This window comes from Microcebus murinus, chromosome 6 (assembly GCF_040939455.1).
Source record: "Microcebus murinus isolate Inina chromosome 6, M.murinus_Inina_mat1.0, whole genome shotgun sequence".
In the NCBI taxonomy this organism is placed as follows: domain Eukaryota; kingdom Metazoa; phylum Chordata; class Mammalia; order Primates; family Cheirogaleidae; genus Microcebus; species Microcebus murinus.
Window position 1 is genome coordinate 29,692,689 of NC_134109.1, and position 531,216 is coordinate 30,223,904.

Here is a 531,216-nt window from a genome sequence, read left to right on the forward strand (position 1 = left end):
GGATCCATATTGGAGACCAGTCATTGTTTTCTCTGTTCAAAGCTTCCTAATACATATATAGTAGGTTACTCCTGACCGGAAGCCACTTGGACTCTACTGCTCTAAATGGTGATTCCCAATCTCTTAGAGGCACGAGGACCTCAGAAGTAAAATTGACTCTCCAAAGAAAACTAGGCATATCATGTAACTTTTATTTATGGCCACCCAAATATACCCTCTAAACTTCATATTCACATGAAGCGTTAATACGCAACAGAAATCTCATTATCTTAATAAGTTTTTATTCTTATAAAATCTTCTCCATATAAGAACAGTGCCATAATAAGGCTGGCTGCATGCGACTTGGGGACTATTGCCTGGGAACAGCAGAGCATTACTTCAGAAGCCGTGCTGGCATTTGGGGGGTATTTTTCCTGGAAGATAAGGGAGGAGAGTAGCCACTCCCTGCCCAGGAGCTGACAATCCTGTCAAACAAAAATGCTGTGTGGTGGAAAAACCTCTGGGGTGCCATTGGATTAAGTGCCCCCAGAACCAGACAAGGCTCTGAGATATCCGTGCAGAATCCAAACAGATGCCACTTAAATATCTGTAAGAGTTGTGGTCTAGGCAACAGGAACAAGGGGGAAGCTTCAGAAGACAATAAGACAGGAAACAGATGAGCAGAATGCAATCGGGTTGCAAAGCACATGTAGCAGAATGGGAAGGCAATGAAGATGTAAGTCAAAAGAATGAATGTGTAATTTTGAACCAGAGAAACCAGGCTGTAAGACCATTGCCCTGGAGCAGCAATCTTTATAGGGTTCAAGGTGTAGTGAGCACCAGGGAAAGACTCCTCAGGGTGCCCGCAGCCCCAGACTGATCACAGTCAAATCCTTCAAGGTCCTCTAGTAGTGACCTCAGTTCACCGAGATGAGAACCTCAACCTGGGGATGGTGTAATGGCTTCCCCTGTAACCCTGTAGAAGCTTTAGACTTAAATAAGGAGACGATGAAGTGTACCAAAGCCACAGAATGAATGCTTTTCTATTAGGTCATTAAATGTGAAATGTCCGATTTCGAATCAAAAGTTTAGTTTATTATATCTCAATCCAGAAGCAGTACAATTAATCAAAGTATGTGTCTAAACTGTCAACACAGTTTTGTCATCTTAACGGTGGCTTGGTTATGCCAGCAGCCAAGAAGCCTGGTGAGGAAATCACAAAGGCATTTTCCACAGCTTGTTGAGACTTGAATATTTTTTCTTCTAAGAAGTGGTCTTCAAAGCCTGGAAGAAGTGGTAGTCAGTTGGCGCAAGGTCTGGTGAATACGGTGGATGACAGAGAGTTTCTAAGTCCCATCTCTGTAGTTTGAGCAGCGTTGTGTGACGTGTGGTTGAGTGTTGTCTTGCAAGAGGATTGGCCTGTCTTTATTGACCAGCCTCTGCTGCTTAGGAGCAAGCATCCTCCTCTTTTTGTCCAGTTGGTTGCAGTAGACATTGCTATAATCAGTTTACCAGGTTTCATGAGGCTCTAGTGGATAATACCAGTGCTGGACCACAAAACAGACACCATTAGCTTTTTTTTTTTTTTATGAATATTCGGTTTCGGACTATGTTTCAGCACTTTATCTTTATCCAGTCATTGTGCTGAACACTTGTGATTGTCAAAAAGAATGCTTTTTTTTTTTTTTTGAGATAGAGTCTCACTCTGTTGCCCTGGTGAGTGCCGTGGCATCAGCCTAGCTCACAGCAATCTCAAACTCCTGGGCTCAAGCGATCCTCCTGCCTCAGTCTCCCGAGTAGCTGGGACTGCAGGTGTGCACCACCACGCCTATCTAATTTTTTCTATTTTTAGCAGAGATGGGGGTCTTGCTCTTGCTCATGCTGGTCTTGAACTCCTAAGCTCAAGCGATCCTCCTGCCTCTGCCTCCCAGAGTGCTAGGATTATAGGCGGGAACCACCGCACCCAGCCAAGAATCCATTTTTTATCACATGTAACAATATGGTGTTGAAATGGTTCTCCTTTATGTTGTGACAGCAAAGAAAAGCAAGCTTTGAGACCATTGTTCCTTTGACGTTTATGTAGTACCCATCTATCCAGCTTCTTTACCTCGTCTATTTTGATAGTCTAATATTGTTGAGATAGTAACATCAAACCTTGTTGTTAATTTATGCAGAGGTTGAGATGAATTCACTTCCACTGCAATTTTTAGTTTATCATTATCCACCTTGCTCAGGTCATCCACGTGCCTCATTTTTAAGATTAAAATTACCAGAACGAAACTTTTTAAACCATCGACATATTGTGTGTTCATTAGCCACATCCTATTCAAACACTTTGTTGCTATTTTGAGCTGTCTATGTTGTATTGGTTTTACAACAGAACTCATATTTGAAAACAATATGAATTTTTGACTTATCTATGGTTGTACAAAAATTTTTCTAAAAAAATTTGAAAGATAATCACAAGTCAAAACATGTGTTTGAAAGAATGAGGATATACCTTTTCAATAAAAATAAAACAAGAAGTGTCAAAGTGAAATGTCACAGATATTAACTGTCAGACTTACTACTCAAGGAAATCAGACATTCATAATTAATAACCTATGTTTAAGCATAGAATTTATAAACATTGGGGCAATCTGTGTATATCTGGTACTTAAAGTACCTAAGATATTGAAGAGAATTTAGTATGTTAGAGAGTAATACATTAGGCCTTGTGATTCCAATTTAAAAAGTTTATGTAGTTAAATTTAGATTATGATTTTTTAGTTCGTAAGTATTTAGAGACTCTTACAAATTTTAGATCCTTTAGCTATTTTATATATTAACACAAATATTTAGCTGAATTTGACAAAATATCTGAGTGTATATAGCAGATGTGGAAAACTTGTGCTACTCTGGTAAAATCCAGGCTGTAGATCCTGTAGATTATGATTTTTTAGTTTTTAAGTGTTAAGAAAATTTTACAACTTTACTAAAACATTTAAGATGGATAGCCACTGATAATCCTATTAGATTTATTAGATTTGTTAGTAGTGTTTAAGTACTTGGGAGAGTTGCATTTTTATTTAAACAATTAAAAAGCTTTAAAAGTGAAAAAGGATATATCACCTTTATAAATCATATTTAAAGGATTTAAAAGAATTTTGTTGACTGGGCTAAATAGGATTGTTTGAGAAATAAAAATATAAGACATAAATTGAACATAAACATTTAGTGAAAAACTAGGTTTCTGAATTTATAATATTAATAAATCAACTTTCATTGTAAAACTCCAATTAGTGCTAAATAGCAAGCAAGGATGGCAGAAATGTCACTCTGGCATGGAGCAAGGGCTTTAGGAAACCATCAACCTAATCTCCCTCCTTCGTTAGCTGTGTGTCCTTGGGTAAGTCTCTCTGTCTCTCTGGTTCTAAAGTGTTTTCCTCATTTATAAAATAAGGGAGTGGTATAGCTGTCCTAGAACAGCCTCCACATCTAACGTTCTAGAATCCCAGGACTACTTTTTCCATCTGCCATCCATTTTGACATGCTGCTGATTTGACAGGCTGTCAGGAAGGCTGCCCCACCTTGATAAGAACCCTGTTTGGCTGCTCTCCAGGGACTCTTTTAGTTTATGGCTGTTGATAGCATCCTACTTTCTTGTTTATTTTTAAGCCTTAAGAAAATGCTTCCTTCCCCAAACCCAGCTCGGACAATAGGACAAACCATAAACCGGGAAAGCCTTATGATCTACAAAACATTCTGACTCTTCTTAACCTCAAGAAGTTCAAGAAAAGAGCCATATCTTGGCCTAGACTTCCTGGATCATAAAGCCAATTGTTTCTTTTACCTTGTTCACATGATGTCAAAATACTTGATCAAGAAAGTCAATTCCACTCCCAAATCAATCAGATCAAAGAAGTTTGAATAAAGCGAACAGTTAAACAAGACACTGACTACCTTACAGGTAAAGCAACCAGTTGCTTGTCTTTTTGGCCAGTTACTAGCTGAGCGAGCTCTTCCCACAGGTAGGATTGACCATGGGCAAAACTATTTCGTTGGAAAGGTTGTTCCCATGTGCTGGTGGCATCTCCCACTTCTTTGGGGGTTTCTCTCAAATCCCTCCTTGGTGGGTTTCTTCCCCTCCCTCAGTCCCTTCACTTGTGTTCCAATCTCATGGACTTTGCCCTGGGTGAGTTCTCAGCGTCACCATGTATTAACTCTGTGACCAACTGAATAGATCATGCACTGCTTCCCTCCATAAGTCTGCAAGGTGGCCCCCTAGGGTTGTGCTTTGTATCCCTTTGTATCCTGGACAATTTCAACCTCCCCGAGCTACAGTTTCTTCTAAAAAGGAATACGTAATTCATATGATAGTTTGGGGGATAGTTTTGCATTAGTTAGGTAATATATATAAAGCACTTAGCATGGAGTCTAGCACAAAGTAAGCACTCAATAAATGGCATCTCAGTACTTATTAACTCTTAAATTTGAAAGACCTTCAATACATATGTTGAATTTCCATCAGAAGAAAAGTCATGCACCATGTCCTAAGTTTGCTCCTAAAGACGCCACTGGGTGGGTAGGAACTGAGTCATCAGTAACTGGTTAGATACTGAAACTGACAGATGGGGACCCGGGTGCCTCTCTGGAGGGTGGAGGTCAGGTATTTGATCTTGCTTAGCCACAGTTTTCTTAACCATAAAACCAAGATCATTATAATATTGACTTTGTAGAGTTGGCCTGAAGATGAAATAATTACATAAAATATTTCGCACAGACCCGGGCACTTTGAAAGAGCTTGATAATTGTTGGCAAGGATTCAAATGTAAGCTTCTTGAGTGCTGGCCTGTTTTCTGATGCCTTCAGCTGGATGCCGGGTCCCTGTAGCAGCTCAATGAACACTTGCCGAGTGAATATTATTAATATCATCACTGTTATCTTTGGAAAATTAAACAAGAAAAGACAATTCTTAATGGAGAAGATTATGTGTCTTCATGGACAAAATGCCCCTGAATTCTTAAGGAAATGGCAGGGGATCTGTGAGATCTAACTGGAGAGTGAGAATACAGGCTGGGAGGATGTATAGGGAGGCGGAGCCTTAACTGGCAAACACCGCAATGTAAATGAAGGAAGTGTCCTGGCAGAGGGATTGGCGGTTTAATGAAACCTAGGAAGTTTGAGGCAAATGCGACTGTTGAAGAGGAGGCTTCAACCCTTCCTGTCAGAGGTGTCTGCAGCTTGGAAACAGATCCATCAAGTTTTCACAGTTTAATGACAGGAGTCATTCAAGTCAACCAACTAACTCCCCTTGTCCTGAAATTGGCTCTCAAAGCAGCCTCCCAGTTATAACTTAATTAGTGGCTGCAAATGAGAAGTGTGAGGGTAGGTTTGGCTTGCATGATGATCTTTAAAATTTTTACAAATTGGTTGCTATTATTTATAAATCATGAAATTTTTCATATAAATCTGAATTTCTAACTTCTGAAACATCCGAAGCTCTGGACACCCCAAACTGTGAATAGCAATAATTAGGTGGAGATCATATTGGCTGCATATTTTAGAAGGGGAATAGGGTCCCCTGTTCAGCACAATCCCCACAACTCCTTTTCACTTTGCACCTGGCCCAGTCATTCCTTTACCAACCTGTCTTTGTAGGCATTGGGGTCTTTTTGTCCCTCCAGAGAGCCAGCATGCTAGCTAGCTGACACGGTATGCTGAATTATGTGCCTTGCTGCAAATTAATAAATTGTTACTCAGGCTTTTGCATCTGCCTCTTATGGGTTTAGTTAGGGTGAGTCAGTCCCTTGGGCTGCCTCACCTCTGAACACACAAACCAAAATCAAATGTGCCTGACTTCCCAAAGAGGTCCTGCCTCAGCTGACACCAGCTATCCTTTGAATAGCACTCTTCAACTTACCAATTATCTTCATGGATTCTTCAAAGCCCAGAGAACAAACTGCCAAATGATGTCTGAAGGGCAGGAGAATCATTCACCAGCTGAGCTGCAAATGAGACACTGACCCAGTTAATCTGTGAACCTACTGCAGATGCTTGAAAAAGCTCTGTGTGTTTCTGATCGTCCTTGAAGGACCCAGCCTTAGATGTCGCCTAATTGTCTTGCACATAACAAAGGCCAATGGAAAATTGCTATTGACAGACTCATTCCTGCCTTGGTTCCATTGCCATCCCTTTGTGGCTTCCTTCATTAGCTCTTTTTTTCCTTTCAGAGAAAGCCCATGACCTTGGAGGCTTTTGCACTTCCTTTCTGAATCTGCATGGTCACCCCTATAATGGAATGAAGGTGTCTTTCTGCTACCCCAGGATCTGTGGCCGATCAGAAACCACAGATGCCCTCTCAGCTTGTGGCCTCGCCTTCTCATTTCATCTCAGTTGGAAAGGGTCTTTGCAATTCACACTTTTTTTTTTCCTGTTCTCACATCAGAGCAAAAGCAAACAATAATTTAAAGAGCATCCTTTTATAAGAAGAAAAACCTATGGCTTTCAACACAACCAGAAAGGAAGCCATTTGTTGCTGCCTAGGATGAGCTGTCAGCATGCACTTGGTGTTACTGCTCCACTGGGGGTGATAGATGTGCCCTGAGCCATCTGTACTTCCCAACCGGTCTCATGACCAATGCTTGTCATGTGCAAGTCACATTAAGGGGACAATTTGGGGTCAGACACTGAAGCGAACAGGTTTAAGAATGGACTAAAGCCTTGGCTTCATTACTGTGGTTCCAGCAACCACAGTAACCAGCCCAGATATCCCTGCACCTTCACAAGCAAAATACCTCAATCATTTCCTTCTTTCTTTACAGTAAGAAAATAAATACTGAAAATGATAACATCTGTAAAAAGAGCAAACATAAAAGAGAAAATTATATGCTGTCCTTTGGGAACGTGTAGAAAATAACCTGTATTATATTCTACGTGCAGGAGGCAGGGATGTCTACAGACCGTCACCCTCCCAGCTAACTTGGGGTGGAGATCACACTCCAGCTGCCTCTCCTAACTTTCTTTTCCTTCCCGAGATGAGGAATAAACTGGAGGCTTAGAGTGTGAACACAAAGAAATTCAAAGATGTTTGATTGGGCTACAAGGCCAATTTTTCCTTAGGTAGAAAGAGAGCTCGTGTCTTTAACAGGACTTAGTCCTTTTAGCCCACTACGTGTCTTCAGGACTTAGCTTGAAGCTGTGGTCTTAGAGGGTCACGGTTACAGTATTCGTGTTGCTCCATAAAGAATCCTTCGTGGCTTAATTCCATTGTGCTTCTTTAGATTTTTATTAAAAATAACATAATACAAATCTCTAAACGTACCATAATCTCTAAAATAAGATCCAAAGGTGAATGCAAATAAACATCGATAATTATATAACCAAATGTCCAACTCCATAGGCTCAAGATATCGCATAATATTCCTTGTAACGGAAGCCATTAATTTCAGTGTCAAATAAATACATGAGTTGGAGGAACCATTTTTACTCATTTATCTTATATGTTCTGACTTTTTTTTTCAGCCAGATGAAATTTAAAGGATGTTAGCCTATTCAGACAAAAACTTTTCTTCTCTGGAGGACAACTTAAATAGGGGTTACTTAGCAAGATAATCACTGCCTTTCATAATTCTATTTAAAGAGATTTTTGTTAGAGTCCTCCAGGGCCTTAGGCACTTACTTAGGTGTTTTTGGTTTGATTTGGTTTGGTTTTTGCATCTAAATGATTGATATCAACCTACTCTCTCCTGTCACCCAGGAGAATTGTCCCCAACAAGCAAAAGTGATGTCAGCTCCAAGAGCAGATCTGGGTTTTCCAGCCTGCTGTGATGAATAACTCTCTGGTTCTGGGGGCGTTAGAAACGTATCTCTCTTAAGTTGCAGGTAAGAACAATCCCACATAAACAGTAAGGGTGTGTGTCTATCGGTCCTGCAACTGCAAGTTATTAAGGGGTAAGAAATTTGCTTGTAGGAGACTGAACAGTGTGGGAAAGCACTGGGTGATCCTCGCGGGCTGGAGCAGGAGATGTGACCCAAGGCACATGGACACAGGGTTAGACCAATGTGAGATTCTTTCTTGGGTCTGCCAGAGATGGTGATGGTTAATTATCAGGCAGAAGGTACTCAGAATTACTCCAAGGGTGGATCTGGCCTCAGATAAGGAGTACATGGGAGAGGGAACTTGAGAGGGTCTAGACTTGGAGAGTGCTTCTCTCCAGGTGTGAGGAGATTTGGGCAAAAGCTCAATGTCCAAACTGAATTCAGGGAGGGAGGAAAGCCAAAAGAACTTGTCTTCTCCCACAACTGGGATCAATAAGAGAGGAATGTAGCTGGTTAAGCTTTCTAAAGTGAGGGGAAGGAGTTAAGATGAGAAGCCAGACTGTTCTAGGAGGTTATCAGTACATATAAAACAGCGTGGTACCCATCCAGAATATTTAATCTTCCTACTGAAGAATAAAGGGATTTACCCACTAATGAGAGGGACCCGATTGATTAGAATGAGTTCATATGGAGGAGAGAAGGGAATCATGGCAGTGTGGCATAGAAAGAAGACAGCAGCCAGTCGTGGTAGCATGCACCTGTAGTCCCAGCTATTCCGGAAGCAGAGGCAGGAGAATTGCTTGAGCCCAGGAGTTCGAAGCTGCAGTGAGCTATGATGGCAGCACTGTACTCCAGACTGGGCAACAGAGCAAGACCCCATCTCTAAGAAAAAGAATGAAGTTCTGCCATTAACAGTGCAAGACCTCAGGCATGTCATGCAAAGGTCTGGGGCCTCAGTGCATTCCTCCGTAGCAGAATCAGCCAGTCCACTGGTCAGCCAGGCAACATGTATACACTGGACAAATATCCCCAGCAAGGTCCCCAGAGAGGCCTGCATGGATTTTACAGTCTAGGGTGCAACTAGATAATCTTGGAGTTTCCTTCCAGCTCTAAAATGTTAACCTGTTGTGGAGAAAAGAGCTCAGGCTTGCAATTCATTTCTTTGAGACAAACCCAGTTTGATTCCCAGCTCTGACAATTACTAATTGTGAACTTGGAAAAATTATATACCCTCCCTAAGGCTCAGGGAAGTCTCTAAGATAGGCATGATACAAAGCCTTCTGTCAGCCGTTGTCAGAGATACTCCTCTGCAGTACAACGTTGCCACGGGGAGACCCCTACATTCTCAGGCCCCCTGCATCTAGATCTGGCCAGGTAGCTAGTTCTTGATGAGCCCAAGACTTAACAGAAGGTTTCACGTGCTTTTTTCCACTCCCGTTGAGGGTCTGGGAGGGAGATCACCTGGCTATAGTCACCCATTTATTTTTCCCTATGAACTTTATCGCCAGCTTGCCCATTTCCCAGTAATATCCTGTTAATACTTCTTTTTTAACCAGGATCATGGCATAAGTTATCTTAGGTAAAGTTGACATCTTTAACATTGTAATTGCCTTATATGGAAACATTTTAAGTCTTTTCCATGTGTTCGAGTCTTTAATGTGTTTCTGCAGGGGAATTTTTAAAGTTTCTTAAGTTTATTCCTATGCACTTTATCTCTTTTGTTCTGTTAAAATTGAAATCTTTCCTTCTAGGAATCAAACCACAGCTCCCTACCAAAATAATCAAATTTCAATCTCATCAACCCCCTCTGTGCCCTGCAAAGTTTTTGCAGTTTTTCCCCCTTCCCCCTAGCAATGGCAGGGCAGGGCAGGGCGGCAGCAGTTGGGATGGGTTTGCATCTTGGTGTGCACTGGCCAAGTGTTCTGGTCCCATGAGTGGTACTGACGATGATTAATTCTCTCTTAGACAATGTGTATCAGCAAGGGTACTATGATCTGTCGAGAATGGACAGCCCACCAGAACCAGTAGTGGCTTAAACACCTGGGTTTGTTTTTTTAATTTCACACAGTAAGTCCAGGTAGGTGACTTGGCAACATCAGTTGAGAGGCTCTGGGATGTTAGGAGTAAGGTCTCCTTTGCTCCCTTGGCCTTCCTCTTTTGGTCCCAAGGTAGTACTTCAGCTTTGGCCAGCAAGTCCACATTCCAGGCAGGAAGAAGGGGGGAGGGAAACTACAGAAGGGACCTCTATCTAGGAAGCCAAGATTTCCCAGAAATACTGAGATGTTGGTTCATGCCTGGTGGACCAGAAGTGGGTCACATGGCTCCATTGTATACAAGGGAAGTGAAGAATACAGCTCTTTCTCAAAATTGCATTTTCAAAACACACACACACACACACACACACACACACACACATAGACACACACACAGAGTGATTCTACCAGATAAGGAGACAGGGAGAATGGATATTGATTGAGTAAGCAACTAGAAGTCAATGCTATTAAATACAATGATACAATTAAATGCATTTGACATCTTCATGATTAATTTTTTTTTTTTAAAACCTCTGTGTCTCTGGAGAAGTCTGGCAGAGACTGCTATCTATCCCATCATCCTTTATCTCCTCCTTCTTGGAACCAGACACTGGATTCAGGACCACCAGGTGTTTCCTAGCCTCCTCTGTGGCTAGTGTGGTCACATGCCTAAGTTCTGGCCTATGAAATGCAAGCAGGAAAGTTGGGTAAGGCTTCCTGGAAAGCTCCCTTAAGTAGGGCACCCTTTTGTCTTTCCTGACATCTTCCTTCCTGCTGTCTGGATATACTATGGATCTATGGATAGAATATAGGCATAAAATGTGCTGGTTGTAGCTCCCAGCAGCATGAGTGGTGATGACCACCATTGCTGAGGTCTTGCTACGTACCCAGCTAGGACGAATGCATCCCATTTCAGACTCACAACAACCCATGAGGTAGGTGCTGGTTTAACCATCCACTTTTTAAGGATGAGGTAGCTGGGGCTTAGAGAGGCTAAGTAACTTGCTGTGGGCCAGCATGGAAGTAGCAGAGCCAGCATTTGAACTCAAGCCTTCTGACTCCATAGTTTACTTTCATCAACACCATGTCACACTGCTCACTGCCCAGCCTTCCTGGTAACCAGCAGAGGGAGGTAGGGAAGCAGACACAAGTAGGTAATCTGGAGTCTGTGTGACTGTGTGTGATTCCTATGTCTGTCCATCCCTGTGACCAGAGGCTCCTTCTAAACACCTAAGTCCCTCTGCTCACCAGCTGCATTGCCCTGGATTATTTACCTTCTCTGTGCCTCCATCACCTCATGGATTGAGTGTGAGGATGAAATGAGTTAACGTGGGTGAAGACCTTAGCACTGGGCATCACCCCTGGAGAGTACTCATTTGGGGTTAGCTATTATTGCTGTTATTGTTGTCATTTCCCAACATCACAATGCCTATCTGAGCCTTGTACTTTTCCCTGAGTAAACCAGGGCCTAGTTGTCCATTATGAAGATCACTCTGGCTACAACAGGTTTTCTGGGAACAAGGAGAGGAAAGAGGCAGTGCCTGAGCCTGGGAAACCAGATGCCCCCAGACAACTCCTGAACATAAGCTCTGGCTGTCCAGGGGGATGGCAGGCCAGCACTGATAGCACCTGGAGACCTCATGGGAAGTAGAGCCTGCATGCAGTCCTCTGCACGGAGGGAGGAAAGGCCACTGAGCCCAGATGGCTTGTTGCCAAGCAACCTACAGAGAGTGTCGGGGGTCATCCAGTGGACTATCTTGTTTGTTTCTCCACAGAGGAAGATGCTGCACAATGGTAACATAATGTGTTTGGGGACACAGACTTGGGACCATTGTGGTACAGATTTTGTAAACTTATCTTTTTTTAAGGATGGTTGACTAAAGACAACTCAAATGCTTAGTTGGAATTTACAAATAGAGACATATGCAGTTAGTCTCACTGTGCAATTCCTTTCTGAATATTCTTACCCTTAAATAGATTTTCCATCACATGACTTTTTGGCTACAAAATTTTCCTAGACTGCTACTGGTTTATTTTTTAACTTAGTATTATCAAAATTATCAAATGTATATAAAAGTAGAAGTATTAATATAATATTTTATTTTGTTTTTTAGAGATGGAGTCTCATTCCTCACTGTCTCCCAGGCTGGGGTACAGTGGCATGATCATAGTTCACTGTAGCCTCAAACTCCTGGCCTTAAGCGATCCTCCCACCTCAGCGTCCCAAGTAGCTGGGAACTACAGGTATGTGCTACCGTGCCCAGATAATTTTTTTATTTTATTTTTTGTAGAGATAGGGTCTCACTGTGTTGCCCAGCTGATCCTCCTGCCTCAGCCTCCCAAAGTGCTGGGATTATAGGTGTGAGCTACTGTGCCCGGCCAGGAATAGTATTAATATAATGAATCACCATTACCAATCACTGAGCTTCAGTGATTATCAACCTTATTGCCAATCTTGATTCATCCAGACTACCACACCCTTTTTTCTTGCAGTTTTTTTTCTTTTTATAGTTTTATTGAGGTATAACTTATAAATAATAAAATTCATCCATTATTAGTATACAGGTCAATGATTTTAGGTAAATTTACATATCTATGAAACCATTACAGATGTCTATTTTTAACACATTTTCAACACCACAAAAAGTTCACTGGTTCCACTTGTCAATACCTGCTTTCACCTCCAGCCCCAGGCAAACACCTATCTGCTTCTTGTCTCTACAAATATGCTTTACAAATTTTTATATGGACATAATTTTCATTTTTGAGTAAATATCTAGGACTGGAATTGACAGGCAATATGGTAAGTTTATGTTTAACTTTTTAAGAAATTTCCCAATTTTTTTTCCAAAATGGCTATACCACTTTACATTCCCATTAACAACGTATCAGTGTTAGTTTTTCCATGTCCTTACTGATTCTCCTTATTGTCTGGCTACCTTATTGTGGTTTTGATTTACATTTCCTTGATTTGTATTAGCCATTAATTATGTAGAGCATGTTTTCCTGTGCTGATTGCCCATTTATATATCTTCTTCGAAGAGTGTCTATTTAGATCGTTTGCCCATTTTTAAATTGGGTTATTATTGACTTGTAAGAGTTCTTCCTGTATTCTGGATACAAGTCTCTTATCAGATATGATTTCTAAAAACTTTCTCCCATTCTGCAGGTTGTCTATTTATTTTCTTGATGGTATCATTTGATGCACAAAAGTGTTTAATTTTGATGATGTCCAGTATTTTTTTTCTTGTGTTAGCTGTGCTTTGGATGTCACATCTAAAAACTGGTTACCTTATCCAAGGTCACAAAGATTTATGCTATGTTTTCTTCTATGAATTTTATAGTTTTAGCTCTTTCATTCAGGTATTTGCTTCATTTGGAGTTAATTTTTGTAATGGTATGAGGTAGGGTTCCTCATTTATTATTTTGCGTGTGAATATCCAGTTGTCCAATCTTTATTGAAAACTGTTGTTTACTCATTGAATTTTCTTGGTGCCGTTGTCAAAAAACAATTGACAGTAAATGTGACAGTTTATCAACTCTATTTTGTTGCCATGGATGTCTATCTTTATTAGTATATCACCACCTTGATTACTATAGCTTTGTAGGAAGTTTTAAAACCAGGAACTGTCCAACTTCATTATTATTCTTTTTCAAGATTGTTCAGCTATTTTGGCTCCTTGAATTTCCACACAAATTTTAGGATCAGCTTGTCAATTTCTACAAAGGAACTAGCTGGGATTTTAATAGGGATTGCACTGGATCTATAGATCAACTTGGGGAATATTGCTATTTTAGCAATATTAAATCTTCTGATCCATGAACATGAAGTGTCTTTCCATTTATTTAAGTCTTCTTTTAATTTCTTTCCAGGATATTTTGTAGTTTTAGTGTATACATTTTATATTCCTTTTGTGAAATTTATGCATAAGTATTTCATTCTTTTTGATGCTATTGAAAATGACATTATATTCTTAATTCTATTTTTTGAATGTTCAGTGCAAGTATATAAAAATATAATTGATTTTTGTATATTGACCTTGTATCCCACAACCTTATGGAACTTGTTTAATTCTAACAGTTTTTAAGTGGATTGTTTAAGGTTTTCTATATACAAATTATGGCATGTACAAATAGAGATAGTTTTATTTCCCACTTTCAAATTTGGATGCCTTTTATTTCTTTTTCTTGCCTAATTGCCCTGGGTAGAACCTCTGGTACAATGTTGAATAGAAGTGAAAATAGGCCGGGCGTGGTGGCTCATGCCTGTAATCCTAGCACTCTGGGAGGCCGAGGCGGGCGGATTGCTCGAGGTCAGGAGTTCGAAACCAGCCTGAGCAAGAGCGAGACCCCCGTCTCTACTATAAATAGAAAGAAATTAATTGGCCAACTAATATATATAGAAAAAATTAGCCGGGCATGGTGGCGCATGCCTGTAGTCCCAGCTACTCGGGAGGCTGAGGCAGCAGGATTGATTGAGCCCAGGAGTTTGAGGTTGCTGTGAGCTAGGCTGATGCCATGGCACTCACTCTAGCTGGGCAACAAAGTGAGACTCTGTCTCAAAAAAAAAAAAAAAAAAAAGAAGTGAAAATATAGGATAGCTTTGTTTTGCTAGTCATCTTAAGGAAAAAGCGTTTAGAGTTTTACCAGTAAGATATTAGCTGTTGGCTTTACCAGGCTTCTCACTCCACCATGCCAAAAGTCCCCTGCCCCACACAAGTGGTTATTCTTGGTCCTTGACATTACCATATGAATTGTAGGATCAGCTTGACAAATTCTGCAGAAAAGGCAACAAGCGTTGTGTTGAATCCGTAGATTAATTAGCTGAGTATTGTTATCTTAAAAATATTAAGTCTTCTGGTCCATAAATAGTGCATGTTCTAAGGTAGAAATCTACACAGTTTCTCAGGAATGGACCTCCAGAGAGTCTCCAACTCCTTGCACCATAAATTATACTCTAGTAAACATCCTCACAAATATGTATGTCTCCTTATGAACTCATGTGAGAAATTTTTTGGAAAATATAACCAGGACTAGAATGGCAGTACATATGGTGTGAATATATTTAACTTTGCCAAGCAGCGCTAAACTGTTCTGCGAAATGACTATGTCAGTGTACCCTCCTACTGGCAGTTCACGAAGGTTTTCATATTTCCAAAATCCATACCAATAACTGTCATTATCAAGCTTTTGAATTTTTGACACTCTGATGATATATGTGACATAATATCTTGTTTCAATTTTCATGTATTTGATAATCAATGAATTTGAGCATCCTCTTATATGTTTGATAGCCTTTTGAGTTTCTTGTCTATAACTCATGTGCTCATGACCTTTGCCTATTTTTTTTAGTGGGGTTTCTGTCATTTTCTCAATGATTTGGGGAGTTTGTTATATATTCTGGATCCTTGATATTCAGCTGGAAGCTTGTTAGAAATGCAGAATCCATGGCTCCGCTCCAGATCTACTGAACTAGAATTAGTGGTGTAACAAGATGCCCAAGGAATTCCTATGCCTATTCAAGTTTGAGAACCATTGTTCTAGATAGCAATCCCTTTTCAGTTTTAAACGCGGCAAATACTTTCTCTTATTCTATCAAAAGACAACATTTGGCCGGGCGCTGTGGCTCACGCCTGTAATCCTAGCTCTTGGGAGGCCGAGGCGGGCGGATCGCTCAAGGTCAGGAGTTCAAAACCAGCCTGAGCAAGAGCGAGACCCCGTCTCTACTATAAATAGAAAGAAATTAATTGGCCAACTGATATATATATAAAAAATTAGCCGGGCATGGTGGCACATGCCTGTAGTCCCAGCTACCCGGGAGGCTGAGGCAGAAGGATCACTCGAGCCCAGGAGTTTGAAGTTGCTGTGAGCTAGGCTGACGCCACGGCACTCACTCTAGCCTGGGCAACAAAGCGAGACTCTGTCTCAAAAAAAAAAAAAAAAAGACAACATTTATCTTGTTTAAAACAATATTTAATTTTGATATAAACAAATATAATTTTTATCTTAAAGTTTATGCTGAGTTCAAAACATTATTGTCTGTGCTTTTTCCTACTAACTCCATGGTTTAAACTTTTATACTTAGTTCTTTTATTTTTTAGTACTTTAATATTAACCTTTTATATTTAGTTATTTCATATTTTATATTTAGTTCTTTTATCCGTCTTGAGTCTATCTTTATCTGTGGTGCTAGGGAGGCCTCCAGTTGTATCTTTCACCATTTAGTGGTCACTTTTCCCAGCACCATTTTTGAGACAAGCCAACCAGTCCTCATTAATTTGTGGCATAAGTTATCTTATGATAAGTTCTCATATACTTTTGGGTATTTCTTTCTGAGCTTTCTATTCTGTCCCTTTAGTCCATTTGCCTGGTCTTGTGCCAATACCATACTGTTTTTGTTTTAACTCTGTGATATGCTTTATATTTGATAGGGCAAATGCCCCTGTGTATGCTTATTAAAATTGTCTTAGCTATTAATAGACTTCGACTTTTTTTCCTTATAAATTTTAACAAAAAGCTTAATAAAATTCTCAAACAGCTAAAAATCAGATCTTCATTGTGAGAATATTAAATGTTTAAATGATTGGAGTAGGGAGGGAATGACATGTTCATAATATGTTGTCGTATCCTAGAACACGGAGTCTCTCTCCACTTATCAGATCGTTTTTTATTTCCCTTATAGGGGACTGGATATTCTTGGTTAAGTTAGTTCTTTGATCCATTTTATTTTTGATGCTATGGTGAATAATGTGCTGTTATTGTCTTTATATTTTCTAGTTAATTATTGCTGTTATAAAGAAATAGCACCTTTTCTTGATCTTTAATCCAGCAATATTGTTGGGATAGTTTTAAAATATGTCCACATATTCTTCAATTCTCTTCCCTTCAAGAGGTAGGCCTCTTCCTCTCCTGGTGAGTGTGGATTTAGTGATTCACCTCTACTAAATAGAATATGGTGAAAGTGATGGTGTGGACTTCTGAACTAGGTCATAAAATATATTACAGTTTCCTCTTACTCTGTCCTGTGTCACTTGCTCTGGTTAGAGCAAAATGCCATATTGTGAGGACACTCAAGCAGCGTTACGGAGAGGGCCACATGGTGAGGAGCTGAGGCCTCTGCCAGTGGTCATGTGAGGGAACCATCTCGGAAGTGAAGCCTCCTCCCAGTCTAGTCCTCAGGCAACTGTAGTCCCACCAACAGCTTGACTGCAACTTCATGGAGGACCCTCAACCAGGATCACCCATTCAAGTTGCCAATGACCACATATTATACGATTCCATTCATATGAAACGTCCAGAATAGGCAAATTTATAGAGACAGAAAGTAGATTACCGGTTGCCCAGGGGTGGAGGCCAGGGGTAGATAGTAGTAGGTAAAGGATTTGGAGTATTTTTTTGAGGTGATAACAGTATTCTAAAGTTTACTCTGGTGATGGTTACACATATCTATAAGCACACTAAAATTCATTGAATCTCATACTTTAAAGGGATGAATTACATGGTATGTGGATTATATCTCAATAAAGCTATTTAGAAAGGCAGGCAGTCACCGGGACTGTTATATCAGTTCCTCTTCAGAAATGAACTCTGCACACTGAGATAAGGTAGCTTTCTCTAGCCCCTCAAAACATTCTAGAATTTTGTTATCCCCAACTCTAGACTAATAAGGCCAACTCTTTTTATATGTACATAATTGTACATATAAAAATTTTGTACATATATGTACATATATGTACATAAATGTACATATAAAAAGGATCACTCACAAGTGATTCTTCATAGGACAAATAGAGCAATTTTTGTCAATTATATAAAAACACACTAGGCTACACTTGTTAATAAATTGTGAAGAAAAATTTTTAAAAAGCTATAATTTCATATAAAACAAAAACTTTTAAAATGTAAATACAAGGGATAAAATCTAATACATATTCCCTTACTCTTCCTGCTTTGTGTATAACTGCTGATAGGAACTGCCTATACAGATCTTTCCCAAAACACCTAGAATCTAGTTTGGGAGTGGAGTCAACATCTGTATATCTTCAATGTTCACCAAAATTATGTAAGTGATTCCAAAGCTGAAAATGTGTTTCCCTATTAATTAGTAACAAGTGCCATTAAAAAATGTGTTGTTTTTTTTTAAAAAAAAAATAAACCAGATTCCTTCTGTGTTAAATTCCCCAAAGGACTTTAAAAATTTTTAAGCCAGGCTTACACATGCAAGCCTCTGTCTAAGAAGGCTGACTGCTCAGCTCTTGGTGCTAACCTGTGCATATATTTAAGATGTTTAAAGGAAATTATTTCAGAGTTACTGCATGGTGTGAGCTCATCAGTAAATAAGCACAACAAATCTGATTTTTCTCCTATAAGTAACTTCAACAGCTGTCTTTTCCCCCTTCCCCCTACCATGCTTTTTACCTCTTTACAAACTCAGACCTCCTCCAGAGCCAGGGTTTTCTCTTTCTCCCGTGCACCTCCCCCAGCACCTGTGAGGGATCCGAGCGGGTTGAGGGGTGACAGATGCAGAAATCACCCAGCAGAGAAGGCAGTGAGTGTGGCTGTTGTGATATCTGTACTCTAAAGCTCAGCCATTCTCAGCTCCTCACTTGGAATCTTTTCACTCTTCTTTTTAACACACAGTCGTGACAACCCCAGCTACCTGGTTTCCTAGCCAACACAAAACTAGAAGCAGCTAACTGGATGTTGGAGGTAAACCCCTGCCAGATGTGATGAATATCAAATAAAAGGGAAGGAGAAGCTAGAACACCCTGAACTTGAGGATCACAGCAGTAACTTAACACGGGTGCAAAGAAACTTACATCTCAATAGGCATTTGGGGGTTTTCTGTTCTGCAGAAACAGAATTCCTATCCTGACTCATGCTCCTTTAAAAGATCACACTATGCTCAAGACATTCCATTTCAAAGAGCAGGGATATAGACAAAATAAAATTATATACTTATATATGGATGAAAATTTTCATTCAGAAAGGTAAAAAAAATTTTTTTGCTGTATCCTGGATTAAAATAATTTTTTTTAAATATTGACACAGAGGAAAAACATTTGTTTCATAAGAATGAAACTTTTTAAACAGCCCACTCCTAGTTACTCTAAATTAATAAAGGTGAACCTGACATTGAAAACAGCTGCAGAGCACAGACTTATTTGTAAACATCAGTGATTCTCGCATAGTGATATTCAGCAAAATTCCAGAATCCCTTCCTTAAACAAATATTAAATAAATACCTACGATATGCCAGGTGCTGTTGTCGCCCAACCGGGTAGTACTGCCCGCTACACAGAGAAGAGCCAATATACTGAGACAGCTGGGGTTGCAATGGAGAAAGGGTTTAATTCTACAAATCACTAAGCAGGGAGACAGGAGGAATTCCTCAAATCCACCTCCCTGAGAATTTGGGAGACAAGGTTTTTAAAGATAGTTTGGTAGGCAAAGGATTAGGCAATTGAGTTTGCTAATTGGTTAGGTTCAGGACTAAATTATAGTGGTGTAGAAATCATCTTCTTGTGTGGAGTCAGTTCCTGGGTTGGGGTCACAATTCAAGTTGAGTCAATTTCTTGGTGTGGGCTGCCTGTCTGGGTGGGTCAGCCAATCCACTGGAATGTGGGACTGGGAAGATATCTCAGAAACTACCTTTAGGTTTGGGGGGGGGGGAAGGTGATGTTATCTGCAGAAAAAGTTAAGAATCTTTATGACTACCAGCTGTGTGACTCCAGAGTAGCAATTACAGAGAAGCAAACAAGGACACAGTGGCTGATTATTATCATTATTCTTAGCGAGGTGTTTGCCTTTGCAGAGTTTTAGACTCTTGCACCCCCGTATTGATTTGTAAAGCATCGTCGTTTATACTGCGTTAGGAGATATGAGGCAATAAAGGTAAATCAGATCTGGTAGCTGTTCTCCAAGAGCCTGGGCCTGGTGGCTGAGACACCTAGATTATGGATGCCTCCTTATATAGTCACCCCGCTGCCTTCCTCTAGTCCCAACTCTGCTCCCCAGGGCCTCACCCGTCCACCTCCCTCAGCTGCAGCCTGCCTGGCCCTGTGGGCCCTGACCAGGCTCCTGCGTGCCAGAAACCAACAGTCACCTCACACCTGCTTCTCTTGTCACAAGAGCAGATCCGGTAACTCAGAAAAGCTTGATCTAGAAACTTCCTGCTTTCCTTCACTACTGCTTAAACAGTGTGTTGCTATTACAGAAATTAAAAACAACTTAATTATCCAGTGGGAAAGTGAATCTGTGCCCCTTTCCAGTGTTCCCAGTCCCCACACGGCTCAGTTGTGCCCGCAACTGGAAGCCGGTTGCTAGGAGACCAGCAGCAAACTTCAAGAGCCGGTGGTTTCTGCCTTTGCTCTCTGAAGTTCTCTAGCAGATCCCAGCCCAGAAAAAGAAAAATGGAGGCACATATACCCTATTCCATAACTTCAGAGGAGACGTTGCGTGTGTTATTAGGGAAATAACAAAACTGTGTTTGAACATACAGTAAAACGGAGTCACAACTTTTAAATTTTTACGTGTAACTCTGCAGTCTGGTTTCTTTAGGATGTCAGCAGGATGTGCTGGCATAGAAACCCCTATGAGGCTATGAGGGCTTTTTTCCTTTTCTTTTCATGTTCCTTCCTGCAGAAATATGAAGGCGATGGATTGGATCACAGAAAGAAACCCAAAAGAAGCAAGAAATTTCTTCTATACTGAATTTGCAAGGTAAAGTCTTGACTCGGTTAGTCAAATAGCCTGGATCTCTTAGAAGATATGGGAATCCAGTTAAATGACGAAAGTCCTAAATTATTCACAAAGTAAATGCGCAGCATCAATAAGAGATTGTGAAATATCATGTGCCGCAGGCATGTCTAATTTGTTCTTCCAGGGGCAGGCAGCAAACAGGATGTTGAGAAATTGAGATTGGGGTCTCTAAGTCGACAGAAGCCCTTAGCATGGCACATTTGTAAACAGGAACCCTGCCAACATCCTGGGCTGGGGCTCCTGTGATCTTTTCAGCATTTCCTGAAGTTTTCTGTCTGGGACAGGCTGACCTCCGTATAATCCCAGGAGCTCTCCTCTATGCCTGAAATAGCTAGAAAGACTGGAAAGGCACAGTCCAGTCTTCAAAGACTAAAAAACTGACAATCTAGCCCTTTACATAAAACCTCTGCTTTAAGTCAATGCTGAAGATTGAGATTTATGTTTTCAGTTCTTCACTTTATTTATTTTTCTTTCATTTTTTTTTTACACACCCCAGAACAAACAAAAAAACCCCAATAAAGTCAAATGTTAAAATGTTATATTGCTAATGGCTAAATAAGGAAATAAAACAGCTGAGATTACCCATGGCTGAGTGGCAAAGCAGACACAGATAGTTAAGTGAGCAAAGTAATTGAGAATGCTGGTAAAAATAGCATAAACTGACCAAAGATTTCTTACGTAGGAAAGGAAGTGAAACCATAGTCTGGAAAATTGGGAGGTTGAGTAACTTTGATTTCAGAAGTCATCACAGGCCAGGCACAGTAGCTCACGGCTGTAATCCTAGCACTCTGGGAGGCCGAGGTGGGTGGATCGCTCAAGGTCAGGAGTTTGAGACCAGCCTGAGCAAGAGCAAGACACCGTCTCTACTAAAAATATATAGAAAATACTAGCTGGGCATGGTGGCACATGCCTGTAGTCCCAGTTACTCGGGAGGCTGAGGCAGAAGGATTGCTTGAGCCCAGGAGTTTGAGGTTGCTGTGCGAGCTAGGCTGACACCATGACACTCTAGCCTGGGCAACAGAGTGAGACTCTGTCTCAAAAAAAAAAAAAAAAAAAAAAGAAATCATCACAGACCAGACTTACTGTTAGACATAGGCTGGTATTAACTAAATGTCAAATATGCTGGGGCTAGATCTTGGTTTCTAAATATCATTCTCCAGTAAAAGGACCCAAGGCTGGCCGGGTATGGTGGCTGACGCCTGTAATCCTAGCATTCTGGGAGGCTGAGGCCGGAGGACTACTTGAGTTCAGGAGTTTGAGGAGTTTGTTCTCAACAGCCTGAGCAAGAGTGAGACCCCTTCTCTACTATACATAGAAAGAAATTAGCCAAACAACAAAAAATAGAAAAGAAATTAGCCAGGCACAGTGTGCCTGTAGTCCCAGCTTCCTGGGAGGCAAAGGCAGGAGGATGGATTTAGCCCAGGAGTTTGAGGTTACTGTGAGCTAGGCTGACACCTCAGCACTCTGGCCCCAGGCAAGAGAGTCATAGTTCTTCACTTTAAAATATTTTTTGTTAATATAATATTTATAAAACCAATTAAAAAGATTAATTTTAGCTTCCTTGTTTTCTGCTGATCGTTCAATGATATACATAGTAAATGTTAGACATTCAGTATGACTTTTATCCCTAGTAAAATCTAATTGATTTGCATATATTATATGTAGAGTTTTTCCCTTACTTTATTACTCATAAACTAACACCCTCATTTTGAATTCTCCATCCTAGAGAGGCATTATTTCTTTAATTTTTATCCAGATTACATGTTTCAGCCATTCTAGCATCAACTTTCAAAATCATTTCTAGTAAACTTTAAAACTATTTGTTTTCTGTAAATATTGTGCTGGTATTACCAAAGGCATCATTATACTGGGCTAAATATTGGACACACAATATGATTATTTCAAGCCTTCACACCTATTTCCTTGTCTTTGTTAAATATCCTGACTTTTGGCTGTTTATCCAGCCTTCCTTTGACAGTTTTAATCATGGCATGAGGGACTTTTGACATGCAAGTCTGCTCACTTTTGGTGTTTCCAGTTATTAAGAAACATAATGCATCCATTTCTCTGAAGATTTTCTACTTCTTTTCTCTTTTCAACTTCTTTCTTTTCAGAGCTCCAATGCTGCATTTTCTATTTATTTTTTTTTATAATTTCTTCTTAATTTTTATTTATTTTTCTTTTTAAAAAAAATTTTTAAGGGGTAGAGGTTGTGAGGCGGGGTGTTCAGTTGCCTTTTTTGTGTTTCTTGGGACAGAGTCTCCCTCTGCCGCCCTGGGTAGAGTGCAGTGGGGGGAGGTTATATGGGTGGTGGGAAGATTTCCCATCAGCCTCAGGAGAGGAAAACGAAGATTCTGGGAAGAAAACAATACAAACCATCAACAGAATTTCTCTTTCCTCTGAATGGCTTTCCAGGTTTACGCATAGCCATTGTCATTTGCTCAGTTCTCAGTGCTCCTTTTGCCTGCAGAGACCCCCTCTTCAACCTCCACCCCAGGTATCCAGAAAAGTCTTTGAAGGAAATTGAGCCCTGGGGCAGGAGGAGTCACCTGGTCAACGAATGGTTACTCGGGGAGCCCCACCCGAGAGCTCAGACCTTGGCAGGGCTTAGGGTCCTGCCCAAAGCAAACTAGGGGCTATCCCGCTCCAAGCCTCTCGCCTTCGGAATTTCTCCCGCACAGAAAGGGCCGTCCTCGCTGGGAGCAAGGCGAGACGCGGACAGCAGAGGGAGCCAGCAGCCTGCCGGTGGAGCACAGCAGCTGCGCGAGGGCCTGGCACTCCCTTGCAAGTTGGGACGCACAGAACGTAGAGACTGACTTATGTGAATGCCTCCCGAGGGATCAGAGACGGGGCCCACTGCGGTTTTCTTGCAGATTCATGATCCATGTCACCCTGACGTTCCAACCTAATAATCAGACGGAAATACAGCTTTCGTCTTTTACTCTTTTCAGAGACTCACAGTGTGGTATCAGAGGGACTTGACTTTCCTTTTGGATTCTTACGCCCTAGACAATTCTTCCTCTCGGCTGGAACTCGAATCGTTGCCCCTTCCCTCGGGCCCTCTGATAGGCTAATCTGCGGACCGGCAGGAAGGTGTCAGAGGGACTTTCTGAGAGCCCCCAGTGCGTTCATTGCTTGTTAGAAGCACCTTTTGGCAATGAAGCCAATCAACTGCTTAGCTGACTGCCTGATAATACCTGCTTTTCAAAAGGGTACTCACAAAGTGAGGTGTCCCCATCCTGTGTGCTAGAGTAATATCATTTGCAAAGAGGGGCTGGCTCCAATCAGAGCAACAACCAGCCCTGGGATGAAATGCCTCCTGAGCAAAACAGAGGGGAAAAAGTGGGGGAGGCAGAGCGATTGCTTCCACCGCCCACTGCCCTGGAAGCCCTGGGGCGGCCAGGCCAGGCCTTCTTATTCCTGCCCTTCTACCGAGGAGGCAGCAGGCTTTGCACCTCCTGCTCGTGCTCTGGGCAGATTTCTTAGGGCAGGTGCCGTGAGTTTCTTGAGATGGGCACCAATAGTTCTTCCATGCTCCCTCGCGCGTTCCTCACTGGGGCCATCTGGTTATTTTTCACGGCCCCGCTCGCTCCCTGCACTTACCACTCCAGGCACCACGGAGGTTTCGTCCTACAGAGCCTCGGAGGGATTCCCACCCTGCCAGCGCTTATCAAAGGAGCCAGAAGCGGGCTGGGAGGAGGAGCGTGAAGAGGGGCTGCGAGTAGGTGCAGGATCCAGGCGGATCCATGCGTGGCTGAGTGACAGTTCCCAAGAAGGCCTGTCTAAAACCGCGGGCCCGGTCTGGACAGTGGTGGCCACGCGGCCGGTCAGCATTGTTACCAGGGTCCTCCCTGTGGCCTGCAACTCGCATTTACGTCTAGCATGCTTTGTGCTAAGTCACAATGACGCTGTTAACCTACTCCACAGACTGCATCGGTCAGTAAGCTGTAAGATGAAATTTAACTGACATAAGTGCCAGGTCGTCTTCCCATCCCCTGTTTTGAATGGAGGAGTGCCCTAAAACACGGCAGGTGACAACATCTCAGGTGTGGGGATGGTCTCTGAGCTCACGTGGAAAGGACGCCAAAAATCACAGGGCAACCTCAGGCTGCATGATAAGGACGTTGAATCTGGAATTGGAGCAGTGGGAACCAGCGCCGGGACACTGCTCACTTCTGCCTGTCTGCCTTGGAAAGGAACCCAGACAAACGTGACCTGGATGGCGAGGCGACAGAGGCCCGGGCAGGTGGCAGCAGTGAGAAGCCCAAGGATGCTTGGGCTGGTGGAAAGACTGGTAGATAGAGTGGATAAGACAGCCAGCCACCTTTCAGGAGCAAAGAGCTGCCTCAGGAGAGAGGGAATGGAACGGGCCAACAGGTTCACGTTGGCCCAGGCACTGGGTGCAGCAGCACTGAGTTCTGTGCCAGCTGCGTGAGCTGGCAGTCTCCTTAACTCTTCTGAACCTCAGCGTCCTCAGCTGTAAATGGGTGCTGGTACAGCTGAGCTCCCAGAGTCACCCCAGGATAGGATGGCAGCCATGAGGTTCTGCGCAAAGCACCAGAAATGTGGTAAGTGCTTAATAAAGTTTACCTCTTGTTACTATTAGAAGTTAGAGGTAGGCAGATTTTGATTTGGTGTAAAACAACTTTCCAACACTTGGGAGCTGCCTCGCAACTGAGTACAATTTTCACAGGTTATGAATACTCGGGTGATCATAATATTTCAATGTTATGTTTTTGTGTATTTTGCAGCCCTAGCTAGATTGATTGCAAGTATTTCCCTGGAGGCAAACTCCAGGGACAGGGTAATGATTAGGGGCTCCCTGCCTTTTGAGAAAGGAAACTTTCTCAAAGTTTCTGCCCCTATGCAGACCCCTTCCCACCACGACACTGCAGAACAGCCAACCAAAGGGGAGGGGTAGAGAAGTCCCTGGGGAGGCTGTCCCTAACCCGGGGAAGTGGGTAACGTCACCCCCATGAGGTTCAGCCTTTGTCCAGCACAGGAGCTGGGGAAGCAGAGACTGTCTGGACGTGGCTGGAAATTGGGAGGCATTCACATGTGAGGATTTCCCTTCTGCCTCAGTGCAAGCATCTGTTTTAGAGGGTCACAGTGACACCGGGAGATGCTCATTGCGGCCTGCAGATTGGATCACGGTTGTGTCTTTTCCCGTTCCACTTCCTGCTGCTCCTTACAACCAGTTCCCTGGCGAGTTAAGGGTTTGGACCCAGCTGGCAGGGCGTGTGGCTGAGCACAAGGCTCACAGGAGGGAGATGTTGAGGGGATTAAGCTGACAGGTCTCCCGTACTGAGCTCACACCCAGTCTCAAGGCACAGAGGGCCAGCCTGCTTCCCAGTACCTCTAGGTGACAGGCAGAGGGTGTCATGGCGCTGCAAACTTGAATTCTGGTGCATCACTTCCCTAGCAACAGAAGTGCAGCTGTCATTGGTGCTGCAGAGGAGGAAGCTTAGGAACATTCCTTTGCTGCTTTGGCGGCTGATTCCTAGCTTTACACAGCGCTGGCTGGGCTTCCCCGACCACTGCCCACCAGCACCTCCTGTCTTTCTGCTAGCACTGAAATCACCTCTTCTGGAGGTCACAAGGGCTGCCCAAAATACATAGCAAACCTTACATTCTTACAGATGAGATGATGGCTCTTTCTTGGTCTTTGGCCTTGACTGGGCCAGGTGAGCCTGGAGGTCACAATGCATCCCACCCTCTTGGGACCAGCAAAAATCATCAGTCTCTCCTGATGGCAAACCACAGGCCAAACTGATGAGAAAAACAGAAGAGAACTATCACCTGATGGTTCTCAGACACACAGGCTAGAAGTGAGAGGAGTGAGGAGCAGCAAGGCCTCACTGTGCGGCACAGACATTCGAAAGGCCTGTCCTTGTCCCTAAGGCCGCCTGAGGGAGGGGGTGCTGCCCTCAGGTGAAATTAGTATTTGACGGTGTTTCTTATGGCTCCACATTGAAACTTCTGGTGTTCTGATCCTGATGGAGGATTTAGGAGTCTGTGAGAGAATGGGGCCGATAGCAGTGGGGACCAGAGGAGAAAGGTTGGCTGTGGTAGATTAGAAGTGGCATAAATTCTTTACAAGCCCCTGCCTGGGGGATGGGGTCTGTTTCTCCTTTCCTTGGCTCTGACTTGACAAAGTATAAGGAAGGGACATTCTGACATTTCTGGACACTTCTGGACCTAGCTTTTTTTTTTTTCTTTTTTCTTTTTAGACAGGGTCTCACTCTGTCCCCTAGCCTGGAGTGCAGTGCTACAATCATAGCTCACTGCAACCTCAGACTCCTGGGCTCAGGCAGGGTTAGCTTCAGCCTCCCAAATAGCTGAGACTACAGGAGTGTGCCACCATGCCTGGCTAATTTTTCTGTTTTTTATAGAGATGAGGGTCTCACTGTGTTGTTCAGGTTGGTCTCAAACTCCTGGCCTCAAGTGATCCTCTCAATTTGGCCTCCCAAAGTGCTGGGATTATAGGCATGAAGCACTGCAGCAGATCTAGACCTAGTTTTTAAGAAGACTAGCAACTTGCATTTTGGTCTTTTGGACCCCTGAGTACCATGTTGAAAGTTCAGCTACCCAGCTAGAAGGAGTGAATGGAGAGGCTTTGCGATTGTATGGAGAGGGAAAGGGGTCCAGCTGAGCTCAGCCTTCCATCATCCCCACCCAATGTGCCAAGAATGTAAGTGAAGCCATCTTGGACTCCCCAAACCAGCCCAGCTACCACCTGAATACCATTGAGTGACCCCTTGAATGCCACATGGAGCAGAAGAACCATCCAGCTGAGCCCTGCCTGAATTCCTGGCCTGTGAAATGGTATATAATAACATGGTGGTGGTTTTAAGCAACTGATTATGGAATAGTTTAAGTGGGCTTAGATAACTAGAACACTGGCTAGAGGAAGAGGGCTTAACCAGGAGCACTGACTCCCAGGTGCCCTTCTATGGCACCTCAGCAGGCAATCAGGCATTTGAGCTTTTGCTAGGGTTAACACTTAGGAGCTAGGCTTATTTTGTTCCTCTGTTGCTTAGCAAGCAGACTGCAAGGACCTTGGGTGCAGTTTTTCAACAGATGGGCTTAGAGGTATAAACTGGAAATCTCGTTTTTTGTCTTTAAACTGATAAAAACAGGAACCAACTTTGAAATCCATGACTCACTAAGACCTGCTCACAGATGATACAGAACTAGCAGCAGGGTATTCCAGCAACATCAATAATGAGATCTGATTAGACCAGAGTGTAAAATTAACATTGTTACAGTTTGTACTAAGAAGAGAAGAGTGTTATGTACAATATTTAGAAGTTGGTTTTGAAACAAAGATTTTAATTGGCTTCCACTTAGCAAATGCTTCTTGGTTAAAAAAGGAAAACTCAGGTATAGTATGGGGTGAGGCTGAGAATTAGCAGCCACTGAGTAAATGGCTGCTCAGAAGGTCCTTCTGCCCAGTTCTCATGAGAATGCCATTGTGGTCTGCATTCCTTACCCACTGAGGATTGACGAAGCATCCAGGAATCTCAAGCCCAACAACACCTTCGCCTATTACACCTTGCCTTAACATGCTGCTCCCTGGCTCAGAAGAGCTGACCAAAGCTGGGCTTTGGAAAGCTTAGGGGGCAGAGTTTCTCAAAGAGTGGTTCAGAAACCACCCGTGTCATAAACACTAGACTCTATGGCTCCAGCCTGGACCTATTAATACCAAATCTCAGCCTGGAGTCCAGAAATAGGAATTAAAACAACCTCTGCTGGTGGTGCTAATGTATTCTTAAGTCTGAGAGCTACTGGCTTGGGCTTCTCAGAGCCTCTTTTATCTTCAGATATAGCCTTAAGGTACACTTTCCTTAACCTAGTCCTCTGGCCTTAAATGTGTGCTTTCCTTAACCTGTTTCTTGTTCCCCTACCCCATTTATGACTCAGGGCCAATGATGCTCTGGGTCCCTTGGGCAAGGCTCCATGCAGGGGACCAACCAGTAGGTTGGGGCCAATAAGATTGAGAAAATACAGATTAAATATTGGCTCAAAATTGGAGGCCTATGTTTGAATCCCAGCTCTACCATCTACCAGCTGTTTTACTACAAACAAATTATTTGACCTCTGTAGGCCTCAGTTTCTTGGTCTGTAAAATGGGGGCATGAATAGCACCCACCCCACAGGGCTATTGTGAGAACTCAATGGGATAATGCATATTATCTGTATTATTAACTGTATCCTTGATACCTATTATATATGATTATATTGTAGTGAGGGAGGGACTGGAAATCATGACACATGAGCAAAAGTTGAGAGAATAGAGAATGTTGTCCGGCGGAAGAAATAACATTGGGAACACTTTGACATTTTCTAAGATATTGATGATTATTGGGAAGAGAAATTTATATTTGTATAATGTGAAGTGATAGTACTAGAAGTAGTTGTAAAAAAATACAGGGAAATGGATTTCCCTTGAATAATAGAAAGGACTTAGAAGTTGAAGGATACAATGTGCAGCCTCAGGAAGTAGTGAGCTCCCCATCACTGGATGTGCCCAAACACATGTGGCTGAACATGGGTGGGGCAGTGAAGAGATTGAATCCTGGGCTAGGAGGGAGAACTGCATAATTGTAAAGATTCCTTTCCATCTTGATTCTGTGAATCATGACTCCAAGTTTATTTAGAGAGTGCAAGAATCCACTAAAAAAAAAAGGTGAGGGGAGGGCATCTTTGCAAAGTGGCTCCTAGGCTGGTTCTTGACTTCAAGCTTGGGAGACCACACAATCACCATTGGTCAGCCACCTTGGAGACAAAATCTGTTCCCTATAACTTGCATCCGCTAGTCCCAATTTTGCCTCTAGGGCCACAAAGACCAAGACTGATTTCTCTTTCACTCCATGGTTTGCCAAATATTTACAGAAGGTGAGCAGTGACCCCATACCTGCTGCTTCCCCCCTCCCCTCCCCCCTCTCCCCTCCCCCACCCCCTCCCCCCTCTCCCCTCCCCCCCCCAGGTCTTGTCTTGAGTAGAATTGCTCGTTCCCAGTGCCTCTCAGTGAAGGCTTAGCTCCTGCTCCAACTGGTGTCTTTTATATTAAGCTGATTGCAATTATGGTGCGTGTTTTAATAGGCATAGCCTCATTAATTTGAAATGTACCTACATTGGGCTGAGTTTATCTTTGTACCAACTTTTAAAAAAAGAGTTTGCTAAGCATATTCATTGCCTTAATATTGCAGAGCAATATTTAAGCTTCTTATAAGAGTAATTATTTTCAAATACCCTTAAGCTCTTTAGAAAAATTACTAGGTCAGTTACAAATCCATCCTACCTCTTCACTAAGACTAAAGGACCACATCCAAGTAACTTTGATATCTTGTTTGCTGTTTGAATAAAACTCCCTTCTTAAATGTATTTCCTAAGTGTTTTCACTCCCAGGAACATAGGGTAGGTGAGGGTGAGTATGTGCCTGCTGGGAGTGAAGTTTGGGGAAGGAAATGTCTTCCTTGGTTTTGGTAATGGGACCCAGAGAATACCAGCTCAAATATGTGCTTACCAGGCAAATTACCTCGCTGTGTGCAGTTAGTGAGAGTACTTAAGGCAATAGGAAGTGGGGGTGTTGTTGCCACAGGGGAGAACCCATACCCTCCTGAGACATTTATACTTTTCTAAAGAGAGTTGGATTTTACTGGCAGATAGCCATTTTGTGATGCTTTTCTTAAATGCTGAATTACAGCAATGCATAGGAAAGGTGTGCGTGAGCTCATTAGAGATTCAGGGGTGCACTACCAAGATCTAAAAGATGTGTAAAGACATTGGCCCATTTAAAAGAACACAGTACTTTGGGGTAAGGAAAATGAATCGTAGATGCATCAGTAGAACAGATGATGAGATCCCTGAAGGAATACATTTGCCTAAGGATACAGAGCAAGGCACCAGGAGCTTAGGGCGTTTTGTCTTTGAGATCATTTGTGTTGAAGATGGGTCGTGAGAGATACAAATGGAAGGGTAAAATGAGCTGCATGTGCTTAAAGGCAGGGCTGTGCCTGGCAGAGGAGTTGATTAAGAGGCATAATGAGATGTGCTCATTTAAGTAATGGAAGGAAATTCGAGAGACGCCTGTTCACAGGACTGGAGGGGTATAATGAGAGGTGAATGAGAGAAGGGAAGGTGAAAGGCTCTCTTGGGTCTCAGGTGTGATGACTCACGTACACAAAAGCATGACAAAAGATGTTAGATTTGAAAGGATGGAGGGCCGGAAGGGCAGAATCTGACAAGGAATCCAGCCTGGGCGAGGGGGGATCCACGGAGAGGAGACACAGCGGGGGGACCAAGGCACTAGGAAAAAAAGCCCCAAGCCTATAATTACCTTCCCAGAAAAGCACATCCAGTGCCTTCAAGTCTTTGAGCTACAGCTTATATAAAAGATATAGAGGCTAAGCAGCCCTTTCCTTCTCTCCTCCTCTCTCTGGACTGGAGCAGGGAAAATGGGCAATTGTGCAGCGTGAACATTGAAATAAAGATTTCTTGACAACGTGGACCAGGTATGAGGGCAGGTCTCGGAATTTGCTTGTCTAGTAAATTTGAGGTTTGGTTTGATATGTTCTTGAAGATTGGAGTGAGTAGGCTAGGCTGAATTTGGAAGTCAGTGACTTGAATACTCTCAGCCTGGAACCAAATCTCCTGGTCTCTGTACCCCCACTCACACTGCTGTGGTCCCCGTGGCCCGGCCCAGGGGCTCTTCAACTGCCACCCCAGGGTCTGCTTTCTTCAGCAGCACTGGCCTCCACATTGTCAGCCCCCTGAGAGCACCAAGGTCACCCCTTGCTAACTTGGCAGCTAGTCTCATATAATTAATGGTGGTAACAGAGTTCCAGCCCCATCTAGGTAGGTAACACAGGAATTTAAAATAGTCAAGTGGCAGAAAGTTTCATGCAAAGGGGACTCTAAATCATCTTTTTAGTAAAAAGAAAAGTTATTTTTCATCTAACTGAACTCTCTAGCTACAATTTAAGCCAGTTTCCCCTGCAAGGTGCTCTGTGGCCAGTTAACCTGTCCAAATAATACTCAGGTATTTGGACATGCACCTTAGTTTCTATTTTTTAAAAAAAAACTAATGACTATCTTCCTGTTAACTCTATTCTTCTAAAGTCCTGCTTCTAAAGCATTGCTTGGGAACTTGTAGAATATTTAAATACTGAGTCTCTAGCCCACACCTGCTTAATACCAGATCGTGGGGGTGTAGCCAAGTGACCTGTGTTTTAACATTCTCCAGGTGATTCCTATGCAAGCTCAAGCTTGAGAGTCACTGTTCTAATATATATAGCAAAGGGTTAAAATCACCTGACTGGTATTAAGCAAAGTGGAGAGCACATTCTGACTCTTCCATCCCCCTCCGCTATTAATACATCAGGACTCTGTCCTGGAAAAACAGCAGAAGAGCATGTACATCTTGGAGATGCAGGATAATGGGAGACACGTTTATTATCTACAATTTGCCAGTCACTGCCTTTACACATATGGTTCCATTTAATCCTCAATGTATAAGGCTGTTACTAATCTTACCAGATGAGAAAACAACGCTCAGAGAGATTAGGTTAATTTGCCTAAGGACACAGATGCTAAGTAATGCATGGGATTTGAGCCCTAGTCTAAGTCAAATGTCTTTTTCATCCAAATATGATGATTCCTATGTAAGGGTCATTAGTGGCAAATTCATACATGCAAAAGGAATCCAACATTATTGTGCATAACTATTCTTTTGAAGTTGTACAGATCATACTGTGTGTGACCAAGATGTGCCATCTTGCACTTTGTTTTTTTAAATTTTAGCATATCATGGGGGTACAAATGTTTACATTATGTGTATTGGCTTTGCCCCACCCAAGTCAGAGCTTCAAGTGTATCTGTCCCCCAGATGGTTCGTACCACACCCATTAAATGTGTATATACCTATCCCCTACTCCCCATCCCATCTTCCCAACACCCAATGAATGTTATTACTATATGTGCACTTATGTGTTGATCAGTTAATACCAAATTGATGGTGAGCACATGTGGTGCTTGTTTTTCCATTCTTGTGATACTGCACTTAGTAGAATGGGTTCCAGCTCTATCCTTGTATAAAAGGTGCTAGATCACGATTGCTTTTTGTGACTGAGTAGTTCTCCATGGTATACATATACCACATTTTATTAATACACTTATGTATTGATGGGCATTTGGGTTGTTTCCATATCTTTGCAATTGTGAATTGTGCTTCTATAAACATTCTAGTGCAGATGTCTTTTTGTAGAATGTCTTTTGTTCTTTTGGGTAGATGTTCAGTAATGGGATTGCTACATCAAATGGTAGTTTTACTTGTAGCTCTTTGAGGTATCACCATATTACTTTCCACAGAGGTTGTACTAGTTTGCAGTCCCACCAGCAGTGTATGAAGGTTCTTATCTCTCTGCATCCAAGTCCACATTTATTGTTTTGGGGCTTTTTGATAAAGGCCATTCTCACTGGAGTTAAGTGATATCTCATTGCAGTTTTGATTTGCATTTCCCTGATGATTAGAGACATTGAGCATTTTTTGCATTTTTGTTAGCTATTAGTTTATGTTCTTTTGCAAAGTTTCTGTTCATGTCCTTGGCCCACTTTTTAATGGAGTTTGATTTTTTTCTTGCTGATTTTCCTGAGTTCTGTATAGATTCTAGTTATCAGCCTTTTATCGGATGTGTAACATGTGAATATTATCTCCCATTCTGTAGGTTTTGCTCTCATGATAGTTTCCTTGGCTGTGCAGAAGCTTCTTAATTTGATCAGGCCCCATTTATTTATTTTTGTTTTTGTTGTGATTGCCTTTGGGGTCGTCTTCATAAATTCTTTGCCTAGGTCAATGTCTATAAAAGTTTTTCCAACATTTTCTTCTAGAATTCTTAGGGTGTGAAACTATAAGTTTAAGTCTGTTATCCATTGGGAGTTGATTTTTGCAAGAGGTGAAAGGTATGGATCCTGTTTCAGTCTTCTACATGTGGCTATCCAATTTTCCTAGCACCATTTATTGACTAAGGATTCTTTTCCCCAGTGTGTCTTTTTGTCTGCTTTGTCAAAGATTAGATGGCTATATGAGGATGATTTTATATCTGGGTTCTCAGTTCTGTTCCATTGGCCTATGTGTCTGTTCTTGAGCCAGTAACATGCTGTTTTGGTTACTGTAGCCTTGTTGTATAGCTTGAAGTCTGGTAAATGGATGCCTCCCAATTTGTTCTTTTTACTTAAGATTGCTTTTGCTTTATGGAGTCTTTTCTGGTTTCATTCAAAGTGTAGAATTATTTTTTCTAGATCTGTGAAAAAATGGTGTTGATATTTTAATAGAGAGTGCATTGAATCTGTAGATCACTTTGGGTAGTATAGACATTTTTATTTTTATTTTGGCATATTATGGGGGTACAGATTTTAAGGTTTCAATAAATGCCCATTTCCCCCCCTCCCCCCAAAAGTCTGAGTCTCCATCATGACCATCCCCCAGATGGTGCACATCTCACTCATTATGTATGTATATACCCTCCCCCCTCCCACCTGCCCAATACCCTATTACTGTAGTACCTATGTGTCCACTTAGGTGCTACTCAGTTAATACCAGTTTGCTGGAGAATATATCTGGTGCTTGTTTTTCCATTCTTGGGATACTTCACTTAGTAGTATGGGTTCCAGCTCTAACCAGGAAAATATAAGATGTGCTATATCACCATTGTTTCTTAGAGCTGAATAGTACTCCATGGTATACATATACCACATTTTATTAATCCATTCTTGGATTGATGGGCACTTGGGCTGTTTCCACAGCCTTGCAATTGTGAATTGTGCTGCTATAAACAGTCGAGTGCAGGTGTCTTTTTTGTAGAGTGTCACTGGATCATTTGGGTAGATGCCCAGCAATGGGATTGCTGGATCAAATGGTAGATTCACTTGTATCGCTTTAAGGTATCTCCATATTGCTTTCCACAGAGGTTGAACTAGTTTGCAGTCCCACCAGCAGTGTAGGAGTGTTCCTCTCTCTCCGCAACCACGCCAGCATTTATTGTTTGGAGATTTTTTGATAAAGGCCATTCTCATTGGGGTTAAGTGATATCTCATTGTGGTTTTGATTTGCATTTCCCTGATGATTAGAGATGTTGAGCATTTCTTCATATGTTTGTTGGCCATTCTTCTGTCTTCTTTAGAAAAATTTCTGTTCAAGTCCTTTGCCCACTTTTTAATGGGGTTATTTGATTTTTTCTTCCTAATTTTCGTGAGTTCTAAGTATATTCTAGTTATCAGTCCCTTATCGGATGCATAGGATGCAAAAATTTTCTCCCATTCTGTAGGTTGTCTGTTTACTTTCATGACTATTTCTTTGGCTGTGCAGAAGCTTTGTAGTTTGATCATGTCCCATTTATTTATTTTTGTTGCTGCTGTGATTGCCTTTGGGGACTTCTTCATAAACTCTTTGCCCAGGCCGATGTCTAGGAGAGTGTTTCCAACTTTTTCCTCTAGATTAATAGTTTCATATCTTAGGTTTAAGTCTGTTATCCAGCGTGAGTTGGTTTTTGTGAGAGGTGAAAGGTGTGGGTCCTGTTTTAGCCTTCTACAGGTGGCTATCCAGTTTTCCCAGCACCATTTATTGAAGAGAGATTCTTTTCCCCAGCGTATGTTTTTGTCTGCTTTGTCAAAGATGAGATGGCTATATGAGGATGGTTTTATATCAGGATTCTCACATCTGTTCCACTGGTCAATATTTCTGTTTTTGTGCCAATACCATATTGTTTTAATTACTACAGCTTTGTAGTATAGTTTGATATCTGGCATATTAATGCCTCCGATTTTGTTTTTGTTGCCTAGAATTGCTCTTGATATTCGGGGTCTTCTTTGGTTCCATACGAAGCGTAAAATTATTTTTTCTATATCTGTGAAGAATGGTGATGGGATTTTAATAGGTATTGCATTGAATCTGTAGATCAGTTTGGGTAGTATAGACATTTTGATGATATTGAGTCTGCCGATCCACGAGCATGGTATGGATTTCCATCTGTTTACATCCTCTGCTATTTCCTTCCTCAGTGTTTCATAGTTCTCCCTGTAGAGGTCTTTTACCTCTTTGGTTAAATATATTCCTAGGTACTTTAATTTCTTTGTTGCTATTGTGAAGGGAATTGAGTCTTTGATTTGGTTCTCAATTAGATTGTTGTTGGCGTATATGAATCCCTCTGATTTCTGTGTATTGATTTTGTATCCTGAGACTTTACTAAATTCATTGATCAGTTCCAGGAGTTTCTTGGTTGAATCCTTGGGGTTTTCTAGATACAATATCATATCATCAGCAAACAGTGAAAGTTTGATCTCTTCTGCCCCTATTTGGATACCTTTGATTCCATTTTCCTGTCTGATTGCTGTAGCCAAGACTTCCAGCACTATGTTGAACAGAAGTGGAGATAGTGGGCAGCCTTGTCTGGTTCCAGTTCTAAGTGGGAATGATTTCAATCTTTCCCCATTCAGTATGATGTTGGCTATGGGTCTGTCATATATGGCTTGTATCATTTTTAGGTATGTCCCTTCTATGCCTATTTTCTTAAGTGTTCGTATCATGAAAGGGTGTTGAATTTTGTCAAAAGCTTTTTCTGCATCTATTGAAAGAATCATGTGGTCTTTGTTTTTGCTTCTGTTTATGTGGTGAATTGCATTTATAGATTAACGTATGTTGAACCATCCCTGCATCCCTGGGATGAAGCCCACTTGGTCGTGGTGGATTATTTTTTTGATAAGTGTCTGGATTCGGTTAGCTAAGATTTTGTTGAAAATTTTTGCATCTATATTCATTAGGGATATTGGTCTGTAGTTTTCTTTTTTTGTTGCATCCTTTCCTGGTTTTGGTATCAGAGTAATATTCGCTTCATAAAAGGTGTCGGGGAGGTTTCTGTTCTTCTCGATGTTGTGGAATAGTTTCTGCAAGATAGGTACTAGTTCTTTTTTGTAAGTATGGTAAAATTCAGGTGTGAAGCCATCTGGACCGGGACTTTTCTTTTTAGGGAGATTTTTAATTGCTGTTTCTATTTCAGCTGTTGAGATTGGTCTGTTCAGGGAATCTATTTCTTCCTGGTTGAGCCTAGGGAGGCTGTGTGTTTCTAGAAATTTGTCCATTTCCTCCACATTTTCCAGTTTGTGTGCATAAAGATTTTTGTAGTATTCATAAATTGTATCTTGTATCTCTTTGGGATCAGTTGTGATATCTCCTTTTTTATTCCTGATGGAGCTTATTAGAGATTTCTCTTTTCTGCTTTTCGTTAGCTTAGCCAATGGTGTGTCAATTTTGTTTATTTTTTCAAAGAACCAACTTTTTGTTTTATTAATCTCCTGAATAGCTTTCCTGTTTTCAATTTCGTTTAGTTCTGATTTGATCTTGTTGATTTCACTTCTTCTGCTGGGTTTGGGGTTGGTCTGTTCTTCTTTTTCCAGCTCTTTGAGTCGTTTCATTAGATTGTCTATTTGTGATCTTCTTGTCTTTTGGTTATAGGCATTTATGGAGATAAACTTTCCTCTCAGAACTGCTTTAGCTGTGTCCCAGAGGAGTTGATAACTTGTCTCTCCATTGTCGTTTTCTTCATAGAAGTTTTTTATTTCCCTCTTGATTTCTTCATTTACGAAGTAATCATTTAGTAGGAGGTTGTTTAATTTCCACGTTTTTGTGTAGAAATGTGAGTTTCTGTTAGGGTTGATTTCTAGTTTTATTCCACTGTGATCTGAGAAGGTACATGGTATGATTTCTATTTTTTTAAATTTCTTGAGATTTTCTTTGTGTCCTAGGATATGGTCAATCTTAGAGAATGTCCCGTGAGCTGATGAGAAGAATGTATATTCAGTGGATTTTGGGTAGAATGTTCTGTAGATGTCTGTCAGACCCAATTGTTCTAGAGTTTTGTTTAAGTCCATTATTTCTTTATTAATTTTCTGTTTGGAGGATCTGTCTCGTGCCGTCAGTGGGGTGTTGAAATCCCCGGCGATTATGGAGTTGCTATTAATCCATTTGCTTAGCTCCAGTAAGGTTTGCTTTATGAATCTGGGTGCACCTAAGTTGGGTGCATATATATTTAAAATTGTTATCTCTTCTTGTTGGACTGTGCCCTTCACCATTATATAATGACCCTCTTTGTCTTTTACTACTTTTGTTGGTTTAAAAACTAAATCGTCTGAAATTAGAACTGCCACACCAGCCTTCTTTTGGCTTCTATTTGCTTGGAATATTGATCTCCACCCTTTTATTTTTAGTCTATATGCATCCTTGCAGGTTAGATATGTTTCCTGAAGACAGCATATACTTGGCCTGTATTTTCTTATCCATTCAGCCAGCCTATGCCTCTTGAGTGGAGAGTTTAAGCCATTCACATTTATTGAGAGAACTGATAGGTAAGGTAGATTACTGATCATTCTGTTGGGTTGGATGTTGTTGCTATGATTTCTGTCTTGAGCCATTGTAATATCTGGCCTTTAATATCTTTGGGTTTTGGTTGTTTTTATATTCGTGGGTTATTATTATGATGTTCCGTGCATAACGCTGTTTTAAGTACTTCTTGTAGGGCTGGTCTTGTCTTGGTGAATTCTCTGAGCCTTTGCTTGTCTGAGAATGTTTTTATTTCTCCTTCATATACGAAGCTTAGTTTTGCAGGGAATAATATTCTAGGCTGGGCATTGTTTTGTTTCAAAAGAGTGAGAATGGGGCCCCAGTCTCTCCTTGCTTGTAAAGTCTCATTAGAGAAGTCTGATGTTATTCGAATTGGCTTTCCCTTGTATGTTAATGCTTCTTTTGTCTTACAGCTCTTAGAAGGGCCTCTTTAGTTGATACTTTGGTCAGTCTGATGACTGCATGTCCTGACGTCTTCCTGTTTGCGTTGAATCTCCCAGGGGTCCTCTGAGCTTCTTGAACTTGTATATCAAGATTTTGAGCAAGGCCTGGGAAATTTTCCTCTATTATATCTTCAAACAGCTTGTCCAACCCTTGAGTGTTGTCTTCTTCCCCTTCTTGTAACCCTATGACCCTCACATTAGGTTTCTTCACAAAATCCCACAGCTCTTGTAGGCTTTGCTCTTTTCTCTTGTTTCTCTGCTCTATTTCTGTGACTGATTTATTTAATTGGAGGGTGTTATCTTCAAGCTCTGAGATTCTTTCTTCTGTTTCATCTACCCTGTTCTTGAGACTTTCCACTGTATTTTGTAGTTCCTTGAATTGATTCTTCATTTCCAGGAGTTCGGTTACACTTTTCTTCAATGTGTCTATTTCTTTTCTCATATCCTGGAGAGTTTTTGTGGTTTCTTGGTGTTGGTTATTGAGTTGTTGTTGCAGCTGGGTGAGTGTTCTTATGTTTCACATACGAAATTCCTCTTCTGTCATATTGGTTGCCTGATTTTGGTCGGTGTCCGTTTCTAGGGGGCTGGTGCTCCTCTTTGGGGGTGTGTTTTCCGTTTGGTTCTTCATATTTCCTGAGTTCTTTCGCTGATTTCTTCCCATGTCGATCAGTTGTTGTTTCTTTCCTTAGGTTATTGTTTGGGTATTCACACACCTTGTTTAGTTTCTGAGGCGTTAGGTGGTGCCTGTGGGTGAAATTGGACCACTCCCTGTATATTGAGTCAGTGGGTGCCGTGGAAAGGCTGTGCAAGATGCCGTCCCTGTCAGTAGGTGGCGTTTGCTTGGAGGAACAGGCTATGGTGTTGATTTTGAGTCCTGTTATCAGCTCTCGTTCTGGGCGGAGCTGGGTTGGGTAAGCCTGCCCTCAGGCCGTTAGCAGGGGTCAAAGTTCTGTTCTCTACTTCCAGGGAAAGCTGTGGGGGGGGGCTGGAATGGTCCTGCTCAGCCAGAAAGTCTGGGTGTGGGGGTGGGGCTGTCTGAGACCCACAGTCTGCAGCAGGCCTCGCTTCTTTCCACCCTCCCCAACTCCGCAGCTACTCCTGGGCCTATGCCAGCAGGCCAGACCACAAGCCACCAGGCCTCCCCGGACTGTGATGCCGGCGGGGAGGTTCCCTGCATGGGAATGCCACTTGGGTTGGGCGCACGGCCTCCTCCTGGGAGGAGGGTTGCCCTCTAGGACGCTGATCCGCCCCTGGAGGCACACAGACCTCAGTAGGCTGTTCACGTATAACCCTTCTGTGCCCCGGGCAATGCTAGCCCTCGGTGCAGGGGATCTGGTCTGCAGGTCCGACCCCTGGATCCCAGAGTTCAAACTGTATTCCCACCAGGGAGAGGGTTTCCGGTCCTAATTCACCCACAGGGAGCCCAAGCTGGGTCTATGTCTCTCAGCCTCTGAGTCGGCACCGTTTTCCTGGGAACACGGTGCCAGCAGCACCTGGGAGGGCGGGCGGGGTCCCAAACGGGAAGGTCCCGTTCCCTGGAGGTGCCTCCGGCTGGTGGCTGTATTGTCTCTCTGGGCAGCCGCGGGTAGGGTCGGCGGAGGGGAGGAGGAGGCAATATGGCGCCTGCCGCGCGGCTCGGGTCTGTGCACACGGAGGTGCCCGGAGGAAGTTGGGAACCTGGTGCCACGTCTGCTACAGGCTCACCGTTGGCAGGCGGCGGCAGTCTCTGGGCTGGTGTCCGCAGGTCTCTCCACCCGCTGGGGAGCCCACCAGCAGTCCTGAATGCAGCAGAGGGGTAACAGCAAATCCACCTACCCTTGCTGCTGGCCTCCGGGCTGCTCCGGTGGTCTCAGCCTCCAGTTCTCCTCTGCAGCCTCCTCCCGTGGAGTCTCCCGGGGTCTCAGGTACCCCTCCTTCCAGCCCTTGTCCACTGTATGCTCGTCTTCTTGCTTCTTTCCTCTAGTTTCTGCTAGAATCTGTCTTTTCTGCAGAGACCCTCTGTCTGGCGGTGTTATTCGTCGGCCATCTTGCTCCGCCCCCCGAAATCTCAGTATAGACATTTTAATAATATTGCTTCTGCTGACCCATGATCATGGTATGGTTTTCCACCTTTTTACATCCTCTATTTCCCTTCTCAGTGTTTCATAGTTCTCCCTATAGAGATCTTTTCCTCCTAAGTTAAATATATTCTTAAGTACTTGTTTTTTTGTTGCTATCGTGAAGGGTATTGTGTCTTTGATTTGGTTCTCAGTTTGAGAACCAAACCAACTGCTGTTGGGGTATAGGAATGCTATTGATTGCTGTACATTTATTTTCTAACCTCAGACTTCGCTGAATTTATCAATTCCAGTAGTCTCATGGCAGAATCTTTGGGATTTTCTAGGTATAAGATCATATCATCAGCAAAGAGCGATAGTTTGACCTCTTCTGTCCCCTTTTGGATGCCCTTGATTTTCTTCTCTTGTCTGATTGCTCTGGCTAGGACTTCCAGCACTATGTTGAATAGAAGAGGTAATAGAGGGCAACTTTGTTTGGTTCCAGTTCTAAGTGGGAATGCTTTCAATTTTTCCCCATTCAGTATGTTGTTGGCTGTGGGTTTGTCATATATGGCTTGTATCATCCAGAGATGCAGGGGTGGTTCAACATCTATAAATGTAATTCACCACATAAATAGAAGCAAAAACAAAGACCATATGATCCTCTCAGTAGATGCAGAAAAAATATTCAACAAAATTAAGCACCCTTTTATGATAAGAACGCTTAACAAAATAGACATAGACTGGCCATCTTGCACTTTAATTTCCATCTTTTTCATGTTGGGGAAACAGCAGCTGACAGTTTTGTTTTTGAGATAGGGTCTCACTCTGTTACCCAGCCTACAGTGCAGTGGTGTCAGCTCACTGCAACCTCAAACTCCTGGGCTCAAGTGAGCCTTCTGCCTCAGATTCCCAAAGGAGCTGGGACTACAAGTGTGTACCACTGTGACCAGCTATTTTTTCTTTTTCTTTTTTGGTAGAGAATGGGGTCTCACTCTTGCTCAGACTGGCCTCAAACTCCTGACTTCAGGCCATCCTCCCACTTTGGCCTCCCAAAGTACTAGAATTACACGCATGTGAGCCACCTTGCTCAGCCCAGCAGTTGATAGTTGAATGTTGCACTGTGGAATTAAAACCTGGGTTCAGATCACTGTTCTACATTTAACTAGAAGCAAATTGCGTATGTTTGCAGGGCTTGTTTCCTTTGCCCATGGACTATCACTTTCTTTCCCAGCTGAGAAGTTAGAAATCCAACCTGAATTCACTTGCCCCAGATCCAGAACACAACTAAGTGGCCTCCCAGGTCAGCTCACGGAGGAAGACCCCCCACCAATGCGGCCACTAGCACCTTCCCCAGGAACTCATGTGCCAGCCCATGTGCCAAGCTCTGCAGAAATAATGTATGACCCCTGCAAACCATGTAAGAACTATGGTCTAAACAAACCTTTTTAGCTTGTTCATCAGCATATCTTGTGGCATCCAGCCTCATCCTAGTCTTGTAATTCTAGAATTGGTGAACCAAATAAAATGAGGAAACTCTACCGTCAGCTCCCAATTAGCTGCACCACTGGAGAGGAACAGTGACGTGGTAGATTAAAAATTGGTTCTGTTTGACTTTGGAAATGCATTGATTTTTATTTTCAGTAGATTAACTTTTCTAATTATATTTTGTACAGTCTAATATTAACAGGCATTTATATTCCCTGAGCACACAATATCTGACATTGAGAGCTGGGAGATGCAGCAGACAGTCCAAAAATGTGCTGGTCTCAGGGAATGACAGTGCTATGAAAAACCCACACATGGATAATGAAGAGAGAACTAATCAGAGTGCTCTGCAAATACTAAATCATAAGCGAAGAAGGCAAAATAGGAATTCTCTATAGACACGTGGACAAGGAGTAAATAAAATTCTAAAAAGAACAAACTTTCAAGAAAAATCTTTAATGTTAACGGAGCTTGATGAAAAAATTAGGATGCAAGGGAGGGTCAATGAGTCATTGGGTTGTCTTTTAAATAAGAAAACCTCAAGCAATAATACCAAAGCGTTTTAAAAGAGCATTTAAAATGAATTTTATTGTTTGAATTTTACAAGTAGTCTTTATAGGCTTCAAACAAGAACTCTGTTGCAAAACTCTAATAAATAGCTTGCCCCAAGTTCCCAAACAAAATGTAAAACAAAATGAAAACTAAACTCAGAAGGATAAGCAAGACTTCAGAATGCTTGGATGTTAGCAATATTTCTCATTTACAAAGAGATATCAGGCAATGTACAATCTCCTTCATACAAGTCAAAGAGAGAAAGAGACGGACAATTGAAATCTTTACAAAAGCACTCCGAAATCTTCTTATTTCCATGATAGAAATGTCACTAGAAAAAAAAATCCCATGGAGAAATCACAATCATGAATGAAACTAGCCTAAAAATCTGGTAGTGGGTGTGGAGGGGAGAAGAGTGGAGAATCCATCCTGTTGCTTTCAGGGATGGAAAAAGGAAAGGAAGGAGATTACTCAGGGCAGGGAACTTCTGAGCAGATGCCGCTAGATTGCTGAATGTTCCCTTGGACCAGAGCTGCCACTGAAGGGGCAGAGGGGTCAGTTATTGGACAATTATGAAGGCAAAATACAAGGGAAATCTCCTTAGGTCAGTCAACACTGGTCAGCCCGGTGTCTCTGAGCTCTACGGTAGCAAGGGCCTTGGAACCATGGGGCCCAAAGCAGCCTGCATCACTAAGACAGGAAAAATACAGCACATCAATAATTTCTGCAGCAGAATCCTTTGGATGGCCACAAAAGGATGCAGAAAATGCCGTGCTCAAATTTCACACTGGGACATGCAGATTTCAAAAGCCCATTCTATTCTCACAGTCATTGCTCCTAACAAGCAAGGATTAAAATTCACAAACATTTACTGTTAGCTTGTCCTAGTTACAAATACTGGTGAAATCTTGCTCTGGAGAGAAGGATTTACTAATTGATTAATATAGTCATTTTGAGCAAGCTAAAGAAAAAATTTCCCCAGTTTTATCTTTAAAAATCTTAAACTATATATACTTTTGATCAAAATGCATTAAAAATGCATATGAAGTAATAAGGTTTTAGTTTGGGAGAATTTTGAAACCAATTAATGTTTGGGGCCCAGAAGCTGTAGAAGGCTTGATTATAATCTAGTGGGGCTCACTTACGCCAAGCAAAAGAGAGCCCTAGCTCTGAGCAGTACACCTGGGATCATCTCTCTGGGGAAAGGCAGGAGGCAGGAAGTGACCTCGCAATGCAAGACTGAAAAGGGGTGTGGCTCTCAGGCACCATCTCTCCCTGGTTTACTGACTTTGCTGGTAAATAACCCCAATCCTGCCGATCTCTGGAAGACAGATACAGACAGCACTAGCTCATGCACAAGTCATTCAAGGGAGGTAGGCATTTTCTCAAAGCAACTTCCTCTCCAGGCATTTTAGGAAAGAAGGTAAGAAGCCCTCTCCACTCCCCAAACAAATATGTTTTTTTAAAAAAACTTTATTTTCCTAGGAACAATGACATTCATTAGGATAACAAGGGAAAGCTTGGGTTACCTGAAATAGATAAGAAAGCTGATGGAAATAGAGGCAGATGGGCCAGGGGGCACCCTGGTCCTAGGCCCAGTTTCTTCTTTAAATACATAACAGATAAAGATATTGTGCAAAAAAATAAAGACATTCACATTTTAGCAGTTAAACTTTTATTTTACTTTTTAAAATTTTTATTTACTTTTTTTGTTTTTCTTTTCTACAAAAGGCAGACAATGATTGTTGATCTGCAATTGTCGTGTTGTGCACTCCCCGACAGGGGGCAGAGCAGGGAGCTCTGAGAATGCTCTCCGTGGCCTGAATAAGGCGTTCCAACGCGCTCACGGGAGAAAGCATGCCCAGGCCCTCCTCCTGCCCACCTTGGCCTTCCCTAGCTCATGTCTATGGTGTTGAAGACCCATTCTGTGAACTTCTTCAGCTTGTCTGAGGCATTCTGGGACTCCTCCTGTAGCCTCAGGTTGTCCTCTCGCAAGTGCTGAACTTCTGCCTGGAGGTGGGCTTTGTCTTCTTTTTCCTAGGAGGCAGAGCAAAGTAGGAAAGAACTAAGAGGTATGGCCCACCATTGCCCAGCTCTTAGGAGCAGTAACTCTAAAATGTTTTCCACCCTTTACCCATTTCTCTCCTTCATTCCACTAATCAGCTGTATAAACAGCCTGGGACCAGGTGCCAAGACACTCTAGAGAGGCTAGGCCTAGGAAACAGGGCTTCCGGAGAGACTCAACCCTACAGGATTAGCTTGGGATTTAAATACATTAATGTGTATTTTAAAGTCTTTGTTAATAAGGACTGTCTTAAATTCTAGGCAATTGATCTGGTGGGTGCTGTCTTGGGATAGTCAAAGCCACCCAAGAAAATAAACAACATTCAGTTCTCTTGGTGTAAAAGCCCAGATAACAACAATTGTCTGGGAATCTGGGCTATTGACACATTATACAAGGGCTGGGGAGGCTGGGAGAGGACTCAGAGGGGGCTGGCTGAGGTTCAAAGGCTTTCACAAAACAGGGAACAATTTTTCTGTACACATGATAACAAAGGCCTTCTTGCACTGTGTGTTCCAGTGGGAACTGAGCTCCCTGCAGCCCCCTGAACACGTGCATACACAGGGAAAACACCCACGTCTTATTCCACTAACTCTACTTAAAAAGGGCTCTCACAGTTCAAGGGCAGTTTGTGCAGACTGGGCAATGTGCTTTGCGACTATGAGGTTTACCTTCTTCAAATCTTCCCGAAGCATCTTCAGCATACCTTCTAACTGGTCCACTTTAGAAGCCAGAGTGGGAGAGGAATCTTTACTGTTGGGAACAAGAAACAAAAGACCTTGTTTGCAGGAGTCTCCAGGGGTGTGTGTGTGTTTTAAATCTGAGGAAGCTGTATTGGTAAAATGGTTTTCAATGTCAAATTATTCAGTATGGTGACCCAACGTGCGTTTTTGCTTTACAAAAGTAATTGCTAATCTTAACAAAAGGTAAAACAAGCTTGAACTACAGCCAATCAATAGCTTCCTTTGTTAAAGATGCCGCATCCTCACAACAAAAGAATAAAGGACAATAGTGAAAATGATCTCTGTCAGCACAAGAGGAACTTTCTGGCAGACACAATTGTCAAACAGTAAAATGATGCTCAGAGAAGCTTTGGGATCCTTTAGTGGGCTTTAAAAGAGAAGAGCTATTCCTCTGTGTGTGGGGGGGAGAGGGAGGAGAGGTTCGTGGCTGATGTGGGGTCTGCCCAGCTACTGTAGGTCTCCAGTTCCCAAGAAAATAATCTTAGCCATGTGTGTAGTTGCAACTAAGTTATTGTGCCTACATCTTAAACGCTAGTCTAAATATCTTAAAGTATTAAAAAAAGCAAGACTACATGTTTCAAAAGCTTGTCAGTCTAAGCTTCATGTCTTAAATTCTCTGCTATTACAATAAGCAAACAATTTTCTTATTTTTTTCATATTTAAGTGCTAATAATATGCCAGTGGAGCACCAAAAGAAGTGTGAGCAGGCATGGCAGGCAGGCCGGCCGGCGGGCAGATGGTGCAGCTTAGGCCAGGCTTAGGGCCTCTGACAGCTTTTCTCCCCACACTCTCCTCTACCTGAATTCAAGTTTCCTGAGTGAGTTCTAGCCAAGTCTTTTTTTTTGTTTTTCCCCATCTTTATTATTTAGCTAGTTCAAATTAGGAACAAACTCTGTTAGAGCCAGAACCCTGATTCTTCATTTTATTTATTTATAATTCAGGATATCATGGGGGTACAAACATTTTGGTTACATGTAATGTGTTTGCTTCGCCCAAGCCAGGGCTACAAATGTGTCTTTCCCCCATACAGTGTGCTCCACTTCCATTAGCTGTGGGTTTGCCCCCCACCCCCGCAACCTAACTGGTACCCCAAGAGTATGACCACCATGTGAACACCTTAGTGTTGATCAGTTAGTACCAATTTGATGGTGAGTACATGTGGTGCTTGTTTTTCCATCCTTGTGATAGAAATACCTCACTTTGAAGGATGGGCTCAAGCTCTATCCAGGAAAAAACATTAGAGGTGCTACATCACCATTGTTTTTTGTATTTGAGTAGTATTCCATGGTATACATATACCACATTTTATTAATCTACTCAAGTACTGATGGGCACTTGGGTTGTTTCCAGATCTTTGCAACCGTGAATTGTGCTGCTGTAAACATTCGAGTGCAGATGCGTTTATTATAGAATGTCTTTTTTTCCTTTGGATAGATGCCTAGTAGTGGGATGGCTAGATCAAATGGTATTTCTGTTTTTAGCTCTTTGAGGTATCCCCAAATTACTTTCCAGAGGTTGTGCTAATTTGCAGTCCCACTAGCAGTGTAAGAGTGTTCCAATCTCTCCACATCCACGCCAGCATTTGTTATTTTGGGACTTTTTGATAGAGGCCGTTCTCACTGGAGTTAGGTGATATCTCATTGTAGTTTTTTGATTTGCATTTCCCTAATAATTAGAGATGTTGAGCACTTTTTTATATGTTTGCTGGCATTAGTCTGTCTTCTTTTGAAAAGCTTCTGTTCGGCTGGGCGTGGTGGCTCACCTCTGTAATCCTAGCACTCTAGGAGGCCCAGGCGGGTGGATTGCTCGAGGTCAGGAGTTCGAAACCAGCCTGAGCAAGAGCAAGACCCCATTTCTACTATAAATAGAAATAAATTAATGGGCCAACTAATATATATAGAAAAAATTAGCTGGGCATGGTGGCACATGCCTGTAGTCCCAGCTACTCAGGAGACTGAGGCAGCAGGATTGCTTGAGCCCAGGAGTTTGAGGTTGCTGTGAGCTAGGCTGACACCACGGCACTCACTCTAGCCTGGGCAATAAAGTGAGACTCTGTCTCAACAACAACAAAAAAGCTTCTGTTCATGTCCTTTGCTCATTTATTGATGGGGTTGAGTTTTTTCTTGTTGATTTTCTTAAGTTCTATATAGATTCTTGATATTAGCCCTTTATCGGATGTGTAGAAACCAAATATATTCTCCCCTTCTGTAGGTTGTCTATTTGCTCTATTGATAGTTTCCTTAGCTGACAGAAGCTTTTTAATTTGATCAGGTCCCATTTGTTTATTTTTGTTGCTGCTGTAACTGCTTTGAGAGTCATCTTCATAAATTCTTTACCTAGTTTACCTAGGCAGATGTCTAAAAGTCTTCCCAACATTTTCTTCCAGAATTCTTAAGGTTTCATGCCTTAGGTTTAAATCTGTTATCCACTGTGAGTTGGTTTTTGTGAGAGATGGGACTCCAGTTTCAATCTTCTGCATTTGATATCCACTTTTCCAAGCACTACTTATTGAACAGAGATTCTTTTCCCCAATGTATACTTTTGTCTGCTTTGTTGAAGATTAGATGATAATATGAGGATGGTTTTCTACCTGGGATCTCTATCCTATTTCAAAAGTCTATATTTCTGTTCTTGTGCCAGTACCATGCTGTTTTGGTTGCTACAGCCTAAAGTTGGAAGTCTGGCAGACTGATGCATCCCAATTTATTCTTTTTGCCTAAGATTGCTTTGGCTATACGAGATTTTCTCTAGTTCCAGACAAAGCATAGAATTATTTCTAAATCTATAAATAATGATGGTGGAATTTTGATAGGGATTGTATCAATCCTGTAGATCACTTTAGGTAGAATGGACATTTTAACAATATTTATTCTAACAACCCATGAGCATGGTAGAGATTTCCATTTGTACACATCTTACGCAATTTCTTTTCTCAGTGTTTCACAGTTCTCCCTATACGTATATCTCACCTCCTTTGTTAAATATATTCAATATTTAATTTTCCTTGATGCTATTGTGAAAGGTGTTGTGTCTTTGATTTGACTTTCAGCTTGACTGTTACTGGCGTATATGAATGCCATTGATTTGTATGCATTAATTTTCTATCCTGAGACTCTACTGAATTCATTTATCAAGTCTAGGAGTCTCTTGGTTGAATCCTTGGGGTTTTCTAGATATAGTGTATCATCAGCAAAGAGTTGAGAGTTTGACCTCTTCTGCCCCTGTTTGGACATTCCCCTCTCTTGTCCAATTGCTCTGGCAAGGGACTTCCAGCACTATGTTGAATAGAAGTTTTAGCCAAGTCTTGCAACCTCAGAGTCATACAATAGAGAACCTGAAGTCTTCTATTGGGAAAACATGTAGCTGCCTCTTTCCAAAGGGGAAGAAGTAAGTGACTCTGAATTTTTTGGATCATGGAATAAAAGGTGTTATTTATTTTAAAAATCAAAGTTAGAATTCCTGACCTAAAATGAACTGCAATGATGTCTTCTGCTAATTTTAAGTCTATGACAGGCCCAAAAGATGGAACCCACAGTAGTGTGGAGTGTAACAAGCCTGATGGAATGGTAATGACCCCCAAACTTCTAAGACAGGGCAGCTAATTAAAAGCTGACAGAGAATGAATTTTAAAAAGGAAGAAGTCATCTGCCATCTACAACTGCACTGTCAGGCACAACAAGCTGGTCAGATTTTAGATGGGTTGAAGGTCAAAGATAAGTTGAACAGGGCAGTGCTAGACAGACTCAACCAGGTGGGGGACCAGCTGTGTCCTTCACAAAGCCACTGCAGGCTGTCAGTGCTGAAGCAACTCTCAGTAGTTTATCTTGATGTCTAAAGGTTCTTCAAAATGCATTCTGTGTCTGCAAGTGCACTGGTGATGTTTAAAGATGCGTCTAATGCCATTTGTGCTTCTTCAGTCCACACAGAAAAGAGCCAATCTTCACCCTTATCTCTTGATTCTGTAAGAGCAAACCAGACTTCTCTTTGTTGGAGGCCCCATCATAAGAAGGCACATATTGGGTTCTCCTCTGACTCTGTGAATTTTTTTTTAAAGTTCTCAGCAGCCAAACTGCGGCTCTCCTTACCCCAGCAGGAGTGCGGCATCAACCTGTTACATCATTAATGAACAATCCATTACTCTCGCACCTTCTCTGCTGGGAGCACTTCCTTGCAGACGTGTTCAAAAGAGTCCTCAAGCACAAGCCCTACAGCGTATTTGTGCAATCTACATCAACCTTGCTTTTCCTGTTATATCTATAAAACTTGGTCAGAAATAGACAATACCTGGATTCTTAATCATCCTCAGGAAGTTTTAAGGGAAGATCCTCAAATTAATGAAATTATTCTGCATTAAGCAGTGCTTACTTAATGTCCCATGGTTGACTACTGGGATGCTTTATATAGGATTATCACACACAAATTCAACAATGTCACTATTTGAAACTAAGGGGAAAATAGAAGTATTGGCAGCTGCATGGTTACACAGACGTCATAAAGTTCATGCTCTTAACTCAAAAGAAAGCCCTCTGGATATCAGTTATTGCTTATTTACTTTTTATTTTACCACCTTTACTACCCTAGTTGATCCAGTTTTCTAACATATAGACCGGAAGCAACACCTTGGGAGCTGCCTAAGACTTGCACTAGGTATCCTGGGCCCTGTATTATTTAGTCCAATGATTTCTCTTACCCAGGCGTCCTCAAACTGTGGCCTGCAGGCCACATGCGGGTGTTTTTGCCCGTTTGTTTTTTTATTTCAAAATAAGATATGTGCAGTGTGCATAGGAATTTGTTCATAGTTTTTTTAAAACTATAGTCCAGCCCTCCAACGGTCTGAGGGACAGTGAACTGGCCCCCTGTTTAAAAAGTTGGAGGACCCCTGCTCTTACCTGACCTAATAGGCCCCAAGGGCATATGTACTATGGCATTAAATAATAATGAATATTCATAATTATGACCTAATAAGCCATCAAGAACAGTTTAATTATGTTTACAGAATTTCATTACAAAGCATTCTAACTAAAATGTGAAGTGTCTGGTACTGCAGTGATGAGCTTCACTCAGCTAATCCATGTGGGTTCCCTCTCCTTTTCTCCATGTCTGCTGTCCCTGGAAGGGGTGACACAAGGAAGGTGCCATGGATAAGGTGACCAACCTGCTGTAAGACTTCATCTGGGCCAGAGCCTGGTCCTCAAGCTGATCACCGCTGGATGCAGCACTCAAGGGACGATGGTTTTCATCACTAGCAGCAAAAAATGAGGCTCTCTGGACTGGAAGGGAAATAAAAAACCGTTCAGTATTTTGGAATCCCATCCCTGGGCCCTGTCAAAGTCAGCAGACGGTCTACACTGACAGTCAAGTGTAATTAATGCACCGTGATGTGCTGGAAATCTAATGTCCCAACCCCTGCAAGAAAAGGTGATTTCTCTTTATAAAAGCTGTGAATCAATTTCCAGTTCCCCCTTTCTCTTGCTTATCAAAGCAAGCTATTAACTCTCTCCCTGGAAATAGGTCTTGTGCCAAATTTCCAGACCAAGGCACAGCAATGATAGAAATGCATTAAAGAAAGCTCTTTTACTATGCTTCATAAGACTTTTTGAATAATGTTTTCTGTGAGATGCCTGGCAACTCTGGTGGGCTTTAACCCTAGGTCCATGCCACCTGTGTTTTAAAATACACCACCTTAAAATTTAAGCAAAGCAAACAAAATCAAATTTAAAAAAATCTCCCATTAAAAAAATGAAAATTCTGCCATTTTATATGAAGCTGATTAACGAACAAACTGAAAAATTAAGTTAGTACCGGGGAACTTCAATGAGCCCAATAAACATGGAGGGAGGGAATGGGGATGAGTTGTCGCCCACTCCACGGTCACCCGACTGCTGTGGCCTATCTAGCAAACTTCCCCCCAAAGTGGAACAATGCTCCCAAGTAAGAGTGATAAAAACAATCACCTGCAATCCTAACTTTATAAAGAACATTTAAGCACCAAAAATGTTAGAATGATCTTAGAAAAAAGTCTTTGCTCAAAAAAGGACAGTTGAAAACCTATGACAACACACTGCATTTCGTTTTGATTTCAGCGGATCAGCAGCAGTTTGAGGACCTGCATTTAAGACTATTAGCCTAGCTAGTGGGTGGCGAAGGAATCGCAGTACACGAGAGCTGAGTGGGAAAGGCAAGGACAGCACCCAGCACCGTCAGGACTGGGGGTCGACTGTGCATTTAGCAACAACGTCTTAATGTGATGAAAGACCCTGGCTGGATACGTTATCTTTTCCGTCACGTGACAGCTGGGATTCCTCTATTCTCTGCCCTTCCAGTAACACAGAGGAGGTGAGGCATTTATGCCATGAAATTCCCATGTAGAGGAAACACCAGGTTGCATCTGATTAAACAAAACATGTGCCTAAGTGTCCAGCCTAGGGTCTGGCCCCTCCTGAGCCCTCGATAACTGTCAGCTGGTTTCTGAAATGCTGGTGAAGTCCTTCTGTTGTCAGAGAGGACAGAGACTGGATCACACCGTGAGCACACTTCAGGGTGGCCCCAAAGGATCCCAGGCTAGTCTGGATCTTCAACAGACCTACCCTCATAGGCTTTGGCAGCATCTACCAGGTTGGACCAATCCAGATCTGCAGCAGTGTCGGGCAGGGGCATCAGGCCGGGGTCAGGCATGGGCTGCCTTCGGGTCTCCTGGACGTCAGTGAGGGAACTGTCCGAGGCTGAGAACTCGCCTGGAGGAAGGGATGAGGGATAAGATACTTCTCATGCCCACAGAAGAACCACTCAAAAACTTACCCGTTTCCTATTACCATAACAGAGTTGTAAGCTATTTGCCAATGTAATCAGTGTCCAGACTAGCAGGCCATAGTCTAATTGTTCTAATGCTGGCTCAAAATGGGAATTGGCTTCCCCCAGTCTGTCTTTGTGGTTTTATAACCTTGCATCACTCTCTTCCAGTGGTGAGTCATGGTTTCCCATGAGGCAACGTGTCTGCTTTTGTGGGATCCATGTGTCCACAGTGGGCCCAGGCAGCTCTAGCACGCAGCTTAACCGCAAGAGTCAAGGGATTCAGGTGGGGAAAACAGGCTGCCTTTAACAGAGAGCCAGATTCTGGAGCCAGGCCAGGGATGTTTATTCCTATCAGGGGGGATAACAGGGCTTGCTTTTTATCTGGCCTGGGAGCTGGAATGTGACCTTTGCCCCATGGACTCCCTGTAGCCCTGGGACTGGTGCATGCCAGGGGTGGCCCACTGGTTTCTGTGGCCGAGTGTGTGCTGTTGGGTGACAGGTAATCAGGTGAGGTGAGTGAGCTTGGTTATTCATAGGGAGTTAACACAGGAAGGTGACTTTAGGGGTGCTTTTGGTGGTAGTCTCCTGCCCAAGGACACAGGGTTATCACATAAGCGACTCTTTGGATCAGTTTTGGGTTGCAGCAGTCTAACATCCTAAGCTCTTTCTAAGGGGACAGGTTGTTGGATATATACATTAACCCTTTGCACTTGCTTGCTTTTCTTCTCGATTCTTTTATTCTACTCGGGATTTAATTTTTTAAATACCCCAGATTTACAAAGCACGGCAGTAGAATAAAAAACTGGAGTTTCTTTTCATACAAACTTATTTATTTGGATTTTTTTTAATATTTCAAATTATTGATACATTGAAAGCGTAATTTTAATCTCTATAATTTTTGCTAACCGTGTCGAGTCACACTTGACATCCAAGTGCAAAGGGTTAAACCATTGCAGCAAATCACTGACATCCTTACTACTAGCCTTTACTGAACCCCAGGGCATGCTGCTGCTGCTCAGATTTGTGTAGGTGACCCACAGAAAGGGCAGGCGAGTGGGAGCCAGGAAGACACAGCTCACGAAATGCAAGCATCCTCCATCGGCAGAAGCTGGGTGAAACAGGGCAGAGCGGGCAATTCCATGAGAAGGATGGCCCTCAGAATGTGCCTGTAATATCAAAATCATGCAAAAGCAAAACTCTCTCGGATAAAATCTATAAGTGATTCTAGAAATACCTGATTACAAGGAGTTAAAAAATTTCATCTATTATGACAGCCTGGTAAGCCAGAGTATATTAAGTGCTTGTTTTCCCTTTCAAATTATGTCAAGAACTGCTCTGAAGTGCAGCTGCTAGTTATTAATGTGCTTAAAATTAGCAAAATTATGAGTAAATGGAAGTCAACAAATACTGCAAGACATAAAATGTTCAGTTCTATTTAAACTTGTTCCCACCAAGGGTAAGTAGGAGGAACAGATAATTCTGTGTGTCACTCACACCCTTCTGGCCTTTTAGCTCTGGGGCACAAATTTCCATGTGGGGAAGAAAAAAGTCACCCTTCCCCATCTTCAGTGGATGTCACCAAACAAGGCTTGGATCTCAAGAGTTAGGACATGAAGTCACCACAGCTGCTGCCTGATTTCAGGAGAGCAGGGGAGGTGACAGGAGAGGGCTGCCTGCCTGTTCCTTCCCTTCCTCTCCACAGCACCCTGGGGCCACCCGAGGCCTTCTCAGCTGGACAATGACTCTGTCGCAGGCACATTTTCAGGCTGTCTCTTGGAATGTAAGCCTTTAGCAGGCAGGGGCGACTTCACAAGGGGTGATTTTTATCCCTGCAAAGGTAAGATTAAAAGTGTAGGGAAATGAGAGAAGCAATGTAGGCAATTGTAGTGGTGATGCAATTCAGGGAGAAGTGGCCTTGATGTAGGGCAAGAAGGGGAGAAAAAGGTTAGGGCATATTAGATCACTTGCAGGAGATTTTTTCTAGAGTCTGATGGTAACGAGTGGTACTTTCATGTGTCAACTTTGGTTCACTGGGGGCGACTTCCTAGGGCAAAGAGAAAGCCCGTTTAAGCTGCAGGTGCATGGGGGAGGGAGCAGGGAAAGCTGGCTTGACCCTTGCCAGGGCCAGTAGGGGAGAAGGGGACTGTGCCACAGGACAGGACGGGGATAAGGAGCGCTGTGGGCTGAGCTAAAAAATAAGGCAGGACAAACAGGAGACTGAAAGAAAACACTGCGGCAGAAGGAAAAAAAAATGTGGGCATGAAGGGAAGATGCACAAGATAGAAACACTGCTGCAGAATTTGCAGGAGGAAAAGACCAAATTTAAATCCAGAGTCCCAGAACACCTTAATAAATGTGGTATCTAGTTGGGTCACAGAACAAACATGGCATCAATGAACCAAGGGCAGGAACACGGAGGTGCCTTTTCCTTAAATAATGCTTGCTCAATGAATGAATGAATCAGCAAATGAGTGGCTGACACCACAGGCAATGTCCTTACTGCCTGGGAGAGACAGAGCAATGGCAAGTTTGGGTTCTGATCGTGGATGCAGGAAGCAGTGGCTACCACTCTCTAAGGAATAACTAATGTAGTGTTAGCCAAATTTGCTCCATCCCAACAGTAGCTGGGATGGGTGGTAAGAATAGCGATTCCCAGAAGACTCTTTGAAAATTCCAATTCTGTGGGTCTTGGGTAAGGTCTGGGAATCTGTATGTTTAAAAGACATCCAGGTGACTCTTGTGGTCTGGGATCACGGGGTAGGGGGTGGTGGTGAGCAGAGATGATCTAAGCACAGAAGCAGGACTTCCTCCAGGGACTGGTCTCTGATCACGAGTCTGGCAGCCGTGTCCGGGGACACAGGCCATCCCCAACGGGGCTGTGCAGCTGCAGCTGCAAGTGCACTTACCATGCAGCGACTTCATCCCCAGGGTGTAAGACGGCCTCCGCAACGGCAGAGACTTGGGGAGAGAAGGGTACGTGCTGCTGAAGAGGACATCGTTGGGCAGGGCTTGGTCCAGAAGCGACGCCCTCGAGGGGAAAAAGTGCTCCCTCTGGCTGCTGTAGATGCTCTCGTCCGACAGCGTCCTGTGCAAGGCCCGCCTCGAGGTGGGGGTTGTGGGGAAAGGAGTCTGGGGAGACGACAGCGCGTGGAACTGAAAAACAGTGTGGAGACAAGAGCAAGTCAGTTTTCTGGCTCAGACACCTGAGACCTCAGCTGGGCAGGGGAAGGTAGGAAAGGGTAGCCAAGTCCCTGCTCCTGAAGTGCCCCTTGAATTCTGGCGCTCCAGCAAGGAACCTTCAGGCCCACCACCTACTTCTACACCTGCAGGAGCTAAAACAGGAGCGCCCCAATGTTATTTCCCACAGTCCCCAGGCTGCCCCTGCCCATCAGTGCTGCATACTCAGATATGCCATTAAGTGGATTTACCAGTATCATGCTGTGGTTAAGAATAGCCTTTAGAATCAGACAAATGTCAGTTCTACTTGAATCCTGCATCTCCTACCAAACCAGAGTCTCTCTGAGCCTAATTCCTAGTCTGTAGAAAGAGGCACAGCACCACCCCTCAGGGTTCTCATGAGGGTCAAGTGAGATGCCAGACTGATCACAAGTGTGTGCGAGCAGCATGACGAAATAATGTCACGGCTCGGGGACATCCATGGAACCCTGTCAATTGATAACGTGTTTGCTGGGCAACAAGAGCATTTGACCCCCAAAATATATTAACTCAGATAATAGGTGGCTCTTGACAAACAGCTACTACTAAGTTACATCCACTGAACCTCTCGAGGTAGATGTATTTCATGGGTGTTGGAGAGAATCTGAAGGTGCGTTTCTACTCATGAAATAAGAATAGAGAGGTCAGCTTTACAAATGACAAATATTTATATGTTTATGCATAAATGACAAGTAGTTCCAGACAGATGTATCTCTTGTTGATGCCTTTTGCTTTTCTGTACATAGCAAGCTTCTGAGAAGCCCTTTCACTGAGAAACAACAGACACGTTAACAATATTTAAATGTCCGGCAACCTGAAAGCCAATAGAGTATCTGGCCCTTTAACAATAAAGAACTGAGGCCACGTTCGCTGTGACAGAACAGGTGAAGGTGTGAGGAGGAGGGCTGAGTCACTGCTGGCAGACAGCCACCGTGGGACTTCCCGTGACACTCTGAAGGTGCAGAGAGAACGATGTGGTGACAGCTCGATTTGGTAGGCTGATTACAGACCCAGAAATGCAGAGTCGACACTCAGGGCCATTCATGTGCTCTGGGTCTAGCTGCTGCTGTCCAGCAAGCCAAGGGTTAATCAATTTCAAGCTACCCCCCAATGTGGTGTGCACAGCTGCTGCGCTAGTAGGAAAAAATCATTTGCCAAACGCATTGTAAATAAGCCCAACGTGTAACCAATTGAGTAAAAGTTGTATTTACTTTTTAAAAATTTACAATGAGTTAAATCCAAGGTATACACATATGTGCTTGTCTAGAAAGCTAAGCTGCTGTGATAAATACTTTTCAAGGGAAAACCTGGTGTGGAAGTGACGTTCTTTCTCATTTTGTGGAGAAGAGTAAGCACTAGAGAGGTTAATCTCTCCTCTACCTGCAAAGTTCTATCACACAGCCTCCTGCCTACCAGCCCATCTCAGACCTCTGTGTTCAAAAACTGCTGCCAAATCTTTTTTAGCACCTTTGGTTTTAGCAAAGGGATTTCCTTTTCCAGTAAGTATCCCCACCCTAATGGTTTTACGGTGAGACATTCTCCACCAATTCTAGTTTCAGCCTCTTTGGGAAATATTAATATACCTCAAGGCAGTAAACAGAGACCCTTCGAGCATGTGTTTTATCAAAGGTGACAACAGACTCTACTAAAGGGAGGCAGTAACCTGCCCATTAAAAGGTAGCAGGACCTACCTAGTCTTATCCAAAAGCACTGGGGCGGCCCCTCACCTCTTCAACTCCAGTCTTAAAAGTGTGCACACCTACCTGCCTCCTGAGATCGCCCCATTTCTGCCTGGCAGGTGCTGTCAGCCCCTGGGAAATGATGCCAGAGGAGTGGGGTGGCAGACCTGGAAGGGACTTCAGAGACCATCCAGGAAGGAGGGTGGCTCTAAACCTGCTCCAAGGAGTGCCAGGAGTCCTTACAGCACCACCGCTGGGACCCAGACCCAGCAGCCCACCAGAGAAACTCTTTCTCAGTTCTATATCTTAGGCTTCCCTGTGAGATTTTTTTAAAAAAAGGTTCCTGAGCTTTAAAACCATTTGGGCACCACTGATCTACCCTATTCACAGCCTGGAGAGGTGGCATCTTGCTTCGCATCAGTCTCCTCCTACTCTTCCAGCGCTCCTGGCTATCAATGACAAGTGTCAGCTACATTCACAAGCAGCTCTTCTTAAACACTGGAGCCATATGAAGCCTCTTCCCATGGTCCATACTTGAGAGACCTGGCCGGAAAGTAGGACTAATGGTTTGTGCCACTGTCTGTTCACTTGCCAGATCGTACGCTGACAGCACCTGCCAGGCAGAAATGGGGCGATCTCAGGAGGCAGGTAGGTGTGCACACTTTTAAGACTGGAGTTGAAGAGGTGAGGGGCTGCCCCAGTGCTTTTGGATAAGACTAGGTAGGTCCTGCAGATCGTACGCTGCCCTTGTGGAAAATAAGGTCATTACAGCTCTGCCATTGTTCTGCGGCAGGAGCTCCATGGCGGCTGCCTGGAGTCCTGTCGCCACCACCTGTAGCCTGCCCATCGGAGCCCTGCCATGTCCTGCAGCAGACACCGACACCTTGCTCTGCTGGCAGACGGGCCTGGCGTGACCCTGCTATTTAATATTAACCATGGATAGCCAGTGCTGCCACCAAGCTAAGAAAGCCACTGTGGTGTGCGGGTGGGCTCCTAGTTTGATGGCCTAAATCTGGCCAGGCCTTGCACCCTGGAGCCGGATGCAGTGGCTTGGAGCCTTGAGTCAGAAGCAGCCTGGAAGAGCTCTTGGGGGCACAATGGCCTTACTGACACAGCAGAGCCACCGCCACTCAGACGATCACCCTCAGAAGACTCATGGAGCTACATAGCAGAACTAGCTGCAGCCAAACCAGCTAGTTCAAGGAGTATGAAACTGGAGAGAGAGAACAGCCTACTCCCACGGTGCCTGCCTCCAGCCTTCTGAAGGGGATGGTTCAGCCAGCAGAAGCACTTTCTTTGTCGAGGGTCTCACCGTAATACATGCACAACAGAAAGAAAGTGCACCTGGTTTCAAACAGGAATGCTAAAGTAATTCATTCTGGAAATAAAAGCCAAGTCCTGGAATAAGGGCAAAACAGACATTTGCCTTCAAATATTTCCATGAGTAAATAAAAAGAATGAAAGCTCCAAGCATGCCCCTTGCCAAAAATGTTACAGTAGGAATTGGAGGAAAGATTTCCTTTCAGGGCAGATTTTGTTTTCCTCTAACCTCCAAGGAAAAATATGAAATAATTTTTATTTTGAAAGTGGTACTTAAAAATTGTAATATATCTCTTTGGCATATTTTGATGGATAAAGAAGTTTCAAGCACTATCTTTTGCAGGGTTGCTAAGGAAACCACTTGTACCCTGGATGATGAGTCAGAACCATTAAGTGTGGGCTTATGAAACAGAACTTACAGAAACTGAGAATGGCTACATCTAAAAAATGATTTATTAACATAAGAAATCATGTCAATAAGTCATTTCTCAGCAAAACTCCAGAGTGGTCCCTGGGCTACGTTTGATTCCTGTCAATGCTGGGTTTTCAGTTTAGGAGGTACTTCCCACCTATCTGGGGGACACGCACGCACCAGAATGGTGTTGGGAGAGCGTGGAGGCGACACCACTGTGCGCCTGCTCCGCCCGGCACGCCTCCTGCCCTCAGATCACAAGCTGAAGACGTGAGTGGTTAAGGAAATATGCTGGCTTCCATTTGCAATCAATGCTCAAAGTTCTTCAGAAATTACAGCTTTCTAGTCACTTCAAACAGACTACAAATCATCCGACTAAAGTGCTTAGAGAACAGAAAACTTCAAAGCTTCCTGCCATGACCTTCCTGGGGTGCACTCCCTTCTGCTGGGGCTACTCAGTACGCCTCAGGCAGAAACGCCTTATGCTCAGAGCGACAGACCTTCAGGCCCAGGTCAATAAACACCCACTCTATCTCCAGGGGCCCAAGGTTCCACATGCTGGAGGACAAGGAAGCTTCCCAGCCCCTCCAGGCTGGGGAGAGCAGAGTGAACCTTTCTGTGTGGTCACACCCAGGTCTGGCCACTGCTAAACACACATGCTAAACAAGTCCTCAGGATGGGGGACTGGGTTTTAGAGAAGGCACTTATAGTCTGGAATTCTGAGAGAGACATAAAGGCTTTATGAAGGAAAGAGAACCTGGGAAGTTCTGAAGGTGTGTGTGTAGACTTAGTTTGCTGGACTGAATCTGACTGTTTATTCTAGTGGGTAGTTGATAAGAATGAACCCCCATCAGGCAGGCCGGTCCTCTGAGTGAAGAGCCAGGAGGTTTGCCGGCTGGGGTCAGGGAACAAGGCCAGGCCAGAGCACAGAGCACTGTGGGCAGGAAGCATGCTGGGGGCGTTTGTGGGAAGGGCAGAACCCTCTGGACAGGAGTCGAGGGAGCACTCGTAGATAACTTTCTAGCTGACGAGGGCGCCACGGTGTCTGCAGAGCTCCGAGACATGAAGGCATGGAAGTCAGGTTCAAGGAATCATGCACTTTGAGAGACACACCAGGTAAAGAAACAGTTGTGAGGTAGGGACAGGTTAAGAGAAGCTAGGACTGAAGTGATGTGGCTGCAGGGACCGAGCCCTGTAAAACACTGGGTCCTACTTATCAGGAAGGCTGGATGATGGCGGCCAGCGGAGCCAGCAGCCAGTGCTTTCTGGAAGGTGTAACTACAGCAAACAGCCCCTCAGGCCTGCCTGCTAGAGGCTCTCTACCCCAAGCTCTGCCCTGTACCTTAAAATTCTTCTGTGATTCAGGAGTTGGGCTTTCAAGGTCGATCAGTTTCTTTAGGTCCTCCTCAATGGTGGACTTGGAGGTCGGCTTAGGGGACGCCCGCAGGTCCCTGGTGGAGGCCCGCAGCCTGGTGTGGGCTATCTCGTTGCCGTCGCTCTGATGACGCCTTCAAAGAAAGGGAAGAGATAGTAGAAACCGAGTCAGCAAGGGTGACTCAAGGGCACAACAGGCTCTGACAGAATGAGGTCAATGGAGAAATATTAAAGGAGAGAAAAAGAGAATTACTTCCATTTAATAATACATCTGAATCTACTCTAATGAATGCTTGTTAAGGAAACAAAACCAATTTGGAACACAAGAGAAAACCTGATGAATAAAATCACTCTTATAGGAAACTATTAGTTCTACTAAGCCAAAATTAGCAACAGACTTACTAAAAGACACAGGGTAAGAATATCAAATGCAACCTTTGTACAAACAGAAACAAAATAATTGAAACGGATCATTTAATTCTTTGCTGTACTCCCTTGTCAAACTCTTTTATTTTCAGGGGTACTCACTCACTTCCTAATATTCCCTCTGGTGCCTCCTGGCCCAGTTTAGAAGAATTACATGCGAAGGCTGTGATTAATATCATCAAATGGATTAGTGTGGTCTTAGCACCAGAGGGTCAATTATTCTGAAGTGCGTCCTTCAAACACACTCTTTTCTAGGAGATCTAAGACTCTCAAATCCAAATGCTTTGCAGTACATCTTATTTAAGGAATGACGCAGAGAAATAATTTAAGAAAATTTTACTTAGGGAAAAAAGAAATAAAGCCCTCCCACCAAACCAACCCCCGTCCCCACCCCTGAGCCTGGCTTCCTCCGCTGTAAGAAACTGCCCCACAACCTTTTCTGTTAAAAGCAAGCCACCCAGCAAGAGAAGCAAAAGAATTCTTACTTTCTTGTGTCCATAAATCCCACGGAGTTTATGGTTCCTTCTGGCTTTTTCCATCCAATTAGGTATTTGCTAGTAGCGCCCTGGCGAGGGTAGAAAGTCCTAGGACCGGAAGAGGAGGAGGAGGAGGAGGAGAAGGACGGTGCGAGCTGTGAGGCGGTGGCAGGGTGAAGCTCTTCTTTAGGTGAACTTCGGGCACTGGTGAAAACCACTGGGCTGGCAGAGTGTCGGGAGCTCATGGTACTGGGGAGAGGCAGGACAAAGACAGAATGACCCCGTGCGCATGGTGCATCTCAGGGTCACGACGTCTGCTGTGAAAGTGTTGTTCAGGGTACGGGGGATGGCCGGGTTAAACAACAATGGATTTTTCATAAGATATTAATGGGTACGGATGGCTGGCCTTCCTTGCTCTCTCACTATAATTTAAATGTCTGCTCTCAAGTGACAGATGGTCACTAGGGCTTAGTGTGCACTTTGAATTAAAAAGTAAAAATAGTTAAGATCATCGAGGACACTTTCAAACACACTGGCACCACTGACGTTTGCCACAGGGAAGTCTAGAAGCAGCAAGAGATAGGAGAAAGAGCAGTAAAAGGTCTGGCAGTCTCAGTGGCTGTCTGTCTTGCCTTCCTCAGAACTAGGGGTCACAGTGACACTCTCCAGGGCCGAGCCGAGGAAGGGGAGTTGCCCAAATCAGGGACGCAGCATCCCAGACTCCCATCCATGGCCAAGTGGGCACAGTGAGTTCTCCCTGCCCATGGCATCTGGCATCAATATTGGCTCTAAAGAGCTGTTCATTGTTGTATTTCAAATGTTGTTAAAGATTACAAAACTAACACCTAAGGGACTTAAAAAAGTCTAAAACACATGAGTTTCAAAAGTGGTCCAGAAGTGAAAAAGGCAGAATTTTCAAAACTGGGGACGAGAGTTTTAGTTTCAGTTGACTACAAAGTTGAAGGGTCTTGAACTGTAGGATTTCTGTGCTTCCTGACCAGTGGTCTCACAGGAGCCAGGTTCACACTATCTGAGTCCCACTAAGTTCTCCAGTTGGGATGAGACCAAAGACAGCTGACTCTTACTATGGTGCGCTTTCATTCATCACAAACCAGTGGTCCTGACCTGAATAAAGTATTGACTGTGGTTGATGATAATGCATCACTATAAGACAAATGTACTACAGTGATGAAAGATGATGACAACAGGAGAAACTGGGTGAGGGATATACGGGAACTCTCTATACTATCTTTGTAACTTTTCTGTAAATCTGAAACTATTCTAATATTAAAAAGTCCTCAGATAATATGTATCAGTGAAAATGAATCTTGACAACCCCACCTCAAACTTTCCACAAAAATGAATTCCAGCTGTGCTGTATATTTAAATGTATATCTAAAAATCCTGCACGGGTGCGGTGGCTCATGCCTGTAATCCTAGCACTCTGGGAGGCCAAGGTGGGAGGATCATTTGAGCTCAGGAGTTCAAGACCAACCTGAGCAAGAGTGAGACCCCGTCTCTACAAAAAATAGAAAAGTTAGCTGGGTGTGGTAGTGCACACCTGTAGTTCCAGCCACTCAGGAGGCTGAGGCAGGAGAATCACTTGAGCCCAGAAGTTTGAGGTTGCAGTGAGCTACGATGATGCCACTGCACTCCAGTCTAGGTGATAGAACAAGACCCAGTCTCCAAGAAAAAAAAATCCTGGACTATAACATGGAAGAACACCTTTATGATAGAGGCAGAAGACAGTTTAATGGGATCAAAAGGAAAGAGCTGAACCCCATTAAAATTAAGAACTTCTATTCATCAAAAGAATATATGCAAAATATATATCCAACAATATGCCCCAATCCAGAATATATAACTAACTCCTAAAAATCAACAAGACAGACAACCCAAAAGAAAAATGGGCAAAGATCTGAAAAGGTATTTCACAAAAGAGGATATCTAAGAGACCAATAAACACTGGTGCTCAACATCATCAGATACCAGGAAAATGAAAATTAAAACCATAATTACACACCCACCGGAATGGCTAAATTAGAAAGACTTATAGTATCGAAGGCCAGAAAGGATGTGAAGTGACTAAAACTCTCATACACTGCTGCTGACAGTGCTACTTGTTACAACCACTTTGGAAAACTAGTTCAGAGGCTCTAGTTGAACATATGTCTATCCTATGACATGGATATTCCATTTCTAGAAACTCAAAAAGAAATGCATACATATGTGTACCAAAGGACACAAGAATTGTCAATATCCCAGACTGGAAACAGTCCAAATGTTCAACAGTAGAGTGGATAAATGGGTTGTGGTATGTTCTCACAATGTAAACATAACACAGCAATGGAAACAGACTGATACTACCTGCAACACATGGAGAAATCTCACCAACGTGATGTTGACACCAGACACAACATAATACATATGGTATGACTATTTCTGGAAAGTCCAAAACTAGGCAAAATTAGTCTAAGATTTTAGGATTCAGGATTGTGTTCACCTTGGCGAGGAGGTGTGCATGCTGGGGAGGGAACGGGGGCAGGGAGTGGTGTTGGGATATCGGGAGTGTTCTAAGCTTTTGATCTGGGTAATGATTCACCTGGGTGTGAAGATTTATCTGGATGTACACTTATGACCTGCACCTTTTTGTGTATGTATGTTATCTGCCGATAAAAACACACCTACAAAGAAAGCAAAAGTGAATGACCAGAAGGAAGGCTCTGTCAGTCCGTGAGACTCTGCCAATGGGGCGGGGCAGGATACTGGTGGGGGAAGAACGAGACACAGCGCTATGATGACCTGGAGGGTTTTCCTTACTATTCAGGCCAAATATAACCATCTACTTAATTTTTATAATTAAGAGGGAAAAACGAGGCTCAAACCGTGCAAAAACTATAATAATAAAAAAATGACTACTCTCATTCCAATCCCCTTAACAATCTTTTCCCCAAATATTTTTCCAGCTAGAGAGAGTGGAAGAAAAAGAAAAAAAAAAACCTCACAAAACCTCAAAGGGCAACATAAATTTAAAAGCAATGGAATCTTACCTCTTAATAACAAATGTATGTTTGCTTCTAAAATTAACAAAAGGGAATGCAAAATTCTTCCTTAAGTGCAGGACATATTTATTAGTAAGAACAAAATAATATTAGCTCCCTGTTATGCAAAGGAGACTAAAAGTAGAAAGGTGAACTGAAAGAAAGAAGCGAGGAAGACCCATACAGAGGCAGACGAGCTCATAAAGACAAAAACCCGCATTAACACTGGGAACATCCAAGTTAGGACACTTCTGAAATGTCAGAGTGCGGTGGCCTTTGGCATACTTTAAAACAATATGGTGGCGGCCAGGTGCAGTGGCTCACGCCTGTAATCCTAGCACTCTGGGAGGCCGAGGCGGGCGGATTGCTGGAGGTCAGAAGTTCAAAACCAGCCTGAGCAAGAGCAAGACCCCATCTCTACTACAAATAGAAAGAAATTAATTGGCCAACTAATATATATAGAAAAAAATTAGCCGGGCATGGTGGCGCCTGCCTGTAGTCCCAGCTACTCGGGAGGCTGAGGCAGGAGGATTGCTTGAGCCCAGGAGTTTGAGGTTGCTGTGAGCTAGGTTGACGCCACGGCACTCACTCTAGCCTGTGCTACAAAGCGAGACTGTCTCAAAAAAAAACCCCCCCAAAAAACAAACGAAAAAACAATACAGTGGGCTTGTGGCTACAGATTGCTGGGGCCCCTCCCTAACCCCACCTCCCCCCATCCCCCACCAAGATTCTGATTCAGCACGTGAGTTGAGGATTGGGGGCCATGAGAATTTGCACTTTTAACACCTTACCAGAAGCTACTGTGGTCTGTGATCCATACTTTGAACACCACTGTACCAGAGGTACATTTGAACTGCCACATTTATCAGCATCACGTATCTCGAGATAATTAACACTGGTATTCAAAACTCTGGAGCTTTCAAAGACTAGATGCTTGGTCAAAATAGAAATAGCCATGAGAATAAAAAGTAAACTGCACAGTCCATTAATTTACAAATAATTCCTCCATGTTACACAAAATAGCCATGCTGGTTTGAGCCATAAGGGACATACTGCACAAGAGGGAAAGTTAAAGAAAACGTTCAGAGACGTCAAAGGAGAGAGCAATATGTACCATATATACGGTTTGGGGGAGCTCTTTCCTTTCTCTATGAATTTAATCACTACCATTATTTCCCTGATAAGCATGCAATTGTATTAGATTAAAAACTCTTTGAAGGCAGGGATTTTTTTTTCTGTGTATCTAACAATGCCAGGAACACAGCAGACTCCCACTAAAATGTCTGTTGAACAGACTATTTCTCCTTAGCATTTGTCACTGTGTAGCATGCTATATGTTTAATTTCGTTATCATCTGCCTCCCATTTAAGCGTAAGCTCCATGAGGGCTGAGATTTTTTGTCTTTGTTCACTATTATATCCCCTATACCTCAAATAGTCCCTGACAACTATAGACAATATTTGATGAAGGAAATCAAATAAAGATAAATTAAGCTATCCATTTTAAATGGAAGGAAGAGTTATACATGATAATAGTGTATTTTACTCATACTGTGTTTAAAACTAGAAGATGCTTTGTTTTTACTGCAAGAAATAAAATCTACAAATGATGTTTCTGTTTACAAGTGTATTCTTTTTTTTTTTTTTTTTGAGACAGAGTCTCGCTTTGTTGCCCAGGCTAGTGTGAGTGCCGTGGCGTCAGCCTAGCTCACAGCAACCTCAAACTCCTGGGCTCGAGCGATCCTTCTGTCTCAGCCTCCCGAGTAGCTGGGACTACAGGCATGCGCCACCATGCCCGCCTAATTTTATATATATATATCAGTTGGCCAATTAGTTTCTTTCTATTTATAGTAGAGACGGGGTCTCGCTCTTGCTCTTGCTCAGGCTGGTTTTGAACTCCTGACCTTGAGCAATCCGCCCGCCTTGGCCTCCCAGAGAGCTAGTATTACAGGCGTGAGCCACCGCGCCTGGCCTACAAGTGTATTCTTAAAAGGATAATTGCTTAAATAAGACCACTGGCCCTGATTATTTTTTATCTGTGAATAAGATGGGCTATATACTAGCTCCCAGGTGTGAAATGCCTGCATACTTCTGCTCATTAATAGTTATAATCAAGACAGTTCTACTTAACAATTGATTAGATTTAGGAACAAAGGTACAAATAAAAACAAATTAGCAATTCATTGGTATGTCTTCCTTCTTTAATGTCTAGAACTCACAGCATGAAATAAGGTGAGCCCTTTAGTACACTTTGCTTTTAATTCAGTGGGCATAAGACCAACACCTGAGAGCTCTTCTAAAACATGCTTTCTTGTGTCCTAATCCTAAATATATTAATTTAATAGAGCTGAGGTGGTACCTGGGAGAGTTGGCAAAACTTCCCCCTAGTGTGCACACAAATTGAGACTTACTGTTGAAACCCAGTTGAATTATTCATATTGTTACCACTTGGTCAAGATCCAAGTGGTATTGTCCAGATCAAGAAGGTGAAGCCGTGTTTCTCAAGCTGCTGTGGCCACCTGCAGATGTTGATGTAAATCGAGAGTCCTGAGCTCTCATCAGATCTTCTGGGGCCCAGAAATGAGCATTTTAACAAACTTCCAAAGGGTTCTCGTGTTTTCTAGAGTTTAAGAGCCACTGTGTAGCTCCTCAACTCCTCCCACTCTAAAATGGGTCTGACTCTGGCCCAGCTGTCAGTGGGGCTCCTTGAAGCTACCAACCCACCGGCCTGGGCCCACCTCGAGGGCTGTGCACCCACACAATTCACCTAAGAATCTCCAAAGTGGGTTTAATTACAACACAACTAACATGAGGTCAGCTTCACACTTTTTAAGGGGTACTGGTGTGGCTGGCCTGTCTCATTAACCTGGAGATTTCAAGTTCATTCACTAGGCTGCAATTGCATTTTAGCCAAGGAGAGTTAAATCTCTTCATAGGAATTGTGTAAGAAGGTAATAAACCAATAATATGCAACAAAAAGGCAAGAGCAGTAGATATGTTAGGAAGTGATAACTGCAATATCTGTTACTATCCTCATTGTACAAGCTGTGAGTTTCACTGTGAATATGGCCAAACTGGAACCACTAGAAACTTAGCCAGGATGTCCCCACATGAAGAGACAACTAACTTTAATTTTCATACAAACAACGGGGCACTTTCCCTTTCTTAAAAGTGGAACGAGCTTGGATTCCGTTTGGCCAAGCCAGGACATGAATTCTGGATGAGACGGCACACACACACGTACATGACACCTCATATAAAAAGAGGGAACTGGGTAACCGAGAATCTGGGACAGTCTGGCTCTGTCCAAACTTCTCATCTTGACCTGATGCTCAAATGAAACCATGAACCACAAGTGCTGCACCGTGGCTATTTCACAGTCCCGCTGTGGTGAGACATTACAGGAGCCGATGCTGGATGAGAGGTCCGCACAAACGGCCTGTTCGCTGACTCTGCAAAGCAAGGAACCACACAGCACCGGGAGCCTGAATGCCACCATTCACAGCCCCACGTACTGAACCTATGAGGGCTGGGGAGACCGTTCTGAGTTCCTGCATCGTCACTGAGCCACCATATCCTGTGAATAACATCTGCTGGCCATTGTCCGTGCTGTAGGGAGCTGCTGAAGGGCACCCTTGGAGCCATGTACTGTTCAGGCATGGCACGGACGGGCGGGTTTTAGACAGGCCAGGCCTGCTAAGGATGGTATTTTCAGGATGGGGAGAGCAGCAATTAGTCACCTGTCAAACGGCTGTGGCAAAATCTGGGCAAAGGCTGAATGCTGGCCTAAGACCAAGGGGAGGAGATCTGACCGGGTTTCCTGTGACTGCTTGTACAAATACGCCTTTGGGTGACAGATAATGTGGAGGATAATGATTAAGGACTCCTCCCACTGTGTTCAACACCAGCTGATTCTGTACTAACTCCAACACTGGGTTTCACAATTTAGGAGGACTGCAGGAGACACTAATTCCAAAGGATTAAGGCAGGGGTCCTCAGACTTTTTAAACAGGGGGCCAGTTCACTGTCCCTCAGACGGTTGGAGAGTGTGGTGCACATTCCACACATGCGCACTGTAGGCCCGGGAGGAGTCTGCTGCTAAGCAGTACAGGCAGCGGCGGCAAAAACACCTGGTGGGCCGGATAAACGTCCTTGGCGGGCCGCCTGTGGCCCGTGGGCCATAGTTTGAGGACCCTTGGATTAAGGGGAAAACAGAACAAGTGAAGTAGGGATGATTAAGTTGGCAAAGGGGATATCCAAGTGACTACAATAAGGAAAAACTGTCCATCTATAAGAAACAGATATTTGACAAGTTCACGGCACTTATACATGCAGTATAGAGAAATGAGTGGCTAGGCCTATACAACAGAAAAGGCCTCTGGGATCACTGTGGACCACAAGCTGAATAAGTCTGCAGTTTAATAAGGAGCTAACAAGTGTCTATGAACAGTATCATTTTATTGGACATAGATGAGAAGGGTCTGCATGCCTAGGTCTGGCATCTTAAAAGGATAAAGAAAACAAAGCAGAAAGCTTGAAAAGAGAAAATATGACAATAGGATGAAACATAAGAAACAGTTATAGAAGCTGTGGGCGATCCATGTTGAAGGAAAGTAACTAGATAACTGCATTAAGGTAGGTGATGAAGAGCTTAAAAAAGGAAATGACAGAAAACCTTTGGTCTTAAAAGGACATGTCTAGTTTGTAAAACATTTAATAACTTTTTTATTCTCAAAAAACATGTAAAAACACAGCCATTATTATGTGGACTAAGCCTTTGGTTTGGTGGTACTTGGCTATGCTAATGTGTATGACATGATACGTTGTCACCAGCTGCAAGCTCTAGCCATCAGCAATTTAGTTTCTGACCCGCTGTCTTTTGTGTAAACTCTTAACAAGCAGAGTTTGCTGGTCAGTGGACTGAAAGATGCAATGGCAAGCCATCTTCATTTGTCATCATGTGCTTGTATCTACTCAGTACCTGCACCATAATGTCCTCTGCTGTAGTCCAGAGCCAAAATGCCATCTCCTGGATTGCAGAGGAAGGACAGCTGGGTGAAATGGTATGCATGGCCAAAGGCCACATGGCTGGTCCATGGTACCATGGCAGACCGGAGACTTGATCCTGGATCTCAGGCTCTGAATCTATTTTCCTCTCAACTTGCCTGGAGGTGGAGGGCTGCAACAAAATGAATTTTTCTTTCTTTCTTTTTTTTCAAATGACCACCTTAGAGTTGATCCACATCCAACAACTAGGTTAAGCGAAGAAGAGCTAACCACATCTTTTCATAATCTTAGATGTCAAAAATATTCTTCATGTTTAGAAAAGACTCAGCTCAGAAGAAAAACATTTATTCTCTCTTAATTGTGTGTTTAAGCTGCAGCTAGAGGAATGGGACAAAATAAATAGGGAGAGGACTGGTTATGTGCTCAGAAAGGCTGTGGAATCTCTCCTCTTGAGATTGCTTTTTTCCTTTTTTTTTTTTTTTTTTTTGTATAAAGCAATTGCATAAACACTCATCCTGGAAGGATGTTTTAAATGTGACAAAAAATGGACTCTCTGCCCTTTCGGAATTCCTTTTGGCCTTATGATTTAATGGCATTTGGAGAATTTGGGCTTATCGTATCAACTGGATGAATGGTTTAGTTGCCTCATAGAACAAAGTAATGACAAATGTTTTGTTGGTGAGTTCTGCATCAAGCATTTGCAGCTTGACAGAGGTGCATTTTCTTAATGTTCACTTGAAAATTTCAACTACAATGTGGTTCTATTTTTTAGTCTTTTAGATCACTAGAAGTAACTAAAATTCTGGATAAAATAACTACCCACCCACATAAGGAAGAGATGCAGCAAGACAGTTGAGACCAGATCACCTGGAGTTCTGTCATATAGAAGCAAAATTTAATACAATCCTGAATGTTCAGTGTGTGTAGGGCTATAAGACCAAAATTAACCAATTAAAATGATCCACACCCACCAATGAGGTTAAGGCAAATGGAGCCAATCACATCTATTGGAGAGAAGTTCTGGTTTTGTTATTTTATAGTTTGAACTTTCAAATTCTGAATTAGTCCATAATACTTAGAAAAATAGTATTCTCACATTAAGGAAAAAATGTAGAAGAGAGGTAACTAATTATTAGTAAATTAAAAAAAATTGCAGGCAGAAAAGACTTTAAGAGGGAAATGTGACAGATAAAGATAACTGAATAATTTCCACACGAAGAAGGCAGGCATATTTTTCACATATACAGGATGCCAAAGAGGGCACAGAGAACAAAATTTGAACACACTAGCTCTACTACACACACAGAGAAGCCCCCACGTTAGAGCGGCCTGACACATTCCATATGTTCAATGTAAACTACACATAAGCAGCCCTTCTTTTTCCTCGGCTCTCAAGAAACATACAGCTTTTCTGGCATGAACAGTTGACTTATTAGGTCAACCAGAAAAAGCACATTCATGAGACTGAGCGGTACTGACATCTGTGGGCAGGCAGGCATTTTTCTTAGTCTTTAATCAGCTCCTCTAGTGAACGTCAGACATTGATCAACACGTATCCAGACCCTGACTGGTATCTGCATATCGGCTGTTTACAAAGTTCTTCCTTGTGACACTTTATTGACAAATTTTAAAGACTTTTATATAGAAATGAGTTTACTAGAAATTCATGTTGTACAAGGACTTTATGTACACTTACACCTACACTTAAAAGCACTACAGCTCTCTATGAATATGGACATGTCCGTACAATAACCTTTGAAACATAGTAGTGGTTTTCTAGAAGAGTTAGGAGTTGTGTAGTAGTTATGTGACTTTTGAACTGGTTTTTTAGTAGCAGCCTTGAGTCATCGGGCAAAAAAGTAGGAACATTTAAGTAGAAGTTCTTCCTATTTGCTCACCAGAATGTGCTGAGTATCTATCTGTATGATGCTCACAGTGGCGCACCCCATGCAAAGGTATTAAGATGAACATATTGGGTGAGAAAGCGCTTACACTGGGTGGCAGTACCAATGTACCGTAATCACACAGGCGGGTACTAATTGGCTGTAGAGCTCAGAGAGGGCCTAAGGGAAGTAAGAGGAAACAAGTTGTGAGACAGGAAGAATGGCTGGCAGACAAGGGTGGGCACAGAAGTCTGGACACCAAAACAAGTCAGGTCACGATGTCACCGAAGAGACGTGCATGTGCAAGGATGACATGGGGTTTTTAGCTTTAGTGTGTGGTCTTATATCAAACTCCAACACTGGAAACACTGCTGGTCAGCAGGAGTAAAGCACTTCACACTAACCGAGGAGAGTCCTTGTTTGCCGCACAAACTGGCACTGCCCACTGCCAGGGCCAGGACGCTCAGAAAAAAACGAATCCAGCTGGTAAGAATATTAAAATTAGAACTATCTTCACCTCACTATGCTCACCATAAATCACTGTTTTGAGTGGCTCATTTTCAGATCTGAAAGTGAAACAGCTATTACAAAAAAACCCCAATTTTTTAAACCTCTCCCTAAACTTTTAAGCTTCATAAAATACATATAGATTTCAGGGAGCAACGCTACAGCAATTAATAGAACTTTTTTAATTGTAGAAAGTTGTCAGTGTGTTTGGCTCCTCTTAATGACATTCAAAGACAACAACCCTGTGTAATTACCAGCCCACATTAATGCAGTTCTCATGGGGGTGCCACAAAAAACCTGCACAGTCACTGACAGGGAGACGGGAGGACAGAGCCCAGCCAGAAAGATGCCGCGAAACTTAATCACTGTAATTTAGATTTTGTCACCAAGTCCCAGGTACAAGTTCTTTTATGCACTGTCAAGAGATCGCCACATTAATTGCTGTTCCTGTCTTCCGAAGACACAAACACTCTAATTTGCTGTGATTTCGGTTTCTCTAGCAATGTGTATTTGGTGGCTCCATCCCCTCTTCCTCCAGAAAAGGCAGGCTGGGAAAGCTCTGATTATCCAGCTCACTCTGCCAAGATCAGCAGACTGCATCCCGAAGCTTCCCCGTTACCAGTCCGGAGACAAATGTGACTCAACCAACATCAGTGGGTGGGAAGCCCTGCCACCTTCCCTGAAAGGCCACATTCTTCTCTTCTCTAGTAAGTTTGACTTTCAATAGGAGCGTTATTTCTAAATGATGCTTTCAATGATTCTGCATAGCCAGTTTGAAGCAGAAAATTTAGATAATCCTTTGAGGCCTTCAGGCGCCTCCAGTCAGCACATTCAGATAATGCAAAGCCAGGTGCTTGCTTCTCCCAGGCTTTGTAAATCCCTGGGGATTTGTTGGCTAACGGCACAGCCTCAGGTCTCATGCTTTGGGTTCAGGGGCCTGGCTCTCTCCAGCCTTACTCCACGTGAGACAAGACCTCCAGAACCGAATTTCCTCTGCCATCGAATCAGACCAGAGACACATCCTCAGACAAAAGACCACTCTTAAGAAAAGGTACCGTCCTTTCAAAATGAATTATTGAAAAACCAAAGAAATAGGAGTCAAACTAAATCTAGAAACAACAGAGAAACTATTCCGACCTGAAAAATGTCCTAAGTCAATGCCCTACAGTTATTGAGAAGGGGAGGTACCCAAAACAGTATGCAAGTGCCCTAATTCTGTATCATGTGATTCTATGTCTCTATAATTATGGCATCTGATGCTCAGCCTTCTTGTCCTGATTTTCCAAACACATCTCTTTATATCATTTGAACCAAACATTTTATTTTCTGAATTGTGGAACAGTAACAGGATGCCTGGTACTCAAGACTACTGAGACTATTTTCCCAATTTCAGTTTTGCTTGGGGGCATTGGAGTTTCCAGACCTCTCATGATCATTTTTTCATCTGCAATGTGGTGGTGGTAAACAGAAACAAAACTTCTGAAATGCTTCCTACCACAGGGCCTGAAATTTTAAAAGAAGGGAAGCTCAATGATGTTATCCGTAAGAATATAGACACAAAGAGAAAACCGGATATTTAACTGATCAAGTTAAATCCAAATTAAGTAGTGGATGTCCTCTCATTAAGGTTATCTGGGGTTTACTGACAGATTATGTACCTAGATTCCCCTTTGAAAAATAAAACTACATTAAGCCTCTCTAGTATTTTTCCTTAGGGCATAATAGTAAGAGAGACCCAGAAGACAGCAAGGTGAGATACTGTCACACAAGTTGATAGGTGACGGACAACAATGAGAAGTAAGAGGAGAAACCACCTTGGAGATTAACGGCCTGCGAAGACAGCAATGGAATGTTTCCTCCCTAAAAGGAGGAATTTTGTCATACTTGGGGTTTTAGGCTCACATCCAAAAGAGGAAATGAAAAATAGTCTTTATTTTGTCTAGTGGAGTGATCTCCAAGGATACAAGGGGATGTGTACTTTCCTACTCTGAAAGGTAGATGAGCTGTGTCTAATTTTAGCAGCACTTTCCTGTTGGGCACCTTCCCCCTCTCAACACACCGCTGTCAGGAGCCGATCACTGAAGAAAAATCACCACTCGACATCGGGCAGGTGATGCTCTCGGACAGGGAGGCGGCGTCTAGGACGATCTCGGCGTGGAAATAATGCGCTTAGTCTCAGGAAAGACCCCTTTTCTTTTAAAAATACGGTCAGTGTTTTTTAAATATCTTTAAAAGGCTGTCCCAGTATATATTCTCTATCACTAGCTGAAAATTACAAAATTCCTCTCTAATTGTGGTACACAGGAAACTTCAAAAAGGTCAAATCCAACTTCACAAAAAATACATCTGCCATTTTGTCCACAGTCTAAGGTAATACATTAGGATTATAGGCATTAAATATGTAAGTACAATTGTCACTGCATGAAAAAGCTCCTTTCCTTATACACTAGTGAGCAAAGTGAAGTGGGATGAGACCAGGAAACGCGACTTAGGACGGGGCTGGGCATTGGGGAGGCAGCAGGGAAGGGCAGTTAGTTACCTGGTGTGGGAAGCAGCGTCGTTGATACTGAAAGTGCTGTTCTCCCTTGTCAGCGGGTTCGAGCCCGCCTGGCTCTTGCTGTGGAGATCCAAGCTCAGGGAGGACTCTGTTTTCCGGTCCATACCATGACCCTCTGTTTCTAAAGTCCGATCTGCCAAGGAGATCACTTCACTGGAGCTATGCCACAGAGGTGCCACTTTCTCCTTGCCTGGGCCCGAGCGTGGTGACGACGTGGCAGCCCCCAGGGAGGCCGTGCTGCCGTGGCTGGGGCCATAGGAGGTGGTGTCGATGCCACTGTCAGCGGAGGTGCCTTGCAGATAGTTATAGCTGTTGAGCTCGGATTCTGTGCGGTCCCCATCGTACCACTTCTCGTCACTGTGGGCACTCGAAGCGTTGCTGGAGAGGGTATTGCTACTGGAGTGGCTCGAGTAGTGGCTATCCGACTGCAAGGGAAGCAGGATTTACTTGAGTAATTTACTTGAGGTTCTGCTTCCCAAACACCAGGAAACAATGGGAAATGACACGGATTTGTGTCTAGGTACAGGGTTCTCAAGGCATAAAAGTTCCAATAACGACAAGTCAAAGTCCAGAGTGCCCGGAACCTCTGTGACTCTGGCCCATTCACAAGTGTCCATGGCAGAGAGTGCCGGAATTTTTTTTTCAAATCCATTTTTCATTATTTGACTTATGCTAAAGTGTCAATAGTATTGAAGTCATTTTAATCAGGAAGAAATCCAAATTGTCATTAAAAATAGAAAGGAAATGACATTTCCAAAGAGCTTATAATTAGAAAGCATGCTTGATTCTAAAAGCCCTACTTGCTCAGAGTAACTAAAAGGCTGAACATAAGATAACTTCTAAAGAGATCTCCTTTTGCCTCCCCAATTAACATCTATTTAGGGACAGTCTTCTAAGGCATGCTTAGAGGTAAAATTTATACACAAGTGCCAAAACAATTCAATGGGAAAACAATTAGTCTTATTAACAAATGGTGTTGGCACAATCGAATATCCAGATGCAAAAAAGAATGCAGTTGGATCCCTACCACATAGACAAGTGAACTAAAAAATGATCAAGGATTTAAATCTAAGAGCTAAAACTACAAAACTCTTAGAGAAAACAAGTGTAAGTCTCTGTGACTTATACCTGTGGAAGTTAATACAATGGTTTCTTAAATATACCAAAAGCATGAGAAACAAACAAAACCCCAGATAAACTGGTCTTCATCAAAATAAAAAACTTCTGTGCTTTAAATAACCCAATTAACAAATGGGTAAACTATTTGAAGAGAGATTTCTCCAAAGAGGATATATAAATTCCCAACAAGCACATGAAAAGATGTTCAATATCATTAGTCATTAGGAAATGCAAACCAAAAGTACAATGGAAAACCACTGTACGCCCACTAGGATGGCTATAATAAAAAGGACAGACAGTAACGAATGTTGGCATTGTTGGGAATATAAAACAGGGTGGCCCCTGTGGGAAAACTGTTGCAGTTCCACTCTTGTTATACACCCAAGAGAAATGAAAACGTGTTCACACAAAAACTTGTATATAAATGTTTATAGTAGTATTATTCATAATAGCTAAAAAGTGAAAACCACCCAAGTGTCCATCAACTGATAAATGGATTAAAAGAATAGGGTATTATCCACACAATGGACTATTATGCAGCTGTGAAAAGGAACGAAGTACTGATCTATGCTACAACATGGATGACTCTTAAAAACATTATGTTCACTGAAAGAAGCCAGACACAAAAGGCCACATATCATATAACTTCGTTCACATGAAATGTCCAGAATAGACAAATTCAGAGAGATTAGATTAGTGTTTTCTCTTAGAGGGGATGGGAAGTAGTCAGGGGTGGTGATGAAGAGGTTCTAGAATTAGATTGTGGTGCTGGTTGCACAACTCTAAACCACTACATTGTACACTCTATATGGGTGAATATTATGGGATGCAAATATCTCAATTAAAAAGATGTGTACAGAACCCTTTCTACACAGCTCACATGCTTAGAACATTTGATAGAGTTTGCCAAAGAAATAATATTTTAAAAGATATCTGAGTGAAATAATATTTTAAATGAGCTGGAGATTAAGAGAAGGAACCGTGTGTGTGTGTGTGTGTGTGTGTGTGTGCGTGTCTCTGGGGAGGAAGGAGCATACTCTCCACTGGCCAAGGGCAGGGGCCAGAGGAGGACAACATGCCAGTTTCACCTCCAAGTGAAACATCTCTTCCCCTTATGAAAAAAATCAATCCCAGTTCCTTTATTGGTGTTACTCTAGTTTTTCTCAATAACAATTGTTATTGTTATTGAGCTTTCATTTATTCGTTATAGTTTTTTCGTGTTATCCGTGTTATTCGTTATTCGAACATTTATTCGTGTTATTAAGCTTTCATTTATTCGTAATAGGGCAGAAGTTCTTTAGCTCTGGGTCTGTACTGTTGAATCTGGGAGCCCTTAGCCATGTGTGGCTACTCAGTACTTTCGATGTGGCTGCTTTGAATTGAGACATACTGAGAGTACAGAGTATGTAATAGATTTCTGTAGGAACATAATGTGAGCCACATATATAATTTAAAATTTTCTAGTAGCCAAAATTTAAAAAATAAAAAAAACCCAAAAAAACCTGATGAAATTAATTTTAACAATATATCCTATTTCACCCAATCTGTCCAAAATATTATTTTACCATGTAATCAATATAAAAATTATATTAACAAGGGAGGGGAAACTCACAGGTCTAGTGGGACAATCTACCATTTGTGGGTAGAACTGTGACAATATCACATTTCCCCAGTAAATCTCTCTCCACAGAGTAAAATGTAGGGTGTGCTCTCTTGAGTTTTTGATTTCAATATTCATTTCTCTAGTGTAAAACTTACATAAGCCTTCTCATTAAAAGTTCTCTGGGCATCTTATAAATTAGTGAACATGAACTACAGTATTTCCTCATCCAATAGAATGACAAATATACACATTCCAGTGAACAGACAGGCCAAGGAATCTAGTGCAGTGTAAAAGGGGGGTGGAGAATACCCTGGTATTCCCAATCCCACCCATAAATGATCAGGAACTGTCTATTACTATGGTAAAAGGGTAAAATGTGTCCCGCCATGGAAGATAAGAGTAGCAGTATGGGGTATATGGGAATCTGTCTGCCCCCTGGACTGGTTCTCCAACCAGATCTCCCGCTTGCAATTGTGTAAGGAAATAAATATTCTAGCACATTTTTATTCCTAATGTTTTAGGATTGCTTGTGATTGTTTTAGATGATCTTACAGCCAGAACTATGGGGGTGGCAGGGGCATACCAACCAGGAATTACAATTTATCTCAAAGCAACCATAGGGCCATGGCAGCAGAAATTACAAGGCCATGACAGCAAACGCCTACTCTCTGTCAGGATGACTTCCTCTTTGTGTAGAGAGTGGAGCAGAGACCATGTACCATTTTAACATTGCAAAGAAGGTACATTGCTAGGAATCTATTATTTTTATAAGTTTACAGTTAACTTACATGGCCTTGTTTGTTTGGAGACAGATGAACCACAGGATCCTGCCGCATTAATCTCCCACTGGGGCTCTCTCGGAAAGCTGGCAGTACCTTTGATACTGCTGGGAGATGGCACGTTGGCTCTGGAATACAGCATAGGACATTATGGTGCAGGCACCAAACAGATACAAAGCACATGGTGACAAATGAAGATGGCTTGCCATTGCATCTTTCAATTCACTGACCAGCAAACTCTGCATTTCAGCAGTAAGCTTGTTAGGAGTCTGCACAATAGACAGCAGGTCAGAAACTAAGTGGCTGATGGATAAAGCTTGCAGCTGGTGACAACGTGTCACGTCATACACATTAGCATAGCCAAGTACCACCAAACCAAAGGCCATGGAACAACACAGCAAAGTTCAGAATCAACTTTTGGTTTGGGGGAAAAGTTTAGGTCATATGGATTAAATTTATGAAATTCATTCATTGCAAAGTGTGGCTAACCTAGCTTGGTCTACATTACCTAGACAGGCATGGATGCAATCATGTGTTACTTACCATGACACTTTGGAAATATTTTACCTGTATATTCATGCTGCTCGAGGACAAAAGAATTGAAATCCTGAGGTCCTCTATAACTGTAAGCTGAGCACAACAGAAAAGACACACAGCAACTAGTTTACTTAAAACAATTGCTTCCTTTCGGACTCCAAGCTGGTGTTAAAGATGGGGTTCCAAAAGTGAGAGATAAAGGATCCTCTTTAACACAAGTATAGCTAACAGCAAGAATTCCTGACTTCCGCAACACCCTTCCTAATGGGCAGTACACTCCTTGACTCTGAATCTCAACCATTTCCAAGAGCAGATAGGCAGGAAAGCAAACATCCAGGAGATGTGTGAGCCAGTTCAGCAAGCTGAAGTCCTGTCTCCACTGCCAGCAGGGTACCAGCTGATAACACACTGATACACAAAGACAGGTGGGTCTGCCTAGCAAATAACAATCTCCTCAACATTCTTATTCGCTGCAAGTCACCAGAGAATGTTGTTCTTATCAAGTGAGTGTAGAAAGGTCAGTCCTTTATATGCTCAATGGTGGGTATTGAGAAATGAAAATGCAATAATTATTTTTCTTGAATTCTCCCTACAATGGCTTAGACCAACTAAGCCTTCTGATTCTTTCTGGTGTGCCAATTAAGAAAGGCTGGTTTATTCTCCTGGAATGCTGGGATATTAAGAATGATAAAATTATTTTAGTATTTTATTTGAGTTTAGATAAAGACACCACTTGGACCTCCTGTACTGTGGTGGAAAAGGCTTCTCTGGCAGGCTCTAGGGGTACCTTAATTAAAAAAAAAAAGGTATACCTTATTAAGAGGACGAACAATTGTATTAAAAAGATTCATCCATATTCATTTCAAAGTCTTATCTATTAAGAGTGGGATGCCACTAAACTAAAGTGGATGCAAGAAAAAAAAAGCCTAGAGGAGGTATGTGTGAGAGGCTGAATACGGGTCTAGGAAGAACCTTATAATTACCCCTTCCAGTGCCAGGGTACCTGCTCATTCCCCGTGACTTCCCTTGAGTGGGAAGCAGTGCGTCGTACAAAGGGCTTGCTGGCAGCCTTGCTCAAAGCCTACACTGGGGCCCCCCCAAAAGCCACTAATGTCATGCTGAAGAAGGGGTCCTTTTCACATGTATCATTACCATCTCAACAGTATCAAAACATATGGGATTAAAAACACTTGTCAAGAGCAGAAAAGCGGATCAGAATATGCTCTGGTTTTCTGTGTTGGGGGTGGGTGGCACCAGAGTAGGGAATGACAGATGGCTCCAATAACGAGGCCCATCTCGCTGCAGTTACTGGAGCAAAGCATATCTTCAGAACCTAAGAACTGCTTTTGTCTTCCTCAACTCCTGTCTTAGCTAAATACATCTCCGCTCCTTCTGTGTTCATGACTTGTACATTTCTTGGGCACAATCATTGAAACAGGACAAAATGATGAATTTGCAGTGAAGATAAAAAGATGGGTCTTTGCCTTAAAAGTTTATCCTTTTCAGCCCTAAAATGTAGACCTTTTTATCTCAGACTGATGGTAATGCTATCAGAGATAAAATAAAGGAGAGAAAAAAAAAAAAAACACTAACAGTCTAGATTGAAGTCCTTGATGTATCAACTGTGTTGATAACAAATCCCTGATGCTACTGTGCTGACACTTAATTTTGCTTCATGGCAAAACTTTATTGTATCAACTAGTGTTGTGGTGTCATTTTGGAACAACAGAATATATATATATATATAGAGAGAGAGAGAGAGAGAGAGACAGAGAGAGAGAGACAGACAGAGAGAGAGAGAGACAGACAGAGAAAGGGCCAAGCACCAGAAATCCAAATGAGAGCTCCCTAATGCAAATCTTTCTTATCCAGCTGTTTTATACAGCTAAGATATTTCCTTAGCTGACAGCTTAATAGCAGAGTGAAAAGAGTTTTTAAAAAAAGCACACCAGGGAGGAAAGAGATTCTAACCAAGCTCTAGATGTGACTAAACAATAACTGTATCTCTTTCCCGCTCTGTATGTATACATTTTCTTAATGCAACATTAAAAATAACAAGGAATCACTCAAGGCACTTAGACTAGGCAAAACCAAATGAACAAGGCGGGATGTACTTAGGACTCAAGGCAGTCTGGTCTTTTAATCTTCGTGCTGAAAGTAACTTCTATGCCCTTTCTATTTTTAAATTTGGGGTCACTGAGAATTCCTTGACTTTTCTCTGAGGTCTTATTTCTTTCTTTCTTTCACTTACACATAATCTAACAGAGACTTAAGCCATAGCTATTAACTAGGGCTGTCTTTGTAACAGAATGCTTTGATAACATCATCAAGAGGTGGCCGGAGTCACCTTGTTGTAAAAGCAACTTGCTTTTTGTAGGAATTACTTACTTACCCATCTGGTCGGCAATGCTATCCTCGCTCCTTTGCCAGCTGGGTGTGGATTTCCCACTGCCGCCGCCGATGTCTGCCTGGGTGCTCTGCCTGTCAATGGAGGCCGGGGATCTGCGGCTCACTCCAAACCTGTGGGAATTTCCCCAAACAAAGACAAAGACAACATCAGGCACCTCGCCCACGGGAGGAAGGCAGTCCTGGGTGTGATGAGCTAAATTCTAATTGACAGGTACTACTGGTTCTCACTTACGTGTCTGTACTCGTGTGCTCATCCTTGTGGGTGTTTACGTAGGGTAGAAACGTGTATGTTGTGGTCAAGACATACCACTCGGCTCAGAAAGGTATGCGTGCTGTGTATATTCACTGCTTACAAGGGCAAGAGCCATTAGGACTGTGCTAACCTAAGCTATGAACAGTAGGAAACCAAAATCTTCTAGCCCGTGTGCAGGCAGCCTCAGATTGTCACTCATGGCCAAAGAAAAAATTTCACAATCGAAATGTTCCATATATGTCTTCCAAATGGTACATTTTGAGGGTTTCTCTTAACTCAGTGATTTACTAAATCATTAAGTCATTCATTCTTAGAATAAGTATTTTCTGAGCACTTGTTCTGTGGTCTGAAAGACAAAGACGACTATCATTTATATTATGTAGAAACCACTTTCAAAATGTATAAGTTTTAAATTGCCTTTGGGAAGGGCAATTTGAAAGTAGGTAAACTGATATAAATAAAAACAAAAGTCTATTTCTGGAAGGAACATATAGCTATTTAGTGAGCCTGGTTTTTTTTACCTTTTGTAGACTTATAATATATGCGTAATTAAGGCATATGCCTTGATTAGCAATATCAGCAAAGCAAACATTGACCCCATGAAAACGTGTCAGAGTGTGGAATTCAAACATTCACATGAAATGTATTAGTTTATGTGTGGTTGCTAGTGAACTTATGTATAACCTATACAATAAAGGACTAAATAGGGCCTGAACCAGTCAATGCATGTGATGGGTATCGTACTTGCTATAGACTGATAAATGCATGCACAGACTCAGCAAGTGGTGTATTGGAAAGGCAGGACATAAGGAGCAGGAAGACATGGGGCCAAGTTCTAACTCTACCACCTAGCGTGGCTGAAAAAAGTCACTGAATTTTTGTCTCTATTTCTTTATGTGTAAATCAGCAATTCCATTACATGGATCCAAGGATCTATATAAAGCATCTGCAAAGTAGAAAAAGCTATAACAATATTTATTTTATTATTATTCTTTTAGACACAGGGTCTCGCTCTATGGCCCACACTAGAGTACAGTGGTGCAATGATAGCTCACTGCAGCCTTGAATTCCTGGACTCCATGGATCCTCTTGCCTCATCTTCCCCAGTAGTTGGGACAACAGGCATGTGCCACCACACCCAGCTATTTTTTTTTTTTTTTTTTTTTCATTTCTTGTAGAGACAAGGGGTCTATGTTGCCCAGGCTGGTCTTGAACTATTGGCCTCAAGTGATCTTCCTGCCTTGGCCTTCAAAAGTGCTGTGATTATAGGAATGAGCCACCACTCCTAGCCAAAATATATATATATTTAGGACAGTTTCTCACTCTGTCACTCAGGTTGGAGTGATGTGGCCCAATCATAGCTCACTACAGCCTTAAACTCCTGGGTTCAAACAATCTTCCTGCCTCAGCCTCCTGAGTAGCTAGGACTACAGGCTTGCACCACCATACCTGGCTATTTTTATTTTTTATATTTTTTGGTAGAGATGGGGTCTTGCTATGTTGCTCAGGCTGGACTCAAACTATTGGCTTCAAGTGATCCTCTTGCCTCAGCCTCCTGAATCGCTGGGACTATAGGCACATGCCACTGTGCCCTGCTAGCTTTTACTTTTTTGGTAGCAGTGGAAACTAAACAGAACTTTTTAAACCTCTGAATTTAAATATTTTTTTTTCTGACTATCTGGCTTTAAATGAACAATAGGGAAGATTATCTTTAAACTCTGTCTTGAAAAACATTTCACCAAGTGAACTTTTATATTGTGCACTCCCCTCACCCCCCACCCCCCCATTTATTGTGTGCTAGGATATCAGGGATACACAGGCACAGTCCTTGAGGAGCTCAGATAAAACTTGTTCTAAATTTTACAAGGTGCCACTTTTTGGAGAGCTTAATTGTTTGTGCCTTTGTTTGGAGAAGCATTAAATAGTTTAAGAGTCACAGTTATATTTGAATTTTAAATTAACCATTTGGCTGACAAATGAAACACAGTCAGTGACCAGGACTCTGCTTCCTAAGGAAGCATTCCTTTCCATGGTGGGCCGACAGCTCTGAAATATCTTTCTCACAACAAGCTGGAATCATCTTCTCTATAACTTTCATTGACTGGTCCCAGTTGCCCCCACAGACAAGTTGAACCCCTCCTCCTAGGGTGCCGGGAGAAAGCTCTCATGGCCTCCTCCCCTCAGCTTGTACAACCTCAGTCCCGTGTCTCACACATGGTCTCCAAATGCCTCAGTCACCTAGACCCTCCCTTTGGACAGGTCCTGCCTTGTGGGTATTCATCAAAGTGTGTGGCCCCCAAAATAAATCTCCAAGGAGGGTAGAATGGGTCCTGTGTCTTTTACACAGCATTGCTTTTTAACCCACATTCAAGCAGAACAGGTATTCCTAGTCACCCTGTTAGATTTCACCTCTCATCTAATTTGGATGGTCTCAATGTCCTCACCCCAGGGAGTGGGCAGGCATGTGTCACACAGCGTTATATATGTGCAGATGCTGAGTAGTCTACCCAAGTTAAGGGAGGACACTACAGTAGCATATTACATTTATGGACAATCACCTAGCCACAATGTCATGCTCTTGAGCTTTTTAAAGTTTAACATCAACAACTTTGGAGCAAACCACATGCATTCCGGCTTCACTGTCAACTTGCATGTGTCTGTTTTTAGTAGGGGTCAGTTGTAGAGATGAGCATTTTTCCCTTGGTAAGGGTATCTCTAGGATCAAATCTGGCCCATGAGCAATGTAGTGAACCACTGTCCCTTGCACCGCTGATATAAACAAAAATGACTTGGGATCTAGAGGAAAAACATTGCACCATCATCTTCTCATAAAAGATCACCCCAAGTGAAAAAGAAGATACACAGTATGGTAAATAAGCTGGGTGACCTCACAAGCAATGGGGGAACCCTCAGTATCACCTATAGGAGGTTCAGTTAGTAAAAATCAAGTTGAATAATCACTGTCTTATTAACAAAAACTGGGCAGCATGGGCACTGGAATCATGTTTCAACTTAATTTTTTAGTATACATTTAAAGTATATCATAGACAGAAGAAAACAAATTTTGGGGGGTAATATATATTTTATTGCTAGACTAACACTGACATCTCAGTGAATTCTTAGTGTTGAAGTTGAACCAGGCCATTTAGGATCTACTAATTAAATCATGACATAATCAGTTGGGCTTGTGGTATGGTACAATGACATGTAATTCATAAACCTTTTGCAGGGACTCATGAATAAGAGTCCCTGCAATAAAACAATTTTTTTTCTAATTGTTACTTTAGTAATTAACGTAAGAAATGTGCATTTTAGACAAGCTACTGTAGGAGCCCAAAACATGGTGCTTTGACATGCTGCACTGAAGATGCAGCTCCCAGGTCCCCCGGACCTTCCCTGACTCCCTGACCCTCTGCTCCTCTTTCCTGAAGCACCAAAGCACCAGGACGGACTCTGAAATTTCCTTATCTGACTAAGAAAACATCTTTAAAAAAAAATGCAATAGCCTTGAGACCCCCTCCCTAGGACTCTCATGAAATAAGCAGGAAAGCTTAACCACCCAAGAAGAGCAGAGACTGGGAATCACCATCACCCCTAGACTTTTCTTCCATTCTGAGGGCAGCTCTGAGAGATTGCCTGGGGGACCTTATCCACATGAGAAGACTACCTTTGCTCTGCCCCTCACATTCCTACCACCAATCCCAGAGCTTCCAGGAACTGTGTCCCAGGCCACTGTTCTTTGGGCTCATTCATTTCCACTGAAAATTATTTACTACAACACCCCCCCCATCTTCCCCTCCCCTATCAAGAAGGGTATATCAGCAAGTATATGCCACTGGGTTATCAGGTAATCATTCTCCTGCAGTTCCCTCATGATGTGTGTGTTAAAGAAATCTGTGCGCCTTTTCTCCCATTAATCTGTCTACTGAGAGTTCATTTTCAGTGGCCCTCCAGAGAGTGGAAGGGAAGCTTTCCCTTGGCCTCTACACTACACCAAGAGAGTCCTGGGGGAGATAGCAGGGTGGGGGAAGCATATTTTATAGTGGCTTTATTAACTACTTTCTGTTAACATAAACATTTAGCAACATTTAGATATAACAACAAATGATACTTAATGGCTATGCATGAAAAATATCCATTATAAGAGTATTATTAGTAAGCATGCTTATTTTGTGACATAGTGAAATCTCAAGAAAGTAACCAAATCACGTGTCCATTGGTTAAGATATATTTGGGGGAAAGTGTAGAATAGAAATACCAGCTTTTATAAACACCTCCCACTTGATTTTCAAGTGGTTCAAGTTCCTGAGAGAGAGAACTCCCAGTAGGAAGTCTTTGATGGTTATTTCACTCTTCCTCCAGGCAAAGGTGGCTTGTGTATGCCATGTGTGTTTTGCTCCTAATTACTTCCCATTTCAGACACTGCATTTTTCTTCCCTTTTAGTGGCTTCTAAAGTCATGTATATTTAGGTTTTTATCGTGTAAGTCTTTTTAGAAGCAAACAGTTACTTTTGAGCAATTAGTGTTTCATGAAAGATTTTTTAAAAACAAACCCTCAAGAGACTTAAAGTGTGTGACAAATAATTTTAAGCTTTAGATGTGATTATCATTTCCTGTCTGTGAACAGTAGCAATACAAACTCCAGTGCAAGTGGTATTCTGCCGAGTTCACTTTGGAGGAAATATTAAGAAGTGAACTGTGAAATTAAACAATATATATAAAATGAAGAAACCAATGCAATGTGATTTCTCTGCCACTGAGTTTTTCATAGAGACGAGAGAATAGTAAAGTTCCTATATAGCAGTTTGAACCAATTGTTAAAACGTTTTTCTATCTAGATTATTACCTACAGATTGATCAAGGCTGGCTGAATTGAAATCGCCTCACATGTCTGAGTACAGACAAAAGACAGTGGGGTCAGCAGTGACCACCTACGACAGGACAAACGCATACCTACCCTTCGGGCATGGACTTCTGCCTGTAGGTGCCCCCCCCAGAGCCAGTGTCACTGGACGAAGAAAGATTGCTGGGGGAGTTTCGACACTGGGATCTTGCTAACGCCATGGATGAGACTGTCACATAGATGTCCGAGCCAGGAGACAGCCTGCATGTGCAAACCAAACACAAGAAGTCAACAATTAGAAGGGAAAATCCCAAGGCAATGCATGATGGATAACATCATATAAATGTGACAAAGGCTGCGACTTCATGGAGATAGTGAAAATGAAGCCAGCTGGAAGCCTACAAAAGAAACTTCCCCACAAAACTACTCCCTAGGGGAACAGCTGGAAAACCGCCTTGAGGGGGGCGGGGATGTCAAAAAATAACAGGAGGAGAGGGGAAAAAAAAAGATCTAGAAAACATGTATGCTTCTAAAACCTGCCAGAATTCAACTGGCTGAACTGCTTATGCAGTTTCCTAGGATGGCAGAGCAGAAGATAACTGAACCCAAGTGATATTAACATAGCAATTAATTTCAATTTCTCCTACTGATCCTCCCAGTGTATATGACCACAGTGAGACTGATATATTTTTTGTATGCTTTTTTGTTTTCCAATTTTATTACTCAAACTCTGGAATGAATGTTTAGATTTTGCTATTTAATATTCATAATTTGGGTTGAGAGTAGCATCATCATTTAAAAGCTCCATGAAAAAATGCCTAGCACTGCAGTCGGTGGATTTAATTAGAATTACTGAATGCATATAATACCAGAGTAGAAATGTGCTCCACATGGGTAATTAATGTATTTGTTTCTAAAGTTATGTATCCCTCATCCTGCCAACTGGAGGTCAAGGCAGAAACCAGAGCTTTGTGGCCAGGACAGACATATTTTTTCCCCTCTACCTCCTCTATTCTAGCAGGCAACAGGCAACCACAAGGCTATACCAGTAAGTGATGCTGACTATTGTGACTAGGTATAAACGAAACCTTAATGACAATGATATTTTCTTTCAGCAGCTAAAGCTGGCACAAATCACCTGACTCTTGTAGCAGGGCAGGTCATTTCTCTCTTATAGCTGAGGAAGTGAAATCTAAGTCATTTGGTCAAGGTCACAATAAGCCAGGTCTCTTAATGCTAAGTCGACTGCACTCTATGCTAAACTACTGCCGTCCCCTAGAGAAGGCTGGGTTTTCTTTTCTTAATAAAACTGCTAGCAGCGGGTCTGCATGGTCAGACAGGTTTGCACATAAAGCCTTGGGATAGAACCTTGTTCACAGGAATAAAGCAATGTCCCACAGTGAACCTATGTACCCTCTGTAGAGAGGCAGGATGGGGTTACAGGTACAGACAGCTGACAGAAGGGATAAAGGAATCACAATGAAAAGGCTTTCTAATAAAAAAGAACAAGGATAGACACTAAAAAGTAAAACTCCTCAATTCGTCCATACCCAAGAGGCAAATGTGACTGGAGAGCTCAGATTCCTCTCCAGTTGTTTCCTAGATGTCTCTACTGAACACCTTCACCAGCCATTCAAATGAAACCTCTTACAACCTAACAGATTCAGTATATTGTAGGCTTGGAGGCAAGATGGAGGACTAAAGACACTGGTCACCAGATCGTCTCAGAAAGAAGGTAAAATTTTAGGTTAAAAAAAAGAAACATAGCCAGGTGTAATTTTGAGTGGAAAGTGCCAAGACCTACCAGAGATTCCACGGGAAGAAGTTGTGGAGCAGAACAAGGAGGAGTAAGGTTTTGGCAGAAATCAACCCCTGAGGAATGTGGAGCCCATGGAAAGGGGAGGTGGGGTGTTTGCTTTTCTTTCCCTCACACCTCTTGCAGACTACAGGCTCCAGAACTGTAGGAGAGCTGCTCTGTCCTAACAAGCCCAGGAGCTGCTGCTGCCAGCAACTGGGAGATTCCTGGGAGCAGAGCACTGGGCTGCAGGCCCCCTTGGGGTTGCTTCCTGTCACCCCAGACCCAAGCCAAGACAGCGGGTGCCACACTGCTTTTCCACCCACTGTGCACCTTTGTCCTCCCCAGGAAGCCTCAGCCCTTCAGTTTTCTTGTCACTGGCCCCCACTCCCTTCACAAACATTTCCCAACTCTTGCTCAGACTGCAGTGGCCACAGGGGGCCAGTGGGTCCCAGGGGAACTGTGTGATCCCAGAGCTTTAGGGTGGGCTGCCTTCAGGGGAAAGGAGAGTGCAGCAAGCCAAGGGAGGCCCTCGGGACAAAGGGGACCAGAATGCCAGTTCTCTTCTATTCAGATTCTTCTCCTGCTCCTGCCCTCCCTCACGCACAGCGGAAGTTCCCATGTGAGTCTGCATGGGTGCCCCAAGGAACGATTGTGCCAGTGCTCTCAGGGGTGGCTGCTTCCCCTCTGTTGGTATATCTACCACATTGAGGGTTCCACAAAGAGTGGGGCTCACCCCTTTCCTCTTGAAGACCTGCAGTGGACCAAGGAGTGCTCAGACTGTGAGCTCCCTGCCTGCCAACTCTCCCCATTACTGCCTGCTTGGCTGCTCCAGCAGAGCAGGGCATACCTTGAAGCAGAGGGACACTAAGCTTGCTTGAGCATGCGATAGGCAACTTGGGACCAGCATGCTACGCCCTGGCATGGTCAGAGATTATTAAACTTGGGGGATCAGAGGACAGGCCCACAGGCTGGATTCCATACCCTCAGTACTCAATCATGTTGCTTGGGGGCATTGAGGGGAGATTTGTGAAGTGGTCTCAGGAGGTAAGGGAGCCCACATGGGCAGAACTAAAAGGAGAATGCGGTGTGGGTCTGAGCTGCAGCACACTTGCAGAGCACCCCTCCCTCATAGGAAAGCAGCCCTTTCAGTCCGGGGCAGGATCCTGGGCAGAAAAGTGCCCCGCCTGTGGTGTCATTGCTGGGGAGCTCAGCTGGTTCGGGCTGCTGCTTGTGGCCAGATCCTGGAAGGAGATCTGAAGGGCAAGGAAAGAGGGAGAAGAGTGAAACCCACTCCCATCTGCCAGACTGTGAATGCCGACTACCTCTCCCTGACGAGCAGAGGTTTCTGGCGTGGTGGAGTCATTGTAGCCCCTCCCTGGTGGCTTTCTCTAGTGGCCTGCCCACCACCTGGGGCATCTGAGTACTTCTCCTGATTCAATAAAGCTGGTCACAGGTTCCAAAAAACACTGCCGTAGCTGGCTTTTTCCTGCAAGTGCCCATTAAAGCATTTATTGACTCCATCATGCAGGGTGTGGCTGACTCTTATCCATAAGCACCACCTACTGTCTCAGAGATTAAACTGGGCATCCCAACATAATTCATACTGTTGAGAAAACAACAGGGCTAGGGAGAGAAAGGATTTCAAAGACCTCCATCTCCCCTTGTTGACAAGAGATAGGGAATCTGTCCATGTGCACAGCACACCACTGCTACAGCCTACAAATAACTAGCAATTGAGAAAACCACCACATTAAGGATATCTATAACCAAGGTATCCACCTAGACCCCCCTCAAAATACCCACAGGCAAAGCCAAAGATCCTTACTCAACATATGCTATAGACACATCCTTAAGAGTGAAGGGGGAAAAAAGTCTAACCTAAATAAAAGAAAATCCAAGAACAAGAAATGACAGCTGCTCCAGCTGAGAAGGAATCAGTGCAAGAACTCCAGAAGTATGAAAAATCAGAGTAAAAGGATACCCCAGAGGAGCACACCAACTCTCTAGCAATGGATCTCAACCAAAATGAAAATACTAAAATGACAAAGAATTCCAAAGATAGACTGTAAGCTCAGTGAGAAGCTCTAGGGAAAGCTCTAGAGAAAATGGAAAACCAACCCAAAGAAACGAGAAAAGTCATTCAGAAAATGAATGAAAAATGTACTAAAGAGGTACATATTTTTTAAAAAATAGAACTTCTGGAAATGAAAAATTCATTTGGGGAAATACAAAACACAGCAGAAAGTTTTAAGAATAGACTAGACCAAGCAGAATGGGGAATCTCAGAGCCTGAAGACAACCCTTTTGAATTAACCCTGTCAAAAATAAAGAACAAAGAATCGAGAGGAACAAAGTCTACAAGAAATATGGGATTATGTAAAACAGCCAAATATAAGAATCATAGGCATCTCTGGGGGTAAAGAAGAAAAAGCAAAAGGCCTGGAAAACCTATTTGAGGGAATAATCTAGGAAAACTTCCCAGGTCTTGCTAGAGATTTAAACATCTAGATACAAGAAGCTCAACGAACACCCAGGAGATTCACTGCAAAAAGGGTATCACCAAAACATATAGTCAACAGACTGGTCAAAGACAAAGGGAAGGAGGAACTCCTGTGAGCCACGAGGTGAAAATATCAAGTAACTTATAAAGGAAAACCCATCAGACCAACTCCAGACTTCTCAACAGAAACCTTACAAGCCAGAAACAAAATAACTGCCAGCCAAGAACTTTGTATCCTGCAAAACTAAATTCCATAAATGAAGGAGAAATAAAGTCTTTCCCAGACAAGCAAACACTAAGGGAATTTGTCACCACTAGACCTGTCCTACAAGAAATGTTTAAAAGTATTCTATACTTGGAACAGAGTAATTGATACCAACAAGTGTGAAAACATCCAAAAGTTAAAACTCACAGCCCTTATAAAACAGTAACACAATAGAGAGAACAAAGCAACCAGGTAACAAAATGACAACCAGAATAGTATCTCACATATCAATAACAACATTGAATGTGAATGGTCTTAATGTACCCCACTCCCTGCAAAAGATTGGTTGAATGGATTAAAAACACAACCCAAATATTTGCTGTGTCCAATTAAATTGGTGTCCAAGAAACTGATTTAACTCACAGAGATTTTTGTAGATAAAGGGGTGGAAAAAAATATTCCATGATATTCTCTTATCAGATAAAATAGACTTTTAATCAACAGTGTTAAAAAACAAAAAGATAAAGATGCTCATTACATAATGATAAAAGGATCAATTCAACAAGAAAATATAACAATCTTAAATATATATGCACTTAACACAGGAGCTCCCAGATTCATAAAACAAATTCTACTAGATCTAAGGAAAGAAGTAAACAGCAACATCGTAACAGCTGGGGACTTCGCCATTCCACTGACAGATCATTGAGGCAGAAAATCAACAAAGAAACAATGAACTTAAATGGGACTCTAGAACAAATGGACCTATCAGACATTTATAGAACATTTTACCCCACACCGAAAACTGCAGAATATACATTCTTTTCTTTAGCACATGGGAAAAAATAATCCCAAAATTCACACAGAACCCAAAGAGCCTGAATTTTCCAAGATGGATCATATGTGTTATGCCACAAAACAAGTCTCAACAGATTTAGAAAAACTGAAATCATACTATATCCCTTATGAACATAGATGCAAATATCCTCAACAAAATACTAGCAACCCAAATTAAACAACACACCACAAAGAGAATCCACCAGGATCAAGAGGGTTTCATCCCAGGGATGCAAGGATGGTTCAACGTATGCAAATGAATAAATGTGATTAACCACATAAACAGAAGTAAAAACAAAGACCATATGATCATCTTGATAGATTCAGAAAAACCATTCAAGAAAATCCAGAGCCTCATTATGATACAAACCCTCAACAAAGTTTAGGCATAGAAGGAATATACTTCAAAATAATAAAAGCTATACATGACAAACCCATAGCTAACATCATATTGAATGGGGAAAAATTGAAAGCATTCCCCCTAAGAACTGGAACAAGACAAGGGTACACACACTGTCACCACTGTTATTCAACATAGTAGTAGCTAGAGTATTCAGCCAAGAGAAAGAAATAAAGGGCATCCAAACAGAAAAAGAGAAGAGCAAGTTATCCCCATTTCCCAATGAGATGGTCCTGTATCTAGAAAACCCTAAAGACTCCTCAAAAGACTCCTGGAATTGATAAATAAATTCAGCAAAGTCTCAGATTACAAAATCAATGTATACAAATCAGTAGCATTTCTACATACAATCAAGTGGAGAGTCAAATCAAGAATGCAATACCATTGACAATAGATGCATAAATAAAATACTTAGGAATATACTTAACCAAAGAAGTGGAAGATTTCTACAAGGAGAACTACAAAACACTGATGAAAGAAATCACAGATGACATACAAACAAACAGAAAAACATCCCATGTCCATGGATTGGAAGAATCAACATTGTTAAAATGTCTATACTGCCCAAAGTGATTTACAGATTCAACACAATTCCCATCAAAATACCAATGTCATTTTTCACAGACCTAGAAAAAATAATCCCAAAATTCACACAGAACCCAAAGAGCCTGAATAACTAAAGCAATCTTAAACTAAAAGAACAAATCTAGAAGTATCACATTACCTGACTTCAAATTGTACTACAAGACTATAGCAACTAAAACAGCATAGTACTTACATAAAGGTAGAGAAATAGACCAGTGAAACAGAATAGAAAACCCAGAAATAAAGCCATATAGCTATGGCCAACTGATTTTTGACAAGGCAGACAAAAAGACACACTGGGGAAAGGATGCCCTATTCAATAAATAGTGCTGGGAAAATTGGAAAGCCACAAGCAGAAGAATGAAACAGGATTCCTGTCTCTAGCCATATATAAAAATTAACTCAAGATGTATTAAAGAGCTAAATGTAAAACCTGAAACCATAAATATTCTGGAAGAAACTGTAGGAAAAACTCTTTTAGATATTGGCCTAGGCAAATAATTTATGACTAAAACCCCAAGGGCAAATATAGCAACAACAAAAATAAATAAATGAGACTTAATTAAATTTAAAAAGCTTCTGTACAGCAAAGAGGCAACCTACAGAATGGGAGATGTGTAATCAACTCAAGTGCCCATCACTTGATGAGTGGATAAAGAAAATATGGTGTATATATACTGTACCCAATTCCAATATCATAGCTCTGAATTCATACAACCTGCTTAAATCTCGTATTAGTCAGTTCTTTGCACCATTATACCACATCCTATAAAATGGTTAGTTTTGTGTCTGTCTCCCCATTTAGATTCTGTCCTTAAGAAGCAGGACTGAGCTTTGTTTATCTTTACATCTCTGGGTGGTTATTATATGTTTTTGCATGAAGAATCCCTATCAGCAGTATATCAGCAGTATATGATATGAAGAACAGAAGGTGGATTCAGGACAAAGGCCCACAGTTACATTAGATGTCCCAAGCCAAGGGTTTGCAACCATCATAGGTCTAGATCAGTTGAGAAATAGTCACTAATAATAAAGTGCCAAAATTTGTGAATAATTTACTAAAAGCAACTATAACAGACTCAAAGTTAACATGCCTTCTTAAATATAAGAAAAAGGAATGGAGTGACAGGTGGTAGACTAAAGTCTAAGTCCAGACACCACTGTGAATACCACAGATCCTATGCCTACTTGCGAGAGAACTTACTGAGAAGGCCTGCTCTAATACATGTGCAATGGGACAGATGGAGAGACTGGGGATGCCAGTCTTTGGGGAATGTGATGAGAAGGAAAAGAGGCAGTTTCTATGTTCCTTCTGGAATCATCGCCAATCTTGTTGCTGCTACACAGAAATGTGGGCTAACCACACAGCTGGCATTCTCATAGGATGTCAGATCTTGCATTGGGGTGGGGTGCTACAGTGGGGTCAGAGTCCAGAAGGCACTTGCTGATCCCTACACCTTGGGTAATGTATTTTGATAAGAGAAAGATAAAGACATTTATCTGGTACCACAAAATGGATTTCCCTTTACCCTTTTTCCATTGAGACATCTCCCAAATTTCTATTATTCTAAAGTAATTGGAGGGAGACTGGAGTCCAGGAGGAATGGGAGGAGTTGGCTACAAGAAAAAAAGAAACCAAGTAAAAGATCGAAGAATGACATGAATCGAACTGTAACAAGATGCCACACTCCTTTTGGCCTTAAGAGTTTGGCTTTTATAGGCATCCAATATGGAGATTCTTCAAATATAGTTTCATTTTATAGCTGCTTTGTTTTTTCTTACTGTGAAAAGGAGGGGGTATTACAGAAAATAGAAAAACTGGAGAGAGCAGTAGAACATTAACACAGTTAGGCCAGTACAACATCTGGGGGCCTGATGACTTAGATTCTTCAGGGTAAACAAGTAATGCCAATGAATTACATTTATGGTGAATGTTAAAATGTTTATGTTTCTACTATGAGGAAGTGAAAACATAATTGCATAGGAAAAGTCAAGATGTAACCTTTATATTTGTATTTAGAGCTCACTTTTCTTACCCTGTTCTCCAAAACGTACATTAAGCTAAGCTATTTTATGTTAGTTCTCAACCTCAGATTTTTTATTTGGCAAATGCATCAGAAAATTCTATTTGGTTACTGGAGTTTTCCCAAAGTGAAAAAATAGCATTTCCAGAAGGCCGGTATTCACTTCCATCCCTTTTTTGCATTTATATAACTCAATAGTGGCTTTGTTTTCTGACTGTTCACACACACAGAACACACATACAGCAACTGACGGAATGCCACCCAAATGTTTTTATGACTCTAGATGTATATATGGTAGGCAAAGAAAAATTCAGAATTAGCCCTTATTCTGATGACTGTTTTTTCCAAGTACCCTGAAATTGATACCATACCATCACACGAATATTTGAGAATAGAGCTACTTTGGGGAGTGGAAGCTGCCGCCTGCCTGGGTACTGGCAGTCCACTTCTGTAGACAGTCTGAAGCTAATTGTTATTGGAAGTTGGGCTGGTTGCTGTCCTGCCACTTTGAAGAGGTGCTTAAAGAACCAGGAGCAGTAAGCCCCACTGGCTCACACAGGAGGCCAGCATGCTGACTTCCCGAATCTCTTTCTGCTCCACCCAACCTCACATGTATTGTTTTATTTGTTATTTATTTGTTTCAGAGACAGAGCCTCATTCTGCTGCCCAGGCTGGAGTGCAGTGGTGTGATCACAGCTCACTGTAAGTCTGAACTCCTGGGCTCCAGTGGTGCCTCAGCCTCCCCAGGGTGGGAGTGCCTCAGCCTCCCCAGGGTGGCTGGGACTACTGATGTGCCCCACCATGCCAACTCATTTTTTAATTTTTGTAGAGATGGTGTCTTGCCCAGGCTGGTCTCAAGCTCCTGAGTTGAAGTGATCCTCCCCACCTCAGCTTCCCAAAGCACTGGGATTACAGGCCTGAGCCACCATACCTCGTTCCACAAATGTACTCTGTTTTAAGGGTTGCTGAGTCTAGTGAATTTAGAGCAAGATCATAAGAGCCTTTTCTTTTTGTGAGATAAATCTAGATCTTTCTGGTTTAGTTTCAAAGAGTTCCAAATGTCTAATGTTAATGCCCAATAGGTTTAGAGGATAAAGATTAATTCCTCTTTCAATTACTGTGAGAGCTTTCAATTCTACAGAATATAAGCAATAGTCTTTTTTAAGACTGCTATGCTCACTGTCAGAGAGAAATTTTCTAAACACTTTAGCATTAATGTCAGGAGATTCTCTTCTCTATATTGTTACAAATTTAGTCAAGATAACTGCGTGTTTTCAAAATAACTGATACTAAATGTACTCTGGGACTTCCTATTACTTCCTTCTGCTGAAATAAAATACCCAGGCTTTTTGATTGTACCAAGAATGCAGCAATTGAAAAAGTCATGATTATCACCCCTGACAACACTTCCATAGTCTTCAGGACTGCACTTAACACCTGCTTTTCATTTACATTCAATGCATTTCATTGAAATGAAAACAAAGAGTTCAATGGGCTGGACATGTAGGAAAAGATGGTCTAAGATTAGTATGAGTTCCTCATTTTTCTAGAAGCATTCTTATACCAGATTGAAAGGGAGAAGAGAACTACCAAAAAACTTTTCCCAGATTTCTAATAAGTAACCCCTGCCTCCCACTACACCCTTCTCGTGAGTCAACTCACAGGAGTTGACTCATAGAGTGCTAATGTTAATGTTCACAGATTCTCATTAAATTGATCACTCCAGATTGTGAATGATTGCAATTTATCAATTTACGGGTAAGGAATTCTCAGTGTCTGAGTAGTTGATGGTAAAACATTTTCCTAACTGAGTAGTTAGGATTAATTACACCTCTATTTCCTGCTTTTTATTCCACAGTGAGAATACTGCTTAGATGTGTCCAAGGAGATAAGATCCTCTGTAACCCAACTGCAAACAGTGGAACAATTGTAAAAACAATTGAGAGGGTTTCAAATAGTAACAGTGACGGAGTCTATAGCTAAGCACAGAATTTTACCACAACTTGGCAATTAAAATGCTATCTACTCAGGTAGCAGGACCAAGTTAAAGTCCTTTGTCTTCAGCAATGTCTATCAACCAGGATTCTTTCAGAAGCATGTAAGAAAAGAAAATTCTCTACAGTGATTTAAGGTAATGTAACTTGGGTGCTATATCCGGACTAGGGTCTGAACAAGTTGTGTTCAAATTCAAGCAACTCACTGCTATCTTTTCGTCTCTTCCCACTGTGTACTTTGTGAACAGAGTTACTGCTGGCTTTCTGACCACACAATTCCTATCAGCTGTTTAGACTAGATCGCAGAAATCCGGTTCTGATGAGCCTCCTAGGACAAGGTCAATTTACAATAAGGAAGAACTCTCTTGCACAGTTAGGAAAACATGGCATTTATCACACTGAGATAAATGGATCACTTCATAGCTGCTAGCAAGCTGTGAGGAGTTCATAGCCTGGCAAACATCGTGGGTGTCTCTTGAGAAGAGTCAATTTTATATCTAAGGGAGATTCTAAAGGAAAGAAAATGAAAGTGGATTGCAGGCAAGACCAACTACCTAATTTGTGGGATTCAATGCAAAATGAAAAAAAAAATATGGGTCCCCTGCTCAAACAGTATGCTGACTTTCAAGATGACAGCAGGACTTAAACCAAGCTTTCTGGACCCTTCTGAGCGTGGGGCCCTGTACAACCGTGCAGGTTGCACACCCATGAAGTGGGCCCTGATTGCAGAATAATGTGACTGGGCCCTTCCATATATGAACATGTATGCATTCACTCTGCAAACATGTATTGAGCGCTGTCCATGTGTGATGGGAGGTGTCATTCATGGAGTATGGTGATTGAGACGGTGGCTTTGGAGTCGGATGGCCTAATTCTCACCTTAGCTCCATCATTAACTGGCTATGACTTTGAGCAAATTAGCTCATTTTGCAAACCCTGTGCATCCTCATCCATAAAGGAGATCAACAGCAACCAATTTACTGGGCTGCTCTGGGATAATTAACAGAAAACTCACATAAAGGACTTTGAACAGAGCCTGGTACAGAATATGAACTCAATAACGGTTACCTATAATTTTTAATTAACTATAAATTTTAAGAGACACACACATAAAATGTAACTGTCATGAGGACAGTATGAACTGCACATCGGCAGGTCGATGTCAAATCTAGTTGAGAAAACTCTGGGAAAGGAAGCTTTATGAAGGAAATGCATTTGAGATGGGCTTGCAGGAAGCCAGGGATATTCACAAAAGTCACGAGTGAGGGCATTGGAACTGAGGGGTGTATGCAGCCACCCACAAAGCCATGTAAGATGAGCACTGGGCACAGGTGGGAGACTGGTAAGGGTCATGGCTGCAAGGATGAATGGGTCTAGCTGGATGCTTTCACATGGTAAGCTGAGGAAACACAAACTGCATCTACTGGGCAACAGGGACGTACAGCAAGTTCTGAAGCACAGCAGTGGAGTGGTCAGAGCTGGTCCTGTAAGGCCCTGGGTCAGCAGGCATAAAAGGGAATGCCTGAAATTGTTCTTGTTTTCCCCTCAAGGTGCAAGAGAACTGGTGAAATACGTCTAAAATTTAAGAGATATACAAACAGATAAGAATCCATTAGCCTTCCACAAGTATTAACCTCTTTGATTAGTTCTGCGCTCCACCAATATTCACAAATACTTCATGAAAAGAAGTCACAACCAAATCCTTCATTGAGAAGCTAAGTGGTTTTGGGGGGCATGCTAGGATTTTAAAAACTGGGGAAAAAAAATAAATTCATCCTCTATCCCATTGGACAAACAAAAACAATGGAACTAGAAGCTGAAATACAGCACACCATGCTGACTCCTGCTCAGAGTGGCCATCTCTGTCCCCTCCTTACAACTGCCCCAAGGAGGCACCACACTAGGATAAGAGACAACAGCACCATGCAACCTATCTTCCTTTCCCATAGAGATTTCTACTAGCACTAACGCTCCTGGACTTCAGAGAGTTTGAGTTCTATAATCAAGTCCAAACCGTTAGCAAACAATTTCAGTGAAGTCCTTACTGAGCACATATTGCTGATCATGATTCAGGACTGCTCCACACCTTCATCTCTACACCCCTACTTTCCTTTTATGCCATTCAGTATGCCACAGTCATTGCCATTTTTAAAAAATACAATGGGAAACTACGAAAGCCAAATAAGAAGCAACAGACTGGAAGACTGTTAGGCTTGATTCTGACTCGCGGGAGCAGGGACTCACAAGGAGAAACTGAACTCTACGTACACTTACAAGCACGGCCACGGGTGTGAGTCAACCCCCTGCCCCCGCCAGCCCCTCTTTGTGTATGTGTGCGATGTTCTTTTAAACCAGCCTGCAGATCCTAAAAGGGTGGGCACAGCAAATGGGTAGGGCCATCTTTGTGTGCCTAACAAGCCGTGTCGTGGTATGGCCAGCAGTTTATAGCAGTCCCAGCAGTCAGAGCCCCAGCACACCCAACCCACACAAACACACACACGCAAGTGAAGATATCGGTTCACCTCTGCTACCCAGTCCTAAGGACCTTCCGACCATCAAATTATTTCACAGTGATTGTTCCTGTAGGTAAAAAGGAAATTAAATCCACTTCTCTCAGCTCTTTAATGATAGGCAGACCTCCAAACTGCCACTCCATCACCATCCCTGGTGATTTTCATGAGAAGAAACAGACCTCAGTAGACTGTTCATTGTCCAGGGCTCTGAACCAGATGCTTACAGGAAAATTTCACACTGGCAACTGTGGGGGTGGATCTAGGTAGCTAATTTGTCTTAATTATCACTAATTGCCACAAGCTTGTGTTGTGCAATCAACAAATCTTAAAGAAAAATGTCAGTGGTTTCAAATATAGGGCAGAATATACATTTTTCCCCCCTGAGAGTCATTTAAATTCTCAGTGATAAATAAATGTATTCATGTACCTGAAGTGTCCTTATCAGGCAAGGGCCCTTAGACTCCTTAGGAGGGTTACAGCAAGACACTTGATAGACTGGCTTCTGGGAAGGCCTTCCCCATGTGCAGTGTGTGTGTTTGTGTATGTGTGTTGGGGGAAGGGGGGATGGTCAAGAAAGCCCCAGGACCACTATGGGCCCCTACAGACCTTCCTATAAGGTGTGAACAGGCCCAGCTTCCCAGGGTAGTCCTAACGCAGAACACTCCCTCGAGCTGGGTGGGAAGGCAAAACCCAGTTGCTGGCTGTATACAGGAGTACAGCTCCTTAGTGACATGCAGGACAACACTACACACACCACCTTACTGCTCATTCTAGAATGCAACTGCTTATAATATGACCATCTCTCTAAGGTCCTTTCCAATTGGCATAGATGGTTTATGCCGAATTTCCTATGACTTCTGCAACCGCACAATTCACCACGACTGCTTTCAGCATGGCAGGCATCCCGAATTCATCCTTTCTGACTCACCAAATTTAACCATGACACTGTTACTAAATGTTACTAAAGACAACACAACCTGCTCATGGAAACACTGACTTGCCACCTGCTTAGCCGAAATTAGGCCTAACACTGATGTGTCAGCCCAGGCTGGGAAGCTCTACCCATATCCCTACAATACTCAACCTCCCTTTCACTTTCACATTGCTGTATTTGGAAGAACATCTAAAATATCACAATGATGATGACAAACAACTACCATCTACTACACTTTACTATGGGCCAGACCTGTTCTAAGAAAAATCCAAAATCCAAAACCCAAAACTTTTTGAGCACCAACATGACACTCAAAGGAAATGCACACTGCAGCATTTCAGATGCAGGAGTTTTGGATTTGGGATGCTCAATTGGTATTAGTAAGTATAATGCCAATATTTGGCAAATCCAAGAAAATCCGAAATCTAAAATACTTCTGGTCCAAGCATTTTGGATAAGGGGTATTCAACCTTAGTTAGTTCATCTTCAAAGACATTTAGAGGTGGGGCTGGTGCCCATTTGATCCAGGGGAAAGACCACAGAGGGGTAAGGGACTTGCACACTGCCACATGCTCCCACGTGGTGCAGCGGGCATGCAAGCCAAGGCTCCAAGAAAGTGCAGCCTGCACTCCTGGGGTCTCTAGGAGGTTCCGAGCGGGTCACACTAAAACATGGGTGGTCCTGCAGGGAAGAAGCCCTTGTGGGAATGTTTTCCTGGGCTGAGTGCAGAACAGCTACTTTCAAGGCCTGAGGAAGGTCTGGGAAGCAACTGAGGAGCCTGAGCTGGGGACCACACTGGAGCATCAGCCTCTCCTTCCCAGCTACTTGAGTTTGTAAATGAGCGAGAACTGGGAGGCGTGCCAAGCGCAAGCCGCTGTGCCCATTTCCTGAATGCTTGAACAGGAACCATGGTTGTAATATCATTTAACGTGAATTTGCAAATCGCATAAACTCTAATCCTGCTGTGGATGCCAGAGCACAATAGACCCCGTGCAGAGAAGGAAAATGGAGACTTCGGAGTCTGGCGACTTTAAGTATGGATGGCCCTCTACTCTCTTCCTTTATCTTAGCTGACAAATACAACACCATAATTCAGTTTCAAGCTAAAACCCCTGAAAGGAGGAGATTCAATCAAGAAGAACTTGCATTTCATTTTGAATCAATTTTAGACAAGCTCTACCAGCAATGCACTTTTAAAAACAGGAGTATTCTGAACTTAGCTAATAAAAACCAAAGAAAAAGAATTCTACTTAATCTAACTTTAATGCTATAGCTGTATATGACTACAAAGGGTTTTGCTTTTACCTATCATTTAATTTCTGTAAAAAGACACTGATTTATTTTCTCCTGGATTGATTAAATTCTGTCTTATTCATATAAGCTTATTCATATAAGCCCTTCTGATGTTAAAGACTCATTACCATCTTATTTTGGAAAGCTGGACTACCCAGGTGAAGTGTGAAGACAAGACAGTAAACTATAGGATTTCCTGGTCTGATTACTAAATAAAAGTTTTTTAAAAATTCACTGGGAGCCTATGAAATGCTGGGGTCTGTGGGTTGGTCTTTGGAATACAAAGATTAATAAGTCTAAGTTGGAAAAATGTACGAGTAATACTGAAGTGAAGTATAATCAACTCTATGAGCGAAGAAGGCATTTGGTGACAGGAACATTCCCAGAGGGGAATTAAGGTAGAGAGGAGGAGGGTGTACAGAGAAGGTGCCACGGGACTGGAGCTGCCGAAAGAGGGAGAGGACGGGTGGACCAAGCAGTGCAGCTCCTGAAAAAGGCATCGAGGACATGGCACTTTCAGAGAACAGAGAGCCACTTACATGCTAGAGACAGGAGGTGGGGTAAGAGAGACAGGGGAACACGAAGAGGTGAGGCCACATCGGCAGGCTTGCTGGGGAGCTGGACTTGACCCTGACGGCCGTGAAGAACCATGGAAGGTTATAATGAAAGGCACAGCCTGAGGACAGTTTCCATTTTTTATTAGATTGCCCTTCCAGTTGGAGGCTCGTAATCAAATCTGGAGGCTGCTGGCAACAATTTAGGGAAGAAAAAGAATCTTGGTGCAAAGTGAGAGCTCCTAAGGCAAGGATAAAGAGGAAGCTTAAAAATGAGGAACTCAACAGAAGTTAAGGATTGGTAAGTTAATGTGTGGGGAGACGGGGATGAGGGTCATGGGGAAGTTGATGATGAATCCCAGCTCTGCTCTGCATACTCGGGTGGACCCTAAAGCCATCCACCAAGGTGGGGAGCGCCTTGGTGAGAAGGAAGAGGTGGAAGGAGGGGCAGAGGAAGGCCAAGGTGGTCTGGACTTGTGAGTGTGCGACACTTGCATAACGTTCAAGTACAGATGTAAGTGCAGTCGGTAGTCGGCATGTGGATATGACAAGTGAAAAAGAGGCCAAGGCAAAACAGATCAGTTATGGAACTGCCCACATACCGACGAGGGTCAAGGTTACTAAGTAGACAAACCATCTAGAGAAAGTGCACTGTGGGAGATTCAAAGAAAAATGAGGAAGGAATGGGGAACGCTAATTTTGGGGAGAATAAGACAGATGTAAAGAGCAGACGACACAAAAAAATCAGGAATAAAGTTTTGGAAGATAAGGAAACAGAGTTTGCAGAAGGAGGGAATAGTGAAAGGTATCAAATAAGCTAATGATGGAACAACATCCAGCAGTTTTAGAAAGATGGGAGTCAGTGGGGACCTCGCCAGAGCATCCCAGCCAAGCCTGAAGTTCCACGATTTATGGATCCTCATGTCAAGTCACACAACTGGGATCAGGCGGACAGTATTTAAAAGGTACAAGTCCTGATACTTCTAACCATGGCTAGTATTCCAAACAAAGGAAGAGTAAAAATTAAAATGGGTGCTTGTTTTGTCTGAAAGTAGAAAATGACACAGTGGAAGATTAGCATAAAACCGATATGCATTAACAAATTTAGAAAGTATTTTCCTTAAAAATAAAGATGGAATGTGCACATGATCACTACACTGTCTGAGAGGAGAACTCTTTTAAGTTTGTTTCGGCAATACTTGCCAGGCATAACGGTCACACCCTGTGTGGTGCTGGTGTCTGCTGAGGAAGGAATGAGGGGGGCTGCAAATGCAGCCATGTAACAAACACTGCATACACTAAACATGAAGACCCGCCCCCATCCAGCTTAGAGCTAAATGCATCGGGTACAAGGGAACTATGGGGCATACAGGCAAAACTCAAAAGTACCAATGGTTCAATGAGATCTAACATCAAATATTTACATAAGAAAAGGAGAAAAGGAAATTCTCTTATGTGCTAAGACGCCTATTGTTTATCCAAAGCCCCTCAAATAGCTAAACTTTTATAAGCATATTAACACAGATCAGGGTTTTATTACTGACCCCACATTATGTTTCAACACAGTAATGTATCAATTTCAGTGCTACAGCCAGCTATTTTTATTTCAATCGTACTCTTTAACGCTAGGTAAATCTGAGACCAAAATAGTGATTGTATCATACTACCTACTTCTGTGGAGTAAATGTTAATTCAGTTAACAAATACTACTCTCACAAATACTGTAAAATTCTGTAATCAGAACGTGGCCCCTCAGAGAGCATAAAACACATATATTCAAACCAAACAGAATTAGACTTTATTCTACTTAGATGGCAAATGGATCATCGGTTCTCGCTGTGTCAGTTTCTCTTAGCAATGTACAGAGAGGACCACCCAACTAAAGAATTTTTGTCAAAATGCAAAACATCAGCATATTTTAGTATATCATAAAAATCCTGATCATGGTATTAAAGGAAAAATAATCTATCCCACGGATATTTTTTTAAAATTGTGCCTAATGACCTTTAAGTCTGGGATATTGCATACAATTAAAGAAAAACTATGTATGCTTTTATAAGCGGTAAATTAATGTTTTCATTCAAAATGGACCATGCTGGATCCAGCCATGGTGAATGGAGTGGGCAGATTCATGTAGCATGGGCAGAGTAAACTTGAGACGGCTGCTACCTTAAGCTCAAATACAGCTGGTGTCTCTACAGTTAAATACAACTTGCCAAGGGGGGGTGGTTATGAATGCAGTGATGCCAACTGTGAGGCAGCCTTTAATCTCAGTATCAGGCCATGCTGTTATTGGTAAGGCCAGATTCAAAGTATGGTCAACTCTTGCCATTTGTTTTGACTATTTATGATTCATCCGAAAGCTCCATATTATACTTTACAAAGTTCCCAGGTACAAATGTAAATGGTACCCAGCTCAGGGCTGGTGTGCAGGGGCAAGTCAAAGGGACGAGAAGTGTCCCCAGACTCCTCATTTCCATATCCCAGTACACTACTTTGTTCTCAATAAGACTCTAAAGGGAAGGGTGAAAATGGAGCATATTTTACTACATTTCATGAAGAAAACTATATTCCACAGAGAACTTTATGAAGGTGGGGATTCATAAACTCAGGAGATAATCCTAACGAATGACAAGAGTCTATTCCCAAATATTTCTGAAATTGTAGTAGCAAAACAAAGTTTCTCAAACATAGGTTGGGTATTACTTATTTGAAATGCTTGGATTTTGTGGTGGTTTTTTTTCCCCCAGATTTTTGGAATATTTGCATTATACTTACAGGTGGGCATCCCTAATTCAAAAATATGAAATTTTGAATTCTCTAATGAGCATTCCCTTTGAGCGTCATGCTGGTGCTCAAAAAGTTTGGATTTTGCAGTATTTTAGATTTTGGATTTTTGGATTAGGGATACTCAATCTATAGTACCTTCTATTTATGCCTCAAAGTTAAAAATTAAAAAAGAAAAACATTGTGATACTAAAAATGAGGAATGGTGGGATAGGAAATCGAACTCCAAATTTTCACAAAAGGAGGATATCCATCTAATTACCACATACTTCAAAATGAAAAGGAGCCAGATAATACTATTATCCTGAAAATGAAGGTCTGAGATTTCACAAGTCATCTAAACCCTCCATCCTAAGAGCTGAAGTCCTAATCTAGTGTACTCGAAGTATACCTGAAACTGAGAAGCCTGAAGGGGCAGTAAGTGGGGGTTAAATTTCCCTGTAAACCACAGGCAGTCTGTCCCTTTCATCTCCAAGGCCAGGAGCCATGGGCTACTCTTACAGTCCTACAGGTGGGCACTCACTGAAAGGCACTTTCCCCCGGGTAGCGTTAAGGCGACAGGCAGGCATAGGAACATGAACAAATAACCTCTAGAACTCAAGGAGCTCCATCTGGTAAAAAAGGGGTTATGCATTCTCCAGCACTGAAAGTTCTTCCCATAGAAAGATGATACTTAGCTACAAAAAATATTTTCACTATTGGAGGAATGTTCAGCAATAGCGTTAGTTTCTGTTATAGAAATTAAATTCAACATAGATTCAAGATACATTCTGCTCTTTTATCATATGGAATACTGCATAAAGGAAATAACACGAAACCAATTTCACTTGTGAAAGCCTGCTGATTGTCCAGAGAGAAAGAAAACAGTATTGAGAGGGGGGGAAAAAAAGGTCCTTCTTTAAACAATGGTTTCCTAGGTTCATCTTTCGAAATGTGGGCCAAATCATGAATTCCAGTTCATACACACCTCAGAGAGAGCCAAGTTTGGAATGAGCAGAACAAAGAATGTACTCAGAGATCTCTTGGATGTTTTCCTCCTCAAACATTACGCCAGTGAGGAGTCCAGATGGCAACATGGTACACTTTGGGAGAGGATTCTTTTACTGAGATAAATAGCAAGGCTCTGTAAATAAATCTCTAGGATTAAGTGAGGAATTTTAGGAAGAGAACTATTTTTTTTTATTTGTCTATTTGTTTTTAATTCAATTATTTCTACATAGTATCCTAGTATGCTAAAATAGTTAAGTGACAACATTTTATGCAACAGCCTGAAAGTAAGACGAAGATAAAGACTTCACAGTGTGGTTTCTGAAACTTCCAGCTTTCTGCTCCCAAACTGGACCAAGGATTATTCATGCATATCTGGGAACCGTTTTCCTTGGCACCCTGTTCTTGCTGGACTTGGTCCCTGCTGCTCAGATGAGTCAGGGTCACGTTTTGGCTTCGATAGGAACCCTTCCTTCTGCCTAACACAGTTCCTGAAACACAGACTTCTCCCCAGCTCTAAGGGCTTCCACAAAAACATTCTGACATGTGATCAAGGAAAGCAGATGTGACGGGGAAAGGATAGTGGATGGACAGAAAGAAGAAACTGCCTTCTAGCAAGTGACTAGCAGATTATTCAGTTAAACTGTCTCCTTCATTAGCATACACAATTCAGGGTGACTAAATTTTTAGTGCAATTATTTATAATTTTATAGCCGATTTTAATTCATGTTTTGAAAGTACTCAATCTGCTCTCACGTTAGGACTAGACTCTAGTTCAAAGTGCTGCATTTTACAGCTAACACCAGGCAAAAGCGCCAGGGAATCTTTGTAAAGGCAGAGAGTTAACCAGTTATCTTCTGCAAAGGAATCCACCATGACTTTCAATTTTACAACAAACACTGGTTTCTGATTTTACAGGATCCCTCAACTATTCCTCTTTTGCTTATTTTACTCAGCACTGAATGTTTTAAGCCAGCTCTGTGGGATGCCTTCTCCCCACTATTTTTTCCTACTTTCAGAGCAGTGGAAAAATATGGTTGAACTGTATAGTTTCTCCTTCTCACTATTCTTTATTAATAAAGTGATGCAAACACAGATATTCAACCAGACACTTGCATTCTGTTGCTCCTATCATATCATTTGTCCCAAAACAACGAAGACTGCCAAAGATGATAATATGGTCACTGTCACCTCAGAGTCTGCTAAGTTCTAATCCATATGGCCACTAAGTACACAGTGATGATTTCTGTTGATAATCACATGGAAATTAAAGAGCAAAGCACAAATATGAGTGTGCAGAGCCGAATGCTTTGCTGGAATATATCTTTGTTTATCCTCATGCCTTTGAAATGCTACCATGCTTTGAAAGCCACTAGGGCATGCATCTCAGTTTCAATTCTTGATTTCTAGTAAAAGATGAGAAGACCTAAAGCCAGAGCTTATTCGTCTGGTGTTCCTGAAATGTGGGGCAGAGATGCAGAGCAAACCCCTGAAATCACACTCACCGCCTCTCGAGGGGGCGCCCGTCACTGGAGATGCTTCGAGGAATATTGGCGGCTCTTTCCGGAGGCGGCATCTTCCCGTCTCCTTTCCCAGCATTCAGCCGCGAGGTCATGGGACTCTGCACTTGGGATGGGACTTGAGGCGAATGAGGTCCCTTGTTGGCATTCCTCTGCCATTTGTTATTATTTCGGAAGGGAAACTTGAATTCGTATGAAACGCCTTCATTCATTTTGTACTCCATCACTGGCATGCGGTAGGTTTCTGAACAGCTCCTATTGGGGGAACAGGGGGTGGGGAGAATAATGAATATTGCTTTTCCTCGATGGTGGAACCACACTGATTCTCATTAACACTGAAAACGGATCCAAAACTTCATCCCGTTTTCAAACCATCTTTCAATCTTTGGTCTCTAGAGTTATTTTCCTTTCAAAAACCAGAACCCCAGGAAGTATGACACTAATATTTTCCTTTACTCAATCCTAACTGTTGTGTCTAATATACGGAGTCTTTAAAAAACAAGGGGACCCATGGTCACCCTGGGGGGCCAGAGTACTGAGCTCTGAGCAGGGAAGGCCACCAGGACAGCGTGACAGGGGGCAGACCCCTGAGAGGACTGGGCCTCGGAAGAAACAAGCAATTGGCTCTACACATCCTTCACTGCATGCTACGATTGGAATCTAAAAGGCTGCATGGTTTTAAATTTGTTGGAATCCTGAGAGTCAAGAAATTAAATGGGGAAAAACTGGGAAATCCAAATGGAGAGCCAAATTTAGCTCAGAAGGAGGGAAAAAAAAAACCCAATTATAGAAATACTACAATTATCAAGTCCCTATGGAACAAAAGTAAAATGTGAAATCAGACTTTTTTCTTTCTTCCAAAGCCACGAACTTCCCATAGCAGAGTTGTCCCCAGGCAGCAGCCTGAGTGAAATTAATGGCAGGTACAAATGTCTTGTCATTTTAGTCCCTTTGGTGCCACCATTGCAACCCCCAAACCTTGGGAAATTTGGAGCCCACTTCCCTTTGCCTTTACCCAAACAACCAGGGAAGGTTCTAATGGTTGTTAACTTGACTGACGTACAAATTATTGGGGAAAAAAACCTATTCCTACTAAAGTATTAACTCAAACTGTGCATTTAAATTTATTTCATCACTAAGTAAAAAAAAATGATATCCTTTCTTGAAGGAATTTCAAACATTGGAGAGCAAGTAGGAAGATCGGGAAAGGAGGAGCTACAAAGTGATTACGAAATAGGTCTTTAAGAGGCACTTTAGAGGTAGTGTAAGGAAAGCCCAAATCAGAGCTGCTAATAGAAATCAAATTCAAGCCACAAATATGAGTCACAAATGTAATTTTAGAAAAGTAAAAAGTGAAACAGGAGAAATAAATTTAATAATACATTTTACTTAACCCAATATGCTCAAAATGCTATCATTTTAATGTAATCAATGTTGAAAAATTATTGTGATACTTTATATTCTTTTAAACCTGGTGTCCATTTTACATTTACAGCACATCTTACTTTGCACCAGCTACAGCCACAGGTGCTGTGTAGCCACATGGGGCTCGTGGCTTCCGTACCGAACAGCGCAAGTCCAGAGGATATCCAAGGCCTAGTCTTGACGTGGGAGTGTGGCTGGGGGAGGTGAAAGGTGGAGGGGAGAGCAGGATGGAAGGGCTATGGAATTGGCTGGTGGGAGAGTAAGGACAATGGAAGGTGCTACTTTGTCATGACCTTGCCTACTTGTCTCAGGGCCGACCTCTGACATTTCAAATGTGTACTCCACAATGCATCCTCTCCCGTGTCCTCATGAGTCTCTGTTTTCAGGAACAGCCACTTTCACAGCACATGCTCAGGAGCAAACACAGTGTCTGTTGGCATCCTTGCCACACCCAGTCACGGCCTGCATCTCCCATGGGTACTTTGGCGGGGTGGGGTGGGGTGGGGTGGGAGTGGGGGGTGTTTCTTTACCATTCTACCCCCAATTCCCCAAAAGCCTAGGTCAACCTTAATCTGACCCCCATGCCCAAGGCTCTACTGTGTCTCTTTTATGCTTTCATGCCAATGACTTTCAAACTTTTTTGAGGATAACCCAAGTAAGAAAGGTATTTTACACTGGAATACAGTACAACCACATATTCACATACATATTCACCCTTACTCTGACATCTACCATTTTGCTATATTCTGAATTAATGTTTCACTAAAAAAAAAAATTAAGTGAGACCTCCTAAATAGACTTCATGACCTACTCGAGAGTTATGATCTGTAGTTTGTAAAACCACTGCTTTTATGGTACATTTGACATTACTTTTAGTGGTTAATGACTTCTTATGCCATAAACCCTTCTCTGTGATATTAGGGAATATTACCTTAGGCTTTGATATAATTTCTGGTTTTGATTCTGATATTGATGACAAAAATAGGCCATCGTAATACTTTTTTGATCATGAATAGAGACACAGTATGGTTTGGAGTCTTTCATTTCTGACTAAACAAGCCATACTATTAAAAATAAAGATCTGGTACTCAGGATTTGTACATATAATGCAAGAATGTTATACTTTTCCAAAGAAAGATCGATAAAAATTTACAGTAATCCAACAATCCAAAATTTCTCTCCTGCTCAAAATCAGGACTAGCTTTGCTTCTCCTCAGCAACAGTTGGTTTTAACTTAGGAGTTCAACAAATGCCATTATTTGTTATCATCTATGTCCGTTCCTAGTGGTGGCTAGGAACCAGCACGTGTACAGAGCCTGATAATAAAGTATTTTGGGTCCTAACTTCCCCCAAATTTCCACCTAGGCCATGTTTTCCTTTCATTACTCTCCCCAAAATTCTGCGCTGAGGCTTTGTCTTGCGATGCTGCACAGGGGACTTCATAAGCTGCTTCCAGTCATTTTGCACCAGGCAAGTGACACAACATCAAACAGACAAGCTGCTGTCCTCTTTGGGCCTTTGCTGCTTGTAAAATGAGATTTGGAATTGAGAACAGCTAAGCTTTCTTCTTCAAAAATGATTTGTAGCAGTCTTTTCAACTGCATAACACTGAATACTAAAACTGGATAAAACATCCCTTTAGCCAAAGACTTCGTCTTCCTCATAGTCTGTATTTCATTTCCACTGCGCTTAACACATAACCAGAAACATTCTGTGCGCCCTACATCAGCGGAATGTAGTATGGTAAAGCCTGGAGAGGGAGCAAGACTCTTTCATAGAGAAGGAGAAAGCAAAGAAGGCTCCACAGAACTGAACCTCAGCCACCTGCCATTTCTGATGGCCCTTCAAGGCGAGGGCAACCACCCACTGGCTTCCTGGTCTCCTACTTTCCCCTGCAAAACCAAAGAATGACACATAGAATCGGGATGGGACAGTACACTGAAGAACACAGAGGAAAGCTGCCTTTCGATGCCACGCATATACTTTCACAAAAGGATTTTTATTATCTTAGTCTAAGTAAAATTTGAAGAATGGTAACTACAATAATACCTGTTACTTACAATGGGCCAGGCTAAGCTAGCCACCTTACAGCAGCTCCATGAAGTAGATGCTGTCATTATCCCCACTTTATAGATGAGGATGTGGGGGTCTGGGGGGATTAACTTGCCCAAGTTTACATGGCTAAGAAGTGGCAGAGCTGGGATTTGAAAACCCATAATTAATCCACTTATAGGTTAGTTTTAGTTTAGTGACTAACTAAACTATTCCAAGTCCCCAAACATCCTTTACTCTATAGAAACTATCATGTCTCACACAAGGCATAGCCTATGACAGAAAGGAAAACTCAATAACTTTTATAAAAAACAATTAAAGAGCTGTGGTCTGGTCAGCAGGAATTTCAATGTTGGTGCTAAAAGCTGAAACTATAAAATAACTGAAGGCCACTCCATCTCCTTATTGTTTTTCAGCCTTTTTATTCTTTCTTTTAATTTCTCATTTCTAATTACTCTCTCCTTTTTTCTTTAAAACACTACAAAATACAGAGAAATGGAGACCCAGTATATTGAAGAGAATATCACAACACTGGACTCCTGAGTTTTCTGTGAAAAGTTTTCTGTGTGAAGTTGGCTCTATCCCTACAAGCCATGTGACTATCGCTTGGAAAAAATACATTATCTTCTTTGAACCAAAGTTCTTCCTCGAAAAATGAGAGATTTGAGCCAGATGATTTCGAATAGCCCTTCTAGCTCTGAAGCAGTCTGCTTTTGCACTTGGTTTTTCAAAAGGAAGAAAAAACTTTGAGACCATTTCTTATCTAAAAGGTATAATTTGGTCTTTTTATGTAACTTGCCTGTTTTTAGCTCTCTGTTTTGAATGGCCCTTGATTGCTTTCCTTAAAAACTGTAGGCTAATGGCCCTCAGCAGAACAGAGGTTGGCCCTGTGCAACACCATCTAGAACATCGCATTTTATCTGTCATCCAAGTGTTTTCATCTTGTCAACAGCATGACGTTGAAGATTCAGAGGTCACAGACACTAATATATTGACGCTGGTCATCCACTCCAGAGGGGTGACAGATGGGGGTGATAGGTTGGGTACCTCCTGCAGAAGGGGCTGCTCACTTCTGGCCAAGTCCACAGGACCGCTCCCCTCAATGTCATACGAGCTGGTCTTGTTCACTCTCTGGGCAGTGAATGAACTGCCCCCAGCCTCATTCTCTTCATCACTTTAATAGAAATGAAGCTGACACGAGGATGAAAAGGGAAATGCCCAGCACATAGTAGGGACCCAGAAAGTTTGTATTCTATTCCTTCGTCTCTTAAAAAAAACAATTGTAGTTTGGAAGCGACCCATGGAGGAGTCTAAGGACAGGGAAAAGAGCTCTATTTTACATTTGTTATTTAAGTACCACTTTTTCTTTATTGTTAAACTGGCTTTATATTTTTTAAAAAGCTGCCTTTTCAAAACGAATGACTTTCCCATGTGAACATACAAACCTGTGGGTGTTTGTATTACATACAGTCACTGTGTCCCCAGCTGCCTGTGGCCGCTTCGGGTCCTGGAGACCCAAAAACCACACACGCCCGAGGGCCAGGGGGCAGCGTGCCTCCAGCAGGCCTGTCCTGCCTCCCAATGGAACTTTGGGGATAAAGTCACGGCTGACAAAGAAGAAGAGAGTGACTCCTCAAAGAACAGAGTAATTAGTTGCTAGGAAAACAGTGGTGGGAGTGTGAAGTGCGGAGGAGAAGGAAAAAAATGACAGAAGAGCATTATCCTATTTTGTTGAAAATTATAACAAGGTGTTAATGCTTCAACTGTTCCCTTTGAAGTCATTTCTAAAGGCAGGAGGGGGAGCTGGCTTTCAAGGCCTCTGAAGGCATCAATGCCAGCATCTCCCAACCTCCCTGCCGCCCTGCCCAGAAGGTCTGACGGAAACTGCAGTTAAAGGGGCAAGGTGTGGCTCCAGGCCCATGGGGCTGTGCAGGGCACTGACCCTTCCCCCAGCCTCCCAGCCCAGCAGGAGGATGGCCTGAGCACTTCACAGTGCCATTTGGTGATTAAGCAAATGTGACACATCCATTCAGTGGTACCGTGAAGCCGATTGTCCATCTTCCCCAACTCTGCCTGCAGGGCCGCCATGTTGGTAGCTTGAAATTAGCCACAGTGGGAGTATCTGCGCCTCGGGAATCAGCAAACACACAGATCTAGCATATCATTGCTTATTCTGGCGTATAAGGAAAGGATTTGTGCGGCAAACAAAGTGACAGGAGCTTGCACTCTGCAGTTAGACCTACAATGGCCGGAGGAGCTTAGGAAGTTACTAACCTTCCTGAGTGTTGGTTTTCTTCAAAACAGAAATAACAATACTAGTACTTCCCAGGGTTGCTGTAAGGATTAAATGTACTAATTCATATAAAAGTGCTTTTTCTAGGACCTGGCACATTAAAGTAAAAAACTCAAATTCCAGTGTCAGTAGTGCTGTCCCTTTCCACCCACATTCACACAAACCTATTTCCTTCTCCTCTCCCCTGTATAAACCTGGGAGTCCAGAAATAAGGGCAAGCCCTCAGAGCAGATGAAATGGCACCTGAGATCCAGGGGCTGCATTTTTGAGTAGACAGTCTGTAGACTAGCCTCTAATACTCCGTATGTAATTAAGGTTGAAACTTTACAAAGCTTGGTTATCTTTCCAGTTAGTAACTGCCTGTTTAGAAGCAATAAAGGAGACAACTTGAAAGAGAGACTAAGAGACAACAGAGAAAGAGACGAGAGAAGCAGTGTAGCGTAGCTGGAGAGTGCTGTAAGCTGCCAGCTGTCTTCCTGAGCTACCTTGCGCTATTTTTTGAATCACAGTTCAGCACACTGCTTAACACCAATGAAGACATGCCTGTGGAAACCAGAAGAGGCTAATAGGGGTCATTAGACCTGGTTAACCAAGGCAGGGTATATGTGTAGGGCAGTTTCTGAATATTTTCCTGCATTCCAAAATAGCTAAAATAAAAAGTTCTGAATATATATTTTGATGTTCAAGGAAATCTAGTTGTCCAAAAGAGAGTACTTCTTAAAACTATCAGCCAAAGGGAATTCACTATGTTTTGATGTGCACACGTGATCCTGGGCCATCTAGGAGGTAAGCAGTATTAGGAAATACTATCTCCAACAAAGTCTGGTTGTAACACTTGGCTCGAAGAACTGAAGTACATTTAGATTGTCATTGCCGCTTTTTATTGAAAAAAAAATATATATATATAGCTGCTTACTTTTTTTTTCTTAAGAGAAAGGATCTTGTTGTGTCACCTAGGCTGGAGTACGGTGATGTGATCAAAACTTACTGTAGCCTCCAAATCCTGGGCTCAAGTGATTGTCCTGCCTCAGCCTCCCAAGCAACTAGGACTACAGGTACACTCTACCATGCCTGACTATATTTTAAATTTTTGACAAAGACCGCATCTCACTATGTTGCCCAGACTGGTCTCAAATTCCTGGCCTCAAACAATGCTCCCACTTTGGCCTACCAAAGTGCTGGGATTACAGCCATAAGCCCATGCCCGGCCACTGCTTACTTTTTAAAGGACACAAATAACCCATCATAACCATTTTTTCACCATCTGATATTCATAAATCCATGAGAGCTCAGGTGTGAGGCCAGTCATTTTTTTGGGGAAAAGCAGATAAAGAACATTGTCTTGGTTTTAGAAGGCCTAAGAATTGCCAAAGCTTAAGAGAAATTCTTAGAAAATAATGACTTAAAAAAACACAGATTTTTAAAAAACTAGCAACAAGGACAAAAAACAATTGATTAAATCTGTTCCATCAAAGAGCTTCCCCAGAGACAGAGAAATTAAATCTTCAATAGTGCTGCGGCTTGGCAGGAGCTGGGAGGGACAGGGAGCTCCTGGGCTTTCCTTCTGGGAAAAGGCTAGAGCCAAAACGCCAAAGCATCACAAGCAGGGCCAGCTCATCTGAAGCCAATTCCCAGCACACGCAGATGCACTTAAGAAAAAGGCTGGTAAGTCATATTCAGCTGCCCAGCAAAGACCAAAACAGTCCTCTGAGTTTTCAACAGCAATTTGGTACAGATGGGAGCTAGAAAAGACTAAGAGCACCATGGAACACAAAAGAAGAAAATCTGACTGAGATGCATCTTTTCATGCATCTGAGTGTCTTTTCATGTGAAGTGTTCAATGTTTCTCAGCTACTGGTGTAAGATGCTTAAGATGGATATTACCAGACTGCTCAATCTGTAATGGCAACTTTATAAATCAGAGATGTAAAACCCGGGAATGGTCCCACTTAGCCATTCTCTCCAGCTGCTGCTTGCCACATGCGGAACTGGAGCTGCATCTTGAGTCAGATTTTCCACGGATGGACTTTCTATGCCACATGTAACCTACTGCTCTTCACGACACCCTACTCCCCCACTGGCTAGGAAGCAGTGTTCTCCATGGGACACAAACCCTGCCCTCCGCACTCAGGCCCACAGGTGCCCGCTCAGACCTACCTCCGCGGGGTGCAGTCGTCATGGGGTGGAATGATGACGACCTTCACCGTGACGGAGGTCCTCAGGAGGTCGATCATCTGCTCGTGGCTCAGAGTGGCCACCGCCACCTTGCAGATCTCCACCAGGCGGCTGCCCTGCCTCAGCCCTGCCTGCCAGGCGTAGCCGTAGGGCTCCACGTCGGCCACGATGCCCTCGTAGTTGACGTGGAAGCCAAGCTGCCCTAACCCATTTCTTCGCAGAGTCATCTCCACTGATTCACAACCTTTTGAAACAAACTAGACGGGGAAATAAAAGAGACTGTGGTTTAATGCACTAGGGGATTAAGGGGTGGACAAGGAACTGGAAAAACACTGCAAGCAGGGCTATTTCTGAATACCCTGCTGTCAGCTGAAGAGCAGTCTGGTTATTTCCCCTTCACTAGTCTCTATTCATTAGGCCAAAAGGAACATATTTGTTGCATCCAAAAAGCTCAAAGCCTTCCCTGAAGTTATAAGGAAACCTCTAACAGCGACCTACAGGGAGCTGGCAGCAAAAAGAAACCCTACTCTGCTACTCACTTTGCCTTTATACAACTCAGGGCGGCAGATACTCAAACAACTCTGTTCATCGCCATCACCAGATGGGCTGGGCTGCACTGTAGGGTCACATGCAAACAGGTCTCCAACACATACATGCAACGCGTCTCCCCCATTTGTTCTGCTACTATTCCAAAACATAGTGGAAAACACAAGCCAGAGATAAACTCAGACTGCTTCACTTATTCAAGGGAGTTTTCAGAGGAGCTATTAAGACAGTACAAGCTTCCGTAACTTGGCTCTAGTCTGCACTGAAAGCTTAATGAAAGGGAAACTGTATATAAGTGAGTGGAAGGAAATGACTCACCTGCAACCTTTTGACGATCTCTTTGATATCCTCATTGTTAATGAAACTCTCCACTGAAATACATTCTCCTCGTTCGTAGAAGATTTTGAGGCTGGTGTCAGTTGAAGTCCACCCTATCACATCTCTGCAGGAACAATTGAAAACCACGCTCTTTGTTTCCTGTTCGATGAGGACAATGAACTCATTGGAGATCCCCAAAAGAGAGTCTATTTCCATGGCCTTGTTGTAGTCTTTGGCCCGGACGGCCCACACGATGGCTCCCATGCTACTGAGCTCAGCTCCTGGGTATGGCTTAGACTTTTCCTTCTTCTTGGAGGCCAGAGAGATGAATGGAAACTTGCCAGAAGGGTCAATAGGGGTGTTGGTGACATTCTTTTCTGCCAGATCTTTCAGGTATTCCTGGCGGGTCCGAGTCGCCATGGCCCGGAACTTTTCTGACTTATGAGCAGCATTTTCCGCATTAATCACTTTGGCCAAAAGGAAGTCCCTGAACACGTTTGACTTAGGGAAAGTGACCCCTTTAGGGATGGGAGGCCCAAAAGAAGGCACATCTCTGGACCTAGTGACGGCCACACTAAGAGACAAAAAGCAAAGATCAAAGAGGAAGAGGCATGTTAATATGTCTCAGTCTCACAACTTGAGAATAAAATATACTTTCTCAAAGACAAAGGTATACCTTTGGAGCAAAATAGCTGCTCATTTTTCCACAAGAAACAACATACATTCTGCTTAATATAAGCACACTCACTTTTTCATTCAACCACAATTAGGATCATAGAACATAAATGTTTTCTCTAGGCCAAAAACCTCATAAAAACCCGAAAAGCTTGAAGTATTAACTTTCTTTTTTTTAACAGATAGGAAACTAACCATAATTCCATGAGAAAACGGATTTACTGAAATATTCTGCATGTGACATTTTAAATATCTACAGACTGTTTTCAACAGAGGTTACTACAATCACGTGACCTTTCATAATAAGCAGATTCTGTAAGAACACAAATGTGTTCTTCACTTTAGACAGAATGCCTCTAAGTAGATAGTTTATAATAAAAATATCAGAAGATGCATGGCATAAAAGAAGGATATTAAATTTGAATAAAATTCAGTATTTGTTGGCCTACGTGTGAGGCATTATGCAACCAGATTAAAGCATAAGTTTAAAATGAAAATTGGAATTTGAGTAACAGAACGAGTGTGATCTTTATATAATGGCAACAGTGCTTTAAAATCATATTTTAAAACTGAGCTATTCTTTAGTGCTAATTCTCTACTTTTGGTATTTGACTCTTGACAACCTATTTGAGAGAAAAACATCTTACTTTTCCTATTCCTTTAAGCAAGATATAAGAAAGCCTGTTGTAGTCATTTCTTCTGCATATATTAATATTTGACTAAAAATGGGCCTAAGAAAAGGACTATATGAACATCTGGGACAACCTATTATTTTTAGCTTCAAAAGAAACAAAATTCAGTTCTCCGAAAACAGCAGAAGTTAAATGGAAATGGAGAGCAGTGTGTTTTACATCATGTTCCAAGATTTCAGCAGAGTTTGACATGGCTGGAAATGATGATTTTAACACACCAACACCCCTCCTTCCAAATTATTTCAAAGTGAGTAAATTACACAATTGTTTTAAGTTTTAGGGGAGCAATGTAAAAGTCTGTTTCTTCTGAACTCCTAGAAAAGACATCATCATAGAGTATCTTTCAAATAAAATTGAAGAGCTCTGGTTCATTTTTTCATTTAAAGCAAACAGAGTTTGCTTTAAAATATTCAGCTTTGCTTTTCAAAAAATAATTATTTCTTGTGAAAATAAAATAAAAAAATAAAAATAGGCAAGCTTGGGATACAAACTATATTTTTGGTGAAATGGAAAATTGACACTGTAAGATGCCACAGATGGCCTATTTGTTGGTTTTCACAAGCTTATTTAAAAAAACGAACCAAAAAAGCCTACTAGTTCACTTAATGACAAAGAAAGGTGGCAAGCGACACTCCATCTTCTAACTGGAGAAGAGAATGCACAGAAACCTCGATATGCATTATGGCTTAATTATACCGCTATGTATTAGAAAGGCAATTTTTCTTGTCTATTGTGAACTGTCTGGCTTGAATGCTGACAGCTGTATAATTTTAATTTGATCGTGTTATTTTTTTTCTTTTAAAGTCAAGCAAAAGATGCTGAAATCCAGATTTACTAGATTTTCTAAGAGGAAATCCTATAAGGATCCCAAAATATGTAATACCTTTCATTTTAAAATTGGCAATTTCTTTTCTTGCTAATTTCACTCAATCGTTATTCTTTCCCAGAAAACAGCTGTGGTTTTATTTTAAAGAAGGAGAGGAAATGCTAGGGATGGGTTGGGGGGATATGTGGTTATGAGCACCCTCCATCCACGTGCCTGTTAGACTCACTGGCTTTCTACAGATCTCATCACTAATTGATAGAACTTTAGACAAACACATACCAAAAACCTACCAATAATTAGAAGCATCTAGAATAAACTGCGAGGAAAAAGAACTGGATCCTTAACATATAATTATCAATGATTCACTGTGGTAGGGAGGTAAATGATACAGACGTTAAAATCAGCTTTGCATCATCAGAAATAGAATCCTTACAGAAAGAAGATGAGGAAGATGATACCCTGGAATGTTCTTTTCAAATAAAGGATTCTGTTTTGGAGAAATCTAACTTTCAAGGTTTCTACAAGGTTAAAAGCTCATTAATTTAGGTGCCACAAATTCTGAACTCTTGATAATAAGGCCTGGTTTAAGTTAAATAAAATATTTTGCCTCCTTAAGAAAATGAGCCTTTCCAGAAGCTTAGTTTTTGCTATATATAAATACCTAAGATATATTAATTATAAATAGTTCTTGCTATTTTAAAAAGCAGATTCCAAAGGGCCTCTGCTTTGCTACATTCATGTTAGCCTATTTTGCAATAATGTATCTTTTTTTAGAAATAATACATTCTTTAACATTTTAGCCATGCTTTATTTAACCAGCATTGTTGAGGACTAGAATGTTCTAGTCAAGATGGTTATCCAGACGACAGAAACTCAGAGGCTCATACATTACAGAAAGTTAGCCCAGGAAGGAAACTTGGAGAAGTCAGTGTTCTTCAAACTCTTCCAATAAAATCTTGAGTTTCATGTTAAAACACACCTCGATTTTGCAACTTTACTGGAAAATATTTGTATTCATTTTAACATAAAAATATGTTCTCCTTCCAAAACCTTTAAGCACACTGAAGGACCAGGAAGGTGTCCCATGTTTACTCTGTGGTTTGACATATCCCTGAACCTCCGTTTGCACAGCTGGTACAAATTCTTCACTTCTCCAGGACACAGAGGCAGAGAAGTGAAATGATTTGCCCAGAGTTGCTATTAAAGAGAGCCAGGACTGGAATGGAAGCTTCTGGACACCCAACAGAGTGCTCCATGACGAGACCACACTTACTCCCTCTGAGGAAATGTTCTGAAACCTTCCACTCCCGGAGGTGCTTGCTAAAAAGGACCATTCACATGAGTCACATGCGAAGAGACCACCATGGGGCTGTTTCTAGTTGATCTGGACCATGTAACATTTGTTGGCATCAAAGACCTTGGATGAAGTTACAAGTCTTGATACTCAAAGCCAATTTTAAGGGGGTACACAGGAAATCTCCAGAACATAAATCTCAATGGAAAAAAGTATTAATAATTTCAAAGTTGAAACACTTGAACTTTGGAAGCACAATGGACACAGCAGTAAACAATTCCCAGTTCAAAATTTAAAAGGAAGTTGACATAGACAACATCAAAATAGTAGACGGAAATTTCCCCTTCTTGGAGCCTGGGTCAGAAAGATGGCTTGGGAAGCTTTCCTAAAAAGCAGACCTGGGCAAATGACAGGAAAGATCAGTGGCAGAACAAACATATGCTAATCATTCTCTCGATTTCTAACAGCATTCATTCATCAAGTCATCAAACACTCTCTGAGCACCTACTGTACCACTAGGTTCTGTGCTAACATTGAGGATCAAGGCTGAGTATGTCAAGGGCTCAGCACTCCAGAAACTCAAAGTCTGGTGGAGGCTACAATCAATGCTTTGAGTGCTCTGCTGTTGAAGCCCGGGGTGCTACTGGCAATGCTTAGGAAATGCACTTTATCTAGTCCTGGGAGAACCGGGGAGCCTTGCCATAGAAGAAAAATGCAGAGATTCACTGGATGAAGGAAAGGCAGGGGAGTGTGTGAGGAGAGGCATTCCAGCTAGAGAGAGCAGCGTGTGCAGAAAGGAGGGGCAGAGCACGTACATTCTGGGGGATGGTAACCAGCTCCACCAGAGTGAGGCAGGGGTGGGGTGGGAATTGGTAGAGGTGCCAGTAGAAACTGAGAGACGGGAGGCCAGACCTGAAGGACCCCATGCAATATGGGAGGCTGGGAGTCCGACCTCTTCCCTAAGTGCTTTTAAGCACTGAGAGTGACATATTCAGATTCTTGCCTTAGAGAGGTCAGCTGCATTGGACAATAAGGATGCTGATTAATTATGGCTTGGAATAGAACTTCTGAAGGAAATTTCCACCACTTGACCCATTTTGATTTCTTTCTCTTTGGTTTAAGCTTGCAAATTCTTTTTTTTTTAAGAGAAGAAAGAAGATAAACGTGGACATTTCATGTCCACAGACCACACTCCCTCTCTGCCTATGCTAGATACTTTACTTATGGGATTTTAAGTAGATGTCAAGCAACTTTCCACTGCACAGAAAGGGAAATTTAAGATCTAAGAAGTTTAACAATCTGGTCTAATTCCAAGTGCTTTCTGCACTACATCATACTGACTCCTTTTACATTTATTACATTTTAATTACTGGGTACAGAAACCTTTCTGAGAGGAGTAACATATATTTCCATCTTCCTAAATATAGCTACTGACCACAATTTAACATGTTTTAAAGACTCAGGATCATTATTATAACTACTTATTACTATCCTAGTTTTAAAATTAATAATTCTTTCATCACATGGTATGTTGATGCTCAAATTTCCAATTGTTTAAGAAGTCCTTAGAGTTTTTTATAGTCTTTTTATCTAAACTGGGACCCAAGTAAGGTCCACAAATTGTGATTAATTCCATCATCTTTAAAAATCTTTTTATTCTATAGATTCTCCTCCACTTCTTGTATTCTTATATTTCTTCTAATTTATCTGTTGAAGAAATTGGGCTGTTTGTTGTACAGAGTTGTCCAGAGTCTGAATTTTGTCAACTACAAACATGTTCCTCTGTCTTTCTAGTTCCCATAAGTTGGCTTGTTTAGAGGCTTGATCAGATTCAGATTTAAATTAGTGGGGGAAAGGGGCAAAATTAATTCATAGGTGAGGATGTATTCCTCCATCATGAGGCACACATTTGTCTCTTTCTGTGACATTTACAGCTTTTGATGATCAATGCCTAGATCCATTAATTCATTCATTGTTGAAAAATGATGACATTCTACACTGTGTTTTTATAAAGTGAAGTCCCCAGGGGTGAGTGAAGTATACAGTAGTTACCTTTATCCACAATTTCACTTTCTGTGGTTTCAATTACCCATGGTACAGCACCAGCAAGATATTTTCAGAGAAAGAGAGACCACATTCACATAACTATTATTAAAGTATTTTGTTATAACTGTTCTTACTGTTAGTTGTTAATCTCTTACTCTAATTTATAAATTAAACTTTATCATAGGTATGTATACACAGAAAAGAACACAATATATACAGGATTTGGTACTAGACACAGTTTCAGGGATTCACTGGGAGTCTTGGAACAAATCTCCTGGAAATAAGGGGGGGCCACCACCAAATGACTCCAGACTTCTACGCTTATCGAATTTGTATATTGGGTGTTAAGAGTTTTTTTGTACCTCCTCTATCAGTAATCATGTACTGATGTTTTCAGTATATACTTGCCACTGACTGATCATTCTTCTTTTAGATTTTTTTGCTTCTAATCTGCTCTATCAACTGGGACCAGACAATTAAGCTCATTGCACTGATACAAATAAAATAAAACTGGAGGGTTCTCTTATTAGTCATAGGATAAGCTTTAGTATGCTGGTTTAGTAACTGATTTCTGTGTTCTTGGTGACCTCATGAGTATTCAAGGTTAACTGGCCTCTGGAATTAGTCTGAATCAAGTTACTTTTTCCTGTATGAACTTTCCAGTCCCCAGGGAGATACATAACACCACATTATTTCAGGACTTCACCTCTGGATCCATTATAGCAATTTTTCTCTTTTTGTTCTACTGTTACATCCCAAGGCCTAAAATAGTGCCTCACATATATCTGATAAGGGCCGGATAAAGAATATGTGAAAAGTAAAAATGGGCAGCAACAACCTCCAAGTTTACCTTTACGTGTATAAATTACCTTGCATGGAGACATCAGATAAATTTTTCTAAAATTCTATTTATACAGTGCAACCTTGATGGCCTAGCACTGCCCAGTTACCTTTCTTATGCCAGTGCTAGGCAGCCTTCTTATGGTGCTGTCCACCCTCTTTCTGTCTCTCTGCTTCTGTCCATACCACTGGGCACTCCTACAATGATTTCTCTTTTCCCACTGAATTCCATCCATTTGTGCTGTAAACACACACCAAATCCCATCTTCTCAGATAAATATCCTTAACTTCAGCCTATCATGACTCCACACTTCTCTATACTACGAGAGCAAGACACTCCTTAGGAAACTTTTCTGCTTTGCATAGTTCAGATACCAGGTAGGTCTAAGTAAATAAATATATGAATGTTCGTGGTGGAGAAAGTTGGGACCAAGAGGTTTTAAATGGTAAAAAAGCATTTGAATTACTCTAGCTGTATCACTTGGGGAAAGGTAGATTTAAATAAAATGAGTACAAATCAATGCATCTCCAAACTTTCCCACCAAAGCACCCCTAATGAAAGATGCCTATAAATTTACATCCTGTAGTTTAGGAGTGGCTAGAAAAACTCACGGGCATAAAAATTCTTCGAAGATCCAAGAGACATCGAAACAATTTCACAAATGCTTAATAAAGCATAGAAATGCCTCCAAGCTTGTAGTTAGAAGTGTTAGTGTGAATCACTTTAAGTCTGAAGCAAGGGTTTGGGCTTTTTTAATAACAATAGTCTTTCAAAAAATGAATTTCTCTTCCCTACTTATTATAATCATTCTTCTCTGCTTTAGCTATGCCAAGAGAAAAATATAATTAGCAATATGAGTAATTAGTTAGCTGGTGACCAGATGGTAGGGATGAAGGACATCACCTAAGGAGGAGGTGCAAATGGAAACGGCAGGTGTCTAACCAATATGTCTGAGGGATGTCAATGCCATCCGATGACATCATCATGTGAATTCGGCCACCCGCGTGCACAGTTTAAAGACAAAAATAAATAATAATGGACTTCCCATTGCCATTTTAGAAAGCAGAGCTGGTTGGGGCCTCTGTGCGACCACCAGCCAAGGTCCACCAAGCCACTGCTGTGGCACCGATACACACCTGTAACAGACACCTTCTGAGCAGGGGTTATGCGCCCTGACAATGACGAAAACGTGCTGAAAGTGCGACCGGATGTTTTTTGGGCTGAACGGCTGTGCTCCAGGCTCTTGGAAAACGATTGTTACAATATCATTTCCGATGTGCCGCTTCCGTAGGAGCTACAAGAAAAAATAAGCAACCAACGTAAATAACAATGCTTTGCTTTTTTTTTCTCCCAAATTCCCTTATGTAACTGTATTTAAAACATTCATTACTAATCAGCACGTATTTGGGCAGGTAATCTACACAGTTATTGTCAATATTTCAGCCTGTCTTATCATTCCCTCCAAGGAAGAACACAGAAATGAATATTCTGAAATTTGCGTAAAACATATAGCCATTCAAACAGATCTAACCAATATCTGGCATGTTATGCCAAGTCCCAGCATCTCTCAGTTTCCATAACAACAGTTTTGTTCCATTTTCACATAAGAAAGAAACTTGCCATAGGGAAGATTTTTAGAGATGAGAATGGCTGAAGTAATTACAATGCAATTTATGTTCTGGTTTAACTGGCTTCATTTGAAGAAAATGTAGCTAAGGTGTTTTTGGATATATTTTCTGTGTTACAGCTGGGAAAGGAGAAATTAATAATATTCCAGAATGTTGTAACAATTCAAAAGCAGGTTAAAATTTTAAACAGCTTCTTTAATTACAGTGAAAGCTGCTTAAGACCACCTTCTGTTCCACATTAAATGGCATTTTGAATGGCTTTCAAATTCAGGAATCCCAAATCATCCTAAGTCAGTGCTTTTTCAGGGGTTTGGTGCAACAGTAAAAAGAAAAATTCAACAAAATTGTATTTGTCATACATGCTTACTGTATGGAGGCTCTCAAAAGAGAAAAACAACTCAGTGTGACATTTATATAAACTAAACTGATACTTATAAAGCTTTTTGGTTTTTTAAATTCTCTAGTGATATTAGAGCACACAAATCACATACCAGTAAAATCAATGATCTAGTATTGGCTGCCAGCTGGGAGAAACAACAGCCTTTTAGATTAGGGTTGAGAATTGGGAGTCAAAATATTCAGGAAATGTATTTTAGGAATCTGAAAGCACCTCTAATTGTCTTCTAATTAGGCAGTTTACTTGATTTCTAAACATGATATATAATCTAATGTCATGAAAATAAAGGCTGGTCTGTATTGATTGCTATACAGAATATAACAATAATTAAAGATTAATCTACTTAATCTTGGACATACCAAAATCAAATACTATTTATCCATGTATTATGCCATTCCTGCATAGATGATGTCATTGTCTTTTTAAAAAATTTTTATCTTTTTTTGTGGATATTGTCTTTTTGTGCAATGAATGTCATTCTTTCTTCAAAATATGGCTTGATATCCAAAAATAATAAGAAATAACTCAAATAGAAACAAATCCATTTAACCCTCTCACACTGTATGTAATGAAAAATGGCACTTAAAAATTCATGAGAAAAAGATATGTTCTGTTTTTTCCAAGCATAAGGCAATCTCTCTAGAAGTAAATAAATTTTTAGCTCGAGAATGAAAACTTCTTAATATGTAGAGTGCCAATTACTTTCTCATTCTGATGAGATCCTAACACTTTTGCTTTAATTAGACCTTAAAATTAAATAATTTAGATAGTTGTACATTTAAATGCCAACTCTTTCTGCCCAGCACTTCAACTCATTTAGTTAGAAAAACAATTAATTGAATCTTGTTACTGAATTTTTTAGCTTCATGAATTTCATCTTTCTCTTCTGAGTGATCAGGCCGGAACAGCCTAATGTTCTGAAATTTTTTGTCTACTGACTGGTCAGAATAAGAAATATGGTATATCTTTCTCTTTTTTTTTGATATGGGGTCTCTGTTACTGGGCTAGAATGCAGTGGTGTTATCTTAGCTCACTGCAACCTCAAACTCCAGGGCTCAAGGGATCCTCCTGCCTCAGCCTCCCAAGTAGCTAGGACTACAGGTGTGTGCCACTACACCTGGCTAATTTTTTAATTTTTGTAGAGACAGGGTCTTCCTATGTTGCCCAGGCTGGCTTTGGATTCCTGGCCTCAAGTGATTCTCCCGCTTTGCCCTCCCAAAGTATTGGGATTACAAGCGTGAGAGCCACCACGCCTGGCCCAGAAGTCTAGAATATTTCTTAGCATGATGTTTTCCTTTCCAAGAGATCTAGAACTTGGAATTTGTATAAAACAAATTGTCAACAAAGCATGAATCTGGCAGTTTATCTTAAAATAGGTTTATTTCAGATTTAAAGCTGATTCATTGCTTTGCTTCCTGTTTTTGATTATTTTAGTGATCATGAAAGGCACACTTCTGTTACCTAGATTTGTGATTTAATCAAACCTAAACTGATAAATTTGGTTAAATTCTGTGCAAGAGGATGTGATTCGTTCTGCAGCTGGCCACTGTCAGCACAACTGACAATAACAAAAATCTGTACCCATTTTAAGGTCGAAAGTAAAAGTGCACTGATATTGAAAGGAGAGTTTGTTAGTTCTCTGGTTCTTCTAAATTTCAGTTTGGTATTGTTTATTTTGAAACACTTTTTTGATAACAACTACTGCATACATATTCTCTAAAACAATATTGGTGGTTTCCATTTTACTCTGTAACAATCTGTCACTTCTTAGTTTCCACATTTTAACTATCTCACATTTTAGTAAATAGGCATTGAGCTTTTAGACCATCTTAAGAGGAACTCTGTGTATGCTGCATGCACATGCAATCGTTATCTATGTTCCTCGCTATCTCCTGATAAACAGGTTATGAAAGAATATTATTCTCAGATTCTGTTGACAATTGTTTTGACTTTCCTCTAAGTCAGTATGCTAAATCTCCTTTGAAGTCTAAAATGAAACGTCACTACTTTCTCACTTTGTGCACTGGCCTCTTGAGATGAAACTGCACCCACTCGTACATGTTCTTTGCAACCCTGCAGAGTCATCTAATCACCAATGATTTCAACTTGTTCTCTTCAGATTTCATGAGAATCTCAATCCCCATGGGTGAAAAGCAAATGATTAATTCACAAAGCCATCCAGCTGGCTGTTAACCTAGAATTTGTGTCTCTTCATTTGTTTTCAGCTCATTTGCTATTCCTACTTCCACAAAGCACAAAGCTTCCTGCTGCTGTGACAGGTGCAACAGGAAATTCTGGTTTAAGATTTTACAAATTTGCCACTTAGGCTTCTGGGGAAAATGAAACAAGGGTGAAAACACAAATAACATGAGGATCTCTTACCTGTTGCTTGTTGTTAGGTGTGTATGGCAGCATGGTAGAAACATGGAACATAATTTCATAGTCTTTGTATGTTGTGTACAGAGAATGGGTTCCAGTGGAGTCGGCTACAGTTAAAAAAATATATATAATGATGAGATGACTATAAGAATAGAAAAAATAATTCATTTAAGAGAAATATCTCAAAAGAAAAAAAAAGGGAATGATTTAGGATGAAAAGATTCTAAACAAGAGCACTCTAGGCGTTCTTACCCAGTTTTTGGTACCTGATCCTCTTTGGCAACCTAGTGAAGCCTATAGATTGGATCCTCTCTCAGAATGATATTTGTAAAACTTACTTAAGATAAAATACTTAAGATTAAATAAAATACTTAAGATTTCAATAAGATAAATACTTATTATTTATAAAATACTTAAGATTTCAAAAGAAATCAATTATATTTGAAAACATAATTATCAAATAATTAAAAAATGATATGCACAAGATTTAGCAATTGCTAATATGTGCTATAATCTTGAGGAAGTGATGAGCACAAACAGTATTTTAAGATATCTGCAATAACAAATATGATATGAAAATATCTGTGCTTTGTATTGGAAATAAAATCACAGATAGAGCATAGACTACTGTGGTTTGTGGCTGATGTTCATAATTGAAGGAGATGCTGAATTTCAACTTGCGTTCAGTGAAAATAAAGATAAAAGTATGTCCCATCCAAGTTCATAGACCCCTGAATTCTGTCCACAGACATTATAAGAACCCCTTTTCTAATACTTCCAATTCCAGGAAGGGAACTGTTTTGTTTTTCACAAAATAGATGGTAATTTAACAAGATCATTAACACTGAAGAACAAAGGGATTATAGCAATGTCCCCCCAAATTTTTTTTTACAGACTTAGGTATGTTGTGCTCTCAACTTAAGGGAAAAACCCTCTCTACTGCCTTAATCATTAGTAAAGTTTCAGAATCAATGTGCCCACAAATACCTGGAAGCCAGAGTTATTAACTGCCCAACTGAATGGTAACATCTATTTAGACTCAAAGGACCTGGACTGATGGGTTGCAACAAAAAGAGAAGTATACTTCATTCTTCTCTTGGTAAATTCAAACCTCCATCACCCATATTTTTGAGTATCAAAGCACTTTACTGCATTTTAGAGAATGGTGCTATAAGACAAAGCCTTTAGCATATACCAAAAGGCAGCAGTTCTCAAAATTTAGTGTGCACAGCATTAGCTGGAAAGCTAGATTAATAAGCAGATTCCCAGAGGAATTTATTCCCCTTTTAAAAAAAATTTTTTTTTGAGACAGGTCTCACTCTGTTGCCCCAGCTAGAGTGCAGTGGCATCGTCATAGTTTAGCACAACCTCAAACTCCTGGGCTCAAGTGATCCTCCTGCCTCAGCCTCCAGAGTGGCTGAGACTACAAGTGCACACCATCAGGCCTGGCTAATTTTTCTATTTTTTGCAGAGACGGGGGTCTCGCTCTTGCTCAAGCTGGTCTCAAACTCCTGACCTCAAACAATCCTTCTGCCTCAGTCTCCCAAATCGCTAGGATTACAGGTATGAGCCACTGTGCCCAGCCCAGGTATCTATTCTTTAATAGACATTCCCCAGTAATTCTAATGCAGTAGCTCCATTGCCGTTAGGTATTGCTCTAAGAATAAACTACAATTGTGGCTTGCAGACAGCTTTCTAAAGATGTTCTAGAATCCCGAGTCTCAAATGCAAAGGTTTAAAAACAGGCTAAATATAGAACAAAGCAAAGAAGACTTTTCAAAAATTGCAAAAATATGTACCAACATGTAACTATCCAAGAAAAATATGTTCTAAGCATTAATGATCACCAAAAAAGAAAAAAAAAACCTGCATATTATTATAATAAAGTGTTCATTTGAACTATGTGAGACAGGTCTTGAGCATAAAGAACTTATCTATTGTTAAGGACCCTTGCTATAAATATCTGTAGAACGGATTACTACATTTTAAAACTTTAAAGTGAATGTGTCAGCTTTGACATGTACTTCCATGTGTTTCAAGTCAATTTTAAGCAAAATTAATGAACTAGAAAAAAAGGTTGTCACCCAGCATTCATTTATTACATTTTGCTTTGTACGTCTGTCTAATTCTAGAAGGATTACTGCCAGGGAAGAAAATGCTATGGAAGGCAACCCAAAGACCCTGTTTTTCTCCCCTCAGCCCCCCTCTTTCCTCTGCATGCCTCATTTCATATGACGACATAGGCTCCTTGAGCAGCCATCTTCTGGGGACCTTTAGAAACACCAGAGTTTTGTGGATAATTTTCAGCAGCTTAAAAACAGTTTCAAAAGTTTCAGAGATGAAACTAGAGCCAAAGCAATGAAACTTTCCTTTCTGAGAAGGAATTCCAAAATCCTGAAATACCTATGCACGTAATAGAGTTGCTAAACTTTACCAGGGAGAATGGAAAAAGAATGTTTGCTATAATTTCTAAAGAATAAGACATCCAATGTTACTATTACATTTCTCTTGACCATGAAACCCTGAAACCATGAAAGTTTTAATAGGATGACTATGAGGAAAATAAAAATTAGGAAAGTGAAAAAATGCTCTTTTATCTGGTTAAAGAATAATTTCTAAAGGGACAATATACTTGCTAAAGAAGGATGAAAATGCTAATGCTATTGTATATTTGTATGGAGCTTCAGAACTTAAAAAGTAAATTCAGGCATTATATAGGTCACCTTGACAATCACTTGATCCACCTCCAAATTACACTATCAGTGAGTGGCATATATATCCACTACTATGGTGAGTACTTTACAGTTAAGTCACATAGAAAGTAAAACTTCTCATATTCAAACTAGATGATAATAAGAAAACACTGAAGAATAAGTTTATTCTTCTAGGCTGCTCTGAAAAAGTATAGAGTAGTGATAATGTCCTACATTAAGCATTTCTATTTGAAGTGACATGAACATGTTAGTAAATCTGTAGAGCAGTTTCAGGTACAGCCAACGTCATAACCATCCTTGACTTCTCTGTGGGCTCAACTCTTTTGCTTTGAGGCAGTTGAAAGCTTGGATGGTAAGGCATGCATTTGAATGAGGAAAAAGTAATTAAACTTTCATATAACTACTTCCTGGTCATTAAAGGATATGTTTGAGTTAGGAAAAGCTGGATGAAGGAAAACAAGCGTATGTAATTTGATTTTCAGAAAGTTCCTTGTTTTAAATATTTATGAACATAAGGAAAAGTAATCTCATTCATTAAATGCATATGACTAATAAAGTAAATAGAATAAGAAAGCTTAAGCTTAGTTTTTAAAGTCCTCACAACTACAAAACCCATCAGATGCAAGACAAAATCAGAGACAGGGTATGGGTCTGATTCTTGTCTATAGTTTGAAATAGTATACAAGTCAGCTGGCTGCTGGGGACCATGTATTTGAGATCCCCATGGTGCAGTCAGATACAGACAGATCTGATATGTAGTCAATCTTGCCTCAGGGTCTGGGGATGCAGAAGCCAAAGCTCAGAAGCACAGCAGGGGCCAAGCAGTCACTTCTGGAACACTGGCAGGTGTTCAAGAGGAGGCAGGCTTCGGGTCTGGTGGCACTATCTCTCTTACTCTCTAATGAAGTATTGGGGGAAGTCAAGAATTCTACCTGCCCTGGCATCTACTATATTTGCTAACTTTTTAAATCAATGTATGTTTAGCCATGATCAGATAGGTTACTTTACTTCAATGAGCATGGGACCAAGACGAGTCTATAGCACTACCCTTTGCTATGGCAGGCAAATTTATACTGTGTTAGTTCAGGTAATGAGTGATTGTGCATGGGTATGCACCTGAGGTTCAAGGTTTCTCAAAACTGCTAAAATATTGGGAGAAAAGGACAGAAATGGTGTGGGGCTGGTACTTAGGAGTCAGCTGCTACCATATTCTACTTTCTGTTAGCATTGCAAGATACCTGTAATTACTGGGATTCCCAACTTGAAAGTAAGATGATGTGAATCTGAATGCCAATGGTGTCACTTGCTGAAAGACCACAAACAAGTCACTTCACTTCTCTCTTCAATATTCTGAATGTTGCGAGGATTAAGGGAAACAGTACATATGACAGTACTAGCCTCAGAAAAGATGCTCAATAAGTATGTTGTCTGGAATTTAGAATTTTGTGTAGTTAAGGTAAACTGTGTAGAATTGCCTTAAAAAGAATCCTTTTCTTCAGTTGTCAGTCTGCAGAACTCCACATAGCCCTTTGCATGTACAAAGTACTTAAGCAGTGTTAGTTGTCCCTTTCCATATCAAAGTCTCGATATTCAAAATAAAGAAGGATTTATTTTCTTAATGAAAAGTCTTACATCTCCCGTAAGACCTTGAATCTCAACTGCCTTTGTAACCCTGCTGAAAAACGGAGGAGGTAAGAAGCATTCACGAATATTGCAGCAAGCCAATGAGGGCAGGTCTTTGAAGGAATGCTTTCCAGAGGGCCTCTAAGTCTCCTGTGTAATGACCTGACAAGCCTTGGTCAGGAAATAATTTCCCAAATAATAATCCATGTGCATAGCTTAAACTGAGGGTGGTCTCCAGCTTTCAAACAACAAACTGCTTGGTGGGAAGTTTATTTTTGTATTTATTATAGTGTAAGGGAATGGTAATTATCTAGAGTTTAAGTCATCCAAATAAGAAAACAAAAAAAGGAGGAAAAAAATCCCCAACTGAAAATTTCTTCATTGCAGAATTTTTCCAGCCTGTGACGTATTTATTTGTAATTTGTTTGTTTGCTACAAGTTCCTATTTCTGAGATGAGAGAATGGATTTTGCAGAGATAACTGGGGGAAAAGGCGAAATGGTTCAATAGTTCCATCAATTCTTCCTTTCCTTGGCCTCTCTCTTCTTTGCAGAAGTACCAAAATATCACATATTATGAATATCAACATAATATGTAACAAGCAGAGCTATCTCATGAGATGGTTTGGGTATTGTTGGCCCTAGAATTGACAGAGGGGAAGACATAGGCAAAAGGCTGGGCTTGCGTCTTCACTGTGCTTAATTCTATATTTATGCTTTCTCTGAACACTTCATTAACCATACCCCTAGGATCTGTTCTGTTTCCCTGATGCTTATTTGCTGTCTAACCAGGGGCATGTTTTTTAATTTAAAGAAGCCAATTCTGTAAAATGGGGATAATTGGTATCTAGCAGTTTGTGGGAATTAAACAAGATGGCATATATATATCAAAAGTATCTGGGACTTCTGCTTTCAGCCATAGCAAACTACTCGATACAGTACCCACCTTGTTACTGTAAATAACAAAATACATGAAAAGAACTGTTTTGAGACATTGGATGCTAGGTAGCACTGTATGTGATCTTTGAGAAAACAGGATCAAAGGAGATCAGACCTATGATCCCCTCAGCTTTCTATCTTGAGCACTTCTGAGACAACGGCACACAGCAGGGCTTTGGAGGTAGAAGACGAGACAGACTGGAGTTCAGGAAGTCTGAGTGGCTGTTTGCCAGGAAGAATACCAAAAAGAAGGAAAACTTATTGTGAAAGAGGTTCAGACACCTGAATAGGGGTCTCCTTGAGTTTTGGGATGAATAGTAAGCTGCACATGGACAGAGTTAAATTCCAAAAACCAAGCAAAGAAAAACTGTTAAGGAAAGAACAACTTCCAGAGAATTATAAGCCAAACAATTCCTATAGTTCACACAGGTTTGGAAGACACTGGAGTTCTGACCAGCCAAAGTGGAGACATCTCATTGACTATGCAGGTATTCAGGGGCAAGAAAGTCATGCCTTCGTAGCAGGGCTAACTTAAACAGAGAATAAAGGCTACTCTAGGTAAGCTTTACCAAAGCTTCAAAACAAGACCCATAAGAATCAAGCTGTTCTATAAGAATTTAACTGCCTTCCCAAACAAAACTCAACCATGAAACATTTACAATATCCAATATCTAATCCAAAATAACCAGACATGTGAAGCAGTAAAATGTACCCCAAAGCAGGAGAAAACTTCATTGAAACAAAAAAACCCAAAATGACAGAGGATGGAATTGGCAGATGAAGACTTTAAAACAACTATTATAAACATGTTCAAGGATTTAAAGGACAGCATGAACCTAATGAGGAGACAATGGAAGATATAAGCAACTTCTGGCCTTTAAATACAGTATCTTTTTTTTTTTTTTTGAGATAGAGTCTCACTCTGTCTCCCAGCCTAGTTCATAGCAAACTCAAACTCCTGGGCTCAAGCAATCCTTCTGCCTCAGCCTCCCGAGTAGCTGGGACTACACACGTACGCCACCACACCCAGCCAATTTTTTTCTATTTATAGTAGAGATGGGGTCTCACTCTTGCTCAGGCTGGTCTCAAACTCCTGAGCTCAAGCGCCCTCCTGCCCTAGCCTCCCAGAGTGCCAGGATTATAGGCATGAGCCACCATGCCTGGCCAAAATACAGTATCTTAAATGGAAATTTCACTGAGTTGAATTAACAATGAATTCAGACACTAGGGAAGAAAATAAAAACATAACGAGCTTAAAGACATATTAATAGAAATTATCCAAACTGAAGCACAGAGGAAAAAAAAGGTTGGAAAAAAAACAATGAACAAAGCCTCATTAACCTGTGGTACACTAGTAAGTGATATAATATGTGTAATTGTAGGCTCAGAAAGAAGGGAGGTGAGACAGAAAAAAGAAAGAAAGAAAGAAAGAAAGAAAGAAAGAAAGAAAGAGAGAGAGAGAGAGAGAGAGAGAGAGAGAGAGAGAGAGAGAGAGAGAGAGAGAGAGAGAGAGAGAGAGAGAAAGAAAAAAAGAAAGAAAGAAGAAAGAAAGAAAGAGCAAAAAGTATTTTAATTTGATGAGAACTACAAATCCACAGATTCAAGTGATATCTACAATGGCAATGATCCTTGAGGAACATTTGTTCTTGAAAACACTTTTTTTTTTTGAAGAAAGAATTATATTGAAGGAAAGTTTCCTGACACAAAATAAAGCTGGATAAAATGCGGTAAGATTACATCACAGCACACAGAGCAAAGTCTTATCTCTGGTTGTGCTGGAGGCTGCAGGGCTGTGCAGGGGCTGTCTCTTGCCTATTTTGGTGGTCTGTTATTTTTTTAATATGGGTTTAAATGACAAGGCTGATAATGGACTCCTCTAGTTTTTGTCCCTTTTAGCTTATGGTAAAGGAGATAATTTTGCATGCTGCTTTCTTTGGGGCTTTAGAGTGAAAACACTTTCCTACTTTTTACTCATTTTAAGAAATCTGACACCCTGAAAGGACAGAAAAGGACACTTGTCTGTGAATCCTTTTCAGGAGCTGTCCCTTAAAAGGTTAGATATACTTCAGGAAGTTGAACTACTTAAAGGAGAGTAGCTCAGAGAAAAAAGAACCCTCCCTGCTGAATGTATTACATAATTCTAAAACCACAGTTTGGAGGCAGGAGGCAGTTTGCTAATCGAGGCTCATCCCCCTTCTAGTCTTTGTACTGGTGGGGATATTGGGGCAAACTGTTCACAAAGAACTGACTTTTCTTATTCCACTGCTCACTAGATGCCACATTGCTGAACTATGCTCTAGCTACACATTTCTTATTGCCCTTCAACATCAAGAGGTGGCTGGGAATATGTAAATACACAGAAATAATACACAATCTCATCAAGTCCCAATTGGACCATTCATTTATAGAATCACGGGGCTTATTACACATTCTCTTTCCAGATCCTTTCAATAGTTCTTTGTGGTGACGATAATTTATACAGCACAACAAAATGGGACAACATGAGTGAATTTATACAGGGTCAATTTCAGAATATTTGGATTAAAAAAAGTTTAAGGGCATATTGAGATTTAACATTTTATGTACTTGCAAGCAGAGTATAGAATGTTAAAATAATATTTAAGGGGCTAGGGCTATTTATGGATTTTAATAGTCTCTCTTGCATGTCGTTTCCAAGTTGGCAACAGCAAAACCATGGCAACAGGAAATTCTTCCCTGCACTGGAGTTTATGAATGCTTTTCTGTTTTCATGACTCAACTCCTTATTTAATTTCCTGTACAGAAAATCAGAGAGATTACTATAGACTGCAATACAGATGTGCTAATCCAAAGACCCTGTCAAAGAAAAACAGGTCACAGGTGTCTATGGATGGATCTTGAGATAAAATTTAAAACTGCCTCCATGTAGACCTGCAGCAGCAGTCAACATATTCTAACTTAAACAGATATTTGAGAACGTAACTATTTTATTAACAACTTGGGGATGGCAGTGGACAACCTTGTAGGTTCATGCACCATAGCTAAACAGATTGTTTCACTGTGTGCTTTTCGTCGGCTCATTTTATGAGCCAAACTAATACCAAAGCTAACAAGCCTATGTTCTTAGAGATTAAGTTAGACTATGAACAATAACAATAGAAACAAACAACCTATATATTAAAAGAATGCAAACATCAGTAAGAAAACCATGCAAAGGCCGACTTCATAGACAAGGATGAAGATTATGAAATGAATTAATGAAAGTCAAAATTTTGAGGGCTTACAATCAGATGGCTATACGTTTCTGGAGTTTTTCATTACCCTGACATTCAGCTAAATGCAACGAAATTCATACAATGCTACCCAGCAGCAATTCTGTACGATCTGTGTCCATTGCCCTACTCTATCCACACTGATGATAACATTATTTTTTTACAGTCCAATTCTAGCTACTTTGATAATGATCTTCAACGGTTCTGGCACTACATTGCCCCTCTCTGGCCTTCTCTTCCCAAACTGCCAGCAGTTTTTTGCAATAAATGGCAATGTTGTTTTACGGATAATTTAGCAAATGCACATCAACTCAGCAGGAGAAAAATATGCCTAGTAGGAGGGTATAAGTATTTCTTACTTTTGGTGTCAAGCTGTGCACGATATTTCTCAAATCCCTTAAGCCGAACTCGTTCTCCCAGTAGCTGAAGGAATTCCTCAAAGGCCGGGCCAGCTGATTCATTGTTGTACATCTCTTCTTCAGTGCTCTGTCCGGCTTTGCAGTACATGATGCCTACTTTCTGCTGGTAGTTCAGCTGTAAGGCAGGAATGCGATACATATAAATACAGGCATATCTACTTTGTCCCACTTAAAACCTAATAAGGTCTTGCAGGGCACATGCTCAGGAAGCAACTAACATCTTTCTTCTTTTGAAATCCTCCTGTTTGAATTCTTCTGTCTCTGATCCAAAAAATACAGTGGAGCAAGCATCTATATTATTCATGAATTAAGAGAAAAGGCCACAAAAATAAATTAAAATTTCCTGTATGTCAAGATCATGCATCATTAGAACAATGTTGATACTCTATAATCTTAATTGATTACAAAGTACAAAATGAGACTGTAACAAAATAGTCTGATAATGAAAGGCAATTCTTTTTCTATGATCTCCCCCTTTTAAAGCCAGGTCTTTGTGAATCTAAAAGCAGAGGTCCACTTTATAAAACACAGTTTAAAACAAGTTGTTGTGCACGAAAAGTTCATTAATACTTTTGCAAAAAAAAGTTTGTAAAATTATAAAAGATTTATCTCAACACCATTTTCCAAGATATTAAATGTATTTCTTTCTCAAATACAGTTAAAATGAAGCATTCAAGAAATTTAAATATGCTATAAAAGCAATCAAAACCTCTGTTCATCATTTTGCAAACACTTTTAAGGTGGTACTGGTCATTTAACAAGAAATGAGTTTTTGACATAAAAATTTAGACTGAATTCTCCAGTGACATTAGGACAATTCTTATCACTTATTCCTATTTCCAGAGTGGGACTCACTGCAATCACTGCATCAGTAAGGTCTGATCTAACAGAAGGAAAAGAGGAAGGGAAGAGGTGAAATTTTAATAGGCAACATTTATTGAATACCTACTATATGCCAAACACTATGTTAACTTCTTACCCTCATAACAGCCCACAAGGCAAACATCACCCATTTGACAGAGAAGCAAGGGGCACACCAGAGAATGGAAGAGAAAGCAACAAGTCCAGTAAGAGAGACACCAGGTCACAAGTCATCTGTCTTGGAACTCGGCTCCATCAAATGTCACCAGGACTCACCAGGCTTGTCTTGCTCTACTTCTATCACTGCACCATATGTCTACAACCTCTTATTTGCAATTCTGAAGTTGAAAGGTAAAAACCAAATTTAAGCAAACACATTTGGCAGCAAAACTTGATATAGGGCTGACATTAGTATTTTAAATGTATTCCTCTTTGTGTGAATATTCATACTTCCCCTGAATAAATATTAATGTGTTTGATTGTGGGGTATAGCCCTGGATTCCACTGGGAATATTACTATATGGCATATGTATTTTAATACCCTTTTAAAATCTGAAAATTTCTGAATTTTGAAACAAACCCAATCCCTGCCATTTTACATGAAGGGACTATGAATCTGAACTACCTTTGTTAACTTTCCAAACCAAATGGTTCAAAACAGAGATGACAGAAAACGGCACGGGTGGAAGCCTTTGCTTACACTGCGCCCTGCTCAGTTGACAAGAAAGCTCAACAGCCACAGAGAGCAGAGCTCCTGGAGTACTTACTGTAACTACACAGCACGGACTCTATTTTACCTGCTCCGGTGGGTGGAAGATAAAATTCCAAGTCTGAAACTTGCAAATAACTAGATAGACTGATATTGGAAAATTTTTAAAATAGCACAACCTGACATTATTGTTACTTCTACTTCATTTTAATTATTAACAGGAATACATTCAAGATTTAGTTCATTTTTATATACCACGCTAAGGAAAAACAAAACAGAACAAAAATCAGGGTAAAACTTGCTACACACCACTGACATTTGACCTCTTTCTCTGCTGGCTTGCTTCTAATGCCTGCATGTAGCTAATGCTTGGAGGGGAATGCTACCAAGGGACAGGCTTCACCTTGGCTTTAGAAGTCAGCTGAGTGCCCTATTATGTCTCAACAAATAAAAAGGTAATGATAGTTTCTGTGTCTATTACAAAAGAGGTCTCAATACAGCCAAATCCCAGGACTGGTCATTATATGACTCCCCACTCCAGGGAGAACAAAGAGATAAAGCAATCCAGTGAAAGGAAGGGGCTTTAAGTTATACGTTGTCTGGCTGTGTCTTCCACATCAGCCTTCACATGCTACGATGCAAAACAAAAGTCACCCTGATCAATGGAAAGCACTGCGGTGACACTGAATTTGTGGGTGCCAATTCAAAATTTCTTAGATACAAGCCAAAGATTTCACTGTACAATATTCAAAAGGATTCATTTATATTAAAAAAGAGTTTGCTTCAAAAGAAGATAGGAATACTTCCCCCTGCACTGGACAAGCAGAATCCAAGGACAATGTGCCTGTTCTTTTGACTGATTTCTCATATGCTAGTGAGTTCCACCTGCAAACAGAACAAACTGGGTTCGCTGGCTTTGAAGGGAATGAATGCTCCTTTTAAGAGGATTAGGAAAACTCATCAGAATGTTAAATTTCCTCTGGTTTGAAACTGTGCCAAGTGTCATCTGCTGTATCCTCAAAGGTGACAATATGACTGTACACTTGATTTCTACTCCAATTAAATCAAAGGTAGGTGGCATTCTCTGAACCCAGGCCCCTACAATCCTTAGTTAGAAATCATGTTCCTTGCCAGAATGAGAAGTTGTTAAGGAGGAGTTATGTAAAAGTAATAAGGAACATTCCAAGGGAAGGAGCAAATGTAAATGTAGTTAAAGCTATGGTTTGAAGATTCTGGATTGTTAGGAAGTTACATAATACAGTGTTTTTTTGTTCTTTGAGAAACACAAACATATCTGTGAGGGTTTTTGTACATGAATATATAATACTTTAATATAATGTTCAAAACAGAGTTATGATGACACTAGAAGCCATCCTGGGAACATGTCGGGTTTATCCAAAGTTTAGGATTTTGCTATGGATAATCTCTGGGTCATTTAATAATGTTTCTATAATTCCATGCTTGCACATAAACTATTCATATGGAGTACAGATGGAAGTGTTTGGGCACTCAACAAATGTCTGTATTTATAAAAAGTGATGATGGTCAGTCCGACAGGACAAAGGTTATATTTGAGATGAAGGTCTTGAATCTCAACAAAGTAAAGTATCTTTCAAACACCTACCAAAACTAATGTGTGCTCCCACAGCTGCAAACCAACGGTATATAAATTTGCTCTTCCTCTCATAGAGTAAGCACTTTAACACAGAATCAAAGAAACAGACACTGCAACCTGCCTTACATGCCCCTGAGTTCCTGGAAAGGTGGATGATGAAGTCAGAGCCCTTTATCAGGAGAAACAGATTTGAACAGTCAAGTTCTCAGAGACCTCGTAAGAAGTCTTGCATTTCACCCCATCTTCCCTGGTGTCACACCCAAGGAAGGCCACTGGGGCAGCACATCCCATGAGAACAGCCCAGGTCTTACATCCTTATAAAACCTTTAATATTTTCTAATTTAATCTAGACATTTTAAATGGTCACAATGAGATATTTCACTGTGCAACAGTTTTCAAGGTGTGAATTGTGAACTCTTGAGACCCTTTTTGGGGGAGGGAGCATGATGTCAGAACTATCTTCATGGTAGCATTAAGAGGCTATTTGGCATTTTCCACTGACGTGTATGCTGATTGTGAGTCAAACTGCTGGCACCTTAGCATGTATCAAAGCTGTGGCACCCAACTGAACCAGTACTTATTGCATTCTTTTTCACTGCTGTCTACTCACCCCCTTTCCCAAATAAAAATCCAATTAAGAATGTCCTTGATAAAGCAATAAAGTGCTAATTTTTATTAAATCTAGATAGACAATTTAGTATACATTTTTTAATAGTCTATGAGATGAAATGGGGGAGTATGCATGAAGCACTTGTTGCCTATTAAACTACTTTATGATTGATAGAGACCTTAAGGAAAAGCATCTATACAACTGAGTTGCAAGATGAACTAGTTTTTTTCATAGAAGACTGTGTTGTAGATAGAATAATCACCACCATCACCAGCAACCCTCAGCCCCAAAGATATCTACATCCTAATCCCTGGATCCTGTGAAAATGCTACAGGGCAAAGGAGAACCAAGGTTACAGATGTAACTAAGCTTGCTAATCAGCAGATAGGGAGTGTGTCCTGGGTAATCCAGGTGAGCCCAATGATATCAAGGTACTTAAAAGGGGAAAGCAGAAAACAGTGATCAGGAAAGATGTGACAATGGAGGCAGGGTCAGAGGGATGCAATACTGCTGGCTTTGAAGATGGAGGAAGGTGCCATGAGCCAAGGAATGTGGGTAGCCTTTAGAAGCTGGGAAAGGCTCGGACACACATTCACCCCTCGAGGCTCTGGAAAGGAGCACAGTCCTCCCAACATCTTGATTTTAGCCAGTGAGACCCATGTCGAATTTCTAACCTAAGGAACTGTAAGATAATAAATTTGTGTTGTTTAAAGGCACCAAGTTGGGATACTTTTTTATAGCAGTAATAAATAATAAAAACACAATTCTTATTTGAACTACCAACAGACAAACTATGATTATTCAGACTTGCATATTTGGCAGATACTGTCCTGAAAATAAAAAATAAAAAAAGGGAGCCTGTTACTTTAGGAAAAACAACTGACAGTATTTCTTGCCAATAATAAAATGCAAGCTTTAAAGGAAGATCTGAAGTCTGGAAAAGCTGTACCTATCATTGTGAGCTCCAGAGCTTCCCAACACTTTAAAGATCAATGGAATATTTTCATTATTATAAAATGAGTCAACACATACAAAATCTGCATAAGAGAACCAATATTTTCCAAATGACCGATGCATGAAATTATAAAAATCATGCATGAGTAAAAGCCTCATTCATAAGTGCATGAAAGCTAATGAATTTTTAATTTAACAGAGTATGCTCATATGGTTGCAGATTCTACACTGCTAGTGTAGAACTGGTAGAACTGGTAGTTCAGGAAACTACCATTTGTTGAGTTTTGGTGTTATATCAAAGAAAAATATCCACAGCTATCTGAAGGGGTCATAAAATACTCCTTCCTTTCCCAAGTACATAAACTGTGTGAGGCCAGATTTTCTTCATCTACTCCAACCAAAACAACATATTGCAACAGACTGACAGCAGAAGCACATATGTGAGCCCAACTGCCTTCTATTAAGCTAGACATTAAAGAGATTTACAAAAGTGTCAAACAATACCCTTCTTTGCACTAATTTTTTTTCATTTTAGAAATCTTTTCACAAAATAATGTTATTTATATTAACATGCAATCATTTTATTGTTGCTATTTTAAAATGAATTAGTAACTCAATATTTTAAAATTTTCATTGTGGTCTTAATATGGTAAATAAACACAAAAAAGTTGCATAAGCAAAAGCTCTTTGGGGTCCTTAGTAACTTTTTTAAAAGGGTAAAGCAATTATGAGACTTAAAAGTCTGAGAACTGTAATCACTGTGCTTTATTTTGCATTTCTCTATTAACTAAAAAAGTCATGTACCTTTTCCTATGTTCACTGGTTATTTGGATATCCTCTTTTCTGCAGATCCTTTCAAGAGTTTTCCCTTTGGCTGCTGTTAAGATTTTCTCTTTACCACTCGTTTTAAACAATTTGATTATGATGTGTCTTGGTGTAGTTTTCTGCATGTTTCTTATTCTTAGAGCTCATTGAGCTTCTTGGATCTGTGAGTTTATAGTTTGCATCATATGTGAAAAATTTGGAACTACTATTTCCTATTCTTTCAGGCACTTCATAACTCCTCTGATGACACTCCAATTCTATATATTTTAGGTGAGGTCAAGTTGTCTTGTAACACATTAATGCTGTCCTTTTTTGTTGTTTTTCTCAATTCATCTGTATTTAAACTGGAATTGTTTCCACTGCTATGTCATCAAGATCACTAATTCCTTCTTCTGCAATGTCTAATCTGCTGTTAATGCTATCAGTGTATTTTTGTATTTTACATCTCAGACATTGCAGTTTTCATATCTATAATTTAGATTTGGAACGTTTTTATGTCTTCCAGATTTCTACTTAGTATGTTCAATCTTTTCTCCAGCTTCCTGAACATATGAAAAGACATCTGTGTGACTTCTGTGGTTGGGTTTATCCCCCCTCTTATTATAAACCATACTTTCCTGCCTGTAATTTTTGATTACATGATTAGCTGACTGTCAGACATGATGAATATTACTTTGTTGGGGGCTGGATATCGTTGTATTGCTATAAAATATTCTTGAGCTTCGTTCTGGAACACAGTTAAATTATTTGGAGATAGTTTGATTCTTTCAGTTCTTGCTTTTAAACTCTGCTTGGTTGTACCAGAGCAGCAATTAGCTTTAAGATGATTTTGCCCCACCTCTGAGGCAAAAGCATTCTGAAACTCCACCCAATGCCATGTGAATTATGAGGTTTTCCAGTCTGGTTGGTGGGAACAGAAAATATGGTTCACATGCCTTTGAAGCATTTTTCTGTATTTTTCCACGTTTTCTTATTTCCATTCTTCAGTTACAATTTTTCTGGTAACTTGTCAATTTTCTCTCTCCTCCCCGATACTCTCTTTGCTCTGGGAACTCCAGCCTTTTGGCCTGCCTGGACTCATGTCTCAATCTCAACTCAGGGTACCCCTCCCTGTGCTGCAGCCTGGAAACTCTTCAGGCAGAAAGCTGGTGCAACCTTAGGGTTCACTTCATTGTCTCCTGCCTCCCAGACATCACTGTCCCTCACTGCCTGCTGTCCAATGTCATAAAAACCATTGTTTCATTGTTTTGTCTAGTTTTTAAGTAGTTTCAGATGGAAGGTTAAATCCAGTCCCCTTTACTTAATCTTGGCCAGAAGCAGAAATCTGCCTTCAGTTTAAAAATCAACTTATTAATACATAATTTCTGAATAGTGAATTGAATCTGTTTGAGGCACACAACGTAATGAGTTCTGACAAACAAAACACAGAACATTTCCATTACCCCAGTAGTTCCTAGTGCCCTTTGCAGTCCATCCCTACATCATCTAACAGATTCAGGCAACCACTGCCCTAATTTTTTTCCTATAAATTAGTTTTGCCTACATTTTTAAGAATTTTTTTTTGGGAGGGGGGTAAAATTCATTGTGTGTTTCAGCACTTCAGAAGTGTCTTCTGGCTTCCATCTTTTCTCTATGCTTTACAGCCCAGCAAATGTTTAATTTTAACAGACAATTATCTTATTTTTCTTCTTTGAAGGTATTTTTTAATCCGGCTATTTTAAAGATTTTTCTCTTTTTCCTTTATTTTCAGTAATTTTTACTCTGAAGGGATGACATCTGATTTTCCTTATATTATCATGCGTAGGGTGGACAGAACCCCTTGATTGTCTTAATTCATGTTTTTAATCAGTTTGGGGAATTTCTCTACCAGTATTTCCTCAAATATTGCTTCTGTTCTCAAATAATGCATAAATATCTCTTCTCCTTCTAGAAATTCAAGTATCTATGTATTTCACTCTGGTTCACATGGCTTTGAGGCATTTTTCTGTATTTTTCCATGTTTTCTTGTCTCCACTCTTCAGTTACAACTTTTCTGGTAACTTGTCAAAATTTTCTCCTCTGCTGTGTCTGATACGCTCTTAAACATTCTACATTTAGATGTGTTTAACTTTAGGTTATGTTTTCAGTTCTATAATTTCAATCTGATTGTTGAGAACAGATTCAAGTTCTCTGATGAGCCTTGAATTCTGGTGTTTTTTTGTTATTTTGTTTCCCAAGCTCTGATCTGATCACTAAAAATTGTCATTTGTCTCCTAACATTTTATGTGCTGTTTGATACTGGACTGAAGTCCTAAACCTCTTACCTACCAGCAAATGTCCAAGGAAAAAGGTACTGTAAGATATTTTTACTTTTGATGAACTCCAATTACTCAATTTGTTTTTTCTGGATCAAGTTTTTGGTGTCATGTCTAAGAACTCTTCACCAAGCTCAAGGTCCCACAGATTTTCTCCCATGTTTTTGTCGAAATGTTTTAATAGTTTTACATTTCGATCTATGATCCATTTGAATTAATTTTGTATAAGTATATGATGTCTAGCTCAAGGTTCATTGTTTTGTTTATGGATGTGCAATTGTCCCAGCATTGTTTGAAAAGCTTATCCTTCCTCTGCTGAATTGCTTTTATGCTTTTGCTAAAAAATCAGCTGGCTATATTTGTGTAGGGCTGTTTCTGGTTTCTGTATTCTGTTCCCTTGATCTACGAGTCTATCCCTCCAACAAGACCACACAGTACTGATTACTGTAGCTATGTAATATTTCTTGAAATCAGGTAGGATAATTTCTTCTACTTTATTCTTCTTTTTCAAAATTGTTACAGGCATTCTAGTTCCTTTGCTTTTCCATATACATTTTATAATAAGCTTGTCTCTAACTACAAAAAAATCTTGCTGGGATTTTGACAAAAAATAAAAAGTTAAATTTTATTATCAATTTGGAGAGAACTGACATCATTAATATGCTGAATCTCTTAATCCATGAATACAGTATGCCTCTCCATTTATTTAGGTCTTTGATTTCTTTCATCAGTATTGTGTAGTTGTCTGAATACAAGTCCTACTCATGTTTTGTTAGATACACACTCAAGTTTTGTTTTGTTGAGAAACTGTAAAGGATATATTTTCATTTCAATTTCCACATATTCATTGAAAAATTTTAATTGATTTTTATAAGTGGATATTGAATCATACAATCTTGCTAAACACACTTTGTAGTTCCAGGAAATTTTTATAGATTTCTTGGGGTTTTGTACATAGATTATGATGTCATTTGATATACAGTTTTATTTTTTCCTTTTCTATATCTACATCCCTTTTATTACCTTTTCTTGCTTTATTGCACTGATTAGAACTTCCAGTACTATGCTGAATAGCAGTGGTAACAGTATATATACATCCTTTCCTTACATCCATTCAGTCTTTCACCATTTAGTATCAGGTAACTGCATCTTTTTTATAGATGTTCTTTATCAATTTGAGGAAGTTTCTCTCTATTCCAAGTTTTTGATCATAAATAAGTTCAGATTTTGTTAAATGCCTTTTCAGTATCAATTGATACTATAATGTGACTTTTCCTGTTTAGCCTGTTTAGTATGGTGGATTTTATCAATTGATTTTTCAATATTGAATCAGTCCTGCATCTCTGGAATAGACTCAACTAGGTCGTGGTCTATAATTTTTTAAAAAATATTACTGAATTGTATTTGCTAATTTTTGTCACAGAATTTAAATTTTATTGATCTTTTCAAAGATCCAGCTTTTTGTTTCATTAATTTTCTATACTGTTTTTCTATTTTCAATTTCATTGATTTCTGCTCTTCACAATTTCCTTCCTTCTACTTGCTTTTATTTTGCTCTTTTTCTAGTTATGTAAGGTATGCACTTAGATTACTGGTTTGAGATATTTCATCTTTTCTAATGTAGCAGTTAGTACTATAAATTTCTCTATTAGCCTGCTTTAACTGGATCCCACAAATTTTGGTAATGTTGTATTTTCATTTTCAGTATAATGTTCATTTTTTAAATTTCCCTTGAGGCTTCCTCTTTGGCTCATTGGTTATTTAGAAATGTGTTTTTTAGTTTCCAAGTACGTGGAGATTTTTCTGTTATGTTTCTGTTATTTCCAGTTTTATTCCATATTGGTCAGAGAAGAAAACATTGTTAATGATTTCACTTCCTTAAAATTTGCTATTAGTTTTATGGCCCAGGATAGAGTATATCTTGGCATATGTTCCATTTGCACTTGAAAAGAACATGTATTCTGCTGTTGTTAGTGAATTGTTCTATATCAATTAGATTTTATTAGTTAATGGTATTGTGAAGTTCTATCTTCTTGTTGATTTTCTATCTAGTTGTCCTATCAATTGTTGAAAGGTTAAAATCGCCAAATTGTAATTGTGGATTTGTCTGTTTCTCCTTTATCAGTTTTATCAGTTATTACTTCATATTTATAGCTCTGTTCGATTGGTACATACACATTTAGGATTGCTATGTCTTCTTGGTGAAATGACTTTTTCATCATTATATAATAATCCTTTCTGTTCCTGGTAATTTTCTGTGTTCTAAGATCTACTATATCTGATTTTATTAAGCCACTATAGCTTTCCTTTGATTCATGTTTGCATAGTCTATCTTTCCTTATCCTTTGACTTTCAACCTACTTGTACTTATACTTCAAGTGAGTTTCTAAAGTTCATATAATTGGGTAATGCTTTTTTCTCAACCCACTCTGCCAACCTCTGTCCTTTAATTGATATAATCATTTAAAATTAATGAAATAATTGATGCATTAGACCTTATATCTGTCATTTTATCTTATTTGTTTTCTTTTTTCATTTATTTTCTTTTTCCTGTCTTTCTGAGAATCACTTGAGCACTTCATAGAATTCCATTTTGATTTATCGATAGTGTTTCTGAATGTATCTCTTAGTATAGTTTGTTTAGTGGTTGCTCTAGGTATAACTGCCTAAATCTTTATCTATACATCTAGCTGATCACTGTCTACCGGTGTCAACATTTTATCAAGTGGAGTGAAACAGAAACTTCACCTCCCTTTAGTCTCTATATACTCCCTCGTTTATAAAATAACTGTCTTAAAATAATCTTGTACATACATTTGATAAACGCATTAGACATTGTTATAGTTTTTGCTTCAACTGTCAAAATAATTAAGAAAATTCAATAAAAGTACTTTCCTGTATTTTTTACCCTTTCCTTCTTCCCGAATTTCCAAGATTTCTTCCGTTATTATTCTTTTCTGTTTGAAGAATGTCTGTTAGCCACTTTTTAAGGGTAAGTCTACTGGTGACAAATTAATCTCTTAGTTTTCCTTTTTCTGAAAATGTCTCAATTTGCCCTTTATTCCTGAAAGATATTTTTCCTGAACATGGAATTCTAGGTTGACAGTTCTTTTCTTTTAGTACTTGAAAAATATTGTGTCACTTCCTTTTGGCTTCCACAGTTTCTGATGAAAAATCTTTGTCTTTCAAATTGTTTTTCTCTTATAGATAAAGTGTCATTTCTCTTTTACTTCTTTCAAGATTTTTTGTCTTTAGCATTCAGATATTTGACTATGATGTGTCTTACTGTGGATTTCTTTGTGTTTATTCTATTTGGGTTTTGCTTGGCTTCTTGAATCTGTGGGTTTATGTCTTTTCTCAAATTTGGGAAAATGTTTTCAAGGCCTGCTCTTTTTCTTCTCTCCTTCTAAGACTCTGATGACACAATTCTGAAATATTCTGTTATAGTTCCCCAAATCCCCAAATTCTATTCATTTCCCCTCCCCCCCATCTACTTTTTGTTATTCACATTTGGTGATTCCTATTGTTCTATCTTCAAGTTCACTGATTCTTTCCTCTATCCCTTCCATTTTGTTGTTGAGCCCATCTAATGATTTTTAAATTTTGATTATTATATTTTTCAGTTCTAACATTTCCATTTGTTTTTTATTAATATCTTCTATTTCTTTGCTAAGACTTCCTATTTTTTCATTTTTCAAAACCATGCTTGTAATTGTTCATGGAAGCATTTTTACGATTATTATAAAATCATTGTTAGGTAACTCTAACATCTGTGTCATCTCAGTGTTGGCATATGTTGGCTGAATTTTGTCTCAAGTTGAGATTTTTCCTGGTTGTTGGTATGAGTGGTGATTTTAAATTCAAATCTGGACATTTTCGATATTATAAGGCTCTTGACCTTATTTTTTTTAAACCCTCTATTTTGCAGGGCTCCTCTATAACCACTCCTATGGTAAAAGCAACACTGCCAGGTTGAGTTGGAAGTCAGGTTCCCCTTGGGCTCCACTGACATCTAAAGGAAAGGAGCACTTTGTTATTGTCAGGGAGAGGTAGCAGTTCCAACTCCCTACTAGGTCTCTGCTGCTCCCACCCTGGTTGGGAGGAGAAGGGGTAGATAATTACTGTTCTCCACGTGACTTTTCCTGATACCAAGGAGATGTGATTGCTGGGTATGCTGAACATCCTGACTCTCCACTAGGCCTCCTATGATACCACCGATGCATGCCGTGTGACCACTCCACATGGCTGAGAGTCCAAGCTCCCCACCTAGTTTTCTCTATCAATACCTGAGCAAGGGCTGGGGAGGAGCAAGGGCTGTGGGGGCTTTTGTGGTGTTCAGTTGGAGCAGGGTGGTTCTTGTTTTAAAGTTTTCTGTCTTTCCAAGGTTATCCTGTTTCTGAGTCATTTGGCTAAACAGAACAGACTTTTGGAGGACTTTTCTTGTCTGTGCATACTGGCATTTCCAGGTTGCTGGCTTCTTTAGACCAAGACTGGGATATACGAGCAAAAAGAAAACCCAGGGACCTCACAGCTCTGCCAGTACTCAGAGCCCAAGATCTCTAGCAGGTCTGCTTTTTTTTTTTCCACCTTTCAGATTCATTTTATGTTTTCTTTATACATAATGTCCAGGGTTGTTGGTTGTACTTAGCAGGTAGAATAGAGAGAAACACAATTATTCCATTTTTCCAGAATCCAAATCCAAATGTAGTTACAAAAATATTTAGTCCGCGTTTTCTGTTTATTCTCAGTGTGTGGGCTGCTCTGCAACAAGCAACTTTGCCATTACTGAAAGTAAAGACCTTGGGCATCTTTTTAAAAGTCCTTATGATTAACATTTGGCAGCATTCACTTTGGTTTGTTCTTCATAAATATAACTATCTTAACTTCATCTTGAAGATATATCTCTATATTGTCTCCAAAAAGAATGACAAAGAGATTGAAAAAAATTCAGTGTTAAGAGCAAAAGATGCTAGTTAAAAAATTTATCCTTATTGGGAATTACTAACAAAAACCCAACCATTTTTAAAAAAAGACATATGGATACTGGGTAGAAAAGTTGTAAAAAAAATCTGACAGAGATACTTTCAAAATTATTTATATGTAAGTATATGGACATATTCTAATCTACTTTTATCTTTGGCATAATATAAAGGAAATATTCTATGTACACACAATAATCTTATCTAAGGATGTATTGTGTAAAATTTCTCACAAAAATAAAAGGCTTCCTTTTGGGCATAAGATTGATAAATAAATGTACCTGATTTGTTTTGACATGGAGAGGAATTTCAATTACACAGGAAAAAACTCTTCATTGTAACACTGTTTATAATAGAAAAGGATTGAAATCAACACAAATGCCCATCAATAGAGAAACTCATGAAAAAAACCCACAAAACTATGGTACAGTAATACAATGGACTATTATACAGCAATAAAAAACAACAGGAAACCTTTCTATGTACTGACACAGAAAGATCTCCAAGATTACATTACTGAGTAAAAAAAGCAAGTGTCTACAGTATGCTATTTTTATGTAAAAAAATGTGGAAATAAAACTGCATATGCATATTTGATGGTATATGTATAAAGACACATAGGAATATATAAGAAACTAATAAAGTGATAACTATGGGGAAGAAAAGGGGGGGTAAAAGGAACAGGGTGGAAACAGTAAACACAGTCATACTACTTTGATTTTTGGACCACTTCAAGCTATTACCTTTAACGTAACTCCTACAGGAAAGAGTTTCTTTTTCTTTTTTTGTATTTTTGTAAGTTTCACCTTTTATGTTAAAACACAATCTACAATTTAAAGTCATGAAGACAGAAATATCTGCCATCAGTTACTCTGTCTTTTGGGATGGTAAACCAAAGAATTCTCATTGCACGTGTCTCTTAGTCTTGCAGCGCTCCATCACTACAAACTGCAATCTTACCACAGCATGCAGACGCGCCGTGTCTTCCAATGCTAATGCTATCAGTCACATTAATCACAGAATCTTCTCAATGGAAAGAGCTCCATCCTGTCATCCTTTCCAGCCCCAGCCAGGCAAAAGAACAGGGATTGGCCAGTGCAGAGTAATCACTACTTATGAACAGACAAGGTAAAGCTGCGGGTGCCACTGCCTTCTCCCCCTGACCTGATGGCTGTCATGAATATTTCCTTCCTGAGAAACTACATGCAGGTCCATGAGTTGTCTTGAACCAGTTTGGGAGCCATCTGAACTCTAACCATACATTAGCTAATACCACAATCTAAGAGAAGATTAAAATTCTAAAAATGGCAATTATTCTGCCAAAGCTTCATTTTAGAGAATCAGTTTGGGACAAAATATTTCCCCTATGGGCCATTTTTCAAAACTAGCTGTCTGAATCAAAGAGAAAGTGGCTGGTCAAACTCATTTATCCTTACAATGAAATAATGCAACATGGCAATGAAAAGGCTAAGTCAGCAAAGAATTTTATTCATGCCCTTAATCAAAGGGTCAGTGCTATTCATTACCACATAAACATTGTTTCCTTACATCCATTCTTGAGATACATATTACAGACATTAATTAAATATGACCATTTTCCCCTTTAACTTCAATAACTTGAAAGGTAACTTTCTGAAAATTTGAGAACCCAAATAAATACCTTCATTTCTCTGCATTTTTAACAAACATCTGGAGATAATACCCTTTTAGGCAAAATCACTACTGTGTACATGAAACCTGACATTTCCTAATGAAAACAGGACTACCAATTTTCTCTACTGCAAACTGGAAATTGTACTTTAAATATTTATAAACCAGCCCTACTCCAATTTTATTTGGATTTAACAAGTTATGCTGAATATTGGGCCTTGCAATCTGCAGCAATAAGGCTGGGACCCATTTTTCCAGTCTCTTCTCCCACTCATCGGGAGGAGAAAGAGGCTGGTGTGTAGAGTGCATTGGTTAAGAATGCCAGCTCTGGAGTCTCAGTGCCTGCATTTAAGACCAGCTTCCATAGAACCTGCGATCAGCCTCTTTGTGCCTCAGTGCCATAGCACAGTGTTCACAGAACAGGAACTATAATAGTACATACATCAGGAGATTCTGGAGCTTAATTAAAGTAATTCAAATAAATCACTTCACACAGTGCCTGGCTTAGTCACTGCTCAATAAAAATCATCTATTTTTATTACTCCCTTACCTGTGCCTCACACTCCTGCTCAGCTGGATTGCTTGCCGCCTCTCATGAACACACTGCAGGCTTTTGTCCTTCTGAGCTTTGTTCTTTCTCACTGTTCTCAGTCTGGACCACCCCACTGCTTATTCTCTGGCGTGATGAAATCCTCTTCCCCTCCAAGGCCCATCTCATTCTGATCCAGCTACCAATTATAACATGTCCCCACCGGCTCACACCTCCACTGCTCTTTGTTTGCAATTCTCTTATTATGCTCACTATATTAACCCTGACATCCATTACAAAACTTTATGACCCGGGCTCCTTCATGGATAAGGACTGTGTCTTAGTAGCCTATATATTCTCTGCAGTATTTAACAATCTGCAAAGAGTTGTACCCAAAAAACATTTATTGGATTTGAAACAGTCATGCTTACTACTTATGAAAGTAAGCAAAATATATCAGGTATAATAGAAGCTCTCTCATTGGATGTTTATAAAGATGAAATGAGATAATGCATGTAAAGGGCTATGAATAAGTTATTGTCTTACTATCAACAGTTAATATAATATTGCTTTTCTTTCTTTTCTGTTGAGAGACAGGGATTTGCTTTGTCACCCAGGCTGGAGTGCAGTGATACAGTCATAGCTCACTGCAGCCTCGAACTCCTAGCTCAAGTGATCCTCCCACCTTAGCCTTGGAGGCCCTGGAATAAAGGGTTAATAACCAGAATCTACAAAGAACTCAAACGAATAAAACAACCCTGTTAAAACGTGGATGAAACATGAACAGAAGGTTTCAAAAGAAGATAGACTAATGGCCAATAAACATATTAAAAAATGCTCAACATCTCTAATCATCAAGGAAATGCAAATCAAAACCACATCACTTAACTTCAGTGAGATAATACTTAACTCCAGTGAGAATGGCTTTTGTTAAAAAGTCTCAAAACAACAGATGCTGGCGTGGATATGGAGAAAAAGGAACACTCATACACTGCTGGTGGGACCAAAAACTGATACAACCTCTATGGAAAGTAGTATGGAGATACCTCAAAGAACTAAAAGTAGAACTACCATTTGATCCAGGAATCCCACTACAGGTTATTTACCCAAAGGAAAAAAATTCATTTTATCAAAAAGACACCGCATTTGAATGTTTACTGCAGCACAATCCACAATTGCAAAGATGTGGAATCAACCCAAGTACCCATCAATACATGAGTAGATTAATAAAATGTGGTATATGTATACCATGGAGTACTACTCAGCCATAAAAAATGGTAAACTAATACCTTTTATAACAACCTGGATGGAACTGGAGACCATTATCTAAGTGAAGTATTGTAAGAATGAAAAAGCAAACACCACATGCATTTACTATTAAATTGGAACTCATTGATCAATACTCGTATGCACATATTTATAAATGTGCATATGTAAATGAGTGTAAAACTCAATGGAAATCAAGCAGGTGGGAGGGGGCAAGGGGATGGGTAAATTCATACATAACAGGTACAATGTACACTATCTGGATGATAAGCACACTTATAATTTTGGCTCAAATTGTACAAAAGCAATTCATGTAACCAAAAATTTGTACCCTTGTAATATTCTGAAATAAAAAACAACAACAACAACAAAAAAACAGGGCTTGATATGATAATTTTCCATGACCCTTGCACACAATAAATGAGATACAGGCATTTTTAAAATGACTATTGAAGAAAAATGGCTCTGATATTGCAATTTAAAAGTAACTGAAATGGTCATATTATTAAATAGTTGATTAGATAATGAAAGAGTACTTTATTGCATAGTTTTAAGAATCAAAATAATTCAAGATATGCAAAAGTACAGGGAATCTGCAAATCTTAAAAAAGAAAAGTAGTTTTATGCAAATAGGTATCCAGTGTTTAGGACGACTAAGAGATGAGAAGGAAGAAAAATGGCACAGAGAACTTCTATAAGCCTAATACCCTTGAACATAAAATAGGCCAATAACTGGGACCTACCACATGGGCTGCTGTAAGGATTAAATCAGATGATGCCAGTAGAGTGATCAGAATACTACAGTAATGAAACATACATTTATCTACTTTGTCTTTATCATGAGATATACCCCCAGTTATCTAATACTGTAAATGAAGGTCAAGGAACAAGATGGGTAAACTAAATCCAGAGGTCATACAAATTTTCTCAGGCACAAAGTGCTCTAAATTCTTGCCAGCGTGAAAATATAGACAGGTTAGTGTATGGTCTCACTGCCATTTTTTATAACAACAAAAATGGACATCAATAAATAGTGACAGACCCAGAAAGGCATGAAGAAGGAGAAAGCTTGGAGAAGCCACAGAGCATACATTCATTTTCCAAAATGAATTTCTTCAGGAGTTGAAATGCCTACTTCAGCTCCCCATATGTCATTGTCAAGACAAATAAAAAACAAATTATTAGATTTTTGTGCAATGTTTTCTTTTACATTTTCTAGACAAAATTTTAATTTGTTCTCCTGTTCATTTTAGCTTTTCATAGTAGTAAAATGAAATAAAGCCCCAAAGATGTGGAAGGCAAAATGCCACAATATAGCAAACAAATCGTGTTTTCTTCTTCCAAGCATAATTATGTAAGTCATTTAATAAGAATAGAAAAAATATCAAAGAATCATTTAAATAAAACCTAAAGGGAGATTGAAAGCTCCTTTTAGTGAGTCCAGTCTCCTGGTATGAATCTCTTTAAATATATGAATCTCTTTAAATATAAAGATATATAAAGCTGGAAATTTTAAAATATGACGACACAGATGGAAACTAAAAATGCTTTGCAATGATTCATATGCGTAATCCACTGCACTTATAAGCATTTCCTTTTTAAAATCTGTATTTGTAAAGGCACCAAAATAATCAGTTTCTCAAAATAATTCCAAGGCATTAATGAGATCTCCTACCAAAAAATTACTCCCCAGACTAGAAGCCTAAATATGCACGTCATCTGTTTTATGTCAGCACAATCCTGGCTCTGAGTGCTGTGTGTGGAGATGGAAAAGGCAGAGGCCCAGAGCTGGTGCCCTTTAGTTCAGATAGGGAGCTGCTCATATAGAACAGCTCGCTTTAAACTTCTAGATTCTACCGCCTAGAAAATCTCCTATCTAATAATAAAACCCCTGTTAAATGGGATAACATATGTAAGGCACTTATTTCCAAAGTAAAATTGAAGAGACTGATTCTGACTGCCAACTTTTAATCCTGCCTAGGAAAGGCATTAAGGAAAACAACCATCATTTATTATCATTAATAATTTATGAAGGAAGGAATATTTTAATACTCCCAAGAATAGGAAGGCCATAACTTCAGAATAATGGCCAGTTTTGTGAATTAAATAAATTTAGCTTTAAGTTCAACTCATTATAGTATCCTCATCTTTCCTTGCATGGATGGGACCATAAAGCATTCATCACATTCAGCATCATCTGCAGTTCACCATTTTATAATCACTAACAGAGGGCACAAAATGTGGCAGAAAGCCCATAAAATGTAATTGGGGTATTAATTTTTAATTTAATATAGGTAAAACAAGGGAAACAGCAATAAATCCTTTATATAAAATACTCTGTTTTAATGTATATTTAGATGTTACATGTATGACGGTATTATCAATGTCTGTCTTTACTATTCAGGATAAACAAAGTAATAAAAACGAGAATAAAGTTGAACCTAATCATCACTCTTCTAAAATGTTCAGAGTATTTACTGGAAAATAGCCCCCCAAACAAAAGTTTATGTATCAGTAGTCATTTAAAGCAGGGGTCCCCAACCTTTCTGGCACCAGAGATCGGTTTCATGGATGAAAATTTTCCACGGATCAGGGGTGGTGGGGGAGTAGTTCTGGGATGGTTCAAGCACATTACATTTATTGTGCAGTCAAACCTCTCTGCTAGGCCTTTTTTCTTCTTCCTTTTTTTTTTTTTTATGACAAGGGGCCCCATTTGTCTTCTGTGGCAAATGTATCTGGCTCTTGCCCTATAAACCTATCTTGTCCTTTCTCAATAAACCTCGTTTCACGCTTGCCTTGCCCCCCAAAACAAACAACAAAAAACACCTCTCTGCCAATGATAATCTGTATTTGCAGCCGCTCCCCAGCACTAGCATCACCGACCCAGCTCCACCCCAGATCATCAGGCATTAGATTCTCATAAGGAGCGTGCAACCTAGATGCCTCGCATGTGCAGTTTACAGTAGGATTCAAGCCCCTACACAGAATCTAATGCTGCTGCTGATCTGACAGGAGGCAGAGCTTATGTGGTGATGGCAGTGATGGGGAGTGGCTGTAAATACAGATGGAGCTTTGATGGCTGGCCCACCACTCACCTGCTGTGGGTCCCAGTTCCTAACAGGCCACAGATCAATACCAGTTCGGGGTCCAGCAGTTAGGAACCACAGTTTTGAAGCATACAAAGTGCTTCAAATTTTCATGTTATAAACATGAATACTCACAGCATTCTTTAAATAAATGTAGGAATAGACATTAGCTCTGCATTATGAAAAGCAAAATGGATAGAAAAAAGCAAGTTTAGAAAAGGGACATACAACTATTGGTTTGTTATACATTCTCATTGCCCGAATTAAAAGAATAAACATACACTGAAACTGATGTTCCGGATTTCAATTTGCTGTAATAAAATTGGAATTTTTGATTAAGAAAATATTATCAAGATTTGTTCACAAAATGAGACTCAATACCTGGACCAATTTTATTTTGTAGGAATTTTTTTAATGCAATGTTAAAACTACTCCCACCCACTGCTAGGATGCAATATGGTTGAAAGGCTAAAAGAAAGAATTAAAGTAAGAATATATAAACACAATATCTATAAAATTAGCCCATATGCTCCAATTACTCCAAGCAGAATGTGGGTAACACTCTGGCTAGTGAATTTTTCAGATAATAATTTTTCATTTTGTTCCCTTCTGCTGCCTTTATATGGATTATCCTGTCATCTGCATCTTGACCAAAGAGCCCCCATATACAGGAAGCATAGAGGGGGAAAATCTTGAGCATTTTAACTTTTACTGATCAGAATCCAAATTTTAAAATTTTATATTTAAAAATCTTGGCTCAAATATATCTTTGGTGGTATTAATGGACTTTAAAACTCTAAGCTTTTAAGAACAGTGTGGTACAGTGCCCAACAGCACAGGCTCTCAGGCAGACTGTGTTGGAACCCTGTTCCACCATTTATTATTATTGCTGCATTGTTATTAATGTAATATTATTATTGCTATACTATATAATTATTATTGCTACACCTTATTCCCAGATACTTGAAAAATTCACTGCATGTATGGAAGACTACCAAAAGAGCTGAACATAGTTTAAGTACCTTATTGATCAATTCTGACATAATTTCATCAGATAAGATGTTTAGAGTTCAGAGGGTTAAAAAAAAAAAAAAGGAAAATAAGTAACTGCAAAAAGAATATTTTTCACAATAAATGCTATCAGCTTTCCCCATCATAAAAAATATATATTAAGGTCTGTGTTCTGGAAGCCTAGCAGAAAAGCTGAGCTGCAAGAATGTTCTCCTCTGAATGCCGAACTCACCCCTTGCTCATCCAGTTTCATGAGCTGCTCTGTGACCTTGGGAGTGTTGAAGGCCAAGCGCAGGCACTGCACGTTGAGCTCGGGAATCACGTGCTCGAGCACTTCTTTCAGAGGCAGCCCTCTGGCTGTTGAGTGCTTGGCCGTTGAGGGAATGGCATCCTCCAAGACAGAACCTCTCAGTGTCATGAGCTGAAAGAGAGACACATGCTGTGGTGAGGCCTCTCTGGGGCTTTGGGATGGTATCACACACGCTGCGGGCCTAGACTGTGGGCTCCTCACAGGCCTGAGGAATGACTTAGAATTGGTTACATCATTAAGGGAGAAAGGTAAGGGGCATGAGGTATATACGAAAAACAAAGCCAATACTTTCAAGACGACCTAAGCAAGTCCAAAGGAACTCAAAGCTTTCCGAGGGTATTTACTTAAATGCCAAATACAACATTTCCTTAAAGAGATCAATAAACATCAAGATCTCTACATGACTGTATAATGCCACTAAGCCCACTAACCAGGAAATTAAGGAGGAGAGATCCCAGAAGTATCTGAAGGATAAGTACTTAGCATATGGATATCAACCTCTTTGAATTATAAAGGTAAGGGGATGGATAAAGTTTTAAATTTCATAATGCAGTCGACAAGCATAAAATATTCATATCCCCAAATGCTGCTACAACAAGACAATGATTATAGTTAGCATAGCAGTACAGGCAACAGCATTTGAAATTACTTTAGATTTTCCCTTATTTCTTAAAATACCTTCCATTCTTAAAATACCTTCTGTTAATACCTTCAGCAGAAGCATTTCCCTACGTAATGATGATTTGCTAGCGAAAAGTTAACCAGACATGAAGCTTAAAGTAGTTTTAACTTCTAAAAATTTCCACGTGGCACAGTTGTTAACATAATTTAAATACTGTATGGTGACATAAGAAAAAAGCCCCATCAAATGGAACATGATTCCACTGAGCATGTAGGTTGTCAGGCATATTGCACAAGAGCTGCCAATGCTAGTGGGGGGTGGAGGGTACACACAGAGGGATGTGTGTGGCGTGTAAGAGGGTGAGAGGTCAGAAACGCACATGCGCAATCTGGGAAGGATCAACACACTAAGCAAGGTGCAACAAGGTCAGGTCCTAAGACAGTCCAAAGGCAGAGAACGACCACAGTGGCTCAGGGCATAAGGAAACACCCTAGGTGAAGAGGTGGCATTTAAAAAGGGCCATGAAACACAGGAACAATATCTGTGAAAAGAAAACGTCAGAAAGAACAGGGGCAAAGGTATGGAGCTCGAACAAAACAGGTTGTGCGTGGGAAAGAGTGATTGCTATAGCTGGACCTCAGGGGAACACAGGGTGGGGTGGAAGGCGAGGTCCAAACGAGCTGGGTATCGCGGGAGGCTCAGGATGCTAGACTCCCGTTTCTGGTCTTGGCTCTACATTGAGAATACTCCTGGCCTTTGTGGTTCCCTGTCCCAAGGTACGATCATCTCATGAAGGGAATAGCCCAATAACTGAGCCACAGTAAGACAGCAGCTAACTTCCCGAAAGCCAAAGCAGACAAGAAAAAAGATGACTCATTTTGCACATCCGAATCACTAGGATTACCGAATCACTAGGATTACCGATGTTTTTGTTAATGACTTCCAGAAACAAGAAGTGAGCTCTCATATGTCCTTGTGTTTCGCTGCTTAAAACCATTCACATGCAAAAACAAGAACAAACAAACAAAAAAAACACTCACATGCCATAAAGTTTTGTGCAAACTTCCATGCCTATAAATATATGTGAGGTCTTCTTTTGTGTTTTGCAATGTTACTTCTACTGAAATGAAAGATATTTGTTTGTATTTCTGTTATCTTGATGCCATTTACTGTAGGCACTGGGATGTCACTATAACGCCCTTGTTTTCTTTTTCTTGATGTATTTATCAGCAGAGAAATAAGTAACAGGAGAAGCCCCTGATACAAATTGAATCTTATTTCATTATATATTTAATAAACTGGCTCCAACAGAAAGAGTAAGGTAACTGTCCCACAAGGTCCAGGAGCCAGGGACAGGGACCAACATCCAGAAATATTTCTATCAAAAAACCTTATACAAACATTACAATTAAACCACATTTAAGGATTTTTTTTTAATTGGAAAGAAAAAATTACACAAAAGCTAATGGCAATTAAACATTAGAGAAAGGAAAAGAAGGAGCGAGGGAGGGAAGAAACGAAAGGAAAATGGGGGAAGAAAGGGAGGAAGGGATGAAAGAAGGAAGGATGGAAGGAAGGAGGGAGAAAAAGAGAGAAGGTGCTACCTCAGGCAACAGGCAGGCAGTAAGGAACAGCTCAGACGGAAGCCCTACCTGTGGGGCTTACATCCTAGTGGGGGGAGGGAGATTAAAAGCAAACAAAATCAATAAGTATAATGTATAAGATAATGCTAATAAGTATCAATAAAAAATAAAGCACTGAATTGGATATGAAATGGGTAGGGAGTAGAAACTTAGGAGTGAGGCTAGAAGGAAAGGAGGCAGGAGATGCCTGGGAGAAACAGCAACAGGAGCATCAGAGCCCTGGGGCAGAGGAGGCCTGAGCCACCCAGAGGGGAAGGGGGCTGGTGTGGCTGGAAGAGAGGGAGCCAGGAGGAGTTACGGGAGTTGAGCAGGGATAGATAACTGGGAAGCACTAGGAGAGCACTGGCTTTTTCTCAAAGGGATATAGGGAACACTTGGTGGATTTTGAGTTGAGCAATGACAAGATCTGGATTACATTTCAAAAGGATCCCTGCTGGGCAGAAAGGCTTCCCAGCAGAAGCAGGGAGACCAGTTCTCAGAGAGACTAGACCCAGGCCTAGGCAGGGGTATGGTGGGAGAAGTGGCTGAGTTTTGGATGTATTTTGAAGACAAAATCAACAAGTGTTGCTGACAGGCCAGACCTGGGGGGCAAGAGAGAGGAGATGGTTTCCAGCTTGAACAAAAGAATAAGGAGATTGCCAGGAACTGAACATCTGAACATAAAACACAAGTGGTAATGGTTTTTGGAACATGTGACTCAAACCTTTCAATCAGAGGCTAAGGGAACAGACCCAAGGGACATAACTTACTCAGTGGGTTAGCTGGAAAAGACTGGAATCCTATGACCACAGAACTGGAGGGAGGTGTAAGTAGAACATTTCAGGCCAAGACAGCAAGAGGGGAGAGGACAGAGATGGGAAAGGCAGGAGTCAGTGTGGTTTACAGACCATAGCAGGGTTTAGGACAGACAATGCTGGAGAGAGAGGCTGGGGACCTATGGAGTGCCTGCAAGGCATGCTGGGAAGGCAAGTGCCTGGGAACCAGTGACAGGATCCGAGAGAGAAAAACCCGACTTAAAAAACTTCAACCTCTGGCATGAAGGAAGGGATGGGCGAGTGGCAGTAAGATGAATTTCGATGGATAAAAACATAGACAAGGAAGACTATGATGACTTCAATCAGAGTGGCCTTGGGAAGGAAAAAAGAAATGAACAAGACAGACAACAGCACTTGGAAGTAATGTAACTGAGGCTCCTAGAAATCTGGTAGGATCTGGGAATCTAGACCAAGCAATTACCTGCCTACATCTCCAAAACACAGTATGTTTTCTGTGCCTTTATTGCTCAACAAAAAAATTGACAGTGCTTAACGATTAGCTCTGAAACGGAGAAAACGTACATAGAGTGTGTTAGTTCACTTCTCTCTGGCCACTATAAACAACACATTTAATATTGAAGTCTTGCCTTTAAAATGCCTATTTTTAATTTCCCAGGAGTTCAAGCTTAGGAACAATTACTAAGTGAAGCCAACCCCTGAAATTTGCTTTGCATTCAATGGGGGAAATGAAGCCACATGCCCTATTTAAACTAGTTTCAAAACCATTATTTTCTAGATACCTCAAGGGAGTATCAGGCTTAATGCATAACAAAAATCCTAAAGTGAATTAGGAGCTGAGAGGCAATAAATTGATAACTGGCCCAATTATACAAGTGTAAAAGAAATCAAAGAAGAATCTCATAGTCCCAAAACTTGTTCATGAGTTTAAAAAAATAAAAAATGCTGTGTAGGTTATTTACTTGTACTTTTTAAATTTCTTTTTTAACCCAAGTTTCATTTTAAAATAAAGACTCACACAATTATGTGTATTTCGATTCCTAAAGAGCTCCAAGAGCCTGTTTTGTCCACAATTAGATAGCCCCTGGTTCAAACGGTCTGCATTCTAGGTATCAAAGAATAGGTCCAAGAGATTATAAAGTGAAAGTGGAAGAAGCGTCTTCTTCCGTCTGTTGGTCCAGAAATGACCTAAGCAATAGTTCAGAGAAGTATAAGTCTTCAGTGGCTTCCTCTTATCTGTACACTGGCTCCTCAAGCTGGCCTGGTGCTTTCCGGCTGCCCCAAGCAGGACACGTAATATCCCATTTGGGATTCTGAGGACTTCAGTTTCCTTGGGCCACACTTAACAGACATATCTTTCTCTGAATCAAAACTCCCATTCATTTACTGCATCTATCCAGAGCTAGACAAAAAGCAAGATTAGATTCAGATCTAACCCTCTTGTCTACCTCTATCACCACCAGAATGAATGAAAGGGGCCTTTGTTTATTCCAATACATTTGTAACCCTGTGCTATTAAATTTAACTGCTTTGCTACTGCTACTACTCTATTTTTGTTACCCCACTTCCGTTAAGCCTCAAACCTCTCTCATTTGCAACTTACCTCACTAGTTCTAAAAATTATTCGGTAGTTATATGGAGATCCATTTTCTTTCATTTCTTCTGGTTTTTCCCTTCGAATGCTCACGGCCACCGGACCAAGATTCTCATCAGCCCCAAAATAGTTCCAGTGTTCTTAGATAAAATAAGACAAAACAAAGTCAGAAAATTTACTTAACACTTTGGAAATGTTATATTATGCTCAGTATTTCAGAATGCCACTCAGAAAATGTACTGATAAAATGTGAACATTTAACAAATATTAATATTCTTCAGTGAGTTATAAAAACAAGGACCTGGCAACACAGGTTTAGTTCCAGAGGAGATGACACTGAATAGATGTGGCCTGTTGGGTTTTTTACCACTCTACAAATGACTGCTCTACTGTTTCTTAAAAGGAACTTGTGTTTTCTCCCTATATTCCATCATTTAAATAGGCTATGTTGTATGTGCTTCCTTGCCTAAGAAAAGGTTTGTGACAGGGCTTTTTAGCTTTTGGTTAAAAAAAAAAAGAAAAAGAAAGAAAATGAAACCTATTGAGAACAGAGCTTGAGGAGACAGGGTTTTCTCCAGATTAAAAAAGATTTCCCTGGATTGGAGAGAGGAATGTACGTGAGTCACTGAGCAGCTCTCTGGGGCAGCCCACATAAGATGGAGTAGGGGTTCAAAGGAAAGAGCTTCAAGATGCTCCACAGGGGCAGGTCCCAGGGCTCTGGGCCCAGGTGGCTGGTGAGCCAGGGTCCTGTCCTCAATGTCCTGGCACAGCCCAAGGCCCCAAACCTTAGCACAAAACTCCAAGGGCCTGGTGTTGAATTTACCTTCCTCCTGGCAAAAAGGAAGGTCAAAATCAAAGTTAATTTATAGAAAATGTTTAAAAGTGATATTTACTGTGCATCTAAGTATATATGTATCTTTAATCATGTCTTAATATGTCTTTATACAAATTAAAATTATTGATATGTACATGATATATTCACAGATGAGGAAGTTGATAAAACATGGAAATATGTGAAAAGCTTGAGTACATAATTTAATTTTCAAAGCTCCAAAATACTTACTTTACATTGTTCTATTTCATTTACATGTGACACAGCTAAATGACCGAGTTGTGACATGGTACATTATTCTCATATGAAATGTATAAATATTTGAAAACACATGTTATTTCCATACAAAATATGTATTTGAAAATCCATGAGAATAAGAAATAATAGCATAATATGTCTAATCATATAGTTTTGAAATTTAAGTAATGCATTTGAAAATACTTTGCAAGTACTAAGACACAATTACAAAAGATATAATTATAAATATTGAGAGCTTTCTAAGAATATTATCATAATCCATGGAAATTCAAAATAAAATCACAATGGTAATACAGGCAACAAACATCTCATATGGACAACTGAGAAACGACCCAAATAAATGTCACAAAATTCATGTATAAACACTCATGTACATCCTCAAAGCACAGCACATGAGAATCACACTCAGATTATTTACTCTTACTTTGCACACAATTCTAATAAGCTTGGTTGTCTGGTCTTCAAGCCCACAGCTTTATTTCAGAGGTGTGATAATTCCAGAGGTTGACAAAGTCCAGGGTGTAGGGCTGATATAGACTTGCATGCAGACAACAACTGACAACAAGGAAGAAAACAGACAGGGAGGAGACAGAAATAGTATAAAAAAGCAGACAAGAACTTAAAGAAAAACAAGACAGCAGTCTGGGGCCAATGACTGAAGGAGCAAAGAGCTTAACACACTTCAGTAACTTGAGAGGATATATTTTGATACTGCAGCACAGAACAATAGCGGATGCATCCAAGATGAGCATGAGTCACATTCAGTATCTGTACCTTACACTTCATGGACTCAACTGAAACCTGACTTTCTAGAAACGCCTCAAATACATCCCACTACCTAGGAAGGGCAGGTGGGATGGCTTTTCTCAGCTGCTGGAGAAATTCACAAGTACAGGGCCACTATCAATTCATCCTCAATAACCTCAAGTTGTCCTTGTCCTCAAGCTTTCCCTGGTCAGCTCCTTCTCCACAGCAGATGTTGCAAACACTCTATTCTCCGTCAACCTCCCCCTACCTACCTTCTCCTCACTCTTGGCAAATGACAAGACAGTATGTCTACATCACAAAGGAAATGAAGAAGCCATTTCAGAAGCAAACCTTCTCCTCACCACCATCATGCACACAAACTTACCTGCATCCAGACTCTTGCTCCCTTTCCCTGCAGTCCAAAGCCTCCCCCTACATCCTGGACTCTGCTCATTCCACCTTCCCAGTGAGGCCTCAATCTCTATCTTCAACTTCTCTCTAACTTGCTAATTCCAATTCCCGTCATCATTTAATGAACTTTAAATATACATTACTCTCAACTCATTATCACCCTTCAGGACTGAAGAGTTGTTTCATCTTTCCCTTCTGCCATTGGAAACTTCTTGAAATAGCTGCCTAATTCCTCACTTCAGAATTATTGTCATCTGACGTCCACTGCACAGGGCACCAATGACTACCTCAAAGTTAAAACAAAAGCTACTTTGGGTCCTCACCTCACACAAACTCCATGACATCTAGCACAATGATTACTTCATTTTTTCTAGAAACATTCTTACTTCCTGGTTCCTGTAACATCACCACCTTCTGATTTTCCTTCTACCACTCTGGGGTTCTTGCTCAGTTTCCCTTCCTTTTCCCTTTTGAATATTCCAACTACGTTCAGAACCTCAACCGCCATCTCCATGTTGATGACTCTTAGAAGTCCCCAGGTCCATTCCAGACTCCTCTAAGCTCGAGATCTTTGCATCTACCCAATGGAACTCTGTGCCACATAAACATACATAGTGGTCCCTGCAGCCCCAGTCCGGCAAGTGCTACCACATTCACACGGCTGCTCAGGCCAGACCCACTGGCATGCCCTGTGAATTCTAGTTCCAACACACCTCTCCAATCTGTCCACATTTTCCCATCCCACTGCCACTGATTCATCCTAGTCATCACTTGCCTGAGTGTTTGCAATGGTCTTCTAACTGGTTTGTTTTTACCCAAACTGTGCACACAGAGACCAAAGGATCCTTTTATAATGCAAATCTGATCAACCACTACTCAGCTTAAAATCCTTAGGTTCTCAGATACTTTTCACGGCTTCCCAAAGGTCTTCCGAACCTGCTGTCAGCCTATCACTCCAGCCTCACCTCCGACCTTTCTCTCATTCTTCTAAACTGTGAGAAGACTCACCTATGATGAAATTCTCTTTCAGTTGTTCAACTTACTATGCCTTTTCCGATCTGAAAAACGCTGCCTAGAACATTCTTTCCATAACTCTTCTTTGTTTGGCTAAACCTTCTCATCTTTTAGGTCTCATGTGAAGTATGACTTAGACATCTTCTAAAAGAGATTGCACATCGTAGCAAAGTGAAAGTTTACTTTGCATGTTGATACTAATACTTTATTTAAAGTGTTATGAATTTACAAAAACATAGTGATATCAGATATTTAGTATGTCTCAAATACAAGGATTTAGAAACATTTAAAACAAAAATATAAATTTATAAAATATAAATATTTAACACCATCATTTTAGTATTACTGGTAGTAAAATGAAAATAGCGTTATTTTAAGAATAAACCCTACATAAAATAACCTAAAATTAAAGACTATAATAAAGAATAACTTAATAATAAAACCTGGAAAATGATCATGTAAACTTTTTTTTGGGTATCATCATCAAAATCTGACTATATTTTTATGTAAATGTTCCCAGCTGCTAAAGCAGTATATTTCAGAATTGGGGGAATAGTGATAGGATAATTTATAAACTAACTTCAAACCCTTTCTTCAGACTCTATCTTCAAATAAACCCACCTCTGGTTTGATAATGCTGGAAAACTTTTTGAATTTATGTGTGTGTTTATGCAGAAACATCAAGCTTTTTTTAATTGAAAAAGAGCTCTAGCTATTATTTCCAAAACAGCTTTTCCAGCCAGTTTTCACTGCTTCAGTTCCACCGCTATAGATGGGAGATTCTGGTCTAGTTTCCTGCATTAAATTCACTACTATCATGATCAAACTTGGTGTGTTCAAAAAGTCTTTCAACTTTAATAAAAATTTTTATAATAAAGGCCTCATTTTGGTCCACTGTCCATTTGTTCACTCCTGAGGATTATGGAGACAGAGAAAGAAAATTCCTTTTACATGAACACAAATTTCATTCAATTCAAAATCCTAATGTAGTGTGTAACCATCTGGTAGAGAAGAGTTTGGTTCAGCAAGTCTCCTTAAATTTTTGAGTTCTTAAACTTTGATCTCAAGACAAATGATTTCAGGGCTTTTTTTGTTTTGTTTTAACTAAAATAACAGCCTTTTAGGGATATTCTTCAATTTTAGGGTTGCCTGTCCTTCACGTTCACTGGGATGCACTCACTACCTTCCTTCCTCTCCGGCCCCAATCCCAGGGCAGTGCTTCTAGACTTGCTCCTCAATGCAGCATTTACCATTTTTTTCCTACCAGCCATCTACCTCCATTCTTTGCTGGTGAAGATATCCACCAACTGCACGGAGTTCTCCCAGCCAGATCCACATGTCTTTTTTGAAGGGTAGAAAAATTGGAGTGGGAGGGATAAGGGGGAGTTACAGGTGAGGAGGGTTGAAGAAAAGCAAGAAAGACTTTGATGAAGAAATGCAGTACGAGAAAAGTCAGAGGAAGAAAAGGGGAAGGGAAGAGGAACCGGAAACTCAAACAGGGTGCATAAAATTGCGGATGGATGAATTGAAATACAGGTATTACTTCACCAAAGGACGGATGAGTTGAAATACAGGTATTACTTCTCCAAAAATACTATTTTAGAGCCAGCACACTTGAATGCCTAACACCAACATGGTAATCACCATATTACAATGACATAATGCAGTGAAGCAAAGCACTTTGCCAAACACTCTAATATCAACCATGAAAATATAGGTATTTCCTTCCTTTTTACAGATGTGGCAACTATGATTTAGAAAGGATAAGTCACTTAGCCACAAGTAGTATATAGCAGTACCAGATTCAAACACATTATTTTAACTACTGATTTCAAAGCTCATTTTCTTAGCCATTATCCACATTATGTTCCCATAAGTTTCTAAAATTTTATTATGAATAAAAATAAATAAAATTTGGTGCCTAAGTGGATAAACTATTCATCTAGTCAAATCACACATGATGCTTTATTCCTTGATATGCTAGATAGCCAAGATGTTACTGTGTTGAAAAGGAGAGAGATTAATGTTATATCCACATATGGTGTGATCTCCTCCCACTTCCATTCCTCATATTTAACACCTGAACAAATGTTTAGCCTGAAGTTTTCTTACTAGTTCTAGTTCTTGAGTTTTAACAAGGATGGCACAAAGAGTAGCTCTGCTATCATTAGAACATTCCAGATAAATAGCTACACTTTTGGTTGATCTATTCATAATAATAATTGTAATAAAAAATATCACATTCTTACAGAGGAGAAATAGTAAATAGTTCAAAATTCCAAGTAATTTGATCAAATACAGCCCAATCACCTGGTTATATGCTGGGCATGAACATAAGACTAACAAAGTTAAGCCCAGCATTTTAATTATAAAGGAGAAAAGAAAAATCCAAGTTACAAGAGTTACAGGGTTTCAACCAGCAATTTTTGGATTGCTCATAGTGGTTATCATGACCATCTGTGGGCTATATATTAATACTTTAGTTGTGTATTTCCCTAGGGACACTAGCATGTTCTGGACTGAATGTAATTATGAAATTACATTATGTAATTATGAAATTACAGTAAAAATACATTTTTATTTTTATACACAATTTGTAAAGTTATAAGTTATGGCTTAAAAGATCTGTTTGCAATTGTTAATTTAAAATTTTAAATAGGGAAAGTAGACATCATAAACACAAATCAAAGAAATACAAAGCAAATAGAACTTACTCTTCTCTCATGCCTAACACAATTAGAAACAACATTTCTGAAAACTGGCCGTTGGTAAAGCTGTAAAATATTCATACACTGCTGGCGGCACTGTGGATTGGTACCAACTGTTTTAGAAAGCAATATGGTAATATATGTTAAAGTCACAAAAATGTTCACATTCTAATCTTAGAATTACCCTAATTGATTACACAGAAGGAAAAATGAAAACTCTTCCATTTTGTCTAGAAAAGATATCATAAGTTGATATACAAAGGGTATGTTAAAGATTTAGCTTATAAGCAGACAGACTTAGACTTCATCATAGATCAGCAGACCAAAGAGTGGAATAGTGACAACCTTAATATTATAGATTGAATTAAAACTTTTTCACCATTTTTAATATTTTAAGCTATTTTTTCTTAAAATAGTCTACTTGGTTGGTTACAAGTATGCCATTGTCAGTACAGCTACAACATGAACTTTGATTCAGTGTCATTAGTTTGACATTTTCATTAGACAAGGAATTTGGATAAAACTAGGAAGACCACTCACTATAGCATGTTTCTATAAAATTGCATGTCTCTGCTATTGGGTTCAAACCATTCAGATTTTTTGTTTGTGTGCAACTTACTACATCTTAATATGACTAATAACTAGGTTAGAAAAAGGACAGAACTAGAAGATAGGAAAACTATATTTTAAAAAATATATATATATTCTGCTTTTAAAATGAAACATACGCGTGCCCAAGTGGAGGTAATAAGAGGCTCTCTTTCTGGGAAGTGCACCACTTGGAGATTCTCAGTCTCTGGTCCCCAAAGGGCTCATCCTAATTACAAGGGTGGAGGTTCTATGAGAACTAAATAGCCTAAGACTTTGCACCATAATCAAAAGCAGCAGGGTAATGGATGGGGACATTTACACAGTACTGGCCACATGCCAGAATTCTGTCCCTAAGCTTATAATTATTGTTGCATAAGAGTAATTGCCCATATTTACAAAGTGCACAGTACTCTGAGGTCCCAATTCTTCTTTCCATAGGTAACTCTTAAAAAGTAGGATGTTCTACTTGCCAAAATTGCATGGAATTTTGGCATTAAAAACAGCATCTGACTAAGCATACCTTATTAAGGCCCCTAACTTTCCGATAAAAGGCAGACTTTACTATGAAGTTATGTTAATATTAATACATTGCATCAAAATGATTAAAGAAATAAATATAAAGAAAACTCTATTTGAAATAAAGGGAAGATGAAGAGTCACAGAATCATAATGAGAGATTTTTTATTAGCTGCTATCAGTCTATGACAAATGGCCAATGATTACATTTTTAAAAATTCAATCTCACTAGGGATCAAAGAAATGAAATATCTCTTCTTGGCCTATAACAAATGTTCCAAAATAAAAACTGTAAACATTCAAAATAGTCAAGAGGATGGTAAACTACACAGTCTTAAACATACTGGTCGACCTCCCTGTTCTAAGTTTTCTTAAGAGCAACTCACACTAAAAATCAAGGCTCCTATAAAATTCACGTTTCACTTATAGGGCTCCACTCTTATGGAAATAGATAGATATGTGGGGAGAGTTTATATAACATGGCTGTTCATGTAAGACCAGGGTTTTGTTGTTTTTTTTTAACATGTCTATGAATAGAAATTAGAGGGTTCATGAACTTAAAGGAAAAAAATTTATTTTCAGTAACTTCTAACTGAAATTTAGCATTTCCACCAATTAAAAATATAGGCAACAAACTATTGCAATATTAGCTGTACATGTGACTTTGACACCAACAGAAATCAAAGATAATTTATCACATTACAGTTGCTGCAGACATATCTGAATATTAATTACACTTATCACTACTTCGAAATTATGGTAGTCAACAGTCTTTTTGTCATGAAATAAGAAAGTAGCACATATATTACTATGCCGTAAAAACTTTTGCAACTGTATTTCTATATGCCTGGTTTGCTTTATTTTTATTTTATGCACTTAAAAATAGTATTCTAAAAAGTTTCTAGGCTTTACCAAACTGCCATAGGAGTCAATGAAAGGAAAATGAACAAAAAACCAAGAACATCTGATGTAGCATTATTTATAATAACAATAAATGAGAAAACCTGAGTTTGCAACAGCTGAAAAACTTTAAATAAATGATGGAATAGCCAATTATGGAACCATCTAAAAAAAAAAAACCATAAAACTGCATTTGAAAATCATTATTTAAAAATGAATATGCCTGTATTAAGACAGATGGGACAGAAATAAAATCACTAGTACTCCCACACAGTTAATTTGCTTCTAAATTATTTTCTATAGTCCTAATATTTCTATAATGAACATACACAACTTTTATAATTGGAAGATTTTTAAAAGTATAAAAATACATTTGGTTTGCAAATGGCCAATGACTATAAAGAATATGTTAAAAAGTAGCATATTAATGCAACTCTATTTTTAACATCACTTAATACCAATTCAAATGCCAGTTTAGGAAAAAAAAGAAAAAAGTGCTTAACATCCAAATGAAAGAAATTACAATGAAACACCTGTCTCTAACTAAATTTCTTTATATTTAAAACATCCTTTATGCCTCCTTACCAAGGACATTGCAGCAAGATGTCTTCCTATGTGAAATGCTGCTGAAGGATTCGGGAGGAAGTCCCTCAGAGGTAGCCAGAAATTCAGTTAAGGCAGAAGTCACTGCTGCTTTCAAGAACAGGGACCACGCTACGTGTCCCAAACACTCAGCACAACCCACATATTTGTTGACTAATTGTCCCTATGAGTCCTAGAAGTCACCTCTGCTTATGCTTCTCTCTGACTTCAATTCAATTAGGAAAGTGTCTCTTCTCGCTGTCTTGATGTGCTAATGAATGGCCTCCCCAAAGAGAGGAGGGAGCTCCATTAGAAGATGGGGAAAGAAATTGCCAGAATAAAGTAAATATTATTTTGTGAGCACCTAATTTCAGTGCTTAGGATGAGGGGCTCACTGGTGCCTGAAGTTATAATGAAGCATGTACTGGGAAATAGGTGGCGGGCTTTATCACACATGTCATCAACATGTACTGAAATAATAGATCTAAAAGGCCCTGAGTTTTGAGAATGCAAAACAAAGAGCATAGAAACTCTCTGGAGTGTGGTCATCAGTAAGCATGGTAGTCACTTGGAGGTATCCCACACATGAAAATGGGTAAGCACTCTCATTTGGTTTTTGTGCGGACAGCATTGGGACACAGAGAATGATACCCCAAATTATGGTGCTTTGGCATGCTGGGCCCTTTCGAGTAATGGAAATGAGAAGGCCTTAGATGCTGCTTCAGAACCAAGGACTTTCTAACCTCCTCTTGTTCTCCCCCACAAGCAGACTCTTCTCTGAACTTTCCTTATGTGACTAAGTAAACTTCTTTCCAGAAGAAATGCAATTGTCCTAAGATCCCCTCCCTAGGAATCTCATCAATTAACCAGAAAGATTAACCACCTGAAAAGAGAAAAGACTAGCAATCACCACACCCAGAGAGACCGTTCATCTATGTCTCCCCGGAGATTACTGGGGAGACTCTCACATTAAAACCATCTTTGTTCACAGTGAAGTTCCCACCACCTCCCCCAAAGCTCAGGATAACTTTGTCCCAGGCCACCATTTTATTCTTTGGGCTCATTCATTTCCCAGGAAAATCATTTACTCTCCCTCACAATTGCCCACATCCCCTAAGGCCCTCTCCTCTATAAAGAGGGCACTGTTTAAGCTTTACCCATCCAGCCCTTCTTTGAGTCTCATATTTTGTATGGCCCCGAACCTGTGCATGTCAGTAACCGTGTGCCTTTTCTCCCGTTAACCTATTGTTCAGGAGTGTTGAACCTTTAGAGCAACAGTCCCCAACCCTTTTTGGCTCCAGGGACCTGTTTCATGGAAGACAATGTTTCCATGGACCAGGGGTTGGGGAATGGGGTGTTGCGGGTTGCGAGGTGTGTGGTGCGGAGCTCAGGTGGTGACGCGCAGCCAGTTTCCTAACACGACAGGGACCTGTACAGGGCCACAACCCGGTGGTTGGGGACCACAGCTTTAGAAGGTGAGGGAAATTCTCTTCGCTCCTACAATAGTTTTATATATTAACTGTCATTACTGATTGTATCTGAAGGTTTTCATTTGTTTTTACTTTTTATCTGGGCTACTTTGTGACTTAGAGAAAAGCTGCAAAAATAGTACCAGGAATTTCCATGGATTGCCCACCCAACCTCCCCCAGTGTTAAACATCATATATAACTAAATACTGTGCAATCATCATTATCAAAGCCAGGAAATTAACATTGGTACAATACCATTAACTAAAGATCCTACTCGAATTTCACCAGTCTTTCCACTATGTCTTTTTTTTTTCTTTTTCTCCAAAATCCCATTCAGGATCTCAGGTTACATTTAGCTATCATTTCTCTTTAGTCCCCTGGAGATGCTAACAGTTCCTCAGTCTACTTGTCTTTCATGACCTTGATACCTTTGAAGAGTGTTTATCTCTCAATGTGGGTTTGCCTGGTGGTTCAGATGACTGAACTGAGGCTGTGTGTTTTGGGCAAGAGAGCTACAAAAACAACGTGTCCTTCTCAATGCATCATTCCATGGGGCTCATGACATCGGCCTTGATCCCTGCAGCTAAGGCTGGGTCTGTGTGAAGTTACTATCTTTCCTCCTGTTCTTTACAGATGCCTTAAGGGAGATACTTTGAGGTTAGGTCTCTCCTCTAACAGTCACCCACTGATTTTAGCATCCATCAGCTGTGTCTACTAAAGTTCACAATAGCAAGAATCAGTCTAAGCAATGGCATTTTGTGCCTCTGAGGATCAACTGGTGGTTTGGTTAATTTCCTCAAAACCACTCTGACCACCCACAGACTTGTTTGTGGTCTCGTTTCCTCAAAAGAGGGGAAAGGGAACTGCAACCTATCATTCAGTGTCTGGAGTATAACAGGAGGCCGTATACGTGGGGGGCACCCTCCCCTCACTTTCTTTACCTGATGCTCTAAATACAAGATACATGAGCTGCTCAACTCCATAAACCTGATACTTCATCTCAGCACCAAACACTCATTCATTTTGTAAAACATTTACTGAACCTTCTCATCTGTGGTCCTTGCCTTCAAAGCACGCTTAGACTGTCTGTGAGCCAACGCATCACAGAAAGCATCCTGCAGAAACAAGAGGTGCCAGGGTGACTCGGATCAGTGGCGGCAGGGCATACACCTTGGAGGAAGAGGGGAGTTCAAAAGGCTTCAACCCTAGAGGACAAGCAGGAGCCCGGCAGGCGTGTAACCCGTTCCAATGCACGCACTGTGCCAGGGAAGGAAACACGGCTCCACGCAGGAATGGAACATGATAACGCCCTCCCAACTTCCACGAACACATTTCTATCTTGCACCCTGTTCATTGCTACCTCACTCGCAGGGGCACCTCACAAAAGAGAGGTCACACTACTTTTCCAGCTCCAGCCCTCAGCCCCCTATGTAAGTAGAGGCCAGATTGGGAGCTACAGAGGAACCCAAGCCACTTACATTGAGCTACCTCGGCTTTTATTCATCAATGTGACAAAGATCAAGACAACTAATAGAACGAAGGAGAAAAAAAACAATAGAAGCAAAATATAGGAAGATACAGATCATTCAAGGAAAAGAACTTAGAAAAAAATTTTTTAATTAATATCAATAGAGAAATGGAGGGTTTACACAGTACAAAGAAGCTATTATGAAAAATACTATATAAAGGCCAGATGCAGTGGCTCATGCCTATAATCCTCGCACTTTGGTAGGCTGAAGCAGGATTGCTTGAGCCCAGGAGTTCAAGACCAGCCCAGGCAACACAGCGAGATCCTACCTCTACAAAAAATTTAAAAATTAACGTGGTGGTGCACATTTGTAGTCCCAGCTACCTGGGAGGCTGAGGTAGAAGGATCACTTGAGTCCAGAAGTTGGAGGTTGCAGTTAGCTACTCTGTTCATGCCACTGAATTCCAACTTGGGTGACAGAGTGAGACCCTGTCTCTACTTTAAAAAAAAAAAAAGAAGAACAACAACAATGACTATAGAAAAACAAATCAATTAGTTCTTATGGATTAAAAATAAAATTCAGTGAAAAGATGGATAATAGAACATACAGAGCTATATACCAACTCTTTGTCCAGAAGATGAAGTTGATAGGTATTAAAAAAAAACAAACAAAAACTGAAATTACAAAAGGAAGAAATGGAGGACAAACTCAGAGGTTCCACCATCCATCAAAAGGGAGTTCCAGACAGAGGGGACAAAGAGATTGTAGATTTTTAAAAAATTACTTCTAATGAGAAAAAAAAAAATAATGTTCAATAGCTTCTTTTTCATCTTAATAGCACTAACTACAGACTGTAAACACCATGAAGGCAGAGGTGTATCTGTTTTTGTTCTTTTCCACACACTGTCTCTGGTACACAGCAGACACTGAATATTATTTGAATGAGTGAATGAATGTTCAGTTATCATAATTTTTAAGCCTACTGTCAATAGCAAAGTGGCTAATAAATTTTCATTGTGTGTAAGAAAAGATATAGAAGGATACAAATGAAATTATTGGAATGGTATAGCCATTACTCTCCAACAAGGGACTTCTCTGAGGCTTGTTTTTGCTCCCTTGTGTTAGTTGAGCCTGTCACATCGGCACTGTGGTCTGACATTGTCCCTGCTCAATCTTGCTTCCTCCCCTTCTTTCCGCAGTATCAGATCTGCATTATGGGCTGAAGGCTTCCTCCGCCAAATTACCTTTCACAGGCATGAGATGCTCCCAAGCCCTTAACCAACCTCTCTCAGGCCTATGCTGTCTCAGCATCTGCATCTCAGATGACTCAACTGACACACGTCTGTTACGTGATTAAAGAAAGGACTGTGTCTGGCAACAGCAAGAGGCAATGAGGATCTAAAGTGAGATACAGAATTGAGAATGGGGGGGCAGGAAGAACAGAAGTTAGCTGCAATTCGAAGGTTGGAGACTGGAGGTTGAGAACAATGAAGAGGAAGACGTCACTGTTTCACATCCAAGTGACTGATAACAACTGTGGCATTTACAGAAGGAGAGCAGTGAGGAGGAAGGGAGAAAAATGGTGAACTCCAAGTTTTTGCACATGCGTTTGAGACTCCAACTAGTCAGCTGTGCAGGTGGGGGCAGACACCAGCTGGCTAGATCTGAGCAAAAAGCCTGGGGACAGAGGTTATTTTATTGGTTATAAATGTATACTAATAATCTTTTTCCAAAAACAATTGAGATCATTAATTGTCAAGGACACATATAAATCATGCTAATGGAACACAATAGGAAAATAAAAGATGAAAGTGGAAAAAGATGTGTTAATAATGAAGTTGTATAGCTGAGCATCAAATTTGGTTCTGGGAGTTGAGGCAAAACAGAAGATACAGTGAAACAAAACACACACAAAAAATAGCTATCCTCAGAAAGGCAGGCATTTGGTAGCTACCAGAAGACAATTTCTGGCATCAAATTCTAAAATAAACTTCTCACATGGAACTTTCTAAAGGGGCTGAGGGATGACATAATAGCAATATCTTCTTTACCAGTTTTACTGCAAAACAAATTCCATTTTTACATGACTGGATCCTACAAAGATGACCTTGAATAAAGTCAAACATTTGAGTTAGTGTGTTCTAATGACAATGTCTTTATTTTTATTTTTTTGGAGACAGGATCTTGCTCTGTCACCCAGGCTGGAGTGCAGTGGCCCGATCATAGCTCATTGTAACCTTGAACTCCCGGGCTCAAGTGATTCTCCTCTCTCAGCCTCCAAAGTAGCTAGGACCACAGGTATGCGCCACCACTGCCTGGGTATTTTATAAATTTTTTATAGAGATGGGGTCTTGCTATTTTGCCCAGGCTGATCTCAAGCTTCTGGCCTAAAGCAATCCTCCCACCTCAGCCTCCCAAAGTGCTAGATTTATAGACATGAGCCACTGCACCTGGGTGTATTTTGATTTTAAAATAAAATAATGTAGGAGTAGTAGAGGCACATGCCCTTTTGATCAACTTTCACAAACCTCTGTCCTGAGAGGCTTAAGCACTGTGAAAGCCTGGGTATCTTACAGACCAGGGTGCAGCTTAGTCACCTTGTAGCTTGGAATGAGAGGATGTTTGCTTTCCAAGGAGCAGATGTGCAAAACCTTAATATCTAATGGCCTCCTTACTACTGGAAGTCCTAAGCAGATAAAGAGACAGCAGCAAAGCCCATTCCTAGATTCATTTCTCAAGAAGATATTTAGTGCCCCAAATCCCCTTGTGAAGGAATACATAATTAGAGAACTTCCTTCAAGTGAATACAGTTTATACGATTTCAATAAAAAATGAAAGGCAAGGACATTAAAACAATAAAGTATTATACATATATAAAATCTTTCACCATTCATTTTGGCAGAAATTATAACAACTGTTAAGTTTAACAGCATAGAACAACATAACATGGTTCAGGACAGCAGACTTGTTGACTCTAAAGTTCTTCGCTTATCTGAAATATAAAACAGTCCATATCAAAATAGCAAACATAGAATAATTACCTTTAACTATGAATTGTAAGGCATCCCCCAGTACATTTCTCAAGCCTAATGTTGCTACATATATAGAAGGATTTTTTAAAAAGAAAAAACCCCAAATAAACAAAATAAGCACAGATTTTTAGAAATACACTTAGCTAATGGTGTTCCCTGATGTTCCATATGTACTATAAAATAATCTACTAAAATTTACAATAACTATTTAATAATGCTCATTTAATAGACTGGCACTAAAGAACAGCTCTTGATAGCAAAATTAAAGAATATATCAGGGCCTGGCACGGGGGCTCTTACTTGTAATCCCAGCACTCTGGGAAGCCGAGGCGGGCGGATCGTTTGAGCTCAGGAGTTGGGGACTAGCCTGAGCAAGTTCGGGACCAGCCTGAGCAAGAGTGAGACCCTGTCTCTACCAAAAATAGAAAAAATTAGCTGGGCATGGTGGCATGTGCCTATAGTCCCAGCTACTTGGGAGGCTGAGACAGGAGGATTGCCTGAGCCCAGGAGTTTGAGGTTGCTGTGAGCTAGGCTGACACCATGGCACTCTAGCCCGGGCAAGAGAGTGAGACTCCGTCTCAAAAAAAAAAAAAAAAAGAATATATCAGAATGCTAAAACTGTCACTTTAGCACAAATGAAGTTAAGTATATTTGAAAGAAATTATGCCAGATATGGCTGATTACAAGAGGGTGAAAGATAAAGATATGAAACAGCACTGAAATCTGATGTGTGTTCTCAGTCTGATAATCCTGGGTTCCAGCACACTGTTCAACCTGATTTGTGTGTGTGTGCTGAAGTGTAAGAAAAGGAAGTTGAACAGTAAAATAATCAAATCTGAGGGCTTGGAGTTATCCAAAGAATAATTCGGGAAAATATCGTTGGATGAGATAATGGGTTTCTACTGGCCACAGTGCAATATAGGGAGGCCCTTCCCCTATATATCATGGCACCTTCAATAGCTTGACTTTGAGAGAGTCACCCCACCTAGCATGCAGATAAGCCCATCAACACTGCTGATGGATCAAGGAAACAACAAATGCACTGCAAAGACAACCTGCCGGCCCCTCTGTCTGCCATCAATGCATTCCTCTGCATAGGATTCAAGGAGAACATGCTTCATAGGCAACTGTACACCCAGTGCAAGATTGAAAAAGTCCTGTGGGGGCCACAGAAAATGAGTTGAGTAATGGCCACAAAAGAATCCCCTCCTCAATAAGCCATGCTGGCTATGGGTAGTGTCATCATTATTCTATAATCTGGTATTTTTCCACTTACAGATTTTCCTAGTACTTTGATCATGGTGACTATCTAAATAAAAACTGACTCGAGGGGGGAAGGGGGAGCATGGGCAATATACGTAACCCTAACATGTGTACCCCCATAATATGTTGAAATAAAAAAAATTTAAAATAAATAAATAAAAACTAAACACAAAATACATGCATTCTCAAAGGAAGATAAGTAGGTTAATTTGAATGCAACCCCACTGCCTAGTTTGTGCTTCCCTAAGGAGGATGTGGCTGTATCACTGTGACTTCTCCAACAGTGACAGGATCACCTTGCTGTCCTGTGAGCATTAGGTTGAGAAAGTCCACACAAAGCACAAAGTAGCAGCACAATAAATATTAGCTATGTTATTACTGTCATTTAATCCTGGGTGAGTCTCATCATAACCACACCTCCCCTAGGAAAATGGCAAAGAGAGCTGGGCAGGAGACAGGATGGGGAGGAAGAGCAACGATGGCATGCTGCCTGTTTTAATAAGTGCAAACAATAAGATATCTCCACTGGTCCAACATCTTTCCAGCAATGGACTTGGCTTACACGTTGGGAGTCAAATATCCTCTAAAGTCTAAATTGGCAAAATGATTTTTTTAAAACAATGTAAAAAATGCAATATTAAAAAATAACTGGCCAGGCGCTGTGGCTCACGCCTGTGATCCTAACACTCTGGGAGGCTGAGGCGGGCAGACTGCTCGAGGTCAGGAGTTGAAACCCAGCCTGAGCAAGAGCAAGACTCCGTCTCTACTATAAATACAAAGAAAGTAATTGGCCAACTAATATATATAGAAAAAAATTAGCTGGGCATGGTGGTACATGCCTGTAGTCCCAGCTACTCGGGAGGCTGAGGCAGCAGGATTGCTTGAGCCCCGGAGTTTGAAGTTGCTGTGAGCTAGGCTGACGCCACGGCACTCACTCTAGTCTGGGCAACAAAGTGAGACTCTGTGTCAAAATAAAGAAATAACAATAAAAATAAAGATAAAAAATAACTGCAGCTTCCTTAGCCAAATATGATTAAATTTTACAAATAAAGTCAACTGTAGAATGTACTTCAGTAAAATACAATTTTTTCCCCCAGAGACTTGGTTACAATGAAGTCAGGAATGCATGAAAACAGCAGAACAGAACCTATCTGATGCTAAAGAGGCTGAGGTGACAGCCAGGGCAGTGGTGTCACACCTTGGTGCTGAAGGACCAATTACCTCTGACATTTGATGTGCTCCTACAACAAGAGGACTTGCTTTAAGGTTCTGATCAGGAAAAATTAATGCACTAATTTCAGTGAATCAAAGTTGTCTAATAAAATTTATAAAATAGAATTAACTATATTTTATACTACATAAAAAGTATAGATGACATATAAACTATTTAATGTATAGTTTATAGTTTAGGGGCCTTAATTTCTGCTTCAAAGGATACTATCCAGAGCCATTATTTGTGGTATATTATCATATCGTAACAAATGATCCGCTTGACTTGAGAATTCTAAGTTGTAAGGCCCAAGAAAAGTTATTACAGCAGGCGCGCCCTGTAACTGACCTCCACTGGACAACTTCCTGGATTGAGCACTGCTCACCATCCCTGTCTGTAAAGCAATGGCCCTAGGCTAGCAGTCAATCTCTAGTGCCACACACATTTTCTGCTCCTATCAGCTGGACTTTATGCTGACAAAGAGTCTGCGTGGTGTTCTCCTAAACCTGTTTAAGCCCATTGACTTCTTTTAATTATGAAATTTAATTAATTATGCAAGCTGATAAAATGTAAGTACAAAAGATAAATGCTGTTTCTATAAAAACTAAGTTGAAGGATTTGGAAAGAGTAAAGGCAAGTCACTAAAAAGAAAGCTGTTGGATTAGATGTGGGCAAGACAGCTATAAAAAAATGAGAAAAAACTTACAAAACTTAAGATTCTATACTCAGATTGCTTTGCTAGTGTCTATGATTTTGCTCTTGTGGTTTATACTATTTAATACAACGTAGAACTCAAAAAAGTAGAATCATCGTCAAAGAAAAGATCCTAGCTTCACAAGAATTTGAAAATATTTTATATGTTTTTTTTATTTCAGCATATTATGAGAGTACAAATTTTAAGGTTTCAAATAATGCTCTTTCCTCCTCTCCCCCAACAAGTCTGAGTTTCCAGTGCAACCATCCCCTAGACGGTGCACATCTCACTCATTATGTATGTATATACCCGCCCCCCCTGCCCTATACCCAATTACTGTAGTTCCTATGTGTCCACTTAGGTGCTGCTCAGTTAATACCAGTTTGCTGGTGAGTATATGTGGTGCTTGTTTTTCCATTCTTGGGATACTTCACTTAGTAGTATGGGTTCCAGCTCTAACCAGGAAAATATAAGATGTGCTATATCACCGTTGTTTCTTAGAGCTGAATAGTACTCCATGGTATACATATACCACATTTTATTAATCCACTCTTGGATTGATGGGCACTTGGGTTGTTTCCACAGCTTTGCAATTATGAATTGTGCTGCTATAAACATTCGAGTGCAGGTGTCTTTTTTGTAGAGTGTCAATGGATCTTTTGGGTATGATGCCCAGTAATGGGATTGCTGTTTTAATGAAAATATTTCAGATATGCACACTTTTTAACAATTTCCTGCTTTAATTGATATTTTCAATTAACCAGTTCCAATTATGTTGGGATAAAAGAGTATTTTCCATGCTTCAAATTAGTAAATACTGGATTAATGGCTTTTAAATTTATAAGGTATTATGAATAAGCAGGATTACTCAGGAATCTAGGTGTTCAAATTTTTATTCCATATTTTTGAAAGATAAAATACTTGAAATAACATTTCCCTTCTCTTTAGTCTAACATAGCAAAGCTCAGAGAACAGTGATTAAGAACATGACTCTGCTCAGACAGCCTGGCTCCAGCATTTACTGGCTCCATGTGGGCATCTCTTAAGCACTTAAGCCCCATTTTTCTCATCTGGAAAATGGGATTAACAAAAGTACCTACCTGATGGATATCAAGAGGTTGAAATGTGAAAATGTGACATAGCAAATGCTTATTAGCACAGTGCCTGGTACATTAGTGCTCAAAAACATTTACTATGAATATTATTATATTGTCTAATAGGGGAAAATATCCATTGCTACATAAATAAGATCATAGTTAATATGTTCAACGCAATGTCAGTGTTAGTTACAGGTGGAAGCAAGATGGCCTCCATCTATAGACAACTCACAAACACCTGTAGAAAATTTCTCCAGGTACAGTAAAGCAGGCATTCTCAGCTAGGGGCAATTTTACCTCTTAAGGGACACCTGGCAGTACCTGCAGACATTTTAGCTGTCATAACTGGGGGGATGCGTAGAACCTACTGGCATCTAGGGTGTAGAGGCCAAGGATGCTACTAAACATCCCACAATGCACAGGACAGCCCTCCATCCCAGCCCAACAATGAATTATCTGGTCCCAAATGCCCAACTGGCAAGAATAGGAAATCTTCCTAGAGGAGAGTATAACAGAGGTATGATTTCTAAAATTTGAACTCCAGAAAATTATTTAGAGATAAATATTGATTAAAAATGAAAATTGGGATTTTTATTATCATATTGATTCCAGGACCTAAGCCACAGATCTCTAAGAATGAGACATGAATATTTAGCAATAAATAAGATTCTTTCAGTCACTAAGCCTTCTTGAATGGGGTCCATCACGTAATAATCTGCAGATAAATTTTATTCTGAAGTGAACAATATTATACAGCTATAATGAGCACTAGATAGGAAACCAAACTTCATTCAGAAGGATAAATCTAAGTAACATTCAAAACCCTAAACAGTGGAAATCAAAACATCTCTAGAGTAGTTCGCAGACAGGGAGCCTCTCACCACAGGCCTCTTTACCTGGCTGCAGAGATTACTCATCTAGCTAACGGACCACAGGTGTATCCTTCCTTGGCGATCACCCTGTTTCCCAGCTTGAATACCTGGATGGCTTAAACTCATCCTTTAATAATGCTGCTCAAAAACATTATCAGAAAGCTCCTAAGAGTTCGCTTATACCCTTTACTTTTGAAAAAAATCAAAGTGCCTTTCGTAAAAGTATGAGGGAAAAAACTGTGTACAAAGTATAATTTCAACTACCTATATATACCAGAAAAGATTAGAAAGGAAGTGGCCAACATGTATGTCAAGGGTAATTCTGTCTTCAGTGCCTTTTTTATTCAAATCAAAGTCCTGGATTTGATTCTCGATGCTGAGACTTACTGGCTCTGTGACTTTTGTCAAATAATGTACTTTGTTTTCACAGAAGTTCATGTGAAATGGATTGGAATATATAATAATTCCCATCTACTGATGAAAATGTTAACATAGCAAAGAAATGGTCCTGTACTTACTGCAAAAGTATTTAAAAATGAAAGATAGCATTAAAATTTTTACAATCCTTAAAAAAAAAGCTATATTTAAAATATTTTCAACTTTATACGTCTAACCCTAAAGGTGACACAGCAAGTTTTGCACACAACAAAGACTATAATTACATCCACAAAATCAAAGGAGTTTTTTATTTTAAAAATAGTTTAGACATTTATATACATGAAAGGAGAAAGTAACAAAATAAAAAAACCACAAAAAGAAATAAATTGCAAATAACTATCTTACCATCAAGAAAGATAAGGAATTCATGCAAATCACGTCACATTGCTATAAAACTTTATAGAACTCTTTTTGTCAGAGAGTACAGCAAAAGAAAATTTAAAGGGGGGGGCGCAAAAACCTACCTAATGGGTACAATGAACGCTATATTTGGGTGATTGGCACACCTATAGCTGTGGCTCAAGCATTAGTAAAAGTGATCCATGTAACCTAAAACATTTGTACCCCTTTAACATTTTGAAATGAAAAAAAGGGCACACTCACAGTGGTCTCCACATTTTAAGGATCAATCTCTAGTACTAGTAACAAAAATAGCTGAGCATGGATAATTAATGTATGCGTAATTATCTAATAAGTATATATCCAAATAATAAAGTAAAAAAAAATAAATAAAGGATCTCTACTCACCCTTCTGGTAGAAAAATTTCCTATAGTAGTAGGCGCCAAGATCCACGTGTTCCACAATGTATCTTTTCACTCTATCTAGATGCAACACCAAATTTTCCTTGGGCACTTCAAGTACTGCCACTCCTGCATTTGTGCAATGGGAGCTAAGGGTAGACTCAAAGGAGGCACTTTCACATCCACTAAAGGAGCCAGAATTGGATTTGGAAAGGCTGATTTTCCTTTCGCCTTCTCCACCTATCTCATTCCGAAAATAGGGACAGCTCATTACAAGCTCATTGCTTTTATCATCTCCCTGGTCCATGCTGAGGCTTCCTTTGGAATTCAGGTCCTCGGTGCTGCCCATCGGGGAGCTAAAGCTGGCGGAATGAGACAAAGGCCCGGAGACCAGGGATGCCACGGCGGCCGCCGACGCCCCGGTGGTGGTGTTCCTCCTCTTGATCACATTGTGCCTGTTCATAATCGCCTCGTTCAGGTCGAATAATATGCTCTGGACATCATAGTGGGCAAAGCACTTGGGGCACGTCCAGGGCCTGACGGAGGAGTCTTCCGACCGGTTGTCTTCCAGGTCCGACGACTTCCCGAGGTCCTCGCCTTTGGCATTGCGCAACTTGCGGAAGATGGAGGAGTCGCCAGTTTCCGACTTGGAGCGGCGCTTGAGTGGTTTGTCCCTCTCCTTAAAGAGCCTGAGGTTCTCTCTCTGTGAGAGAGGCCCGTCAATCACGTCCAAGGAGAAACCGGAACCCTTGCCGCCGCCGGCGATGAGGAAGTCGCTGAGCTTGGTTGGCGTTGGGCCCCGATCGGGTTTGTCGTCTTTGTAGCCCTTTAACAAGTCGAAAAAGCTCTCCCCGGACGTCCCCTGCTTGTCGATGGACGACGTGCTGCCGTACTCCCTGTGCAGGGACGGGCCCGCCTTGTACGTGGGTGAGATACATTCATCGAAGCTGTCCGCGTCAAGCTCACTTATGGTGATGTCGCTGTTGCTGCGCTGCCGTATCCTGCGCAGCGCCTTCCGGGGCGAGCTGGGGTAGGCCTCGGGCATGAGGAACCGGGAGTCCATGCTCTCCGCCGGCCGCGCCTTGCTCTTGAGCGTGTTCTGGATGCTCTTCAGCATGGCCGAGTCGCTCGAGTTGAGGCTAACAGAGCTGCCCTGACTCACAGGGCTGCTTTTGGAGGACAGGCTCTCAAGGCAACTTGAGGTTTCTATTTCCTGGCTGGAACGGCTAGATTCCTTTATGTTTTCCTTGCGTGGGGGCCAGTCTGCGATCCTTGCCCTCACGCCCATTTTGGGGACTCCGGGGGTCGAGGTGATGTGGTGCGAGCCTTCACTTCGTGGGGGTCCCACCGGAGCCATGACGGAGGATCCTAAGCTGCCGTTTTGGGACCGGAAGCGTCGCATGTAGAAGTCGTCAGTGTGCACTTTGGGGGCGCCATCTGTGCCGACAACCGAGGCCCTGTCGGTGGCAACAGGCCTTTCCGTCTGCGACCGTTTCAAGCTGGTCATGATGTGAGAGCAAGCAGACTTAAATCCCTGCAGAAAGGACCGTCATATCTGTGTTTTAAATGTGCACTTCCCTTTTGGAGAATGGCTTCCAGAAAATAAAAGAGGCGCATGAGATCTTAATCTTTTTCATTTAAAAGGTAAAATGACGCCTGACTTCAAGCCACCGAAAATCCAGAACTTCAAAGCATTATAATTCACCACAGCTCCTTTGCTTCACTTTAATAGACGGCTTTCTTTCAGAAAAAGCTGAATGGAATTTGTATTACTGAGACTCTGTGATGGCCATAATCCCATGCTTTCTCTGCAAGAAGGAAGGACAGTTTGAATTAGCAAATTTGATAACTACATCTAAAAATAAATATTCAGTTGCCAAAAACAGACACATGAAAATAAAACTCAATAACAGACTGTGATTCCCAGTTCCATAATCTATATTTTCAGTAAAGCAGGTTTGAAAGAAAGGAAGAAAGTAAAACCATTTAATGAAATCCATCATTTATGTTCTAAAACAAAAAAAAAATACTATTAAGACTATATCTTAATTGAGCTGTTTCAATTCGATGACTGGGGAGAGAAGGGTACATCCTGTTCTAGGATATCAAGGCTGCTTCAAGCATAGGCTTTTGCTCCAATGACCTCTAATAAGGTAGGACATCAGGAGCCATTGCAATGCCCTGAACTTTGAGATGTAACCAACTGATCAGATAATTAGAGCAACACATAGTTTTTTTGACATAAGTAAAAACTGAAAAATTATTTTACTGAATATGCTACAATATTCACTTTTTAACTCCTTCTATATTTCAAAATCAATTCTTCTCATTTGTTTCTTTACAAAGGCTTAACATAGTTGGCAAGAGCAAATGCAGCAGAGAGAAAATAAAACGGGTTTTCCCGGAGCCATTATATCCATTAGCACTCTTCCGTATTTCCCTCTACTTTATTACTTACCCAGAGGAGGAGTTTTTCAGCATGAATCCGGCATTCACCACCTCTTCCCAGCTCTCCTTAGTTTCGTCTACTCTTAAAGCTAGAAGTATGTCACTAATGAACAAAATGCCTGCATTTCCTTACGCAGTGCAACCTCCTCCACCCCGTCAACGCTAATTTATGAAGACCGCAGAAACAAAATGCTGCTCTGGGTGGCCCTCTCCATGTCCTCCAACCGACTACAGAGAACAGTTAGCATCCTTCCAGGTGACGGGCACGAAAACGAACTTGCTCATGAGCACGTCAGGCAGGAGGCAGAGATTCTGAGTACAACATTCTGCATGGTTGCGTACATCCTGAAAAGAAAGGCAGAGGATCCTTTTCCAAGACTCCACAAATTACACAAGAGGTGGCCTTTAAATTCTTGCCAAATACATGTTTGGAAAGATGCTGCTGAACCAGCACTGAGCTGACAGGGCGGCATTGTCTACAAATCACGGCTCTGACACCCGAGGACGACCCGCGCTCGCTGCACTCTCCACTCAATAGTAACAAGCACTTACTTCCACGATAATTAAGCATCTCCCTAGTCGGCTTCCTGCCTCCAAGGCAGCCGCTTTCATTTCTCTTGCAGCACACAGCATCATTTTAGAAGACTTGCTGCTATTTAAAGGCTGGAACATTTAGGGGTGTTTCAAAAAAAAAAAAAAAAAATGCATGCTGCCTGCAGAATGCAGGGCCAGGCAAGCTCCGCTGGGCTTGCGCTGGCTGGGTTTGTGCAGCCAGTCAGATAAATGCCAATTGTTCTCACGAGCAGTCCTCTTCACCATCTTTTGTAAAAGAGATAATGGTTTTGCACTGCTACCTAATTAAACCTGGCTTTTGAGCTTTCTAGATACTTCTACCATCATATTGCTATGACTTCCTTTACATTCCAGAACTTTACACGCTCTCCTTGCAACTGTAAGCCTGCAAGTGGCATCACTTGCTAACTGTTGCTTCCAACAGCAGCAAAGGATAGCACACGTGGCCACAGCTAAAGTTCAAGAAGTGATCCTCATAAAATGGAAGGAAACCAATCAGCTGAACCACGCTACAAACACCTGTCCGTCTCAAAAAAACCCTATTGCAATCAAGTATCTTTCAAAGAAAGAATATACTAGCATAAAGAGTAATTCTAAGTAGACTGATAAAAATCCGATGCTTTCAATATTTCTTACAATCTCACAGAAATCCAAATAAATCATCTTTCATTCCTAGAATATTCATTCTCTAAAAGGTCAACACACCAACTCATTCTTGCCACATTTCATTTGCCTTAGGAAATGGTTTATTACAGAACTGCCTTCCTTAGGATATGTGAACTTTTATCCATTATAGGAAGAAACTAAAAGCTGGCGTGAAAACACAATAAATAAAACTGACTTGGAAATGCACACTCTTTGCCATCAGTATTTCTCTTCCAAACCATCATATACACTTTCTATATTTTTAATGGGTTTATAAAATCTTATTTTTAAACATAAAAAATTCTTTTTAATTCAAAAGAAATGGCAAGACTCCTATTTACATTTTTAATATAATGACCACCCACTGTTTCCTTTTCATTTCAAAATGTAGATGGGAGTGAGAAGTCATGGTATAGTACTGAAGAGGTCTGAGATGGGTGGTTAAGTTAAATAGATATTTTTTCAGTTGTAAGGACTTTCCTTATATATTTTTTTCTGTTGCTTTCCCCTCTCCCTCCCTTCTTCCTTCCCTCTCTTTCCCACCCTTATTTATACCATCTAACCCCTTTGAAGTATAATATCAACTTTGGGCACTGACTAGCACAGGTAGGAATATGTACGCTTTGCACTTATTAAACTACCAGTCAAAAACAAAGTTGTCTGTCCATGTGTGCCATATGATGACAGATCAATAACACCTGAAAACCGACTCCTTAGGGTTGACTGAAATAGCAAACATATGTTGACGATTATTAGCACTTCTCTTAACGGCAAACTTGCCTAAGCATCATTAAATACGGTTAAAAAAAAAACAATAGAATTAAACAGAAGAGCAATACTAATTTACAGCATGTCACCTCCATCTGTTGAAAGAGCAGGCTATATTAAAAAAAAAATGCCTTATAAGAATGTTTAATTTTGCAGCTCTAGATGCTATTTAAGTCCGTGGTAGAGCCACGTAGCCGGAATACTAATCCCATCTCCAGGGCCTGGAGTTTATTCAATGAGTTCAGTTCTATTAGTTGACAGTCTTTTTCATCACTCAAGGCCTATCACAACCTAACGCACTACCCTTTGGTGATAATGCCACTCTTCCGGAAGAAGTGCTTCTTCCTCTCTTCTAAACCATCGCCAGCATTTCTGCAGTCTCTTCTGAAGACAGACCACACAGCCAGCGCTAGGAACGTTTGAGGGGACAGTCCTTCCCTTCAGGGGAAGCTCCACATGAGGTGGGGAGACTAAGGAAGGTACAAAAGCGACAGGGATAAGAAGGAGGCTGTCACACCACCTCCCTGTACACATCCCGTTCTGACAGTAAGCTCTTTAATAATTGGAGCTATCTCCTGGTGGGACTAGTTGTAGCACGGCAGCCCAGCCATTCAAAATATCAAGTCCCCAAAAGTGCTCAAAGTTGAGAAAATCCCTAGGGATATCCCAATTGCTAAAAACAGTGCTTGTCATTCTGGCCCTGTGTGGCATCTGCACTCTTGCTTCCTCCTTCCTTCCCGAAACTCTCTTCTCTTGACCTCTGTAATACCCATGCACTTCTTCGTTTTTTTGTTCTTTCTTTCTGCCCACTACTCAGTATCATTAATGGGCTCCATTTAAAAGCTAGTGATCCTACGGTAGGTAGCCTTAGTTTACTTCTCATACCATTTTTCAAATTCATAATATCCATATATAAAGGGTATTACTATCAGGATGCAGTGAGCATTGGGTGCATTGGGATGAGACAGCAGACGTGGGCACACTCAAATGAAAATATTACTATGGAAAGCAGGGTGTTGATTTGGTTGGAACACAGTTGTCTGTGCAACTGAACAATGACAGAATAATGCAATTATTAGGTGGAAATTGCATGGTAAGTAGCACTATCTGGAGATATCGCAGGTGCCTGCAGCTGTAAATATCATCTCTACACTGTTACCTCCAAAGCTCTGGTCATGACCCTCTCTTCTAAACTCCAGATAAAATATGCAGGTGCTCATTTAACATCTTCCTTATTTATCTATTTTATACAATGAATTAACTAATGAAAAAAATCAATTTTTAAAGAAATGAATGAGTGGTAAGGAAGTGAGCACAATAAATAATTCAAGGAACTGAATGAAAGGAACAACACAGGAAACTTTCTTTGTGCCAAGGGCAGACAGAGCAGTTTAAAGGTTACACAAGAAGATGTGGGAAGCAGGTGGGGCTGGGGGAACACTGCCATTCCTGTTCTGAAATAATTACAATGCAATATGGTAGATTCACCAAAAAAGATGTAGCGTTCCTCATTAAATACGTCCAGATTCCAAAATGAGACGCTGTCAGATTCTTTAACTGGCATAGCCTCAAATACAAGGCTAGTTCTCAAGGTTTCAGGGTGACAGAAAGAATTCTGCTGATGAATATTCAAATACCCCCATAATTCAGGGATAAACACTATACAAGCATGTAAATAGTTTTTGGAGTTGTGTGCACAGATTTAGAATGCCTGTAAATATTCCTACTTGAGAATGTAATAGGACACTTTATTTTAAAACAAATATCACAGTGCTTGAATATTAGATTAGCTAAGATAATCAAATAAGGCAAACCATCTTCTTTCCATCCCTTCTTGGCTTTCCTGAATTTCACTCACATTCCATAAAAGTAACATCTCAGACAGAAGAGAAGTTCTACTCTTTCAAGTTAGCCTGAAAGACATGAATATCTCAGTGCAATGTTATGGATAATTTAAGATTTATGAATCAGCACATAACTTTTTAGACTGGAATGCCCCCCTTCTTTAGTTTCCATTCTCTCCCTTCAAAAAAAAGTAAGAAGAATTGAGAAAAACAGTTGATAAATCTAGTTCCGTTCCTGCTCTCCGAATTGTTCACTATTTGAAAAGGGCTGATGGAGACCAAGTAGATTCAAAACACTTGGTGCTGAAATTAACAAAGTGAATAAGGAAGTTACAGATACAAAACATGTAACAGGATAAAGTTACATTTAACTTTAGAGATAAGAAAGCAATTTAAAATGTGCCTGTTTGGCAAGAGTAAGGATCAAAAGGGAGGATCATGTTTACCCCCCCCCCCAACTAAACAAGTTCAATGAGGAAGTTACATTGCAACCGGCTTAGTAAAGCTTGAATATACTTTTATACAGCTATGGGTGAAGGAAAGAACATGAAAATTTGGCAGAAAGCTTGATGGCAAGGGCGGGATGATAGAATAAAGAAGGTATGTAGCAAGTTATGTGGTGAAATTACTGGCGAATAGTAAATTGATTCCATAGATGGCAAAATAAAGGAGAAGAATAGAAATGCATGTGAATATTTACCTCTTAAATTTAAATATGACTAAACTCCTACAATAAGCAATTGATAAAATGCCAAAGACTTAGGTTTTGGGAGCTTAAAGTAGGACAAAGGGTAGAAAGAGTAAAAGGTAGTAAGTAGAAAGGTAAAAGTGCATCAGAATTACTAGAGAAAATTACTAAGCATTTGAGGTCCAATAAATTAACACTTCAAAGGAAAAGGAACCAGAGCTCACCAACTCATCAGGGACACAGAGTTTCCATGCATAACACTAGAATATCTAGAGACCAGACTAGACAAATGAAGCAAATGGGTGTTTTTAATTGTACTAATTTGTACACTAATATTCATTTAAAATATCTTTAAAAACTTATTCACTATAAATTGTGATCAACGCTGTAAACTGTGATCTAGAACCAAAAAACTAATTACCAAATATGATCTGGTATCAAACAACTTATCATAAAATATAATCTGGGGAAAGGGGAACATGAGAAATGGATACCAGAAAGACAACCAGTAAAGAAATATCCAGTATACAAGGGGAAATGCTTGTCAATTTTCCCAAACTGCTCAAATCCTTCAAGTTACTAACGAACAAAAAAGGTTTCCATAATTAAATAAGGCAGGGACATACTTCATATCTCTTTTCTTAGGACATCGTGATACATGTTAGTATCATATATTAAAGCTCCCATGAAATCTGCAGTTTGGGTCAGGCATGGTGGCTCACACCTATAACCTTAGCACTTTGGGAGGCCAAGGTGAGAGGATCACTTGAGCCCAGGAGTTCAAGACCAGTTTGGGCAACTTAGCAAGACCCTATCTCTACCCCCCCCCCAAAAAAAAAAAAATAGCCAGGCATGGTGGTACATTCCTGTAGTCTCAGTTACTTGGGAGGTGGGAGGATTCCTTGAGCCCATGAGTTTGAGGTTGTAGTGAGCTATGATGATGCCACTGTACTCTAGCCCGGGCAACAAAGTGAGATACTGTCTCAAAAAAAAGGGAAAGAAATCTGAAATCTGCAGTTTGATTTACAATGTTTGCATAGTTGGATTATGAGTAATTTCTGATTTGAGGAGTGTTTTTATTTGTCCATATTTTTTATTTTCTAAAAAGAGCATGTGTTACCTTCATAATCAGAAACAAAACTTAAGAGATAAGAAAACCCCATGATTCTGGTTGCTAAAAACATAAAATATCATCTGGGAATGTAGTATGATGAATATACCCTTGAATACTAATTACAAAATACTGTACTATGTTAAACCTCCAACCAAATCACTAAGTCAGTCAAAATTCGACAGATGTCGGGTCCTTACAGTGAGATGTTCTTGTGCTAAATCCCCTAATTAAAATGAAATCAAAGAGCGTTATATAAAGTAGGGAGCAGTGGAGATTATAAGATTAGCAGTATTTATAGGATTTGAATAATTATTTCATACAGATGATTAACACAATGACTTGTGATTCCTCATTGAAAGATGCTTTCTTTATACTGAATATTGACATACAAGCCTAACCATACTCATTTTGTCCCAAACTCATAAGACTGTAGTGACCTAGGAAAATCAGGTGAGGCTGCCCAAAGCACAGGTTGCTATCACTGGTCCCCCTTTCATGGGATGCATCTACTTTCTGTACTTTTCACAATCCCCCTTCTGCAGAGATTTCAGCTGAATCTGAGGAATGTCACTGCGTGGACTCACAGACCAACACTGTGGAGAGCATGACTGGAGTGCTGCGAAGGGTCCACAGCTCAGGGAACTGAAAGTGCCAATTGAACCTGAAGGAGTCTGGGAGTACCGATTTTCCTCTTTGAGGGCAGAAGGGAAAGTGATGGTCTGAACTATGTGAAGTCAGATTTACATTTAGATAAGCCGTGAAACTTGCCTTTGATCACATATAATGAACTCTAAAAACCACAGCAGAGACTCTGCATCACTAAGATAGATTTTTCAGGCCACCAACATAGGCTGCTTAAGCTGGTCACTGTCAGTGACACAGAGGGAACATTTCCGCCCCCAAGTCCCTATAATCTACCTGAGAAAAGAAGAGAGGCGTGTGGGAAACTAGAGGGCTCGGTAAGATGGAACGTCACAAATGGCCTTATGGAGGATATCATGGTTTTCTCATTTGAGTATCTATGTTCCAAAAAGAATTTAAGACAGTGCACTTGGAAAAGTACCTTTAAATGTAGCTTAGGAAAAGAGTAGAAAGTAGCATCAATAAGAACAATGGGTGAACATAAAGTTCCTTCTATGCACAACTCTATATATCCAAATCATTATCAACCATGATTAGTATCAATAGTAACCATATTTCACTTAACAGATTTCAAAATACTACTCAAGGACCAGGAACTTAAAAAAATATAGAATCACTCCCCATTGCCTTAGCATCTCCTTAAATACAGATTGCAGATGGTTGGTGTTTCTGCTTCACTGCACCCTTATTTCTGAGCATGAACTCTCTCCCTCGAGGGCTTCCAGAAAGTAGGGCTCTGTCATCCATCTCATTCTCTCACATATGCTCACTCCTTCAATCCTCACAAGCACCCTAGGAGGTAGGTACAGTTGGCCCTGGAACAACATGGGTTTGAACTACACAGGTCCACTTACATGCTCATGTTTTCCCATAAATATATTGGAAAATTTTTTGGAGATCCGTGACAGTTTGAAAAAAACTCACAAACTGCATAGCCTAGAAAATACTGGAAAAATTAAGAAAAATAAATGCCAACAATGCATAAAGAATATGTAGATACTAGTCATACTAGTCCATTTTATCATTTTCTACCATAAAATATATACACATCTATTACAAAAAGTTAAAAATTTATCAAAACTTACGCGCGCACACAGACCATACATGGCACCATTTATAGTGAGAGTAATGCAAAGAAATGTAAAGATGCAGCATCAAATCATAACTGAATAAAATCAACTGTAGTACATTCCTGTCCTACCATAGTAATTTGGTAGCTGCCTCGTCTTGCTATTGCAGTGAGCTCAAGTGTTGCAAGTCTCCAATTAAAATGCCTTGTGATGCTAATCATCTCTATGTGAGCAGTTCCTCTCTCCAGTAAATTGTGTGTCACAGAATAAAGTGATCTCTCTCAGTTCTTGCACATTTTTCCTCATGTTTGCTAAAAATATCATAAACTTTGAATAACACCATGGAACCAAAAGTGCCACTAGTGATGTTAGAAGTGTTCCCAAGAAGCAGAGACAAGTCATGATTTTACAAGAAAAAGCTGAATTGCTTGATATGTACTGTAGTTTGAGGTCTGCAGCTGTGGTCGCCTGCCATTTCACACAGACACTCATATTGTAAACAGATGATGTAAACTCCCGGTATCGACAAACACAGCACAGTAATGTAAATGTATTTTCTTTAGGGTTTTCTTAATAACACTGTATTTTCTCTAGCTTATTTTTTGTAAGAACACAATATATATTGATAATACATATAACAAACAAAGTATGTGTTCTTCCATTATTTATGTTATCGGCAAGGTTTCCGGTCAACAGAAGATGATTAATAGTTAAGTTTTGGGGGAATCAAAAGTTATATGTGGACTTTCAACTGTGTGAGGGGGTCAGCGCCCCTAACACCCAGGGTGTTCAAGGGACAATTCCATTTCCATTGTATGAAGCAACAGTACGGAGAGGTAAATGGCACACCCAAAATCATAAAGTTACTTTACGTGTGACACAAAGTGCTCACTACGAAGTGGACTTTCTCACAATAACACTGGGCTAGTAGTTACAAAATTTATGGCAGAAAACTACTTCGAAAATACATTACAAAAGAAAAAAGGCCTCTTTTTATAGCCTGAGTATCGCTTCTGAAGTCCAACCCAGGCATGAATCTCTGTATCTAGCAGATATGCATCCAGAGGGATAAAAAATATTAATGGATAATCAACTTTTTAAAAATGCTACAGTGGTCATGTCACTCTGGAAACCTTCAGTGGCTCCTTCACTGCCTCCCTATTTATTATTCTGTGATTTAGGCCTGGAATTCAAGACTCACTGGCACCTGCCCCCAACAGTTTTCCTTTGACCTTAACAGGATATAGGTCTGCCCCAGACAAATGACTGCACACTTTTCATGAAGTTCTGCCAGACAACTGAGCCTGAATCCAGAATTCAGCAGTCAATGTAAACTGTGAATTAATATAAGGAACGCCTTGTCTGAACCCATCATTTTCCACATGTGGTCTCAGAAGCAGAAACTGTAAGTCCGCCAAAGGTTAAATAGCTCGGGGCAGAGCCCACATTTAAGGCCAGATTTCCTCATTCCCCGACTCTTACCCTGTCTGTTACACCATGTTGCCCTTCCAGAACATGCTTTTTCAATAATCTGCTATCAGTTGTAACCACAGTTATGCACCAGGCACTATGCAATATCTCATTTACTCCCTGCCCCAATCTGTAGAAAGACAGTATCTGCCACAGTTTGCACACGAAGACCTGCAGCTCAGAAGAGACCCAGTCACTCCTCTAGGGGTTTGATCCCTGCCTGAGCCATGCTCCTTGCATCAGGTCACCCTCCTTTCTAAAAATGCCTACCCTTCTGCTACTTACTGAAATTCCAGGATTTATTAGACTTGTGGTTGAGCCTTTTCTTCCCAGTTTACACTTCTAGGTTCTTGAAGACATAGGTCTGTCCAATCCTTATCCCAAAAGCACTTAAGCTCCCTACCCTTGAAATGTTATCATCAGAAATAAAAGTCATACGCTCTTAGCCAAAATAGAATAGAAATTAACCGATAAATTAACAACATGTATATTGTAATCAAAATTGTAATTATGGTTATCTCCTACAAATCTGCGTGGAAGGAGACCACTTGTTTTTGGCATGTGCCAAAAAAAAGTCATCAAAAAAGTTTAACATAGATTTCAGCTGTATCTTTCCCTCTGAAAATGCCTTCACAACAGTAGTGAATGAAAGATAATGGCAGTTTGACCTTCTCCCCTCCTGTGCACTCATCAAAAAGCATGAAAAACAGGCTTAAAATCAAGCAAACCTCTTAAGAGATCACCAAGAAGTGACACAGACTGGATAAGACACTGTCACAATGAAATAACTAAATGATAAACTAATGCATAATAGAACCAGCCATTAAAAATTCTAACAAAGTATTAATAAATAAACACATTCTCATAGGACAATGGAAGGCAGGGTGATTAGTACAGCACATGTGGGAGAGAGAGCAGAACCAGAAATTTAAAACAATTACCATAAAATTAATTATGGCCAAAATAATATATATATATATATATATATATATATATATATATATATATATATATATATATAGAGAGAGAGAGAGAGAGAGAGAGAGAGAGAGAGAGAGAGAGAGAGTCTCGCTATATACTGCCTAGGCTGGAGCACAGTGGCATCATCATAGTTCACTCCAGCCTCCAACTCCTGGGCTCAAGCCATCCTCCTGCCTCAGCCTCCCATGTAGCTGCAACTACAGGCACATGCTACCATGACTGGCTAAGGCTAAGTTTTTAAAATTTTTGTAGAGATAAGGTCTTGCTACGTTGCTCAGGCTGGTCTCAAACTCCTGGGCTCAAGCAACCCACCTGCTTTGGCCTCCCAAAGTCCTCGGTTATAGGCATGAGCCACCATGCTGGCCAATTTTTATCTTTTACCCTCAAGTAATTTTTCCCCCATACCAAAGTCTCTCTTTTGCTGTCCCCTTCTTCAAAATTGTTTTAATCAAATGAGTTATATACTTCTTATTGAAAATTTTAAAAACTGCAATAGTACAGAAGTGAAGAGCATGTATCTCAGATCCAAACTGTCCCAATCCCAACCCCAGTGGTACCCCTCCTAATAGCACGTGTACTCTTAGAGACATTGCATGTGGGCTGGGTGCAGACAGTAAGATAGGACACAGAAAGGATCATAGAACAGCTCACTTCTGAAGAGATGTAAGTAGTTAAAAAAAGGCAAAGAGGTGAATGACGAAGGCAAAAAATCTGCTTCTGTTCAGGAGAGGCAGAGGACCTCCCCATGCAAAGCTGATGTAAGATACTTGATGAAATACTTCAACTTCACATCTGACACATTTTGAATCCTTTTTATAGATCCTGATTCCCAAAATAGGAGCCCTATACAAATAATTCTGGCAACTTGTCAAAAAAAATTAAGACAGGTCCAAATATGTCTTCCTGTAATGCAAACCATATTCCTCCGTGTTTTTTTAAGATTAATTATGCACCTATACAAATATGCATACACATTATACATAACCTTCAAATAAAATGATTTTAACCATTCCCCCAAACTTAAAAATCTTAGATTTCTGAATGAAGTTTTCCTTACAAAGTTTATTAACTTGATCATTTAAACTTCCATTTACAAGCTTAAAATAAAAAAAGGTAGGCAAAATACAAATCAACCAAGCGTTCAAAGATAAAAGGTTGTGGCAGGAAGTCTTTTGCTTTTTGGCCACACTTTTCATTTTTGTGGCAAAGTGAAATAAATCTTCTAACTAGAATGGTAAATTTGATCTTAAAATGTAGTATTGTGTGTTTGCAATAGTACTCACTTTAAAAACGGATCACTTTGTCTACTCAGTAATGTTTATCAGGTGCATGCAAACACAACTCTCTTACACTCTCTTGCTTAAAACTTCATAGTAACTTCCCTCTGTTTTCATAGTAAAATCAGAATTTCCCCAATGCAAGATAAATTTCCCTAATTAATAGCCCAATTTCTGCATGCTCTCCCACCATGCTCTCTGACCCTTGACCTCAAAGGGAAAGAAAACCATTTGCAATTCCTTGAATTCTCCAAGTTCTCATGAGACTTCATGAGAAACCCAGTGGTAACTTCTGCTAGAACAGGACCCCATACAATTGTCTTCCTTCCTACTCTTGTTTCATTCTTACCTATCCCTTTGTCTGCTTTTTAACTATTAATCCTCCTTCAAGATCACAGTGGGTATGTTCTCCTTCAGGAAGCTGTCCACTCCTTCACCACGCCACCCCACGTGACCCTTTTCACAGCACCCCTGGGGATTAATATCACTCAGGAATTTCATGTTGATGAAAAAAAATCAAGATCTTTACTTTAGAAATCAAAATTTCCACTTTCAGGAAATCATGATTTCACTGTGTGTTATTACCTTCTAACACCAGATCTACTGCCAAGAAAAAGTAAGGAACTGTCTTTTTGAAGTTTTATGGCAAAACTGCAGTTAACATAAATTTTTAAAAAGAGTATATTGGAATAAGAAAAATTCTTTAACAGAGCACAAGTGCAAGAAAAGGCCATTTAGTGTTCTAACAGTCATGGGTACAATAAGCATAAAAGATACACAAATCAAAACAACACTGCATCATTTTATACCTATTAGAAAATATTTTCAGAATGTCAGTACTGACTGTTAACAGTTAAAATAGACATCTTTATGTTGCTAGAGACAACAGAATTTGGTAGAACCCTTTTAGGGAAAAAGAAAACACTGGTGGGTAAACCAGAAAATACTCATATTGCTGAGCTCTGTAATCTCTCTTCTAACATCTGGAATGAACAGTTGCCCCAAAGCACATGGGAGTTTCCTCTGCACCAGCTCTCGGGGATCTTTCCTCCTCAGCAGGTCTCAGGAGCTCTGTCGTCTTTCCCGTTCCTTGTGTAGCTGTAGATATCCGTTCTTTCTCCCAACGCCCCCAACACTCTCTCATACCCTAGGTTCCCCCCAAAACAATCATAGAACATATCTTGATTTTTCAAAGTCTTCTGATGCACCACCCTCTGAGCCGGAAGTGCTCAGGCCAGAGAATGTGCCTTATTTGGTTTCAGGCTACTCAGCCCTTAGTGGAGGCTTAATCATAAATGTCAACCACGTTTGAATAGGAAAACAGGTAGTACAACAAACACTGAGAAGTAATTTCACAATCTGTAAGAAGGAAAGCCTATTGTACAAAGATGCTCACTGCAATGCTATTTATTTAGGTTTTAATTTCATTTACGTTTTCATCAAAGTAATGTATACAGTAGTGAAAGGCAAATAGTGTCACAGCCATATAAGGAAAAAAAAAAAAAGAGTATACGTTTATTCCATCTTCTCCACTCCTAGGAACAGCCGCTTTCAACTCATAGCACTATTTCCTCTAGCATGTCCATATTCCTAATTAGCATGCTCCCACTGCTATTTCTTGATGTACCAGTCAGGTATTACCTGCTGAAGTCCTATTGTGGACTTTCCTTGCCCCAGTCTATGTACGTATGTATGTATACATGTATGTGTGTGTATATTAGTTATATCACATAGCTATATGTATCAGGATTTGTATCATATGGCTATATTTGGTCATTTACTTTCTTTTGCATGAATTTAATAACTGCTTCATTTTTTCCCCCATTTGCTTAGTTTCTATACCTACCCTTAATTCTTCCTAAACTCTATTAAGAGAAGCAAAAAATTATTCTTGTAATTGTTTCCCACAAGGTCAAAGACAACAGGTCCCTTGTCAATTGCACCTCTCTTCCCTGAAGACCCCTCTCCTTGAGCTCTTCCCAGGCCCCAGTCCAGCCATGGAGCTCCGGGTCTACTGCACAGGCCTTCCTGGGACCAGCCCATCCATCCCTCCCCGACAGTCCTTTCCCTTCTCTCCTGATCTCATTTCTTCTTTCAAGGTCACTGCGGTTTGTGTATTTGTCCCCTTCAAAACTCACGTTGAAATTTAATCCCTGAGGTGGCAGTACTGAGAGATGGGGCCTTTAAGAGGTGAATGGATACGGAGGGCTCTGCCCTCATGACTGGACTGATCCGCTCATGGATTAATGCATTATCATGGGAGGAGAACTGGTGGGTTTTATAAGAAAGGAAAGAGACCTAAGCCAGCTTGTTAGCACACTCAGCCCCCGGGGCCATGTGACATGACGTCCCGCACCATTCCAGGACTCTTCAGAGACCCCCCCCCACCCCCAGCAAGAAGACTCTTACCAGATGCGGCCCCTCAACCTGGGATTCTCAACCTTTGTAACTGTAATTAACAGATCTCTTTTTAAATTGCCCAGTTTAGGGTATTCTGTTATAAACAACAGACAACAGACTAATATGAAGGCATGACTTCTTTATCTTCTAGCTCTTAACTGCTGGAATTGAGCAGTCCAGTAATATTCTGACCCTTGCTCTTCTATATGTAATATGTTCTATTTCTGGAATTTTTTAGGATTGTCTCTTTAATATTGGAATGCCTTTGTGTTGGTCTTTTCATAGTCCTTGTGTTGGACACCTAAGGGGGTCTTTTCTATACAAAAACATCTCTCTTTCGGTTGAGTGAAATTTTATTTATTTTAATTTCCCTTCCCATTCTTTGTTCTTTCATTCTATAAATATGCTATTTGTTGGATATGGTACTTCCTGAATAATTTCTTATCTTTTTTCCCACACCCTCTGTTTCTTTTTCTTTCTTTTAGGTATTTGGGAGAATTTTTTAGACTTCATTTTCCACCCAGAATATTTAATCTTTCACATTGACTCTTGAGCTCAATTTTGAAGAAATTTTGTGTTCTGTTTCTTCCATTAAAAATGACACAATAATATCATTTTATTTTGCTTCATGAATATAATTATTTTCTCTCATCCTTTTAAAAAATTATTTTTTTATGTTTTCTTTGGTATCTATATTTTCCCCAAATTTAGTTTTCTTCTGCTTTCTTTTGATCACTGTCCTTCACATGAAAGGTTTTGTTCACATGTCTGCTATCACTGACTGTCCTTTTATATTCAAAATCGAGGCATTAAAATAGCAGACTGAAGCTGTGTGCGGAGGCAGGGCTTGCTGAGCACCACATAGACTTCACAGAAGTAGACTCGGTAGGGACCCAGTTGGTTTACTTGGAGAAACAGGGCAGAGGTGAAAAAAATTATGACTTCTTAGCATCTGTTTGGCCTCTAAACTTTGTATCGATACCCAGGGAATTTCCTTGCCTTAAACAGTCTGCCTTCCATGACAGAAGCTAAAAATGCCACACCGTCACTTAACCCAGCCATTCACACAGACAGGGTGCCGCACACTACCTGCCCCTCAGCCAACGACACAGGCACATCTTGGACTCTGAACTGAGCAGCAGTGCCTGGAGCAAGCAGGAAGGGGGGCGAATCCATTACATGGAAGTTGGTGGCAGCAGCAGTGACAATGGTGCACACAGGCACCTCAGTAAAGTGCTGATGGTGGGGACATGAAGCTGGACAGCCAGCTCCATGCCGGCTTTCTCGCGGGACAGAGTGTTGTCCTGGACAACTGGCCTCCCTTGTTCTTGCCCGTCTGCCAGACCCAGTTCTACAGCCTGTCTAGTGATTCTGCACGCCACTAAGTATTGTTTCCATAAATTCTTTTCCTTCCCTACATCAGAAGGGGTTTTCCCTTCTAACTGGGGACCCACAAATGCCAGCATGTGTAGCTCATTTCTATGATACACTTCAGTCTCCCTGGAGAACAATGGTCCCATTTCCTGCCTCACTGCCAAGATTCTGGGAACCAGGCTCAGCAAAAAAGGCTTCAAATAATTCCTCCCTGTTTCCAGAGCATCTGTAATTACACTACGGCTAGGAAAGGATCCAAGTGTCTACCTAAAACCAATCCACCCCTCAGTCTGATCTTCCCCGCTACTGCAGACCTCCAATCGTGGAGTTGCATGGGGTCAACTTTTTCTGGAATCCCTCAGTGAAACTATTCAGATTCCACTCTTTACATCGCACTAAATTAGTTATAACCCATCCCTCTCTCTCTGGTGACCAAAACTGTGTTGATAATTCTAATCTGCTCCTGTATCTTTCCCTCTTATTTGTCCTTGTGTATCTGTATCTTTTTATATTCCCTGAGTAACACTGACACAGGGCTTGAGGAACAAAAGGAAATAACTGCATGTGTTTAACTGGAGACTGCCATGCTCTTAGTTTAAACTGAAAACTTTTAATTATGAAATATTTGAAACATGCAAGAACATAGATACCCATCATCCAGATTTAATAAACATTAGTCTTCTGCCAAATTTGCTGAAATAAAACAGAAATAAAACATTACAAATACAGCTATTCTTTTGCAACTCCCTTTTATCACACGAAACTGTTATCAAGATTTCTCCATGTTGCTACAAAAATATATAGATCCTTTATAATAGCTTATGTATGTTTTCCCATACTTTGTATACACTAGAATTTGTTGATGGATGTGTAGATTATTTTCCATGTTTTGTTATTACAAACAGTGACAGAATGAACCTTCCTCTTTCAACGTCTTTGGGAACACATGTGAAAGTCTCTCTAGAGGACTCTAGAATGCGAACTGCTAAAAGCTTGAGTTGGAGCATCTTTCATCATTAGAAATGTCAAACTGTTTTTCCAAAGTTGTAACAATTTCACAATCCAACAGTAATACATAGGGCTCCTCTTGCTGCTACAACTTTGACTTTAAGTTATTACCAATATGAAGATATAAAATGTTAACTTGTTGCTTTCACTGGCATTTCCCTGTTAGAAATTTTTAACTATTTATTAGTCTTATCTATTTTTCTAATAGGTCTTTGTCTTCTTTGTTATTGATTTGTAGAATTCCTTTATATAGTATGGATACTAATCCTTTCTTGGACGTGCATGTCTGAGCTGTAGCTTGTCTTTACCTTTGGTTAAGGTATATTTCTTCTTATACTTGCATCTGACAATTTTAACATGGTCAAATTTATAGTATCAGTTTTCTGTGTTTTGCTCAAAAGGGTCTTCTGATCTCCAATATCATAAAGGTGTTTTCCTATATTTTCTTCTAAAAGTTTGAAGATTTCCCTTTGAAATGTATGTCTTTAATTCATCAGAATTTACAGAAATACAATTTTATTTTTATCACACTGTCTCATCATTACTTCTTGAATAGCCACCAATACTTTTGAATCACTGCCTTGTATACAACGATAAAACAATTTCCCATGTATATGGAGGTCTCCTTTTGTAGTCTCTCTTCTGCTCTGATGGTCTGTTTCTCTACCTGTGCATCAATGCCACATCAATTCAAATACCACAGCATTATAACAAATCCTGCTGACCTTATTAATTCAACTTCTTCAATTAATTTAGGATCAGTCTGTCAAGTTGCATGTCAAACACCCTTTATTTTTGTTTTTGAGCAGCATCAAATTTATAAATTAGGCAACCTTAAAACCATTTTTAATATTGAGATTTCCCACACAGTAACATATATAACTCCTATTTATTTAGATCTGCTTTAAGATCAAAATTTTAGTTCACAAAGCCACTGAATATCTTTTGTTACATTTATTATGAGGGACATTATGATATACTATTATCACTAGGATCTCTCATGTAACTGCATTTTCTAATACACTGTTGCTAGTGTACTACAAAGCTATTGATTCCTTTACTTCATATCCAGTAATCTTATTAGAATGAATATTTTAAATTCTTAGTAGAGTTAATATTTTGATGATTCTCTAATTTTTCTAGTTAGACACTCATATCATTTTCAAAATAATTTTTTTCCCTTCTGTTGCCTTAGTGAGTTGGCTAGTAGTTAACATGGCCTAAATTTAAGATACAATGTTAAATTAAGAAGTAGATATACTATATTCTACTCTATGAGCACATATTTATACATGCAAAAGCACAAGGACTTTGGAGGAACATGGGGAAATAAAAATAGTTAATATTTTGGAAGGAAGAATTTTCCTTTTTATAAATATTTGCTATAAAGTGGTTTTCCAAAAACCATAATTACTTTGGAAGTAATATGCAGGAAATTACATACACTCCATAATTTTTATTAAAAGTAAAGAGAGATCAGTAAGAAAGTCATAAAAACATGCCAGAATATTTAAGGGAGGAATAAATCATGCCATATATGGGTATCTATTTGTGCAATGATAAAGACTTGTCAGCTAGCAAACCAAATGACTACTGCATACACTTCATCACCTTCGCTAAAGCAAATGGCAAGGATTCCATTATAGAGTATATTATTATATTTCTACTGTATGACTTTAGTATGAAAAAGAGATGGATAACACTTTCAAAAGCATTTTCAAAATGCTATTAATTTTGGCTTGATTACAAAATTAAAGAAAGATGGAACCTTCAGTAAAATCACCAGGCAGGCCTATCCACACACTTCCCCAAACCAAATTCAGGATATCTGTAATTCAAAGCACATATAGAAAATGACTTCAAAAAGTATCCTGTAAGATTAGATCTTTCAGGCCTAGCAAATTAGTAAGAAGAAAACAAATATAGCAGCCTGACCCAAGTGAAAAGGTTGTGTAAAGTAAGACAAAAATTGAGTGATACAGTGAAGGGAAAATTGTCAAGAGAGATAAAGTGAATGAATGATATTAGGATAAACATAAAAATGAGACACTAGGATAAAAATGAAAATTTTCAAATAGAAACTCCAAAAGAGAAAATATAAATAGAAAGAATCAATGTTCTTTAGGAGAGGGCTCATTTTTCTACATTCTCACCAACAACTTAAAAAATTTGCTAATCTGATGATGTGAAAACCAAGTACTCTTTCCAGGGAGAGAAACAGAAGACACAGTTCAGAGAATGAAAGCAAAAAACAAAAAGGGTATCTTTGAGAAATTAAAGTATGGAAAAATACTGATAAAAACCTGTCAAAGTAAACAGTACTTATTTTAGAATTAAGTAAACAGCTACGCTGATTAGAGAAAGTGGTGGGGAAAAGAAAAGAAAATGCCAAGGACAAGCAGTGATGACAACATCAAGGACGGGGGAGAAGACTGCTGATATTTCTAAGTGTTGATATTTCTAAGTTTCCTGTTCTAACCTGCTAGAACAAAACCAGGCCTCCATGTATTTAATTTAAAAAAGAAAAAATTTATAAAAATGAATTTGTTTATTCACATTAGATCCAAGAAAAGTGGGTCTGTAGTACAGAGAGCAAAAAAGGAGTAACGACCATGTAAGTTATGAAAGAAAATAGTAACGAGGGAGAAGAGAAGAAAAAACATAGATGGCTAATATTCACTGAGTACTCTCTGTGTGCAGGGATTGCACACAATGTAACGTGGAAAGCAAATGACTAGAAATACACATCGAGTGCAATAAGAACACACAGGACAAGTACCTAAAATTGCTGGATAGTTAGGAAAGGCTTCATAGAGAAAACAGTAAAGCTGAAACTTGAAGGTAAAATAGGGTACGGCCAGGGTGTGAAGCCTGGTAACATAAGTTCAGTGAAGAAAAAGAGTGTGCTATAGCAGAGAGGAATGAATCATATCACACAGCATGGTAAGGTAATATAGAACAACAACAGCATTGGGAATGTGGATGTAATGACAGAAATAGGTGCTGAGAAATGGTTTAGTTCAGAGATTACACTCCAGATCATAAGCTAGAAAAGGAAGCAAATAAATCAATAAATCAACAGGTACTGATTTTTAATTCTGAAGGATTCATAGCTTTTAAAAAAAATCTTAGTACAAAAACAAAAGAAAACCACTTCAACTTAATTGAAAGAACCTCAGTTTGTATTAAAATTACAAAAAAAGAAAAAAAAAACAAACAAAATCCAAGATGTATAAACCAAATGAAGGTAGGGAAAATTTTAAAGGAGACATTTAACAAAATTGTATACAAAAAAAAAAAAAAAAATCAAACCTGGAGGCAGTATCATTGGGTGTCAAGTTTACAAGTATCAAAGCTAGGTGTTATGATAAAAGAAACGTTTGTACCAAAACATGACATTTTGTGTCAAGTAGTAACAAATGAAATCAAGGCAAAAACTGAGACATAAAAGGAGAAATCAACTGAAACTAATCATGTTGTTACTAACAATATTATTAATGGAAAAATGTTTGTTTTGTCTATTCCATGCCAGGTATTATTGTTAGTATTCAGGCTATAGCATAGAATGAAAGTAACAATGTTTCAATAATTATCCAAGGAAAAGTACTCCATATCAAAATCTAGTTCAATAAAGTAAATCTCCATGCAAAAAAAATAAACCTATATAATTCTACTTTAGATAGAATTTTAAATAGTTAGAAAACACACTTTTGGAAATTTAAAAATGAAATTTTACATTTAGTAGGAAAAAATGCAGAAAAGTTTCTATTCTGTTTGCAACACAGAACTGGGTCCAAAGTATTCTAGTGATAAATCAGAAACTAAGTCCAAACCTTCTGGGTTTTTTTTAAAAAAATGGTTCTCTTTATTACTCAGGGCTTATTTATTACACAAATAAAAGAGTCACAGTATGTCACATGAACATCTCCATGACATCATTACTGCTCTAAATGATAAAAATCATGAATCCTTGGCAATGTTTTAACATAATCCTAGAACAAAAATTTTCCTAGGAGAGTTCAATGTCATGGGGGTGTGTGGGGAGATCTATAAGCAGTGCATATTATTAAGAAAAGCTAGAAAAAAAAACCCAAACTTTTGCTTTTCTATATCTTTCTCTACAAAGTAAAGCTGCAATTAAGACTGAGCAGAAAATAAAATGTTGACATTTTCTGCCAGTTTGCATGCATTCAGAATACTTCAGAAAATTAAAAAGTGAGGAGACTTAGATTATCCTGATTCACAGACAAAACCTTCACAAGCAAATTACCTGCACGTGCATATATGCCAACTCCGCAGCAGCCATGGCTTCTGCCAGCCTTCCACACCATTCCTGATTACAGTTCATTAAATGGAATCACAGGGGTGGTTCACAGAGGCTCTTGACTACTTCCCAAAACAGAAAACTATCTTAAAACATGTTGGAGTGTTATGGCAAGTGTTGTAGCTAGTGTTACAGCTCTTGACCAGGGAAAGAACTGAGCAGCACAGGAAGAGTCTGACGGAGAACAGTCATTCTTCTTCCAGCAGGCTCAGCTGACTTCTGACTTCTGATCCCCCTTTTCCTTGTTCTCCTCCTGTCTCTATACCCTTGGTAGGACTCAAAAAGCATCCAATCAGCAACAAGCTTTAACATCCAATCAGCAACAAGCTTTAACATCCAATCAGCAACAGTGGGATTCAAAAAGTATCCAATCAAGATTGCGCAGCCAGCTCGGCTGGAGGACTGGAGCAGGTGGCGGAGAACCTAGTGCTGCTGGGACAGCAGCGTCTACACAAGGGAGGCTTGGGCCCAGCAGCATGCACCCGCCTGGGCCTCCAGCCCCCCAGTGCAGCGCCAGCCCGCGGGGGTGCAGAGCGGCAGGGAGGCAGCTGCATCTGGCACTCCACGGATTTTCCCTATCAGGAGCTCTCTGCACGTCCAGTTTCCTACCATCTCCTATAATCCCACTGCTCTTTATCGATCCATAAAATTAACCAAAAAGGTAAAAACTAGGTTCATCTTTAGAAAATTAATGCTGTCTATATAGTTACAAGATCATTGAGTATCCCATATAATGCCTGGTACATTCTGGGTACTCAACCAAAAGTATTCCTTTCTATAATGTTTTTCAGTCTATACCTTGATATTCATTCAACAAATATTTGAGGTACCATTCTACCTGAAGATACTGTCCAAGAATGTTTATATTTACTGGGAGAGACAGACAACAAACAAACAAACATATGGTGTAAGAGCAACACAAAATACTTAGGCTTTGAATTTAATAAAATATTTTTTTACTTATGCCACCTGGAATGCGACCAAGAATATCAACTCCACAAGTGGAGTTTTGGTTTAAAGATCATGAGACAACTGATTTATGTATCACAAGTCAACACTTTTAATAATTACAAATGTAGGTTGGCAGTCTTCATTTTCCAGCAAATTGGAAACATGGAAACATTTTCCTTTCAACTGATTTCTATGTTTCTAAAAAAATGAACTTGTACAAATTAGAAAATTAGCAGTTATCATCATAAAATATGCCAGAGTTTTAATATTTTATGTTCTATTTGCCAGTCAACTTGAGCCTAATGCTACAATCCATGACTATCACAAGGAAGTGAGGTAGGTTCCTTTATATCAGTTACCTTTCAAAAGAGCCACCTTTCACTTCTGGGCCCCTTAACAAAGTATAACAAGGTATAAACTCAAGTAGGAGTCAAACATAACTGGTTTAATTTATTCTACTTTACGTATTTTTTAACTTTTATATTCAATACAATAATTTTACAAGGATCTAAGTTTATCAAAACCAAAGATATATGGAATTAGATAGGCATTAAGTATCAAGTGCCGTGGCAAAGCCAGAAGTTGACAGCTATATGCAAGTGGCCCCTTTGTGCAGAGGACTACAAAAATTCTTGTTCACAATAGACTTCCTTTTTTATGAAATTAGTGAGTGGTAAGGACTTAGTTAGACATTAATAAAATGTAAGGAAAAAATATAATATTGATTGAGAAAGATTTTCTATGTGTAAAACTAATGAAAGAAATCACAAAAGAAAACGTTGACAGATTTGGTTATGTGAAACTTTTAAAACATCTATGTATTAAAAGGCAAACAAAAACTGGCTAAAAAAATATAACAAATACCACACAGGTTTAATACACTAAATATATGCCACGAATTGTTATAAAACAAGACAAAACACTAAGATTCCAAAAGAAAAATAAGAAAAGAAGTATTAAGGTGGACTTCACAAAAGAAAAAAGATAAATAATTGGCTAAATATTTGAAAAATGTTTCTGTTCAATAAATAAATATACAGAAGCATATCTAGTGTTATTGTGCTATATTGTGCCTTGCAGATAGTGTGTTCTTTACAAATGGAAGGTCTGCGGCAACCCTGCACTGAGCAAGTCTATCGGCGTCATTTTTCCAGTAGCTTGTACTCACTTCGTGTCTCTGTGTCACATTTTGGTAATTTTTCCCAATGTTTCAAACTTCTTTATTATTATTCTATCTGTTATTATGATCTGTGATTAGTGATCTTTAATGTTACCAGTGGAATAGTTTTGGGGTACCATGAATCACATTCCTGTAAGATAGCAAACTTAATCGATCAGTGTTGTGTGTGTGTGACTGCTCTACTGGCTGCCTGTTCCCCCTTCTCTCTCCCTCTCTTTGGACCTCCCATTCCCTGGACACAGTAACACTGATTAGGCCAATTAATAGCCCTACAACAAACTCAAGTTAAACTTGAAAGTGAAAAGAAGAGTCACACATCTCTCACTTCCAATCAAAAGGTAGAAATGACTACGCTTAGGAAGGAAGGAATGCTGACACAGGCTGAAAGCTAGGCCTCCTATGTCAATTAGCAAGGTTGTGAATGCAAAGGAAAACTTTTTAAAGTAAATTAAAAGTACAATTCCTGTGAACACTCAGATGGCAAAAATGCTAAACAATCTCACTGCCGATACGCAGAAAGTTTTAGTGGTCTAGATAAAAAATAAATCAGTCTCAGCATTCCCTTAAGCCAAAGCCTAATCCAGAGAAAGCCCCTAATTCTCTTCAACCCCATGAAGGCTGAGAGAAGTGAGCAAGCCGCAGAAGAAAAGACTGAAGCCAGAAGAGGTTGGTTCGTGAGGTTCAAGGGAAGAAGCCATCTCCATAACATAAAAGTGCAAGGTGAAGCAGCAAGTGCTGATGGAGAAGCTCCAGCAAGTTATCCAGAAGATCTAGCCAAGATCATTGGTGAAGGTGGCTACACTAAAAACAGATTTCTCAGTGTAGACAAAAAAAAAAAAAAAAAAAAAAAAACCAGCCTTCTATTAAAAGACGATGTCATCCAGGACTTTCACAGCTACAGAGAGAAGTCAATGCCTGGCTTTAAAGCTCCAAAGGTCAGCCTGACTCCCTTGTTAGGGTTAAAGCAGCTGGTGACTTTAAGTTGAAGCCAGTATTCACATACCATTCTGAAAATCCTAGGGCTTAAGCTTAAGAATTATGCTAACTGTACTCTGCCTGTGTTTTAGAAGTGGAACCACAAAGCCTGTATCAGTTGGCAGCAGGGTTTGCTAAGTATTTTAAGGAGATAAGGAGAACACGAAGGAAATATCCAAAAACTCGCCAAAAAATTTTTGTAAGAATGTAATCAGAGGATGTTGTAATTTGTGAACTGTTATGCTTTTCTTATCGATATAAACAAAGAAAAGTCCTCACTAGCCCTTTATAAAGAAGGTCACCTGTGGGGAGTTTGGCTCAAGAATGCCAAGAACATCTGAGGTTTCATGGTGAGGGATGATGGACAAGGAGTTGGAGACTCAAAGCAACCGAAAAAGACCATCTTTTCTCACCAGCCCACAGCAGAAAAGCAGATATATTTTTAAACTTTTTTTTTTTCAATCTCTATATTTTTTATTTTTAAGTCTCTGGTGTTTAAATTACATGGTTTTCTTTAAGGTCAGCCACTTTTAAACTGAATATCATGTCTTCCTGTGTGCAAAGAAAACAGCAATATTTTTAAAAAAGAAACGAGGCATCTAAACTTCTTGAAATTAATGCCTGAAGGTTTGAAAACAAGATTGGATTGATAATTAGTATCAAGACATTAATCTTTTTCTCTGAATTTCCTTTGCTGAACAGAAATAACATATTAGTACATGTTCCTACAAACTAACAGAATAAGCCACAGTTCACAATATTAGGGAAGAAAACTTTTTTCTCCAATTTTCAGTACATTTAAAGGGACTGAACAGAATATTACATTTAGACAGGCCAGAGCTCAAAGTTTATAATTGGAGGAGGCTATGAATTTCTAACAAAAACCCTACCCTGAAAATATAAAAGACAACCAAAGCCATCTTTTGCATTCCTGATTGATGTTAAGTGATGGTTCAAGCATGGTTACATCTGGTAACCTCCAACATTTCCACTACTAACTAAGGAGATTAGATGCTCTAATTCTTTAATAAGACAGTCTCTGATTACTTATTACTTTATACACAATACTGTGCTGAGGTCTCAGTTTAAGAAAGCTGATAAGCATTGCATTTATTCAGTGACTCAATCAGTTCTACACTAAAAATGAGCTTTACATACATTTTGATATTTGTTTTCTATGTGAAAAAAATTTATATGATGTAGGGGAGCCCTGACCAAAGCAATGGGATCTTTGAAGCACATAGATCTATGAACTGGGTGCAGGCCAAGGTCAAAGGCTCCTCCCTATACATTTCTGGAATATTTTTCCTTGTTGCAGAATATTAATTCATGGGTCTGCTCAAATGACAGTGTTAGCATTTTCCAGGGGGAAAAAATGTTCTGAGAAACACTCCTTTCCTATCTTGAAGCCCAATTTTAAACATTCAAACTAATACAGCATTTGGTTCACTGAGGTTAGATAAGTGGGAACAGAAGAGAAGAAAGAAAAAACACAGAAGAAAAACATCCCCCCCCCTTCTGTCATTACTGTTTTTAACCTAACATGTCTCAAAGTGTTTAGCTCCATGGTGATGGGAGCAGGCGAAAAATATAGAAACACTGAAAGAACAAATTCCCTTGGAATATTTTAAGGTTTCTCACGCAAAGCTTACCGTCGAATTATAGAAACATACAAGTTGAAAATAGACTCTTATAACTGAGTAATGGTGTAAGATGAACAATCTTTCCTTACAAAAGCTTTTTAAAATCTGCTGTGTTCCCCCTACCAGAAAAAAGAAAAAAAACCAACCAGATTTCTACTTGGTTTTGTAAAAATTATTATTTCCCAATGTAAAGAAAATAAAAGAAAACATATTCGATGTTTAGAAGAGTGAATTTAAACGAAGGATATTCTGTCCTCCCAGGGAACATTCGGCAGTGTCTGGAGGTATCTGTGGTCTGAACTGAGGGGGCACGATGGGCATCTCTCGGGTGGAGGCCAGGGATACTGCTAAACACATCCTATAATGCACACCCTTCCACAACAAAGAACTCTCTGGCTCCAAATGCCAGAGTCCTGAGGCTGAGATCCTGGTTTAGAGGTGCCTTCGACACTGAAATATAAAGTTTTATAATCATCCAAGTTTCAAAACATAATCCCTTAGATTCAAATAAGGAAGGCTCCAAGGCTCCAAGACTTCCACAGACTCATGTATGGTTCCACTTTTGCACTCAGGGCACAGTCTGAAAACTCCTGCAGGAGAATTCACCATTGAATAACTTATAAACTTAAAAGAAACAGAGAGTATGAGAACATACATTTACGAATAAATCTCAAAAGTTTTCTTTTTTTTTTCTAATTTTAACTAACATCAAATATGTATGATAACCTATTAAATGAAGATAATATTGGGCCGGGTGCGGTGGCTCATGCCTGTAATACCAGCATTCTGGGAGGCTGAGGTGAAAGGATCACTTGAGCTCAGGAGTTCGAGACCAGCCTAGGCAACACAATGAGACCATCTCTCTACAAAAGATAAGAAAAACTAGCTGGGCATGGTGGCATGTGCCTGTAGTGCCAGCTACTTGGGAGACTGAGGCAGGGGGGTCGTTTGAGCCCAGGAGTTCGCAGTTGCAGTGAGCTGTGATTGCAACACTGCACCCCAGCCTGGGCAACAGAGCAAGACCTTATCTTTAAAAAAAAAAAGCAGATAATATCAATGGTATTCTATTTTGTAGTAGTTATAACAGGTACGGTACAATTAATTTCCACTTATGTATTTTTGCTTGCTAAAAATCTTTCAAGATCTCCTTTTCCTCAGAGCTTTAATTAGATGCTTTGGGACAATTAAATTTATTCCCTAGTTCAATTAATATTTCCTGGATACCTAGTCTGTGAACTGTCCCAAAGCCTGGGGAACACTGGCAAACACAGCAGTCAAGGCCATCACTTTTGAGCGTATGTTCTAGTAGAGAACTGGAACAAGAAATCAATAAATAAACAATATAATGATCAGATCATAGGAAGTTCCCTCTAGAAAATTAAAATACAATAATATGGTCAACAGTAGCTGGCTGGTCAGTTTCAACTGATTTGGCCAAGGAAGGCCTCAATGTGCAGAAGTCATTTAAAATAAAGTGACCTAAATGTCATGGAGGAATCAGCTGCACAAGGAAAAGACATTCTGAGCAGGGGGAAGAGCAAGTAGAAAGATCCCAAGACAGGAACAAACTCAGCACATCCAAAGTAAGGAGAACTAGTGTGGCTGGAGGGGTAGGGGGAGTGACCTGGGGAAGGAGAGACAGATGGTGGGTGTCAGGCTTTGAGAACACTTGGAGGCCCTGGCCACGGGGTTGGACTTTGAGAGCAACATGAAGCAGTTGCAGGGTACCACATACTTGTCTCATGACATGACCCAGCTAAAGATGTAAATGGCTTACAGTAAGATAGGATCTGCAGAGAGGGAGAGAAGCGGACAGAGCTGGGAATTTTTGGAGGCAGAGACAACAAGGCACACAGATTAGATGTGGTTAAGAAACATGACATACTGATGGGTTTAGAAAGAAAAGAATCAAAGATAACTCCTGAATGCTTATCTTGAGCAACTGGGTAGATGATTCTCCCAAAGAATTCCAAGTAAAAGAAACAGGAAGGACTACAGATAGAGTGACCAGCCTGGACTGGTGTGCCTGGACTGCAGTTTCCTAGAATGTGGGACTTAGCATGTTAAAATCATGAAAGTTCCAGGGAACCAGGATGAGCTGATTACCCTACACATGCATCAAGAGTTCTTTGTTGATCATGTTAAATGAATCGTGTCTATCAAACTGCAATGTGGAGATATCAGGAAGGCAGTAGGAAATACAAGTCTGAAGAAAGTCTGAGCTAGGAATACAGAATTGGAAATCAAGGCACACAGATGATACTTAAAATTGTGGCATAGATGGTATCACCTCGGGAGAGAATAACACGGCCCAGAACAGAGCTGGCATCTCTTTCCCAGATAATACACTAAAAGACATCTGCCTCAGTCTGTTTCTCCATCTACACAGCCATTGATTGCTCATTGGATTTAAGATTCCATGTTTTGACTCTTACTTTGCTGATGTGTTTTTTTTTTTTTTTTTTGAGACAGAGTCTCGCTTGACGCCCAGTCCCGTGGCGTCAGCCTAGCTTACAGCAACCTCAAACTCCTGGGCTCAAGCAATCCTGCTGCCTCAGCCTCCCAAGTAGCTGGGACTACAGGCATGCGCCACCATGCCCAGCTAATTTTATATATATATTATTTGGCCAATTAATTTCTTTCTATTTATAGTAGAGACGGGGTCTCGCTCTTGCTCAGGCTGGTTTCGAACTCCTGACCTCGAGCAATCCGCCCGCCTCAGCCTCCCAGAGTGCTAGGATTACAGGCATGAGCCACCGCGCCCGGCTTTTGCTGATGTTTTGAATAGCCTAACTTAAACTACTTCACTTAAAACTTCAGTTCTGACTACTCCACATCATGTGGTTTCTGAGCCTCTCTCCCAAGAGTCACAGAGGAACCCGGTGGCATGGAACAGGCTAATTGTTCATCATTTCCCTCTGTCTGGCCCAAAGCTCCACTGCAAAGAAATCCCACTATTGCTACAGGCAAATAAATATCTGGCCTCATTTTTCCTATTTCCAACTCCACTTGCCCCTTTTCTAATTATCTTCAACAAGCATGACCTTCACCTTTCACAATCAAAAAACAAACTCTCACAATTGAGGAATAGGAATACAGAAGGAAAAGAGTCAACAAAAACTCTCTGTGGGCAAGTTCCAGTTGAGAGGGGCCGCTGTTCAGCACATTGGTCTCTCTGAAAAGATTCCTGACACCCTTGGCTGCAACTTAACTGTGTACACTGGAATTCACAAAAAGGAACAATTACCAGAGTGACTCAACAGATGGCCCATTAAGCTATAGGATTCGCACAATGTGTCTCGTGACCTACTTCAAGTAACTATTATGGACAGAAACCTTCCCATTGGCCAATTTGTGATTGGAAAACATCAAATGTTTGCAGCTGACCTTCAAATCTAACTCTGTCCAGCCAATCTGGGCAGAGATAATAAAAGAATAAATCAATCATCAAAAATAATCAAAAGAGGTCTTAGGGCTTAGAATAGCTGTCAGCAGAATTACCAGGCTCACCTGTGGGGCAGTTCCTTCTCTGGGAAGGCTATGAAGAACAAGAAGTCATAGGGCATTACAAAATAAAAATTTAAATAGAGGATCTTCAACCAGAAAAGTCTCTCCCATAAAAGATAAGATAACTGAGCCAGGGGTGGTGGCTCATGCCTATAATCCCAGCCACTCAGAGATTGAGGCAGGAGGATCATTTGAGCCCAAGAGTTTGAGACCAGCTTGGGCAATATAGAGAGACCCAGTATATTTAAAAAAAAAGTAGAATTTCAGAGAGAAAAGCAATAATAGAAATAAAATTGCACCAAGTAAGTCCCAATCTACTGATAACTGGACCTGTCATTAGGGGGCCCTCTGGAAGGCCAAGGGAGCCAGTGAGGTCATTCATGAAAAAGTCTCTCCAAATCTTTTCCAGCACTTAAAAACACTCAAATGCTGAATCACTTTGAACTCTTATTACGTTTAATAAAAGCAAAGCATTTTAAATCATATGTAAGGATAAAACAGAAAAAGCGACTTGGGTTTAAAACAAGGAACAATAACAATAATCTCTTAGTGATAAGTCTCAATTGCTCCTGGTCAAATAAAATTTAGGCAATATCTCATTTTATAAGCATGTCTTTTCATTTAACTTTTATACTAAATACCAAATTTATTTTCTTTCTACTTAACAATATTAGAAATGTAAACATCTAATGTAAATTGCACTTAAAATGTTGATTCAATGTTAAAAAACGACATTTTTAAGGCACATAGAACATATTCAATATACACTGATTTTATCTGATATATAAATAAATACCTTCAATGATCATCACATTCCTCACCATAAAGATATACATAAAGAAATCCACTGCTAATAAAAGATAAATTATCTTTCGAAATTATTTCAAATTTTGTAAATGAAAGAAATTTAGCAACTAAAATGCTGAAAGCAGACTTTTCATTAATTAATTGGATTCACAGACTTTTAACCTTACTTGTAACCACAATAAAGCCATATGGATGGTCACATTTAATGGATTCTAAGTAGTATATTTTAAGCCTGAAGCAAGAAATACATAATTCAATTTGTATATTTTTAAAATGCCTTTAATTGTTTCTCCTTCATTCCAATTAAATCACTAAACAATACCTCACATAGCCATTACATTTCCAGTAAGACATTGTTCATAGTTTCAAATTTTAACTAGGTGAAAGTGATCCTTAGTTGGTACTTCCTCAAAAAAATGTGTTCTGTGATGTCATTGTGGCTTTACAAGAATAAGCAGAGCTATCTAATAAGAGAAGCAATCTGGTGAACAAAGATGAAGCAACAGACATTGTTTGGGTGAAGAAACGGAATGAAAAAACCACGGCAGGAATCTTGAAGTGCAGCTCACCAGCATTTACTATCCAAGAAATGACAGTCTACTCTGTGTATAGCAACAAATCAGAGAGACATCTCAGTGGCTGAGAGGGAAAGAAGCCCCCAAAGAAATTTTTCAACAAAAAATTATTCTGGAAAACCAATGCAATTCAAAATTACTTTCATAATTAACAAACAAAATCTATCCAGTAATGAAATATAAGACACATATGAACAAAATCCAAAACTTTTCAGTGAGTTCATTCGTTAACTTTTTTTTGACTTTCGAACGCATACAAATTTCTATAGAGTTTCTAAAGATCAAGACAAACGAGCTACTACCATCGAGAACTAAAGGGCTATTAGGGGTACTCTTTACACAAAAATCACACAGGGCACAAAGCAATGAGCATCGTAGTATAATTACAACAACTATATTTCTGGATGGACTTGGAAATTGTGCCCAGAGAGATAACACAAAAACAATTTGAGAACAGGTATAATCGCATGTAAGGAAAACAGGAGAGCAAATCCCTGTTCTTGGGTATATACATGGGGAGGAAAGAGAAGAGGTACAATCAGCTTCCTCACTAGGCCTCTCCTCTGATCCCACCAGAGAAGGTGAGATGTCTGCTCCTTCCGGGGAAGTCCCAGGGACCATCAGTTCTTTCAAAGCATTTTCCATGCTTTAAAGTGAGCACCTCTGAGACAGAGACCGGGTCCCAAAACCTGTGTAGCTTCAGACACTAACACTGTTAGTCACACAGTCACATAGTACCAGCTCAATAAACATTTGATGATGGCAGTAATGTTAACAGTATCACAAGCAAAAGAAAGCCCAGGAATATGCACACTGAGCATTATGGACTTGAAAATTACGGGACCACAACATTACAGGGCTTTAACAGCAGAAGCCACAGTGTAAAAAATTTAAGTATGACATTTAACAGTGAAACACTGAATACCTTTTTCCCAAGATTGGGAATAAGGAAAAGATGTCCATTTCTACCATTTTTAGTTAGCGCTGTACCAAAAGTTCTAGCTTGTTCATTCAGGCCAGAAAAAGAAATTTTAAAAGGTATAAAGATGGGAAAGGAAGAAGTAAAACTGTCATTATTCACAGACATCAGTCATGGTTAGATGTCAATGACGCAAACACACACAATTTCCAAACTAGCAATTGAATTTAGGAGGTTTGCTGGGTATCAGGTCAGTATACAAACAGCAATTTTATGTCTGTATATTATCAAGTGAACAACAAAATAAAATTTGAAAAACTACACAGGAGCATAAAAAAATCCAATAATCTAATAAAAATCTAATACATCTAATGAAATATGCACAAAACCTCTAAATTACAAAACACTGCTGAGAGAAATTAAGTGGAGCGGTTCATGGATGGAAAGATTCAATATTATTAAAATGTCTATTCCTCCACAAACTGAAAAACAGGTTCAGTGAAGTCCCAGTCAAAATCTAACAGACTTTTATAATAATAAAATGACAAGTGATTCTAAAATTTATATGAAAATGCCAAGGACCCATAATATCCAAAGCAATTAAAAAACAAGACTGAAGTTGGAAGACTTAGTTATCAGACTTCAAGCCTTATTACGAAGCTACAGTGCTCAAGACAGTGTATACTTGACATAAGGACAGACAACTAGAACAGTGGAACAGAAGACACTCGTACCTTGGTGGTCAACTGATCTTTGAATCAAGACACCAACTCAGCTCAATGGGAAAAGAACAGTCTTGTCAACAAATGGTTCTAGATAGACATATGAGAAGAGCAAAAGTAAACCTCCACAGTTACCTCCTTTCATACACAAAGAAATTAGAGACCGTTTATCAATCTACATGTAAAACATAAAACCCTAAAGCTTCTTGATGTAATAAACATAGGTAAGTATCTATCTTCCCAATATTGGATAAGCAAAGATTTCTTAGATAACACACAGTAAAGCACTAACCATTTAAAACTTTTGATAAAATGGACTTAAAATTAAACTTCTTTCTTTTCTTTTTTTAGTTTTTTGAGAGAGCCTCGCTCTGTCGCCCTGCTATAAAAGGCACTGGCGTCATCATAGCTCACCACAACCTCCAACTCCCGGGCTCAAGCAATCCTCCTGCCTCAGCCTCCTGAGTAGCTTGGACTGTGGGTGTGAGCCACTACACTTAGCCAATTTATCAATTTTTGGTACAGAAAGAGGTCTCATTCTTGCTCAGGCTGGTCTTGAACTCCTGACCTCAAGTGATCCTCCCACCTCGGCCTCCCAGAGTGCTGGGATTACAGGTGTGAGCCACTGTGCTGGGGCAAATTTCTTTTTTAACTGACAATATCAAATAATGGTAAGAAATATGGAGCAGCTGGAACCCTCATGTGTTGTTGCTGCAACTATAAAATGGCACAGCCACTTTGGAAAAACAGCTAAGCAGTTTCTTACAGAGTAAAACATGCATCTACCCTATGACCCAACAATCCTATTCCTGGGTATTACCCAAGAGACATGAAACTGCATGGACTTGAAAATTACAAGATCACAAAATTACAGGGCTTTAACAGCAGAAGCCACAGTGTAATTCTCCTTGAAAATTATATTTCCTCTAGTCTGTTTCATACATCTCTTTGAGAGAAGAGTTTTTCATGTCAATATGTGCAAACTGAAAAGCCTGAGAGCAAAAGCCCCAGGGATATTTTGTGTATGTCCACAAAATGATTTGTACAAGGTTTATTATAGCAACTTTATTCATAACAGCCAGTAACTAGAAACAACCCAAATCTTAACAACACTTAAAATCTATGCTTTTTAAAAAAAATTTTTAGAAATGGGGTCTCACTCTGTCACCCAAGCTAGAGTGCAGCGGCACTATCACAGCTCACAGCAACCTCAAACTCACAGGCTCCAGTGATCCTCCCACCTCAGCTTCCCGAGTAGCTGGGATTACAGGCTCACACCACCACGCCCCACTAATTTTTTAAAATTTTTTTGTAGAGACAGGATCTCACTCCGTGACCCAGGCTAGTCTCAAACTCCTAGCCTCAAGTGATCCTCCTACCTCAGCCTCCCAAAGTCCTGGGATTATAGGCCTGAGCCAGCCCACCCAGGCCAAGATCTATGCATTTTATTAGATGTATATTTGGGCTAATTTTAAGAAGAATTTTAAGAATAAAGAGTAAAGATAAAAGAGTGACAGAGTACTCTTCTCCCTCTTCCACTTTTTGTTCTCCCTAAACTGGAAGCGGAAGAGAGGGAGTAAGAAGGATCTGAGAGGGGTGGGTCAGTGTGTGCTAGAGAAGGAGACAGAGGGCAGTCACAGACAAAGGAAAAGCATGAAGAGAGGGGGAGGAGGAGGGAATGTAAGGACATGACTGGAGAATTCACATCCCAGAGAAGGCAGAGGGACTGGGGAAGACAGAATGCAGAGGTTAGTAATGGAAAGGAGGACTTCGTAAAGGATGGGGAAAGGATGGAGAAGAGAAGAAATGAAGGAGTGGGGGTGCTCTCTAGAAGTAGCTTTATTCTCTAACCGGTTGGATCCAGGGGCTTGTCATAAAGCTGTCTGTGACTCCTTCCTCTCCCTTACCCCCACAGTCAATCAACTGCCACTGATTCTTAGGTGTCTTTCAATTCCTTTGAGCCATTCAGCAGGAAATGTACTGTATGGGAAGCCTTAAGTTACTACTGTGCAACAGCTATAATACTTGTCTGACATAATAAGAGAACAACAGGCAAAGGACTAGAATCTTTCTTTTGAATGATGTATGTATTGTGTCAACGTTGATTAACTTTTAAAGAAAGGAACATGCACTAGCCCGTCTGTTTCCTTTGCTCTTTAAATGTCTTGTTTTGTTACTTTTAACAAATAACTATGCATTTGAACTTTTATTTACTTATCCTTAAAATGAAGCCCTCATAGATATAATAAACAGTAGAATCCCGACATTAGTCAGACATTCTAAATATGTACATATTCTAAAAATGTATTGTCTAGGTTGGTTTACTCACCTATTGGCAGAACTTAACGTTTAAGAAATGACTCAATAAAGGAGCTAATTTGCCTCATATGGAGTAGTAAATTATTCTTACCAGAGGTAGGGAGAAAAATTATCTTCCATGTCACATGAAAAAGTTCTGATTGTTGTCTTAGACTTTCTTTTCTCTTTATATTTGAGTACTCTTTTTGAACATTACATGATTTCATCCTCATTTCAAATAATTTAATGCCTAAATAACCATGTCTCTTGAAAGAGGAGAATTCTGTTACAACAATAGTTAGAATGTTTTCACCAGGGTGAATCAAGTATTTCCCTTGCTACTGTATACTTCTTTTTTCTCATTCAGCAAAGACATCACTTCCAAGATAACTGACATAACCTATTTTTGTTAGCCCTAACTTTAACACTGTGCTTTTTAAAAATCCGAAATTCCTGAAAACAAATTCTATGAATCAGTTTTATCAGCCTTTCCTGGGATTTGGATTTGGATTTCAATATATATTGGAAAGGAAAGAAGAGACAATGTGAGCTCAGAAATGTCCTTCTAATCAGGCAGTCCTACAAAACACGCGGTAATCAGCCCAGCTCGTCCCCTCGGCAGAACAAGCTGCTGACAGCAAGCGATTAGTGCTCTGAAACAATTCCAAGAGGCTTGTCAATGCAAACTGCCGGCCAGCTACGAGGAATGTCAAATCTCTCTGATACGGTATTTTTAGAGATCCCATCAGAGTCAACACAGGTTTACTATAAAATGCAAGAAAGCATTTCTGACGAGGGGCTGCTGCCAGTGCAGAAGCATATTTAGGCCTGCTTCCAAGCGTGAGATGGCATCAACCCACTGAATGAGACACTCGCTCAGATAATATCTTGCAGCAGAAGCAGCATCTCCTCACCCATAGGGTGTTGCTAACGATACAGACAACAGTTCCACTTTCTAGCTACAGTGATAGATTTAATTCCTCAGTTACTCTGGGAGAGAGGGGAAAGAAATGCTCCCCCTCCCTTAATTCTCCCTGCAAATTATATTTCCTCTAGTCTGGGTCATATATCTCTCCAAAAGAAGAGTTTTTCATATCAATATGTGCAAACTGAAAAGCCCGAGGGCAGAAAGGCAGATCACAAAGCAAGAATCAGTATTCTATATAAAAGCTCAACAAAGCTACGAGTCCATCTGTCAGAGAAATAGTCCTCTCTCTGAATAAGAAGTTAGATGGAGACTGTCTGAGATTACTCTCCAATTACAAAGGCCAGTTAGTTTTCATGTAGCCAGGAACTTCCAATAGAAATCTAACACCATATAGAAAAGCCAGTAAGTAACTCTTCCATTTGTAAATATTATGAAATGCCAACAACTCATTTTAATGCAATATATTCCACATTTGTTCAATGTGCAAATATTCTAGATTTCCTTTGCAAAACGGTCCAAGCAGGTAATAGCCAGCCTAATGAAAAAATAGCTATTCCCTGGAAGCAGTACTGTCAAAAGCAGTGGGTTCTCACACAGAGGTCACAAACTGAGCAGAGAATATTGACATCAGGCCACTCAGGCAGAGAATAATAGTAATGGCAATGCCTTCTCCCATGTAGATACTTTATAGCTTATGAGAGAGTAGCTTTGTATTCATTATCTGGTTTTGGGAAAATGGACCAAGGAGAAGGAAGCACTGCAGAGACCTTGAACAGGGTGTGCACTGAAGTCCTCTAAACAGACCACGTGGCGTTATAAAGATCATAGGAAGAACAATGGGGCCTTCTGATCTTGGAAGAAAAAAGTAACAAAGTTGAAATGATTGCATCTTCTCTTGTGCTGAAAACCAGCTGAGAAACAGTAACTAGGAAGCTATTTTGTAGACTACTGTGTTCTCCCGGATTTGAAAGCAACACTGCAAGACTGCAGTTAGTGATATGCACGCTCAGTAAAAACAGGACTAAGTCTGAAAAACGAAGACCATAACTATTTAAGAAACCAGATTCTCTTTCTTTCTTCTTTTTGGTCACTTGCCAAGCACTGAAACTTACAGAAATGGCCCTATTTTGCCCTTTTTGTACCCAGAAAAATGAGAAAACATACACACAAACTCCAAAAAGCACCATAACCCTGACCCCATCTTAAAATTAGGCAGAAAGTAAGCTTGATCATGAAGCTTAGAGACCTGGCAATAGGGCAGAAAGATGTGAAGATATGAAGTAGCAAACCAGAGATGGCATCAGAGAAATACTCGAGTCCAGATGCCATCCTGCCAGACTTCACAGATTCAACCACCTTCCTTGCAAAGGATGATGGCCCTATATACCAATTAAAAGGATTACTTCTAAAGCAATTATTCCAAGCTGTGTTTCAATACCACCTCTAGAGGATTCCAAGAATCAAAGGATGTGGCAAAATTTCAGAACAAAATTTTAACTCATCTAGTTTAGGAGTGGAAAAATGTAAGAATAGTTGAAAATTAATTCACTGGGAACTAGACAACTCATCAACTTAAAACCTGAAGAGAAAATAACTTCTCACTCCTCTTGAGAAAAAGGGTGATCTTAATGTATAATAGTTGAGAAGAAGAGTAGATTAAAAATAAAGTGTTCAGCTTATTTCCTAGCCTCCTCACAGAATTAATGAAGGAGGAATTCATCTGGTAGAAAATTAGAAAGGCTATTTTAAGGAGAGAGTGAGCCTTTTTCCCCCCCTGCAGTTAATAAGTTAGCAAATCAGTCAAACTTTCTATTAAATGATTATCTACTAAAAACAAACACTGACAAGTTAGCTATTACTCAGACAAGATCCTCAGACCTTGATCAGAAAATGGCAGTTACCTGGTGTGATTTAGGACAACACAAAAGCAGTTAAAGGAGCAATTGTAGATTTTTTTTTAATCTTTTAGACTACAAATTCCTTACCTGAACTCTTTTCTGTCTAATTTTCTTCTCAGATCTGGTCCACCATTTCATTCTTTGCCTGAATTTGATTTTACTCCCATCTTCCACTTACCAGAAAGTCAAAGTTCTCTCTCATCAAAAAAGAAGGGGCTAAGCATGGTGGCTCATGCCTGTAATCCTGGCACTTTGAGAAGCTGAGACAGGAGGATCCCCTGAGGCCACGAGTTGGAGACCAGCCTGGGCTACAGCAAGACCCCTGTCTCTAAAAAAAAAAAAAAAAAATAGGCAGGCATGGTGGCACATGCCTATAGCCTCAGCTACTCAGGAGGCTGAGGCAGGAGGATCGCTTAAGCCCAGGAATTGGAGTGGAGGCTGCAGTGAGCTCTTGCCTGGGCAACAAAGCAAGACTCTATCTCAAAAAAAAAAGGTGGGTTGGGAGGAAATGGAGATGGAGATGGGGGGGAGGGAACCCACTCTAAAGGAATGAGAACGAGGAATGGGAGACCAACTGAAAACACCTTATCTAAATCCTTTTTAAAAAGATCACACTACAATCTCATACAAAACAAAAACCCATCAATCTGTGCATAGAATCGGTAAGCTGCTGATAAAGAGAGATCCTGTTGTAACTTGTTATGAGTACAGATAGCAAATGAACACATAGGGAGGGTCCTTTATTTACGTCACTACTATTAGGGCTGAGAATAGTTAACTGAAATAAATCTAACAAGTGCTGTGCAAGGAAGCCACACAAACACACAACCTCAACAGTGTGTATAAAAAGATAAGCATTCAGAACTATCAAATATGATCATACAAAACCTAAATGCCCCATAAAAAATAGCAAACAGGAAAATACAATTACTACTTATGAATATTGTTAAACAAATAAAAATGTGTGTTCTTCAACCATTTAAATGCTAAACTCTCAATTTGATGCTTAAAACTAAGAACACATTGTAATATTAGTGAATCACAATTTGAGCATTTTCCAACAATATGTTATAAAATAATTTAGAATGTGGCAATATTTGCCTAATACAATTTATTTATTTTAAAAGATGAGGTCTCACAATGTCACCCAGGCTGGTCTCAAACTCCTGGCTAAGTGATCCTCCCGCCTCAGCCTCCTTAGTAGCTGGAACTACAGGCACAAGCCACAAGAACTGGCTTTATACGATTTAAATCAGTCTCTCAGTGGAGGGGACTGCAGGAGTGAGATCCAGCAAGCTGTTGTTGTGTAACTGAAGAATCTTCAAAGACAGTGCTCTGTTCTTGCTAACATTAACAGCTGCTGAAACACATTCTTTTAAAAATCATTTTCTTCCAGGGGTGGAGTTTCCCAAAGAATTCCAGGCTAAAATCTAAATGGATGCAGCTCGAAAACTGAGTGATACCACAAAATGCAGACTTCCTTTAAAACAACGTTTACACTCTTTACTTGGAAGAGAGGGCAGAGGACAAAGCTCTCATCATTGCTCTGTTTATACCATGATGGCTTCAGGACAAGAAACTGTGGGGACCATTACTGGCTGAAGTGCATCACTGCTCACAGAGAATGCTTCTCTTAAGCACAGACACTTAAAAGAAACCCAATGCAACTGAAGAGGGCTGTGGTATACTAAGTTATTCTGATCATCAGAGAAGGAAACCAGCAAACAAATGTTCAGAAACCATCAAAACAGCACAAAGGACAAATACTTTCAAGAAGATGTCTGTTGCTTACATGAACCTTTGCAGTGTAATGATTTGAAAACCAGACAATACCCCAAGTTACTGTAAATTGAAGGATGAGAGAATGCCAGTGGGATGATCAGAGAGATCTGAGTTAGTGAAAGAATTAGCAGAATTCCATAGCTTTGCAATGTAGTGTTAAGTTACATGAAGCTGTTCTAGAGACAGAGGGAGGTAGCAAAGAGAAGAAGAGGCACATCAGTTAGAATGTGGGAGGGGACGAATACAGTAAACTAAAAGTAATTTTTAAAAATCCAGGAGGGGCCTGGCATGGTGGCTCACGCCTGTAATCCCAGCACTTTGGGAGGCTGAGGCAAGAGGATCGCTCAAGCCCAGGAGTCTGAGACCAGCCTGGGTAACACTGTGAGACTCTGTCTCTACAAAAAATAAAAAAATTAGCAGGGCATGGTGGCACACACCTGTAATCCCAGTTACTCAGAAGGTTAAGGCAGAAGTATTGCTTGAGCCCAGGAGTTTGAGGTTACAGTGAGCTATGATGAGGCTACTGCACTCTAGCCCAGGCAACAGAGTGAGACTCTGTCTCAAAAAAAAAAATTCAGGAGGGACTCTGACATTCAGTTTTCCCTTGCTCATTACCACACGCAGCCTTTGACGACTTGACTTTTCTATGCTTCTATCAGCAGAGCAGGAAGCATTTCTTTTAAAAGTATGTTATTCTCCTACTCTTTCTATATAGCAGTTCATTTTATATGATCACTTCTCTTAGAAATCAAAAATTCATGCTCACAGAGAAAAACATGCCCTGCACAAGAAAACCTCTCCCTAAAACTCAACGGAAACGAAAGTTAACCAGAAGAGGCCAGTGCCCAGCTTCTCCTTCAAGCGGCTCTTTCCTTTATCACTATGACAAAATGATCACCACCAGCAGAAATAAATACTTGCAGTTAGAAGTTAAGTTTAACACATACCATATATAGATATTTAAGAGTGTCTGGCTGCCCTCACCTCCAACCAGTGCCTTATTCCTCCCTGGTGTGGGTTTTCCCTCCTCCTTTCATGCTGTGCTCTGCATTCACTGAGAACACGTCGTTATTAGCCAATGTCAATAATGGCCACTTCTGGGTGGTGAAATTATAGATGGTTTTCATTTTTGTCTTTATCTGCATTTCCTACATTTTTTCACAAGTATGTACTATTTTTATAACAGTTATTTTTTAAAGTTGCTGAGAACAGAGTGTTAAATGAGATTTTCTTGATGCTCTGAACAAATACAACTGAATGGATGTTATTCCAAATGATCGTCAAAATACAATTAAAGGATCAAATTATAGTAATAATGAATGCTGGGCCTTGGTCTAAATCTTTACAACCAGCAGACTCCATACATGTGCAGAGTGGCTGGCTGGATACTGGTTTCTCTGCCTTTGAATCGAGGCCACTAGGTAGTAATAATACAATGGGGATATCATCAAATTTTAGGGATGGGGCCAAATATTCAGACAGAAATAGAGACAGATGGTCTCTCTGCACATACTCTGTTTTGTAGAGCTTTCCAGATTACAGAGGGGACTTAACTCCACAGACCAGACTAATTCTATTTAATTGGTTTAAGGAAGAAACTTATTTTAAAATAAATGAGGGTGGGAAGCTTTCATTGGGGATTAGCATTCATTCAGAAAATTGAGAAGGCATCTGCTACTGGAAGGAATAAAATATAATCAAACATAAAACTCCTTTAGATATTTTTCCACCCATTAAGAACTTTGGAGTTCTTGACTGAGGTCTTAGATTACTGCATCCTCTAAAAGATACTCACTGCCATGGAAAAAATAATTTACTCAAAGTAATTTAGAAGCCAAAAACTATTATTAAATTCCTGTTCAAGGTGAACTTTTAACACCCCTCTGTTTAGGTGTTGGCTAATAACCCAATTATTCACGCCACATACAAAACCAAGGGTAACAAGGTTGGGTGATTTGTTTTTGGTACTGAAGCATCGTCTGGTCTCTTGGCTCCTAACAGCAAAAAGAAACTAAGTAAAAGGCTAATGGGGTACTAATCAAGTCCTTTCTTGGTGAACTGGTGCTCTTTATAAATAAACATAGCCTAAATTTCTAAAATGAGGGTCTTTGTGATTTATATTAGGGAAAAGGTCTGAACTACCCACCTAATAAGGAATTTTTTAAAAAAGAGTATTTACAGACAAGAAATATTTTACTGATCAGTTTCTTAGAAACTCACTCTAAAATCTTTCAGTTTAACTCAGCAGATATGCAAACGATAATTTTGTACTTTGAACATGTGATTTTCAGCAACTCCAAAATGAAAGTGACATGGTCTAACAAACAGCAATGCCCTAGACTAACAAAAACAACCTAACTCACACGCATGTGCATCTATACCCACAGACACAAAACAGCAGTTAGGCCTATGAAACACAAAATTACACAGTGAGCTGTGGCTTTCTTCCCCTTATTGCCAAAAGATGCATTCCTCTGAGATGCCCACTCACATGTATTCTAACATGAAAATAAAGATTTATCCAAATATTAAGAATCAACTCACACTACAAGTTGAAAATCTAGTCTTTTTGCTACTGAATGGATAAATCTGCTTGTCCTTTTCTCTTTAGAGCAGACACAGTAAGATAATGAGCACTGGGAAAGATCCTTAATACCCCATCAGAAAAAAACGAAAAGAAAAGAACAAATGAAAAGTTACTCTCTATCTAGGGAAAGTCTTGATTTTATCTCTAAGTGACTTAAAAATGTCTTCACCTTTACAATATTATATTAAAGTTTTGATATAAATTGAAAGAAAGAAAGAAAACTTTTGATTTTTTAAATAGATTGAAACATCATCAACTTACTCCCCCCCCAACTCCATGTTCTGCCATTCGCAACACACACTAGGCACAGGGCCTGGGCGGAGGCATACATGGGGTGGTTTACTCTGCCTCCCATTCCATAGTCGGGGTTAGAGCACAGCCCGTGGTGAGCACGAGGAAGCCAACTGATGATTGAGCAAACACAAAAACATGACTTTGTCCCACTTCATTGACAAGTGCCTAATAGGCCTCCATAAGTCTGCTGACCCACTATTTTGAGAAAAGGGAGAAAACACATCAAATTTCCATTCCAAAGATGAGAGAAATTAACTTGTGGGACTAGTGAGAAGGAAGCAAAAGAGACACAATATAAGCTTCCAGGATTTCCCCCTGCCTCAGTTGTGCTGTGGGGGGGGGGTGTCAAAGCAGCGGCCCAGGCAGCAAGACAGCCCCACATTGCCCTTCCAGAAGGGTCGGACCGGGGCTAGGAGCAGGAGCTGGAAGACAGGCCACGGATGGCGTCTTCCTCACAAGGGAAAAGGTACAAAGCATGGAGGAAGCTCCTAAGACAGACCCGTGAAATCAGAACTGCTTACAAATGTCAAATATTCCAGTGCTTTTCACTCTGTCAGGAAGAGAGTTATTTTCACAAATGCATACTGACCCTCTGTAGTACTTTCAAAGAACAAGTCTCCTTTTCTAATTCCCTCAATCACAGAATAAAGGGTAGGCAACATCTAGTAGCATTCCGGATAATTTGTGCCAATTTAGATGATTCATGTATTGCTTTCCCAGACTAAATGGTCTATGGCCAGTGCTTTCAAGTCAACAAGGGTGCGGAGAGCAGGACCTAATTACAGAGCTGAGTCACTGTCTAGAAGCTCCCGCAGCCCAGGGGGCTAGCCCCCACAGGGCAGCATTTCATTTTGAGGCATAAAAACAACCCAAGTCTACAAGTCCTTTTATATATAACATAATAATAGTAAGAAGAAGACACCGTCCCACAAAACACAAAAATAAGAGTAATAGTTCACTGAATTGATTTTTCAAAAACTTAAGATTCAATTTCAACAAAAGATGTTACTGTTTTCTTTCCTGTAACATAGACATACTATGCATGAATTAAGGGGGGAAAGATCTTTTAAGTCTACTTTTTTTTCCAAATGCTAAACATTTAAGCAAAATTGATACCATCAAAAAAAAAAAAAAAAAGAACCAGAAATTCTCTTCATTGTCATAAATCTTTCTCTGATACTTTATCAGTCATCAGGTCCCCAAGTTGAAAGGATTAATGATTTCTGAGTAGAACTGACCATTCAGTTCCATGGAGGCAACATTCCGAGCAAGAACAAAGGGAAATATGAATCCTCCAACAGTAAAAGAATTAGTTTTTTGAATGTAGAAGTTAAAAGACTTAAGATATGGTTCAGACGAAGAAAATACAGGGCTGAGAGCTGTAGCTCACACCTATAATCCCAGCAGCTTGGGAGGTCAAGGTGGGAGGATCTCTTGAGCCCAGGAGTTCGAGACCACCCTGAGCAACATAGTGAGACCTCAGCTCTAAAAAAATATAGAAAAATTACCCAGGCATTGTGGTAGGCACCTGTAGTCTCAGCTACTTAGAAGGCTGAGGCTGGAACCCAGAAATTTGAGGTTACAGTGAGCTATGGTGACCCCACTGCACTCTAGCCTGGGCGACAGAACAAGACCCTGTCTCAAAAAGAAACAAAAAGAACAAGGCACAAAATGGTTCTGAGACCCACTGTTGGGTCCCAAAGGAAATAAGGTGAAATAAGCACACAGCAAAGACTGCCAAGGAGGCGCCCAAGTGATCAAGGTACAGCACTGCGTCAAGGTACAACTTCAGAGTCAGCTTGTGGGAGTGGATGTCTCTTCTATAGTAGCTACTACCACCAATACAAGCAACAAAGTGACAAACTAACAAATTTATAAAGAACAGAAGTAGATTTTGTAGACATGATCGATAATTGTCACAATGCAGAAAAATGCATAGACTTATCTTAAGTTTGCCAAAAGCACGCATTCTGAACACGGGATGACTGAAGCTATTTAAATGGAACAGCAGCTAACATACTCTAAAAAGCTCATTAATGATACAAGTGATCTGAAAGTATCCTACACATTCCAAACCTGCACAGGAGTGCAGAAGCAGGCTCAGAAGACGAACTCGATGGCAGACCAAGTACCAGAGGAAAGCGCTTTGTATAATACCAGTAGATAAGATAAAAGCTGACAGCATGTTGATTCAAACTCATCAACCATTTAAAATCTAACACATTTTATTACATATCACTAGGATGCCTAATAATAGATTTTTTTGACAAGTGTCTAAAAACAAATTTATAGCCTCTTTCAGTGGTCCTGAATTTACTCTAAACTCTCTGGTGATTTTAAACAATAAATGCACATAGCATCTACACTTACCCGGAATTCAAAAGCACATAAAAATCATACAATACATATGTAGTAAAAGCACAATGAATGCATGTTAATAACAAAGACCAAAAAACCAGGATTGTGGTTTCTCTGCTGAGGGCAGAGAAAGAAAAGTGTTAGGTCCAGAGCCAAAAGGAGACACATGAAGCCTCAAGTGTAGCAAAATGCCATTTATTTGAGCATCTGGATGCAGATGGGTGGAGGCCAAAGAAAGCATCAACCACTAGGAAGGGGAAAGCCTTGGGTTTTATAAAGGGTTTTTCCAGGGGGAGTGAGCAACTGGGTCAGAACAGCCACTGTAATAAATTCTTTTTCAAACAACCAGTTTCTGGGACCCTGCATTCTTGGTCTCATCCTGCAGAGATGGGGGGCAGTAGCTTCATCCTTATCAGGGGGGACAGGAATACGGGCACTCCTGCAAGTGTCTGTGGTCAGAGTTAGATTTACAACCTCTGGACTCTCCAGACTCCTGTGGCTTTTGTTTCACAGGCTTTACGATCACTATCTAAGTTTTCCATTAACCGCATTTCATCCTATACATACTTTTTGGGTTCCCACCCTAAGCCAACCTAACAGAAAATGCCATTAGGGAGGATTACCCTGGGTTTTTACTGTGCAATGAATTGGTAACATTCCATTTCACTTGCATGTTGTGGAAAGAGGTACATGTGGATATTTGTCATGTTATGCCTTATGTATTTTTCTATTTGAAACATTTCTATTAATTTTTCAAAAATAAAAGCAAACGAGGAATTACAAGTGTGGGTATTGAGTTCTGAGAAAACACAAAGAGCAAATCTGCACTGCCAAACACACCTATAACGAAGGGATGGTTTTATGCCAGCAGACCAAGACCCTTCTCAGCATTCACAGCCCAAGTTGGTTGAGTAAAAGGCAAAATCTTCTGGGAGAAAAAAAGAGAAAATCTGAAAGTGATCTATTTTATTCTCATGTCTTTGAACACTAAATCACTACCTGCTAACTGTTAAGAGTGAAGAGTATGCCAGTCAACACCAACACGCTCTGCCAGTTTAATTTAACAGTATTATTTTGCCTCACTTTGCAATTACTCCCACATTCCCCAGGGAGAAACTAATGGATTACTAAAAATAAAATGGAGATTAAGTGAATCACTTAGGATGTTTTGGCTCCCAACTCAAACTGGCTTAAACAAAAAGGAAATGTATTGGCTCAAACACTTGGACGTCAGAGAAGGGGCAAGCTTCAGGGCCGGTTTCCCTGGGATTCTGGACTCCGTCCTCCACCCACTGTGGCTTCTTGCTTGGAAGCCAGAACACTGCAGCCATGCCAGACCTCACACTAGCACACAACAACGTCCAGAAGAAAAGAGGCAGTATCTTCCTGTTGCTCTGTGCTAAGTATGAGAAGACTTCTGCCAGAAGTTCTAGGCAAACAAACCTACACTAGAGTCACCCTGGCTAGAACAGGATTATTGGACCATCCCTGAAACCAACTGCAGGCCAGGTAACACTCAACACTGGCTGATGGAGACAGAGTTCAAGAGTCAATCACTAGTAACGCAGGGATAGGACTGCTCCTAATCAGGGCTCAGCAGCTGCAGTCAGTTCCTCAACTCCGTAACATCAGGAATAGAAAGGATGCACGATATGCATCCAACCTTCTCGTCCACTCCGTTATTATTTACAAGGAATAGCCTGGGCAATAAGGGGTGTAACAACATGAAATAAACCCTATTGTGAATATGTGTATATAAAGCTATAGACTCAAAAGGTGGATGGACCAAATGAGTTGATCTCTTTGAGAAAAGTAGATTTAAACAATTTTTGTTTCTTTATTTTCATTTCTCCAATCAGAAATTTAAACACAGAAATTCAACACTTTAGAAAGTAGGTAGGTCATAGGAAGTATGGCATAGTACTTACTGTATTCTTGTGCCATGGCTATAGAAATTTAGACAACATCATCCACACTAATAATGTATAACCTGAAATAAAATAAGAAAAAAACTTGTTAAAATATATAAGAAATATCACTAAAATACAATAGTTGCATAACTTCCACAAATATCTTTATTCTTAAAGAGGCAAATCAACCTCTCTAAGGTAAGGAGTTGCACTTAAATTACACATTATAGAAAATGTCTTCAGCATTAGAGTATCTCTAAAAAAAATTTTTTTTTTGAGACAGGGTCTCTCTATGTTGCCCAGGCTGGTCTCAAGCTCCTGGGTTCAAGAGACCCTCTTGCTTCAAGCCTCCTAAGTAGCTGGGACTACAGGCATTCATGACCAGGCCCAGTTATTTTAAATATTTTCAAAATCATCTGCCTCTATTGTAGATCTGACCATCAAAAACCAAAACATTTGCTTCAAGTGATGTCCTTGATAAAAAAAAAAAAAAAAAAAAAAAAAAAAAAAAAAAAGAACAAAAACCAAAACACATTCAGGTGCTACAGGATGACACAAAGAAAACCCCAACAAAATACATTTTTATCAAATAATATTGCCCTGGACTGCTGTTTATAAAACTGAAACAAAAAGGGGAAAAAACAGAATTATTAAACATATCTCAAAAATCACTTCACACAACTCACCTATTCAATCCAATGCAACTTGAAGCTAGATAAATCAGCTTCAATTTCTAAATTCCTAAATTTAGGGGTCAGAGGAAACAGTTCTCAGGAAAAAAAAAAGTATGTATCTGATTCTAATATTTGATACTACATCATCTTGCTTAATAAAAATCATTGAATATTCAGCATACCATGGAATGTTTAACAAACCCTTAGAACTAGAGACTCTTAAGACCCTAAAATTACTTTTATTTTTGGAGACGGTCATGCTCTGTTGCCCAGGCTAGAGTGCCGTGGTGTCAACCTAGCTCACAGCAACCTCAAACTCCTGGGCTCAAGGAATCCTACTGCCTCAGCTTACCGAGTAGCTGGGACTACAGGCATGTGCCACCATGCCCGGCTAATTTTTTTCTATATATTTTCAGTTGTCCAGCTAATTTCTTTCTATTTTTAGTAGAGACAGGGTCTCGCTCTTGCTCAAGCTGGTTTCAAACTTCTGACCTTGAGCGATCCGCTTGCCTTGGCCTCCCAGAGTGCTAGGATTACAGGTAAAATTGCTTTTAATATTGAAAAAAGTTAAGAACTCTGTCCTTGTCTAAACCCTAGGACAAACAACAATATAACAAGTCACACTCTCAATTAAAAAGGACTGAAAAACATAAAAATCTTATTAAGCTCCAAGAGACAGTGGTGTTTCCAGGTGGTGGTATGACAAAGCTGAGGATAACTGTGCATGTATCTACAAATACTGCATCTAATTTCACTTTCTTTAGTGTATGTGAGATTTGTCCATGTTGTTGCATTATGATTCGTAAAAATGTTTTAAATCATTAAAAGAATAAAAGTGGAAGCCTCAAAACAGAATATTTGCAACATGTGTATCTACCAAAAGACTCATTCAGAATATATAAAGATGCCTTACAAAACAGTAAGAAAGGCCAGGCACAGTGGCTCACACCTGTAATCCCAGCACTTTAGGAAGCTGAGGTAAGAGGTCAGGAGTTTGAGACCAGCCTGAGCAATACAGAGAGACCCTGTCTCTACGAAAAATAGAAAAACATTTGCCAGATGTCATGGTGCATGCCTGTAGTAGCAGCTACTCCAAAAGCTGAAACAGGAGGATCTCTTGAGCCTAGGAGTTTGAGGTTGCAGAGCGTTATGATCAGCCACTGTACTCTAGCCCAGGCAACCCAGTGAGACCCTGTCTCAAAAGAAAAAAGAAAAAAAAAAAAAATATATATATATATATGGGTTTGGCTGTGTTCCAATAACACTTTATTTACAAAAACAGCCAATGTGCAGGATAAGGTTTTGCCTGCTGTACAGCAATGAATATAAATGAACCATAACTAAGACAACACCACTGAACAATCTCACAAAAATAATGCTGAGACAAAGAAGCCAGAATACAGTGTATGATTCTGTTGTATAAAGTTCAGAAATAGATAATGCTATGTAAGTCATAATAGTCTCATAGTTACCTTGGAATGGGAGTGGGAGGAGGCAAAGACTGGGAGAGGTGAGAAGAGGGTATTTTGGTGGGCTAGTAATATTGGATTCCCTGAGTTGGGTAGTTTCATGGTTATGTTCAATTTGGAAAAATCCACTAAGGTATACAGTTATGATGCACTTGTTTTCATTTTGCGTTAAAAATAATTTTAAGTAATTTTTATAAATAAAGACTATGAGCCACATCACTTAGTGGATGCTTTCCCATAGCCCGTTATCCCTGGATATCAAACACTGCCGGGATGGCAAGCCTTGTTCCCTAGCAGAGCAGCTTCTCGAAGGCTCTCCTTCATTTACAGGGTGATACCTGCATTGCAACTAAACCCCTCTTCCAAGTTTCATGTAGGATTTGACAGAATGAGCTATGATTAGACAGCTCACACAGGAGTGGCAGGAGGTGAATGCAATACAGAAGGAGAGAGGAAAGTAACAGATGGGAGAAGAGACTGGGAGAAAGGAGGCCCTGCATTTTAACATAATCTGCTGAATAAGCCATACAGAATAGAAAGTAACATAAGCAGCTTAGAAACACAATTTGGAAGGTCACTGAACTTGCCTTTGAACAAAAATAATGACAATTTTAAAGCTCCCTAAGGCTCTTAAAAGACCGATGAAGGGTTTTATTTCCAGTACAAAAATTTCTTCCAATCTAACAGATGAAATGGGCAGGAAGTTTTCAGTTTTTTCAAGTGAAGAAGCAAACCTGACAGATGATACAATCTTGACTTTCTAAACCTGCGTGTTTTCAACAACTTCTATACCTTGATTTCATCCTATCACTAAACACAGTAAACTACATTTCACCATATTTATAATTTAATTAGATATTGTAACTTCCCAGGGAATCACAGGAAGTCATTAAGTTACCAAGGCTGTGGCCCAATACATTAGGAGAGACAGAGACTATGCAAAAGCCAGAGATGACAAGACCATGGGTATCACATTACAAGGACTTACATCACATCAGCATGGGCTTATATCATGAGGGAAATGAAAAGAGGAGTAAAGGAAAAATAAGTGAAAAGAACTGACTATACTATATAACTGGAATGTAAGGAACTGGATGCTCCTAGTTGCTGGAAAGTGAAGATAAAAGTCCCTGTCTTAGAGCTCACAGCATAGAGAAGCTGGCAAGCCTGTGTATCAGTGATTTAAATTAAATGTAAATAGAAGTTATGAAACATGCACAAGTGCTATGGGAGCTACAAATTAATAGGACAGAATTATTAAACGTAGGGGCAGTGAAATGCAAGCAGGAAGAGGATAAGATAAGGAAGTCTTCCCATAGAGGTAAGAATGGAAATGGGTTTTGAAAAATGATAGATAAACAAGGTAAGAATGGTAATAGAAACATCATTCTAGGCAGAGGGAGAGGATGTACAAAGGCAGGGAGGCATGAATGAGTCAGTCATATCTGAGGAATAACAAGAAATCAGAGGCAGCCAGAATATGATGTACTTGTCAATTACATAAGTTCGAATTCTATCTTACAAGCATTTTGGAGCTATTGGGGTGGGAACTAGGGGAATAAAAATGGAAAGCAAGGTATAGAGGGGAAGTGGCAAGTCTCCAAATATATCTTTTTGTATAGTTTTGACATTTAGAATCACGGTAATGTTTCCCAAAATAAAAGAGCAAAGAATTAAAATAAACCAGTACGTAGGGGGTAACCTAAAATAAACACAAAAAGTAACAAATGAATTACATTACAAATATATAACATAACCACACTGAAGGGCATGTAGAAGAAAAGAACTAAGCACTTTGGACACCAGTATATACAATGAGGGTAGAGACAAAGAAAGGGGAAAAGCTAGAATGAACTCCATGGCATTGGACTTGAATCAGAGGTATCACTATGAACTCGTGGTTCATAATATGTATTTCAATAGACTGATAGACAGGAACAGACAGATGTAGAAATATGTGTGTGTGTGTGTGTGTGTGTGTGTGTGTGTAGTTTGTTTGTTTTTCCGCCAGCTCTGTGGTCTGAGATCACCTAGGAACAATGATATCCCAGTAGCAATGAATGCACTTAGCACCCACACATTGGTTTCTAAACACTATCCTTCAATAAAAAGATCCGGAACTACTTGGAGAAATGTCTGGTTGCAAAACTGGGGCAGGGAAACTACCAAATGAGCCTGGAACATCTTTTGGTACCAAAAGGTAAGGAAGTGCTATAAAAAGAGAGCAACTTATTGAAGAAAAAAAAAAGGTGGAACCAAACTGAAGGGGCCAAATCTTGGACAATTTGAATAATAAAATTAAAAATTTTATTAATAGATTATAATCCATAGAATAAAACAAATATCTAAAAGTCCAAACTAAGAAAAATAAATAACTGAATATTTAAGCAAATGGAAAAGAAGGCCAAACTTTCCTATAGGAGAATTTGAATTGATAAATGGAGTCACAATGGTAGAAATAGAAAAGCCACCATTTGACAAACACCACAGATTAAAAGAGATAAATGAGTCATAACTAAATGCAATGTTTGATCCTAGATTAGATTACAGTCAGACAAAAGACATTACTGGAACAGCTGATAAAAATTCAAATACAGTTTAGAGATTAGTAAATAGTATTGTTATCAATGTTAATTTCCTGATTTCCATAATTTCACCATAGTTATATAAGATAATAACATTTGGGAAAGGTGGGTTAAGAGTGTATGGAAGCCATTTGACCTATTTTTACAATTTTTTAAAAGAAATTCTGGCTGGGCGTGGTGGCTCATACCTGTATTCCTAGCACTCTGCGAGGTGAGGCAGGAAGATTGCTTGAGGTCAAGAGTTTGAGATCAGCTTTGAGGAAGGGCAAGACCCCATCTCTACTAAAAATAGAAAAAACTTAGCTGGACATTATGGCCTGCGCCTGTAGTCCCAGCTACTCCAGAGGCTGAGCTAGGGAACTCACTTGAGCCCAGGAGTTTGAGGTTGCAGTGAGCTATGTGACATGACACTCTAGCTGGGGCCACATAGTGAGACTCTGTCTCAAAAAAAAAAAAGAAAAGAAAAAAATTCTGAGATTATTTTTTAAAAAAGACATGGATAGATGAGAGGTTACAAGTCATACATAACCTTAATCCAAAACCTGGTTTCAGATCTGTTCATTTTCGTGAACAGGGAGCTGGCTTCACAGATAAGTTCAATTTTTGAAATTCATTTCCCTGTCCTTTCTGTGCACCTTTCTGTGTGTATGCCATACTTTAAAATAGCACTTATTCAAACACAAAATGAATGAGGAGCAAAAATACTGGCAAATACTAGATTAAACAAAATAAAACAAAACCATAGATTTCATTGGTTAGTTATAGAGGAAGGTACTTAAAATTCTCAGAGTCTAATTAAAACACTTGAGAAGGCATCACTTTCATTGTGGTTTTTCAAAAGAAAAAAATATATTTTAAAAATAGTTTTAAAAATCTGCTATTTTGCTAGTTGGCTACAGGGACAGGTGAGACTGCTTTTCTTGGGCTCATACCAATTAGATTATCAATTCATTTGTATACATGTATATGAACAGAACTTTTAACCAAAAAAAATCAAACTTTTCAAATCAGTATAACTGGATTTTTTAAAAAAACAACTTCATACTGCTAAGCTGACCTGGCTGAGGTTAAAGTAAGGTGCCCCAGTAGCTTAGTAACCACTCTCAGAGCAAGAGGTTCTTTACACCACTTAAAATTACATTTTGAGAACTTGAAAAAGTCATCAGCTACATATTTAAAATTGGCATCAAAGATACCATCTACTTCTCTTGGGTTTAAATGTTATATAATAGTGTTCAGAATTTAGAATATAATGGACCATATTTTATATGGATGACAGTATGTACAAGATCTTTAAAACAGATGGCAAGTTACATAGAGACATCAAGTGACAGTTCTGGCTGATTCAGCTCTAATTCATTGTTTGCTTTCTAACAGCACTATTTCAAAAAGAGCAATTCCATAGCCCATAGAAAAGATTTTCATTTTACGTAGAGGTGACATCTTAAGAAGCCATTATACAGGTTAACAGAAGAAATGAACTGCTATAGAATACACTGGAGATATGTTTCGTCAAACCATTAGTTTTTATACCCAAAGGTATATGCTAAGTGTATCGGCCTAACAGTCGTTGAATTTATTAAGCCATAATTTCGCTACACGAATTCTCCATTCTCTCCTTCAGAGCACACCGAATACATCAGGAAGTAATGTTTGCCTTCCCCTCTACAGTAACAACTGTGCATTTGGCCTGAATTCTAAATAATCAGGTTCTTTATGAAATTTTTGAAGTTCAGCCAATATACAGATCTTTTCACTAAAAATAAGCATGGAGGAAACAGGCTCAAATCGTAGCTGTCATATTTAACTCCTCAAAACGAGGGAGGACAGCCCTCACAGACAAGTTGGATAAACACGCACAGACCTCACCATGGCCATACATGTGCTACTGTCACTAAAACAGAATTGTTTTTAAGGACTGGAAGCATGAACATTCAGCTGGATGTCTGATGGCATCAGCGCTCTAAAATCTACTGACCTAACACTTCACCAATCGCATAGTGTCTTTCCACACTCGTTAAGACCACAGTAGGTGTGATGGTGAGTTTTATATGTCAACTTGGCGAGGCCATAGTACTCATTTACTCAAACACTAATCTAGCTGCTGCTGAGAAAGTATTCTGCACATGTGGCTAATGTCTGCAGTTGATGTTAAGGAAAATTATCCTTGATAATGTGGGCAAGTCTCACCTAATCATTGAAAGACCTTAGGAGCAACAACTGAGAGTTCCCAAAGAAGAAATTCTGCCTCAAGACTGTAGCATCCACTTCTGCCTGGGTTTCCAGCCTGCTCTACAGATTTTTAGCTTGCCAGCCCCAACTGAGTCAATTTCTTCCTTAAAAATCAACCTCTCTCTCCCCTCTGCCTAAATATTTATATATTTCTACACACATTCCCACACATGCATCTCTACTGGTTCTGTTTTTCTAGAGGACCTTGACCAATACGCTAGGTAAAATGAAACTCTTTCTTCTCACACCATTGACAAATTCCAACATCAAATCAAATGTGTGGTGGGGAGGGGTCCCCACACCACCCAGTTCTTTAATTCTTCACAGACACCAACTGGATGCCCTACAATTCAGGTCAATGTTGATGCTGTCTACCTGGAGTTAGCTTAGATCCCACAAGTTAAGGGCTCAGTCCCACGAGACTGTCCCCACTTCAGATGCCAACTGCCAGTTCGGGCCTCAGGTCCTACAGATGGATGGACAGGCAACAAGTTGTGGGTTCCCACGACCCCCTTCTGGGGTTTGATAATTTCCTAGGATGGCTCACAAAACTCAAGAAAGCAGTTAGGCTGTTTACCAGTTACAAAGGATATGACTGAGGAATCCCAACGGAAGGGACGCACAGGGTGAGGTGTTCGGGGAGGGGATGCCGCTGTGGGCACCACCCTCTGGCACCTCCATGGGTTCACCAACCCCAAAGCTCTCTGAACGCCACCTTTTAGGGACTTTTACAGAGAAAGGAGACTTTACCAGGTAGGCATGATTGGATAAATCACTAGCCATTTAAGGGGTTCCAAACCTCTAATCACACAGTAGTCCCCCAGCAACCAGGCCCTACCCTAAAGCTATCTAGGAGCTTTCAGCCACCAGTCATCTCATTAACATACAAAAAGACACTCTTATCACTCCTGACAGTTCAAAGATCTTAGAAACTCCTGTCTCAAGAACCATGGCTCACGCCTGTAATCCTAACACTCTGGGAGGCCGAGGCGGGCGGATTGCATGAGGTCAGGAGTTCGAAACCAGCCTGAGCCTGAGCAAGACCCTGTCTCTACTATAAATAGAAAGAAATTAATTGGCCAACTAATATATATATAGAAAAAATTAGCCGGGCATGGTGGCGCATGCCTGTAGTCCCAGCTACTCGGGAGGCTCAGGCAGGAGGATTGCCTGAGCCCAGGAGATTGAGGTTGCTGTGAGCTAGGCTGATGCCATGGCACTCACTCTAGCCTGGGCAACAAAAGCGAGACTCTGTCTAAAAAAAAAAAGGAACCATGATCTAAGATCAAATATAATAACAAAAGACACTCTTACCACCCATATCAGAAAAGTGTACACGGGTTTTAGAAGCTCTGTGCTGGGAAGTAAATGCCACACTTGGGCTGAGCTGTCAAGGTTGGGTACTTACACATCCAGTCCTTTTAAGCTAACAATGTTTCAGGACTATGTCCCAGGTGTTTTACTTTGACTAGCTCATCTGATTGTTCATGCCAACATTAAGTGGCAGATACTATTATTATCCATCATTCTCAGGAGGGATGGAGGAGGAAAAGACATAATTCACACAAGGTGACACAGCTACTAAGTGGTACTGGATCCCAAATATGAACCTAGGCCTTGATTTGAGCTACTAAGCTATATGCATCCTTAATAATATTTCCCAGGCAGAACAATGGGGCAAAAATATTCCAAGCCAAAAAACTTCATGAGCAATGTCATAGACAAATTAAAAGTAAATGGCATGTTAAACTTGAGATTTGTAGATACAGAGAAGGGATTAAGGGGAACCAGCATGAGCAGAAAGCAGAAACAGAAAAGCAAACTATATAAAGGGAAAAGTTTTCTGGTTCGAAATTGCTAATAATTGCTAAATAAAATTTATAGGATACCCTTGTTTATTAGGACTGAGCTCCTGCAGGAGGCCCCAACAGATCGAACCAAAATGGAATCCCTTGTATTAGGTGCTACACAATCAAACGAAAACTTTAAAAATCAGAAATATCCCAAATAGGCCAGTTTTTCCAAAAAAAACATGAGATTCTTAGCAACCAATCAGAAAGAGCCCCGTCAACCTAAGCTGTCATGATAGGGAAGTCCTCTCTGCTTTAACCCTTCCAAGGAAAGTGACCTGATGCTAACCAATCCACTTTTTTGTATTGTGCTGTTTTCCTTGTTACCAGTCATGCTACCTTACAAAAACCAACTGTTCTGCCAAGCATTAGATATTTTAATTTGTTGAAAAATTTGTTTTTCAACTTTTCAACTTGCAGACTTACCTTTTTGCCATCCTATCAAAGTAAAATTTATTAACAAAATAGAAATACACGTAAACTCACAGAGGCACAGGAAATCCCAATACAGATGACATGAACAGACCAGAGCAGTGACAAATCCAGAGAAATATAAAGCATGTGGAAACAGACTAAAGACTAGCCCATTAGGGCCAACAGACCTATAACCCCTTACAAGTAAGAAGACAGATCTTCAAATAAATTTTCCTAGCAGAACCCTGGAAAAACAGTGTCTGAAGATTCTGGAAGAAGCAGGCCTTGGATGGTGATCCAGGTAATTAAAGAGCACGACACCTACATCAGTCCCCACCTCTCTCTGAGAAGCTATGTGTGGCATTAGCCCCTGGATGAAGGGCATGAGAAACTCCCACAGTGATTCTAGGGACTAGAGAAGCTAGACAATGTTCCAAATAACTTAGGAGTTGATTTATGTATGCCTGCACTCAGAAGGCAAGTAACCCACACATTTTATGAGAAAATCCACCCCACCCAGCGTGGCTTGCCCATGGATGTCCTCCCTCTCTCTGGGATCCCTTCTTTGGCTTCTTCTCTTCTGCTTATAAACATGTAATAAGCTTTTCTCTATAACCAGATCCCTTTCCAAAATAAAGAAGCGATGAGGTAAGAAGGTGTCAATGATGATTTGGAAGTTCCTGGTTAAAATAACTAGATGAATGGTTCTACTATTCTATAAAGAAAGAAAAGAGAGGGAATAAGGGGTGGGGGCGGGAGGGAACAGTTGGTAACATACCCTATTTAAAGTGCTGCCTTCCCAGGAAGAGGTTACAAACTAAAAGTCTTATACACAGAATGTAGTCCAAGGGCACATTTTCCTTGCCCCATGCAGTGTTTTACAAAAATTCAATCCAACTTTTAAAAATCAGGGTACTTAACACACAAATCCACATATACAGCTTCTCTTGAAAAACTGGTGGATCCGATAACTTTGTGCCCATATTCCCAAATAGCAGTGGTGGCTGGAGCCATGCACCCTCAGTGAGGCCTGCACTGCCCACTGTCCCCACTACTGTCTTCCTGACCCTGAGCCTGTGCCAGCTGCCATTTATCATCCCATTACCTCGTTGCTCCCCTTACAGTGGAAAAGGCCTGCTTTTGCTTATTCACATTCATCGGCTTGACTCCTGTAGGCACTTAACTTTGTCAGTCTGCTTCAGAATAACATAGTCAAGAAAGGAGTTGGAAATCAAGATCCTTGGCTGGTAAGAGACGGCTAACGGGGCCTAGAGTTGTAGGTTAAGGAGGGCTTGCTATAAGTTAAAATGGAAGAAGGCTGAGCTCATGAAAGAGATTATATAAAAGGGGATGGCAATTATGGATGGACTTCAGGAAATACTCATAATTCAAGACAGTAAAAGAAAGTGGAAAGGAAGTAACAGGAAGCGACAGGGAGTACAAGGAGTGCGATGTTCCAGAAAGACTTCAAAATGCATTAAGCTGATGATGCACAGATTACAGTAAAAATTCATTCGGTTGTGAGATTAGTGCTATAGAAAAAGATTACAGTCCCCTGTTAAGTAACTTAATTAACAACAAAATTCTAGTCTAAGCTATACATGAAACTGCACTACGTATCAATTGGTTAAGGTTAATACAGAAAGATGTGTCTCTTAATTACTGTCAACATAAATATTATACCAAGTTCTTAAAAGCCATTTTTAATTGACCATAATTATCATATGACATCTAAATTACCAAAGTTTTATCTTACATGTTAAAAGCATTTTCAAATGAAAAACAAAGAGAGAAAAAAATTGGGGCACAATTCAACTACAACAACAAAATTTCCCTCAAATTGTATGTATGAGATTAACCTGTGCTGTCATAACAACACAAATAGTCAGTTAATAAAGCAAGAAAATTACCAGCTTTTCCTCTAAATTTTTATGTAATGAGGAGAGGAAAAAAGCCCATTTAACAGTAGAATATTTGCAAGAATTTAAAGCATCACACTGATGAAAGCCATCAGACTGTGAATGAGTAGGAATATCTACCCCCATACATTTGCTTTACAAAGAAGATAATTCAGAAATTCTGTAACATAAAATAGGTTTCTCCGCCATGACTTCTGTATTAGATTACTAGATAAATAAATGGGCAGAATTCATAAGGAAATACAAATTCAGTATTAAATGTATGTGGAAATTAACAATCAAAAGCAAATATTAAAACAAAGTAGCTATCATTTTAGAACTCTTAAATTAGCAAAATAATATTTTGTAGATATTATACTAGTAAGGGTGAATTAAACTGTTTATAGCTGTATGAACTAGGATGGTGTCTTTCAAAGTACGTAATATTTAGAAAATACTCATAACCTTTGAACAAGTATTTAATGGCTCTCCTAAAAGTGGATTCTATGTAAATAATACAACAGAAACAAAAGGTTACACTCTGCTACAATGTTATTTTTAATGAAACAGAGAATCTGGAAATAAGTCCATTATCCAACAAAAAAATATTACATAGAAAATTATGGTATATCAACACTATAGCCATAATTTATTGTTCTTTAATGTGACAATAAGGAAGACCATATGCAAACCTAGAAAAATACCTGATATCATGTCATGGTGGAAAATAAAATACAAGCTGAGTATCCCTTATCCAAATGCTTGGGACCAGAAATGTTTTTGGATTTCAGATTTTTTTTGTTTTTGGAATATTTGCTTTTACATATTGAAATATCTTGGTGACAGGACCCAAGTCTAAACATGATATTTAATTATGTTTCATATACACCTTATTATACACATAGCCTGAAGGTAAATTTATATAATATTTCAATAATTTTGTGCCTCAACAAAGTTTATGTACATTGAACCATCACTGAACTGCAACCTGTCACATGAGGTCAGGTGTGGAATTTTCCATGCCCACAAAGTTTTGGATTTTAGAGCATTTGGGATTTGGGGATTAAGCCTTGAATTTTTAGATTTTATAATATGCCTACCAGGATTACAACTTCAGTAGGTAAAGAACAAAAAATATACAGGGACAGAAATACTCAGAAAGTAGATTTCTCTACATTAAGTGATAGATTTATGGAGCTTTTTTTCATCTTTCAATATTCTTTTAATAATAGGGTAGATGAATAGAAGAAAATCTGGACATTACAGATTATAAAACTGGCACGGAGGAAAAAAACTATAGTCATAGTGCTAAGGAGAGAGGGGAGAGAGAGAGAGAGAGCTGGGAGAGATGCATATCAGAGAGCAGTAAAGGTAAGTTTTAACAAATGCACTACAAAGAGGACACCAGCTTTAGAAACTTAGAAAGCTACTGGGGACCTAAGAGAAAGCAGGTTCAGCAAAATGATAGAGACATAAATCTTATGCAGAGAACCGCTTAGTAAATACAACTGAGCTGAGGAAGTATCTATGGGCAACCCAGGCAATGCTGGGAAAAAAGGGGTAATCTGGGAAGAAAATCAAGGTGATAGTAGTTTGGAAAAGGGTCAAAGTTGAGAAAAAAAGTTTTCTGAGACTATAAACTAGAAGGAGAGGCAATGATCAGTAAAGAGAAACACTGATAATGCAAAAGAGAAGGAACATTACCAAATGGCTCTCCGAGGCCATATCAGACAAGAACTTAGTTATATGAAGCAACTTTTTATTGTCTTCCCCTCAAAAGCACTCAAATTTGTCTACAAAAGTGATACTTCATTGAAATTTTTCATATCTTCTTAATGTCAGACACACTGATTAGAACATGTCTCCAATAGTATTTAAGCAAAAAGCAAATCAGAGTTCAAGTGAATGATTCTCTTACTGACTTCTATAAAAGCTAGAGGTCCCAAATTAAACTCCAAATAATTGTGTTAGAGAAGTGAATTTTTGCATGAATCTAAAATTCACATTTTTCTTCATTTTAACATTGCTGAAATCAGCATGCATCTTATAATCAGTGACATAGTTTAGAAGTGTATCATAGTTTAGAAGGCTGCATTTTTTTCTTAAGGATACATAAAATACTAAGTTGTCTTATAATTGAAGGTATCTTAAATTTAAAAAAATACAGTATCTTTCTGTCCTTACAAACTGCTCTCTCATGTACTATATAACTACAACAGAAAAGGGGGAAGGGAATAGAAACTTGGCATATTAAATTTTAAACTACTCTTTTTGTTTTATAAAAATATGAAATCAGGAACATTTCGCCAGACACCAGACATTTCATCAGACATTTCTGATTCTGTGCTAAATGATTCCCATGGTCCCGAATCAATAAGGTTTATGCATGCTCATAAATGCAGAACATAAATCCCACATGCACATGTTTCACAGCACTCTGTGTGATTGATGGCCATGCTACAGCACAGGAAAAGAGACATTTAAGGAAAAAGGACAACTAAAATAGCATACTTTCATTTAAACACAATATACTTTAAAACAAAATATTTTTCTATTGAACAAAAAAATCAGAGGCTAGAATAGTTTTATTAAGAACATTAAATATTTTTTTACTCTTTTTAAAAAATGAGATGAGGCATCACTATGTTGCCCAGGCTGGTCTCCCATCTCAGCCTCCTGAGAAGCTGGAATTACAGGCACACACTACCGTACCCAGCAGCATAATATTACATTTTTTAAAGAAATACTATTTAAGCAACTATCACTTAGGGCAATTTAAAATACATATTAACATCTTTGCAACTGTTCTGTAAATATAAAATTATTCCCAAATATTTTACAAAGATAACTAAATATACACATATTTTAATTTTTAGTGACAAAGTTATTGGTTTTTTCACCTCAACAAATGGGTTGTCAGAAAACATTAAAGAAAAATACTGGAAACATGAACTCATCAAACACCTTTGGCAATTACCATAATCACAATTAGCCACTCCAAACTGGCATGCACTACACATTTTTAATGTTTCACAAAAAAGGAAATCAAATATGCCAGCCAATAAATTTATGATACCCCTGATAATTATATCAATGAAATTAGCATCCTAAAACGTTTATTCAGCATAATCAGCTTATAAGAGTGGGGCAGCAATTGACTCATGAAACATTATTTTGTTTTTTGAGATAGGGTCTCATTCTGCCACTCAGGCTGGAGTGCAGTAGGGTGATCATAGTTCACTGCAACCTCCAACTCCTGGACTCAAGTGATCCTCCTGCCTCAGCCTCCCAAAGTGCTGGGATTACAGGTCTGAGCCACTATGCCTGGCCCCATTCAGGAAACATTTAAAAGTAACCAAATATCTACATGAGCTCAGCATCAAAGCCAAAATAGGTACCATGCCGGAAAATTCCATCATGATCTTCTAGTTGCATAACTTTGTAATTTACTTTCATAAACGTTGTTCTTAGGATAAAATGACCTATACTATCAAATGTAATAACTCTGAATCTGCCCTTTTTTGTTGTTGTTTTTTTCTTTTTGAGACAGTCTTGCTCTGTTGCCCCAGGTAGAGTGCAATGGTGTGATCACAGCTCACTGCAACCTCAAACTCCTGGGCTCAAGTGATCCTCCTGCCTCAGCCTCCCAGGGTGCTAGGATTATAGGCATGAGCTACCACGCCCGCCCGCTGGGATGTGCAATTTTTTAATAATATTATCTGTACCATTTGAAGCTAAACTTAGACAAAGTTCACCATGCTGACATATATTAAGCACATTTTTTCAATATAAGTCAGAGGCATGATGGCTATAAAATTTCAAGATCATCAACCATGACTGATGTTACATCATGTAAGAAATTGCAACTAATTTTGTCCTACATAAAAGGGGAATGTGGGTAAGAATTCAAAACTTCTGGGGTTTTTATTACTAAATCTTCTATAAAATGTGGAACAAATCAACATTTTCTGATTACTTAATATAAGCAATGCTCCATGCTAGGAGAAATAAAGAAATAGTTCCTGCCTTCAAAAAAATTATAGTATTCTGGGGGAAAAATATAAAAAACTTTAACATGTGGCAGAATATGGTTAAGTGTTAGAAGAGTTTTATGAGAACACAAGGATGATAAAAACATATTATTAACTGAGAAGTATATTAAACCATAACTAAATTTGCACTACTACAAACGAAAAATATTCTCTTTGGACTAAAAGAGTCTCTAGGAATAAGCTTTTACCAGTACTTTATTTTAGCTCTCTATAACTTTTAAACATTGACAGGTTTTCATATTTAATAAATACTATACTAATAGCCAAGAAGTTTTGCTTCTGGGCCTTTAAAATATTCTGACTTCACAAAGGCCCTTATTAATAGTAAAACCAAAATAGCCAAATAAAAGCATGAGTCTATAAAAGTGAAAAGGCTTCAAAGAACAATTATGGCTACACTGAAGAATCCTTCTTTTTTAAATTTTTATTTATTTATTTTATACTTGTTAGCATTCCAGTATACAACATAATACACAGAAGAAAAAAGAGTAGGTTCAGTGAATTTTTTAAATTAAACTTTCATAAAAATTGAAATATACATATAAAAAAGCATATAATTTTTTTGAGACAGGGTCTTGCCCTGTCGCCTGTGCTAGAGTGCAATGGTGTCATCATAACTCACTACAGCCTCAAACTCTTAGGCTCAAGTGATGCTGCTTCCTCAGCCTTCCAATGTGCTAGGATTACAGGCATTGGACCACCATGTCCAGCCAGCATGCAAATCTTAAGTGTACACCTTTAAGAATTTTCACAAATTTGGCCGGGCGCGGTGGCTCACGCCTGTAATCCTAGCACTCTGGGAGGCCGAGGTGGGCGGACTGCTCGAGGTCAGGAGTTCGAAGCCAGCCTGAGCAAGAGTGAGACCCCGTCTCTACTATAAATATAGAAAGAAATTAATTGGCCAACTAATATATATAGAAAAAAAAATTAGCCGGGCATGGTGGCGCATGCCTGTAGTCACAGCTACTTGGGAGGCTGAGGCAGGAGGATTGCTTGAGCCCAGGAGTTTGAGGTTGCTGTGAGCTAGGCTGATGCTACGGCACTCACTCTAGCCTGTGCAACAAAGCGAGACTCTGTCTCAAAAAAAAAAAAAAAAAAAAAAAAAAAGAATTTTCACAAATTGAAACCACCTATGTAACTACTACTCAGTCAAGAAAGAGAGCATTACCAACACCTCAGAAGCCACCTGCATAGGTCCTCAGTAACCTCCAAAGCCAAAAACCATATGACTTCTAGCACCACAGATTGGAGCTTCCAGGTTTTGAAACGGTCACTTTACAGCATGGGAAAAGCATGGGAATTTAATATTTATTTAAATGAGGTCATGAAGTACACACACTTGACATGTGTCTTCTTTCGTTCAACAGTTTGTGAACTTAATCTGTGTTGCTACAGGAAGCAACATAAAGAGTATTTTCCCATTTACTTTTTAAAAATTCAAATGAGATAAAGCCTTGCTATGTTGCCCAGGCTGGTCTCAAACTCTTAGGCTCAGGCGATTTTCCCACTTCAGCCTACCAAGTAGGTGGGATTATAGGCCTGCACCACCACGCCTGGCATCCATTCACACTTTTGATGAAGATGCTGTTTTCTTCTAGGTCGATTCTAGCACAAATAATGCTGCTATGAACATTTCTGGCATATTCTTTGGAGCACATACATGTGCATCTCTGTTGGATCTATACACCTCAGTGTGGAATTCTTGGTCAAAGGCTCTACCAACTCTATACTCCCACTAGCAGTGTATGTGAGTTCCAGTTGTTGCATGCTTACCAGTCATTTTCATTTGTTATCCTGCTAAGTAATACAATGTTATATCATTATGGCTTTAATTTGCGCTTTCCTTATAAGAGTGCTTTTGAGAACCTTTTTTTTAAAAAAAGGGCTGTTGGCTAAATGAACATCTTTTGTTAACTGCCTATTCAAGTCTTATGTCTCTGGCCAGGAGGAAGGCAAGAGGGAGTGGGGTGTCTGGCTTTTACTGATTTGTAGTTATTTTCATATTGTGGTTATGAGTCCTCTGTTGGCTGTATGTACTGCAAATATCTCCTCCCATTCTGTGGCTTCCCTTTTGACTTTCTTAATGTTTTTTTGGATGAAGAGAAATTCTCAATTTTAATGTAGTTAAAAATTTATCAATTTTCTCCCTTACATAGTAAATCTCAAAGAAATTAAAATATTACTCCCGATGTAAAAATAGAAATGTGTAGACTAATTCAACTAACACTGGTATGTTTATAATAGAAAGTCGATCACTTTAAAGGAGTTTATACAGAGTATAAATAAATATAAAACAAATTTGGTATTATTATTCCATAAAAAAATCTTGGGGGCTATTTTAGTGTGGAATGATTAGGAACTGAATCCCCGATATCTGGTGGGACACATTTTATATTAAAGACCTTCATCTCACTTAGTAACATTTTAAATTTCTACTCTCATTCAAACAATTTTGAACAGTAGCTTTTAAAAATAGGTTTTGCTTGAATATCAAGAAGAAATTTGGGAATCTAAGTAAATGTAATAAAAACCACAAAAAAAGGGCTAGGTGTGGTGGCTCATGACTGTAATCTCAGCACTTTGGGAGGCTGAGGTGGGAGGACTGCTTGAGGCCAAGTGTTCGATACCAGCCTAAGCCAGGCTGAGAACCCATCTCTAGCAAAAACAGAAAAATTAGCTGGGTGTGGTGATGCACACCTGTAGTCCCAGCTATTCCAGAGACTGAGGATTGCTTGAGCCCAGGAGTTTCAGGTTGCAGTGAGCTGTGATCATACCACTCCACTCTAGCCCAGGGGACAGAATAAGAACTTGTCTCAAAAAAAAAGAGAAAATAAACTGAAAAAAGGCCTTTGAAACAAATTATAGTCCCAAATATGTCATAACTAAAATTAGGGCAATGATAATTTAGTACATCAATCACCTTGTTTCCCTTTTGCTGAGATAATTTCTATCCTGAAATGAGAACCAAAAATAGCTGAGGAAAATAAAGCTGTTAGATTGATAATTTAAGATGATATTTGCATAACAAATTACCATATTATGATACAATTACATATTCCTTAACAAGAACTTGCTTGACAGTATGAGGCATGCAAATCAGCAAAGTACTTTAAAGACTTAAGTAAGAATTTGGTCAGCAATACACAAGCAGATGTTGTGTTTACATAAATTACATACATAGGAACAGTTTCCTTTCTACTTTTTTTATGTCAGAACATTATGGGGGTACAAACATTTTGGTTATATATAATGCCTTTGCCTCACCCACGCCAGGGCTACAAGTTTGCCCTTCCCCTATATAGTGTGCACTGCATCCATTAGATGTGAGTTTGCACACCCCACCACCCCTCTCCCATCTGACCAGCACCCAGTGAATATTACTTCCACATGAACACCTTAGTGTTGATCAGTTAGTACCAATGTAATGGTGAGTACATGTGGTGCTTGGTTTTCCATTCTTAGGATACCTGACTTTGAAAGATGGGCTCAAGCTCTATCCAGGATAATATAAGAGGTGCTAGTTCACCATTGTTTTTTGTAGTTGTATAGTATTCCATAGTCTACATATACCACATGTTATTAATCCATTCATGTATTGATGGACACTTGGGTTGTTTCCACATTTTTGCAATTGTGAATTGTGCTCCTATAAACGTTCAAGTGCAGATATCTTTATTACATAATGTCTTTTTTTCCTTTGAGTAGATTGTGTAGTAGTGTGATTGCTGGATCAAATGGTATTTCTACTTTTAGCTCTTTGAGATTATTTTGAAATTACTTTTCACAGGGGTTGTACTAATTTCCAGTCTCACTCACAGTATAAGAGTGATCCTATCTCTTCACATCCATGCCAGCATTTGCTGTTTTGGGACTTTTTGATAAAGGCCAATTCTCACTGGAGTTAGATGATACCTCATTGTGGTTCTGATTTGCATTTCCCTAATGATTACAGATGTTGAGCACTTTTTATATGTTTGCTAGGGATTAGTCTGTCTTCTTTTGAAAAGTTTCTATTCATGTCCTTTGCCTATTTTTTGATGGGGTTGTTTTTCTTTCTTGTTAATTTTCTTAAGTTCTATATAGATTCTTGTTATCAGCCCTTTATCGGATGTGTAGCATACAAATATTTTTCTCCCATTCTGTAGGTTGTCTATTCACTCATAGTTTCCTTGGCTGTGCAGAAGCATTTTCATTTGATCAGGGCCCAGTTATTTACTTTTGTTGCTGCTGTGATTATTTTGAGGGTCTTCTTCATAAATTCTTTGCCTAGGCCAATGTCTTTTCCCAAAGTTTTCCCAACATTTTCTTCTAGAATTCTTAAGGTTTCATGCCTTAGGTTTAAGTCTGCTATCCATTCTGAGTTGACTTTTGTGAGAGGGGAGAGATGGGGATCCAGTTTCAATCTTCTGCATGTGGTTATCCAGTTTTCCCAGCAGCACTTACTGAATAGCGATTCTTTCCCCCAATGTATATTTCTGTCTGCTTTGTCAAAGATTAGATGACAATATGAAGATGGTTTTATATCTGGGTTTTCAGTCCTATTGCAAAGGTCTATATCTCTGTTCTTGTGCCAATACTATCCTGTTTTGGTTACTATAGCCTAGTAGTATAGCTTGAAGTCTGGTAGACTGATGCCTCCCAATTTGTTCTTTCTGCTTAAGATTGCTTTGGCTATACGAGGTCTTCTCTGGTTCCATATGAAGCATAGAATAATTTTTTCCAGATCTGTAAAGAATGATGATGGTATTTTGATAGGGATTGCATTAATTCTGTAGATCACTTTAGGTAGTACGGACATTTTAACAATATTGATTCTGCCAATCCATGAGCATGGTACGGTTTTCCATCTGTTTACATCTTCTACAATTTCTTTTCTCAGTATTTTATAGTTCTTCCTATATAGGTCTCTCATTTCCTTTGTTAAATATATTCCTAAATATTTAATTTTCTTTGATGCTATTATAATAGGTGTTGCACCTTTTATTTGATTTTCAGCTTGACTGTTATTGGCATATATGAATGCCACTGATTTGTGTGCATTGATTTTGTATCCTGTGACTTTACTGAATTCATTTATCAATTCCAGGAGTCTCTTGGTTGACTCCTTGGGATTTTCTAGATATAATATCATATCGTCAGTAAAGAGTGAGAGTTTGAGCTCTTCTACTCCTGTTTGGACACCCTTGATTTCCCTCTCTTGTCTGATTGCTCTGGCAAGGACTTACAGTACTATGTTGAATAGAAGTGGAAATAGTGGGCAACCTTGTGTGGTTCTGGTTCTAAGTGGGAATGCTTTTAATTTTTCCCTGTTCAGTATGATATTGGTTGTGGATTTATCATATGTGGTTTTAATAATTTTAAGGTATGTCCCTTTAGGCCTATTTTGTTAAGAGACTTTATCATAAAAATGTGCTCAATTTTGTCAAATGTTTTTTTCTGCATCTATTGAGAGAATCATATGGTCTTTGTTCTTGCTTTTATTTACATGGTGAATTGCATTTATAAATTTGCATAGGTTGAACCACCCTTGCATTTCTGGGATAAAGCCCACCTGGTTATGATGAATTATTTTTTGATGCGCTGTTGGATTCAGTTTGCTAATTTTTTGTTGAGGATTCTTGTATCTGTATTCATGAGGGATACCTGTCTGTAGTTTTTTTGTGTGTTGTGTCCATTTGTGGCTTTGGTATCAAGGTGATAACGGCTTCATAGAATGAGTTGGGGAGGATACCATCCTTCTCAATGTTCTAGAATAATTTCTGCAATATTAGTATGAGTTCTCTTTGTAAGTCTGGTAATTTCAGGTGTGAACCCATCTTGTCCAGGACATTTTTTTGTTGGAAGATTTTTAATTACTGCTTCAATTTCTGTGCTTGATATTGGTCTGTTCAGGAATTCTATTTCTTCCTGATTGAGCCTAGGGAGGCTCAAAAATGTGTGTTTCTAAGAATTTGTCCATTTTCTCCACATTTTGTAGTTTTGGTGCATATAGATTTTTATCGTATTCAAAGATAATGTTTTGTATTTCTGTGATATCTGTAGTGACCTCTCCTTTTTCATTTCTAATTGACCTTATTAGAGTCCTTTCCTTTCTAGTTTTTGTCAATCTAGCAAGAGGCTGTCAATTTTGTTTATCTTATCTTTCTGAAAAACCAACTTCTGGTTTTATTAATCTTCTGTATAGTTCTCCTTCGAGCAGTAAGACAAAAACAGCAGATAAGCTACAAAGGAAAACCTATCAGACAAATTGCAGACTTCTGAACTGAAACTCTATAAGCCAGAAGAACTATGGACCCATCCTCAATCTTCTAAAACAGAATAATGACCAACCTAGAATTTTTTACCCATCAAAACTAAGCTTTACTTATGAGGAAGAAATGAAGACCTTCCTGATAAGCAATCGCTGATGGAATTTGCGAAGACCAGAACTGCCCTGCAGGAAGTACTAAGACCTGCATTGTACACTGAACGGCACAATAGACACCCACCAAAGTAAAATCACTCAAGAGTTAAAGTCCAGAACCCTGATTCCACAATGGCTCAAAAGGTAAAACAAAACAATAAGAATTTATCCAACAGTATGAATAAAAATCTACCCCAAATATCAATTATCTCAATAAATGTGAATGGCTTGAATTGTCCATTGAAGAGACATAGACTGGTTGAGTGGATAAAAAAACACAAGCCAAGTATCTGCTATCTCCAGGAAATATATCTTATCCACAAAGATGCTTCCAGACTCAAGGTGAAAGGTTGGAAAACAAACTTTCAGGCAAATGGAAACCAAAAGGAAGCTGGGATATACTCATATATCAGGTAATATGAACTTTGAAACAGCAAAAGTAAAGAAGGTCAATATATAATGGTGAAGGGAAAAATCCAACAAGAAGACATAACAATTCTTAATATTTATGCACCTGATACAGAAGCACCCGGATACATAAAGCAAACCCTGTCTGAGCTATATTACATGATAAATAGTAATGCCATAGTAGCTCAGGATTTTAACACCTACTGACCTAACTGGACAGATCCTCCAAGCAGAAAATAAGCAAAGAAACAATAGATTTAAACCGAGCTCTAGAACAAATGGGTCTAACAGACATCTACAGAACATTCCATCCTAATAAAGCTGAATATACATCCTTCTCATCAGCTCATGGAACTTTCTCTAAAATCAATCACATCCTATGCCACAAATCATATCCCAACAAATTTTTTTTTTAATTATATTATGTATCTTCTCAGACAACAGTGGTATAAAATTAGAGATCAATTCCAACAGAAACACTCACCACTTCACAAAGTCATGGAAATTAAACAATCTATTGTTGAATCACTATTGGGTCAAGGAGGAGATCCACATGGAAATCAAAAAATTCTTTGAACTAAATAACAGGAACACAAATTATCAAAATCTGTGGGATACAGCAGAAGCATTCCTAAGAGGAAACTAATAGCATTAAATTCTCACATCAAAAAGACAGAACATTCACAAATCAACAACTAATAAACTGTCTCAAGGAAGTGGAAAAGCAAGAGCAAATCAATCCTAAACCTAGCAGAAGAAAAGAAATAACTAAGATCAGACCTTTTCTATTTTTATAATCCTTGGATTAAACCACCATGCCACTAATCAAGTTTTATTTGTTATAACATGCATCAAAATGACATGATGAATGTAGAAAAGAATCAACCCTACAACCCATGATTTAAACACTTTTATGCAATCATAAATTAAAAAATGCACTTTTTCTTGTCACTTTTTAGATTAGTATTAATAAAAAATAATTCATATAAGCCCCAACACTTGAAGAACGAGAAGAGCCTGCAAGTATCCCAACTTTCACAAAAGGCTTTTCAACAGAAATATGCCATACTACATCATCAAAAATTAATATAAGCCTTGCAAAGAGCATTTGATAACCCATGATTAAACATTACAAACTGAAAAAAACTATTTCATCCTGTCCTGGCTAGTCATACACAGCAATATCTCCCTTACCAAGAAAACTCCACCTGACAAATTCTACTCACCACATCGCAGACAAGCAAAAAGAAAGCAGCAAAAGAGTTGGTAGACAAATTATATAACGAGAAAAAAAAACAAAACCTACCAAAATTTAGAATTGCTCACCAGTATTCCCATAATTCTAAAAAATAGTAGAACATAAGTTGCAAGGCATATTGTTTACACAGCCTACAGACAATGCTCAGTGCACACACAGATTCACATCCGCAGACCCCTCATATCAAATTCATGGCCCCAGTTTGGAGAAGCACTAAAACAGATGTTACAGAGTTTATGTACTTTACTTAGAGAAGAGCACTTGGGGCATTTACTGAGAGGCACTTCACTATTCTTTTTTAAACACAGTTCTACCAGGCTTATTCATAATCATTTCATAAAAGCAGTAAACCAGAAAGAGAACAGAAGTGGGACCGCTGCCAGAACCAGGCATGCCAACAGCAGAAAAGGAATTCTGAAAGAGACATAAGCAGCCTCTACCACCCCAATAGTCCTTGAAAGCTTCCCTTTAATTCCAAATCCACATAACAATTACAGTTCATACAATGACCCCTGTTAGCAAGAAAAGATTGCATTCAGTGTACTTAAAATAAAGTGGTTAACAGAGAAAATTTAAATCTTGAAGAGGACACTTTATCTGAGGGTATTAAGAATGGCAAATGCATGAATGATGTTTGAAATCATTAGGCATTAGGGACACGCAAATAAATGCATGAAAAGATACTCCTATACACCTATCAAAATGGCTAAAATAAAAAAATACTGCCAATACCAAGTGGTGGCAAAAATGGGAAACAAGAAGAACTCTTAAACATGGCTGGTGGGAATGCAAAATGATATGGCCGCTCTTCAAAGTGCTTTGGCAGTCTCTTGTAAAGAACTTAACCCTATGACTCAGAAACACACACCTGGGTATCTATGGTAGAGAAATGAAAACTTAAGTCCACATGCCTGAGTATCTATGGTAGAGAAATGAAAACTTAAGTTAACAGAAAAGCCTGGACACAAATGCTTATAGTAGCTCTTTCCATAATCACCACAAATGGGAAACACCCCAAGTGTCCTTCAACAAGCGACAGTATAAACAAATTGCCACATCCACACAATGGAACATCCAGCAATGAAAAGGAATGAACCGCTGCTATACATGACAACTTGGATAAATCTCAAGGCATGCTTAGTGAAAGCAGCCAGTCTTGAAAGATGACATACTGTAGGGCTCCATTTATATGACATCCTAATTCATTAAGTTTCTCAAAAAGAAAAAACTACAGAAATGGAGAACACTTCAGTATGTGCCAGGGGTTATGGGTAGACAGAGGGGTGACGATAAAGGGATAGCATGAAGGATTTTGGAGAGGTTATAAAACTCTTCTGAATCTTTACTGTAGTGGAAGTTACAAGAATCCATACATGTGTTAAAATTCCTAGAACTGTACACATGTATGATAACTTAAAACTGTATATAATCATTTTAAAAGGATTTTCCTTTCACTTTAACTCAGCATCATTATGCATATAAATAAAATGCTATGAAATGTGGCAAATTTGAAAAAAAATTTGCAACCACAAACTGACACATGACTGGTTCTAATAGGCTTCAAAGATAGAAAAATATATGCCATAAATAGCAACCATGGAGAGCTGGAGCAGCTATACCTTTGTTAGGCAAAACAGACTTTAAGACAAAAAAGATATTCCTGGAGAAGAAAAAGGTCAATTTACAATGATAGAATTCAATTCATCAGCAAGACGTAATAACTATAAACATACATACAACCTAACAAGAGAGCTCCATAACAAATGAACAAAACTGAACAAAACTGAAAGAAGAGAGACAATTCATCAACAATTGAAGACCTTGACATCACACTCTAAATAACTGACAGAACAACCAGACAAAAAATCAGCAAGGGTATAAATACTAGATAGCACTATTAACCATATTGACTGAACTGACGTCTATAGGACACTTCGTCCAACAACAGCAGAATGCACATTCCTTTTAAAGTCTAGGATAGACCACTTGCAATATCACAGAACAAGTATCAAATTTAGAAGGATTAAAATAATATGAAATAGGTTTGCTCGCAACAAAGAATTACAATCAATGACCAAAAGCAATGTGAGAAATCCCCAAATACTTGGAAATCAAACAATAATTTCCAAACAAACCATGAGTCAAAGAAAAAAAATCACAAGCAAAATTAAATATTAAATTGTTTTGTTTTTTTTTTTTAAGATAGGGTCTCACCATGTTACCCAGGCTGGTCTTGAACTCCTGAGCTCAAGCGATCCTCCCACCTCAGCCTCCCCAGTAACTGAGACTAAAGGCATGTGCCACCACACCTGGCTCAAAATTAAGAAATATTTTAAACTGAATGGAAAACAAAAATACTACGTGTCAAAATTCATGGCATGTAGCTCTAACAGTGGCTACAGAGATTATAGCTTTAAACTTAAGCCTATGTTATAAAATAAGAAAGATCTCAACTCATTTCTATTTTAAGAAACTAAAAAGTAAGCTAAACCAAAAAAAAAAAAGAAAATTATTAAAACACACACACACACACAAAAACCTATTACCAAAATCAGGAATAAAAGAAGGAGCATCACTACTGACCCCAACGTAAAAGATTACAAGGAAATTATTAAAAACTATATGCCACCAAATTAGATAAGTTAGATGAAATGGACAAATTCCTACAAAGACATAAATAACCAATAGTGACTTAAGAGGAAACAGAAAATCTGACAATACCAATAACAACAAACTGAATTAGTCATTAAAAATCTTTCCACAAAGAAAATCCCAAGCCCCGATGGATTCACTGCAGAATTCCATCACACAGTTAAAGAAAAAATAATGCCAATTCTTCACAAACTCTTCCAAAAAATAAAAGAATAGAGAACACTTCCCAACTTATTTGAGGAATTCAATATTACCCCATACCAAAGCCAAAGGCATCACAAAAAAAGAAAACAATGGACCAATATCCTTCAGTAATATGCAAACAAAAATTCTCAACTAAAAAATCCTCAATTAGTCAACTACATCCAGTAACATATAAAAAGAATTAGATACTCTGACCAAATGGGATTTATTTGGTCAGCAATGCAACTTTGGTTTAACATCTGAAAATCAATTATAATAACACAACATCCAAGAATCAATTAATTTAATACAACACACTTAAAGGACAAAAAGCCACATGATCATATCAATATATGCAGAAATAGCACTTGACAAAAATTCAATACCACTCATGGTTTAAAAAGAAAAAAGAAAGAAATCTTCAGCAAATTAGGGAAAGTCCTCAATCTGATACAAGGCATTTGTACAAAACCTACAACCAACATTATATGCAATGGTTAAAGACAAAGCTTTCCCCCTAACACCAGGAACAAAACAAGGATGTCTACTTTCACCATTTCTATTCAACATTCTACTAGAGGTTCTAGCTGCTACAATAATGCATAAATAAAGGCATCCAAACTGGAAAGGAAAGTGTAAAACTGAAAGCATTTTAAAGTCTCAATTTTCTAGATTTTCAATACCTCCCACCACCACCCCACACACATACACTACCCAATCAGAGAACTCATGTTTAAAAGCAAAAGCTGGTGTGCTAACTATACAGTAAATACTAAAGTGTGCATTCCCATCAGCCTGGGCTACCAACATTATCAGGAGTACAAAGTTCTTCCATAAAATAAACAAAAAGTTGAATCTATCAATTTAAAGACTAACAGAAGAATGTACTTGCTGAATTAAATTTTATTCATCTTAAAATGTCTGACCATGTTGTCCAAGAACAGCCACATCTTAATTTTGTCTTAATCCATTTGAATAAGTGTATAGACTTTAAAATATTAGCTTCACTCCTAACAGAACACGCATAACCTCTGTTCTACTGACTGTTTTAGATGGGAAACAATAAGCCAAGTTTCCAAAGTGAGTTACATACTCTGATGAGGACAGCTTTCATAGTGAAATTCTGTCAAAACACTTTTCTGAGTCGATATTATGCACTTGTGGAAATATAACAAAGTCTCCTCTGTCACCCTGGTTAACCAATTTAATTATTTCACTAGTCCCTAGAAGTCACATACATTTAAAAAAGTATAACTTGGTATTTTTCACAAACACAGCAGTAGAAAAAGACCTAGCATCTGCCCAAGTAGTTGTTTAATAACTACTTTTGCAGGGAGGGTTAAAGGGGCAGGCATCATAAACTTGCTCTTGATGGAAACTGAGATGGAAATTGGAGAACAACACAGAAGTTAAGGAGATCCCAAACCCTGCCTTCCAGGACAACAAAAAAGGATATAAATGTATGAAAATACCATTCACTTCCCTCAAAGAGAAAATAAAGAAATTTACCTTAAGCTTTAGGAGTACAATTAAAGCCACTTCCAGACACATATACAAAGCAGGTAACCAGCTGGGGGAAGCTTAGTAACCAGAGGTAGTGAGAGGAAAAGCACACTTCAGCATTTACCCACAACCCAGGGTCACTAGGCCAAAGGAGGAATTGGTTCCTCAAACGCTTTCCTCAGGAGACTGGCTTTCACACAAGAACATTTAGACCATAAAAGAGCTAATGCGTGGGCCTGGTCCTGTTCCACACTCTTCAAGTCTGAACCAGAGAACAGAGATCGTTTATAGCCAGAGTTTATATTAACGGGATCTACATCTAAGGACAAAACTGCTCTCAGCCTCAACAGATGTTCACACCATTAACTAGCTCTATCCGTCAAACTCTTTCAAAGATTTATCTTCAATAAAAGGAATACACTGAAAATGTCACCTACAAACCCTACCTCTTGCTGCTGATTCTTTTTTTAATAAAACATCATGTCGATCCTCTATACTGTTGGAAAAACACAGTTATATTGAAATTTAAAACTTCTGAACTAGTAAAACCAGCGCTATGTTCCTAAATGCTCTCCTGCCTCCTCTCCCCATGAAACTTCAAGCAATCCACATTTGCTCCTTGCTGCCGAATCCTTTCTATAGCTGTGCCATCAGGCTTCTAGCACAAAAAATTAAGCTAATACACCACTTCTTTGAACTCAGCCCTGCTAGTAGTCAGCATTTCCCAAAATAGCCAAACAAAGACTTTCTTGTCCAGGACGAGGGTCTGGGCAGATGCTGGCTGCCTTGATCACCGGCCCTCAGACAGGTTCACATACAGCCAGGCTGCGGGGTGGCAGAGCGGGGAAGGTGCTGACAGACCTGGGTTAGCAGGAAACAGAAGAGCCACCGGTCGGTCCGTTCAGAAATATTTATCGAGCACTTTCTCTGTGTCAAGCTCTGCCCCAGGTTATGGGCACACAGAGGTGAACGATACAAAACGATGGCCCTCAGGAAGCCTACGTTCTAGCTGGGGAGGAGTACTTACTAAGGGTCACCCAAATGCAAAAAAAGAAAAAGCCCACTCTAGTTTGGGGAGGGAAAGTAGCCAGCCCCTTTGCACCCCAGAAAAACACCACATACCTGATCTCCCTGCAACACACCCTTGCCTAAAGCCACTAAATGGCTTCACACTCCACTCAGAACAAAATTTAAAACTCCTGACAGGGTTTAAAGGCCCCTATATGACAACCTAGCAAATCTTTCCACCTTTTCAGACACTTCACTTGTCTCCCCAGTTACTGTGCTCCGGCTACACACACGCCTTTAAGTGCCCCAAACGCACCCAGCTTTGCCATCAGGGACAGGGGTCTGCCTGAAACATTTTCCCACCTCCCAAGTCCCAATGTTGTTAATTCCTACTCACCTTTGTCAGAAGTACTTTCTGCCACCGCCCTTCCTCCTCCTCTCCCACCCTTACACCACACACATCCTGGTAAATTCAAATATCTCCAAAGAATATGCTTTCTTGTACAATTCATTGAAAATGCAGCCCAAAACCCCCAAATCTTGCTTCTTTTTCTTTTTAAACAAAACATCAGGTTGCTCCTTACTACTACTGGAAAGACACGGTTATTTGCTCCCAGAGCATTTACTACTGTTTGCATATTTATTTACTTGTGTGATCATATACTATTTGTTTCATGTCTCCTTCACTGAGACTTAACTTACATGAAGATAAGTACGGTGTTCAGTTTGGAAAAACACAATGTCCCCAGAGCCCAGGATGATGCCTGACACATAAAAGGGGACCAAGGGGGAAAAACACAAATGAATGATGATCATTCATTCAACTTCAGAGAACTGAACCCAAAATAGCTCTGAGTTTTCAAGAGCCACATTTAGTTTTCCTTGAGTGTTCTGCTGTACTGAAGGCTTTACTGAAAGACAAAATTAATACTGATGAAGAGACTGCTGAAAATCAGCTAGTACTTGACACTTCCTTTCAAATGAGTTAGAAATATATTAATATGTGAATTAGATTTCTTTTTGTTTTTAAACATGGATGTCCTGTCTGTTTGAAGGGAGGATTCTGCAGATTAAAAAGGGTATCTTAACTACTTAAGCATTCCTACAAAGCACTATAAAACTATTAAGACATTATAAACATCATTGCTACTAAGTTAAATGAGCAAACTTCCCAGTATCGGGAACAACCATTTTCATTCCTATGAAACTACTAACTTTGAAAATGTTCTCCACAACATATGTACAATAACAGGTAGCTAATACCTAAGGTCACCTTTTTAAAGAAATTCTACTTACAGATTCAGCGTTTATGTTATGATGAAAAATGACTATTATAGCAATTATTTTGCTTTTGTTCAAATAGGTATGCAACAAAGAAAAAAATCATAACTGCCTCCACAAATGTTTCAAACAATGTCACTATATGACATTTCTACCCAAATTGGTATGGCACAGTAATCTTTGGAGATGTCCAAACATTAGTCAGGCAATGCAAACATATTCACAGTAGCCCTCTGTCAGAACCACATCAATTATTAGAATAACACTGACAATATATCCTCTTAAAAAGAAAATGCAAGTAAAAAACTCATGTTTTCTCTTTTTAGAAAAATACTTGTTTTGATGTAAAAAGTAGCATTATAGACACAGTTGGGTCACAAAATAATATATAATTTTGTGTTGCTGAAAGCACCAAAAAGACATAAGGTTAAACACTGACATTAGCCTGAAGGAAACTATTATACAAAGGTGTTGGTGAAGATGATAATCATTAAGACTACAAGAAAAGTGGTATCCAGAAATAAATATATGTTTTCCTACATAAAAAGAAATGCTTGTTTTGCACTGTTAAATCATGAAGAAAAAAAAAATCACCCTTCAAGTTTATTTTCTAAATAAAGTCAAGATAAGTAAAGTAATTACTTTAAGCTTACCATTTTGTTACAATCTTAGTCAAAATTTTAGGCAGTAACTCAAATACATTTATGCAAGCTCAATATATGTTCACTTCTCTGATCATTAAAAAGTTAGCAATAAATTTCTCCCCAACCCCAATGTTACCCTAATAACGTTTCTGTTTAACACATTCTATGTAAATCTTACACTTGGGTGTGATTAATGAGGCTTGGAAAGAATTACTCCATATTTTGATAACTGATTATTCACTTGCATGATAAGTAACGTTAAGTTACATCATCTAAAAAACTGACTTCTAGCCCCAGGCGAGAGTTGGCACTAGTTGTATCTTTAGGGTTAACAACATTTACACTGTCCCCTGAGGAAAAATTCCTGACTCACCTAAATAAAACTGAAGAATGTATCAATACAATGGTCTTATTACCTTGAAATTATGCTGTTAGATTTTCTTTCCATGTTCTCTAACCTTTCTCAGTCAAACTGGAAAGCATCCAAAAGAATTAGTGTGGAGAAGTCAGATTCAATTTCATAATGAATAATTTCTTGTCTTCCCACGAATTTACTGGAAGGAATGAGCATGGACTGAAGAAACTGAGGCATGGCACAAAGGACTAGGTCCCAAGAGACAGGCACACTGGCTTCACCTAGCCTCAAATGCATACTGTCTTTCAGAGTCCAAAACAGAGCTGTGAGAATTACAAGAGCTAGCCTATCAGATCCCCAAGCCCCAAAGGTACCAGAGGTCAGTTTTCTAAAGGCAATGTCTATTTTTAAACTAATATAAGTTGGGCTCTAAATTTGACCTGCATTTAAATTATCATCTGAGGAGGAATGTCCGGCTGGACTCTTTAAACAGTTTAAGTTGCTTGAGGAAGGGCCCAAACAAAGTCCATTTTATACGCAACAGACAAAGCCTTCTCTGAGCAACTGGCGTCCTCCACAGAGAAAGGAGGAGCAGCAGCTGGGAAGAAGGAGCCACCCTGCCGCTGAGGGGCCCGGCGCTCACTTCTTCACAGGACCGATAAAAGCAGGCCATTCTCCACACTAAGATGGTTTGAGAAGACCGATTTCCGATCGCTTGGTACAAGAGAATGAGCATATTTTGTGACTAACAGAGCATATTTTCAATGGCGTGCAGAGTACATGAATACCATCGAGAAGAAGATGCCAACAAAAACCTACAGTATTTTTAAGCTTCCTCACAGTACACTTCTCTTCAGAAAGTACAAGTTTACAAGGCCACTGACAATGGCCTCACTGACAAAAAAGCCTCACTGACAATGAAGAGTTTTCTTTTGAAAATTTGTGTTCAGAAACAAAGAGATAAAAGAAAGCCATGAATTTCCTATCACGACACCTCTTAAATAATCATGGCACCAACTGATGATAATTTTGGAAAATTTTTATCAACCTCATTTTTTGAGGAAGCCTCCAAACACTCAGAACTTTCACACTATTTTAATGATTATCTTTTAAGAGTACTTACCATAGTGGTATAAAGTTGGCACTATCATACTGTACTATTTAGGTAATTATGTCCTATCAACTGTAGATAGGATAATGACTCTGTCCTATCACTTTTAATATCCACATTAGGAAAATCACTGCCAGGACAGAGGTGACAAATTAAAACAAATACATCTCTGGAAAAGCGTCTATAAATACAGAACTGCATACATTATATATCTATTCCTTCAAACTAAAATAACAGCAATTCAGAAAAACCCACTTAAATAAAGTAAACTATTAATAATCAGTAATGAAAGTAAAAATACCAGGCATGTCCACTTGTACATGTCACACACAAAGCCTTGTCTTCTTCTCTCATTAGCCTGCAATTCTGGCCCAGCCCACCACACCTAAGGATCCGCCAACACACCGATTCAGAGGGCAGGGCAAACCCATCCTGACCCTGCAGAGGCTATGCATTCACCTCTAATGCTGTTTCGCCTCGTTATTAATAGCCGGAGTCCGGTGTCTCAAATGTGTGAATATAAACAAGTTTGTAAAATCTCTGAAGTGCTTAAGGAACAGCACTTACCTTCCATAAAGAGAACTTAATGTTCTTAAAGAAGAAACAAAACAAAACATAAACATCAGCAGTCCCTTCTGTGCTCACTCCTTTAATCCATCACTTAAGCACTCACACATCGAGGGTGAGGTGTGTATGTATGTATTTGTCTGTCCCCACAACCACCCTGGAAAAATCTAAAGGCAAAGGACTGCTCTTGCTCACTTTTGCAGCTCCAGAACCCAGCACATAGCAGATATTCAAGTGTTAAATGAACAACTTGAGCAAATGAATACAGAAGAACTCCTTAAATTCAGTCTTCCAGTGACAGATAATTCTACAGTTCTGAGTCAGGCCATGGAACCTGCATGATGAGGTCCAGCCAATTCAACATAACGAAGCATGATGAAAAACTGTCACTCTCCGCTGAACTCAGATGCCTCACTTTCTACCTGTGGGACCTATAGACCCCACTACCTTATGACCCCAAAGGCTGAGGAGGGTGAAAGTAGACACTGTAGAGCTCTGGTCTGGTCTTTCTTTCTCCTCTTCCTGCTCACCATTCACACTCACTCATTCATCACACATGTACTGAGTAACTACCTCGCACAACACACCATGCATGGATGCCAGAAATAGCTTTAACAAACGAAGTGCAACCACTGCCCTCAAAGAATTTATTGTTGAGAAAAGCACAGAAGTAATTACAATGCAATGTGAAAAAATTCTGGATATACATAATGCGTGCTTATTATCAGGAGGCAGGCACTGCAGGGAGTGCTTTACCTGGACTATCTCATTTACTCCACATCATCCCCGCTTATTTCTTCTCTGCAAGAAGTAAGTGCCCAGTAGGAGCACCTAAGCCACCATAAACCAGCCAGGAGGCGATGGGGCGGGGAGGGAAGACAGCATGCATATGATGAAAAAGGCCGAACAGAAGAACTGAAACCTGAAGATCAAAAGAATTTTTCCAGGTTGAACATGATACACAGAACTTTTCATGCAAAGAAATAACCAGGCAGAAAAATCCAACCACAGCACATCAGAAGATCATGGCAGAATTTGGTACTAGATCAGTGAGTATAGTGAACCAAAGCAGTTCTTAGCATGTGAGGTGTGGCGCTTTCAAGAGTTATTAATATACATAAAGGGGCTCTCGGACAAAGACAGACCTGATAATTTTTCGTAAAACACGTGTCTTCTAAAACATGTGTCTTCAGGAGAGGCATGAAAGAATTTCTTAACCTGTATCATGTAATATCAATCCTATTCTGTTTTTAAACCCAGATTAATATGTATAGTTTTATAAGATTATTTATTGAAGAGTAATAAAAGTATATTAAGAATTTAACAAAAGCATAGAAAATGACCTGTGAAACAATTTGTCTAAAGCTGAAATATTTCTTTAAAATAGCCCTAAATAACCCACTTCCCTCAAAATTTTGGAAAGTTGGTTAGACAGATTCATGACTTAAAAAAATAAATGTATCTGATGGCAGAGAGTCAACTTTTTCAAACTCAATTTCCAACCCCCTTCCCCTCCTCTGTAGCAATAGAAATATGACTTTATTTGGGCTGGCCGGGTGCCCGCCTAAACACCACACTTGAGCCTCCCTTAAAGACAGAAGTGGCCAAGGAGTTTCCAGTAGAAGTCAATGGGTGGAAGATTCCAGCTTTGGCCTTTTCCTTTTCCCTTGCTCTCCCAGACATCTTGGCTGGAGCTCCAACAGAGCCCTGTGGATTTGAGGACAAAGGCCTAAGGCTAAGAATGCTGACAGCCACAGGGAGCCAGAGTTCCTAGGGATGACTTGGTAGAACCACCGCCCCTAATGGTTTCCCAACAGACAAGTTATATGAGAAAAATCAAACCCTGTATAGTCAGATGACCGGTTCCTACCCAACACAAATTCCACTGCAGGTGCTAGAGAACTTTTAAAGGACACATGGTAAGCTTTGGCAAAAAGTAGTTCCATATACATTTATGGCATTAAAGCATGATTCGCTATCTTTTTTTGTCCAAATCACACACCATATTACTATTATTAAACATCCTTTTAAATAAAAATAAATGTTTTCCAATGTTTTCTTTGGGTACAAAAGACATCCAGTTCTTGAATCATCTGATCTACTCAGGGTGGTAGAGTAGGGAGAATGAGTGGGGCAGGAGAAAGATCTCCGAGAGCAGGTGCGAGGTATGGGCAGTGTTCAGAGAGAAACAGGAAGTTAAACATCAACAGCACAATAAACACAAGACATCTACAAAAAGCTTCCTTGTGTTTTACAAGCCAAATGAACTGCTAGGTTAAAGTCAATTTGAGGGTCTATACCCTAAACTAATCTTTGGTTGCCAACTACCTATTACCATAGAATCATGGGGGTTAACTGTAATAATATTCTTATCCTATTGATATCCCTGTCATTTTTTTAAAAAGTATAGTTGCTTTCCTGTAACTCATCTGATATAGGTGAAAAACATTATTTTATTTGTTTTTGGTGGAAATGTTATTATACCTCTTCCTCCGTTCCCCCCCTTCCCCTACACACACACACACACAAATAGCTAAAGGATTATGGGCAATGGATTATGTCTAACCTAAACACAGTAATTCTACAGGGCTGGGACGGGATGAGGGGAGGAAACTCCTGTCTTTGGGCAGATCAAAAATTTACTGACCATTTACTGATCAGGATCACTTTCTCTACTATAACCTAACTGGATGTATAGCTTTTGTTTAAAGAAAGGAACAAAATCCAAGCGGAGACACTAAACAGAAAGTAATTCTATTTCCATTTTTATCCCTTGTTCATTTTCTAAAAAATGATTATTCCTCTCTATTTCAAATATTGTCACCAAAGTAACAACATGCCTACTATCAAGTCACTACTACCTCACAACCGTGGAATTCCTGCCTTACAGTAAATCATTACGCACACATTAGTCATCTTTACAGGCAAAGTGCTATAGCAAAATGTCCATATTCAAACCTGGATTTCAATCCTAGTTCTAATAATTACACACTACTAATAAAACCTTGGGCAGACTAATTTACTTCTCCCTGGACAGGGTTTCTAAAACCATAAAATAAAAACAATGCTATCGTCATTTTTCTTCTAGCACTGCTGGAAAAAACTAATACTAATGCATATAAAGAACCTAGCAATATGTTTGACACAGAACAGGCATTTTTGTAGCTATTAATATGATGCTCATTACTAAAAAGGTCTTAAATATTTAAACAACTGTATTACTTATTTTGGGGTCAAAGCTAAAAGATAAAAAAGTTAAAAGAAAAAAAAACAGAGCTGTGCAACTAAAAGCATTAAAGTAACAAACGAAATGAAAGGCAGAGTATCCCCTGAGTCATAGAGTCCTCTCAGCCCCTGCCTGCAACGCCTGCAATGATGGGAACTCATCACCTCGAAAGGAACCTCCACCACTCACTCAACGCTGCACTGACACACACTGAGCATCCGATCTACTATTCTGTGCCAGTTTCTGCACCAGGCCAGAGGTACACAGATAATGAAGACATGGTCCCCTGCTCTCAAGGAATTCACAGCTCTCTCACCTGAACAGGCAAACACAGCACAGTGACAGGCAAAGAGAGGTAAACACGGTGCTACAGGGTGCACAGGTAGGGCATAGAGCCCAGCCTAGGGGCATCAAGGGGAAAGAACGCCTTGAGTAAAACCTTAACAGAACAAGCAGGTGGAAAGGGAAGCACAAAAAGGGGATAATAACACAAGTACTCTGAGGTGAGAGAGAACACGGTGCATCACAAGTACCAAGTTCAAAGTACTCAGTGATAGATGGTGTGGCTCAGAACAGCAAGGTTCCCACCACAAGGTTTGAAGGCCATCATGGATAATCCTGAACTTTCTCCCACAGGCTGTGAGGAGCCTTAGAAATGTTTTGAGCAGGACAATGACATGGCTAGGCCTGCTTTTTGTACAGAAACTCTGGTGGCAATGTGGAAAATAAATTGGGTCCAGGGGCAGAATGGGATGGTAGACCAGTAGCCCAGGTAATTCTACAGAAAGAATGCCCATTTTAAGATCACCCAGCTATTATGAATTACAATGAAGCTGGGTCTCCCTTGACTTCTGCAGAGGTTTTGTACATATGTAATCTCCCGACAATTATCAATGGCTCCAGAAGAACAAAATCATGTGGACTGGTTTTGAAGTCTCACAATGCATGATACAATATACACAACATCGTAAAATGAAAGGTGAATTACGAGACATTTTCATAAAGAGCAATATGCAACTTCACCCTAAAAAAATACCACTGAGCACATTCCTCACAACAAGTTTCACACTCAAATGCCTCTAATTATAATCAACTAATAGGAAGAAAAATCGAATCCGAAACATTTATCATTTGTCGATGTGATGTGGGTAAACAAATCCCACATAATCTAAAACAAGTATTTGGATTTAGGAAATGAATACAATTCTAATAGCCCTTAGATCTTGACCACTTTTAAGACTTATCACCCCAAAGACTTCAGTATGTCCTTGGCCTGCAATTACAAAGTCACTTATCAAAAACAGAGCAAAACGGTTCTGTGGGCATCAATAAAGGATCTTATCTGTGCTTAGCTGTCAGCTGAAATTGTGCATAAAAAGGAAGAATACCACACAAGTGGTTTGGCTGACTGTGAATTGGCTGCTGCCTGTACATTCACAAAGAAAAATATGTATAAACATGAACATCCAGGCACAAATATCCATCTGGACAGGATGTTAACACCATTCTTCAATTCCTTAAGGGTTCTATTCTCTTTTAGAAATATAAAATCTATGAACTGGTTTAAGAGTGCTTTAATTTGGTTGAGAGCAAGAGGAGTTGTCTTTCTTAAATCCAAACAAGGACTCATCTCCATAAGATCATTTGGGAAATTTAGGAAGTTAAATGCTTCAGGAGCCTAAATCATCCCTATGCAAAAAGCATCAAGTTACCCTCTCCTTGAACCTAATCCTATCTAAGTCTTCCTCTGGATTTGGTCCCTGGCACTGGATTAATGAGGCTCATTTAGCACAATTTTACTGTGAGATGTACTTGGGGGAAAGAGTGCCAATAAAACGTGGCCACTAACCTTGCTAACATGGGGAAAAACGGCAGAAAAAATGTTGTGAAGATATAATGAATCCTAAAACTGAAACTGTTCCCATTCTCTCTTGGTTTAAACTTGGTAATTACTAAATCCAGCATTTCCTTTTTGAATCTTCTACATACCTGGTCAAAATACCCTTCACTTTCACAATAGTGCGTAATTTTTAGTATTTAATTTACTCTTCCCAATCCCTTCCCTCCTCAAATTTTATCTCATTCAACTGGGAGATCGTATAGCTAAAAGGTTAAGAGCAAAGGCCCTAGACCCAGACAGACCCCATGAATTCTACTCCTAACCACTTTCCTTCTCTGTGCCTGTATCCTCTCCTGTCCACCAGGACCAGCCACAGGACTCTAGTGGTGACGATGTAAGATAACCCCTGTGACGTGCTCAGCACAGGGCCTGGCACAGAGCTCCATAAGCAGTTCCGATTGTTACCGTGTTTCCCCGAAAATAAGACCTACCCATAAAATAAGCCCTAGCAAGATTTCTAAGCACTTGCGCAATATAAGCCCTACCCTAAAAATAAGACCTAGCGATGGGCGTGGCTACACAGCGAATCTGCACAGCCCATGCATTCCGTCGCAGATCGGTAAAGAAGATGAGCAGCCCTTCTCATCTGCCCCATGAGAGCTCTATTGCTCCACATGAGAGATTGAGGCCAATGGTTCTAAAGGAAATAGAGTCGCAAGAAATTCAGGATGGAATTCGGGGTTTGGAGAGTTATGATGATGTTCCAGAAGAAGACGACTTAACTATATATAAATAAATGTAGATTGTTGTACCATACTTAAAAAAAATAACACGTCCCCTGAAAATAAGCCCTAGGGTGTCTTCTTGAGGAAAAATAAATATAAGACCCTGTCTTATTTTCAGGGAAACATGGTATTAGTCTTAAGTAACAAAAGCCTGGCAAACACTGGGAGGGCAGTGTCCAAGCCCTTGGGACACTTACCATTTTGTGGCATACACATGCTAAAAACATAAAAAGACCAATGAATTACCATTACCATGTATCTATAAAAGGATACCATAGGATTACTCAACTATCTTCCATCTTTGTATTTTACTGTCACTTTCTATAATTAAAATGCCGAGTTACTCTTAACTACCTTAAACTTAGCCTTCCTAATCACCGACTCCTAGATCCTGCTGTGTGATTCCATTACAACATGGCCTCCTGAGGCGGAGTTCAAGAGATTTATGATCATCTACAGCCGATTTTCCCCCTCACTAATTTTTAGTGGTTTTCTACTGATAAATGATGACTTAAAATAAATTAGCTAATTTCTAGACCATGTAGTTGTTTCCAATAGGAATCCACTGGGTTGTATTTGTTTTTCACCAGCAGTCTGGATAATTATATTTAGTCCATGTTTTTTAAAAGTCAGCAGAGAATGAATATGTTAATCATTAGCCTCTTTACTTTCCGTAATTCCCCTTAAGGCTTATGGCAGAGGGTTCAGAATGAAATCACATCTCAAAGGCAACTCAATAACTGGACACTGAGGGCCTGAAATCAGACAATTCTTAAATGTAACAGAAATTGAGAACCACAAGGTAAAAAAGAATAGTGAACGATGTCCCAGGTGCATTTCTGCACCTGACTCAAACAGTACTAAATGTAAATTTGCATATGATATTAAAATGCTTACCTTAAATTGTTCATTTTTTGTGGTAGGGAGAAGCAGGAAAAGAGCCCACTGTAATCGTAACATAGGATTTCCACAAAACTGAAAAGGTTTCCACTTTGTTCTCGTATTTCATACAGTGTAAATCAATTCAGCCAAGATAATGTGACTTTAAAAAAAAAAGTCTAAAAGAAACAATTGTTCATAGAGTCTTTATTCTTTCAAGATTCGTGCAACCTGAGGAAACTACTACTACAAATTTTGTATTTAAAAACAACTCAGAGGGATAGTGGCTCTGGGTAGGATGAAGGAGGCACACTCCATCCTATTTCTCCATCCTATTTCTGAGTGCAGCTGTACCACCGGGACAGATCACATGCAGCAGCTAATTGAGGGCTTTGGAAAGTAAATGACAGCAGCCTGATGAAGGAAGAAGACTGAATCTCAAGGTACCACCAAACTGGCAATGAATTTCCCCATTTTTTCCTATGGAATCCTCTAGCCTAGACTCCAGGCAGCCCAAGAGCCAGAAGTGAGAACCAGGATGTGGAGCGGAGGGAAGGAATCCTTTGAGTTCCAGCTGGAGGAGCAGGAAAGGGGATTCCTAAACCTGGAGAAAGTGAGGGAACTCCCCCAGTCTTCTTTCTTTTCTTTCCAGCCTCTTATTTCCCAGCTCATGCAATCACAAGGTGGTGGATGGCGGCCACCAGGGACCATAGTCACCTAAACTCTGAGGCAAGGGAACCTTCCTCTCTCATAGGAGCAGCCATGATCCCAAGATGCAGGAGCAAGCATCTGCTGCCTCTCTGTCTTCCTGCCTCTCGGCCCAGAACGTAAGCAGAGGACATGCACTGCCCCATTCTAACACCCTATCTTTGTGGCTGGAAGACCGAAAGGGTGAACCCCAGGGAAACAGGAAGCAACAGAGAAATCAACCACACTACTAATTCTTGGCAAAGGTGCAAATGCAACTCAATGGAGAAAAGACTGTCTTTTCAACAAAAGTGCTGGAACAACTAGACATCCATATGCAAAAAATAAGAACCTTGACCTAAAACCTCAGACCTTATATAAATCCTCATTCAAAATAAATCACAGATATCTAAATAGTTTTACAACTATAAAAGTTATAGAAGAAAACACAAAAGAAAATCTTTATAACCAGAAGAGAGGCAAAAAGTTCTTGGACATCACCCTCAATGCATGATCCATTAAAAAAAGATAAAAATTGCATTTCTTCAAAATTAAAAATTATTTTTCAGAGAAAGACACTATTAAGAAAATGAAAAAAATAAGATGTAGACTGGGAAAATTATCTGTAAATCACATATGCAACAAAGAATTTGCACCCATAATATGTTAAAAAAGAATTCTGAAAACTCAACCAAAAGAAATAACCCAATTAAAAAATCGGCAAAAAAACTTGACCAGATACTTCATCAAAAAGGATATACAAATGGCAAGTAATCACATGAAAATAACGTTCAACATCATTAGTCATTAGGGAAGTGTAGATTAAAACCACAATGAGATAACATTATACATCTACCAGAATGGGTGAAATAAAAAATGCTGACAACACCTAGACAATGGCAAGTGCTGTTGAGAACACCACATACCTGAAACTCTCATACACTACTGATGGGAGTGCACAATGATACAGCTACTCTGGAAAATGGTTTGAAAGCTCCTCAGAAAGTTAAATGTACACCTACCAGGTAATCCAGCAATCCCATTCCTGGGTATTCAGCCAGGGGAAGGGAAAGCATATGTCCATACAAAGACTCAACACAAATGTTCATATAGTAGGCTTTTTGTAATACCCCCAAACTAGAACAACCAAAATGTCCTTCAATGGGACACTAAATAAATAAACTGTAGTTCATTCATACGAAGGAATCCTATTTAGCAATTAAAAGGAACCAACACCTTGTATGAATCTCAAAGGCATTTTAGGGAAAGAAGCCAGCTTCAAAAGATGATCTACTGTCTGCTTCCACATAAATGACATCTTCCCAAAGAAAAAACTACAGGGATAGGGAGCAGACCAGTGTTAGCCAGGAGTTAGTGGGGAGAGGGTATACCATGAGGGAACTTTCTGAGGGGGCTGAATAGTCGTGGGGGTGGTTTCACAAATCTATTCATGTGTTAAAACTCACAGAACTGCACACCAAAGAAAAAAGGCAATTTTGCTTCAGTTAATTTTTTTAAAAAACCAACACAAAAATACCTCATATTTACAATAACATTTTTTATAAATAACTTACGTAAACATGGTACTGAATATGGCCACAGAAATGAGTTTTAAAGATAATGGAACAATATTAAGTATTGTTAAGTATTGAACAGTATTAAGTATTATTTAAACTAATTTTATTTAGAAAATATTCTAAAAGACACCAAAAAATTGTTTCTTTCCAAAGTTAAATGCTCGGCCACAAAAAAAGGACTGTTTAAAAGCAAGAATGCTAACATTCAACAGAGCCCAACGGTTCTAGTCACTCTGGCTTCTGGCTTTTGAGATGTTGATGTTACAAGCAGGTAAACCACCCGGGAAACAGGCGCATGAGCTCGGCATCATCCAAAGTCTGTCCACCACAGTGCAGGCCCGTCTCTGTCCCCTTGGGGCTTTACACACGACCTCAACTGGAAACACCCAACGCACACACAGTTTGTTTTAAAACGTGAAGTGTGTGTACATAAAAGGAACGGGTCACGGAAACCAGTTCCACGGGGAGCATCTGCCCTGTGTCACCACGACCACCACAACTGTGGTGCCTCCACAATGTGCCTGAAACCGACCCGACGTCGTGTAAACCTCCTGCTAGAACTGACGCCTCCTCAACAGAGCAAGCGCTTGGGAAGAGAAGCTCTCAATTGCACTGTTAAACTGAAATGATCCTGCCCAGGCTCAAAGTGCTACAATAAAATTGTTTCCTAAGCCATGTCTCTGCACGCTCTCTGTTCACGCTCTGCTGTTAGTCCTCTACTCCTTCAAAGCATTTTTTTACTGAGTCATTTTTGCCTTTTTCAAAGAAACCCACTACTGACCACTAAAAGGGTAATACAGACGCTGCCCTTACCCCACTTTCACTCATTGCTCCTTCCCTTTTTCAAGTATGTCCTATGCACCATTCAATGATATGAAATAATCACAAATGTGTTCCTTTAAAAGAATTTTTTAAAATATAATTTTGTTTTAATGGAGAAGCAAGTTATGGGTAATTAATTTTATATTTCCCCTCCATTTTTCTCTACTTTCCAAATGTTCCCAATACTGAAACATCAAGCTATGTGAAGAATTCCTTTCCTCTACTCCCGCCATAACTTGCCATAAATGATGACAGTGACTACTGCATTCATTTTTGATACTCCTGGGGAAATCCTCCTCTTTGAAAGCACTATCTAGTCCTTCACCATCACCACCAAAAAAGGAGTTGGGGGGAGATACACAAAACTTTCAGACAACATTGTTCTCACCAATTAATACAAAAATAATTCAGTTACAAACAGAAGGAGAGTCTGGTTATTTTTAAATGGGAGAGACTGCTTCTTGATGTGTTTATCTTGCTGGAGAACAGTACGCAGGAACAGATGAGCATTTAACAAGCTTGCTTTGATTACAATATTTCAGGCCTAAAGTATATGCTACATCATTCTTCAGAGAGTGGTACTCCTTGGGGTTCTGTCAGACGTGTACTTAAAAATAATCACCTGCTGCACATGACCAAACCTTGACTCACCCGCACGGGGGGGGGGGGGGGACGGGGACACGCTGCTTTTTGTTAAACACCAACAGTGAGAGGGGATCTCAAATGACACCTTCACAGAAGGGAAAGTATTTTCCTTTCTCTTGCCCAAGATGCTATTTCTATTAGTCTTCATGGTCAGCAAAGACATTCTACATTCAGAAGAAAATCAACAGAATTTCACAGACTCACACACACCTACACACACAAAAATTTCTTAAGAAAACTCATTCATTTTACATGACTTAGAGCCTGAAATTTAAGGGTTTTTTTTCTGGATAGAATACATTAGCAATGCCCACTGGCAAAAAAGCAAGTTAGAAAATCAGGACTAAGAATGTAACCATAAATAGCCAAGGGAAGAAAGCAAAAGCTGGAAGCTATTAAGTGAAGCCCATGATACTGAGTCAGGGAGAGATTGGGATGGGTTCCTAGGTACCGATTGGTGGGTGCACAACACGGAAGTCCTCACCTAAACAATCACAAGGTTGGACTGAGATGACTCCAGGAATCCCTTCCAACGAGACAATTCTCATTCCATAATTTTGGTGCAAGACTGAGACCTTTTTATATTATGAGCTCCTTAAAAGGCTCTATCTTCTTTATCACCCTGGCACAGTGCCTGGACCCAAAAGATACATACACAGTTGCAGAATAGAATGAAGAAAAAAAGAAAGTGAACTGTATGCAAAAGGTGCTAACTCCAGCAGACATTACCCACTGGTCCACTGAAGCACACGGCATGCTGCTCTCTTGGCCAATGCACAATCTCCTCCACTTGGGAGAATTTTTGTAAGTGCATTATAATTCCATGAAGGAGAACTGATTCTCGACTAAATTCATTTTTCAGCTAACTTCATAGTTGATAATAGCTAGTACTAGAAGTCTTAGCTTTGCCAATTTTTCACGGCTCATTTGTGTTTGCATTACCAACATTACCTTCAACCCATGTTTCTCCGTAGGAATCTTTTAAAGCCAAGTGTCAATTTTGTAGCTATTGCTTTAATTAAAACAGGTCAACATAATCTGAAAGTCTAGCCTATCACAATAGGCTGACTTAGGTAAATAAGGAAGTGAAGGACCTCAGCACTATGGAAGGCCCACACAATCCTTGGGACAGGGGTGTTTCAAATGGGACATTTGTCATCTGACAGAGGACCCAAATGGGGATCCCAGTTTCAATCCCAATATTAAATATTAGTAAATTTTAGCTTATTTCTTAGAACAGCTTAATGACAGCTCTAATATTTTCTTCCTGAACTACAACAAATGCATTCCTTTTGGGAAACAGCTCTGGGCTCCTTCTGATAACATATCTGTTCTCAAGTTACTTTTTTTTCCCCATTACTTTGAGCACATCACCCAATTCCTTTGCATTTTAAAAGTACCATTACATAAGAGAGCAAGCCCAGAATGACTTTCCTGTTTCAAAGACAGACTTGAACCTCATTAAGGACTGTCCTCTATCCACAAGTAGTTCCTCACTCAGAGCTGTTAAGGCAGACAGATTCCCAGTACTCCTTTCCATACCTAACTTTCCTGAAGAAAAGACCAGAGAGCATTGCCAAGAACAGAAAAAGACCAAGACATTTAGAATCAGAAAATCTGAGTTCAAATTCTGCCATTACAAGCTGTGTAATTTGGGGTGAGGGAACAAACCTGAGACTGGTTTATTTATAAAATGAGAAAAATTCTACTTTGTTCTACTATTTTGGTTATAAGAAAGATTAATAATAATTATAAATGATTAATAATGATTATGAGAAGATTAAAAGTAATTTATTTCTAGCTATATAAATAATGTATATATTTTATAATCTTTATTATATATGAGAGGCAATTTTATTTCTACATGTACATTTAATGAAAGGTATATATTTAATTATAAATATTTGTATATCTAATATATATATTTAATACATATTGATATATTTAATTATAAATAATTAATAATTATTAAGGCTAAAAGCAAATCTTCAGGAACCTAAAAAAAGTTAGAAGTGGCATTAGCAAAACATAACCATTTTGAAGGCTCTTGGTGCATACTATAAAATAGGTTTTTACAAAGTTCATATAGTAAAAACTCCCTTAACCAAGATAATAGGATGATACTTGGTTTGAAAATTAAACGGGCTTGTTTAGACAGAGAACCATAAACACTATATATCTTATTTGAAATTAGCATGCTATAGGCATTCAGTAGGCTCAAGGCCATTTCTAAGAATAATCAGCATCCAGACTAATTGTTAGGCTAGTCATTCTTACACAAACCACACCCAATAAAGCATCATCACAATTTATAATCTCCCTTCTTCATTAGAGCAGAGAACAACTCAAACACCCTCAAGAAGCAACCTGAGAAGTTTAATTATTATTCCTCACAACCTTTTATAGTGACCGTGACCACATGTAATACAACAGCAGTCCCTCCCCCCCCCCCCCGCCTTTGGAGGCTTGTTTTTGGAGGCCTTCCAAAGCATTTAGCATATATTTGTAGAAAAATAATACTCATATTTAATCAGATTACATAAAGTTTTAATTATGCAATTGCAGTCACAAGTACTACTGAAAAAACAGGCTTTGCTACAATCAAAACTGAATCTCGATCGACATTCAAGTCCACCGGCTGACCCAGAAGGACATGGGAGTCTGGATGGTGGCTGCATGACCCTAAGCACTGAGGGTGTCCTAGGCGTCCATGTGCTTGACAGGAGGAGGAGGTCACTGAAGACAGCTCCCATTTTCAGCACCCTGCAGTGAGTCTTGTCACATTAAAAGGTATTTGTTAAACCTTATGCATATATGAAGTATGACATTAAAGGTACAGATGGTCCCTAAACTTAAAGGAAGAGCAGGGCACATGCTAGTGTTTAACACAGACTTGCTCAATGGAAGCCAAGAATGACCGACCACGATCTCTCTCCTATTCTCCTCTCCCAGACCTGCAAATGTTGGACCCTGGGCTTGGACTCCAGCACTCCTCTCTTTTCTATCTAAATTCGATCACCAGCTGATCTCATCCAGTCCCAAAGTTTCACATACCATCCATACAGGGAATATTGTCAAATTTAGAACTCTAGATAACATCTGTTCCAAGCATGTCAAACTTAACATGGCCACCCCCAAACCCTGAATGCTCCATGCACCAGGCCAATAACCACCACCACCATCCACATGGCCCCTCAGGCCAAATGGCTAAGGTGTCTGGACTCCCCATTCATAACTCCACATGCAATCTAACAGTAATTCCTACCACCTCTTTACATGCTTTTGCGTGTTTCCCTGTCCCCTCTCCTTAAAATGTAAAGGTCTAGAGGGAAAGCACTCTGCCTTGTCTGCAGCTGTGCCTCCAGCCCCTAAAGCAGTCCCTGCACGTGGTAAGTCCTTAATTCACGCTGTTGAGTGAAAAACACTCCTAAAAAGCTTCAGACTCCTCTGGAAAGGTTTCCATATATAGTTAGAAGACTAGGGAAAAAATTTTTAAACATATTTTAAGCTATACAATAGTCACAGCTTAGGAGCGACAACAGACCCCTGCCCTGACACCCTCATTTTACGGACGTGGACCCTAACACCCATAAAGTTTGCATGATTTAGTCATGATCCTGAGAACACAGAGCTCCCAATACAAACATCCGACAATGCCCAGGCAGCCCCACCAGACAGTCACCTACTGAGACCCCACTCCTTTTGCTATAACATACAAAACAACGAATCCCAAAGTCACCAGAGGAAGCTATTGCTGCTAACTTTGCTTCCTTCTTTTACAAACTTGTCCCTGTCAGAGTCTAATACAAATTTCTGGGAGAGAGGGAGACAGAGAAGCTGGGTGTCTGTAATTTGGTAATTATCACCTGGTGTCAACCTTACTGTTCAAAGGTTCTGTATAAAATGTAGTAACATAAGGCCCCGCCCAAAGCTCTCCAAGGTAAACTTCCCACTGGTGTGAAGAAATGTCACGTCACAGATTTAACCATTTCCCTGTCTCAATCTGAATACCCCGGTATTTACAAAGCTCCTAGAATTTCTTCATTAAGCCCCTCTGACACATGGTGAGGGGTCTCCCAAGCACCACCAGCCCCCAGCCCGACCCAGGCTGCTACCACAGGCGCAGGACCAGGCCTGGCTGAAGCAGAGTAAGTCAGGTCTTCCCTCAGCCCTGTCCCCATTCACACAACCGTGTCATCGTCTTGGTCAGGATTAAGCATGACTTAGGAACTTATCCAATGTTTAATCGAAGTTCTAACATGGGTTTTTATTAGAAACCACTAATAAACACTTAAAAATTAACAAAATTGTTTTTCCACAAACATCGCTTCATCTACTCATAAACACCGCTCTATGAAGCATACAGCAACGTCACTTTCCTCATTTTTCACGAAAATGTGGATGAAAAGGGGCCCAATGCCATGCCGTAATAGAGTCCAGACTACACCAAAGTCCTTCAGAGCAAAACTCCTTGCTCTTTTGCCCGCACTAACCACACAGTGTCTCGGGAGAAAGCTGTATCAGTGTGAACATGAGACACTCTGCTACAACTAGCAGAGGGTGTCTTTCGGTCACTCACTCACTCATCACCGCTCCGCACTGTCCTTGATAGAGAATGCTGGTGGGGGCGGGGAGAAGGCATGCGGACAGGTTAAGAAACAGAAAGCTTTCGACCTCTAGGAGCTCTCAGTAACTGCGGGGGAGAGGAGGGGAGGGGAGGAATGAAAGGATAAATGCATAGCAGGTAAAAAAAATAATAATAATGTGAGAAAGAGAAGACAGTGTTGTCCACTCGTATCCGTACCGCACTTCACAGTTTGCAGAGTTTTTGTGTGGATTTAGCAACCACAAGAATAATAACTAAGCACCAAAGTTATGCTGGGGAAGCTGGGGTTCAGTTTAGGAGGTTGGGGACAGTGTTCTGGAGGTGAGACTTGAGTGGACTCTGAAGGATGGGATGCGATCTCAGAGAAACTGAGGTGGGGGAGAGGGCGTTCCAGAGCATTCCAAATGAGCACCTGCCACAGGAGCTTGGAAATGGAAAAAGACGTGGAGAGTCAGGAAACTGGGCTGCAGCATTTGGTTTCCAGTGTGGAGTTACAAGAGCTACAGAAGAAAACAAGAAAGTTAACCAAAAACAGAGGGGCTCAGAATTCATCTAAAATGAATGACTAGCCCTGCAAGGGAGCAATGAACATAACGAGCTTTCTTTCAGAGAGAGAGGTGGTTCTCACAGATACAAAGCTGAGACTTTTCATTATGCATTTCTATACTTTCTGTCCTCCAAGATCAAAATTCACCTTTTATAGTACTTCATCCTCTCTGTATTTATTGCAAAAGATTAGGATCTTTTTACTTGTACATTGCTATAATACTTTGATTTGTATATACCTCCTTTTTGGTATCTATTTCAATATGGTTCAAGCTTTTAAAATAGGGACCATGCCTTTTATTTCTTTTGTGTACCTCCCTGAGAACCTAAAACAATATTCATCATGAAAGTCACCCTATAAGTAGCACTGATGGATTACGAAATCAAAGACCAACTTTAAAGGAATTTAAAAGAATTGGAACTGATATTAGGAGAATCCCTCGTAACACACACACCCCTACCTTTTTCTCTCTTTATTGTCTTATTTGTCCTTACTATGTGCCAGGCACTATTCACTTTATGTGTATTAATTTATATAATCCTCATAACAACTGTACAAGGTGCACACTATTATCACTGCTATTATCATTCCACAAAGGCGAACATTTAAGCACAAAGAGGTTAAGTAACTTACCCAAGTTAAGTAACTTACCACAACTCTAGTAAGTGAGAGAGGCAAGATTTGAATCCAGATAATCTGGTGCTAGAATTATGTGTTAAACCTCTACATATGATATTGCCTCTCAGAATAACATGTTATACTTGAAAACAAAAGGGCCAATTTTTGCTTCTTCAGTGTTTAAGTTGTGACTGCAATCACATACTTTTTTTGAAAATAGGACACGATGCAATATAAATCACAAAAACCCCCAAGATTTTAATATGCTCCTAAATAATGCATGTAGATTTGGGCGCTGCATGCTGTTTTTATTAGGAAGTGCATCTGCTCTTGGCATTAAACACAACAAAATTAGCTATTTTATGACTACACAATAAAAATGTCAGTGTCATCATCTGATCAAACAAATAGTGAATGATGATTGCTTCTTCTCAGAGAAATTTCTTTTTAAACATATTAATGCGTCAATAGTTAAGCAAATATTACTCGACTCAAATAACCTGATATCTACAAAGACAAGATATGAATAGTTCTTTGCCTATAAAAATAGTCAACGCCCACTTGGACAATGCAGCGGAACAGTGCATTGGTAAGTACACACACACATACAATGTTGGCTCAAAGAATCCCCCATCAACAGTAATTAATGCTGACATAAATCTGGACACTGAAATGGCAATCAAAGGGAACTGCTGGTTTCACATGACAATTAAGTGTTATCCTAAGCAAGCGGGAAAATTTTTCTGTAGAAATGTTCAAAACTCTCTGCATTACAAGATAAAACAAGTTTGCCTTATATTCCTAAAATCATTAAATACTACATAGGTCAATAACTAATTTATAGATGAAAAGCACTCACATGGCATGACTTAATTCAATTAAAATGGAGAGAGCCACTATAAAAGAGAAAATTGTTATCAAAATATACTGAAAGAACAAATGACTAAGCCCATTACGTTTGGTTCTTGGGTACAATACAAAACAGTTCATTGAAAACCAGGTGATCAATGTGCTTGAGACCATTAATATCCATTTTAGTCAGAAACAGTGGCAAACACTAAGCAAAACAAATACCACTTTTAAAAAACCATTTTAGTTTAGTTCATAATCATAGTGTATAATGTAAATCTCAACTTTAGGCACCATTCTGGGGTTGAAAAAATGGTGCTAAGGGGATACAATTAGAACACAGTGAATTTTATTACTGGTTTTTTTTTTTTTTTCTTCAGCATGGTTCTATTAATGCCTGTTGTTTATCTATACAAAGAGCAGCCTGGGAACTGTCCTAGTTTCTTTGAGAGTTATCAACTGAAGCTAATGTTTCCTTAGAGAGAACTCCACTCTGAAAGGGTACTATGAACCTGGCCAGTTTTCTCTGTGTTTACACAGACACAGCCCAATGTGTGGTACGGGCAGCGTGAGCTCTCAGATGGAATCTGAGGATCCTCAAGTGGGTCTCCCAGAAGTTCTCACTGTGTTCATGTGCTCAGTAAAAAATAAAGAGCAGCCTTTTCCCCCTAGTAAATAGCAAGGATTTAACATAAATTCTAATGGATGGCAGTCCAATAACCAAGTGAAGTTCTCTTTGGTAGTAGCATTAGCGTCTTTCTGTCCTGTTCATCTTTTAATACACCTTACAGTACAGTGTCTTGAACATGCTTGCATTCAATACATGGAGACCCCTCCTTTTCTCCTATAATATCTCAGAATTGAATGGACTACCAGTGTATTGTAGTATTATTACCTACTAATATATCAATACTTGTAAGGACTTACAAGAAGCCACCGTTTGGAAGACTTATTAGAGGATTGTACTATGTTCTCCCACATATCACTCCCAAGTGTGTGACTATGGAAACCTTTCTTAACCTCCCCTTTAAATTTAGAATGTTGTATGAAATATAATACATATAGCATGGCTTGGGCATACTAAATACCCAATATATATGCCATCAACAAAACAACATCTATTGCGAAGGATTCTCTTTAGCCTCAGGCGATGGTACTGCTAATGCTGGACACTGCACTGTCAGGGGAGAGACCTCAAATACTAGGAATGATGGATGCCTCTGGTGAAACTAGAAACTGACAGCAAACAGATGAATCCATTTGATTTTTTCACTTCAACTTTTTATTGCAATATGACTAAGTATCTTGACTCAACAGGCAAATGCCACCAGACCGTCAATGTAGAACATTGCCAATAAATACATCTAGACCTGATAAAATATATGCCCAACAAGGTTGCAGTCTTGTTCTGCACTTAATACCACTGGTTTAGTTATAGGGACAAATCCTGTTACCAAAAGAACATTCATTTGTTAATAACCATATTTTTATGACAATGATGGGCACATGTTTCAAAAAGGGTTTTGACTAAAACACTATATACAGATATGACCCAGCATATAATCTTCATCCTGCTATCCCTCAAAAGATTCTAAAATTATAAATCAAATGTACTATTATATATAATGTCTAGAGCATCAAAATCCCCATTTGTAAAACAGAGGTAATATCTCTCTTAAAGGACTATCAATAATAAAGCATGTGAAAAAAGTTAATTCAAGATGGATCACAGATTTAAACATAAAAGACAAAACCATAATAAGGCTTTCATAAGAAAACAGAGGAGAATATTTTCAGGATCTGGGAGCAGGTAAAGGCTTCCTAAGACACTAAAAGTAATAACCATAAATGAAAAAAATGATCAGATTTCATCATATTAAAAACTTTGTATCATCAAATAATACTGTTAAACAAAAAAGACTAGGCAAGGCAAAAACAGGGGGGAAATAGTTGCAAAATACAAATCTAAAAAGGAGAGAACTAATATCTAGGATATATAAGGAAATCCTACTATGTAATAATAAACTGTTCACTGCAGCGTGTTTATCGTAGCCTGTCTGGAGCAGACAGGTCAGAGGAGGAAGGGGAGAGACCAGTGATCTCTTTCCTGTGAAGAATGGAGGGTTGGTAGCTAGAGGAGGAGAGTAGATCAACTAAAAGACTATTGGAAGAAGAAGGCAATAAAAATCAGATGGATGCAAAGACAGCCTGAACTATTAAAAAATATACTGTATACAGTGTAAGTCTCCCTTTAAAAAAATTTTGGATTTCAGATGGCAGTTTCAATGTCCTATTAAATTGGTTTCAAAAGAGCTTCTGCCCAAATTTAATACTGGAAGCAATAATTTTTATTTAAATTTATTCAGTCATTCAGATCAAGAAACATAAGGTTGTTTGAATGGAAAATATATTTTACTTAAAAAACTGGATTCCTATCATATCATATTTTAGACATTCTCTGTTTTGTCTAAAAATAAACTAACTCTTCTACAATAACAGGCCAACACTATAAGAATACAAACAAAGTAATATAAAAGGGCATAGAGTGGCCAATAATTATTAAAGTTTTTCAGTCATAATTCCTGAGCTGTGATTTTATATAATTATACATTTGGTTCTGTCTAGACATGCTGTTCAGTTGGATTTATAACGCATACCACCCTACCCCATAAGTGCTGGCAGACCAATATATAATAAACAGTTATCCACTGTAGTATTTTAGGGCACGAAATTGATAGAGTTGTATTTTCAATATATAAATGTTGAGTACTTGTAATAAGATTTTTTTACATTTATTATAAATTTTTCATATGCAAATCCAAACATATGAGGAATGACAGATCAGGTAATGTGTACCCATATTTTCTCAACTGATTTACCCTTCTCTTTGTTTTCTGACCTTGAGTATAAAAGTGTTGCTTTGTTGCTATCCATGCAGCATGGCTTTGCAGTTATACCACGCAACAACTTGAGATGCTATTTTACACAAATTAGTAAAAGAAATATCTAAACTCTAGGGTTCCGTCTCAGAGGACTGTTAGAATCTGTTGAGACTGAATTACCAATTAGAAAATGATGCCACGTGTGAAACAAAATAATTTACTTTCTCCCCTTTAGCTGTAAAAATAAACAAAAAAACCCCACACAATTTCTAAGTACTATTAATACAACAGTAAGTAAAAGAGTTTTGACCACAGTAGTTAAGATGTCAAACCAACAGATATTGCTACAGAGAAAAAGGATTAGTGGTCACCAGAGGTACATTATTTTAACATAAAACAAGAATGCATCCTATGACCATAATATGTGAAGGGAGAAGAATACTTGGTAAACACAAGAAAGAACAATTCAACACAGTGGCTCAGGCACTGAAGGCAAAGAAATGTGGGTTCCAATTCCTGCTCAGCTTCTTACAAACTATGTGACCTAGTAGAAACCATTTAGCCGTACTAGTAACATGAGGATATCCACTAACACCTCACAGGATAATGTTAAAGATGAAACAGTAGATGCAAAAGTCTTTAGCAAAGTCCCAGGTATAAATTAAATACTGAGAAATAGTAACTATTATTATTATCATTAACTTACACTTTTCTCAATAAGGATTTGGAATTACCAAAAGGCTATTAACCTAAGAGAGTAAAATCTAATCATAAAAATCACACCAATTAAAGATTTCTAGTTTAGCAATTTTGTCTTGTGGTTACAACAGCAGCACTGTGGAAGCCAACAGGATTTTAAATTTTAAACAAGCAACATAAGACGGTGGGAATAAATCATTCTTCTTCCTTATGCCTAGTCCAAATAATTTAAGAAAAGGAATGAGAAAAAAGAACACAGTAGTTTGAAATCAATCATTTTAGCAATCATTCACTTGACCAAATAATGGCACACATACAGTCAGAGCTAAAGATAAAACTAAACAATTTCCATGTAAGGTTACAAGGCTGCGCACTCATTTCCTCTTACCTATTAACGAACTTGTAGTCACACTATAATGACTTTCTGGGGCAGATTGTAAGTATCTGAACAAGTCCTTGTACGTGCTAAAAATATGAACTTAGCAAAAGGGCACAGCATTCTATCTCATTCAATCCTTCATTCATTCACGAAGGATCTAGCAAGTTCTTACTCTGTCCCAGACCCTGTCAAATATTAGTGTGGCAACAAGGGTAATCCCCACAGGGAGAACAGCACACGCGAAAGTGTGAAGCTGTGACAAGGGACGTCTTGTTTCACCCGGCAGGCACATGATTCTGAACCTTCATAGTAAAAGGGCAGACAAAGGGAGTCACTGGGTAGACAGTGCCAGAGCTAAAGGAACCCATCTGATGCGTGCTTTGTCTGACCTTCATCCTGAAAGCTATGGTTTTACAACACACACCATTTGTTGTTGATGGGTAACTTTCTTCTTCAATTTTATTTATAGTACTCACTTATTTGATCCATGTATTTGCCCAGTTATAAAAAGATAAACTCTATAGTGCCTTTGCCCCCAAATGGATACCAATTTCTAAGTGTCCATATTCTATCCATTCTCCAAGGACAGATCCAAATATACCTTCTCCATAAGCATTTCGTGATAGGCTGCAGTTGAAAGTCATCACTTGCTCCTATGAATTCCTGTGGCACTCTGCTTGCACCTATCCCCTGCCAGTTTCCCTTCTCTCTTGCCTTCAGGTTATCTTCCTATAAATCTCTAACACTTAGTGCCTTGAGGGCAGGCCCTGTGTCTGATTCACCTAAGACTAGGCCCTGTAGGAGCTACAGGGTTCAAGACAGGCATTAACGCATGCATGCTTTTTTCTTTTCTTAGAATTGAAGTCAGGCCATTTATCTTACATGCACCAGCAGCTGTTGGTATTACATTTACTGATATATGTATCTTTAATCAAGATGTCTGCTTGAAAACATTCACTTAATATGAAAAAGTACAAATCAAGAACTCTCTCCTTAAAATTCCTTAACTGTCCTTCATCTAAGATTCAACAGCTACAACTCTACTCTTATATATTACTGGTCCCCAGGAAATTCCAAGAGTTGACAGAGTTGTTAAATCTAAACCAAAGGTTCCAAACACCATAATTTTCCATTAGTATAATCATAAAGTCAGAGTTAGGGAATTTCCACTTATCCTTTTTAATTACATGACTTCCTATAACCTTTTCAGCCTCAATTTCCTCATACATAAAATGGGTATAACATTTCTTATTTCACAGTACTACTGAGAAATAATTAAGCAATGTGTATGGCAATGCCTGGCATCAAGCCTGAGAACACAGGACTATTCAGTCTCCATATTATTTCAAGATGGTAACTTAAGTTCTACAAAGTCTACCACTCCTAAGATTTATAATTCCTTAATTCAAGGATCTCTTAGTTTCATTTCATGATTAAAGAAAATGTAGTGTTAGAAACCGGGAACTGGACTCCAAGATTACAATTCTCCCACCAATGTTTCATACAGCTATTATATTCAGACTTAAGTTCTACCTGCACTAAATTTACTTGGAATTTTCTATTCTAGAGTGAGATTCTTTTTAATCAAAGTTACTCTGAATAAAGCACAGATGAGTCATTCCTGGCATGTTGGTCTAAAGACAATTACTGACCTAAAGCCAGAAAGTGTTTCCTTTTGGATTTCTTAAGTTGAATTCTTTAATCAATATTTTAATCAATCATAATGTAAAATTAATAGATAACATGAAATATTTTACATTTTCAAACATTCACTAAACGTGGAATAGAAAATCATATTAAACTGAATCATCAAGCACCAAAATTTGGATGCATGACAAGTTGTAGGTCACCCCACTCAAATGACACAGAAGAATCAATGTTGGGTCTGGAGATCTGAAAAACTCAGGGCACAATGTATTCAATGTCAGATGAAAATAATAGCATCCACAAATATTAAAACAAAGTCAAAGTAGCAGAGATCAATGTAAAAAAAAAAAACAACCCTAAAATTTGATAACGTAAGATTTCCCCATAGGGTAGTTCTTCAGGTCAAGACGCTAATTCTCACTGCTCATCAGGGAGATGCAATCTATACAACAACAGATGCCACTCTATACCCACCAGAATGGCAACAATTAAAAGACTAAAAATGCAAATCTTTGACGATGATGTGGAGCCACTGGAACTCTCACACACTGACAGTGAATTAGTAAACTACTTAGGTGGAAGGCTTCACAGTGTCTACTAAATCTGAACAAATACATATCCCTATAGCTCGATAATCCCAATCCTAGGTATAGATACCCAACAGAAATGTACACAGTGCCCCCAAAAGCAAAACCAAGTGTAAGAATACTCATATTAGCATTAGTTGTGATGGCAAAAACTGCAAAAAAAAAACAAAACAAAAATCCCCAATGTTCAGGAGTAGAGTAGATGAATAAATTGTGATATATTCACACTACGGGACACTACACAAAAAAAATGACCCCTCCTAGACACAAAAATATGGATATATTTTTTGTCAAATATCATATTGAGCAAAAGAAGCCAAATCGAACTCCCTTATTAATGATGACACTTTGGTCTGTAGGTTCTTTCTCTCTTTCTTTTTCTCTCTCTCTTTTTTTTAATGGGGGGAGACAGAGTCTTGCTCTGTTGCCCAGGCTTGAGTGCCATGGTGTCAGCCTACCTCACAGCAATCTCAAACTTGAGGGCTCAGCCTCCCAAGTAGCTGGGAATACAGGCGTGTACCACCAGGCCCAGCTAACCTTGTACATGCATTTTTCTCAAATTCTACTATGACCATTTTCCCTTCTCTCAAATATTTTATTTAATTATATTTATTTATATATTTATTTACTTTACTAACAACTAAAACTTATATATATTTATCATGTACAACATATTGTTTTGAAATATGTATAAACTGTGGAATGACTAAATTGAACTAATTAAAGCATACATTATCTCACATACTTAGCATTTTTTGTGGTGAGAACACTTATAATTTACTCATAGCAATTTTTAATAATACATTTTTACAATTAATAACTATAGTCACCATGTACAATAGAGCTCTTATCTACTAATTTATTAATTTATCTTACTTATTCACATATTCCTATAAAATGTACAATGAAATATAGAAAATTATTCATCAAAAATGTTTAAGAAATCTCACTTATTCATTAGTCAGCTGAACATTTAACTACATAGAAAACTTGGCTTCCCAGAATGACTCATTTCTCTGATGTTTTGCTCTATTAATAGGCTCATTTTTTTTGCTTTCTTTTTTTTAGAGAGAAATGGAGTCTTGCTCTGTCACTCAGGCTAGAGTACACTGGCACGATCATAATTCACTGCAGGCTCAAAGCTATCCTCTTGACTTAGCCTCCTGAGTAGCTAGAACTACAGGCACACACCACCATACTCAGCTAATTTTTCTTTTTGTTAGAGGAGGTGTCTCGCTATGTTCCCCAAGCTGCTCTTGAACTCCTGGCCTCAAGTGATCCTCCTGCCTCAGCCTCCCAAGTTGCTGGAATTACAGGTATGAGCCAATAAGCCCAGCTATAGGGTCATTTTCTTACATAGATTTTAAAGCATTGCACATAAATGGGTACAGAGTCTTAGAGAACATACTCTCTCGCTATAAACTGACAGCCTGAGAAATAAAATAAACCTATAACATCAGCACAGGAGTGATCAAGAAATCATTAAGGCCTCCATACAGAAGTATCACAGAATATAAAACCAAATAAAAAGTTTTACATATGTATATGTGTACATTAACACAAGATAGTTATAATAAAAAATAGGAAAAATTATTATAGAGAAATTATATAATAATATTTAGCACAATGTTAGCTATACCTCTGGGTTTAGGATTTGGGGTAATTTTTACTTTTATTTTTTAAGCTTTCTTTTATTGCTTACATTGTTTACAATGAACATAAATTATTTTTAAGCTAGGCCAGGCACGGTGGCTCACGCCTGTAATCCTAGCACTCTGAGAAGCCCAGGCAGGCGAATTGCTCGAGGTCAGGAGTTCGAAACCAGCCTGAGCAAGAGCGAGACCCCGTCTCTACTATAAATAGAAAGAAATTAATTGGCCAACTAATATATGTGGAAAAAATTAGCAGGGCATGGTGGCGCATGCCTGTAGTCCCAGCTACTCGGGAGGCTGAGGCAGAAGGATCACTCGAGCCCAGGAGTTTGAGGTTGCTGTGAGCTAGGTTGATGCTATGGCACTCACTCTAGCCTGGGCAACAAAGCGAGACTCTGTCTCAAAAAAAAAAAAAGCTAAAAGATCTGAGAAAAGTAGTCTTCTGTAAAAAAGTAAGATAACATATGTATTCTTCCTGATTCATAGAACAAATTAAATTGGTAGGAGAATTTTCTCAATTTTAAGATATTTCTCCAAAGTTTAACTTGCTGGCACCTGCCATAGTATATCTGCTAGCAAGTACCAACACAGCATGTATAGCAGAACAAAGAGAAGAACAATAGCAGGACACTGGCATGCACACATGTACTCACTCACATACACACACACACACACACACACACACAATCTTGCTTAGCTGAGTTCCCCACCTCACCTCCAAACCCCAGCCAGCAGTTGTGATTTTATATCACATGCAGATAATTATGGTCATCTTTAAAATATTTAATGTCCAACCTGTCCACAAAAAACTGTGGTCATTTCCTGCTAGTAAAATCCTTCCTAGTTCCTAAGACAGAATTAAGAACACATCAGCATTTCACAGCTTTCTATTCACATCACATGACTTCCAGGTGCTCTATTATCTGAACAAAACTAAGGACCTGGAAACTTCCTTGTCACCAGAGGTACAGACGTAGGGCTCACATTAGCGATACCCTAGAGACCAAAAAAGGGAAAAGGTGGATTCAGCTTCCTAGCAGCGTAGGAGTAAATTACATACTCGGTGGAATTTTGCCCATTCTTTCAATTACCCTTCCCAAAAGAACTAATGTCACTTCATTTGTTCAGAGAAAAACAAAAGCCAAATCTGGCTTAATCTCGCAGCTAATCAAGCCATCCACACTAAGTTGAATGGAAACCATAATTAGAATCCACATTTCCTGAACCCCTCCCTTCAAAGTAGTCTTGCTCATTGGGTAATTTAAAACTGAACCCTGGCAAACCAAAGAGGAACCCTAAGATCAAAACAGTAGCAGCCTTTTGTTGTCCCTTTGGCTTCAGTCACCATGAAGGTCACTCTAAGTCCTGCCATCTGTCAGGAGCTCTCTGGCTTTGGAGAAGTAAGCTGACTCAAAGAGCAAACACCCCTCTCTGAGAGCAATGGCCTCTTCTCTAGGCCTAACTTCATACAAGAAAACACTAAGAAAGTAATAAACAGCTACATTTATACTATTGTCCTTTTTTTGTTTACAACTGGATTTGAAATGTAGGCTATTTCGAAGAGTCTCTTGGCTATAGCTCCAGGGAAACAAAACAACCCTAATGCAAAAACATCTTCAGATTCCCCTTATTCTACTTCTTTCAACCAGTTTCAGAAATGTCCTCTTTATCCCAACTTGAAAATTCATGTTATACTTGTTCTAAATGTCAAAGGGTCTTCAGAATACAGAATTCCTGTGGCTAAAGTTAGCACTCTGTCTCTAGGCCATTTTAAGCATGTCAATGCCTCAGGACACAACCAGCCCCATGGGGGGTGTACCCCAGGCATGATGGGGAAACCACCATATAGACCCTTGTGAGTACAGAGTATTAATAAGCTATACAGATTAATAAGCACGATGACCTCATTAGCCAGGTGATTAACCAACCGCAGAACAAAACTGGTATCAGATCCTAAACCCTAGAACACAGGTAGGTACACGTACACTCAGTGGGTCACCCAACAGTAACAGGAACATAGCCACAACCACGTGCCAGGCCCTCCCACTGTGGCAACCAGCAAGACAGAAATCGCCCCATGCGCTCACTGGCTGACAATAACAACAAGGACATACAAGCAGAAATCATAACTGGATATACCCTGTAATCATTATAACCACCATCATTTACTGAGAGCTTGGTATCTGCTTAGAAGTTTACATATATTATTTCACTTAAGAATCTCGATTACCCTGTGACATAAGTGTTACAAACCTTGGGCAAGTTTCCTATGTATTCTCTGGGCCTCAGTTTTCTTACCTCTAAAAAGAGAATAATACCTACTCCATCATAGAATTAAGGAGAGGGGCCGGGCACGGTGGCTCATGCCTGTAATCCTAGTACTCTGGGAGGCCGAGGCGGGAGGACTGCTTGAGGTCAGGAGTTCAAAACCAGCCTGAGCAAGAGCGAGACCCTGTCTCTACTATAAATAGAAAGAAATTAATTGGCCAACAATATACATAGAAAAAATGAGTCGGGCATGGTGGCGCATGCCTGTAGTCCCAGCTACTCAGGAGGCTGAGGCAGGAGGATTACTTGAGCTCAGGAGTTTGAGGTTGCTGTGAGCTAGGCTGACGCCATGGCACTCACTCTAGCCTGGGCAATAAAGCCAGACTCTGTTTAAAAAAAAAAAAAAAAGAATTAAGGAGAGGTTCAGGACATGCAAGGCACCTAGAAAACACTGTGGCACATGGCAACTGATCAGCTGTTATTATTATAATCATTGGTGTGGCTGCTATTATTATCTACCACTGGAAAGACAACCAAGAAAATGATGGAGGTGTAGAGAAAAAGTGTGAAATAAAGGAAAAAAGCACCAAGAGAAAGAAGAACAGTAGCCGCCATGCTATAGCCAAGGGGAATATTAGACAAATTTCTTTGTCTGTAAAATGGGAATGACACCCACCTGCTCCGTCACCCTCCTAACGAGGCTATTCTGGAGGCCGTGAGAGTATCTTTAGCCATAGGACACAAAGCTAATGTCACACATTGTCACTGACCAGAAGGCTTCCACAAACCTTGGAAAACAACAAACTTACACAGTGAGCCACAAGTCAAATAACTATGGTCATTAAATGAATATTCTCGACAGCATTCTAACAAAAATCGACAGTGCATGCTTTTTTAAAAATTCTATGGTAGCTGGATAAAAAGTAAGGCTTGGTCAGGTCAACTATTCACTACCTAGTAACACCAAATATCATCCCTGGAATCTTACACTGGCATAATAACCAGAACTTTGAGGGAAGCGTTTGCCTTCATTTTGAAAAGGCATTCCTAAAGTGAGCTGAGAAACCTAAATCCATCATGGCACTGTAGGCTTATGTGGGGCAAAACAGCAAATTCAGAATAGCAGATCTAAACTGCCATTTATTTATCTAAGCTGTGAACATTTGAATAAAGTGATTTGCAAGCTTTATTCTTTATTATGTCCAGCAAAATTTCCTTTCCCTGCCATACTAATGTAAAAGGTAACAAGAAAGTAGTTTCCCATTCAGGCCTCTACAACTTCACACACACACAGACACAAATGCCTCTGGCACTATTTTAATCTTTCTGGTCTGTGATGTAAGATCACAGACAGCAAACAGATGACTCCTGTCCTATGAGATTTTCTGACTAGAGGCCATCTCTCTTTATCTGCAGGATCTACTTAACTAACCAATTGGCAATGTGTTTGCAAATATGGTTTGTCAAGAGAAGAGGAGGAAAAGGCAATAGTTTTGCCCCTTAATTTGTCAAATGGAGGATTTGGGACAACAAAACAGAGTCAAACATTCTGACCCAGTAATTCTTGTTCTAAGAAAATAATCAAGCGTGCATGTAAAATTGCACATACAAAAAAAACCTATTGAAGATCTATTTGTAATAAATGATTAGATAAATGAAAACATGACAGGATGGAATATTAAGCAACTGGAAACGGTATTTCTAACAATTATTTAAATGAGATGGAAAATATTCATAAAAGTATGTGAAACATAAAAAGTAGAATACAAAACATATACAATAGGATTCCAATTGTTTTTAGAAAATACATGCATGCATAAAAAAAATAAAAGCACTTAGAAAATATTAATATTACAAAATAAATGAGCAGGATTTCTTTTTTTCCCCTTTATATTTTCCAAATTAGCCAAAATTAACCTCTGTTACTTATCCAGTTGGCAAAAAAGCGATCCTTTTAAAATAAAGACATGACAAACAATTTGGTTTTACTTGACAATTCCATTAAGTTACCTAATATCTGTATCATTTACTCTTTGTTTGGTACAACAACTTCACTAACTGGGAGAGAAAGCAAACTTTGCAATAGTAATTCAGGTAAGAAATACCTGTCCTCCAAATGTTACGATCAACAAATGTTGGAAATATTTACACTAAACAAAACGTTTTAAGTTTAAATGAGAGAGAATTACGCTAAGCAATATAAAATCAAATACATGTCTCCATTATAGTACATGGGCACCTAAATAGCCAGCAGTACAAACAATCTGAGGCTGTCCAGTCACCCTCCCATTCACAACTGAGTACAGACAGATTCTGCCAGGCCAAAATCAGACTGTGTTTCAAAATAAAACTCTCAAGGAAGAAAGAGTAGATTAAGTTTCAGATCTGAATAACTTCTCTCACCTCAATACAAGAACAGATAGGAGAAAACTGCTTATATTCCTTAATATATGGAGTAGACACTCACCAATAAATATTCCTCTAAAAGGAAAACAATGTATTTTGATTCTAATCCTAGACTCTCATCAGTCTCAGACAACCGAGAATTTTCTATATATCAGGGACTATGAAGGAGGTCACAATTTTGAAAGAACTGTTTCTCTACTTTCCCTTCTCCCCTGTTATGACTTAGAAAAATTTCAGCTTAATAAATGGATTCTTGCTAACCTTGAGATGAGTAAAAATCATCAATGAAGCAATGTTGTTTTCCACTTACTTCAATTATTTCATATGAACACATTTTCTCTCACCAAATAAATGTCTATTTTAAACTTCATATGACAAATATTTTTTACTTAAACTTGGTTATCTTTTAACTTTCACTGAGCTTTCTAACCCAGGGCACCAGCTGGTCCTGGGGTTGGAGGTATCCTCCTCCCATGTTTAGGAACTGGCTCTTACAGGCACAGAACAAGTGCCAGTTGCTCCCTGTACCAGGATTTTGTGGCAAGGAGCACATCATTGGCTTTTTTTACAATCTTCCAAAGATGAGAGTATCATTCATGATTCCTTCACATAATATAAAAACTCCAACTCAAAAGCATCAGGGAGGTTGTAGTCTTCAAAGTCCAACTATGTTCTCAGTGCAAACAAGGGAATGAGCAGAACGCACCTCCTGGGCCCGGCTCAGAGATGTCTAATGTCAACACCATTCTCCAGGGACCAAGGGGAAAGAGGTCAGACTTGTTTCTCACAGTCACTTTGAGAACACTAACCAGTGTATTTGCAAAAAATAAATCACATCCAATCTCCCGGGATGAGCAAAAGAAATACCAACCTGGGAACTGTAGATGGGAAATAGTCCCAGGCATTGAAAAATCTGATAGTTACTCATTCCCCATTCTAAGAACCATGAATCAGGAGAGTCTGCGAAGGTTTTGCCTTTTTCTTCTGAAGTTGCTCGGATTTCAAAACATTATCCTACAACCCCAAGGAAAAGTACTGAATGGCATACTTTTATTTGTTCAGAATGAATGCTGATTTGATTGAGAATTTTATACTGATCCCATTTAAGTGTGGGTCTAAGAGATAATGTGTGTGACTCTGGACTCTTCTCCCTTTTAACCAGGCAGGTGCCAAGCGATGTACTCCATAGACCATTGGGGAGGGGGATTCCCGTGCAAGTTATTTTCAGCAACAAGAGGATGAGAGTGAATCCCCAGTGGGACAATGTGGCACCTCCGTTATGGGAGTTGTCCCTGTCAACTTCCTTTCTTCCTCAGAAAAAGGTCGTTGCAACTATGGCCACAGATACATGTACTTGTCATCTAATATCTTAAATTCAATTAGGTCTTAAAGTCTAAATTCTACATAGTAGAAATCATTCTGCTTAACCTGCTTAGCATAAGCAGCTCATAACAAACAAGAAAAAGTCATGACAGAGGGTGTCAGGGAAGGGTTCCTGCAGGCACAGTTGGCGGTTTGCCAAAGGTCTTATAGCATAAGTCGTGTCAAGTACATTAAATATTGGTAGCATCCTCTGTTTCGACTTGATAAGTGGCTTCCATTTGAAAACCAATCTCATTTTATATTTATTCAAAAGCCCATCAAAAGGACGACAGGGAACAACAAACAAGTATAAAAGGGCAAAAATCTTCATCAATGACTAAATTTCACCAGTTTCTAAAATGTATTGATTAGCTCAAAAAATTACTTTTATAAAAAAATATGAAAAATAACAGGCAGTACCTAGAATACCACTAAGGTCTTGTGTATAATGCAACAATTATGTCCCTCCCACTAGATAGCAGACTGTAAAATTATAAAGTGTTATTGTGAACAGATAAGTATTTCCCAAGAAAGAATAAAAATCAAATCTCAGGGCTTTCTGAACACAAGAGCTGTAAAGCGCAAAAGAAGTTATGTCCCTACCTACTACTATAAACTGGTTCCAACATGAATGATGTCCAGAAGCTTCTAAAGGAATAATCACCTCGTTGTGCAGCATGCCACACATTATCTTCAAGAAAATGTAAGAAGTCATAGAAACACAGGCTCTTTTACGGTGATCACATCTTTAAATAATTACCTTTTCTTCATATTTTCTTATTGCCCTTGGTTAAAAATACTTAGTATTTACATAAAATTTCTCCATTTATTTCAACTTTCTCTTTATTAAATGTTAACAAAATAACATTTTTCATAATTAATTACTAGAATCAGAAAAATAAATTCTAAGTTGCCAAAGGGGGAAAAAAAAATCTCATTACTGTTCCTTGCTTTGGCAAACCTTCTTGTACTTCCATCTATACTCTGGGCTTTGAGTCAAGTAGATGAAATCTTGGCTAGAAAGGAGGTATGTTAATTTAAGACGGTGACCCTTTCTGAAGCAAAAGGAAGAGAATGTCAATACTACATGTTCTGAATTTTTTTTTTTAATTAGCCAACAAGATTTTATATTTTCAGTTGCTGCTGATCTGTTTAGTTACTTTATCTAAGAAGAATTTTAAAGCGTCATTAACATTTTGAAGCAATGTATCCCAAAAGCATTTTAAAATCTTTATCACTAGCTAAAACCTAGAGAACCAGTAGAAAGGAGTCTTAATTAACAACGTAACCAGTTTTTCCATCAGCTACAAGAGCTACTCCATGTGAACAATTACCCAAGATCCTGCCAATGTTCATTCAATAAGCATTTATTTAATACTTACTGTGTCCTGGGCACTATACTCAGCCATGGAGAGACAACGATGAACAAGAAAGAGATAGTACTTGATTGCAGGAATCTTACAATGTCCTTCTACGACACCACCTCTAGGCTTAACTAGAAAATGAGCTTCACAATCAAGCCTAACTGGTTTTGAACAAATTTTCTCCTTACATTGATACTAATAAATGGGAAAATATTTATTAAGTATAAAAGTATATAATCTTCTCCAAATAGTAGTATGATGGCTGTGGTTTTTTAAAATAATCTAGATGGCTAAAGGTTCAACCGGATCCTTCGGGAATTACTGGGCAATAATACAAGGATAGAGGCCACCAGAAAGTCTGGCCAGAGCTGGCTCTTTCCTAGTGCTAGGGAAGCCAGCCCAGGGAAGGCTACAACGGTCTCATCTAAATGATCTGGCCAGACTTTTGTCCCACAGGACTCCCTAAGAAAGACTCTGGATCTGAAATAGATCCATAAAGTCATTCTATGGCAGAATTAGTGGTTGCGTAAGTAAAGTAAGTTGCAGAAATGCCACTGTTCACTGCAGTCCCCAAACCCAGGCTGCGGACCAGTAGTGGTCAGTGGCCTGTTAGGAACCAGGTCACACAGCCGGAGGTGAGAGAGCAAAGCTTCATCTGTATTTACAGCCGCTCCCCAATGCTTGTATCACCAACTGAGCTCTGCCTCCCCCACCTGCCAAGCCTGGCCCCCCCTAGTCCATGGAAAAGGTTATCTCCCATGAAACCAGTCCCTGATGCCAAAAAGGTTGGGGACCGCTGACTGTTCAAACAGATTTATGACAATACCACGTTTCCAGTCATCTCACAGCCTGGCACTCACCAAGTTGATAAGATTCCGAAAATTTATACTATCAGAATCACAGTCCATAAAACAAACAACTAGGTTTAATGATCTTTCCTAAGTAGTAAGCTGAGGTTTGTTTTTCTTTCAACACTGAATCTTAACTTTCCTTAGCCATATCTTTTAAATAATCTAGAAACGATTTCAGTTTTATGCAAAGATATAAAGACAAAATTTGAGCTAGGTGTTAAAAAAAGAAATTATATCAGCCACCTTCACCTGTCCCCAAACCATCAATGATTTCTCAATATGTACATAAAAAGGGTTCAAATTCTTCAACTAGGCACTCCAAATCCTAGACAAGTCAGTTCCAACCTAATTTTTCAAACCCATTTCTCTCTATTCCACTTCATACACTCATCACTCCAGACAACCTGAACTATTCTTTCTTATCTGATTATACTCTTCACTTTAGTTTTCTCTGTGCTTTTCCTCATATATTCTACATGCATTCAGTGTCCACTGACACCACTCTATAATTCCAAATAACACCCACCCTGTTGTGCCTAATGCAAGGGACACCTTTTCTTTGAGCATTTGGCAGTGTCTCCTCTGGCGAACACCCACATCGTGAGCTCTCTAGGTGGACAGAGCATGGGCACTGTCCAGAACACTTTTCACCTCTCAACTCTGCCATGTACAAGACAGCCCTTGAGTAAGAGATATTTAGTCTCACTAACCTCCACCTGAACAACGTGGGATCATAACCACCACCCCACAAAGTTAGGGGTCTCTGAGCAACATTTAATGCCATGGGCTCAAATCTCAATGCTAGCAATTGCAGATGGTCTGACCTTTGAAAAGGAACTAAAACTTGACCAGGAACCTTAGCTTTCCCATAACCTTAGCTTTCCCATAACCTTTCCCAAAACCTTAGCTTTTGGTCTAATGGGAAGAGCTGCAGGTATTTCACAGCAGAACAATAACCATAAGCAAGTCAGCACGGAACTCTCGCTCCCATGCCTGGGTCTCTACACTCCCACATGCCTTCTGGGGACCACTGGCCCTTCCTCCCTCCGGTTCCCACAGCACCCAGTGCTCCCCTTCTCCGTGGTATGACTTGCTTGCTCCATTAGGAGCTCCCCCTCTGATGGCACATCTGCCTGGAGTACCTGGCATTAGGCAGGCACCCTAATGAACAAACACATTAGAACAAAATGTTGAAGAATGCAAACGAAAATCAGAACATTTCAAGAGATTCTGAGGCTGGAAAACAAAGAAAAATGTTTGTTGAAATGTTGCTTATTCTTTAGGATCCAGTTCAAATAATAATAGCTGGAACCAATCAAATGCCTACTAGAGGTGGAGTACTGACTGTCACAGGTATTCGACGGCAACTTCCTCTGTGGTGGCTTCTGTAGTTCCCCCACCAGGAAGGTCACTTGACCTTGGAGCCACCATCACACTTCATCAATTCATCTCTAATAAAATCTACCACACACCCCCCCTGTATTTTAACTTTATCATCCTACTTACAGTACAAGTTCAAAAGCTCCAGAAAGGCAAGGCCTATGTGTGATGACCTTGTTTCCAATCCATTCCCCGCCCTTCCTCCCCACAGAACAGGAATTAAATGAATTAATAGGGAATGTTAAAGCTTCTAAAAATAAATCATCCAAATCATGAGATAATTCAACATCTCAGGGTTCCTCTGCCAAGTGATTCATTACCTTTAAGATCCCAAAGTCAAGGTTCGAAGAGATGTAGACAGCCCTCTCACATCTAGGCAAGGAAGTCAATAAAAATTTCTCAAAGTCAAAAGAAAAAGTTTTACCTGCATAGGGTTTTCATTACTGGTAAAAGAATCAGTCAGAAACAACAGGAAACAGTGAGCTGAAACTAAAAATGTAGAAGCAAAAAAACCTCTTTTTGTCCTACCAAAGTTTATAATGTCTGTGATACTTTAATATTCTTTCTCCCTCTGGCCAAATACTTTTCTTAGAAAGATAAATTAATGCTTTACATTCCATACTCTTGAGTAGCTATAAAAATAAAGTAGCATACACTATGGTAGAATGTTTTACATTATTAGATTAATCAAATTAATGAAAGCTGACTTATAACATATATTTTGACCTCACTGCTGTCCAATGTGGATATCACCTCATTAAAACATCTGTTTTCTATCTCCAACATTTCAGAATCAGTAAACTCATGACAAGAGGGAATGCTCCACCCCACCTTCTTTTTTTTTTTCCGTGAGGACTGCTGGTGGTGAAAAAGAGAGAAAGGTTGTGATTATGGAATAAAATACTGACTTTCCCCCTCCTGTCTGCAGCACATTCCTTGACGGTGTAAAAAGAAACAGAAGCCTGAGTTTAATTCTGAGTTCACTGAAGCCTGAGAAGCCAACTGCCGAAACAGAAATTCATCCGACAAACCGGCGACGCTCTGTGTTGTCCTCTCCACAAAGTCTTCCTGGGCGATAACAGCTCACGCCCTCCTTAGGATACCAGAGGTGAGCTCTTGGAAAGGCTCTGCTCAAGCTAAAATCAAGCCAGTTAATCAAATCAAAGAACAGTAAGCAGGGAAAAGCCAGAGGGGGAACAACCTGCTCTCCTGAGATTTCTGGATCCATTCCAAGAACTTTCCTTCTCCCACTGCCAGCAGCACCTATCAATTCCCATAGTAACCAGCCCACGGCTTTCCAACTGGTCCAAGAGGGGGGCAGGCAAGCTGCAGGCAGAAGCACATGAGAGCGTGACCCAAAACCCCAGGCACCAATCTAACAGTTACTTAGTGGCTTAAACATTCCAATCCTACCTCTTGTTCCCTGATTTGCAGATGGTTCTCTCCTTTCTTTCTTCAATCCAATGCTGAGGCAAGGAAGGGAATTTTTTTTTTCTAGAATTCTGCACAAAATAATTTTCTGTTTTCTGATACAATTTTGGTTCAGGTCTATTTGGTACTAAAGCAAGCATGGCCCCTTCACTGCATTGTGCATAAATGTTTACAGCTGAATCCTTTGGAATGGTAGTAAAGATTGCAAAGATATTGGGGAGGGGGGAGGAGTGAAAAAGGTTGTACTCCCTGAAAGGAATGAAGAGTAGATAAAAGAGCTCTGAAGTGGGTGGAGAAGATCTTATCTTCCAGAAGAACAGGATTCATTAAGCTAGCTGGTCAGCAGTGGGAATAGGAGCAGGAAGACCACATGGGACTGAGATTTCTTCTGTCCCCAACACACTCATCAAAGACACTGCAATCAGGAACCAATCATCATGATGGTGATTTCCAATGGGGAAAGAGGAAATTATCAGAATTAAGGGGAGATATGGGTGATGCTTTAAGAAGTCTGAGAGAAAAAGAAAAATATCTAGCTGATCCTAACATGTTAATCTAAAGAATTACTATGTTGACAAGACTTTATTTTAACAAAAAATAAGGTGGAGAATCAAATTAAGAGTGCCCAGCATGGGCTTTGAAACAGTTCTGCAAGCTTTCACATCTTCTTTAACAAAATCTAATGGCTAAAGGAAAGGAGGTAATGAAGGTGACAGGAGGTACTGCAAAAAGCAGTTAGTACTTAAGGCACTGTCCGCGTTTTCCGCAGGGGAGACGCTAAGTAAGGTAACTACAGGGTTACCATGCACACATGTGTATGTTTTAAATTTCAGTGAGCGATATTTCCAAATACTTCCTATTGAGGATCCCACAGCAGTATGGATAATCTCTTTAAACTTTTATAATGGCACCTTGCTAATTACAGAATATACAATAATGAAAGACCTTAAAATAGGATTCAGCATCACCAAAAGTGTAGAGGAAATGGAAGGAAATATATAAAAATAGTAACGTTTGTTGTGATCGGAGTGTAGGATGATAAATAACTGCCCTCTACAGAGAGTATCAGAAATGGATCTTTGTAAAATTAAATTTTAGTAAAACTTCAGAAGATGAGAAAATTTGTGCTATATAAAACGAATTCCTAGAGCATCAATGCCTTAAAAAATCTAAATTGATACGTAAATTTACCACAATCCCAATAAAATTAACAGGATACTCTTTTGGGAATTCAGAAGTTAATTCTGCAGTTCATGTGGAAAAATAAATGAGCTAAAACAATGAGGGCAATTATGAAAAAGAAGAGTTAAAAAGGAGCTAGCTTTAATACCTGCCAGATACTAAAGCATGTTATACATAGATATAATTTAAAAGATGTGAAACTGGCTCATGAATAGCCCATCAAATCAATGGATATAACAAAAATTTTAACTTTCAGGACTTCAGGAATTTGCTAAGATAAAATGTGTAGAAAAGATAAATTACTCAATAAATAGTGCTGGCACAACTATGTAACAACATAGAAAAGAAAACTGGCTACCAACTTATGCCAAAATAAATCCAAAATTGATCAAAAAGTTTAAACATAAAAAGGAAACCACAAAAATGTAAAAAAAAAGCAAGAAACATTTTTCATCATCTTGGAGGGCTTAAGAACTAAGTAGGATACAAAATCCCAAAACCATAAAGTAAAAGAGTAATACATTTGATTATGCAGAAATAAAAAATTTATATATGGCAAAATTTACCATACATGACAAAATATAAACCCAGTGGAAAAAACTAGCAGCTCCTATCACAAAATGCTAACTTCCTTTTTATATAAAAAGAGTATCTTCATAGATAAATGGGCAAAGGATCACAAGAGTCAACTTACAGAAAAGGAAACTACTCTTTTAAGTATGTGAAGTATATGACAGATAGTACATTCAACCTCACTTATAGCAAGAGAAATGCACAGAAAATGGCAATTAAATTTCATTTTTCACCTATGAAATTGGTAAAGATCAAAAGGTTAAATCACATGCTACTCGCAACGGAGAGGGAAAAAGTATGCATTCCTGAGAGGAGTATAAATCTGTACAATGATTAAGGAGGCAGTTTAGCAATACTTTAACTCAGGAATGCCTCTATATAACTGCACACATGCAAGTTCCAGAACAGCAACTGTAACATTGCTAATAATACCGAAAGATTGGAAGCAACCTAAAGTCCATTATTAAGAGATTGGATAATAAAGTATAACCATAAATTAGAAAACAGAATGAAAGCATAGTATAGTATGCTACCATTTATGTAAAAAAAAAATTTTGTAATGTAGACATATGAATGCAATGTGGCATTTCTGCAATGGATCCTGGAAAAGAAAAAGGACATTAGCAGAAAATCTGATGAAATCCAAATAAATCTATATAGTTTAGTTTCACTGTATAACCTTGGAGTTTTATTCTTTGGGTATGTAATAGCTATATAAATACATAAAATTTAAGTTTTAAAAAATCCAGTTACTTTGTGATAAATTTACATCATCTATGATATACTTCTATATACAACTAATGAGAAATATCAAGAATATATGTATTGCTTCAATATTTTTTTAAAACTTCCATTATTTCACCTAAATAAACACTACATCTATCTGCCTTACCTACTAGATTTTAGGTCCTTAAAGTAGGGGCTATGTCAAACTCATCTCTGTACTCAAAGAACATGGAGAATATTTGCCACACAGTAAGAGCTCCACAAATTAAAGCCGAAATTAATATGTTTTGGTCTGGTGATCCAATTTTTAATTAGTGCAAAATTTTGTATTCCAAATGTCCCACTAATTTCAAGGATTTCCTTTGATCCTTAGTCACACATGACAGGGAAGAGAAAAGCAAGGGACATAGAGGAGTGAAGTAATTCTCACTGAGAATTTAAGTGGGAAAATACAAAAAGGCATTTTAAATATACTGCTCTCCAACTTAACTTTCTAAACATTTGCTCTGTTAGGGGCTGTAGAGAATATAAAGATATAGATAAGATACAATCCTTACTTACAAGTTGGGCATAATTCACTTAAAGTCAACACTTGAAAAAGTCAAAGCATGAAACTGCCTTGGATTTCAAGAATGTTTTCCATAGAGCCTATGAAAATGCTTTTCAAAGAAAAGTTCCTTATTTTGCTATGTAAAAACATGATATAACTCCAGTTTAGACAAAGTTTTGGTCTTCTATAAATGTCTCCCCAGGAAGAAACTCATGGATAGCACACTTAAGAATGTCCAGGCAAAAGAGGTTCTACCTTCAAACTTTATCAATAAATTAATTTTCTAAATATCCAAAATTGAAAAGATAAACAACGTAAGAAATACTCTGAATTCGCTGAAAGGGCAAAAAAATATATATATTACTGAGTTTCTCCCAAAAAGCATCAACAGTGCTCTCTGTCTGCACAAACTCAGAGCTCTGAACCTTAGGGTCAACACTACACACCAAGATAACCTTGGCAAACCCCCTGATCTCTGTAAATATACATTTCTCATCTATAAAATGAAGAGATAACAACTAAGGTTCTTTCCAGTGTAAAATTCCATTGTATCTCTTTCCATTCACACCCCAAGCAGAAGACTAAGACCTTACAATCTTTTCATATAAACACACCCTGACACACGTGTTTCTCTGTGTTGAGAGGAGGACCTACCTATAAAATTTACTTCCTATTTCCACAGTGGTCCAACAAAAAACAAATAATATTTGATTACAAACTAGCGGCATATACAAGCAGTTCTTGAATGGGGAAAGGATTTATTCAATAATATTCTGAAATTAAACTAAAATATGTGTCATACAGTGAAACATTCATTCGATTGTTTGTTTATTCACATTAAGGATTATGAAAGCTTCTAACTTGGCTTTCATGTGACTTTTTATGTACCAGTTAGTCTACATATAACTTTGTGAGTTCTCTTTTGAAGTACATACTGCTACATGATATTTTTATTATGTTTACCACTTTTCATAGCATGGAAGAAAGATAAGAGCACTAGGAGAAAGTTGCGAGAATACTTATCCATATACAGAGACGAGTGAATTATCAGTGGATAGTTTTCTTCTACCTTCTTTAACATAATCTTTCTCTGGACTTCTGGCTTGAAAAGTGATTGTATAAAAAGCAGAACAAAGGTCTGTGAGTGGCAGTTAATATGCTAAAAGCAGACCATGAGTTTAATTATTTCATGAATTGAAATTTTCCCTTTCGAAACACACAAACAACATTGGGCTGCTGACAAGTAAGGCTTTGTTTCAAAGAAGTTCTTTTTCTCTAAATAACCAGCATTTTATGATACAGCTTCTTTATAAATAATACAGAGTTTTCTAAGAAACACACAAATAAGTTCAAATTTCCACAGTGAAGGACCTACTTGAGTTGATCAGGATTTGAAATAATATCCCTGCTTAAGGATGAACTGGAAAAGCCTTCCTGAGGAAATGACCCTGACTAGGTTTCAAAGGAGGGGACGATGACTGACAGGTGGCAAGAAGAAAGGGAAACTGCAGGCACAGAAAATGATCTGTGCGAAAGCTGCCCCTGTGCTTTCTCAAGAAGCAGAGTGACGGGGTGACCGGATGTGTGAGAAAGATTATTTTCATCAGCACAAACGGAAGGGAGAGAAGCTACATGTTATGGCACACCCGGCCTCAGTTCTCTCATCTGTCACAGGAGAAGGTCGGACCAAATGATTTCTCTGGTCCTACTCAGCTGACAGCATGTGTCCTACAAGACACAGCAACGTGCACCCAATGCTCCCAGAGAGCCTGCTGGGCTCCTGGCTGCTTAGCCTCATTTGGTAGATGAATAGAGTGAGGCTCAGAACACCGATGAGGTCTCCAGCTAGAGGGTTTTAGAAATAAAAAAAAGAATAGACATGACAACCATTGTGGAGACAGAAGTGGCAAATGAAGACTGACAACTTCAAAAACCAAAGCTTCTAAACATAATTCATTGATAAAATAAGTATTACATTTTTAAAATTTTCTTAGGAGATCAAAAGGAAGAAAGAAATATTCCCGATCATACCCGACAACCATTCGAAGGAAATGGAAAAGAATATTAAATATCGTTCTTTACTCTGAAACCAACAGTTCTTTAAGGGAAAGTGAAGGAGACATGTGCCTATTCCTGCCCCAGCTGTGGCTCTCATCAATTTATGTATTCCCTCTGCCTGAGATGTCCACAATGAGGTGTGTTCTCTGCAAAGACAACACACTCTTTAGCCATTAGACCACAGACTGGTGGTCAACTGAAGAGGTCTTTCAAAACTAAGAAGCACTCAAGACAACCCTCACACTTAGCTTTACCACCAATGCACAGATTCTAAAACTAGGTGTTATTTTTATATAAAAGCTCAAAGGTAATTATAATAATTTGCTGGTAATTATTTCACAGCAGAATTCTCTATTTTTAAATAAATTCACATCAGGTAATAAATATAATGCAATAAATAAAAGTAGTCTTTAAAAAACTTCAAAGCCAAATATTATAAGTTAACAGAGGCCTACTTACTTATGAATAATAAGTTCTTCAAATTTAGCTCTTACCCTGTGCCATTTTTCTACATGAACGTATGAGATTAAAGGACCCATCCTCTGATGATGGCAGCCACTCTGGTAAAACAATTAGAGACTATCTATTATAATATCCCATAACCTGACAACTGCAGAGAGAGACACGCCCACATGCACAGAGCCAAGGACAAAGATATTGTCTGCAGCCTTGTTTACAACCAATAACTATCAGAAAAAACCCACAAGTCCATCAATAGAAAAATGGCTGAAAAACTATGCTATATCAATCCCTATGACTGCTCTACATAATATTAGGTGGCAGTTAAAAAGGATGACCTTGAATATATGAATCAACATGGAGAGATATCCAAAGCATATAATGGAATGAAAAAACAGGTACAGGTATTAAATATAGTATCAATTATGCAAAGTTTCTAAAATACAAAAATGTAATGCTTTTATATTATAAATGAAAATAAAAATACCACATCAACAAAGTATTTACCTGTAAAAAGTAAGTAGGGGAGCCAGGAAGGGAGAGGTGGGAAATAAATGGAGACTTATATCTTATAAATGGAATTATTATTTCTATTAAAAATTTAATTTTAGGGCGGGCACGGTGGCTCAGGCCTGTAATCCTAGCACTCTGGGAGGCCGAGGCAGGCAGATTGCTCAAGGTCAGGAGTTCGAGACCAGCCTGAGGAAAAGCAAGACCCTCTCTACTATAAATAGAAAGAAATTAATTGGCCAACTAATATATATTAAAAAAAATTAGCCAGGCATGGTGGCGCATGCCTATAGTCCCAGCTACTCCAGAGGCTGAGGCAGTAAGATCGCTTGAGCCCAGGAGTTTGAGGTTACTGTGAGCTAGGCTGACGCCATGGCACTCACTCTAGTCTGGGCAACAAAGTGAGACCCTGTTTCAAAAAAAAAATAATTAAAAAAAATATTTCACAAGAACACAATAAGGTTATCAAGTGACTTAGGATCAAAGAATATAGTAAAATAAAAATAATATCTCTGAAACTACTGCTAAATGAACATTTAAAATCAAGTATCAAATGCTGGGAAGATTGTAGAGTAGGAAGTACCAGAAATCTGTCTCCCCACCCAGACAATAATTGCATTGGTGGAATCTGTCTGAAATAATTATTTTGGAGCCCTGGAGCCTGCTGAAAGCGTGCAACTTCTAGGGGAAGACTTGGACAATAAATTGCAGTTAATTTCAGTCAATTTTGCCTCTTAGCATAGAAGCAGCTGCCCACCCCCACCCCAGCCCTGTGACAGGCAGTTGTGCACATGTTCCTGGAGCAGCTTGCACACATCTTGAAGGAGCCAGGGTAGGAAAAAAGGACCACTTCCTCCAAATATCAGGGATCTGTGCTCTGATCACTGATCCTTGCTTCTGATCACAGAGGTGCAAAGAGGCCATTCATTGTTGCTGCACTTTCCCCAACTGCTGCAAGCCCCTCCTCTCTGGGTGGAGTGACAGCAAGGCATTTAAAGGACCAGTGCCCTTCTGCCCCCCTCCACTTCATTTTTCACTTTACTCCTTTGGAGAGCCAGACATTAAAGACTAGGACATTCAAAAGCAGCTGCATATATGGGGAAAATTAGAAAGTGACCATGCAGCCTGGGCACAGTGGTTTATATCTATAATCCCAGCACTTTGGGAGCCAAGGCAGAAGGATCACTTGAGACTAGGAATTCATGACCAGCCTAGGCAACATAGTGAGATCCCACCTCTACAAAAATATTTTAAAAATTAGCCAGGCATGGTGGTGCACACCTGTGGTCCCAGCTACTTGGCAGGCTGAGGCAGGACTGCTTGACTCTAAGAGTTCAAGGCTGCAGTGAGCTATAACTCTGCTACTACACTCTAGCCTGGGCAACAGAGCAAGGCCCTGTCTCTAAATGGAAAAAAAACAAAGAAAGAGACCTGAGCCTGCCCAGGGAAAGATGCAGGCTCAGAAAAGATATGAAAAAGCCTTAAGTTTATACCTCAAGTTAATCCTTGGCACAGAGACAGCCTACATCAATCAATAAAACACAAACAGTCACAAAAAACAGTGAATCCTGAGGAAGGGGGAGAATCTGATTTACAGAGTTACCACATTATTAGATTCAAATGTCCAATATTCAACAAAATATATCATAAGAGATACAAGCAGGAAAGTCTGACCCGTTCAAAGTAAAAAAAAAAAAATCAATAAAAACTATCCTTGAAAAATACTTGCTGATAGGTCTACTAGACAAACATTTTAAAATAATTGTCTTAAAGATGAAGAAAGAACTAAAGAAAGATGTGGAGAAAGTCAAAAAGAGATGCATGAACAAAATGGAAATATTGGTAAAGAGACAGAAAACCTAAAAAGAAATTCTGAAGCTAAAAAGTACAATAACTGAAATGAAAAATTTACCAGAGGGATTCAAAGACAGATTTGAGAAGGCAGAAGAAAGAATTAGTGAACTGGAAGATAGGACGATGAAATTTATCAAGCCTGAAAAACAGGAAAAAGATTGTAGTAATGTGAAAAGAGGCCAGGCACAGTGGCTCACACTTGTAATCCCAGCACTTTGGGAGGTTGACATGGGAGGACTGACTGAGGTCAGGAGTTCCAGGCCAACCTGGGCAATAGAGTAAGACCCCATCTCTACAAAAAATTTTTTTAACTAGCCAGATGTGGTGGCCTGTGCCTATAGTCCTAGCTATTGGGGAGACTAAGACAACAACATCCCTTGAGCTCAGGAGTTCTAAGTTGCAATGAGCTTTAACTGCACCACTGCACTCCAGGCTGCACAATAGAGTGAGACTCTATCTCTAAAAAAAAGAAAAAAGAAAGAAAAGTGAACAGAGTGTAAGGGACCTAACCATCAAGCTAACCAAATACTGTGTTGTGGGAAGCTCTAAAAGGAGATAAGAGAAAGAAAGGGATAAAGAGAATATTTGAAGAATCAATGGCTAAAAATTTCCCAAATTTGATGAAAGACATGAATATAAATATCCAGGAAACTCAATGAACTCAAGTATGATGAACTCAAAGAAACATCACTGATACACATGATAATCACTTTCTAAAAAAAAAAAAAAAAAAAAAATCTTGAAAGCTGCACAAGAGAAGCAACTTATCATATACAGGAGATCCTAAACGAGATTATCACCAATTTTCTCATCAGAAACTTTGCCAGTCAGAAGATGGTGGAGGATATATCTAAAGTGCTATTTAAAAAAAACAAACAAACTGTCAATCAAGACTCTTATTCCAGCAAAACTGTCCTTGAAAAGTAAGGGAGAAACTGAGACATTCTCAGATAAAAACAAAAGGTGAAAAAAGTTATAACCATTAGACCTGCCCTGCAAGAAATGCCAAAGAAAGTCCTGCAGGGTGAAATGAAATTACAGTAGACAGTAACTTGAAGCCACATAAACAAATAAAGATTTCAATAAAGGTAAATACATGGATAATTATAAAAACTAGTATTATTGTTACAATAGTTTGTAATTACACTTTTTGTTTTCTATATGATTTATAAGACTAATACATTTTTTTAAAAACATTAGTCTAAAAGATAATACTATTTGTTATAGTTCCACATTTTGTTTTCTACATGTTCAAAGAGACTAATGCAATAGTTTCTTATTAGTTCATTATCAGTTTATGTTTTTGAGTATGTAAACGATGTAATTTTGTGACATCAATACTGACGGGGTGGGGACAGAACTGTCAGAGGAGCAGAATTTGGATGTTAGTGAAGTTGAGCTACTATAAATTCAAATTAAGATATTACAACTTTAGAATATTAAATATAATTCCCATGGTAATCACAAAAAATAGCTACAGAGTATATATAAGAAGAAAATAAAAAGGAATTTAAAGATTTCACTATAAAAAAATCAATTAAACACGAAAGACGACAGTAATACAGGAAATGAGAAATAAAAAGCTGCAAGGCATATAGAAAACAAATAGCAAAATGACAGAAGTCCTTCTTTATGAGTAATTATTTTAAATTATTTAAATGTAAACTCTTCAATCAAAAGACAGAGAGTGGTAAAATAGATTTTTAAAAATGATGCAACTACATGCTATCAATAAGAGACCCACTTTAGATTCAAAGATACAAATAGAGTGAAAGTGAAAGGATAGAAAACAATATTTCACACAAACAGTAACCAAAAAAGAGCAGGAGTGGCTATACTAATACCAGACAAAATAGATCTGAAATCAAAAAAGTTTACATGAGACAAAGAAGGACATTATATAGCAATAAAATATACAATACAGTAAGAAGATATAACAATTAGAAAAATTTATGCACCTAATGACATACCTTCAAAATATATGAAAAAAATCTGATAAAATAAAAGGAGAAATAGTTCTAGAATAATAGTTGGAGACTTCAATACCACACTCTCAATAATGGATACAACAACTCTACTGAATATAAATAAGGGAAAAGAAGATCCAAACAACACAAACTACCAGGAACAACCACAACATCACAAAGTAAGCTGGGAATTTACTTAATGACAAACACAAGACCCCGTATACTTAGATGGCCATGTGAAACTTCAGCTGATATAATTATTATTGGTGTGACCCTACACAAATAATTTCTTTCCCAGACTAAAACCTTGACAATAAATGAAAAGAGTCATTACACAGAAATGTTAAAATTATGTTATCATCACTAAATTAAAACAGTCATGTTCCCTTTTTTAAATTTTAATTTTTTTAGACAGAAGGTCTTGCTATGTCACCCAGTTTAGAGTGCAGTGGCATGATCATACCTCACTGTAACCGCAACCTCCTGGGCTCAAGGCATCTTCCTATCTCAGCCTCCAGAGTAGCTGGGACTACAGATATGTGTACTACCACACACCTGGCTAATGTTTAATTTTTTATTGTTTTATTTTTTGTAGAGACAGGGTCTTGCTAAGTTGCTCAGGCTGGTCTCACTCCTGACCTCAAGCAATCCTCCCACCTCAGCCTCCCAAAGTGCTGGGATTATAGGCATGAGCCATGGCTTCATATTCTCTTTTAATCACTAAGAATCTTTAGTGTCTTAAGTTTATGTGAAATAGAAGCTTAACATTTTAATAAAGGTCAGCTATGGCAACAATAAGAAGTAGGGACCCCTTCCTGTAGTAACTCTACAGAAAACTGGGGCCTGGATGAGCAAATTCACCTCCTCTATTTTTTATTCTATCAGCAAACCATTAGCAGGCTGTTTTACAAAATCATTTTCTACTTTCCTTGGGGAAAATGAAATGAACTCTCAATCCAGCAAATTGCATCCCCAGTATTATACAGAACTGTAACAGGTGCAGGAGCAAAAAGGAAGAAAGGAAGGAAGAAGGGAAGGAGAAAGGAACAACTAGTTTGTTGTAATGCATATCATTAATGTAAGATTTACTTCAAAAACAATCAAATGCATCTTTCTCTATTTTAGTTACTATAATGCCACAAGATTTAACAGAAAATAAAAACTAATTGTAGAAAAGTAAACAATAGGAAAATATCCTTATCAAATTAAGTATAAAATGTAGCTTATAATCCCTCTACTCCCTCAAGTTAAAATTTTTTTTAATTTTTAAAAAGTAGCTTATAAAACATCATATATAATATGATCCTAATTTTGATTTTAAAATATATCTGTGATCACACAGAAGAACAAAAATGAAAGAAAATTATTAAAATGTTAGTAGCCTGACAGGACAAATGACCCAGTGTCTTATATATCAAATTATATGAAAAAAGGGAGGGAAGGGAAATGTTACAGATTAAGAAGGAATTAAAAGAGATGAATGCAACGTGTTAATTCTGCTTGGATTCTGATTCCAACAAAGTACTGTAAAATGACAATTTTGAGACAATCAAGAAAACTGAACATGGACCAGGGCTTACATGACTAGCTAGTAAAAGCTACTAAGAAGTAATCGTTAATTTCATTGATGGTAAAGACACTGTAGCTATTTTTTTAAATGCTTCTCTGTAAAAAAAAATACTTCATGAAGTATTTGTAGGTTAAATGCTATAACATCTGAGCTGTGGTGTAAAACTCCAAGCACAACAAAAAAAAATAAGACATAAAAGCAGGATAAAGGCAGATGGAACTAGAACTGAAAAATGTTCTTGACTATTGAAGCTGAATGACAGGTACACGGGGGCTCAGTTGTACTATTCTCTCTATTTCCGTGCACGTTTGGAAAATCTCACAAATAAAAACTAAAAATGCTAGCAGTAATAGTTATCTCTGGGTGGTGGAGACTGAGCAATGTGGTAGGAATTGAGTGATTTTTACTTTGATCTGTGTCCTGTTAGGAACATTAGATTTTATATAACAACTATGAATTCCTTTGGTTATCTAAAAAAATAAATGTTACAACTTTTAATAGACAGACATACAGACTTTTCAATGCCAAGTTCAAGTAATGCCACCTCCACAGATTTAATCTTCCCTCTATAGATGCCTCAATGCATTTTACTTATATGTCTACTAAACACCCTATTAAGTTTGGTCATTTACTATGACAATTTTCAATTATATCTAAATCTCCCTCTAGAAAAACAAGTTGATTACATGGGACATTTCTTTTTCATATTTCTATCTTGGTCAACACTAAGTGAAATGTTCTCTCTGTATACTAGATATAAAATAACTATTTGCTTCATTGAATTAACTTGTACACTAATAAATTGAGGGAGGAAGTAATTGTCAATAGAGGCAGTATATCTTACCTTGTAACTACAAAAGCTTTAATTTGTCTGAAGGTCCCTATATACAGACAGATACCCATCAAGTGTTACCTAAGCCAACTTCTCAAAATATTTATTTCCTAATTGACTGGGAAAAAAAAAAGCATTGCAGAAAAGGGTCAGTATTATAAAACGGTCAGTTACTGCATTAAGTTACAGACTTAAAAAAAAAATGACTCCCTGAAAAAAAAAGTCCATTAGCATTCATTACCTATCCTACCGAAGGCTCATCCAGAGTACAGGTAAGTCCATCTTTATTAAGGAAACCATTATGGGCAGAACTCACAGGGAGTCAGATGCTGAGACAAGCAACAGTTCAGGAGACATACCCAGCTCTGAATGGGCTGGTCCCATGTAGAAGGGCAGCTTGCCCCTCCCACTCATGCGTCCTTTACCATCTACTAACCAAACCGTGGCATATTTTGTACAGATGTGAGCAGCAACTCTCTTTTAGCAGAGGGCACTCATCTCTACATTCTCTTGCTTAAAAATCTTTTCCAAAAAAAACACAACAAATCCTTCCTCCCAGGCAGGAGCACCAAAACCTCCAGAACAGGGCATGCCGGACTTCCCCACGTGTGAGGCTTCACCACCATATGGCCTTAATTTTGCATACACGGTTTTGATGAAAGCCACTTAAAGACTAGTGAAGACATTTACAACTTCCTTTCATATGTAAAATAGACTTAGGGGTTGACAAACATTAAAATAAAGTCCAGGCTTTAAAATGAAACCCCCATCACTAACAGTTTCCGGAGTCCTCTGAGAAAACATCAGCGTATGGCGATGCCTGGCAAATGCAAGCTTCTCCCACGTTCCATTTCCAGGTCCAGCCTGTGAGCTGTTGTTCCCAGAAGCCAGGTCTTCAAAGACACTTTTGCTCACTCAGCTTTAGAAGGCAGAGTGGCAGGAGGAGACGGGGCCGAGTTCTGCATGGTTCCCACACTGACCTCCCCCTACATCCATACAGATCATGTTTTTCTCTTCTCTATGTTCTGATTCGGTACTTTTGACTTTTGTTCAAATCCACTCCTGTTAGCAAACTTTAAATGTATTAAATATCAGACAGTCAAGAAAGTAGGCAACATAGTACCCTTATAAAACTACAATATAATAATACCATTATAGACAATCATACCCACACAACGTAGGGTCCCCCCCCCTCAAAATGGTGAAGTATGAACAAATAAGGAACTCTTCCAAAGACAACTTAATTCAAATTCCTATTCCTATGTGCTCTATTTGTCATTAGAGTGAGTTTTGAAAAGGCAACTCTCTATTTGGTGTGGGGAACTGCTCCCTTTTCTTACGAACATAAAAACAAGAGAAGAATTTAGAGAGAATAAGTTGTTTCTAATGAAAAGAAAAAGGGCCCAGTAGCATTAGTAAATGTGAAGTGGTCATATCACAGTTTCACAGGCTGCTAAAAATGTTTGCTAGGCCAAAGGATTCTATATCGTTTTCTTTTTTAAGAACAAAGAAGCGGGCTTTGAATAATAAATAAGCACAATTAAATAATTCTGAAGTGAACTCAGGCCGGGCCAAACTCAACTCAGATTAGTCACAGCCAAAGATAAAAGGCGAACTCTATAAGCATCCCTTTACTATCCCTAAGCTTACTTTAAGAATACAGTATAGAACAAATAACATACAAAATATGTGTTGGTTGACTGTTTCTATTATTGGTTAAGTCTTCCCGTCAAACAGTAGGCTAGCAGTAGCTAAGTTTTGGGGGAGTCAAAAGCTGTATGCAGATTTTCAACTAGAGGGCACCCCTAACCCCACATCATTCAAGGGTCAACTGTATTTATCTTAAGCTGTCTCCCTCTTGTACCTACCCTCAATGCCACTGTGGAGCTTCAATTTACACTCACAGAAACTCCCTCACAAGCCTGCGCAGGGTTAACATGTGAGTTATTCTCTTCTTGGAATTAATATATGCAAAGCCCTATTTTTATGTAACCTATTGTCTTTGCCAGTGAAGTATGTTTAAAGAGGGAACTCTACTGGATGGGAACAGCTATTCTCTCACATTGTAAGGAAGACATACCTTGTTAGAATAATGAGGAGAAAAGAGACGGGGTCCATCAGAGCACCGTGAGGGGTCAGATCACAATCCCTCAGGCTGGATGGCCTGGGAGGAAAGTTTTCCAGCTTCCTATTCCTGACCTCTAAATCTGCTATGGTCACTCTACTGTCAATGTAAGGCACTATGGTTACTTGGTTTCTTGCTACCACCAAGAAAAGTCTAAAAGAATGTGCCATCGTGCATTGTTTTTCTTTTCCTTTTATACCTATTGAGTGGTTGGGATGTCCTACAAAATAGCTAAAGAGTATGTCTTTATTTTCACGTGTTATGCCAGCAAACTATTAAATCTAATAACGTGACCAATGTTTTGTTTTTGTTTTTTTTTTTTAATTATCAGGAAATAGGAAATAAGTAGGGACCTTTTCAATTTCCCCAATTGTTCTCCCACTAAAAGCGGAAGGCTGGAATGCAAAGAACCAAACTGAAATAAAAGAAAAATTTAAATAATATCTTACTTACCCATGAGTGCACAATTGTCTATATAAGGGGAAAAATCCAAAGCAAAAATAGAATACTTGGGAAAACTATTCAAATGTTTTAATTTGTAAAGCACATAATTCACCCAGAGATCATTATGAATTAACATTATGTTTATGGGTGGGTTTTTAGAAAGAATATATCGATTTTTTTTTTAAATTTTAAAGGGAAAGAAAAAACCATGCTTGCTCAATTCAATGTTTATATTCCAAAACAATGCTGCTCAAAAATAAAAATTAAAAGAATGATGGATTTAATGAGATACAAAATTAAATATAAAATACAAGGTTCTGTGGATTTTTTTTGGTGTTTCTGAATTTTTGTTTTATTAATAGATATCCTTTAAGTGGAGAGATAGCAGTTAGAAAGGAAGTATACGCTTAGAAGACCAAGAGTCATGTCACCAGCAGGTCTGGAAAACTGCCCAATTGTGGCCTTCCCCTTCTGTTATCTGAGCAGACCCAAGTATGGATGCAAAAGAGAAGAATCTCCCATCTGACCTAACAGATAGACCATCTCAGCAACATCAGATCACTACTATTAAAAAAAGTGACTGAAGTGCCCAGGGGTACAGGTTATTAAACTGAGTAACTCAGTTCAAAAGACAATGTATGGCTGCTATTACATGGAAGCCATACAAGTGCTTGGCCTCACTAGGACCACACTAGATAGAATATAAGACCCCTGCTAAAAATTGTCATGTTCAAGTTTATCAACCAGGAGTTATCCTTATTTAAGAGTGTTTTTTAAAATGCCATAAGACATACAGGAACTACACTGAAGGTACACATTTCTGTAACATATAGGTACACTCAGAAGACAAAAAAGTGTATCTTGATAAACAACTTCCAAGACTGGGGTGAAAAACAGAGGGCACTTAATAACATGCACTGATCTTTTTTCCCTCTCCAGGACCAGAGCAGCGGCTACCTTCATAGAGCATTCCTGCATGCTGCTTGCTTCACCACTAAGGAGTTCCAGAAGATTCCAAAGATGCTATAGTCTCAAAGACAATTTTTCAGTTGTGTTGCTCATAAAGAAAAAAAAACAAAAACCAAAAAAAAAACCTTGGGCTCTTCAAATGGCTAAAAAGTATGGAAATCTAAAAATCTTTCTTGGTTTTCACCTCTATTAAAGAAGAACGACGATGAAAATGGTCAAATAAATGCAATCAGGGAAGTGTCCTAATGTACTTGAACGACATTTTCAGAGATAATCATTCCCCCAATTTCTCTTACTGAAATTCAAGGAAGATCAGAAATAGTAAGCCACTTTGAAAGCAGTGCTCCAATTACTCAGCCCCTTAGCTCTGCACAAAGGTTTATGGAGGTGAGATGCTCAGATAACTTCACTGTCCTTTATGGGTTACAGTCTCTCTCAATAAGAGCTGACTCTTTAGGCAATTTTCTTCTGACAAAGCAGCAGATAAGAAAAATCCCAAGGTGTTTGTTTCAGCATCTGGCTGAGATCAAGGTTAAGTACAAAGTAACTAAACCAAAGAAATCGACACAACCCCAGAGCTTAACATATTATAGTACTTTTAGCCTACAGAAAATGTCTCTCTTTATCTGAATTAAGCTGTTATTTTTCTTAATAAGAGAACATCCTTTTATAATGGTGTAAAATGTTTAAGAAATGTCCACTTAACTATTCGGATAACCTAGGATAGAACTGGTTTCTAACCAGGAGTAGCTACGAGCAATCTAGCAATCAATCTAAGACCAACCGTAACACATACATCAGTAAATGTCAGTCAAGGAGTAGAATATCCAGCCATCTCTCAATTATTCATGATAAGCTTGGCATTCCAAATTATACACCAGTGCATCAGAGTTTGCAAGACTCTTGCTTAGAATATGGGTTAAAGTATAAATTCTCATCAAATTTTAAGAAATAGAGAATATTTTTAATGCAATTACTATGGAATGGAAACATAAGTATGTAACAGAAAAACTTATTAATTTAAGTAGCCAGAAAAATATCTGAAATAGGCATGGTAACTCATGCCTGTAATCCCAGCTTCTCAGGAGGCTAAGGCAGGAGAATCACTTGAGACCACGAGTTTGAGACCAGCCTGGGCAACACAGCAAGACCTCATATCTACAAAAATAAAACGTAAATTATCCAGGCACGGTGGTATGTGCCTGTGGTCCTGGCTACTTGGGACACTAACTGAGGCAGGAGGATCTCTTAAGCCCAGCAGTTCAAGGCTGCAGTGAGCTATGATCAGATCCGCCACTGTACTCCAGCCTAGGTGACAGAGTGAGATCCTGTCTCTGAAAGAATACATAAAAAAGAAAAAGGAAAGAAAAATATCTCAACTGTTTTATCTGTAAAGATGACAACTCTGAATCCAGAAATCAATGACTAAAGCCGTGCAAGTGTTTCCCATCTTCTCCTTTTTCCCCTCTGCCGCTCACCAGTAAAACAACAAAAGGGAGAAAGATAGTGGAAGGAAATACAGGACTCATGTTGATAAATCAAAATTCTGCTATTAGTAGATCTTCTAAGAACAATAGTTTGACTGACACTCCCTTTCCCCAACATGCCTCTGTGACTAATCCACCAACTCACCTGATTCCATTTCAAAGTGAGTAGCAAATCTTGCTTTTCAGTCCAACTCGAGGTAATCTCTCAAAACCTAGATTAAAAGAATGATGAACTTTAGTATAACAGTTATTTTCAAATTTCGAAAAACACACAACTGTACCTCATAGTTAGTAAAAGGGGGAAAAATCACCACTACTAATCAAAACATAATTGTGGAATATTATACTTTGCCTCTAAAACCCTTTTAAATTTGTAATCTCTTTATATTCAGCTAGACACACACAACCAATAGTCATTAACTGTATGTGTAAAAAAGCCCCCCCAAAAAGTGACTTTGATATGGCCAGTCCATCACTTGCCCATGGGAACCACTATTCCAAAGACGGGTTCTATCCAGGGGGCAATTGTGTACTGCAGGGGACATCTTACAACGTCTGGGGACATTTTTGGTTGTCACGAGTTGGGGGAGGAGTTGCTATTTGGCATTTAATCGGTAGAAGCCAGGGTTCCTGCTAAACATCCTACAATGTACAGATGTTTACATCTGTACACGTAAGAACAGCCCCCACAACAAAGAATTATCTTGCCCAAAATAAAAATAGTGGTGAAGCTAGAAAATCTTGCTCCAAAAGCAACCAAACATTCTGATTATTTAAAAATCCTCCAATTCTCACATTGCTCATTTCAGATAGACAGTAAGCTCCTACCACAGTCATAAAATATTTTCTATAAATGCTAAGCTTCTTATTGGTTAAAGACTACACATACATGTCCAATAGTGGTAATTTGCACCATATGTACAGATTTCTAAAAACACTAAAATAATTCAGATTATACTGTCCATAAGAGCACCCAGGAAACAAATGTTTTAAAGTTTGCTGAGGCTAAATGCTATTTCAAACTATGTTAAACCCCGTTCCCAATCATATAAAATGGAAGCTAAGAGGAGTAAAAATAACCAGAATTTAGAGTCACTCACAGATATTCCCAATTCCTGGTAAGGACAAGAAGGGAAGTTCTTCTTCCCAGCCTGTCACTAGGACATTAGGATTCCCATCTCTTATTCAGTCACACTTCAAAGCAAGACTTACCAAGGGTCTATCGTGTCCCTGCACTATGACCTCATGCCATACGGCAGGCAGAGCTTGGTAAGACCCTACTATAGGTCTTTCCTACCCTACCAAAACCAAGTGGTACAAACATCAGAAGAAAACTGTGGGGAAAAGAAACCCACAAAGGATATTCTCGGCCGGGCGCGGTGGCTCACGCCTGTAATCCTAGCACTTTGGGAGGCCGAGGCGGGCGGATTGCTCGAGGTCAGGAGTTCAAGACCAGCCTGAGCAAGAGCGAGACCCCGTCTCTACTATAAATAGAAAGAAATTAATTGGCCAACGAATATATATAGAAAAAACTAGCCAGGCATGGTGGCGCATGCCTGTAGTCCCAGCTACTCGGGAGGCTGAGGCAGGAGGATCCCTTGAGCCCAGGAGTTTGAGGTTGCTGTGAGCTAGGCTGATGCCACGGCACTCACTCTAGCCTGGGCAACAAAGCGAGACTCTGTCTCAAAAAAAAAAAAGGATATTCTCAAAGTCAGATATCTCGGATAATAAAACTTGCAGGGTTGACATGCCTGGCCTACAGATTGCACCCACAGAAGGGGGAAAGAAATCTGTAACACTCCAAATATATGCTTTGTTTTGTTAATCTTCATTAACGACCTATAACTAATTACACAAATAAGACTAATTACATAAGTAAGACATACCTGGCAGCTGATCTGCCCCAGTAATCCACTTAGGTACATGAATAAACATGCGTATTTAAAACTCACACAAAAGGGAATGATTTATGAACGCGCTTAGAAAGATTCCATCAGAATTACTCCATTCCAACTTGATGAGATTTCCATATGTGGCAAATGGGTTTATTCTAATTAAAGACTGACTTCTTCCTCGGAATCCTCGGTGCTACGCGGGAACTGCCAAAATCAGACTGGACCACAATAACCCCAGGCAGCAAGCAGGCCATGGGCAGTGGGTAGAGGGGCAGAGACTTTGGGCTCATGCTCCAAAGCACCAGAGGTTTGGCGATCCAGGTAGAGCCTGTGGCAGGAGCAGGGCCCCAGTCTGGAGCTCCCACCCACACCCTGGGACCTCTGGACCAGTCAACTCCTTAGAAAACTTTACTGAACACTGTACTTATCCAAAGCCAAAATGGAATAAACGGGGCTGGCACACGTTCTAGATTCAAGGCACCTGTGAAATCAGCAGAGAGCCCCCAACACCTCCACCACAGAAAGAAGTTAACTGGGGAAGACAGCCCCAGTCATGAGCCAGAAAAATATATGACCAGGTCAAAAACGACTTCCTGAAATCCATCAACGGCTAAGAGAATAAAGCAATGCTACAAAGAAAGGAAGACCCAGAAATTACTAGGAAGATTCAGAAGCAATAATAAAAAATATGAAATCGAACCCCTATCCCCATTTTTCTAGATTTAAATTGGTCTTTAAAGGAAAACTCATAACAAAATTTCAAAACATAAACATTTCATTTCTTTTCCTCTCTTAGCAGCAAAATATATTCTCTTCCAAAAAAGAAAGGTTGCTCAATTTCCTGTCAAAAGCAATCCGGAGAAGGCCACCTACACTGTAAAAGCAGCAAGAAAAAAAATAACAAAATGCTAAAGAAAAGTCTGATGTGTAGGCGTACACTAAGTGCAATGTAACTACCACTCTGGATGTTTCAAAGCTCTTTTCCTTGATCATTCTGAGAAATATGAAAATTGGTATAACTGCTAAAGAGAAGTTTGCCCTCCAACCTATCCACAGAAAACAAACCCACTGCAAGAAAGGTATGGGGCCAATTCTATGTCTTTAACCCACAGTTTTCTCTACCCAGGAGAAAGGGCAGACTCCACCAGACTGACAACTTACACGTTATGTTCTCATAGAAAGAAGACTGTTCGGACGATGAACCTCCTCCCTATGGCTACCCTACCCCCAACTCGACTCATGCAAATGGACCAGGACCAGCGTGGTCCTAATACAGGTTGAGTAGCCCTAATCTGAAAATCCGAAATGCTCCAAACTCTGAAACATTTTTAGTGCTGACATGATGCTCAAAGGAAATGTTCATTGGAGCATAGCAGATTTCAGATTTTAGGATTAGGGATACCAGTAAACATATGGCAAATATTTCAAAATCCAAAAAATTCCAAAAGCCTACACACTTATTGTTGGTTAAGAGCGTCAACCTGTGTGTTTAATACTAAACCTCTGTGGACTAACCATTCATAAACACGAATGTGAGCTGACTAGATTATGAATTAGCTACAGCGTCACATCCACCAGTCCATCAAATTCCCCTTACCCTGCTTATACTTTCTGAAAACTTTAAATCCCAAGATAGGCAATCAAATAGCCCAACACTTTATAAAGTAAACTGACACGTGCTCAGTATTGCGGTAGATGCAGTGTGGTAAAAAAAGAAAAAAATTCTTAAACAGCTCACCAGCAAATTGAGGAGAAAAAAATAGCATACCCAAAATAAGTTAAAATTAAATATAGTATTATCATTGAATACAATAAAGTGCCATATGTTTGTAAACCATACTTTGCATTAAAAAATGCAGTGGGTCACAAAGGCAAAACACAGGGAAAGGAAATAAATAATGAGCATGGAAAGAATGTATTAATGAGACGTTCATAAATATTTAAGAGCCAGCATGCGAAAAGACTAACCAAGATATAACAGGAAGCCACGCTGGCAGCGCAGTTGCAAGACAAGACAGCCCACAAAAGCAAACCCTTCAAAAATCTTATAAAAACGATTCATTTGATAAACTAATAAGTCTGAGCTACTAAGTTGACTGACAGGAGGATTTGTTTTGTTTTACTTAATAACCTCAGACCAACCTACAAAAAAGTTGCAAGAACAGTACAAATAACTTTTTTCCCCTGAACCATTTGAAAGTTGTCAACGTGATGGCCTACTATCCTGATTTTCGTGAGTAATTTCTATAAACAAAGGCATTCTCCTACAAAACTACAATAATTATGATCCAAATCTACAAATTAACACTGATGTTGTATTGTCACTTACTTCACATTACCCTAATAAAGTCCATTTTAGTAAAAGGGCCCCAATCCAGGATCTCACGCTATAGTTTTCTTGTTGTTATTGTTTTTGTTTTTATTTAAGACTACTCAAGCACAGTAGTGAGGAGGAGGAAAGAGCAGAACTGGGAGTTTGATCTGTAACTGACTGTGGACAACCAACTGAGATAAATATTTAACAACCAGCGTGCCAAAAAACTAATCAAGATATAACAGGAAGCCACACTGGCAGGGCAGTTGTAAGACAAGATAGCCCGGCACTTAGTTTACATGTGTCATTACTTTACTTCAATCTAGAAGAATTCATCAAACTTTCCTTGACTCTCACACTCTTGACAATTTTGAAGATTCCAGCCCAGTTTTGCAGAATGTTCCTTAACCTGGATTTGTCTGATGTTCCCTTTTGCTTGGATTCAAGCTGTGAATTTGCAGTAGGAATATACCACAGAAGTGTTCCTTTCACTATATCCTATCAAGTGGCATATGAGTTCTAATTATTTCTCTGACCGGTAATGTTAACTTATATCACTTAATAAAGGTGGTATCTGCCAGATTTCCCCACAAGAAAGTTCCTCTTTTGCCCTTTGTAATTGATAAGCATTTAATGGGTGATAGTCTAAGACTATATAAATATCCTACTTCTCAACAAACTTTCACCCAGTACTTTTAGTGTCCATTGATAATTCTTGGCCAAATAAATTATTCTTTTATGGTTACCAAAAAGTGATTTTCTAGTCCAATAATAACCACCTATGATTTTACTGGAAAAATAGCATTTAGAAACCAAGATCTGGGTGTTAGCTGTGCTCACTGAACAGTTTATCACTGTTCCCGGGACCCCTAAATGAAAAGATGCACATACTCTTACTTCTATATTTCCTTCTTTTTCTATGTATGTATACTGAAAACCATGAATTTCATACAGATACCTTGAATTCCAATCCAACACCACAGGGTTCACCACCTAGTTTTCACCTTTCCCTTCCCCAGTAAATCTGGCTCCCAATAACCTCAGTATATTTACACATTGGATTTATCCCACCCCCACCATTCCATATAATGCCATCCCTACCTTTGATTTGGCATCAGAAGAAGCCTGTTCTCTCTAACTAAAGGATCAGTAAAGAGGATATCTTGGCAAGGCAAGAAAAGTTTTAGACAAAAGCCACTCTACTCCAGCCACACCACAGACAAAAACTAGAATCCCACCCACACCCACCCCCAACCAGCAAAGACCAAGAGGAGAGCCAGGAGTTAACTTGGATGTGATGAGGCACCTTATTTATAGCCTATATATATTATGATATCATTTTTACAGAGCCCAAACAAAGCTAAAAATATAGTGTTTACATATATACTTATTTTTAAAAGCAAGCGAACGTTGAACCTAAAGCTCAGAACAGTGGACACCTCCAGAGAGAGGCAGGAGGATGGGACCGCAGAGGGACACACAGTAGCTGCAAAGACAGACCCCATTCTAGCTCCCAAAGAAAACGTGCACGTGCTAAAGCACAACTTTCTTGACATCCAAGATTTGAGCCTCTTCAAACCATGAGGAGGTCTTTACCAGGGTCTCAATTTCACATCTGAGATTTGAGGCCTAAAATGGCACGTTGCCTACGGTCACACATCTAATAAAGCAAGAATTCGGATGCAAACCCACCTCTGTCTGACTCCAACCTCTTCCTGCTCAGCTCTCTACTCTCAGAAGGGCAGGAGAAAGGCCACGATGATTCTGAACCAAGAATCCTTTAGCGAAAGTCTCTATCACATTCCAAAGGCCACACACAGTCTTTTCCAATTCAGTCACTAAACAAAATTTCCTTTCACAGGACCCTGGGAAAATCTTATTACTAGTTGTTTTTCTTGCGTTTTATTTTGAAGTCAGGAAACAGGTGAGAGAAGACCAGCAACCCATTCATAAAATTCCAAACACAGCCTAAATATGGTAAAAGTATAAAGCGTTTAGCCCACAGCATAAAAAACATGAAATTAGAGATAAAATTTTGAGCCCTTTTAAAGAATTCATGTAAAGGATACTAAGGCAGAACAATGATAGTTCTCTGTAGCAAAGAATGGACAACTTGGGAGGCTTAAATACCACGCTACTATCTAGGGGTGTTCTAAAACTGTTGTCTAAAAACTGAAAATATGGATCTACATAAAAAGAAAACAAAAACCAAAAAGATAGTGCTATTTGTCTTCTCAAAAAAATCAGACAAAACTCCATTTCTGGTAGAACTATCTCCAGGTCCCATCAAAGTCATTAATAACAACTCATGTCACCTTGAAAAACCTCATGATCAGTTTTATGACCTGAGTTCATTCTTTCTGAGACTATCTTGAAAATGGAATTAAGTCTCTTCACTGTTGATTTTCCATTGTTGATGGAATATAATCAAATCAGAAGTAATTTTAAACCTAACTTCCCTCTACCCCACAAAAAACCTGGTAAGCTCCATCTTCCCTCTCTTTTCAAACTTTTCTTTCTAAAAAGGAAAAATCTAGACCTAGGCCGTACAACAAAGAAAATGCCACAGAACAAAGGAAATAAAAGGACATGTCCAAGGTGGTATGAAAATATTAAGAATTCAAAACTCAAGCAAGCTTCATGTTGCAACGTAAAACTATCTGTAGTATATCAAGGTTAAGAAATGTAAACTCACTCTCTAAATATAATAAGCAGGTGAAAAGCACAAAGAAAAATAAATCTCACTAGATAAAAAGGGAAGGCATTTAACAGACAACCATGCAGGGTCAGGGTTTTTTTTTTTTTTTCAGCTTTTTAATTACTTTCTTTATGAAAAGTGATCAGGTGCTAATGAAATAGGCCTCTGGCATTAGAAAGAAAAGATGACATTATCCTGAAGATTATCTGAATGAAGATGACAAACTGAATAAATTAATCCACAGGCACTTGTTTCTTTCATCCCACTGCATTAAGCTTAAGGGATCACAACATGACTAATAATTATCCTTGACAATTAAGGGAGAATAGCCCACCTTTAAAATGAATTTAAAATCTAGAAAAAAAGAAAAAATGTATCACCTTAACTTCAAAAAAGGTAAACCCCTGAAACATATTAAAAAGTTTCCTTGTAAACTCCTAGATTATGAATTTGGGGTAAAAATCAATATGGCTCCCTGAAAAATAAATCCACCCAAGCTAATCTAATTTACTGTTATTGAGACAACCCACTTATCAAGGGACTGCAAGAATTATATTTCTTAACTTTAACAGATTTGACAACTCATGAAGACACAAGAAAAATGTTCTTCCCAGAAAAGTACACACCAGTGGTTCTTTGATTCCAAATCATATAAAAACTATTTCTTATTCTTCCTTGTCCTGTAATTCTAAGCATAAAACTTCTACATATAGAGTCAAACAAATAAAATAGGTAGGTGCAAAAGGGCTGCAGTGATGACAAGAGTAGACAGCACTGCTCATATAATCATTATATCCCTTGTAATATATGTATATAGTATATTAGAAATTTTTATAGGTTTATTATGTCCATATTGAAGCTTCTCCATCTCAGCAGAAGTCACCTCTATCTACCCAGCTGCTCTGGCCAAAAACCTACAATTCATTCTCATTCATTCCTTTCTTCACACCCCACGTATATTCTGTCAACACCCATAAACTCCATCTCACACAGATCACCTTGACCCCTTTACTTCTCACCATGCCCCCTGTCATCACATGGTCCAAGCCACTACGATCTCTCAACTGGACAACAACCTTAGATTCCTCATTAATCTGCTGTCTATCTATGATCATGTCTATAGAGCAGTCAGACTTACTTTTTAAAGGGTTAAACTACCTCTTATTAGTCCTCTGCTGAAAACCCTTCAAGGCTTCCTGTGGCTTTAGATGTCAAGAAATGTGAAGAAGGTAAAATTCTGCTCTACTTGTAAGCTAGTCTTAGTTATACAGTTACCAGCAGAGACGTGAGACTCCATGGTCAGAGACAAAGAACTTCATTACTCACAGCAATAGCAGTGGCCAAAGTATCGGTGGTTTTTTTTTTGTTTTTTTTTTTTTTTTTTGGTGCCAGTCCCTCAGGCCCCACTTCCCAGCAGGTGACACAAAGAGGGCCAGAGGACACTTACACAACAGTAGGTTGTGGTAGGCTGGGCAGAGTGACTCACGCCTGTAATCCTAGCTCTCTGGGAGGCCGAGGCAGGCGGATTGCTCCAGGTCAGGAGTTCAAAACCAGCCTGAGCAAGAGCGAGACCCCGTCTCTACTATAAATAGAAAGAAATTAATTGGCCAACTAATATACATAGAAAAAATTATCCAGGCATGGTGGCGCATGCCTGTAGTCCCAGCTACTCAGGAGGCTGAGGCAGGAGGATTGCTTGAGCCCAGGAGTTTGAGGTTGCTGTGAGCTAGGCTGACGCAAGCCACTCACTCTAGCCTGGGCAACAAAGTGAGACTCTGTCTCAAAAAAAAAAAAGTAGGTTGTGGTACAAGAGAGTAACCCTGAGCTTAGTGAACAGGAACCTTTTTGGTAGTAAGCCTGCCTGACCTTCACCCCAGGAGATATTGTCTTCATCGTCCAGGCTGTTCACTATACAAATCATCCTTGAAAAGACAGTCCAGAACAGAGATATTATATGTAGAAACACAAGCAATCCATGGAGTATTATCTCCCAACATTAGAATAAGAGCCACATTTCTTGCCATAGTCTTTAAGGCCCTATGTGATTGGCTCCTTTCTTTTCAGTTTCATATGGAAACTCTGTCTCCCCAGCGTACTGTGCTCTGGCTCCACTGGCCATCTTTGGTGCCCTTCTATAGCCAAGTTCTTTCTGCCCAAAGGCCTTGGCGTATGCTGGTCCTTCTGTCTGAAACGCTCTTTGCCTAGCTGATTTGCTACTTCCTCAGAAAGACCTTCCCTGGTCAATCTATCTACTTTAGATACTATACTTACTTCTTTATTTCGTTTTTATCACTTTGCTCACTCATTTATTCATGCAATAAACATTTATTGAGCATCTACTACGTACCAATCGGTGTCACTGTAAGCACAATAATTACTTTATCTACTTGTCTATTTATTTACTGACAGTCTTCCTTGAGAGTGGAAATCTTGTCTTTTAATTCATCCTGAAGTGTCTAGAGCTTAAAACTATACATTAAATAAAACTCTGTTGAACAAAGGAGCAATTGTTACAACACCAAGGATTGAAATATTTGCAGATCGATGTGGGAAAGCAGTGTGGCACCGCACCCAGAGCTGTGGAATTAGGAGCTAAAAGTCCTAAACTCAAAGCCCAGAATCATCATTTAGTGGTGCCTGAGCACGTCTACATTCTCTGTTAAATGAAGACAATCCCTCCCCTGTCTAACTCACAAGATTATTTTAAGGATCAAACAACAGAATTTAAATGGAAGCCCTTGCAATGCTAAATATAACTGAAGACCTATAATAAATTGATAGTTAATAGTCATGAGAGAGTCACTCGTTCAACAAGAATACACCACACCCCTTCTCTGAGGCTAGCTCTACTATGGAAACTTATAATAAAAATTTATAAACAAGTAAAATTAGAAAATATTTTGTTCTTTAATAACTTGAAGGAGAAGGACAGTTTTTCCCTGTAAATGTCCTTAAGACATGCTTTTAAAAAAATTCAGATAAAAGGTAAGTGGCCTTTATCTGCTCTTGATTCTAGAATATTAAAAGAATGCTCTTTTGGTTACTTAAGTTATTTTTAACACATTAACTACCATGTGAGTTGTATTTAACTCATGCTGGTTTTGAGCTGGGGGCCTCCTGAAGCATATGTAACTCACATGTCTCTTCACCTTGGGAGCCACATGAACAATTTCAAGTTGCATATAACTCACACACAGAAAACAAAATAACAAACTTTTCATTAAATTAGAAAGATTCATTTTGTTTTTGAAGTTTTTATCCTACTTCATAATAAAATGCCGTAGCCCCAAGGAAAAATATTTTTGTCCTACTGTGGCGGTCAATGTGTTAACGAAGCCACTCAACTGCAAATTTAGAAAAATGTAATAATACCCTGAGTGCCAATCTCCAAAACAGGAACTTTTTAGCTTTCTGGCAAAAGTTATGAATTGTTTGTCTCCTTTTACTGACTTTTACCGAAACCAAAACATGGTCTCTTCGCTGCAAGGTGGTGTGTGTGTGCGTGTGTGTAGTGAAGGGAAAGTGAACTCCGTCCTGGAGGCCAGCAGGAGGAAAGAGTGACCATACTCAAGTGTGAGCAGAGGGCTGGCAACGAGACTGCCAACCAGACCAGACCGTCAACTAGACAAGCCACACAGCTCGCTTGAGTTCACTCACACACTAGTTTCCTATAACCTCACAATAAAATTACTCAGAATTTAATTAAAAAGGGTGCTGCTTCTATGATGTAAAATGACAATGGAGTATAAAGTAATAAAAATGACAGTGTATGCAAGATTGATTAAAAAGAAAAAGTGAGACAGCAGTGCACGGTGGTACACATCTGCAGTCCCAGCCACCTGGGGGGCTGAGGCAGGAGCTTGAGCCTGGGATTTCGAGGCTGCTGTGCACTATGATCGCACCCGGGAATAGCCACTGCACTCCAGCCTGGGCAAGAGAGCAACAGCCTGCCTCTTAAAAAAAAACTATTAATTAATTAAAACAAAATAAACCAAAATAAAAAAGCTTGAAGAGAATAACTCAAATATTTCTAGCATGAAGACAAATATTTAAGGAGACGGATATCTCAGTTACGCTGATGTGATCTGTACACATTATATGAATATATTCAATTATCACATGTACCCCGAAAATGTATCAACTTCAAAAAAGTAATATTAATTTTAAAAATAAGAAAAACGTGCCATGTGAAAATAGTACAATTAAGATTTCTGGCCAGGTGTGGTGGCACACACCTGTAATCCGAGTACTTTGGGAGGCCAAGGTCAGAGGATCGCTTGAGGTCAGGAGTTTAAGACCAGCTTGGGCAATAGTGAGACCCTATCTCTACAAAAAATATTTAAACATTAGCTAGGCATGGTGGTGTGCACCTGTAGTCCCAGCTATTCAGGAGGCTGAGGCAGGAGGATCACTTGAGCCCAGGAGTTTGAGGTTGCTGTGAGCTATGATGATGATACTGCACTCTAGCCCAGGCAACACAGTGAGACCCTCTCTTAAAACAAAATAAAATAAAAAGATTCCTTTTATATAACATTTTTCAAACTCAGTATATTAATATATACATATAAATAACTAATAACAGGTACACTGTGCTAACAAAAAGAAGGAATAATATGAATTGGTGCTTCTAAAAATTAAAATTAAAAAAAAATATGAAATTGAGGGAGGGAAGTCCCTGGGAAGTCTGTTTGGAACTTCCAAGAAAGATACCCAGTTTAAGAGGAATGGATGCAGATGATCTACAACGTGCACATGAGTAATATTAATAGAGACATATATTTCAGTACATATAACTATATTCAGGTGCCTTTCATTACCTATGTGAAGGTCTCTCAAAAAATGCCTCTTTACATATTATTTTAAAGATGGCTGCCTATTACAGTTCCCACTAACCACAAGTACTTTTATGATAGCCAGTACACATAAAATCTAGGGCATCTAGAAGCTTCCACCCTGATGTTAATTTAAATAGTCAAATGTCTAAACTTGTCTTCCAATTAAGTAATTTCCCTTATAAATAATAATGATAGTTACTACTTGAGGGTCTGCAATATGCCAGACACACTATATTGTCTACCTCACATAATCAATATATCAATCATAGGAGATGGGTACTATCATCTCCATTTTACCAAGTGGTACAAGTACTAATCAGTGAAGTTTTCAATGTTGCCAAAGATAAATGAACAAGTGATGGCATAGGAATTTAAACCAAAGACAGTCCAAGTACAACTTTCTTGCCCTTTTTATACAATGCTATTAATATTAATATATTGCCTCTCAATAAGCTAATATTCATTGTGTTCCCAAGATGATATGTATGAATAAGCTTTACTCATTATTTCATTTAATCCCCATAATACCCTTGCAAGGTAATTATTATTAGCCACATTTTTTTTCATTTGAGGAAAGACTCCAGATAGTTGCATAACTTGGCCAAGGTCGCACAGCTAACTTAATAATAGGACAAACAGGGATCCCAACCCAAGTATATTGATACAAAGCCTTTGTTTCTACCACTATATTGTGGAATCTCCACCTTACAGTATTTAGCATAATTATAATTTAGACATTATTCATCAATTACCAGTTTACTATGGACAATCCTACATGAAAAGGTATATTGTTAGCTGTAAACTAGGTTAAAATATGTATTTTACAAATATTTTTTCAGAAAAAAACTGGAAAAATATACAGCAAACATTTATGAGTAGTAAGATTATTGGTGAATCTTTCATTTCTATTTTTCCTTAATTATTACAATTCATCAAAAGGTTAATTTTTTCTTAGCATTCATTTAACATTATATGATTAGCTATGCCTGTCTTAATTAAATAAAACTTTAATAAACATATTGGGTAAAATGAGCACCCTAATTGAGGAAAGTAATAACAAAGAAAAATGTTTAAAACTACACATAAAAAAGCTACATTTTAGTACAGATATTTTTCTTTCTGTTTTCTGGAACCTATCAAAACTGAATTCTGATTCTGATATATATTAAATATTACTACTTTTAATTTTTAAAAATTTAGTTTAACATAACCTCAGCATTGGAGAAACAGGTGAATAACAAAGAAAAATACACCATACAATTAAATCATGCCATCATTAAGTAATACTACAAAAAAAAAGCCTTTTTTAAAAAATTATACTTATCCAAAGAAAGAAAGTAAGTAAAAAAGAGAGATACTCAGAATTCTCTAAACTGGAAGAAATGCTCAGCAGAAAATTACTAAAACCAGCCAAGTCGGCCAGGCAAGATAGCTCATGCCTATAATCCTAGCACTCTCAGAGGCAGAGTTGGGAGGACTGCTGAAGGTCAGGAGTTCAAAACCAGCCAGAGCCAGAGGGAAGACCCGTCTCTACTAAAAATAGAAAGAAATTAATTAGCCAACTAAAACTATATAGAAAAAATTAGCCAGGCATGGTGCTACATACTACACCACGGCACTCTAGCCCAGGCAACAGAGTGAGACTTTGTCTCAAAAACAAACAAACAAAAAAAAAAAAACAGGCAAGTCAATGCAACTTGAGGAAAACACCCTTAGAAACTCTGGCACAAAATCTTTATGAAAAAAAAAAAATCAGTTTCAGTGACTGTTCAGGCATTTGCACAGATTAATAGTAATCTGAACAAACAATTTAGTGGCTCTAAAAATGTTGTTTAAGCTAACCAAATAACCAGAATATAAATGCCCACATTCAGTCAAATTAACTTTGCAAAATACATACTCTTCTCATTTTGTTCAGTGACCCTACATGACGATCACTAAACCTCTTGGGAAGCACTGCTCCTTCAGCGTGGAGGCTGCAGCCAGCACAAGCGGAAAACAGGAGGTGCCTAAATCTCATTTCCTAAAGGAAACCACCACTCGATTACCCACTGCGGACACTGACAAGAATACAGTATTTGTTTTAGAAGCCATCTGATGTGCACTCCCAACAGAAGAGGCGTGGCATAGGATCAGGAAGGTAAAAAGGGGAGCTTCGACTTCTTCCAAAATGTTTCATGACCTGAAGCAAATATATTAAGATGTGATGAAGCTGGAAGGTATTATTCCTTATCGTTTCCAGTTTGTTTGAAATATTTTTAAACTAAAAAATTGTAATAATGTTTAATATGTACGATACAATTCTTTCCTCTTAGGGTATTTGTACTGATTAAAACACGTACACACAATCTCAACATCCCTTCCAGCCCAATTTGTCACATCCGACCACCCAAGGAAGTCACTGAAAACATGAATCCCAAACATCCCCTAAGGTTTAATTCATTCTTTTGCAAAGTACGAATTCAGAAAAATTGCTGTATGATAGGATAAAAAAAATAAATAAAAATGTATTTATGTAATGATGCCAAAATAGTCACAAGTCACCAGAGATGGTTTCTGTGTATACCTTGAATTCATTTCTAAAATGAAATAGGTAGGTTTACTTCTCGAAATGGCGCACTTCCAGATCACATAGTCCTAATCCCCCAGAGGAAAACACAGGCTCTCAAGACACCTTACAAGTGTGCCACCTAGTTTTCACACCAGAAAAATCACTGGGGATATATTAAGGTGACAAGAAAATATATTAATGTCAAGTTCGCAGCCTCACAAAGTAAACAGAGCTTCTAAAAATGAGTTCTTAAACTCTCTTCTCACTGAAAGAACCAGAATCCACATTTGCATGGTGCGTTTGACTGCAAAGGCAAAAAGCACTAAATGGAAATTGCTCTGATATACAGGAAACAGATGCGGTGGATAATGCAAACAGTTAATCAACTGCTTCCTTCTTCCCTTCACTGGAATTTAAGAAACATTCAGTTGATGACAAAACAGAAACTTCAGCGGAAGTTCACAGCTGAAGCAAGACTTGAACGCACATCAAGGAATATTTCACCAGCATTGTAGAGTGGTTAGTCCCGCATGATAAAGAAAATTTCGGCTAAACGTTTCCTTGTTCTCAAAAATTGACTGCCACACTTGCATAGCCTCAATGAAAACTGCCATCTCTCTGTACCCTCACCAGCCAAACAAGTCAGATCTTCACTGAGGTGCAATTATTTATTTAAGAACAAGTATATACTTTAAGTCAAACACTTCTGAAACATCTACTGGGTATAGGCTCTGAGCAAAAGGCTGTGGAGCCCCAAAGATCACCCTCCTTTCAAAAAGTTTACAGCCTAATTCATGGGGAGGGATATGTAAAGGCAATAATACAAATCAGTGGAGGGAGGGAGAACTTCAAGGACAGCAAAAGAACATGAAGGTCAGAAGATGAGTTCCATGGGATGGAGGAAGAACAATGTGTAAGTTTCCAGTGAGTAAAGAAGGAAAAGCAATCTGGGGGAGAAAACAGAATAAGGACAGAACAGGCAGCAGTGCACATGGTATCTGAGTAAATGAAGAGTATGAACCATGGAAACACATTTTCAATACTAAACTATATGGAGAAACATTTTAACTCTAAAGGTAGCATAGACCTTTTCCCATGAGACTCACAAGAGATAAATGCTCGAGGGAGGCACCAAAGTTCTGCTTTGGCCTTACTGGCCATTGTTGAGTCTCTCATCTGGCTTTAGCCTCATCCTTCAGAAAGCCCGAGAGCCAGATGCCTCCTTCTACATCATTTCTGGCATCTGCAACCAATCATCGTGTGATTACGAAGATGACCATCAAATTTCAGCATCCCAAGAGTGTCAGTTATCCACCGCACAGGGCGTGTTATCCAGAGTTATTGCTAATGTGTGAATACTCGCTTTTAAACACAGGGAAGCATTCAGATAAAACTTGGAGGACTTGTAAATTCTATCAGACATTTAAGTATAAATGAGTACTACATTTATTTATGCAAAAGAAAATGCTACAATTCTTAATGGTGACTTTGAAAACTTAATTTTATTTACAAAAATAGTTCAGAACTTTCAAATAGGAAAGTGGAAAAGAATAACCTTCAAAATATCAGCCTAAAGAACTGCAATTAAATTTTAGTTATTTAATCTCATTTAGGCGATCAGCCTTTTAAGAAAAAAATTATATATGGGAATTTGTCACACCCTGTGAGGATCAATTAAAAGCAGAATGGAAACTTGCCACTTGAGATGCTAAAAATGCCTCATGCGTGGCCATGCCTGTAGTCTCAGTACTTTGGGAGGTGGAGGCAGGATGATCACCTGAGCCCAGGAATTCGAGATGGCAGTGTGCTATAAATGCACCTATGAACAGCCACTGCACTCCAGCCTAGGTAACACAGCAAGACCCCATCTCTTTAAAAAAAAAAAAAAAAATTGTGCACTTACAATAAGGTGTACAAACAAGACGAAAAATAGTGGCTTTTATTATTAAAAGGCTGCCTGGACAAAAGAAAGTCTAAATACCACATCTGCCAAATAATACCAACAAAACACATCTAACAACCAAATTACCAAGAAAATAGTAGTTCATTTGCTGGAACTAACTGGCAGGGCTAGCAGAGGGACTAAGGGGTTGGTGTGAGAAGGCTGAAACCATTCCACAGAGTTTTTAAACAATCTACTAAGGAGCTTAGGTTAGCCTATAGGCAACGAGGAACTACCAAAAAGGTTTATTAGGGACCGTCACAATATGTGATTGTATGGATGTGTGCACAAATGCACACACACATGTATTTTACTGTCTCCAAAAAAAACTTCATCAGTTGTAAAACAGAACATAAAGGAGAAAAGGCACTAAATAAAGAAATACTGGTAATAAGGTCACTGCAATTTTCTAGGTCAGAGATGACTAGGGCCTGAACTAGAGTGGTAGGAATAAAGACAGGAAAATTTAAGTGAGACTTAGAGATAAAACTGACAAGACATGGAAACCAATTTGATGTGATGAAGGAGAAAAATGGAACCAAAGTTAACTGTATGAACAGATACAAGATATTCCACAGAAAAAAATTTCACAAACAGGATAGCATTTGCTTAATGAATTTTATAACAGAATCTAATTTTAATACTTTTTAATATTATCACATTTTAAAATATAACAAACCTTTTAAAATGACACATGTAATATAACATATGGTAAACTACTAGCAGTGCTACTCAAAATAATACAAAATTATACATACACAATGTAATTAGGGTTAATGCCTAATACAATAGCTAAAAAGATAACATTTTAGCAAAAAACTATACCATTTTTATCATACCACCTTCCTAATATTCAAAATCAGAGTAACTGACCACTTAGACCAAACTTCTTTGCAGAACATGCCGGTTTCTAAAGATTAACAGACTTATCCTGAACTAAGAAAAACAAACAAACCCAAGTCAACAATTCAAAGTACAATTGTAAATGAATAAACAGGGAACAATAGTTGGCCAGGGGCATAAAAATTAGGAAAAAGGGAGTGGGGCAAAAGAAACTAACACTTTTTGAGGGTCACCTATAAGTCTGGCACTGGGCAAAGAAACCCAAGTGGAACTGGTTCCAAAACCCAGGCTTTTCCTGCTACCCCACACTCACTATGTAATAATGAGTCTGGATTAATGGGTATAAACCTTACGTGGGCAAAGGCTTGGCAACCAACATATCCCCAGAGTCTAGAACAGCACCAGACATATAATAAGCTCTCAATATATACTTGTTAGATCCATGGATGAATGGCTAGATGGATAATGGATGAATGTATATTTTTAATAATGGTCTGGCCCATGCATACGGAAGAGATCCTGACACCTTAGGAAAGAGAGAGTAAGAAATATTCTCCAAGCCATTATGTTCCCTTCTCTCCAAGCACAGGTTATCACAGTCCCGTGGAAAAAGCATGGGTTCTCTCATCAGACCAGGATAGGAAGCCAAGTTTCAGACTTACCTTTACCGTGGCCATGGGTAAATTATTACTCCATGTCTGAAATGCATAGACTAATTCCTTAATCTTGAAGTTGTAAAAAGCCTTAACAGAAATAACATATATAGAGTATCCAGCAAGTACCTGGCACATAATTAGTACTTAATAAATATAAATCCCTCCATATGTAGGGAGACAAACGACCCCAGTGCTGACATAGCCTTGGTTTTAAGGATAAAGTCCGCAGGAGCCATCTCAATGAAAGGAGTCCTAGCAGAGTCCGCAGCAGGCCTCGCTCTTGAGTTATTTTTAACCATCCCAAAGCCTGGCTTATCATATTATTAATATGTTAGAGGTATTAAGAATCACAGTATGAGCCTGTGTAGAGCGCAAAAAGGGAATTAGGACTCTGCCAGTCCAATGAAACACAAAACAAAACAACCAGCACATGCTCTGGGCTTGACAATTTCACACTTGTCAAATTAAGCATACTTTTCTTTGCTATTATGTCAAAGCTATTTTCTTGACAATACTTGAAGTGTATTTTATTGATTTGATGATATTATGGATCATCAAAGACTCTTCTCAAGAAAAATTTCCTAAGGGCTCTCTCCAGACTAAGAGACCAAGATAAAGAACTAACTGCACATTTGGCTATAATTATGCCTTTATACATTTTCTCTTTCTTACTTCCATAGCACATATCAAGCAATGCAGCCCAATTATAAAACACGACAAAACTCCCAAACTTTTTATTCATAATTGAAATGCTAAAAGAATTTAAAAAAAAAAAAAAGCTCTAATACAGTTTTCTCTTTTGAGTTAGTAGTAAAATAAGTCATACAATTTTTTTTTTTTTTTTTTGAGACAGTGTCTCACTCTATTGCCCGGGCTAGAGTGCGGTGGTATCAATGTAGCTCACAGCAACTTCAAACTCCTGGGCTCAAGCGATCCTCCTGCCTTCACACAAGTTCTTTTAACTATCCTTCTCCTTATTACTTATCAGGTGAAGTCAACAGTAGGTCACCTTAAATTTACCTTAACTTTTGATGGTGCTTTGAGTATATTATCCAACTATAAGCTTCAAGAATATATACAATGCTTTTTTGCACTATGAATCCATATCACTCAATTCAAACATGATACCCTATCACTAAACACAAATATGTAGTTAAATGGTTTGCCTTTGGAGGAAATGAACATTTCACAAAGGATGTATATATAGCTGGAGAGATTGGAGAATAAATGAACACATCTGGACAGAGGGTGACAGTCACACCAAAGAAGTTTCTGAAGCAAGACAGTTCTTTCTCATAAACAAAATCGGAGTATCACTCATCAAATCCAGAGAGTATCTCAATGGAGATCAATGATATAATATTCTAAGAACCTAAACCACTTTATAAAGTCTCTATCTACAAAATAATAGTAACACGGGGTTTCAGCTAATGCAGCAGTCCCCAGCCTTTTTGGCACCAGCGACCAGTTTCATGGAAGACAATTTTTCCATGGATTGAAGGGTGGGCAACAGGGTTGGAGGTGGTTTCAGGATGATTCAAGTGCATTACATTAATCGTGCAGTCAAACCTCTCTGCTAATGATAGTCTGTGTTTGCAGCCGCTCCCCAGCACTAGCATCACCGCCTCAGCTCCACCTCAGATCATCAGGCATTAAATTCTCATAAGGAGCGTGCAACCTAGATCCCTCATAAGGAGCGTGCAACCTAGATCCCTCACATGCAGTTTACAGTAGGGCTCACGTTCCTATGAGAATCTAATGCTCTCCCCACCCACGCTGATCTGACAGGAGGCGGAGCATATGCAGTGATGCAGTGACAGGGAGCTGCTGTAAATACAGACGAAGCAGATGAAGCTTCACTGGCCTGTCTTCCACTCACCAGCTGTGCGGGTTCCTAACAGGCCACAGACCAGTACTGGTCCACTGCCCATGGGTTGCGGACCACACAGTTAATGAATCAACACTTGGAAATGAAAACGGCATAAGTCAGGGAATGGAGGAAATGAAGCTACTTAGGGAAGTAGAGGAGACACACCCTATTTTGATTAGAATCAGCCAGAAGCTGTAAGAAAAAGGATTCGTGCCCAGTAGAACAACTCTCTGAAGAGATCTAAGCTGATATCTTGGCAGGGGACAAAGAACAAAACTTGGGCAGCAAGTCTTAAGCTCTGCCTGTAGGAGTAGCTGATCAATACAATACCTACATCCGCCCTTGCTAGCTTTCATACCACATACATAGCAAGAAGCTTTCTGAATCTATTAATGCTGCCCTAGTAATCTACCTAGCACAAACAGGATTTTCTCATTATCCTATCAAATATTTGTCTGCCTGGAAATTCATTTCTCATTGCATGTAACAACGAACTTTCCAGTAGTCATCAATCTTCAGAAAATTCTGTTTAATCATATCAGGTTTTCCAGGGTCTAATCAGACCACTGGTGTTGCTGATCTACAAAGCTTTTATTAAAGTAAGTCCTGCTAGCATGAGTGTGGTCTGATAACATTTTATAAATTGGCTTTTGCAAACCATGAGCTCCACACAATATCAGACTCAATTTCTTCTTTAGTTGTTCATTGTATACCCATGATTTACTTTAGAACATTTCTTACCACAGATTTCCTTCACTCTCAAATGCATATGAATATCACCTTTCTGTAAATGCCTATCATTTCTTTACCACAATTGCCTTAAAAAAAAAAAATGTTAACTTTCAATTTTCCTCTTAGGCTTATTTTACCCTTTTTGAGTCCTGTTTAAGATGGGTTTCTTCTTGAAAATATGATCACAATAACTTCATAATTTTTAAGGAGTTTTGAAAGAAGGTAATCCAAAATACAAACTGGTCTTGTGGAAACTAGGAATGCCCTACATATAATGGCATCCTTTCTATTGTCATATTAATACAGGATTCGAGAAAACCACACTCCTATACCTCTCAAACGTTTTAATCAACCCATCAAAAAGTTCAACCACGTATCTCATGGTGTTAAGTTCCAAAGCCACAATCACAAGGAAGTATCAACATGGCAAATCAGAATTATATTCATTCATTCAAAAATTATTGAATGCTCGGGATGTGCCATTTATTGAGTGCTTTTAGACATTGAAAAGTAAACTAAAATACATAGTCCCTGTCTTCAAGGATGTTACAGCCTAGAGGAGCAAGCTAAACAATGAAATAAATTTCAACAGTACTATCATAAAGGTAAGTGCTATCAAATAACCAATTCAAGAAGCCAGAAAAACTCCACAGACACGAACTTTTAAGTTGATCCTGAAAGAAGAATACAAATTTATTCGGCAATAGAGAGAAGTGTTTAAGAAGAAAAAACAAAGACAAGAAATCACGTTCTGCAAGGAATTCACCACTGGAACAAACAAGGCTTGGTGACAGGGAGCCAGGGGAAAGGAGTCAGTGGGGAAGGCAGAAGCCATGCTGAGATGGCCTTCTACTAATTAAAGCATTCAGACTTCATTCCACACATCAGGGGGAATTCCTGAAGCACCTGCTTGCATAGGATCCCATCCTCAGGAGATATGGGTGATTGGAAGTCACAGCTTTCCGGAGGCTCCCAAGCCTCTCTGGCTCCCTCTAGCCTGGAAAGTTGAGACCAGAGGGGGTCTTAGGAAGGGAGAATGAGTGGACACTCTTCCTCCAGACCTACATTTACATGAACCGAAAACAATCTTAAGAGTCCTCTTGGTACTTATTCAATGCTGAATAGCTTTAGATAATCTTAAAAAGCATGGAAGGCCAGATGCCAGGGCTTACACCTGTAATCGTAGCATCTTGGGAGGTCAAGGCAGAAGGATCGCTTGAGACCAGGAGTTTGAGACCAACATAGGCAACATAGCAAGACCCTGTCTCTAAAAAAATCAAAATAAAAAAAATTAGCTGGGCATGGTGGCACGTGCCTATAGTCCCAGCCACTCAGGAGGCTGAGGCAGGAAGATCATGTGAGCCCAGGAGTTTGAGGTTGCTGGGAGCTATGATGACACCCTGCACTCAGGCCTAGACAATAGAGTGAGACTCTGTCTAAAAAAACAAAAACAAAAAAAAGGGAAAAAAAGCATGGAATCTGAGAAAGAAAAGGGAACCAGAAGAGCATTCTCACTTCCCACCATCTTCAGGGAATCTTTCGATACACCTTGATCCACTGCTGCACAGTGGACAACTAAAATATGTCCTCTCTGTGTCATCTTTTCCTCAGAATCACTTGCTACAATTTTCCTAACCAGGCATCATTCGAAATCCTTTCCACAGTCTTCTCCAGCATAGTACACTGTCTCTTTTCAATGTACTCCGAACTGGTCAGAGGGAGACACAAAGAACCTCCACGTGCTCCAGCCACAGCAGAGTACTGCGGGCACGTTAGCTTCTCTGAGCAGGACACGGTATTCTTTGGTTGCCCTGACCTTTATAGAAGCACAAGACCTGGGCCATTTTTAAATCTGTGGTCAAGCAAATAAAACACCCAATCCTTGTTTGCTTGACCTGTTCTCATGAGCACCATTTGCCCCTCCTTCAAATCACTGACCACAGTTATAATGTAACATTTATTTGTGTGACTAAGTAATGTCTCCATCTTCCCAGCCCACAGACTAAGAATAATGGATACAACTATACAACTCTTTTTTGCTGTTCTGTTTTTGCAATTTCCTTTCCATTATCATAGTACTGTGAGGTCTTAGTACAGTGACCATTCCAAGGAAGGGTTCAATAAAATTAGATGAAGAATTAGACAAAATTACATGAGGCAAGATATGGTAAGTGTCACAGCAGCAATAAAATCAACATTCTACAGAAGCCCAGTGGAGGTTTTTCCAACATCCGCTGTGGAGGAATGGCATCATGGAAGAAGCAGCATTTAAGCAGATTCCTGAATGGCATTTCAGCTAAATATTGACACTAAAGAAAACAACCATCATCAAAACAACCAATGAAAACCGTGTTTTTGAAAAACAGTTATGTACCCGGAAAATTGCTCACAATATCAAATTAATAAACAGGATACAAAACAATATGCCTTCCCCTCCTGAAAAAAAACTGAAATAGTTTAAATGTTAATAGTAGTTGTTGCCACGTTGTGGAGTTACAGGTGATTTTTATTTTTTTCTTTATATTTTATTGGACTTTCCAACTGTTCTATAATAAAGGTCTTTACAATCACAGGGGGAAAAAATCTGGAGTTTTAAACTCATTTAGGATGAAGCTGCTGTATCACCTTAAATCTTCAGCCTTAATCAAATGTTTCCAGACTGTTTTTTCATTGTTATGTGAATGCTGTACGGCAGAAGGAATGTTGGATAAGGAACTTCAGTCCCAAAGAAAATTACATATAATCCTATCACTCCACCCCTCATTGCATTTTTACTCTCTCATTTTCTTTTTTCCATCTTGACAACCGGTAGGAAAGAACTTATATTCACAGGTAATAACTAGAAAATCAGAAACTAGTATCAGTGATTGATGGGTCCATAGAACATCAATTCCCTTCCATACTCTCATCTGGGTCCTTCAAATGACAAAACACACGCACCGGCCACAGCACGGTCAGCACATCACCCTGAGGACAGGGAGTGCTTCTGACAGCAAATCTCTGTTAAATGCCAGGAACATAGAGAAAGACCTGTTATCTGAATTACTGCATACCTTGGTCTATTGGTTGACAAGTTGAGAAGTGTGCCACAAAACACTGTTCATTACCAAATAAATGAAGAAAGATATACTCACTATTCCTGAATTTTACCTCACTCATCCCTACAATCTACTGGAAATCAGAAATGGGAGTTTAAAGTACCCTTTCTATGTCTAAGACTACATAACATACAAAACCAGTGGTTGAGAAAACTACCACTTTAAATAGTAGTAAAAGGTTCTTTGAGCAATGATCATCAATCATATATCTCCTCCTTATTCAGATGGAGAATGGCAAAAGGGAGACATAGATTACGAAGAAATGCAGTTTCCAGAGAGTTAAATCTGTAACCCACTGAGCCATCTAGACAGATTCCTGTACGGTCCGTCTTTTCCTCCTCCTACAGCCCTAACCTACAGCCTATTCACCCCTCTTCTCTCCTGTTACCTCGGCCCACGCAACTCCTAGGGTCTGTTCCCCTCGGGGTTCCTGCAGAGGAGCCAGCCCTGTCTCAACCTTTACCAAGTCTTACTATCTCTGAAACAATCAAACAAATCTTTCTGGAGATTCATCAAAAGTCAATACTAATAAACAGGTACAGTGGTAAAAAAAAAAATACATCTGATACACTATGATTACAGAGTCAAGAAATCTCAGAAAGCTCTTGAATGAGAAATCAGAATCCTGGCTGATGTGTAGGTAGCGCTAGGGAGACTGTGATTTAAAAATGAATGAATCTGGGCAGCTTTAAGGCCCTAAAGCTCCACAGGTGATTCTGACGTTCAGCCAGGGCTGAGAGCCGCTGTCAGAGACTTCCAGAGAAGTCACGCACACAATCAAGTGTTATTTAAGCTCCCACCACCTTCTGCAGGGAAAGCCAATGGGCTCCCCATCCATGCAGATAGGAAAGAAGAGCAGCAATGACTGCCCAGGCCCCAAACTGCCTCTATAATCTGGAATTTGGCACAGAAAGGGTAAATTTCAGTTTCTTTAAAGTTAGTTTCATTCATGTGAATTCATAGCATTCCCCAGGCTGTGAAAAGAGAAGCTAAAATATGTATAGGAGCTATCCACTCTTAAATCCTTAGTGTACACATTGGATAATGACATTCATGTGGTTTTGTAGATAATTCCTTGTGAATGATCTCCCAAATATGCAAGATAAATTAAAATTAACTTCTCTGCTTACAGCTTGGGTCAATTAAAATCTAGGCAGTAGATAGTGTGACAAAAACCTGCATACATACTTTTTACTGAATAACTTTTGCATTACGTTTTCAAATTCATGCATGGTACATTATCTTAAAATAAGCAATAGTGAACAAAATATTTTGCAATATCTACTGACATCGGAGAGCTTAAAATTATATTTTAGGCCTATCTTTTTCCCAGTAAATGCCATATTTTGCCACATTCTCACAAACTCAAATATTCGAACACCTTGAATAAAGGATGTGCTATGCACTGATATCTCAATTAACACACCTTGCTCTGCAGAGTGATCTGTCTTGGCTTCCATCCAAAAGGATGATGAAATGCAATGTTTTCATTATTACACTGATACTCTAGAAATTAACTTTAATTCATCTTTAACATTTTAACCATAACAGATTGAATCACCCCCAGAGTATCTGCTTTAGGTTTTTATTTAAATGTTAAGCACCATAAAACCAACCACTTTAATGGCTCCAGAAATAAAAAAGCCACAAAAGACAGTAACTTAAGCACTGAAGAGTTATTATGCTGGTGAAGTGCTTTCCCTCTGTGTAAGAGAAAAGACATTTCTCCATGTGCTGGAACAGAAACCATGACACGTTCCTGCTAGAAAACAATGTCAATGGAGGTGAAACGGTTATACAGAAAAACAGCTTGAAACACATGTATGCATACCTTTTCATAAACAGTCTTTGCACTCACCAAAATTTTTATGTGCCTTCTGTAACTCAGAAGATCCTAACGCCTATAGAAGCCACGCACACAACTTTCTTGGTTATAGTAACCATATCTTTGATTACTGAATTAAAGGCAAACTTTAGGATCTGACCTTTAGCCAACTGTTTTTAAATTGCACTGTGTTAATGATAATTACTCAGTCTATCTTTTCATATCTATCCACAACTAGGGGCCAGCTACTGTTCACAGGGCAGATGGGCACACCTAGCACAAACCAACGAGGAAGTACAGAGTAGCAAAAGGTACGCATTGGACTAAGACTCAAAAGACACAACTTTGGATCATGGTTAAACCACTCGTTCACTTAACCTAGCTAAGCCTCGGCTATGCCACCTACAATCTAAAGACAATAAAAGGTGACCTGTTTAATCAATGCAGAAGGGATGTAACAGTGGGATCAGACATTTGACAACAATTTTAAACTAAAAGTTTAAAGCTTCATTCAGCTGTTATTCTAGTTAGGAACAGCCGGGATACCCCAAGACAGGAAAAATAGTGTTCCTCTGTTTATTCATCTTTGAAGTTTTGCTATTTTCTTCTTCATTTCCTACCTTTCCTCCCTCTCTCCCTTCCCTCTCTCCCTTTGTTTCTTCCTTCATTTAACAGGTATTTACTGTGCTTCTGCTACATACCGGATATAGTTACTGTATCGTCCAATACTCCAGGCAGTAGTCACATGTGGCTACCAAGCATTTGAAATGGCACGAGTCTAAATTGAGAGCTACTGTAATAAAATATACACTAGATTTTGGAGAGTTAGAATGAATAAAAAAATAATGTAAAGTATCGCTGTAATTTTTTATAACTGATTTCATGTTGAGATAATATTTTGGACATATAAGGTTAAATAAAATATATTATTAAAATTCATTTCACCCCTTTCTTTTTACTTTCTCTTAGTATAGCAACTACAAATGCTTAAATATATAGAGGCTCACCATATTTCTATTGGATAGAGGTAGACTAGACCCTGAGGACATATTAGGGAATAAGACTAAGTCTCTATCCTCATGGAGCTTATTTTCAACATCTGTAGCACTAAAGTCTTCAGTGATCAGTAGCAAAGAAAAACTAACAACCAGCAACTGTGTGCAGAGAGTGGTCTGGGATGCAGGCCGTACCCATACCTGCCTACTTCCCTTGGTCCTTCACTTCAAAGGCAGGGCTCCTGGTCCCCAGCATAAGCAGTCAGTAAAATTGTGAGCAGTGATTGTGACCATGTTAGGGAAGACTGCCTGTTCCCTGTTGAGTGCTTCTGAGAATAGGATCAATTTTAACCTGAATTTCTGAGGGAGAAAGCTTTTATTTCTGGGCATCAGTAGTTTCAAGGCATCATTTTTTAGTACATCGGGTTGTGCCTCAGAAGCACTTTAAAAGGTTTCCAATTGTTGAAAGGTATTTCTTAACAAAGACACCCTCTCCTGGACTCTAACATCCTCCTTTATGGAGAGAGTCCTTTATCGCTGTCCTCTCCACAAGGCTGATTAACCCTGCCTCTCCGCAAAACCTTTCATTCCCACATCACAGTCAGAGTGCTTCGAGATAAAGAGAGAAGCTGAATTAAGCAACACAAGTCCATTACAGCCGGGCCGCAAGTCCCCACTGAGCTAAAGCAGACAGTCAAAGGAAACTCAAGTCAGGCTCACTACACCAGTTAAATGCACGGTTACTTGTGGTTTTAAGATTTTAAAGAATCTCTGGAAGTTAAGTTTAATTTAGACCAAATGGACCTATTTCAATAGCAGTTTACCACCAAAAGGCATGTTGAGCATTTGAATTTATAGTCTACGTGTTAGGAACTTACCTTTAATTCAAACCACAACATGGCCCTTACATCTTTCCGGTAGACTACAAAGAAATCAACGCTTTTGAGAGGTTCTCTATGCCATAAAAGGCTCTACCGGGTGTAGCAGGAAAGGCTTGAGGCTCCAGTTTCAAGGGGGATGGTATCGCTTCCTGTCTGACCCATCGCTGTCCACCACTCATGCTGCTCTCTCGGCTGGGCATGCCCCAGCCCTTCTGCCAACGCAGATGTTATGTCTCCTTCAAGGCTGAGCCCCACTCCCAGGCCTCACACAAGCCCAGAATAATCTCCCTCCTCCATTCTCACAGGAGCCCTGATCAACCACAGTATTAGAGCCTAAATTATCTTTTTTTCTCCTTTCTAGGGATTGTAAACCCCCACAACTCAGAAAGCAAGCAAAGAAGAAAGTCAGCGTGAAATCTCAAAATGCATCACCCTTCCTTTCATTCAGTTGAGATTTATCTGATCTTTATTCAGCAACAGAGACGTGACTAACACCAGGGATACAAAAAGGATGCACAGTCTGAATTCAAGAAACTCACAGTCTGGCTGAGAATAAAAACCAGTAAATAATGACCCTACCACCTAATGAATGCTGTATTAAAGGTACTGGCAACGTTCTGCAGGAGCCCACGGGAGGGCCCTTCTTCCTGGGTGATTCGAAAAGCCCCACAGAAAAGGTAACAGAAGAGCAAAGAATTGAAGAATGAACAGAAATTCACCAGGAAAAGCGGGAAAGGCATATTTCAAAGGCAGTAAAGCATGGTATATTAAGAGAAATGAGAGAGTGTGCTCAAAATCCTCACACAGAACCATTGTTAAAAATCTTCCAGTAAATTAAATTATTCATCTGGGCATTCAAGGCTCCACACAAATGGACCCCCATCCAGCTTTGCTACATTTCCCAACGTATAACATGGCAAGTAAGGGTGGACTCTCCAGGACCAGCCTGGGCTCAGATCCCACTATGTAACCTCAGACAAGTTTCTTAACCTATCTGTGCCTCAATCACTTCACCTGTAAAATGGGGATGACAACAGTACCTACCTCACAGGGTTATTATGTTATTGTTATAAGGAGATAATTATAACACAAGAAGCACTTAAGACAATTAGCAGAAGTTAGACAGTCAATACATAATAGCTTTATTATTTAGTGTTCCGTGCTAGACACTGTAGCAATCAAAAGTTCTATCCCCCCCACACGCCCATGCCTCATTCTGAAGAACCTGCACAGGTCCTGATCACACCTAGCAAGACACTGCTTGAATACCAGTCCCACATGAAGCCCCCACGTGCCTCATTCACTGAGGAAACAAGTGTCTCTCCATCCTCTAAACTCTCGGAGGATTCCGTTGGGTCTCATCACTGTATTATTATGCTCGTGTCTGATTTCCCCTACAAGGTGACAGGTCTGCAAGAGCAGAAACTATCTCTTACTTATCTTGCTCTTCCCCCAAGAACGGATGCAATATCATTCACAGATGGGCACTCAATATTTGCTGCTGAACAAAGTAAAATACTCTCCCCTTTAATTAAGTCAAGAACAGACCAGAGCTTTTAAAAGTGCCATAACATCTATCAAGTGATTCTTCCTAATAAAACCCTTACCCAGAGAAAAACCCTGAGAGCAATTTTACACAGCTCGGTCATGAGTGAATCCCAAAGAAAGGTCAAGATAAGATGGTATTCTTCTAGTGACTGACAGCTGCCAAAGCTGAGCCACCTTCAGACTGCTGTTGGGCAAACGGTCTCTCCCCTTCTTTCTTAATTCTCTGAACAAGTTCTAATGTAAATCTGTTTAGGCAATTGTTGCTTTTCTGTTGCATATTTACAAAAGGTGGGAGAAAGTTTCCATAGTAGTATCATTTTCACTGCTTATCTGGATTCTAAAGCCTACTCTAGCTGGTGGTTACTGTTTTCTGCCACCCAAGTAAAGGAAAGCCAACCTAGAACTGCCCCAAACACTTGACTTATGCAATGATAACATCGACACCAAACTACACAGAACTCTCAACTTTGGTGCCCTTCTCCTCAGTGACAGTACACAGAAAGACCGTCTAGCCCACAATCCCCACTGTCCTCCAACCTTGTCCTAAGTAGATAACAAATAATTATTGCTACTATTTGACTAAAATTATAAACCGTAGCAGAAAAACAAATGTTAACTTGGATTGGCTTCCTCTTAAAATAGTGATATTTTGACATTTAAGCACACTCAAGGAACTCAAAGACAGTCTTCACTTAGAATGCAATATTCATGACTTTTCTAATAAAAAGAACCTCAAAAAATTAAAGATAACAACAAAAGGGGAGAAAATAGGATGAAACAGAGCCCAAATAGTATTGCTCTGTCTTTAAAATATATACATATGCAATTATTTTCCACAGTATAACAATAGATATCATGGATTCAAAAAGAAGGAATTGGGCATTAGAAAAGAAGTGAGGTTATCATACCAAAAATATATTCAGACACAAGGGCACCAAGAATAAATAACGTGGCCAGCACAAAGTATATCAGAAATCTATAAAATCATCACATTGCAGTTGCAATGAAGTACCAAAGTAAGTGTATTCAATTCAATAATAATGCTACCTTATAATAAAGATTATTTTGAATATTTCTAGGACCAAAAAGACCTCAGGCAAAGGCAATGTACTGAAATAGCTTCAAAAATAAAACTATACCTGATTTTTTTAAGTGCTACAACTGTTTATAGCTTATGTCAAGAAATACAAAAGTTGATCATTAAATAACTCTATTTTCTATTTTTTAAAAAACCTTTTTAATGTATCTATCACCATTAACCCAAAATTGACAAAATCATTATAAATTTACTATTTCCTCTATAATCTAGCTGCTCCCAAATACATTAAACAAGAAAAATCGGAGGGGGGTTCAAACTCATAATATAAGTCATATCAATGAATGCTTTAGACTTTGTCCAAATGCCAATTATGCTATAGTAGTAGTGGCCAATTATTAATATTCCCTTTTTTCCCCTCAGTTTTCCCAATTAAGGGTGGGAAACTTCTATTTTTCCTCTCTTCTGAAATATGCTTTAAGAAGCTTACATGAGCCGCATGTAAGTGTTGCTAAGCTGCTAGTACTTAGCTGGTCTTCAAGAGCCATGTACACTTGAACATGACAAAACCCATATACGTATTATGGTGATTAAGAGATCACACAGGGTTGGCCCTAAAAGGACTATAAAATAACCGTATTATCCCTACTCAACTTGAGATCATTTCCTTGCTTCCAAGGCTAACAGAGCTCTGGCTCTGTATCAAGGTCTGCCATCCCTGACACTGCATAGATGATAAATTTGTTCTACTCTCTTTTCCAAAAAACTTAACAGACCTATATCCTATTCTCTTAAAGTCCTCTTCTCCAGACAAACTAAATAGAGCTGGCATGCCAGAGGCAGATGACGTCTCAAGATATAACATCTTCAGTGACAACACAGTATTTAACAGGAGTCTTTGGAAAGCATCCCAAAATACCAGTTGAACATGCAGCAATTTAGAGGCCTGTAAATTCTTAAGCATCCCTTAAGCAACAGCACTTAGGCAGCTGTCTATTCTATCTTCATGCAGGACTGGATCTGGGCTATAAGGGAGTTATAAAATGTGCACTGCTTAGCAAAGCACAGGACAAGTTTTATGTCATGAAGAATATTCAATTAAAAGTTATTTATAAGAAGCATTCAATTATCAGAGTATAAACACAAATAATTTAATTCCTAACTATCCAAGACTACATTAATTATTCAATACACCACCTTATACAGATATGCTACTTTATGAATTTTTAAACACTTTCCTGTCTATTATCTTATAAGTAAGATACCCTTAACAACTCTGTAGAGTTTACATTTCCCAATACCAGCTAAAGAAATTGGCACTGTATTTAAATGACTTACCTATATTAAAATGGCAACTCAGTAACTTATGAATCCTAGATCAAGGAAATCTCTATATAATAGACCTAATGTGTACATTTTCAAAAAGAAGGCACTTAGAGAATACGGTAATAAATGCTTAAAATACAAAAAATAGTTAATTACATTTTATGCAAATGTTAGTTAGCCCCATAACAAAAAACATTCAGTGATATGAAAATGGAAAAATGTATAAATTAGTACTCAATTTCTACCAAACTAAGCCAAAGAAAGAAAACACCATAAATACTTTTTTTTAAGAGACAGGTTCTTCCTCTGTTGCCCAGGCTAGAGTGCAGTGGCACCATCACAGCTCACTGCAGCCTCTAACTCCTGGGCTCAAGCGATCCACTCACCTCAGCCCCACGAGTAGCTGGGACTACAGGCATGCACCACCACACCCAGCTAATTTTTTTATTTTTTTGTAGAGACGGGGTCTCACTATGTTGCCCAGGCTGGTCTTGAAATCCTAGCCTCAAGTGACCTTCCTGCCTTAGCTTCCTGAGTCACTGGGATTGCAGGCAAGAGCCACCACACCCGGCTACACCACTGATACTTCCTAACATGAATGAAATCTATAACACATTAGTTTTCAGGTCGCTGCAACATAACAGACTCAACGCACGCACTTTCTTTTTCTTATACAGTTAACACTGAATTAGCGTTTTGCATCCTAAAGATCAGGTTAACAATAATGTGTGACAATTAAAAGGCTTAACGTAAATAAACTAAAAAGTCCCTACAGGATAAAAGGGGGTGATGCTTATCTCCAGTTCCTCCAGAAATGACAATAAAGAAAATGACATAAAAGAAAAATGGAAGAAAAGACAAAAGCATATGAGAGATGTCAACAAAATTCTGAAAGATGGAAAAGCAATGCATAACTGGCAACTGATTTAGCAAACTGGAGAAAGCTGAAAGCTATGTGCTGGGAACAAAGGTGAGGAGTTCAGCAGGAGGAAGTAAGTCTATTTATGATGCAGAACTGCAGAAAGGCCAAGAAATTGAGGTACTAAGTAAGGGGTAAGACTGAAAACATGGGAAACTGGATCAGGAAGGGGACTCCCAGTGAAATGGCAGAGCCCTGTATGATCACCCAGAGGAGAAATGCCAGCCCCACACAGAGCTTCTGACCAACGCTTAAACAAACACTGTTGCCAGTGAAACAGAACATTTCACAAGTATAAAGAGGATAATTTATCATGAAGATAAAACAATTATGAATTTGTATAAACCTCAAAATAAATGAAGAAAAATTAGATTAATAGAAAAAGTGGACAATGACACAATCATTGTAGGTTTCAATACCTCATCCCAGTAATTGATATAATAAAAAAAAAATCAAGAAAGACCTAGAAGATCTAAACAACACTATCACTACCTTGACCTAATGGACATTCCAGAAAATCTAACTAAAGACACATTCCTTTCAAATGCACATGGTACATTTCCCAAGACAGACCATATACTGTGCTATAAATAAATCTCAATAAACCTAAAAGGATTGAAATCCCACAAATATCCTAACCATAACAGAATTAAATTAGAAATAAATAACAATAGGATATCTAGGAGAATCTCAAATGTATGGAAATTAAACAACATACCACCCTCTAAAGAGTTCATAGGTCAAAAAGGAAATCAAAAAGGAAATCAGAAAATATTTTGAACTGAATGACAATAAAAAGAAAACATAAAAATTTGTAGGATACAGCTAAAACAAGTTCTTAGAGGAAATGTTATCATTTAAAATGCATGATGAGCCGGGCGTGGTGGCTCACGCCTGTAATCCTAGCACTTTGGGAGGCTGAGGCGGGCGGATTGCTCAAGGTCAGGAGTTCAAAACCAGCCTGAGCGAGACCCCGTCTCTACCAAAAATAGAAATAAATTAATTGACCAACTAAAAATACATATACAAAAAATTAGCCGGGCATGGTGGCTCATGCCTGTAGTCCCAGCTACTCGGGAGGCTGAGGCAGGAGGATCGCTGAGCCCAGGAGTTTGAGGTTGCTGTGAGCCAGGCTGATGCCACGGCACTCACTCTAGCCTGGGCAACAAAGTGAGACTCTGTCTCAAAAAAAAAAAATAAATAAAATGCATGATGAAAGAAAATGATAAGATCTACCACAATGACCTAAGATTCTAGCTTAACAAGAGTGAACTAAACCCAAGATAGAAGGAAGAAAATAATAGAGAGCTGAAGTCAATAAAATAAAAAACAGACAATAAAAAATTACCAAAGCCAAAAGCTGAGTCTTTAAAAGTATAGTAGCAACAAAACTTCTAGTTAGACCAATCAAGAATAAAAAGAGACAAAACACAAATTATCAATATCAGAAATGAAAAAAAAAAAAAACAGATCCTGTAGACATTTAAGAAGATTATAAGAGAATATAACATATAACTTTATACAAATTCAACAATTAACATGAAATGGACAAATTTTTTAAAAATAGAACCTATCAAAATTGACACAAGAAAGAGAAAATCTAAGTAGCCCTATATCTTTTAAGGCAATTTACTCTGTTATTTAAAATATTCCAAAAATGAAAACACCAGGTCTAGATGGCTTCACCAGTAAATTCCATCAAACATTCAAGAAAGAAATAATACCAATCTTACATAAATGTTTTCAGAAAAAAGAAAAGGGATCACTGCCCAACTCATGTCATAAGGCTAGCATAATTCTGATACTAAACAAAAATGAACATTACAGACCAGTATCCCTCATGAGTATAAACACAAAAATCTTTAACAAAACTTTAGCAAATGAAATCCAATACTGTATAACAAGGTATATCATTAGCAAGTACAGTTTATCCCAATAATGAAAGACTGATTCAACAATGGAAAATCAATCAATGTAATTCACCATATTCATATTGACAGAATAAAGAAGAAAACTCTCAGTTCAATAGATGCAGAAAAGAATTTGGCAAAATCCAGCCATTCATGATAAAAACTCTCCACAAACTAGAAAGAGTAGAGAATTTTCTCAAATAATTAAGGACAACTACAAAAAAGCCTAAAACCAATATAAAACTTAAAGGCAAAAGACTGAATTATTCCCTCCAGAGGAAAAAAATAAGGAAAGAATGCTTGCTTTTACCACTTTCTAGTCAACACTCTACAGGGGTCCTAGCCATTACAGTAAAGCAAGAAAAAGCAATGCAAAGGCATAAAGGTCAGAAATGAAGAAGTAAAACTCTTATCTGCAGATCATATGATCATTCGTGTAAAAATCTCCACAGCATCCACAAAACTACCTTACTAGAAGTAACAAATTTAACAAGATTGCAGGATATAAAGTTGATGTAAAAAAAATCAAGTATGTATGTCATCACATACTAGAGGCAAACAATTAGAAAATGAAATTATTTTAAATCCCACTCATGGGCACATGAAAAAATATAACTCTCATCAAAATGGGGAAAAATAACCCAATAAAGATGACGACACAGAATCCAGGCAATAGAAGGTACACCAAAGGAAAAGGCCCTCAAGATGGCGGCACGGAAAAGTCCATAAATGGCAGCTCTGAGGAACAGAAAGCAGTTCCAGAACCCTGAGGGAGACCGCACCAGAGAAAACCAGAACTGATGAGTGCCCTAATCTCTTTTACCATTTGAATTTTCAAAGTTCTATAATAATGTTTACAGTAAAATTAATGTCTGATAGATAGAAAGGTAAGCAAATTAAAAACATAGTAACCACTACCTCTGAGGAGAAAAAGTTGGAGAAAGAAAATGAGACCACTGAATAGTCCGTGGCCACTGTCATCAACGTTTTAATGATAATACCGTAAATAGTGAATGATGGCTTAACCAAAAAGTAGATGAAATTATCATTGGGAGGATAAAGCAAGGGAAACAGGAGCTAACTCCTCACCTGCTGTAGGAAGAAGTCAAAAGAGAATGTTTACAATTGAAAACCACACATTGTGGGAGTGAAAAGATATTATTTAGATACATGCCAGAAGATACAGCTAAAAATAAATAAATAAATAATAACCACACCCCTTGAAAATAGGCGGTCCCTCTGGAGAGAGGCAGGAAGGGTCAGCACAGGATTTTTTTTTTCTTTTCGAGCCTTGTCTGACTATTTTACTTACTATTTAAACCAGGCGTATTATTACTCTGCTAACAGCAAACACTAAATAAAAAACAATAAATATGTCATATAAAAAGCTATAGTGTTGAACCTCGGGGCCCCTATCAAGAAAATACTTTCAACTAAATTTGGTTTCTCTAGATGAGTTTACAGAGAAAATCAGTTTGAATAAAGCCCATGAGAAATGTATACAAACGATTACAGAAAATTAAAACTCTTATACACTGAAGAGCAAGTGGTTTAATAAAAGCATTTAGTAAAAGTTGAGACTATAGAAATGCTTATCCTGTATCAAATATATCTCCGATGTCCTGACAAATACTGCAAACGCCAATCAAGCAAACCCAGTAAAATATTTTTTCAAAAATATCTGCATCAATCTCCAAAAATATACAATATGCTCAAAAGGCCCTTCTAGTCACTATCACAGGCATTCTATTTCAGATCTTTGGCTGCCCCCAGTAACATGAAGTTATTTTCGAATACTACATAAGAGCTCCAAAGACCAGTTCCTCACCTCCACTGCAGAAGTATCCAGAATGGACACATTCCCAGTCACTTCAAATACAATGACTCTAAACCAGCAGTCCCAAATGTTTTTGACACCAGGGACAGGTTTCATGGAAGACAGTTTTTCCATGGACAGCAGGGGTAGGGGGAGGGATGGGGGTGCAGGCATGGTGGAACTCTGTGGTCTGGTCCCTAACAAGCCACTGCACAAGTCCACAGCCTGGGGGTTGGGGACTACAGCTCTAAACTCCTCTCCACTTGGTCTCTAGGGAATGAATTATTAGTGTATCTTTTGCAAAACAGCTTTCAAGTCACAAAGAGGCCAGGAAGAGAAGGAAGAAAAGAAATAGGAGAAAATACAATAAAATTTAAAAAAATAAAAATTTACATTTTAAAACACATTTTTAACCCATTTCTCTAGTAAGGTGGCAGACTATCTGCAAACTCTAAAAAGCTATTCACAGTTTCATCCAATGAGAAACATTTCAATTAAATAGAAAATATTATAATAATATACCAGACACTCAGGGGAACTGTACAGATGGTTTTTAAAGTAGATGCCATTGTATGGGGCAATCTCTCACTGAAGATGTATGCAGCCCATGTACTCATGCCTGTGTTTGTAAAGTGTAATCTGTGATTATGCAATTGAACATTACAGTCACCCCAGGCCATTCTGTGTTTTAAAAGAAGTGTTTATGGCCATATGCTGCCAAACAACCATAATACCACTTAACCTTAGTTCAACTGCTGCTTGAATGAACTTGTTAGGGTTACACTAAAATACAAATGCAAAACAAATACTAAGCCAAGGAATGTGATGTTAATATATTGAAAGACAATTAAAAATTCCTTATATAATGCTCCTTAGTCACTAGGACAGAATATACATGAATATTTAAATTCTACATGCTGAAAATTTTAACAAAGAACACAGATAAAAATAACAAATTGTAAATTTTGGAAGAAGAAGTGAATTCCTCTAAAAGGAGTGTCATCTCAAAAAGCAGCCTTTTGTAGGTGGCAATAAAGTACAATGTCATTTCTGGATTCATCCCAGTAAATTAATCTGGATAGAGGAGAAAAAGAAGAAGCTGAAAATTTTGTTTAAATGCATTGTTTAGAGTAGGTCTGATTTGAATCTACGCATATCAATAGCAATTAACAGTCACTACCACCCAGTCGCTTCCTGTGATCTAAACCCCACTTGTGGTATGTGACAAGTTCACACAGGAAGGTGAGCCAATACACTCATTCTCTTCCATCAATCAACAAATAGGTACTAGCCAAAAATATCTCCTTTAAAAACTGAAAACCAGTAATAAGACAGTATGATAACATCTGAACTGGCTTATCATATTTACTAACCCCTTAATAAAGAGTTCAGCCAACAAGTCTGAGAGTCCATCAATAGATTTCTTTCAACCACTCAGCAACAATATTTCAAGCTTAAAACGCATTAAGGAGACCGGGTAAGGATTAAGAAGCTGTCACCATCCTGTGGCCTCCAGACTACGCCACTTAGAACTGATTTATCATTCAAGTGAAATGTGACACAAGGGAATACAAAGAAAGGTGAAGCCATAATTTTGCTAACACTCCAATTAAAATGATCACTATTGAGAAATAACCAGGCATAGCTCCTTAAAATAATTATGCCTATAATAAAATAATAAGAACAGACATTTTAATGCGCTTAAAAAAACTTTGAGGCTGCCTTCTGTTACTTTCATCAATAAAGACAGACCTTATGCCAGGCGCAGAGGCTCATGCCTGTAATTCTAGCATTCAGGGAAGTGGAGGCGGGAGGATAGCTTGAGCTCAGGTATTCGAGACCAGCCTGAGCGAGAGTGAGACCCTGTCTCTACTAAAAAAAAAAGAGAGAGAGAAAAAAAAATAGAAAAAATTAGCCAGGTGTAGTAGCACATGCCTATAGTCCCAGCTACTCGAGAGGTTGAGACAGAAGGATGGCTTGAACCCAGGAGTTTGAGGCTGCTGTGAGCTAGGCTGACACCACAGCACTCGTCTCATTCATTTGAGACTCTGTCTCAAAAAAAAAAAAAAAAATAGACACAGACCATTTTAATCTTTCATCTGTCACGGATAACAACCCATTCCGAAAATGTTCTCCTTATTACTCAAGGTACGGGGAAGCATTACTAGAATTCCATTTTGCAATTCATTTAGATTACACTGCTGAACTTTCTCACAGGTATTTCTTACTCACATTGATGTTACTCAATATGATGGCTGCTAACTATTAATATAAAATGAACTATGTATACTTAGTCCAGTACTATTTTACCAGTGAGGAAACAGCATTATTTGTTAAGGTCATGCTGTTAGTTAACAAGTAGAATTCAAGTAATCCTAGCACTCTGGGAGGCCGAGGTGGGAGGATCGCTTGAGGTAAGGAGTTTGAGACAAGCCTGGGCAAGAGCAGGACCCTGTCTCTATTAAAAGTAGAAAAATTAGCCAGGTGCAGTGTCTAGCATCTGCAGACCCAGCTACTCAGGAGGCTGAGGCAGTAGGATCACTGCACCCAGGTTGTAGTGAGCTATGATGATGTCACTGCACTCTAGCCAGGATTACAGAGCGAGGCTGTCATTCATTCATTCATTCATTTGTTCATTCATATATACATACATGCATACACACATACATACATAGAAGGCAAGATCAACTCCTCATTTAGTGGCCTTTTTCACTCTAAAATACCATTCTTATTATTAAATTCAGTAAATATTTGCCTTTATTACATATTAGCATATTGCTTTTATTATAAATATATTCTAAAAAATGGATACTCCAGAGCATGAACTATTTCTTAAAGTATTATTGGTATCAAAAAGCAAGACATACAAATATAAGTAATTTAGAAAGTAAACCGTGATATCATGTATACAAGAACCATCTCTGATTCAGCAAAACCCTGCAAAACTGTTTAGCATCACAGGTGGAAGCAAGACCTTTGAATCCTAGATCCATAACTGACCTTGGGCAAGAGACTTGACCTCACTGATTCTCCATTTCCAAATGCTTAAACTCGACAGCACCACCAGTTTCACTGGCTTATTAAGAGGAAGAAATAAGATCATATATGTAATAAACTCTTAGCACACACGTGTATAAGCTCTTAGTGCTTACTATAGATAAGTATTGGCTAAGATTGTTGTGTTGCCATTATTGAGGGGTAAGTATACAGCAATCACGCTAAAGGAGTTAAACTTAAGCAATACACAGACTAGTCTTTAAAAGTCTATCCAAATAGTGAAATGAGAGTACCACAAAAATAAACAAAACATACAAAAGCCACATGAAAAAGTTTGCTCAAAAAAGATCTAGTATATGTCACAACAATGAAAAGAAGTGTAAGTTCTATTCTTACTTGAGCAGAAAAGATCTAAGATTTCATACAGAAGACATTTACTACTTAACCCTCAATATCCTACAGATAGAATAAATCTACTAGTAAGAATTAACTAATGTTTTAATAAGAAAGAACTAAGAATGATTAGCTTTTTTATAAAAGTAAAAAATTAGAAACAGGTTAAATGCCCATCAATATAGGAATACGTGAAAAAAATTATGCAGCTATTAAAAAAAGACTGAGAGGGATTTATATATCTTAACATGGAATGACCTGAGACAGTGTTATGTTTTAAAAGGCACAAACACATAAAATAATACTACTTATATTAAGACAAAAACTAAAAAGCTTATGCTATATATATATATGCATATTTGTGCACTTAAATGCATACACAAAGGGTTGAAAGTATGCAACTAATGGTGACCTCAGACATTACTCTGTATAATTCTGTGTTACTTGACTATTTCAGTGAGACTTTATAATTATATTTATATTTATAATATTTAAACCGTAAACTGTAATATTTAAGTAAATATTTGAGGTCTCATATCTATAGTCCTTTCTTTGTATAAATACTTAAATATTTACTGAATACTGTAATATTTATTTATACTTTATTTATAATACTTATAAACCCAAAGAAAAATTAGCCAATAAATGCATTAGGTTAAAAATAAGTTTAAATAAGTTAAATACATTCAAAATAAGTAAAAATGAACTTTAAAAAGCACCTTATACTTTACAAAATCCTTTTAACACATTACCTAATTTGACCCTCATAATACACTTGTAGAAATTAAGGTAATGTCCTTACTTTAAAAGTGAGAACAGACACAAATATTTGCTAATTCACAATTAATAAAAGCAGAGCCAAAACAGAAACAAAAGCTCTCAAGTCCTCAATAATATTCAACAGTATAAAGGGCTTCTAAAACCAAAAAGTTGCAGAACCACTGCTGTACATAAGGTAGCAGGGACAAACAGGAAAAAGAGGGATGGAGAGAAACTAGATAAAAAGTAACCATAGGGTTACTTCTAGCCTAGAAGAGATGGAAAGAAATTAGGTCCACATATCATCTGTAGCTTCTTATAAATCCCAAGCCACTTTCCCTCCACTGGGGTGTCACTTTGTCAGTGCCTTAAAAGTTTTGCAAACTAACTTCTGGTAATGTAGTTAGGAAACTAAATCTGCTATAGGAGTCATCCTGCAATGCACTACTGGTAAGTGATTTCTGCATTATTCACTCAGTTGCCACTGTCCCTCTTCAAACAATGCCAACCATTTCAAATTGACCTTTCTGCATTTTAAACTTGAAAAGTAACCATCCTAAAGAGGGACACAAACTAATTTACAAGTGACTCAATACCTCATGATCAGTTAGGAAAATTAGGTAATTGTTTAAAAAGCCAATATATTACTTCTCTGAAGTATGCTTTCACTTGTATCCAGAAACACTATGACAATCCCAACTCAGCACAATTTTTCCATGCAATGTGGTTTTCTGGAATAAGGGTGTGGGGAGGCAGTTATTTGTTTCTTTCTTTATTCGGCACAGTTCCCTCCTGGGGAAAATTCATTTCTAAATACAAGCCCTGTAAATTCCAAATTATTTTCAAGTACAGATCTTTTTCTATAATCTTCTCACGCCCAGAACTGTTACAGTACTTGGGTATGCCACAAAGGTAGGGAAATTATTCCCTACCTTTTTTTTTTTTTTTTTTGAGACAGAGTCTCGCTTTGTTGCCCAGGCTAGAGTGAGTGCCGTGGCGTCAGCCTGGCTCACAGCAACCTCAAACTCCTGGCTCAAGCAATCCTCCTGCCTCAGCCTCCCAAGTAGCTGGGAGGGAAATTATTCTTAAAACCATCCATGTCTTTAAACTTTAAGTAAATAGAAAATAGCTATATAGGTAGATTGACGATAAATTGATCAATCGATCAATCATAGGATGGAGGTGGTCGGTATTAGAAGGATGATGCCCCCACCAAAAACCTTAAAATACCTTAAAAACATTGTAAGCAATTTTAAATGAGCATGTGTGTTTTAACTGCCATCATATATTGCTTCTATAATTGTTGTAAGTAGCCAACCTCATTGACACCTCTTAGCTAATACCAAACAGATGGATAACTGTCTGGAGAATTGGATTTGCCACCTTTTTAAAAATTCATCTACACTTCTATTCCAGAAGTCTGGGAAACTCCAGACCTCTGCGAAAGTAGCTGTGTATTATTAAGATAAAATAAAACTAGTTCCTTACCTGAAAGTATAGTCCTTGGATTCTACCTTTTGTAAAACTCTTGGAAATTAGGTTACAGTCAGTACTGCAGGAGATTCAAATTTGAAATCTCACCTATGGATTGAAAAGGGGGAAATAATTAATTTGAAATACATGCACAATGCAGATAAAAATATCAATTTGATCAAAGATGAAATTTTCGTAAACTTGTTAAAGCCAAATGGTTTCTGCAGGAAACCTGTTTTCTGTGACTCAAATCCAAAATGGAAAACGTGGGTGGTTCTTCCTGTCTTACTATTAGAGTCAGCCAATTGGCTGGTGAAGCTTTCACACAACTTCAGCTCAAACTCCAGCCTTCCATCTGCTCTAACACTGCCATACCTTAGCGGAATGGAAGAGGAATAAAGGGTTTCTTCAGCCTCAAAGCAAGTCTTTCATGGGGAACCTTTGGCTTATTCTATCTAAACCATATTTGAACAAACTGCCAAGTTTTTCAAAATTTTAAAGCCAAAAGATATGAAAAATAATGAGAGCTAAACCACAGAATAACTCAAGAACTTTAAAGTTCTCTCTGATTTTGGAGCTGATTCCTAAAAAATGACAACTGCTCTCTCTCAGGTATTCAGCTAAACCAGCAATGTTCAAGTACAGCAGCATCTCTGGCCCCGTTACCTTGACCACAACTGCATCTCTTCCACCTACATGGCACCAACTGTCTGCCAAGATGTGCCTGCCGAGAGAAAGACCATCTCTGAACTTCTAAACAAGTGATTCTGCCAGAATAGGACACAAATCCAATATTTCTGCAGGCTATTTCTGCATATCCACCTAAAGCTAGTAAACTAACTAATGTGACAGAAATTAAACTGAAAACACAACACCCAACAGTATGCCTCCAGTGAGAAAAAGACCACAAGCACATGAGACTGGCATGGTAAAATAATCACGCCTACGTGGCTGCCCAACTAAATCCTAAATCCTTAAATCACTGGAAAACCTGCGAATACAAGACAATAAAAATTCAGACAGCTGCTTCCAATGGTAATATAAGGACTCCACGTGGCAAACTGCTCAAAGGTAGCAACTAGCCAGTTCCTAAAGATTCCAGGTCCAATTTGAAAATTCCTCATGTCTCAGGAGGCCTTTTTCTCAAAGATGCTAAAAGGCTCATATAGTTTACCCTGCTTAGCAAAAAAAGGCCCTGTATGGGCCATCAGTGACTGCTCAGCAAGTTCTTTTTTTTTTTTTTTTTTGAGACAGAGTCTCACTTTGTTGCGAGGCTAGAGTGAGTGCCGTGACGTCAGCCTAGCTCACAGCAACCTCAAACTCCTGGGCTCAAGTGATCCTCCTGCCTCAGCCTCCCGAGTAGCTGGGACTACAGGCATGCGCCACCATGCCCGGCTAATTTTTTCTATGTATATTAGTTGGCCAATTAATTTCTTTTTTTTTTTTTTTTATTTATAGTAGAGATGAGGTCTTTCTTGCTCTTGCTCAGGCTGGTTTCAAACCCCTGACCTTGAGCAATCCCCCCGCCTTGGCCTCCCAGAGTGCTAGGATTACAGGCGTGAGCCACCACGCCCGGCCAGCAAGTTCTTATGTAATGATTCCTCAGGTAGTCACACATGAAAACCTACCAACCAGGCTAACATGGCCCTGGCTCCAAAACGCTCACCTCAACCGAACTATTTCACATAGCGACACTGAAAGGTGAAATACACACACTATTTTATCTGTACAGAGGCACTGAGCATATCACGACCAAATACAGATCATAAGCTTTTACAGCCAGAATCCCAATACCCCATTACCACTGTAATACTCAAAACTTTTACAGATAAAACTAAGACAAAACCTCCTGACTGCCAGCTCGGTGTTCTTAACATTTCACCTGCTTTCTAATCAATTGTGAAAACTATTAATATACTTTGGAGCATAATGAAATCCAGTTACAACTCAATTGCATGATAAATATCTCATTGACCCGTGTGTTGCAAAAGAACAATTTTCATAAAAGATTAAGAAGTAAAACCCCCTAGTGTAGCCTCAGCTAAGGATAGAGGAGGGACACAGTGAGGTTTGGCTCTCGCCACACAAGTATGGTCTGATTTTATCCTCAGGAAAAACGTATATACAAACTGTATATACAAATCGCCTCTCTCTTTTCTAAAACTGGTCATTTCTGAAACCAGTACATCTAGCAAAAAGATACAAAACGTGATGTCTTACTACCCTTACACAGAATGTTGAAATGGCAAAAATAGAAACCCCTTCTTCTCAAGTTGAGGCTTAAAATATTTTCTAAATAAGGTATATTAACTACACTATAATTAATTTCTTCTAATATAACATATTTAACTTTAAAACAGATCAAGTAGATATATTTACCCATTGTAGATTTCTTTAAAACTTTATTTTTTTTAAGTTTTATTAAAAGTTCTAAGACAATAACCTAAGGTGATTGTTGATGCTGTTCATTTTCTCAGCTCCCAAATGACAATTCCTCAAGTAAGCACATTCTTGCAAGACTAAACTTATGCACATGCTTATACACATAAAAAGAGAAAGACATGCATAATTTGTACGGCATGAAATAGCTGCAAGATTTTTTGAAATTTTTAAGATAAAATACAGACCTTGAAACATATTCATTATTCAAACAAACAAAATTCACTATTGCTCCCTGGATTATCTCCAAAGAGAGGCTTGCACACTCCTCTTCTATTAAAGATACTTCAGTGAAAATTTGTGACAAAAATGAGTCTCAATTCTGCCATTAACCAGCTGTGTGATACTGGGCAAATCAATTACGCTTTGGACCTAGGCTTATATAAAAAGCTAGCGCAGTTGATTTCTAAGGTATTTTCTAGGTTTCTTAACATCTTCCTAAGATATTAGCTATCATCTTTATTTGCCTTGAATTCTAAATCTTTATAATGATATCTTTAAATAATAAAAATTAACATTTATAAACTACCATATTGCCCTCAATAGGAGACTACCACCAGCTTAACTAAATGAAAATTTTAGAGCATTGTAGACTTTATCTTCATCAAGTTTATCTCCTTTGCTCATGTTTTAGCTTTTCCAAAAAGGCTTAGAGTACAGAAATATACCATCACCTACAGATGACTCTGCCAAGATGGAAGATTCTGATTCCTCCTCTGTCCCTCACCCCTTCTCCCTCCTCCATCACCTCAGTACCCTGATACTCCGAAGCCCAACTTTTTTGGCCACAATGTAAACAATGAAAACCTCTTAAACCAGTTATATTTAAAACCAGCTATGTGTCCGAGTCTACATTTGAGAATCTCCATATGCATTTTTATCATTTAGTACTCTAGATTTTAATATCTAAAGAATTTGTTCCATTGTGCATATCTGCAAAATTTAATGAGTTTTTCACCTAAATCTGAGTTGTTTATTGCTATATAAGCAAGGAGATTCCAGAAAACTGTATATAATACAATTCACACACTCACTTTCTTTTTTACATACTAACCAACGGCTTTGCCATCCCCAGTAAGTCATGAATAAAATAATCACTAGGACTGAGAGGCTGTCGTTTTACACATAAGAACTGAAAAAAATCAGCTGCTTTTACCAAGATCATTCATTCAACACATATTATCTACCATATGATGGGTACTCTCTATTCTTCATGCTGGAAATACACTCACGAAAGTCTCTGCCTTCATGGAGCTTGTGCTCTAATGGGGTAGACAGTATACACACAATAGACAAACTATACGGGGGACATGTAAAGATATGATTAGAGGGGATACATGCTATTAAAAAGAAAAAGGACAGGCTGGCAGGATAAGGGGATTCAAGAGTAAACAGAGGGCAGGGGGGTTGCAATCGCACACACAGTGTGGTCAGGGTAAGACTCCCTGCAAAGACAGCATCTGAGCAAAGACATGAAGGAGGAGATGAAGGGGGCCAGATCACGGTTCCCTCATAATTAACTTGGAATGACTATGTGTGTAATGGCAAATGCTTTAGCAAAACAGATGCGTATGAGCAAATTTATCAACAACCCAGAGGAGTAAATATAGAAGAGAGCTGTGTGTAAACACTCTTCATTTTTGCAGCTTATTTTACCAAGTGAAACTTACATCTTCCATTAGGCATGCTCAGTGTGTTTTCCCCCAAGTGCTGTTTTGAACAAAATTCTTATTTCTGCAATTGATTTTCCTCACAACTCAAGAACAAATGTCCAAGTGTTCACTGGACACATAAGGGTGCACCAGCGTTTCCCAACTCCACTAAGACATCCTGACCACCACGTCGGGACTCAGATCTCAGGACAGAGAATCCAGGAGGCACTGAAGCTTTTCCCCAGTATAGAGAAACCTCCGCTTTCCTGAGGGTTTAGTGGGGAAAGACTGGGCTGTGAAATCGAGAGGCATTATCGCCAACCAGCTATATAATCTTGAGCAAATCATTACATTCCCTGGGCTTTGGTTTCCTGAACTACAAAATCAGGGTACTGGACCACATGACTTCTGAGTCCTTCTTAGGGCTCAGTCTAGTTCAGAAAAAAAACTTTAGATAAACAGCTATATATTAAAAGTTATAATAGAGACCAGGCATGGTGGCTCACAACAGTAATCCCAGCACTTTGGCACTTTAGGAGGCCAAGGCAGGAGGATCACTTGAGCCTGAGAGTCTGAGGCTACAGTGAGCTATTATGACACCACTGCACTCCAGCCTGGGTGACAGAGTGAGACCCTGACTCCAAAAATAAAAAAAAGTTATAATAATGTTATGCTTTGTAATTCTGCTAACCCATCATCACAGATTCATATTAACCTTTCCTTCAAATAACAGTAATGAATTTATATTGACCCATTCATAAAGTTGCAACTCTTTCTATGATTAAAAGAACAAACTCATAAAAACAGGTCTTGATTTGCCATGGTATTCACCAATGACAAAAGAACCCAAATTTCTCTTGTTTTTAGCTGTACTATTAACATACTCTTGCTAGACAAAGTAGAATTCTAAAGTAGCACAACCATGAAACTGCTGGAATTTTAAACATTCTTTATGACTACTCCCCTCCATAACAAATATGTTTTTAAAGAGTAAGTTTCCTTAAAAGTTTCAGTTACAATCTTATAATATTGATGATAATTATATTGCTTATAATTATATTAGTGTAATGACTATTATATTATTTTATATAGGTGCTCTAATAAGCATCTGTTATTCATGGAGCCCAAAATCATCTTTGTTCCATCTTCACCACAGTTCCTTACTTTGTAAAGTTCGCCTTCCCAGTATAGAATTAAAAAAAGAAAGCGAATAAACAAACTGGGAGTGGGAATATTATTCCCCGCCTTCCTTGCCCTATGCTACAGGCAGACATGTGAATTAGGTTCAGCCAACCAGACACCCCACGGGACTCCTTCAGAACAGAGCTACCTGGGAAAAGAAGTGGGCCGGCCAGGTGTGCAGCATCCACTTTGCTCTGGCTTCCTGATTTGGAATACCCTGACTGCATTGGGACAGGAGCTCCTCATCTGGCCAGTTCCACGGGCGCAGAACTTGCAATGATTTGCAGACACTGAGCCTATCGTCTCTTTTGTCAGCCCTCACCATGATTTGCTAAACTAGCCATCACCCTTAATAAATCACCTTCTGCTTATACTAACTAGAATACATCTTAGACTCTGTAACTAAAAACCCTGACGGATACACACAGCAAATATTCATTTCATTATTTCCACATATAAGAGCTGAGATTGAAGAGAAACAAGTAACACACAGAATATTCCACCATAAGCCAAGAGTTCTTTTGTTTCCAGCCAGGGCTCATATCCACAATCAACACTTCCAACCTTTCCTTATATGTGCTTTCTCATAAATTTTATCACCACTGCCATGCAAGGAGAAGAAAATGGTTTTTCCCTAACTAATTTTCTATCAATAAAGAGCATGATGACAGTAACTTGGCAATATACTTAAGAACAGGATACAATAAACACCACTTTCTATATACCGGCTCAAGTTTATGGAGAATCCTGCAGTGTTAGGTAGTACTTTCAGAACATTCCCAAACTGCAGGCAGGCTGATCTAATGCTGTGTCTGAATGCCAAAGCGATCAGCACTTTGTGCCAAGGCATAACTTAATTCACAAAGCAGCAGTGAACTTTTTACTGATTTTCTCCATCCCTCAGGGTAAGATAATCGCGTCAAAAGCACAGGCACTTCAGGTAACTAAAATACGACACTAATACCTAACACCAAAAGCAGATGGGAAACACTAAGAAGTGATTATGCATGTTAAAGTTCTCTTCTTGGTATAAAGACATTAAATTCCATAAAATCAGTTTGCAGAGATGGAAAAGTAAATCCCCTGTTAATAATACTGGTCTTTAAAACAGCAATAGAATCGTACGAAGGACATTTGATGTCCTTGAATAATCAAATTACTTTGTATTATCAAACTGTACGAAATATTTTTCTGGTAACCCTCAAACGCAAAGCTTTATGAAAGATCACTTACACAGTTCTGAAGCCAATTAGTGACACTGATAATTCACTCAGTGCATCTCAACATTCTGCCAAAAAGAAAGTAGGTGTTCCATTCAATGGAAAGGACACATATGCATGGACAGGGTGATTCAGGACAAGCTTGCTCGTGTCAGCACCCACCAGGCTCTGGGTCACCAGGCACTCAGACCAGCTCTGCCTTTGTCCCCCGCAGAGATGGCCTCCTCCCCACCTCCCTCTGCCCACGTTGCTTTTATCAAACACTCTATAGTGCACTTAGCTTTATAGCACCGATGGTGGGGAGAATGGGGATACACAAAAGTCAAAACATAGACTATATTTTTCCCTAAGAACAAGGCAAATGAATTTGCTCAAGAGAACTCAGAGCTTGGCTACTTCAAAACAAAATTTTAGAACAATTTCATGGAGCCCATCAGCAAAGCAGTTAGTAACTAGATGAGTTTCGGGCTTCCCTACAATTACACACGTACCGTGTGTGTCCTTTGATGCATATGGCACCCTCACTCCTTCTCTTTTCTCTCTCTCTTTTGTAAATGAAGTATTTGTAGGCTAGAAATGACACATGGCCTACTTTAATTTTCTTCGTTTCTCATATTTAGACACTTATCTCAATCTTACTGCGAGTTTAAGGATACGCTGCTCATTTATCAAGAGTGTCAAAATCAAAGGCTACCTATATACTACTACAGTTCAGTGATTCCAAAATCTGGTCTGCAAAACAATACACATTTATAGGACCTCAGAGGAATGAAAAACATAAAAATAAAAAGAATTTGCTTGAATATTTTATCAAGTTAAATTGATCCAACTTAAGGGGTTGCCACTTATTCTAAGATTATGTTTTTCCTATTCTTTCCGTATTCACATAACCTTTCTTTATAAAATGCTGGAAAATTGTTTAAATTACATCTGTAACATGCAAACATACATGCACCACTGCTCCACATCTTCCACACCTTCCCCATCTCCAATATCCAACTCTCCCCCCTCCAGTTGCTCAGGCAAAAAATAAAAATAAACATTAAAATAAAACCCAGTGCCATTCTTGACTTCTCTCTTTCACACTCCACGTCCAGACCATGAGCTATCCTGTCAGCTATGCACTCAGACGTATCGCTCGCTATTCGACCACCCCATTTCTCACCGCCACTGGGTCTAAGTCACCATCACCACTCCCTCAGACTCCTGCAATAGGATCCAAACTGGGCTCCTTAACTCAGCCCCTCCCTGGCAGTCTAATCTCAACACAGTGGCCTCATGATCCTGCTAAAATCTAGGCTGCGTCCTGTCTCTTCTGCTCAAAACCCCTCAGGAGTCTCACATCAGTAAGAGGACACCTGCTGCCTTGATGGGTCCCTCTGAGCTCATCTCCGCTCCTCTGCTCCCACTCACTCCCTCCCAGGCGCCTGGCCTTCCGGTCATCACACCTGCTGTCCCTTTGGCCTGAATGTCTCCCCCAGACACCAGCGTGATCAGGGACCTTACTGCTTCAGGTCACTACTCAAAATTCATCTTTATCTTTGTGACCTTGGAATAAGCAAAAATTTCTTAAAACAAGACAACATTAAGAGAGCTGAAAAGGTAAGACAGCAAGTGGGAGAACATATTTGTGCCAAACATGCAACAGAGGACTCAACCAGAATAGATTAAAAAAAAAAAACTCCTATAAATCACAATAAGAGAAGTGAGGTATTAGTTTGATTTGATTATTTATCAATAAGGAAAGTGATATTTATTAGTTTATTTATTACTTGCACACAATGACATTCACTCTCTCTAGTGTACTCTTCCCCCATGGGTTTTGACAAATGCATATGATCATGTAACCACCACAATAAAAATACAGACCATTTCCATCACTCTAAAAAGTGACATCAAAATGGCCAATAAATATGAAATGGTGCTCAAATGCATTAGTCTTCCACAATGGAGTATCTGTACACAACCACCAGAACAGCTAAGGTTAAATGGCAGGCAATACCCAATGCTGACAAGAATGAGTAGCTCGCATATGCTGCTAATGGGCATATAAATCGATGTAATCACTTTGAAAAACTGTTTCTCAGTATCTAACTAAGTGAATATACATGCACACTATGACCTAGTAATTCTACTCCTAATTATATCCCTATAGATGTCTTCACTAAAAACATATATAAAAGAAGGTTCACCGCAGCACTATTTATTAGCCAGAGATAGAAAACAGTAAATTTGTGGTATCATCATACAACTTAAAACTCTACAGCAACAAAAATGAGCACAGATGAATCTCACCGACACAATGCCGAGTGAAACACTATGCGTGACTACATTAATATAAAGCTCACAAACAGGCAGCACTAAGCTAGATGTTAGCAGTCAGGAGGTAATGCTTTGGCCAGAAAGAGGAAGTAACCAGGCCTTCTGAGGGGCAGTAATATTCTGTTAACCTGAGTACTAATTACACGAGTGTAATTACATTTCACTTTGTAAAAATTCATCCCAAGGTACACTTGTGCTTTTTGCAGTTTTCTGTATGTTTGTTTTCCTACAATATAAAGTTATCTGTTTGTAGAGACAGGATCTTACTCTGTCACGCAGGCTGTAGTACAGTGGCATGATCATAGCTCACTAGAGCCCTGAACTCCTAGTCTCAAGCAATCCTCCCACCTCAGCCTCCTGAGTAACTAGAACTATAGGTAAAGTTTGTTTTGTTTTGTTTTTTAAATCACTTTCTCAATGAGGCTATCTTTGGCCACTCTATCTAAAATTTCCTCCACTCCCAGTATTTCACATTCTTCTTTCCTGCTTATTTTTCCTCTTTCATGCCTGTCAATACCTAACACACTATCTTACATACTACATATATTTTACAAATTTACCTTGCTTATAGTCTGTCTCTGTCCGCTAATCTGTGAACTCCATGAATACAGATATTTTGTCCATTTGCTGGGTACCTAGAACTCCATGAACACAGATATTTTGTCCATTTACTGGGTACTTTTGTCCAAGTGCCTGGATACCTAGAATAAGGCTTGGAAGACAGCATGCTCTCAATAACTATAGCTTTAATTAATTTATTAATTACATAACATTGCCCAATTTAATATGTTTAATTATGTTTGTGGATTCAAGCCATAAATTCTTTTTTTTTTTGTTTTTTGCTCAGTCATAAAATAGCTTCTTGATCAAGCCATAAATTCTTGCAGTCATCTTGCGATTAAACAATATGCCAGCTGCTGTTCCGGTTGAACGCTTCTCAACATGGTTTTGCAACCTCCCATCTTCCTGATGATCCTCCAGATGCTCAAGTCTTTCTAATTTTCAGATATATTCTGACCTGTTTATAGTACAACAGAACACTCTGAACTTCATAACATCTATTTTTATAAATGAACCCTAAGGGTACACTAACCATTTCTCAGTCATATCCACCCTATTGACTCATACTGAGTTCAGGAACAAATAAAAGTAACAAATAAAGCAAATTCTAATTTCTTTCCTTCACATAAACATAAATTAAGAAATATTCCCATTCTATCATGGCACCGTTGGTGTCTAGTCCTAAATGCAGAATTTTTCAAGCATCTCCACCTATTCTTATTGTAAGTTTTAGCCCCACCATTCCCATTCCAACAGCTGAGTTCTTTTAAAGCAGTCTTTCTCAACTTTTCCATCATCACTTCCCTAAACAAACTTTTGAAGCATCTTTTCTTAATCACCTTCTCCCATGAGATTTTCTGGGGTTTTCTGTTGAAAGTGCTATATAATTACATAAAATCTCATGGGAGAAGGTGGGTTTTCTTAGATATTCTCACTCCATTACCCAGGCTGGAGCGCTGTGGTGCTATCACAGCTCACTGCATCCTCGAACTCCTGGGCTCAAGCAATCCTCCTACCTCAGCTTTCCAAGTAGCTAGGACTACAGGTGTGTGCCACCACACCCAGCTAATTATTTTATTTTTATTATTTTACAAACAGGGTCTCTCGCTATGTTGCCCAGGCTGGTCTCGAACTCCTGGCCTCATGCAATCTTCCTGCCTCAACCTCCACTGGGATCACAGGTATAAGCAACCACACCTGGCTCCCAATAAATGTTTTTGGAATTACTGAAACCATCTTGGCTCCTAGTAACCACTGTCTTTTCCTTTCAGTGCTATCAAATCAATCACCTGTTTAAACCCACACTAGAATTATGCCAGAACATTATATGAAACTTAATCTGTTTCCTTTCTTTAGGAAAAAAAATAAAACAGTGATTCACCTTCAGATTTCAAGAGTGTCAGGGCTCAGAAAATGTTGCCCCAAAGTACTCTGAACTGAAGATAGGAAGGGCACCAGGAGCAAGAAGGGCACTCCAACCTTCCCCCAATGTTCTATGTGAAGCGTGGTCATAAAGGAATGCTCTGACCTATCTTATCGGTAAGTAAGTCGTAAGACACTCATTCCAGAGGGGTCTTGCTCCATACCCGGGGGAAGGAATGTTGCACAGAGAGCCTGAGAAGAATCTCAACAGATAAGCCTTGCTGGGTACCCCCTCAGTCTACCACCATTAGATCATACCTTCTTTTGTGATCACCTTTCTACACAGTTGTACAGTCTTCATGAAACCTAAGCATAAAAATAGTTCTCCCGAAGGCCAGGCGTGGTGGCCCACGCCTATAATCCTAGCACTCTGGGAGGCCTAGGCGGGCGGACTGCTCTAGGTCAGGAGTTCTAAACCACCCTGAGCGAGACCCCATCTCTACTAAAAATAGAAAGAAATTGACCAACTAAAAATATACATACAAAAAAATCAGCCGGGCATGGTGGCGCATGCCTGTAGTCCCAGCTACTCGGGAGGCTGAGGCAGAAGGATCGCTTGAGCCCAGGAGTTTGAGGTTGCTGTGAGCTAGGCTGATGCCACAGCACTCACTCTAGCCTGGGCAAGAAAGTGAGACTCTGTCTCAAAGAAAAAAAAAAATAGTTCTCCCGGGGTCTTTGGGTCTTCACTTCTGAAGACTTCCATGTCACATAAAACTGTTAAATAAATTTGTTATGCTTCTCTCTTGCCAACCCATCTTTTGTTATAGGAGCGTCAGCCGTGACCCTCGTGATGGGTGAGGAAAAGTAATAGCTCAGATTCTCCCTCCCTTCTCTCCCACAGTTCCCCAGCTGGGGTTCCTCAAAAATAACTGCAGAGTTTTCCGGGTCCCGGGGAACAATTCCTTTCGGCCTGCAGATTTTTGCCTATTCCGAGTGGGTAAGAATTCTCTTGCTTTATTCTGATCTTTCCATTCTGCCCTTCTAGCTGATAAACACTTTCCTTGCTAGAAAAGACAGTAGGAAAAAGGAGTGAATTACTCGGAAATCCCTCTTATAAAAATTACACGGTGGGTCTAGACTCCTTTTATTCATTCTGTTTTTGAATATTGAAAACTGAATCCGCATACCCTTTAATAAAGTTGAACATTAAACACACTTTATGACACAGCAACTCAACTCTCAGTTATATGTCCTAAAGGGAATGCATGCCCACGTGTATACCTTGAGACACATGCAAGAAAAGGCATGATAGCCAAAAATTGAAAACTGAAACTCAAAATGTCCATCAAGAGTAGAATATGTAAGTAGTTGGACATTCATACAATGGGAAACTATAGAGCAATGAAAATGAACTACAGCTATAAGCAACACATGGATAAATTTTACTTGTAAAGTAAAAGTAACCAGGTGCAAAAGACAACATGCTGTATGATCCCATTTGTACAAATTTTAAAAATATGTAAAAACTAATCAATGGTGCTAAAAGTTAAAAACAAACTGTCACTTTGGGGAAAGAAGGAGAGCTAATGATTGCAAAGATGGCTTTTGGGGCTGGTAATGTTCTCTTTTTTGACCCTGCATGGTGGTTACATGTGTGCATTCATTTGCTAATAATTTCTCAAGCTATACCTCTATGAGTTGTGGATTTGATATATATCACACTTCCAAAAAGTTTTTAAAAACCATTGTGGTAATTTCAAATTTTTTCCCGCAATCCATAGGTCTCCCTAGGTATAACTTTCTAAAACATTTATACCAGTTAAACCTATTCTTCTGTTTTCATATTTATAATGTGCCTTTTACTCTTTTGTATACCACTTAAAATCTGGTGTCCTGGGCCAGAAGCAGTGGCTCAGGCCTATGAGCTAGCACTAATACTAGCACTCTGGGAGGCAAGGTGGGAGGATAGCTTAAGCTCAGAAGTTCAAGACCAGCCTGAGCAAGAGTGAGACTGGTCTCTACTAAAGTAGAAAAATTAGCCAGACATAGTGGTGCAAGCCTGTAATCCCAGCTACTTGGGAGGCTGAGGCAGGAGAATTGCTTGAGCCCACGAGTTTGAGATCACTGTGAGTTAGGCCCACGCCCCGCACTCTAGCCTGGGTGACAGAGCGAGACTCTCTCTCAAAAAAAAAAAAAAAACCTGGCATCCTAAGAAAGTAAAAAGACAACCCACAGAATGGGAGAAAAGTTTCGCAAATCTTTATCTGATAAATAATTTTTATCTAGACTATATAATGAATACTTACAACTCAACAATAAAAAGACAAATAATCCAATTTTTATTTTTTTTAATTTTTTTTATAACCCAATTTTGAAATGGGCAAAGGATGTGAATAGACAATTTGCCAAAGAAGGTATACAAATGGCTAATAAACGTAAGGAAAAATGCTCAACATCATTAGTTATTAAGGAAATACAAACCATCCACACCCATTATGACAGCTAAAATAAAAAGCCAGACAGTAACAAGTGTTGGCAAGGATGTGGAGAAACTGTACCCTTGTACATTGCTGGTGGGAATATAAAATGGTGCAGTCTCTTTGAAAAACAGTCTGGCAGTTCCTCAAAAGCACAGAGTTACTATAAAAGCCAATAATTTCACTCCTAGGTATATAGCCAAGGAATGGAAAACATATGTGCACACAAAAACATATACATGAATAGCAGCATTCCTAATAGCCAAAAAGTAGAAACCACCCAACTGTCCATCAACTGATAAATAAAAAAACAAAATGTTAACATCCACAGAATGGAATATTACTTGACAATAAAAAGAAATAAGGTAATGAAACATACTACAACATGTACAAATCTTAAAAACATCATAAAAAGACCACATATGAAACATCCAAAACAGGCAAATCTGCATAGACAGAAAGTAGATCAAGTGGTTGTTTAGGGCTGGGGAGATATAAGGATAGGAGGGAGGTGGTGATAACTAAGAGGCATATAATTTATTTTTGAGGTGATGAACATGTTCTAAAATTGTGGTGATGACTGCACATAGCTGTGAATACACCAAGTCACTGAATTGTATACTTATATGGGCTAATCATATTGTATATTAATTATATTTCAATAACTTTAAAAAAAAAAATCTGGCTTCTTTCCCGATGGCCCTAAACAGTTGTGCGGAATTCTCTAGAAGCCACTCCTATTTTTGCTGTTCAGCACTGTTTGAAATCATACAATCACAATTTTTGTTTCTTGGAGCTTCCCACCCATCTAAATGAAACCATAGTCTTTTTTATAGTTCTGCTGGCCTTGGAGGTAATATCATCTCTTCCCTAACTTCAGGAGATACCTTTCTAAAAATTTAGGCCACAGACTCACTTAGACAACTTCCATCATGAAGAAAACCCAAAACAAAATAGCCACCTTCACCCAGAGTTCTCAGCATGAATCAGCTAATCAAATTTCCACCTTCTACCTTCTAAAAATGAAACTACCAATGAGTCAAAGACATATTAGATGTCACCTTTATAGGGTTGAGATTTCCACAAACATACAGTTTAAATACACCATTTATAAGCTACCTTATTTCTGTGCTGGATTTAAAACGATACATATTTATGCGTTTAAGAGTAGGCTCTGAGAATAACAAGTTACAAAAGACGTAGTATTGGCCTTCGAGGTCCAATGAGAGATGAAAACACAGAAAAATATTTTTAATATATTTTGGCAAAGCTCCCCTAGCTTCCCTCTATCCTGGCACTTAAAACTGAGTAATAATTTCCTGTTACTTGTCTATCAATTCGGTTTAATCTCACAGGGACAGATACTCCCTTTGAATCCTAAAGACTGGCCCAGTGCCATGTACACAGAAGAGCTTCAACAACTGTTTGTTGACTGAACAAGTAAATGAAAGACCAAGAGCATGCCGGGAAAACCAAGTACCTCCCACATAGCACCCATCTCCCACATAGTACCCTCTTACCCTCTGCTCAGCTCCAAATCCCAGCCACACTCGGCCATAACAGTCCTTGCCAAGGCTGGCAGGTAAAAAATCAGGCCAGGAAAATACCCAAGTTCATTCCTCCCTCTGCCCTCTTAGTCCTTCCCACCTCCCTCCCCAAACTCCTACCCCCTAGCCTTTCCCCACTGACAGCCAGGGGAAAACGTTCAGGATGACCTTGCAGAGAAAACTACTGGTGAGATGGGATTTTCTTGTATAATGCAGACAAAATTTATGTTAAAAATCCAAGAATCCACCATGATAACCCAAATGAAGTATATCCTTCCATCAGGGTATTTCAAAATCCAAAAGAAAGAGACGAGAAAAACTGAAAAGGTGGGAGGGCTTGTAAGAAGCCCTGGGTATTTAACAACTGTTGGACACCCATGTGTGCCGGGCACTAGGCCTGCTGCCTTGCAACTGACATCTCATCTATTAGTACCACATCCCAACTATGGGAAAAGGGTGTTACATGCATTGCTTCAGCCCATCTTTACCATAACCTTGTGAGTTAAGCATCAGATTACTGTCGCCTTTTTAAAAATGAAGAAAGAGGTTGAGGAATTACCTGAGATCACAAGGCCAGGATGGAACCCAGGTCTCTGGTTCCAAAGCCGTGTTTGTGTCACTGCCACTTAATACGAAACACTGTGACCCTAAACAAGCAACATAGCCTCCAAATCCATTTTCTACATATAAACCACAACAATGAGGAAAGTTCCTTCTTCAAGTGTTTGCTATGAAAATTAAATGAAACACTATTCCAAAAAATTGCTAGTACCTAAGAGATCCTTCAAAAAAAAAAAGTTTCTTTTCTGGCTACTGTTGTCATGAATTCTCCCAATCTTAACCCGTGGAGACACAGTGGACACACTGGAATCTGTAAATCATCTCTCACACTCTGACCTAAAGGGAAGGCTCTGTTTTACTTATCTAGCATAGATTAGTATCTGAGAAAAGCATTTGGAATACCAATTACCATCTTATCAAGTTTTAGAACTCTACACACTTGGAAATTATTCACAAAGAAATCGACGGTCAATGCTGCCCTTGGTTTTGTTCCCCAGAGATTTTTTTCCTGAGAAATCCCAGACATACCTTCCCTAATGTGGCCTCCTTCCACATCATGGTCCCCCAGTGACGGAAATGCTGCCATTTTCCAGGGGCCTTTTTTCCTTCTTAACAAACTTTACCTTAAAGCCCCACTTTACTGGACAGAGCTCTGTGGTTTGCTTGTTTTTAGAAGCCACTGGAAACATGAACGGTAATTCTCCCACTCTCTAGGTGGGTAGGAGAATGCTGGATGACTCTTCTCTTCTTCTTCATACTTTGATGCATTTTCCAAATTTTCCACAAGGCCTTATATACTGCTTCCATAATACAAAAAGACAAAAGACACTACATTCAAATGACTTCCCTCATCTCCTGCTGGACATTTTCCTCTCCTCCTCCTGAGTTCTCAACCAACTGGGAGCATTATCCTAAGGACGGGACTGCAGTATTATCCGCACACCACTGAGCACGGTGCCTCATCCACTGCCAATGCCGGACACAAAACAGCTCTAAGTACTTGCTGAGCGAACGATGAATATTCAGATGATATTTAGAAATGGACTTTGTGGATAGTCGGTGAGTGGACCAAGGTCTGCATGTGGCATGCCCTCAATGTACTCGGATTAATAACAGTATTAAAAATGTAGTTTGCAAATAATCTAGGCAGTTCAACAAGAAAAGTCTGTAACCCAAAGACAAGGGGAACTACTCGAGGTGATTTATTGCTGCAGTGGTAAAGCAAGAACACAATGATAGACCGACCACAAGGTCCTTGTGCAGCTTGCTATAAATGAGTGCACTAGGAATTGAACTCATCAAATAACTCTGGGGCTCTCTGCCATTTAGAAGGTACATCATGGCACTGTTCGGTCACCAAAGTTTAATGATCCTCTTTAAAATTAATCTTTGTTCTTAAGATTAAATAAACTTAAATACTAGAGCAAAGGAGGGATTAAGACAAAACCACTCCAAGCTTTGTTATTATGCCACAAAAAATCCTTATCTAATAAATCAAAGCAGAAAATCTTGAGGATTTATTCAACATGAAAGAGAAGTCTCAAATATTTGGTTTGGAGAAATGAGCTATACATAAAGTTTAAGCAAAGGTAAACTGGATAAGCCTGCAACTCAATATAAAAATTAAGGTAGTCAAAATGTCCTCTTTAACCATGATCTAAGTTAACTAAGGTAACTTTTACTAGTGATTTCGATTCTGTTTGACCCATTGAATGTGTGTTTCCTAACAACACTTAAAGAAGCCAAGATTGAATTTATACCTGTTTTTGTATTTTCAGTTAACTTCAGTTCCATCAACCTCTCTTTCAAAATCTGTTTATTTCTAATATATACCCCTAGGCTCTTAAAAGACTTTTATTTCAAAACAAAGCAGAGGCTGACTTGATGACAGCATGCTAATTTTAGGGCAATAGGCAGAAGCCAAGGACAGGATGACAATTGCACAACAAATCCATGCATGCTGCAAGATGAAAAAAAAAGCATTTCACCCCAGAAAATAAATGTCAAAGGTTTCCTATCTTGCCCAAGTTGGGAAGTAAAGGGAAGGTATTCTTACTAGAAAAAACTCTGTGGTTATTATAAACTCAGAGAAGATTTACATTTATTTCACCACAACTATATATATTTGCATTTCGTATTAGATACGGATTAAATATTAGGATACGGATTAATACATATTAGATTCGTATTAAATACGGATATTGCTATCCGTATTAGAAATATTTGCAACCCTGGGCCTTGGACTTCTCTTGGAAGGTGTGAGCCCACTGTGAGGTTATCCTCAATCTCAGCAAGTTCAGCTGGCCAGAGAGGCTATTCAATGACAACAATTAGAGAGGAAATTAACCCTTTGCACTTCGATGTCGAGTGTGACTTGACACGGTTAGCATTGGTAGCAGCTCGTATGTCGACACATAGTTTCACCATGGGGGAAGGGGGACTTTTGTCTATTTTTCCAGTATGTTTTCTTGTTTTCATTAGCATGAAAGGACAAGTAAAATGTAAAGAGATGGTACACTAACTTCCAGGAGTAGATTATTATCCACTAACTTAGAGCAACATTTAGATGGAAAGCTCCATATAATCACATCTCACCCTAACAAAAAACACAAAGATTGTGTTGTTTGTTCTAACAGAAAAATCAAAGGAGGAAGAAGAGAGACAATTTATATTTGCAAAACATGTGAATGTAAGTAAACCAGGTCTTCACGTGGGTGAATGTTTCAAAAAATATCACACCATGAAAAATTATAGAGATTAAAATTACTCTTTGAATGTATCAATAGTTTGAAATATAAAAAAATCCAAATAAATAAATTTGTATGAAAAGAAACTCCAGTTTTTTATTCTACTGCCACGCTTTGTAAAATCTGGGGTATTTAAAAAATTAAATCCCAAGTAGAATAAAGGAATCGAGAAAAAAACAAGCGAGTGCAAAGGGTTAAATACATCATCCACAACTTTTCTCTAGGCGTTTGAGATGCTAGCTCATCTTCACCTCCTAAAAGTTCACTCACCTACCACCTAGTTTTTCTTAGCAAAACCAGCAATAGGAAGACGTGAGAAAAGTTAAAAGAAACAGTGTAATTCCTATGCAAACCATACCTGGGTCCCCTGGAAAAATGTAAGCGGATAGGCATCTGAAAGGCAAGTTAACTTAACTTTGCTAAACTTCAGTTTCCTCATCTGTTTAATGTTGAAAATACCTCTTTCCCAGGAATTTCAGAGGATAAAATGAGATGGCATAAGTAAAGAAACATAAAATGAATCCATTATTGTAGTTCAGGGGAGGATATTCATGACCATTATCAACTTGGCCTGTGGAGATCACCTTAACAGGCCAAAGTCCTACAACAGTTAACAAAAAAGAAACCACCAAATAAGTCACGTGCCAGTTTGGGGAAATGCTGATCATAGATGAAGATATAAAAATACAGTCCCTGACTCTCCACCTGAACACAACACAGATGAATAACAAACTATATACCATGCTTAAAAATTATACCAGCAAGACCAACCTTTCACTGGAGAAATGGGTAAAGAGCTTTTATCATCAGCACAGCATAGTGTTTAAAACAAATTACAAGTGTCACTCACAGGGTGGGAGTCATAGCTACCCTATTATAAGGCTTTCTGGCATTCCCAACAGTAAAGTACACTTTATGCACACAGTCAAAACATTCCTGCAACTACTCTAGTCCCAACAGATGACCGCAGTACACAATTCCTCAACTCAGTCGCCGCTGCAAAGTATGTTAATGTAAGAAAAAAACTCTACAACAGGAACTCAGTATCCTGGCTCCCACTCACAGTCCTAATGTCTACCTTACAGGCTTGTTATAAAGATTAGCAATAATGTGACATGAAGTGCCTGACACATTGGTTACTCAATAAATGGTAGCCAAGGTTAATTTATTACAAGGAAGCAACAAAATTAAAAGGCCAAAACTGCCATGAAGCAATTAAAAATAGAGTGACTCCCTTTTCAACCAAGACATTAAGTTGTATGAAAACAACTGGATAAAGAACACAGCAGCAAGACTGACCAGGAGCAAATTATTAATCAGCAGGTTAATCAGATTACCAGCCAAGAATCAATGCCAAAGTGCCCATTCCTCTGGGGCAAAGAAAGAAACATGCAAAATGATAAATGGTCCCTATCCTCACAGAATGTATACCTAGCGAGGAGGAATCACATGGCTTCACCCATCTGTCTGCATGCCCCCTTGACTCCACGGCCTACAAAGGCAAAATCAAAACTTCATCTTGCCATACAATACAGGAACTCTGTAAAAATTTGGTCAACAAATGAGACTCTCATAGGATCTCAGGACTAAAAGTGTCATCTGACTCAAAAATTTCCAAGCCTAGTTTGACAGACTGCTGAATCTAAACTTTCAACGTAGTGATTGAGAATTTGTGTATTTAAGATGTTCCCCAGATGATTCTGATACCTGAGAAGACTGAGCACCACTCATCTAATTAAACCCCATGAACTGTCTGAATTCCCTTTACAATGACCTTGTCCAGAAATTATGCAGCCTTACGCATGAGTACCTCCAACAATGAGGAGCACAGCCTATCACACCTGCAAGCACCTCGACCAGAAAGTCCTCTCTGACATTTATTCGAATATCTGTGTTTACTTGTGTTCTATCCCATGGGGCCTAAGAAGACAACAGTAACCTCTCCTCCTTCCATATAATGGACTTTCAACTCTGTGACAAAGGATGAGATCCTCTCTGAGTCTCCTCCAGGCTAAACATGATGAACTATGCACTAATTATTAAGTATACAACACTGTACAACAACAATTCATAGAAGGGAGAAATCAGGCTGAGTTCTACTAACCAGACGTCAGTAAAGGTGGTGGGTCTTCAGGGATGAGAAAGACACAGATAAAACTAGAGTTCAGGGGCTGGAGTTCAAAAGGGGATCAGAGACACAAGATATGGATAAGGAGCAGGGAAGGGGATAGCAATGATAAGGCTATGGGTGAGGATGTTAGATTTCACATACATCTTAAATCGAATAGAACTAAAACTGAAAATGAACAAAGGTCCAAAGAAAATCAGAATAGTTAGGAAGAGAAGAGAATGAAGGCAGAGACACAGACCTAAAGAGGCCACCCCCCAAAATCAGATAAACAGGAAAGGAGAGACCCAACAGGAAGGTCACAAAGCCAGCAGGAGAGTGTGAGCTTGACAGGGCAAAGTACCAGAGCCGCTTTAGTTCCTGGAGGGTGGCACATACACCTAAGTGGTGCATTAGAAAGAACAGTGAGAGGAGGTGGCCTGGAGACCCGGACAGAAGGGCAGAAGGGGTCAGAAAGGAGACTGCTGCAGCCACTTGGAACAGTCAAGGGTCTGCTCTAACCTGGTAGCAATGAGATGAGAAGCAAAAGTTGAAAACAAGAATCAATGCAAAGGGGAAAAAAGCACCAAGGCTTACTCACAGATCACACCAAGAGTAAAAGAAAGGGAAGAATCAGGACAGTGTTCAGACAAGGAGGGGCAAGGCAATGATGCAATCGTGTGCACTGCATGCGCTGCTGGATTAGTACTGGGGTGGTTTTATTTTGTTTATGAAAGCTTCAAAGTTCACTCCCTGCTCCACAACACACACAGTAAGTGGTGGTTTCGCTATTTTCTCTGGTCCCAGCACAGGCTATTGTTTCTGTGTCAGCAGACATATCTGGTTTTGAATCTGGAATCTGTAACATTGCCCTGAAGTTCAAGTGCTGGCAAAAAAAATAAAATGTGCTTTGATAGAGCTAGGTGAAAGAAGACAGTCACAAAATACCACATACTGGATGATACCATATACATGAAGTGTCCAGAACAGGCAAATGTATAAAGGCAGAAAGTAGGTTAGTGGTGGCCTAGGGCTGGAGGCAGGGAGGAGGGGTGGGGCTGGAAAGAAATGGGGAGTGACTGCAAATAGGTTTGGAGTTTCTTTTTGGGGTGATGAAAATGTTCTAAAATTGTTTATAGAGATGCTTGCACAACTGTATGAATATACTAAAAACTACTAACTTGTACAATTTAAACAAGACAATTTGTATGGTAAATTATAACACAATAAAGTTGTTATAAAAAACTTTAAGAGTACATAAAGTAAGTACTATGACTTCAGACACTTAGAGTGCACCTCCCCAGTAAAAATGAGTTCAAATAAAAAGCCATTAGATGATTTGGAAAAACTAAAAGATATTTTAGGAAGATAGTCATGGTCCAAAAAATTATGCACGGAAAAGATGTAGATTTAAACATATAGACTCCCCCCCTTAAAATTATGTCTTATATTTAATCAAAATTTTATAATATATACTTCAAAAGGAAAGACAAAGGTTTAAGGGTTTTTTCCAACAATTATTATCAAGTAACACTATACTGGGTACCTATAGTTCAGTTTCTCAGAAGCCTGAATAATGTACAATAAGCCAATTCAATGAAAAACAAAGATTATGTAAGTTAACAATTACTGAGCAGATGGGTAAACCTATTTTATACAATTGACAAAAACCTTAAATTAGAGAGAGGTCCTCCTGCTTGACAGATTTCTGAGAACTACCCAAGATAACTTCGACCTCCACAGTATATGCTGAAAAACATAGTTCCTGCTTCCCTGATGCCTTCCTTCATAATTAAAGCCATTACCACTCTCCACTCACCCCCTAGAATACTCACTTAGATGGTATCCCACCAACAGTTATACTCATTATGTGCGTCAGGCCCTCAAAGGCTCTGTACGGAGGGGACTTTACCTTCTTTGTCTAAATCACAGGAACTGCAATGGGCACACACAGCCGATGCCCACTGGAATCTTGCTGCTGCTGCTGCTGATGATGATGATGATAAAACTAGGATGGCAAGGAACAACAGTAGTGTTTCTGCTCAAAACTGCTTATAGATTAGAAGAACCAAGAACCACCACATCTCTTGACTAAAGATGTTCCTAAAAACACAGCTAACTGGTGGGAAGATACAGGCTATAAGCAAATATCACATTTCAAAGATAGAACTATTTACTGCTACCTCTAAAGAAAGACATTTGATACATTCAAAATATCACTGATTAAAACATAAGACTGATGCTTTCAACATCTTGGATTTTAAACAAGTTTTAATTCAATGGCTTTAAGTACACATTTAACATATTTCACCTGTCTATAAAAAGATGTAAAGTGATCAAAAAACCTAGGAGTATATAATTAGGTACTCTGAATCGAGAAACACGGAATAATAGATTTGACCTTTTAGACCATATCTGTTAACTGATCCAAGTTATAGAAAGCCTAAAATAATAAAGAATTTGAGGCCGGGCGCGGTGGCTCACGCCTGTAATCCTAGCACTCTGGGAGGCCAAGGCGGGCGGATTGTTTGAGGTCAGGAGTTGGAAACCAGCCTGAGCAAGAGCGAGACCCCGTCTCTACTATAAATAGAAAGAAAACTAATTGGCCAACTAATATGTATAGAAAAAATTAGCCAGGCATGGTGGCGCATACTTGTAGTCCCAGCTATTTGGGAGGCTGAGGCAGAAGAATTGCTTGAGCCCAGAAGTTTGAGGTTGCTGTGAGCTAGGCTGACGCCATGGCACTCACTCTAGCCCGGGCAACAAAGTGAGACTCTGTCTCAAAAAAAAAAAAAAAAAAAGATTTTGAGAAAGGAAAGTGATTTTTTTCCTACTACAATATCCTCCCACCTAAATAAAATTACTTTCACCTGAAGCTACGTTTATTAAGTGGCAAGTCTGATGCTACACTCCCATGTAGTGGCTCTCTAGTGACGCTGTGCAAAAAGAAGCCCTCTGACACGCTGGAGGGAACCAAAATACATACCAAGTTCTCCCAGGAGTTGCCCAGGAATTGCTGGATGGATCAAACAGAAAGCTAAACCAGCCTTTGGGGGGCAAATGCTAACTTTCCACAATACATTCTGGCCTACAGGTTAAACAGTTCAAAAGTGACCACAAAGTACATAAGATGGGAACAAGTCTACTTTCCAGAAATCTTCCAGGACATAGTCACTGTTTTTCCTCCTTTGATCTCAATAATCCTGAGAAGGGCAGGTACTTTCCCCCTTTCACAGATGAGAAAAATGAAACTCATGAATAATGACAGACCTGCCCAGCTGCCTACCTGATTTCTCCACTTGCAAGTCAACCTGCATCTCATACCCAACACATACAAATCAACTCTTAGTGCCCCACCCAAACCTGCTCCTCCAGGCAGCCCCGCTTCAATCAATGGCACCTCCATTATTCCAGCTGCTCAGGCCAAACATCCTTGACTACACTCTTTCTCTCATTCCACATCATCTCGCCCATCAGTGAATCACATTAACCCCACTTGATATATGCCCAGAATCCAGGCACCTCTCATCACCTGTACTACCACAATCATATCTCAGTACAGAGCATTGCTAGAAACCTCTAACATCTTCCTCTTTCCACCTTTGCACCCCTCCCCATTCTATTCTTTACACAATAGAGTTTCACCCTTTAAAAATATCAGATCAAAATCCTTTCCACAAAACCCTCCCATGGCTTCCCATCTCACTTCTTAGAGTTGTTCACTGATATACCCCCAGGATGAGAATAGTGCCTGCCATCTAGATTGAACTGCTCAATGAATATAGCTGATTAGTATTAATAAATGAAAGCAAAACAGCCAAAGCCACACAACTAGTATGTAGTAAAGCCAGGACTAGAACAAATCTTCCAGTGCTCTTTGATGACAATGAGACCAGATCTACAACAGCCCCAACAATCCATGTGAGAGGAAATTCTTAAAATTTTCCTTTGCATAACTGAATCTTTTCACGTATAATGAATACCATGTTGAATTTCAAACAATAAATTAAAATGAAAATATCACTTTATAAAACCTTGAAGTATCATACTAGGTGTTCTAAATATTACATATTCGGCATTTTGGGCAAATGCCAGCTTAATTATCACAGTCCTGGTGCTCAGATCTTCAGTGTGACTCTTTGGCATTCAGTGACACGATGTTATCATATCTCAAGACTACTACATGCAAAAATGACCAGGACTCTAAAAGATTCGGAACTGAGCACCTAGAAGAAGAGGTGATAAGCATTTCTAAATCTCCCACAATAACCCTCCATAATCCTATACCAATCATCTGAAACAGGAATTAAATTTCTAGGGTGTTAACCAGTTAACAACAGAAAGGTTAGATTCAGAATTGTCTACTACCAAAATTACTAAGAAGAACTCTCAGAGTTGAGTTTAAATGTTGATTGTTTTTAGAACAGAATGAAACTAGTACTAGAATTATCCATCATTATAGAATTTTCTCACTAAAATGTTTTATGGTTAAACACAAAAATTCTAAATTGCTCTTTCTTCAGTTCTTTCAGAAATATTTCTATTATTTACAAAAGGCTCCAAATCTCACTAAATCACAATAACTTTGTAGAATTTTAACAGGTCACAAAAGAAATTTAATTTAACCTTCAACTTTCTCCCCTTTACAAAGATTATTTGGTATATAATAAGTGAATAATGAAGACTTATTAAGTGAACAAACAAATGAATGACAAAATGAAGATCCAGAAAGGTTATATTACTCTTCCGAGATCCAACAATTAATAGCAAAATCCAGGATTAGCCAGAACTAGGTTTCTAGATTCTCTTGGAGTGGATGTGGGGATAGAAGAAAAACCATAAAGATTTAAAAATCTGGATCATCAGGAAAACCTTAAACAAAATGCATTATAGCCAGTTTCTTTTAGTTCTCTTTCTTAGCACTTGATAAAATAAATTTTCCCAAGACATTATCTCCTTGGAAACCAAAAAGCAGTTGTATAGTGTTTATTTCTTTTTCTATATAAAGAACACTTAACATAGAACTATTTTTCTAATAAATAACTGCAATTGTTTTGCATCAAAAATAAAACAGGTGGCCTTCGACTAAAAGAAAAATTCAACCAGATGAGATGAAAAGAACATGGAAATGGACCACTGAAGTCACTAGAAGAGCATCAATTACATGAGAGCAGGAACCATGTCTCTTTTGTTTACTAGAAGCAGCCACCAGCTCCTGGCATATAGTGGGATTCAATAAATACTTATGGGATATGTGAGTAAATAACTCCTTTAGAGACCCATCCATAAAGACACAAATTCATTTGGTCACCACTAAACAAACCTTTATGATAGGCCTACTATATTCAAGCATACTACATTTTTCCTCCAAGGAAATTCTACCAAATGTCCCTTCAACCACTTCAGTACAAGCGTCGACTATAGTCGATAGCCACAGATAGATGAACATGCACAGCCCAGCGTCGACTTTAGCCGACAGCTGTGATATGACTTTTCTAATTTTTCATTTATCAAAATAAAATTGTGAACATTTAAAAATAACATAATGAAAACATATATGTATATGTTACCTATTCTGATTTACATTACAAGTAAAGCTGCCTGTAAAGTAAAACAAGCTTTCAGTGCTTTAAAGCTTTCCTCATCACACAAGAGCAAAATGGATTCATCATCAATGCACAGCACAAACTATCGTGCAGATTGTGAGTGCCGGCTGTGGGCAAGGTTTTGCAGCCAGTGAACGCCCTGACGAAGTGGTTAAGTAATATACCCGACCAAAATTATCCCCATAGTTTTATTAAGAAGATGAGAAAATATATCTTAAAGTAACCTAAATTACTTATTAATACTAAAGCAGCCACTAAATTTGCTGTTCAGGTTCCAATCTCTTCCCTTCAGTTCATCCTATACAACACAGCCAGATTAGTTTTCTAGGTTTTTTGTTGTTGTTGAGACAGAGTCTCGCTCTGTCCCCCAGGCTAGAATGCCATGGTGTCAGTCTAGCTCACAGCAACCTCAAACTCCTGGGCTCAAGTGATCCTCCTGCCTCAGCCTCCTGAGTAGCTGGGACTACAAGTACGTACCACCATGCCCAGCTAATGTTTTCTAATTTTTTTAGTTGCCTGGCTAATTTTTTCTATTTTTAGTAGAGATGAGGTCTCGTTCCTGCTCAGGCTGGTCTCGAACACCTGACCTCAAGTGATCCTCCTGCCTCAGCCTCCCAGAGTGCTAGGATTACAGGCTTGAGTCACCATGCCCAACTTCTAGGTTTTTTTGTTTTTTATTTTTTGTTTTTTTTACACATCCAGAAATTAAAGCAGTGCTGCAGGTAAATATTCTACCTGTATACATGGCCCACTGCTATTCAATGAGCAGATACAGGAACTCAGAAACTACTTGGTTAGAATAGGAAAGCCAATACAGAATAAAGAGGGAAAAAAATCACAAGTGACAGTTCTTATGATATAACTGATCCAGCTGAAAATCTTGAGATTACTACTAGAGGCTTTCATTAAATACCTCTCTAAATCACTGTGATACAACTGACACTATGTACTCACTGAGGTATATATCCAGTCTTCATGATAACTCAAGGTCCACTGCCTTTTTTGAAGATTCTCAATGGACTCAATATGAAAGCACCTTGTAAACCAGAAGTGCTAGACACGCAGCTTTTCCTATACTGCTTGCCAACTGATAGCCTCGTACATTATGCTATCTAAATCATTCTTACCTCATTCTTCAAGTGTGTCTAGTCCCCCTAAAAAAATTAAAATTTCTTCTAATTGTTTTGTCATTTCTCTATTACTCAACATCTAGAACAGCATAATTTAAAAGTGCCATTTATACTTCCTGATTTCAAAACATATTATAAAGCAACAGTAATCCAAATAGTGTGGTACTGGCATAAAGACAAAGAGACCAATGGAATTGAATACATGGCCCAGAAATAAACTCATGCATATACAGTCAAATGATCTTTGACAAGTATGCCAACACCAATCAATACGGAATGGACAGTCTCTTCAACAAATGGTGTTGGAAAAATAAGATACACATGCATAAAACAAAATGCAAAAGAATAAAATTAGACCCTTATCTTATACCATACCACAAAAATCAATTCAAAGTGGCTTAAAGACTTAAATGTAAGACCTAAAACTAGAAAACATAAGGAAAAAGCTCCATGACATTGGACTTGGCAACTATTTCTTGCATATGACACCAAAAGCACAAGTAAACAAAAGCAAAAACAGACAAGCGGGACTACATCAAACTTAAAAACTTTTGCGCATCAAAAGAACACAACTGAAAGAGTAAAATGGCAACCTGGAATGGGAGAAAATATTTGCAAATCAAATATCTCATAAGTGGCTAATATCCAGAATATTAATATATAAAGAACTACTATAACTCAATGACAACAAAAAAATCAAATAACTCAATTTTAAATGGGCAGTGGACTTGAATAAACATTTCTCTAAAGATGATATAAAAATGGCCAACAAGCACTGAAAAGATATTCAATTTCATTAATCATCAGAGAAACGCAAACCAAAACCATAATGAGGTATCACCTCACAATCATTACTATAAAAATAAATAACAAGTATCAGTAAGGATGTAGAAAAGTTGGAACCCTTGTGAACTGCTTGTGTGGTTGTAACATGGTGTAACCACTATGCAAAACAGTACAGAGGATCCTCAAAAAATTGAAAATAGAATTGCCATATATAATCCAGCAACCTCACGTCTGGGTATGTATCAAAAGCAGGGTCTTAAAGAGATATTTGCACACCATGTTCATAGCAACAAAACTCACAACTGCCAAGAGGTGGAAGCCACTCAACAACCATCCTCAGATAAGCACAGATAAACAAAATGTGGTAGGTATATACAGTGGAATACTATTCAGCCTTTAAAAAGGAAGCTCTGACACATGCTACAACATAGATGAACCTTGAGGACATTATGCCAAGTGAAATAAGCTAGTCACAAAAAGACAAATACTATATGGTTCCACTTCTATGAGGCATCTAGAGTAGTCAAATTCATAGAAACAGAAAGTAGAATGGTGGCTGCCAGGAGCTGGGTGGAGGGGGAAAAGGAGTTACTGTTTAACATTTACAGAGTTTCAGATTTGCAAGATGAAAAAGTTCTGGAGATCTGTTTCACAACAAGGTGAATATACTTAACACTACTGAGTTACATGCTTAAAAATGATTAAGAAGGTAAATTTTATATGTTTTTACCAAAACGTTTTTTTTAAAGTGCCAACATAGTTACCAAATTGAATTTATGTGTTCTACCTCCACTGTAGGAGTCGAAGCAGCCTGACCCCTGTAACCGTTGGCAGTCTGGCAGTCATTTCCAGCGCTCTTCCAAGTCGTCTTTTTTAACCTATGGGACTCTACAGAGGATTCTGAGGCTTTCCTTTTCACCTATCTAAAATAAGTTTCTACAATCCCCAGTCAGCTGCTTTTTGGTTTAACCCCACTACTTATTTACCTTATTGCTGAGCACAGAACTAAAATTATGTAAAAGCTCTTCGTTTTCAACTGCGTGAGGGAGAGGCATAACAGAATCACCTGAGCTTCTTCAAACAACCCATCTACCTCAGGATCTAGCACGCTGCCCAGGAGAAAAGCCCCAGGGTCCCTGTGATTCTCCACCCTCTCGACCCAAGCACCCACGGCTTCCCCAAACACACCACTGAAAACCACTACTTTCAACACCACCTTGAAAATGGCCTTCAGAACAACCCCACCAAAAGCAATTATTAGGCTGAGGTTCTTGAACTTTTAATAAGCCCTTTTCTGTGAATCCTATAGCTCTCTACAACCTATCATTTATCTACTGAAACATTAATTTCTTATGTGATTATTATGCCTCGTTTCTTGTTACAAAGGATCAGCACTAAGATCCTAATTAAAAGTATAAAACAACCCTGAGACTCTTTGAAGAACCACAGGTATTTCTCAAACTGGAAAAGAAACAAGGGTTAGGAACCACATTCAGGCTTCCTATAGGGTTTCTCAAGAGCACATTCTGAGCTAGGAGTCAAAGTGAACCCCACCCCCCCACATACATACACACACACACACACACACACACACACACACACACAGAGCACTCTCTTTACACATCAAATAGCAGCCACTAAGAAGTTAAGCTCTGGCAAAGCATATAGGCAGAAACTTCTGAGGTCTTCAGTGGAGCATCTAGAAGAATGATTAGGGAAGAGGGAGGAGTTACATCAACTACACAGTAACCCTCACTTCAAGGGCAAGAACATGTTCTTGAAAAGTCTTCAAAAGACAGTCTGATCCACACAAGTCACAGCCCTGTGCTTCTTGCGAGAATATGGGAAAATACTTCCCTTTTTTTCCCTAGGTGCACACAGCACAGATGAAGCAAGAAATACAAGTCAGATTTGGTGAAAATTCAGAAAATCCTGTTAATTTACAGTTATCTATCTTACAGGCACCTAATCAGTAGACTGTCTCTTCTTGAAGGCATGGGACACTACTGTTATCAGCTGCTTCTGTGAGAACATCAAGAACCAAAATGAAAAAACCTGCACAAACAAATGGCCAATCCATTCAGGGAACTAGAGACTGTTAGAGGAAATGCAAAGAGCTCACAACAGATCGAGCTAGAATCCCCATCTAGACAAACAGTCAGAATATGAAGAAAATGAATTATAGCAAGATAATATAGGGGCCAAAGTAAAAGACGCTGATCACAGTCAAGTCTTGATGACAGGAACATGATCACTCGACACAGAGCTCTTTGCGTTTACTTTTCAATGGCTTTTTTCTGAGTAGCTCAGAACTCATTATAAAAGACGCTGAATCACAAAAACAATCAATGACTATACCTGTTCATAGCTTTGGTAAAAGGTTTTACAGAAAAAGTAGAAAGAGAAGAGGCATGACCAAAATAAACTTTCATGTCTGTGAAACTCATTTCACCTAGATCTGTCCTGCAGGAGGAGAGAGGAAAAAGGAATCCAGTGGCGGCCGGGCTGGCTGTCCTGTCTGCTCAAGTTGCCTTTGAGTAACCCCTGGTTATGCGAGCCAGCAACTCTCGCTCCCCCAAGCCGGCATGGCAACTAGCATACATTCTCCTGCCTTTCCTGAATTGGAAAAAGGGAAATCTAACATTATGTAATTGCCTGTTTCCCACAATTTAAAGTTAGACATCCTACATTACTAATTAGAGGGAGAACTTAGTGTAACATGACAAGCAACAAATCAGAAATCTACAGGCTGAAAATTCTCATCTCAGACCTCCAGAGGCAAAGAGAAATGGCTTCACCCGACTTTGTGGCACACCCCCCAACACACTGCTGCTCATTAAGGTGCAGCTAAAGAAACGCCTGACATCCCTCCATGTCATTTGGTGTCACGTCTCTAGACCTTCAAAAGAAAACACTCAAGTTCTCTCTCCAGGCTAGAATAAAAGGAGAAAACAGACGTGGACTGGCAAAGGTTCCCCTACTCTTCAATGATCTACCCCGATGGTTTTTCCAAACCCTGACAATCACAAAGCTAATCGCACTGTGTTACTGCCTCACTCACTCAAATCATCTGTGTTTAAGAGATCCAGAGGCAAGGGAATCCCTGCAAGCCTCTACGACTCACTCCAGAGCTCATCAAAAGCCCACCGACAGAATAAATGAGCTATTGTCTAAAAATAATAAACTTACATCTAACCTTTGAAAAATGAAGTCTCACACAGTGTGTGGGTCTTGTTTTTGTTTTTAATTACCCAGACAGAAAAAAGCCATCAAAAATTAAATGCAGCTAATTTATTCCCCATACCAAAAAAGTAGTAGTACAGTGGATAGAAGGTGGGATTGTCAATCTCAAGTGCTAGAGGAACACTGGTGTGTCACAGAATCCCATATGTAGAACAAGACCCAAACTTCCGTGTGAGCACTGAAAGAATACTGTCCTGTTTATTCCTCCCAGGAAGAAGAATCCCTCACCTAAAGGGCAGTCACCCAACTGGCAGGGATGTTTCTTCTCTCTTGGCTCAGATTACTGCAGTGCAAGGTAAAGTAGTTCAATATAAATCAGTCCCATGTTCAACGGAAGTTCCTACAACATTTTATAGATATATATAGATAAAACAGATCCTGATTTATCTCTGCACCTGACTGACCCCCCAGCCCCCAACCTCTGGTAACCCTTACACGTCACTGAAGGAGGTTTAAAATTTAGTTGGCCACTGTTCCATAAGCAAGGATCGTGTAACTTCTGTCTTTTGCAAATGGAAATGAGATTAAAAGGGGGGAAAAATGAGAACAGGAATAAACTGAGTTTGGCTTTTCTAAAGAACATATAAATATATTATGTATATATTAATAAAGATTTCTTTAAAAAAAAAAAAAAAGCCTACAGGCTCTACCATGTAGAAACTCTAACTCATAATTTCTTTTTCCATAACTCTGTAATTTGAGTAACTCCAAAGTTTAGTTACCAAACACTGCATCATAGTTGTTTTCATGGTTTTCAACCTTACTGTATATGTTGTTTGCTTCCTTAAGTTTTCCTTACCCTCATTTTAGTCATTTAATAAACAATGAACATTTAAGTGGAGGGAAAAAAAAAGTAGTGAACAAATTTTAACAGACTCTAAGAGAGAGAGAGAAAAAAAAAACACAGAAAACAAAGGAATACAGTTAAATGTGGAAACCTGGCCGGGCCTGGTGGCTCACGCCTGTAATCCTAGCACTCTGGGAGGCCGGCAGGAGGCAGGCGGATTGCTCAAGGTCAGGAGTTCAAAACCACGCTGAGCAAGAGTGACACGACACCCCCCCCACCCGTCTCTACTATAAATAGAAACAAATTAATTGGCCAACTAATATATATATAGAAAAAATTAGCCGGGCATGGTGGTGCATGCCTGTAGTCCCAGCTACTCGGGAGGCTGAGGCAGGATTGCTTGAGCCCAGGAGTTTGAGGTTGCTGTGAGCTAGGCTGACACCATGGCACTCACTCTAGCCTGGGCAACAAAGTGACACTCTGTCTCCAAAAAAAAAAAAAAAAAAATGTGGAAACCTGCCTTCCAATCACTGCCTGATCATTAACTAATTCCATAACCTTCAATAAGTCACTTCAACATTCTGGGCCTCAGTTTCCCCATCTGTAAAGTGGGGAAGATAGGCCAAGTGATTTATGCTCAAAATCTTTTCCAGTTCCAACAATCCCGGTATCTGTTTATCAAAAAGCAAATGCAATTGCAAATAAGACTTAATGGTACACAAAGTAGTTTCGTACATATATTCTCATTTATTTTTGTAGCAAAGCTGTGAAGCAAGTTTTGTGCCCATCTCTGCAGAAAAAGGCAGTGAAGTTCAGAAAGAGGTTCAATTATTTTTTAAGCTCTTACAGCCAGAAAATGGGAGCAGGTATCTGAAACCCAGACCTTCTAAGGACAAATACTGGGCTATACTATTTCAAAATTTTTAAGTTAAAATTCAAAAATAATTGCCTGCCATGCTAAACCTTTATGGAGGCGGCAGGGTATTATAACTCCAAACCAGGGAAGGTTACTACAAATGGGTACACCGAGTATTCCACGAGGCCAGGAACACTCTTTTGCTCATGACTGGAATCAAAGAAACCAACAGCACACCTCCCAGATAGCGGCACTCAATAAATATTTTCTGACTCCCACAAATCTCAAAAGGTTAGGAATACAGGAATACTATGGGGGAAAAATATTTTTTCTGAATTTATTTTGAGATTTGAATTTCCATGATTTGAGCCAAAAGGAAGAAAGAAGTATGCTTTGTCAGAGTTCTAGCTCTTTATCATGAGGATGAGTCTACTGACCTTTCCCAGGGAAAGTCCAATTTGGTCAGTGAACCAAATGGCTCAAATCTCAGATGTCACCTGAAAATCTTCAGGACATTTATGCTTCCCTTGTGCATTGATATGGACTAATAGAAATGATAATACAATGGTGAGGACTGACAAGAGGCACCTAATCATGTTAACATTAATCATTACAAACTTTCAACTAAACTGGACAGGTTCAAGGAATCTGTACTCTTAAACCATTTCCGCTTTCCCATGATCCTGTTTCACAGCTCAGAGATTTAAAAGAACAGTCACTTACTAAAAAATTCAAACTGCAACTTAAGATAGAACACACACACATCTCAACTCAGTCAACCAACATCCCCCAAAAGTCTACAACACTGCTAATCTCAAGCAATCCTCAATCGATGACTTCAATAAAATTACTAGAAGCTGTTTTCTTTAAAAGTTGTTAAAAAAAAAAATCAAGATGAGGGCACTACACCAAAATTACACACTTAATTCAAAGTAAAAGCAAAGGAAATAAAAAAGCTAGAAAATACTAGTTAAAAGATAGTCAAAAAAAAAGAGTTAAATGAATCTCAATGTAAAATTTCAGAGAAGTGCTTTGGAATTATTACCAAGAGTTCAAGTCCATCTCGCCATATAATCCCACAGTGAAATTACAATTATTACTGCCTGATACTTCAGATTTAAAAACCTCATTGTACCAGAATTGTAACTCAAACTCAAGGAGCAGAACCAGGAACTGCAGAGAAGCTCACAACAGCAACACCTACTGACTGTCTTGAGCCACTTGCCAAACTTGTTCTCTCAGTCAACTGGAGAAATTTAATGATAGTCAACTTCAAGAGTCCTTTACTAATGCATTAATGAGATAAAATTAGTTGTCAGTGACATAAAACCATTCATCCCCTAAAATCTCTTATTTTGCCTCCAAACATTTATGTGCAAACCATCACCCAAGTCATTTTAAATGCATCGTTAATTGCTTATGCCTTGGTATAAATAATTTATTCCATGGGAAAAAATTTTTAAATATTAATATTCTAGTTAATAACTGGGAAGTCATCTAATAGTGGACACATCAGTGACCATAAACTGATTTACTTAAATCTTTTAGCTGAGACTATTGCTATTACCACTGCTCTATATTATCTCATCATCTTTTTTTTCATCCTGGTAAAGGTAGCTTAATTGCAGCTTTCAAAAAATGAAAAGGAGAAAAGTGAAAGTCAAAAGTCGTTAACACAGGATTATATAGAAAATGCATAGTTACTAAGCCGGCTGCAGGGAGCGAATCTGTAGGACTTCATCTTGTACTTTTCCAAGAGATTCGGTAGGAGAATCTTTGCCTTGGAAGAATATTCCATACGAGAAAACAGGAGAAAGTTGACACTTAACTCCCACAAAGTACCAGTATAAAAACAATGGCTTTAAGAGTCTGAGTCAGAGTTTCAACATGAAAGGTTTGCTTTATAGAGGAAACGCCAACCCCAGTTCATCCAGATAGACCTGGAACCTCAGGAAAGTCGACACCTCTACTCTGAAATTTGCATCGCATCACTAGCTCCAGTTTAGAAATATAATCGTTTAGCAGATAGTATGAATTTCAGTGAAGGCTGCCTCTAAACTACTCGTTATGAAAAATAAAATCTATACGGTAAATGTAGTAGTCTAAGAGCCATCAGTCCTCAAACGCTTCCCTTAGAAAACGAATGCCAAGAATTCATTTAAACATTCTTCCTTGAAAGTGAGCCATTTCCCAATCTCTGTTTCCCAAACGGTGAGCCCCGATGAAATTTCAACCTGCCCAACACGATTACTTGTCCCCCAAGAAATGCCGTGGAGCGATCTAAGAGCCTCAGAAATCTCCTGTAAGGTCAGGAGAGAAGTTGGAAACAGATGGGGCGAAGGAGGAAAAGTTCTTTTTGCAGCACCCTCACGCCTCCCCAGCCCCCTCGAGGTTTACACCTCCAAGGAAAGCAGGTTGGAGCATCCCAAATTTTCACTCCCCCAAGACCCCCAAGGGGAGAGAAATTAGGCAGCCTCCGGCACCCAGCTGCTCTTTCCCCCTTTCCCACAAGCGAACCTCTCGGCCCGCCCCCTCCAGCACAGCCCGCAAAGCGCTCACCAGGTGGCCGAAGGGGAAGGGTCGCCCGGAGGAGACGAGCGCTGCAGGGTGGGCGCAGCCCCTCGCACGGGGACGCGGGTCTCCGGCCTCTAGCAGAGGCGCCCGCCGCGCAGTTGTGCAGACTCGGGTTCCGAGGTGCGAGCGTGCACGCGCGGCGGGCGCGGAGGAGCCGAGACTCGCCCCCGCCCGGCTGCGCTATCAGCACGCCACCAGATCGGAAATCAAACTTTACCCGGCCTGCCGGTGTCCTGCTCCGGGCCCCGGACCCAGCCCCGGCCCGAAACAGGGCATGGGGCTGTCAGCAGCCTCGCATGCCCGCTCCCCCGCCAGGACCCGGGGCGCGGGGGCCACTTACCGCTCCGCCCGACCTCCCGGTGCAGCCGCGCGTCCCGGGCGCGTCCGCCGCGCGCTCCCCCTGGGGAGAAAGAGAAACCGCGTAGACGGTCGGCGCGCGCTCACTCGCCGCCTCCTCTGCGGAGGACGCCGGGCGGCGAGGCCGGGCCGGGGCGAGCGCCCACCGCCGAGCCGCCGAGCGGAGGGCGTCCGGGGGAGGCGGAATCGGCGCAAGTCCCGAGCCTGGCTCCGAGGGGGACCCGGAATGCAGGCTGGCGCGCAGCCGGCGGGGGCTGAGCTCCTGGAGGCGCGGAGGCGGAGTGCCCGTCCTCGGGCATCAACTATTGTCTAGGCGCCCGGGCCCCCGCTCGCGCCGCCCCGAGGCTCAGCGCCCCCCATCCCGCCTGCCTGCCCCCGGGAGAAAGAGCCAAGGGCGGCCGGCGCAGGAAGCTAGTGGGGCGGCGGGGGTCCGCAGTCCGAAACCGGCCCGGGGTGGGCGCGGGTCGGGGGAAGGGAGGTGCGCGCCGAGAGGGGGAGGGGACAGGTAACTGCGGACGGCGGCGGGAAGGCCCGGGAGGACCGTGGGGGGAGGAAATGGGGAGGGAGCCACAGCGGAGGTAGGGATGCAGTGGCTGGAGGAGGGCGGCCTCTGGGGCCCAGACCTGGCCCTCCCCGGGGACCCTCCTCCCGGGGACTCGGCGCCACACCGACTTTTGGATCACTTGCTCACGCACGCACTAAACTCGATCACAAAGTTGCCGGCAGCGGCGGCGCAGCGCTAGCCCTTCCCCTCCCCGCCCCATCCCTTCCCCTCCTTCTCTCCTCCCTCCCCCCAAGTCGCGGGTGAGATCACCGCGGAGCGGCTCAGCGCTGCGCGCGCAAGTCTCGCGAGATGAGCGGCCGCTCGGCCCTGCGGGCGGGGGCAGTGAAAGGAGTCTGAGCCGGGTGGAGGACCGCAGAACTCCTGGTTGCCATGACGACGGCAAAGCCCTGGATTCCTGTTTCCTGCGGAGAGCAGAGGCAGCAAACGTGGGTGCAGCTTTCCACCTGCCCCCTTCCCAGATCGACGCCCTCGTGGTGGGGAGACGGGGGGTGGTAGCGGAAGGAGGGTTTCAAGCGTATCTGAGAGGGCATCTTTAGAAGACGAGCATTATGATGTCTAGCCAAGTTTGGCAAATGAGGTTAGTTTTTAAGAGGTTTGGGGGCAGATTTCTGCCATAGAAGCATATGCAAATCTGTATTCCTAAATATCTACCACATATTGTTTTCAACCTTCCCTTTTAATCTCCACTCCCACGCCATACGTCCCTCCCTCCTCCTCTTTCTGACACCCCCACCCCGCAGCCCCACTCCCACACAGGCCCCACCAGACTGGGCTCCTTGAGGATCTGGCTTAGTCATTTCCCTATTCTCTATAGCTTGGCACATAGCAGGTATTTGCTTAATGTCTATTTTAAGTGAATGCACAAGTCCATACACACTTTTGTCCTACCCTGGAGAGTACTTAGGCTTAGAAAATATAAGTTTCCGCTACACAGTCAAGTTTTTAACTCTATTACCCTCCCATTTCTATTCACTCCATGTCTTTTTCAATGGTTATAATCCCTCCTTTCTCCATCTTCGTCTTATAAAAACCCTATTCACCGTGGGGGCGGGGACACAAAGCAGTTTTGTTTTTGTTTTTTCCAGAGAGGGGACAGCCGATCTCACTCTGTCGCCCAGGCAGGAGGACTGGAGGGCAGTGGGGCGATCATAGGTCACTACAGTTTGTCTGGAACTCCTGGGCTCAAGAATCTCCCCGCCTTAGCATCCTGAGTAGCTGGGACTGCAGGCATAGGCCACCATGCTTGGCTCAGGCTCAAAGCATTAAAAAAAAAAAAAAAATCATTGAGCATCTTCAGATGCCTTTATACCTACTCCAAATTGCTGTTAAGGATGAAGATGAAATTTTCTCATCCCCTGTTTCTTCTTTTAATTGTGGAAACTTTTCTGTGGGGGTGTTTACATACTACCTAAGTAAAATGGATACTGTGAATAGAAGTTAAGCTTAAACTTTAGATTTCAAAATGTATGAGTAAAAATAGATTCTATGGTATGTGAATTATATCTGAATTTTTTAAATTCCTATACATTAATATGGGGAACCATTATTTAACTCACTTCCACAGAACATGAAAGCTAAAACATGAATTTAAGGATATGAAGACTAGGGAGTTGAGACTCTTAGATTACTTGCAAGCTTAAGTCCTATGTCAGTGAATTTTTTTATATTAGAAACCTAAATGATACACAATGGTAAGAGGCACTACACAAAGTCAGGAAACTAAGGTTTAAGTTCTTCTGTGCCACTAATAATTGTATCCCTTTGAAAAGTTATTTAATCTCTCTGATTCTTCATCTGTAAAATAAGGGGGTGGCCCACATGTTAGGTTATTACAGTTTTAAAATTCTCTAGTTCTCAGGCCTATCAAAAATTCCAACAAATGACATCCTTTTATAGAAAACAACAAGAGAAATGAGTCTTCCATTTTATAGATCAGTTTCACAAAGTTTAGCTACATGTTGACAATTTTTTTACATGTTGGCAATTTTATTTTAGGTTCTCTTGTCTCAACTACAAAGACAACAAAAATATTGACCATGTTACAGTAATTTCAGAGGGAATCCATTGTTCATGATTTGTTTCTACACTAACTCAAAACAGATTCCTAGTTATTTAATAAATATGCTGATTCAAACCAAAGACCCAAACTAAATACATCCACACTCCCAAAATGGCTGTAAGAAGGAAAGAGGGAGGAAGGGAGGGAAGGAAGGAAGGGCCTCAGTTCATAGACTTGGTATGTTTAATATCACATTTTTACAAATAAGCACAATGGAACATAACCATCAACCCTATGAGTCTGTTTCAAGGAACCATCTTTCATAACAGCAAAATATTAAAAGTCAGTTGTTACTCATTTGCTCTAGCTTAACTTTTAGCATAGTTTTGCCCTTTAAGGATGACTGCCAATCTGTATCCACACTGTAATTTTCAATGCCACCTGTTTTATGACTCCCAGATAGCCATTTGAAATAATTGACCCAAGTGCTAGCCAAACCTATTAACTTTCTTCAACTCTTCTTAGGAGGCTCAAGAGATGGGTGTTGGCCTCAAGTTACAAAGATAACTTCCCTAATCTTCATGCAGGCCTCAAATTACAAGATAACTTCCCTAATCTGCAGGCATAGTAGAATAGTGGAAATTGTCCCAGGGATCTAAACCTCCTCTTTCAAGGCCCTGGGCTACTGTTTACCCTTCACTGCTGGCAGAACTTTCATCCCAGTTTCTGAAGGAGATAAGGAGAGAAGTGAAATCCACCAAAGCTGAGTTTCCAACTGCACATTCTCTGTGTCAAGCACTTCCACTGTATCCTCCTGACCTTCCTGAGGTTTCCAGCTGCACATTCTCTGTGTCAAGCACTTCTACTGTATCCTCCTGAGGTATCCTTCCTGAGGTTTCAGAATAATAGCAGAAGAGGGAAAGAGGGAACAGAGAGTTTGCCAAGCACAGACTAGATGTCAACCCACTTTCTGCCCACTCCCTCTCCTGGCTCTTCTACCCACCTCTGCTCAACCCCTTCCCCTACACACACAAGGATGTGTAACCTTTCCTAGTGAGGAGAACATCTAGTTGTTTACTATGTTAGTCCTCCCTATTTGCTAGTAGTTGGTTAGAAATCAAGTAAATTCATTTCTCTCTGCTTGTTTACTTCTCAACAAAACACCCTAACACATCAAATACAGAATGAGTTTTAACACAGGACTACCAAGTGAGAAGATTTCATATATATTTTAATGCTATAAACACTGATTCATATGTGCATGTTTTACAGTTAAAATCTGGTTCATCTGGCTTTCCTGTTACTAGCTATACATCTACAGGGCATTGCTAACTAATATGCAGGAAGATAACTCTGAACCATTAAAAGGTCCAAAGTGCCCTCCAAATCATCAAAGATTAAATGATATCCAATGTTGTTTCACTTTTAGGGTTTTACTGTTTTCTTTCGATTGATGTTAAGTAACTTGACCAAAATACTGGATTCCTTAAAATACACTCATTCTCTCATTTGTATAATAGTATTTATTACAAGTTTAAAACATCAACTACTTTGAAAAAATTAACATTTTATGTTAATCAATTAACAGCAAAGCTACTACAGTTCCCTCCCTTCCTCTTTAAAGAACTATTTCACACCTTCTCCTCCTTCATCATCAGACCTCTGCTTGCTACGCCCAGCTGATGGTCTTACTTCTTCTTTTGTTGGTAAAATAGGAGCAATCAGAAGAGAACTGAACACACACTCCTTCCCTGCCACTCTGGCTACCAGCCTACCTGCATCTGTCTGCGTACTCTTCTGTCCTTCCTGTCACCTGTGATGAACTCTCAGTGCTCTTAGCCAAGATTAACCTCTCTCAATCTGTGTACTAGTCCCATCGTTTCTAACTCAGGGACATTGATTCAGCAATTTTCCCCTTTCTCTCTTGCATCAGCAAATTTTCCCTTTCTACTCAATCACTTCTAAGGGCTTACGAGCATGCTTATAATAGCTGTGATGGTAAAAAATAAAATGTTTCCTACATTCCACGTCTTTCTTTGCTTCATTTCACAACCGGAATCTTCAAAAGGCTCTTCCACACTTGTGGTTTTCAATTCCTCTCCTTAGATTCCCTTGAGTCCATTCTGAGCAGCCTTTCACCCCCACCACTCATGGCAACAGGTCTTCTCAGGCTCATCAGTGACAGCCTCATTGCTAAATCTGGTGCTCAATTTCCATCCTTAAGTGGCTGAACCCCTTGGCAGCAGGGGAGAGGTTGATCATGTTCACCTTTGAAACACTTTCTTCACTTGGCTTCCAGGCAAAGAGTCTATTGTGATTCTTCTCTTACCTTTCTGGTCTTTTCAGTCTTCAATCTTTAAACACAGGAGGCTCCAGGACTCAGTCTTTGGACATCTCTTTGTGGTCTCTTCTCACTCCATGGTGATTTCACCAATCTGCTGGCTTTAAATACCATCTATACACTGACTACTCCCAAATTTATTCCCAGTCTAGTCATCTCCCCCATCTCCAGCCTCGAGTACCGTCTTTTACTCAACATCTCCAGTTAGTTAGATACTAGCAATCTCGGACTTTACATGTCTGAAACTGATGAGCTCCAAGTATTCCCCCAAAACTGGTGCCCTCCTGAGCTCTAGGTATCTCCCCCACCCAAGCTGGTTCCCTTCTGCAGTCTTCCCCCTCTCAGTTAAGGGCACCCTGAGATTGAGAGGGTTTTGTTCAAAGCAAAAGTCTTGAAGTCATCCTTGATGCCTCTATTTCTCTCACATCCCCAAACCATTAGCAAATTCTGTTGGTCCTTCCTTCAAAGTATGTGCAGAATCCAATCACTTTCCACCCACTGCAACTCTACCTCTCTGATTCAAGCCATTTCTTACCTAGATTTCTCCCTACTGGTCTCCCTGGCTGATTTCCCTACTTCTGCTTGTTCCCCCCGATTATTTGTTCTACACACAGGATGCAGAGTAAGGAGCGTGAGTAAGTAGATCACGTCACTTCTGTGCTCAAAAACATTCCAGGGTTTCTCACCTCACTCTTAGAAAAGGCCCTAGTTCATTTTCTTGTTCAGAGAACAGTTTTTCCTCTGACTTTCATCTCCTTCCTCTCTCCCCTCCCGCTTTCCACCCCAGCCACAGTGGCATCTGTGCTGTTCTTCGAATACAGTGGGTGCTCTCCTGCCTCCAGGCCTTGCATTTACTCTTCCCTCTGCCTGGAAAGCTTTCCCCAGATATATGCATGATTCCCTTTCTGAGTTCCTTTAGATGTCTGTAAAAATGTAACTGTGCTGGCCATGTGTCTGATTGCTCTCAAGTGCTTTCTCTTCTCCTGCCCTATCTTGCAGAGCGCCTGACCCCCATGGGGCATATCTCCCAGACTCTCTTGCCAGGGGCTTTCAGCTGAGTTCAGCCATCAGGAGGCATAACAGGAATTCGGACAGACATAAGGGACAGGCCAAAGCCTTTGTCCTCCTCTGTCTCTGCCTCGGGCAGTGTGTTAGAAGCAGGTGCATCTCCCCCATGGCGCCAGGTTCCACTGGCTCTGGTAACGCCTGCAGCCTAAGGGTGGTAGTAGCCTCCTCGTGTTAAGAATCTCTGGGTTGCCTTATAACTTTGGTTAACTGCTCAGTCCTTCCATCCCCTGTGTATCAGTTCCCTGTATTAAATTCCCTCTTTTTGAATTACCAAGACCAGCTTCTGTTTTCCTAACTGAACCTTGATCGTTACAGCTGCTCTTTATGAAATAGCAATCACCCCAATCTCCTACCCCCAGGCTCCCCATCAGCTTTATTTTCTCTAGAGTCCTGATCACTCTCTGACAAACTATTTGTTTATTGTCTGTCTCCCATCTAGATGGCTAGGTGCAGTGGCTCACACCTGTAATCCCAGCACTTTGGGAGGCAGAGGTGGGAGGATTGCTTGAGGTCAGGAGTTCAAGACCATCTATAATATAAGATCCTGAGGGCAGGAATTGTATGTCTTCTTTATTCACTGCTATATTCCCAGCACCTGGAACATTGCCTGGCTCATAGCAGGCACTCAACATGTTTGTTGAATGAGCAAATAATGCTGTTTTAACAACAAAGTAAAAGAATAACACCCCTCCACAGCCCCACTCCCCACACTCCAAGATACCCACATCCTAATCTCCAGAACCTGTAAATGTGTTACCTTACATGACAAAAAGCACTTTGAATATGTGATAAAGTTAAGGATCTTGAGATGGGGAGATTATCCTGAATTATCTGAGTGGGCTCAGTGTAACCACAAGTTTTTCATAAGAAGGAAGTAGGAGGGTCAGAGTTAGAGACAGAGTTGTGACCACAGAAACAGTCAGGGAGAGATTAGAAGATGCTGCCTGCCAGCTTTGGCGATGGAGGAAGAGACCATGAACCAAGGAATGTAGGCATTTCCCCTAAGAGCTGGAAAGGCAAGAGAAATGGATTCTCCTCTAGAGGCGTCAGGGGAAACGCAGCCCTGCCAACATTTTGATTTTAACCAAGTGAAACCCATTTCAAACTTCTGACCTCCAGCAATGTAAGATGATAAATTTGTGTTGTTTTAAGCCCCATATTTGCGGTAAGTCATCACAGCAGTAATAGAAAACTAATAAACAGAGTTTACTCAGGTGTGTAAACTCGTCGTAGGCAGGGTATGTGTCTCGTTTGCTCTTAAATCCCTACAGCCTAGCATAGGTCCCGACACAAGGTAGGCGCTCAGTAAATGTGGAATGACAGAATGAAGTCTACCAGCAAAGCGGAATCACAGCTCCTATCCTGACAGAGTGGCAAAAATTCCTTACCTGGCTTTATCTGATCTCAGAAAGGGAAGAAAGCACCTTGCTATTTGGAAGCCTTTGGGAGCTTGTCGAGCCATGAAGATACAGGGGTATAGGTTAGGGAGGCAATCCAGGTCTTAGGCACCAACATCAGCTAGAGAAAATGAGGACAGGTCACAAGGGCCTTGTGTGATATGTTAAGGGCCTTGGGCTTTATTCTACAGGCAACAGGGAGCCACTGAAGGATTTTCAGCAAGGTGGGAACATTCAAATGTGCCTTTAGGTTGCACAGAACACTTAAAACCATGAGATTTAGAAATCTATGGTTTGGAGAAGATGTCAAAATTAGAGTCATAAACGTGGCAAGCAATAGCTTATAGTTGCCAATATATTGCATTTAGACATTTTTACTAAAAAGCATACTCACAAATATTCTTTCCTTCACAAAGGTATCTTCTTTGAAACATTTTCCATTGAGCTACTCATGCCTTTCCTGGGTTTTCAGATAATTTTCTTGTAAACATGGATAAAATAAAATTAAAAAAAAATGACTGGGTGTGGTGGCACATGCCTGCAATCCCAGCACTTCGAGAGGTTGAGTCAGGAGGATCACTAGAGGCCAGGAGCTCTCAAGACCAGCCTGAGCAACATAGTGAAATCGCATTTCTACAAAAAAAAAAAAAAAAATTTTAATTTAAAAATCCCCAAAGGACTAAAAGTTCTAGCTTGCCAATCCTTTTGACCTTTTCTATAATATGTAGGCATCAGCACATGCTATTCCAGTTATAATTTTTAAAAAAACTCTCTGAACCATTTCAAAATTTTGTATTAATCCCTCCAATAATATTTCCTTTCAGGAAGCTCTTTGCACAGTTTTAAATAACTTGAATATTCTCTTAGGAGCTGGAAATTCCTTTTCATCCAACCCTTGCCCCTTTATTCCTTTCATCAGATGTCATGGTAGAGAAGATATCAAGGAAGAAAGGTGGGAGGAAAAAGGCCTCTCTACTCCCTAGTCTTTTTAAAAATCCTTAGAAATGAAAAGAGGCTTGCTCATGACTTGGAAGCAGTGGGCTGAGGCCTCCCAGGACCATCTGGCTTGTTCCACTGGCAGCCAGAGTTGAGGCGACATTCACAAGAACCCAGGAGCTGCAGGGGCGCCTGAGCTGCAGCTGCCACGTGGCATCCAAGGAGAGCTCAGCGAGATTCTGCGGGAGAAATCACACTCTGCGTGTTCGCAAGTACAGGAAACATGTAACGAGGGTTTCTCTTTGTGAGCATACCGGAGGCACGGCTGGAACATTAAAGTCGTCATAGCCTTAATTTAAGGGAAAAGAGCAAAGAATGAATATGCTGATAGGTCACATATATTTAAGACTTTAAACAGCTCAGCACTCATCCTGAATTTGACAAAAATCACTTATCAGAGATGAAGGTTTTAAAAGCCTTTTTTCCATTTTATTTGTTCTTTTCATCTGGGGAGTAGTGATGAGTACATCTACTCAGGTATCAGAAAAGGCCAAGGCCTCTCCATGTGCTTTTTTACTTATCCTATGGCTACACACACACAAAATATCGCCCAGTGGAGGAGAGGAAAATCTACTAGACTTCAAGGCAGGCTTGAATTCTGTACTTTAACTTAGACTCTGTCTTTAACTAGCTGAGTTAATTCAGGTAAGTTATTTAATTTTTCTAGAATTCTCTTTCTTCAAATGCAAAAGGAGAGGGCTGAGGCCATCCTTTTAGACTAAATGTTTGTATGTTGATGTATTACTTGCTCTCAGGGGTTTGTTTGCTCCTGTAAAGAATCTGAGACTGGACTTCTGCTCGGAGTTCCTGAACCTCTCTCCCTTCCCATCAGTTCCCCGCTTCGTAGTATAATCTCTACCTTGCCCTCATTTCTCCTGTCCCTTATCATCGCCCCCACTCTACAAGGCCATCTGAGATAGCAGGGGTGACCACAGCTCATGCTGGTGGGATGGAGAGGGACGAAGATCTCTGAGCAGTGCTCACAGACGCCTCCTGTTGCTCTCCCATGGTGGCTGTAATTGGCGCTGCTAGAGTGGATCTCCCTCATTGCTTTTGGCACGGCCAGCCCATGCCAGCTGCTCTAGTTGGCAGTGGAAGGCTCAGGTCTGCTGCGCCCAGCTGCTCCCTCTTAGAACCTCTTAGAACAGCCAGCTTCTAGGGCCCTGGGCTGCTGGGCACTTACGCTTTTACTCCTTCCATACTTCCTCTAGAGGGCAGCACAAATCGCAGTCCCTGCCAAGTACGTGTGGCCGGGATGCGATCCATGATGCAGGATTGGCTTACAGAATTCATTCAAATACTCCCAGCCTGGCTTGATAGTAGTATGGGAGTGAGAATGAATAGAGCCCTCGGCGGCACACCCACGGGTCTTCACCCAAGGGCAGTGCAGATGGCGTCAGACGGACCTGGCCTCAAGTCCCACGTCCACTCCAGGCTTAGCAGCAGAGAGACCTTGGGAAAAGTTGCTTAACCTCTCTAAGCCTTGGTTTCTTCCTTTCAAAGCAGGAATGATAATGATGATTGCTTTTCAAAAACACACGATTATTTTAAAGATGAAATGAGATAATACATGTTTTGTCAGACCCTGTGGGTTGGCTTCCTAAAAGCCATCCACGACGCCCGTTTCCCTTGCCCTCTTTCCCTTTCCACACTTCCCTGAAACCTCTAGAACTAGCTGAACACAAAATGGGCACTTTATCCTGAAAATTCTGAGTTCCAAAAGATACCCAGTGGTAGAAATACAGTCCCATCCAAACTCTCTCCATCACTCACATGATCCTCCCTCTGAATCTGCCTCTGTAGCATTCTTCTCTCTTTCTGCAGAACAGTTTCCTCCCTCTTTCTGTTCCACATAAGGCAAATGCCTCCTGGATTCACTCTGAAATCAGACATCTTCCAAGATCACAAAGTATGTGGGGAGAAAAGGACCTGACTAACCAGGAGTTAAATGGGCCGCGCACCTCTAGACCAACCAGCTGTGACCAGGAGTCTGGGGGCATGTTGCATAAAATGGCATGAAGGATCCATGAAAGGGCTGTGAGGGTGGCAGTTCCCAGGGAAGAGGAAGAGCAGGGCAATAATAAACATGTAGGGTGAAGGAGTTGCATAAGAGGCATAAGACTAGTTTTCAGCCCTTAATATTATCACATAGCTGGGGAGAAGACAGAAACATTGTCTTCAGTTTACATTGATTTTGATGCTGAGGGGCATAATGTAGGAAAAAACCAAAACAATCAATAGTGATGGAAGAAATTTGGTGCTTCTTGAGTCCAATCAATGAAGTTCAGTGCAACTTCATGGGGGGAGGGAGGGGAGAACTTGCCAGTTCTCTCTTGAAGACATCTGCTCCTTGGGCCTTTCTGCCATTACAAAGCTCTAAGACCTACCCTTTCTTCTGTCTTGGAAGAAAATAAGTAAAAGCACTTATTTATTAACAATAAAAGATGGCTAGGAGACAGGTCTTGTCAGAGAGGGAAACCATTTAAAGTGGGGTCTTTTTGTCCTGGGCAGGAATTAAGTCATAAAGGGGGATTTACTATACACATGAAAGTGGTTACAAAATAGGGTAAGATAGGATTAAGTAGCATAATTAGAGTTCATGGAAAAGAGATCAAGAAGTTGGGAACAGCCCCACAAAGCCAGGACGTCTTAGCCCATGGGGTGAGGAAGGTGGAAGAGGGCGGGGTGTCCTTGGAGGGCAAAAAAGCAACCAAAACTCTGAGAGGATAGAATAGGGTGAACTTGGCTTATTTGTGGACAGTCACATTGTGCAAGGGAGTGTGGCAGTCCTTAAACTACGGCACGTGCAGTGAATGCTCCCAGGGTGCCTGTTAAAATGGACATTCCGCACCCCTGGTGCAAAGACTCAGATTTCGTTGGTCTGGGGCGGGTTCCAGGATGGAACCTTACTAAGCCCCCTGGGGGCTGTGTTGCAGGGGGTCTTCCGAGCACAGCTTGAGAAACACTGGTGTCTCCACTGGCACTGCTAATTAATTAGACCAAAAAAAAAAAAATGGCATCTCCTTTTGAGTATGTATTTGCTGGGTGACAGCAGCTGACTACCAGACTATGAAGTCCCTTCTGATGGCCCAGGAGTGCTGCTCTCAGCCAATGCCACTGGTTTGGCAGTGCCAATTCCTAGGCCTCCTCTGTACGCCGAACCCCCAGAGGTGGGAGTACAACTTGATTTCCAGCTGGCCTGGCCTTCATCTCACATTTTGTACATTTTCACAGGATACACTCATCCCAAGATGCCACAGAGTCAGCCTAGAGGGTGAATTCTTCTGAGATAATGTTGCTGTTTCTATGTCTGGCGGATGCATTTACTTGCCCTTCATTATGTAATCACAGTTAATTTTTTATTAACATATACATTTAATAATCAGCATTTATATAATAATAAAAGAGTGATCTGTTTACCTTAATTTTACAAAAGAGGTCATATGTTTGAAAAGGAAGATTTTTCTTTTCCAAACTTCCCAAGAGTTGGTACTATTCAGTAATTGTATATTCTTTTTCTAAGCCACTTTTCATCTCCTCTCCTGCAATTCAACCCACGTAATTTCTATAAAGAAAGCAGAGCGGTAACATTTTACAACAAGAAAACAGAGAATAAGTCAAATAAGTCAAATCATCGCCAGGTGTTGGGACTGAAACTGAAGTTTCTTAATACGCTGCCCAAGGATTTTCATATTAAACCATTATCTTATCACTGTTGTATTTTTGTGTTGTTCCCTTCAGTTGTGTTTTAGAAAAATTTTAAATGCTAGTAACATGTTTTCTGGTCTCTTGAATCAGAAATTTAAACACACAGAATGAATGACTTTCATTGACCCTCCTCCCCTGTCTGTTCAGATTTCCCTTATTCTTCACGCCACCCACATTTCTGACTTTTTGCAGCCATATTTCTCTGTACTTACTGTTAGGATGAGAAAAGAAATGCATCTACCTTCTGTCTTTAGGTTCCTTTCATCTGGCGGTTCTTACTACATCATCACCATGGTCTTATGTCTAATTTCCATCTGATCCTATTCTGTTAGAAATGTTAGTGTTATTCAGTATAACCCTTCCGATAATCAGAAGAAAGAATGATGAGGGATGACATCTAGCACTTCGGGGGCAAATGCTAGATAGATATAATCCTATTTGGAATCTCTGGATCCTGAAGTTGGTCTGGTTTTTTGATCTGCGCTGCCCCGAGGCACAGAAAATGAGAAACAGCACTTACTGGCCATCACAGGCTGAAGAGATGTAGTGTACACAACTCTTCTCACATCTACCATCCTGCTCCAGTCAGGAGAATAGTAGCTATGGGTACACAAGTTGATCTCTGAATGGAATGCTCAATAGTATTTGTGGAGCCTCCTTCAGGATTTTGTTCTCGTTATTTATTGTTGTATAATAAATTACTCTAAAATTTAAGAGGCTTAAAACAACAACTGTGTTATTACACTGCACAATTTTGTGGGTCAGGGAAATCTGGCAGGGCCCAGCCTGGCAATTCTTCTGTTCCGAGTGGTATTCTGCTCCTAGCTTGGAGGTGAAGGTGGGATGGATAGAAGGCTGGACTCTGCTGGGACTGTCAACTGCCTTCTCCAGCAAAGCAGTCTCAGGGTAGCCAGACTTACACAGCAGGCCTTCCAGAGAAAATGTCAGGACAGGAAGTGGATGCTGCCAGTCTCTTAAGGTCTGGGCCCAGAAGTTGGCACATCATCACTTCTGCCATGTTCTATCACTCCAGCAATTGTATCACCTGCCTATATAGCCAGTTCTTCCTCATTCTAGACCGAGAAATTTCTTTGTTTGCTTCAAAGAACTTTTGATAGATTCCTTTCCAAAAGTAGAATTCCTATTTCACACACACACACACACACACACAAATAAATATGTGACCATCTTTAATCCATCACAGAGTTTGCCCACCAAATGTTTGTAGAGCATATAGTAAGGACCCGGCTCAATGTGAGACTCTGGAAATACAGAGGAAAGTCAACACACTCCCTCCTGCTAAGAAGTCCACAGCCTAGAGCAGAAGCCAATATAGTTGTACAGTTCCTATGCCCAATCTTTAAGTAATTCTCCAAAGCAAGACATCAGTGAAACCAGAAATAAATTTTAGAAAGAGATAATGTAAATGAAAAAGAGAGAAAATCCAGTGTCTAATAATCTCCAGTTGCTCGTAATTCAAATGTCTGTTTATCTAACAACACCTGGCATGCAAACAAATTGTGATGTGAAGCTGAAGCTTGAAATATTTGAAGGGAAAATAAATGGCAGCGATAACTTCTCTGAGGAATAGCTCTAGTGCATGCTAAGAAGAAATTGTAGTCAGAGCTTAGTGATAGTGGGATAAATTCCAAACCACTTCAGTTCTCATCTGTAAGGCAAGTAGTTAGGCCAGGTATCACCCTTGGCAAACCTGCCAATCACAAATCAGGGAAGACTTACCCTTGTAGCAAAGTGTTAGGATCATACGAGAAAGGCAGAGCATTCATACATCATCTTCATGGGAGAAATGGAAGATAATGTTTCTAGCTCAGCAGTCTTCCAGCTAGGATGCTGCCTCACCCTGAAGCAGAGTTGTTAGGTACCAAGCCACTTAGCTTAATAGATTGATATGTCACAATTGTGTAAGTTTTGAGATTTCTAGCAAGCGTCCCAGAGAATATGGTCACACTGTAATCAATTACTGTGTTCCTGAAGCAAAAGTATGGTAAAGATTTTGACTATGGAGAAACTGGTTTAGATTCTGCCTTTTAGGCACATTTCCTGAGGGATATAGCCATCAAAATCACTGACCTACAAACCATTCCCTGAATGTTCTCTGGGATCTTTGGGCTTTGCCCATGTTGCTCTCTCAGGCTGAAACACCTGGATCATACTGGAAAAGGGAAAAGAAGACATGAGAGGGTGGCTGGGACCAGAGAAGTGGCCATGGGAGCCCAGTGGTTGAAAAGCACATGTTGTACCCAGCAGTGATGCAAATGACAAAATGCTGTTGTTTAGAGAAAGGAGAGACTCACTTGGTAGAAAAAGGTGTCATATAGAGTGTGTAAGCTTTAGCTTAACAGAGATGGCAAAGAAAAGGATTCCAGGCTGGCAAAACAGCATATGCAAGAAATGGGTGTGGTTCTGGCCAGTGGTGTTTGAGCACCTGCTCTATGGCAGTCATTGGCTGGTGACGAGCCCCAAATGGGAGCAGGATACATTCAGGAGACCTCAAGGAACTGGCCCAGTGCCAGTATCTGTGAGTGTTTGAAGAATGTGGGGAGATAAGGTAGTGAGGTTTAATAGCTTTGTCAAGATCATATAGCTAATATGGGCTAGAACACAGACTGGGGCCAGCTATGTCTAGAGCCCACTAAACTGCCACCTCGTATAGTAAAAGTGAAGTACATAATGAATTCCTACATTGTGTAGGAATTCCTTCCATATACCAGCATTCTTGTTGCTAGAATTCTCTTACTTCAACCATTTCTTCCATGATAGTTTTCTAGTGTCTTAACTATCCTATGCTAATCTTAGATAATGTCCATCTTAAAACATGTTCTTCTGAACTAGAGTAAACATCTCAGATGGGATCTGATCAGAGCATGTCCTAAGTCTGCTCTCCTGAATGAAATCACAAGGTCCTTAAGCCAGGATCACTGCCACCTACTTTTCTATGGCTTTCATCCCCAGCACAGGGTGCCATGTCAGTTCCTGTCTTCTGCCACACAGACTCTGAAGGTGGTGGTGGTTGGGATTTCCATCTCCCTAGTGAGCAGTGGAATCAGTTAAGAATGCTTTTTATCTGCATAACAGAATACCTACCAATGGCTTAAACAAAGGAGGTTATGATTCTTACATAGCAGCAGTCGGGACACATGTGGCTGCTGGCATTAGTTTAGTGGCAATGATGGCAGAGCTGGCATCTCTGTGACTCACTTGGCCTTTACCTGCTGGTTACAAATTTGCAGGCAAGTCAGGAAGAAGGGGCAAAGTGCTATGCCAGTTCTTTGCCTTTTAAGAGAAAAACAAAAGTTTTCTCAAAAGCATCTCTGGCAAAGTTCTACTCTGTCTCATTGGTTGCAACTGGATTACATGGCACCAACTACTACAAGGGAGGCTAAGAAGTCAGGGAGCAGGATTTCCATGACCAGCTTAGTCCTTTCATGATCCACTGCCTGAGGCCGAGCATATTGCTGTCCAGGACAAAGAAGAAGGAAGAAAGAGGTCCTGGATGCTGAAGGGACATATAACAGTGTCCCATAGTGGAGCACGAGCATCATCTGCAGCCCTATACTCAATGTCTAATTTGCTTTGGGATCAAATTAGTCTTTGGGCAGCCACATATTACAGCCTTCCTCCCTACCCCAACCAGTTAGCATCTACTCCAGATTGCCACTAGAACTGAAGTTCAGCCATGAATAGAAGCCATGGATTCACCCGGTTTCTGTCAGTCTCTTTCTCTGTCATGCAGCCAATTATAACTTCCAACTTCCAGCAATCCGAGGAGTTGTCCCTGATCATCAACTCAGACTGCCCGCTAAGAGCTAGTGCTGTCTGTTGCTCAGAGGCGCTGCATCATGTCCTATTCTACCAGATCATACTTCTTGGTTTGGGACTTAGGCCTGGATTGGGTTGTGGTCCTTGCTGGTTTCAGCTCAAGTTCTTTCTCCAGCTGGGAGTTCCCAGCATGCTTTGAAGCTCAGGCCACACCATTTATGACACATAATAGATTACTAAATAAATTCTTGTTGAATTTTTTTGAATATTTAAATTCCTAGGATATCAACTGCTGTTACTAATGGCAGTGGCCATCTGTCAGAAATGCTATTAAGGAAGTAATCTCATTCAATGAAGATTTGTAGCAAGTTAATTTCAATATATTAGGCACTATGGTAAAAGATAAATGAAGTTTCATGTTTAAAAAAGAAACTTCTGAAAGTTTCATACATTGTATAATGAACCACAACAACAGACAGTGATAAAATAGGACAAGTCTGAATATGGGTTGATCTCATGCTCTATGGCCAATTTACACTGAATATTGATGACTGAGGTTTCAGACACAAGAAGCAAAAGGAGAAATTTAGAAGACTTATAGAATAACAGGGAAGCACATATGGTAAAATCATGTATGATCCTTGGTATCTATATTCAGGAAAGAGTCTCATCTGAAAAGTGCAAATAATTTCTTCTATCCAAATAATGGGAATTATTTAACCCACCATATTCCCCTATAGCTCAGAGCTAAGAAGAATGTCTAACCACAAGGACCATATTCTCCTAGAGAGCTGGTATATGTGCATCCCTGTAATTCCACAAACTTTTGATTTTCTGTTTTGTTTTTTAATTGGCTTATTGTATATATGTCCTATTGAAAGTTATCTCAAAGTCTTTTTTTAAAGATAGGTTTTTTTTTGGAGAGAGCAGCAGCCTTGTGGGGGGGGGGGTGAAAGTAATCCGGTCATAGTATGTAAATTTTTTGTAGTCTAGCTTTTTACAAAATGCAGCATATTAGAATAACTAGAACTAGAAATATAATAGATAAATAAGTAGGTAGCGTATACCTTTCATACTATCTCAATTAGGCATTTAACTAGGTTTGACAGAGTTTGAACGGCATTCACACTGGGGTTTGGCTCTTTGGCAAGAGCCTGCACTGCAGAGATTGTGCCTGTGTTGCTAATTGAGGGAAATTTCATATGCTATATGAGTATACATACGTCAGGAATATTATTTGGTTATAAAAGTTCAAAAATCTAAATTATTTTCTTATTGTCCTGAGGGTCTCCTAACCTCTTTAGATAGGGTCATAATTTTCCTCCAGGAGAAATTCATGTAATTGAATGAATGCTTAATCAAGGCCTCAGAGCACCATACCCTGACCAGATATGCCAGCTCTGATTTGTAGTGACTTTGGGCACTGTGTTGAAAAGGGTTCTGAGATTTCATCCAAACTCAATGGGAAGGATGCTCATCTTCATTAATGACATCTGTCAGGAATGGAGGGGGTGGGGTGTGCAGTGGGAAGCATGAATCTATATCCCATCCATGCTATAGATTAGTATCACCCCCAGGAACTTATTAAACCACAGGTTGCTACGTTTTAATAAGTTTGGGGTGAGACCTGAGAATTTGCATCTCTAGTAAGTTCCCAGTTGAGGATACTGATCCAGGGACCACACTTTGAGAATGACTGCTATAGGCTACAGCTGAAATAATTTTAATGAGGACATTTAAAAAAATAATTTAAAAAAATTGTTTCCAATTGTTCTAATCATAGAAAAGCCTTGATATATCACTTTAAGATTTTCTGATTTGAATTAACAAACATCTCCATGGAGTCACTTGCACTGTGCCCTGCAGAAATTAATGTGGTGGATGAGTTAATATTGATCATTTGAAATTCAAGGAGATACTAGCTGAGAATAGCAATTTAGTCTAACTGATATAGAATTGTTCTCTCAGTGCTAATTAGATATCAAGAGAGGCTGTATCGAGCCCTCTCCTGGTTTGTGGACCATGTCATCAGAATAGAAGAGGACATCTGTCCTCCTAGTTGCTGGGCCTGAGGGATGGCATCCTGCTCATCTAACAGTTATTAAAAGTATTTAATGATTTAGTACATATGGCAGATGGAGTTTTACATATCTTATCATATTTACTATATTAGCATGTTTAATGCTCAAGTCAATCCATTTTCCAGATGAGAAAACAGAGGCTCAAGAGGTTAAATAACTTCTTCAAAGTCATAAAACTATTAAGTTAGTTTTATGGGACTTAACAGGCAGTCAACCTCTAGTGCTTAAACTCTTAGCTCCTATACTAGACTGCAACTGCAGGCTGAATCAAATTAAACAAGCATTGATTTCAGAGGAAAGGACAGGGACACAGCCTGGTTTTATAACACCTGACACAGGCTTTAGGTGTTCATAGATGAGTTCTCTCTCCTTTGATTCTAGAAGTGCTATTTTAATGCAATCCTGTTTCACCTGGATCTCCGTTGTCCTCATCTGGCAAGGCCACCCCAATGACATGTTTGGGATCTGTTTTCAAAAGAGCCCCACATGCACCATGCTGTTGTCAATCACATCTCCTTTTAAACATGCCAAGGGACTTGGTTATTTAAAGGAATCTATTGGCAAATGCTCTTCTTGGAAAATGAAAAATCTTCTTGTAATTAAAATAATCACCCCATGTTCTATTTTACAAGTCTGATTATATTTTAACGCCAGATTTTTTTTCTTGGCAGGTGGGAGGTGTCTGGTTTGAGTGGGAAGAGTATAGCCCAGAGGAGAAACCAAGAGCCAAAGCCTATTTGCTTGTTTATCCTTTTTCTTCTTAAATCTAAGGGGCAGGATGGGATTTAGACCAGGAGCTGACATGGTTGCACTGAACATGAGTTTCCCTGCTGGATAGTTGTTGACCCCTTGCCAGGGGAGATTTGCCTTGCCTTGCCCACCAAGAGCGGTCTTCACGGCAGCCTGGCGAGCACACTGAACCCGACTACCAGCATCTGCAAGGCCAGCATCATTCATTTTTTGGTAAAGATCCAGGAAATGAGAGAAAAGGGTAATCAGAGGTTCTCATACCAGAAGCCAAGGAAATCGTTTGTAACTTTCCCACATATTCATCCAAGGATGAATTATCAAAAAGTTCTGTGGCACTTTCTCACAGAGGGCTCTCATCTTGGGACTCTGAATGGGCTGCTTCTCACTAATGTTGAGTTTCCCTGGATTGGTTTCTGTGTACTTAACTGATTTACAGAACAATTTCGTATTGTGAAAACTCTGGGGCCACGAATAGGGAAGAGGAGGGAAGATACAAATCCCAGACTAAAGCTTGTGCTCCTAGAATAATTGCTCTGTCTCGCTCTGCCACACCAGCTTCTTTATGCATCTTCACTTATTATTTAAATTATGTTTTAAAAGCTGAAAAACTGTCTCTAATACCCGAGCTATATATAGATTAATGCTTCTCAAACTTTTCCACTGAAGTGCCTGTCACAGCAGAAAGGTTGAGCCACACTCTGCCCCTGACCCTTCCACCCTCCTGATGTCTGTGAGTTGTGGAAGGAGCTTCTATTTTAGCTAAAGAATGCACATAGAATTTGCACCCCTGCTTTGCACCCTGGGATGAGCGTTACCCCAGCATGGGAAGATGGGCACAGGTCATGCTTCCACCTACTGAGTGAGCTGTCAGATCAACTCTGGGTCGTCTAGTTTGGGCTTTGAGGTCACATGTGAGGCCAAATATCTCAGTGTCCTAAATCTATTACATTTTACTTAAAGCAGTATAAGAAACCAGACTGTTACAGTCAGAATGACAGATCCTTTCTCAAATAAGAAAGGATACCCTAAAATCGGTTTAAGTTTTACTGATTCCAGCAAGGGCATAGGAGCTAGTAGAGGGAAAGGGTGCCTGTGTAACTTTACCCCGACAGAAGGATTTGTAAAAATGTAGACGTCTTAAAAGAGGGTTGAAAAGGAGAGAATACAGTATGTGATTCCCATGTACTGACACCGTAAATATCTTGTATTTTTACAAGGGGCTGGTGTGATGGGGAGAGCAGGTACAAAAACATCTTAACTCTTTTCAGTGATCATCTTGACGGTGGTAGTGTTGGCGGTGTTATTCTGAGTCTGTGTATACTGTGGGATGAAGCTGTGGCACCCAGCAAAACGCGCCGCTCCGACCTTTTGCCTCTGGGGGCGCACTTCCGCCCTCTGGGGGCGCACTTCCGCCCTCTGGGGGCGCACTTCCGTCCTCTGGTCCCCCTGCCCCCAACCCAGGTCGCACTGAGGCCACGCCCCCAGGCCGCTCCCAGCCAATGAGTGAGCACGGCGGAAGCACATGTGTGCAGACCTGGTCCTACCCGACGCAGGACTTGGGCAGCAGGCGGCTTTACTCGAGGGGTGCCCCTCCACCTGGCCAAAATGTTCTCAGAACCAAGCTGCCGTGTGGGGCTCTCCCTGTCCATGTATCTTCCCTCCTCAGACCCTTTCACAGTGGTAGACCTGCATCGTATCCCTGCTATTCCAGGTTCTCCACCAAAATCTCTTAGTCCCATCTTGGTGTTTGCCTCTTGGAACACCCAAACTAACATAAAAATAGATGAACAACTATGGGGTGTTCTAATTGCTAAGATTCACGATGTGAAAGAAAGGAGTTATAGATATAATACAGGATAAGGTAAGTAAAAACCCTGAGTCCTGCATGTAAATTGGAGTATCTGTAAGAATTCATGAGTTATTTTATCTTTAAACGTCAACCAGCCTCCAGGATGGTCCCCAGTGATTCTCTCCTTTGGATGTGCATGCCCTGTGTAGCATCCTCCTGTCCCCTGACCAGTGTACTCAATAGGATCTCATGGGATTGACAGAGTGTGACTTCCAAGGTTAGGTCATCAAAAACTCTGTGGCTTTTGTGTTGTATTTTTGGATCACTTGTTCTGGGGGAAACCATCTGTCATGTCATTAGGACATTCAAGGACCCCATGGAAAGGTCCATGTGGTAAGCCACTGAGGCCCCCTGCCAACAGCCAGGACTCACTTGCCAGATTTGGAGTGCACCACTTGGAAGTGAATCTCCCAGTGCAATCAAGACTGCAGGTGATTGCAACTCTAGGCTGGCATTTGAATTGCAATCACATGAGAGACCCTAATCAGAATCACCTATGCAACCACTCTTGGATTCCTGACCTATAGAAAATGTTTGTGATTAATAACTGTTTATTGTTGTTTTGAGCAGCTATGTTTTGAGGTATAATTTGTTACAAAGTACTAGATAACTAACACATACACACTTTAATTTTGTCCATTGAAAAGGCCCCAAAATAATGTCCCATCCACTTGAAATGGGTACTGTTAGAGCTTTGATTGTGGTCTTGAAATAAAATTTCACTCTAAAATAAGCCAGGGCTTCTTGAAGAAGTGACTTACGTAGGAAATATACAAAATGAACCTGGAACATGTTATTATTCCAGATAGTCCTCTCAAAAGGACTCAGAAGCCAACTTGAAGTGGCACCCACTAGCCCAAGAGGGGATGATTTCAGGTTCAATAATAATAATTGCAGTGGGTTGAAACCCCATCACATATGTTTAAATCCATGAGTCTATAATGATATTTACAAATAATTGGTCCTTTGGAGATTGATAGGGAACTAATTTATTATCTTGAAAACTGGTAAAAATAGAAAAGAATCAAGCATTTACTGGCCTTTTTATATAAATTGTACCCTTGGATTAGTATGATGAGGGAAATGTTTCTTTATAAAAGTATCCTAGCTAATAAATGAAAAAGAAATGATAAAATTAGAATATCACCATTTTGCAACTCCTAATGGATTTAGGCATTATCAACAGCTTCTAACATCACAAACAAAGAGACAATGAAACATTATGTGTCTCCAGTCTTGCCAATAAGATCAAACTAAAGTCCAATTAACCTCTGGATCCTTCTGCCAATTTACAGGAAATACAGAGGACAGAAAGAATCCGTTGAACTGCACCATGAGTATGCAAAGTCCAGACTGTGGGAAACTGCACAGGTCAAACAGCCTGGGTTCTTAAACAGACAAATTGTTTTGAGAAAAGGGGCTGAAGATAAAACTTTTATATTAAAAGAGACTTAAAAGATGTGAAATTTTTTTAATGGGCAAGAATAAACTATAGTGTTCAGGTATACATACTTTGGTGATATAACAGCAAACACAAGGGAGTGATTACTATAAAACAATGGTTCTCAAGCTTGAAACATGCAACAGAATCACCTGGAAATTTTTTAAAACAGGGATTTCTGGGCTCCACTCCAAGAGTTTTTGATTTAGTAGGTCTGTCATAGGGCCCAAGAATTTGCATTTCTATCAAGATCCCAGGTAATGATGAAACTTCTGGTCCAAAGACCACATTTGGAGAACCATTGCTTTAAAAGTCAAGATTTCCAGGCACACTGGCTCACACCTATAATCCTAGCACTCTGTGTAGCTGAGACTGGAAAATCACATGAGGTCAGGAGTTTGAGACCAGCCTGAGCAAGAAAAAAATAGAAAAATTAGCTGAACGTGGTGGTTCACACCCGTAGTCCCAGCTACTTGGGAGGCTGAGGCAGGAGGATCCTTTGAGCCCAGGAGTTTGAGGTTGCAATGAGCTATGATGAGATGCTACTGCACTCTAGCCTGGGTGACAAAGAGAGACACTTGTCTCAAAAAAAAAAATAATAGTAAAAGTCAGGATAGTGGTTTCTTGGAATGAGGGGTGGAAGAAGGTGGGAGGGGACTGCAATTTTTTGTAACAGGATACATGGGGGCACTTCTAGGTGGCTAACCAAGTTCTTTTTCTTCACTTTGGTGTTGGTTATAAGAATGTTAGCCATATAATAATTCATTAGACTGTATATTCGTTTCATGTGGTTTTTGTATCTGCTTTATTTGAAAATAAAAGTTAAAAACTGAAATTCTGTGTGATTAAACAAATATAGACTTTAACTTTTAAAGTCCAATAGAGTGAGAGACTTCATCATGTTCCAAAACCAGGAAATAGGTATATCACATCTCCCTCTGTATTGAATACACTGGATTCTACTTCTAGACTCTGTATAGGCTGTCATTTACCCTACTACAGAAATTAAATTAATTACTGGGAAATGGAACAATCTCACATTTGAGAAACAGCTCTGATGACTTATTCATAACTAAATACTTATTATTCATATTTATCAGTAATAATATTTCTGAAGCTCCAATGAAAATAAAGCCTTGTGCTCAGTATAGAATGTTGGAAGTCAGAAAACATGGGTCCAATCTTGAGGTACTTTTGCTTTATTGGGGAGAAGCAGATTTTTTTTTAGCTACAGATAAAGCTACATAAAATTAGGAAGGCTGACATACTTTTAGTTGCTCTCTTTGATACATTTGATTTTTTTTAAAAAAAATTATAAGATTATCAATTTATAAGTTACATATATAACCCAATCCCCAAAGTATTCTTAAAACATTTATGACTAAATTAAGTTCTGGCAAAGCTTCTATGGCAATATCTTTATAGCATCTTATTTTTATTTCATCTTGCTTCCTTCTCATCATCATCAAATATTTATTCCATATCTTCTCTCTGCAAGAGGCCATATTGAAAGTTTTACAATAGTTTGTTATTAAATTAAAATTAATAATTGAGGCATATTGCCATTTGGCTAGAGCAAGAGTATGATATTAATATGCAGTGATAGTCTTCCCATGTCTTACTTCAGTGTCAGCATGATGGTCATAATATTCAACTTTTCCTTTTCTTTTTATTTCTTCCCTTTGAATTTGGTATTTCATGCACAATATGGAAATTGTGAAATTATGTAGCTTCCTCCAGAATGCTAGTACCTCTGAGAAATGACAAGAATTAGTGGTTAACTTTGAGAAGAGTAGTGACTCTTCGGTTAATTTTTCAATAAATATATACGAAGGGCCTCCTTTATGATTTTTAATCACTTTGGGGGGGATTGTGCCTTTGAAAATCAGATGAGAGCTATAGACTCACACCTCAAAAGATGCCTAATATACCCAGAAAACTTTGTGACATTTCTAGGCTGTTTGCCAACATGCATGGGTTTCCCATTGGGTTCAAAGACCAGGTAGAGAAAGCCTGGCTTCCTTATCCCCTACCATGCTGAGTGTTGGGAATAAAAATAGGTGAACAAGTAGTGCTTGTTTTCTAAGAGCTTGCATCCCAGTGAAGAACAAATTAGACAAAAATGATTTCTATTGCAATAAGATAATGCTTTAATTGAGCTATATACAGATAAAAGCCTTTTGGTAAACAACAGTATTATTTTTACATGTTTATATCTTTTTCCAAATAAAATGCCTTAGAGCTCTTTATAAATCATATTATCCAGATGGAAAAACAGGGGAAAAAGAGACATTCTGTTTGCCAATTATGACTCAGCAAGTCAGTGACATGCCCAGAAATAGAAATGAGAAATGAAAGAAGTTTTCAACAATCTACCTTGAAACAAGCAATCTCCTCATTTGCTCTGCAGTGCAGAGGGAAGAGGCAGCTCTGACACTGTGGGAGGGCGAAGCCAGTGAGTCAGCGCAGCGTGGAATCCATGTTTGAAGACAGCCCTCCTAGGTGGGACTGTGCCGAAAATCTCTGACTCCACGCCCTAGTCACTTCCTCCCTGGTGGCTAGAGAGCCCTGACCACGCTTTATGCAGCTGCCCATCCTATCACCTGCATTTTCTTTGATCTGTGACACAGAACTCTTCACTTCTGGCTTCTCAGAACAGCTTCTGCTTCCTGCAGGTAGACCAACTGAGTGGAGGTTGATGGTGAAGAGAGTTCCGGCTTGTGAACTCTGTCCTGCAGTTTTTTTGGGGAAATTTGTCTTGCTGCCTTGATAGCCCTGAGAGTATCCTCGTAAGAAAATATCCAAAGGACATTATATGTTTCTGTCCCCAGCACCTGGCCTAGGAACTGGCTCATATGTGGATGCTTAAAATAGGTGTGTTTTCGAAATTGAGGCAATACTTTAAGACGTGTAAAGTCACAAAATCATGTAATCATACTTTCCAGAATGTGCTGTTGTTGTGTGCTTCCCTACTAAATTGTGGTTTGCTAAAAGGCAAATATTTATTCATTTCTATATCCTTAATACCAAACTGACAACCTAGAGCACAGTAGATGCCCGATAAATTAATGAATGAGTAGAGGTGGAATTATAGAGAGTCTATATGATGCTAGTTCTTGATATGGAATAAAAAAAAGGAGTTGCAGAGAGAAAAGATTCAAACCCAATTGTTAAGGATGTTTTTATTAACTGGTGCTTATTTTTAAGCAGTAACCAAAAGTACAAAGAACAAAGTAATACACCTAAATTGCTTGCATCCAGGAGCAATCATGATGAAAATTTGGTTAATATCATCCCAGACATATTTAATATATCAGTTAACAGATACTATTTTTAAATATTAAACTGATTCATTCTAATTTCCTTCTTAATTGGATACCCAGCAGTGTTCTACCAGCAGGGTTGAATTATTGAGTTAAGAAGCTTATTGTTCCGGGCAAAAAACAGGTACTGCCTGGAACAGGGAACACTGGTCACAGCTAACTTCCTTGACCTCTTGGTTTCAAACAAAATATATTCATAAAAGCCAGACATAATCACGAGAGGAAAGAATCCTTAAGCTATATTATCTTCCCCTTTAACATCAGGTTTAGTTCTGGAGGGCTCTGACCTTAAAGTTTCTTCCCCTCCTCCTGCACGAGGTCAAGCCATGAGGCTGGCTACTCTAGGAAGGGCGTGTGAGAAGAAGGGAGACAGCTGGCATTCTAACAAACTCTGGGCTCTACTTTCTGCTCTGTGATCAGCCCCTACCATTTAATGACAGCCAGCTCTTGTCTGCTTTATTCATGAGACTTATGGAATTTTCCTATGAAACCCATTAGCTTTTGTTCTCCTCTTATCTTTCTTTTTTCTCTCCCTCTCACATTTTCCAGACCTTGTCCAGTGGGTAAGGCCACAGTTTTCATTGCCATCACTCCAGGTGAAGTCCTCAGATGGTAGAGAACAGGTATTGGTGCATAACGCGTGGCAGTTTTCTATTTTTTTCTCTTTTCTCTGCAAAGTACACACACCCTAGTTGCAGTCTGTGAGTCATTCATCTCTGACACACTGATTGTCCCTGAGATCATTGTGTGACCATACTGCTGTGTCCCCAAACGTGGGCTAAACGGTCAATGTAGGGCAGAGGTCTGCATTCACACCATGCCAAGCCTGTCATTCCCTGTGCCAGCCACAAAGGCCCTTGTCCCTCTCCCTGATTCATCCCCGCGCTGACAACCCTCTGAGCAGGTGTCTTGGCAATTTTCATCCATCATTTTGTAAACAGAGAAAGATTCTAGGTAAGAAACTTGCTCAGGGACACATGGAGTAGGTAACCAGAACCACACAGATGGCTTCCAGGGTCCTGACCCTGCCTGTCCTGACCTTGTGGTCTGTCCCAAGTCTACCCTTGGAGTCTGGAAGTCCCGGGCCTACCCTGACCCCCATCAGAACTCAGGTATCAGCCATGGAGCCCTTCTTATGTGGAATTTGAACCCTGGCTTCAGAGCCTATAACAGCTATCTTCAAATTGATGTTCTGTTCTCATAGTGAATGTATCTTTCAGAGAAAAGTGGGACGGGATCTCCGGCCAACCCTATTGTTTATCTAGAAACCATCCTCTCCCCTCATGGAGCTCTCATCTTGTCTGCTCTCCAGAAAGTCCATGTGCTTCCAAAGAGCAGGGGCTCCTCCCAGGTGGCAAATCCTGACTGGTCTCACTCCCAGCCCTGACTGGTGTAGGGGTGGGCATCCAGGCTGACTAAGCGGTTTTAGTTGTTGCTACTAAGAGTTGCACAGGAAGAAGCTTTCCTACCCTGCCATTAGCTAGTGTGGTGAGCAGGTAGATGTGATATTTGAAGCTGCTGCAGGATCTTGGGACTACAAGGGGACAAACCAAGGACAAGACCAATGCACAGGAATGGTAGAGAAGAAAGGGAGAAACAAGTGAGTCACTGAGCCTCTGAATTGACCAACCCTGGCATGCCTCATCTCAGGGCTTTTATCAAGTGAGATACCAACCTTTTCTTAACTATTTAGCTGAGGTCTCTCAACCTTGATACGTTTGACATTTGGGATCGAATAATTCTTTGTTGTGTGTGTGGGGATGTCCTATGCATTGTAGGATTTTTAGCAGCAGCCCTGGCATCTCCCCACTACATGCCAGTAGCATCCCCTACCCCAGATATGACAACCGAAAGTCTGCAGGCATTGCAAATGTCCTTTGTAAGAGTAAAATCGACTCTGGCTGAGAACCACTGGTTAAAGCCATTGGTTTCCAAAACAGAATGTCCACAAGATGATGTATTGATCTATTTTGTTGTAGGAAGAAGGTATTAGAGCTTCTATTTATAATTATTTTATTTCATTCTCTAAATTTTTTGCTTAAAATTCTTATTATGGATAAAAATATTACTATAATAATTTAAGGACATAATTTAAAAATAAATGCCTAGCGAGTACACTCAAAAAATTTTTTGCAGTAGGAATAGTGATCACAAAAATTTAGAAGCTACTTATCTAAATCACTTCTAGTTCTATTTTTTATTATATACAGCTGAAAGCATCCCAACTCCCTAAGACGATAATAATACTAGCCAACACTGAGTGTTTACTATGCGCCAAACTCTTGTTTTCAACCTTCACTTCATCCTCACAACAGTCTTAAGAGTTGGGTACTATCATTTTCCCATTTTACAAGTGAGAGCACTGAGGCAAAAGGAGGTTAAATAATTTGCCCCGGATCAGAAAGCTGGTACAGTACAGAGCCAGGATTAGAACCAAGCCATCATAGCTCTACAGCCCGTGCACTTAACCACCAGGTTATACAGAGGCACGGGCTTGTCATTTTACATCGTGAAGCAGAACTCCGAGGAAGTCAAAGAACTACAAGCAGCAGCAGCCAGTTGGGGCAGATCCAAAGACAGGGTGGAGTGGGGACAGCCCGTGAAACATCCCTGCTGCTGGGGTGGGGCATGGGCCCTGCTCTGCCATAACAAGCAGGTGGCATTTCTCGCGGAGATGTTAGGAATCGGCTGCCCCCCTTCTCCCCTTCTCAGGCATGTGACCCCCACCACCACCCCCACCACCACATACACCCCCCCCAAGCCTGACTATATCACCTGGAGTCATTTCCAAATGCCAGGAATCCCAGAAAGCTACCCATTGGCCCCCAATACTACCCTTGACTTAAGACAAGAAAGAACAAAGAAACACTTTCTTTATATTGGCTTGTACTAAGCGAATGCGGGCATGTTAATGCATTTGCTTTCAAATTCCATTTGTTTATCAATGGAAATTACCTGGCTATGTTCTTTAAACTAAAAAGAATTTCTTCTGCAAAGAAGATAAAAGAACTGGTGCCTCTGACCTTTGGTGTTAAAATAACCTTTATGTTTCCTCGGCGTGTGACAAAACACAGGCACATTTTACAGGCTCCTCAAACCCTCCCATTCCCTCTTCTCAAAAGCTGCTGCAAATTGTACGTTGCAAGTGCTAGCACTACAGCCCAGGGGACTATTTTCTCCTCAAAAAGGTGAATTAGTGAAAAAGTAGAATGACCGATGCTAGAAAGATATTACCAGAAAATACAAGTAAAATGTATCACCCGGGGGCAATGGCTCTAAAAATAAGAAGCAATGTACCAGAGCCATTTCAAGATTCTTCCACAAATCTTCCCAGGAATTGAATACATTCTTAGGAAGGAAGTACTATGAAGTCAGGTACTGTTCTGGGTGGTAGGGGCATAACAGCAATCAAAATAGATGAAGTTCCTGGTCTCAGAAGGCACACCTGCTAGAGCAGGAGAGACAGGCGCTAAAGCAATGAGCCAATGAATATATAGTTTGCCGTGTGGTTATAAGAGCTTTGAAGGAAAATAAAGGGGGACAAAGGGGAGAGATACCGATGGGATGGGGGTTTGGTTAGATAATCTGGGCAGTGAAGGCCTTTCTGAAAAGGTAACATTTAAACAGAGACCTGAAGAAAGTAAGAGTGTGAGGCTTCTGGTTTACCAGTAGCGGAAACAGCATGTGCAAAGGTACTGAGGCAGGACAATGTTTGTCATATTCAAGGAAAAGAAAGGAAGCCACTGTGGCTACAGCAGAGTAAGAGAGGAGGAAAGTGGTAGAAGAGAGAACTACTTTGAGATCAGACTTTGTATGGCTGTATAGGCCCAGTACAGACTTTCAAAGCTTTGAACAGAGGAGTGATAAAAATTGACTTATCTTTTAGAAGGAGCGCTCTGGCTGCTGTATGGAGATGACATCTCTCACGATCAGTGTTGAGAAAGCTCACAGCCTAGTGGGGAAGGCAGGTAATGGGTAATTAGAGACAGAAGTGCAGATGTTTTGGCAATCTGTAACAGGAGGATCTGATCTAGTCTGAGGATCCAAGGAAGGCTTCCCGGAGAAAGTGACTTTAAGCTGGGACTTAAGGGATGAGTAGTAGAGGGGATACTTAAAACCAGAGAACCGGTTTACAGCACACCACTGTCTGCAAGGAAAATTTGACCCTGGTTTCAGGCCCTTTAGTGACGGGTTGGTTGACCTGTCATTTGGTTGGGAATGTAAGTCATCCAATTTTGTTACAAAATACTGACCTTGCTACTTGGATTAAATACACAGATATCTTCCTATGTATAGCGTATCTTCTTTAGGTTCTTGCCAGAGTTGAGAATGGAAGCAGGTGAGTGACACTAGAAAGAACCTTGGATTTAAGTGGACCAGGGTTCATATTAGAACTCTGTCACCTACTAGCTGGGTGATACTGGTGCGGTTTTTAAACCTCTCTGGGTCACCACGTTCTCAGCAGATAACACCTAGGTCTCAAGAATAAATAAGGTAGGCAAATAAAGGGTCAAACATGTTAGTAGCCACTCAATAAATTCTAGTTCAAAAACAAAACAAAATGGACTTCTAACAATTGATATTTGCTATTGTTTAAATGTGTCCCCCAAAAGTTCATGCATTGGAAATTTAATTTCTCTGCCTCCATGAATGGATAATGGATTGGTGTCACTATAATGGGAGTGGCTTTGTTAGAAAAGCAAGCTCTCTCTTTCTTGCTCTTACCTTGTATCATGTGACACCCTCTGCTATGTTATGATGCAGCAAGAAGGTCCTCATCAGAGGCTGGCACCATGCTCTTGGACTTCCCAGCCTCCAGAGCTGTGAGCTAAATAAACTTCTTTTCTTTATAAATTACCAAGGAAGATAGTTGGAGGGAAGCTCTGTATTTGTTTCTCTGATTAGTATATAGCAGTGCTCTGGAGTTAGGTCCACCACTTATTGGCTTTGGATAAGTTATCTAAGCTCAAAGCTCTAATTTCCCTACCCATTAAGTAGGGGAAAATCATAGTTCCTATCTCACTGGATAGTGGTGAGGACCAAATGAGATGACACAGGCAAATTGAGAGGATGCCTAGCGTGTAACAACTACACTATAGAAGTAAGTGTCTTAGTCCATTTTGTGTTGCTGTAACAGAATATTTGAGACTGGGTAATTGACAATCAACAGAAATTTATTTCTCACAGTTCTGGAGGCCAAGAAGTCAAAGATCAAGGCACTGGCAGGTTCAGTTGTCTTGTGAGGGCTGTATCTTTTTGAGGGGAGAAATGAGGGCTGTATCTTTTGGAGGGGAGAAACATCATGTCATGTCCTCACACGGTAGAAGGTGGAAGAGCAAACTAGCTGAAGGCTACTTGAAGCCCCTTTTATAAGGATCTTAATCCCATTCACATGGGAGGAGCCTTCATTTCCTAATCACCTCATAAAGGCCCCACCTCTTAATACTATCACATTGGTCACACCCGAATTTTGGAGGGGACACATTCAAACCATAGCAGTAGATACCATGATTATGTTCTCTTCTCATAACTGGCTAGGTCATCCAAAAGCTATACCTACAGATCTCATTGGTTTAGTGGATTCCCACCCCTTCCTTCCTTTACCTGTGAAATATACAAATGTGCTTAAAGTGTTGGTGTTAGGTCTTTGGGTTTTTAAAGCTCTGGTAAAAGGGGAAGTTGAAACTGGAGGAGGAGGGTGGGTGGCCAATGTAGACATTCCCCACTCCAACCCCCACAAGAAAGGCCCCAGGAAAGGCTCAAGTACTTTCTCTTGCTACTTTGAGGCACTCCCAGGATAAGATTCTTGGCTGCTTTTCTATTCTATGGTTTTCTGGACTTCTTGCCTAGACACCCTCCCTGCCTTTCCTTGATCTCTTGTCTAATTCTAATATTGAATGGTTAGCAGGATATGTGAGGAGACAGATACCAGAAAGCACAATAGGCAGGGTGCCAGGATGTTCATCCATCCATTCATCCATCTATTCATCCATCTATCTGTTCATCCATCTACCCATTCAACAAATGTTTGCTGAGCATTCAGTAAGTGCCATGCACTTCCTAATACTAGGAATATAAAATTAAAGTCCTTTGGGGTTCACAACATCACCAGGGAATGAGGCTCATAAATAACTCTAATGCCAGTTTTCCACCGCAGGTGACAAAAAAAAATTAACTCAAGGTGGTTTGAACAACAAGCTATTCATTGTTTCAAATATAAAATAGTTTGGAGGTAGGGGAGGTGTCACGTGCATTACGTAAAGTTCCAATTCTTCTTCTCTGTAATATTCTTGGATTTGCCCTGCTCTATGTGTATTAAGCAGCCAATACAGGCTGGAGGCAAGAAGGCTGCAGCAGCTGCGGCCATCACATCAGACATCACAACATCCAAAGGAAGAAATAGAACCATTGCTTCCTTTAGCTCTTTCTTAGAAGAAAGGAAAATTTTCTCAGAAGTTCCCCAGCAGACATATTGCCCAGAATTGGGTCACATGTCCATTCCAAAAGGTATCACTGGGAAGGGGAAGGAGATAACTTTGATTGGTTCAGACTAGTCAGGATCTGCTGCTAGCGTTGGGAATGGTGTCACCATCCCTGGGTCTCATTCGGGAGGAGTGAACAGCTGAAAAAAAAGTGAATTCTGTTAGTAAAGGAACATGGGGTGAGGGCAGGTGTTTGATGGGTAACAGTGTCTACTATGAAGTATTGGGAGATGCTATACAAGAGTGCAAGCCCATTGCATGGTGGGAGTTCAGAGGGAGCACCAAAGGTTCCCCCACCGCCTTGGGTAAGGGAGGGAGGGAACAGTGGGAAGTGTCACAAACAAGGTGATGTAGGGGCTGAGCTTGGGATAAAAAACAGGCTGAAAACCAGGCCAGAGCCAGACTAAGAGGGTCTTATAAGCCCTTCTCAAATGATTTGGCTTAATCCTACAGGAAATGTAGAGTCACTATGCATATTAAAAAATTTTTTTTTGAGACAGGGTCTTGCTCTGTCCCCCAGGTTGGAGTGCAGTGCAGTGGTGTCATCATAGCTCACAGCAAAATCAAACTCCTGAGCTCAAGCGATCCTCCTGTCTCAGCCTCCCAAGTAGCTAGGACTACAGGTGTGAACCACCATACCTGGCTGATTTTTCCATTTTTTTGTAGAGATGGGGTCTTGTTCTTTTTTTTTTTTTTGAGACAGAGTCTCACTTTGTTGCCCAGGCTAGAGTGAGTGCCATGGTGTCAGCCTAGCTCACAGCAACCTCAAACTCCTGGGCTCAAGCAATCCTCCTGCCTCAGCCTCCCGAGTAGCTGGGACTACAGGCATGTGCCACCATGCCCTGCTAATATATATATATATATATATATATATATATATATATATATATATATATATATGTTAGTTGGCCAATTAATTTCTTTCTATTTTTAGTAGAGACGGGGTCTCGCTCTTGCTCAGGCTGGTTTCGAACTCCTGACCTCGAGCAATCTGCCCACCTCAGCCCCCCAGAGTGCTAGGATTACAGGCATGAGCCACCATGCCTGGCCTGGGGTCTTGCTCTTGCGCTGGTCTCAAACTCCTGGCCTCAAGCACTCTTCCCACCTCAGTCTCCCAGAGAGTTAGAATTACAGGTGTGAGACACCACACCCAGCCCGATATTTTAAATATTTTAAAATTATATACATATATTTTTTTCTTTTGAGACAGAGTCTTACTCTGTCACCCTGGGTAGAGTGCAGTGACATCATCGTAGCTCACAGCAACCTTAAACTCCTGGGTTCAAGCAGTCCTCCTGTCTCAGCCTCCCAAGTAGCTGGAACTACAGATGCACACCACCATGCCTGGCTAATTTTTCTATTTTTTGTAGAGACAGGGTGTCGCCCTTGCTTGGGCTGGTCTTGAACTCCTGAGCTCAAACAATTCCGACTCGGCTCCCTGAGTGCAAGGATTACAGATGTGAGCCATGGCACCTGTCCTTAAATTATATTTTTAAGTTGAGAAATGGGAAAGAAGAACAAGAGTAACCATTTACTGTCTACTCTGTGCTGGAATCCATGCAGATGGTTTCCACAGATTCCCTCCTTTAATCCTCGCAACAACCCTATTAGAAGGCACATTGCCCATCTTACAATGAGCAAATGGCTCAGGAATCATGGCTCACAGTCTGATCAAATAACAGAAGGCCTCACTGACTGGTGTTGGTCCAGGGATATGACTGGGCGTGGCAGTTCCCAAGCCCCTGGCCAATGGGCAAGACGAGGCACAGTAGTGGGAAGAAACGGAGGGGCTGTTGCAATAGTGCAGAAGGGAGGTGATGAGCACCCAGACTGGACAGCAATGGCAGGGATGGAGCGGAAGAAACACATACATTGGAACAAAATTCATGAGAACTAGTGGCAAGTGCTTGTTGCAGGTGAAAAGATAGAGTTTTCCAAGATACAGTCAATTCAATTATAATCCTTGTTTTGAAATTACAAATTAGTTCCAATCCTAATGATATATTAGGGAAAAATTTGAGCATGATGTGAACTTAAGGATTACTTATGCACACATTCATCCCTTGGCAAACGCTAGGTGAATGGAGAAAACTGCACGCAGCCTGAGAATACACAAAACGCACGCATGTGCACCCAACTCAAGCATCTACCAGCTACCTCAGTTCCCTGTGAGTCACGAGCCACGCCCATCTACACAGAAAGGTGCCACAACTTTCTGTCTTAGTGTCACTGATGAAGTTTTTAAGTGTTACATCCATTTTTCCTATAAGTCTGGTGGTTTGTATTGATCAATTTTGTACAACACACTGATTTTTAGGAACACGTGTGTTGACGATAGCAGTTTGGATGCTCAGATCTAGGATGATACACCTTACTGAGAAGTGAAGTGCAGCAGTAGCAGGTTTGGTTGAGGACTGGAGATCATGGCTTTGGCTTTGGACACGTTGAGTTTGAAGTTGGAGAGTATGTAGAAGGTGATTAAAAAATATTAATCTGAAATTCAGGGGGAAAAAATCCTAGGGGATACATAAATAGTTTTAGAGCAAATTAGCAAATACAAGGTATCTGAAGCCACAGGAGTGAAAGAAGCTTCCACCAAAGAGGTGTGGAATGAGAAAGATGAGGAGGGCACCTAAGGACTCCAGCACCTAAGGGCAAACAGGTAAAGAGGAGCCTGAGGCCAGGCATGGTGGCTCATGCCTGTAATCTCAGCACTTTGGGAGGCCAAGGCAGGAGGATATCTTGAGGCCAGGAGTTCAAGACCAACCTGAGCAACATAGTGACACCCTGTCTTTACAAAAAAATAGAAAAATTAGCTGGGTGTGGTGGCATGTGCCTGTAGTCCCAGCTACTCAGGAGGTTGAGGAAGAAGGATTGCTTGAGCTCAGGAGTTGGAGGTTACAGTGAGCTATGATGACACCACTGCACTCTAGCCAGGAAGACAGAGTAAGACCCTTCCTTAGGAAAAACAAAAAAGAGAGAGAAAGAGAGGAGTTAGAAAAGGAGCCTTGGTTGGATCTTGGGTCAGAAAGGTAGGAGAAAATGATGTCACAAAGTCAAGAGGGTCAGAGTCCAGGGCAGAAAGGCTGGTCAGCAATGTCAAAGCTACAGAAGCTCAGCTAGATTGAGTAGTGAAAGTGGCCATGGGATCTGGGCATTCCTAATTCATTTCCCACCGTGGAGAGGGCAGCCTTCTAGCATCCCTTCTCCCAAGACTCTTGAATGTCAAATGAAGCAAAGAATGGTAGTTTATAAGGGATTGGAAATTGAAGGCAAAATTAAAAAATGTTTTTAGAGTGAGGAGTAGGGTTTTGCAGAGATAGGGAAACTTAAGTAAAGAAAGGAAATGGAAAGAAACAGAAAGAGATGGAAATGACTACATTGGGGGAAAAGGATGGTGCCTTCCTGCTCTGAGACAGGGACGAATAAGGCAGCCGGAACTTAGATATGGCAGAGTGTATGCCCCACAGCCTCTGTCCTCCTTGGGAAACAAGGGGAACGTGAAAATAAGGCCAGAGTGGCTTAACCAAAAAGAGCTTTCTTCCTGGCATAACGAAAAGTGACAAGAGGCAGCTAGTCCAAGGTTGGTGCAAGGGCGCTGCAATGTCATCACTGTCCTAGATGCCTGTATTCCCCTTCCCTGCCATCCTAAGTGTGTGGCTTTGTCATCACAGGACAGCATGGCTGCTGACACTCCAGATAACATGTCTCAATTTCAAGAGGAAAGCACAGAGAAGGGTAAAGAATGGCCTGCCAGCTCTATCCTTCTCCTTGCAAATCAGGGAAACAATAGCTTCCCTGAAAGCCCCAGCCCAGTAGAATTCCACTGGCCAGAACTAGATCTGGCTGCAGGAGAGTCCGGGTAGGCTAACATTTCTAACCCTTCGGAAGGGAAAAAAGAAAAAAAAATGGAGACTTGATATTGGGTAAACAACTAGCTTTGCCTGCCATACTGAAAATAAAGAAGAATGATGTTTGGGGACATATAAATGACACAATTGGGTTTTGGAGAACATGAACTCATGCTTGGGGTCCACCGTCTTCTAGTTGGGTGACCGGGGGTTTTACTGTACCTCGGTGGGCCTGCAATGTTCTCATCTGTAAGAGGAGCTAGTGAAACTATGTTATTTCTAAGGTATTTTTTATTCTAAAATCTGCAACTCTAAGGCTTATGTAACATCCATTTCTAAAATAGCCGGGAACTATGACTGCCTCTCTGGGAAGCGTGAGGAGCCTGTTAATGAGCCTCTAATAGAGCTGGCGCTCAGTCAGCTCGCACCGACACGGGGCGGGACCCAGGGAAAACGGTGCCTAGACGTGTGTTTGACAAGGCCGATGAGTGTACCAAATTCTGGTTTTTCAGACTTAAGCGTACACACACGAATACTTTAACGAAGACCCTAAAAGTGGAACTGCAGGATTAAAATCCGTGAGATTTAAAAATTTTAACATATCAAATTACCCTCCAAAAAGTCTGTACCAATTTATATTCCCACCAGCAACTTAGCAGAGTGCCAATTTCCCTAGCAGAAAATATATGTCAACAGGAAGAAATAAATAGTAATATGAGTTCTTTCACTCTTCGTCCGGACACTGTCAAATGCCCTTGACAATAATTATTTTATATAGTTCTCCTGGCTACGCTATGAAGTAGGAAATATTATCATGCCCAGCCTTGAGATGAAGAAACTGAAGGTCGGATAGCTTGCCCAAGGCCACATGCATAATCATCGGCAAAACTGATACTGGAACCTAGTTGGCTGACACCAAGTCCGTTCTCTTAACCACGGAAAAATTTCTCTTTCCTACCTCAAGATTCTGCCCAGAAGCCCTAACATTGCCGGCGCCAGAATTTGGTAGAGGGGAATATTGCTCGGAATAACTTTAGGGCAATGCAGAGCCACAAGGCAGCGTTATGCACTCATAGAACATTCAAGAAGCATAAAGAAGCCTTCCTTTTATGGCTTTCAGCAGTGTGGGTAACACAGGCGTAAAGGAAACTTATTTTTACCTTCCTTCCCTTTGTTAGGTCAGAACTAACTGTGTCTTCTGGTTGTGGCTCTAAAGAAAATCTCTGGCTTTTCTTGTCCTTTGTCAGGGACCTGAGGCGAGGTGCTCCTGGTCCCAGTCTGTGCCTATTTGATCCTCCCTGGATATGCGGGTTCTGACCTTCGTTTTGTTGTCACACATAACCACCGCAGGAGGGGAAAGAAACCCCTGAATGGAATGACCCGTGCTCATCCCAAGCTTGTAGTATAGATTTTGTTGTAACAAGGTCAACAAGCTGTGGTAGCTGTTAGTCATTGACTAGATCTTAGAATCCTGCTGAGACAGAAAAGGCCAGAACAAGAAAATTTTGAGTTTCACCTGGGCCTCGTTAAGTGACTAAGAAATTGGGCAAAAGGCAGGGCTGAAGTGGTCATTACAGATCAAGGGATGATACCTTGATGAGAGATGATAACTTGGCCTTTGAAAGATGTGCACGCTCCTGTCACGGAGACATGCAGGGGCATTCTTACCAAACGGCGATGGAGACAGACACTTAGACCAGAAAGAAACTAAATAAACCATAGATAGAGAGTCCTCTGTCTTGAAGCCTGGAGAATAGGCATTACCTGATATAACCATCTGGTTTCTCTTCTTTATTCTATAAATCAAGCAGTTACATTGGTTGATTCTTTTATAATCAACCAATAAACATAGCACCATAGCTTTATGGTGTCATGTTTTGCATATAATCAGATTCACCAATTTTAGGTGTGCAGTTTAATGAGTTTTGAGATATATATATATATATATATATATATATATATATGCAGTCATGCAACCACTGCAATGTCTGTGTACTTGAACTGATATCTTTTATATCATTCCTGATATTGGTAATTTTTATTTTCTCTTTATTAGTCTTGCTAGGTGTTTACCACTTTCATTAATCATTTCAGAAAAGCAACTTTTAATTTATAGCTTTTCTTTCTTTCTTTTTTTTTTTTTGAGACAGAGTCTCACTCTGTCACCCAGGTTAGAGTGCAGAGTGTGATCATAGCTCACTGCAGCCTTGAACTCCTGGGCTCAGGCGATCCTCCTGCCCTAGTCTCCCAAGTAGCTGGGACTACAGGTGTGAGCCACTGCTCCTGGCCTTTGCTTATGTTTTAATAGTTTCTATTTCTCCATCAGGTTTATTTGCTATGATCAAAATTTTCCTAAGTCCTTGAACATATGTATAATACTTGCCTTAAAGTCTTGTCTATATATTGCAAAAACATCTAGGTCATCTCTGAATTCTTTTTTCCCCTGGAGTATGGGTCATATTTTCCTGTTACTTTCCATGTTCTGTGATTTTTAATTGGCTATAATGAAAGCTACAATGTAGAGATTCTGGATTCCATTACGTTCCTTTAAAGATTAATCTTTTTAACTTGGCTAGACTCAAACTCTGTCTCCCTGCAGTCAGCAGCAGGTGAACTCTCTGCTCAGTTCAGCTTCCAGCTGCTACTTTCTCTCCTCTCCTCTCCTCTCCTCCCCTCTCCCTCTCCCTCTCCCTCTCCCTCTCCTCTCCTCTCCTCTCCTCTCCTCTCCTCTCCTCTCCTCTCCTCTCCTCTCCTCTCCTCTCCTCTCCTCTCCTCTCCTCTCCTCTCCTCTCCTCTCCTCTCCTCTCCTCTCCTCTCCTCTCCTCTCCTCTCCCTCTCCTCTCCTCCCCAGCTCTCCTCTCTCTCTCTCTCTCTCTCTCTCTCTCTCTCTCTCTCTCTCTCTCTCTCTCTCTCTCTCTCCCTATCTCTTTCTTTCATCAGTCAACAAGTTGGGTAGATTTTCTTAGATGGATTTTGGGTCTCACACCATCTGTGGTAATAATTCCCTTCCAGAGTTTTCCCCTTATTTCTGCCCAATCTGCCAGCCTGATCCCCTGACAACTAACAACAGTGGATTAGTGAGTGCACTTAGATAAGCTGCAAATTTGCAAATCTCACAAGGCATACATTCTGCATTTAAGGGTGAACCTCTTTCTACTTTGTTTGCTTTTGCTAGGTCTTCAGTGTATTCAAACTGTTCTTTTTTTTTTTTTTTTAACATTTTGTCCAGGTTTTATAACTATTGTCTGTAAAAGAATTAGTCCAACCAAGCTGCTCTGCCATTATCAGAAGCTGAAAGTCATTTTCAAATAATATTTTAAAAACACACCACTTACAAATACCTTATAGGGAAAATATACAAGGATATATATCTTATGGTATATCCTAAAACTATGGTTTCAGAAAGAATCAAGGCTTACTAACAATATTATAAACATTTTGGAAATGAAAATCTTTACAGAAAATCACATTCATTTCTCCTAGGTACATATAATAGTTTTAAAAAGGGAAAGAAAACTGAAAAAGGAATAAGCAAACTATTATGTCAAATAAAATAATTGGTATTTTTCATAGGAAACTTCATTCAACATTGAAGAGATTGTTACTTTGCTGCATGTAAAGTTTTAAATTTTAGGCCTACTCTGCCAAATTAGGGTCAGTTTCTGTGTTAGATGTCTGCTGGTTGATCCCATCCCAGTCAAATTATCTGTCGCTATAAATGACAAACAAGCATCCCTGAGGTGGTGGCTACAGCAGCTGCCACATAACTAATGAGGCTGAGAATGGGCAGGGCACACAGCCATCCCACAGACTCAGGTCCCAACTGCCGGGAGGAGCAGCGGCACACCAAGGGTTGCTCTGTTTGATGACCAGATGTCACCACTGATTTTGCCCCCACAGAAAAACTCAGGTTAACTCTTTGGCAAGAAAATGTCATAGTTAACCAAAAATTTGAAAGTCACATAAAAGAAGCTAGTCTTACAACCAGGTGACTGGTTAATGAGGTGACAAGATGAGGCAGTTAAAACCTTCATTATTATCATTGATTCCTTTGTGTGATGAGTGTTCTCTCAGATTTACCGTTAAGTTCCTCCTGCAAAGATTAAGTTCTTAAGATTTTGGAATGAAAGTATTTTTTTAAAATCTTTCCTCCTGCAGAACTGTGTTACAGCAACGTGGGACTATTAGGTTCAAAATATCATAATTTTTGCCCTGAAATAACTGAGCTAATGATTCCAATTTGGATTTTTTTTTTTTTTTTTAAAAAGCAAATTCAGAGGATCCAATGAACCATCAAGATTTAGAGGGAGCCAAAGAGAAAAGAACCTGGCTTTAAAAGGTAAACTAAGACCCTGGCTGAAAGACAGTGGAGGAGAGAAAACTATGAAAATGTTATGAGATGGAAACAAGAATGAGTTTGAAGGAGGCGAAATAAAAATTCTATGTCATTCTGAAGAGCCACAAACATTTGAAGTTCAAAACATCATGCCATGTTATTCTAACGGGTCAGTGTATTATTGCTGTCATATTTTAAAAGTATTTTAAAATTTTTTAATTGCGGTAAAATATGTATAAAATTTATCATTATGACCATTTTTAAGAGTTAGTAAGTACCTTCTACACATTGCTGTGTAATAACCACTGGCATATTTTAAACATCATAATTTTTATCATGGCCCCATGATAACATTTCTTAATGCCTACTATCTCTATGGTTAATGGTTTTTTCTTGAGGAAAGAAGACTCAGGAGAAGACATTGTTGATTGATGGCTAAAAGTTACAGGGAGAAAGAATTTGGCTCAACATGAGAAAGAACTTTCTATGTTTAGATCTGACCAACAGAGGAACAGGAGGCCTGTGGAACTCCCCTTTGAAGGTGAAGAGTGTTCAAAAGGGCCATCTGTTGGGTGTGTTTTGGAAGGGATTCCTGCCCTGGGTGGGAGAGAGACCTCTGGGCTTCCTTCCAACCATGAGATCCTATAGCTGAACTGACTTGGCAATTGCTGTACACTCAGGTTTCAGATGAGCATACACTAGAGTCAAGTACATTAGAGGCATACTTAAAATCACTCATTGAAAGTTTTTCTCCTTTCCTGGAACATCATCTGTTGTTGTCCAAACTATGGAGAAATAATTAAAAGTAGATTACTTAGTTTCAGGACCAGTCCAACCACTTATTAGCCAAGAGATGTGGGGCAGGTGAGCTTCACATGGAACTTAAAATGGGTCTGCTGGCTTTAGGTTTGCTCTATTCCAATCCATTTTCCATACTGCTGTCAGGATAATCTATCTTTCTTTCTTTCTTTCTTTCTTTCTTTCTTTCTTTCTTTCTTTCTTTCTTTCTTTCTTTCTTTCTTTCTTTCTTTCTTTCTTTCTTTCTTTCTTTCTTTCCGTCCGTCCGTCCGTCCTTCCTTCCTTTCTTTCTTTTCTAACACTTTTTTAATGGGGTCTTGCTATGTTGCCCAGGCTGGTCCCAAACTCCTGGGCTCAAGTGATTCTCCCGCCTCAGCCTCCCAAGTAGCTGGGATTACATCTGGCTCACTTGTCATTTCTTTGAGGAGAGACTCTCCTGCTGGAAGGTCATCATTTTTTTTTTAACACCCCAAGACGTCCTGTTCTCCCTAGCGCATGATGCTCGTCCTCACAGAGAAGGAGCTGCCCCACATGTGAGCCTGGGGCCAGAATAATCATTCTAAGATGCAAATCTGAGCATGTTACCTTCTCTCCCTTTAAAAAAAAATCCTTCAGTGGCACCCCTTCATTTACAAAATAAAGTTCAGATTTCTAAGCAGGGCTTCCAGGTCCACCCTGCTTATCACTTGAGACTTGTCACTTGCCATTCCCTCCCTCAAACTCTAATCTTTAGCTGCTACTGAATTACTTTGAATTCTCCAGCCCTTATTTTTGTGGCTAACTCCTACATATGCTACAAGACTCAGCTCAGGTCTGGCCTTTTAAGGAAGATGTCCCGTTTCTTCTTACCGCTCAACCTGGGCTGTTTGTAACACCTTATCATCTGTGGCTGTGACCACAAGCATCCTTTGTGGTGGTCTTTCAGGTCTGTAGCAAAAAAAATAAAGATGGATCCCTGCCTCAATCCACACATCACAATAATCAAAAGATTGGATGATTAAAATATAATTTTAAACTGGGGAAGATCTTTGTATATATGACATTAAAAACACAGAAGGCAGTTTGGAAAAGACTGCTAAATACAATCATATAAACATTTTTTAATTCTCCATGTCAAAAAACATGAACAAAATCTAAACACAAATCTCAAATGAGGAAAATTTGAAATGTATCTCATGTAAAGAGTCCCTATATAACAATAAGAAAACGAATACATAAAAATGGGCAAAGAATATAAACTATGCATAAAGGAGTTACATATAGCTTTTAAACAAATGAAAAGATAAACATTATAAATTTTATTAGTGATAAGAGACGTGCAAATTAAAACTGCAATGGAATACCATTTTTCATCACTCAGATTAGCAAAGATTTAAAAACTTAAAAACATTATTGGTAAAAATATGTGGAAACATACATTCTATTCATACACTGTTGGTGGAAGGATAGATTGATAAAATATTCTATTCTATTTCTTCCTGATAGAATTGAGCCTAGGAAAGCTATATGTCTCTAAGAATTTGTCCATTTCCTCTACATTTTCCAGTTTATGTGCAGAGGTTTTTATAGTATTCATAGATGATATTTTGTATTTCTGTGGCATCAGTTGTAATTTCTCCTTTTTCATTCCTGATGGAGCTTATTAGAGTTCTTTCTTTTCTTCTTCTCATTAACCTAGCCAGAGGCATGTCAATTTTGTTTATTTTTTCAAAGATCCAACTTTTTGTTTTATTAATCTTCCACATATTTTTGGTTATCAATTTCATTTAGTTATGCTCTGATATTTGTTATGTCTTTTCTTCTGCTGGGTTTGAGATCAGTTTGCTCATCCTTTTCCAGTTCTTTGAGATGATTCATTAAATTGTTGATTTTTGATCTCTCTGTCTTTTGGATGTAGGCATTTATGGATATAAATTTTCCTCTCAGGACTGCTTTAGCTGTGTCACACAGATTTTGATAACTTTTGTCTCCTTTGTCATTTAGTTCAAAAAATCTTTTGATTTCCATCTTGATTTCCTCCTTAATGAAATAATCATTCAGCAGAAGGTTGTTTAGTTTCCATGACTTTGTGTAGAAATGAGAGTTTCTGTTGGAGTTGATTTCTAATGTTATGGTCTGAGAAGATGCATGGTATAATTTCTATTTTTTAAAATTTTTTGAGACATGCTTTGTGGCCTAGGATATAGTCAATCTTAGAGAATGACCCATGAGCTGATGAGAAAAATGTATATTCAGTGGTTTTTGGGTAGAAGTTTTGTAAATGTCAGTCAGGCCCATTTGTTCTACAGTTCTATTTAAGGCCATTTTTCTTTGTTAATTTTCCGGTTGGAGGATCTGTCCTGTTCTGTCAGAGGGGTGTTGGAGTCTCTGGGTATTATGGTGTTGCTGTTATCATTTTGTTTAGATCAAGTAGGATGTGCTTTATGAATCTGAGTGTACCTGAGTTAGGTGCATAAATATTTAGAATTGTTATGTCTTCTTGTTGAACTATATACTTCACCATTATATAGTGACTCTCTTTGTCTTTCATTACTTTTGTTGATTTGAAGACTAAGTTATCTGAAATCAGAACTGCCATGCCAGCTTTCTTTTGGATTCTGTTTGCTTGAAATATTGTTTTCCATCCCTTCACCTTGAGTCTGAATGCATCCTTGTGGGTTAGATGTATTTCCTAAAGACAACAGATACTTGGCTTGTGTATATTTATCCATTTGGCCAGCCTGTGTCTCTTTAGTGAGCAGTTCAAGCCATTCACATTTATTGAGAGAATTGATAAGTGGGGCATATTTCTGTTCATCCTGTTGAGTTGAACCTTGTTGCTTTTTTTCCTCTCTTGAGCCACTGTGGTATCTGTCCTTTGACTTTTAGCTTTTGGGTAATTTTACATTTGTGAGTGTTTATTGTGCTGATCCATGTGTAACACTGTTTGGAGTACTTCCTGGAGGGCAGGTCTTGTCTTGGTAAATTTCCTCAGTCTTTGCTTATCTAAGAAGGTCTTTATTTCTCCTTCATATACAAAACCTAGTTTTGCAGGGTACAAGATTCTAGGCTGGGCATTATTCTGTTTGAGAAGAGTGAGAATGGGGCCCCAGTCTCTTCTTGCTTGTAAGGTTTCAGTTGAGAAGTCTAGTGTTATTTGGATGAGTTTTCCTTTATAGGTTACCTGCTTCTTTCACCTTACATCTCGTAGGAGGGCCTCTTTGGTGGTTAGTTTGGTCAGTCTGATGAGTGTGTGTTGTGGTGTCTTCCTGTTTGCAAAGAGTCTCCCAGGAGTCCTTTAAGCTTCTTGTATCTGGATATCTAGATTTTTAGCAAGGCCTGGGAAATTTTCTTCTATTATATCCTCTAGTAGCTTATCCAACCCTTGTGTATTTTCTTCATCACCCTCAGGGATGCCTATGATTATCACATTAAGCTTCTTCACAAAAATCTCACATTTCTTGTAGGCTTTGCTCTTTTCTGCTATTTCTCTGATCTCTCTCTCTCTCTGTGACTGACTTATTTAATTGAAAGGTGTTAACTTCAATCCCTGATATTCTTTCTTCTGTTTGATCCACCCTGTTCTTGAGGCTTTTCACTGTGTTTTGTAATTCCTTGAATGAATTCTTCATTTCCAGGAGTTCAGTTTGATTTTTATTTAATATTTCAATTTCTTTAGTGAAATTTTTCCAAGTCCTGGATTTTTTTTTTTTTTTTTTTTGAGACAGAGTCTCACTTTGTTGTCCAGGCTAGAGTGAGTGCCGTGGCGTCAGCCTAGCTCACAGCAACCTCAAACTCCTGGGCTCGAGTGATCCTTCTGCCTCAGCCTCCCGAGTAGCTGGGACTACAGGCATGTGCCACTATGCCCGGCTAATTTTTTTTTTATATATATATATCAGTTGGCCAATTAATTTCTTTCTGTTTATAGTAGAGACGGGGTCTCGCTCTTGCTCAGGCTGGTTTTGAACTCCTGACCTTGAGCAATCCGCCCGCCTCGGCCTCCCAAGAGCTAGGATTACAGGCGTGAGCCACAGCGCCCGGCCCCAAGTCCTGGATTTTTTTGGTGGTTTCTTTGTGTTGGTTATCCATTTTTTCTTGCATATCATTAAGTTTTCTTACAATCCATGTTTAAAATTATTCTTCTGTCATTTTAGTGTTCTGAATTTGGTTGATGTCCATTGCTAGAGAGCTGGTGTTCTCCCTTGGTGGTGTGCTTTCTGTTCGATTCTTCATACTTCCAGAGTTCTTCTACTGATTCCTTCCCATCTGGGTCAGCTGTTGCTTCTTACCTTTAGATTTTCGTTTGGATAATGACATGCCCTGTTTAGTCTCTGAGCCAGTAGGTGGTGTTTGTGGGTGAGATTTGACCACACCCTTTATGATGAGTCAGTAGATGCAGTAAATGGGTTTGCAGAATGACCTCTGTGTCAGTATAGGGTGTTTGCTGGGAGGAGCAGGCTGCAGTGTTGTTTTGGGGTCCTGTAACCAACTCTTGTTCCTCTGGAGAGGCACTCTAGTACCTCAGATGGTGGTGGGACTTCCAGGTGTGTCCTTATTCTCTACCTCAGTGGGGGCAGATTGGGGAGTGACTCTGAGTGGAACTGGGTTGGATGAGCCTGCCCTCAAGCCCCACAAATCCTGTTAGCAGGGGTCAAACGTCTGTACTCTGCTTCTAGGCAAAGCTGCCAGGGAGGGGTTGAATGGGCCCCACTCAGCCAAAAAGTCTGAAAAGTCTGCATGTGGGGGTGGGGCTGTCTGAGACCTGCAGTCTGGAGCAGGCCTTGCTCCTCCCCCCACCCATTCTGTAGTTTCTCTTGGGCCTCTGCCAACAGGCAGGATCTCAAGCCAGTGGATCTCCCTTGGCTGTAATGTAGGCTGAGAGGTTCCTTGCTCAGGATCACAGCCTGGGCTGGGCCCATGGCCTTCCCATGGGAGGAGGGTTGCCCCTCAAGCACGCTAATCTTCCCCTGAAGGCACACACACCTCAGTAGGCTTGTTCACAAATATCCCTTCTGTTCCTCAGGACAATGCAATCCAGACCTGGGTGTATGGGATATGGTCTGCAGGCTTGTCTCCTGGGCCCTGGAAATCAATCCCTAACCCTGCCAGAGAGAGGAATGCTGGTCTCAAGTCACCCACGGGGTGCCCAAGCTGGATTGATGTCTCTCCACCTTGAGATTTGCCCTGCTTTCCTGGAGTCCAGGCATACAGTGCCTGGGAGGTCTGGCAGGTAGGGAGCTCACAGTCTGAGTACCCCTCAATCCACTGTAGGGCCCCAAAAGGAAAGGTTCCATTCCCTGTAGATGTCTTTAGGTGGTGGCTAAATTGTCTCTCTTGGCAGCCATGAGTAGGGAAGGGGAAGGGGAGAATGAAGCAATATGGCGCCTGCCAATGGGCTTGGGTCTGTGGGCTTCAGGTGCCCAGAGGGAGCTGGGAGCCTGGTGCCCTGTCTACAAGAGGCTCACTACTCCCTGGCGGCAGCTGTCTCTGGGCTGGTCTTAGCAGGTCTCTCCAACCACTCAGGAGCCCACCAGCAGTCCAAAATGCAAGGGAGAGAAAAGTTAACCACTCCATCTACCCTTGTCACTGGTCTCCAAGCCTCTCGGGCAGGGGGGCTTTCTCCTTTCAGTTCTCCTCTGCAACTTCTTCCCCTGGAATCTCCTGTAGTTTCAGGCACCCTTCCTTCCAACCCTCGTCTGATCTACGTTTGCCTGCCTGTTTATTATTTTTCCTTTTCTTCTAAAATCTGTCTTTCTTGCAGAGACACTCTGGCTGGTGGTTTTTCTCATCCACCATCTTGACTGCCTCCCCTGAAAAAAATCATGATTAGCTTTAGGTCTACCAATTACTATTTGTTTATTACTAATCTCATCTGGTTTTTGTTCTTGGACTAATCAAATATATACATATTTGCATAATATATAATTATATACTAATATATAATATATAACTATTACATATAATAGCATATATAGTATAATTATATACTATTATATATAATTGTATGTTTAATTCCTCTATTGGCTTTTTAGCTGTACTTCTTGCATTACTGCATTATTTTTTTGTAGTGGTCACTTGGCCTACAAATACACATCTTTAACTTACCACAACCTACTTAGAGTTAATAATGTGCTACTTCATGTAACATATAATAATCCTTCAACAGCGTAGTTCTAATTTGCTCTCCATCCTTTGTGTTATTGTTGTTGTATATATTTTATCTACTTACATGATAAACCCCACAATACAGTGTTTTCATTTCTACTTTCAAGAGTCATATGTTTTAAAAAAATCAACACATGAGTCTAGTGGCAGCCATGAAAGTGTCCTGCTGAGAACTCCCTTCAAGAAAGCTACTGTGAGGAGAGATGCTGATGGGTACCATCTAGTTGCCTACTTGCAGGTCTGCTGCAGCCCTCGTGCCGGGCCTGTGCCATCCGCAGGCTGCCTCCAGCCAGTGACTGAGCATAGCAGGGGTGCTAGAGCTGGGCCGTTCTTGGCTGATGTGGGAGTCCTCTCACAGGCATTCTTTGCTCTGGAGCTCCCAAATGGCCTGCCCGGGATTTTCTCAGAGCCGCACAACAGTGCAGATCAGTGCACAAGACATTTATTGGACATGGTAGGTGAAAAGCATGTAGTTTATTGCAGTGAGCTGATTTGTACCTTACTGGAATAGCTTCCTTATTAAAAAAAAAATCTATTTTAAAATGTTGAAGACATTCTTTGTTAGGCAAATCAGCTTCCTTTTTTATCTGCTAATCTTCACTGATCACATCTTGGTCTTGGGGACAGTCTGTCCTCCATCTCCCGCTGTCAATAGTGCATCTTCACACATGCATTTAATCTGGAGCACCGAGGCAGCAGCCAGTTCTCACCCATAGCTTTCACCATTCACGGGTGGCCTAGGAGGTTGATGACATGACATAATTTATAGTCCTCCCGAGCTGCCTGGTGTGCAGGCATGTCATTTGAGGATGAACGTAATTGGCTGACCTCCCCCCATACCTCACCACATCTCAATACAGCTTTATTGTTTGCTACTCACTTCAGAGTCTTGGTGACACAGGAGGTGAAAGCCCAAAGTCTCAAAGAGGTCACTGGCCTTACATAAGTTTGTTTGCCCCACTGTTGTCTTATAGCGTATTTAGAGAAATACATTGGTTACTAATATTTTTGGGATACATTTTTTAACTGAATTCCATAGTTCACCTTAGGGTGCACTCTTCATGCTGTATTCTGTGGGTTTTGACAAATGCATAACGCCATGTATCCACCATTACATATCATACAGATGAGTTTCATTGCCCTGAGAACCCTCTGTGCTCTGCCTGTTTCACAGAACACCTGGGTGTCATAGGACCTATGCTGTTAATGCTCTAAATCCACAGCAATTACCCTAGAGTATTTTTTGTACTTCGGTTCATTTGTATTATGGAACTTCATCACCATGACCACACCATTTCCATGGAAACACGTGTTGGAACGCCAAACACATAAGTTAAGATGGGACACAACTCGTCACTAAGTTGAGGCCACCTGCAGTCCAGCAAGGGCAGTAAGACCATTTTGACAAACAAACATCAACCACTTTAAGACTTTGTGCAAGGTGGGCTGAATCTGGAATGTGTGTGTTGAGCTACATCATGTCACTGTGTGTGCGCGCACACACGCTGCATGCCCGAGCATTCACGTATGCACATGTGTGGAGGGGAAGAAGCCTCATCACAGTTCACCCAATATTCCAATTGAAAAACTTTGCTTCTAAGAGCTTTGGCTTGAATAGGCTTCAGGTGTTACATTGCCTTTCTCCCAGGGCAGTTGGGCGTCATCAGCTGCAGAGCAACTAACTTCAAGAATCTTTTTTTGAATTTCAGAAGAAAGTTATGTAGTTCCCAGGGCAATGAAGCCAGGTATGGGCAAACTTTCTGAAGCTCTAAGCAATGGTTCTCAATCTGGGTGGACATAAAGTCACCAGGGAGCTTTTAAAACTTACCAATGCCTGGGCCCTATATCAGACCAATTGAATCAGATTCTTCAAGGTGGGGCCCGGGAAATCAGTGTGTGTGTATGTACACACACACACACACACACACACACACACACACATATACACACACTCCCCCAGGTGATTTTAATGTGCAATTTGGGTTGAGGACCACTTCTCTAAGGGTGTGATGCTCAAGCTTGTACCTCTTCAGGTGCAATGCTGGCCCTCAATAATCCTATCTGAGCAAGGATCCTATCCCCATTCTCACAGAGGAACTGTTTACAGACACTTTTCTTTGGTGACATTACAGGCACCTGAAACATTAGAAGAGAACTGGGTTTCCTTTTTAATAAACAATGTTCTCTCTTTCAAGAGAAGAGGAGGAGGCAGGATTGAACCTACTAAGATAATTGAAGCAAATAGCTCCAGGCACAGATAACAAAAAGTTCTTCCGCATATCCTTAAATAAAGGCAATTGCTGCTTTTAGAAGAAACATAATTTGTACTAAATCTTCCCCTCTTTGGGATTACCTGTACATGTCTAAATTAGCTTGTAGCTTCTGAGATGTTTCTTATTGTTGAGAGAACAGTCTCCTTCCTCTCTGTTCTCCTTCTCCAAAAGGATTTGCTTTTATTTCTTTTTTTCACTACAGGTTGGGAAAGCAGGAGGAGAGGAAATCCTTTATGAGTTTAAAGGGAACGTGTGAAATCTTATCAAAACAGGAATCCAGTTAAAAATACTTTCTCTCTGGCTCATTCAACAATTGAGTAAGGGGTGGGGGGTGAGGCAATATCCATACCTATGATGAGTCAAGCCGCCAGAAGAGGGTAATTTGTGGAATAAACAACCAGAAACCAACTCCCAGTGTCTTAATCAGAAAAGGAGGCCACACGTAGTTACTGGCTCAAGGTAAATTAGGAGTGAGGAACACTGATCTGCTTTAGAAACCAAGCTGGTTTTCTTCTGGGGTTGTGGAAATGTGCTCCCCGCTTGGGGCTGGGATATCTCCTCCTGTGTGCTGGCTCCTTCTCCCTGAACCCACAGGTGAGGACCTCAGAGTTCATGGCTCTGGGGGGAGGAGAAGATGAGGAGGGCCAATATCCCAGGTGGGGGGCGGCAGGATGGAGAGGGGGAGACAGGAGTGGTGGGAGAGGTGGGGGAAGCGTGTGCCCCGAACATGGATCCTATCTGTAATTCGCTCACTCTCGCTGCTCACTGACTCAGCTCTGGGCTGGGAGAAACTTACATGGACTGTAGAAGTTGTCACTTGCTGGCCATTGACGAGTGCAGGGAAGAGAGTGTGGCTGTGTTGACTTGTCAGCCGGGATCACCGTCACTTTCGCAAAACTTGACTCAGGATCGACGCTCTGTGCTGTCATCATAGCAGGACACAGGTGGCTTCTACGTTGTCACCGCACCTTCCATCCGATTTGTTCCCCGCATGTCTGGCTGCACTGACAGGTCGGTTTAGTGACACCGCGGGACTCGGGTGTGGAGAGACGGTCTGGGAGGGTCCACGGTGTGTCCACACAGGCAGGACAGTGAGGAAGCAGAGGAGAAGCAAGGCCTGGAGCCTGGCCCCCACACACAGTCTAGTGGGCCAGGCTTGCTGCTTCTCTCTGGAAAGTTTGGCTTCTCTTTTTTCCAGAACTTGACTTCAGGATTCTGTACATAAAAACGACAAAAATAATATCTGTTTACATTCACGCATCTAGTATACACAAGACACACACACACAACTCTTCTGGTCATTCTCTTGTGCCCACCCCCCCCCATCTCCACCCTCCCTTTTCCTCCGGCTTCCCTCTGGGCTTGGCCAGGGTGGGGGACAGTGATGGAGAGCAGGGGTCACAGCCCCTAGGCCAGCACCGGTGTCCATGGATTCATAGAATGCCTCATTTTCCGCTGCGGTACCCTTGCAACATCACCTCCCTCCAACGAATCGCATGCAGAAGGAAGTGTGGTGGAAATGGGCCTCGAGAAATTAAGTAACTGCCCAGTGCCCCAGGGGAAGGCCCCCAGAACGCGTCTTTCTCTGTCTCCGTCAGCCTGTTGACCCCACGTCCCTTGCCAGGAGACTGCTTTGGGCAGGGGAGCGTAAGGCAATTCTGGCTGAAAAGATGTGAGGAAAAGTTGCGGAGGTACTCCTGGGAAGGGATTCCTTGCTCTTAAGGACTTGCAGAAGTGAGGAACTTTCTCTTGTTCCTGTCTTTAATACTATTGTCTACGTTGAGCCTGACACTGCAGATGCCATGAGGAGAGCCATCCAAAGAGGACGTCACTTTAAGGATCGAAAAAAAGATCAAATCTGGGTCCTTGTTGTTGGCACTGGGCCCCTGATTAAAACAACCCTGGCACTATCGTCTTTTATCTGACTTCTTGTTTTATGAGATCACAAATATTCCTATAATGTATGGATAATATATTCAAACTCCTACGGTTCCAACTCTTTTCTGCTGGATCATCTATTATTTGCAGCCAAAAGCACAGTGGAGGTAGATACAGACTGTAGTTCTCGTATTCACTTCTATTATCCAAGGGCATTGTCTAAAGGAAATAATTCTGTTCTGGTTGTTTTTAGGATTCCCTTTTTCATTGTCTTTGTCCAAACTGCTATATAGTTCCCTTAGCTGCTCACTCTAGCCAAGTATGTTCAAGTATCATAGAAGAAGAACTCTAGAAATTTAGGACTCACTGTCTTTTTTCTGAATCTGCTGCCTTGACTCTTGCCTATTCTCAATTCTCCCAGAATTTCGACTTCTTCTCCATCACCCAGTATTCAATTTCCCCTCTTGCTCGGCTTTGACTTTGGGTACTCTATCACAGCTTTGACTTTTACGGGTTAGGATTTGGGGTCTCCCTCCAGCTCTGCTGCCTTTGCACAACTTAGGTTAATGCCCCTGGGTTTTCCCACCTCAGTGCTGTCTTCTTCGTTCCCCTTTGGGTCATCCCAGGATCTTTGTTTCTAAATCCTTTTTAGTTTGAGTTTCTCTTCTGGGTTCTACAGCTAGCTCATCTGCCTACTCAGACCAGAGTTTTCTCCAGTTGCTGAGACTCCTTCGTCTCTCTGTCTGCACTGGCTCTAAGTTCCCCCCTTAAGTCTTGAGTTGTCTTAAACTTTGCTTCCAAGGAGTGTTGCTCCTCCTCTGAGTGCACTTTATGAAACAAGCCAGCTGCAGGTGTTACCAGGAAGACCCCTTCCTCCACACAGCTCTGCACTGTTGCCTCTGCCCCTCCTCAGACAGGAATTTACACCCTGCTCTGGATGTTTTTGACGGAAGGAGAGGCACTCTCAGACCGAACACAGCTCTCTCTAATGCTGCTAACCGCCTTCATCCCCAGGTTTAGCAACCTGGGATTTTCCTGTCTGATTTTTCAGGCCCATGATATGAAAACTACATTAGGAGGTATGAGGTATGCAAAAATGTACAAATAGTTTCTCTGCCCCTGTTTTAGCAGGAGATGCCTGCCTACCTCGAAGGTCCCTTCCAGCTCTTAAGTTCCATTCTTCCAAATAAGACAGTAAAATATTCAACTTTACGGATTGCTAACAGATTCTTGGACTGAAGCACGAGCTGCCCTCACCACGCCTGATTGGATAACAATGCAAAGTACAATGGTAGAACATGTGCGATGCATTGTCTTTCCTTTTTAAAAACTCATTTCATAAAACTCCTTAATTGAATCAGGCTTGAACTTCCTGTGGCATAAAACCAAATAGAATTACACTGATGCTAAAAATGTAAATGTATCCCAGATACCACGGACTGATGTGTTCATGGGAGTGTGTAAGCCTAAAGACTGGTGTGCACACGCTGTGATAATAGAGCCGAGCCTGAGGATCAGGCACGTGAGATATAAACATTTACGGGAACTTTGTTTAATTCCCTGCTTCCTTAGGATTGTAAAACTAGTCTTGACCTTGGAATCCTAGAATGTCAGACCTGGGAAGGCCTCTAAGAGATCATTGGTTCGTTCTCCAGATGGTGGAAGGATGCCTAGAACAGGTGAAAGACACCCTCAAGGGCATTTCAAGTACAAATAGAGCTGTGGCCAGGCCAGCTCAACACACCTGCATTAAGTGCCTACTTTGTGCCTGTCACAGCCCGAGGCATTGAGATCCAGACATAAAGAAGAGACAGCAGCTGCTCTTGAGGTAGCCCCAAGTATTTGGATGTCCAGATTAGTTCTACTTTTTTCCTTAATTGTGAATAGACTTCCTGAGAGATAGGAAACTCTATATTTTAGTGGAGCATACTTCAGAGACTAGGAAAACATAAAGGACTATCTCCCTGTCTCCTGGTCTTGAGTCCCATTCCCCAAACAGAACCCTAACATGAGCAATGAAGGGTCAAATATAGCTCTTCCCCTGGCGGGTCCCTTTTGTGCCTTTCATTCCATTGCAGAAGGTTATTTCTTATTATTCATTCATAACATATCCATGGGGAGCCACAGCCTGGTGTCATTTCAGCTCATCATAGTCTCCCTGTTTGGGGGGCATGTTAGGGGATATCCCTTGGAGAATGCATGCACAAAATGCTTCTTTTCTCTTTTCTTTTTTTTAAAGGATCATCATCAGCCACTCAAGGAGGAGAATTGCGCAGGGTGATGCTGCTGTACTACTGTGAAGATTTGGGCTGTGACGATGGGGCCTGGTATCTCTCTTTTTTAGTGCTGTTGCCAGGCAGACTTGTTACTGACACAAATTTCCTCTCTGATAAGTTGAACTCTCCCCCCTCCCAACTTCATTATGCCTGCAGCCGGAGCTCTGCTGCAGAGGAAGCCATGCCAGACACTCTGATTCACGTGCCTAAAATATCAACTGGCCTGGGAATGCGAGTGATGCGATAAATCTGGAAAACATAAATCAGATCATCAGATGCTGTATCTGTTCCTGCACACAGGCTGCAGCAGGCATGGCAAATGCCCTCCCACTCTTTCAGGGCTATGCCCAGGAGGAGGTTAAAGGACATGGCTCACAGGCCAGGGAAAGGGGGGCAGAGCAGGAGCTGACATGCAGAAGAACCCTTAAAACCACTGATAGCAGCTGGGCGTGGTGGCTCACGCCTGTAATCCTAGCACTCTGAGAGGCCAAGGCAGGCGGATCCTTTGAGCTCAGGAGTTCGAGACCAGCCTGAGCAAGAGCGAGACCCCGTCTCCACTAAAAATAGAAAGAAATTAATTGGCCAACTAAAAATATATAGAAAAAATTAGCCGGGCATGGTGGCACATGCCTGTAGTCCCAGCTACTCAGGAGGCTGAGGCAGAAGGATTGCTTGAACCCAGGAGTCTGAGGGTGCTGTGAACTAGGCTGATGCCACGCACTCTAGCCTGGGCAACAGAGTGAGACTCTGTCTCAAGAAAAAGAAAAAAGAAAATCTGTAATGTTGAGAACATGGGCCAGGGGCTAATGCCTGAGTGTGGACATCAGAGAGAAGGTTGGCTTCAGCTTCACTAGGAATACTGTCAAGATGGAAAATAGAATACACAGAATCTAGCAGGATTCTGGAAGCCTCCTTAAAGAATACGTTGGAAAAAGGCAACCAAAAAGACCTCCGTTTAGTGAACGGAGAAAACTGCCTCCGGTGAGCCACTTAATCATTCCAAAGCACAGGAAAAAAGGAGACTTGTCTCTGTAGCCAAGGCCAGACCAGGCCATCAGATTCTGGGGTTTCTTGACCGGGGGGCCGGGGACAGCTGGCTTGTTCACAAATGGCAGCGCTCCTCTGGGTCTGACAGGCGGGATTCCCAGTTCAAAACTAGTTTGAGAATCGTATGAAAGTAAGAAGTGGTCCTGCCTCAGATTTCTGGCCCTCAGGCATTGCTATGGCAGGGTTAGGTCCTGCCACACCAGTGAGACCTACCCTAAAGTCAGATCAGACTCTTTGGGACTTCATGCCTGGGGACTCAGGAGAATAAGGAGTAAGAAACAGGTGGGATGACGTGGAACTGCCATTAGGAGCAGCCTTGCATGTGAGTTCAAGGAAATTAAACAGCGATCAACGATCCAGCCCAAGGTGTCCCAGAGTTACATTCTAGGGAGCCAAGAGGAGTCATGAGCAGATGGAAAGGCTCCACCTGACATCACGGTGTCAGATAAACAAGGCCAGGGACCTTGTCTCCCGGCATCAGCCAGTGAGACCATCAATGTGCAACAAGGTGAGATATTGAGACATTAATTATACTTTATCTTTTTGGCTACTCTGACCTATCAGCAAAAACAATGGAAAGATAATTTTCCTCTTTCCTTTCCAGGGAACGCAGCCAGGTCTTTGTGTTCCCAGACCTGGGTGCCTTGACCCCAGGCAGGGAATTCCCAGCTCTTAATGAATCAGGCCCACCTGGGGAAATAAGGAGGCTTCCAAGCAGGGAAGTGGGTAGAAGTTTTTGTTCTTCATGAAAAAGAGCTTGTCAGGGCCTGACCCCAGGAGGTGGCTAGATCCTGGGAACTTGGAAAACAAGAAGGGTTGGGTTTGCAGAATTCTTCCTGGGGCCTGTCCCCTATACTCTGTGACCCAGCCATGGCCCGATGAGGGATGGCTGTGAATGCTCACGGACCCTAGACATTGTTATGGCTCTGGGAGTAGGGTTAGGGTCCTCTTAGGGAGCCCGAGAATGTGCAGAAGACTCTCAAAGGGGCATCTGTGTGGTTATCTGGAGCAGAAGTGCCCCAAAGAGGCAAGGACCAGCACATGACAGAGGCTTCAAAAAGCAGAAACAGCCACAGGGCAAGAATGACCCACACTGACTGCAGAATGAGTCTGCTGGGTCCAAGATATATAATTCCACATGGCCTCTGTGTCCCTCTCTCAAGCTGACGCAGCACCCACGGATCTCCAGTTCACAAAGCACGCTCTGTTCTCTACTTGGGCCAAGGCAACGGTTGTACAGTTGTGCCCCATCTGAATGCCACCACCTAGCGATAAGTCCATACATGCGGGTTATTGGAGGAAGACATGTGTTGCAGATTGGCTAAGTCCAAGATATGACAAGAAACGTCACACAAGCTTTTGGATTTAAGAATAATAATTAAAAAAAGGCTTCCATTCTTTTCACTGTCAGACTGCAAAATCAACAGCTGCACAGGATCAGGCACCAACACGCAAGTGGCCATTTCCCTGTTTTCACAGGCAGCCCCAGCGTGCTCCGTATTTCTCTAGAATCACACCTTGGAGACAGCCAAGGTCCCAGTTCTGGCTGGCTTTGACTTTGCTTTCTGAGTTCAGCCCCATCCTTGGGTCCTCTCCCCAGTAGAGATAACATTGCCACATCAAGGCCAGCATGCAGCCCGCCCTGCTCACAGTCCCATGATGCCCTGTGCCTGGTCAGCGGTCTCAGGGGAGGGGACGCATGAGTCGATTGGGTTTGGGATGTCCCAGAGCTGTCCCTCCATCTCTCTTTATCTCGCTTCCTAACGTGCCCCCACACTCACCCCTCTTCTCCAGCAGTGAACTCCTGAGTGTTCTTCAAGGTCTAGTTTAAATCTCTCTTCTCTGGGAATTTCCCAAAAACCCCAGGCAAACTTCACCGCTTGCAGCTCCACCCTTGGCCTACTATTTGATTTCATTGTAGATGACAGTTAATTGCGTGCCTTACTCATTTATTAGATAGCAAATCATTGGAGAAAAAGACCCACATTTTATTAATTCCCTTGAGACTTGTGTAAATACAGATGTAATAATCATTTTTCCTTATGTGATTCACAAATTCATTTAAAAAGAAATACTGTGTAAGTGCAAAGCTCAAACTAGGGGAATATTTGGTTTTCAAGAGATCACAAGCCAACCAAGTCAAAAACTCTGGTAAAATTGCCTATCAAAAGATAAATTTCTTTAAAAAAAAAATTGGGGTAAAATATACATAACATAAAATTTAACATTTTAACAATTTTTAAGTGTACAATTCTGTGGCATTAAGTACATTAACATTGTTGTGCAACCATCATTACCATCCATCTCCAGAACTTTCTCATCTTTCTCAACCGAAACTCTGTATCCATTAAACACTAACTTCCCATTCCCACCCCTCCCACCCAGTTCCTAGCAGCCACCATTCTACTTCCTGTTTCTATGACTTTGACAACTTTAAGTATCTCATGTAATTTGAATCATACAGTATTTGCCCTTTCGTGACTGGCTTATTTCGCCTAGCATAATGTCCTCCAGGTTAATCATGTTGTAGCATGTGATATAATTTCCTTCCTTTTAAAGACTGAATAATATTCCATTGTAAGTCTATACTTCATTTTGTTTATCCATTCATCTGTCAACAGATACTGGGTTGCTTCTACCTTTTGGCTATTGCGAATAATGCTACTACGGATATACAAATATCTATTCAAAGTCCTGCTTTCGATTCTTTTGGGTATATACCCAGAAGTGGAATTGCTGGATCATGTAGTAATTCTATGGTTAATTTTTTGAGGAATTCCCATACCATTTGCCACGGCAGCTTTACTTTTACGGTCCCACCAGGACTGCACAAGCGTTCTAATTTCTTCACTTCCTCACCAACTCTTATCAGTTTCTTTTATTTTTTCTTCTTCTTGTTTTTTTGAATAATCATAACGGATGTGAGTGCTTTCTCATTGTGATTTTGCAATGCATTTCCCTAATGATTAGTGATGTTGAACAAAAGATCAATTTCTTTGCTTTTTTTTAGATTATTAAAGAAATACATCATATACTATAGAACATTTGCAAAATACAGAAATAAAAATGAAAGGAAAGTATAGGAACATACCAGAGGAATAAAAAACAACCTTTAATTCAATTACCTTAGAGATAAATACTGTTAACGTTTTGGGCCATCCTTCCCAGTCTTTTTTCCCAGGTAATTCAATTTTTATGGTCAAAAATTAATTTTCTTAGTAACAAGTCCTCACCCAACCCTGCCTCCAGAAGGGAACTTTTTTGTACAGTGAATTATTTGCTAAGTTTCCTGAGGGCTATGCTACAGGAAAAAAAAACAACATATCATTGGTTTTTTTGGTTTACTACCAGGCTTTTGTTTTGCTGAGCAAGCATAAAACAAAGAGGAAAAAGCACAAATTGCTCCAGTGATGAGAATGTTAGGGCTGTTGATGTTGGGAGGGAAGCGCTCAGCCCGAGAAGAGTAACAGGTGAGGGGAGGCTGCTGGCCAAGGAAGAGAGTTTTGGAAGAAAGAACAGATGTCTGCGGAAGCATTTGATTACATTTCTGTAATCGCACCAGAGCTTCAGTAAAATCTTTATCGCTCTCCAGCGCACGGTGGAGTGCATTTGCTTGCTGGGAACATCAGGGATGTGCCAGAAGGTAAACAAGGCTGGAGAAGAAGAGAACACAGGGCTAGCCCAGGGCAGAAACAGAAACAGGAAGAGCTCGTGCACTCAGAGACACGGGCCTTTAGAAAGCTTGGGTGGGTACTGCATGCTGGCTGCTCTGCTGGTATTTTCCCATGTAACTGAATAATCTTCTAAAGCATCCTATCTGTAGCTAAGGCTGTGAACTAGAAACGGTTACCGAAAATCCACTGTTTCTTCCTGGACTCCTTTGCAGTTAGATGTGGCCGTGTGACTATGTTTTTAGCCAAGGGAGAGGGGTTATGGTTTGTAGCATTTCTGGGCCAAAGTTTTTAAGAATCAGGCCTGCCCCTTCCTCCTCCTTCCCTGTCTGCAGCTTAATAATGAGGGTGGTAACAAGGCCCCAGCGGGTGGGGGAGCCAAAAGGTGGAAAAAGCCTGAGTGTCTGGAAAACCAGTGGAACCACGTGGCAGAGAGCCAGCTGCTGATCGGGATCACTTGTTTCAGCCTAAGGGATGAGTTAAAAGTAAGTTTCTAGGGTGGCAGCGGCCTAGTCGGCCGTAGCTAATGTGCCATCAATGGAGGCTATGGAATTACTTACCACTCTGTGGTTAGACCGACCACAGATGACGGCTGGGTGAAATATTTTGAGGAGTGGTATTGTGTGGTGAGCTCAACTGCCCAAGAGTTGGGTGTATCAGATAAAATGCTCTGGGCGGGAAGTAACAGAATGCCCAACTGAAACTCATAAACACGAAGGGGATTTATTGGCTAACTGGGAGTCCAGAGATACAGTGGGCTACACTGATTGCTACAATGATGTGAGGACTCAATTTCTTTCCACCTTTCTTCCCTTTTATGCAAATGTTGTTTGCTCCTAGGGCTGATTTCCTGGCGATTGCAGGACAGGCTGCAGTCAGGCGCATGCACAAGTACGTTTCCCATGAGCAACCAATAGCAGCTCAAAGCTTTCAGCTGAAGCAAACCTTGTGACCATGAAGGTCAGATTACCCAATGTGGCCTGGACCAATCAGGGCTATCTGCTGGCGCTGAAGGTTGGCCTGGCCCCACCCAATCTACATGACCGCCACCAGTGATGCCTATTTCTATAAAGAGACAGAGAGGCTGGGTTGCCCAGATGCACAGAGGAGAAAGTCACTTGATTTCAGCTTTCTCTGAAATAGAAAAAGTTCTTTTGAAGATGCTAAAGAAAAGTGAACTAATTTTCCCCTTTCGTGGATTGAAATATTTCTTTGGAAAAATCACTTTCTGCAAAAAAGACAAGAGAATTGAAACCGTGAAAAAGGTAAATGATTTAAAGACAAGGGCACAGATTCAACAATCTGGGTAAAACTAAATGACTTAGAAACAAAATCCAGATACTTCAGAAATAATATTTTATAAGAGGTACTTTCATAGTGAGATGGTACAAGAGGAATAAAAGAAGATACTGGCATATCCCGATGTCAGGTGTGGAATAATTAAGTTCAAATTTGTTTCTCAGACTGTTATTTCTGCATTATTAAAATACTTTCCACACTTATGTGCATTAAGCCACGAGTCAAGGGCACTGTCTCTATGCTAAGTTCAAGCTAGCTATGCTGATCTCAGCTGCTCCTCCAAACAGTATAAATTCATTTTCCTGAACACTATACCACATCCTCGAAATAAAAGAGAGGTGGTTAGGTGAATGCTTTTCTTCCCATACTGCATTAGTCTTTACCTTTAAGACAGGAATTAGGTAGGTTTTACTTGTTAGTTCAGAGAATTAGGCCAATTATTTTAATGCACACAAAAATAATTTCTTTCAGCTCAGACTCTCTCTGATTGACTTAAAACCCCTGCCGGTAAAATCTGCACAAACAAAAGAAATGCGAAGAGATCTGCTATAATAAGATTAAGCTCAACGGCAAGGCAGGTGTTGAATTTAAAATTAATTGGCAACACCAACCACAAAATGGTCTAATTCCCCCTTTCTGCTGCTCTATGGAGACAAAAGCAAGGGAGCCCACGCTGCTTGTTTTCTGTCCTAGCTCCCCCCAGTGCAATCCTCATCTTTCCAATACAATCCTCAATGTCCAGCTCAACTTCCACTTTCTCCACGGAAACTTCCTGGACTACTCGAGGCCTTATCTCCAGACTTCCTGGCACTCACTGGAAGGACACTAAGGAATAGGCATAAAAAGCTCAAAGCATGACATCAGTCAGGCCTGCTATCACCCCAGATCTCAGTCTGCTAGCTATGGCACTGGGGAGTCCACTCGGAGCCTTGGTTTCCTCCTTTGAAAAATGGGACTAAAAGAGCAACTGTGAGAATGAAATAAGACAATTCATGCGGAACACCCAGCACAGTGCCTGGCCAGAAGCAGCCAATTAACATCAGCTATTAATAGTATTTGTATATCGTCCCACCCAACTTGGAGTAAGGCATTGGCTATCAGGGGTCCCCAAACAGGAGGGGGAGGTCCCCAAACAGGGGTCCCCAAACAGGAGGCCAGTTCACTGTCCCTCAGACTGTTGGAGGGCCGTTGGAGAGTGTGGTGCACATTCCACACATGCGCACTGTGGGCCCGGGACGAGTCAGCTGCTAAGCAGGACAGGCAGCGGCGGCAAAAACACCTGGTGGGCTGGATAAATGTCCTTGGTTGGCTGCATGTGGCCCTCGGGCCAGTTTGAGGACCCCTGGGCTAGATAGTCCAATTGGACAGTGCACAATCCATTCTTCTTACGCTGAACTGAAGGGAATTAAAATGCTTTTCAAAGTGGAGATGACTGCAGACTAGGCTGGGCTGCAGGGCAAGGGTTGTCCTGAGTGAGTATCTGTTCTGAGACAGGCCCTCAGCGAGAACTCCACAAATTCGGCATGAAACGAAACAGCCACAAACCTCCAACCCATTCAAGGCACTGAAAGAAACTCCAGTCCTGCCACTATCAGAGTAAAAACTAGAACAGGACTGGGAATGTCGGCACACCATTCAAAAGAGCACCGCTAGTCAGAACTGTTGTCAGAGGCCTGGTCAAACAGACGTTTGGGTCTTCCCAGAATTTCGAAATGGGCCAAACTCACATATGAAAATTTTATGTCTTGGATTCTTAGTCCATCTGCTACAACAAAATACCATAGATTGGGTGGTTTATAAACAACAGAAATTTATTTCTTAACAGTTGCGGAAACCGGGAAGTCCAAGATCAAGGCGTCTGCACAGTGTCTGGTGAGGGCCCTCTTCCTGGTTCGTTGGCACAAGGAACCAGGCACAACTCCTTACTCTTGTAAGGGCACTAATCCCACTCCCGAGGGCTCTGCCCTCACAGCTTAATTGCCTCCCAACGCCCCCTCTCTTCCTACCTTCAGCTTGGGGGTTAGGATTTCAACATAGGAATTTGCAGGAACACAAACATTCAGACCATAGCAGATTCTAATTGGGTTGGATGGGAAGAGAAAACACTTAACATTTCTAAGAGAACAACACCTTTTTAATCACCTAAAAAAATGAGTCAACAAATGAGCCATTTACAAAAGATCGTTATGAGTTTGTTGATTAAAACAAGTCTGTTAGGCCCTGAATTGAGCAGTATAAGTTAATGGCACTTGCGCTTGGAGTGAGGGAAGTTTATTTCGTTCTCAAACACAAATATCCATTGCTTATTAGCCATTTGTAAGAGCCTGGACTACAGAATGATGTAAATCAGCATCAAAGCTCTGGCTATGTCCTCCACGAGACACATGTTCTTGAGCAAGTGTCAGTTTACTCATCTATGAAATGGGAATAATATTTTCCCCATCTCAAATGTTGGCTGTGAGGATTAAATGCGCTAATTCATGCAAAGAACTCAGCCTAATACCTGACGCATTATAAACACACAATACATGCAAGCAATTATGATAAAAACTATACCACTTCTTTCCTTAAACATTGTCCTCAAATGCTCTGACTGTAGTTTGTTTAAGCACAATCTTTACACGAAACTTGGAAACAGGACTTGGCTGTTTTGAGGAATTGGCATTTTTTAAACCAATAAATCTTCTGAGTAGTGCTCTGTGGGTATTAAAAATGATAAGAATGAGGCTTGTCACTGAAAATCTGCGTAGGAGGTGAGAAAACCAGATGCAAAGGTGAGGGAGTTTGATTTAACTTACAATTACTTACCTGAGAAATCAGCTTTTCTTCCAAATTGAGTTGTTTTCCTACCCTCAGCAAAACATGCTTCAATTTCATCTCTGACTTGAGAAAACTTCTAGAAATCAAATACCTACCAAATCATCTATGCCCTTGCACTGCATCTGGGAAAAACTCTGAGTTATGACATTATGCACCTAACACTGCAAAAATGAACTAAAAGAGTAATTCTCCATAGAGAGGGTTAAAGAATAGGGTGTCCTTTGTATACAGTCAGAGGTGATGTCATTGTCTCCCTGTGACTGGGAGGGTGCCAGGAGTGGTGATAGGGCTGAGCCTCCAGCAATGATGGATTGCCTCTCTCACCTGGACCCTATATGAACAATAACCCCTTTGTGAGGCCGTGGCCCACAAGTGAAAGGAGGTGCGGTCACATGACCTGCGTGAGGACTGGAATCTCCATGTCAGCCTTCTTATAAGAGAGCTCTAACCACGAAAGTAAAAGCCACCTCTGGGGACAGGCACTGGCAAGGCGCTGAGAATGCAGAAGGGACCCAGACTGGCATGGCTGCTGACTTCCTGGAGCTTCCAGTCTGGTGGGAAAGACAGCAAACACACAACTGGGCCGACGTGGATCCATTACAGTTATGATGAGCACCACGAAGCGTGGTGCAGTGCTGGATTTTATATTGAGGCTTCACAAAGAGGGGGAGGGAGAGTTAGGCATGAAACTGAAAACACATTTATTTTATATCAAAACAAGCATGGAAACATGGTGTAGAGCACAAACTTTGCACATTTCAAAGACAAAGCTGGAGACAGTAGAGAAAGATCGCAGGTTCCTGGGGTGGGCCTGGCTGTCCCTTGTCCTCTCCAGCATTAGCTGTTGAGGATTCTGGGTGCTGGGGGTGGCTGAGTAGGAGGAGTTTGAGAAGCCCTGGCCGGGGCACAGAGGTGGAGCCCACCAGAGGGGAAAGCCCCCTGAAACAGTGAGAATACCTACTAATGGCTGGCGGGTGGCCTGCGGCCAGGAGATCCCCAGCCCAGATTGGCAGCCACCAAGTCCCTTTCCTGGCCATGCCATTCTCCACTTACACACACGGCGGTCAGTGTTGCCTGCTCAGCCAAGGCTGCTCCTCATTTTATGCTGCCATCTAACCTTCTCTCATGGTGGTCATGAAGCTATTTGTCTTGAGACACAAGGGGCCAGCGTGCGTGTGTGTCTGTGTGTGCACGTGTGAGCGCAGAGGGGACGGTGGGCTCACAGGTGGTGGCCATGTATCATGTCGGCCATCACTTGCACACTTCCCCAACCCTCCAGCCCCAGCCTAACATCTTCAAACTTCTCCGACTAGACTTTCATATATGAGGCATTTCTGAGATGTGGGGAAGGAGCAGTGAGCTTGCCGTGGGATGAGGAGCGACTGATGGCAAGAGAAGGCAGTGCAGGTGGAGAGGGCAGCCTTCCCCGTCACAGAACATGTGGGGCCAAGGTGGTATCAGCTGCAGGGGAATCTCTGGGACCAGGAAAGCTCACGACATAGTAGAACCTGAACACTTTTGGGAACTCACCCCAGAACTACTGAGTCCCAGAATTCTTAAACATCATCAAGTTACAAAGGCCCTAAGTGAAACATATTAGGGATAACCGAAAAATTAAAATGACCCCTCCAAATCTTTAATAATTTGGTTACTACAGGGCTCCAGTTATTTGAAATGATATTTCACTTTCTTACATCCCTTGGCATGCACCATTAGAAGTTGTCTTGTTATCAGAATAGTTTGTCGCACGCAAAAAGTTTTTACCTTTATGAGAATACTTAAAATGAGCAGAGAGGTCCGGTATTGATACATGGATGCTGATAATTAATGTCATATGCCCTAAGATCTTCACTTCTTTATACTAACTAAAAGTTAATGCCTTAATATTAATATAACTGAGTACATTTTTTAAAAAACCTGAGAATTTAATTTACAGTGTGCTATGATTTCAACTGTCTCCCAGAATTCATGTGTTGGAAACTTAATCCCCAGTGCAAAAGTATCGAGAGGTGGGCCCTAATGGGAGGTGTTTATGTCATGAGGCCTCCACCCTCATGAATGGATTAATGCCATTAAAAAAAGAGCTAGGCCAGTGCGGTGGCTCACGCCTGTAATCCTAGCACTCTGGGAGGCCAAGGCGGGCAGATCATTCAAGGTCAGGAGTTTGAAACCAGCCTGAGCAAGAGCAAGACCCCATCTCTACTAAAAATAGAAATTAATTAATTGGCCAACTAAAAATATATAGAAAAAATTAGTCCGGCATGGTGGCACATGTTTGTAGTCCCAGCTACTCAGGAGGCTGAGGCAGGAGGATTGCTTGAGCTCAGGAGTTTGAGGTTGCTGTGAGCTAGGCTGATGTCATGGCACTCTAGCACGGGCAACACAGTGAGATTCTGTCTCAAAAAAAAAAAAATGACTAGTGGGTATAGGCCCATTCTTTTGTACTTTTGCCCTTCTGCCATGTGCTGGTGCAGCAAGAAGGCCCTCACCAGATGCTGGTGCCTTGATCTTAGCCTTCCCAGCCCCTAGAACTATGAGCCAATAAATTCTTGTTCTTTATAGATTACCGAGTCTCAGGCGTTTTGTTATAGTAGCACAGAATGGATTAAGACACAGTATATTTAAACCAGTTAGAGAAAGGATGAAATATTCAATAAATGATGTTGGGTTGATATGCTACTTGTTTTTGGACAGAGAAAAGGTAGACTCCTCCACCCCACCTCATGCCTTATCTAACAATTAATTCCTCATGGTTAAAGAGATAAACATAAAAACTAACAACTTTAAAAAATATATGTATATGTGTAGGAGAATTTTTTAAAATAATCCTGAGATGAGGAAAGTCTCCCAAAGCAAGACTCCAAATTCAGAAACCTTAAACAAAATAACTAACAGATTCTATTACATGAAATAGCAAAGTTTGCATCCAAAAAGATACCATGAACAAAATTAAAAACAAAATGTCCAGACAGAAGCAAACAGAGGTACACCTCACAAGCTACCTCCTTAGGTAATGTTTTCGCAGTTGGACTCCTCTTATCTGTAACACCCAACCTCCATAGAATGTTCCTATCTCTCCTATAAAACATTTTTCTGGGGCCAAGGTTTATATAGAAAATTGTATTTGTACATTCTCCAAACTCATTATGACATTTTGAACAAAGTAGTATGTGTGGGGGAGAGGGGACGAATTTTCCAGTTACTTTCCAATTGTAATTGGAAAAATGTCAGAATCACATGCAGATGTTTTGAAAAGCGCCAAGTGTCAACAAAGAGATGTGAGCTGGGCTGTTGATGCCTGCAGACATGCAAATGTCTGTTAAAAGTCATATTAACTGTTTGGTGATCAGGGAGCAATGCTTTATGGATCTCATGAACTAAATAACTCATTACATATATTGACATTTCTCTGTGTTTTAGGGAATTGGTTGGCTATGTTATATTGATAGAAAATGGGCCTCTACTGAAGTATTTTCACCAAGTGTCTAGTGTTTAGGAATGGGCTGCTCATAGAATCAAGAGATGCCTGTATTCACAAATGGTAATACAGACTAAGGATTAGTATTGAGAAAATATAGTTCATTCAAATCCGAAAGAAAAAGATAAAACAATCACTAGAAAATGGATGAAGAGTGGAAACAGACAATTCACAAAAGAAAAAACTGTGAGATTAGCCAACAGATAAGAGCAATACTCAACTGTAAGCAAAGAAATGCACTAAATACATTAAAACAATGAAATGCCTTTTCACAATTTATCAGATTCATAGAAAAGTTTTATAATATTAAGAGTTGTGGAGGATTTGGAAAATCAGGCACTTTTGCATTGTTTATGGCTGTGTGCATTGAGGAAGGCATTTTTCAAGGCAAATTAGCAGTATCTCTTAAAAATTGTAATGCACAATGCCCTACTTTAACAACTTATTTCTAGAAACCTATCATTTAGGAAATACACATGTGCATGAATATGAATAAATAAGGCATTATTTGTAATACCAAAAATATTGAAAAGATCCAAAATGTACACCAAGAATTTGAATATATTATGGTGTGAAATACCATGGAGTTGTTTGAAAGAGTGGGTCACACTTGCACGTACTGAGGGGGAACGGTCTCCAAGGCATATTAAGTGAACAAAACAAGTTGCAGAGAAATATGTGCCATAGTCCATGTTTATGTGTGTGCCTGTGTATATGTGTAGGTAAATACTTAGGAAGGAGAACCGAAAGGACACACCCTGAACTGTTGAGAGCACTTATCTCTGGGAGAGAAGTGGTTGCTGGAGGCGGTGGTGGCCTCTCAGTCATCTAGCATTCCACGTTCTTGTTGTGCAGCGCTCCTCTCTGCAGTGACTTGCTTTGGCCAATAAGTAATGTTGGTCTCTTCTGTGCAAAGTGTTGGAAGGCAGAGCATCATTTGCCTTGTCTTTTGCCTTCTGCTATGAGACTGGCAATGTTCCTGATAGAGGTTGGCCTCTTCCATCAGTTTGGGTTCCAGAGTGAAGACAGTAACAAGCAGAGCTGTAGCAGATTCATGCCCAACATGTAGTGTGAACAAGACACAAACATTTGTGGTTATAAAGCCATCGAGATTGGGGATGTTTGTTACTGTAGTATCATGTGGCTACCCTGACTGCTGTAAACAAAGGAAGACATCTACAGGTTTTCCTCTGTATATTTCTCTATCAGATGAGGATGTATGTAATGCTTATAAACTAATTTTAGAAAATCACATCTCAGAAACTGCAAATGACTACATGTCAAGAACCTTCAGGATTGTTGACAAATAGAAACTATGGAAGCTAAATCCTAGAATTCCAAGGGCAAAGTTGAAGTGCCTGCCTGAAACCTGCACTGCAGGCCAACACACCATGGACCATGGCTACAGTCTGTAGTGCTATGAGAAGGAAAGAGGTGTGTTGTTAAGCCAGTGACCAAGAAATATGGTGGCTAATTAGACAGGTAAGAATTCTTCTTGTGTGTGGTAGTAAGGGGAATCAGGGCAATAAGCATTCTACCCAGCCATCCCAATAAATGGTGGGACTATAGTGGTTGCTTTTGTAGACATTGTGAGACATTGCTCTTCAGTAGTAAGGGTTAAGTTGCAATTATTGCTAATCCACTGTTGTTTCAGTGAGCCGGTCCCTTCAGATGCATCCTGAATACAAAGAATTTGAGAACCACTACTCAGGAAGTAGAGCAGGTCATTACGTGTAGACTCTTATTTCCTGGTAGCTGCTGCCCCTGGCTAAAGTCCAGATGCTCAACTTTCTCATTGATTGAGCACCTCCTCTTTGTCAGGCACTGTAATTGCCATTTGCAATACAGACACAATTCTTGCTTTCAAACTCACAGCCTGGCAAAGAGATAGATCAGCAATATATACGCAGAGGCATAGACAGCAGGAATAGCAGTCATAACCTTTTCTTAAGGAGGTGGTAGTTTCCAAGCATTTATAATTCACACACACACACACACACACACACACGTGTGCACATAAACCCAACCCTACAAGCCAAGTATAATTACCCTGCTGTTTCAGATGTGGAAACTGAGGTTGGGAGAAATTAATTAGCTTCCTTAAGTTTTTACAGCCCACAGAGGCTCAGTCTCAAGTTCTTTTTGTCTATACCAAGTAACTACCTGTGCAAGAGCTGAATAAATAATAGCATCAGAGTGAAACAAGGGCCACCAGACACAAAAGGGGAATGACTACGTCTTGAATCAGAACTTTAACCTTCAGAGCAAGATGCAAAGGTTCAGCTTTTTGTTTACTTTGTCCCTGTAGGGTGAAAGCAGAGCTTTGTTAGTGTAGTAGGCTGGAAATCTGACTCAGGTTAGTTATGGTTAGCATTCCTTCCATTTCTGCCCTCCCACTCCCCCTCCCTCTCCCCCTCCTAATACTGGAAGTAAACATCGTACTTGCTTAGGGCATCGGGTGGGGGTAAGGAAAGCCTTCACAATAGGTCTGCTGTTGTGCAAAGAATTCTAGAAGATGCAGATCTAGGCTGTGGCAACATGCAGGGCCTCAGGGCCCAACCCATCAAGTCTATTCTGTGTCTGAGCTGGGGAATTGGTCACCGTATTTGCCATCAGCTCAGTACTCTGTTTAATGTTCTTCCTGGTTAAGCACTCAGCACAGAGAAACACCCTAGGAGACCTAACTCAGGCAGGTCTGCTCTCAGTTACCTAAGGGTGTTTAAGCCGAACAAGGGTATAGCAGGGCTCCCAGCCCCAAGACTGTTCATATGTGGCTCATTGGCCCACTCAGCAGGGTGAGCTAAGAACAGTGAGTGGACGAGTTTTCACCAAAAGAGCCCAAAAGATCAGAGCAAAAGGCCTTAGTAGTGGTCTTGTTTCCCAGGTTACGCTTTTGGGCTAAAGTCTCAGGATTCAGCTTGCCTTTGTGCCAGAGGATCAGGGAGACCCCAAGGACACTCAGCACAGAGATGTTAACCAGCACAGAGACATTCTGGACAACCTATGAGAGAGTGAGTCAGGTTTGGAGAGTGGCTCAGCTCTATATTTTGGGAATCTTGCATGATATCAACACACCAGCAGCACTGTTGGCTCTATATTTTGAATGGAATTCAGGGAAAAAAGAAATTTATAAAATTCTTTCAACAGGTGCCCCAGCTGGTACTAAAATGGCAAATAGAGAAAGAGAGAGAGAAAGTGTCAGTGAAGGATGAAGAGGCATATCTTACCTTGTGGTGCAAAGATATGCTTGGGAAACATGGGCTTCTCCACGGAATGTGAGAAAACTGAACAAATGCTTCGATGGAGCAACAGGTGAAGGTTTCATTAGAGTTGTGATTTGATGACACGTAGCATCAGGTTTATATTAGTATTAGATTTTATTTTGATAGTGTTATAAGTGACTCTAGACCTTTAAATCATCAAGAGTCAGAAGGGTTCACTTAACCTTTTCAGTGATACTCAACTATGCATCTTAGGGGAAATTTTGTTCTCTTGTGAAGTCAGCAATGGGGGTTCCACTGGTATATTCTGTTTTTGACCTCTTAAACTGTGTGTGCCTTGAGGAAGAAAGTGGGGACTTTTTAAAAAAAAAAAATATCTTTGTTTCCTCTATGCCTGGAAGGGGCAGGGCCAGGATGAGGTGTAGGGTGTGTAATATCGGGTGGCACTCTCTCTTAGGGTTGTGCAAATGAGCTCCTTCTTAAATTTTGCACTCTTGGTGCCTCAGTGACCTCAGCCTAGTCCTGACTCTGAGGTCAAGGGCAGTGCAGAGAGGATTTTCTCTCACACTGTTCTGGGGGCTGGAAAGTCCAAGATCAAGGTGCTGGCAGATTTGGTTCCTGGTGAGGGCTCTCTTCCTGGCTTGCAGATGGCTGCCTTCTCACTGTCCTCCCCTGACAGACAGCCTGGTCTCTCTTCCACTTCTTATAAGGCCTCTAATCCCATCGTGGAGGCCCCACCCTCATGATCTCATCTAAACCTAATTACTTCCCCAAAGGCCCTACACCTCCAAATATCACCACATTGGGAGTTAGGGCTTCAACATTTGACTTGGGCCAGGGACAAAGGGGGGACAAACATTCGGTCCATAATGTAATGTGTTTACATAACACATTTTGGGTCCCTGCTGTTGTATAAAAGTCTGGTCACCGTAATAGAATTCTAAGATGGCTCCCAAGATGCCTGCCCCCTGGTGTTCATGCCCTGAGTAGTCCCGTCTCCTGAGGGCCTGAGCTAACCAGGCGAGCTCTCTAAAAGAGAATCTAGAGGTCGGGAGATCAAAGAAGTCAGAGAGATTGGAAGCAGGGGAGGAATTTTCCTGGGGCCTTGAAGGAGCTAACAGACATGTGGTAAGAGAGCCACACAGTGAGGAAATGTGAGGGGCCTCTGGGGGGGGGGGCTCAGACCCATCCCCGGTGACAGCCAGCAGGAAAGTGGGAACCCCAGACCCACGACCACAAGGAACTACATTCTGCTGAGAGCCACGTGAGCTTGGATGAGGATCCTACCCCTCAGATGAGACCTCAGCCCAGCCGACACCTTGAGGGAGAACCCGGTCACGCCAAGCCCCACTTTTGCTCCTCTGTCCTGCTCTGCTCTTCTGCTCTGCTGTCCTGTTGGCTGTCACTGGGGATGCTCTGAGCTCCTAGGGTGATCTTGAACTTGTGTTGTTATAAGCAGCTAAGTGTATGGTAATTTATTACATGGCATAGAAAGCTAATATAATCTTCTTTCTGCGATGCATCAGTCCACATCTCCTGGGTATCTCTGTCTCATCAAAAACAGCTTTTATTTGGCTGTTGCTTATATTTTTCCCTTGCATTAATACATAACCTACTTTTTCCTTCTTTTTCTTTTTTCTTTTTTCTTTTTTTTTTTTTCCCTACTGTTTCCTTTGGGAATTTACATAGTCATTCAAATCTGCTCCACACACATTGTTATTTGAACGTTCACAGAAAACTATGCTATCTCCTCCCTGCCCTCTGCAAGGCAGCTCCAGGGCACCCATAACAGCGAGGCCACTGTTTTCATCCTTCCAACCCTCGTTCGGGGCTTCCAAAGCTTAACATCATGTTTATTACATAACAACGAGACATAAGCCAAAACAACTTGCTGCTGGGCTTTTAAATATAGCAGCAGCAAAAAATCTTTTCTGGGCTTGAGGAAAACCACTTCAAATGTCTCCTAATTTCAGCAATTTTCTGGTCTATGGAATAAAAAGTCTAAAAATGGCTCTGAAGGTATTTAAGTGCGCGCACAGCGAACCCACCACCCCGCTGTCAGACGGTGACGGTGACAGTGACGCAAGGGGCGGCACGTGGGGAGGGGAGCTGCGTGCTCTCGGCTGCTGGCACCTGCAGCGGCCTCTCCAGGGATGCTGCCTGTGCGGTGAGCGCTCTCCAAGGAGAAAAAGGAAAAGTCTTGGACGTGGAACCCTTCAAAGTTGGCTCCATGGTAACGTGACTCAGTGGCACAGAGCTTGTTCCTCCCTTTTGTTCCCTTTTCTGGTTGCGGGGACCCTTAGCAGTTGTGTTCATCTGGAGGGCTCAGTTAGTGGTAAGCGTTCAAGAACCCAAATCAATCTGGCTTCAGAATAGAGGATTTCTTGGCTCCTGTGATGGATTGAATGAAGGTTGTGCCATGTCTCTTGACCTCCTCTGTGTTAGTTTCATTCTGTGGCTCCGACTCCCCCTACAGGGAACCCCACCCCGAATCGCTGAGCTACCCCGTGGGAAAAGGGTGCCTCTTTCCTCGACTCCGGCCATCTACCCTAGGCCGACCGGTTGGGCTTGGGTCACATGTCCTCCCCTTAAATCAGTTCTGTGGCCGAGGACATGGAACCCATTGTTTGGCCAGGATGGCCAGGATGGGGTACGTGTGCTCCTCCTACAGCAGGAGTATGAGGTCGCAAGGACTGAGAGTGGGGGAAGGGCGGGTCCCAGAGGAACACCGGGTGCTGTGGCCAGGGAGGAGTGGACGCTGGGCAGGCCAGAACCACGGATGTCTCTGGCTGCAGGCCCTACTCCATGCGGGCTTTAGTTGGGAACGCCTGAGGCCCGGAGAGGCAGTGGGGAGCAGAAATCTCTCCCTACCTCTATGCTTCTTCACGTTCATTCCTCTGAATGTCCCCACGTCACCCAGGGCCCCAGCGGGCTGAAGTGGAGTCGAGGTGGAAGTGCACCGTGCAGGTTTTCTCTGTCCCGGGCTCTCTAACGTCTCTTTCGGCTCACAAGGGGGCGGGAATTTCTGTGCCCCCTCCCTGTGTTGCTCTGAGAGTGGGCCGCCTTCCCCCACCACACGGGGAGTCCCAGGGCCACGTGAGGACTTCGTGTGGGAGGCCTGGCTTGCCGTGGGTGGGAGTCACACGCAGCAAGAAGTGGGGAGGCTGCAGAACCCCGTGTCCCAGGCTTTTGGGGCCCACACTGCTCCTCCAGCTGTTGCTTCTCTCCATGGGCTCACGGGGTTGCTCCGTCCCCACTCACGCTGTCAGATCTGCCCCTAGGAGGGCCTCTCCGCACCCGCTGTGCACGTTCCCTGTGCACGTTTCAGGGGTGCCGTGACCCCTACTTTCTACCAGCTCTGGCCCAGGCCAGAATGAACAAAATCACCCCCTGAGTGTTCAAAGTGTACCCTCCACTCCCTTGGGCACATTCTATTTCTGCTTAGCTAGAGAGACTTCCCTATTCCATCAAAGGGTTAAATGCTTTTTGGTGGGAAAGGCAGATTTTCCCTATACAAGACACATGTTTGAAAACTGGGCTTTTAGCAGTTGGGTGTACTAGGTACAAAAGAAAAGTGCCAATTAGTTTTGCTGAATTTTATTCATGTTGGGGTTCATCATAAAACCACCCTAATATATCCCAGTGCACCTTAGATGTAACCTAGTGGGATAATGTATTGAATTCATGATGCTTAAATCAGCGATTTTATATTGAACATGAGAAATGTGATTGAATGATTCATTTATGTAGCAAACCTGTACTGTTAAGTATTTACTAAGTGTGTGGTACTGAGCCAAGAGATACAGAGGTATTTAACACTCATTTCTTCTCCTCCAAAAGTTTACAATCTACTAGATGAAGCACGTGCCTAGCACAAAAATAGCTAAATACGGTTTTATACCAGAGTCGGTCTGTTTCTTTTAAAAGACAGCTTACGCTAAGTTCACCTAACTGCTAGCTTGAGGGGGTTTTTACTGAAATTAGCAGGGTTTAGCTCAGTTGTCTGGTATAAAAAGGGCCACTCAGAAGCTCTGAATAGCAGAAAAGATTCCGGAGGGTGGGGAGGGAGCTGTGGCATTGAAAGGAATCCTTTCGCTTCACAGTGAAGTAGGAGCCTCTGACTGCTCTGAAGGAAGCCGCGAGAAACCCAGTGAGGAAAATGACTAAATCAGCCTTTTAACAGGGCAACATGCAAGTGGAAAAGAAGCAGGGACATCAGAGTATCAATGGCGCATTCACTGTTTGGAGATCCTATTGGTGAGAAGATAGTGCGGAGAATGTGCCATATTAAGTCAGAACCAATGGATGTCTCACGTTGAGGTGGCCACGATGAGGGGATGTATGCTGGGCATCGACAGGGTCTGCCACGGCCACCAGGGAGACGTGGTCTCAAGGACGTGGGCCCTAAGTCTAAACATCTCTGGAAAGAGCCCTGGTTGGCCTATCTTGGGCCTCCAGTCACCCTTGGACCAGTCAGCTGGGACATGGAGAAGGGTTATGTTGTACGAAATAGCTGGGAGTCTGTAGTGGCCGTGCCCATGGGTTGGGCTCCAGGGAAGGTCACTGTAAGAAGGGTGTACTAACCGGGTGAGGTGGGGGGCTAATCCTAGAAAAAGAGTGTCCAGTATGCCTGACTTTAGCTAGAGAAATTTCCATAGCTCAACTTTAATTTTTCTGTCACTCAGCACTGAGTTGCCCTTGTTGCTTCTAAGACTCTGACATTAAGCCCCAGTTCTGAAAACCATGGGCCATGGATTCGACAGCAATGCCCACCTGGGCTGTTGGAACTGGGTGTGTTCTTCACCCTGCACCATGTGCGTCCCCACTTCTGTAACGTGCCCCAGAACTCAGTCCTTCTAGAGTAGGACTCCTCGGGGACTACAGTCCTTCCCCTGAACCTGGGGGACTCCTCCGCTGGGGGACTCGCCTGATGCCAACTACAGGACTCCCTGCCGCTGCTGGATTCCCAGCTGCCGTGCCGTTAGCTCCCTGTCTGCCCCTTCCTGCCGCCCAGCTATGACGCCTGCCTCGCAAAGGCTGCCTGCAAGGCACAGCCCCATGTGAAGGATTTACAGAGGTCTGTCCCAGGGAGAGAAAGAAAAGACTGAGAGAGTCATGTTCCTGGAGGCAGCCGGCACCAAAATTGTCAGGGAGAGCCGGGTGACCCCAAAAGATCATGTGGGGAGTTCTCATACTTTTCATGACATCTCTCCATACTCTTGGCAGAGGGAGTCTGAGCCGGCTGACGTGGGTGGGTGGGGTGGAATAAGAAAAGAGTGAAGACTTGACAGCTTCAAGCACCAGACAAACAAAATCTCACTGTGATTCTATCCATTACTGCGGATCTTTGGCTAATTTATGAAAATGCCTCAAAACCACATGCAACATGCAAATCACATGCAAACCGACACACTGCCTTCCAGTGCTTTCCATTTTCCTGGACGGGACCCTTCAGAAACCTCCCTGGGGAGGGTCTCTGCCATCTCCTCCCCTCCCCAGAGCATTGTAGAGGGGGAAAAGGGCTACGAGTGAAGCTCGGCAGTAGGCTGACAGTGGGAGCCACTTCTCAGACCATCAGAACCGCCTCCAAGGATGTGGAAGGCCAGCTAAGCACTTTGAGGCTTGCCGGACTCCCGAGGCTGGCCTCCGAGCCACAGGCCACGGCACAGCCATCGAGCCGCGACGCCAGAGTGGTGTGTCAGAGAAGTTTTCTCCTACTCTCTGGGGAATAAAGAAATGATCAAAGCACCTGTTTTTTTAAAACTTCAGGGATATAAGGAGACCATGATCTCCAAGGTACGCAAGTCCTTGGTCTTTAGAAAGAATCACTAGACTTTTTTAAAAGCTAACTCTCATAGTTCATAATAATATATTGTACACTTGCAAATTGCAAAGAGAATAGATGGTACGTGTTCGCACCACACACACAAAAAAAGTGTGTGAGGTAATGCATATGTTAAATAGCTGGATTTAGCCATTCCACAATGTATATCATGTCAAAACATCATGTTTTATACCATATGTATAGACACAATTTTTACTTGCCAATTAAAAAAAAAAAGGCTAACTCCCAAAAGGAAGGGGTGGTAGAGACAGTGCTAACGCCCCATACATTTCTTTGTTCTTTTTGTTCTGAGTGTCGACAGTCAACTGCTGTAGTTTGGTGGAGGTGGCGTGGCCCGGTAAAAGGAAGGTGGGTCTTGAAGGCCGACAGTGTGGGAAGGATCCCAGCTGGGCCCTTTCCTTGGCCAATTTACATAACATAACCTCTTGAGCTGCAGTCTCATCTAGAAAGTGGGTATAATAATGGAATGATAATGGCTGATGTGAAAAATCAGCCGGAAGAATGCAGGCCAGCCCTTAGCCCAGTGCTCAGCACGTGGAGGAATGTGAGGGAGACGAGTGTCTTGTGAAAGGGAGAGGGTGCAAGGTCAGCAGGATGAAGGCGGCACCTAAGGAGGGCGTCGTGATGGGGTCTCGTCCATTTCACAGTGAGCTCTGTGAGGTCTGGTGAGGTCCTGCTCATCCCGGAGCTGCCAGCAGCAAGCCGGGGTCTGGGGCAGAGCAGCACTCAGGAAATGCTTGGCAGACTGCATGGAGCCGTGGCTGGGCCCTAGTGTGGGGAGAGATTTGCAGAAAGGGAAGGAAGACAGGCGAGAAAGGAAAGGACAGAGAGGCAGGCGTGAGGCAGCAGGAGGGGACAAACGCCACAGAGAGTGACAAAGCCTGAACCATGGAGATCCCAGATGATAAATTCTGACTGTGCCCTATCTTTGGGGCCCCCATAAAATTAATGGACTGGTGATGGAATTGTTTCAAAAATGCTTTGGAAACCAGATGGGAAGCTTATGTAATTGTTTTCACTTGCAAGCTCAAGTGAAAATAATGAGCCCTCTTCCTGCCTGCAGGGGAAGAAGGTTCAGGTTCAACCATCCTCCACCTTTCTCTGTCCACCGCTGCTGAGACAGAGCCCTGCCGTCCACCCTGCAGATGGCCTTCTCAAGTGCCACCTCCTCTACGTCCTGGGCAGCTGGGGAGAGGGCGTGGGGGCGAGTGCTGGGAGGTAGGGCAGGGCAGGGAGAACTGGATGTTCCGCTGTCTCAACGAAACACATCCCACATCTCCTACCAGAGGCAAGGAAAACATCAACTGCAAGCCCAATTCTGAGGCTGGGTGTGGGATGGGCGGGGGGTAATTTTAAGCCTTAAAGAGAAGTTGTAGTTATACAGTATATGAAAGCTGTTGGAAAACTGTAAAGTGCTGCACACATACAGTCGTCTTTTGGTATCCATGGGAGATTGGTTCCAGGACAACCTCCCCAGCAGATACCAGAATCCACAGATGCTCGAGTCCCTGCTATAAAATGGTGTAGTATCCCGTGTACTTTAAATCATTACTTATAATACCGAATACAATGTAAATGTCATGTAAATAAGTTTTGTACTGTATTGGTTTTTAAATTTGTGTTATTTTTATTTTTTTATTGTGTTTTTTAAAATATTTTCAATCTGTGGGTGGTTGAATGCACAGATGTGGAACTGGCAGATAGGGAGGCCTGACTGTGTAATGTTTGGCTGCTATGAATGTGGGAAGAAAAACAAACACCAGACCAAGGGATATGGCAGGATCCTTCCACCTGCTTTGCTGTGCACCCTGTCTTAAGCAGGCCCACCAACCTCTCTGGACTTTAGTTTCTCATCTGCAAGACAAAGTTAGGCTCCCTGGCCCCACCCATGGTCAAGAACCATTCCTGTGAGCTCCCATGCCATGCCCAGATTTTTGCTTGGTCTGAATTTCACTCTATCTAGTGTGCAATTTTTTAAAAAAACTTCAGCTAATTGTTGTCCACACAACTCTTGACTCAGCAGATTTTAAGCTCCGTGAAGACAGGAGCTAGTGGGGAACATAGTCAATAGTTATTCATTTTCAATCATCCACTTACGTATAATTGCTCCAAAAATACAGCAATAAGCAACTCAGACAAAATCCCTGCTCTCTGAGTTTGCTTTCTGGCGGGGAAGATAGGTCATAATGACAAAATATAATATAAACAAGAAAAGTAAAAGCTAGCAGCGCTTGACAAAAATTAGCTAGGCTTGGTGGTGTGTGCATATAATCCCTGCTACTTGGGAGGCTAAGGCAGGAGGATCATTTGAGCCCAGGAATTTGAGATTGCAGTGAGCTGTGATGATATCACTGCACTCTGGCTGGGCCCTGGCAACAGAGCAAGACTCTGTCTCAAAGAAAGAAAAAAAAGAAAGAAAAAAGAAAAAGGAAGGAAGGGAGGGAGGGAGGGAGGAAAAGAAGGATAGCAGGACTCCTGTGTTGCACACCTGCACGGGGCACTATGTGTGTCAAATACAATGTCAATGGCTCTTTCTGGAGTTGTGCAAAGGCAGCTGCCCTGGTGATGCTGTATCTGTAGGGTTTGGCCCAATGCCTGATACGTGGTAAGCATTCCGTAAATATTTGTTCAAGAATGAGTGAATGAATAAGTGTTGTTAATGTGTTAAAGTCTTTCAATATCCAACTATATCTAAGTTTCTTTCCTTTGCATACATTTGCTACCCCTTGGAGTTAGGAGGGCCATGTGACTGATTCTGCCCAGCAAGACGTGAGCAGAAGTGCTGGGATTCACTTCTGGAGGGGTGACCCTCTCTAGCTGTTTCTTCCCCCACTGCAGTGAGCAGGGCAGCTACAAGATGGCAGATTCTCCAAGCCCTGAGCCCCTGAGTGATTCTGTGGAGCAGAGCAGGCCCTCCTTGGATACAAAGCATTTGCAAGATAAGCCTTTGTTTTATGTCAAGCCACTGAGATTTGGGAGTTGGGGTCAGGGGACCCAACACAGAGTGATCATTATATGTTTATAAAAACTGATAGAAGAAAGAGTAACGCACTCTGATTCATACATATCATCAGTGTCTTTTCCCTTTGCTCGAATTCCTCAGCTCTTAGGGAACATAGTGGCTAGACCGTTCTTTTCCAATGGGTGGGTTTCCTTTTCCCCCTGGGGCTCTCTCTGAAGCAGGTGAGGTAATGCTGCCCTTTTCCACACTGGAAAAACACACTAGTTTCTTTCCATGTGACTCAAACAATCTGGAGGAGGGACAGAGGAAAACTCTAGGCCCCCGGAGTTGGAGCCAATAGGGTCTTTGCCTACTCTAGCCCCTTCAGTGTGGTTTGCACGAGACCGAGAGACGCTTGTCTCTTGGTACAGAGCAAAGTCCCCCCAGGGCTGGGGATGAACTGTTACAGATCTATTTCCTCAGACCAGGGGTTCTCAAACTGGCTTGCATCTGAATCACCTGGTGGGCTTGTTCAAATGTAGGTTGTCAGCCCTCACCCCCAGAGTTTGCCATGTGGTCCATCTGAGCTGGGGCCTGAGAATTTGCATTTCGAACAAGCTCCCGGGTGACGGGTGCCGCTGCTGCTGCTGGGTCAGGGCCTATACTTGGGAACCGCTGCCTACCACCGCTGCCCTGCCGCTCAGCGTCAAGAGTAAACGCAACACCTGTGAGATCAGCGCTACACCCTGCTATTCACCACTAAGGACACAGGAGGAACTAAATGTTTGCAGATTATTCAGGTCAGAAGGGGAGAAAGGATGGAGGAAAGGTAAGTTTCAGGGAGGGGCAGGCCTGGGAAAGAATCGGTTTGAGGGCGGCTGCCAAGAGAGAAGGCACTGGTGAGTGTCTTAAAGGAAGGTCCTGGGATTGAGAGCCACCTGGGGACAATGTGGGTGCAGAGGTGGCTATGGAGAGACAAATTTGAGTGCTGATAATTGGACAGTAAAAAGAGCACTGGGCTTGGACTCCAAAAACCTGCAGCACTTTCCCATAAGGCCTTGCAGCTGCTGGCATCAGCCAAGATGAGCCACTGTGAGGTTAGTCCATGCAGACCCAACAGCTCGTGTGGGGAGAACCTGCTAGGTTCTGGGTAGGAAAGCCCTTCCTGAGACACTATGCCCAGCGCACTCTCCGCACCAGGCCTGAGACCGGGGCGGAAAGCCACCAGGCAGTGCAGAGTGCTCCAGCATCTTCCTGCTGACTTATTCTCCATGGTCCCCAGCAGAGCTGTGCTGCGCCAAGGGTTAGCGTAGGTGGCCATGACTCACTCAGCCTCATGAGGAAGCAGATGCTGCTGCTGCAACCAGCGCTGCCACGGAAACAGGCTAAATACATCCCGGATCCCTGTGGAGGGCAGAGAAGGAGCTGCTGCAGCCAGTGAGTGGGGTGGCTCTGGTTTTGGTCTGGTTCAGCCACCGCAGTGGCGGGCACAGCCTGCACCCAGCTGTGGGCTACAGAGCTGGCTGAGAGACCCGGGATGGGAACAGCAGCATCGGAGACTTGTGCAGTGACTGGCACATCTGGCAATGGTGGTACCGTGGGCAGAGTTCACATCGATCCCGCTCCTAAAATCTATGGGATATTTGTGCGTATTGTTGGGAGAAGAGAGGAGACCCTTCCTCTTGACTCTTTTCTCTCTCCTATTTGGAAAAGCCCAATTCCCTCACTAGACAGCACAGAGCAGCCCTCTATCCCAACTGGCCAGAAACATACTCCTGAGAACTGTCGCTTTTGTTATAAACCAAAAAAGAGAAACTGAGGCCAGAGGGTTCAATGATTTAACCAAAGCTCCACAGCTTTTAGAGGCAAGTCAAGCTGAGTTCCTGGTATCCCGAGCACCAGACCACTGGACACTGCATCCCAAGGAAACCACTGGATGGGCCTTGGGGAACTTGGTTTACCATGAACATCTGCTCTCGGGGGCAGTGGGTGGTGCTGTCAATAATGTACCCTGCTTTTCCCAAGAGTGACAGTGAGTCTGTAGCCAGCTTTCCCCACCTCCAGCAACTGCCAAGCTAGGCTAATAAGTTTCCATTGGCTCTACCAATTAGATGGTGGAAGTCCCAAGAGTGTCCAGGTTTGCCTTTTACTACAGGGTCAGGAACGGAGCCAGAATGGAGCCTTTTCGGTTTTCAGACCAGCCTTCCCGGGGCAGGGGAGTGTGTAAACCTGGTGGTTCTTGCACCGTTTCTCCAGAAGTCCCCCTCCCTGTTCCCAGCTGAGAGAACTGGGCCTAGTGAGCCCAGTCCCCAAGGCTCCCCAGCAGCCACCTCAAACCTTCCTCCTCCTTAAGCCCCTTGTCATCAGAGGGGGCTGTGCGGGACCCTCTCTCTCCCATCCAAGTAGTAACCAGGCCTGACCCTGCTTAGCTTCCGAGATCAGATGAGATCGGGTACGTTCAGGGTGGTATGGCTGTAGACAGGACCCTCTCTCTCTACCTTCCCCTTAGAGCTCATGGGTGGAAGAAAGGCCGCTGGATGGGCCTCCCCCTTTTTCCTGCCTTCCTCTCCCCCTCCTGTTTGGGGACAATCCCTGCGACTGCATCCTGAGGCCTCCCCTCCCCTCTGTGTCTTTGCTCTGTTAATTATCTCCCCTCTCCCAGTCATTCGCTTTAGCCTTTCTACGGGACCCTTCTCATCAACCTATAAATGTGTTTTTTTCTCTTGCACATAAAAGCATAAAAGCAAAAACCACTAAGCCAAACGTGTTCCACCCTGGTTGCTCTCCTCTTTCTGAAAAGCTTCTCATCCAACTAACCTGCATTTTTTGCCTCCCTGTTCTTATCTCCCAATCTCTCTCTGTTACTAGCTAGCTGTGTAAGTTGAGAGAGTTACGTAACTTCCCTAAGCCTCAGTTTATTCATCTATGAAGCAAGAACAATACCCTCTTTGCAGGGTTGTTGGGAAAATGAAATGAAATGCTGTATGCGGCGCACCCGGCACAGTGTTTGGCTCATGGGCAGTGCTGGGTAAACGGAGTGCCTGTTCCAGTTACGCCAATCCAGTGCTGTCTGAATTTTGCCCTTTCCGGTTTCCTGAAATTGTTCCTGCAAGGTCACCGAGAGCCTTCTACAAGGTGTCTCCCTCAGTTCCCACCCTACTTGACCTCTCTTCAGCATTCATTGACCAGAGCCTCAGTCTAGAATTTTCCTCTCCTTATCTGTTCCTTCTCCATCTCTTTCCCTGACTCTTCCTCTGACCATCCCTGAAATGTCGGTGTGCCCCGGTCTCTGTCCTTGTCCTTCTCATTGCACATTCTCCTGGGCCTTCTCTTCCCTATCCGGATCCTACGCATGTCTTCCTGATTAATCTTCATACAGCATGCAGAGTCCCAAGTGGTCACTCCCTTGCTCAGCAGTCCTCAGTGGCTCCTCTCTCCCTCAGCAGAAAATCCTGTCCCCAGCACTGGTCCACAAAGATCTCCAGTGCTGGATTCTAGTTCAAGGGGACCTTAAAAAGTTTGTGGGAAAGCGGAAATAAAAGATACAAATAAAAAGTATAAACTTTGTTTCTCAACATAATCTCCGTCAAGTTCAAGGTACTTGTAAGTGATGATCCCAACCATTCACTCCATCCCTAAAGAGTTGAGGGTCCTGGGATTTAACCATGTGAATGCAGCCTTTTTTACATTATTGACTGAAGAAAAATGGGTCCTCTTTACAGATTTTTTAAGATTAGGAAACAAAAAGATCAGAAGGAGCCAGATCAGGACTGTAAGGTGGATGCCTAGTGACTTCCCATCAGGAGCACAAGACCTCGACCACCCAGTGCGTCTGGCCCTGGCCGGGACGGGTGAAGCTGTGAAATGCAGCTAGGCTTTGCAGAGGGGAGGCTGGCCACCCCGGTCAACCTGCCAGGGTCGCAGTAGAGACTCTGAGCATCGTGCACACAGCAGTGGAGCTCCTACTCCGACAGAGTGCCTGGTGTCAGGGTTTTGGAAGGCAAAGGCCCTGCCCAAGAAGACTTTGGATTGCAATGGATGAGGCAGAGATTCTCAGAAAGCAACACGCAGTAAGTGCCATAACAGAGGCTAATGCCATTTGCTAAGCGAGTATGGAGGAAATTGATTACCACTGGAGAAACCAGGGAAGGCTTCAAGGAAGAGGAGCCAAGTGGCCTGTACAGATGCCAGGGCAGAGAACTCCTATTTGAGATCTTAGGAGGAAGCTGGGTCTAGGAAACCAGGAGCCAAGTGGGTGAGACAAACAGAGGCTCGAGGACCGAAGTGCTGCAGAAGCACAGGCAGCTCCTCAGCCCGGAGACCGAGTCAGTGTCCTGGAGCCTCGAGCCCAGACCAGGTGAGAGTGGAATCCACCTTCACACAGCTCAGGAACCATCATCACTTCCTGGGAGACCCGCGGATCCCTGGCCTGCATTTTTGCTCCATTTCATGGGCCATTCGGTGCATTGGGATGATCCTACTGACTCAAAGGACCGGGATCCCTGTAGATGGGGAATAGGATTTCCAAAGGTGGAGATCAGACATGATGAGTGGGAAAGTAGGGGCTGACATGCCAGTGCAGGTCCCAGTGTGGCAACAGGCCCCAGGTGGGACACAGAGTCCACAGTTGGAGGCAGAGATGCTGCCAAGTCTGGTGTGGTTGTGCTTGAAGAGGGTAGGGGTTAACAGGAAAAGCAAGGATGGAAAGCAGCGAAGGCCTGGGCTTAATGCACACCAAGCCGTGTGGATGTCATTCTGCAGGCAAGGGGAGCCATCGGCTGGTTTTGAGAATGTCTCAATGTGGCTGATGACTCCAGCAACAGTGTAGGGAAACTCAAGACAAAAAAGACCACTTGGAAACAAGTAATAGAAACCTTAACTAGAGCAGAGGTAGTAGAGAATAAATGACAGATCTGAAAGGAATTGTGGAGGTAGAATCAATAATACCCAGTGATGGGGTGGGTCTGATATGGTCCATGGATACATTTTATTTGATCACTGGATTTTTATAATGCACTAACCTCTGTAGGAAATGATATTGTTCCCAATTATTCAGTGCCCTGTCCTGTGGGAGGCATACGGGTTTCTCGCTGTTGACATCAGAGCTGGCTATGTGCTTTGCTTTGACCAATTCAGGGTGAAGAAATCACAGGTGCTCATTGTTTTTGACATGTGGTTCAATCATTCATTGCTCCTTTTCTTTTGCTATAAGAACAGCATGCCCCAGATGAGGGCTGCCTCTTCAGCCTGGATCTTAGAACAAAGAAGTCCTGTGGACAGGGCTCAGCAGCCCCGAGCCGGGGGCAGGGCCGCTGTTGACCTGCAGACGGCACAGAACGCAGCGAGAGGAACCTGTGTGGTTGCAGGTCACTGGGAGTTGGGGCTCTTCCTCACCACGGCACAAACTAGCAAAAGCTGTTGGATGCAGCTTCTGCTGCTTAAAACTTTGGAAAGTTCACATTCAATTCTAAATTTCCAGCATCTTTTGAAAAGATCAGATTTGACGTCATGGAGCTCTGGTTGTCACTTGGCCATCGGTGGCCAGAGCTGCATATACCTGCAGCTCTTAGCTGGAGCCCGTGTCTCCCATGAGCCACCGTCCTCACCACTCTTCCCTGCCCTAGCCAGGGTCTTTGGACCCAATCTCCAGGTTTCACTAAGACCTGTTTGTGCTGCGCCCCAGCACTGTGCCCTTTGTGGATCTCTGAAGAGACGGGAAGCTGCCTGCCACCAGCCTGGGACTCCAGAGAGGCAGCCTCTCCGTAGTGGCAGTCCAACTATGTGACCCAAGACGATGCCACTCCCCCTCTCCACGTCTCTGTTCTTGTTCTGTGAGTGAAAGGAGGTTCAACCAGGAAATCTCAGGGCACCGCCCGAGGTGGCACTCTGGTTGAGACCCAGATGGGCCCCTAGAATCTGAAGCCGGGGGAGCTGCTTCAGGCCTAGCAGATTCCCCCCACCAGAGGCCGCAGGAGGACATGGCCGATAGAGAGGTAGGTGGATAGGACTGCACTCCCCTTCCACCCTCGCTGACACTCTCGTGAGTTTCAGAAGGAATGGATCCTCAGATGTTACCTGATAGGGGACGGGGACCGGTTTCCAGTGGCGGTGCATGACACACAGGCTTCTGGTGCAAGGCCACCTGCCTGGGTTCCTAACGGCACCCCGAGGCTGATCTGAATTGCTCTCGACACGGCCCACTTCTGTCTAGCCCACGCCAGCAGCCCAGGCCCTCCTGCCCTCCCTCAACTTCAGTGAGGGTTTTGGGCAGCCACTGGCCAGGCCTGGCTGTGGGAGAGGGTTGACCAGTTGGGTTTAATGTAGAATCCATTGTGAATGCCGATTGGCTAAATTTGGGAGATAGGAAAAAAACAGCCAATAGGATCAGGGGCCACGCATGGTACCTCTGAAGAATGTGGGATCCGTCTGGTGCTCTGCCTCGGGGCTTACCGGGAAGGCGTGTCTCTGGACCCTGGATGATTTTCTTTAAAAAGAAGAAGAAAAAAAGAAGAAATTACTTAATTTATACCTGAATACATTCCCCTTAAAAAAATAAATCAAACAATGACGATAATCTCCAACATTTATGGAGTGCTTGCTAAGTGCCAGACACCATCATGCTGCGTGACCTGCAAATATCATCTCATTTAATTCTAACAATGATTTTATGAGGTAGAGACTAGCTCCATTTTACAGATGAGCAAACTGAGGCCCAGAGAAAAGGTAACTAACTTGCCCCAGGTCGCACAGCTAGTATGAGGCTGGGTTCACACGCTGGGCAGCCTGACTGTAGAGCCAGCCCGTGATCATTGCACTGTATCCAAAGTGAAAAGTGAAAGATCTCTTCACACTTGTTTATATGCCTCAAATATCTCATAATTTTAAAGATTAGAAAAGGGAATACTTCTCTATTCTCCCTTCCCCCAGATCCTCTCTCCAAGGGTAAACACTGCTTATTAATTTTGTGCATATACTTCGAGAACTTTTGAGATACACATGCATGTATATATCTCAGATGTATATTAATTACATCAATATTCTAAAATATGTTTTTCACTTAACCATGAGAACTTATCTGTCCTACAGATTTCTCTGTGTTAGTACATGGAGATCTATTCATTTTAGTGCTGCCCAGTATTCTACATTATTAAGGTATGCATACACCATAATTTATTTAAACACTCAAGTATTTCTTTTCATGGACTATTTAGATAGCTTCACCCCCTTTTCTTGACAATGATTGCCTTTGTAAATGCTCATGCGTGCATACCCTAAATATTTTTCCATACACTCACCAATATCAGATATTAATCTTTTCTATTCTTTCCAATCTGATGAGCAAAAAATTATATCTTACGATTTTAATGTGCATTTTCTTGATAACCAATGAACTTGAGCAATTTTTCATGTCTACTATTCACTTGTATTTCTTCTTCAATGAATAGCTAAGACTATTTTATATATAACTCTCTAAACTCCCGATGAAAAAGATGTGTTTAGAAGTAAGTAAACTGGGGAATTTTTTATGTGAATGACATTGCTATTTGTCTCATGAAAAACTGAATTTATCTGAATGAAAAAATTCTCATTTTAATGACTTTGATATAAATGATACTAACATTTCACAGTAAAATAACTTACAAACTCAGAGGACAAAAAAACCCAAACAAAGCTGTCTTAGAAGTTGTTCAAAGGCCCAGTATTGCATTGAGATTTCACAGTACACCATGGTTATACGGTTTCTAAAAATTTCTATAGCCAAAAATTAAAACCCTTGAGTGACAGGGTATTAATGGAATGCATAGGCACAGTTATAGATGCTTTGTTTCCTGGTTTTTCAAAAATAGAATAATTGCCAAAATAAAAAATGTAGTTCACAAAGATTTATGCTTTTCCCCCCAAATTGGTCTTCATGTTGCTGATCACTGCCCTTGTCCGGTTGAGCACACGGATATGTTGTACCAACAGGGTGCATTGGGTTGAATAATGTATCCCCCAAATTCATGTCCACCTGGAACCTGTGAATGTGACATTAGTTGGAAACAGGGTCCTTGCAGACGTGATCAAGTTGAGATGAGGTCATACTGGGTTAGGGCCCAATGACTGCTGTCCCGATAATGAGAGAGGGAGACTTGAAGACACGACACAGTGAAGAAGCCCATGTGACGACAGAGGCAGAGGTCAGCGTGAAACAGCTACGAGCCGAGGATGCCAAGGATTGCTGGGAGCCACCAGAAGCCAGAAAGACGGAAGAAAGGATTCTTCCCTAGAGACTTCAGCAGGAACATGGCCCTGCCGACACCATGATCTCAGACTCGTAGCTTCCAGAACTCTGAGCAAATAAATTGCTCTTGTTTTAAGACACCTAGTTTGTAGTCCTTTATTGCAACAGCCCTAGGAAACAAATACATAATGTGCTAAAAAGAAGTTGGACATCAGGGGAGAGTGAGAAGGACATTTCCGTGCATCCTTTGGTGACGTGGGTTCAGGGAGAAGGGTCTTCAAGGACAAGGCACTGGTTCCCACCTGGAAGTTTCTGAAACCTGAAGATTCACCAGGCCTATCGCCTGCAGAGCCATGACATAGACTTGTACTCCTTACACAGATAAGCCCTGATGATATCTGGAAAAAATCAGTACATGGCTAGAAAATTCAGCAAGCTGAGAAGGGTACACATTAGAGAACCACAGGGGAGGTTGCCCTTCCTCTCCGTGTTACAGATGAGGAAGAAGCTCAAAGGGAGAAGACCACCCAGACAGGAGGGTCCTCTGCCACCGGGCTAGGTGCGGTGGCTGACGGCAGGGGCGCTGACTGGAGACCCTCCGCTGGGAGCAGCTGTTGTTATCTCAGATCCCCTGCTTTGGCTCCAGCGCCCCTTCATCTGGAGTTCCAGCAGGATCCAAGGGTCCCAGGGCTGAGAGAAATGACTGAAGTTCTGAGAAACATCTGAGCCCAGTTCTTGCGGCCCCACTCGGGGCCCCTCCCAGCCGCCATTCCCTGCACACCCCACCTCCGCCCCGCCCAGCTCCCTTCACTGCACAGCGCGCTGCAGAGAAAGGAGGTCGGCCCCTGTCGGGGTGCAGACCCTGTCTGGCTCCAGGTCCAGGGAGCTTATCTGCTCAACTTCAGCATTTTGGGCTTTACTGCCCCAAACAACGTGCCGCTCTAAGAGAGGACGTTTATGTTGATGTTAGCAGCCCCTCTGCCACCACGAGCTCAGACAGGTGGTGCATCCTGGCCAAGCCCCCCGAGCGCACTGATGGCAACCTGGTTCCATGCTGGAATAACCTGCCCTGGACGTGTGGATCGGGGACCCCCCTCCTCTATGAAGGCCTGGAATGTCCCTGCTCACTCTGACACTCAAGGCAGTCCTTGGAGCATGTCACAGACACTACTTGGGTTTTCCGGTGGGCAAACCTTTCTGCAAGGCACTCATTCCTCCACTAAAGCTCACTGAGGCCCTGTGCCAGGGCCTGGGGCGGGGCTGGGCCTGGGGTGGTGGCCGGCCCTTCCGTCTTGCAGGAGTTTGACATGGAGAGGACTTTCAGAGGCCCTGACCGCTGGCTGATGGATTCGCTGCTCTGAAGTCCATCCCCAAAAGCTCTGTCTTGGCTCCCCAGAGTCAGAACGGTGCACGCCAGCCCGGAGCCCGGGAAGAATGGCTGCTTTGAAGCCCCCTTGAAGGGTCTATGAGGCCTTGCAGCATTCTGAACAACTAACTACCTTCCTGTTAAAAATTCGGGGGGCCAGGGATGGGAAAGTTTCTGCCCACAGAAAAGTCCATGTCCTAAGTGTACAGCTTGTTGAATTTTCACACAGTGAACATGCCGGTGGAACCCAAATTAAGAGGTAGGATATCATCCTCACTTACAAGCATCCCCATCCTCCTCACCTCCTTCCAGTCTCCTGCTCGCACCCCGAGATTAACCACTGCCCTCATTTCTTACAACACGGATTTGTCTGGTTTTGAACTTTCCGTGGATGGAATCATAGCATTACTCTTTTGTGCCTGGCTTCCTTGGGGCAGCATTATTTTGTGGGATTCAGTCCCACTGCTCTTTAGTTCTGCAGAAATAGATGCAAGGGGCAAAAGTGGGGGGAGTGACTGTTGACGGGAAGTGGGAAGGTGGGGAGTAATCCAGAAGGTGACCACTATGCTGTGTGGTTCCAAAGGGGAGCTGGTCCTCGATCCGGACTTGCACATGACCTGGGGAAGTGTCAGACTTGAGGAAGGGAGTCTCGCTGGAATGTGCTGGGGTGGGAGGCTTCCTTTGAACCTGCTAGGCTCTGGACAAGGGAGGAGTTTGCAGGAGTGGTGTGGGGCTCCCCTAGGGGCCTCTTCTGGAATTTTCACCCTGGGCACTGAGGGAGCTGGGTGAGAGATTAGGGGGTGGAAGTTACACTGGCCACCTGAGGAGTAAAGAGCCAGTTTAGACCCTGGTTGCAAAGCAGGGTTTATCTAGCAGAGAATGCATGAGACTGTGCGGCTAAGCCCAGAGGGAGACCCTCCCAGCCTGAGAACTTGGCCCCTGCAGGCAGTTTTGAGGCTGCTGTGAGCATGCTCTAAATACGAAGCCTGGAGATGGACTTTGGCCTTGGCCCTGCCACTCACCAGCTGCGTGTCTGGGGACCACCAGCCTCGTCAGCTGGGCCTCAGCCCACACTCTGTAAATCGACATCTCAAATGGCAGCCACTTCCAGTAATTTCCTGGAAGTCCTTGGAACCAGAGGGAGGCCTCCAAGGCCTTTGGTTGACTCCTGCAGTTAGTGTCCAGGGCTCAGGCCCGCCCAAGCAGAAAGGGGTGGTTTGCTTTTCTCTGGGCCCCCAGGGAGTTCCTGGGGCTCAGTTCCGCCTGAGCGACTGGCATAGTGGCCAGCGTTTGCTGGGAACACCCCACCCCTGTCCCCCATCAGGAGCTCTGCCTGGTATGGAACTCCCTCAGTCTGGGATGGGGAACACGGTGGGGGAAGAATTTAGAAAAGCTCTGGGAACCCAGAGGCTGCTCACATGCCCACTCTTAGCCAGGGAGTGGCCGGAGGGGGGGTCAGGGAGGAGGCAGCTGGTGGGGAGGAATTGCTGGCCCTCTCTGACTTAATTAGTCCGATATGGGGCTACTCAGTGACCAGTTTTAAAGCTCCCCAGATGATTCCAGTGTGTAGCCGTGGATGAGAACTGCTGTTCTATTGCCACAAGGACAAGGGATTCCTCCAGCAAGCTGCCTGGGCCACTGGCAGCCAAATGAGTTTCTTTGTGAGTAAATGAGGAGCTTTGCCAGGTGAGCTGAGCTCTGAGGGTCCTTCTGGCTCTAGCCTATCAGTCTAGTGTCCCTTCTGTTCTGTTCTGTCCCGCACCCTCTCCTCTCACAGTCCTCTCTCCCCTTGCCCAGCCAGCCTGCTCTCCTAAAGAGAGTCATTCACATTAATGTGCAAATGACTAGAAAGTTCAGTGTGTTTCGGCTCCCAGGGGCCTTGGTATCACTGAAGGATCTAAGACAGTGGGCAGGGCCTAGGGCATTAGTCGGGTTAGTTTAGAGAAAGGCCACTGCCCTTGGGGCCGGGAGGCCTGGGTTCTAGCTGTGCCCTGTGGGTAGGTCACGCCATGCCTGGCCTTCAGACTCCTCACCCAGTGATGAGGAAAGTGAATGATATGCAAGGCCTTTTATACCTGTTTTTTAAAATACTGTAGCAAAATACACATAGCATAAAATTCACCATCTTAACCATTTCTAAGTGCAGTTCGGTGGCGTTAAGCACATTCACACTGTCGTGCAGCCATCACCACCACCATCTCCAGGACTCTTCATCTTCCCACACTGAAACTCTACACCCACTAAACAATAACCTCTAGTTTTTGGAAAGCTTCAAGACAAAAAGGTTTTTTTTTTTTTTTTTTTGAGACAGAGTCTCACTGTATTGCCCAGGTTAGAGTGCCGTGGCGTCAGCCTCGCTCACAGCAACCTCAAACTCCTGGACTCAAGCCATCCTCCTGCCTCAGCCTCCCGAGTAGCTGGGACTACAGGCATGCGCCACCATGCCCGGCTAATTTTTTCTATATATATTAGTTAGCCAATTAATTTCTTTCTATTTATAGGAGAGACAGGGTCTCGCTCTTGCTCAGGCTGGTTTCGAACTCCTGACCTCGAGCTATCCGCCCGCCTCGGCCTCCCAAAGTGCTAGGATTACAGGCGTGAGCCACTGCGCCCGGCCTCTATATATTTTTAGTTGGCCAATTAATTTCTTTCTATTTTTAGTAGAGACGGGGGTCTTGCTCTTGCTCAGGCTGGTCTCGAACTCATGAACTCATGACCTTGAATGATCCTCCCACCTCAGCCTCACAGAGTGCTAGGATTACAGGCATGAGCCACCACGCCCAGTCAAGAGTAAGTTTTTAACAGCGGAGCTTTGAGGGCTGTTTTGGTGGGGAGAGCCTTTTACAGAGCTCCTCAATCTGCACTGACACATAAAGGCGGGTGCAAACCCCACCTGTGTGAAGTGGAAACACCTGAGTCTCTCCTGCCCCCTCTCCCTAAGGACCGGGCTGTGTTTTCCATGTCCTTCGCCCTTGGCCTCTGTGCCCATTTGGTCCTTGACAACCCAGGGGCAGTTCCCTCTCTTGGATCCCAGGCCCCACGGGGAACAGGCTGTCCTGTGCAATCCCATTTTCTGACCCAGCACGGCTGCGACCAGGACAAGGATGTCAGTACTCACCACACGCCTGACAAGGACAGGGGCATGCTGGAGACACTTCCTGGGGCGCTTCCTCAAGCAGAGACCTGGCCTCCTCAGCCAACAAAGATTCTTGTGTGCTTGTGGGTCGCCCAGGATCCCTGGCAGGGCTTCAGAAGAAGCCTGGCTGCACCTGGAAGGTATCAGGCTATGAGACGTCAGATTCCTCCCGGAAAAGGAAACTCGTCAAAAGTCCTGCGAGCTATACTGAACTCTTAGACCCAATGCCTCGAGAGAGCGCCCTGGCGGGGCCCCTTAGAGACCATTCCAGGGCTCTGTGCCGGATCATTTTAGTTTAGTCAACAGGAGGCACCTGCAGGGCTCGGCTGAGCCCTCCAAGGCTGCTACAGAGGCTGTGTTGATCCATCAGAGCCACCTGCCCGAGGCTTCTGAGAGAGGTGACCTTAGTGTTGCTGGAGGTCCTCAAGGCACTGCGTCCCTCATCAGAGCAAACGCTTTTGCCCACGGCCTGCCCTGGGGAGGGAGGCTGTGCCCGAGCTGCGCTCAGTCCCACCGTGGGCAGGGCAAGGGCAGCCGCCCACCCCGTGTGCCCATCTGCAGAGGGAGCTTGAGTCACCCTGAGACTTGCAGTGGACAGTGGGGACAAGACTCAAACCCCCGCCCTGTGTTCAGTGCCCTATCTTAGTGAAGCTAGTTTCAGGTTTGTTTAAAGTTAAATATTTGTTTTTTAAACAACAGAATATTTTCTTTTTACATGATGTGTGGCTTTAGCTTTGAAATTTCAAAAGCTTTACATTTTTGTTGGCTTCGCCAGTGTGCTGCTTGCTGATGAAGAGGCCGGGTCTTGAGGAGTGGAGCCTGAGGCTCTTCCTCTCCTCAGTTGCTTTAGCCTGACTAAATTCCCGAGCACCGCTCCATTCACTCCATTCGGCCATTCCCCCTGGCACGGCCCACGCTGATGCCCAGGGGTGTTCCGAACGCTCTGTCTCCGGCTCCAGCCTACCTTCTCAGCCTAATCAGCAGCTGCACCCCACATGGTCCCTGTGCTCAGTCGGTCTGCACTTTGGTCCCACATTTCTCACGTGTCCTCTCCTTGCGCCAAGCCCTCCCCCGGGAGTGGCTTCTGTGGCCCTCCTGGCAGCACCTGCACCGGGAAGCCCGCCAGGGCCCCGCGTTGGAAGTGATCCATTAGGGCTCCTCAGGAGTTCACTGGTGCCTCCCACACGCACCTCCGTGCCCCCTGCCTGGCTGGAGTCATTCTCATACCTGTTTTTCCCACGAGACGGTGTGGTCCTCCAGGGCAGGACTTTCCATTCATCGTCATGATCCCAGTACCCGGCGCACAGCAGGCCCTCGGTGACAGCAGGAAATGAACGCACGTCCAGGTCTCCAGTTTGACTCTCTCTCCTGCTCCCACCCCGCCCTGCGGGAAGGAGCTCTGGGGCTCTGTTGACTTGCTTTGCAGTTTGCTGTGGCTTCCGGGGGAACGACCGCGTCTTCCTTGTTATCAAGCGTGGGGCTGGCGGGCAATGCCTCTCGCAGCCCTCGGCCCTCCACAGACACAGGCAGGATGCGCTCCCCTTGGCATCCGCCCGGCGGTGGGGTCCTGACTGTGCAGGTGGCCTTGGGAGCTGCAGCCCTGCACCACCCCGCCCTTGCCCTGAACCCCAGCTCCCTTCCCAGGCTGGAGGGAAGAAGACCCTCCCTGTCACCCACCCCCCACCCCCAGGCTTTGGAGAAGTGGGGGGAGACATGCTAGCCTTGTTTCTCTAACTTTCCAAGGGGGATCAGGGGATCCCCCGTAACTCAGTCTACAGCCTCAAGCTGTGGTCAGGTGGCAGGAGTCTGCATTTCAGTACCTGCCTGGGACGTCTGGCTGCCTCCTTGGGCTTGAGAGTTGCTGGAAGCCCCACTTCCTCTCCAGGCCCCCAGTGTAAGGATTAGGCTCTTCAAGGAGGGACTGAGAGTTGGAGTCAGGCCGGCTTGTCCTGAGGCCTTGGGGATATGAACGGGACTCTTCCTGGCCCCATGCCCCCAACCCCCTCGTGTTCCCTCCCAGTCAAGCCACACAGTTTCCTTCTTTTTCTTTTTGGCTCATGCCCATTTTCTGCACAGTAAGAATCTGATAGACTGTGCAAATAATATAAGATCCAACTAACAGGGCTTAAACACACAGGATTCATTGTTCTCACATAATGAGGATTCTGTAAATTCATAGTTCTGGGATTATTTTAGTAACTCAACAATGTAACAAAAATCACAGGTTTTTTTTTCTTTCCTCTCAACTATCCTTGGCATGTGGCTTTTCATCCTCACGCTGTGGCCTAATAGTCACAAGAGGGCTGCCACATCCCCTGCTATCACGTCTGTTTTCAAAGCAGAAAGAATAAAGGAAAGGGATGGACTAGCCATATTTTTTCCTTTTGCCAGAAAAGCAGAGACCTTTGCAGAAGTCCCTCAGCAGAGTTTCCCTTTTATATCCGTATTAATATCCTGCTACTGCTTTAAAAACTGCCACAAACTTCGTGGCTCAAAACAACATAAATTTATTATCTCCCAGTTCTGGAGGTCAAAACCTGAAATGGATTTCACAGGGCTGAAATGAAGGTGTCATCAGGACAATGTTCCTTCTGGAGGCTCTAGTGGGGAGAATCCAGTTCCTTGACTTTTCCAGTTTCTAGAATCTTCCTGCTTTCCTTGGCTCATGGTCCCCCTCCATCTCGAAACTCAGCAATGGTTGGTGGCGCCTCCCTCCCGCTGCGTGACTCTGACATTAAGGTGCCCACGCATTCTGAAACTACTTTGGGTTGCACAGTCGGCTGTGACTCTGCTCTGGAATTCAACCAAGTGGTAGAATCAACATAAATCACTACAAGTAACTGCCCCTCCCCATCCCGTTCCCCCCAGGCCTAACGTGGTAGTCGGTTGTGCTATTCAGTGCCTGGCAAATAGTAAATACGGCCTTAGAGTCTCATCTATAAAATTAGTATATGGGCAAGAGGATCTCTGAGTTCCCTTCCAGCTCTGATAACTTATAATCCTGTGATTACCATGGGAAGTCCAGGTCAAGCTCCCTTTTGTATTCTTGGGTATCTGGGGTGTCACTGTCTTGTCTTCTAAAATATGGGCTCAGAAACATAAAGAACGCATAATCTGGAACTCTAATACTCAGAGAACCACTTAACTTTTCTTAGCTCCAGTTTTCTCTAATGCATATGACCTCAGTAGTGCCCAACTTGGGTTTTAACGTGGGCATGAAAGATAACATATATAAGACACGTGGCGCACACTCAAGGAAGGGTAGCTATTATTATTCCCACTGAAAGAGGAGTTTTTGTTGCTAAAAAAGGGGAATGACAGATAAAATTTGATGGTCTGTGATCAAAGAAGAAAAACAACTGTCTTTAGAGTGATAACAATAAAAAAACTATCAGAAGCAAACATCTTTAAATTTTTAGTTACAGATCTCTTTTTCCTGTTCTCCTTTCCACACCCAAGTGGCTGGTCACCCCTGCATGTGATAACTAGCATACACGGCATACAGAGCAGCACCCCTGCTGCTTAGGGGGATACTTGTTTGCATGTCCCCTTTCAAAACATTGCATAAGATTCTCCTACGCTGCATGACTAGGGCCCTCTAAATGTCACATGAGCCTCAAGAAACTGTTTTTGCAAATTTGTTGGCACATTTGCATGATTTGTCATTTCAACCCAAGATCCCCTAGCCTTGTACTGTCCAAGATGGTAGCCACTCGCCATATGTGGCTAATCAATTTAAATTAATTGAAATGAGGTGAAATGAAAAAATTCTGTCTCTCAGTGGCACATGTCACATTTCAGGTGCTCAATAGCTACATGTCACACTGAGCAGAACAGATTACAGAACATTCCCACCATCACAGAAAGTTCTATTGGACAGCGCTGGCCCAGACTGATTCACTTAGCTTTTAATAAAAATAGACCCTTAAAAAAATCAGCCTGGCAGCTGAAGTACTAGTTCTGATAAAAGGGCCATCTGCTACTCTGGCAAGGACCGTTTTCCCAGGAACCTATCGCATGGGAGCAGAGCCAGCCTGGTGACCTACAGGTGGGGGAGATTTCGTAAAACCTGGGCTCCCTGGGCTCACAAGGGCTCCACCAGGAATACCTTCCAATCCACGTTAAGTGCCAGCAGCTTCTTGACTGATAGCTTAACTAGTCCGCATCCCCAGTTGGAGACTGGAAGAGTGATTTCTCGGATCCAGGCTTCAAGAGACTCCGTCAGTGCCTTGCCCCAGAGCAATTAAGGGTTGCTGGCTTTCCTTGCACCCTTCCCAGGCTGCAGATACGCTGACAGGCATGTCCTTGATACCCATTTCTGTCTATCAACCCCCGCCCCCAGCTCTTCTTTTCCACTTTCTCAAATGCCTCCTCCCCGACACCCTATGACACCCCTCTCAGCACTTTCTTTGCAAATCTCCAAGGTACTTCCTAACCCCAGGTGTCTGTGTCTGTGAACTTGGTCTTCTCCCCTGAGGGCCAGGCCCTGTGGTTTTCACCCAGCCCAGCATGGGTCCCGCACCTGGACACACAGACATTAATTAGCAGAACTTGCAAACTCTGCAGGGTCCACCCTGAAGCGTTCTGTGGTGTCACTCTGCTCTACACCCTTGTCACAGAGAAACCCTAACGGTGGCCTCTGTGCTTGCCACTCGTTGCAGCTCATTCAGCCATCGGCCAGGGTTCCTGCCTAGCAAGGGGGCACGGCAGAACAGCAGGCTCAGACTGCTGGGGCTCAACCCTACCCCCTTACCTGTTGGGTGATGTTACGTACATTATTTTACCTCTCTCGGCCTCATCTTCTGCAAAATGGGGATGTGCATAGTATAAATCCCCTGGATGGGCTGTGGGAATTAAATAAAATAAAGCACGGAAAATGCCTGGCAAATAGTAAACAACAAGTCATAGCTATTGTATTATTATTATCCTCATTCTCAGCAATAGCATAATGGTTCTGGGAAGTATTAATCGCTTCTTGACCTCGTTCATGCCCATGTTCCTGCCTTTGCCCTTCAGTCTCCTGGTCTCTGTATTCAGTCTATCAAACTAAGCATCTCCCAGACCCCTGCCGGCCTTGGCTTCTTCAGCCCCTATTGTGGGCACCTCCCTGGCTCCTGTGTGTAGGCTCCGGGATGCCTGGCCTCCTTTGGACATGGCCCAGCTCAGCTGGATGACTGTGCCTTGTTCAGGCTGAGGCTGCTCAGTAAATGTTGGCTAGTTGCAATTGCTGTTCTCAGAAAAACTAGCTTCCTAGAAATATGTTGGGTTGATTCCCGAGTGAAGGCTTCCAGGGAGTTGAACACCTCCAGCTTAAATGGGGTGTGTTTACAGGAGGAAGGGAAAGAGTGTTAGGAAAATCAAAGGAGTGAGCCTTCTGAGAGTATCATGCATCGCTGGGAATAACAAAACAAAAGGCATAAGCGAATTCTAAAAGCTTCCACTCAAATGGCATTTTGGAAGAAAGAATTTGGGACTGATGAAACTGTCAATGACCAAACACCAGTGGTTTACAATGTCGGCAAATGTGTGGTGTAGCAGGTATTCTCTTAATGATGGTTCTCCCAAATGTGGAAAGAAACTTTTAACAGTATTTCCCAAAATGTTCCTGTCCTTTGGACTAGAAAGACACTTCTAGAACTATAGCCCAATGATATAGTCAGAGATATAGTAAGAGTTTATATACAAGAATATCAGTGGCAGCATTTGTTTCCAAAGAGAATTTGGAAACAGCCTAAATAAATGTCCAGAGAAATACTTTTGAAAGAGTAGAAATGTATTATTAACTCAATGGAATGTCATGGAACATTAAAAATATCGGGCTTAAGAAGATTTAATGGCATGGGAACACAAGATATAATGGGAAGTGAAAAGAACAGTAAACAAGTTCCTTTTAGGGTTTGGGGTCACAGGGGGAAGGGGGAGTGGTTGTAGTGAATGAAAGTTATTCACTTCTAAGTGGAAGACGAGCATTGCATTCACTGAGCATGTGGATGCTTGGGCCCAGGGGCCTTTAGCCACCAGTCCTGGCTGCCCTGGTTTCAGGTGGCAGGCTGGGACACAGACTGCACAGAGCAGGGGGCACAGAGAGGTATTAACTTCTGGGTTGTGTCATCTCGCCGGCACCCACAGTTCCCTGGCAAGATGGAACCGAGCACTGGCCGTGGCCTGGGGTTGCTGTTGCTCTCTGCCACGCTCGCGTGGGTCCCAGACCTTCCTTTGACATTTCACGCAGGTGCGAGCCACCTTGGCATTCCCAGATGCAGAGCACCGTCCACTGCAATAGCCTTCAGCTTTAGGAGTGGCAACTTACAACACTTTCTGATTCCTTCACCAAAAATAATCTCTTTGGACACAGAGCGTACAAAATCCACTTGCCTTGATTTAAAACATAAACCAAAACTTATTGACCACATTTTCAGCTCTGCTATTCCAAGAAGCTGCCCCTGAGCACTGAGGCATCTGGAGGTTGTTCTGCCTGCTGCCAGCCTCCCCGGGGCCTGTCCTGTGCTCAGGGCCGTCTGAGAAATGCTCCTGTCCTTTCAGCCACAGAAGCCTCACACGAAAAGAAAAAGGACAACTGACCCCAAAGACGTAGCCATCACCTGGGAGGCTGGTGGACAAGGCCCTGATCCTGTGCGAGCCTTGCCAAGCCCCAACCTCACGCCCTCCTGTGAAGAGGGACATCTAGTATCACTTCCAGAAAATGCGTCAGTGCTCTTTGCGATCTGAAGCAAGTGTCATCTTTAACAGCTCAGCGGCGGTAAACACTTTCATTTCTAATGATGAAGGGAAAGGATTCGGGCAGGTGATTTCATTCCACTGGGTCTTTCTTCACCTTTTAAAAAACCTGGTTTCTTTTCTTTTTTGTGGGACAGGGGGACTTTTACTGCAGGGCTACAGCCAAGGTCAAAGGCTGTGAAAAACCGTGGGACATTCGGAACGGCCCTAGGCTCTCGAGTCACTCCCCCGTGCAGCAGGGGCAGAGAGGCCCCCAAAGCCACTACCAAAGAAAGGTAGAAACACTACAAAAGTCCAACAGTAAGAGAACGGATAAACAGTTGGTGGTACATTCACAGATTGGAATTCTATTCAGCAATAAAAAAGGACAAACTTCTGATAACATTCAATAACACGGATGAATCTCAGAAACATTATGTTTAATGGAAGAAGTCAGATGCAAAAGAGTTCACGCTGTATGATTCCACTATAGGAAGTCAAGAAGAGACAAAAGTAATCCGCGTTGAGAGAAACCAGAGCTTGCAGATTCTGCAGCGCTTGAGGCTCCCCTACCTGCAGCTGCAGCCATCGCCTCCAGCTCCCTATCTCCTTGCAAGACTTCACTTGAAAATTCAGCTGTCTCCCCCACGCCTGATGAATCCACAGCACTTTTGTTGGAGTTTCCCCTCGGTACGAAGACAAAGAGTAGCACACCACAGAAAGTTTGAAGACTAGAGAAAGGACAAAACCATCCAGGGTGCCACCAACCTGGTACCCTCCCTGTCCTTGGCACATTTGGTCTCAGTTGCTGCCCACAGCAGCCAGCCCTGGGCCCTGGGCTTGACAAGTCTGCTGGTGCAGGAGCCACCGTGCCCCGCCAGGCCCCCACGGCAGTACCAAGAACACAAGGCCTCCCACTGGGCCAGGGCGGGGCCATGGCCGGGGTAGGTGGAAGGCTGCCCCAAGTCTTAGGGTGTCTAAAAAAGGCTGCAGAGCTTATCCATAGCCATTCTCCCATCAAGAACACAGAAGCAAAGGCCAGCACGGGATGGAAGGGAGCCAGTCACCGGGGGAGGGCCAGGCCTGGACCGAAGAACCAGAGATGAGGGGTGCATTGCGCGAGGACTCCGAAGATGCCCCACTGGGCAGTCCTCAGAGTCTGTGCAGGAAGCAGAGATCTGAACTTACCTGCAGGCGTGCACTTCCTTTGGCAGGCTCTGCCTCTCACTTCTCAGGCTTCCTGTATCATTTCATTATGGGCTGAGTTCTGGCACTTTCCAGCAGTTAGTTCCCCCTCCCCACCCCACCCCCAAGTGGAAGTGGGAGATCAGAGGGCAGGTTCTGGGGGCTGCTAGCAGTGCTGACCTGCTCTCTTGCCCCAGGGCTGCTGGGGGCCTGGCGCAGACTCTCAGGGAGCACTCCTGACTCAGCTCTTATGTGAGCCGTGTCCTGCTTGGGGAGGAACACAAGGGAGGCTGCACAAATTCCTGATTGATTTAGCTGCTCGCTGCACATGGCAGGTGTCTGGGAGCACCTGTGCATACATACACATACACACACACACACAAAACTTCATTTTGTAAAAGAAGACTATAAAGCTATATGACTTATATGTATCTTGTGTGGTTATAATGCTTTACAGTTTACAAGGAGGAGGAATTGTGTGGGCACAATCTCTCTTCTCTTCCTGCAAGCTAGACACTTTGTGCTTAGTTTGAGATTAATAATTAGGAAGACAGAGTCAGACAGATGATGCTTTCTCATGAAATGAGCAGAGTTAGGAGTAAAATAAAGCAACATGACTTTGAGCAAATTATTTAACCTCTCCCAGCTACAGGTTCCTTCTCTGGAAGCCTGGGATAAAACACTACTTTCCTGAGCACACCTAGTACCCAGATCTGGTCTCCAGTACTACTCTCCATAAAAGGGACTAGGATTCCTGGGAGAAATGGCTGGTTCTAGGGCTGGGGCAGAAATTACTAATATAAGATGATCCTAGAAAGCTGAAACAGTTGATCTCATAGACGTAGAAAGTAGAACAGTGGTTACTAGATGCTGGGAAGGGGAGGGAAAAAGGAGCATAGGAAGACGTTGGTTAATGACACAAAATTAGCCCAGGATAGGTGGACTGTGTTCTAGTGTTCTGCAGCACTGTAGGATGACTATAGTTAACAACAATTTATTATATATTTTCAAATAGCTAGGAGAAAGGATTTTGAATATTCCCAACACAAAGAAATGAGATATATTTGATGTGATGGATTTGCTAGTTACCCTGATTTAATCATTACATATTGTACATATGTACCAAAATATCACACTGTACCCCATAAATATGTACAATTATTATGTGTCAGTTGAAAATAATAATAAAAAATTTGAAAAGATAAGCCTGGAGCATCTTGGAGTATCAGAAAGTAAGAAAGTACTAAAAGCCGAACCGAAACAACAATACATCACCCAACCCACAATGAAGGGGGCGGGGAGCGTGGCTCAGGGAAGTCTGCAAAGGGGACCTAGGAAAGAATGGAAAGAGCTCCCAACGGCCAAAGTTGGAACAATTTGAGTAACAAATAAAGTAGTATTAGATTATAAGCCAAAATAAATATCCAAGGAACCATATTGATGTAAATGATTAGATGGATAAATAAATGCATGAGAAGAGACAAATCTTCCGTGCATAAGAATCTCAAATAATTTATATAGACACTCTGCCCTCGAGGAAGCGGAATGTAACACCCACGTCTCAAGCGTGGGCTGTGCATAGTGACTTCCTTGCACACAGCACAGTACGGAAAGGGGAAAAGGGTAACTTCACAGTATTGAAACCAGACAAACACCCCTCGGCAGGTGATGAGAGCTAACGTCAACAGTGATAGCTCACAATAACAGCATGTCCCCTTGATGTGATGAAAATGGCTCTTTATCTCCGTGGTCTTCCCCAAACATGTTATCCCAGTCTAATCACAAGAAGATCAGTCAAATTACAATTAAGAAACATTCCACAAAATATCTTGATCAGTACTCCCCCAAACTATCAAGGTCACCACCAACAAGCAAAGTCTGAGAAACTGTCACAACCAAGAGGAGCCTATATATAATGTTATATCCTAGTTGGGATCCTGGAACAAAGAAAGGACACTATGTAAAAACTGAGCAAATCTGAATAAAGTATGCACTTTTGTTAACAATAAAATGTCAATATTGAATCGTCAGCTCTGACAAAGGTACCATACTAGCATAAAATGTTAATAACAGGGGAAACTGGGGGTGGGGTATGTAGGAACTCTCTGCACTATCTTTGCCATTCTTCTGTAAATCTAAAACTGTTCTAAAATTTACAAGTTTATTTAAAGGAGGTTATCTATCACACAGGGTTGTGAAGATTAAAATGCATGGAAAGTGTTTGGCACAGTACCCAGCAGGTGGTAAGTGTTTACTAAATGGCAACTCAGTTGGTATTAGGTGCCAGAGAGAAGAACCAGAGTTAGAAATGCAATGAAGTGTGTATGAATATATGAATTGTGACTCTAATTCTCAGCTTTGGCCACAGCTCCTTATCAACAACACACACACGAGCTGCCCACCTCCTGGAGAGGGCTGCCACATGACGGCTGCCTAATATGCATCTCTGTAAAAACCTACAGGTCAAGGGGTGGGTGGAGGTGGCGATGCCAGCTGATGTACTAGTCATAGCCAAGATAGACATAGTAGGGCTTGCTGATGTGCCCAGAGCCAATCAGAGCAAGGGTGTGAACAGCAGTGCCCCAGGGAAAGACGTTCTGTTCCCCCTACAGAGCTTTTAAGGCTGGATGGCAATGACATTGGGACATTGGCTCCTTTGAAGTGTTGATTAAAGATGCAAATTGGCCGGAGGTGCTAGATCTTGTGCTCTAACTCAATCCCTTGTACCAGCCACCTTGAGATCCCTCATGCCAGCTACCATCCTTGTAACAGCCACCTGCCATGAGGAAAGACCATCCCTATCTACCAATCAACACGGTTTACTGTGGGGCTCAAACCCCTGCAGCTTTAATGCAGTCCTTGCCCCAAAGGAGCTCTATCATCCAGGCATAGGACAGACAGGGCAGTGTTGATATGAGTGGGCAGTTGACTAGCACTGGAGAAATCCAAGTTATAGAGAAACAAATCAGAGGTAAGAAATCCAAATACTCAAGAGTGTTATTTTGCATACTTGGGGCTGTAAGTGATAGAAACCCAACTTAGCTAAGTTGAGCTGGGTTTGGGAGATGGAGGTGACATTTATTAGAAAGATGGAGAGATTAGCTCACACAATCAGGCCTTGGGAAGGCAGAATCAAGGCTGGTCCAGGGATTACCCATTGGAATCGGGACTCCAGCATTGTGAAGAAACTTTCTATGGGTTTCTTGTATCTGCTCTCCTTGCTTGCTGGCTGAGTCCCCTCTCAGGGCTGCCTCACCCAGGCAGCTGGAACCACAGCACAGACAGCTCCCAGGCCCACGGTCACCCCGGCTTCACCAACAGAGCAGGAAAAGGCACTACTCACCTCCTTCCTCTAGCCAAGTTTCTTTAAAAAAAAAAAATCACAGGGAAGGAATCTTATTGGTTCACCTTGACTCACATGCTCACCTCCAGACCAATCAGGCTCAAGATATTTGCTTCCATTCAGACCACATGTTAGAATGTGCTCAAGAGATAGAAGCCTCAGCAGTTATTTGAACAGGGAGAAGTTAATATAAAGAATTTCTAATTATGTATGAAATTGTTAACTGAGTGACTGAAAAGGTAAAAAGAGAACTCTAACAGATGGCAGGGTTAGTTGCTGTCTGAAATAGCTACTAACCTTAGGTCTGGGGAAATAAAGGGAAAAGGCTGGAATAGTTAAATTTTAGAAGTTTAAAGAAGGGACTCAGACAGAGATGAGGCAGAGATGCCAGTTGGTCGGTGTCTCTGAGGGGGATGCAATAAAGCTGGTTTCACAAGAGTTGGGGAAACTGCACAATGGATTCAGCTGTGGTCATAGGACTGCATTGCTGCTGATGGAAAAATAAGATGTTGGTGTATCCAGATAATGGACCGCTATTCAACAATAAAAAAGAACAGAGTAGTAATCCATGCTAATGCATGCATAAACCTCAAAGTGAAAAGAAGCCAGACACAAAAGCACACAGATTGTATGTTCCCATTTTAACAAAACACCCAGAGAAGGCAAATCTATAGATACAGAAATTAGATTGGTGGTTGCCTAGGGTTGGGGTGGGGATCTTGGGCACAGGGTTACTTTTTTATGGGGGGGTGGGAAAGATTGGTAAGATAAGATTGTGGTCATGGGCCGGGCACGGTGGCTCACGCCTGTAATCCCAGCATTCTGGGAGGCTGAGGCGGGAGGATCGCTCAAGGTCAGAGTTAGAAACCAGCCTGAGCAAGAGCGAGACTCCATCTCTACTAAAAATAGAAAGAAATTAATTGGCCAACTAAAAACATATAGAAAAAATTAGCCAGGCATGGTAGTGCATGTTTGTAGTCCCAGCTACTTGAGAGGCTGAGGCAGCAGGATTGCTTAAGCCCAGGAGTTTGAGGTCGCTGTGAGCTAGGCTGATGCCACGGCACTCACTCTAGCCTGGGCAACAAAGCGAGACCCTGTCTCAAAAAAAAAAGATTGTGGTCATGGCTGTGCAGCTCTGTCAATATATTAACAATTATTGAATGGCACTCTTAAAACAGGAAAATTTACAGTATGTAAACTGTACTTTAATAAAGCTTTTTTAAAAAACCCAAATGCAGGCCGGGCGCTGTGGCTCACGCCTGTAATCCTAGCTCTTGGGAGGCCGAGGCGGGCGGATTGCTCAAGGTCAGGAGTTCAAAACCAGCCTGAGCAAGAGCGAGACCCCGTCTGTACTATAAATAGAAAGAAATTAATTGGCCAACTGATATATATATAAAAAATTAGCCGGGCATGGTGGTGCATGCCTGTAGTCCCAGCTACTCGGGAGGCTGAGGCAGGAGGATCGCTTGAGCCCAGGAGTTTGAGGTTGCTGTGAGCTAGGCTGACGCCACGGCACTCACTCTAGCCTGGACAACAAAGTGAGACTCTGTCTCAAAAAAAAAAAAAAAAAAAAAAACCCAAATGCAAGGTAGAAGAAAACCACAGGAAAAAGTAAGTTCCTTCCCTGCCCTCCTGCCTCCCTGCGTCTCTCTGATGCCCTCTCTCTGCAGAGCCTCAGCTGGGAGGGCTTCGCAGCTGCCACAGCAGGAATGTGTGTGCGGAGTTCACGCCCCAGCATCCCAGAGCAGGGGGATCGCAGGTGAGTTTGGAGAGAAAAGGCAGTTGCCTAGTAACTGTCTCGGGAAGGTAAGGGCTTCCCAAAGGAAGGAGGTTTCTGGTTCCTGAAAAAGTGCTGGAGGACATGCCAGGCAATCCGAGCAATACATTTCCACAGCAGAAAGCCCGAGAGGCTGTGGAAAGTGGGCAGGAACCCAGATGCAAAACCCTGGAGCACAGGGAACCTATAGCATAAGAAAGAGTGGGGAGACCAAGGGCAGGGCAGGTGAGGTAAGGGGGAACTCGCTGGACTCCCCCTGCCTGGAGTCAGGGATTGGGGGCTGAGTGAAACACTTCTAGTTCTGAAGACTGTGTGGACAGGAGCACCTATTCTAGAAGACATCACATCCTAATATTCAAGGAGCACCCATTCTCACCTGCGGTGGGAGAGATCTTCCCAGGGCTGTGGGTGAGGCCACAGGGTCTAAAATACCCACATTAAAGGGCTCACTCCTTTGGGCTCACTCTCCTGGCCTTGACAAAGTGCAAATGTTCTTATAATGGTAACACAGGTTTTCTTCATTCTGAAATATTTATCGTGTGACTATTATGAGCCAAGCATTGTGGTGTCTGCAAGTATTTCTAAGTCATTCTTTTCTCTGACAGGAGAAAATGTCAGCAGATGAGGGGAATTAGAAAATCCAGATAGAGAAAGTTCCTGAACTCAATGATTTCCGGACACTCAAGCCTAGAGAGACAGAAAGTCTATCCGCAGCTGACAGGGACTTGTGGGGAGGCAACAGGGAGTGACTGCAAATGGGCATGAAGTTCCTTTTTGGGATTATGGGAATGGAACACAACTCTGTGATATGTTGTACTAACAATCACACTATAATCATTGAACTGTGCACTTAAAACGGGTGAATTTTATAGTGGGTAAATTATGCCTCAATAAAGCAATTTAACAAAACAATAGTATCTCAAAAGTTTTTATGGACATTTGCACAGATAAGGACGAGATGTCCACGGAGGACTCGGCACCCTGCCAGCACAGCCTCTGCTGCCAGGAAAGGTCTGTGAAGCTGGGCCGCTGCTTCCGCCACACCCTCTGCCCTGGCCTTCCTAGTGCCCCAAGGGAGGGGGCATCGATCCCTGGACAGTTCCCAGGCATTCATCTTGCTCCTGTTTAAAGTCCCACAGTCCCGCCTCTCTGGCTCTCCCCACTACTCCATGCGGCTGGAGCGCAGGGGACTGAGGGCCAGCCGGGTGAGCCCTGGCCTGCAGCTCTGTCCTCAGCTTCATGTCCATGCAACTGAGCCTGAGATTCAGAGTGGGACACCGACTATGGCCGTGGACTCCTACCCGGCGTTGACCCCAGTTCTACAAAGAGGTTAGTGGGCTATGGCTCAGCTATTAATAATAAAATGATGTATTGATTCCCATTCTGCACTTGTCACTTTTGTGTGTGTGGAAAATAAGACAGCATTTGAGCATTTCTATTCTCTTGCTATAAAATAATCAACGTACCACCCAACCCTCAGGATCTGTCCTTGGGTCATTCCAGGTTGAATTATTGGTGTGTTTAATTTGCAGCTGTTGCAAGTTCAGACATCGGGCTGCCCCATTAGGGCTGAACCCCCACAGATGAGCACAGGTATTAATGAAAGCAGTGCCTGTCACACTTTAATGTGTCCTTGCATGACTTGGAGGATCTCCTTAAATGTGGGTTCTGATTCAGGAGGTTGGGGGGGGGTGCCCTGACGCTGCCTGTCTAATGAGCCCCATGTGGTGGCGCCCTCGCTGCTGGTCCATGCACCACACGCGGATGGTATCTAGACTTTCTCTGGCTGCTTCTCCTCGGAGCATCCACCCACACAGGACAGGGCAGGACTTTTCCCAGCAGAAGCTCACAGGAGCACATCGAGGGACTTAGTCTCTACATCAACCCAGACTTCGTGTCCTGCAGTGGCTGCAGGCCAGGATCACAGCAAAGGCAGCAGCCGCCACCCCACTCCCTGCCCCCAGCAGAGAAAGTGAGGAACAGCTGATTAAGCAGGAAGGGACATGCTCCAGCTGAGATCAGCTGTTGGCCAAGGACTCCTTTGGTCAGCAGAGGACAAGTGCCATATGTCGTCCCCTGCTTGGCACCTTTGAGGCCTGACTCCTGCAGGTGGTAGATGGGCCCTGGAGTGTTGCCAACAGCAAAGAAAACAGAATTTTCTGCCAAAGGCAGAAACAGCCACCCCTGGGCTCACGTGGCCATTCTCTGAGCCAGAGAACACGTGCTTCGCATCACTAGGTGCCATGAACACAGAGATGATACACACCAGGTTCTTGCCTTTGGGAGGCCACTGCCCTGGGGGAGCATGAAGTGTAAATGACCTGCAGGCCACAGTAGCATGAAAAGGAGGCCCAAATACAGAGACAAACTGGGAGTGGGGAGACACATGTGCGTAGGGAGAAGAAACTCCCTTGGAGAAGGTGGCATTAGGGTTGGGTCTCAAAGGATGGGCATCCACTATGGTGGATGGAGATGAGCAGAGAAAGATCACAGTCTATGGGAGGGTGGGGTGGAAGGGGGTCTCTATGGGCATCTGAGGAGGCAAAGAGTTCACCACAGTTCACCGCATCCATTAAGCATTTACTATGTGCTGGATACATTGTAAACACAGTAGAGATTACAGGAGGTGACAGAAAAGCAAATACTCTTAAAATAACACATTTGTGCATTCTAAAATATTCAGAAGTCCCTGGCAGACAAGCTGTAAGGAAAGCACAGAGCAGTTGGGGAGTTCAGAGAAGGGACATATTTCCCTGGGCCCTGTCTTTGGGCAACTGTGGTTACCTAGAAAGCCCCAGGCCGGGCAGACGGACTGTCCAATTAACCAGGACTTGGCCTGCTGGCCGAGCTTGCAGCCAGACCTGGAAGGTTTGTCCCCTTTCCATTGGCAGCTCCACTTTCAGCAACTTCTCCCCACCCTGCCTGACCCTGAAGGATCTGGTCAGTATCCCAGGGCTGTGGGGCCCTGCGCTTGACAAGCTGCTATGGCTGTGAGGGTTAGCGAACAAATATTAAGAAAAACTGTCCACAGCCTGGAAATAAGTCCAAGAAGATATTTGCCTGTCCTTTCAATGCTGTGCTGAAATATTGTTTAATAGGCTTGCCCGACAGTTAATTTTCTAAGAGAACGTGCTATTGTTTGACTATGCTATTTACTATGAAATTTAGGCTCAGACCCTGTGAAGTTATATGTTAGCTTGTAGAGTTTGGTAGATGCAAATGATTCCTATCTAGCAGAAAAGATGACCTCAAAGGTTAAGGTTAATTGTCCCCTAGGACATTAATCAGCTTTTATCTAACCTATGGACCCAATATTCTTTCTTTAATTAAGACTATATAAGTCCTAATGCCTCACAAGCTTTTGTTTTTGTTTTTGAAAAATTTCTTTTCAATTATGCAGCTTTGAATCTAGTTTTAACAATGTTTTCTTCTCAGTTCAAGCTATTATTAATATTTTCATTAATGTTGGTTTCCAATAGCAACCTCCATTAGGGATTTTTCTAATTGTATTTATTTTATTTTTATTGATATTCATAGTTGTACGTATTTTGGGAGTACAGAGTATTATTTTGATATATGTATACAATGTGCAATGATCGATTAGGGGAACTGGGATAATTATCGCCTCAGTCATTTATCTTTTCTTTAGGTTGGGAACATTATGATTCTTCTCTTCTAGTTATTTTGATATATACTATAAATTATTGTTAACTACAACCTTTCTATAGTACTACCGAATACTAGAAGTTATTCCTTCTGTATAACTATATTTTTAGTATCCATCAACCAGCTTCTTTTCCCAGCTCTGGTAGTCAACATTCTATGCTCTCTCTACCTCCATGAGATCCACTTTTTTAGCTCCCACATACGTATAAGAACATGCAGTATTTGTCTTTCTGTGCCTGGCTTATTTCACTTAACACAATGACTTCCATTTCCATCCATGTTGCTGCAAAGGACAAGATTTCTTATCTTCTACAGCTGAATAATATTCCATTGTGTTTATGTAGCACATTTTCTTTACCCATCATTGGTTGATGGATATAGTATGATTCCATACTTTGGCTATTATCGGTAGTGCTGCAATAAATATGGGAATACAGATATCTCTCTTCAATATACCGATTTGCTTTCTTTTGGATATATATGCAGCAGTGGGATTGCCGAATTATATAGTAGTTCTATTTTCATTTTTTGTGGAACCTCCATACTGTTTTCTATAATGGCTGTACTACTTTACATTCCCACCAAGAATATATGAGCATTACCTTTTCTTCACATCCTCATCAGTATTTGTTATTTTCTGTGTTTTTTGATAATAGCCATCTTAGATGGGGTGAGATGATATCTCATTGTGGGCTTTGATTTGCATTTCCATGATGATTAGTGATGTTGAGCATTTTTTCATGCATTTGTTGGTCATTTGTATGTCTTCTTTTGACAAATGTATATGCAGTTCTTTTGCCCATTTTAAAATCAGATTATCTTTTTTTGCTAATTAGTTGTTTAAGTTCCTTATATATTCTAGTTATTAATCCCTTCTCAGATCAATGGGTTGCAAATATTTTCATTTTCTCCCATTCTGTAGTTTGTCTCATCACTTTAATTATTTCCTTTGCTGTGCAGAAGCTTTTTAGCTTGATGTAATCCCATTTGTCTATTTTTGCTTTTGTTGCCTGTGCTTTTGTGGTCCTACCCAAAAAGTCTTTGCCCAGACCAATCTCCTGTAGTATTTCCTCAATGTTTTCTTCCAGTAGTTTCATAGTTTCAGTTTGCATGTTAGTTGTAAGATTTCACATCCTGCAACTAAATTTATTGACCAGTTCTAAGAGTTTTTTGATGAAGTCTTTAGGTTTTTCTAAATACAAGATCATATCTTCTGCAAACAAGGATAATTTGACTTCTTCCTTTCCAATTTGGATATTCTTTTTTTCTTTCTCTTCCCTAATTGATCTGGCTAGGACTTGGAAATCCTGAATTCTATGTTGAATAAAAGTGGTGAAAATGGGCACCCTTGTCTTGTTCCAGATAAAATAAATTTCTTTCAATAAAATTGAAAGGCTTTCAATTTTTTTCTATTCAGTATGATATTAGCTATGGGCTTATCATATATGGCCTTCTATATGTATGTTTCTTCTATATCCAATTTATTGAGGTTTTTATCACGAAGCAATATTGAATTTTATCAAATGCTTTTCCAGAATCTATTGAAATGATCATTTTTTATTCTTGATTCTGTTGATGTAATGTGTCATGTTTACTGATTTGCATATTTTGAACCATCCTTGCATCCCCAGGTTGAATCCCACTTGATTATGGTCAATGATTTTTTTAATGTGTTGTTGAATTCCATTTGCTAGTATTTTGTTGAGGATTTTTGTGTCTATGTTTATCAGGGATATTGGCCTATAGTTTTTTTGTTGTGTCTTCATATGCTCTTTGAATCAACCTTACATTTTATTCTTTCCCTCATTAATACATGAGTTAAATAAAGTTTTCAACCTATGTTCATTCTATATTTGTAAGAAAGTCATGCTTTTAATTTTTAAACATTATACTTGCCCAGTTAAAAATTGGGGGTTCTAACCATTATGAGACAAAAATGTGAATTGATATTGTTCAATAATAATATTAGAACTTTCTAACAGACTAAGAGAGTCATCACCAAGTTCACTGTTAAGAAAAGGAACCAGAAGGCCGGGCGCTGTGGCTCACGCCTGTAATCCTAGCTCTTGGGAGGCCGAGGCGGGCGGATTGCTCAAGGTCAGGAGTTCAAAACCAGCCTGAGCAAGAGCGAGACCCCGTCTCTACTATAAATAGAAAGAAATTAATTGGCCAACTGATATATATATAAAAAATTAGCCGGGCATGGTGGCGCATGCCTGTAGTCCCAGCTACTCGGGAGGCTGAGACAGAAGGATCACTGGAGCCCAGGAGTTTGAGGTTGCTGTGAGCTAGGCTGACGCCACGGCACTCACTCTAGCCTGGACAACAAAGCGAGACTCTGTCTCAAAAAAAAAAAAAAGAAAAGGAACCAGAGACCCCATAGGAAATCCATCTGAAGGAAGTGTTCATATATTAGTAGACTAATTCAGTCTGTTCCTAGGTGAGGTTTGAGATTATTTCTCTTATGTTGTATGGCTCGAGCTAGACGCCCTCACAGACTGTGAGCCTTGGCATGTCAACCATGGTTAAGAAACAATAGCAAAATATGTGAGTGTAACATCAAAAAGGCAGAAACCGTAGCGCCCCCATGTGCAGGCATCCAGACCAAGTTGACCGTCATCCCAGCAGGGTAGGGCACTGGTCACACTGGGCTGTACAGGACTGGTTTTCATCAAGGTACCATGTGGCAGCAATGACAACTAAATCCCATTAGAGCCTGGTCAGACATTCCCACCCAAGTCCCTCTCTGCCTGACATTTGTACCCTAAACTGGTAAACTCATTCACACCAATTATCTATACATGAGATTATGTAAGAGATTTCCTTTCAATTAAGGAAATTTCAAGTAATCCCTCAGCTAAAAAAGGGAAAATTCGGAAAAGTCTGCTCTAGAGCTGTAGGCAATCATGGAATGAACTGCCAACCCCAGGAGGGAAGACAGGAAAACTTCAGAGAGCATGAGGGTCCCCCAGTGGTCATCTGGATCAGTCTACGGGGCAGATCATGGTGGCCTGGATGGACTTTTGAATCAGTTTGCCATATGACAAACCACCCCACATTTAGTGGCATGAGATAATCATCGTTACCATGAATCTGTGCACCAGCTGGACGCCTCTGCCCACCCGGGCTGGGCTCTGCTCCTCACTGCAGCTCTGTGGGTCGTCTGGGGCTGATCTGCTGCACCACGTGTGTAGCCGGTGGCCCAGGCGGAAGGGGTGGCAGTTACCTATGCAAAAGGGCAAGGGGAAGCACACGAGGCCTCTGAGGCTCAGAACCACTCACCATTACTTCCACCCACATCACGGGCCAAAGCAAGTCACATAGGCAAGGCCAAGGTCAAGGGTGAAGGGAATGCCCTTTGCCTATAATTAGGCTATTGCAAGGGTTTGGATGCAGGGAGGGGAGAAGGATTGTGGGTCTATCATTCATGGGAGGAGAGGAGGGGTTCATGTGACAGCTTGATAATGGCCTTGGGAAGCCCCAACCTTCTGTGTGCCTGCCTCTTGCAGCAGGCAGAGCTGGGCCCCTCCGGGCCACACTTCCACACACTTGACCAGTCTATGGGGGATCTGGGGCTCAGTTATGGGACTGAATGGCACTGGGCCTGCCCAAAAATCCAGACTTTGCCTTATTCTTTTTTCTTCTTTCCCGTCCTGATTCTGTTGAACATTTTAATCATTTCAGAGCTGTTTCCTACAGCCCATTAAACTGGTTCTCGTTCCACCTCATTGTGCAGTGGAAGTTTCAAATCAGCTTAATTACCATGTCGGCATCCCAGGGATGACACGGCAAGTCAAGTGGATCCTAACGCAGGCTCGTGTTTACTGTGGCGACGTCTACAACCATCAATAACATTTCTTGCAGCTCTCACTGCCCTCCCTTGTGAGGACAGAGAATTCTGATGGCTGGACTGTGGACTGGGGTTTGGGGCCTCAGGACACAGATGGATGATCATGACTCAAACCTCCACAGTATTTGTTGAGTTGAGCCCTGATTTTGGGGTGAGCCTTGGGAGCAAAATGGCCTTCCCTGGGTGTGGAGGTTAAGTGGGGCTTGGGCCATTCGTTGGCCAGAATTCAGGGAGCTGGAGTGGATAGGGGATTTCTGGACATGGCCACGGTTAGAAACCCTTTCGTACCCAATTTACTGGCACCTGTGGTAGGAAAGGACCAAAGGGTGTGTGTGTGTGTAAAAGAGAGAGTGAGAGAGATTAAAGAGGTCTAAGAGCTGATTAATTAGAGAACACACCCAAGCCTTGGCACCTGCGACCAGGGGTCCCCAGCCGAGGTCAAGCCATGGGGGCAAGTGGAATGTGGAGCTGTGCACACTCTGCACCCTACCTCCATCATCACCGTCCCCGAGGGAACTGAGGCCAGGGTGGACAGGGCTTGCAGCCGCCAGCTGAAGGCTGTGAGGTGCATACCTTCAGTGAGGTGCATACCTTCAGTGAGGTGCATACCACATTCTCCACAGGCCCACAGGCAGGCAAGGAGGATGCTGCCAGGACAGCTCAGAGTTCCAGTTGGGAATGCTGAGTGACAGCAACAGCCCAGATTCCTACTCACTCCATGGCAGAGTGGTGAGATTCTTCAAGTTCCTCTCCACAAGGAAATTGCGACCAGGACCTGATGCCTTAAGCTCATTCTGCCCCCGGGGTTCTGAATGTATCAGGGAAGGGTCCCTAGGTGAGGAAGGCTGATGCCATAATGGTGACATAGGTGTTCAAGCCATTTATTCTGAATAATAGATGAAATGTGTCCTTTTGAATATTCCATGCTGGAGACACAGAGCATGACAGCTGTATATGTATTCTCCCTAATCCTTCACAACCTTGGGAAATAGATATTATTATTCCCATTTTACACATGAAGAAGTAGAGGCTTAAAGAGAGTAAGTAAATTGCCCAAGTTGCATCTCTTAGATCCCATGAGTTTTCAGTCTTTCTCTCCCTTGTTCTAAATCCCTGAAGCTACAGCTGTCTCCGTGCAGCAGGACCTGGCCAAAGGCTGGTCAGTTCTGTGCTCAGAGCAGGGCAGTGGGCGCCTGGAGCGGAGCGGGTGGGCTGGGCAGAGGTGACGGGAAAGGCCGAGTCCCACAGTTCAGTGCCAGAGGTGACAACAGACACACACTCAGAGGATCCCTGGAGAGGCTCAGAATGGCCTGAAGGACATGGGCTTCCTGGAGTCCCCGGGATGTAGGTTTAAATTATGGTTCTCTAAATCTCTAAGGGATGGCTTGCTCCCAAGGGCCAGTCCATACAGAACCTGGACTGTATGCCCTGAGTGCCAAATATGTGTTAGGCATTGTGCGTTTTCCATACATTACCAGGTTTTTCCACTGACATTTTAAACAAATAAACAAATATATGCTTGTAAAAATTCAAACAACATAAATGTGTGTAGAACAAAAAGTGAATCACCTTTGACTTTGACCTGTCCCACCCTCCTCTTACTCCTGGCAAATCTCCTGTCCCTCCTCCTCGGTGGCCTTTCCCCCACGGCTGACAGTGTGGGGTATGCTCTCAGACCTGTTCACGGACAGTTATCTTTGTAAAATAATAACAGCATATATGAGTGCTTATTAGGCACCAGATACTATTCTGAGTTTACACACAGACACATACTTTTTTTTTAACGCTAAATAGGAACATAGTCTACCTATTTTTTGAACTTGCCTTTTGCTTAATATATTTTTGAAATCTTTCCATGTCAGTACTTGTGAATCTGATTCCTTTGTTTAAAAAATCTATTTTATCTTTTAAAAAGTAGTGCATGCATGTGGTAAGAATTTCAGTGAGAAGACTGAGAAACAGAAATAACTACCCGTTTCATTTTGCTCTGAAGTACATGCTTCCATTAATTGTCTAGGCACCTCATTGACACATCTTTTTTAATTTAATAGTTGTGCAACTCCACTTTCTTGCTTCATATAACTTGGACATCTTTCCTTATTACAAGTAAGCATCTACCACCTTCATTTTTAGCTGCTGCATAGTATTCCACTTAATAATGTATTTTTTTTTAATCAGTCCTCTACTGGTAGATGTTATTCAAATTGTTACTAGGGTTTGTCAATTATAACAAATGATGCTGTGAATGTCTTTATGCCTATACCTACACCCACACCTAAACCTACGCCCACACCTCTGCCTAGGCCTCCGCCTACACCTACAAGTGTTGTTTTGGAGACTGCTCAGTGGTCTCTGCTAACCAACTTCCTCTGCTCGCTGTATTCATACATCCTCTGAATTTTAGTACAGGTTGAGTATCCCTTATACAAAATGCTTGGGACCAGAAGTAATCCGTATTTTGGATTTTTTAAGATTTTGGAATGTTTGCATAGTGGCTGAGCATCCCAAATCTGCAAATCTCATTTGCTCCGGTGAACATTTTCTTTGAACATCATGTCAGTGCTCAAAAGATTTCAGATTTTGGAGCATTTTGAATTTCAGATTTTGGGATTTGGGATGCTCAGACTGTAGGCGCATGGCTGCCCAGAATAAAGACTACATTTCCCAGCATCCTTGCATTTAGGTACAGCCACGTGACTAAGTGCAGGTCAACGGGATATAGCAGAAGTGATGTGTGCAACCCTGGGATCGTGGCCTTAAAGGAAAGGGGTGTGCCCCGTACCTTCCCCATTGGCCCTGGCTGGAATGTGGGTGTGGAGGGGAGCTCTCTTGTCCTACACAGATGAGGGAAGCCGTGTATGACAGTAGAGCAACAAAATATGAACTGCAGATCCCTAACTCCATGGAATCACACCCCCACACACCAACCCAGCCCTAGACTGAGTAAGCCAGCTGCTTTGTTCCAGAAAGAAATACGTCTCTATTGTGTTTAAGCCACTGTTATTTTGTGCTTCAATTATAGCAATCAAGCCAATATCCTAATTAAAATTAATATATTCATAGGATAAATTCAGAGCAGTGGAACTGCCACATCAAAAAGTATATGCATTAAAAAATTTGATTTTTAATGCCAAATTGCCTTCCACAGCTGTTGCACTAATTTATACTCCCACTAACAGTACATGAAGGCGGCTGTTTCGCCATACCCTTGCCAACATTGTGCATTATCAAGCTTAAAATGTTTGCCCCTGAATTGAAAAATATCTAATAATTTTAAAATTTGCATTAATTTAATTAGGAAGGGAAGGCAGTGTCTTTGCCTATGTTTGTTATCTTTTGCATACATTATCTTCCATCCTTATGCCAGTTCTATGACATGTTGTCATCACCCCCTGTTGAGTTTACCTCTACAATGTGAACTGTCTGAGATGACACAGCAGGTAGGTGATGGAGCCAGTGCTGACTTCAGGTCTGACTCACTCTGAAACCAGAGCTCTTTTCCCTGCCGCTCCAGGGGTTCCACTCCGCGGCACCACCTGTGTGTGTGTACCGAATGACAGCACGAGGGGGCCCAGGTAGGCAAACCGGCCTCCATGGCCAGGTCCCCCTGGGCCCACTGGAGCATCAACCATTAAGATTGTCAGCTCTGACCTCGGGTAGCTGGACTCACGAACCCCTGCTTAAGCCAGAGATAGCTGTGAGGCCTTTCCCATTGAGTGGGAATGCCACCAAGGCTGATGGTCTCATAAGCATCTTCAAAAGTACTTTTTCCTGGCCGGGCGCTGTGGCTCACGCCTGTAATCCTAGCTCTTGGGAGGCCGAGGCGGGCGGATTGCTCAAGGTCAGGAGTTCAAAACCAGCCTGAGCAAGAGCGAGACCCCCTCTCTACTATAAATAGAAAGAAATTAATTGGCCAACTGATATATATATAAAAAAAAAAGAAAATTAGCCGGGCATGGTGGCGCATGCCTGTAGTCCCAGCTACCCGGGAGGCTGAGGCAGGAGGATCGCTTGAGTCCAGGAGTTTGAGGTTGCTGTGAGCTAGGCTGACGCCACGGCACTCACTCTAGCCTGGGCAACAAAAGCGAGACTCGTCTCAAAAAAAAAAAAAACAAAACAAACAAAAAAAAGTACTTTTTCCTTTAGTTTCATTATGTCTAACACCAGAGGAGAAAGTTTCTTTCGGAGTAAAGGCTAAAGCATCATCCGTCATCAATATCCTACTTTCTAGGCAAAGAGAACAGCATCCTGAGCAAAAGAAGAGGCCTTTGAGCTTCAATTTCCTCATCTTTATGCTGAGAATTATGATTAGCTTCTTATCTTTGATGTGTGTGTGTGACAGAGAGACAGAGAGAAAGGAGAAATAAATGTAAATACATGCTTTGCATATAATAGAAACTTCATAAATTATACCTACTTTTAAAAAAATTATTAGGACTCCTTTCCATATGCCTTTGCAGCTCACAACCCTGTGAGGCGCACACATTTCTACTGATACAATTAAGCCTCATTTACTGATTCATTCAGAAAATGCTTATCGCTCCCTCTCGGCATCTTAGGGCATGAGGACGAGAGCACTGACACAACGCTAACACGTGCACATGCTTATGCCAGGCCGGCACTGTTCCGTCCCTTCCATGTAGTGATTCACTCAATCATCACAACCACAGCCCTAAGCTGTGGGCCCCGCATCTTACAGATGGGGGAGTCTGAGCTCACAGGGGCCGGGGCAGCCTCCCCTCTCAGAGCCCAGGGGAACTACTTCCGCCTCCTGCAGCCACACCCGGCTTCTTCCCAGGAGCTCCTCCCCATGGAGACTGTCCTAGCCACCCTTCCCTCTAGACCCGCCTCCAGCGTAACTTTCTCCTCCCACTCTCCGGTTCATTGTTCCCTGCCTGCCCCTGCCTCCCCTCCAGCCTTCTCAATCCCCGCTCTGCCTAGGTCTTCCCTGGGCCCTGTGGAGCCCTCAAGAACAAGGATGAGTCTGACACGTGTGTCCACCTGGGGCCTGGTCTAGCCAGGCAGGGGAGGTGTTTCCAGAGAAGAACCAAGACTAAGAATGGAAGCGCCAAACCCCAGGGAAGGGAGGGACTCAGCCTCCCAGGAGGCTTGATGACAGGGAAGGTTGCAGGGTTAGGGGGGGAGCCCACACTGGTGCGAGGGCAAAGTTCAAAGGTGCAGCAGGGGGCGCTGTAGCAAAGGCTGTTTCTCCCCTCTTAAGGGAACAGCCAGGAACCCTCAGGTTGAAAGGGACTGGAGAGAAGAATTTTGCAATGGCGTCTGGGTTCTTTGGGTACTGACACCAAAGACAAGAGAGAAGGGCTGACACCACAGCATCTAAGGAGCCAGGAGACCTTGCTGAAACAGAGGGGAAGGCTGCCCTTTCAAAGACTTGGCAGGAACACACACCCCCATGCTGCCTTTTGAATAAGAGGGAAGAACTCACAGGTGCAGCTAACCACAAAGCCTGTGGGAGTATCCACTTCTTGTATACCCTGGTGGGGGCTGGGTGGAGGAGAAGGAAGGGAAGGAAGCCTGGAGTTGGGAGGAAGGGGAGGGTAGCAGCAGCCAAGCCCACTGCTGGGCAGCTAAGCCTCAAGGACAATATGTACCCAATGGACCCCTAAGCTGGCTTCTCCATGCTGGGTCTCGGCTGGCCCAGTCTGTTACGCTTTCACTTTGTATGAGAAGTTTCCCACAGATCAAGTCTTCAGACAAGACAGCCAGGAGAAAGAGTTCGATATAAAAAGGAAAGGTTCAGGGGATTTCCATCTGACAAGAAATTATGAAGTTGTAAGTGTTTTGTCTGATTTGAACCCTGATAGATTTCCAGGTGGACCGAGGGAAGGAGTCAGGGACCGGAAGGGCACTTTCTTAGGGGACTTTGGCCTCCACCCGTAGCCAACAGCACTGGACCAGCAGTACCTCGAGAGCAGGATGGGACATGACTCTTTTTTGGGTCCCTAGCCTTTAGCACAATTCATGACATACATTGGGTCATCAATACGTTTTTCTTGGTTAAGGAAATGAATAGATGGATGGAGGGATGGATGGGTGGGTGGAAATGGGTGAAATGAAGATCAACAATGACCCCAAATGATTCTAGTTTAAAATGCTGGTCGTTAGTTAGACCACCCCTCCCACCAACACTCAGCAGGTGATCTGTAAAATGGGGGTAAAAATCATACCTCTTCCCAATTACCCCCTGAATTAAATGAGATAATTCACGTAAAGCCCTGAGCCGAATTCAGAACACCTAATACGTTCTCAAGTGTTAGCGTCATTATTACTGCCACTACTTGTAACACAAGATCCCGTTGCAATTGACTTTAATGCCTTCTACTTTTTGTGTTATTTTTTAGAGAATGGAATTTCTCACCTCCACCGTCATCGGTGCCTGCTGGGCACAGGTGTTCTGTCTTTAAAGGACAGAGCGGCAGGAGGGTGGTGGCTGCTGCCTCCAGAACGTGGTCTCCCCAGGGCAGGCTGGGCCACGAAGGCTGCCGGCCGCAGAGGCACCGAGAGGCAGCCAGGCAGAGCGACGGCCTGGTGGCTACCCTGGATCCCACGCTCCCCTCCTCCTGCCAGGAAGGGCACCGCTTGCCCCTCTGGGCCTGGGCTCCCCAGGACAGCCGCAGCAGGGACGGAGAAGGTGCCCTCACTTTGACTTCTGAACACAGTTAATTCCAAAGTCTCGGGTGAATTCTCTTCTCTTCCACGTTGTCAGCGACATCTGTCCCCAACACGGATCCCCTGTCAGGTCCCTGCAGGCCTCATTCTGTGAAATGAAATGGGAGACTCAGGGTCAAATCATTTGGACAGGCAGGAATTCAGACTTCGATAGGACAAAAACCAGGTCACAGCCTGAGTTACTATAATACCTTTAATGGGCTTAATTTCCACATACATAGGTAGGCTCAGCATTTTGCTGCTGAGCTTAACGGAACGTAGGTTGGTCTAGTCTGACCCTCTCATTGTTCAGTGGAGGACACCAGGAGGCTAAGTGGCCCTGCCCAAGGCCACAGAGCGAGCTCGGGCAGGACTAGACCCCAGGTCTCAGGCTGCATGCTCAACTAGACTTTTTTTTTTTTAGGTCTAGCTTTTGTTACAAGGAAATTACCACACTTTGTGGTGGCAACCAGGGACTTTTAAGTTGTTGCTACTGGCATCTAGTGGGTAGTGGCCAGAGATGATGCTACACATGGTACAACACATAAGACAGCCCTGCAACGAAGCTAATCACCCAAGCTTCCCGGAAATTCCACCCAAGTGGAATTGCAAGAGGGGAAAAAAATGTAGTAGAAACAGACTGTAGTTTAGCAATTGCGCTGTTGGGTGAGAAAAACAGGTGTAGAGTTTTTTGTTTTGTTTTGTTTTGTTTTTTTGACACTTCTGATATCAAGTGTGTGGAGGGTTTCCCACACCATAACCTATTCTCTGACACCAACAGGTGCCCAACAACAAATTCAATTTTGACACTAACTCCTGCAGTTAAGTGCAGACTCTGCAAGATAAAGGCTCAGTCCCACAAGACTGCTCCTGCTTCAGACACCAGCCCCAAGTCCAAGAGGCCACCCCTACTTCTGTCTGACTGGCTGCCTATAAATATGGGAGGTTCCCACACCCCTCTCTTCAGGTTGGTAATGCACTGGAACAACTCACAAGACTCAGGAAAACACTTATGTTTGCTGGTTTATTATAAAGGATATAACTCAGGAACAACCAAAGGGAAGAGATGCATGGGGTGGGGGCTCCATGCCCTCCCTGCACACCCATGTGTTCATCAACCCAGAGGCTCTCTGAACCCCTGTCATTCAGGAATTTTTGTGGAGGTTTTATTATGCAGGTACAATTGATTAAATCATTGGCCATTTGGTGATTAGACTCAATATCCAATCCCCTTCCCTCTTCCTGGAGCTCAGGGGTAGGGAAATGAGAAAGTTCCAACCCTCTAATCACATGGCTGATTTTCCTGGTGCCCAGCCCCCATCCAGAGTCATCTCATTAACATACAAGACAGTACATTCCAGGGGTTTTGAGGCGATCTATATCAGGAACCAGGAACAAAGATCAAATATTTATTTTGTGTCATACCACAACAAGTCCTGGGGGGGGGGCTGCATGTCTTGGGCTGAAGGGGAAAGCTGTTTTGAGCCAGGAGACATGAAAGCAACAATGAGAGGTGTCTTTTGTATTCATAATTTCCTGTGTGGTTTGGTGGGCCTCAGGTTTCACAGGCTGTAGGTGGTGGGGGACCCTCGGTTACCTTATTTTTCTAACTAAGCTACCAGATCTCTCAGGTGCCGGGCTGTTTGTAAAAGTTGGGGAAAGGGTGCTATGGTTTGAATGTTTTTGTCCCCTTCAAAACTCATGTGCTGGAAACTTAATCCCCAAAGCAACAGCACTGCGTGATGGGGCTTCATGGGAAGCGTCCAGGTCATGAGGGTGGAGCCCTCATGAGTGGATTATGGCTCTTGGGAGTAGATTCCCCCTCGTCTGCTCTTCTGCCATGAGAGGAACGGCATTCCACTCCCTCTGGAAAATGCAGCATTCAAGGCACCATCCTGGAAGGAGAGACCGGGCCCTCACCAGAGAGCAAACATGCTGGTGCCTTGATCTTGAACTTCCCAGCTTCCAGAACTGTGAAAAATACATTCCTGGTCTTTATAAATTACCCAGTGTCAGGTATTCTGTTATAGCAGCACAAAGCAGACTAAGACAGAGAACACAGCAAGCTTCAGTTTTTACTTTTTCCCCTTGCAATGAGACAATTACAAGCAGAGAGAACTGAGTTTGCTTTATTGCTGCAACTACTATGCAGATACCATGCGGAGGGGGGGAGGAGGAGAGATAAGAGCTTACCTTCTCTCATTGCCATAACTGCCACATTTCCCAAAATCCAGCCACGAAGGCATGAAGTGAACCTACCCAGGCCGGTCTCCCTGGTTGTGGGGAAGAGGTGAGTGGCCTGTGGACACAGATTGGCGTGTTTCCTGTTGTCTGTGGTGGTGAGATTTCATAGGGGCCTTTTCTTGTCTTTGCTCAAAATGAAACACAATGACACCAAAGGAAGCAGTGAAACCGTGGGCCATTCTACAGTTTAGAAATCTGATGTTTGGAAACCTGCAGACCTGAAGAGTCAGGGGTTTCTCGTGAAGATCTGATACGCGAGTGCTACCCAGACAAGGAGGTGACTCATCGGGAAGTGCGGCAGAGCTTGACGCAAAGCCTCAAACCACAACGTTCCTCTGAACTCTGCGTACTTCGTTATACACACAGTTTTGTTAAGCACTGCGTAAGACAATGGGATGACTGGTTTCTTTACCCTCCCCGTGGTGACTAGATATATCTTTTATAATAGGCCTATGCTATGTGATCAGCTTCCAAGGAAGAATTTATTAATGGGTCTGTTTGGGGATTCTCAAGCAGAAGGCCTTAAAGAGGTGCAGAGTAGCTGTTCTTTTGGTATGTGCAAGTGCATGAACCCCAAAACCCACCCCCAAGCGGGCCACTGGGCGGGGATGGTGTGGCGAATGGAGGTGGGAGAACAGATGGTGGGAGTTTCCTGTGGGGGGCCATCACTGAAAAAGTCTCTCTACCTCACGGTTTGACCCAGGCTTTCCAGGGATAAAATAAGACTCAAAGTTTGATGTGGAAACAAAAAAGGCAACCATTCCCTAATCCCCAACACCCCCGTCTCTCCAAATTTTCCACTTGACTCAGATCCCAGCAGAGCAGTAACAGGTCCCACTGATCAGATGTCACGGAGGGGGTGTCTTTCCTGGAGCCTGGCTGCGGGCGCTGAGAAGGGCTCATCAGCACCACCTCTGAAGCCCCACTGCTCAGCTGCAATCCGCCCGTGCTACTTGCTCCTGTGGGACTCACGGCAAGGCACTTGACCTCTCGTGCCTCAGTTTCTTCTTCTGTCTAAAGGAAGTACAAATCGCAGCACCATTCACAAAAGCCAAATGGTGGAAGCAACCCTGGTGTCCCTCGATGGATGGATGGGTGGACAAAACGTGGCATATCCATACAATGAAATATTCAGCCTTAAAAAGGAAGAAAATTCTGACACGTGCTGAAACGTGGATGAACCCTGAAGACATCAAAGCTAAATCAAAGGACAAATACTGTATGACTCCACATACATGAGAACCTAGAGTAGTCCAACTCATAGAGACAGAAGGTAGAAGGTTGGTTGCCAGGACCAGGGGAAGAGAGAAATGGGGACTTATTGCTTAATGTGTACAGAGTTTCAGTTTTGCAAGATGAGAAGAGTTCTGAGATGGATGGTGTTGAAGGTTGTGCAACAATGTGATATACTTAATGCCACTGAACCGTACAACTAAAAATCTTTAAGACAGTAAATTTTATGTATATATGAATGTATATGCCATGATTTGTCCATTCATCCATTAATGGATACTTGGGTTGCTTCCATATTTTGTTTTTTGTGAACAGTGCTGCTATTTGTATTGCCTTTTGACAGAAGAGGAAACTGAGGCATGAGAGGTGAAGTGAGTTGCTATGAGTTCCACATTCTTGTATTTCATCTCAATTTTAAAAACTTGAAATAAATAGGAGGGGTAGCAATAGTACCTACCTCACAGAGTTGTTGTGAGAAGTAAAGGAGTTAATTGCATTAATTCACTGGTTTTCTACCAGGGAGCTCTCCTGACCCCTACCAGAAGGGAACATTTGACAATGTTTAGAGACAAAAATTGGTAGTTACAACTTGAGGGTGGTGGGGGTTGGCGCTGCTGGCATCTAGTGGGTAGAGGTCAGAGATGGTGCTAAACATCCTACAATGCACAGGACAGTGCCAAGGTCAAGAAGCTCTTTGCACAGGGTAAGTAAGCTGTTGACAAACAGCAGCTGCGATTTGTATTTCACTTACATGAAAGGAATTCATCACGCCCCCACAGTTCCAAAGGAGCCTGTTGCTGATGCAGAGGCACCGGCCGGACCACCCTCAAGGAAGTACGTGAGGGTCAGGGTGACGCAGGTGGCCACAGAGTGAGGCCCTGGGCAAGTGCAGGCAGCTGGCAGTTTGTGGTCATCAGTTGAGCTTGAAGGATCCTTCACAATGAATTCAGGTCTGTTAGAAATTGTATATTTGTTTTCTTTAAATCAAATTAATTTGGACCACACACACTCACCCCTCTGGGCAGGGTGTAAATTCACCCTGCCATCATTAGTACCTCCTCCTGTACAAACCCCTCCAAAGGTGAGCAAAGAGTCTGGGGTCTTCTGCAGAGCCAGGCAGGCAGAGAGCCTCTTTTGGCCTTCAGCCTGCCCAGGGCTATCACCAGGGTGGCTCCTGTCCCTACCTGGGTGGTCCCTGGAAGGCTGCAGGTCACCAACTCTGCTATGCCAGCGCCCTGGAGTCCCGGGGTTGGGGGTTCCAGCCTCCCAAAGCCTTCCATGAAGCAAGTCATTCTCCTGTCCTGCATGGATGTCCTGCCAGCTCCCCACTACTGTGAGAAGTCTGTAGCCCTCCACCCCCTGCTCAGCGTGGGGAGCCTCTCCCCTCTTTCCTAGCTTGATTCCATCAAAGAGGCGGGTGGCTACTCTGTCCTGCAACACAGGCCTGCCATGGGGTGACTCGGGGCAGAGCTGCCGGCCAGCCTGTCATCTCTGCTCTGTGATGCTGGGCCCAGATTCTGCACATGCCTTGCTCCTGTGTCACTTGACTCCTTCCTGGGTTCTGCCAAGAAGGGCCAGAGGGAGACTGCAAGGAAGGGAGGAGGTGGAAGGAGGTAGGGGAGAGGGAAGTTCCTTAATTTTAGCATCGCTCCACCCAAGGATCTTGCAGTTCATTCCAGCTTCCAGCTGTTTTTTCTAACTCCCAGTGTCAGCTGTGTTGTGTCCCCTCAGAAGTGCCCGAAGCTCTAGGCAGAGCCCTCTCCTCAGGGGCTGGGGCTACAGTTCAGCAGGACCCCCTCCCTCTTCCCTTGGCTCCCCTGGCTCTGGTCCTGGAGATGCTTCCCCCCTTCATCCTTCCTGTTACCCCAGGGTTCCCTTCCAGCCCCTCAGGTTACTTTGCCTGTTTAACCCACCTCCTCATCTTGCCTGGTGTCTAGCTGTCATGCTGAGATGGGGATGGCATGTGCATACAACCCTCATCCGAGTGCGTCCCGACAGCACCAAGGCCCCTGCCTGGCTGCTGGGGCATCTTCATGAGACTGCCCAGGATGCACGATCATTTGGAGCTATTAGAACACCAGACCCGAGGCTTCCTTCACTCTAGCACACTGACTTGTCACCGTCAGCTGTCCAGTCTGCTGGGAGGGAAGCAGGGCAGTGTCCTGTTTGCCTTCCAGAGACTGCATGGCTGGTGTCCTCTGAGAGGAACACGCTGGTGGCTGGGGACACATCTGGAGCAATCCCTACAGCCCACAGGAAGCCTCTTGTGAGATTCAGCGACATGACGGAAGTAAAGCACTTTGCACATCACCGATTCTGCAAGACCCAGGACCTGTGAACGGGTGATTTTGGTTTTTGGGCTTATGGTTGTAGGGCTCCTATTTAGCCAGAGGAAAGAACCTAAGGTGGCAAATGCACACCCGTGCAAGAGTCTAGCGATACACGTGTCAATCAGAAATGGCCATTGGCCAGGGAACAACCAGCGTGTGGACTCCTGATTTACACAGCTTCCAAGAGCCTTTCATCCACTTACTTTCCATTCCTCACCTTTCTTTTGCAACCTGGGTGTCTCAGGGTTACATTCCCCACTCCCCGACCCCGACACACCTGTGCTCCGCCTCCCCCACCGGCAGGGCTGAGCGTCTGCTGCCACCTCGTGGCCGTTCGCACGAGGCACACTAGGGAGGCAGAGCCATCCTGTCCTGGGACTTTGCTTGCAGAGATTTAGGAGCTTTCCTGACTTTGGGGCTCTCATCACTTCCTACAGGAACAGAAGGAAAGGCCACTCCTGAACACTCTGTTGTCATGTGTGAGGCTGGGCCACTCCCTGCCATGGGATTCTCTCAGATGTCCAGAATTTAGATCTCTAGTCCTCATGTGCAGTGTAATTCAGCCAGATGGGGTATGTATGGGGGAGTGTGTGTGTGTGTGTGTGTGTGTGTGTGTGTGTGTAAGAGAGGGAAAGATTACTGATAAGGGTGGACATCAAGACTAGTACTGTACTCCAGAGTCCTCAGGAAGGTGTCTCCTTTTGAGCCAAGGATTTGAGTGTCATTTATTCAATGGGGCCTGCTCTGTCCACCCTTTTAAAATTTTAATCCCCCAACAATACTCATAACGTTACACTATTTGATATTTCTGTATAAACTGTATCACCTTCTAATATACTCAATATTTTACTGATTTATTATATTTAGCATCTTTAACCCCCCACTATACATACTGTGAGTTTGGTATTTCATCTGTTTTGTTCACTGCTAAATACCCAGTACATTTGGCACTTAGTAGGCACTTAACTGATGCTTGTTGAATAAATGAATAAATAAATGCATGAAAGGAATGAAATCAACTATATAGTCATAATACTAAATATGAGAGAACTGCATTATTACAGGAAAAAAAGATTACATATTAGGATATGAAACAAAACCCAACTATATTCAACTAACTAAAATAAAACAAGGTCAAAAATCATTTTATATTAGGCCATTGCAAACAAACAAAAGCAAAAACAGCAGCAGCTGTTAATATAAGTAAGGAGAGTGAATCTAATATAGAGGATCTCATGCAATTATCAAAAGTACAATTTATGAAGAGGCTCTAATGGTTGTAAACATATAAGCATCAAAAACAAAGCATCTAAAATATAAAATAAAAATATTACAAATAAAGCAGAGCTTGATGAACAAGAATAATTGTGAAAAACTTTTTAGAGCTGAATAGATCTTACAGACAAAAAATAAGTATGAACATAGGGGCATTGAATAAAATAATCAATAAACTTGCTTATATATTTATTTCTCAATGGAACACTAATTTTACTACAATGTAAACTCCGTGAAACAAAGTATGTCTGTGCTCTTCACTGCTGTATCGCCAGCACTTAGAAAAGAGCCTGAATGGAGTTGAGTTCAATGAGTATTTGTTAACTGAATATTTGTATTCACAAAATTTGCCTCCATACTTGATTTAAAAAACCTTTAACAGAACACTTTTTAACACGTTTTAAAGTAGAGCTTTTATGAGCTACTTGTTCTGATCAAAACCCAATAATATTGAAAATAAGTTATGAAGGAGATATTAAGGCAATTAATATTCACTATTTAGAAATTAAGAAGCACATACCTATATACCCCTGGGTCAAAGAAGAAAGCAAAAGGAGATTGAAAGCTATCGAGATAACGAAGAAAAGGAGAACGCCTCATAGCCAAAATCCACTGGACACAGCAAAGGGTAAACATATAGCGTTAAATGTCTTCATTTGAAGCTATAAAATCATGTTGTATAATGTAAATATATATAATTATCAAAATATAAATTATCAAAACCTCAAGAGACACCCAAAGCTAATAAAAAGCTCCATTTCATCAGAGGATTGTCTCGTCGTTTCAGCCACATCCCCCATTCCCACTGCAGAAGACTGAGACCTTGGCACAGCCGCGCCCCTCCCGTTGGCATGTGGTTTCCAGTGGTGAGCTCCTTCATGTCTGTAACCTGCATCTAGCACAGGACCGGGCACAGAGAAGGAATTACATGTTTCTTGAATGAAAGAACCCTGTCTTCCTTCAGATGCTATCCGGTCAGCATATCCTGTCATTCTTCTCCCAGAGATCATTCTCCTACCTGCAGCCCTCCTCCTTATTGCCAGTGTCAGTGTAATGGAAGCCATGCGCCACCTGGATTGCCCTTTATGACGAGATGCTCATTGCTTTTTGTGGCACTGAGTTAAGTCCCTCCCCAGAAGCTGCCCTGCAGTCAAAGGAAGCTGACTCACCCAAGCTTAAGTCTCCTCCTGAGGGCAGCCCATATCCACTAATGCTGGCAGGGCAGCCCCAGCCCCCTGTACCTCAAATCCAAAGCCTGAGTTAATTGACACTGGATACCCAAAGCATCCCCATGACCCTTGTGAGATGCAGGGTGCAGAGGACATATGGGGACCAGCCAAGAAAGCACTGGTGCAGGTCTCATGGGGGCCCACTCGGCGACAGAGCTGCCCGATGGCTATTTCCCTCGCCCTGAATGTATAATCAGAACGGGCCTACTTGGTGGTTAGGCACACCAACGAGGTAGTCAACCACATTGGGGAAGGCCAAGTGGAAGCCTATGAAATTTCTCCCTTCTTGCTTTCAGCCAAGATAGTGAATCACAAACAGTATCGTATCCTGTGGGAACTAGAAGAGACATAAAGGAGAGAGTGAGAATAAAGGAGAATCCCCGTATTCCAACTGATTTGACAGTCAGGCCCCTACTAAAGCCATACAGGTGTGGCATGTTTGCTAGAGCAAATTAACGCTGCATCAGGTCCACGGCACACAGCCACGCTGGCCAGTGTGTGCTTATCCACCCCTGTGGAGAACGAGCACCCACAGTGGTTTGCATTCATATGAGGTGGGGTAACCCTATAAATTCATAGCCTTGCCCCAGGGTTACATTAATTTACTTCCCTCTGTCAAAATATAGCCTGAGGAAAGCTAGACCTTCTGGACATGCTACAGAACATTCCATTGACGACATTATGCCACTGAGAATGGATGAGCAAGAGGTGGGAAGTATGGTGGGAGATAAACAAGATGCAGGAGGCTGCTGGGATGTCCCCTTCAAAATAAAGGACTCATTTCTTCTGTCACTAATACCCCATATATCGACTTGGGTTCTGAGGTCGGCATAGTCCATTCACGGGAACCTTGCTCTGGCCCATTTGCCAAATCATATGGAAAGCTACCAGGTTGGAGTGGGTCGCAGAGCAGGAACTGGCTGTGCAGCCAGTCCAGGATGTGGTGTGAGCAGCCTCACCACTCGGTCCATACAACCATCTGGTATTCAAATTATCTGTGGTCGGGAAAAAGTGCTGCATAGAGTTTATGGTAAGCACGAAGTAGACCCATAGGGTTCTGGAGTAAGGCCATGGCATTTGCAACAGAGAACTATATATCTCTGTTAGAAACAGCTGTTTTCTGTTAGAAACAGCTCCTGGTTTGCTACTGGGCCTTGGTAGAGAGTATTTGATCATGGAACTTGTCAGTCATTAAGCCATAATTCTGAGTGGGCCTCGCAGTAATCCATCCTAAGACGGAAGTGGCACATCAGGTATTGGGCATGAATGGGTACAAATGGCATAAGTAGACTGTATGAGCAGGCGGTCCAGACCCCTCCATGTCTTGCACTACTATCACACACCTGCCTTCTCTCAGTTCACACCTGTGGCCAATAGAGTAAGGGGTGAATCCATTATAAGCTACTGACAGAGGAAGAAAAAAAATCCAAATTTGGTTCACAGGTGAATTGGTCCAATATGTAGCTGCAAGCCCCAAACAGGTGGCAGCTGCCATATAGCCCCACTCAGGTGGCCCTTTAACACCATAGTGAGCAGAAATCATTGCAAGGCAAAAATCAGGCTATGGGGACAATCCACTTTGTGTGGAAAGAGAACAGGCCTGAGGCCAGAGAAAACAAGGACTTGTGGGGATCACAAATGGCGTGGCTGGTGGGCACAGGGCCAGGGGTCTAGGAGGAAGGTAGGATTGGAGAGAGGGTAGAGCACATGGATGGATCTCTGGAAGTCGGCATGGAGTGCACAGACCTTGGAGTGCATGTCCATGCTCACTGGAGACCATCTGCTGTGGAACAGGCACTCAACAACCAAGTAGTGCCAGTGATTTGGCCAGGTGACATCAGCCACCACCTTCACTGGGGATGGACTATACGTTGAAGAAGCCGTAAGACCTAGCCAATGTGTACTGGCAGAAGCAGAGAGAATATGTCTGGGACTCCATCTGGAGGAGACTGAATCAAGAGAAATATAAGGTTGGATGAGGAAGTTTATCAATATGAGAACATTTTTTCTGTGATACAAGATTAATACCTATTCACTCCTGCGCTGGCAAAATGGGTGCCTGAAAGGCGTAGCCACGGTGGCAGCACAGGATTCCATTCGCCAAGACAGATCTAGATGCTGCCAAATGCAATCTCTGCATGCAACAGAGACTGCTGAGCCCCATACAATACCCATCCCTCAAGGAGGGCAACCATTCACTTGACAGCAAGTTGTTTACACTGGACCCCTTCTGCTCTAGACGGGGACAGTTGTTTATCTCAACTACGATTGACACATGTTCAAGGTATGGGTTTGCCTTTTCTTGATTGCAGCCAGCAGTAACATCGAGGGTTTACAGGTGTCAGATCCACCAACACGGGATCCTGCACAGCACTGGGCAGACCAAGGGACTCTACAGCAAAGGGGGCAGAACAGTGGCACGTGGCCATGAGATCCAATTATCCTGTCACACCCTGTGGGAGCGGCTGGCCTGACAGCAATTGGTTGGCCTTTTAAAGGTGTAGCTGAGGCACAGCTTGGATATAATATCCTGTGAAAATGGATACCATCCTTTAGGATGCAAGACACACCCTAAGTCAATGACCATTACAGTGATTACATGGCCCCAATAGGAGCAATACATGAGACTGAGAACCGCTAGGTAGAAATAGGAGTGGCCCCGCTTACCATCTTTACCAATGACTCACCTGGGGAATTTGTTCTTCTTATTCCTGCAACTTTGGGCTCTGTGGGTCTAAAGAAAGATCCTGGTTTCCCAAGGGGGAAAACTTCCGATCCAGACAGAGCAAGAGTCTCATTCAACTTTAAGCTAATGCTGTCACCCAGTCACTTTGGGCTCTTGTGCTGAGACCAGCAGGACACAAGGAAAGGAGTGACCACCACAGCAGGGTAGCTGACCTGGGTCATCAGAAGGCAGGCTGCTGTCACACATGGAGGAGGAGGGCACATGCTTGGAATCCAGGTGATCCACTGGGGTGTCTCTTGGCAACTCCTCTCACTATTTAAATGGAAAATGGTCAGTCAAGTAAAGCATCCATTGCTTGAGAAAGGCATGGTGACCGGAGGCTCTGAGCTTTCAAGGATGGCAGTGCTCGGGTTACACAGGAGGCTAGCTACCTGGACTAGCAGAGGTGCCAGGCAGGAGAACTCTCAAAAAGGCAGTAGGGGAGGGAGATATGTAGACAGGAGCAGTACAAGAGCTCAAGAGCTCCCGCCCAGATTCTACTTCTGGAGGGAGGCAGTGACTCACCTAACTCCGAGTCCAGCTCCAGGACTTCCCGGGAACTGCCCCCAGCCACCTTAATTCAGGATGTCTCAGCAGGGCCACCATGCTCCATCTCCCACGAATTTTGACCAAAGTCCTTGTTGTAACTGCATCACAGTGCAGTATCTTCTTCTGCCCAATTGCTGATTTTTCTCTGTCACATGTTATCATTCCAAAAGAACTCCCGGGTCAACTTCTGTGCAAAAATGTCAGGCTCAGAGTCTGCTTCCCCAGCTGACCCACCAGAAAATCGACACCTTGGTCCAGGCCCCGGTTGCCTGACAGCCTCCAGTGACTTCCTCAGGGCCTCCCTTTCAACTCACATGTCCCGTACTGGGAGGAATTTGCCCCAATCTTGCTTCATGTCAATTCTAGCTCTGTATCAACTTTCTCCTTTATCTAAAACACACCTTGTACAAGTTTAACTAGAAAAAATGATGTTCATGAAAATTTAAGTATGGAAAAAAATGCATCCTACATTTGACTTTGTTTTCAATGTTATGTAGAAAAGCAGGGGCCCAGGATCTTGCATTTCATAAGGCCCAATGTTCGGTTTCCATGAGGCTTTCAGTGTGACTACGGGTGAGCGAGCCAGGGCTTGCCTGGGTGGCTATGCCAAACCACCTAATTACAGGAGACATGCAAGTTTCCCTTGTTTCACTAGCCATCATTCTTTTCTTTGGCCCTCTCACCCATGGCCCAGATCACCTGTGGGTTTCCTTTCTGACCTGAATTTCCAGAGGGTGACCTAATCTGAATTTCCAGAGAGTAACCTAATCTCTGTTTCTCAATAGAGAAACAGAGATGTTAATGAGGGACATGTTGGAACTTGTGGAATTGAATAGTTTTCTGATTTCCAGAAAGGAAAAGATAGGATCCAAGTGAAGCTATTTTTTGACTCCAGTTCTCTGGCCTCATATCCTCAAAGAAAAAATAAGCCTAAGGTCACATAAAATGACTCATAAGCCTGTGGACTGGGTGGTTTTCAGTAGTCAAACCACTTTACTTTTCCAAACACTCATCCTACCCGGCTCATGAAAAATGACAAAGTTCACTTAACTTTTTACCTGAGCCATATTTCAGTCCTTAGGTTATCGACAGAGATTTTATTTCATTTAGAATGGATTAAAAGGTTAAGCTCAGGGCTGGAAAAGCACTTTGCATGGGCTATCTCTTGTCTCTGCTATTGCTGCAGAGGACAGCCAATAAGAACCTTAGGCCAGAAAGTCACTGCCTAGAAAAGAGAACATGGGAAAACCCACTGTGTTGCAACCGAAGAGGAAACACTCATTTCTAAATCACGAGTAATGTGACTCTGTAATCTAACCAGAGCCTGCAGGAGTACAAAACGTTAATGCAAATCTTTCACTAGTCTAGACATAATACATGTTTTATCTGCAGTGTCTGGCATAACTCTATGATACATTTTAGACTGGATGTAACACAAACTTCAGAATTACTGTCACACTGACACCCAAGCCTGAGGTTGTTGATCCTGTTTTCCCTCAGTTCTGCTATCTAAGTGGACTTGGTTTGTACCATGAAACCTTGTGCACTCCACTCACTACCTCCAACTCTCTCCATCATGACTGGACACAATCTGCAGGCTACCTAGCAACTAACATAAGGCTGAACCTGAAATGAAAAAACATTACAGGTAGGTCAAAAGCTTGATATTCAAACTTTTGAAAGTCCAAGTGAAAGGTCAAAGCTTGAGTAATGAGATTTTGTGATAGAGAGATAAGGGGCGAGGATGCCAGTTGATAGTAAGAAAAATATTGACAACTGACATGGGAGATCCCCTCATCATAAAAAACAACAAATTAGCTTGCTTCAGACCAACCCTTTTATCAAAAATGATGATAAAAGCTGTACAAAGTATAAGAATATACATGAAGGCACTGGAGTGCTACCATAGTAACTAGGACTTTAGGAGCTAGAACCTCAGAAAGAAGGGAAGCCTAGAGAAATAAGACTGGTATTTGGTGCCACATCTGCCCATTAGAAAGCCATGGCTGAAAAGCTGAGCAGTGCTTCTGGACTCTCACAAGGCTGAGGTGTCAGTAACTACAATGCAGGGCCAATCAAACATGAAACCTGGCTTTTAAGTTTGGATGCCTAAAGGGCTATGCCCTAAGAGTAAAGGTGAACTAGAAATAGATCAGTTCTCGGAAGACTGAGGTCCATCTTCCAAACAGCTCATTCCCTGACTTCCTAACTTGCCTGCCAAAGTAAAACTAAATCTTCTTTTAAATCTAGAGCCTCAATTATTTATATATTTTCACATACAACATCTGGCATTCAATCAGAAATAAAAAGGCAAACAGAAGACAAAACTAAGAACTAAGAGAATAAAAAACATATGGAAAAAATGGATAGGAGAACCAGATATTGAAATTAACATATGAATTTTAAAAGAACTGTAGCTAATATGTTTAAAATAAATGAGAATATCAGCAGGTAACTGAAAATATATTAAAGAATCAATTCTGGAACTGAAAAATACAAAAACTAAAATTAAGATCTCAATAGATCAGTTTAACAAAAGATTAAACATAGATGAAGAAAGAAAGAAAACCTGGAAGATATGTAGAATAAAATATTCAGACTAAATATGGAGAGACTAAAGATAGGATATTCAGAAAAGAATATAAGAGATAAGGGACATTGTAAAAAGGTTTAACTTATGCATATCATGGCAAAAGGAATATCTGAAGAGATAATGGCCAATATTTAAGAGGTGACAAAAAACGTTGGCAAGATAAATACAAAGAAAACAATACACAGGCACAATATGGAAAGCTATTAAAATCAAAGACAAAAATGAAATCTTAAAAATAATCAGAGGAATAAAAAGATATTGCTCTTAAATGAGCAGTAAGATTAAAAGAAACCATGGAAGGCATCAGACAATGGAGTGATTCTTTTGAACTGTAGAAGGAATATAATTGCCAATTTAGATCTCTATATCTCATAAAAATATCCTTCAAAAATGGGAAAAAAAAGACATTTTCACACTAAGAAAAATAAAAATTCAAGAAATTTGTCACTAGCAGACCAAGAAATAGTAATGAGAGCTCTTCGGGCAGAAGAAATATTATCCTGAATGAAACCACAAAGATACTGAAAGAAATAAAGAACAATGGAAAGAGCAAATATGTGTGTAAATACAAATTAATATATATTATGCTAAATGATAATATTTTTGAAGTTTAAAATATACAGAGAGTTCAAAATGCATGACAAGCTGGGCGCGGTGGCTCACGCCTGTAATCCTAGCACTCTGGGAGGCCGAGGCAGGTGGATTGTTCAAGGTCAGGAGTTCGAAACTACCCTGAGCAAGAGCGAGACCCTGTCTCTACTATAAATAGAAACAAATTAATTGGCCAACTAATATATAGAGAAAAAATTAGCCAGGCATGGTGGCGCATGCCTGTAGTCCCAGCTACTCGGGAGGCTGAGGCAGGAGGATTGCTTGAGCCTAGGAGTTTGAGGTTGCTGTGAGCTAGGCTGACGCCACAGCACTCACTCTAGCCTGGGCAACAAAGCGAGACTCTGTCTCAAAAAAAAAAAAAAAATGCATGACAAAACAGTACAAAAGATGGGAAGGTAGTAATGGAGTTAAAGAGCTTAAAGATTCTTATATAGTTCAGGAGGTGGCAAAGTACTAATTGAGTAGACAAGTTATAATTTTAATAACCAGTAAGAGTAAAAATATATATAGGTAATAAGCAAAGGGAGGGATATATTAATGAAAATGATTTATTCCAAAATGTGGTAAGACATACACAGAAAAAAAATCAGACAAACAAGAAACAAATAGTAAGATGGTAAATTTAAGCCAAAATATCAATAATTATCTTAAATATAAATGGACTAAATACTCCATTTAAAAGACAAAGATTGTCAAACTGAATTAAAAGGCCTAATATATGTTGGTTTATAAAAGAACTTACATATAAGACATAGAAAAGTTGAAAATAAAATGACAGATAAAGTTATACAAACCTGATACAGTTACACTAACATTATATAAAGTCACCTTAGGGCAAAGAGTATTACTAGAGATGAGGGTATTTTATAATTCAAGGGGCCAATTAATAAAAAAAATTCCTTCAACTTTATATGTACCTAATAACATAGCCTCAAATATATACATCAGAAGTTGATAGAACTGCATGGAGAAATAAATTTACAACTATAGACCCCCTCAAAATCAATAAGAATATACAGAATCTGAGTAATATAACAAAATTGAATTAGTGGATCTATATGGTATAGAAGGCTTTCATAATTGCAGATACACATTTTTTCCTCAAATACCCATTGCAACATTTACTAAAATTGGCAATATACTGAGCCACAAAGCAAGGCTAAACAATATCAAAGGATTAATAGTTTCTTTGACAATAGTTAAGCAATAACTAGAAAATGATAACTAGACAACCCCTAAATATTTGGAAACTAAATAGCCCATGGATAAAAAAAAATCATAATGGAAATCACATAGTAGTTTGAACTGATTGGTAAAAGAAAAATATGACAGATCAAAACTTACCTGACACAGCTAAAGCCAATACATAGAGATCTATTGTATATAATCTTAAAACGTACACAGTAGAAAAGAAGAAAAGGCTGTTAACCCAAGAACTGAGTGTCCATCTCAAGAAGCTAGAAAAGAAGAGCAAACTAAATAAGAAGAAAGTAGAAGGAATAAACGTAAATGCAGAAATGAATAAAGTAAAACAAACAAATACAAATGATCGACATAACCAAAGTTGGTTCTTTTAAAAGGTAATCTTTTGTTGAGCCTAAACAAGAGAAGACAAAAATAATCCATACCAGGAATGAAAAAGGGAATATCGCTACAGATATTACAGACACTACAAAGATGAAAGAATGAATTACTTTATGTCAATAAATTTGAAAATGAAAATGAGATGGACACATTCCTTTAACAGTGACTCTCATAGCATAGCTTGCAGACCCTTAAGGGTGTTCAAGACCCTCTTAGATAACCTTTGAAGTCAAAATTATTTTTTGATTTCTGTTCACTGTTTTTTCATTATAATTGATGTAGGTATTGAAAATTCATCACAGAAAATTGAGAAAAAGCATACAGAAAAAAATTAAAATACTACCATGATACATAATAGAATTTAATACTTAGAATATTTTCACTTTTTTATGCAAATGAATTTCACTGGAATATATAGCATGTGGGTCTGAGACTTTTCTTTTTTATTCAGGATATTGTGGGGGTGCATTTTGGTTACATATAATGCTGTTTGCCCCACCCAAGCCAGGGCTATCAATATGTCCTTCCCTCATACAGTGCATTCCCCTTCTGTTAGTTATGAATACCCCACCCCTACTGGCACCCAGTGAGCATTACTACCATGTGAACAACTTAGTGTTGATCAGTTAGTACCAATTTGATGGCAAGTACAGGTGGTGCATGTTTTTTCCATCCTTGTGATACCTCACTTAGGATGGGTTCAATCTCTATCCAGGATAATATAAGAGGCGCTACATTACCATTGTTTTTTGTAATTGAGTAGTATTCCATGGTATACATATGCCACATTTCGTTAATCCACTCATGTATCAATGGGCACTTGGGTTGTTTCCACATCTTTGCAGTTATGAATTGTGCTGCTATAAACATTCAAGTGCAGGTGTCTTTAGTACAGAATGTCTTTTTTTCCTTTGGGTAGATGCCTAGTAGTGGGATTGCTAGATCAAATGGTATTTATATTTTTAGCTCTTTGAGGTACCTCCAAATTACTTTCCACAGGGGTTGTACTAATTTGCATCCCACCAGCAGTGTAAGAATGTTCTAATCTCTCTACATCCATGCCAGCATTTGTTGTTTTGGGACTTTTTTGTAAGTGCCACTCTCACTGGAGTTAGGTGATATCTCTAAAGTTTTGATTTGTGTTTCTCTAATGATTAGAGATATCGAGCACTTTTTTTTTTTATATGTTTGCTGACCATTATTCTGTCTTCTTTTGAAAAGTTTCTGTTCATGTCTTTTGCCCATTTACTGATGGGGTTGATTTTTTTCTTGTTCATTTTCTTAAATTCTATATAGATTCTTGTTATCAGCCCTTTATTGGATGAGTAGAAGCCAAATATTTTCTCCCATTCTGTAGGTTGTCTATTTACTCTAATGGTAGTTTTCTTGGCTGTGCAAAAACTTTTTAATTTGATCAGGTCCCATTTATTTATTTTCGTTGCTGCTGTGATTTGCTTTGGGGGTCTTCTTCATAAATTCTTTGATGTCAGAAAGAGTCTTCTCAATGTTTTCTTCCAGAATCTTAAGGTTTCATGCATTAGGTTTAAGTCTGTTATCCATCGTGAAGTGATTTTTGTGAGACATAAGAGGTAGGGATCTAGTTTCAATCTTCTGCATGTGGATGTCCAGTTTTCCCAGTATTATTGAATAGAGATTCTTTTCCCCAGTGTGTATTTTTGTCTGCTTTGTGGAAGATTAGATACCAATATAAGGATGATTTTATATGTGGAGTCTCTGTCCTATTCCAAAGGTCTATATCTCTGTTCTTGTGACAGCACTATGCTGTTTTAGTTACTAGAGCCTTGTAGTAAAGCTTGAAGTCTGGCAGACTGATACCTCCCAATTTGTTCTTTTTAAGATTGCTTTGGCTACCTGAGGTCTTCTCTGGTTCCAGAGAAAGGGTAGAATTATTTTTTCTAAATCTGTAAAGAATGATGGTGGCATTTTGATAGGGATTGCATTAATTTTGTAGATCACTTTAGGTAGTATGGACATTTAAAAAATATCGATTCTACCAATCTATGAGCATGGTAGGGATTTCCATCTGTTTAGATCTTCAATTTTTCTCAGTGTTTCATAGTTATCTCTATATATGTCTCTCACCTCCTTTGTTAAATATATTCCTAAATATTTTTCTTTGATGCTAATGTGAAAGGTGTTGCATCATTAATTTGATTTTCAGCTTGTTACTGGCATATAGGAATACCACTGATTTGTGTGCATTGATTTTATATCCTGAGACTTTACTTAATTGATGTATCAATTTCAAGAGTCTCTCGGTTAAATCCTTGGGATTTTCTAGATATAATATCATATCATCAGCAAAGAGTGAGAGTTTGACCTCTTCTGCCCCCATTTGGACACCCTTAATTCCCCTCTACTGTTTGATTGCTCTGGCAAGGACTTCTGGCACAATGTTGAACATCAGTGGAGATAGTGAACAACCTTGTGTGTTGTTTCAGCAACTCTGAATTTGGTTTTCACTTTGTTGCAACTGTAACATCCCAAGTAAATTAATATTACAAAACTCATTAAAGAAATGCTGTTTCACATTGCAAATGTACAAAAGGAGTCTCCCCCAAATTTATAAACTAGACAAATTTGCCTTTTGTTTAAAGAAAGGTGCACCTTTAGATATTTGTATTACACCGTAGAATTACCACTGTGATATTTGTAGAACACTGTATCATTATTAATCATTGGTCTACAACTGAGAAGTGGTGTGTGAGAATATACTCGTTAGTAGTACAGGTGACCCTTCAACAACACAGGTTTGAGCTGCATGGGTCAACTTATATGCAGATTTTCTTTGGCCTTTGCCAATCCTGAGACAAAGAAGACCAACGCTTCCTCTTCCTTGGCCTAATCAAGGTGAAGACCATGACAACGAAGACCTTTATGATGATCCAGTCTGCTTAATAGAAAACATATTTTCTATTCCTTATGATATTTTTCTCTAGTGTACTTCATTGTAAAAATATAGTATATAATACATATACAAATATGTATTAGTTGACTTATCAGTAAGGTCTCTGGTCAACTGTAGGCTATTATTAATAGTATTAACATTTAAGTTTTGGGGGAATCAAAGGTTACATGTGGATTTTTAACAGTACAGGGTACTGGTGCTACTAATCCTCTCGTGTTCAAGAGCCAACTGTGCTACGAACACACAGAGGCACTACAGAGTATCTGCTCAAGTTGAGTGCTATCTGGGGTTGTTGACTTCATCTGATAAAGACAGGTCAAGAGTATTTGCTTCAAGATGGGATCAGAAATCTTGAGTATTCTTATATGGGCCAGTTGTTGATGTATCCATAAATAATGTTCTTGGAAGCAAAAATGAAGCCTGGACTAAAAGGGTGACTTTTCCCTTTGCGCAGTGTACTGGGCCCTCAAACAGTCTCTTAAAAGTCTTCCAGACAAGATAGATTCATCTCTGGCCACTTGCAGTTAATGTAAATCTTGAAGAATTAGCAAGCAACCTAGGGATCCTCTCACATCAAATTATATTTTTCAAGGTATGAAGTTGCCTTTGAAAAGCATATATTAAGGGAGAAAAACAAATATTTTGTATAAGAAGTGCTAATTGAATACCCAGGAGCCACTCTTCAGTCAGGCCCTTACTTCACAAAGTGCTGCTTTCCACCTTACCCCTGGAGAAAATGCACCTACCTGGTGAGATTCATTAGCTACAGGTCAGCAAAATATTTCTGTATCCTTTATGGGAAAAAAAGTCCTAAGTAAAACACACTTTAAGAATAAGAAGAAAGTTTTAGGGGACCCAAATTTCATGTCAGCAGCCTTTTGAATCTTTGGCTGTGAGATGACTGCAACTCACTCACACAGGGAATTTCTTTCTCTGAAGATGTGTTTCATTTAACCAGCAGGTTTCCTGTCACTCTAGAGAAACACTGTCCTCTAAGACTAAACACCACTATGTTTCCAGTTACACCACTGTGGTCCCAGAAGAAAGATAGCAAATTGTCTGGGACTGTGATGCAAAAGGCAAAGAATCTGTATCTTGCTGGTTCTGGCTGTCACTAATAGTTAAAATGATTCATTAAAGGCTTAACAAGTGATTTGATCAAGTGTATGTCTACACGCACTGTAAATCAGCTTGCATGCTCTTTAAGTACTACTATGTGAAATCACCCGGTTACACACCACAAGTATACTAAACAAGTTAGTACTTGCCTGATTTTGATAACCATAATACAAATGTTCTTTCCATTTTCTGTATAATTTAGTGTACATTTGAAAATATCCACATTTTTATCATCCTACGTGTTCCATCTACTATATTATTAACATATAACATTCAGATCATTTCAAAAGGTACAAATTACAATCTTTCTACCAAGAAAAGTGTGAAATAGAGCCTCTTTTAACATGAAATGTGTATATTTCTGATCTATTAAAAGCTGAATTACCTGTTTATAGGCCAAAGCTTCTGTTTAAAATGATTTCAGAACCATGTTTTAAGAATATTCCATACAGAACTTAATATAGTATACTCTTTTTCTTAATTTGACAAAAATGGACAGAAGGCAAAATGAAAAAAATTTATTTCTTAGTGTTTTATCCACTGTCAATACTGTATTTTTGATGCAATATATTTGCCAAAAAACACCTCAGCCTTTATTTTTCCATTTTAAACAACTACAATATTTACAAGCTGTTTAGAATGACACTCAGACATACACACACACTCACAGACACACGCAGGTACATAGATCCTTAATCTCTGGTTTATACTGAATGCTGGTAAAGGCAATGAATAATTTCCAGAGCCCATGATCAGAAAAGGAAAACCCATTTTCCTTTTTCACACGTACCTTCCTAGAATCATTTTTAATATTCTTCCTTCCATTTCCTCATGCAGAGCTCATTGCCAGACATATATAGGGCTAATCAGTTTTTACAATCTACTTTTACTTAAACTATAAGCTTTTAAAAAGCATAAGCAGACATGATTCTCCCCCCCCCCTTCTAGTATTTTGGTTGTAGAATCAAGCTTCATATATAAAAATCTTGTTCAACCACAAGTACACTAAACGCAAGAGTCATCTGGAGCAGCCATCTCATTCTCTACTACTACTGTTTTGAATCACAAGGTGTCACCTCATCTGTGGAGGTAACACCCCAAAATTCATCCCCATCAGTGGTAGATGACCTTTGTTCCTTCCAGCTTGGCTCCTCTGAATCACAAATTGTCAGGTAACGAGCTGAGGCATAAGAAAAAAGGTATAACCCTATATAATAGGTATAAGTCTTAGAACAAAGTTGTCATATAACCTTGAAGTGACAATCAGCTCTACTTCTCCCAAAGAATGTTATGTTGATTTCACAAAATGGCAGATAATAAATTTCAGCTTACAAACAGACATTATTTTTACTCTAATTTAGAAAGAATACATAGCTTATAGGCAATAAAGAAAAAATTCTTATCACATAAC

The 531,216-nt window shown here is 40.8% G+C and overlaps 1 protein-coding gene, 1 long non-coding RNA gene and 1 other non-coding gene across 11 annotated transcripts; 1 reads left to right on the top strand and 2 right to left on the bottom strand.

Moving 5' to 3' along the window:
• Positions 1 to 11,931: 11,931 nt before the first annotated feature.
• Positions 11,932 to 96,517, top strand: LOC142871450 (uncharacterized). Of its 2 annotated transcripts, XR_012919705.1 has the most exons (4): positions 11,932 to 12,056; positions 20,457 to 20,534; positions 94,518 to 94,575; positions 95,732 to 96,517. It is a non-coding gene; the product is annotated as an uncharacterized LOC142871450 (long non-coding RNA). The 2 variants fall into 2 exon arrangements; XR_012919706.1 differs by lacking the exons at positions 11,932 to 12,056; positions 20,457 to 20,534 and adding an exon at positions 23,585 to 25,141.
• SIPA1L1 (signal induced proliferation associated 1 like 1) lies at positions 42,052 to 392,149 on the bottom strand. 8 transcript variants are annotated; one of them, XM_076003893.1, is made up of 26 exons: positions 391,421 to 391,749; positions 356,292 to 356,384; positions 315,110 to 315,176; positions 229,141 to 229,202; positions 183,621 to 183,955; positions 181,169 to 182,970; positions 160,327 to 160,457; positions 155,608 to 155,796; positions 134,927 to 135,101; positions 126,046 to 126,149; positions 122,775 to 122,932; positions 115,265 to 115,838; positions 114,383 to 114,657; positions 106,441 to 106,710; positions 85,639 to 85,785; positions 80,412 to 80,539; positions 78,050 to 78,112; positions 77,492 to 77,610; positions 73,964 to 74,406; positions 60,997 to 61,236; positions 60,054 to 60,219; positions 54,991 to 55,237; positions 51,880 to 52,026; positions 50,448 to 50,562; positions 45,221 to 45,302; positions 42,052 to 44,524 (listed from the first exon to the last, which is right to left on the bottom strand). In XM_076003893.1, the coding sequence occupies exons 6-26, from the start codon at positions 182,667 to 182,669 to the stop codon at positions 44,381 to 44,383; spliced, it is 5,418 nt and encodes a 1,805-aa protein (XP_075860008.1). In that variant the 5' UTR covers positions 182,670 to 182,970; positions 183,621 to 183,955; positions 229,141 to 229,202; positions 315,110 to 315,176; positions 356,292 to 356,384; positions 391,421 to 391,749; the 3' UTR covers positions 42,052 to 44,380. The 8 variants fall into 8 exon arrangements, with proteins under 8 accessions (XP_075860008.1, XP_075860009.1, XP_012611556.1 ...); XM_076003894.1 differs by lacking the exon at positions 183,621 to 183,955 and adding an exon at positions 215,080 to 215,157; XM_012756102.3 differs by lacking the exons at positions 183,621 to 183,955; positions 391,421 to 391,749 and adding an exon at positions 391,776 to 392,149.
• On the bottom strand, positions 224,835 to 224,962 carry LOC142871780 (small nucleolar RNA SNORA51). Its single transcript, XR_012919968.1, has one exon. It is a non-coding gene; the product is annotated as a small nucleolar RNA SNORA51 (small nucleolar RNA).
• Positions 392,150 to 531,216: the final 139,067 nt, after the last annotated feature.

Coding starts and splice junctions, on each gene's coding strand:
- SIPA1L1 (XM_012756105.3), bottom strand. CDS start 182,669: ATGACCAGCTTGAAACGGTCGCAGACGGAAAGGCCTGTTGCCACCGAC. Junction 135,102..155,607: donor TGAAACTGGATGAGCAAGGG/GTGAGTTCGGCA, acceptor CCTGCCTTACAG/CTGAACTACCAGCAGAAAGT. Junction 45,303..50,447: donor CAGATGAAGTCTTACAGCAG/GTTGGTCACCTT, acceptor TGTTCCCAACAG/TAAAGATTCCTCTCCCACTC.